The sequence below is a fragment of the Pristis pectinata genome, chromosome 1 (genome assembly GCF_009764475.1).
Source record: "Pristis pectinata isolate sPriPec2 chromosome 1, sPriPec2.1.pri, whole genome shotgun sequence".
NCBI lineage: Eukaryota > Metazoa > Chordata > Chondrichthyes > Rhinopristiformes > Pristidae > Pristis > Pristis pectinata.
Genome location: NC_067405.1, coordinates 81,818,942 through 82,324,807, shown reverse-complemented (window position 1 = coordinate 82,324,807; position 505,866 = coordinate 81,818,942). Strand labels below are relative to the sequence as shown.

Here is a 505,866-nt window from a genome sequence, read left to right as displayed (position 1 = left end):
GAGGTGAGGGGAGGGAGGCAGGGAAAGGGGTGGAAGGGAAGGTGGGGAAGGGGTGGAGGTGGAAGTGGGGGAGGGGAAGGGAGGTGGGGGAGGGGAAGGGAGGTGAGGGGCAGGGGTTTGAGGGGTGAGTTGCGGGGAAGGGGGTGGGGAGGAAGCTGGGGGAGTGGGAGGCGAGGGCAAAGGTGAGGGAGGCGAGGTGGAGGAGAAGGTGGGAGGGAAGGGGAGGGGGAGGAGGGGCAAAGGAGGGAGAGAGTGCGTGGGTTGAGGGAGGGAGGGGAAAGGAAGGAGCAAGGGTGAGGGAGGGGGAAAGGAAGGAGCAAGGGTGGGGGAGGGAAGGGAGGGGTAGAAGGAGCGAGGAGGAAGGAGGGTGGGAAGGAGAAAGAGGGGAGGAGAGAGGAGGGAGAGAAGGAGGGGCAAAGGAGGGAGATAGTGAGTGGATGGAGCGAGGGAGGGAGGGGAGAATGAGGGAAGGAAAGGAGTGAGGCGGAGGGAGGGAGGGGAGAGGGAGGGGAGAGGGAAAGAGTGTCTCTGGTCGAGGATGAGGAGGGAGGAGGGAGGGTGGGGGAGAGGAGGGAGGGAGGGGAGAATGAGGGAAGGAAAGGAGGGGAGAGGGAGAGAGTGTCTCTGGTGGAGGATGCTGCTGTAAGTACAGCAAGGACAAGTGATTGCAATTGTACTGGCGCTGCCCGTTTTGTTTCTGCGCCGTTCACATCGGTGAGGATACATCGGCCGTATGTCGGGTTCAGTGAACGCTCCTTTCACTTTCTGTATCAATCCGCTCGAGGTTTACAAAGGATTTAGTTTGCCACTTCAACCTGTTAACGAAACGGCAGATTTAATCCCGGTTTTGGACCCTTTTATCCTTTCATATTTTGCCTGGAATCCACCCTGGAGTAAGTTTGCAGCTGTCGCATCCCACACACTTGGGACGTCTCACAGGTGTCCGTGGTCATTTCTGGGGCGGGTAATTATTGCCCTGTATTGTGTGCAAGTGAATACTTGAATGATCTGTAAATCATAAGTGATTTCAAACAGCAGCAAGTAATTCAATGCCAAATTTACAACAGTGGGTTAATCACTTCTGTAAATTAAAATATTTGGCCAGACTTTGCGACAAAGCATCTGTACACGTCTGTGATGCCCTGACTTAAGAAAATGAGTTACACAACACGGAAACAGGCCTTGCGGCCCAACTCGTTTATGTTGACCAAGCTGTCTACTTGAGCTACTCCGGTTTGCCTGCGTTTGACCCATATCCCTCTAAACCTTTCCTATCCATGTGTCTGTCTAAGTGTCTATTAAACACTGTAACTGTACCCACCACTACCACTTCCTCTTGCAGCTGGTTCCATATACCCACCACCCTCTGTGTGAAAAAGTTGTCCCTCAGGTCCCCTTTAAATCTTTCCCCTCTCACCTTAAACCTATGCCCTCCAGTTTTAAACTTCCCCCACCCTGGGAAAAAGACTGTGACCATCCACCTCATCTACAACCCCTCATGATTGTATAAACCTTGATAAGGTCACTCCTCAGCCTCCTTTGCTCCAGAGAAAACAGCCCCAATCTTTTCAGCCTCTTCTTATAACTCAAGCCCTCCAGTCCCAGTAACATCCTTGTGAATCTTTCCACTTTTCCTATAGCTGAGTGACCAGAACTGCACACAATATGCCAGATGTGGTCTCACCAATGTCTTGTACAGCTGTAAAATGATATCCCAACTCCTGTCCTCAGTGCCCTGACCAACGAAGGCAAGTGTGGCAAACGCTTTCTCCACTTTCAGGTGACTTGCTCTCGTTCTGAGGTTGGGACTGTACACTCTGCTACAGGTGGGGCAGGAGTTTCTGGGGGAGTGGGCAGCTGGTGGTTTGTGAGGTGGTCTGCTCCCTCCACTGCTTTGCCTGGACTCTGTGTGCTCCCAAACAATGAACTTCAGGTTCTCCATAATGTCCTCCTTCATTTCCAGTGGTCATGGACCGGAGATTCCCTGGAGTATGTGGGGGTGTTGCAGTTCTTTTTAAGGAAGCTTTGAGCACACCCTTGAATCTTATGCGCTGTCTGACCTCGGATGCTGCCTGTGTGGAGCCTGCACATTCTCCCTGCGATGGTGTGGGTTTCCCCCAGGTGCTCCGGTTTCCTCCCACATCCCAACTCTGTGTGGGTTGGTGGTAGGAGTATTAATGGGCATGTGTGAGAGAACAGAGGGAAGTAGGAAAATGAGATTGATGGGAACGCTCAGAGGGCTGGGATAGACTAACTGGGCTGAATAGACCTGTGTTGTAAGAGGACAGATCTTTGACAAGGCTCAGGACAGTGTGATGTTCAGGCATGTGAAGAGCATGACATGCCCAATGTAGCCCTTAGGTTGTAAGCAGAGTCTCACTGCTGGGGTGTTGACCTGTGACAGGACTCTGATTGTTTATCCTTTTAAGTGAATCTGGAGGACTTGGTGTTGATTGTAATTTTCCACTGCCTGCCGTCGGTAGTCCCAGGGCTCAGAAACATACAGGAGACATAGAGTTATACAGCACGGAAACAGGCCCTTCGGCCCAACTCATCCATGCTGACCAAGGTGACTACCTGAGCTAGTCCCATTTGCCTGTATTTGGCCCATATCCCTCCAAACCTCTCCCATCCATGTACCTGTCTAAATTTCTCTGAAACATTGTAATTGTAGCTACTCTACAGCTTCCTCTGGCAGCTCATTCCACATACCCACCACCCTCTGTGTGAAGAAGTTTCCCCTCAGATCCTCGTTAAACCTTTCCACTCTGACATTAAACCTGTGTTCTCTAGTTTTAGAAACATAGAAAACCTACAGCACAATTCAGGCCCTTCAGCTCACAAAGCTGTGCTGAACATAGACCCATAGGCCTCTATTTTTCTCAGCTCCATGTACCTATCAAAAGTCTCTTAAAAGACCCTGTCGTATCTGCCTCCACCACCGTTGCCAGCAGCCCATTCCACGCACTCACCACTCTCTGAGTAAAAAACTTAACCCTGACATCTCCTCTATATCTACTCCCCAGCACCTTAAACCTATGTCTTCTTGCGGCAACCATTTCAGCCCTGGGGAAAAGCCTCTGACTATCCACCCGATCAATGCCTCTCATCATCTTATACACCTCTACCAGGTCCGCCCTCATCCTCCATCGCTCCAAGGAGAAAAGGCCGAGTTCCCTCAATCTGCCTTCATAAGGCATGCTCCGCAATCCAGGCAGCATCCTTGTAAATCTCCTGTGCACCCTTTCTATGGCTTCCACATCCTTCCTGTAGTGAGGTGACCAGAACTGAGCACAGTATTCCAAGTGGGGTCTGACCAGGGTTTACCTCTCAGCTCCTAAACTCAATTCCACGGTTGATGAAGGACAATACACTTCTTAACCACAGAGTCAACCTGTGCAGCTGCTTTGAGCGTCCTATGGACTCGGACCCCAAGATCCATCTGATCCTCCACACTGCCTAGAGTCCTACCATTAATACTATACTCTGCCATCATATTTGACCTACCAGAATGAACCACTTCACACTTATCTGGGTTGAACTGCATCTGCCACTTCTCAGCCCAGCTTTGCATCCTATCTATGTCCCTCTGTAACCTCTGACAGCCCTCCACACTATCCACAACACCCGCAACCTTTGTGTCATCCGCAAACTTAGTAACCCATCTCTCCACTTCCTCATCCAGGTTGTTTATAAAAATCACAAAGAGTAAGGGTCCCAGAACAGATCCCTGAGGTACACCACTGGTCACCAACCTCCATGCAGAATACGACCCTTCAACAACCACTCTTTGCCTTCTGTGGGCCAGCCAGTTCTGGATCCACAATGAAATGTCCCCTTGGATCCCATGCCTCCTTGCTTTCTCAATAAGCCTCGCATAAGGTACCTTATCAAATGCCTTTCTGAAATCCATATACACTACATTTACTGCTCTCCCTTCATCGATATGTTTAGTCACATCTTCAAAAAAATTCAATCAGGCTGGTAAGGCAGGACCTGCCCTTGACAAAGCCATGCTGACTGTTCCTAATCATATTATACCTCTCCAAATGTTCATAAATCCTGCCTCTCAGGATCTTCGCCATCAGCTTACCAACCACTGAGGTAAGACTCACCAGTCTATAATATCCTGGGCTATCTCTACTCCCCTTCTTGAATAAGGGAACAACATCTGCAACCCTCCAATCTTCTGGAACCTCTCCTGTCTCCATTGATGATGCAAAGAGCATCGCCAGAGGCTCTGCAATCTCCTCCCTAGCCTCCCACAGCAGCCTGGGGTACATCTCAACTGGTCCTGGTGCCTTATCCAACTTGATGCTTTCCAAAAGTTCCAGCACCTCCTCTTTCTTAATATGTACATGCTCAAGCTTTTCAGCCTGCTGCAAGTCCTCACTACAATCCCCCAGATCTTTTTCCGTAGTGAATACTGACGTAAATTATTCATCAAGTACCTCTGCTATTTCTTCCGGATCCATACACACATTCCCACTGCTGCGCTTGATAGGCCCTATTCTTTCACATCTTATCCTCTTGCTCTTCACATACCTGTAGAATGCCTTGGGGTTTTCCTTAATCCTGCCCACCATGGCCCCTTCTGGCTCTCCTAATTTCCTTCTTTAGCTCCTTCCTGTTAGCCTTATACTCTTCCAGATCTCTAACACTACCTAGCTCTCTGAACCTTTTGTAAGCTTTTCTTTTCCTTTAGACTAGATTTATTATAGCCTTTGTACACCATGGTTCCTGTATCCTATCGTAACTTCCCTGTCTCATTGGAACATGCTATGCAGAACTCCACACAAATATCCCCTGAATATTTTCCACATTTCTTCCATACTTTTCCCTGAGAACATTTCCCAATTTAAGCTTCCAATTTCCTGCCTGAGACCCTCATAATTCCCTTTACTCCAACTAAACGCCTTTCTAGTCTGTCTGTTACTATCTCTCTCCAATGCTGTCGTAAAAGAGATAGAATTATGATCACTATCTCCAAAATGCTCTCCCCACTGAGGGATCTGACACCCGACCAGGTTCATTTCCCAATACCAAATCAAGCACAGCCTCTCCTCTTGTAGGCTTATCTACATATTGTGTCAAGAAACCTTCCTGAACACACTTAACAAACTCCACCCCATCTAAACCCCTCACTGTATGGAGATGCCAACTGATATTTGGGAAATTAAAATCCCCCATCACAACAACTCTGTTATTCTCACACCTTTCTAGGATCTGCTTCCCTATCTGCTCCTCGATATCCCTGTTACTATTGGGTGGCCTATAAAATACACCCAGTAAAGTTATTGACCCCGTCCTGTTCCTAACCTCCACCCACAGAGATTCCATAGACAGTCCCTCCATGACGTCCACCTTTACTGTAGCCGTGACACTATCTCTGATCAACAGTGCCACTCCCCCATCTCTTTTGCCTCCCTTCCTGTCCCTTCTGAAACATCTAAAACCTGGCACTTGAAGAAACCATTCCTGTCCCTGAGCCATCCAAGTCTATGTAATGGCCACCACATTGTAGCTCCAAGTATTTATCCAAGCTCTAAGCTCATCCGCCTTGTTCACTATACTCCTTGCGTTAAAATAGGCACATCTCAAACCGTCTGTCTGAGCACGTCCCTTCTCTATCACCTGCCTATCCTTCCTCTCGTACCAACTACAAGCTTTCTCTATTTGAGAGCCAAACACCTCTTCCCTAGTCTCTCCAGTTTGGATCCCACCCCCCAACAATTCTAGTTTAAACTCTCCCCAATAGCCTTAGTAAACCTCCCTGCCAGGATATTGGTCCCCCTGGGATTCAAGTGCAACCTGTCCTTTTCGTACAGGTCATACCTGTCCCAAAAGAGGCCCCAATGATCCAGAAATCTGAATCCCTGCCCCTCACTCCAATCCCTCAGCCATGCATTTAACCTCCACCTCATTCTATTCCTATACTCACTGTCGTGTGGCACAGGCAGTAATCCTGAAATTACTACCTTTGTGGTCCTGTTTCTCAACTTCCTTCCTAACTCCCTATAGTCTTTTTTCAGGACCTCTTCCCTTTTCCTACCTTTGTTGTTGGTATCAATATGTACCACGACCTCTGGCTCCCTCTGCAGGATATCTTGGACGCGATCGGAAACATCCCGGACCCTGGCACCGGGGAGGCAAACTACCATCCGACTTTCCTTCCTGCGTCCACAGAATCGCCTGCCTGAGGCCCCTATCACTACTGCCCTCCTCTCTCCTTCCCTACCCTTCTGAGCCACAGGGCCGGACTCTACGCCAGAGGCACTGCCACTGTTGCTTCCCCCAGGTAGGCTGTCTCCCCCAACAGTACTCAAGCAGGAGTACTTATTGTCAAGGGGTACAGCCACAGGGGTACTCTCTAGTACCTGACTCTCCCCCTTCCCCCTCCTGACTGTGACCCACTTGCCTGACTCCCGTCGCTCTGGTGTGACCACCTGCCTAGAACTCCTTTCTATCACCTCCTCATTCTCTCTGACCAGACGAAGGTCATCGAGCTGCATCTCCAGTTCCCTAACGCGGTCCCTGAGGAACTGCAGCTCAACACACCAGGTGAAGATGTGGCTGTCCTGGAGGCTGGGAGACTCCAGGGCCTCCCACATCTGACACCAAGCACAGAAAACCGCACTCATTCTACTTCCTTTCCTCAAATTACCTACCTCGCCTCACCCCGTTACCGCCTAAGCCCATTGAGCCAAAACCCAATCACTCTGCTCCCTCTCACTCTGCTGCCCGCTCCGATGCTGCCCACTGGATATGGCGGTTTGCTTTTTAAACTGCCCGTGCACTAACCGCTTATGTCACGCGCCTGATTAGAGAGAAAAAAACTTAGCTGCTCCGAAGTCCGCCGAAACGACCCCAGGAAAAAGACTGTGACCATCCACCTTATCTCTGCGCCTCATGACTTTTTAAACCTCTATAAGGTCACTCCTCAGTCTCCTTCACTCCAGGGAAAATCATCCCAGCCTGTCCAGTCTCTCCTTGTCCTCAAGCCCTCCAGTTCTGGTAACAACCTCAGGAATCTTTACCCTTTCCAGCTTAATGGCATCCATCCTATAGTTTTGGAGAGATACAGTGTAGAAACAGGCCCTTTAGCCCACTGAGTCTGCTCCAACCATCAACCACCCATCTACACTAATCCAACATTAATCCCATTTTATTCTCCCCACATTCCCATCAACCTCCAGGCTCTACCTCTCAATACACATTGGGGAAAATGTACAGCAGCCAATTAATTTACCAACCCACATGACTTCGGTATGTGGTAGGAAACTGGAGGAAACTCACATGGTCGCAGGGAGAATGTGCAAACTCCACATAGACAGCACCAGTTTGAACCTGGGTTTCTGGCGCTGTGAGACAGCAGTTCTACTAACTGTGCCACTGTGCTGCCCCTGAACTGAGGACAGGGATCACTGCTGCCATGTTGACCATGAGTTCTGTGGCAGGTCTGAGGTCTCGATCTACAAATATCCTTTCCCTCAACTGACCAAAGACTGCGTTGGGGCATTGAAGGTGGTGGAGAACTGGATGTCTGCTTTCACTGGGGGATGTCCTCTGTGCCTCTGGGTGGATGGAACCCACACTGTGATGAGGGAAACTACTCATGGTCCCTGGGAGGAGGTTTCCCAGTGAAGGGACAGCAGGAAGACCCCCTGTAGTTACCACAGCTGGACACTTCCATTCTTGTTGTTGTCTCTGACATGTCCTCTGCTTCCCCAGTGTGGTCAATGAGGCTGTGATTTTGTGACTGAAGCTCCTGAACGCCAGCTCCTGAGGCCTTGTCATTATTCAGTTGGATCGCATGGCACATGGTTGTCCTGCCAACTCCAATGGTTGGCCAAGTTCTCCCTCTGTTGAATTAATTCCATGCTGGTCTCCCGGGCAACTGTGGGAGATCACATGTCCTATCCTGTGCAGTGATGATGTCAGTGTTAAAGACCATTTCAATTCCAAATCTAAGGCATAAAGCAGAATTTGTCTCCTTAACCAATTTATTCTGCCCATCGGTTAACCATTTCCTTGAAATGTTTTTAATTTGGGATTGTGTGATTTTACTGAATGGGCTGGGGGTTCCTTTGATCTCGGATGAATGCATTTTCTACCATTAGTGAGTTAGTGCAGGAGATGAGGTCCCAGTCCAGCTTGCCGTTCTGTCAGTGAATCTCAGGTTACATTGGATCGTTATTTGATTCACCAAGATGCTGGTTTAACTTCCACTAGTTTCTTGGAGAAACGAAGGACTGCAGATGGCCTAACCAGGGAAAAAAACCTTCAGAGAGTGTGCTTTGGGTATATTGGTTTGCTAGTTTGAAGCTTCAGGTATCTAAGTGAATATATAACTGGACAGTGGCCCTTTCTCTCATCCACTGAGCATCTAGACCCAGTTCAATCAGGGCATTATGAACAGTATTGCAACCAGAAGGGATGACCAAGTCACAAGGAATGTCTTAATTCTTCAGCTTGTTAAACATCTCACACCAGTGCATTAAGGAATGTTTGGGGCTTCAGCTGGGCCACCTCGAGGCAGTTGTGCTGACTCTGACCCTTCTGTCAAAGGTTCTTTATTGAGCCCGAGTTTTGACCAGCAGGCTGGGCTGCTGAATACAGTTCACCTGGGATTTCTGGAAGTTGCCAGCTTGGACGTCATGTGTAATTAAAGACCTAGCCTGGCCAACCTCTCCCTATAGCTCTTGTCCTGGCAACATCCTCGTAAATCTTTTCTGCATTCTTTCCAGTTTAACCACATCTTTCCTATAACAGGGTGACCATAACCATACACAGTACTCCAAGTGTGGCATCACCAATGACTTATAAAACTGCAACATTATGTCCCTGGCTCCTTGTGGTGTTCCGAGCAATGGCGTTGTCAACAGCTGGGTCAGCAGCTTGGCAATGGGCTTGTGACCCCACCTGCCTCACCTGTCTGGCATCTGCCTGCCCATGGACAGTGATGGAGTATCATGGTAATGGTCCATCACAGAAACCTGCCTCTCCTCCATTGACTCTGTCTACACTTCCCACTGCCTCAGGAAATCAGCCCACACAATCAAGGACTCCTTCCACCCTGCACATTCTCTCTTCTTCCACCTCCCATCAGGCAGAAGATACAAAAGCTTGAGAATGCTTACCACCAGGCTCAAGGACAGCTTCTATCCGCCTGTTATAAGACTCTCGAACAGCCCTCTCATACAAAAAAGATGCACTCTTGACCTCCCAATCTACCTCGTTATGGCCCGTGCACTTATTTGTCTACCTGCACTGCACTTTTCCTGTAACTGTAACATTATATTCTGCAATCTGTTTTTTTTTCCCTTTTCTACTACCTCGATGTACATACAGTACCATGCAAAAGTTTGGGCACCACTGGTCAAAATCTCTGTTACTGTGAATAGTGAGTAGAAGATGAACTGATCTCAAAAAGTCATAAAGTTAAAGATGAAACATTCTTTTCAATATTTTAAGCAAGATTAGTGTATTATTTTTGTTTTGTGCAATTTTAGAGTGAAAAAAGGAAAGGAGCACTATGCTAAAGTTTGGGCACCCCAAGAGATTTGAGCTCTCAGATAACTTTTACCAAGGTCTCAGACCTTCATTAGCTTGTTAGGGCTATGGCTTGTTCACAGATATCGTTAGGAAAGCACAGGTGATGCAAATTTCAAAGCTTTATAAATACCCTGACTCCTCAAACCTTGCCCCAACAATCAGCAGCCATGGGCTCCTCTAAGTAGCTGCCTAGCACTCCGAAAATTAAAATAAATGATGCCCACAAAGCAGGAGAAGGTTATAAGAAGATAGCAAAGCCTTTACAGGTAGCCGTTTCCTTAGTTCATAATGTAATTAAGAAATGGCAGTTAACAGGAGCGGTGGAGGTCAAGTTGAGGTCTGGAAGACCAAGAAAACTTTCTGAGAGAACTGCTCATAGGATTGCTAGAAAGGCAAATCAAAAACCCCTATTTGACTGCAAAAGACCTTCAGGAAGATTTAGCAGGCCCTGGAGTGGTGGTGCACTGTTCTACTGTGCAGCAACACCTGCACAAATATGAACTTCATCAGAAGAAAACCTTGCCTGTGTCCTCACCACAAAATTCAGCATCAGAAGTTTGCAAAGGAACATCTAAGCAAGCCTGATGCATTTTGGAAACAAGTCCTGTGGACTGATGAAGTTAAAATAGAACTTTTTGGCAGTAATGAGCAAAGGTATGTTTGGAGAAAAAAGGGTGCAGAATTTCATGAAAAGAACGCCTCTCCAACTGTTAAGCACGGGGGTGGATCAATCATGCTTTGGGCTTATGTTGCAGCCAGTCGCATGGGGAATATTTCACTGGTACAGGGAAGAATGAATTCAATTAAATACGAGCAAATTCTGGAAGCAAACATCACACCATCTGTAAAAAAGCTGAAGATGAAAAGAGGATGGCTTCTACAACAGGATGACGATCCTAAACACACCTCAAAATCCACAATGGACTACTTCAAGAGGCACAAGCTGAAGGTTTTGCCATGGCCCTCACAGTCCCCCGACCTAAAAATCATCGAAAATCTGTGGATAGACCTCAACAGAGCAGTGCATGCAAGACGGCCCAAGAATCTCACAGAACTAGAAGCCTTTTGCAAGGAAGAATGGGCGAAAATCCCCCAAACAAGAATTGAAAGACTCTTAGCTGGCTACAGAAAGCGTTTACAAGCTGTGATACTTGCCAAAGGGGGTGTTACTAAGTACTGACCATCCAGGGTGCCCAAACTTTTGCTTTGGGCCCTTTTCCTTTTTTGTTATTTTGAAACTGTAAAAAATGGAAATAAAAAAGTAATCTTGCTTAAAATATTAAAGAAATGTGTCATCTTTAACTTTATACCTTTTGGAAATCAGATTATCTTTTACTCACTTAGCTTTCACAGTAACAGAAATTTTGACCGGGGTGCCCAAACTTTTGCATGCCACTGTATGTAGGGAATGATCTGTCTGGATAGCACACAAACAAAAGGTTTTCACTGTATCTCAGTACATGTGACAATAATAAACCAATTACCAATTACAATGGAGTAACTTGTGTTCAGGGGTTGCACAACCAGCCCTTAGTTAGTGGTGTGTGAGAATCTGAGCAAGAGAAAATTTAGAGGAGCAGTTTAACAGAACAATAAATCCATCTGGGAGGGAATGCTCTGTCCAATGTGTGACTCCAGATCTCATTAATCTGAAGGACTCTTAACTGCCCTGTGTCGTGGCTCAGCAAAGTGCCTGGTGGTATCATGTCCTACCTTGAGAAAAACATTAATAAAAGTGGGCCGATGATCCAGCATTGACCTCGTCACTGGGCACAACCGATCAGTACTCCTTGGAGTTTAGAAGAAGGAGGGGTGATCTTATTCATACAATATCATTAGAGGGCACAACAGGGGAGATGTGGAGATCTTTCCATCACTGGGAGAACCTCAAACATGGGGACATATTTACAAGGGGATGGTCATTTAAAACTGAGGTGCAAGCTTCTCACAGAAGTGGGGGGTGGATCTCTGGCGTTCTGTACCCCGGAGACTGGATCACTACTTTCAGAGGGAGGAGATAAAAGATCAGGGAATTGAGGACTGAGGGAACAGGAACAGAAGAGGAGATGAGGCCTGGGACAGATCAACCATGACCAAAAATGGGAGGTTTGAGGTCCTGCTGCATTGCCTAATGTTCCTGTGACACAGACTGTCCGAGCTTGGTCCAGCTGCAAAGTCCTCACTGATTCCCACTGGAGAGATGACCCATGGGCAAACCCAGCCAATGAACGAGGAGAAGGTGAGAACCCTTTCCCCATGGCAGGGTGTCGAAGTCCAGGTGGCAAAGGTTTAAGGTGAGGGGTCCGAGGGGGCATTCTTTTTCACCCAGATGGGGTGGGGGGAGGTGAAAACAAGCGGAGTTTACACTGGTGACAAGGATGAGAGGGAAGCTTTCGCAGACAGAGAACTGACAGTTGAAACTATATTGTGGTCGTCAAGAATTACAGACAAATGGTCACCACAGATCTCATTGTTAACACGAATGTTAACCCCGTGACCCACAGGACAACTCTGACTTGACCTTCCAGGTTTGACGTGTTAGTCAGTAGATAGGGAATTTCCACTCAGCATAATGGTCCATTGCTGGGAACTGAGCCTCACCACAGCCGGGAGTGTGTTCACTTTGTGGGTTCAGTAAACCCTCACTGATGCACAGTGCTACTGGTTTTACTCTGCAATTAGTGGGGCAACTGTAGGCCAGGTGTGACTGTAGAATTAGGATGCCTGTAGGAGCGGGGTGCACTTTTGAGGCAGGATGGTTGTAGGGGTGGGATGGTGTAGTGGTGGGACTGTTGTAGGGTTGGGCACTTGTAGAGAAGGTCACTGAAGAAACTGAGCTGCCAGTCCAGGCCTCCAATCCCATCGTCACCCGGAGTTACCCAGTGTTACCCATCACAAACCTCCCTCAGACTGCAGGATTTGGTTGTACATTGGTACCTCCGTGCTCCCCCCACAGCGCTCTGGGTCCTCCGGTCTCAGGTATGTGCCACACCATTCTTTCAAGAGAACAGCTCGGGTTGTGCGTCACTGAGGCCGTGCTGGGAACTGGGGGGATCTCTGCCCCTACTGGTGATCCCCAGCAACAACTCCCCTTGGGCTGGGTTTGAAGAGACTGCCTGTGAGGGAGGGTGGTGCAGGTGGGTGATCGGGAGGGGCAGGGCCCAGGGTTGTATGTTGGCCGGGAGGGTGAGTGTGGTCTGGGGACAGGAGGTACCTCCTCCACGTGTCGGCAGACTGCCCGATCCTCTGGCCTTCTCTCATCCCCTCCCTTCGGCTGTGGTGGGGGCTGCCGTCTCCATCCCTTCGACATAGAGTCAAAGCTCCTTCACTGTCCCAGACGAAGTCTTGACAGATCCTGCCAGTCCGAACTGTGGGAGAGAATGTTCACCGGTAAACAAGGAGGTTCGGAAAGGCAACACGCAAAGAGAGATAAAAGCCCGAGAATTACTTTTCATGGAATGTTGTTGGCCACCAACTGGAGTTCGATGCAATTAATACCACCGTCAGCAAGGTTGGGAGCCCATCCTCAGACTGTGTCAATGGGACAGCAGTATGCTGAACACCCTGTCATTCTTGACTCAAGGGCCACCCACACCTCCCCCAATCGGTGGTTCCCACCCGACCACCCTCACATCTCCGCACTCCCTGTCCGAGCCTTCCATGTTGCCATCTGGACATCTTCAGTTGTCTGGACCCTAAACTCAGGAGCTCCCTTTATACAACACCCTGCCTCCTCCTCCTCCTGAGACACACCCCTGTGACCAAGCTTTTGGTCATCTGTTCTGCTGCCCTGTGTGGCTGAGTTAATTTTTGTCTGATAACTCTCGGGATGTGTATTGAAGACTTATAATATTGGAGATGGTACCTAAATTTACTGCTGCTATTCATTAAATGTGTATCAATGGATTCATTAAATATATATTGATGTACTGCTAAACTGGTCGTGAAGTCATTGAAATCATATTGAAAATAAGAAAAACCACACTGGAAATCTGAAATAAAAACAGAAAATGCTGGAAACACTCAGCAGGTTAGACAGCATCTGTGGAGAGAGAAACAGGGTTAATGTTTCAGGTCAAATAGCTTTGTCAGAAATGGAAAAGAGAGCAGACAAGTTGGTATTAAGTTGCAGAGAAGATGGATGAGGGTCGAATAGGACAGAAGGAATACAGGCTGTTCCTGGGTTGTGAACACCTGACTTACGGACAGCCCGACACACAAACGAACTCCCATAATATTAGATTCAAAAGTCTGATGTACGTACATACATTTGTTCTTATGAACGGCAGAACTAGTTTCCTCTCTCTCTCTCCACATTTAGTAATTGTTCTTTCTTATAGGTGTTGTGCTTTTGAAGCCAGTCATCACAATTCTGTGGAGGTAAGGTTACCATATCGAGGGATTTTTGTGTATTTTCTGACTTATGGACAAAGTCGACTTATGGGCGTCTGTAAAAACAGAACCTGCTCGTTACACAGGGACAGCCTGTAGCTGTGTTAGGGTGAGGCCAGGGTTGCAGTGGGAACAAGCTGTAAAGGTCACTTGTCTGATGGGTTTTTAATTGGGACAGTCAGAGAATGAGAATCCAGATAAAGGAAGGTATGGAGTGCAGGGCTGTGGGGACATGTCCAGTATGCAGGCTGTGCTAATGGAGAGAAAATCCTGAGCCAGTGTCACAGATGGATGACTCACAGCAGAGATGGCCAGTTCTGATACAGACTGAGAAATCGTGTTACCTGAAGTCAGAGTATTGAGTCCAGAGGGCTGCAAGGTGCCCAGATGGAAGAGGAGGTTCCTCAAGCCTCATTGGGACTCATTATAACAGTGCAGGAGAACAAAGTGGGAGTGGGATGAGGAATTGGAGTGTCAGGCAACAGGAAGCCCACAGAGACACATTGTGAACACCGAGTGCAGTTTACTGGATTAGAAGTGTAAGTGAATCAGTGCTTCACCTGGAAAAACTGTTTGGGTCCCTGCGTGGTGGGAAAGGAAGAGTGAGAGGACAGATTGCAGGGTACAGAAATTATTCTCCCCACTGGCATGAGGCGGCGCCGTTGTCTGCCGAGACACAGCGTCATTGTGTCACCACACAGAAACAGGCCCTTCGGCCCACCACATCCTGGCCAGCCATAAAGCAACCTCTTCAGTGATCCCATTTACCAGCACTTGGTCCGTAGCTTCTCTGCCTCGGCGATTCAAGTGCTTACTTTGATACTTCTTAAACGCTGTGAGAGTCTTTGCCTCCACCACCCCCTCAGGCAGTGCGTTCCACATTCCAGCCACACTCTGGGGGGAAACTTTCATCCTCAGATCCCCTCTACTTCTCGTATTCCTCACCTTAAATCTATGCCCTCTGTCTTAGACACCTCCGCTGAAGGTCAGCTTTCTACTACCTATCTTATCTATTCCGCTTATAATTTTGTAAATCTCTATCTCTGCTCCAAAGAAAACAAACCCAGTCTGTGCCGTCTCTCCTCATAACTGAAATGTTCCATCCCACGCAACATCCTGGTGAATCTCCTCTGCACCCTCTCCAGTGTAATCACATCCTTCCTATAGTGTGGAGACCAGAACTGCACATAGTACTACAGCTGTAGATTAACCTTTATAAAATTGTACCATAACCACACGGTGCTTACATTCTATGCCCCAGCCAACGAAGGTAAGATAAGATATCTTTATTAGTCACATATGTACATTGAAACACACAGTGAAATGCATCTTTTGCATAGAGTGTTCTGGGGGCAGCCCACAAGTGTCGCCATGCTTCCAGCGCCAATATAGCACGTGTCCCATTGGCCTTTTTCACAACCCTATTTACCTGTGCTGCCACCTTCAGATATTTGGACTTGTGCACCAAGGTTCCTCTCTTCCTCAGAACCCTTTAGGGTCCTTCTAGTCATTGTGAATATCCTGGTCTTACTGGTCGTACCAAAATGTATCACTTCACACGTCCCAAAATGCATCCCGAATTAATCCAGGATTCAATCCTGTCTGCCATTGCTCTGCACATTTTACCAACTGATCAACATCATCCTGCATCTTCAGATTATCCTCCTATCAACAATATCTCAATATTTCATGTCACCTACAAACTCACATCCAGATCACTGATGTACATAACAGCAAAGGTCCCAGCACCAACCTCTGTCGAACACCACTGGTCACAGGCTTCCAATCACAAATACAACCCTCCACCCCCCATTTCTATCCCCAAGGTAATGTTGGATCCAATTTGCCAACTTGTCATGGATCCCATGAGCTCGAACCTTTAGGACTCATCTCCCACATGGGACCTTGACAAAGGCCTTACTAAAATTCATGTGGACTACATCAACTGCACGTCTTCATTGACATATTTAGTTACCTCTTTGAAAACTTCCTTCAAATTGGTCAGATAGAACCACCCCTTAACAAAACTCTGCTGACTATCCTTGATTAATCCCTGCCTTTTCAAGTATAGGTTAGTCCTGTTCCTCAGAACTTTTTCCAATAACTTCCCTGCCACTGGTGTTAGACTCGCTGGCCTGTAATTACATCGCTGATCCCTGTTTCCTTCTTTTGCCGTCCTCCAGTCATCTGGAACCTCACTTGTGGCCAGCAAAGATTCAAAAATCTCTGTTAGGGCCCCAGCAATCTCCTCCCTTGCCTCCCATAGCAGCCTGGAGTAAATCTCATCCGGTCCTGGGTATTTATCCACCTTTAACCCATGTAATACCTCCTCATTTTGTTCCAGAAATCCCCTCCCTAAACTCTCCAACCATGATGTCCTTTGCCACATCCTCTTGCTCCACACACAGGTTGCCCCTTTGGTCCCTAAACAGGCCCCACTCTTTCCCTGGTTACCCTGGTTAGATAAGATGGGTAGTAGAAACTGCCCATCTTAGTATAAAAAATGCTTTGCAATTTTGCCTTAATCAAAGTTAAGGTCAAAGTCGAGTTTATTGTCATCTGGACAAGTATATGTATGCATAGGTGCAATGAAAAACACTTGCAGCAGCTTCACAGGCACATCACATCAGATGAGCAGCATTCAGAAGAAAAACATAAATTAAAAATAAATTATACACAATTTTTACAAGACATAACATAATTTGAACAAAAAAATCAAAGTCCATTTTAGTGCAAAGTGACCAAAGTAGTCATAGTGTTGCTATACTGTAGTAGTTAGGTTGGTTCAAGAACCAAATGGTTGAAGGGAAGTAGCTGTTCTTGAACCTGGTGGTTTAGGACCTCAGATACCTTGGTAGTTGTAAGATGCTGGCATGGCATCTTTGATGATAGATGTTGACTTCTTGAGGCAGCGCCTCATGTAGATACTGCCGATGGTGGGGAGGGATGTGCCTGTGATGTATTGGGCTGAGTCCACTACTCTCTGCAGCTCTTGCATTCCTGCACATTCAAATTGCCATACCGGACCGTGATGAAACCAGTCAAGATACTTTCAACAGTGCATCTGTAGAAGTTTGTAGAATGTTTGGCGACAAGCTTAATCTCCTTGATCTCCTAAGAAAGTAAATATGCTGACATGCCTTCCTTGTGATTGCACCCATGTGTTGGGTCCAGGACAGGTCATCTGATATGTTAACACCCAGGAATTAAAGCTGCCGACCCTCTCCACCACCAATTCTTCCTGTACGCTGACTCATCACAACCTGTGATTCATCCAACAACAGTGGTGTTGTCGGCAAATTTGTATATGGCACTGGAGCTATGCTTAGCCACACAGTCGCATGCTTATAGGGAGTAGAGTGGGGGCTAAGTATGCAACCTTGAGGTGCACCTATGTTGCTGATCAGCGAGGAGGAGATGTTGCTACCAATCCCCACTGACTGAGGTCTGCCGATGAGGAAGTCGAATATCCAGTTGCAGAGAGAAGTACAGAGGCCCAGGTCTTGAAGCTTGGTATTTCAATTATATTTTTTGCCCCCTCTTGTAACTTCTTTTTTAAGTACCATCCTACACTTTCTATACTCCTGATGGACCTCACTTGTTTCCAATGCTCTACACTTGCACATGCTTCCTTTTCCCTTTATCAAACTTGGTATCCCTGGACATACAGAGTGCCTTGAGCTTGCTGTCCTTACCTTCCAACCTATGCTCACAACTTCATTTTTCTCCCACTTTAAAAACTTCACTCCCTCTGAGGCTTTCACATCAAGGCAATCCTAGTTAATATTGCGCATAGTATCCAACATTAACAACCCTCTACTACGATAACCCTATCACTCTTACATCTGGCTAGGAGTTGTCTACACATCTGTTCCTCTATCTCCTGCTGACTTTGGGAGGCCTGTAATATATCCTCAGCAAAGTGATTGCCCCTTTTTTGTCCCTAAGCTCAACCCATGTAGCCCCATTTAAAGAACCATTAATGACATCCTCCCTGATTACTGCAGTAATGGATTCCTTGATAAATACTACAGTCCCCCTTCCTCTTTTCCATCGCCAGCCCCTCCCCCCATCACACCTGAAGATTCTACACAGTGGAATGCTGCACTGCCCGTCCTGCCCACTTTTTAACCACACTTCAGCAAGGACTTTTACGGCCACAATCCTACTGACAACTTGTACATCAGAGTGTTTTAACCAACTATTTTTCTCAAACTTTGCTGCCGTTTTCTCATTCAGCAAGGCCATGCACACTGTGACAAGCACTATCTTGCAATGTTAATGATATATATTATTTAAAGAAATATGAATGACTCGGATAAATTTCAAGGAGGTAACTTATTCCAAGCTTCCAGTGACAGCTGGACACTGCAGCAAACATGTCCTTCCAGTTTACTGTTTCATTTGAAACTCTTGATCAGATTACTGGTTTAAATAATTTCTGGCTATCCTTTACACAATTCACAGCACCTTGCTGTCTGCATGGTGAATGAGATCATCTCTCAACAACTTCCATTTATAATGGAGCAATAATGGAGCATCTATAATGGAGCAAAGCGTGAAGGTCTGAAATGCATCACAGCTTGGTACGGCACCTGCTCTGCCCAAGACCGCAAGAAACTGCAGAAAGCTGTGGATGCAGCCCAGTCCATCACGCAAACCAGGCTCCTCTCCAAGGAATCTGTCTATACTTCCTGCTGCCTCGGGAAAGCAGCCAGCATAATCAAAGACCCCTCCCACCCCGGTCATTCTCTCTTCTTCCCCCCTCCTATCGGGCAGAAGATACAAAAGCCTGAGAGCAAGAACCACCAGACTTCTACAGTGTCCTGCTGTTATCAGACTACTGAGTGGAACTCTCATACGCTAAAAGATGAACTCCTGATCCCCCAATCTACTTCGTCATGGTCCTTGCACCTTATTATCTGCCTGCACTGCACTTTCTCTGTACCCGCAATACTATATTCTGCATTCTGTTTTCCTTTTACTACCTCAATGTACTTATGTATGGCATGATCTGTCTGGATGGCATGCAAACAAAAGCTTTTCACTGTATCTTGGTATATGTGACAATAATAAACCAATAAACCAATACAATAGATCGAACAAAAACTAATCCAAACCAAATTAGGCAATATTAGGGCAGATGACCAAAAGCCTGGTGAGAGTTTCATTTTAAGGGGTGTCACTAGAGGAAAGGGTGAAGGGAGGTGGAGATGTTTAGGGAGAGATTTCTAGTATTTCGGGCCATTTGAAGCAAGGACACATGTGGAGAGATGGGGATCATTAGAGGAGCACAGGACTGGCGGTGGGTCGTCAGGCAGCAAGTGGGGGGGATGTGGTGAGCTCACAGAGGGACTGAAAGTGAGGCCGTGAACTTTAGAATTGTAGGACTGCTTGACTGGGATCAGTGTGGATCAGAAAGCACAGGGGTGGTGGGAGAACCGGACCGTGTGAGTAAGGAGAAAAGGAGCAGAGTTCTGGATGACCTGAGGATTACAGCAAGTGGAAGAGTCATCCTGATAATTATAAAGACAGGGATAAGGTTTAGCGAAGGATCTGGGACCATGGTGACCTCAGGTGATGTAACAGAGGTGCAAGTAGGCAACCTTTAGTGCTGGCAGAGGTGATTGGTCCAAAGCAGATTTTAGTAGAAATGGGAGGTTGCAAACATCTAGTTCAGGTCAAACAGTTGTTGAGAAAAGGATAGAGTCAGTGGTGAAGCAAAGAGTTGCCCAAGTCTCGAAGGGCTGTACTGATACTATGAGCCTATTGTAGTTGAAGAGTACAATTTACAAAGGGGTACAAAGGTCAAGTGTATGTGGCTTCAACACTTGAGAAACCTGTTCAAGTGGTGAACAGGAACCTTGGTTTCATTAATATAAACAAAAAGCACAGAAGCAAAGAAGTTATAAATTCATAGAGCAATGCAGCCCTGATACAGGCCCTTCGGCCCAACCTGTTCATGTCGACCACAGTGCCCAGCCAGCAAGTCCCAATTTCCTGGGTTCAGCCCATATCGCTCCAAGCCCCGCCCCTCCATGGACCTATCCAAGTGCTTCTTAAACGATACTATTGTACCTGCCTCAACCACTTCCTCTGGCAGCTCAATCCTTATACTCACCACACTCTGCGTGAAAAGTTGCCCCCTCAGATCTCTCTTAAATCTTTCCCCTCTCACCCTAGATCTACGACTCCTAGTTTTGGAATCCCCTACCCTGAGAAAAAGGTCTGTTACCGTCCATACTTTTAAACATTTATATAAGGTTGCCCCTCATTATCCTATGTTCCAAGGAATGAAGACCTACCCCGGCCAACCTCTCCCTATAACTCAGGCCCTATGGTCCTGGCAACATCCCGTTAATCTTTCCTGCACTCTTTCCAGTTTAACCACGTCTTTCCTACAATAGGGTGACCAAAACCGTACACAGTACTCCAAGTGCGGCCTCACCAACGACTTATACAACTGCAACATACTGTCCCAACTCCTGTACTCAGTGCCCTGAATGATGAAGGCCAGTGTGCTAAGTGCCTTTTTCACCACCCTGTCTACTTGTGATGATGCTTTCAACAAGCTATGCACTTGTACTCCTCGGTCCCACTGTTCCATTACACTCCCTAGTGCCCTACCATTCATAGTACAAGTCCTACGCTGGTTTGACTTTCCAAAATGCATCACCTCACACTTATCTGTATTGAAATCCATTTGCCACTCCTTGGTCCACTTTCCTAACTGAAAAAGATCCCCCTGTAGCCTATAATAACCTTGCTCACTTTCAACAACATCTCTTAATTTCATGTCATCCGCAAACTTACTGATCAAGCCTTGTGCATTTGCATCCAAATCATTTATATAAATAACGAATAACAAGGGCCCCAACACTGACCACTGTCGTACACCACTAGTCACCGGCCTCCATTTTGAGAAACAACCTTCAACAACCACCCTCTGCTTCCCACTTCCGAGCCAATTTTGAATCCACCTTACTAGGTCTCCCTGGATTCCGTGGGACCCAACCTTCCAGACCAGCCTGCTGTGCGGGCACAAGTTGTGCTAAATATTTATACAACTACAGTTAGGCCCTAGCTTGAGTTTTCTCTCCTGTTCTGGGTAATAAGACTTTATAAAGGATGTCAAGACTTGAATGTGTGTACACAGCTGATCACTAGAATATAGCATAGTTGAGGGACTTTGTTATGTGAAGAGACTGGGGAATCTTCAATGGTTTTCTTTACAGCGGCAAAGATATGACAGCTCTTCAAAATACCAATAGCTTTGGTAAAGTGAATAAAGAAAATTGTTTCCAGTGGGTCCCCAGACAGCAGAGGTCAGTAGAAGAACCAGGGCAATGGAAGGGAAACAAATTAGTTGGAATGCACTCACTGAGCGTTGGAGACATATTCAGGAACAACTTTCATTAAGGAAGTGAATAAATAATTGAAGTGAAACTACAACTAATTAGCTTGCTCTATCAAAAATGGCAGGACTGGACTGTGTGTCATAATCACAAGGAAGGTGTGCCAGCATCTTTACTTCCTTCAAGGTTAAGGAGGTTCAGCTTGTCACTGAACACTAACAAGCTTCTACAGAAGAACTGTTGTAAGTAGCCTGACTGATTGCATCATGGGCTGGTACGGGAATTCGAGTGCGCAGGAACATAAGAAGCTGCAGAGAGTAGTGGACTCTGCCCAATACGTCATGGGCACATCCCTCCCCACCATCGGTAGTACCTATAGGAGGTGCTGCCTCAAGAAGGCAACATCTATCATCAAAGACTCCCACCATCCGGACCACAGCATCTTCTCGCAGCTACTGTCAGACAGGAGGTACAGAAGCCTGAACTCCCACACCATCAGGTTCAAGAACAGCTACTTCCCTTCAAGCATGCGGTTCTTGAACTAATCGGCACAACCCTAATCACTACAGTCTAGCAACACTATGACCACTTTGATCACTTTGCACTAAAATGGACTTAGTTGTTTTTTTGTTCTAGTTGTGTTCTTGTAAAATTATGTATAATTTATGTTTAATTTATGTTTTTTTCCTATGAGTGTTGCTTTCATGACGCTATGTGCCTGTGATGCTGCTGCAAGTAAGTTTTTCATTGCACCTGTGCACACATGTACGTGTGACATGGCTCAACTTTGACTTTGTCTCTCAGATGACTCACCTTCCCTTGGTGACCTGTTACACAGACTGACCATTGTTTTGTTTAGGTAGATTTTTTTTTCAGTTTAACTCCTTCCATTTCCTCCCTGTGCATTCTGGACAAAGTGAATTATTCCCTCAATGTGGTGATTACAAAGATACACCACATTGTATGGTGTGAGGCGGAATATGACGTGCTGTTCTTCTGGTGTGCATTTGGCCTCACTGTATCCATGGAGAAGGCTGAGGACAGACAGGTCGATGTTGGAGTGGGAAGGAGAGTTGAAATAACATGCAACTGGAAGCTCAAGATGTCCATTGCGACAGAGCACGGGTGCTCTACAAAATGGTCGCCTCGTCTCAGCTTGGTCTCGCCAATGTAGAGGAAACCATGTTATGAGTACCAAATGCAGTCGGCGAGGTTGGAGGAGGTGCACATGAATCTCTGCCTCCCCTGGAAGGGCTGTTTAGGTCCCTGGATGGTGGTGAGGGAGGATGTGTAGGGACAGGTGTTGCACCCCTGCAGTTGCTTGGGAAAGCTCCAGGGGACGGGAAAGGGTGGGTGGGGAGGGATGAGGGAACCAGGGAGTCACAGAGATAGTGATCCATGTGGAAAGTGGAAACAGGTGAGGAGAAGCAGATGTGTTTGGTGGTGGGATCCCGTTGCAGCTGACAGAAACAATGAAGGATGATAAGCTGGATGCGGAGGCTGGTAAGGTTAAAAGTGAGGACCAAATTACAGCATCTGCAGTCTCTTGTATCTCTGAATTAAAGTGGCAGCTGCAAGTTCAGGGTCACCCAGTCAGTGTTTGGTTTCCCCAGTGTAGAGGAGGCCACAATGTGAACACTGAATGCAGTTCACTAGATTGGAAGAAGACCTTCTCACTGCTTCACCTGGAAAAACTGTTTGGGTCCCTAGATGGAGGGAAGGGAAGAGGTGAAAGAGGAGGTGTGTTATGCAGTTCTGACCTGACCTTCCAGCTCTTCAATACCTTGGTTAGCAAAGTATTCTTTGTGCCTTCTTAGCCAACTTATCTACCTGTCCTGCCAGGTTCAAGGACCTTTGTATGTAGTCTCCAAGATCCTTCTGTTCCTTTACATATCTCCGTGTCCAACCACTGTGGCATTTTCCTGTGGACTTCTCAAAACTGAATTCCATTTGCCACTCTGTTTGCCCTCCTGACCATCCTGTTGTCTGTGGGTTTATTCTTCACCACCTGTCACCTTTGTTTGTAAATGTATTAATCACGCTCCATATCCATAAACCTGTATTCCTGATATATCACTGAGGGACACCACAACCTTCCCATCACAGTCATACTCATCCACCACTGTAGCTTTCACAGCTCCTTGACTTTACTTACTTCCTACAACTCAATCAATTTAACATTCAACTTGCCACTTTCCCATGCATTGTACTTTTCTGATCAGTTTCCCATTTTGTCCATATCAGCATAGATCCCTGTATTTTACACTCAAAGCACCATGACCAAGTTGACTGTAATTGAGTGCTTCTGACTGGCCTGAATGACTGACCTGACCTGACCTGTAACTTCATGATCCGGTATATCCCTCACTCCACCATTACTGCCAAGCCAGGGGGTCAATGAAGAGTGCGGAAGGGTATGATGGGAGCAGCACCAGGTCTATCTAAAAGTGATGAGGTGCCAACATGTTGAAGGTGCGACACAGGACAACACGTGTGTGCTAAACAGCAAAAACAGCTTGCAACAGACAGAGTTAACCAATCTCACCGCCAACCAATCATATCAAAGCTCTGCAGTCCAGCCTCATCTAGTTGTGAACTGTGGTGACAAATGAACAGCTAACGGGAGGATGAGGCTCCATGAACTTCCCATCCCCATGATGACAGGGCCCAGTGTGTGAGTACTGGAGGCAAGGCTGAAGCATTCACTACCACATTCAGCCAGAAGTGCCAAGTGGATCATCCATCTGTTTCCTCTGCAGATCCCCATTGTCAGCAACCTGTCTCCAGACAATTCATTTCACTCCACGTGACATTAGGAAATAGTTGGCAGCACTGTGTACAATGAAGGCTGTTGGGCCAAACAACATCCATCTGCAGTACTGAAGATGTGCTCCAGAACTAGCTGCACCTCGAGCCAAGTTGTCCTGGTACAGTTACAACACTGGCATCGACCCAACAATGTGGAACATTGCCCAGGTATCTCCCATTCACAGAAAGCAGGACAAATCCAATCAACATTAACTCAGTCTACACTCAAGCTTCAGTAAAGTGACGGAAGTTGTCTTCAACAGTCCATCAAGTGGAATTTACTCATCAGTAACTTCCTTGCTGAGTTGAGGTTTCCCCAGGACCACTCGCTCCAGATCTCGTCACAGCCCTGCTCCAAACATGGATCAAAGAGCTGAAGGTGACAGTGACTGTCCTTGACATCGAGGTAGAATTTGACCGAGTGTGGCATCAAGGAGCCCTGGAGAAGCTGGTCAGTGATTCGTCCCGATTTTAAGTTCCCACTTCTGTCCGCTGCAAAGTAACACAGTGCCACCAGGTTGATTCGATAAAACGCGTTTATTAGCAGTATACCACTAGGGAGAGGTCTTTTCAGCACTCGTTGAGAGTCGATTCCCGAGGTCTCCACAGTATAAAGGAGCAGACAGTAATTTATACAGATATTGTCACGCACACTTAATGAATGCGGCTCCGTGAGTTTCGGTCAGGCCTCAGAGATACAAAGACAGACATCGCACCTATTGTCCAACATAATTGATTTACAATCAAGAGATTCAAAGACAGGTATCACCCTCATTGTTTAGGACAAGCTTCCCACTCGCTGTTTATTGCACCCACCACCCTTACTGTCTAGCATACTGGTCTGCAACCAAGGTTCCGGACACAGTAATTATCACCTAGCCCTGAGTCAGTAGCTTGCATGTCCTTGCTTGCGAGGTATTTTTCCATCAGTTATATGTACAGTCACAGTCAGTCACAGGTTCTTAACCCTTTACTTCCTCAAGTGGGCATCAAAGGGAAAACATCCCAGTGGCTGGAGTCAGACCTCCCACAAAGGATGATATTTGTGGTTGTCGGAGGTTGACCATCCCAGGTCTAGGACATCACTGCAGGAGTTCCTCAGGGCGGTGTCCCAGACCCAACCATGCTTCATCAATGTTCAATTCCTGTCACAACTCCTCAGCAAATGAACAGCCCATGCCTGCATGCAGCATGACCTGGACACCATTGGTGGTGTAACATTTGTACCATGAGAGTGCTGAGCAATGGCCATCTCCAAACAGAGCGTGTCTCCAGCCACCTACCCTTGATATTCAATGCCATTACCATTGCTGAGTCCCCTGCCAGCCACATCATTGACCATAAACTCAACTGGATCAGCTACATAACCACTGTGGCTTCAAGAGCAGATCAGAGGCTGGGTATCCTGCAGTAATGACCCCCCCCCCCTCCAATCCTGACACCCCAAGGCCTTTACATCACCTACAGTGCTGCACCTCCATCCACTTAAATCAGCCACTTGATTGGCATCCCATCAACTGCCCTAAATGTTCATTCTCTCCTCTACTGGTGCACTGTGACTGTCCCGTGTCTGTAAAATGTACTGCAGTTCCTTGCCCAGTCTACTCTGGTAATATCTCAAAATCTAAGTCGAAAAAAGTCAAAGTCGAGTTTATTGTCAAATGCACAAGTACACGTATGCACAGGTGCAATGAAAAACTGCAGCAGCATCACAGGCACACAGCATCAGATAGGCAGTGTTCACAAGAAAAACATAAACATGCTATATGCAATTTTTACAAGAAAGAACACAATTAGAATAAAACAAAGTCCATTTTAGGGCAAGGTGACCAATGTGGTGATAGTGTTGCTAAACTGTAGTGATTAGGGTTGTGCCAGTTGGTTCAAGAACTGAATAGTTGAAGGGAAGTAGCTGTTCTTGAACCAACTGGCACAATCTTAATCACTACAGTTTAGCAACACCATGTGTACAAATGTTACACCACCAGTGGTGTCCAGGTTGTGCTGCATACAGGCATGGGCTGTTCATTTGCTGAGAAGTTGTGACAGGAATTGAACACTGATGAAGCATGGTTGGATCTGGGACACCGCCCTGAGGAACTTCTGCAGTGATGTCCAGGACCTGGGTTGATCGACCTCCGACAACCACAAACAACCCTACAGATTTCAGGCTTCTGTACCTCCTGCCTAATGGTAGCAGTGAGAAGATAGCATGGCCCGGATGGTGGGGATCTTTGATGATCTCCCAAATACACAACTGATACCACCAGTAAGGATGAGAGCAGCAAGTGCATGGGAACACATCACAATCTACAGGTTCCCCTCCAAGTCACACACCATCCACTGGAAATATATTTCCACTGGGTGTAAATCCTGGTACTTGCTCCCCAATGGCACTGAACAACTGCAGCCATTTAAGCGTGTGGCTCACCACCACTGAATTCGAGGGACTTTATGAGGAGCAATGACTGCTGGCCTTGACAGCAATATCCAAAGTCAAAAACAAGTTCGGCATCCCCAGGTGGAAAATAAGTTTAACGGGCAGTTGTTTAACTACCAGCTTTCTGCTTGTACCCTGACCAACCATCTCCACAATCGATAGCTGGGCAGCACAGCACCATTCACAAAAATAATACACAGCCAAGGCATGTTTTGCAAGATCAGAGGGGAAGAAGAGTATTTAACACACTGGGATTGCTCAAGTGATGCTTATATTGTGAAACAAACTGCCAAACCAACAATCCCCTCAAGTTCCCCTCTGAGTCTCACACAGCCCTTTTCCTTTATTCTCATGAGGGCAAAAACATGGAACTCAGACATATAGTGCTGTGGAAGTCCCTTCACAACACAGGTTCAAGAAGATAGCTTAGCATCACTCCCCTGGATACAAATGGACAGGACACGCAATCTCCATGAATGAATAAATAAACACAGAGTGCAGAAGAGGCTGCTACCTGGATTGGAGGGCATGTGCTATAAGGTGGGGTTGGACAAACTAGAGTTGTTTTCTCTGGAGCGGTGGAGGCTAAGGGGAGACCCGATAGAAGTTTATAAAATTAGGAGAGGCATAGATAGAGTAGACAGCCGGTATCTTTTTCCCAGGGTAAAAATGTCCAATACTAGAGGGCGTGCATTTAAGGTGAGAGGGGGTAAGTTCAAAGCAGATGAACGGGGCAAGTTCTTTTACACTGAGAGAGTGGTGGATGCCTGGAATGCACTGCCCGGGGTGGTGGTGGAGGCAGATATGATAGTAGTGTTTATGAGGCTCTTAGATAGGAACATGAATATGTAGAGAATGGAGGGATATGGACCATGTGCAGGCAGAAGGGATTAGTTTAATTAGGCTTCATTAGCTTGATTAGATCAGCACAACATGGTGGGCCGAAGGGCCTGTTCCTGTGCGGTACTCTTCTATGTTCTATGTTCACAGAGACAAGTGCATCTACTGTCTCCTGCACTATTTACTCTCAGGTCAAATCTGAATATTAAGCCACAGAAAGATATTTAAATTCACCATTTACAAAACTTCAGCATTATCATTGTTACTTTACTCATTTTGAAAAGGAGAAGAAGTAGTTTTGCCCTGTCTGTCCTTTCCTGTCTCTGGCAGGATCCAGTTGCTTCCAGAACGGACCACAGAGAGAAGATATTTGATACCCATAGGTGGTGTGCATGAGCCCAGTGTTGACTCTTCAAGCTGAAGCCAACATGTATCAGAGCAGGTCATCATTTACGTCTGTGAGATTTCCCCTTTCGTTACTCTTCCTGTGGGGGGGAATGTTACTGGGGAGCACTCCCACCTCTATTAGTAAGTCCCACTCCAGAGGCTGAGTCCATTGATACTGACACTCCAGTGTAACACCGGGGCATTCTGCATCATCAGAGTTCGTGCCTTTCAAAAGTATAAGAAAATCAAATATTGCAGATGCTGGAAATCCAAAATAAAAACAAAAGTCTTGGCTATCTCGATGATATTTCCTCCTGTAAGAACTCCACTCCATTCTGTCCATTCCTCTGTCTCCGTTGCATTCGTTCCTCTGACTAAACCTTCCACACAGGTGCCTCTGAAATGTCTTCCTTCCTCCTGAACCGTGGCTTCCCCTCCACCATGTACTGCTCCCACTCCCTGTCCTCCTGGACAGAACAGGAACAGACTTCCCCAACCCTCACTTCCCACTCCACCAGTGTTCAACGAATCATCTTTTGCAATTTCCACCAGCTCCATTGAGGCAAGTTGTTAACGTGAGAGACTGCAGAAGCTGGAATCTAGAGTGATAAACAATCTGCTAGAGGAACTCAGCAGGTCGAGCAGCTCAGCTCAGGTGCATGACCCGCTGTGTTCCTCCAGCAGACTGTTTGTTGCCAAGTTGGTGAATTGGATTCATGGTTGACTTGATAAGAGGAGGCAGAGGGTAATGGCAGAGGTAGTGGTGTTCCACAGGGATTGGCACAGGGACACATTGTTCGTCAAATACATTAACAATTTGGATATTGTTGCAGGAAGTACGATACGTAAGTTTGCAGAAAAATTGGTGGTGGTGTTATTAGTGAGGAGGGTAGTCTTCAGCTACAGGACAATATCGATGAGTTGGTAAGATGGGCAGAACAATGGCAGATGGAATTTAATCCTGATAAGTGTGAGATGATGCATTTGGGGAGGGAGGAACTAATAATGGACATACACCATGAATGGTAGGGCACTGGGGATTATTGAGGAACAGAGGGTGTACAAGTCCAAAGATCCCTGGAGGTGGCAGCGCAGGTGGATAAGATGGTGAAGTAAGCATTTGGGATATTTGCCTTCATTGGACAGGCATAGAATATGAGTGCAGGGAGGTTGTGGTGGTGGTGAGGCCACAGCTGGAGTGCTGTGTATAGTTCTGGTCACCACACTATAGAAAGGACGTGACTGCTATGGAGAGGGTGAGGAGGAGATTCACCAGGATGTTTCCTGGGATGGAGCATTTCATTGATGAGGAGAGACTGGATAGTCCATGTTTGCTTTTCTTGGAGTGGAGGGGGCTGAAGGGGACCTGATAGAGATGAGCAAAGTTATGAAAGTATGGGTAGGAAGAAACTTCTCCCTATTGCAGAGGTATCTAGAACCAGAGGATGTAGGTTTGGGTTTAGAGGAGATCTGAAAAAGAACTTTTTCACCCAGAGGATGGTTGGAATCTGGAACACACTGCCTGAGGGGGTGGTGGAGACAGAGACTCTCACAACAGTTAAGAAATATCCAGATGAGTACTTGAACCACCAAGGCAGAGAAGGCAATGGACCAAGTGCTGTGAATGGGATTAGTATGGATGGGTACTGACAGTCAGCATAGACACAGGGGGATGAAAGGCCTGATTCTGCGCTGTGTGATTCTATCCCAGCACCAGCCACATATTCCCCTCCTCTCCCCTTTCATTATTTTGAAGGGATCGCTCCCTTGGTGACTGGCTGGTCTGCTCTTCTATCTCCGCGAATTACTCCCCTTCTCACAGCATTTTCTCATGCAAATGCAGAAGGTGTAACTTCAGCTCTTTTACCTCATCCCTCCCCTGCAGAAAGGTGAAACAGAGATTCACCTGCACTTCTTCCAATCCAGTGAACTGTGATCGTTCACAATGTGGTCTCCTCTACACTGGAGAAACCAAACACAGACTGGGTGGCCACTTTGTGGAACATCTGCATTCAAACCACAGGACAACCTTGAGCTTCTTGTTGCCTGTCACTTTAATTCCCCATCCCACTCTGACCTATCAGTCTGTGACCTCCTGTACTATTACAATGAGATTCAACACAAGTTTGAGGAGCAACACCTCATCTTCTGTCTAGGCATGTTGCATCCTTCGGGACAATACTGAATTCTACAACTTCAGATAACTCAGTTTCTCTATTTGATTCAGAAAGGACCAGTTCTGCCATAATATTAACCTGGTTTATCTCCCCCCAACAACAATCACCCCCCCCCCCCCCCACCCCACCAACTCAGTTACCTGAGCTGCTGGGCATTTCCAACATTCTCCCTCTGCTGTTGTTCTCTGTAACAGTTCTGATCTGTATTTCACATCTTTTACTTGTCTCCCTGTTTGTTTTCTCCCTGTCTATCTCCAACTGTCTCATTAATCTATCCTCCAGATGGCTTTGTGAACAGAATATCCCCATGGCAGCCCTGGCCTCAGCCTGTCAGAGAGATTCCCTTTGTCCTATCCAAACATACCCCGCCTTCTCTGCCACTTCAAAATAACTTGTTCTCTTACTTTTGCAGTGCTGACAAAGGGGTTTTCACCTGAAACATTAACTCGATTTCTCCTCCGTAAATGCTTGCAATAGAACATAGAACAGTACAGCACATGGACAGGCCCTTCAGCCCATGGTGTTGCGCCAGACTAGTTAAGCTAATAATGCCTGATCACTTCTGCCAACATATGGTCCATATCCCTCCATTCTCTGTATATTCATGTGCCTACCTACGATACTCTTAAAAGCCTCTATCATATCTGCCTCCACCACCACAACTGGCAGTGCATTCCAGGCACCCACCACTCTCTGTGTAAAAAACTTGCCCCGCACATCTCTTTTGAACTTATCCCCTCTCACCTTAAATGTATGCCCTCTAGTATTAGATATTTCGACTTTGGGATAACGATACTGGCAGTCTACTCTATGCATTTATGAAGTATTCTCAGCATTTACTGCTTTTACTTAGGCCTTTCAAAAGTTGGGTTACCAGAGGCCCAGACTGACCCCTCAGGTGGACATCAAATATCTCAAGGCACCATTCGAAGGAGCAGTGGGCGATCCCTCCCCCCGTCCCCCACTGTGTCCTCTCCAATACCTACCCCCAATTAATGATTTAGAAAGATCTGCTCACTGTCACATTGCTGTATTCTACACAAATTGTCTTCTGTAATCCTACCTGGTGGTGGAGCTGAATGGTTGTAAATCACTTGGAGTGTGACGAAGCCAAGGAAAGAACCTTATAAATGGCACTATCTTCTTTCTGTTGGTACCTGAAGACAATATCACTTTTTTTCAATTCACTCACGAGATGAAGGTGTTGCTGAAAAGGCTACTTTTACTACTCATCCACAATGTCCTTGTGAAGGTCGTGGGAAGCTGCTTCTTGAAGCGCTGCAGTTTTTCCACTGAGGGTGCTCTCCAGAGTTGTCGGAAGGTTCCAAGATATACTGGCTATGAAGCGGCCATAAATCTCCATGTCGGAATATTGTATGAGTCAGGAGCAGAGCATGCAGGTGTTGTTAAAGCTACAGGTTAGGGCAGTGGTGTCAAAGTAACCCTGGTAAGGATGAAGTGGGAGCACTGTGGTCTGAATAATCCACAGATATAGATGAATGATCTAAAGGTACATGCTCAAATCCATGGGAATTTAATTTCAATTAATTAAATAATCTGGAATGAAAACAAGTTTCAACAATGTGGTCTGCATTTCGTAGACAGTGCATTCTGCAGCCAAGTAATGGAGGGAGTGAATGTTCAGAGAATGGATGGGGTTTCAATTAAATGAGGTGATCTGTCAATGTGACATTGAACTTGAGTTGTTGGAGCCAGGCAAGTGGAACAAGTCACACACATGACTCATTCCCCTTGATGACAGAAAAACTTTGTCAGGAGGTGAGTCAGTCACTCACACACACGGGATACCCAGCCTCTGACCTACCCTTGCAGCTGCGGTATTTATGTGGCTTGGCAGGTTGAGTTTCTGTGCACATGGTGGGGGATGTGGTGATGGTCATGCCATTGAACGTCAGGGGAAAGTAGTCAGACTGTCTCTTGTTTGTGACAGTCACTGCCTGGCTTTTACAGTGTATGTTACTTTCTACAACAGCCCAGGCTGAATGTGGTCCAGATCTGTCACTGCATCCATGGATGGCTTCATTTCCTATCCCCACTACTGACATGATGGGAGGACATTCACTGGTGGAGCAGCTGAAGATGGTTAGTTCTGGGACACTGTCCTGTGGAACTCCTGCAGTGATGTCCTGGGGTTGGGGTGAGTGACCTCCAACACCCACAGCCATCTTCTTTTGTGTGAGGTCTGACTCCAACCACTGACAGATTTCCTGTTAATTCTCATCGTTGAGTAGTCTGTTGGCAGTCACAGTCCAAACTCAGAAATGGAAGCAGTTCCTGTAATGTCACTCAGGCAGAGTCACTGCTACAGCTCAGACCCCTGGAACAAGAGCAGTGGGTGACTCACCCAGAGCTCTGAAATAAGGAAGTTTGTCAAAACCCAAAGTCATGAATTTGGTTTTTGTACACAGGATCTAATGCACTGGATGAAAGCCCACACACTTGCACAGAAATGAGAAGCTAGTATAAATCCAGGCACTATTGCAATGCTAGGCCGCCAGTAACAAGAACAATGGAACAGCTTCTAATACAATGCACAGTGCGTTTAGAGTCAAGGGGATCTGGCTAAAAACTCTGCTTGTACACACACCACATGCAACTGGGACTGATCAAATATAAAATCAGGAATCCAGCAAATGGCATGAAAGTGGACACAAGGCAAAATGAAAATAAACAGATTAATTTATTTTCATATATAAATAAATTAATAGTTATATATGAAAAATTACGGTCAGTTTTTGAATGTTCCTGTGGGTCTAGATCTTGGATTCCTGAGGCTAGCGCTAATACTGGAAATACCCTTGTGGAGGACCCAGATTCCAGTGCTGGTGCGGTTAATCACAGGCTCCAGTCAGGGAGTATGGCCCTACCAACCTCAGACTGTGCAGTAAATGCAGGGAGAAAATGGCTGTGTAAGAGAAGTGGAGACTTTTTATAATTAAGTTAGTTAAAGTGTATTTAATTGATCTTGATTTTTTCAGTGTCTTTAAAACAATATTTCTATTCTCTGTTACGTCTGACTGTTACTGAATATCTGTGGATGTCAAGGACATTGAGAAACATTCAACAACACTGAGAGCTTTGACAGCCAGTGAAGCTACACAGCGGTTTACTAACAGCTGGCAATCCAGAGACCCAAGATCAAATCCCACTATGCCCAATGTGAATTTTAATTTCAGTTAATCATTTGGAACATGGAAAAAAAAACATCAATGATTGGTCTCAGTAATGATGACCATGTGAAGTACCTGTCTGGTTTGCTGATGTCCCTCGAGGAGGAACCCTACCCTTCTCCCTCATTCTGACCTACGGGTGACTCCAGTGTGGTTGACTCTTTGAAGTGACCCAGCAAGTCACTCAGTCCAAGGGCATGTAGGGATGGACAGTAAACGCCAGCCTAGCCAGTGGGGGGCAGATCCTGATGAATGGAAGTATAATTACTTATACTTCGGAGTGAGCAGGGATGTTAAGTTCCAGTTGGACACTGCAGTCAGGTCGGATTGTGAGTGCAGTTATCCTGAGTTGGTGCAAGGGCTTGGGCTCAGTGGTTGCAACAATGTTCAGTCACTTCTGTGGGTAGTCCTGCACCACCTGTGGCTAAGTCTGCAGTTCCCATATTGGTCACATCAACCACCTCAGAACTGGAGTGGAAGCAAGTCACCCCGACCCTGTTTATTGTCTATCCCTACATGCCCTTGGACTGAGTGGCTTGCTGGGTCACTTCACAGTCGACCACACTGGAGTCACCCATAGGTTGAACAAGGAGGAGGAGGATCAACATTCAATGTATTCAGCTCCAACATTTTATAAAGTGTATATAATGTTTTAATTGTGTGGTGGAAGCAGATTCAGTAATTTTCAAAAGGGTAATGGTTAAGATTTCACCAGGAAATATTAGCAGGCCCATGGGGGATGACTAGGAGAGACAGACATTATGTGGCAAATGGCCTGCTTCTTCACTGTAAGATTTTGCTTATCAGAAGCAACAACAGAGACACTATTAGATACAAGAATGAAAAATCATAAGAGAAAGGAATAGTGCCAAAGGGTTGGGAGTCTGCCTGTATTTAAAATCTGAGGCAGAAGTCCAGGGAATTATACAGTAATTAGCTTCATGTCACTGGGAGGAAAGATAATGGAAAATTTACTCAAAGATATGATAGAAAAAGATTCCTGCAAATGGAAATATAATGAAGAACAGCTGCACCATTTCTAAAGGGCAAGTCATACTCCGTTGGAATACTTAGATGAGTAACAAAGATTAGATAACTATATGTAGTAGTTAGAATATACTTCAATGTTAAGTAGGCCTCCATAAGTAGAGCAGACACACACCTAAAGGCAGAGTGTGTAAAGTCAGGGGGTGGAGTAGATCACAAGCTCTCTAGAAAACAGAAGAAAGTAGTTGGAGGTTTAGCAACACACACAAAAAGTTCTGGGGGAACTCAGCAGGTCAGGCAGCATCTGTGGAGAGAAATAAACAGTCGAAGTTTTGGGTCGAGACCCATCATCACAGGTCTGCAGAATCTGCAGAATCTCTTGTGTCTCCAATTGGAGGTTCAGGGCTGGTTTCTCAGGCTAGCAAAAGAAGTGGAAGTGGTATCCCACAACATAAGGTGGTGGACCAGTGTGGTTTGAACTTGTGACCTGGACTCTGCATCAGAAGGTGGAATGTAGAGTGGACAGATCACAAATCCCTCAAAGCAGAAAAGCAGGTTAATAAGGTCCCAAACAAGGCACGGGCAAGGCAGACCTCAATGGACATTAGTGGTTGGTGGCTGTTATTCATTTACATAATTTCAATAACACTTCAGTATCTTGTGTGAGGAAAGAATTCACCTCTTGTGTTTGTTCTGTGAGTTCGGGAAAGGTTGACATCAGCATCACTGTACTAGACATTGTGCCCATTCGACTGAGCTGCCTGGAGAGGGGGAAGAATGTGGATGCTGATAGAATGAGGAACTGCTCCATTCACCTTGCAGTTAGTTACACTGCAAGTCAAAGCAATGCCATTTCTTCAGCACCTTTCACCACTTCAGGAGATACTGAAGCACTTCACAACCAAGGAAATGCAGACAAAGGTAGTGTAGGCATCACGGTAGTGTAACGGCTAGCGTAATGCTATTACAGCGCCAGCGATTGGGGTTCAGTTCCCACCGCTGTAAGGAGTTTGTACGTTCTCCCCATAACGGCAGGGGTTTCCTCTGGGTGCTCCTGTTTCCTCCCACGTTCCAAAGATGTACAGGTTAGTATGTTAACTTGGGTGTAATTGGGTGGTGTGGGTTTGTTGGGCCGGAAGGACCTGTTACTGTGCTGTATAAATAAAGCATTGTTTGTTGGATGTCAACAGCCAGTTTGTGTGTAACAATAGTGAACAGCACAAGATAAATGATCAGATGATCTTTTATAAAATGCTCATTAAGGGATAAATATTGGTCCAGAACATGGACAGGAATATTCCTTCTCTTCCTCAAGTCATACAATCTGTTCTACCCACTGAGAACGAGTGCACCTATGGTGCTGAGCTAAAAGGTGTTCTACAGATTTACAGCACTCCCTCAGTACTGCACTCAGAACATGAGTCCAGATCATGTAAAGTAACATTCAAAACCAGAACATTATTTAAATGGGAGTGGTGCTGTGTTTGTGGCCTCAAGAAACGAGAGGATAACATCAGGAACCAACTTATCTTCTTCAAAGTCAAAGTCGGGTTTATTGTCATGTGCACAAGTGCCTGTATGCACAGGTGCAATGAAAAACTTACTTGCAGCAGCATCACAGGCACATAGCATCAGATAAGCAGCATTCACAAGAAAAACATAAATTAAACATAAATTATACACAATTTTTACAAGAAAGAATACAATTAGAACAAAGAAGTTCCATTTTAGTGCAAGTGATCAAAGTGGTCAAAGTGTAGCTAAACTGTAGTGATTAGGGTTGTGTTGGTTGGTTCAAGAACCAAATGGTTGAAGGGAAGTAGCTGTTCTTGAACCTGGCAGTGTGTTACTACAGGCATCTGTAACTCCTGTCCAATGGTAGCTGCAAGAAGATGGTGCAGCCTGGATGGTGGAAGTCTTTGATGATGGATGTTGCGGAGCATGTGAGTGTTAATCTTACGTAACACAACACCTGGGTTAAACATCGAACTATGTTTTTGCACCCAAACTATCAGAGATGAAAATTGTGAAGAACTGACCCTAGAGTGGCAGACAGGTGAACAGTCTCAATAGGGGAAACATGGATGCATTTCCATTGCAACTAATTGCATCAACAACTTACATTAATGTAGCACCTTCTGAGGAGTAAAATGTTCCAAGGTACTTCACAGAAGCACAGTCAACCACAAGGATATTACAGGAGATGTAGGTGTGGACCAGCAGACAGTCCATTGACGACATTGTGCCAAGCAATAGCTTTTGAGGTAGGGCTTCCACCTACTTACTATTCAATCTATGCCACCACAACCACTTTGGAAAACCTCCTCCATGGCAATCGACTCTGGAACAACCTCCTCCATGACAACCGACTCTGTAACTACCTCCTCCACGACAACCAACTCTGGAACAAGATCCTCCATGGCAACAGACTCTCGAACAACATCCTCCATGGCAAATGACTCTGGGACAAGGTCCTCCACGGCAACCGACTCTGGAACAAGGTTCGCCACTACAACCACCCTGGAAGAACCTCTTCCACCACAACTGACTCCGGAACAACCTCTGCCACGACAACCTGCTGCCTGGCATAGGTTGGTGACTAACCATCAGGAAGCAGTGCTGAAGCCCCATCCCTGGAATACCTGGCAGGTTCTGACAGAAGGTATCGCTCACAATGTAGCTCTGTCTCTTGAAAAGTTGTGAGGCATTCTAACAGCTTGTAAATGTCTTTGATATTAGGGGACATACACAATCTTTACTATTCAAGTAATTCAATATTCAAATAAATAATTATTCAATAAAAATTGGTTAGAAATATACAAAAATATTTAGAAATAATGAAAATCATGAAACAAAAGTGAAATGCTACAAAAGACTTACTCTCTGGCTTCTTACCCACAGACTTGATTTCCCATTTAAAACAGTGAGGTCTCTCGCAGGTCCGAGGTCTCTTACAGAGATCTGGTTGCATGAGGTACAGGACTGGCAGCTCAATGTTCCTGGGTTTCGTTGTTTTAGATGTGATAGAGTGGGGGGGGTGCATGGTAAAAGAGGTGGAGGGGTTGCACTACTGAGAAGGGAGAATGTCACAGCAGTACTCAGAGAGGACACACTGAGGGCATACTCATCCACAGAGGCAATTTGGGTGGAGCTCAGAAATAGGATAGGTGCAACTACGCTGATGGGATGATACTATGGGCCCCCCAATAGCAACCAAGAGGTGGAGGAACAGATATGTAGACAGATTATGGAAAGGTGCAGATCAAAATTGTTATCATAGTGGGGACTTCAACTTCCCCAGTATTGATTGGAACTTCCTTAATACAAGAAACTTCGATGGGGCAGGATTTCTTCAGTGCATCCAAGAGGGGTTCTTGAAACAGTATGTGGAGAGTCCAACTACAGGAGAGAACATATTGTACCTGGTTGTGGGCAATGAGCCAGGACAGATGACTGAGGGACAGTGGGAAAGCATATTGGAAGCAGTGATCATAAGGATAAGTCTGGACCTAGTGGGAAAGTATTAAATTGGGGGAGGGCAAATTATAGCGTTATTAGGCAAGAGCTTGGGAGAATAAATTGGGAGCAGTTGTTATTGGATAAGTTGACATCCTACATGTGGGGGTCATTTAAAGATCAGTTGTGTCCAGGACAGGCATGTTCCAGTAAGGAGAAAGGACAAAGATGGTAAGGTAAGGGAAACTTGGATGATGAGAGAGGTTGTAAATTTAGTCAAAAAGTGAAAGGAAGCATATTTTAAGTTTAGGAAGCTGAAATCAGACAGGGCCTTTGAGAAATATAAAGAAAGCTGGAAAGAACTCAAGTAGGGGATTAGGAGGGCCAAAAGGGACCATGAAATGTCCTTGGCATTTTTACCATACGTTAAGAACAAGGGGGTGACTAGGGAGAAGGTAGGACCACTCAAGGATAAAGGAGGGAAGTTATACCTGGAGTCAGAGGACATCGGCGAAGTACTAAATGAGTTCTTTGCATTGGGGAAAGACATGGAGAATAGTGAGATCAGTGTGGGTATTCTAATGTGCTAGGAATTTTGACATCAAGAAGGAGATGCTGTGGGGTCTCTTGAAAAGCTTTCGGGTGGATAAATCCCCAGGTCCTGATGGGATATACCCCAGGATATGGGGAGAGACAAGAGAGAAGATTGCTGGAGCTTTGATGAAGATCTCAGAGGAATGGAGTGTAGCCAATGTTGTTCCTTTGTTTAAGGAGGAAAAAGGGATTATTCAGGAAATTATACTGATGAGCCTCACACTAATGATAGGGAAGCTTTTGGAGAGGATTCTTAGGGGGTAGGATTTAATCACATTTGGATAAACATAACCTAATTAGGGACAGTCAGCCTGGGGCAGGTCATGTCTTACAAACTTGATTGAGTTTTTTGAGGAGGTGGCGAAGGTGATTGTTAAGGGTCAGGCAGTGGATGTTGTCTCCAGGGACTTTAGTAAGGTGTTTGACAAGGTCCCTCATGGTAGGTTGATCAGGAAGATTAAGATGCATAGGACCCATGGTGAATTGGTAGTTTGGATTCAGAATTGGTTTGGCCACAGAAGTCAGAGGGTAGTGGCAGAAGGGTGTTGTTCTGGCTGGAGGTCTGTGACCAGTGGTGTTCCACAGGGATCAGTGCTGGGACCTTTGTTGTTTGTGATGCATATAAATGATGTGGATGAAATGTAGATGGGTTAATTAGTAAGTTTGCAAATGCACAATAATTGGTGGAGTTCTGGACAGTGAAGAAGGTTGTCAAAGGATACAGCAGGATATAGATCAGTTACAGATATGGGCGGAGAAATAGCAGATGGAGTTCAATCCAGGCAGGTGTGAGGTGTTGCATTTTGGGAGGTCAAATGTAGGGGAAAATTTTCAGTTAATGGCAGGACCCTGAACAGCATTGATGTGCCGAGGGATCTTGGGGTCCGAGATCACCCCTGTTCTTCCGTTGCCTTGCAAGTGTTTCTTTTCCCACAACATTTCCACTCTCATTGCCTCCTCCATCCTTTGACACGGTGCATTTTGAACAAGAAAACTGTGCGAAGTGAAAAAAAACCCTCCCAACTTCCCCAATCCAGCTGCCCCACAGTTCCTTGGTCATTGTGCAAGTCTGAGTTTGGGACAGGGGAGTGGAGGGAGTGGAAGCAAGGCTTGGTAGCAGCTGGTGCCTTTGTCATAGAACTTCACTGAGTTGTTCAGGAGACCCATGAAACCAAAACAAAGACAGGACTTCTTAAAACCCATGGTCATGTTTTTTTTAAAGATTATATTCTTACAGGACTTGACAGGGTAGATGTGGAAATTTTCCCTGGCTGGTGTGATTATAACCAGGGGGCCACACTCTCAAAATAAGGGGTGGCCATCCACTGAACAGGAGAAATCTGGAATTCTCTACCCAGGAGGGCAGTGGAGGCTCAGTTGCTGAGTATGTTCAAAACAGATCAAAAGCTTTTTATATATTATGGAAATCATGGAAAATGAGATTAGTGGAAGGAAGTGGTGCTGAGCCATGGTCCTACTGAATGGGGGGGGCAGCACAAAGGACAGAATGGCCTTCTCCTGTTTCTACATCTTGTGTTCTCTACAAATGTCTCACTTCCCAACCTCTGTCCGATTCATTTGTGTTGTCCAACACCCTTCAGCCTTGGATAAAGGTAGCAGCAAAGATCCCCAGTCTCAGTCACAGACTGTACTCATCACAGGATTTGTGAGCCTGGGTCTAAATAACTGAGGATGACCATTCTCAAGCACCAAACACAAGAAAAAGGAGACCTACATTTCAAGGATTCACATACAATGAAATACTGTTAAAGAGCCGCTACTTTGCATATGGCAACGTTCCACAAACAGTGACCCATTGAATGATAGTTTGCCTTAGATAGTCTTGGCAAGAAAGAATGCTGGCCAGTAAACATCTCATCACTCAACCAGACCAACACATTCAGCAGACATGGCCAAGAAAGTGCACCAGTGCCTCTACTTCCTCAGGAGGCTAAAGAAATTCGACATGTCCCCATTGACCTTCAACAACTTTTATTGATGCACAGTAGTAAGCATCCTATCCGGATGCATCACGGCTCGGTATGGCAACTGCTCTGCCTGGGACTGCAAGAAACTGCACATCACGGGAACCTGCCTCCCCTCCATGGACACTGTCTACACATTTTGCTGCCTTGGTAAAGCAGCCAACACAATCAAAGACCCCACCCACCACATTCTCTCTTCTCCCTCCTCCCACGGGGCAAAAGATACAAAAGTCAGAAAGCACATACCACCAGCGTGAAGGACAGTTTCTGTCCCACAGTGCTAAGACTATTGAATGGTTCCCTAGTATGATAAGATGACTCTTGACCTCACAATCTACCTTGTCAGGGCCTTGCACCTTATTGACTGCCTGCACTGCACTTTCTGTGTAACTGTAACACTTTATTCTACATTCTGTTATTGTTTTCCCTTGTACTTCCTCAATGCAGTGATGTGATGAAATGATCTGTATGGATGGCATGCAAAACAAAGTTTTCCACTGTACCTCAGTACATGTGACAATAATAAACCAATTTACCAGTCAGGGCCCAGAGTTAACACCGTATCTCACTGACAGAACATTTCACTTCACCTCTTTACCATTCGTTTCCTCCCACATTCCAAAGATGTACAGGTTAGGAAGTTGTGGGCATGCTATGTTGGTGCCGGAACTGTGGCAACACTTGCGGGCTGCCCCCAAAACACTCTATGCAAAAGGTGCATTTCACTGTGTGTTTCGATGTACATATGACTGATAAAGATATCTTATCCTCCATCTCTACAACTCTCCCAAGATCTGAGACTCCTCCAGTTCTGGCCTCCGTGCCTCCCACTTTTCATAGTTAAACCCTCACAGCAATGATTTCTGCTGGTCACACCTCAGCTCAGATTGCACTTTCCCAACCTCTCAAACACAATCTCCTCCTTTAATATCTCCTTTAATATCTTTGCTGACTTGTTCTAACATGTTTTCATGTGGCTCAGTGTTTAGTTTTCTTTGAAGGCACACCCTTGAAGTTCCTCTGCATGTTTTGTGTGACTGAAAGTTATTACTGTGTTATTACTGAACAAATTCTGAACAAGGCAACCATCTCATTCCTGAACTGAATCATGTGCTCAAATCCTGAAAGGGGCTTAAATTTGATGATCTTCTGATTTAATGCACAGCTATTACCAAATGATCCAAATAGACCCTGCATACATAGAAGAGGAAGAGGATAAGGATTTTATTTTAAGTAAAACTCAAGGGCAATGCCTGCACACTCAGGAGGAGGCAACTGAAATATTGAAAACATGAGTATGATATAGATGTAAAGATAATTAATATATTACATTGAGTAAACAAAGGGGGAGGCATTACTTATTGATTGACCACTATGGCGTATAATAGACAAAAATGATATAGATTTACGCTCTGCCTTTCTGACCTGATGAAGCATTGAGTCTTTCACTGTTGTAGCCCACTGCTGCTAATGTGCGCATAACAGCAGCCAATAATTAACACAACAGATAATCCAGGACAGACTGGTGTTGGTTAGAACATGGAGCATAGGATAGTACAGCACAGTACGGGCCCTTTGGCCCACGATGTTGTGCCAACCAATATAAACCTACCCCATGATCAAACTCTTCCCTCCTACACAGCTCATAACCCTCCATTTCTCTGATATCCATGTGTCTGTCTAAGAGTCTTTTACATGTTCCTGTTGTATCAGCCTCTACCACCACCCCCGGCAGTGCGTTCCAGGCACCCACCACTCTCTGTGTAAAAAACCTACCTCTGACATTCCCCCTAAATTTTCCTCCACTCACCTTAAATGGACGTCCTCTGGTATTGGCCATTGTCACCCTGGGAAAAAGCTGCTGGCTGTCCACTCTATCTATCCTGCTCATAATCTTATACACCTCTATCAAGTCACCTCTCATCCTCCGTCACTCCAAAGGGAAAAGCCCTAGCTCGCTCAACCTTTCCTTACAGGACATGGTCTCTAATCGATACAGCATCCTGGTAAATCTTCTCTGCACTCTCTCTAAAGCTTTTACATCCTTCCTATAATGAGGCAACCAGTACTGAACACAATACTCCAAGTGTGGTCTAACCAGAGTTTTGTAGAGCTGCAATATTACCTGGTGGCTCTTAAAGGCTGATGAATATTCTACAATATCTTTATAATGCCTCAAAGGGGGTTTGCATGCAGTCAATTGCTCTAAAGCAGATCCTTTCAGGTGCTAACCAACTCAGGATGCAGACGATAATTTTTGTGCACAGTTTCCAGGCAGATTCCATGAAAAATATGACAACCATGGCAAGCTTTACTTCACCTGGCGACATGGGAACACCAGAAACAGGAGTGTGAGTAGGCCAATGAGCCCTGACACTGCTCCACCACTCAGAAAGATGATTTGGATTCAATCTTGGCCACAACACCACTTTCCCAGTCTCTCTCCATACCCCTTGAGTCTATGAGAGTTATAAAACATGGCAACAGGTCCTTTGGCCCAACCCATCCTTGCCAACCAAGTTGTCTGCCTAAGCTAGTCACATTTACCTGCATTTGTTCCATATCCCTTGAAACATTTTATATCCAGGTACATGTCCAAATGTCTTTTAAATGTTCCTCTGGCAGCTCATTCCATATAACCACCACTGTGTCCCTTTTAAGTCTTTCCCCTCTCACTTTAAATCTATGCCCTCCAGTTTTTGACTCCCCTACCCTGGGAAAAAAGCGATGACCATTCATCTTATCTACATCCCCTCATGATTTTATATACCTCTGCAAGGTCATCCCTTAATCTCTTATGCTCCAGGGAAAGCAGTCCCAACCTATCCAGCCTATTCTTATAACACAAGCCCTACAGTCCCAGTAACATCCTTGTGGATCTTTCAAGATAAGATATCTTTATTAGTCACACGTACATCGAAACATACAGTGAAATGCACCTTTTGCGTAGAGTGTTCTGGGGGCAGCCCACAAGTGTCGGCATGCTTCTGGCACCAACATAGCATGCCCACAACTTCCTAATCTGTACATCTTTGGAATGTGGGAGGAAACCAGAGCACCCAGAGGAAATCCACGCAGTCATGGGAAGAATGTACAAACTCCTTACAGAAAACAGCCGGAATTGAACCTGGGTCGCCTTACGCTAACCACTACACTACCGTGCCTGCACCCTTTCCAGCTTAATGACATCCTTTCTAATAGCTGGGTGACCAGAACTTCACACAGTGCTCTAAGTGTGGTCTCACCAACGACTTGTACAGTTGCAACATTGCATCCCAACTCCTGTAATCAATTCCCTGACCAATGAAGGCAAGTGTGCCAAATTCTTTTGACCATGGAACTATGTACTTGTACCACTAGGTCTCCTCTGTTCTACAACACTTTCCAGGGTCCTACCATTTACTGTGTGAGTCCTGCCCTGGTTTAATTGACCAAAATGCAACAGCTTGAACATGTCCATGTTAAATGCCATCTGCCATTCCTTGGCCCACTTTCCCAGTTGATCTAGATCCTATTGTAATATCAGACAACCTTCTTCACTGTCCACTACAACACCATTTTTGGTGTCATCCCCAAACTTGCTAACCATGCCAATTACATTCTCATCCAAATCATAAATATAGATGACGAACAACTGGGGACCCATCACTGATCCCTGTGGCACACCACTGCCTGGTGCTTAAAAGTCTGTCAATCCTCACCTTAAATGTATTCAACGGCTTCAGCACTACAGCTCTCTGAGGCAGAGAATTCCACAGATTCATCACCTTCGGAGAAGAAACTCCTTCCCACTTCAGTCTGAAATGGGTGACCCCTTATTATGACACTGTGTACCCTAGTTCTAGATACACGGGGAAACATCATCGCAGCATTCACCCTTGTTGAACCCCCTGAGAACCTTAAGCAAGAAATGAGCTGCTGGAAGAACTCAGCGGGTCAGACAGCTTCTGTGGAGGCAAAGAAATAGTTTCAGGGCAGGACTCAGCATTGGAACTCAGAGCGTAGAAGGGAGAATGGACAGCATAAAGAGGGCAGGGGCAGGGGGGAGGCAAGGTCTGGCAGGTGATAGGTGGAACCAGATGAGGAGAATGATGGGCCAAATGAACAACATCAAATGAACACCAATGGTATGAAGATTGAATTCTCCATTTTCATGTAACCCATACCCCCCATGTTCCTTTCCCACTCCAGCCAGTCCACCTAGGTTCTCTCCATTTCCATTCCATCCCTCCCTCCTCCACCCTTCTTACCCAGACTCATCATCCTCCCCCACCTGGCTTCATCTGCCCATCGTGGTCAAGGACCCTGAACTGTGGTGGAGGCCTGCACAAACAAGATGGTTTGGATCAGAACTGAAGGGGAACAAATATCCTCGCTGGAAGGTTTGCTCGTGCTGCTCAGGAGGGTTTAAATTGGAGTGGCAGGGGGATGGGAACCACAGCAGCAGGGCAACAGGTGGTAGGGTTGAGGGCAAGAAAGATGGTCTGACAAGTAAGACTGAAAGGAAGGACAACAGGGACAGGCAAATAAACATGGTGTGACTGATGGGCTGAACTGTGTTTATTTCAATGCTTGGAGTATTAAGGGTAAGGAGGATGAACGTGGAGCCTGGATCAGTACATGAACTATAATGTTGTTGCCCTTACAGAGACCTGGTTGCACGAGGGACAGGACTGGCAGCTCAACGTTCCCGCGCTTCGTTGTTTTAGACATGATGGGGGGGGGGGTAAAAAGAGGTGGAGGGGTTGCACTACTGAGAAGGGAGAATGTCACAGCAGTACTCAGAGGACACACTGGAGGGCTCATCCACAGAGGCAATTTTGGGTGGAGCTCAGAAATGAGAAAGGTGTAATTACACTGATGGGATGATACTATGGACCCTCCATTAGCCACCAAGAGGTGGAGGAACAGATATGTAGACAGATTATGGAAAGGTGCAGAAACAACAGTGTTGTCATAGTGGGGACTTTAACTTCCCCAGTGTTCATTGGAACTTCCTTAATACAAGAAGCTTAGAGAGGGCGGGATTTCTTCAGTGCATCCAAGAGGGGTTCTTGAAACAGTATGTGGCGAGTCCAACTACAGGAGAGAACATACTGGACCTGGTGTTGGGAAATGAGCCAGACCAGGTGACACCGCCAATAGTGGGTGAACATTTTGGGAATAGTGACCACAACTCATCATGTTTCAAGATAGTACCACCTTAGTGCCATTAATTCACAATCTTGGGGAGCTGCCTCTTCCCTCCCTCCCCTTCAGCTGCCTCCAGTCAGGGCAGATAGAGGTACTTGTAAACAATTTTTACCACTGATAATGTTTAAATTGGGAACCTGTGGTATGGGGACCACTGTTTTGTGATTCTGAATCCCTCAGCACTTTTACATTTTTGGATGCTACCAAATATGAGAAGTAATGGGATAGATGGAGGGGGGGTGGGGAATAGATGAGAAGGGAAAAGGAGCATCTCTGATTGGCTTCACTTAGGAAATGCTAGACTCGCTCTACATTTGGCACTGGTCTTATGTGTGGAGGATCAGAGGGATCCTGGGGTCCGAGTCTGTAGGATGATCAAAGCGGCTGCACAGGTTGACTCTGTGTTTAAGAAGGCATATGGTGTATTGTCCTTCATCAATCGTGGAATTGAATTTAGGAGCCGGGAGGTATTGTTGCTGCAATATAGGACCCTGGTCAGACCCCACTTGGAGTACTGTGCTCAGTTCTGGTCGCCTCACTACAGGAAGGATGTGGAAGCCATAGAAAGGGTGCAGAGGAGATTTACAAGGATGCTGCCTGGAATGCAGAGCATGCCTTATGAAAGCAGGCTGAGGGAACTCGGCCTTTTCTCCTTGGAGCGACGGAGGATGGGGGGACCTGATAGAGGTATATAAGATGATGAGAGGCATTGATCGGGTAGATAGCCAAAGGCTTTTCCCCAGGGCTGAAATGGTGGCCACAAGAGGACATAGGTTTAAGGTGCTGGGGAGTAGGTATAGAGGAGATGTCAGGGGTGTTTTACTCAGAGAGTGGTGAGTGTGTGGAATGGGCTGCCGGCAACGGTGGTGGAGGCGGATATGATAGGGTCTTTTAAGAGACTGTTGGATAGGTACATGGAGCTAAGAAAAACAGAGGGCTATGGGTAAGCCTAGTAATTTCCGGGGTAGGGACATGTTCAGCACAGCTTTGTAATTTCCGGGGTAGGGACATGTTCAGCACAGCTTTGTGGGCCTGAATTGTGCTGTAGGTTTTTCTTTGTTTTCTATGTTCTATAGTTATGAGTAAGGATAAAATCAGATCTTGCGGGAAGGTACTAAATTGGCGGAGGGCAAATTATGACAGGATAAGACAGGAGCTAAGGGGTGTTGATTGGAAGCAGCTGCTGTCTGACATGTGGGAGTTGTTTAAAGACCAGCTGATCAGAGTTCAGGTTCAGCATGTTCCAGTAAGGAGTGAGGACAAGGATGGCAAGGTAAGGGAACCTTGGATGACGCGAGAGGTCCTAAATTTAGTCTGACAGCAAAAGGATGCATGTGTAAGGTTTAGGAAGCTAAAATCAGACTGGGGCATTGCGGAATATAAAGATAGCAGGAAAGTGCTCAAGCAGGCGATTAGGAAGGCCAGAAGGGGCCGTGAAATGTCACTGGTGAGCAAGGTCAAGGAGAATCATAAGGTATTTTATACTTACATTTAAAAAAAAGAGGATAACTAAGGAGAGGGTAGGTCTACTCAAGGATGAAGGAGGAAATTTGTGCTTGGAATCAGAGCAAGTGGCTAAGGTACTAAATGAGTACTTTGTGTCGGTATTTACCGAGAAGGATAGTAAAGGCAGAGTGGGGCATGCTAATGTGCTGGGACATTTTGAGATTAAGGAGGAGGAAGTGCCGGGTCTTCTGAAAAGCATTGTGGATAAATCCCCAGAGTCTGAGGGCATATATCCCAGAATATTGAAAGGAGCAAGTGAGGAGATTGCTGTGACACAAGAGATTCTGCAGATGCTGGAATCTCAACAGGTCAGGCATCATCTATGGAGGGAAATAAACAGTTGACTTTTCAGGTTGAGACCCTTCATCAGGGATGGAAAAGAAGAGGGCAGTAGCCAGAATAAGAAGGTCAGGGGAGGGGGAGGAGCAAAGGCTGGCAGGTGATAGGTGAGTCCAGGTGAGAGGGGGAAGGTAGGTGGCTGGGGGAGGGGAGATGAAAGGGAGTGATGTAAGATGCAGAGAGGTGATAGGTAGAAGAGGCAAAGGGCTGAAGAAGGAGGAACCCGGTAGGAGAGGACAGTAGACCAAGGAATAAAGGGAAGGAGGTGGGGAATAGATGGGCAGGTCATGAGGGAAGGGGAGGGGAAAGAGAAGGGGGTGAGGGGGCTGTTGGAGAGGATACTGAGGGATAGGATTAATGTGCATTTGGAAAGACATGGCCTATTCAGGGACAGTCAGTATGGTTTTGTCCAGGGCAGGTAATGCCTAACAAACCTGATTGAGTTTTTTGAGGATGTGACAAAGGAGCTTGATGAGGGTAAGGCAGTGGACGGTATCTGTATGGACTTTAGTAAAGTATTTGATAAGGTCCCTCATGGTAGATTGATTCAGAAGATAAAGATGCATGGGATCCAAGGTGAATTGCAAGAGTGGTTTCAGAATGGGCTTGCCCATAGAAGAAGGGAGTAGGGGATGGAAGGCTGTTATTCTGGCTGGAACTCTGTGAACAGTGGTGTTCTCCAAGGATCGGTGCTGGGACCCCTGTTGTTTCTGGTAGAAATCAATGATTTGGATGAAAATGTAGATGGGTGGATTTGCAAATCTGTGGATGATACCAAGATTGGTGGAGCTGTGGACAGTGTAAAGGACTATCAAAGAATACAGTGGGATATAGATCAGTTACAGATATGGGCAGAAAAGTGGCAGATGCGAGGTCTGATCCAGGCAAGTGCGAGGTGTTGCACTTTGGGAGGTCAAATGAAAGGAGTAAATATACAGTTAATGGTCAGCCCCTTAATAGCATTGAGGTACAGAGAGATCTTGGGGTCCAGGTCCATTGTTCATTGAAAGTGGCTACACAAATGGATAAGGTGGTAAAGAAGGTGTATGGAATGCTTGCCTTCATTGGTAGGGGTGTTAAAGTATAAGAGTAGGGAAGTCATGCTGCAGCTATAGAAAACTTTAGTCAGACCACCCTTAGAGTTATGTGTGCAGTTCTGGTCGCCCCATTATAGGAAGGTCGTGGAGACTGTGGAGAAGGTGCAGAAGAGGTTTACCAGGATGCTGCCTGGATTAGAGTGTGTGAGCTATAACAAAAGGTTGGACAAACTTGGGTTGTTCTCCCTCGAGCATCGGAGGCTGAGGTGAGACCTGATAGAGGTTTTTAAAATGAGAGGCATAGATGGGGTAGACAGTCAGAATCTGTTCCTCGGGGTAAAAATGTCAAACACCAGAGGACATGATTTTAAGTTTAGAGGGGGATTTTTTTTATGCAGAGAGTGGTAGGTGCCTGGAATGGGTTACCAGGGATAGTAGTGGAAGCAGACAGTTTGGTGTTTAAGAGGCTTTTAGAAAGACACATGAATATGAAAGGAATGGAGGGATATAGATAATTCACATTCGGAGGACATATAGTGTAAATTGGCATCAAGATTGGCACAGCATTCTCAGCAGGCCAGGCTGCATCCATGGAGAAAATCAGGCGGTCAACATTTTGAGTCAGGATCCTTCTTCAGGGCTGAAGATAGGAAAAGGGGAAGCCCAATATACAGGAGGGAAATGTAGAGCAGTGATAGGTGGACAAAAGAGGGGAGATGGGTGGGTACAAAGGTGGTGATAGGTAAATGCAGGTAAGAGATAGTGATAGGCAGGTGCAGGGAGGAAGGGAGAGCAGATCCAGCGAGGGATGGGTCAAAGGTAAGGAGGAAAAAAGGGGGAGGTAGAAAAAATATCACCAACAACTTGTCCTGGTCCAATCACGTGGGCACCATGGTCAAGGAAGTGCACCAGTGCCTCTACTTCCTTAGAAGGTTAAGGAAATTCGGCATGTCAACTGCTCTGCCCAAGACTGGAAGAAATTGCAGAGAGTCGTGAACACGAAAACCAGCCTCCCTACCACTGACTCTTTCTACACTTCCCACTGCCTTGGGAAAGCAGCCAACATAATGAAGTACCCCCCCCACCCCAGTCAATCTCTCTTCTCCCTCCTTCCATCGGGCAGAAGATACAAAAGCTTGAGGACATGTGCCACCAGGCTCAAGGACAGGTTTTACCTGCTGTTATATCACTCTTGAACAGACTTCTGGTACGATAAAGATGAACTCTTGATCTCTCAATCTACTTTGTTGTGGCCCTTGTACTTTATTGTCTACCTGCACAGCACTTTCTCTGTAACTGTAACACTATATTTTGCATTCTGTTATTATCTTCCTTTGGTACTACCTCAATGTACTAATGTATGGAATGATCTGAATGGATGGCATGCAAATGAAATCTTTTCATTGTATCTCAGTACATATGACAATAATAAACCAATTACCAGGGATTGGTGGTGAAAACTGGTATGAATGTAATCTGGCTGGAATGATGACCCAGAACCAACCCTCTGGGCAGGGAATTTGGTGAGAAGGTCTGGTGGGCAGTCTAGTCTGCTGCTTACATGAGGTATGTTTGTGGGGCATGGTTGGGGGTAGTGGTTAGGGAACAGAGTTTGTGATGGGAACCAAAGCCGGCAGCATGGTAAGAGAAGACACTGCTTGCGAGTCTGGCTGCCACTGAATAAGGAGAAATAAGAAGGAAGCAGGCAAGTGTGGCACTATCCAGTTGACAACAGTGGAGAGGCCTTGAGGAGCAATGGTGTGCTCCACCATCTCAAAAAGGAAGAAACGAAATAATAAATTTTTATAAAAAAAACTTTAAGAATTATTGCTGAACTTTCCTAAATAATTTGTTTTTGGGAGAAAAGAGTTAGATAACCACTTTAAAACAAATGAAATTATATTAAAAGGGAAATATGAGTTTGCCCTGTGAAGATGTTTTTACTGCAGTTGGAATAGCTGTTATCTCTGTATCTTTTTGAGATTTTGCATCATCAAAGGACTTTTTGGGATTTAACTTTGACTCCCTTTAGATACAATTTATTGACAATGCATTCTGAAATGTAAGTTGAGAATCATTCTACCTGTCCATGTGCAAAAAGTCAAATCACAAAGACAGGGCCATAAAAATCATAAAAGACAGACAATCTCCAGAGTGCAAATGTAGAGAAATTGATCTACAGAAGTCAGCCATTCAGACTGTGGCTGATCTAAACCTTACCAGCAATTTTGGGAGCAGACATTGTCTCCAACTGAAGGTCAATCCAAAGGCAATCAATTGCTTCAAGGACCAATCTCCTTTAATACTGGGGCTTTGGGGGCTTAATTTGGGCCACAGCTAACAGAACTAGCTCTCACTCAGTGGGACACAGAGGGGCCAGGTTTACCATTGCTGTACCCAGGAACTAGCTCCACGGCCAGGTTTACTGTTGCCATACTGAGGAGCTGGCTCATCAAGTCAAGCTGAGTTCAAGTCAATCTGAGTTTATTGTCATGTGCACAAGTACGGTGAGGTACAGGTACAATGCAAAACTTGCTTGCAGCAGCATCACAGGTACATAGGTACAGTCAACACACTAAACGTAAATTATACATAAATTAGACGAGGTAGTGAAGATAAAAAAGACTCTGCATAACAAGACATCAGTGCAAAAAACACAATCAGAGGCAAGTCCATGGTAGTGCAAGAGGCGGTCCATGGTGTTCTGTTGCTGAGGTAGGGTTAGGGTTGTGCAGGTTGGTTCAAAAACCTGATAGTTGTGGGAAAGTAGCTGTAGCTGAATCTGGTGGTGTGGAACTTCAGGCTTCTGTACCTCTTTCCCGTTGGTAGCTGCAAGAAGAGGGCATGATCTGGATGGTGGGGATCTTTGATGATAGATGCCGCCTTCATACCAGGCCATGATGCAACCAGTCAAGATACTTTCAACAGTGCATCTGTAGAAGTTTGCTAGAGGTTAGGTGACATGCCAAACCTCCTTAAGCTTCTAAGAAAGTAAATGTGCTGGCAAGTCTCTTCTTTGTGATTGCATCTATGTGCTGGGCCCAGGTCTGTAGTCAGGTTTACTGACACTGTAGCAAGGAGCAAGCTCCATGGTCAGGTTTACCATTACTGTATCAATAAGCTAGCTCAGGTTTACCGTTGCCATACAGACGATTAGCTCCATGGCCTTTTTAAGTCAAAATGATTAAAGCAGCATTTCCTCCTAGTTTGATTTCAGATATTCCAAACCTTTAACTGGGTTACAGGCTGTAATTACAACTTCCTCACTTATCACAGATCCCAAGAAGCAGAAGCTTTTTAAATCATTATGAAATGTTGGTCCATGAGGATCTGTTGGTAGAATCTAACTAAAAAAAAACAACTTCAGTGTGAGAAAACTTAAGCTGAAATGTGAACGTTTTCCAGATCCATGCAATACAAAGACAGGAAGAATAAAAAATGATTTCCATTCTGTCTCAATGCAATGCATCGCGGTCACCACCACTTCGATACTCAACAACAGGAGCATCACTGGCCCCGCCATTTGCCGATCAGCTTTGGCTCAGTGACAGCACTCTCAGCTCCGTATGAGGAGGCTATAGATTCAAGTCACAGTACAAGGACCTGTGTACATAGTCTCAGCTGCAGGCCTGAGGGACTGTTGTGGTTATCATCTCTCAGATCTGACATTAAATCAGATCTGCATACTCTCACTGCATTATTAGATGTGTGGTGGGAAAGTTCTGGCCAATAAGAATCAGAAGACAAAAATTTGAAGACCCTAGAGATCCGAAAAACAGACGTAACACTTGTCCTTTCACCTTGACCCTTTCCACCATCCAGGGACCCAAACAGCTTCCAAACTAGTCTATTACGTTTAATGCTTGCAAGTGGTCTCTACACTGGAGAAACCAAACACATTCCAGAACACCTTCATTCAGTGCACAAGTGTGACCATAAGTTGCCCATCATTTTAACTCTCCATCCCACTCCTACTCTAACCTGTACTGTATGTACAATATGCTGAAGGAACGCGGCGGGTCAGGCAGCATCTATGGAGGGAAATAGACAACTGACGTTTCAAGTTGGACCCATAGATGCTGCCTGACCTGCTGACATCCCCCAGCATCTTGTGCGCTTTTCCAGATTCCAGCATCTACAGTCTCTTGGGTCTCTAAACTGTATGTATTCGGCCTCCTACACTGTTCCAATGATGTCCAACAGAAGGACAAGAAACAGCAACTCATCTTCTGTCTGGACATGTTGCAGTCCCTGGGACTCAATATTGAAGTCAACGATTTTAGATAACCAGCCTTTCCTGTTTGTGCCACAACTGGCGAGTTCTGATGCAAAGTCACACGCATGTAACGTCAACTCAGTGCTTCTCTTCCACATACTATTTAATCTTTTTCAGATTTCCATCAACTGCAGTGTTGTATCTCACAGTTCCAATATTCTCTCAACTGCCCTAATTTCTCTCCCTCACTACCCAGATCAGCTCTGATTATCAAGCATTCACCACACTCTCTTACTTGGCACTGACAGCACTTGGGCCAACTGTACAGTCTTGGTCCACGCTGTCACATTCTGTTCTCTTCACCCTCCCACTTCTCTGCAACTTAAACCACACTGGTGTTCTTTATTTTTTAGTTCCTACGAAAAGTCATTGGCCTGCAATGTTAATAGATCCTTTTTCCATAGATGCTGCCTGACCTGCTGAGTATTTCTGTTTTAATTTTAGCCAATAACAATCTGTTACAAGTAAAGCTGTTTGTGGGGTCCTGCTGTGCACATATTGGCTGCACACGATAACAGTGATTCATCTTTAATGATTCAAAATTCATGAGAGGCCCTCAATAAGCACAAGTTCTTCCTTGAAGCTGTGATGGGACATCAAAGCTGCTGTTGTCCCCGTGGGCTTCTTATCAGTAAACAACATGGCACAGAAATTCATGCCCTAGTTTCCATTTAAATGATTGGGCATGGAGGAATTATACTACAGCAATGCAACCGTCAGGTGGTTATAAAGTTTATGTATAAAGGTTATGCATAAATGTTTTTGAACTTATCCCTGGGTACGATAACAGCAGGAACCAACAAATCACGTGTTTGTTTAATGTTATACAATATAACAGAGATGATCACTTACACCTTTGTTTATGAGAGACAGTGGAAGATCAGTCGTGGGTAGTAATGTAGAGGACACACTCTGTCAGTACTACAGACTGTGGAGACAATATGAACTGAAAAACAGGTGACATATTTTGTACACAAAGAAATGTCATGTAAACATAAGATTAGTTACAAAATTGCTACTCAATGATTAAACAGTGATTTGCCAAGCCATATCTCAAGCAGGTACAACACCTTCAATTATTAAAATTTACACTTCCAAAACTGCTGACTCTTATCACATGCTTTATGGATCCTTGAAACCTCCTTCAGACCTGTGATCCTTGAGGACTCTTCAATTCTCCAAATCTGACCTCTTTCTGCAGATTTGGCCCAAAGCTCCCAAAATTCCCTCGTTAAACCCGTCCTGTACACGTGCATTAAAGAAAAGCTCTTGGTCACCTGCATAATATCTGATGTAGACTGGTGTCAAAATGTGTGTGCTAGTGTTCTTGTCAAATGCTTTGGAATGTTTTACTATGTAAAAGAGACAACATAAATGAAGTTAGGTGTTGTTTGTTGATTACCACAACCTTGTCTTTAGCCACCATCCTAAATTATGAAATTCTCTCCCTTTACCTTTTCCACTCCTTGGAGTCACTTCTTAAACCCACCCCTTACCAAGCTTTTGGTTTCCTGCTCTAGTGCGTCCTCACATGATTCAATGTCAATTTTTGTCCAATTACATTCTTATGAAGAGATTGGAGATGCTTGCAATGTTACATACACCACATAAATCTCATTTGTTGTCTTGGGCGCAGCTTCCAACTTGTGATCAGTGGGCTAATCTCACACATCATAATCCACACATGAGCTGGAAAGGAAACATAATATTTCATCCAAGAACCCTAAAAGGGACTGTGCACAGTGAAATGGACAGGGATTGGGTTGGGCTTCATTTTATCTGGAGAAAGAAAGGCAGTGGCACATAAATTGGTCAACAGTGCCATGTATGCACCTCATGGGTTCTACCACCTTCTATCCTGGCTACCTCATGGGTAATCTGACTTCCCTTTAAACACATTTACACCCTTCACCTCAGCTATTCTCTATGCTCTGCATTCCCTGCATCTGCCAAACATTGCTTTTGCATTCCTTATTGGATTTTCTTTTATGACCTCAAGTTTTGGTCTCTGGTCTAACAATGAAAACAGAAAATACTGGAAATACTCAGCAGGTCAGGCTGTATCTGTATCAGGTCGAAGACCCTTCATCAGAACTGGGAAGGAAACAAAAGAAGCTTGTTGGTCAGCAGAGAAGGTTGGGGAGAGGGATGTCTCTGATAGGGTGAAACTGGGGTAATCTGGGGATAAACTGTAAACAAGGTTTTCTGGTCAGTGAGTGAATGGAAGGAATTAAGAGAAGTTTCACTCATTAATGTCAAACAGTTGTAGTATCCTAATGATCCTGGTGTCTAAAGACATAAACAGTGCAGGAAGTTAATAGGATAAGAATTCACATTTCTGAGCTCGGACTTATCAATGAGCCCAAAATGAAAGATCAGGTGGAGGGTGTCCCTGGCATTCCAATCCTCTCGGGATAAGCTGCTCATATAACTGAGATGTGGGCCAAGCAGTCAAGAGCCAACCACCTCACTGTGGGTCTTGTTGTATAAGCCACAAAAGGTATAAACACCAAAGTCCCAACTCTGAAGGACGATCATGAGTGGTAGAGGCAGGTACAACTATAACGTTTAAAAGACATTTGGACAGATACATGGGCAGGAAAGGTTTAGAGGGATATGGGCCAAATGAGACTAGTTCAAGTAGGCACCTTGGTCGGCACAGAATAGTTGGGCCAAAGGGCCTGTTTCCATGGAGTATGACTCTATAAGCTGCCTCTGTGGGTCCTTGACATTGATCTTACGGCAACACTTCCATTGTTGGTGATGTTTTAAGATGAGGGTGAAGGTGATAATAAAGTGGAGTAGGCAGTCATGGTACAGATAGTGTGGATAGCTTTATGGACCCTCACATGGATGATGGGTGATAACATCTAATACAGGCTACTTCTCGAACAAGGGGTGTCTCTACAGAAACAGGATTTTCAGTACAACAAGTATTTTGTCAACAATAAAATCTCCTCCTTTGCCAATCATGCCTTGCCTGAAGGGTTAATGTCTTCCCACCTTGGCACTAAAGGGGCCTGGGAAGATCAACTTGTCTCCCTTTGGGATGCACACCAGGATCTTTTCAAGAGAGAAGCAGAAGTCTTCCTCACCCTCGTCTGAAGCTTCCAGGGTTGGGGTGCATGCACTGATGACCATAGTGTGCTGGTTCTGTGCTTCGCAAGGCATTTACTAATTCTGCAAAGGGTGTCACTGAGATGCTGGACTGGCTCATGTTTGGGCCACAGATGCACTCCAGAAGAGGGTGCGTCTACTGCCTTTAAACTGACTGTCCTCCTGCCCGTTGTCCCTCAGTGTGATGACATCAATATCAAACTGTTTGAGTTCGCGAGCTAAGGTACTAGAGTGGTGTTCAGATCTACCACTGTTGGGATTGTCCATGAGGGTCCTGATGTTCCAGGTCCTGAACTTTATACTGTGGAGTGGGAGTTGCCTGTGTGTGGTTTCGTTAAGCATGGGGTAGGTATTGCACACCAGCTACCAAGCAGATTTCACAAACCAGGGGCTTGATCCAGGATAAGGTGGCCCAATGTGACTGGAGACCAGGCTCTGCTGTATGGTACAAACGGCCACACATTAGTGGGCATGTATTGCTGCTCCCTGACATGTACACACTAGCTCCAAGACACATACACTGTGGGCTCAGGTACAGGAGCCCCCTCCCCGCTCCCTCGCTCCTGGCTTCCATCCTCTTTCTTGCCCACACTCCTAGCTAGAGCCTGACCACATACCAGCCCTGTCCCAGGCACAGTCCTAGCCTTGTTCCTGGCACCCAGCTCTGGCCCTTTACAACACACTGAATATGTTTCCCAAGTGCACAGGAAGAAGAGGAACGGGAACACAGTTAGTTATGGGAGCAGATGCAATTTCTCTGGCTCTTCACTCTGCTCTGGATCATCTGGACAACAGGAACACATACCTCAGGCTGCTGTTCATCGATTACAGCTTGGCATTCAACACAATCATCCTATCCAAATCTATCATCAAGCTTCAAGACCTGGGCCTCTGTACCTCATCTCCTCCTCGCTGACCATGAACACAGGTGCACCTCAAGGCTGCATGCTTTGCCCCCTGCTCTACTCTCTATAACACACGACTGTGTGGATTAGCACAGCTCCAATGCCATATACAAATTCACCGATGACAGCACTGTTGTTGGATGAATCACAGGTGGTGATGAATCAGCATACAGGAGTGAGATAGGATAGCTGGTTGAGTGGTGCTGCAACAACCTCTCACTCAGCGTCAGTAAAACTAAAGAGCTGATCGTTGACTTCAGGAAGGGGATGGAAGGCGAACATGCACCAGTCTACATTGGGGGATCAGCGGTGGAGAGAGTCAACAGCTTTAAATTCCTGAGTATTAACATATCGGATGACTTGTCCTGGGCTCAGCACATAGATGCAATCACAAAGAAGGTGTGTCAGTGTCTTTACTTTCTTTGGAGGTTAAGGAGGTTCAGCTTGTCACCGAACACTCTAACAAACTTCTACAGTTGCATCATGGTCTGGTATGGCAATTCAAATGCGCAGGAATGTAAGAAGCTGCAGAGTAGTGGACTCAGCTCAATGCATCACAGGCACATCCCTCCCCACCATCGGTAGTGCGTACTGGAGATGCTGCCTCAAGAAGCAAACATCTATCATCAAAGATCCCCACCGTCCTGGCCATGCCATTTTCTCGCAGCTACCATTGGGCATGAGGTACCGAAGCCTGAAGTCCCACACCACCAGGTTCAAGAACAGCTACTTCCCTTCAACCTTTTGGTTCTTGAACCGACCAGCACAACCCTAATCACCACAGTTTAGCAACATTATGACCACTTAGATCATGGACTTTGTTTATTTTTTGTTCTAGTTGTGTTCTTTCTTGTAAAAATTGTGTATAATTTATGTTTATGTTTTCCTTGTGACTGCTGCTTATATGATGCTATGTGCCTGTGATGCTGCTGCAAATAAGTTTTTCATTGCACCTGTGCATATGTGTACTTGTGCATATGACAATAAACTCGACTTTGACACGTGCTTGGACACGTTTGTGTGAGAAGGGGCTGGGAACTGTTGTGGTGGGGTGTAGGGGTAGCTGTGGACTGGTGTAGTGGCAGGCACGGTAGCGTAGCAGTTAGCGTAATGCTTTACAGCACCAGCGACCCGGGTTCAATTCCAGCCACTGTCTGTAAGGAGTTTGTACGTTCTCCCCGTGTCTGTGTAGGTTTCCTCTGGGTGCTCTGGTTTCCTCCCACATTCCAAAGACGTACGGGTTAGGAAGTCGTGGGCATGCTATGTTGGCGCTGGAAGCGTAGTGACACTTGTGGGCTGCCCCCAGAAAACGCTACACAAAAGATGCATTTTACTGTGTGTTTCGATGTACATGTGACTAATAAAGATATCTTAGTGGGGTGTAGGGGAGCTGTGGACCAGTGTGGTGGGGTGTAGGGGAGTCGTGGGTTGGTGTAGTTTGACGTATGGTGAGTAGTAGACTGGTGTGGTGGGGTGTAGGGGAGCTGTGGACCGGTGTGGTGGGGTGTAGGGCTGGGACGAGAGATTTGCGACACAGTTAGTTTAAACACATTGTAGAATTGATTGGCAAGGTCTGCTGATTTATGACATGTTCCAGAGGGCAGAGTCCAGTAACTCTTACTGAGGTGTTAATTAGACTGGATTCTTTCTGTGTGCCTTATCTTCTGTCTTTAGAGACAAGTTGTCTGGGAAGCAACCTGTGTGAGAATCAGTTAATCAGAATTAGATTAGGAAAGAATGGGTTCAGGTAAAATATAACAAGGTATGTGAACTGAATTTAGAAACTATTTACAATGCTCCTTTGAGAAATTTCTAAGATTTATCTTCCAAAATATGTAGATTATTTCTTGGCTAGTTTATATTCATGAATAACTTCAGCAAGTGGATGAGGCTTGGGGAAGGTTCTTTGTTGTTGATTCTGCCACTTTCTGAGGAAGATTTTAAAGAGACACAGGGTGAAGGGGGAGGTGTATGAACTGGTGTAGTGGGGTGAAGCAACTTCAATCAAAAGTTGCTGGTCCTTGCACATCACACCATGGTATATGGAGAAGAGCAAGAGAATGGAGCAAAACCAAGCCAATGATAAAATTATATTTTGAGGATAGTGTTCTCACATTTCTATTTATAAATTACAATTCAAAACAATTCAGCTCAAAGTTGATGTTCCTCGGGATTAAGCGTACAGTGACAATGACTGAGCATATAGTCTGGGGTTGCCGTTGTAGTTCACTGGAAAATTCAAACAAGTTACAAGGTGGAGTCTGGGGATGTTCAAGGCTGATTACACCTCACTGAATCCTGCTTTATACCTCCCTCCTCCCCACTTATTTTGTTGCATTGCACTTACTCAGTTAGCTATTGCTCCTGTAACTAATCAGTAGCTTTATTTTGAACAAGTGCAGCTTGCTCATCTTTTTCATCCTTGACTGAGCTGTTCATCCTATAATTCAACGGGAGACAATTGCAGGGATGTTCATGGATAAATGGCCCTTCAGGAAGACAACACTTTTCTATAAATGAGTCATTACAAAGGTTAATATTCTTAGTTCATACACATGGTTGGGCCGATAGAATCCCAGAACATTATGACTTCTCTGTTTGATAGTTAAAACATATCTTCACTCGTTACCTGCTCTGAAGATAGTTAACTGTTATAAAGATATCGGGTGTCCCCTTCAAAGTCAGAAGCCCTTTACCGCATGTTAACTTAGAAAAGTAAGTTACAGCTGTTGTGTCTCCACAACAAATGTCAATCCTCACCAATATCTCAACTTTTCTTGGCAACATTACATAGTAATACCCTCACCAATCAGCTCAACTTACATGCAGCTTTGAGACTTCAATCTTAAAATCTATTTGAAGTACAACTTATATTACTTCTGTTATTTTTCACTTCGACTAGCTTTTCCTCTTATGGCTGTTCATCTATATTTCTAAAAATGCAGACATTTCACAGTTTGGTAATCATTTCTAATTAATCTGAGAGCATAATAAAGGATGATGCCTAAAACTCTTTCAGGAGAGCAACTGGCAAGCTAAAGGATAGAATTTTACTAAAGGAAAGACATCTGCATGATTCTTTTAAGAAAGGGCAAATTAATTTCTTGCCTCGTAAGTTATTTAGTTGTAAACTAAAATTAAAAAACTGCAGATGCTGAAAATTTGAAATACAAACAGAAAATGCTGGAAACACTCAGCAGGTCAGGTAACATCTGTGGATATGAAATAGGGTTAATGTTTCAGGTTGAAGACCTGCTTTCTATTTTTAAATTAAGCTATTTAATTTTTAAGGTATTTAGTTCATCAGCTTTCTTTTATGAAAAGGTTTGCATATAAACCTGGCCATGAACCCCCACAGAAATAGTTCATCTTTGAATCATAGTCACACAAATCATGGCAGATATGGAGAACTGATGCATAAACGTAAATTATGAATTTCTCCATTTATGTGACTATGGTCATCAGGAACATACTGTGGAACACAGCAAACCAATGTTGTAACCATCGTATTTTTCCAATTAAGTTGCTGGTGTAATTCAACTAATGAGTAATTCAGAAAAGTAACACTGTAAAATGTCAAGGGTAAATGGTTACATTGCCTCATGATGGAGGTGGTCATTGCTTGGCATTTGTGTAGCATTAATGTCATTGTCATTTATGATGATGTATCCACGGTGAGGTACGCTGTCATCCCAGATCTGGCTTTCACTGCTGGGATCAGAGTTTTGCTCTAGCTATGCCAGGTGGCCATGCAAAACAAAGAGCAAAATGTATAAAGTGTGTATTACAAAATAAAATTTGATAGCAGCCCACATAAATTGATATTGGAACTGATTAAGTTTATAGGAGGAGCTAAGGGAAGTGGAGAGGTCTGGAAAGATTATTCCAGAGCTGAGGCCCAAGGAACTGAAGGTATTGGTATCATAGAATGAGTAGATCTGTAGAGAGCAGCTTGCAACGAGTCGCCACGCTACAGCCATTATTTATTTATGGGCTGTCAATGTTCCTGTCACCATCCCTAATTGCCTGTACAAGGTATTCCACAGTGCTTCTGGATATGAAGGACCAGTGATGCATTTCAAGATGATGTACGACTTGAAGGAGGGCCTGCAGTTGGTGGTGCACCTGCTGCTCTCGGTTTTGGTGACAGGAGTGGCGTCTAACTGGCTGAGGAAAGTAATTATAGTGCATTTTGTAGGTGCGATATGTTGCAGTCACAATCTGGTAGTGGTAGGCAATATAAATGTGTCAGGTGGTGGATAAACTGTCAAATATGAGGGCTGCTTTCTTCTTGAACTTGAGCTGTTGGAACTGCACTTAACCAGGCAAATGCAGCATGTTTCATCACACTCCTGGCTTGTGCCTTGTAGAATGTGGAAAAGCTTTGGAGAGTCAGGAGGTGAGTCACTCCCCACCAAAAACCCATCCTCTGTCTTGCTATTGTAGCCACAGTATTTATCCAATTATGTTTCTGATTAGTGGTTGGATTCGCTCTTGTTGGAGGTGTGTAACATACATGTAACCAGTAAGCACCTCAGTGTAGGATGTTGCTGCATATAGGCATGGAATGTTCATTTGCTTAATGACTGTGAATGGAATTGAACATTGTGCAGTCATCAGCGAACATCTCCACTACTGAACTTATGATGGAAGGAAGGTCACTGATGGGCCTAGGACACCGATCGAAGGGCCTAGGACACTGCATAGGACCTAGAAACTCCTGCAGTGATGTCCTGCGCTGAGACCATTGATTTCCAGCAACCACAACCACCTTCCTTTGAGCAAGTTATGACTCCAATCATTGGAGCATTTTCCGTTTGATGCCCTTTGATGTCAGTTTTACCAGGGTTCCTTGGCCAAATGCTGCCTTTCCATCAAGGGCAGTCAGTTTTGTTTCATCCTTGGAATTCAGCTCTAGGAGATGTCCCCTAGAAGATCAGAGTGGTGGGCTATGTGTGGAGCCTCAGGAGATGGGGGAGATCTTAAACAGTTTTTTCCCATCAGTATTTACTCAGGAAACTGGCATAGTGGATATGGAAGGAAGGGAAACAAGCAGTAGTGTCATGGAACATATAGAGATTAAAGAGGAGGAGGTGCTTGCTGCTTTACAGCAAATAAAGGTAGATAAATCCCCCGGGCCTGACAAGATATTTCCTTGGACCTTGAGAGAGACTAGTGTAGAAATTGTAGGGGCCCTGGCAGATATATTTAAAATGTCCTTAGCCACGGGTGCGGTCCCAGAGGACTGGAGGGTAGCTCATGTTGTTCCGTTGTTTAAAAAAGGATCTAAAAGTAAACCAGGTAATTACAGGCCAGTGAGCCTGACATCAGTAGTAGGTAAATTATTGGAAGGTGTTCTGAGAGATCGGATATACAAGTATTTGGACAGCCAAGGGTTGATTAAGGATAGTCAGCATGGCTTTGTGCGTAGTAGATCGTGTTTAATGAATCTTGTAGAGTTTTTTGAGGAGGTTACCAAGAAAGTAGATGAAGGAAAGGCTGTGGATGTTGTCTACTTGAACTTTAGTAAGGCCTTTGACAAGGTCCCACATGGGAGGTTAGTTCAGAAGGTTCAGACACTAGGTATCCATGGAAAGGTTGTAAACTGGATTCGAAATTGGTTGTGTGGGAGAAGACAGAGAGTGGTAGTGGATGATTGTTTCTCAGACTGGAGGCCTGTGACTAGTGGTGTGCCTCAGGGATCTGAGCTGGGGCCATTGTTGTTTGTTGTCTATGTCAATGATCTAGATGATAATGTGGTAAATTGGATCAGCAAGTTTGCTGATGACACTAAGATTGGAGGCATATTGGACAGCGAGGAAGGCTTTCAAAGCTTGCAGAGGGATCTGAACCAACTGGAACTTAATGCAAACAAGGGTGAGGTGTTGCATTTTGGAAGGACAAATCAAGGTAGGACATACACAGTAAATGGTAGGGCACTGAGGAGTGCGGAGGAACAAAGGGATCTGAGAGTTCAGATACAGAATTCCCTGAAAGTGGCGTCACAGGTAGACAGGGTTGTAAAAAAAGGCTTTTGGCATCCTGGCATTCATAAATCAAAGTATTGAGTATAGGAGTTGGGATGTTATGGTGAGGTTGTATAAGTCATTGGTGAGGCCAAATTTGGAGCATTGTGTGCAGTTCTGGTCACCTAACTATAGGAAGGATATCAGTATGATTGAAAGAGTGCAGAGGAGATTTACTAGAATGTTGCCGAGTCTTCAGGAATTGAGTTACAGGGAAGGATTGAACAGGTTAGGACTTTATTCCTTGGAGTGCAGAAGAATGAGGGGAGATTTGATTGAGGTTTAGAAAATCATGAGGGGCATAGACAGAGTTGATGCGAGTAGGCTCTTTCCACCTAGATTAGGAGAGATAAGTACGAGAGGGCATGGCTTTAGGGTGAAAGGGGAAAGGTTTAGGGGGAACATTAGGGGGAACTTCTTCACTCAAAGAGTGGTGAAAGTGTGGAACGGGCTGCCATCTGATGTAGTAAATACAGGCTCACTCTTCAGTTTTAAGAATAAATTGGATAGATACATGGACAGGAGAGGTCTGGAGGTTATGGACTGGGTGCAGGTAAATGGAACTAGCGGAATAACATTTCGGCACAGACTAGAAGGGCCGAATGGCCTGTTTTCTGTGCTGTAGTGTTCTGTGGTTCTGATGCCAACTGTTTGTTGTGACATCACTTGGGATGCTACTTTTGCTGTTTTCTATGATTAATTAGTAATTAGTTTATTATTGTCACATGTAGTGAAAAGCTTTTATTTGCATGGCATCCAGACAGATCATTCTAAACACAAGTTCATTGAGGTGGTACAAAAGGAAAAAGCAATAACAGAGTGCAGAATATAGTGTTACAGTTACAGAGAAAGTGCAGTGCAGGTAGGCAAATAAGATACAAGGGTCATGATGAGGTAGATTGGGAGATCAGGAGTTCACCTTTAGTGTATAAGAGGTCCCTTCAAGAGTCTTATAACAGCCGGATAGAAGCTGTCTTTGAGCCTGGTGATACATCTTATCAAGCTTCTGTATCTTCTGCCTGATGGGAGGGGGGCGAAGAGAGAATGACTGGGGTGGGAGGGGTCCTTGATTATGTTGGCTGCTTTCCCAAGGCAGCAGGAAGTGTAGGCAGAGTCAGTGGAAGGGAGGCTGGTTTGTGTGATGGACTGGACTGCATTCACAACTCTCTGCAATTTCTTGCGGTCTCAGGCAGATCAGTTGCCATACCAAGCTGTGATGCATCCAGATAGGATGCTTTCTGTGGTGTATCTGTAAAAATTAATGCGTGTCAATGGGGACATGCTGAATTTCCTCAGCCTTCTGAGGAAGTTGTTGGTGTCCTTTCTTTGCCACAGTGTCCACGTGGTTGGACCAAGACAAATTGTTGGCGATACACCTAAAAACTTGAAGCTCTCAACCATCTCCACGTCAGCACCATTGATACAGTATGGGGTGTATAGACCAACCAGCCTGCTTCCTGAAGTCAGTAACAAGCTCTTTTGTTCTGCTGACATTGAATAAGAGGTTGCTGTCTTGACACAACGCCACTAGGCTCTCTCTCTCATTTATTATCCTGTGTTACTACTTTGCCAGGTTGCACCACATTTTAAAGGTACTGATGCTGCGTCACCATGCCCTTCAACAGTCAATGAACCAGGGTTGGCCCACTGATTTGATAGAAATAGTAGTGAGGGAAACACAAGGCCATTAATTCACAGATTGTGGGGGACTACCATTCTACTGCTACCATCGATGGTCCACAGTGTCTTGTGAATGCCCAGTACGAGTTGTCAAACTGAATTGCATCCCATTTAGTTCAATGGTAGTGCAAGCTAAGAGAATGGAGTACAGTTGCAGTTGTCACTTGTACAGTCTTGTCATGAACAGATGTATCACATACATGTAGTTGAGAAGGGTAAGGCAGAACAGATTTAGCCTGCACGTTAGTTCACTCAGTGACGCTATAGACCAAGTCTGCCAGCACTAACCTTAAGGTCTGTTGCTCAATGGCTGATGCTACTGAATGCATTCTGTGCTTTATCTAAGTGTTGCTCAACATGGAGGAGCAAGGAGGGAGGACAGGACATGGTAATGAGGAGCTTTCCTTCTCCATGTTTTGACTTCAAATTAGGAGACTTCATGGAGTTCACAGTCATTGTTGAGGATTCCCAGGGGCTCCAACATGTTCCATCATCACCACTGGTGGGTCTGTCCTGCTGGTGGGACAGGATGTAGCCTGGGATTGTAATGGAAGAATCTGGGACATTGGCTGTAAGGTGAGATTCTGCGATTATAAGCTTCCCTGGCTGTTACCTGAAAAGCCCATGGGACTCTTTTGCCAGTTTAGCCACCATAGAGTCATAGAGCAATACAGCACGGATAAAGGCCCTTCGACCCAATGAATCCATACCAACCACAGTGCCCATTCAGCTAGTCCCAATTTTCTGCATTTGGCCTATATGCCTCCAGGCCCCTCCCCTCCATGTACTTATCCAAGTGCTTCTTAAATTATACTATTGTACCCACCTGAACCACTTCCTCTGGCAGCTCATTCCATAGACTCACCGTCCTCTGTGTGAAAAAGTTGCCCTTCAGGTCCCTTTTAAATCATTCCCCTCTTACCCTAATCCTATGCACACTAGCTTTGGACTCCCCTACCCTGGGGAAAAGACTGCTCCGTCCACCTCCTCTTTGCCTCTCATAAATTTAAACATTTCTATAAGGTCACCCCTCATTCTCCTACATTCCAAGGAATAAAAACCTGGCCTGGCCAACTTCTCCCTATAACTCAGGCCCTCTAATCCTGGCAACAATCTTGTAAATCTTTCTTGCACTCTTTCCAGTTTAACCACGTCTTTCCTATAACAGGGTGACCAAAACCATACACAGTACTCCAAGTGCAGCCTCACCAACAACGTATACAACTGCAACATAATGTCCCAACTCCTGTACTCAATGTCCTGACTGATGAAGGGCAGCGTGCTAAACACCTTTTTCACCACCCTGTCTACCTGTGACACTGCATTCAACAAACTATACATTTGTACTCCTAGGTCCCTCTGTTCCATTACACTCACTAGTGCCCTACCATTCATAGTATAAGTCTTAGACTGGTTTGACTTTCCAAAATTCATCACCTCACACTTATCTGTATTGAAATCCATTTGCCACTCCTTGGCCCACTTCCCTAACTGATCAAGATCCCCCTGTGATCTAAGATAACCCTCTTCACTATCATCAACACCTCCTAATTTCGTGGCATCTGCAAACTTGCTGATCAAGCCTTGTGCATTCACATCCAAATAAATAATGAATAACAAGGGTCCCAAAACCGACCCCTGCAGCACACCACTAATCACCAGCCTCCATTCCAAGAAACAACCTTTAACCTCCACCCTCTGCTTCCCACCTCCAAGCCAATTTTGAATCCACCTAACTAGCTCTCCCTGGATTCCACAGGACCTAACCTTCCAGACCAGCTACCATGCGGGACCTTGTCAAAGGCCTTGCTAAAGTCCAAGCAGACAACATCCACTGCCCTACCCTCATCAGTCCCCAAATATTTGTGAGGAAGAGTTTGCAAGGTTGCCTGGGGTGGGAGCGAATTTGCCCTTTCCAAATCGAGGAGGTAGACGTTGTGTTTTAAACTTGCTGTCTTTGAAGTAACTTGCAAGGACCTTTTTAAAGAAGTTCACAGAGTCAACTGTATTGCTACAGGTCACATATCAAGTAGAGTTTATTGTCATATGCACAAGTACATGTATGAAAAGCATACTTGCAGCAGCATCACGGACACATAGCATTGAATGCACAACATTCAGAAGAAAAGCATAAATTAAATATAAATCATACAAGAATTGCACAAGAGCACAATTAGGACAAGAATATATTTTTGTCATCATTGTGCAAAGTGGTCATGGTGTTGGCATACTGAGGTAGTGATGAGGCTTGTGCAGATGGTTCAAGAACCACATCATTGAAGGGAAGTAGCTGTCCTTGTACCTGCTGGTGTGGGACCAGGCTTCTGTACTTCCTGCCTGGTGGTAGGTGCAAGAAGATGGCATGGCCCGGATGGTGGGAGACGTTGATGTTGCATATTGCCTCCTGTGAGGTACTGGGCTGAGTCCACTACTTTGCGCAGCTTCTTACGTTCCTGCACATTGACATTGCTGTACCAGACCAGGATGCAACTACTCATGATCCTTTCAATAGTACAGTAATAGTTCGGTGATGAGCTGAACCTCCTTAACCTTTTAAGAAAGTAGAGACACTGGCGTGCCTTCCTTGTGCTGGTCCCAGGACAGGTCATCCAATATGTTAACGCCCAGGAATTTAAAGCTGCTAACCCTCTCCATGTAGGTTGGCGCACGTTTGCCCTCCTTCCTCTTCCTGAAGTTAACGAACAGCTCTTTAGTTTTACTGACATTGAGCGAGAGGTTGTTGCGAGAGTTGTTGTTGCGGCACCACTCAACCAGCTGGTTGATGGCCATATAGGCCGGACTATATGTAAACACGGCAGATTTCCTTCCCTGAACCTCATGGATTTTACAGCAATCCAGTAGATTCATGATCATCACTGAGACAGGCCTTCGAAAAAATTCCACATTACTTAAACTGAATTTCAAGTCCCCAACAACTTTACTTCAAATTTCATTACTAAGTTAACCACGACAGTGCTATTCCTATTAAAATTAAACAATAGCAGAGGTTTATTTGGATCAGAGGTTCTGACAACACCCCATCTCACCATCAACACTTGAGCAGATCCTCTGATCCCCTCAGAAGTGCTGTCCTGGTCACAGACTGGGTTGGAGCAGCCATTGGTTAGATGCTGAACCACACTCAGTTGAGAATTCTCCTCAAATCATGACGCACAAGCTATTGCTGATGCTACCAAATGCATTCTCTGCTTCATCCAAGTGTTGCTCAACAGCTAGGCACTCTGCAACACATTTAATGCCTTTTAATGTATTTTGCATTAGCGTTCCATTATTCATTCAGGTATTCCCCTACATTATATAATCGAGAGTTGAATGTAAAATCTGTGATCTACTAGAAGCCAAACCCAAAGGCAGAGAGTTGAACCACATGGCAGATGTGGGAACTGGCTATGGATTAGGATCCTGAATGTGGAAACAAAGAATGGGCTGTAAACAAAAAAAATAGGACTTGGGAGCACAGCTTTCATTTTATTTCTCTCCTGACAACCTACACACTCAAGTGTCTGGTGACAAAGATGCTGAGTTTGTTGCACTCAAATCTGAGCCAGAAGATCTGGAATCACTCCTGAGATGTGAGCACAAAAATCTAAGCTTGGACTCAGCAATGGTGCTGGATGCAGTGCTGCCATGGAGGTGGTGTCTTTCAAGGTCAAGGTCCCTGTCTCAGATGGACATAAATATCCCTGGGCATTATTTTAGAGAGGAGTGAGTGAGTTACCTTTGGTGCCCTCACAATACTTATTGCTGAACGTATTATTGGGTCATTATTACAGTGTTGTTGGAGCTTACAGTGTCCAAAGCAGCTGCTCGACAACACAGTACTTGCTCAGGACTCGGCTAAAGGAGAGCCATTATGTCTCATACCTCTTCCCAACTCCGAGCCAGTAGCCCCATTGGTTACGGCACTTCATGTGCTTGATGGACACTTATTCAATGTGAAGAGGGATTCTACCACCTGCATGTTCCACATGACCACTGCACTTTAGGTGAAAAAATTTCAACGATTCCCCTCAAATCCTTCCATGGATTATCTTCTATCTGTGCTCGCTTGATCTCTCTCCCAAGGAAAATAAGTCCTTTCTCCTCACCCTTTCTGGGCCTCTCAAATTTTTATAGTTCCATTGAAACTCCTCCCAGCTTCCTTTGCTCCATAGAAAACAACCTCTCCTCATAATTGTGGCCTGACTAGGATTTTAGATGGTTCTGACTTTTTTTACTCTAATAATTCATTGGATAATGAAAGCAAGTATTAAACATTAATCACCTTCTGTACCTGTTCAATTACCTACAAGGGGCTGAGGACATGTACTCTAGGAAGTCTCTGTTCTCTGTTGGATTGCAACCCATAGCCAAATTCTTGATTCCACCACTGAAGGGGAACTCTCCTAAAGGCACTTCCTCTGTGGGTTCCCACATAGATCACAAATAAAATGGAGTGGGTAGGAAGTGAGAGAGTAGGATTCTCCTTGAGGTGGGGTGGAGTGGTTGGTAATAGGAAGGACAGTTGTTGGATTGGGGTTGTGGAGAGGATTGCTAAGGTGTGGAAAGGAAAGGTGTGTCGTGTCAGAGAGAGGATCACTGCAGGCATGGAGGGTTATCAGGGCAGATGATCACAGCAGTGGGGCAGTCAGGCAGATTGTTGGGGTGGCCCTGGAGATGATGGGGGGGGGGGGGCGGGGGCTTTGGGCAGATGATGTTGGGGAGAGCCAAGCATGTTGGTAGTGAGAGAAATGTGTGATCAACAGAAAAGAAAAGCTAAATAACCTGTTTTTGCGGGAGGTACATGGTACAGTTAAGCCAGTGCTTCACAGTGCCAGAGACTGGAGTTCAATCCTGATCTTGGGTGCTGTCTGTGCAGACTGCACATTCTCCCAGTGAAGGCATGGGTTTCCTCCCACATCCCAAAGATATGGGGCCTGTTGGTTATTGGCCACTGTAAATTGCCTCTAGTGTGTAGGAGAGGGTTAGAACCTGAGAGGGAGTTGATGGAAATATGGGGAGCATGTAGGATTAGTGTAAAATTGGATGCTTGATGGTAATTATGATCAGTGGCCAAAGGGCCTGTTTCTGTGTTGTATCTGCATAATTCCACAAAGGAGTAGGATTTCCCCACCTGTGGCCCAGGTAGTGAAACTCGACGTTCTATCCAGGCTTTGAATTACTGGAAGTTCCGTTAATATTTTACCTTATTTCTGCCACTGAGCCAATTTTGATCCAGCTTGTACTTTCACTTGGATTCCATCTGCTTTTACTTTATTTTACTCTGTTCATAAAAAAACCTATATAAGTACAGGCTTTTCTCTCATAGAGGACAATCTGTAGATTGGCCAACTAGGCTTAAAGAAGTATTGTGGTTTTGAGTCTCCTTAAAGAAATATTGTGGTTTTGTGTTTCCTTAAAGTAACATTGTGGTTTTCCAGCTTTTGTTTGCTCCATGACGGAATGCAGGACAAGGAACATCTTAGTAAATGAGACAAACTGACAAAATTTACATGTTAGACAATAGAGTTCAGGGACACCAATAATCTGAGCTCTTATCTGGAAATGTAACTTTGGAAGGTGCTCCAAGCAATTTTAAGCGAGTGGTTAGTTGGGAAAAACACTGGCTGAAGGCCTCATTTAATGTTGCACTGGAACATTGAAGGAAACAATAAGTGTAAAACTTTTACCACAAACCCACTTCACTCTACCTCACCTGTCCGCATCCTTCGTCTGGGAACCGGGAGAATACAGACGCATGCGTGGTGGAGGCAGCGCCGGCGATCGGGCAAACTTTCCAACGCGCTGACCTCACCCAGGCACCGGCGTGCGTGTGAGCACCCGACACCGGGCTTGACAGACACCGCACCTTCACCAATAATCAGCGGGAATGACGCCAACGCGCGCGTCCAGTGGACCAATCGCAACGGGGTGGAGGCAGGAGGCGGGATGCGTCGGCTTGGCTTTCTTCCCGCCCACTTCTACCTCCCCCCCCCCCTCCCCCTCCCCCTCCTCCACCTCCTCCCCCGCGGACGGAGACGGCGCTCGGTGCGCAGTGGCAGGTGAGGCAGGGCTGGGTGTGGGAGTCGCCGACTCAGCCAGGTCTCTGGGGCTGAATTAGATTTGAATTTGTTTTGTGTGCACATTCGGCCGGCGGTGCCTTGATGTGACGCTGGTGGCGGCGGATTATCGCGCTGAGAGGTGTCGGGCGGCGGACAGCCGGTCGGTCACTAAGGTAAGGTGTTCGCTCGGCGCCCCTTCACCCCCTCCCTCCGCCCCTGTTTATTCAACGGCCGAGGCGCTGTCTGGGGACTCGGGAGCGCGCCCAAAGCCTGGCGGCGCGTCCCCGCCCTCACTGGTCCTGCCCCCATTTAAAGTTGGGGCAGGTCGGTGCCCAGCACCTGCCCCGTGTCAGGTTACCCCTTGCCCCGGGGCCTGTGGGCTCGGGGATCTAGCCTGCTGGCAGCTGGGCGGTCGCCCGCCCGCTCTTCCTGCTGAGTAATGGATATTCGGGGCTGCTGCTTCACCCAGGTCTCCCTGACAGCCCTTTCAATGCAGTTGGGTTGGTGGATACCTGAGATCACTGCACTTGCACTGGTGGTTAACTCCATAGTCATCGGGCGTTGCGTGCCCGACACTGATATCCTACAGCAATTGAACAGTCAATAAACCTTGCACAGGCTGTGACTAGTTGCAAGGATCAGTGCTTCGGGCCCAGCTATTCGCCACATACATTTGGTGGAAGGGACCCAATGTCTAATTTCTAAGTTTGCTGCTGACAACTTAATAAGTGGGATTATGAACAGGAAGGAGGGTGTAAAGAGGTTTCAGGAGAGTTTAGGGTAAGTGTAGAGACGCAAGAGACTGCAGATGTTGGAATCTGGAGCTAAAAGCAACCTGCTGGAGGATGGAAAAGCAATCTGCTGAGTTGAGCAGCATTTATGGAGGGGGAAAAGAATTGTTGATGTTTCAGGTCGAGACCCTACATCAGGATAGATGAGCATAGTTACCGGGCAACAATGTGGAAAAATGAAGTTATTTGGTGCACAAAACAGAAAAAAGAGTATTTTTTAAAAGATGGTGACAGAGGGAAATGTTGATGTATACATGGACACTCGATGTGAGGTACAGCAAGCAATTAGGAAGACAAATGGTATGTTGTGTCCCCATTGTCTGCACTATCTTCAGACATATGTTGGTGTTTTGAGAGGATTTGAATTGGGAGTAAAGATGTCTGACTGCAGTTGTGGAGACTGATGATGATAAGGCACGTTGAGCATTGTGTATGGTTTTGGTCTCTGCCTAACCAAGGGTATACTTGGCAAAGAGAGAGCACAACAAAGATTTGTCATACTGGTTCTAGGAAAGGTGGATTTGCTGTATGAGGAGAGATTGAGTGGACCAGATTGAGTAGGAGTTTAGAAAAATGAAAGATTTCATTTAAAACATACAAAATTCTTAGTATGGATGTAGAAAAGATAATTTCTCTGGCTGAGGAATCTAGAATCTAGGGGCACAGTCTCAGAATATGGGTAGGCCATTTGAGACTGAAAGGAAGAGAAATTTGATTAGAGTGTTGAACCTTTGGAATTCTCTAGCCTGGAGGGCTGTGGAGATTGCCATTGGTTTAATTAAATGCAGAGATCAATAAATTTCTGAACAGTTCAGGGATTGTGCAGGGAAAATGAAATTGAGCTGGAAAATCGGCACTGATTTTGATGGAGCAAAATTGATTGGATGGCCTGCTTCTGCCATTTGTGTTCTTAACTGCTGACAAAAAGCTAACAGCTTAGGCAGTGGTAAATCTTTGACCTTCCACATCTTTAAAGCTTAGTCACCGATATGAAGGCACTGAGCAAGTTGAATAACTGTCTTCTGTTCCAATGTTGAACAGAATGGAGAGTTAACCTTTAGTGTACTTTATGATGCAATTCATGCATTTCAGCATTATTGTGGGTGGTGAGAGGCTGCAGTCTGGGTGCTGAAGTTACTTGGAAAGTGCTGTTAGGTCAGTGGTTCCTGGCTTTTGACCCCAGTGAGGATGAATGATTATAAATTCTAAGTTAGCATGATGTGTGATTTGGAGGTGTGCCTGCCCTTCCAGTTGGTGGGGCTGTGGATTTGGGTGGTTCTGTCAAGGATGGTAAAATGAGATAGTCTGTGCAATGACTGTGATAAATGGTGAAGATATTGGAATTGCCAGACAAGTTTGTTGATTTGTTCCAGGTGGCACCAAGTTTTGTCCCGTTTCATTTGCACTCATGCGGGCAAGTGGGGGAGTGTTTGATATGTTCCTGACTTGGAATCAGAAATGTCAAGGAATGAGAGGGTAAATCAGTAGGATTAGAATACACAGTCTCTGACCTGTTTGTGTGGCTGGAAAAGTTTCTGGTTAGTGGTGATTTTACTCCTGCATATCCCCCACCATGGATTTTTAGGCTGGGCCATTTGATGATGACATTGCCATTCATTGTTATAAGAATGTGGTTCGATTTCCCCTCATAGCCAGTCCAGCCCAAGAATTCTGTTCAGATCTTGTACTAAGTGAGGAGTTGAAGATGAAACAAATGAGCAAATTTTGGAGAGTTCCTCATGGTTCCCATTGGTTGCAGTTCTATGTCTGTTGGTAACAAGGGCAGGCACTCTTATCCACAGCTTTAAATGAGATGTTTGAGAAGAGATGGGTTTAATAAGTGTTAATCAAGTGTCTTTGACTCCCTCAGCCAGTTAATGTCTGACTGTCTTTTACCAAGTGAATTTAAGTTCTTATTTTAAAATAGAAAGCACACCAGGGAACTCAGAGAAATGTTCATTGAGTTAGATTTAATGTAATTGGGTTTAACCTATTACAAAAGTTAATATTGACTACAGTTGAGTTGAGTGGTCAGGGAGAAATGCTGCGTGGAGACAGGCCCTGCGACCTACTGTCTGCACTAACTCTAACTCATTTACACTGTTCCTACTTTAATCCCATTTTATTCTCTCTACATTCCCATCAATTCCTCCCAGATTCTGCCACTCACCTACACAACGGGGACAACTTACAGTGACTAATTAGGGGCAGCACGGTAGCGTAGCGGTTAGCACGATGCTATTATTATAGCGCCAGCGATCAGGGTTCAATTCCCGTTGCTGTCTGTAAGAAGTTTGTACGTTTTCCCGTGTCTGCGTGGGTTTCCTCCGGGTGCTCCGGTTTCCTCCCACATTGCAAAGACGTACGGGTAGGTTAATTTGGGTTTAAAATGAGCGGCCTGGACTCATTGGGCTGGAAGGGCCTGTTACCACGCTGTAAATAAAATTTAAAAAAAACCTACTATCCCAATTTGACCATGGGAATTCAAAACAAATGTTCAAAGGTAAGTAGTGAGTTAAGTGTTAATTCAGCTTGTGAATTTTGGGTTACTGCTCACCTTTCTCATCTTTGAAACAAAAATGAGTTTCAGCATTATATCTTCCAAGTTTCGCCAGATTTTTCTGGTGTACATTAGGAAAACAATTTGTTTACGTTATGCCATCACTATTACTCCTTCATTTAATGCAGATTATATTTTTAAGAAGGCAAGTTAGCATTAGTTTCAGTGCTGTGTTCCTGTTCAAAGGTCTTGGCTTCTAAATGATAAATCATAAATTGGTAATGTATAGTACAAAGGGCAGTAGTTTTACTGATTGTTATAATATATAAGAGCATGCTTCTATGTGCATGTCTCTAAGGTTGGATTTTTAAAAAAAATATAATTCCACTGTTGCCTCATAAATGAGTATCTGGTGGCTGCTCGGTAATGAATCCTGGAGAATAAATTGCAAACTGTTGCAGATTAAGTGACTGAAATGCAAGATTGAATGTTAAGTAGTTTGCAACATATCTTATCCTCAGGAGTTTTTCTTCATTCCCACTATCAGATATTTTATCAAGTAAATCTGTCATTATACGTGTTTATTTTACTGGCAGTGTCTCATGCAGTGTAGTTGCCTTATTGCAATCCTGAATAATGGTGTTGTGCACAGTATGGAAGGAGTAGGTTAAACATTCATTTCATACTTGGTATTTTGGTATTACTTCATCTAAGGCAGTGAAGGCTTGGAAGGCTGCATTTGACCTCAGACCTTGATAGGCAGAATTAATTTGGGCAAGCTTCCCATTTCTGTTTACATTTTGATAATTAGTTGGGGAAAATGCAAATGCAGATGAAAACAAGAGTGCATATCAGTGATCATGCTCATGGTTGAATACCTTGCAAACTCTAAAATATATTAGTCTTGGTTCACATTGGAGTGATAAGGTTACTGGTACAGGAGTATCACTGAAACAAATAAAATTCTTTTAGGCCTGAAGGGTACTGTAGATGCTAAGGTGATGTTTCCTTCTGGGACAAGTTGCCTAAAACTTGCAGTCGTAGTTTCAAAATAGCTGGCCGTTAAAGGCCAAAATAGGAAGAAATTTCTTTACTCAGAGGAGTGGTGAATCTTTGGAATTCTCTTCCCAAGAGGGCTGTGGAAACTTGGTTGCTGAATATATTCAAGAATAGTTTTTGTATCTTGAAGGAATCAAGGAATATGGAGTTAGTGCAGGAAAGTGGTGCAGATATAAAAGATTGGTCATCATCTTATCGAATGGCAAAGCAAGTGATGGGAATCAGATTTTTTTTTCCTGCTTTTTATTCCTTACAATCTGCATTCTGTATACCTTGGAGACATGAACTACTTGTAACGGGCGCCTCAAAGCACCGGAGCGGTACTGTTGACATTGCTTCTACAAAATCCTCCAAATCTACTGATGACTTAAGTAAATGATTGTGTTGTCCTCTTCCAGGCCAACATCTCCAGCATCAAAGCACTTGCCGAGCTTGGATGGCGAGGCTGCATTATGTGCTTGTCTGATGCAAACTCACAAAATGGGTACTCAGAACTCTCACAGTAAGAGAATTCTAGGCTGGGAGAGAAAGTGCTTCAAACATATTTTTTCAAAGCCTTAAAGTTACCAGCTGCACAGATGTGTGGCAGTCTGACCATTTAAAATTGTTTCTTTGTTAGGATCACACACAAGCTTAATGGAAGAGGTGTCCCACCTTGCGTACAAGCATTTCCTGCTACATCTGTGGCAGTCTGTAGATTCCACATTGGACTCTTCAGCCACCTTGGAATGAACAGAATTGGAGTAGAAGCAAATCATGCTCAACCCTGAGAGATTAACAGAAAAGGATTTTTTTTTCCATTTTGGGGTATTGCAGCTTGAATTTGGACCGTATTGCTGAACTGTTGAGAAGTTTGGGTTGTTGTTTGCTCCCCCACAAGTGCTGCTGAGAGAACTGACAATTTACTGGCAGTCAGGCCCCACTTCAAGGGCTTGGGTTCTAGCATTCCACTGGCATCAGCCTCAGATATATTGTAAAAAGAATCAATTAGTGAATAAAATGGTATTGTTGGTCCTCTTACTGTATATCTACATTTTGTGAATATGCTGAAGTCAGTGTGTGTTTTAGTTAACTGGCCTACATATACAGTGTACAAAGTCTCTGAAAACATGACCTCTGCGTTATGTAAAAATCCATCTGTGAGGGAATCATCAAAGCGCTGCAGAGCTATCATCAATACTGTTTCTGCAGAATGCTCCAAATATACTGGAAGGATAAGCAAACCAACTTCAGTGTCCTCTTTCAAGCCAGTATTGATGCCCTGTTTATACTTAATTAGCTTTCCTATGATGGCCATGTGCTTGATACCAGATTCCCAAAACAGACACTTTTTTTTTGAAGCTCTGTGGCAGCAAGAGATTACCAGGTGCACATATTCAGGAACGTGCTCAAAGCTCGCTTGGTAAGGGGAACTTGTGGGAAGCCCAGGCCCATGACCACTCAAAATGGAGATGACATTGAGAACTATGAGTTCATGCATCAGTATACAAGGCCAGGATATCCAGTTGAGGCAGCACATCACCTTCCAAACTACTGGGTACCACCATTAAGCACCTCATGTCTTGCCTGTCACAGATTCTGCTGGTCCTACATTGGCTTCATGCACACAGAACTGGAGTGGAAGCAGATCATCCCTTATTCTGGGGCTGCTGAAGAAGATTATTCATCTGTCAGCAGTGAATGGAAGAAAGTACATTTGAATGTTTGCATGCAAGCATTATGATGTGCCTTTTGTCACGGGCTATATATACAGTGTCAAATGTTGGGTAATTGTGTGGAATAACATTGTTGAATGTATCTGGAAGGTAGACAAGGTGTCCTTCTTTTCTTCAGCACAAAGTTACATGTCTGTATTAGTTTGCTTATCTGCTTATTTGTGTGTAGTTATGGGAAGCAAGGAGCGATTTTAGCCAGCGAAGTAGTTTGCATTCATTTGACTACAGCTTTTGTATAATGCAAGCTCATTGTAACATTCGTGTTGCTGTAAATCTCTTGTTCAAACAGGGTGTTGTTTCACGCCAAGGGCATTAAAATATTAGTGAAGGTTGCTGAATTGTGATGCATTGCTTCACGACATAGCGTTGTACTTGAAGGCACCAATTTAGTGAGCTGATGCCAGACTCCTTGTTGTGTTTGATGGTAAGAGCGACATGAGTAAGAAGCAACCCAGGGTGGTTTCTCAGCTGCTCTATGGCTTACAAAGGGGTTGAACTAGTTTAGTCATATAAAGGAGCAAGGAGATGACAAATTCAAAAAATACACAGTAAAAGTGTATTTTTTGTTCAGAAATGCAAATGGTTCAGCATCTGGCTCACCAGAGGCTCAGTTCCCTTGCTTCTTTTAAACTCACTGGGGTCAATCCAATAAATAATTCCTTACCCTGCACCCCCCTCAACCGCCCCCCCCCCCCCCCCCCCCCCCCCCCCCCCCCACCATGCTGCCCAACCTGCTGAGTTCCTCCAGCAGATTGTTTGTTGCTCCAGATTTCGGCATCTGCAATCTCTTGTCACTAATACCTAACAAAAGTGTGTTGATGTATTAGTACAAAATTGAGTCAGTGGACAGTACAGAAACAGTCCCTTTGGCCCATCCTGTCCATGTTGACCATCAAGTACCCACCTATACTAATCCCATTTACCAACACTTGGTCTGTAGCCGTGTATGCCTTGGCAATTCAAGTGCTTGTCCAGGTATTTAAACATTGTGAGAGTCTTTGCTTCCACTAGCTTCTCAGGCAGTACCTTCCAGATTCCAACCACCATGGGTGAAAAATTTGCCCTCGGATCCCCTCAATCTCTTGCTCATCTTAAACCAGTGCCCTCTGGTTATAGACACCTCTGCTATGGGGAGAAGTTTACTACCCTCATAATTATGTATCCCTCTTTGGGGTCCCTTCTCAAACTCCTCAGCTCCAATGAAAACAAACCCAGCCTTTCCAATCTCTCCTCATAAGTGAGGCACTTTGTCCCAGACAACATCCTGGTGAATCTCCTCTGCACCCTCTCCAGAACAACCATGTTTTGACTGTGGCAACCAGAACTGTACACAATACTCAAGTGTGACCTGATTGATGTTTTGATAATGCAACTTGCAATGTGACGTCCCTGCGCTGGCTAATGAAGACCCGCATTTCCATATGCCACTATTATCGTCCTATCTACCTGTGCTACCACCTTCAGGGATCTTTGAACTTGTACACCAAGGTCCCTCTGTTCCTCAGTCCTCTCTAGGGCCCTACTGTTGATTGTGCATGTCCTACCTTTACTTGACCTCCCAAAATTCATCAGTTTAAATTCCATCCCTTTGCTCTGCCCAGCTTATCATCTGATCAATATCTTTCAATTGTCTCAGACGATCCTCCTCACTATTCACACCAACATTTTTCAAAATAACCAGCAGTCTGGAAAATCTGCCAATGCAGCACCATTAAAGTCATGAGGTGCTGAATTATTAAAGTTTCACTGTATTATAGTTTATAAATTGTTAAAAAATTTGATATATTTTTCACAACTTACATGACCTATTGCTTTGCTGTTTGAATCAGCTTCTAAATGATAAACTTAAATTCCAGCTGAACATGTTAGAAATGCTTTGAGATTTTTGATGTGTGTTCTATTCAAGTTCAAAAATATAGTTAAACTGGCACTTTAATTGAATGTGAACTTGCATTTCTGGCTACTTAACAATTTTGGTTGGTTATGAAGTGTGGCTATTATTAAATTGGCAGATAATACTTTAAGTTTCTGGATAAGGATCCACTGAATAGCACTGAGATAAATCTTCCATGGTTGTTGGCATCGTGGTAAGGGTGACTGGCTTCCACATTGGTTCTGAGGAATGGAACATGCCTGTCACAAGTAATAAAATCAACAGTCTTTGACTAATGCCTGGTTAAATTAACTTTAAACCCTCTTGCTTGCATGTTATTTTGTATTTTTCTTTCCTGAAGCTAATGGTTCCTTAGGAGTGGGTTTTCATGAATGCTGGTTGCCCTCAATGCTTGTCATGCATGAAGCTAACTTGTCAACTATTACATTGCACCAAGTGCATTGTTTAATCCTATATTCAGCAATTGTGAAGTGCTCACTGCGATGGACATAGGATAATGATATGGGAGCAGGAATACCTGGTCTTATTCCCAATTTGGGGCATAAAGCAATGCTGACTGCCCCATTGCCATCCCAGCAGATTAATGGCTAAATTAGCTTAAAGTGGGGAAACATTTTTAATGTAGGAAAACTTCACAACTATAACTCACAACTGCTAAGCTTTAAAACTTTGCAGTTATTTAATGGTAAGATGTTTGTGAATTTATTGCATATTTTAGTCTTTCACAATGTGCCTGGTTTTTAATGATTGTTACAATGAAAATGTCACTTTGAGGGGAACTGTGTAAGAGCCCTGAATATTTTCTCAAGACCTTTTATGAATACACATCACTGCAAAGCAAAGAAAATACGAGTCTTGTGTGTTGTCTTGAGCCCTTTGCGGAGTCCATCAGGAAAGAAGTGGGAATAAGAAGGTTGATCCCAGGCAGAGGAGGCACTTGGGCATTGTCACTGTCTTTTGCTTGAACCTACTGTCGCTCCTTGGACTGATGACATCTGAGACAGTTTGAGAGGGCCTCTGGGACCAGATATAACTGCAGCAAAATGTGAAGCAATGCTTTGTGACAGAGTCTAGCTGTTCCTTCATTCCTGTTACAGTCACATCTGATTACCTGGGAATATGGTTTGGAGAAGTTGCGGTGTTGGTCAAATGCTGTGTGGAACGTACGGCTAATGTGAAGCAGGAACTGGAATTGTGGGAGCAACTCTTCTCCATGTAGTTTTGTGCGTGCGTGTGTATAGCCCATACCTCATGCATGTGCTACAGCAGTGACCCAATCTGTTTTTCTACCTTGTCTGGGGATTTGAAAATGGATTGTACAAACTTGATGTACAAATGTCCAGAGAAAGTTGGGAGGGGGAGAAAATGTACCCAATATTGCCCTCATCATAATGGCTACCATTTTGTGTGTGGCTACACCAAGCTGTGTATACTCCTTGGGTACACAAACACCAAGTGTCCCTGTGTACTGAGGTTCTGTTTGTTCCTGGTGTTGTGAAGAATGGGTCTGGCCGTGCTGCTTTGGAACATTCCTTTCATCTGGTCTGTGCCATGTTACCTATCACTTGTAGAACATTCTGATTGGAGCAGGGTGTTTGACCATGAGTAGATCAGACAGTGGTCTGCACAGCATGTCCTCATAGTGCTGAGTAAAAGGAAGTGGTTGATCTTGGCGGATGGCTCACGAGTTCATTGAAAGATCCCTCTGGTTTGCCCTAAACTCACTGGCCTTTCAGAGCAAGGAGCTGTCCATAGCTTGTACTGCTGACTGACACATTCCAAGGTGCTGCTGACTGATACATTCCAAGCTGCAGGACTATTTGCTGAGGGATGTACTGAAGCTTGGTTCAGCTGCCACAAAGACTCCATGCAGAAAGGCTACAGCTTAAGGCCCTTCTGCTATTATACATTGAAGACCTGGGATGTGTGTTCATATAAAGTAGTACCTTAGAATTGAGGAAAGTATGTTTAAGAAGTAATTTTTATGATGCATTATTCATAGAATGACATGTGGCAACACATTTTTACATTTACAAACTTAATGAATAAAGTAATATTTTTGAAATTAAAAAAAGCAAATAGGAAGTGCAGTGCTTCGGAGCATGTCTGTCTTTTCAACAATTAACTATGGAGAATGGCAGCACCACTGGTTGTGCAATTGCCTCCAGCCTTTTCTGCCATTTCATGTCATGACTAATCTGTACTCTGTGTACTCAGTTTTGTTTGGAAAATGAATAGAATGAAAACAGAAAAAAATTGCTTTACGTACACCTCTCCCCAACCCTCTCTGTCCTAGATTTCAATGCAGGAAGCCATTTCTCCGAATCTGGCATCAAATCCCAGGTGGGGATGTGGTTGGAATTACAGCATGAGTCTATGCAAACTACCCTCTAATAATTCTTTTTGGTGAATCTTGCTGAACCTGTTCTAGGACCAAAATATCTTTTGAGGTTTGAATCTAATATTCCAGAAGAAGTTCTGCTCCAGTCTCTGTTGATGCGGCACAATGTTTTAATTAAAAATTTTAGTCATTTGAGATAAAGGGCGTTCTTTAATAAGTGTCGTGCGTAGATGTAATGTGGTATTTCAGCCTTCATTGTGGATTCAATAGGATGTTGCAGAAATGGGAACATAATCTTGTTAACGCTACCTTTTCTGTTGGAACTGTTGTTTTTGTCATCGTTCCTGCTTGTGCCACTAGCCTCTTATTCAAGCCAAATTGCTCTTTTACAATGTTTCTGAAGCTTTAAAGCTAAGCTAATTAGCAAGACCACTGCCAGCAACTGATGTGTGTTTGTGGAGAAAGAGGTAGAGTTCTGCCAAACTAATGAAAAACTGAATCTGACTTCCCTTGGTCATCAGCCACATTGGTATCTTTCTCAGAGCCAAGATGACTTTTTATAGACTATATTAATGACTTGGATCAAGGGATTGAGAATACTGTAGCCAGATTTGCTCCTTATGGATGGTCTAGCATACAGCAAGGAAAATACAAAGGACCTGAAAGAAATGTATTTGCATTAAGTGAATGGGCATAAAATAGATGGAATAAAATGTGCGGTTATCCACTTTGGAACAAGGAATAAACAAGGAAATTATCGCTTCAGTGGAGTGAGACCCATAACGCTGTGGAAAGAAGAATTGGGGCTATAGGGGTTCCCAATACAAGAAAAAAATGGTGTGAAGGTATAACAATTAATTGGGACTGTTGATCTTAATTGCAAGGGTATGTAGTATAAAACTTTTGATGAAACTCGGCGCTGCTGAGGCTGCACCTGGAGTACAGCATACAGTTTTTGGTGCTTGCAGGCAATGAATAGAAGGTTGAATTCCGAATAAAGGGTTGATATATGAAGAAAAGTTGAGGAATTGGACCTATGCTCATTTGAATTGGGAGAATAAGAGGTGATCTTACTGAAACACAAGATTCTTGGGAGAACTGACAGAATGGATCCTAAGATGATGATTTCCCCTAGTCAGGTATGTAGAACCACGGGACATGGTTTCAGAATAAGGAGTAGACCATTTCAGAAGGGTGAGGAGAACTTCCTCTGATGGTTGTGAATCTGTGGATTCAAGGTGGAGACCAACAGACTTGTAAGCTTCCATGGAGCCGAGCAGTATGGTGAAATGGTGGGAAGATGTTGCTGAGACCAAGATTGGATCAGCCATGATGTTATTGAGTAGTGGAGTAAGCTCAACAGGCTGAGTGGTCTACTCTTCCTCTTATTTCTTATTATCACTGAAAGGTCCTTGACCTGAAACTTATGAACCCTGATGCTCCCTTCATGCCTTCCTCAGCTGCAATTACCGGTACTTTTTGTTTTAGTGATGTATTGATAGTAAGCCCCTCCTCATTTCTACAGGTCCAGTTCCATGTCTGTTTGAAGTATTGTAGTTGTAATCATTCATTAAAAGATTGCTGATCTTGAAGTGCCTTGCAACAGGAAGTGTATAAACTGTGATCATGCATTAACTGTCACTATCAGAGTTACTAGATGAGGAATCCTGAGGCATCACTAAAAGGGATAAGATTTCAAATCTCTTAAAGGCATGTGGGCATTTAATTTCAGCTGATTAAATAAATGGATAATTTAAAAAAAGCAACTCTTGTATTAGATCAAAATTCGTCATCTTTATTTTCCAATTATTTTGGTACATGTGCTCTGCATTTATCTGTATAAAAATAATTTCTGCTTCATAAATTAATCTTGTGTGTATGTTTTGTTATGTTGTTGTCAAGTTTGGTGTAATGTTAATGCCACGTGATGTAGTTGACTGAAAGGAGTCCAGTTTGCCCCAGTAATATCCTGTTCATACCCTGTTTTTTTGGGGGGGGGGGGGGGCGGGGGGGGGGGGGGGTTCATGAAGCAGAAACCAATCACCAGAGAGGAGAAAGAAATATCTACATCTCAGTTTTGCTATCCAAATACAGGTAGCTCAGAAGGACCTTGGATAAGAATAAGTTATCTGCACCCTCTTTTGGGTGCAGACCTTTGGTGGAGAAGGACCATAAATGTATGATCTCCTTTAAATAATGATTTGGAATGCAGAATAAGGCTTTCATTAGTTGAACCAATGGTATTTACCAAATAGCATTGAAAGTATCAGGACTGACTCTGATTGCAGTTGTATTGTCCAACAAACTCAGAATTCTTGTGCTGTGTCTCTTAAGTCAATGTCAAATGCTAAGTTATTTTTATATAGAATTTAATCAGCAAGATTGCAGTGGCTAAATTATGATTGTAATTGTAAAGAATAACAGCTGTTATTCTTTATGTTAATTTCTTTTCCTTTTGGGTAAGTTGTGGTTGTATCTCAATTTCATTTCCCTGTTTAAAAGTTTGAAGAAGGAAATAATCTTTAAGTGGCCATGTCTTTTAAAAATTTGGAGTGTGTTTTAGTGGAATGTCTCTTATTTTGCTTCCATGATGTAAAAATTATGATAGGACATGGAACACAGTACAGTACAGGAACAGGCTCTTTGGCCCACGATGTCTGTGCTGAAGACAATGCTGAATTAAATCAAATCTCTTCTGCCTGTACATGATTCATATCTTTCCATTCCCTACATATTCATGTGTCTATCAAACAGCCTCTTAAACACCACTGTTGTATCTACTTCCACCACTCCCCCTTGGTTCCAGGAACCAAGGACACTTGTGAAGGACAGAGTCATGGTTAAGGAGGTCTTCGAAGTGTTCCTTTTGGTGGCTGCTAACTGCCTCTTTGTCCTTTGAGCTCTTGTGATTCTTGGCTCCCATTGAGGTGGACTTTTGCCTATTTGGGCCTTGGCAGCACTGGAGAATTGGTTTGATATTGGTTTATTATTATTGTCACTTGTACTGAGGTTAGTGAAAAGCTTTTGTTTTGTATACCATTCAGACAGATCATTCCATATATAATTACCTTGAGGTATTAAAAAGAAAACAATGTAGAATATGGTTTTGCAACTACAGGAAGGTGCAGTGCAGGTAGACAAAGTGTTAGAACCATGACAAGGTAGATTGGGAGATCAAGAGTTCATCTTTTAGCATGAGAGGCCTGTTCAAGAATCTGATAATAGCAGGATAGAAGCTCTCCTTGATATTGGTGCTACGTGCTTATGCTCGATTAAGTCCTTAATTATGTTAGCTGCTTTCCCAAGGTAGTGGGAAGGTAGTGTCTAAATAGGTGGTGTCATTGTCGGTGAAGATGGTTATCAAAAATTCCAGGGGGATCTTGATCAGCTGGGTAAGTGGGCTGAGAAGTGGCAAATGTCATTCAATTCAGATAAGTGCGAGGTATTGCATTTTAGGAAGTCAAACCAGGATTGGACTTCCACAGTGAATGGAAGGGCCCTGGGGAGTGTTGTGGAACAGAAGGACCGAGAACTACAAGTACGTAATTCCATGAAAGTGGTGTCATAGGTAGACAGGGTGGTGAAGAAGGCTTTTGGCACGCTGCCCTTCATCAGTCAGGGCATTGAGTGTAGGAGTTGGGATGGTATGTTGTAGTTGTACAAGACGTTGGTGAGGCTGCACCTGGAGTAGTATGTTCAGTTTTGGTTGCCCTGTTACAGGAAAGACATCCAGATGGAAAGAATGCAAAGAAGATTTACGAGAATGTTTTCAGGACTTAAGGGCCTGAGTTATAGGGAGAAATTGTGTAGGATAGGACTTTATTCATTGGTGCATTAGAGGCTGAGGGGTGATCTTATAGAGACATATAAAATGAGGGGAATAGCTAGTGTGAATGGATGCAGGCTCTATCCCAGGGAAAGGGAATCAAAAACTAGAGGCAATAGTTTTAAGGTGAGAGGTATAATATTAAAAAGGGACTTGAGGGACAAGTTAACGCAGAGAGTGGTGCTGATGGGATGAGCTGCCAGAGGAAGTAGTTGAGGCAGGTACAATTACAATGTTTAAAGGAGATTTGGACAGGCACATGCATCGGAAAGGTTTGGGGATATGGACCTAACATGGGCAAATGGGTCTGTCATCTATCTTAGATTGACATCTTGGTCCACGTTGAGTTGGGCTGAAGGGCCTGTTTCTGTGCTGTGTTAATCTGACTTTAATGACTATTCAATAATTTGAGACAACGGGAAAGGATGCAGTCTTTTTATACTGAAACATGTTGACAAAATATTGTGTTATTCTCTGCTTCACTGGTATATTGAAGGAAAATGACAAATTCAAGTTACAAAATTCCTTCTGTTTGAGCTGCACTCATCCAAGCAAGTGGAGAATATTTCATGACTCTGACTTGTGTCAGGAGGTGAATTACTCATTATAGGATGTTGAGCCAAATTGTATTGGAGACACCCCATTGTTAGCTGGTGAGAGGTATACTTTGCTTAATCTATTGATTGTAAAGACAATTCCAAGTGCTTCTACTTGCACAGTTACTACCAGTCTAGACACAAGGGTATCAGTCTCAGTCAAACTTGTGGCTTCCACTTGTTCTAGCAGTCCCAGATTTGAGGTCTGGTCTTGCAAGTGTTAGTCCTCTGGTCTCTTTAATCCCAGGTTTTCATGCTGTTCCACAGTTTAATGAGGATTTAAATCCTGTTTTCAGGACCCTTCTCCAGTGAGACCGTACAGTGTCGATAGTCTTGTTCAAGTTTGACCCATTTTGGCCATCTTCATCTTGTTGCAGGTGAACTATTGGTTGCCACAGTACCATTATCCAAAATTGGTGGTATAGTGTACAGTGAAGAAGGTTGTCTAAAGTTACATCAGGATCTGATCAACTGGGTGAGGAAATGGATAATGGAATTTCGCTTGGACAAGTGTGAAGTGATGCATTTTGGGAAGTTAAATCAAGCCAGGACATAAACAGTGACTGGTAGGAAGCTGGGGAGTGTTGTAGAACAGAAAGATCTAGGGGTACAGGTACATAGTTCTCTGAAAGTGGCCACATGGTGGTGAAGAAGACTTATTGTATGCTTGCCTTCATTGGCTGAAACATTGAGTATAGATTGTCATGTTACAGTTATACAAATCATTGTTAGGGCGCACGGAGTATTGTGTGCAGTTCTGGTCACCACACTATATGAAGGATGTGATGAAGCTAGAGAGGGTGCAGATACTATTCACAGGAATGTTGCCTGGACTGGAGGGCTTGAGTTGTGAGGAGACAACTGGATAGGCTGGGATATTCTTTCCCTGGAGTGAAGGAAGCTAAGGGTGACCTTAGATATAGGCACAGTTGCGTAGTGATTAGCCTAACGCTCTACAGTGCCAGCGACCTGGGTTCAAATCCAGCCACTGTCTGTAAGGAGTTTGTACGTTCTCCCCATGTCTGTGTGGGTTTCCTCCGGGTGCTCCGGTTTCCTCCTACATTCCAAAGATGTACAGGTTAGGAAGTTGTTGGCATGCCAATGTGGCGACACTTGCGGGCTGCCCCCAGAACACTATGCAAAAAGCTGTATTTCACTGTTTCGATGTCCATGTGACTAATAAAGATATCTTATAATATTATCAGAGGCATGCATGGAGTAAATAGTCTTTTTCTCAGGGTAGGGGAGACTAAAATTAGAGGGCTTGGGTTTAAGGTGAAAGGGTAAAGATTTAAAGGGTATCTGAGGGTCATGTTTTTTTTAAATTTTTAAAAAAATTTTATTTACAGCATGGTAACAGGCCCTTCCGGCCCAATGATTCCGTGCCGCCCATTTTAAACCCCAAATTAACCTACCCGTACGTCTTCTACGTCACACAGTGGTGAGTATGTGGAACGAGCTGCTGGAGGAAGTTGTAGAGGCATTTACAATTAAAACATTTAAAAGACATCTAGATAGGTACGTGGATAGGAAAGGTTTAGAGGGATATGGGCCAAATGCAGGCAATGGGAATGGCATAGATGTGGTATAGATGTGTTGGGCCAAAGGGCCTGTTTCCTTGCCATATAACTCCATGAATCTATGAAAGTCCATTTTGCACTTCATCTGTGCAGCATCCTAGTTATCAATACTGAGCCAATTAGGTGCAGGAGAGAGTGGAATGGACTGCTCCTGACTGTTCATACAAGAGCCTCACTCCCCATGTAGGTCTGATGATCAGCCCCACCCTTGGGTATTTCTCTGCCATAACCTTGGTCTCTAGTTATCTCTTAATACCTTAGTAATGGCCAGCAATTCTGTCTGCCATTGAGGCCTGAGATGCCATTGAAGGAATATTAGAGTGAAAGCATTATTTCATATCTCACTTGGGTCTAAATGAAACAATAACTTCCTCATTCATTACTGCCACTTGAAGTTGAGAGAGTTTGACATTAAGATATCGTCCTTGAACACATGCAGGTTTGAACCTGTAATGTTTATTTCAGAGCAATAATTGCTCTTCAAAACAATTCCTTATTCAAAATCCTGTGAAAATATCCTGTGGGGTTCATTATTTCAATTAAATAATTATCAATCTCCTTGCTTATCCTTTCGTAACATTCTCAGAGAACTTCACAGACCATTAACTACCCTTGTATCTGGTAAACTCCAAATGTCTGTTAAGGCTACACACACTCCATGTTTTAACCCTCTGATTACTACTGGAATACCCAGTCTTGTCTGACTTCTGCAGCTATAGCATTTGTGTCTGGGTCGGTTGACTCTCTGGTCAGTGGTGACCCCCTAAGAACTTAATTGTAAAGCAAAAAATTCTCTGTTCTTGAAATCGAGAAAATGCTGCAAATAATTAGCAGGCCAGGCAGCATTGGTGGTGAATGGAAGTTGGTGTTACAGCTGTGGTCAGGCTAGTTATTTGAAATTGTTTAATTCACTGTTACATCTTGAGGTCTTGAAACATGCTCAGTTGGCAGACAAGATGGTGTTCCTCGAGCTTACATTGGGCTTGGAACAGTAAAGGGGAATTTCTCATTTTCTACCTACAGTCTCTTGAAATGAAATACTGAATACACCCCCCCGTGTTACAGAGAGGTTGCATTCCTAGTAAAACATCGATATTGTGATTTTCCATAAAGAAAACTCTTGGGGAGGATAAGTTGACAATTTGTTTTTCATTTTGTGTTTATTTAGTTTTTGCTCGCATTAATTCTGTAAGAGCAAATCTCTATTCCATATCTCAAATTTTTGGTCATGATTTGTGAACTCATTAAGGGCAAATTTCCACTACCTGAACAGCCGTAATGCCAGATTACGCTGTAGTTGTATTGTGGATGGACAACAGAGTTTTGTAAACAGTGCTTCCTCTGTCACAACTGTCCATGTGTTTCTTAAGTATATACTAAATCAAGGGAAAATCTGTTTGAATGTTGAAGACAATTAAGTTATTGCTGTAAATCCTGTTTGGAATGTGAAGCTTCAGTGAAATTACAGGTACTTCTGTGTATTACATGTATGCCTGTGTGTTGATAAACTTGGTTTTCTTTCATGGACTAGGAGGCATTCTTTATGTGACTCCAGGTGGTGAGTGGACCCTATCAAAAGGAGATTGAAAATTATTGCCAAGAGTATGCTATCCATTCAGGCATATGCATGTGAAAACATTTCATAGAACAGTACAGCACAGGAACAGGCCTTTTGGCCCAGGACATTGAGCTGAACTATGTAAGCTAATGACATCTAATTCCTTCTGCCTGCACATAGTACATATCTATCCATTCTCTGCATATTCAATGTGCTTAACTAAGAGCCTGTTTAATGCTGCTTTCATATCTGCCTCCACCACCACCTCTGGCAGCACATTCCAGGCATCCACCACTCTCTGCCGATACAAAACAAAACCTTGCCCCACACATCATCTTTGAACTTTCCCTCCTCCCCTTAAAACCATGCCCTCTGGATTTCCAATTCTCTTTCGGATTTCCAATCCAAACTAATCCCATCTGTCTGCACGTGGTCTGTATCCTTGTTCGTGTGCCTAAGTGCTTCTTAAACATTGCTATCGTATTTGCTTTTACAACCTCCCCTGGCAGCATGTTCCAGGCACCTACCACTCAGTTTTTTAATTGAAAGATTGCCTTGCGAATCTCCTTTAAACTTTTTCCACTCTCTCCTAAAAGCTGTGCCCTCTAGTATTTGACACTTCTACACTGAGGAAAAAGACTGACCATCTTCCCCCTCTATACCTCTCAATTTTATTTACTTCTATAAGGTTGTACCTAATGCTCCAGAGAAAACAATTCAAGTTTGTCCAACTTCTCTTTGTAGCTAATATTCTCCAATTCAGGCAACATCCTGATGAACCTCTTATGCACCCTCTCCAAAGCCTCTCATCTTTCCTGTAATAGGGCGTCCAGAACTGCACACTGATTCCAAATGTGGCCTAACCAAAGTTTATACAGTTGCAACATGACTTTCCAACTTCCCTGACTAATGCAGGCAGTATCCTGAATGCTGCCTTTACCATCCTATCTTCTCGCTTTGCCTCTTTCAGGGAGCTATGGACTTGTTCCCTAAGATCTCACTGTACATCAATGCTTCTGAGGGCAGTGCAATTTACAGTATGCTTTCCTCTTGCATTTGTCCTCCCAAAATGTAACATCTTACACTTGTCCAGATTAAACTCCATCTACAATTTCTCTGCTCACATTTCCAACTGATCTGTGTCCTTTCAACTTTCCTCACTCTCCACAACTCTATCAATTTTCATTTAATTTATAAACATGTTAGACCACCTATATTTTCATCCAGATCATCAAGCACTGATCCTCGTAGAACACCACTGGTCATGGACCTCCAGTCAGAGAAATACCTCTCCTCCACTATCCTCTGCCTTTTTGTTACCGAGCCAATTCTGAATCCAACTTATCAACTTACTGCGGATTCCATGTGACTTAATCTTATGGACCTTGTCAAATGCTTTACTAAAGTCCATGTGGTCAGCATCCACTGATTTACTTCGTCAATCATCTTTGTCACTTCCTCAATCAAATTTGTGAGACAGGATTTCTCTCGTACGAAGCCATGCTGACTATCCCTAAAGTCCATGCTTTTCCAACTGTGAGTAAATCCTGTCCCTTAGAATCTTCTCCAATACTTTCCCAACCACTGCTCACCAGCCTGTTTCCTGGTTTTAACAAGATCGCAAGACAAGGGAGCAGAAGTAGGCCATTCAGCCCATCGAGTCTGCTCCAAGGAAAAGGGAAAAAAAGAAAAAGAAATGAGAAGTTGGGGGGGGGGCTACCAAAAAAAAACCACACTATTCTAACCCCAATTTCCGGCCTTATTCCCATATCCCTTGATACCCCGACTATTTAGATATCTATCTATCTCTTCCTGAAACGCCTCCAATGATCTGGCCTCCACTGCTGTACATGGCAAGGAATTCCACAAATTCACCACCCTCTGGCTAAAGAAATTTCTCCTCATCTCTGTTTTAAACCTGTACCCTCTAATTCTAAGATTGTGCCCTCGGGTCCTGGACTCGCCCACTAGGGGAAACAGCCTAGCCACTTATACTCTGTCCAGTCCTTTCAACATTTTAAATGTCTCTATGAGGTCCCCTCTCATTCTTCTGTACTCCAGTCAGTACAGTCCAAGAGCTGACAAACGCTCATCATATGTAAGCCCTTACATTCCGGGAATCATCCTCGTAAATCTCCTCTGAACCCTCTCCAACGTCAGCACATCTTTCCTAAGATATGGGGCCCAAAACTGTGAACAGTATTCCAAATGAGGCCTCACTAGTGCCCCGTAGAGCCTCATCCAACACTTCCTTATCTTTATACACTATACCTCTTGAAATGAATGCCAACATAGCATTTGCTTTCTTTACCACTGATCCGACCTGGTGGTTAACCTTTAAGGTATCCTGCACGAGTACTCCCAAGTCCCTTCGTACTACTGTACTTTGAATTTTCTCTCCTTCTAGATAATAATCTGCCCGTTTATTTCTGTTTCCAAAGTGTACAACTGCACATTTCTCAACATTGAATCTCATCTGCCATTTCCTTGCCCATTCTCCTAAACTATCTAGGTCTCTCTGCAACCTTCCTGTCTCCTCAATACTTCCTACTCTTCCACCTATCTTGGTGTCATCCACAAACTTAGCCACAAAACCATTCACTCCATCATCCAAATCGTTAATGTACAAGGTAAAAAGAAACGGCCCCAACACTGACCCCTGCGGAACACCACTAGTAACTGATAGCCAACCAGAACGAGATCCTTTTATTCCCACCCTCTGCTTCCTGCCAACCAGCCAATGCTCCACCCATTCTGTTATCCTACCTGTAATTCCATGACCTCTCATCTTATTAATCAGTTTCTTATGCGGCACCTTGTTAAAGGCCTTTTGAAAGTCTAAATACACAACATCTACCACCTCTCCCTTATCCACCCTACCTGTGATTTCTTCAAAAAACTCCAATAGGTTGGTCAGGCAGGATCTTCCCTTCATGAAACCATGTTGGCTAGGACCTATCTTGCCTTGCCCCTCTAGGTATTCCATAACCCCATCCTTGAGGATCGATTCCAATAACTTTCCCACCACTGACGTCAGACTAATAGGTCTGTAATTTCCTTTATGCTGCCTCCCACCTTTCTTATACAGCGGAACTACATTTGTGACCCTCCAGTCCTCCGGAACCATGCCGGAGTCTATCGATTCCTAGAAAATTATCACCAATACCTCCGCTATCTCTAAAGCCACCACCTTCAGAACCCGGGGATACACCTCATCCGATCTGGGAGACTTATCAGTCTTTAGCCCATTTAGTTTTCCTAGCACCTTCTCTCTAGTAATCTTAACTGAACTCAGTTCTATTCCATGAGACCCCTGACTAACCAGTATATTGCTGATGTCCTCCACAGTGAAGACCGATGCAAAATACTCATTTAGTTCTTCTGCCATCTCTTTATCATCCATTATAATCTCTCCTGCACAGTCATCAATTGGTCCTATATCAACCCATGTCTGTCTTTTACTCCTTATATATTTAAAAAAAACTCTTAGTCTCCTTTCAAATGTTATCTGCCAACTTCCTTTCATAATTCATCTTTTCTTTCCTAATGACCTTCTTAGTTTCTTTCTGCAGGTTTTTTAAAAGTTTCCCAGTCTTCTGTTTTCCCACTAATTTTTGCTTCCTTGTATGCCCTCCCTTTTGCTTTTATTTTAGCCTTCACCTCTCTCGTTATCCACATTTGTGCCTTTTTTCCATTCAAAACCTTTATTTCTTGGAATATATCTATCCTGCATTTTCCTTATTTCTTGTAGAAATTCCTTCCATTTCTGCTCCGCCGTCCCTCCAGCTAGCTTACTCTTCCAATCAATTTGGGCCAACTACTCTCTCATACCACTGTAATTTCCTTTGTTCCACTGAAATATCGATACACCATTTATCAGCTTCTTCTCAAATTTGAAACTGAACTCAATCATATTGTGATCACTAGTTCCCAATGGTTCCTTTACCTTTAGTTCCCTAATCACCTCCAGCTCATTACACAGCACCCAATCCAAAACAGCCGATCCCCTGGTGGGCTCATCAACAAGTTGCTCCAAAAAACCGTCCAGTAGACATTCCACAAACTCACTCTCCTGAGATCTACTGCCTTGCTGGATTTCCCAGTCCACCTTCATGTTAAAATCCCCCGTAATTATCTTCATATTGTCACTCTGGCACGCTTTTTCTATTTCAAACTGCAATTTATCGTCCACTTCCTGACTGCTATTAGGGGGCCTATATATAAACTGCTACTATTGTCCTTTTACCCTTGCTATTTCTTAGCTCCAGCCCTAAGGATTCTGCCTCTTCTGACCCAATGTCCTTCCTTTCTATTGATTTTATATCAATACTAACTATCATGGCCACACCTCCCCCTCTGCCTACCCGCCTATCCTTCCTATACACTGTGTACCCCTGGACATTCAGTTCCCAATCACATCTGTCATAAAGCCATGACTCAGTGATTGTCACAATGTCGTATTTATTAACCTGTAGTTGTGTCACTAGGTCATCTACTTTATTCCTAATGCTACGTGCATTTAACTATAGTACATTTAGTCCAGTATCTGCTATTGATTTTGTTGTACTTCTATTGTTCAGCAAATTGTCCTGACTTTTCGCCTGCCTGTCCCTCTTACCATCCTCACTACACACTATCTTAGACATGTTTCTATATACCTCATCCTCTATTCTAACATCCTGTATCCTAACATCCTGATTTGTTGTACTTCTATTGTTCAGCAAATTATCCTGACTTCTCACCTGCCTGTCCTTCTTGCCATCCTCACTGCACACTGTCTTGGACTTGTTTCTATAAATTTCCTCCCTTACCCTAACATCCTGGTTTCCATCCCCTTGCCAGATTAGTTTAAACCCCCCCCCCCCCCCCCCCCCCCAACAGCTAAATTAAACATTCCCGCCAGGATATTGGACCCTTTTGAGTTCAGGTGCAACCCATCCTTAGTGAATAGGTCATGCCTCCCCCAAAAAAGGTCCCAATGATCCAGAAATCTGAAGCCCTGCCCCCTGCACCAGTCACTCAGCCACACATTCATCAGCCAGAGCTGTCTATTCTTTCTACCATTGGCACATGACACAGGTAGTAATCCTGAAATTAACACCCTTGAGGTCCTACTTCTCAACTTTCTCCCTAACTCCTTGTATTCCTCCTTCAGGACCTCTTCTCTTTTTCTACCTATGTCATTGGTACCTACATGTACCAAGACTTCTGGCTGCTCACCCTCTCCCCTCAGAATATTCTGGACCCGGTCTGTGACATCCCATACCCTGGCACCAGGGAGGCAACACACCATCCGAGATTCATTGTCGGTTTTGCAGAATCTGTTATCTGTACCCCTCACTATAGAATCCCCAATAACCACTGCATTTCTCTTTCCCCGCTGGACCACAGTACCAGGCACGGTGCCAAGGTCCCGGTTGCCTCTTAAACAAAAGAACAGCATGGTTATTCTGCAGTCCTCTGGCAGTCCATCTTGCATGTGGCTAGAGAGGATACAAAGGTCTCTGTCAAGGCCCCAGCAATCTCCTGTCTTGCCTCCTCAATGTCCTCCCTCTTCTGAATTATTCCCACATTTTCTATCTTTATTTTGCTGCCTGTTAATCTCTCTCATTTTCTGAACTGTAATGAAATTATAAATATTGAAAAATCAAAGACTTTAATGTTTATCATTGCATCAAGCTTGAGCTTCAATTTAAACAGATAGATAGAAGACAGTATGGTTTATCATTATTGTCACATGTACCAAAGTACAGTGAAAAGCACGTCTTCCATACCATTCATACAGTCTATTCATTACACACTGCATTGAGGTAGTACAAGGTAAAACTGACACAATGCAGAATAGAGTGTAACAGCTGCAGAGAAAGTACAGGTAGACAATAAGGTGCAGGTCATACTGAGGTAGATTGTGAGGTCAAGAGTCTATCCTATCGTACTAGGGAACTGTTCAATAGTCTTATAACAGCGGGATAGAAGCTGTCCTTGAGCCTGGTGGTATGTGCTTTCAGGCTTTTGTATCTTCTGCCCGATGGGAGAGGGGGAGAAGAGAATGCCTGGGGTGGGTGTCGTCTTTGATAATGCTGTCTGCTTTACTGAGGCAGCGAGAAGTCTAGACAAAGTCTGTGGAGGGGAGGCTAGTTTCTGTGATGTGCTGAGCGGTGTCCACAACTTTCTGTAGTCTCTTGCGGTCACAGGCAGTGCAGTTGCCATACCAAGCTGCGATGCATCTGGATTGATAAAAAATATTGGTGAGGGTCAAGGGGGATATTCCAAATTTCTTTAGCCTCCTGAGGAAGTAGAGGCATTGGTGAGCTTTCTTGGCAGTGGCGTCTACGTGGTTGGACCAGGAGGTGATGTTCACTTGAAGCCCTCAGCCCTCTCGATCTCAGCACTGTTGATGTAGACAGGTGCATGTGCACTGTCCCCCTTCCTGAAGTCAATGGCCCACTCTTTTGCTTTGCTAACGTTGAGGGAAAGATTGTTGTCATGACACCATGTTACTAAGCTCTTTATCTCCTTTCTGTACTCTGACTCATCGTTATTTGAGATATAGCCCACTACGGTGGTATCATCTGCAAACTTGTGGATGGAGTTTGAGCAGAATCTGGCCCCATAGATAGGGAGTAGAGTAGGGGGCTGGGGACACAGCCTTGTGGGGTGCGGGTGTTGTGAGTAATCATGGCGGAGTTGTTACTGCCTATCCTTACTGATTGCGGTCTGCTCTGGAAGTCAAGGATCCAGTTGCAAAGGGAGGTGTTGAGTCCCAGGTCTTGGAGTTTGGTGAGTAGTGGGAATGGTAATTGATGAGATAAGGAAGGTACGAGATTGCAAATGACCACTTGGAAGTAAAAAAGGAGTTGAGGGCAAGAAGTTTTTGAGGGCAAGAAACAACTTCATCGTTTGTGGAGACACTATTTAATATTCTAATAGGTTTTTTAACCAAGATATGAGCAGTATCCGGATGCATTAAAAGAAAACATTAAAATAGCTAATTTGAAAGCATATGGCATTTGCACATAGAAAATCATTTAAAGTTGAGTTTCTATGCTGAATTATGAAATTGACAATATTATGAAATATTATGTCATTTATTGTATAAAATGGACATTTTGGCACCAAGATGCACCTGATGATAGAGATGTCCTATTGTGTATTTTTTTTGTGGAAGCAGGCTAATTGAACTGTGCAAGCAGTTTAGCTTGATTTTAAGAATAGGATAGGTGTTGGAAACAATAAGTGTTCTTATCCATTTAAGTGGTGCACATTATGTTTTCACAGTGAAGTCTATGTTTCCAACTTCTTCCCAGTGACACTTTGTGATTAATCTGAACTATTATGATTGCAACCGTGATTTGCTAAGTGATGAAGAGCTACTTGGGCTGGTTTAACTAGACACACTTAAGAGAAAACTGGGAAAAATGTGGGGAGAAAATCTTTCTGTAAACTTTGTCAGTCTGAGATAGCAAATCTTTTTTTTGTTAAGTGCAAACACCGTGGTAAAGCAGAACACCAGAATGGTAATTTTGACTAAGAGTTGATTCTTCATGTGCAACTCTTCATCAAATGTCCAGAACTTGAATATCATTTACTTTTATACAGGACTAGTTATTCACTTTTAGAAGGTGATATTCCTCTGCAGTGTTGACTCATTCTGGAATGCCACATGATGAGCTATAGAAGTTCCTTGATATTCCTATCTCGATGACCTTTGGGTTTCCCCCAAACTTTTTGTCAGCCTAGCACCAGCCTACTTGTATCCCACATTAGAGCAAAATTTAAGCACATGAGTTTTGGAGTAGGGTGCTGGTATGAATAGAGAACTGGTTGCTAACAGAAAACAGTTGTCTTTTGGCAGGCAGTGACTGGCATGATACTGTAGGGATCTATGTTGGAATCCCAGCTACTCACAATATAAATGTCCACTTTGGTTATAATAACCAGCCATAAAGGCAAGCCTGCAGGTGCCACAAATAGATGATGAGACAAATTGTGTGCTAGCCTTCAAACAAGAGGATTTGACTATAGGAACAGCATGTCATGCTGCATTTTTTCAGGGCCTTGATGAGGTTGCACCATGTGTGCAGTTTGGATGTCCGTATTTGATGAAGGATGTTCTTGCTATGGAGAGGGGTTGACCATCCTCATTCCTGAGGTACTGGCATATAATGAGAGGTTGGGTCAATTAGGCTTGTATTCACTGAAGTTTAGAGGAATGAAGGGGATCTCATAGAAAAGTACAAAATTCTGGCAAGATTGGACAAATTTAATAAAGGAACGATATTGCTGATGACTGGAGAGTCGAGGATCAGGGGTTGTAGTCTAAGAATAAGGGGTAAACCATGTAGAATTGAGATGAGAAGTTTCTTCTCCCAGTGTGAACTTGTGGAATTATCTTGCATGGAAGTTGAAGTCAAATCATTAAATATGTTTGAAGGAGTTGGATATTGTTATGACTAGAGGGATCAGGGGATATGGGGGGAAAACTGGTACAGGGGACTGAATGTGGATGACCGGACATGATCATATTGAATCATGGAGCCGGCTTGAAGGTCTGAATGGCATACTGAGGTTGTTTTTGTTTCTACCTTGTTCCAGGTCTATTCCTAGCATTGTGCATTAGTCATAGTTTTGGTTGGAACTTAAGTGCAATTTTCGTTTCCCTCCATTACAGTACATATTTTTCATGTCCTGTTGTCCTGAACACATTTTGAGTTCTTCTTTTGCTCCTGTGGAGAAATCTGTGGTACAGATTGAGACTCCAAACTATACTTCCTGCCTCTTGGTTAAATTACACTGACCCTTTCTTGGCTGATGAAAATGCTGTTTGATTGTAACCACCAGTGCCTATGAAGCTTCTGCATGACTTCACCAGTGCTTATCTCCTTAGTCACACAGTGCATAAACTTTAATTATCTGAAACTGTTTCATCCACATCCTAAATGCTAAATTCAACTTGTGTTGATCAAGACTCCACTGTTCTTAAAGCAAAATCCAGCTAGGTTACAAACCTGGTATTGCCCTTTCTGCTGTATCAACTGTCTGGAATTTTATTTTGTTTGCACCTTACTACACATTTCCAATTGCCCCCACCCAAACAAAAAGCCCTCAACTCATACCCTATATAATGTTACGAAAAACAATTTTTGTTTGGTGGTCATTACGTTGCCAAAATCTTTTATCTGAAACAGGTGTAATGGGTGTCGATTGGTGCTTTAACAAGTATTTCAAGGTGATTTTATTATCATAATTGTGGAAATATTTATAAACATAAAACTAAAGGATTTAACAGGCTGAATTGAGCTGCATGTGTCTCACTGCCATTGTTTCAACTGACTGCGCTCATCTGGTTTGAATGCAGAGAACCAAATGAGCTAACCTTCCACTCCGGGAAGGCGTACTGTTAAATAGCTTTAAATCGGGGGCGGGGGGGGAGGAAACAATTTTCAAAGACACAGTTTGCTTTAAACGTAGAAAAACACTGAGAAGTAATGAAAAATATTAAAACAATTATCAACCATAAAACTGAATCTGTCTTGCTCCTCATCTCAAGGAATATGTATGCCTGTGGATATGCATTTTCTCACTATTTTGGCGCTGTCCTTATTAATCCTCTTGGCTGGTGGGTTGCATGTGAATTTCTTTTCTTTCGTCTCTCGAGAAATGAAACTGCTGAATATTCTAGGAATGTTTGACCTGAAGATTCAGATCCCATATGGAGCACTTTGCAGCTCTTGGCACTGTCAGCAAAAGTCATATGTTTGTTGATATTGTGTGAATGAGCATGAAACAATACTGATTATCAGGGTGATCTTTATTGTACAAATGAGAGTAAATATTTTCATGCATCATCCGAATATGACAGCACACTTGATCTGCTTTGTAGCTGCACATTAGAAGAGTATGCTGTTGTGACAGTTGCTCAGAATACATGACAAAGTCCTAAATCTGCTTTTTTTTTTGCTGGCTTCAGGAACTGATATTTTGGTTTATTTAAAACAATAAGCAGATATACCAACTCCAAGAATGTGACAATCTTGCTTGAAATAACAAGCTGCGTGCAAACGTGTTAGTGAATTGAAGTGACTTTTTTTTAATTTAACATCCATTTTCTCCTTGATTTTTACATGAATATTTTAGTTGAAGTTGCATCTTAATATGAATTGGGAAAGGAACTTGCCTGTATAGTAATCATAGAACAGTACAGCACAATACAGGCCCTTCGGCCCACAATGTTGTGCTGAGCTTTAAACCTCACCTAAGACTATCTAACCTCTACCTCCCCCATATCCCTCTATTTTAAATTAAGTAATTATTTAAGTGCAAGGGCTATTCAAGGTACTGTGGTTTTTCATCTGAGAAGTGTAACACTTAAGTGGCATCTGTGGTGGTTGAGTTACTGGAGAGGATTCTGAAGGATAAGATGTACGTACGTCTGGAAAGATGGGTTGATTCGGGGTAGTCAGCATGGATTTGTGTGAGGGAGATCATGAATTTGATTGATTTTTTTTGATGTGACCAAGAAAGTCGAAGAGGAAAGGGCAGTAGACATGGTTTATATGGACTTCAGTAAGGCCTTTGATAAAGTTCCACATGGTAGGCTACTCTGGAAGGTTAGATCCCTTGGAATCCAAGGGGAGCTGGCTAATGGGATACACAATTGGCTTGATGGTAGAAAGCAGATGGTGGAAGGGAAGGTTTGTTCCTGGGACATCAAGGACATCTTCAAGAGGCGGTACCTCAAGAAGGCAGCATCCATCACTAAGGGCCATCACCATCAGAGATGTGCCCTCTTCTTGTTGCTACCATTGGGGAGGAGGTACAGGAGCCCGAAGACCTAGTTCAATGACTTAAGAACAGCTTCTTCCCCCTCTGCCATCGGATTTCTGAATGGCCCATGAACACTACTTCATTATTCCTTTTCTTTTTTGCACTATTTATTTATTTTGTAATTGATAGTGATTTTTACGACTTGTGCTGTACTACTGCCACAAAACAACAAATTTCACAGCACAAGTCAGTGATATTAAACCTGATTAATTCTATGACTCTTGGTGTGCCTCAGGGCTTGGTGCTTGGCCCATTGTTGTTTGTCATCTATATCAATGATTTGGATAAGAATGTTCAAGGCATGGTTAGTAAGTTTGCAGATGATGCTAAAATAGGTGGTATGGTGGATAATGAAGAAGGTTATCAAAAATTATAGAGATCTTGATCAGCTGAATAAGTGGGCTGAGGAATGGTAAATGGAGTTTAATTTGGATAAGTGCGAGGTATTGCATTTTGGAAAGTCAAATCTAGGTAGGACTTTCACAGTGAATGGCAGTAAAATCATGAGGGGCATGGACAGGGTGAATGCACTCCATCTTTTCCTCTGGTTTAGTGAATCAAGAATTAGAGGTTTAAAGTGAGAGGGGAAAGATTTCATAGGAGCTTGCGGGAGCAACTTTTTTTGCATAAAGGGCATTAGCTAAGTGGAATGAGCTGCCAGAAGAAGTGTTTGAGGCAGGTACAATAGCAACTTTTAAAAGACAGTTGGACAGGTACAGGGATTGGAAAGATTTTGAAGGTCATGGTCCGAATGCTGGCAAATGGAATTAACTTGGATGGGGCATCTTGGTCAGCATGGACCAATTGGGCCAAAGAGCCTGTTTTTGAGCTGTATAAATTGACTCTATGACGTTGAACAGGACATTGTGAGGAGTTGGGTGCTGTTTGAATCAAGTGCCATAGGAACTTTTGACAATGCAGCACTGCCTCAGTTGCACAGAAGTACAGCCCAAGTTTATGTTGAGGTCTAGTATTGATCTTGAACATGCAATCTAATGACATTGAGGCAACCCAAATTTGAACATATTGATACCAATTTTGTAATTGCAAAGTAAACTTTGGTTCATCTTTAAGAAACTTTCCTTGATTGGTGTATCAGTTTTCCTGGTGGAAACAGCTCATTTTTTATATACATTTTATTTATTGATCTGCACTGCAAGTGTGAGACTTTTAAAATGTGTTAATGTGTATGGGCAAGCACAGTAGTGTAATGGTTAGTGTAACACTTTACAGTGCCAGGGACCCGGATTCAAATCCGGCCACTGTCTGTAAGGAGTTTGTACATTCTCCCCGTCTGTGTGTTTTGCCTTTGGGTGCTCTGGTTTCCTCCCACATTTCAAAGATGTACAGGTTAGGAAGTTGTGGGCATGTGGGAAGTTGGCGCTGGAAACGTGGCGACACACGCAGGCTGCCCCCAGAACACTAGGCAAAAAGATGTATTTCACTGTGTTTCGATGTACATGTGACTAATAAAGATATCTTATCTTATGTATGTGCAAACGCATTGAATACCTGAAGGCAACCTTTCACTCCAAGGGCAGAACAGCTGAACCAGAGTGGTCGTTGGCAACACTTATAAATTTGAAGAAGTCGCAGAGTGAGGGACTTCTCATTTCTCTTATGAAGATTTTTGAGTTGGTCAGCTGTGATCAACGTTTATGGTTCTAAGTGGAGACAAGAGACTGCAGATGCTGTAATCAGGAACAAACAACAAATTGCTGGAGGAACTTGGCAGGATAAGCAACATCTGTGGATGCAAATGGCCAATCGACATTTTGGGTTGAGACCCTGTATCAGGACTGAGAGTGTAGAGGGGAAATAGTTAGTATAAAGAGGTGAGGGGGAGGGGTGAGACGGTTGCTGGCAAGCAATAGGTGGAACCATTTGAGGAGATGGTTGATGGGCAGATGGAACCAGGTGGGGGAAGAGGTATGAAGCCCAGTGGGCTGAGTGTGTGGGTGATAGATGAAACCAGGTGGAGGAGGGGAAAGAAACTGGGTAATGGTGCTGGGGAAGTGGTTGGAAAGAAGGGGGTGTGGGGTGAGAGAACCTGGGTGGATCAGGAGGAGAGACCAAGGAACACAGTGTGGGTTACCTGAAATTGCAGAATTCACTGTTCATACCACTGGGTTATAGAGTGCCCAGGAAGAATATGAATATGCATTTGGCCTCACCCTGGCAGTGGAGAAGGCTGAGGGTAGACAAATTAGTGTGGTTGCAAAGTTCTTTTGTAATTACAATGAAAATTTTTATCATTTCACAACCTGTGATGTAATCTTTCAATTGTATGAGTGCAAAGTGTGGCAAAGTGAGTTTATGTTTAAAGCTTTATTTGAAACCACCATGTGCAGACAATCATTTTAGCTGTTCCAATTTCCTGAGCGGCCTGCATTCCAAATTATTTTTCTGATTTCTCGGGAAATGCATCATAGGATTAAATTCATGTGTTTAGATCATTTGCTTCATCATCGGCTTGAGTGTTTTCTGTTGAATATTGAAGTGTGTCACTTCCTGTCGCAGAGTTCTTGTCATGTGATGATTGTTTTCTGCAGATCTCTTCCTATGGAGTCTTTTGAATGGTGCAATGGGCCCTGTCATTTTGTGTCTGTGTTATAGACACAATATCCCTTTTGTCTTGCCTGGGGAATAAAAATTCAGAGACTTCATCATACTGTCTTGAGCTTATTTAAAGAAAGAAGTTTGATGATTAGGAAACTCTTGTCAATTATAAAGAATAGATATTTGCTGTGCTCTGGAATCTGTTCTTTTTACATGGCAACAGGTTGCATTGTTGAAGCTACTGTAGAGTGGGTACAGTAAGCCTCCCACTATAGAATAGGTACAGTAGCAGATGATTAAATTAGTGGATTAGCATCCAAAGGGTCTGTTAACCCAGTAATGTGTACAAATCCTACCATGGCAACTGGGGAAATTCAATGAAGTAATTCTGGTATTAAAAAGGAGTGTTGTCATTAATGGTAGTCATGAAATTATCAATTTTTGTAAAAATCTGCCTGGAAGGAAATGTGCCTCTTTCTGGTGGGGGGGGGGGGGGGGAGGAGGAGGAGGAGGGGAGAATATGATTTCCCTCTAGTGGCTCAAGAATTGATGATTGAATATGTGCTGCATCATCCTGTTGCTGCCAGAGTTTCTGCTTTTGTATTGATTCCAATGGGGCATTTTTAGCTGCTTATATCTGTATACTCTGCTGTTGTCATCAACTCTGAAATCTGTTTGCTGAATTGGTTGTCTTTAAATGGATGGAAAAATCTGGCTGCATATTGTGATCTGAGGGCACTTGTATCCTACTCAAAGCAGTGTAATACCAACAAGGCATGCAACCATTGAGGATTTTGTGCAATCTTTTATCCAAACATCAGTAAAGGAGCATTTCCCTGAAGTTATCATCCAAGAATTCTTAGATTTTGGTCATCCAGATGACTTGAGCAATGTACTCCATTTTACTCATTCCAAAGTACAATTACAAGACACTTTCACAGTTTCTCATTCCTATGAGGTGAAGGGAAATTAATAGGAAGGTGATGAGAAGATGTCACCTCTTATGTGGAAATCTGGAGCTGGGGTATCTAGTTTTGGAATAGGGGTAGTGTCTATAAGGTTGATTGGGGAATTGGGAGGTGAACCTTTGTCACGATAGATCTGGCATGGTTTCAGTGACTCCATTAGGTGTGTCCACACTAATAGGGTTGTATTATAGACTGCCCAAAAGTCAGAGAGAATTGGAGGAGCAAATCTGTAGAGAGATAGCAGACCGATGTAAGAAACAGAAAGTTGTAATAGTAGGGGATTTTAACTTTCCACATATTGACTGGGACTCCCACACTGTGAAAGGGCTGGATGGCTTGGAGTTTGTAAAATGTGTTCAGGAAAGTTTTCTAAATCAATATATAGAGGTACCAACGAGAGAGAATGCAATACTTGATCTCCTATTAGGGAACCAGACAGGTCAAGTGACAGAAGTATGTGTAGGTGAACATTTTGGGTCCAGTGACCATAATGTCATTAGTTTCAAGTTAATTATGGATATAAGGATAGGTCTGGTCCTCAAATTGAGGTTCTAAATTGGAAAAAGGCCAATTTTATGGAAATGAGAAAGGATCTATGAAGAGTGGATTGGGATAAGTTGTTTTCTGGGAAGGATGTGTTCAGTAAGTGGAAGGCCTTCAAAGGTGAAATTTTGAGAGTGCAGAGTTTGTATGTTCCTGCCAGGATTAAAGGCAAAGTTAACAAGCATAGGAAACCTTAGTTTTCAAGGGATATTGGCGATCTGGTTAAGAAAAAGAGAGGTGTATAGCAGGTATAGGCAACTAGAAACAAATGAGGTACTTGAAGAGTATAGAAAATGTAAGAAAATACTAAAGAAGGAAATCAGGAAAGCAAAAAGAAGACATGAGGTTGCTTTGGCAGATTATGTGAAGGTAAACCCAAAGGGTTTCTACAAGTATATGAAGAGTAAAAGGATAGTAAGGGGCAAAATTGGTCCCCTAGAAGATCAGAGTGGTGGGCTATGTATGGAGCCTCAGGAGATGGGGGAGATCTTAAACAGTTCTTTTGCATCAATATTTACTCAGGAAACTGGCATAGTGGATATGGAAGGAAGGGAAACAAGCAGTAGTGTTATGGAACATATAGAGCTTAAAGAGGAGGAGGTGCTTGCTGCCTTACAGCAAATAAAGATAGATAAATCCCCTGGGCCTGACATGATAATTCCTTGGACCTTGAGAGAAACTAGTGTAGAAATTGCAGGGGCCCTGGCAGATACATTTAAAATGTCCTTAGCCACGGGTGCAGTGCCGGAGGACTGGAGGGTAGCTCATGTTGTTCTGTTGTTTAAAAAAAGGATCTAAAAGTAAACCAGGTAATTACAGGCCGGTGAGCCTGATAACAGTAGTAGGTAAATTATTGGAAGGTGTTCTGAGAGATCAGAGATACAGGTATTTGGACAGCCAAGGGCTGATTAAGGATAGCCAGCATAGCTTTGTGCGTGGTAGATCATGTATAGCGAATCTTGCAGAGTTTTTCGAGGAGGTTACCAAGAAAGTAGATGAAGGAAAGGCTGTGGATGTTGTCTACATGGACTTTAGTAAGGCCTTTGACAAGGTCCCACTGGGAGGTTAGATCAGAAGGTTCAGACACTAGGTATCCATGGAGAGGTTCGAAATTGGCTGTGTGGGAGAAGTGGATGATTTTTTTCTCAGACTGGAGGCCTGTGACTAATGTGCCTCAGGGATCTGTGCTGGGGCCATTGTTGTTTGTTGTCTATATCAATGATCTAGATGATAATGTGGTAAATTGGATCAGCAAGTTTGCAGATGACACTAAGATTGGAGGCATTGTGGACAGTGAGGAAGACTCTCAAAGCTTGTAGAGGGATCTGAACCAACTGGAAAAATGGGCCAGAAAATGGCAGATGGAATTTAATGCAGACAAATGTGAGGTGTTGCATTTTGGAAGGACAAATCAAGGTAGGACATACACAGTAAATGGTAGGGCACTGAGGAGTGCGGAGGAACAAAGGGATCTGGGAGTTCAGATACATAATTCCCTGAAAGTGGTGTCACAGGTAGACGGTTGTAAAGAAGGCTTTTGGCATCCTGGCATTCATAACTCAAAGTATTGAGTATTGGAGTTGGGATGTTATGGTGAGGTTGTATAAGTCATTGGTGAGGCCAAATTTGGAGTATTGTGTGCAGTTCTGGTCACCTAACTATAGGAAGGATATCAGTATGATTGAAAGAGTGCAGAGGAGATTTACTAGAATGTTGCCGAGTCTTCAGGAGTTGAGTTACAGGGAAAGATTGAACAGGTTAGGACTTTATTCCTTGGAGCGCAGAAGAATGAGGGGAGATTTGATAGAGGTTTACAAAATTATGAGGGGTATAGACAGAGTAAATGCGAGTAGGCTCTTTCCACCTAGATTAGGTGAGGTAAGTACGAGAGGACATGGCTTTAGGGTGAAAGGGGAAAAGTTTAGGGGGAACATTAGGGGAAACTTTTTCACTCAGTGGTGGGAGTATGGAACGAGCTGCCATCTGACGTGGTAAATGCAGGCTCACTCTTGAGTTTTAAGAATAAATTGGATAGATACATGGATGGGAGAGGTCTGGAGGGTTATGGACTGGGTGCAGGTCAATGGGACTAGCGGAATAAAGTTTCGGCACAAACTAGAAGGGCTGAATGGCCTGTTTTCTGTGCTGTAGTGTTCTATGGTTCTATTTCATGTCCCAGATTCTCATGTTTTTAGCATTTTGATTTTTAAATTATTTCTAATAGTTTGGCTGTGCCAACAGGTAATATACATGGTATTTCTATTCCATTTAGTGCTAGAAAATAGCATTGTAGACTTAAACTTTATTTAAACTACAAGGTTCTTCTGCTTTGAATCATTGAGAATTAATTAAGTGAAGAACCAGCTATTTCAGCTGAACATAAGTAAAATTATTTGTGCACAGAATCATAGAATGATTAGAGCATTGGAGGTGATCATTTGGTCTGATGAATCAGTACCAGCTCTTTGCAAGAGCTGTCCAGTTCGTGGGTCTCTTCATAGTTCTGCAAATTCCCTCTGAGACATGTATAACTCGCTTTTAAAGGCTACAATTTAATATGCCTTCACTCCTACTCTTAATGTGTTCCTGACCCTAAGTACGAGCTGTAAAAAAAACACTTGCAAGTTCAGCTTCTGCCAATGGCCTTCGTCATACATCCTCTGGTTCTTAAATTTTCCACCAGTGGGAACAGTTTCACTTTGTCTACTCTGTTTAATAAGACCATAAGACATAGCAGAATTAGGCCATTCGGCTATTTGAGTCTGCTCTGCCATTTGATCATGGCTGATTTATTTTTCCCTCTGAACCCCATTCTCCTGCCTTCTTCCCGTAACTTTTGATGCCCTTACTAATCAAGAACCGACCAATCTCTGCTTTAAATATACCCAATGACTTGGCATCCCTAGCTGTCTGTGGCAATGAATTCTACAGATTCACCACCTTCTGGCCAAAGAAATTCCTTCTCATCTCTGTTCTAAAGGGACATCTGTCTTTTTTGAGACTGTACCCTCTGGTCCCAGACACTCCACTACTGGAAACATCCTCTCCAGATCCACCCTACCCAGGCCTTTCAGTATCGGTAGGTTTACCTTCTTCATGGTTTTAAATATCTCTATTAGATTTCCCCCACAAGCTCTTTTTTTTTGTCCAGATCATGGGGAGAACGTGCAAGTTCCACAATGCCCTCAGGTCACGATCGACCTTGAGGCCCTGGAGCTGAGAGGCAACATTGCTACCTGCTAACATTGCACTTCTAATGATGAAGTCCATATTCACATATTTTTTTTTTGCTCTCCTTTTGGATCTTTGCCCACTAGTTTCAATTGCCTCTTCTCCTTTTTCCTACCAACATACAACACTTGGCATTTCTCAGCATTATTTTACTGATGAAAGTAAGGGAGGAAATTGCAAAATCCCTCATCATGATTCTCTGATCATCTACAGATTTGTGGGTGTTGTATGACAGTTGGAAAATTACAAATATTAAACAGCCTTTAAAAAAAAATTGTGTAGTAACCACAGACTAGTCAGTTGAATTGCATTCATGGATAAAATTCCAGAAACAATGATCATTGGTTGAATTAACAGTCACTCAGACAACTTATTGATTGGAGAAAGGCAGAATAGATGTCATATTTATGTGGCAGACAGGATTGTTGTAATTCACATGGATATTCTTTAAATATTATGCAGTTCTTGTCCACATTTAGTAATGTTCCCTAATCTGTTGTAGATGGTGAAATTATGAAGGCAGGTAAATCTCCAGGGCCTGATCAAGTATATCCAAGAACATCTGGGGAAACTAGAGAAGAAATTGCAGGAGCGCTGGCTGACATATATGCTTCATCATTGGTGACGGGTGAAGTGCCAGAAGACTGGAGGGTGGCTAATGTTGTGCCTTTATTTAAACCTGGGAACTATAGACCAGGAAGCCTAATATCTGTGGTGGGTAAGTTACTAGAGGGGATACTGAGGGATAAGATATACAAGCATTTGGAAAGATGGGTTGATTAGGGATGGTCAGCAAGGTTTTGTGCATGGGAGATTTGCCTCTCAAATTTGACTGAGTTTTTTTGAAGAAGTAACTGAGAAAGTCGATGAGAGCAGGGCAGTAAACATAGTCTATATGGACTTCAGTAAGGACTTTGATAAGGTTCCATGTGGCTGCTATGGAAAGTTAGATTGCTTGGAATCCAGGGAGAGCTAGCTAAATGGATGCACAATTGGCTAGATGGAAGGAAGCAGAGAGTGGTGGTGGAAGGTTGCTTTTTGGACTGAAGGCCTGTGACTAGTGGAGTTCCCCAGGAGTTGGTACTAGGCCCATTGCTGATGTCATCTATATCAATGATTTCCATGAGAATGTACAAGGCATGATTAGTAAGTTTGCAGATGACACTAAAATAGGTGGTGTCATAGACAGTGAAGATGTTATCAGGATTTAGAGGGATTTTGATTAGCTGGGTAAGTGGGCCAAGGAATGGCAAATGAAGTTTAATTCAGATAAGTACAAGCTGTTGTATTTTGGGAAGACAAATGAGGGTTGAGCTTTCACAGAGAACAGTAGGGGTCTGGGGAGTGTTGTTGAACAGAGGGACCTGGTTCCCTGAAAGTGGTGTCGCAGGGTGGTGAAGAAGGCTTTTGGCACGCTGGCCTTCATCAGTCAGGGCTCTGAGTATCGAAGTTGGGATGTTACGTTGCAGTTGTACAGGACATTGGTGAGGCCACATTTAGAATATTGTGTTATTTTTCCAGGTGAGCTCTTGCCACCTACTTTATATGACAGTATAGTCTAACCTTGCATTCCTTTCTCATCCTTATTAGGTTAAGAGATAATCATGAGATCACCCCTCTGTTTCCTCTGTCCTTGCAGTTCCCCAGTCTGCTACCTCTTAACTAAAATCTTAAGCAGAACTACCCTGATAAATAGACAATTTCAGCCTGTTAATGACACAGTATACCACTTTCTACTTTGACTTTCTTTTTCTCTCCTTTGTTCTTGCTTATGTAATGCATCTGTGACTTCTTTGGTGCCTTCCGTTGCCAATTTCCTGGTCCTAGCCATCCCATTTTTTGGATGTGTTATCATTTGCCCCCGTCCTTGACCAGAATGTCCTGAAGACCCTCTGTCTTTCTCTTGACACACGTACAACCAGTCCCCACCTTCCATCACCCAGAATGAATAATTCTCCTTTGACTCCAGGATTGAACGACACTGGCACAGCTGGTAGAGTTGCTGCCTCAAGACCTGGCCTCAATCCTGACCTTGAGTGCTGTCTGTGTGGAGTTTACATGTTCTCCCTGTTACTGCATGGGTTTTCTCCAGGTGCTCTGGTCTCCTTCCACATCCCAAAAGTGTGCAGATTGGTAGGTTAATTGTTCACTGTAAATTGTTCCTGATGTGTAGGTGAGTGGTAGAATCTGGGGAGAGTTGATGAGAATGTGGGGAGAATGAAAGTGGGAATTTAGTGTAAATGGGTATTTGGTAGTTGGTGCAGACTTGATGGGCATGTTTCTGTGCCTTATTTCTCTACGACACTATGACTCTGCTTAGTTCGAGTAGAAGATGCTGCTAAGAGAGTCCATGTAGGTACTACGTCCATCTGTCTTTGCATGGGAAATGTACAACTTGGTCCTACTTGGGTCCTTTTCCCTCACCATTTTGCTCCCACTACATTGACGTCTAATGGAATGGTGTTTTAGGCACTTTCCCTGAATTGGACAATTTAATCAAGGCTGCCAATTTCATCCCCATATTTTAGTATGATCCACCCTGGCCTTCACTATCTGTTTCAAAGGATAGTTCAGTAACTGGAATTCACTGGTTCTTGCAGCTACCTTTGTACATTACCCCTGCATCACTTTCTGTAACTCATTTCATACCTCAAATGCATCCAGTAGTGTTATGCCAGTACTACCAATACAAGTGATACTAATACATCTTCCTCTTTCCTCAGCTGAGAAATTTTTCTATCTTGTGATTGATAAGGCCTCTGATTCTGTCCATTCTACCTCTTGTCCATTCCCCCTCCTGAGAACCACAGTTGGGTTCCCCAAGTCCTTCATTTCTACCATATTAAGCTTCCTTATTCAATAGATCATCCCCTGCATTTCCACTTTAATGTGGTGTCATCACAAATGCATCTGCTGCTTGCCCATTTGGGATGTAGCCCTTCATGAACTCCTAGACCACTGATCAGCCACATCCAACATTCCCTGCATGACATCAAGGAGAAAACACTCCCTTCAAGTTATAACTCCCAAGAAAAGATGATGATTGTGGTTCCTGGCAGTCAATTATCCCAGTCCCAGGACAGGGCAATGGAAGTTTCTGGTGGCAGAGTGTTGGGCCCAACCATCACGAGGTCCTTCATCAATGATTTAGTTTCCAATAAGGTTGGTCGTGGAAATATCTCCTGCTGATTGTGCAGTGTTCAATTTTATTTGTAACTCTGCAATGAAGGCATGTAGCGAGACGTAGACCACATTCAGACCTGGGCTGTTAAGTGTAGGTAGCGTTTATTTAGCAAAAAGTGCCAAGCAATGACCATTGCTAACATAGAGGCTAACCACCTAATCTTGAAATTATGTGGCATAAATTTTGCTGGCTCCAGCTTCAACACTTAACCAGAAACTCAACTATTTCTGCTTCATAAATACTGGTTACCAGAATAGATTAGAAACTAACTGGGTATCCCACAGTGCCATCCCAAGAGTGCTCTTGGCTCAGGGCAAGAGAAAATTCCAAACAAAATACACAAAATAAAAAAAAACTGTTCAAATTTACTGCTGAGTGAGGCCTTCTTGTTGAAGTTCATCAACCACTGAGGACATGCACATCATTGGTGCTTTACTAGTGAGGGAATAGTACATAATTTGACATTTAGCCAATGAGAGCACAGTATGTCATTGTTGCTTTGCCAGTGAGAATTCAGTAACATGTTTTGTTTTAAAGTGGTTCATACGCTTCAGTACCCTGTGAAAGTTCTACTGTCACACTGTTTGAACTTTGTTTGGAAGAAAGCCAGAAAGTAATAATGTGTCAAAGGTGCTGAGGAAAACAGACTTTGAATGTGAAAATGCAAGTGTTAAGTCAATTTGAAGTGGATGATCCACAGGTAGATGTTGAGTGAGATTTCAATTTAGCAATGTCAATCATTCATACAAATTTGAGGAATGTAGACAAGATAAAAACTTCTGGGAAGAATACCACTTCAGTTAATGTTAATACAGTTTATTGGAGAAGATAGAGAGCAGGTTATGCATATGGTTGGAAATAAAACACCAATGCAAGCTTTTAAGCCAACTAATGTTCATGGAGCAAGCCAGGAGCACCACAGTCCACCTGCAGGAACATAGCGAGAGATCAACAATGTTTGTAGCTGGCCAAGGGATAGATTTAAATGTCACAGTAGCTTGCTCAACATTGACATCAGTGACTGATGAGCAGACAGTCTGGAAATATTCCGACACACTCTAAGCCATCATTAAGCACGTTTTCATCCTCAGCCTGTTCTCAGTAAGATGAGACTGGCATCCCCTTTGGAAAAGGATATTGTCATAGTCTTTCATCTCCTGAGAAGAAACCAATGCCTCTGGTTTTCAGACTGCCTGATGTTCTTGCTAGGGCTATTGGTTTGGGATACTGCTTTGGGATATCTTGTGCTAAAATTGGTGCTTGTCTGCCATGCAGAAAATCCAAGAGCACTGAAGTCCTTTTCTAAAGGACATCTAGCTATACGCTGAGTGGCAAACAAGATGGGTTGCATAACAATTGCCCTCCTCATATTTTTGTCCAGCGTTATTATGAGGCAAAGAAACCTTGAGCTTAAAGCACATTTGGTGCTTGACAATGCCCCAGGACATCTTCAGATCCCCACTGGCCTCCTAACTTGCCGCCTTGTGGAGATGGTGAACTTTCTGCCTGAAGTGATGTCTCTTATCAAGCTAATGGACCAGAGTGCCATGTCCAATTTTCAAGGCTTGTTGTCTTCAAGGCATTTTCAAACAACTGATTGAATCAGTAGACGGTTAAAAGACAAACTATCAGTAAGGAAATTCTGGAGGTCGTCCAAAATTGTAAAGGTCATTGATTACATTAGTGTGTTCCTAGGTAGCTGTCACCAGCTTCTACATGAAGGTGTTTGGCAGAAGTTATGGTTAGACACAATGCCCGAAATAATAAAACTGTCAGTAGTTACTTCAATACATGTTTCATGATACAATAATCCCTTTTTTCAGAACTGGCTCAATAAGTACTAGTGTATCCTGGAACATGTCCTTAGCACTACGTGAGGTACCAGTGTACTTCAGTGTAAGTGACCTATCCCTGACATTCTTGAGCCTTTTCACCATTTACAAAACACAAGTTAAAAGTGTGGTGGCTGAGTGCAACTTCTGAACATCCAACTTCCGAACAACACAGGAAGTTTGATGCCATCTAGTATAAAGCATCCTCTTTGCTCCCTGTGCATCAAACTAAAAATTGACCCCTGCCAATGTTTAGTCCATGGGAGCAGTCCCATTTTGAGGCTTTCTCCGCAGTCTGTTATTTTCCTTCAAGTATTTATTCAGCCCTATAAGCCTGAATAGATTCTGTTTATACTAGCCATACTGGAAGTGCAGTTCAAACTGCAACTTGTTCTGTGTAGAAGATCTTAACCTTGCATTTCCCTGTATCTTATTCCCTAGCCTTTTGATTTCACTATTATTTAAATCACAACATGACTACAAAGCATCTTGGCATAAACTTAACACCTCGGGAAAGCAAACAGACACAATGGGAAATAAGACTGTTTTACCTTTTGAAGGTTAGTATCAGGGTTGGTTGGCAGAAGAAGAAAATTACATCAAGGAAGCAAGGGGTCTAAAAGAATGCAAACCCATTAAGTAAATGTGCAAAACTAACAGATGGGGTATAATGTGGAAAAATGTGTAGTTACCCCCTTTGATAGGGAGAATAGAGAAGCAGCATTTTGCTTAAATAGTTTGAGACTGAATTCTGGTGTTTGCTCTAGTGTTCCAAGTACAAGGAGCATGTAGTTCTCATGCAGCTTCAGCAATTTTATTTTGCCGATTATAGATGTAGGAGGCTTTGTTATTGTGCAAAGTAGGTGCTTGCTGCCTCTTCTGGAATTTGGTAAATCATGAAATTGGGAGTTCTGTTTGTATTTTGAAGTAAAATTTTTGAAGTTTTTGTATTTTGAAGTTGAAAGACTGAAATGAAAGAGATTGCTGGAAATACTCAGCAGATCAGGCAGTATCTTTGTTGAGAGAGTTAATGTTGCAGGTCAGTTCTAATACAAACTGAAAAGACTGGTTTAGTGTTAATGATATGTGGTGTATTTCTTGGCATCAACACAATATTGCATTATATTCAATTATATCATACTAAGCTAAGGAAGTGAGTGGATTAAAGTGTCAGATGATTTTTAAAGGTAAGTGGAGGATAGACAGTTCTGGATAATGAGATGGCAGACATTAACTAAACACTTACTCATTTTCACAGTTGACCAAGAGAACAAGACATCAGTAGTACAAAGAGACCTAGAAATCAGTCAAAGGATCATACCAGAATTGAAGTAAAGAAACAAAGGTAAGAAAATGAACAGCCAACTATCAGTTTAATAATATTGGACAAGCTGATGGTATCATCCTAGAGAACATTAAGAAAAGGATATAAGCTGATCAGAAAATCAGAATGAACAAGAAAATGAATAATCCTGGTCTAGCTGGGACCACTGTGATTCAGACTTCATTATAAGTTGGTCCAACTGTGCTATGAAGGACCCTGGGTTAAAGTTTCAAGTCCCAGGGAATCATGTTGATAGTTAGAGCCATACTGAGCACAAGAACGATGGTTGTCATTGTTGAAGCAAATCTTCCTGTTTTCTGGCTTAACTATCTTCAACCATACTTATCAATTTACTTGTTTACTGGATGTGAAAGTCGTTGGAATTGCCAGTGCCTATCCATTAAATAGGTCCTGAACAGAGCTGTGAAGAATCAACCCAAAAGTAGGACTGGGCTCACAAATTGGCCAGAAAGGGAAGGACAATGGGTTTCCTTTGCTGAAGGATATGACGAAGCTAGATGGATTTTTATGATATTGCAGTGGTTATGTGTGTGTTGGTGGACCAGAACACTGGCTGCTAATCCAATAATGTAATAAGAATCTGTCTGTGTCTAATGAAATGGTTGATGATCGCACGTCGTTCAGTTTGCAAACCCTGTAAATGGTACAGTACCTACAGCCAAATAATGAACTTGTCATTATGATTGAAACCTTGAATTTTCCATCTCTCCATCATCAATGCAATGTAACATCTGTTATATCTCTAGCAACTTACCAAGCTGCCTTTGGAAAGCCATGAGCTGTTAAACCAAGAAGCACATAACAAAACCTTGTACTAACTTTCTCAGGAAATGGTGTTTTCCCCCCTACTGTTATTGATGGAGTCCACTCTTGTCTATGTCCTGCACTTCTGCTCATGCCCCGTTTTTCTCTCTTTCTCATGCACACACGCACACACACAGTTCCCCTGGTCCTCACCTATCATCCCAGCCCACGCATCCAGCACATCATTCTTTGCAACTTCCACCAGCTACAATGGGATCCCACCATTAGCCACATCGGCACTCCCTACGTCCCTCATTGATTCCATGCTCCACCTTCCTCTTCTATCAGATTCCATCATCTGCAGCCCTTTGTCTCCTCCACCTTTCACCTCCCAGCTTCTGTCACTATTTCTACTCTTCCCTCCTCCATCTGCCTATCACCCCCACTCACCTGGATCCACCTATTGCTTGCTAGCTCTTGCTCCACCCCTTTCCTTCACTCTTCATACTGGCTATCTTTCCGTCCTGATGAAGGGTCTTGACCTGAAACATTGACTGCCCATTTTCCTCCACAGATGCTGCCAGACCCACTGAGTTCCTCCAGTGTCTTGTGTGTTGCTTCAGATTTCAGCATCTGCGGTCTCTTGTGTCTCCATTGTACGAACCCCATATACCTTAATTCCTTTAATATTTAATAATTAATTGATCAGAGACTCCACAACCCTCTTGGATAGAAAATTCCAAAGATTTGCTCTTGCTTATGTATAACTGATCCCTTACTTTGAGATCCTGGTTCTGGTCACCATTATCTTAAGAAATGTCATCTTTGCATCTACCCTGTCAAGCCCTGTACGAATGTTGTATGTTTCAATACGGATGCCACTCATTCTTCTGAATTCCAGAGAACTTTGATATAGTCCACCTAATCTTTCTCCTATGACAATTTCCACCACCTGCTCCCTTCCCCTCCCAAATGCCAAAAATCAATCTGGTGAACCTTTGCTGCGCTCCCTGTATCATAAGTCTGTACATAATCTTCCAGGTATGGTCTCACCAGTGCCTAGATTAACTGAAACAGGATATTTCTACACTACTGCAAGATAATTTGACTGCCGTGGCCAACATACTGCTTGTTTTCCTAATTGCTTGCTGCCTGTGCATGTTAACTTTCACTCTAGAAGGATGTCCAAATCTCTCTGAACCCCAACATAAGGCTTCAGGTGCAGTGAATGCCCCCACTTGTATGTTGCCCTCCAGATGTTGGACTGTACTGACTCATGTTGTTCCTTCTTAATCAGGTCATGATCCCTCTAGTTAACGTTACCATACAGTTGGCAATGATTCAGGAAAACATCTTGCCACCAGCTGCTTTGGGGTAATTAAGAATGGGAAATGTATTCTTGCCAGCAATAGTCAAATCCCATGAACAAATAATAGAAAATAAGAGTATGTATTGTGTCAAGTGAATCATGTCTGACATTAAGAAAGCTTTTGAGAATGTACAGCTGAGGTTCTGTAAAATGCTGTTGGGACTAACAATGCTCATTTATAATAGGTCACATCTAAGCATGGCTGTAAGTTTTGAAGGTTGAGGAATAGTCTAATTGAGGTATTTGAAATATTAGAAGGTCTTAATGTGGTCACTGCTGAGAAGTAATTTTTGGGGAAATTCACAGCAAGGGGCATTGTTATAAAAATGAAGCTAGACTATTTATAGGTAAGATTGGGGAGCACTTTTAAAAAACAAAATATGGGTACTGAAAACCTCACTCTGATAGAGAAGCATTCTAAGATTGTGCTAGATAGAATTTAGATTTGCTGGTTTATTTACAGGCATGGAACAAAAGCATGTAAGTGAAATTGGGGTCAAGTTTGGGGCTGGTTTCACAATGAAGGGCAGACTGCAGGTTGTCTTTTCAAAGGTGATTATAGTGGACTAGAGTTTATGAAGCCATTCTTAAGTAAAACCATAGATTTTTAAGTCAACATAACTAATTGTGACTGAGACCAGTAACCAAAAGTTATTGGTCTCGTACAAACATCTTCCTGTAGAAATGGAGCTAAACTACAGATGGTGTAAGAAACTTCAATCTATGTTGCCTCCATTTCCAGAACCAAGATTACTCCAGTTTAAGTCATCAAGCTGCAGTATGTAGACAATGCTCAGAAGTAGTATATTATGTAGTGAATGTTCAGAGATTGAGCTTCAAATCACTGTTAATTTGTTCACTTGAGCATGTGAGAGAGTAGATCTTGTCCTAAATATCTGGAAAACAAAGTTTGTCTATTAATCTGCATCTGGAGTGCATACTGTCCCTGGCACACAATATCCATGGTGATACCCTGGAAAACATGGACCATTCCCCATATCCTGGGAGAACATAGGAGCAGGAGTATGCTATTTACCACATTGAACTTATCCCACCATTCTACAAAATCATAGCAGATGATCCACCTCAGTGTAATTTTCCCCATATTTCTTTGATCCAGGTTGCACAATAGCACAGCTGGTGGAGCTGCTGCCTCACCACAGCTTCAGTAACTCAGGTTCATTCCTGATCTCTGGTGTTGTTTGTGTGGAGCTTGCATTTTCTTCATTTAACTTTATGGATTTCCACCGGAGTGCTCAGGTTTCCTTCCAGATCCCAAAGATGTGTGGGTTGGTATGTTAACTGGTCATGCTAAATCCCCCTCACGTGTGGATGAAAGGTGGAATCCGGAGGGAGTTACAGGAGTATGGGAGAATAGGCTACGGGACAAATTAATGGGGGAGCAGGATTTCTGAGGCCCAGCATAGATTCAATGGGCTGAATGGCCTTCTAAGCATAAGGAAATATGGAATGAACTCTGAACTTCCTTCACCCTCCAAGGTAGAGAAATTGCAAAGATCCACCATGTTTTGTGGAAAGAATTAATACCTATTTTTGGTCCAAAATAACCTATCCCATATTCTGAGATGGTGACCTTCAGCCAGGCTAGGCATTCAGACTGTAAGAATTCTATATTATAACAAGATTTCTTCTAAACTGTACACAACACAGACCCAGTCTACTCAATCTTTGCTTATCTGGTAAAAATGCCATCCCTGGAGCTAGTCCAGTGAATCTTTGCTTTTTTGCTTTTATGTCCATTTTTGGGTAAGGAGATCAAAACTGTGCAAATTACTCCTGATGTGGTCTCGCCGAGGGTACTATATAATTGCAGTAAGACATCTCTGCTCTTGTGCTCAAATCCTCTTAAAGGCCACATACCATTTGTTTTCCTGATAATTTTGCTGGGTCTGCATAATACTTGTGCATTTATAGTGACTGACTTCACACTTTTCTATGTTATATTGCATTAACCACGTTTTTACCAGGCTTGTCTTTATCATCTTGAAGCCTCTTTGCTCCCTCGTCCGATTCTCAATCCCACTTAGTTTTGTAAAATCAGTAACTTCACAAGTATAACATTTGTTCCCTTCAGCCTAATGGTTAATAGATTGGTCCTTCACAATATCTGTGGTACTCCACTAATCACAACCTACCAACCTGAGAAACATCTGTTTATTCCCAATCTTTGATTTCTGTCCAATAACCAATTCTCAATCCATGTTTCTAGATTACCCTCATCTGCTGGTGCTGCAAAGCCTTCCAAAAATCCAAAAGCGCCATGTCCTCTCATACCCACTTATCTATTCTACTGGTCACTGTCAAAGAACTTTCCTTTGGTAAATCTCTTGGCTCTATTCAATGCTATTATTCCTTTTGTGATGTTCTGTTTTAACATCTGTCATTATGGATTCCAGCATTATCCCTAGCACTGACATTTGGCTAGTAAGCCAGGAATTCCCCATTTTGTTTTCTCTCTCCTTAAATAGTGGGGCATATTTCCTACTCTACAATCCACAGGCACAGTTTCAGAATCTGTAGAATTTAAAAGATAACTAGATCATTTGTTATCTTTAAAGCACCTCTGTTAAACTCTGGGATGCAAATCATTGGGTCTTTGCGATTTACCAGCTTTTACTACAGGTTGAAACTCTGGTCCATCATTCTGTGGTCTACTAACCTCCGTGGTCCAACAGAGGTTGACTCTGGCACCATTGCATTTGCAGAGTGACCACCACAGTAGCTATATTAGCATTTTAAATTACCAAAATTTTCCTATATTAGCAAAATTTGAGAAACAAAATATAAATTTTCTCTTAAGTAATTTGTATTGGGGGGGGGGGAATAAACACAAAATTTATACAGGTAGCTGAACTAATTTATGGAGGACAATGTTCTGCAGGCTGCTGGTTCACAGAACGAAGCCACTTAAAGTTTTTGCAGAGTGAACTGGCAAGCTGAAGGGGTTAGGCATGTTTATTTTGGGGGGGGGGTTTCGGGTTAACTTCTGTGGTCTGACATTGGTCAGTTCCCAAGGGTGCCAAAGAGGCAAGTTTCAACCTTTTTGCCAAATATTCTAATTATTTTCTTAATACTTTCAGTTCCTCTTTTCACTAGACATGTGGTTCTCTGGAATTTCTGGCAGGTTTGTGTCTTAGAGTCAGAGATACAGCACAGAAACAGGTTCTTTGGCCCACTGAGTCTGTGCTAACCAACAGGCACTCATTTTTGCTCTAATTCTTCCCTAACCCATTTTCTTCTGTGAAGCATACAAAGTATTTGTTTAATTCCTCTGACAGTTCCCTAATTCCCATTATAAGCCCTCTCCTCTCTGTATGTAAGCCAACCCCCATTGTCACCATGTTCTTCAGTTCATCAACACAGTCTTTGGGTATTTGAGGAAGAATGTGTTTCATTGAGTTGTATAACCTAGAAATGGGTCCATCAGCCCATGGAGACTACACCCAATTACCAACTGCCTACTTACACTGATCTTACACTAATCCCATTTTAAATCTGGCACAAAACTCATGTCTATAGGCAGCAGTTATCCTTGCCCTCCTGACACCTCTGAGACATTGATTTTCCACAACTGGTATTTAAAAGGTATCACCAAAGTTGTCTCCACAGAGTCCTGGGAACCAGTGTCAACTTCCCAAGACAACAGGGGCAGCATTGAGGCCTGAATTACACTTGGTCAGCTTTGAAGGACAGACCATATCATTCGTATGCCTGACACCTGACATCTGAAACTTGTACTATTCTGAGCTGCTTCACAGTGGGGAAATTGGCAGGTGGACAGGAAAGGATGTTTTCTAAGCCCTCTTGAAAATGTATAATATCTCCACTGACTCATGAGGATCCCTGGCCCATAATTGCTTAAGGAATAGCAGCAGCATCTGAAAAGGCATTGAAAACCTCTAGTCCCTTCATTGGGAATGCACAGCAGCTGGTGTAAATGGTACAAGGAACGCAGCATCTCCCAAACTTCATATCCTTCACCCCTGGACACCAAAAACAGTGTGTCTTGAGCTCAGTATTCAGTAATGTTTAATATTGTGTTACATTAAATAAATAAGGGTGTTACATGGACTTGCTTTGACACTAAAGCAGAAGATGGCTGTGTTGATAATTTTTTTTTAGAATGATGAAGGGTCATCCTGTATAAGATGCTCATCTCCTCAATATGTTATCAGAACAGCAGTAGGCCATTCAGCCCTTTGGGCTTGCTCCTCCATTGAACATGCACATGGTTGATCCTCCAGTGTTCAGGCTCTATCTTCTCCCCAGATCCCTTGGTGCCTTTGGCATTAAGAAATTTATCTGCTTCCTTAGCCTCCAATGGCTTGACCGCCAGTGTCTTCTGTAGTAGATTCAGTGCACACTGGCTGTAGAAATTTCTCTAGACCTCAGTTTTAAGTGATATAACATGCACCCTGAGGATGTGACCCCTGGTTCTGGACTCTCCAGCCATTGAGAGCATCTTCCTTCTATCTAGTCTGTCTAGTTCCTGTTAGAATTTTATATTTGAGATCCTTTCTCATTCTTCTATACTTAAAATAAATGTAAAGCTGGTCAGGCAGAAAAGTATTTTATAAATAAAAGGAGGACTTAAGAATCTGAATTTGGGTGGTGATGAATTGCGGATGATTCAATGCCATGGCAAACTAAATTTGTTATCTTTCGGTAACGGTTTATCATGAATGTTATCTTTATTCAAATGCAAAACAACTCATTGTATCTTTTTATTGTTGAAGTTTCTCAAAGCACCAAAATGTATGAGTGACAATATTCCTTTTGGAACCATTTCTCTTAGTCTAGAGCCTTCGTTGTTTTGTACCTCCCTCACATCCACCCTCAACCTACTCTGTTCTAAGGAAAACAATCAGGCTGCATGTCTATCCAAGGAACCGAAGTCAGCCACCTTGGAACTTGCTCCAGCAAATCTTTTGTGTACCACCTTGTGTATATTTTGCTGAAATATGGTTACCAGAGTAGACACAATACTCAAGTGTAACTGAACAAGTTTTCATAACTTCATTGTGACATCCTCCTTGTACTCTTTGCCTCTAAATAGAGGCCAGGGTTCTATATGGTTTAACTGCTTTCTCAACTTGCCCTCCTACATTCAACAAGTTATACATGTATATCCCAGGTCTCTTTTTCTAAACCTGTTTTAAAATTATGCTCTCAAGTTTACATTGCCTGTTATTCTTCCTACCCTAATGTTACACCATGTTTTTCTGCCCTAAACCTCATCTGCCACGTGTCTTCATATTCCACAAACCAGTTTATAAACACTTAAGGTTTGTAAACATCTTTTTTCATTGCACCTGTGCATATGTCAATAAACTCGACTTTGACTTTGAACATCCTCCTCACAGTTCACTACACTTTTTTTAAAAAAGTATCATCTGCAGATTTGGAAATTATGCCATGTCTAGGTCACTAATAAATAGAAGGAAAGCAGTGGTCTTGGTTCTGACCCCTTATGATTGCATCAATGTGCTGGGCCCAGGACAGGTCATCAGCTAAGTTAATGCCCAGGAATTTAAAGCTGTAGACTGGCACATTTTTGCCCCCTTCCCCTTCCTAAAGTCAGTGATCAGTTCTTTAGTTTTTCTGACGTTGAACAAGAGGTTGTTGTGGCACCAGGCAACCAGGTGCCCCATGTCATTCCTGTACATTGACTCATCACTGCCTGTGATTTGTCCAACAACTGTGGTGTAGTCAGCGAATTTGTGTATGGTATTGGAGCTATGATTTGCCACACAGTCATGTGTATAGAGAGTAGAGCAGGGGGCTAAGCACGCAGCCTTGAGGTGTACCCGTGTTGATGGTCAGCGAGGAGGAGATGTTGTTACCAGTCCTCACTGAAGTCTGTTGATGAGGAAGTCGAATATCCAATTGTAAAGGGAGATACAGAGGCCCAGGTCTTGAGTTTGGATGCAATGATTGTGTTGAACACCGAGCTGTAGTCGATGAACAGCAGCCTGCTGTATGAGTTCTTGTCCAGATGGTCCAGAGCAGAGCGAAGAACCAGAAAAATCACATCTGTTGACCTGTTGTGGCAGTAGGCAAATTGAAGCAGATCCAAGTCATCTCTGAGGCAGGAGTTGATTGACACCATAACCAACCTCTTGAAGCATTTCATTATGGTTGATGTAAGTGCCACTGGACGGTCGTCATTGAGGACAGTCAAAAAGCAAAGTTCAGTCCAATCATTTCAATCTTGGTCAAATGTCTTTCATGTGCTTGCATAATAAGCAAAATCTGACTTCTTGCCTCAGGAGAGTACTGTCTAAAGCATCGTAAACTTGAGAATAAATTGCAGGTTTTGATGAAGTAGATGGTGATTTCAGTCATGTAGTTGTACCCTGCTGCTGCAGCATGCATGTTGGCTGAGAACAGTGCTTCTTCCATTAATAAGTTTGGTATTTTCATTATTTTGATAGGTTTGTCTAATGTCAACCAATTTACTTAAAGATGATCAGAAAAACCAATGTTGGTGACTGCCAAAAATAACTGCTACTATTATAGTCTTTTCTCACAGGAACATCAACTGTGAAGCACCTGACTTTTTTCAGGCAATGGCAATTTAGTGAAAGGGTCTCCAATCTATTACTCGGGTTAGAAATTTGAAAATATAACTGAGAAATGTAGGTTTTGGTGTGAACTGTGATTGCTGGTGTTAAATTAATAGGAAGTTTGATGTGCCATATGCTATAGTCAGTTATTTAGCATAAAATAATGTCTAGTCATTTGCAACTACTTTTAGGTTTCCTTATTAGTGCCATGAATGAGATTCTGCTTCCAATGAAGTTGCCAGAATGTTGGTACCTCATTGATATTGATGTTGTGTCAGCAATGTTGTCATGTGCTATATATGTGGAATTGTCGCAATATGCCTTGTCATTTATACAAAATTTAAAGAAAAAACCTACAGGTTGCCCAATTATCAATTTTGTAGCTGTTGGAAAACATAAGGTCAAAAGGTAGTTATGGTCAATAGCAATTGAACCAGAGAAAAGTAAGTTATGATAAAAGATAATGGTCCACAATGTCTGCTTCCCAAATGCCACAGTGAAGACCTTGTGCATTGAAGTCTGTCCAGACTTTGATCATTTTGAGTAAAGTCTTTGTAGAATGAAGGCACCAACCTCAAAGATCAGCCTGACATGAGCAGGTGTGGAGAGAGCCTCTGCCCCATTAGGAAATGTTTGTGTTTTTGTTATGCACAGTGCTTAATGAAGGGGTTAGTATGTGTTTAATTTTGTGTAGCTCCATAAACAGAAAATGTAATTATATCAAATGACTGAGCATAGTTGTATATCTTGCCTGTTTTGGAACAAACTCTGAGAATGAATGAGGCCATTAGCCACATTATGACTGCCAGCTCTTGGAAGAGTTATGTATTAGTCCCACCCTCTTGCTTTTTAACATAGCTCTGCAGTGTTCTCCTTTAAATATTTATCCAATTACCTTTTGGAGGTTGCTATTGAGTTGGCTTCCACCATTCTTAAAGGCACTGTGTTCCCAATTATAATTCACTTAACATTTTTTGTTACTTATGAAATTTACCAGTTATCTAAAATGTCTGACCTTCACTTACTCATTTCATTGGTGGTTTCTTAATTACTACGTGAGAATAGGTCATTTTTTTCTTAACCATCTGTTATAATTCTTAAGTCTCTACATAGAACTAGTTACTCTGTCCCACAACTTTTAAGCCATTACTCTTTCTCACCTGGTTGCTCCCCCCCCCCCCCCCCCCCAAATCCAATGGCATAGATTTGGAATGCTTATAGCCAGCAAGTGGGTTAGTCACAGTTGCCAGATCTGCCTGCACGGTAGAGTTCTACCATTCTCTGCCACCACTGCTCGTTATTCATCATCCTGGAATGACAAAATAGCAAAACTTCTCTTAACTATGTTCATCTTAAACTGTTTTCCCCGTTTCCTCTGCCCTCTGCTCCACAAGTACGAGGAGCTTATGGGTACTTTGGCATTTAGATGTTATGTTTGGCTGCACCAGTCTCTTCGATTCTGGTCCTCGTCCATTGAGTGGAAATTCTACTTCCCCTGACCTAACCTTGCACTTTTGTCAGCTAATTATCCTCTTGCGGTTTGAAACTTGTCTTATTCAGAATACCTAGCTGCTTCAAAATTATTTCCTTTAAATTACCTAACTACCCAATATCCCTCCTTGACTCTCCTGTTACCTGATGTAGTTCCCTCATTATATGCACACCTGCTGTCGTAAGTCGCTTCCTTCCTGTACCTACATTTGTAGGTCCATGATTGGCTTGCCCACAGAAGAGAGAGGATCATGGTTGATGGGACTTATTCTGGCTGGAGGTCCATGACTGGTGGTGTTCCGCAGGGATCCCTACTGTGACCTCTGCTGTGTGTGATATATATAAATGACCTGGATGAAAATGTGGATGAGTGGGTTAGTAAGTTCATAGTCCATATTTATAGCTCCCTGAAAGTGGCCGAACAGGTTGATAAGGTGGTAAAGAAGGTGTATGCATGTTTGCCTTTATTATTCGAGCCATTGAGTTCAAGAGTCAGGAAGTTATGTTGCAGCTTTATACAACTCTGGTTAGGCTGCATCTTGAGTATTGCATTCAATTCTGGTTGCTCCATTTTAGGAAAGCTGTGGAGGCTTTGGAGAGGATGCAGAAGAGGTTCATCAGGATGCTGCCTGGATTAGAGGCCATGTGATATAAGGAAAACTTAGACAAACTTGGGTTGTTTTCTCTGGAGCGGTGGAAGCTGAGGGGAAACCTGATAGAAGTTTATAGAATCATAGAACGGTACAGCACAATACAGGCCCTTCAGCCCACAATGTTGTGCCGACCTTTAAACCTCACCTAAGACTATCTAAGCCCTTCCTACCTCATATCCCTCTATTTTAAATTCCTCCATATGCTTATCTAGCAATCTCTTGAATTTGACCAATGTACCCGCCTCCACCACCACCCCAGGCAGTGCATTCCATGCCCCAACCACACTCTGGGTAAAAAACCTTCCTCTGGTATCTCCCTTGAACTTTCCACCCATTACCATAAAGCCATGCCCTCTTATATTGAGCATTGGTGCCCTGGGAAAGAGATGCTGGCTGTCTACTCTATCTATTCCTCTTAATATTTTGTACACCTCTATCATGTCTCCTCTCATCCTCCTCGTCTCCAAAGAGAAGGCATAGAGAGGCATAGATAGACAGGTGCTATCTTTTTCCTAAGGTTGAATTGTCTAATACTAGAGGGCATGCATTTCAGATGAGAGGGAGTAAGTTCAAAGAGATGTATGGGGCAACAGAATGATGGGTGCCTGGAATGCGCTGCCAGGGTGACGGTGGAGGCAAATACAATAGAGGCATTTAAGAGGCTCTCAGATAGTCACTTGAATGTGCAGAGAATGGAGGGATATGGATATTGTGTAGGCAGAAGGGATTAGTTTAGTCAGGCATTTAATTATTAGTTTAATTTGTTTGGTACGACATCGTGGGCCAAAGGGCCTGTTGCTGCGCTGTACTACTCTTTGTACATTTCTGGGAACTCTGGAATCCCACAAGTGAGGTTTGTCAAACAGCTTTGGTCAAAGTCATCACTCCTCATCTTCTCTGCAGTCTTAGAAACCACCCTTCTCCAGTACTATTCCCCTCTCAAACATCTGCCTGGTTTCATTCTTCACTGTTCATTTGTTGCTAGAAAAGTGTATGCACTCTGGTCTGTGGAATTCCCAAGAGTCTATCTTTATCATGGCTATATTGTTGCCCCTTGGCAGTATCAAAGACTGTGCCAATCTCCACACATTAAGGGTGGCACCTAGTTCTTCCTCATCATCCATTGGGCTCTCCATTTGTCCAGTGTGTCTGACAATTGGTTGAGCAGAACTGTAAATTAAGGTGTTGTCTTGGATCTATTACATGAATTCTGTTGGTTACAGACTGTCCCCCTCCACTGTAATTGCCTGAGATTGATGAGATAAGATATGATATCTTTATTAGTCACATGTACATCAAAACACACAGTGAAATGCATCTTTTGCATAGTGTTCTGGGGGCAGCCCGCAAGTGTCACCGTGCTTCTGGCGCCAACGTAGCATGCCCACAACTTTCTAACCTGTACGTCCTTGGAATGTGGGAGGAAACCGGAGCACCCGGGGGAAACACACGCAGACACGGGGAGAGCATACAACTCCTTACAGACAGTGGCTGGATTTGAACCCGGGTCACTGGCGCTCTAAAGCATTATGCCATGCTGATCCCAAGGTAAACTTTGACTCTGTCTCAGCTCCGTTATTATGATTACTGATGTGTACCTCACAATATTTTCTAACCATCATTCCCTCATATTAACAGAAAAGAGGAAAGTAAGGACAAATGTGAGCTATTTAGCTGCTCAGGGTTACTTGGGATTTATAAATAAAGACCGATTTAACAGATTGAAATTCTTCAATTTGAAGGACCTGCAGTTTCTTTGAAGAGGCAACTAAAGCAGAGGTCATGTTTATTTCTGTGCATACAGGATTGCAGAAAGCCACGTGGACTACTGTGAGCAATCCTGAACACTACAGCTTATGATGGGTATATTGGGCTTGTAGAGCTGTCGTAATGATACCTTTACTCCAGGAGTCCACAATTAGAACAGGTCCTTCGGCCCATGATGTTGTGTCAAACTAATTAAATTAGTAATTAAATGCCTAACTAAACGAATCCTTTCTGCCTACACAATGTCCATATCCCTCCATTCTCTGCACATCCATGTGTGTATATACAAGAGCCTTTTAAATGCCTCTATTGTATTTGTCTCCACTACCACCCTTGGCAGCACATTCCAGGCATCCACCACTCTTTGTTTTAAAAAAAACCTTGCCTCTGACATCTCCTTTCAACTTGCCCCCTCTCGCCTTAAATACATGCCCTCTAGTATTAGACATTTTGAACCTGGGAAAAAAATGTTGGCTGTTTATCTATGTCTCTAATAATCTTATGAGGGTGTATTAATTAAGTCTGTATTTCCTGATATTTCTAAAATTAAGTTTTTAAGGATAGGTGGAATGAAAGAACTTCTATTGGTTTTGAAGTTTCAGACTGCAGGTCATAGGCTATAAATTACACCCTGTATTTCAGGTGTGAAGTTAGGAAACAGCAGTAATTACAGAATTTTGGAATTCCACTCCGGAAACTGCAGTTGATACTGTCAATTAAAGTTATCAAACTCAGATTTAAAATGTTTCTAACTAAAGCAATTAAATTGAAGTGGCAGTTGCATGGAGATGGTTACGGATATACAGGTGCTCAGTACTGAATAGCTTATTCCCTTGAAGACAAGACTGCAGATGCTGGAACCTGGAGCAACGCACAATCTGCTGGAGGAACTCAGCAGGTTGAGCAGCATCTGTGGGAGGAAAGGAATTAACGATGCCCTGATGCAGGGGTTTGACCCAAAACGTCGACAATTCCATTCATCCCACAGATGCTGCTCAATCCACTGAGTTCTTCCAGCAAATTGTTTATAGCCTCTTCCCAGTAAACTTCAACATTGTTGTATTTCCCTTTCTTTTCCCTTCTTTTTCCTCTCTGGGTCAACTTGCATTGATTGGATGTATATAAACCATTGCATGGTAGGTGACATTTTATTCAATGCTGCCCGCCCCCTCTTTTGTGTGTAAGATGTTTATGATAAGCCTTCAGCTGCCACAGTTTGTCATGTGATATAGAAAAATACTTGCAGTGCTTGTCTGATTTGATCTCCAGATAACTTGTTTATTACAGTTTCGGGGTATTTTTCATGTATTTTGCTTAAAGCTTATGATAGTAGTGAAACAAAATCATTTTTGCAATAGTCAAGGGAGTGGAGACTTCTTGCCAAAGCTGTTTCAGAATAAATAAGGAATATTAGTGTTAGTGCTGGTCTTTGGACCCATCTGTATCTTAAAGAGTGAACTTGCAGTTTCTGTGAAGTTCGTTACAGCTTGAAAATATTGCAATATTTAATACACTTAAATATAAGAAGTGAAATTCCAATAGTTTAATTAGAAATGAGTCTGTCCAATTTAATATATGATACAAATAAATTCCAGTTTGTAAGGTGTTTGACACTTTAAAATCCTGCTAAAGAGTACGAGATTAAATCAGCTGTGAAGAAATCTCTGTTGTTTTAGATCAAAAAAATTGCAAGTAATGTTTGGATTGGAACATAACAAATCAACAATGTATTAAATGATTGTGATGAGTGTTTTTGAAGTTTGAGGTTTTTGAAGAGGTGATCAAGAAGGTCAATGAGGGTGGCATGGTAGATGTTGTCTACATGGACTTTAGCAAGGCATTTGACAAGGTACTGCATGGTAGACTGGTCCAGAAGGTTAGATCACATGGGGTCCAGGATGAGCTAGCCAATTGGCTACAATATCGGCTCAATGGTAGGAGACAGAGGGTATTGGTAGAGCATTGCTTTTCAGACTGAAGGGTTGTGACTGGTGGTGTGCCACAGGGTTCGGCACTGGGCCCGCTGTTGATCATCAATTTGGATAAGATTGTAGATGACATGGTTAGTAAGTTTGTGGATGACACTAAAATTGGTAGTATAGTAGACAGTGAAGGTTGTCTGAAATTACAATGGGATCTTGATTAAGCCAGTGGGCTGAGGAATGGCAGATAGTTTAATTCAGGTAAATGTGATGTGTTGCATTTTGGTGAGACAAACCAGGGCAGGACTTACCCTGTAAATGGTAGGACACTGCGGAGTGCTGTGGAACAGAGAGACCTGGGGAGGGAGAGGGAGGTGAGGGGTTGCGCGCGGGAGAGAGAAAGTATGTAGTACCTTGAAAGTGGCGACATAGGGAGACTGGTGAAGAAGGCATTTGCCTTCATTGGTCAGGATATTGAGTACAGAAGTTGGGACATCATGTTACAGCTGTATAAGACATTGGTATAGCTGCATTTGGAATATTGTGTACAATTGTGGTTGCCCTGATATAGGAAGGATGTCATTAAACTGGAAAGGGTGCAGAAAAGATTTATCGGGACTGGAGGGTTTGAGTATAGGGAGAGGCTGGATAGGCTAGGACATTTTTTTTTAATGACATTTGAAAGACATTTGGACAAGTACGTGGATAGTAAAGGTTTAGAGGGAAATGGGTCAAACAGGCAAATTGTTAGCTAAGTTAGGCAACCAGGTCGGCATGGCTGAGTTGGGCCGAAGGGCTTGTTTCTGCTGTATAGCTCTGACTCCACGAATAATCCCTTAGATTGATTTCATGAAGCAGATGCTCAAAGGAATTAATCATTAATGGTGTCCTTGGTATTGTCTAACTACTGGAATTTTTATCTGTTGGGAGGTCTTCATGATACTCTCGTGAATGCTCCCTGAACAGAGAAATGCTTCTTGCAGTAGGCAGAATTGGGTATTCTGTCCTGGCTTCCTTCCAAGAGCCACAAACTTCCTCTGGAGGTGAGCGGTTCTGAAGCTGCAACAACACCAGCAATTCTAAGATCACCACAAACCAGGGCTGCATACATCCTTTGAACCCCCTCCAGAACCACTGCATCTTTCCCATAATGCAGCAACAAAAACCATACTTTATACTGGTCACCACATTATAGTGTTATGGGATCTCTTACATCCCTGAAAGAGTAGATGAAACTTCATTTAATATCTTGTCCAAAAAAAAGAACCACCTACGTTGCACTGCTCCCTTGGTAACAATTCATATGTTTGAGCTCCAAAGAGTGGAATAGGACTAGAATCCCCAAACAACTGACAGTAGGAGAAGCGTGCTCTCAACTTTGTACTAAGTTCTTCCTTAGAAAATATTTCTGCTTTCAAGGGGCAACTTAGTTCTCTATACTTTGGCACAGATGTTTTATTAATGCAGTGACATATAGGAAGCCCTTTTTTAAATAGTTATTTTAAAATATCCTGTTGACCTTCGATCTTCACTTTGTGCAGTACTCCCAAATGATTGGCACCACCTGTGGTCTCTAGAGGTTTTGTGACATGAGCATTTGAAGTATTTCAGTAGCAGTTCCTTTTAGATAAAAATGCTGTTGTTTTTATTACATTGATTCCTTGAGGCAACCTGGAAGAAAATTAGTGAGTTGACTGGACAATGCTACTATTAATTTGGGGGCTAGGAGGTGGTGGAAATCATTAGTGCATTAAATTAGTCTTTTTGCAATGCATTCATTCGTTTAGATGGTGCGTTTTCAGGTCATGTGATGATACTGCTCTGAATGCAGTATTTCCACTACCATGTGCTCAAACACAAATAGAAAATAATAGGCCATTCAGCTCCTCTAGATTGCTGTACCATTCATTCAGGTCATGCTGGTCCTGTATCTGAAGCTCATCCTGTGCTCAGTCTCCATGTTTTTTTCATTGTGACCAAAGACTCTCTTGAATATACTTGGCAACTGAACCTTCACAGCATAGAGAAATCAAAAATATCCGATTCTCTGGGTGAAGAAACTTCTACTGAACTCTGTTCTGAATGGCCAATTCCTTTGAGACAGTAACCCCAACCGGAGAAACATTGAGCCCACATCTACTTTTCAAGTCTCTTAAAAATTTGTTAAGTTTCAAAGAGATTGCCTTTTATCCCTCTAAGCTCTAGCGAGTATAGACCCAGTCATCTTAATCCATCCAAAAAAGCCTTCATCCCAGGAATCCATCTGTTGATTCCTTTGGGGGTGGGGGGGGGGTGGTGGAATAAATTAGAGGGGCAAAAGGGGGCCAGGAAATATCATTGGCAGACAAGATTAAGAATCCCAAGGTCTTTTACAAGTATATTAAGAACTAAAGGGTAACCAGGGAAATAGAAGGCCAATCTGTGTGTGGAGCCAGTGGATGTAACATTTTAAATGAATACTTCTTGCCTGTATTCACTAAGGAGAAAGACATGGTAGATGGAGAGTTGAGGGTGAAGGCCAGTGATATTCTAGCACATACCACCATTAAGGAGGAGATGTGCAGTGCATTAAGGTGGCTAGATCTCCAGGGCCTGATGATATGTATCCAGGCTGCTATGGGATGTAAGAGAGGAATTTGCTGGGACCCTGATAGATTTTTGCATCTTCCTTAGCCATGGGTGAGATGTCTAATGACTGGAGGATAGTAAATGTTGTTCCTCATTCAAGAAGGGTGGCAGGGATAAATCAGAACTATAGGCCAATGAGTCTTATCACTGGCAGGAAAACTATTAGGAAAAATTGTAAGGGACAGGATTTGTCTCGCTTGGAAAGGCAAGGACTGATTCGGGATAGTCAGCATGATTTTGTTCATGGGAAATCCTGTTTAACATTTTTTTTGAATTTTCTGAGCATATTGATGAGGTCCTGTGTGGTAGATGTTGTGCACATAGACTTTAGTAAGATCTTTGACAAAGTCCTGCATGGTAGGCAGGTGCAAAAGCATCCAGGGCATGCTGACAAAGTAGATCCAAAATCAGCTTAGTAACAGAAGGTAGAGGGTTGTGTTTCTGATTGGAAGCCTGTAACCAGTGGTATATCACAAAGGTCACTGCTGAGACTTTCGATGTTTGTGATACACATTAGCAACTAGGATGTGAATGTAGGAGGTATGATTGGTAATTTGCAGATGACATGAAAATTTGTTGCGTCCTAGATAGCGAAGAGAGTTATTTTAGGTTGATCTAGAGCAGTTGCAAAGTTGGGTGGAGCAGTGGCAGATGGAATTTAATCTTAACAATTACAGGATGATGCATTTTTTTTTGGAGGGTAGGACATAAAAAAACGGTAGGACCCGAAGGAGTGTTTATGAGCAGAGGAACCTTGGAGTACAAGTCCATAAATCCATGGAAGTGGTAGCACAGGTGGAGAGGATGGTGAAGAAGGCATATGGGATGCTTGCTTTCATCGGCCATGGCACACAATATAAGAACAGGGACATCATGTTACTACTTGTTCAGGCCATACCTAGAGTACTGTGTTTAACTCAGTTTAGGTCCCGCCAAAGTTACTTAGCACCTGAGCTTTGGTCCAAACATGGACAAACGTGGTAGTTACTCTCACTTCGCTCCAAGGCAGCATTTCATTGAGTGTGGCATCAAGGAGCCCTGACTAAACTGGAACTGGGGGCAAAACCCTCCACAAGTTGGAATCGTACCTAGCATAAAGGAAGATGGTTGTGGTGGTTGGAGGTCAACCATCTCAGCCACAGGACATCTCAGAAGAAGTTCCTCAGGGTAGTGTCAGAGGCATAACCATCTTCAGCTGCTTCATCAATGATCTTCAGCCGTAGGTTCAGAAGCAGGGATGTTTGCTGATGATTGCACAAAGTTCAACACCATTCATGACGACTCAGATAATGAAGCATTCCAAATGCATCCAGACCTGGGCTGATAGTAGTGTGAATGTTACTTGCCACCTAGGTGCTAGGCAGTAATGATGTCCAACAAGAGAAAACCCAACCATCACCCCTTGACTTTCAATAGCATTATCTTCTCTGAATTCTCCCCAGTATCAATATCCTTGGGGTTACCATTGACCAGAAACTGAACTGGAGTAGCCATATATACAATGTGGCTTCAAGAGCAGGTCAGAGGCTAGGAATCCTGTATTGAGTAACTTGCCTCCTAACTTACCAAAGCCTGTCCACCATCTCCAAGACTCAGATCCGGAACGTGATGGAACACTCTCCACTTGCCTGGATGAGCGCAGCTTCAACAACTCTCAAGAAGCTCAATACCATACTGGACATAGCAGCCTGCTTGGTAGACACCCCATCCACAACCGACCACTCACTCCACCAGCGACATGCTGTACCATTTACAGGATGCACTGCAGCAACTCCACAAGACTCCTTGGACAGCATTTTCCAAACCCACGACCTCTACCAGCTAGAAGGACAAGGGCAACAAAAGCATGGGAACATCACCTGGAAGTTGCCCTTCAACCCTCACACCATCGTGACTTGGAAATATATTGCCATTCCTTCACTGTCGACTGCAGCAGTTCAAGAAGGCACCTTACCACTATCGCCTTCTCAAGGGCAACTAGGGGTGGGCAATTAAATGCTGGCTCAACCTGCAAAGCTCACATCTCTTGAATGAAGGAAAAAAATTGTTGCCTGGAGTGGAGGGTACGTGAAGGGTAGGAGGATGGCTAGGGTAAAGGTAGATCCGATTAAGGACAAAGGTGGAAGAATTTGCCTGGAGGCGGCGGAAGTGGGAGAAGTTCTCAATGAGTACTTCTCTTCGGTATTCACCAGGGAGAGGGGTCTTGATGATGCGGAAGGGAGTGCTGGTAGGGGTAATGTTCTTGAGGTTGTAGATATCAAGAGAGAGGATGTGTTGAAGTTGTTAAATAATATTAAGACAGATAAATCTCCGGGGCCTGACAGGATTTTCCCCAGGCTGCTTCGAGAGGCTAGGGAGGAGATTGTTGAACTGCTGGTAAGGATCTTTGAGTCCTCATTGTCCACAGGGATGGTGTCAGAGGATTGGAGGGTTGCGAATGTTGTCCCCTTGTTCAAAAAAGGTAATAGGGATAGGCCAGGGAATTATAGACTGGTGAGTCCCACGTCTGTGGTGGGTAAGCTGTTAGAAAGGATTCTAAGGGATAGGATTTATGAACACCTAGAGAATCATGGACAGCCAGCATGGCTTTGTGAAGGGAAGATCTTGCCTCACAAGCCTGATAGAGTTCTTTGAGGAGGTGACCAGGAAGATTGATGAGGGCAGTGCAGTGGATGTGGTTTATATGGATTTTAGTAAGGCGTTTGATAAGGTTCCTCATGGTAGGCTTCTTCAGAAGGTCAGATGCCAAGGGATCCAAGGAAGCTTGGCTGTGTGGATTAGGAATTGGCTAGCCTGTAGAAAGCAGAGGGTTGTGGTGGAAGGAGTGCCCTCTGATTGGAGGGCAGTGACTAGTGGTGTCCCGCAGGGATCGGTTCTGGGACCTCTACTTTTTGTGATATTTATAGATGACTTAGATGAGGGGGTGGAGGGCTGGGTTCGTAAGTTTGTGGACGACACTAAGATCGGTGGTGTGTATAGTGTGGAGGGCTGTCGGAGCTTACAGAGGGATATTGATAGGATGCAGAGCTGGGCTGGCAAGTGGCAGATGGAGTTCAATCTGGAGAAGTGTGAGGTGGTACACTTTGGAAGGACAAACTCCAGGGCAGAGTACTGGGTGAATGGCAAGGTACTTGGCAGTGTGGAGGAGCAGAGGGATCTGGGGGTTCATATTCACAGTTCATTGAAAGTTGCCTCACAGGTGGAAAGAGCAGTTAAGAAGGCCAATGGGATGTTGGCTTTCATAAATCGCGGGATTGAGTTTAAGAGCCGCATGGTGATGATGCAACTTTACAAAATTCTAGTTAGACCACACTTAGAGTACTGTGTTCAGTTCTGGTCGCCTCATTATAGGAAGGATGTGGAGGCGTTGGAGAGGGTGCAGAGGAGATTTACCAGGATGCTGCCTGGATTAGAGAGTATTGAATATGAGGAGAGGCTTAAGGTGCTAGGGCTTTATTCACTGGAAAGGAGGAGGATGAGAGGAGACATGATAGAGGTATATAAAATACTGAGAGGAATAGATAGAGTAGAAGTCAGTGCCTCCTTCCCAGGGCACCAATGCTCAAGACGAGAGGGCATGGCTTTAAGGTTATGGGTGGGAGGTTCAGGGGAGATGTCAGGGGGAGGTTTTTCACCCAGAGAGTGGTTGGTGCACGGAATGCACTGCCTGGGGTGGTGGTGGAGGCAGATACATTGAACAGGTTCAAGAGCTTGTTGGATAGGCATATGGAGTGTGGGATGGGGGGATATGCGGGAGGAAGGGGTTAGGTAGTATGAGGGTGGTTTGATGGATGGCACAACATGGTGGGCTGAAGGGCCTGTTTTGTGCTATATGGTTCTATGGAGCATTTCAATTATGATGAAAGATTAGATAGGCTGGGTTTGTTTTCCCTAGACAAGAGAAGGCTGAGGGGTGACTATTGATAGAGATGTACAAAATTGAGGGGACTAGATAAGGTAGACAGTAAGAATTGTTTTCTCATGCTGGGGGTGTCGGAGACAAAAGGGCATAGGTTTAAGGTGACAGGTGGAGATTTAGAGGGGATCTGAGGGGGAATATTTTCATCCAGAGGGGGGTTGGAGTTTAGAAAGCACTGTCTGAGGGGGTGGTGGTGGCAGAGAGACTCACAGCATTTAAGAAGCATCTACACAATCACTTGAACTGCCGAAGCCTAGAAGGCTGTGGACTTACTGTAGGTAAATGGGATTAGTGTAGATGAGTACTTGTTGGTCAGTACGTAAAGGGCAGGTCGAAGGGCCTGTTTCTGTGCTGTATGACCTTATGATTCTGACTTTAAATCATTGAAAATGGCAGAGCAGGTTGAAGAAGTAGTTAATAAGGCATACACAATTCTGGTCTTTATCAATAGAGGCTTAGAGTACAAAAGCTGGGAAGTTATGCTGAAGCTTTATAAAATGCTAGTCTGGCCTCTGCCTCAGTATTGTGTTCGTTTCTGGTCAGCTTTTTATAGGAAGGATGTGAAGGCATTATTAGGGAGGCTCCAGAGGAGATTTACAGCAATGATTTTTGGGATGAGACACTGCAGTTATAAGAATAGGTAAGAGAAGCTGAGCCCTAAGAGAAGACTGAGGTGGAATTTTATAGAAATATAACAAATAATGATGGGTCCAGCCTCTGTCGCTACCTTCCCTCTCCCCTTCCTGGCTCCATCTGCCCTTTTCTTCTCTCTCCTTTTCTCTACCCATCATCTACCATCCACTGTCTCCCAAGTACATCCCTCCCCTCTCCCACCTAGTTTCACCTGCCTGTCTTCCCCCTCCTCACCTGTTTTCACCTCTTGCCTGCCAGCCCATGCCTCACCCCTCCGTCTCGCTTTAAACTAGCCACCACCCCTCTCCATTTTCTGTCCTTGCGCAGGGTCTTGACCAGAAATGTTGACTATCTCTCTGTCTCCAGTGGTTTGTCTTTTGCTCCAGATCCAGCATCTGTAGTCTGTCTTGTGTGTGCTAACGTACATCAAGGCAACCTTGAGGTGAATTGGGGAGTTGTGAGGTAAGGAGGGTATCCTTGTGCATCATTTGGGGAGATTTCATTTTTAATCATTGAACAGAGTAGAATTAATGTTTCAGGTCAATGACCTTCCTCAGTTTCTTTGAAACAAATTTTGAAAAAAAATTGAAATGTGTTGGTGTTCAATTATTGTTTAATGTTAGGCTTAAAACTGCATTAAAAAAACTCAGGATTGATTTTCTTTTGCTCACCAAGCCAAGTAAGAGGCACTGTCTGGAATAGTCAGTTATTCAGGTCAGAGTTCTGGTGGTGGAGTTAATTAGCAGTTGGGATTATTTTGGATGTGTTGGGAGGCTGCTTTACCAAGAATTCTATTGAGGAGTGGCTCTCAGTAGGTGAAGGCAGATGATATTCGTCCAAAATTCCATTAGTTTGCAATGCTTGGTGTGACAGGGTTCATTACACGAGATCTTGAAAGACCCAAGTAATAAAAGGTTAAGCTTCCTATTGTGTCATGAGGGAAGAAACTATTTCCAACGACTAAAGCATTTTGCTGTGAATGTAGTTTTGGTATTTAATCCGGAGTTGTGTGTGTCACATTGGTCTTTCCTCTGCAAAAGTACAGCTGAATTGGTGTTGAGGATTAGATGAGTAATTGGCACAGTCATATTTGCTATTTTTAATTAATTAGTGAAAATGACTTGTTTCACATCATTTAAGTCAGATAATGTGATTGTATTCTGCTAATTTAGTTGTGTTGGAAGAATAATTACTGCTTTTACAGACAAGGAGTTACACAGTACTCTCAGTGGATCAAACTTAATGTGCATATTTTTTCTCTCATGTTTTAGGAAGTCAGTGGTCAAAAATGAACAAGTTGCGACAGAGCTTCAGACGCAAGAAAGACGTATATGTTCCCGAATCAAGCCGACCGCACCAGTGGCAGACGGATGAAGAAGCAGTCCGTGGTGGCAAGTGTAGTTTCCAGGTTAAGGTAAGGTCTTGCCGAACCCTTTATTTAACTAAATTCAATGATTTAAGTGTTTCTGTTTGGATAAAAACAACTTTTATGGAACCAGCAGTGAATCAGTGTTTTAGAAAGAACTTGTACGGTGCTTTATCACTTCTTCACGATGTCATTGATTGTTTTGCTGCAATGGATTACTTCTGTAGTTTTTTCCACAGCACCAGACTGTTTGTACACAAGAATTCCCCCAAAAAGCAAATAAATGAGTAAACCCCGTAAAATGTATTTTACTTTCACCGTCATTGGCAAATGGGATCTTTTGTTGTTATTCCATGTGAAATAAAGAACCTGAATCAGTGCGGAGCTCTGAAGGTATTTTACTACGATATCAGCCTGCACAGTTTGCCACAAGCTGTAGCTGGAATTGAACCCATCGCTTTCTGATTGGAATGAGGGCTCTATTAAAGTTGGAATGAAAAATTATAATACTGAATAAATGCCTAGTCGGGATTATGTCATTGTATTTACCCATTACCAAGTAATTAGCTTCAAATAGACCACCTGCAATGTGGGTTCTATCTTTATTGATAACTACAGGAAATCTGGCATCAATTTACTGTATAGAATATGGAGCTGTGGTTCTTAGAAAATTCAAAGTTGCAAATTATGTTCAACAATTCATTAATTGTGGTATATTCCCTAATGCCCTGAGTATCACTAATGTCCTTTAGGGGAAGAAATCTGCCATCCTTGTCCGTTCTGGTCAGTGTGACTCCAGACCCACAGAAATGTGGTTGACACGTAAATGCTGTTCAAAATACTTAGTCAAGGCCAGTAAATGCTAGCCTTGGCAGAATGCCCAATTCCTGAAAAATGAGTGAATTAAAAAAAACTGATCCAAAATAGTTAGAAATTGGGCTAAATTGGACTCTCAAAGTTACAGATTCCCAATAAACACTTCTGTAGTAAGTGTGTGTTTAGACTTGCTAACTTAATGAACTGAGCAACACTATTTCTAAGAACACAAATCCACCCTTTGTTTTTGAGGTATATTGGTTGTCCTAATTTATTTTTACACGTAAACTAGAGAAATTCTTAGTCCAAAGGATCAGCAGCATCTGTCGGCATTCAGGGACTAGATGTTTGAGATTGGGTCAATTCTGATGAATGGGCATTGACCTGAATTATTAGCCCTCTTTTTCTTGCTGCATCTCCTGAACATTTTAATAATTTCCTGTTGTTTTTTTAAATTTAATTATTCTTACAATAAGAGTTTACAGTGAGCTGTCTTTAGGTAATAACGTATCAGATATTTTAATGGAATCTCTGACCAGAGTGTTGGTGGGTACCTGTTGCCAATAGGGTTGGCCATTTAATTGAGTAATATCAGCAGTTCATCTTGTAATTAGATATGTAGACAAATGAGCTTTGATGAGATGAAAGATGTATTCCTTAATATTAAATGTGAATTTAAAAGTATTGATAAAACTTGAGCTGCATTGTCAGAGGTCAAGGCTGCAAACTCTGCAGGAAGAAACAAATGAAATATTTTAGGTATTGTACGGTGGCCAAATTTGCAGACGACACAAAAATAGGTGGGAAGGCAAATTGCAAGTGGGATACAAAGAGTTTACAGAGTGAGTGTGTTAGAAGTTGGCAATTGGAATATAATGTGAGAACATATGTTGTTCATTATGGAACACAACAACAGGATTATTTAAAGTGGGGGAAAACACTGCAGAAAAATGCAGTATAAAGGGATTTGGGGGTTCTCTGCATGAAAAACAAAAAGCTAGCACACAGGTGCACCAGGAAATGGGGAAGGCTAATGGAATGTTGGCCCTTATTTCAAGGGGGTTGGAGTATAAATGTAGCGAAGTCTTACTGCAATTATTCAAGACACTAGTAAGGCTAGTTAGATTAATACAGCACAGAAACAGCCCTTCATGCCCACCCCCCATATCTGTGCTGGCCTTCTGTCTCTACTAATTCTATTTTCCAGCACTTGGCCCATAGCCTTCCATTGCCATGGCATTTCAAGTGTTCAACCAAATAACTATGCAAAAGTTGTGAAAGTCTTTTGCTTCCACCAGCCTCTGGTGAAAAGAATTCCTCAAATCCTCTTTCAATCTCCTAACTTTGCCTTAAAGCTGTGCCATGTGGTTATGGGTGCTTTTACTAAGGGGATAGTTTCTCACTATCTACCCTATGCACCTCATGGTTTTGTATACCCCAGTCAGGACCTCTTTTGGCTTTCTCTGCTCCAGTAAGTTCCTGAAAAGGATTAATTTTACATTTTGGTTGGGCTTTTTAAGTCTTACTGTATATATTTGAGAATGTGTTTTCCTTATGGGTCACAGCACTACCTAGTTTGGTGATAAATGATTTATAATATATGGACATTTTGCTTCCAGTAGTATTCCTGATTGAATTGGTGAGATGGGAAATAGGTGACCACCTGCTTTTCTCCATGGATGCTGCCTGGCCTGCTGAGTTACTCCAGCATCAGTGTTTTTCATCTAGATTCCAGGTTCTACAGTCCTTTGTTTCTCAGGTGGTTGTCCATTTTTCGTGATAAAAGTGAAAAGATGCTCGACATAAGTACCCTCAGTAGATGTTTGGGCATCACATCAAACACTGAGTGTCCTCCCAGTCCCCCACAACTACGTCACTAGGAGCTGCATGAGAGCGAACTGAACCACTCACTTCATTTCTCCCAAGCCCTGTTTTATTTCTGAGATTGAAATAAATTAAAATGAATCCTTAGCCCATAACCATTCAAAATAATGAAAGAGAATCCAGGAGTGCACCGAAGACCTTGAGACTGGACAATGAGAGCATATGAAAGCCATGCTCAAACGATAGAAGAGGCATATAAACATCCCACCCACCCTATTAAGTATGGCAGAGTTCATGAACCTGGATAGGACTGAATGGCCACCTCACAGCTCAAAGAACTAGAGTCATCTTCAGTGCTGAGGCACTGAAGAAGAGAACTGCAAAAAGAACTGCAGGGCTCTTAATGTTTGATGTGATGCCCAAACCTCTACTGAGGGTATTTATGTCGAGCATCTTTTCACTTTTATCACCAGAAATGGACAACCGCCTGAGAAACAAAGGACTGTAGTCAGGAAATGAATGAGAGAGAAAATAGGTAACTATCAGGGCTTAACAATCTATCCCAGGATGTTAAAAGGAATAAGGGATGAGATTGCTCAGACTCTGACAAAGATTTTTGTATTTTTCTTAGCAGGTGAAGTACAAAGGACTAGAGGATAGCTGATGTTGTCCCCTCCTTTAAAAAGGGTAGTAGGAAAGGCCTGGAAAGTATAGGCCGGTGAGCCTTGTAACAGTGTAGGGAAGTTGTCAGAGAAGATTCTGAGGGATAGATTTTACGATCACTTGGGCAGGGAATGATTAGTGTAGGGGAGCTCATGTGTCAGAAATCTGATTGTTTTTTATGGAGGGAACTAAAAACTGATGAAAGTAGACAGTTGAGGTAGTTTACATGGAGGTCACTAAGGTTGTTGACTAGGTCTCGCATGGTAGGCTGGTCCAGAAGGGACCAGCACATGGGATCCAAGGCATGTTGGCAAACTGGATCCAAAATTGGCTTAGTGATAGACAGAATGTAGTGGTGGATGGGTGTTTTTTTGGCAGGAAGTCTAACAAGTAGTGTATCACAGGGATTGGTGTTGGGACTTAAATGATGGGGATAAGGGGTGAGAGGGAGAGAAGAGTTGGGAGAAGGACAGAGAGAGGGTGGGAGAGAGATGGGGGAGAGAAAGAGGAGGGAAAGGGAGGGGGGAGAGACGGGAGTGAGAGTGGGGGGAAGAGATGACACAAAAAGTAGTGGAGTCATAGAAAGCGAAGAAGGTTGTCTAAGAATATAACGGGACATAAATCAGCTGGAAAGTTGAACAGAGCAGTGGCAGTTGGAATTTAATCCAGATAAGTGTGAGGTAATACACTTTGGGAGATCAAATTCTGGTAGGTCATATTAGAGGAAATGGCAAGCAGTGTTGATGTATAGTGATACCTTGGGGTGCAAGTCCATAGCTCTCTGGAAGTGGTGACACAGGTGGATACAATAGTGAAGAAGACATTTAATATGCTTGCCTTTATAGGCCAAGGCATTGAATATAAGAGATGAGATGTCATGTTGCAGTAGTACAAAACATTTGTTAAATGGATTGTGTACAGTCCTGGTTGAAGGAGGATGTGAGCAGAGAAGAGATTCTCAAGGATGTTGGTGAATGGAAGGCTGTAGTTATAAGGAGAGATTGAATAGGCTAGATTTATTCTCACTAGAATGTAGGAGGCTGAGGGGTGACCTTATAGATGTCTATAAAATTGAGAGGCATAGATAGGATCACTGGAATCTTTCCCAGGGCAGGGAAGTCTATAACTGGAGGGCACAGGTTTAAGGTGAGAGGGGAGAAATTTAAAGGAGATCTGAGGGGTAAGTTTTTCCACAGTATGGTGAATATCTGGGAAGAGCTGCCAGAGGAGGTGGTAGAAGCAGATAGAACTACGATGTTACAAAGGCATTTGAATAGGAAAAGCATGGAGCGGTACGGGCCTAATGTAGGCAAATAGGATTATCATAGATAGGGTTTACGGTTTGCACGAGTAAGGGCCCCTTTCTATACCGTGTGATTCTATGAACCAGATAGACTAACAATAGTTCTATTATATTAAGTGGACACCTAGAGAATTGAATTTGATTTTCAATGAAAAAGCTTTCAAATGGGTTTAATGAAAAAGCTTTCAAATGGGTTTAATGAAAGAGAGATAGTGTCTGTTTTTTGATGAATCGCAATAGGGTAGGTAAACAAGTACCAGTGAACCTGTTGCACCTGGCTTTTGAAAAAGCATTGCTCAGAAATGTGTCACATGAAGTAAGGGTAAATGGGTTTGTAGAAACTTTCAGAACTTTTTTTTAACAGAACATAGATGTGGAAAATATGCATGGAAAGCATAGAACCGTAAATCTGAAATTAGAACTGAAAATGCTCAATACTAGGCAGTATCTGTGAGGAGAAGATTTGGGTCTATGCTATTTAATGAGAACTGGAAATCTAAAATAACAGGCACGTTTTAAGTTGCAAAGAAAAGGGAGCATTTTGGTGAAGTTTGGTTATTTTTTAAAAGGCTTCAAGACTAGATCAAAATGTATGTGAAACGACAATGTGTGCACAGGAGAGGTGATTGTTTTGCCATTCAGTTCCGAGTACTAAATGATGTGCTGTAATGATCTCAAATCAACTATGCATGCCTAGTGACAGGAGCTTACACTGATACTCGTGCTTAATTTCACCCTCGTTCTTTCTCTACTCATTCAGGTTTGCTACTTTTCTGCTATATTGAACATTTTTTAATCATCTTTTGCCTAACCTAACCTTGATGCTAATCGACTTGTAGTTGGGGAATGGGTCTAGATTTGGTGGCCCCTACCCTATTTCTTACTGGTAGCATATTTGGTCTGAATCTTTATTATCTCTTTGAATGTTTCCCATTATTCTGACACAGATTTCTTTCAATTTATTGTTTCCTGCCCACATACCTATGCCTAGTAAAATTTGGTTTTGGCTCAGTTTAGAATGTTTACTTCTGGTCTCTATGCTACATCTAACCGAATTATGATCACTACCTCTGCCGGTGCTCATTTTCCCTGTATTATTCTGTAAAGCAAAGTCTCAGACTATTGATGTTGAATTTACTATGCAACATTTTTCCAAAAAAAGCCATCTTAAATGTCTTATGTCTTAATTCTTTCTTCAATGTGGTTCAAAATCCTTTGCAGTTACTGCCTTATTTCTTATGTTGCCTATATATCTTACTCTTTTGGAGAGCCATAGTGCATGCATAATTGAACCCTTGAGGCCTACTTTGTTTACCTTTCTGGAACATCATTCCTCCTCCCAGCTGTAATTGTTTCCTCATGTATCAGTGGTATCACTACCATCCCCTCAACACCTCATACTGGCTATCTGCCCTCTTATCTTTCAGTCCAGATGAAGGGTCTTGATTTTTTTTATTTACAACGTGGTAACAGGCCCTTCCAGCCCAACGAGTTCACACCGCCCATTTTTTTTAAACCCAAATTAACCTACCCATACGTCTTTGGAATGTGGGAGGAAACCGGAGCACCCGGAGGAAACCCACGCAGACACGGGGGAACGTACAAGCTCCTTACAGACAGCGACGGGAATCTGAAACATCACCTGTCCATTTCTCTTCACAGATGCTGTCTAACCCGCTGAGTTCCTCCAGGAGTAATTGTTATGAAATCGCCCCCTGATGTCCATCTGTGTCCTCATTTCATTGATTTTTTTTTTATTTCCCGGATTCATTTCATTGCAGACTGTCAAACTTTTGTCCTATCCCTAAGAAGTCGTCAATTCTTTCCCAAGCTGAAAACTGAAAAATGTGATGCACTTACTGTTGATGCTTCTGGTTTGTCTATCACCCTTTCTCATTCTGCCTGTATACATTTTAGCAACAGGAAACCTCCATCTGAAGAGTGCCATTTACAATATGTTAATTGCTGTGGATGTACTGCAGTTACACCAGTGGATGTTTAAGCTTTGCTGTAAAGCATGAACTTTGAACTGAAGAAATTACATTTCCATATGCATCTCTTAAAGATGTGGTAGCACTGGAGAAGGTGCAAAGGAGATCCAACAGGATGCTACCTCGGATGGAGTGTTTCCGTTATGTGGAGAGGCTAGGTTTGTGTTCCCTGGAGTGGAAGAGGTTAAGAAGTGACATGACTGAGGTTTGTGAAAGTGAAGGGTTATAGATAGGGTAGACTGCAGGAAACTTTCCCCCATATCACAGGTGGACAAAACTAGAAGACAGGTTTTGGATAAGAGATTTGGAGGGGATCTGAGGGGACCTTTTTCCACCCAGAGGGGTGGTGAGTACCTGAAATACACTGCCAGAGACTGGTGGAAGCAAAGTCGCTGTCAGTTATGTATCCAGGTAAGTACTTGAATGGCCTAGGCATAGAGGGCTATGGGCCAAGTGCTGGAAAATGGTATTAATATGGATGGGTGCCCACTGGTTGGCATGGAAGTGGTGGGCCAATCGCTCTTTTTTCCATGCTGCATGGCTCTATGATTAGGTTTTAAGAGGCATTTAGATAGACACTTAAATAGGCAAGGCATAGAAAGGTACAGTCCTAATGTAAACAAATGGGATTAGTGCAAGTGAATGAAAAGATCGTCATGGAGGTGGTGGGCTGAAGTACAGCACAGAAATGGGCCCTACGACTCTGTGACCCTGACTCTGAATCGCTGACGAGTAAGGGAAGGAAGCATGCCTTTCAGCCCACCATGAGCATGCTGACTGTCAAGTGCCTATCTATACTAATCCCATATACCAGTACTTGGTCTGTAGCCTTCTATGCCTTGATTCAAGTGCTCATCCAGATACTGGTTAAATATTGAGAGTACCTGCCTCCACCTCAGGTACTGTTACTCTCTTTTGACCCTGTATCGTGTGGGCATGGCTTTCACCAGGCAGAGTTTCACTAGTACTAACAATCCTCCTGATAAATTGACTAAGTAGTTACCCTAGCTCTTTGTCAGCTGGCTATTCAACTGCTGGGTTATCATAATTGAACCCAACACTGTCTTCGCCCAGAGCCTACACAAAGTTTCAAAGGTGTTGTGTGATTGTGATCTGGAGCAGAAGCTATCACTGATTCTTCTCTCTGTTGGTTGGAGTGAACCCACAGCTTTTGAGATTGCAGCAAATGCTCAATGGGAAATATTTCCCTGAGGAGGAGTCCATCATGATTTTGAATAAACTTTGTTTGGTATTGGTTTATTATTATCACTTGTACCGAGGTACAGTGAAAAGCTTGTCTTACAAACTGATCGTACAGGTCAATTCATTACACAGTGCAGTTACATTGAGTTAGTACAGAGTGCATTGATGTAGTACAGGTAAAAACAACAGTACAGAGTAAAGTGTCACAGCTACAGAGAAAGTGCAGTGCAATAAGGTGAAAGGTCACAACAAGGTAGATCCTGAGGTCGTAGTCCATCTCTTTGTATAAGGGAACCACTCAATAGTCTTGTCGCAGTGGGGTAGAAGCTGTCCTTAAGTCTGGTGGTACATGCCCTCAGGCAGCTGTATCTTCTACCCGATGGAAGAGGAGAGAAGAGAGAATGCCCTGGGTGGGTGGGGGCTTTGATTGTGCTGGCTGCTTCACCAAGACAGCGAGAGGTAAAGACAGAGTCCAAGGAAAGGAGGCTGGTGGCCGTGATGTGCTGGGCTGTGTCCACAACTCTCTGCAGCTTTTTGCGGTCCTGGGCAGAGCAGTTGCCGTACCAAGCCGTGATACATCCAGATAGGATGCTTTCTATGGTGCATCGAATTATGTATTATTAATTGAATTATGTAGGATATATTGTAAGGCTAATCAGAACTTTGAACTTGCATTTTTCTTTTTCAGTACTTAGGCCATGTGGAGGTAGATGAATCTCGAGGGATGCACATCTGTGAGGAAGCTGTAAAGAAACTGAAATCTGTATGTATATGTATTTTGAACAGCACATAACTTTAAAAATTGCACATCATATCTGCAAATACTGACATTTATGTTGCTTAACTAATGTCCTCTTCAATTTTGCTGCTCCTAGCTTGGTGTTGCATTTTGTTATGATTTTATGGTCGCTGACTCTTGTCCTTTAAGTACCTGAAATAGTTGACATTTGTTTGTATACTACTGCATGCTGGACTACTAATGTAGCATCTTATCTGTGCTATTTAAATGGGCTGCAAAAGTGATTTTGTTTTTTATTTTCTTGTACCATCTTTTCCCCTCTCGCCCACGATTCTGGCATGGCATTCCCCATTTTGCAGAGACACGATATGGAATGTCCCTTGGACACCATTTCTCCACTGGTGTTAGTTTATTGCTAAGGTAAAGGAAGCCAAATGCCAGCTTCCTCAGCAGAATCTTCTATGACAGGGTGACATTAGTGGGAACTAAAGAGACTGCATCACTTGAAGGTAGCATTTAATTAGATAATAAGGATTGAATTGTGTGTTTTGGATGTGGACAGTAGCTTATGACAGTGTCATATGTAAAATTTTATGTGCATGGGAATGAAATACTGAGGTGCAATTGTAAGTAGAGTTTCACTGATTGTGTACTGTTATGTAAAACATTTTTAAGATGTGTAAATTTAACCTTTGGTTTTGTTACTATCAACTTGGATCTCTCAGACAAACATCAAGTGTTAGATGAGTGACTGTTACGCAGTAGTAGATTGTGAAACTGGTGTTACATATACTGACATGCCTCAGAAGCATTTGTTAACTGTATCTTCAGGTGTAAACTGCAAATGAATTGCATGATGGAATGAAGATATGGATTAAAATTTTCAAATGGGACTAAGTTAATGAAAGTGAGTTGTGTGGATGGGAGGAGGAAGTTACCAGTGGATATACAGGCTAAGTAAGTAGGCAGATGGCATGGGGAGCTGGGGTCAGATTGCCTGCAGTCTAATTGAATGAAAGAATAGATTCTTGTCGAAATAACATAAATGATAGGAGATGAATAATAGAATACCCACTGAAATATTGTAAAACCAAAAGTAGAATGATGAATTGTCAGTGGGATTTCAAAAAGTGAAATCTTGTGTGAAAAATTTCAATGAATTCTTTGTAGAAGTAGCATTGCTTTTTTGGAAAAAAGAGTAATTCTGATCTAATTCATTGAGATTTTCAAAAGGCCTTTGCACCTTCTGCCACTCAGTAACTGTGAGCTGGCAATTAATTTTGCTATGTATCCCCTGAGGACATTGAGTGCAGGAGTTGGGACATCATGTTGCAACTGTACAAGATGTTGGTGAAACCACACTAGGGGTATTGGGTGCAGTTTTGGTCGCCGTACTATAGGAAGGATGTGATTAAGTTGGAAAGGGTGCAGAAAAGATTCACAAGGATATTACCAGGAGTGGAGGGCTTGAGTTACAAGGAGAAGCTAGATAGGTTGGGACTGTTTTCCTTGGAGCATAGGAGGCTGAGGGGTGACCTTAGGGGTATATAAAAATTATAAGGGACATAGATAAGGTGGATGGTCACAGGCTTTTTTTTTGCAGGGTAGGGGAGTCTGAAATTAGCGCAGATTTAAGGTGAGAGGGGATAGATTTAAAGGGAACCTGAGGGGCAAGTTTTTCCACATAGAGGGTGGTGGGTATCTGGAACAAGCTGCCAAAGGAAGCTGTAAAGGCTTTATTTAAATGGTTACAATATTTAAAAGACATTTAGACAGGGACTTGGATAGAAAAGCTTTAGAGGGATGTGGGCCAAATGTGGGCAAATGGGACTAGTGCAGGTGGACATTTGGTCAGCATGGACTAGTTGGGCCTAAGGGCCTTATTCCTGACTCTGATTATAGTGCCACACTGTAGATTAGTCAGACCCTGCAAAAATCTTTTGAAAGTAGGGTCCATGAGAATCAGTGAGACCACAGTTGTTTCTAATTGACATTAATAATTTAGTTCAACAATGCAATTTTTGCCACTCGTTTGGGGGATGGTGTGAGCTGTCAATATTGAAGAGCCCTGTGACAAAATCATCAGAAGTTATTAACAAAAAAATGAGTCTTCAAGAGTCTTATAACAGTGGGCTGCCAAAAGTCTTCATTGACAACATCACAATGGCCAGTGAGTTGAGGCAAGGCACTTAGAGGTCAGTGTTACAGTAAACAAAATTTATTTACTGGAAGTTCATTCTATTTAAAGAATAGAGTAAATGAAAACTGTTAACTTTTCCCAGCGAAAGCAGAGTATTTCCTCCAGGAGAGGAGAGCTGTACATCTATAAAATCAATCTGTTACTTAGAGGAATGTGGCCATCAAGGTTGATAGACAGAGTCACCAGAGATTCTCCACTCTGCTTGGCTATGGTGTTGCTGTGTATAGCTTTTTTGAAGAGAAAACCTACCCAGGCACTATATTGTAATTTCCAACAGATGAAACTGAAAAGTAGAGGTTATACTTGTATTGAGCTATAGTTGGACCATAGTTCTCCTTTTTGTTTAAAAAAAAGATGCTGAAGAGAAATGGAAAAAATATAAATGGATATCACAATTGAGGTTGTATCTATTTGGAAAGAATAACATTTCTTCCTCACTTTGTCTTGAAAATAGAAAGCTGAGTTATAACTGAAGTGGGGTCTGAACACACTAAACAAAAAAACAGGAGTAGCAGTAGGCCACCAGGCCCCTGGTCTCTTCCCCTGCCACCCCCTCTCCCCCCACCCCCCCCCCCCCCCCCCCACCACTCCCTACTCAATGGTTGATCTACCCCAGGCCTCAACTCCTCCTCTGTGTCAGGACCTCATCGCCCTCTATCCACTGATCTTTCAAACATTTATCCACCTCCACTTTAAGTATATTTAATGATCCAGCCTTCTCAACCCTCAGGGGCAGAGACTTCCAATGATCCACTATGCTCACAAGAAGAAATTTCTACACACCTTAGTTTTAAATAACCATTCCCTTTTCTTGGAACTGTGTGCTCTTGTTTGAGACTCTTCCATTCATGAAAACATCTTGATATCTAATCTGTCATGCCCTCTTTGGATATTTATTTGACTAAGGTTACTCCTAATTCTTTTAAACTCCAAAGAATACAGACCCAGCCTGTTCAGCCTGTCTTGATAGGACATTCATCACATCCTATGACTCACTCGATGAATCTCCTTAGGACTGCTACTATATCTTTTTTCAGGTAACGGGACCAAAACTGTACACAATATGGCCGCATACTGTGGCCTCATCAACAACCTGTACAATTGTAACAAAACTTCCCCATTTCTAATTTCTGTGCTATTTACTTTCCTAAATACTTGCTGTACCTGCCTGTTAACTTTTTGTGATTCATGCATAAGAACACAGAGATCCCTCCTGAACTTCACATTTGCAGTCTCTTTCCATTCGGATGATCTGCCTTTCACCCAACTTTGTTTTCTATGTGATAACCAGTTTTCAATCCATGCTAACATACTTCCTTCAATACCATGAGCTGTTAATTTGTATACCAACCTCTTTTGTGGCATCTTGTGCCTTTCCAAATGCCTTTTGGAAATATCTACATGTACCCCACTGTCTATTCTGCTTGTCATGTTCACCAAGAATTTGAGCAAATTTGTCGAACATGACTTGCCATTCATAAAACCACGTTGACTAGGTTTGATTATATTCAGCTTTCCTAAATGATTAGCTATTTCTCCTTTGATTATTGACTCTAGCATCTTGCCAGATATAGATGTTAAACTAACTGACCTTTTGTGCCCTGCCTTCTGTTGTCTTCCCTTTTTTAAACAAGGGAGTCACATTTGCTGATTCCCAACCCACTGGCTTCCCCCCTAGAATTCAGTGGGTTTTGAAAAACTTCAAGGAATAGGTCCACTGTCTCTACTACCACTTCCTTTAAAACGCTGGGATGCAGGTAATGTACCTGGCTGATTTGGCTACCTTTAGTACTGTGAATTTTTCCTAATACCTTGCCCTCATAATTGGGATTTTTTTTTAACAAATTCTTCCATGCTGTTTGAAACTAGCCCGTGTGTTATCAGGGTATTATAAGTTTCCTTCACAATGAAGACTAAAATTGATTTAACATATCTGCTGTTTCATCCTTAACTAATATTAATTCCTCAGCCTCATTCTCCAGAGGTCCCACACTAACCTTCACAACTATCTTCGTATTTTTTACATCCACGGAACCCACTATTGTTTGCTTTGATATTACATGAGTTTTCTCTCAATCAATTTTCTCCTTTTGAGATTTTTCATCTTTTGCTGCTGGTTTCTGGAAAGTTCCCAGCCCTCTGTCTATAACTAGCGTTTGCTTCTTTGTATTGTCCTACTTCTTGATTTAATATCAACCTTGTCCTCCTCTTGTTAACCACAGATGGTTTCTATCTCTCAAAGATGCTTTCTTTCTAGTTGGGTCTGTTGAATTATTTATGGTTTTGATAAAGTTGACGAAGGAAAGGCCTGTTATAAAAGAAACTTGACTTCCTTTCAGTCTAAAGAAAGGCAAACAAGGAATTTAGCAGAAATTTGAAAAATATCATAAGTAGGAGTTAGTAGTCATTGCCATTTTGTAAGATAATATCTGATGCTTGCTCTGAACTACGCTCTCCTGTAGGAGCTCCATATTCCTGGTTGATCTCAGCCTAAAATATACTCAGTGATGACTCAGAATATATACAGCCCTGGGCAGGGAATTCTGCTATTTTGCAATGCCGTGGGTAAAGAAATTTCTCCTCAGTTCAATTCAAATGACCAACCTCTGTGCTGAGATCAAGGCACCCAGTTCCATGCACTTTGGCCAGAGGAAATTGTTGCTGAGCATTTTGTCAATCCATTTCAGAATGAGGTCCCTCACTTTACCAAGCTTGGATGAGTGTATATGTTCATCTCAGTTGATCTCTCATGAGAAGGCATAGCCTTCATCCCAAGAATCAACCAAGTGAACTTCCCTTGCACTTCTAGGGCAAGTATGCCCTTGGATGAAGGGAACAAAAAAGGGAACAAAGGGAACCCTGTAGGTGTGGTGTAAGTTAAGTGAAAAAGTGGTGTTTGCATCCAGTGAGCAGTATGAGAGATAAGACATATATTTAAAGAAAGATTGGAGGAGGCTCGATTGGAGCATAGATGCTGGTATAGACTTGTTGATCTGAATTCCCTGCATGCATGCTGTGTATTTGACCAAGCAAGATTGTTGATCAGGTTGGTTTCAGAACATCAGTGAACTGTTACGCAATGCTGCCCAGTTGAAATGTTTTAGTTAAAGTAATGTGAGCTTTTAAAGAAGTCAGCTTATACTCGGCTGGAATTTGATCAGTTTCTCAACACCTAGTGCAAGATTTCACGCTCATCTCTACCAACTATGAAATTAATTGTATGGAGCAGGTGTCCTGTCTGTTATGCAATTTACAGTTCAAGGTGCAATAAGGGAAATTGTGCTTACTGCTCAATAAACCAGAATGATGAAACGATTAGTTGATGTTTTGTTAGACAATATTTGTGCCATTCCAACAATTTTTCTCCAGAACTGTCTTTTCAGGTTTGACTATTTAAAATTGCCATGCTACCAGTTTATTTCCATTTCTGCTCCCTTTGTTATAATGTTACTGAAGGAGTAATACTTCCATCCTGATCAAAATAATACCAATGAGTAACCCTGCAGTTTGCCCCAGTGTCGCTATACAAAATGTATAATTGATCTATATGAGTTGTATCAAAGCAATGACTGTAATATGATGAATATGCCCACTCTCCATTAAACTATCCATAGCTGCCTACATTTAAATGTTTTGGTAAACACTGGTGCCTTTTCCTTCTAGAAACATTGACTGCTAGAGTGAGCAGCTGATGACAGAGCTCTCCTTGGGAACCCTCTGCACACTGACTTGTTAACTATTTTAGATATTCATTAGTCACTAAAGAGGAAAAACCTGTACATTCTACAGCCTTTCCATGAGTAACATCCATTTTTACTAATTCATTTATAGGATGCGGTGTTACAAGCATGGTCAAAATTTATTGCCCTTGACCATATGGCAGTGAGTCATTTACATGAACAGCTGTAGTTCTTTTGGTAAAGATAATCCAGTAGTGCTTTAGGGATAGAGATTTACAGGAGTTAGATCCGGCAGTTGTGAAGAAATGCAAATTATTTTTAAGTCGGATGGTGTGGGACTTGAAGAGGAACCCGCAGATGCTGAGGTCCCCATGCTGTCCTCATCTTTGATGGTAGAGGTTGCAGGTTTGGAAGATGCTCAAAATCACCTTTTGTAAGTAACTACTGTGCATTTTACAGATGATTATGCACTACAGTACTAGCGGTGGAGAGTATAAGTGGCTCCTAATCGAACAGCTGCTTTGTGGTGTTGGGCTTGATGAGTATTACTACAGCTACACTCAGCTGGGCAAGTGAACCATAGAACTATAGAAAAATACAGCACAATACAGGCCCTTCAGCCCATCATGTTGTGCCGACCTTCTAACCACACCTTAGACAATCTGTCCCCCTATTTTAAATTCCCCCATATGCTTATCTAACAATGTCTTGAACTTGACCAACATATCAGCCTCCACCACCACCCCAGGCAGTGCATTCCATGCACCAACCACTCTCTGGGTGAAAAACCTGCCTCTGACATCTCCCTTGAACTTCCCACCCATTACCTTAAAGCCATGCCCTCTTGTATTGAGCATTGGTGCCCTGGGAAAGAGATGCTGGCTGTCCACTCTATCTATTCCTCTTAATATTTTGTATACTTCTATCATGTCTCCTCTCATCCTCCTCCTCTCCAATGAGCAAAGCCCTAGCTCCTTAAGTCTCTCATAATCCATGCTCCCTAATCCAGGCAGCATCCTGGAAGATCTCCTCTGCACCCTTTCCAACACTTCCACATCCTTCCTATAATAAGGAGACCAGAACTGGACACAGTACTCCAAGTGTGGTCTAACCAGAGTTTTGTAAAGCTGCATCATTACTTCACGGCTCTTAAACTCAGTCCCACGACTTATGAATGCTAACATCCCATAAGCTTTCTTAACTACCCTATCCAACTGTGAGGCAACTTTCAGTAATCTGTGGATATGAACCCCCAGATCTCTCTGCTCCTCCACACTGCCCAATCACCACTGCCCAATCACCCAAGAACACTATCAACCTTGTACTCCACCTTGGAGTTAGTCCTTCCAAAGTGTGCCACCTCATACTTCTCTGGACTGAACTCCGCCTGCCACTTCTCAGCCCATCAATATCCCTCTGTAAGCTTCGACAGCCCTCCACACTATCCACAACACTACCGATCTTTGTGTCATCTGCAAACTTGCTAACCCATCCTTCTACCCCCTCATCTAAGTCATTAATAAATATCACAAAAAGTAGAGGTCCCAGAACCGATCCCTGTGGGACACCAGTAGTCACAGCCCTCCAATCCGAATGCACTCCCTCCACCACAACGCTCTGTTTTCTACAAGCAAGTCAATTCTGAATCCACATGGTCAAGCCCCCCTGGATTCCTTGGCCTCTGACCTTCTGAAGAAGCCTACCATGTGGAATCTTGTCAAATGCCTTACTAAAATCCATGTAGACCACATCCAGTGCACTACCCTCATCAATCTTCCTGGTTGTTGCCTCAAAGAACCCTATCAAGCTTGTGAGGCAAGATCTTCCCTTCACAAAGCCATGCTGGCTGTCCCCAATTAGTCCATGTTTCTCTAAATGCTCATAGATCCTATCTCTTAAAATCCTTCCTAACAGTTTACCCACCACAAACGTAAGGCTCACTGGTCTGTAATTCCTTGGACTATCCCTACTACCTTTTTTGAATAAGGGGACAACATTTGCCACCCTCTTCTCAAACTATGTCATGTTTAAACTTGGAAAAAATTAGGAGTGGTACTGTTGATCCTTTGCTTAAATTTGAATATATTTGGAGTCCATTTATTCAATATTTTCACATAATATAGATCCCCTTTCAATAACTTCCAATTTAGAGGAACGGAGTTGACGACATAATATTGTGCTGTTTCTACTGAGAAATTTCAGTCCAGTCTTGTTTTTGTTTTTTTGAAATTTTTCTGTTTAGTTTGGTTTGATATATTGTTTATAATTTTTTTTATTGATTTGGGGAATTTTTTCTTTCTTTTCATATATATTTCTTTATATATATATTTTATATATTCATTTTTTATATATATATAATAAAATCTTTTTCTTTCTTTTATATTATATTCATTTACTAAGAGGTTGTGGGATCTAATTTTTTTATATTTTATTGTTCTTTATGATTATCTATGCTGTGATTGTTCTCCTCATCTCTTTGTATTACATGTACAAACATTGATGTTATATATTGATCTGTATTAATTTGAAAACTAATAAAAAGATTAAAAAAGAACATTTGCCACCCTCCAATCCTCTGGTACCATTCCTGTGGACGATGAGGACTTAAAGATCCTAGCCAACGGTTCAGCAATCTCCTCCCTCGCCTCACGCAGCAGCCTGGGGAATATTCCGTCAGGCCCCGGGGACTTATCTGTCCTAATATTTTCTAAAAGCTCCAACACATCCTCTCTTGATATCTACATGCTCTAGAACATTACCCTTACCAACACTGTCCTCAGCGTCATCAAGACCCCTCTCCTTGGTGAATACTGAAGAGAAGTATTCATTGAGAACCTCACCCACTTCCACAGCTTCCAGGCACATCTTCCCACCTTTGTCTTTAATCGGACCTACCTTTACCCTAGCCATCTTCTGCTCTTCATGTACGAGAAAAAAGCCTTGGGATTCTCCTTAACCCTACTTGCCAAAGCCTTTTCATGTCCCCTTCTTGCTCTCCTCAGCCCCTTCTTAAGTTCCTTCCTTGCTACTCTATATTCCTCATGAGCCCTATCTGATCCTTGCTGCTTACACCTTATGTATGCTGCCTTCTTCCTCCTAACTAGTTGTTCCACCTCTCTTGTCAACCATGGTTCCTTCACCCTGTCATTCCTTCTCTGCCTCACCTGGACAAATTTATCCCTAACATCCTGCAAGAGATCCCTGAACAACGACCACATCCCCATAGTACATTTCCCTTCAAAAATGTCATCCCAATTTACACTCTCAAGTTCTCGCCTTATAGCCTCATAATTCTCCTTTCCCCAGTTAAATATCTTCCCATCCTCTTTGCTCCTATCCCTGTCCATGACAGTGCTAAAGGTTATTGAGCAGTGGTCGCTGTCCCCCAGATCGATAGATCTGTCACCTGACCCGGTTCATTACCTAAAACTAGATCTAATATGGTATTCCCTCTAGTCGGCCTGTCAACATACTGTGACAGGAGTCTGTCCTGGACACACTTAACAAACTCTGCCCTGTCTAAACCTTTGGCACTAAGCAGGTGCCAATCAATATTTGTGTTGAAGTCTCCCATGATAATAACCCTGTTATTTTTGCATCTTTCCAAAATCTGCCTCCCAATCTGCTCCTCAGTATCCCTGCTGCTACCGGGGGGCCTATAGAATACTCCCAGTAGAGTAACTACTCTTTCCTTGTTCCTAATTTCCACCCATATTGACTCCAGAGAGGATCCTTCTACATTATCCACCCTTTCTGCAGCTGTAATAGTGTCCCTGACCAGTATTGCCACCCCTCCTCCTCTTCTCCCCCTCTCCCTATCCCTTTTAAAACACTGGAAACCAGGAATATTCAATATCCATTTCTGCCCTGGTGTCAGCCATGTCTCTGTAATAGCCACAATATTGTAGTCCCATGTACTTATCCAAGCTCTCAGTTCATCACCCTTATTCCTGATGCTTCTTGCATTTACATAAATGCACTTTAGCCCATCCACCTTTCTACTTTTATAGCCTGTACTCTGCTTCTCCTTCCTCAAAGCCTCTCTACCTGTTAGATCTGACTTTTCCCCATCCCCTTCTTCCTCTGACCTACCCCTCTGGTTCCCATCCCCCGGCCAACTAGTTTAAACCCTCCTGAACCACCCTAGCAAACCTGGCTGCAGGGATATTGGCCCCCCTTGGGTTTGGGTGTAACCCGTCCTCTCTGTACAGGTCCCACCTTCCCCAGAAGAGATCCCAATGATCAAAAAATCTAAAACCTTCCCTCTTGCACCAACTTCTCAGCCACTCATTTATTTGCCATCTCCTCCTATTCCTACCTTCACTATCGCGTGGCTCTGGCAGCAATCCCGAGATTGCTACCCTTGAGGTCCTGTTCTTCAGCTTTCTGCCTAGTTCCCTAAGCTTACTTTTCAGGACCTCATCCCTCTTCCTACCTATGTCGTTGGTACCAACATGAACCACAACTTCTGGCTGTTCTCACTCCCGTTCAAGAATCCTGTGGACCCGATCAGAGACATCCTGGACCCTGGCACCTTGGAGGCAACATACCATCTGGGATTCATGCTCACTTCCACAGAAACTCCTATCTGCTTCCCTAACTATCGAGTCCCCTATCACTACTGCCTTCCTCTTCTCCTCCCTTCCCTTCTGAGCAGCAGGACCGGTCCCAGTGCCAGAGACCCGGCTACTGCTGCTTGATCCCTGCAGGTCATCCCCCTCAACAGCTTCCAAAGCAGAAAACCTGTTATTGAGGGGAACAGCTTCCAGGGTCCTCTGCACTATCTGCCTGTTCATTTTCTTTTTCCTTTTCTCTCCCCTGACAGTCACCCTTCTATCTACTTCCTGGACCCCAGAAGTACCTGCTCTAAGGGGGGGTGACTGTCTCCTGATGTACAGTATCTACATAACTCTCTCCCTCCCTGATGCTTCGCAGTGTTTGAAGCTGCTACTCCAGCTCATCAATTCTGAGCCGAAGTTCCTCCAGCCTCAAGCACTTACTGCAGACATTGTCATAGTGCACCACAGCAAGGTCCACGAGCTCCCACATCAAGCAGCTGCAGCACACCACCATGTCCTCCATCTGAACTAATTCTTTCCCTATCTAGTTTTTTCCTACTTAAAAATTTATAACAGATAACAGGTAGACCTTACCTACCAGCTACTCGCCCCCCTCACCCCTTTACACCTACACCCCTTGAGCCAAAGCCCAAAAACACTCTGCTCCCACTCACTCCGCTGCCCACTTCTTTTAAAACTGTTCGCGCGCGCTACCAACTGATGTCACGTGGCTGCACAGTTACTCCCCGCTATCCCCGAACCGTTAGAAAAAAAACTTATCTGTTTGGAACTCCTCGGCTGCTTCCGTTCGTTCGCCTCTCACTCCCGATCTCCACGAAGATTATTTCATGACACTCTTGACTTGTTCCTTGCAGATATTGAAAAGATTTTGGTGTGTTACTCAACAGGGTATACCCACAGTTTAAGCTGATGGGAATGATGCTCTTGGAGCCATGGTATTTGCATGATTTCAGATTCTGGTCAATTGTGATACCTCAGGATGTCGATGGTGGTGCACCTGGTGATCGTAATGGTGGATGTCATGGGTGGTTGCACTCTTTCTTGTGTTGGTGAAGATTGTCTGGTGATTGTGTGACACAAATTTTTATTGTTACTGAGCAGCCGTGCCCAAATATTGTTTGGGCCATGTTTCATGCAGGCATTTATTTTGTGGAGCATAGCAAAAGGAATTCACCATTGTGTAAACATTCCCACTTTTGATCTTGAATAAGGAAGATCATTTTGATGGAAAATGGATCTTTAAAATGAAGTTAGGAAATTGGAGTACAAAAGTAAGGAAGCGTCAATAAGATTTTATGGAGTTTTGGAACAACTTTCCTTGGAGTATTGGGTGTAGTTTGAACATCGTGAACAAAAAATGCTGTACAGTAGATTGGAAAAGTGCTGCTTCATCTGGAAAGACTGTTTGGGTCCCTAGATGGTGGGAAGGAAAGAAGTGAAAAGACAAGTATTGCATCTTCTGCAGTTGCACAAGAAAGTGCCATAAGACAGATGGTAGGTGGAGACAGAAGAGCAGACCAGGGAGTCATTTCAGCCCAGGAATCAATCTAGTGAAAATGCATCACTCTGATTGCAAGCCAAGTGCATCAGGAGTTCTCGAGACAGGAGAAGGATGAAGTTTTGGATGAAGACTCCTGGTCAAAGAAATATACAGAGGTAGAGGCAGCGGAAGAAGAGTTAAATGTCATTTGGGCTCAGAATTAATTAAGATGGGGGCAGAGGGGAACAAAACTGTTTCAGCTGATTGGATAGTCTAGGACAAGGGGACATGCCTTTAAGGGATGAAATTGGAACTGTTCTTAAATTTCAGCTAATAGTAGGTCATTTGGTCTTTTTAAATCTGAGTTGCATAGATATTTGCTTGGAGATGGTTAAAGGTGGGTATGTGAACCTTTGCCTCAGACGTTTCTGGCATTAAGAGTTGGGGAGTTATTCCCCTCTTCCTCTCAGAATGATGTCTGCTATTCTCAACTGCTCCTTGTGGTGGTGACTTGCATACTCTATTTTTGATTTCCCCAATGGATTTATTTCTGACTGTCTTATATTTATTGTCTGTGGTTTTGGCTCTTCGATAACTCAAAGCATCATCTCTGTAAATGCTCCTATTGGGCAGTCAGGAACTACTTTTTTCCCCTTCCCTAGCCTAGGTCTACTAAGGTCAGTAAGGGTGCCTTATTGTTAGAGCTAATTCACCCAATAGTTCTGTTAATCAATGATTGAGATGAGTTGTTTAATATCACTTCATGGTCCAGTCCCACAGTTTAAACCTAACTCAATACTGCTAGCCAAACATGCACTGCAGAGAATTAAACAGTATTCTCAATTGCTAAATAAATGCAGCAGATCATCAAACTAAGGAAGATTGAAACGCAAGTTTCTGGGGTTTTGGTTGTACGATCTGTGTTCGTGCAAAAGCACAAATTGAATTGCGTGACATAGGCAGCCCAAATTAAAACTTCCGTTCCCTTGCACTTGCATTGAATGTCCACAATAAGCACAAATGTTTTTCAAAAGAGGAAAAGATTAACAATAGGGATTTTTCAAATTAGCTGAAGCATTTACAGAAGTCAAATTCAAAGCTAGTTAAAGGCTTCCTTGTTGAAGTGGAGTTGACTGACAAAGGCCATTTATTTCCATTCATTTTTTTTTAAAGTATGTACTTGTATCTCAACCACTTTCAACATTGCCATTGAATTTAGTCCATTGGTGAATACTTAGTTTGTTCTCGGTCTCATTTTCCTTGCTGTTGAACAAACTCCAAAATGCACAATGCTAGCAAGCCTCTGAACTGCTGGTCAAAGCAGAAACTTGCAGTCTGAATGTTAATTGCCATTTGAGGATGGCTGTACTGTACTCCAGTCATGACCAGAAACAGTTGTTCTTCAAAATAATTAAGTAGTTTTCTGCCCTGGTTTTTCACTCCCTTCCCTCAAGTGTAGCTTACCTTTCAAGTTTACTGGTTGTCTTTCCTCTAAGCTGCTTCTGATGTTGAGGCTCCTACCTCATCGGTGTGTACCTGTACAGTGCAGGACCTTCCAGTCATAAAAATCCCACACTTTCAGAACATTTAAGCCAAAATACTTGCATGTTGGTGAATGTTCCTAAATGTTCTTGGACTATTAAAATTTCATTTTATTTTAAATAACGAAACTATTTTAAAACAAAGGCAACCACCAGCAAACATTTAAAAAAAACATTAAATTTAAATTAACTCATGGAAAAGGATGTTAATTACCTTAAATGTGCCCCTCTCCTTCATAGCTGTTCCTCTATGAAAGTGAATGGTGAACTTGCATCCCTATTTTAAACAGCATGACTAAGAACATTGGAATAAGCTACAGCTTATTAACCTGAAATTGGCTGTTACAGTCAGACAAATAACTACATGGTGTTGGGCAGAATATTTTACTTGGCCAGTAAAAGTGGCCACATAAATGAGTGGGTTAGAGTACCAGTTATGGAAAGTTTGTCTTCATTATATTTTAATTTCCAGTACTTTCCCATCTCAGAGACCTGATCAGTGTTTCTGTGGCAATTTTTCAATATGGTTTGCTTAGCTGTTTCAAAGTCTTCGTAGCTTGGGAAATAGCATAGTGTTCTGATGAACCTGTAGCGTTAGCTCTGTCTCTTTTCACAGATACTACCTGACCTGCTAAATGTTAACAGCATTTTATATATTTAACCCTTGTAGCTATCTAGTTCAGAATTAAAACAGTTTAGCTTCTTTTGTGAAGTTTATGACAGCACTTTTATTTTAATACAGCATGATGGTTGATTGAAGAATAATTTAAATAGTCACAGGGTAGATTAATGCTGCTGTCAAGGACATAATACTAATACTTTTATGTCTTCATTCAGTTGATACTGGGACAGATTACTTGCTGCTTTTTCTCATATTTCTGATACTTTGTGACAAAAAGAGGTCATTCTGTCCATTGTCTGAACTGGCTTGTGGAGCATTCCCATCAGTCCCATTTACTCTACATTTTCCTATAACTTGTTCTTTCTCTCCTCTGTCCTTCGTTCCCTGATTCTCCTGCTACCCACCTACATTAGGGGCAATTTACGGTGGCCTAGTGTCATGTATTATGATTTTTAAAAAGTTATTTTCTTGATGATGTGGTGCTTGTTAGCAAGGCTAAAATTTTTTTGCTTATCCTTTATTGCTCTTGAGGTGGTGGTAATGTGCTACTGCCTTGCAGCCACTACAGTCCTTCTGGAGGTGCTCCCATAGAGTTGCTGGAGTTCAAGAATTTCAATCAAGTGATGATGAGGGACCCTGTTCCCTAATTTGGAAAGTAACTGCAATGCACCTTGCAGATAGTGCATACAGCAGCCACAGTGTACTGGTAATTGGTGGGTGCTGTTAGGTAGGCTGCTCAGTCCTAGATTTTATTGGGTTCCTTGGGTGTAGTTGGAGTTGCACTCATCCATGCAAGTGAAGATTATTGTATTATACTCCTGACTTGACCTTTGATAGTGAATGGACTTCAGGGTGTCAGCAGGTGAGTCACTCACTGCATAATAGATAACTTTTAACCTCCTGTAATAAAAACAAAATACTGGAAATACTCTGCAGGCCAGGCCACATCTGTGGGAAGAGAAATGGTTAATATCTCAGCTGAAGTCCCTTCACCAGAACTGGGAAGGAGAGAAAAGCTTGTTAAGCTGCTGGGAGGGTGGGGGAATGTGGATGTCTCTGACAGGATAAAATTGGGGTGATCCTGGGGATAAGCTGTAAAGAAGGTTATCTGGTCAATGAGTGAATGGGAGCAGTTAGAGAGTGAGAACATCTAACCTCCTGTAGCCACACAGTTCTCCAGTGATGACCCTCTCTATGTTGATCATAGGCCGTTTGCCCATGGTTATGCTAATGAACATCAAATATAGGTGGTTACACTCTCTCATTGGAGATGGTCATTGCTTGGTATTTTTGTGGCATGAAGGTTATTTGCACATTGTCAAAGAATTATTGTATGCGGATGAGGACTGGTTTATTTCCCGAGGGGTTGTGGATGTAATGGAATTTTATGCTGTCATTAGCGAACATCCCCATTTCCATGTGGAAGGAAGGTCACTGATGAAGCAGCTGAAGATGATTGGGCCTATGACATTATCCTGAAAAAGTCTGTCATTGCTGTCCCAGGACTGGAATAATTGATGTCCAAAAACTTCAGTTATCTAACATCTGACTTCAGCCATTGCAGTTTTTTCCCCTTGACACCCAATGACTTCAGTTGCATTACTGCTGCTTGTCACTCACCTCAACTCTGGAATTTAGTTCTCTGTGGATAGCATTATCAATGATACCTTCCATCACTTTGCTAATTGTGTGGTAATTAGCTAGATTGGATTAGGCCTGCATTTTATGAACAGGTTGTTTTCTATGTTGTCTGGTGTGTGCCAGTGTTGTAACGGTACTGGTGCTGCTTTTAGCATGCCCTTCTCCATTTATTGTGCTGGCTTGATCATAATGATACAATGAGGGAATGTTGAGCCAAGAGGGCTCAGATTATAGGTGTATACATTTCTGATGCTGCTTTTGACCTGTGGTGTGCCATGGATGCCCAGTTTTGAGTTGCAAGATCTTTCTTGCGTGTTCCGTTTGGCACTATGGTGTTACCATGCAATAAGAAGTAGGGTATCCTGAGAGTGAAGAAAGGACTTCGTCCCCAAAGGTTGATGCAGTTAATTCTTGGATAGATACATCTGCAGGAGGCAAGTTATGAAGACTTGTCCTTAATGTTGGTTCACTTACTATCTGTGGCAAACCCTTCAGAACTTAGTCAGGTCAGTCAGTGGTGGACATCAAAATCTCCCCCTCAGAGGGCTCTTTGCGATAGATGTTGAAGTCTCTCATTCGAGTACATTCTGTGCTGTTGCTACTTGCAATGTTTCTTCCAAATGTTTAACATGGAGGAGCACTGTTTCAACTGCTGAGAGAGGATAGTAAATAAAAATAGATTTCCATGTCTGCATTTGATCTGATGTGATAAAACTTTATGGTCTGGAATCATTGTCGAGTGTTCTCAGTCTACTCACTCCCGTCTGTAAACCTCCCTAGTGTCTGACCTGCTGTTGGAAATGGTTTGAATACTTTTAATCTAATTAGTTGAAGGTTTAAGAGTGAAAACCATAATTGCCAGCTAATGTAAAATTATCTGAATTGGGAAACAGACCATTTTGCCCTTGGCCCAAATTTCATAATTCATTTACACCCGTTTGAATGCCATCCCTGCTCTGAAAGAAATAAAAACAGAAAATTCTATTAATACTTTAGGTCAAGCAGCATCTGTGGAGAGAATTTTCCAGGTTAATAATTTCTCAACAGAATTGGGAAAAGTGAGAAAATAAGTGTATTTTAAGTTGAAGAGGAGAGAAAGAGATGGAGGGAGCAGAGGGAATGTCTGTGAAACGGTGGATACCAAGATAAAATAAATGGCAATGATTAATGCTGGCTGAGAGAGTGTGGTGAAGGCATGTTAATAGCAGCTAATTGGTCTAGAGGAAATGTACATGGATGGACTTAAATGAGGAAAGAAGGGAGGAAAAAACCTTGAGATACAAAACACAGTAGTTGAAAATCTGAAGTAAGAGACAATGATGGAAGAGCCCAGCAGATTAGGCAGCATCTGTGGAGATTTTTCTTCTCTCTGTCCTCTATTCTCATTTATTCCCACATACAGAAAGACTAGCTACTATTAACAAGCCTTCACTGTACACTCTAAGGAGAAACAAATCTGTTTTATCAATTTGCTCTTCACAGGCACTCCCTTTGTCTCCTACACCTTTTCCCTTTCTTGAAATATGCCTGTTTTCTAACTTTTCTCAGTTCTGATCATTGACCTGAAATGGTAAGCTTGTTATTCACAGATGCTGCCTGACCTGCTAAATCCAGCATTTTGTTGTTAATTCAGATTTCCAGCATCTACAGTTTTTTTGCAGCAACACACAAAATGCTGGAGGAACTCAGCAGGTGGGCAGCGTCTAGGGAGGGAAATGGACAGTTGACGTTTTGGGTTGCGACCCTTCATCTGGATTGAAAGATAGAGGGGAGATAGCCAGTATAAAAAGGTGGAACAAGAGCTGGCAGATGATGTGGATCCAGATTTGGGGGGGGGGGGGGCGGTGGGTGGCGGTTGATAGGCAGATGGGGGAGGGGAGAGTGGGAATAGGGTCAGAAACTGGGAGGTGACAGGTGGAGGTGACAAAGGGCTGAAGATTGAATCTGATTGGAGAGGAAGGTGGAGCATGGAATCAGGTGGGGAGGGTAGAAGGGAGTAGTGGGGGAAGGGAACTAGTGGGAGGAGTGTGATGGGTGGATGGAGAGGATAGGGGAGGGGAAAGAGCCATGGTGATAAGGGGCAGGTAGATCAGGACAAGAAAGAAGGGGGAGCACTTACCAGAAGTGAGAGAAATCAGTGTTTATATTGCCAGGTTGCAGGCTACTGAGGTGGAATATGAGGTGCTGTTCCTCTACAGTTTTCTTTGTTTTTGATTACTGCATTGGAGAGACTTGGTTACGTATTCCCTTTCTTATTAAACTGCAGTCTGTTGGTCAATGAAATATTCATGGCCTGCCAACTTGTTTTATGTCAGCTTCATTACCTAATTGTTATAGTGTTAGCAGTGAGTGTCATAGATCTGCCAATTGGTGTACAATTTGTAAAATTCCTTACCTGTAGTTAACATACAATTTTTATTTGGTATTCTGTTCTGAATTGGATTGCAAGATCCAGGAAATCATTATCATGGGTTCCTGCGGTTTTGAAATGCTTCTTGCTATTTTACTTGAGACTTGAATGTACTAAAAGTGAGTTTTCTGATTATGTAATGACAAACCTATTTCGACTGTTATTATCCTTCATCTATATAAATTACTGTACTTCCAGATTTTGATGGTAAATGCTGCATTCCAAGCTTGCCGGTCAAGAAATGTACCCCTTGAGTGTGGCTAAATCCATTGTGTTAATCAGTTTTTGCTTGGAGTATGGTTCACAATCCCATTACTGTAGTTTTATATCCAATCCACAGTGTTAACTACCTTCCCTTCACATCATTTTTGATTAAATGACTATTTTTGCTCCATTGGGATGAATTATACAACATAAGTTACATAAAACCACTGGAATTTGCTCCTCTATTTGGATGACTGAGATTTTGGTCACCTGTATTGTTATCAACTCTTGTTTCATTCTCATCATTGGTTTATGGATTTCTATTTACTTTTGTAGTCTTGTTTTTCAGTTGTAGCTATGTTTTTGGAAATTAATAAGATTAAATAAATTGGGCAAAATCATGAAAATTTATCAGAATTCTTTTCAGAAAATTGCTTGATGTAAACAGAAAATGATCCAAATGAAATGAATTAGCAGGCTTTTTATATTGCAGTTTATTCAAGTTTTGTTGGAATTTTTTCCTCTTTTAGGTCTCCTAAAACTTATACCTTTTTGTGACAAAATAGCATACTTCACTTTGGAATTAGACCGTTGTTGTCTGAGGTTGTTCTCCTGCCATTGATTTTTTTAATTAATCTTTGCTCCCTTTGGGCAGTGCTGAGTCTCCACTTATTCTGATCCTACCCAGGACAGACTAGTACTTGCACACAAGCCTGCTCTGTCCCCATCTGCGCTATTGGCTTGGTAATCATATTAGTGTCCTATGTCATTGGTTGTTTTTCTCTTAATGTTTAAACTTTCTTCTAAATAAAAAGAACTCCCCTTTAAGGAGAAAGTGTATGTGCCCCTATTTCTTGTATTTAATTATAACTATTATATTGTGATGTAAAGTGTTTGTTTTTGTTTCAGCAGGTATAAGAAACATTAAATCTTAATGCTCATTTCTTCTTGTAGTGCACTGTAGTTAAAATCCTGCATGAATGACACTTTTACTAATGTTGCTAGGCAATATCTTCCAATAAACAACTATTAATGCTCCTAATTTGGCATGATTTAGTGGTTTTGAAATTTCTTAGCTAACAGATTCCTCAGTAGGGTTGATTTACCTATTAATGTCTAATAACTCTGGTTTAGAATCTTAAATCTTGGCAGCAGCATTCATTTCACTTGTATAATTGTGTGCAACTGCATACAATCATTACATTGATTTCAGCTATACTTTTGGGAAATTGTCTTCAGTTTGCAGTGCTGACAAGTTCACATCGTTTGAGATGACTGCGCAACTTCTTGTTTTGATTCAGCTTAAAAATTCCACAAAACATTAATGTGTTATAATATGGTGTTATAATATAATATTTTGCAATTATTATTAAATTCAAATATGGCAATGCTTACTTCAGTTGTGCCTTGTGCCTCTGACTCAAAATGGCTCAGTGCCGCTAAAACTGCTGCTGCCAATTTAGACTGAACTTGGAAGTGTTCTTGAGCACTCAGCTGATACCAAATCTAACTAGTTACTCTGCATGTAGCAGGCCTCTAGGCTACCTTTCTGCCCACTTCTCAATCACGTTGGTGGCTTATAGCTTAATGCAAGTCCATGTAATGCATTGCATTATTATGGGTGATATTTACATACGACTCTTTACATCCTTTCTTTGAGAACTTTCCAAACTAGTTCTCATGCTTTGATTTGAAACTTCTGCAGTACTTGTAGCTTTTCGCAGTAATAGTCTCCTGACTTGTTCCCCTGTCACTCCAGGAAAGGAAGTTCTTCAAAGCCCTGTTTGGAAAAGTAAGTTTGAATGCCTGGTCTTATGTTGACGCACTAAGGGATTACACCACTCTATTTAAATTTCAGACAGTAACTTTCAGTAATTTATTGGCCAAAGTTGCATAAAGCTCTGTTTGTTCAGTTCTAAAGTAAACTTTTGAATAGGAATGGTTTGCAGTTTTTTTTCCACTGGCCCAGAATGGTTTGCTGTAAATCGAACTGCGTGAAGTGAATATAAATTTCTGTTTTGCTGTTGTGACTGATTTTGAATGATGTATGTGCTAATGCTGGGGAGAAGAGGGGAGGGAAATGAAATAAAGACCCGATCCTTTGAAGATAGAGGGGGCTACACTTATCAGTTTCTCCTTTAACACGTTAAGGGTGATCTGTTGGATAGTGTTTTATTAAAAGTGGCACAGAGCAATTAAAAAGCTGATATTTTATCCATATATTTAAAGACTGGAGTGTATAGCTTCACCCTACGAAGCAGTATGATGAGCAAAATGAATGCAAGTGACAGATTATCTTAACTTGTCCAACTTAATCATGGACGCTCAACTGATGTACACACACATGCTGTCTGAAGTTAGAAGTTGTAATTTACCATGGTTCTTCTGTGGAGCATTCAGCACTGCGTGGAGATTGCAGACATTACACAATTGTGATAATGCAGAGTGGAGGCAAAATAAATATCTGTAGATTGATCATCTTCATGGATAATTGGCCACTGTTTAAAGCCTGCTCACGTGGCATCCAGCAGCATAAATTTGCATTGCTTTAATGGATCCATGATTGTTAAATATAAAAGTAATCAAATTTTCATGAAGCTAAGCTTTTTGAAACAAACTTACTACCCATTAATTGTACCAGATTTAAATTCATTCATAGGAAGTGGTGTTGCTGACTGCTAATCTGGTTGTCCATTTTGTGCTGTCTGTTGTTTTGACACTACTTTGCCTACCTGGAGTGTTTTTGTGAACCCATAATGGTTTTGTGGCTCCTTAACTATTGATTGGTGGCATTTGCTAGCCATATGAATTGTTCTTTCCATGGGTCATTTATTCCCAACATTGCCAGGCATTTGGTCGTCCTGGTGCATTTTTTATTCTTGGCAGTGTAAAAGAAAACGGAATTCTATCTCAACCAGTCGAACTGCTGCCTTCCAACTCCAGTATATCCCAGGTTAAATCCTGACTGTGGAGTTGCAATTCTCCCTATGGGTTTCTCCCTGGTGTTCAGGTTTCCTCCCACATCCCAAAGCATGCATGTCAGTAAGTTAATTGGCCACTGGAAATTCCCCCTAGTGTGGTAGAATTTTGGGGGGGGGGCGTTGGTGGGGGCTGCAGATGGGGATGCGGGGAGAATAAAGTGGGATTAGTGTAAATGGGTGCATAATCTAATAGACCTGGTGGGACTAGAGGCCCATTTCTGTGGCTGCATGACTATCTAATGCAAGATGTTAGCTTGTGTGTAGCCAAATCATTCTAACTTTTTACCAGATCATCCGGCTGACCACAAGCACTCCATGGAGATGAACTCCAATGTTTCTAATTATTTTAATAAATGTTCAAATGGATGAGAAATGAAGCGAAGCAGGTTTGCTTAGATTGCTGTACTCTAAGTGCTTCATGGGTGAGGATGAATCAGGTCCTCTGCGCTCAACTGGTTATCCTCTTAGGCAGTCCCTTGGAGTCAAGGAAGACTTTCTTCCACTCTGGTTCTGAGGGTTGTGAGGAAACAGATTAGGCCAGTGTGGGAGTGGTAGTCTTCCATGGAATGGGCAGGAAATGCCCTGTAGTGTTTGAAGTGGTTGTGTGCTCTCTGCTGATCTTTTCTTTTTCTGGATGTACTGGAGGCCCTCGGTCATAACCAGGTATTTCCAGGTGTTGGTGGGAATGTTCACATTTTTTTCAGAGAGGCTTTGGGTAGGCCTGGTGCGCTCTTTCCATGAGAGAGTTTGGAACCGTGTCTATTTCAGATGTGTGGTGTCAGACAGGCAAATAATCTAACTCCACAATCCCCCTCCCTCACACCATTGGTGGAGGGGTTCCATAGTCCCCTAGTTGGTTGTAGTGATATCTATAAGGTCGTGTAGAGTGGTCCGAGCTGCTCCTTGCATTTATGTTCAGGTTGTCACCTGGCAAAGATCGTATCCACTGTTCCTCTAGATGGTCAGAATCTATGCTTCGCACTTGGTGCCTTTTGTGTGTGTGTGGACTCCATGTGCTCCTTGACAAGCTAAGATCATACTGAAATCCAGCTCTCTCTGCAGTTGGGATCTTGTTTTAAATTTAACAGTTGGTGGCCACATTTCCCTTGACTTGGAGCTTGGATACAATATGGAGATGTGAACAGCTCGAACAGATTCTGTGGAGAGCAAGTTACACAGCAAGTTTTTTTGTTTCATTGGAAGGTTTTTGGCCTGAAACATTAACTCTTTTACTCTTTCCACAAATGCTGCTGTAGCATTTCTGGAAAGAGAAAAGGAGTTAATGTTTCAAGAGGTAATGTTGCATTCTGTGAATGCATTTTCTGTTTCTATAAAATACTGGTTAGGCCACAGCTGGAATATTGTGTGCAGTTCACTGGAGAGGGAGCAGAGGTGATTCACCAGGAGGAGTGACTGGATAGGCTGGGTATGTTTTTCTTGAAGTGGAGGTTGAGGGGGTACCTGATAGAGGTATACAAAATTATGATGGGCACAGATAGGATAGATAATGAACGTTTCCCCATGGCAGAGGTGCCTTAAGACAGAGGGCATATGTTTAAGGTGAGGAGTCGGAGGGGATTTGAGGATTTTTTTTCACCGAGAGGGTAGTTGGAATCTGGAACACACTGTCTGAGGGGGTGGTGGAGGTGAAGAGTCTCTCAACATTTAAATTGTATCTGGATGAGCATGTGAATTGTCAAGGCCAAGTGTGGTAAATGGCATTAGTATAGCTAGTTGGTTGGCGTGGGCACGGTGGGCTGGGCTGGAAGGCTTGTTTCTGTGCTCTATGGCTCTATTTTGGGTTCCAGCGTCTGCATTTATTTGATTATTAGTTGATAAATGGTCATATCCTCAATCCTGTCCAAAGCAAGACAGATACTAGACAACTGAAGAAGGCATTTGTAACACTCTTTTCCAAAAAAAAAGTGCAAGGCTTTTCCAGGCAATTGCATACCAGTTATTTTAGCCTGTGCCAGGGAAGTTTATAGAAACAAATAATCTGAAGATAGTAGACTTGGAGAAGTTGAATTAATATTAGTGCCAATTATGGATAAAGGTAATCTCACTTTTAACTAACCTTATTGGTGAGGGAATACAAAATTGTTGAAGAGAGTGCAGTTGATATTGTTTGCTTGGATTTCCATAGTGTTTGATCAATCCCACAGAGAAGGTGGCCTCTCAGAGGAGGCCCAATGAATAAAGGGGTCAGTGACAGCATGGATAATAAGTATTGGCTGAAAGGCAGAAAACCAAACATCATGGTAAACAGTGGAGACGCAAGAGACTGCAGATGCTGGAATCTGGAACAACACACAAACTGCTGGAGGAACTCAACAGGTTGAGCAGCAACTGTGGGAGGAAAGGAATTGCTGTCAAAACCTGCATCAGTCCACAGATGCTGTTCAACCTGCTAAGTTCTTCCAGCAGATTGTTTGTTGTCATGTTAAACACTTTTTCTTTTAGATATGGGTGCACAAGAAAAAATTTCAAAATCAGCAGATTATTCCAAATTTGAAGGTGTCATTAACGCTGAGGTACTAGTTTCGGGTTTTAGTAAGACATAGGCTGACAGGTGAGCAAATTAGGAAGTCAATGAAATGTAATATAGAAGTGTATGTTGGTATGTATTGACAGAAAGACTGGGAGAGAGAATAAATGGCACAATTGTAAAGGACTTGCAGGAACAGATGGACCTGGGTAAATGTGTGCATAAATTGTTGCAACACTGAGAAAGCAGTGAGAATAAAAGGTAAGAGATTTAACAGAGGTGCAAACGTCATGCATTTAGAAGGACACAGCTTTGTTTTATTTATCCATTAGCAGGTAATTTGAGGACAAGGTTATGAAGATTCAAAACAATGAGGAAGATGTGAGGAACAACCTTCTGTTTAAAGTGGTTGTGATCAGGAACTTCTTGTAAGTGACTGGAGTTGGAATGAACCTAGGCCTCTTCCCATGCCATTATATGCTCTGATCCCTGGCCCTTCAAAAAAACCTGTGCCCTCCCTTTTGCCAACACAGTTATTCCCTGTGAACAAAATTGGTTGCATATCAATGCAAACTCTGGGCTGTGGCCTTTCACCCACACCCCTTCTCCATCAACAAGGCCTTAATTTCTGGGGATTAATACTTGGTTGTTCCCTCTTGCCTCTGGATTCCCAGTCTTACCAACCTGCCAATTTGGTTCCATGGCACAGAGGGCCGGCAATTAATGTCAGCGGGACCTCTGCATTCCTGGGGCTTCAAGACTTGGCATGCTGACCTTTGTAAATCTCGGCTCTTATAAGACATTCTCTGGAGCCTTCAGTAATATAAGAAGGTACTAAAGAACTTGACTGGCATTCTGATTATTACCTCTTCATGTTGAAATTAGGATGATGAAAGGAGACCTGTCCAGTTTGTCAAATTTATCAGTCAAAAACAAATTTCCAGCATCTTTGCTGCAATGCTAACTGACTTGAATAGTACTCTTCACTTCATTGTAGGTCTTTTCTATCCAATGAAGCAGTAGCAGTTGTAAACAGATAAATGAAGGTAGGTGACAATTGGGCAATTGTCTGGATTTTCACCCTTCCAATGCAGTGAGTGAATTTTAAAACCCAGAGGTGGGTGGGCTGTGGTTGCACCAACTGCTTACTTTTTTAAAGCTCAAAACCTGCTGACTTCCAACTTTACTTGTGCTCCCTCTGTTAAACTAGTTGGTAGACAACATGTTCCCAGGAGGTAGGTTCATAATTTAAATACTTTAAATTAGTGGCTTGGCAGGCTTAACAGTGGCTGGGTGCATTCCCCAGACCTTGGTAGGGGGAGAGGGATGTGAAACACAGCAGAAGGAAGGTAAGGAAAGCTTTGGGAGGAGCTTGTTTGTTGGCCTGAAGGAGCCAGAGTGCTTCACTTAACTTCCCCTTTCCATCACCAAAAGACATTGGCTGATCCCCATCTCACGCAAAATGGAACCCTTCCTCTCTATAGTAATTACAACTCTCAGTGTGAACACTCCAATTAATCGCTTAATCTCCTTTCTTTCGGCATTGATCTTTAATTGTAATGCATTGTGTGGCATCACTGGAGATCTGGGGCTCCCTTGGAACCTTTATTAGATTTGACTGTCATTTTGCCAATTTTTTTTTGCTGTATGGAATGTATAATTTGAAAAATATGTTTGCTGGATGTTAATTTAAAAAATTCTCTGTAATGATGCCACTGTTTTCACAAATTGGAAATGGAGCCCTGACAGTCTTTGAAGAAAAGGTTTGTAAACATCACTGTGTGTATAAGGCTGTAGTCATTGGAGATGGACCATGGAAATGGGCCAACAGGAGACCATGGAGATGCATCTTTTCGTGTTACCCACTGTCAGGTGGTGAGTAATGTTCCTTTCTTGGGTAATAGAGCTGAACCCTAATGTTTTTAAATAGCAGAGTTAACCATAAATCTAATTTAACCAACCAGCGTATCAGCAATGCGGAATTAAAATAGCGTTGTTTCCCCAGTAGCAGAAAAACTGCCTGCCATATTAGTGGTGTAACTCCTTAAGTGTCACTTTACTGAAGCTTCCAGTTTTTTATATTTTGTTTAATAATAGGGTGAGAGATCTTTGCTTTGTGTGTTTAATGGTGTGGTTTTCTTGTTCTTTCTCATTGCCTTGAAGCTATGGTGTTCATCTCCTCTTAAACATATTGTGTGCTGGGCTATGTGTCCGTGGAATCTGATCTCGTTCACTGCTGTTCTTGCTTGCTAATGTCTTCTGGTTTCCCATCAAGGGCACTGATTCAATAAAGTGATTTAACTAAATTTTTATATTTTCTTTCCTTTTTAAGACTGGAAAGAAGGCAGTTAAGGCTGTGCTATGGGTATCAGCAGATGGACTGCGAGTGGTGGATGAGAAAACTAAGGTCAGTTTAATCTGTTTATTTATGTGCTGTGTTTCTTTTTGAATTCTGCAGCCTCTATCTAGCATTGGTTTTCTTTCCAGTTTGAGAAACTCAAAATAAATTGAGATAAAATTTTTCATTGCTTTTCAAAATCGTAACATGGATTTCATTTCCAGATTGTTTAATGCAGAGAGGATTATTTTCTGATGGAACGTTGCAGAAGCAAATTAGCCTTGTTTTCTGCCATGGGTCACCCATTTCTCTAAACACCCCCCCACCACCCCCCCCAGCCATCATTTACTTGAATTTACCTCAGCTGATTCCAGTAGGTCAATCTAGCTTGGTTCAGTTGTGCTTGAGTCAAACTGAAGCCAAACTTTATCTGAATATCTGGCAATCAGGAGCATTTAAGAAATATTAAAATTAAGAATTAAAAAAAGAGGTGAGCTAAAATATCTTAAAAATAAGTAATAAAAACACAAAACAATTTTTGTTAGATAATCTTGCCTTTTTGCTTTTATTCCCTACCATCTTGCAATCAGCATTGAAATCAGTGGTTCAAGTTTGTTGTCATAGGCAACACAGTATAAATGTCATGAAAATTCGCTTTTCGCAGCAGCAGGACAGTACATTACAAGAAAAGGACAAACATAAGATAAGTATAAATTAACATAAATTATACATAACTTAAACGTATGCAAAGTAAACAACAAAATAAACATAACATTAACGACACTAGTGCAATTCTAGTATCCCATGCCAGGTAATCTCCATTGAAATCAGTGTTTCTAATATCACATGCTGGGTGTAACCTTATGCAGGATCTTAGAGTGAATTTCCCAGCATGAACGTTGGTGAATCACAGCAAAATACTTTTTTGCTTCTGAACTCCATGAGGAATCTAGTGGCGGACCACAGTTGGTATATGATTAAGTTCAAGATTTCAGGCTTTGCAACAAGGTCCCAAAACTTAGACGTTCACATTTAGAAATGCTAGTAATTCCATGTGGAACTGATAGAAATAATCAGCAAATCTGGCTGCCATGTTTTGATTTGGGACACTGCAAGTAATAAAACTGTGTTACAAGTAGATTTTGATCCATTGATCAGAGAATAAAAATTATTTTACTTAGAGAATTTTGTAAATTTCTGTGTTTGATTGTATGTAAATAGAATACCTAGATCTACAGATGCAGTTTATGAATGTCATTTATGGAATCAAGCCCTGAGACGATTAGTTTCATTTCTCTTGCGATAACCAGGTTAAGTAGCTTGACCTTCCTTTGTTTCCTGGTAACTTGAGGCTTGCACTGTCAAGTATTCGTTACCATGTTGTGGATTTCTCCTTTCTTTCACGGACATCTCACTATGGTGTTCTGAGAGCAGGCTCTTGAAACAGCAGTGGCACCTATCTCCTACATTTCTATATTTGTCCGGACTTTTTCACGCAGTTACTTCATCACAACTGTATCACCAAGGGAAAGGACTGTGTAAAAGTGCGATTATTGAACACTGGGAAGATAATGACAATGTAAATTAATATCTGAAGATCATAGAAAACTGCAGATACTAGAAAACCAAAATAAAAAAAAGACAGTAAATGCTGGAAATACTCAGCATGGCAGGCTGTAGGATCTGATGGAGGTGCTCTGATCTGAAATGTTACCTCTGTTTCTCTCATGGTCCTCTTGCATGTTCTTCAATGGTAAAACATTGAAGTTGTTGTGCAGGTTATAATGTTCAACTGGCTGAGAAATTGATCCTTCTAGACCCTCAATGGTATGCCACACATTAATTCTCTCCTATTAGATACTCCACCAGCCCAACCTCTTTAGCTTTCAATGCTCTCCTGTTAGTGTTCCAGCATAAGCCTGTGGCTTTCTTCTATGCCTTACTTGGCATCCTTAAAGGATGTAGCAAAGTATTCATTTCTAGGAGCAGTAATCTCAACTGCCCCCTTAATCTCTTGCAGTCTTTTCTACCCCTAACGGGGGCTAACCTTCTCAGTCCTTGTCCAACCCAGCATTCCAATTGCTAACAGTTGGACACCTGTAACAGCTATTCCTTCCCATTTCTGAATGTTGCTGTCCCTATCCACAGCATCTTTTCATGTGAGCAACACCCTTACTATCCATTATGTTATTCAGGGTGCTTACATTGTTGTTATGGCTGTAATGAAAACCTAGGCTTAGGGATGATGGACCTTTCCCCTAAATGAAATTTCCCATCTGGCTAAATCTATGATTTGCCTTGCCCATATGACACAGTAGAAGTTTAGCTGATATCACCAGACACTTTGGTTTGTGTCCTACTTTCCTGTCACATTTAGGCATCTCGGTTTTTCCATCCCTCTTATCTAATGTCCTCATTGTGTGTTTTCCAGCCCAGTACTTTACTGAGGTATTTTCCTCTTAGACTCTTTATTGACCAATTTCAAACTCCATATGCATTTTTTCTTCTGCCTTCAATGTTCTCAGTGTTCCCTTAATTTCTCTCTCCATAGTAATTTCCCAGCGCATTTTTGTTGCTACCCCTTGACTTTGCCATTCTCTGTGGCCTCACTCTGATTCAACCACATGTATGCCATCACTTACACAAGTGGTGTCTCCACCTGCAGTCTCCTTCCTTCTCCCCATCCATAATGTGCCTGCCTCTACCGGAAAAAACTCTTCCAATTCACAGGCAACTGGAATTTCAAAGTCCTATTAGTATGGCAATCACCACAGTATTCCTGCAGCTACAGAGACTTTATCTTCAACTTGCTTGTCCATTAAAACCAAAACTTCCCCTCAGCCTGGCTATTATCCTTTGTTTAATCCTCATCTTTACTCCTTTGTGCCCAAGAAACATTAACGTGGATGTGGGGTACAGTTGGTTTGATACCAGCAGATCTGAGTGGACAATGTAAGGCACTTGTGGCCTCTGCTTTAGTCTGCCAAAGCTGCTCTCAATTGTCCTAAAAGGTAAATAGTGTATAAAATCCAGAATTCTGACTATGGCTTTAATTTTTAACAAGCCACTATAATAAAATTGTTTCAAAACATGTACTTTATATTGCATAGTCATAACAGATGTGCGACTCTGTGTTAGTGCAATGCTTGTACTATGGAGCTTCTTTGGAATTTTAGTGTTGGCAATTGAGTTATTCCTTGTTCTTAATGCTCATTTTCTATATCACTGAATAGAAGGAGCAAAGAGTGATCACTGGTCAGCTGTACCCTCCCTTCTGTATGATCCTCTGCAGTCATAATCCAGGCAAGTGGGATTAGTGTAGATAGGAGAAGTGGTGCGCCAAAGGGCCCATTTCTGTGCTCTGACTCTGACTGCTGTAAATGAACTGAAATCTAGCTCAGAGAAAGGAGTTATGTTAAAAAGTGCAACATTTGCTCAAGCCACTGTACCTTTTGCTGATGTATGTGCACTTTTATTGCATTTGTTTTCCAATTCTAAAAAATGTATCCTGAAGACTGTTTCATCAGGGGTTGGAGGTTAAAAGGACTTTGCACAGCTCATTTCAAAGCTCTGGAGATTTCATAGTACTTTTCATCAGTTGTATAGTCTGTTATTAGATAGGAAACCTAAAAGGTGATTTACCCACAGCAAGATGCCACAGACAATATTTAACTAGACAAGTTTTGGCCAGGACCAGGGAATATTAACAGGACGTACTTTGACCAGGACCAGGGGAAACACGACAGACACAGTCTCCCTGCCCCTACACTCATCTCTGGAGCATCTGAACAGTAAAGACACCTACATCAGACACCTATTTATTGACTACACCTGTATCTTCACTATATAATTCCAAGCAAATTCATCTCCAAACTCCTTGACCTGGGACTCAACACCTTCCTTTGCAATTGGATCCTTGACTTCCTGATCAACAGACCGCAATCAGTAAGGATAAGCAGCAACACTTCCACCACTATTATCCTCAACACTGGTGCCCCAGGAGGCTGTGTCCTCAGCCCCTACTTTACTCTCTATGCACTCATAGCTGTATGGCCAGATTCTGCTCTAACTCTATTTACAAAGTTTGCAGATGAAGTGGGCCAACTGTCAAAGTCGAGTTTGTCATATGTACGTACATGTATGCAGAGGTACAATGAAAAACTTACTTGCAGCAGCAGGCACATAGCATCATATAAGCAGCATTCACAAAAAATACATAACTTAAAGAAGTTATACACAATCTTTACAAGAAAAAAATTGCAATTAGAACAAAAAAAACAGTCCATTTTAGTGCAAAGTGATCAGAGTGATCACAATGTTGCTAAACTGTAGTGGTGATTAGGGTTTTGCAGGTTGGTTCAAGAACTGAATGGTTGAAGGGAAGTAGCTGTTCTTGAACCTGGTGGTGTGGGACTTAAGGCTTCTGTACCTCCTGCCTGATGGTAGCTGCGAAAAGATGGCATGGCTGGATGGTGGGGATCTTTGATGGATGTTGCCTTCTTGAGGCAGCTCATCCTGTAGATACTACCAATGATGGGGAGAGATGTGTCTGTGATGTATTGGGCAGAGTCCACTACTCTCTGCAGCATATTGCATTCCTTTACAAGAAGGAGATAAAGGCCCAGTGACAACAACCTTTCCCTCAATGTCAGCAAAACAAAAGAGCTAGTCATTGACTTCAGGAAGTGGGGTGGTGCACATGCTCCTGTTTACATAAATGGTGTTGAGGTCAGGAGGGTTGAGAGCTTAAAGTTCCTAGGAGTAAACATCACCTGTCCTGGTCCAACCACATAGATGCCATGGCCAAGAAAGCTCACCAGTGCCTCTACTTCTTCAGGAGGCTAAAGAAATTTGGCATATCCCTGTTGACGTTCACCAATTTTTATCGATGCGCCATAGAAAGCATCCTATCTGGATGCATCACGGCTTGATATGGCAATTGCTCTGCCTGAGACCACAAGAAACTGCAGAGTTGTGGACACAGCTCAGAACATGATGAAAACGTGCTCTTACCCCCCCAATACTTCTTACTGCCTCAATAAAGCAGCCAATGCAATCAAAGAACCTCCCACCTTGGACATTCTCTCTTCTTCCCCCTCCCATTGGGCAAAAGATATGAAAGCACATACCACCAGGCTCAAGGACAGCCTCTATTCTGCTTTTATAAGACTATTGAATGATAAACTGGAGTCTTGACCTCACAGTCTACCTTGTTATGGCCTTGCACCTTACTGTCTGCCTGCACTGCACTTTCTCTGTAACTAACACTTTATTCTGCACTCTGTTGTTGCTTTCCCTTATACTACCTCAACGTACTGATGTGATGTGATGAAATGATCTATATGGATGGAATGCAAAACAAAGATTTTATCTGTACCTTAGTACACATGACAATTAACTATTTTATCAATTTACCACTTTTCTCTCGGACATTTACATCCATAATCAAGGAAAGATGAAGGAAAATCAAAAATAATGTAAGTACTTAGCTTGTCTGTGGAGAAGGAAATCAGAGTGGCTCACACAAAAACTGCATCCTGACAGTCCAGCATTCTCTTTGTACCATCAGTGTTGCATCTCTAATGGAACATGCAATGAATCTCTGACCTTGGGGCCCATGAGTGAGAACACTGCCATAGAAGTAAGACTGGTTTGTAAGAGTAATTAACATAGGACCACAGGAACCAGACAAAGCCATTCATCCAGTTCATGTAGCCACTTTGGTTCCAATGCATCATTATAACTATGATAGCATCTTGACTTTATTCATCCAAGCTGACTGGGAGAGAAATGGGTCAAATAACTACCATTTTCAAAAACCTCACACCCTTCTGACTGCTGTAACAAGGAATATGCTTCAAATACATCATTACTCTTTCAATATCTTGTGCAAATTTCACATAAAAGTGAAGCACTAGTTTCCTGCAGTGATTCCTGTGTAATGGCTCCCAGACAAAATTATAATTTGAAAATGGTAAGCACTGTAAAAATTGCTCCTATTTTCCCTCTAAATTTGTTTTTCTTTTGAAAATGGTTTGCAGTCTTCAAGTTGTACTTTAACCTTGCAGTTTAATTTTAAAGCCTGTGTATCTCATCCGGTGTTTATTTAAGTTGATGGATGTGCATCCAAACAAATTGAGCAATTTGTAAGAGAAGGGAAGGAAGAGTGAATGAGCTGGATATAACTGTGTGCCAAGAGTTGAAACCAGAACAGCAAGTTAATAGTACCGAGTGTAAATGTAATGGGTGAAATGGGAGAAGATTCAGGGTGGATTGAGACGAGTTAGGGCAATCATAGTGTTTCCAAGTCCAAGGAATTGGATCGTGAGTTGGTGTTTGGCAGTTGTATTCTGTTTATATTTCACTGTCACTCAGTACAGCATAGACCTGATGTAATTTAATCGAGATTTCATCCATGTACTCAGATGGTTGTTATTTATTGTTTATATAAATGATCTGGATGAGAATGCAGGAGGCTTGATCAGTAAGTTTGTGGATGACATGAAATTAGGAGTTATTGATGGTGAACAAGGTTATTGTGGATTACATAATAACCTTGATCAGTTCGGGAAGTGGGCCGAGGAGTGGCAAATGGATTTCAGCACAGATAGGGGATGCATTTTGGAAAGTCAAACCATGCAGGACTTGCACTATGAACGGTAGGGCATGAGGGAGTGTAATGGAACAGAGGGACCAAGGAGTACAAGTGCATAGTGCGTTGAAAGCGGTGTCACGGGTAGACCGAGTGGTGAAAAAGGTGTTTGGCACGCTGGCCTTCATCAGTCAGGGCACTTAGTGCAGGAGTTGGGACACTATGTTGCAGTAATATAAGTTGTCGGTGAGGCCACACTTAGTACTGTGTATGGTTTTGGTCACTTTGTTATAGGAAAGACATGGTTTAACTAGAGAGAGTGCAGAAAAGATTTACGAGGATGTTGCCAGGACCAGAAGGCCTGAGTTATAGGGAGAGGTTGGCCAGACTAGGACTTTATTCTTGGAACATAGGAGAATGAGGGGTGACCTTATGGAAATGTTTCAAATTTATGAGAGGCATAGATAAGGTGGATGGCAATAGTCTTTTCCCCAGGGTAGGGGAGTCCAAAACTAGGGGGCATAAATTTAGGGTGAGAGGGGAAAGATTTAAAAGGGACCCAAGGGGCAATTTTTCACACAGAGGGTGGTGAGTACACGGAACGAGCTGCCAGAGGAAGTGGTTGAGGCAGGTACAATAGTATCATTTAAAAAGCACTTGGATAGGTCCATGGAGGGGCGGGGCTTGGAAGGATATGGGCTGAATGCAGGAAATTGGGACTAGCTGGATGGGCCGAAGGGCCTGTATCTGTACTGTATTGCTCTATGACTCTGGAAATTTGAAAACAGTCAGGAGATAGGAAGATTTGACTCATGACTTTCCACAGATGCTGCCTGACCTGAGTTTCCAGCAATTTCTGTTTTTATATCATTTGAACCTTAGTTTTTAACTGTTCAGCTTGGAACTGCAGTGCTGGATTGGGGCAGGCTGTAGAAGATGGGCTTGGTGAAATACCAAGGAAGTTTGTGTCCAAGACTGACTGCATTTATAAGGCATCAGGATATATTACGGGTACCTGGAGTGAGAAAAGTGGTATGTCTGATTTTATTTTAAGTTTGTAGGATAAACTTAATTTCTGAATTGCTGAAATGTTTGTGTTCAAAGGCCTCGACTATTGTGTATGTATAATGGAATTATAGGGGGTCTTGTAGTTTTGTTTCTGCAGTTGAAAAAGCCTTTCAAAAAGAACATGATTCGGTACCATTTCATTTTGTTGGAATATATTTGGCATACAATAATATTACATAATGTAAGACTCTATCTGTATTGTGTGATCTAATAGGGTTCAGCGATTAGAAAAAAGGATAAACAAGACACTGAGCCAGTAAAAGAGGGATTGGACTAGCTCAGTAATCATTCATGCAGCAATGGACACAAATAGTTAGCTACTAATAATGGATAAGCCCAACTAGTTGAGTTTTTGTTTTAAAAAATAAAGGGCATACTTACCAGTTGCTTAAAAAAACATTGTATATTATAGTGTGAATGTGCAATCTCTCAAGAAGCTAGCTTTGGAAATGACAACTTGAATGAAACTTCCAGTTAGTACAGAATGCAAGGCTGCCATCTGGTGCCTGACTGAAATAAATGGATTTAATATATTCAGGAATTCTTGAGGGTAGCTTGACTGGATACATAAGATTACAAATTACTGGTAAAACGTTAAGTAGTTCATTTGTAATAACTTGTTTTCCCTTTTCCTCACAGGACCTAATTGTTGATCAAACTATAGAGAAGGTATCCTTCTGTGCCCCTGACCGAAACTTTGACAAAGCATTCTCGTACATTTGTCGAGATGGTACAACCAGGCGTTGGATCTGTCATTGCTTCTTGGCTATACGAGATTCGGTAATGAAGCCCTTTTCTCTTCCTTTATAGCAAAAAGATATCTATTGTTTGGGGGGGAGACTGGGCAAAGGGATCATACAGGGTTCTTGAGACTGTTAGAGGGAGCATAAGGTTCTTTTGCCTGATAATGAGAGTTTGAAAGTCAGATTTAGCTATGTCTCAGATTCATGAGTGGTTATTGTAGGGGTGGGAAGCTTGTGCTTTGGGTGCCAGTGGAGGCACTTCACTTAAGGTAATGAGGGAAAATTGGTGGTGTTGGCTTTTCTTGAATTGTATTTTGTGGCAGACTGCAGAATTGCTTGGGTCCATGTAAGTCACCCGTTCCCCAACACTGTTGTGAAAGGTGACATTTTTCCTTTTTCTCTCCTTGCACTCCCCATTTTCCTCCTCCTAAACAAGTTGAAGATTCTGTTGACCATCTAAACAAGTTGAACAGTTCTGTTGAAGTTACTATTTTGGAATTCCAAAATCATTCCATCCCATTTACACCTAAATAATTGTTACTTCTGGTAGTCTTTCTCATCAAGATTCTGACTCATTCTGCAGTGCAAGGTTGGGTGACCACAGGTTCTTTCCCTGGTTTGTGCTCGGTCACAGCAACAATGATGATTAGCCATATCTCTCTCCCCTAACTGGAGTAGAAACTGTGCCTGTAGACATCAAATTATAATACTTTAACAAAATTTAAAACTTTCAGACACTTGCAGCTTCCGTGCAATGCATCCACTGTGTTCATTTGCAGTCACCTGATCTTGTGCAGTTTAGTATCGCATTTAGCTCCCAAAACTTTGGATGTGCTCCTAACATCAAAAAGCAGATTTTGGTATTGACCTATATCTGTGTTTTTTGCAAATTTCAGAAATGAAATATTAAAATGCAGAGTGAAATATCTTGACTTTTCTATTTTGTAACTGGTTTTGTATTTGTTCAAGACCTCTGGTTGTTTCCCTCTGGGTGCCAATGAAGCCCAAGCCTACATATCAATCTGAGCTACAATGTTCAATTAAGAAGCAACAAACTGTAACTCAGTAAACTTTCGTACAACTCAAAGTTTGAGAAATGATGTGTCGCTACTTGTGACTCTGAGGCAAAGTTGCTTTGTTACACAACATTAAAATTTATCTTAAAGACTCCTCAAATTCACATTTGAAGCAAATAATAGTAATTTTTACTTCTCACACAAGACATCCAACTTATCAAATCCTTTTTTGATGGGCCCAGTCATAGGATTATAGAACCATATAGTACGGAAACGAGTTCTTTCAGCCCATTTGATTCATTCCAACCCTGATGCCCATCTTCACTAATCCCATTTTGTCTGCATTAGGCCCATACATGTGTACGCCTTTTCTATCTGTGTACCTGTTCAAATGCAGTTGAAACATTGTAAATGTATCTGCCTCCACTACCTACTCTGACAGTCCGTTCCAGATAACCACTGCCTACTATATGGAAAAACTTCTCTCTCAGATCTCCCTTCTCACCTTAAACCTGTGCCCTGGGACAAAGATTATCCTGTATAGCTGATCTATGTCCTGCTGTATCCTTGGACAGCCACCTTCACTATCTATGACTCCTCCAATTTTGGTATTGGTTTATTATTGTCACTTGCACCAAGGTACAGTGAAAAACATGCCTTGCATACCGATCATACAGGTCAATTCATTATACAGTGCAGTTACATTGAGTTAGTACAGAGTGCATTGCAGTAGTACAGATAAAAACAATAACAGTACAGAGTAAAGTGCCACAGCTACAGAGAAGTGCAGTGCAATAAGGTGCAAGGTCATAGTCCATCTCATTGTATAAGGTCCAATCTCATTGTCCAATAGTCTCATCACAGTGGGGTAGTAGCTGTCCTTAAGTCTGGTGGTACGTGCCCTCAGGCTCCTGTATCTTCTACCCGATGGAAGAGGAGAGAAGAGAATGTCCCAGGTGGGTGGGACATTTGACACTTCATGTCGTCTACATACTAATCAGACCACCTACATTCTCATACAAGTCATGTATCTATAACATAAGGTCCCAGCACAATCCCTATGGTACACCACCTGTTATAGACTTCCAGTAAGAAAAACCCATCCACCACTACTCTCTGCCTCCTATCACCCATCTAGTTTGGAACCAGTTCACCAATACGCCTCAGATCCCTTGTGCATTAACCTTCTGGGCCAGCCTACCATGCAGGACCTCATCAAAAGCCTTGCTAACTGCATCTACCATGCTGCCTTCGTCAATTTTCTTAGTTACCTCTTCAAAAGAAAACTCGGTCATATTTGAGGCATGACCTCCCCTGCACAAAAACATCTCCCTGACTCCTCATTCCCTGCCTTTCCAAGTGAACACACATCCTGTCCCTCAGAATCTCCAATGACTTCCCAACCACTGATGAATGTCCCAGAGGTAAAATTTCAAAATATATATCAAAAAAACTTCTCAAAAACCATGAACCAATGACATACTAACTTTTTTCCAAAAGTACATAGCACTCAATCAACTTGTTTCTCTGTTTTCAACTGTCAACTGACTTGAACTTTGTTGTTGCTGTCATCTGAATACATGTTACAGTCTGCTGTGAAATTTTCAGTTGCAAAGCAAATGTAATTTATTCATTTTCTATCTTAACAATAAAGTACACATTTGAGGTTAATCTGAGAGAATGCATGCTGAAATTTTGATTTGCTTCCCACCCCAGCCAAGATGAAAGGAGATGAGTTTCATATGAAGGCTGCACTGTGTGGATGAATCTGCCGTGTGGTGCAGAACAAGGCACACAGTTGAGAATGGTCCTGGTTTCATATCTTGTCCTTTTCTGGCAGATTTCTGCCCACTCCCTGGAAACAATTGACAAACAAAAGATCTTGGGTCTTGTGTAACCAGAGGTTTTTGTTTGTTGACGGCTTTTCTTGGTAAGGTTCCAAGCATGCTTGGGTTGACAATGACGTCCTTGTGGCTGTGTTTCTCACTGGGTTACCAAGGAGTTAAGTTAACCTATCCATACCTAGATAGCAGGAGGACTGATTCATTGGGCACATGGTAAATGATGCTGATTGTGCTTGATGACAGGTATATAGGAACTAATGTTTGTATCATTTAACAGTATTATAATGTTCCTTAGGGCGAGCGCTTAAGCCATGCTGTGGGCTGTGCTTTTGCAGCGTGTTTGGAAAGGAAGCAGAAGCGCGAAAAGGAATGTAATGTTACTGCCACTTTTGATGCCAATCGAACCACCTTCACCAGGGAAGGTTCCTTCCGAGTAATCACAGCCACTGAGCAAGCAGAGCGTGAAGAAATTATGAAACAGATGCAGGACACCAAGAAAGGTAAAGAAGCAAAATAACCATGTGGCGAAGGGAGGAGGAACTATAGGTTCTTCAAAAAGGAATATTTCTTCCAACAACTACACTACAACAATGTACATGCTGCATTTATAACACCTAGAGAAAGGTATTGCAACAAACAAGTATATAACACGAGGGCCATTACATCTGTTCTAACTCATAGAAAGAATTCTTCAGTTATCCCACAACCAGATGTTCCCCAAATATGTTCTCTCAAGTATTTCTCTTATTCCCTTATGAAAATGATTGCATTTCCATCCACCATATGAGAAATAGGAGGCCCAAAAAGAATTAGGAATTCATATTCATAGTGCTAAAATGCCGAGGACACAAAGTAATTAAGCCATTGGACTGCTGCTCTTCATAAAAGACCACACTATACAAAGTGGAAAATATGCAAAAAGCTATGTCAACCCACTAATTGTGCTCTTTTTTTCCTTTCTACATGGAAGGTTTAGTCTGTGATTGTTTCTCATTTGCCTACTCTTGTTTCCTACCTTCCCTTTTCCTGTCGATGCATTGGCTCTCTACTGAATTCTGAAATTTTAGAATTCTCAGTTTACTGATCTTCTTTTCAACATCACACCCTTTTACTTTCATCTAATATCTTTAAATTCTGTTAACTATAATTGGATCACGATTCCTGTGGGGGGGGGGGGGGGTTGTGCGTTTAAAGTTATATATAGTGTGTTAATGTTCTAAGAATCAGCCATTTTTCCTAGCATTTCTCAGTCTCCCAGAGCCAACTCATGCCTCTGACTGTCAGAGTTTTCATCTTAAGACCTTCAGATTGAAACAAGTCACGATCAACTCCATCATTTTGCAATTGCGCTTCGTTAATCTTTTCTCAACACACAAAACTGGATCTAAAATAGCCTATTCTCTACTTGATTCCTGAACTACTGACCTAGAAAATAATTTATATACACTATATTAATGTGGCAGGCAAATTTATAAATTTGGTATACCCAACTGTATGCAGATTACAAACCAACACGTACACACACATACATGCGCACATATGGACAGGTGCGAATGAAAAACTTACTTGCATCAGCATTACAGGCACATAGCACCTAACATACAACAATTGCAAGAAAAACAAATTAAACATAAATTATACATAATTGTTACAAGAAGGAATACAATTAGAACAAAAATAAAGTTCATTTTAGTGCAGAGTGGTGTTGCCAAACTAGTGATTAGAGTTTTGCCAGTTGGTTCACACCTGATTACTGTGTTACCACTAGTTAACAAATCCAACATTACTTCTGCTGTTTGGAAGCCTATAGAATTGGCATCTCCCAATATTGTTTCTTGGCTTTGTCCAAATTCATTATACTTGTTGATTTCCCAAGTACTTTGCAGACGCTGTCACTAAGAATAGACACGTGTCAATATCCCAGAAAAGGAGGTAGTAGAAAAAGGATAAAAATAAAGGAGGTGTTTTAAAAAGTTGGCAGTTTTTAGAAAAGTCTCTTCTGGATGGGTTGCATTGTGGGTTTTCAAATCTGCTTATGATTTGGGTTATTTACCTGAGCCTTCACATATTGACTGAGAGAACCATAGAACACTACAGTACAGAAAACAGGCCATTCGGCCCTTCTAGTCTGTGCCAAAACTTTATTCTGCTAGTCCCATTTACCTGCACCCAGTCCATAACCCTCCAGACTTCTCCCATCCATGTATCTATCCAATTTATTCTAAAAACTTAAGAGTGAGCCCACATTTACTACATCAGATGGCAGCCTGTTCCACACTCCCACCACTCTCTGAGTGAAGAAGTTCCCCCTAATGTTCCCCCTAAACCTTTCCCCTTTCACCCTAAAGCCATGTCCTCTCATACTTATCTCACCTAATCTAGGTGGAAAGAGCCTACTTGCATTAACTCTATCTATGCCCCTCATAATTTTGTAAACCTCTATCAAATCTCTCCTCATTCTTCTGCGCTCCAAGGAATAAAGTCCTAACCTGTTCAATCTTTCCCTGTAACTCAACTCCTGAAGACCCACCGACGTTCCAGTAAATCCCCTCTGCACTCTTTCAATCTTACAAATATCCTTCCTATAGTTAGGTGACCAGAACTGCACACAATACTCCAGATTTGGCCTCACCAATGACTTATACAACCTCACCATAACATCCCAACTCCTATACTCAATACTTTGATTTATGAATGCCAGGATGCCAAAAGCCGCCTTTACAACCTTGTCTACCTGTGACGCCACTTTCAGGGAATTCTGTATCTGAACTCACAGATCCCATTGTTCCTCCGCACTCCTCAGTACCCTACCATTTACTGTGTATGTCCTACCTTAATTTGTCCTTCCAAAATGCAACACCTCACACTTGTCTGCATTAAATTCCATCTGCCGTTTTCTGGCCCACTTTTCCAGTTGGTCCAGATCCCTCTACAAGCTTTGAAAGCCTTCCTCGCTGTCCACTACACCTCTGATCTTAGTGTCATCAGCAAACTTGCTGATCCAATTTACCACATCATCATCTAGATCATTGACATAGACAACAAACAACAATGGCCCCAGCACAGATCCCTGAGGCACACCACTAGTCACAGGCCTCCAGTCTTAGAAACAGTCATCTACTACCACTCTGTCTTCTTCCCACACAGCCAATTTCGAATCCAGTTTACAACCTTTCCGTAGATACCTAGAGTCTGAACCTTCTGAACTAACCTCCCATGTGTGACCTTGTCAAAGGCCTTACTAAAGTCCATGTAGACAACATCCACAGCCTTTCCTTCATCTACTTTCTTGGTAACCTCCTCAAAACTCTACAAGATTTGTTAAAGACAATCTACCACGCACAAAGCCTTAATCAGCCCTAATCCTTAATCAGCCCTTGGCTGTCCAAATACTTATATATCAGATCTCTCAGAACACCTCCCAATAATTTATCCACTACTGATGTCAGGCTCACTGGCCTGTAATTATCTGGTTTACTTTTAGATCCTTTTTTAAACAACAGAACAACATGAGCTACCCTCCAGTCCTCTGGCACCGCACTCGTGGCTAAGGACATTTTAGATGTATCTGCTAGGGCCCCTGCAATTTCTACACTAGTCTTTCTCAATGTCCGAGGAAATATCTTATCAGGCCCAGGGGATTTATCTACCTTTATTTGCTGTAAGGCAGCAAGCACCTCCTCCTCTTTAATCTCTATGTTCCATTAACACCACTGCTTGTTTCCCTTCCTTCCATATCCACTATGCCAGTTTCCTGAGTAAATACTGAGGCAAAAAAACTGTTTAAGATCTCCCCGTCTCCTGAGGCTCCACACCTAGCCGACCACTCTGATCATCTAGGGGACCAATTTTGTCCCTTACTATCCTTTTACTCTTCATATACTTGTAGAAACCCTTTGGGTTTACCTTCACATTATCTGCCAAAGCAACCTCATATTTTTTTGCCTTCCTGATTTCCTTCTTTAGTATTTTCTTACATTTTCTATACTCTTCAAGTGTCGTGGTTACCCACAATAAATAGATGACCAGGAGAAGCAGAAGATTCCTCAAAAAGTTAAACTTATATTTGCAAACAAAAGTGGTGACAGTCAGTCAGTTACCCTCTGACTGCTGCTCTCTCTGACTGCCCCCAAGCAAAGCTCGCGGTCCTTTTTTTATACCTTTTTTTCATAGCTCAGTTACATTGTTACAAGCCATCATGTTCTCTCTTATCTTCACAATTTCATCCTTCACCATTTGCCCCCTTTCACAGTTGTCTCCTGGCTCACAACCATTTGTCTTTTGCCACAATCATTTCCTGACTCAATCACAGGTTGCCCCAATTATCTATGGGCATTGGGAGTACTGGTACTAGGCTACAGAACTATCAGTTATAAAACAATACTAGGCTTTAGCTACAAGGCTAACAGTTATAAAACATCACAATGTGCCCCTATTACCTATGAGTTCTGAGACTTGCTGGCACCTGGCTTTATCACTTATGAAAACTATCAGCTACAGAACTGCTACAAAATCATTAGTCGCACTAGCCATAACAACCATTAGCTACACAGTAGATCAACAGTGTCTTCCTAGGAATGGGCTAACCATCTGTTTAATGAGCTACAATAAATCAAAAGTGTCTCCCTAGGAATGGACTAACTATTTCTTTAATGAGCTATATGTTTCCCGCACTAAGAGTTTCCCACGCTCGAGCTGGAGAAGGAGACCCAGCGGCCATCTTAAGGAGATCAGCAGCCATCTTAAACACAGAGCAGACTATGAATAAAAAAGTATAGCCTCTACTTTCTATATATTCTATACAAGTACCTCATTTGTTCCTAGTTGCCTGTACCTTCTAACACCTCTCTCTTTTTCTTAACCAGATCGCCAATATCCCTTGAAAACCAAGGTTCCCTATGCTTGTTAACTTTGCCTTTAATCCTGGCAGGAACATGCAAACTCTGCACTCTCAAAATTTCGCCTGTGAAGGCCTTCCACTTACTGAACACATCCTTGCCAGAAAACAACTTATCCCAATCCACTCTTCATAGATCCTTTCTCATTTCCACAAAATTGGCTTTTCTCCAATTTAGAACCTCAACTCGAGGACCAGACCTGTCCGTATCCATAATTAACTTGAAACTAATGACATTATGGTCACTGGACCCAAAATGCTCACCTACAGATACTTCTGTCACCTGACCTGTCTGGTTCCCTAATAGGAGATCAAGTATTGCATTCTCTCTCATTGTACCTCTATATATTGATTTAGAAAACTTTCCTAAACACACTTGACAAACTCCAAGCCATCCAGCCCTTTCACAGTGTGGGAGACCTAGTCAATATGTGGAAAATTAAAATCCCCTATTACAACTATCTGTTTCTTACATCGGTCTGCTATCTCTCTACAGATTTGTTCCTCCAATTCTCTCTGACTATTGGGCAGTCTATAGTACAACCCTATTAGTGTGGCCACACCTTTCCTGTTCCTCAGCTCCACCCATATAGCCTCTGTGGACGAGCCCTCCGGGCTGTCCTGTCTACACACAGCTGTGATATTTTCCCTGACTAGTAATGCCGCTGCTCCCCCTTTCATCCCTCCCCCTCTATCACGTCTGAAACAACAGAACCCCGGAACATTAAGCTGCCAGTCCTGCCTCTCCTGCAACCAAGTTTCACTAATAGCAATAATGTCGTAGTCCCACGTGCCAATCCACGCCCTAAGCTCATCTGCCTTACCTACAATACCCCTTACATTGAAATAGATGCACCCGAGAACATTTCTATCATGTATAAACCTTTGATATACCTGCAGTCTTTGCACAACGTTTTTCCTCCTCCATCTCACTATCTGCTCTAACACTCTGGTTCCCCTCCCCCTGCAAATCTAGTTTAAACCCCCCAGAGCAGCACTAGCAAACCTACCCGCAAGTATGTTAGTCCCCCTCCAGTTCAGGCGCAAACTGTCCCATTGGAACAGGTCCCACCTTCCCTGGAAGGAAGCCCAATTGTCCAGAAAAATGAAGCCCTCCCTCCTTAGCCACATATTTAGCTGCATGATCCTCCTGTTTCTAGCCTCACTAGCTCGTGGCACGGGTAGCAATCCTGAGATTGCAACCTTGGAGGTCCTGTCCTTCAACTTTGCACCTAATCCTCTAAACTCTCTTTGCAGGACCTCCTCCTTGCTATCCACGTCATTGGTTCCTACATGGACCACGACATCTGGCTGCTCACCCTCCCTCCTGAGAATATTGAGAACTTGATCCGAGATATCATGGACCCTGGCACCAGGGAGGCAACAGACCATCCGGGATTCTCGATCTCTTCCACAAAACCTCCTGTCTGTCCCCCTAACTATCGAGTCCCCTATCGCTACTGCTCTCTTCTTTTCCCTCCTTCCTTTCTGAGCCGAGGGTCCCATCTCGGTGCCAGAAACGTGACCACTGTAACTTGACCCTGGTAGGTCATCCCCACCAGCAGTATCCAAAACGGTATACTTATTGTTGATGGGAATGGCCACAGGGGTGCTCTGCTCTTTCCTGACAGTCACCCAGCTACCTGCCTCCTGACTTCTAGGGGGTGACTATCTCCCTGAAGCTCCTGTCTATTTCTGCCTCACAAATGATCTGGAGTTCATCCAGCTCCAGCTCTAGTTCCCTAACTCTGTTTGTCAGGAGCTGCAGCTGAATGCACCTTTTACAGGTGTAGTCATCAGGGACAAGTGTGCTGTCCCTGACTTCCCACATACTGCATACGGAGCAGACGACTGCCCTAACTACTGCCTTCGCTACCTGCTCCTAAGTTAATGAAATTAAAGGAACTTATCGGCCTTACCTCTCAGTGAGCGAGCTCTCCCTTAGCCTCTCGAGCCAAAGCCTCAAAGCTCCATTCCTACCCTGAGCCACTCACACACTGGCTGCTCCTTGATGGCGGAGTGGAGGTTCTGACCACAACCTTCTAACCCATAGTTTTGTATAATGACTGGAAAAGGGAAACATTGGTAGTGGGAAAACAAAAATGTATTTGGGAAAATTGGTGGGAAAAACAATGAACCCTACAGGATTGTGGGGGTTGTGACTGGATGGATATGAATTTGCAAAGTGGAGGCAGAGAATGGTGGTCAAAAGAAGTTTGCAGTAGTGTACCCCTTATATCAGTGTAAAGCTCTCAGGCTGCTTTTTGCTATATAATATAATATTTACCTAGATTTGGTTATGAAGGATGCAATTTCAGAATCAGATTCAGATTTATTATCACTGACTTGTATGATGTGAAATTTGTTTTTGCGGTAGCAGTATAGTGCAATGACATATAAAATTACTATAAATTACAATTCATCTGGATGGGATGTAAACGCTGAGAGGTTTTGTTTTTAGTTCAGTTACTTAATTTTTGAATTAGTTTATTAGTTGTTGGTTAAGTAAATTTTATTTTCTTTGTATTTTGAATATGATTAGAGACCTTTAGAAACCATTGAAAAGATTATTTACAGTTAAAATTGGCAAAAAGCCATCTGAATGGCCAAGGGCACAGTCTTGTAATTCACTGAAGCCTCCTTCCTGCTTGTGGTCTATTCCATTCCACAAGACAGCTGTGGCAACAAAGCCAGCTCAACTGGACCTGCAAGACTGCGAAAGATTAATGCGATCTTAGGGTAAATGGGAGGTGTGACCTAGCCCAGACTGGTGATGTGGGCAGGTGCACGGCAGGTGAAACTTAATGCAGGAAAGTGAAAAATGATAGGAAGAATGATGAAAGGCACATAAGCTAAATAGAGATGGATGCAGGACAGAGAGAGACCTGAGGCTGTACCAACATTAGTCTTTGTAGGTGACTGGAGAAAGTTCAGTGACTTAAGGCAAAGACTTTATTTCAGTGGGATGAAGTACAAAGGCAAAGAAATTCCACTAAATCTTTATAAAATTATGGACACCACGCTTCAGAGTTGATGCAGAGGAGATTTAATAGAATGATTTACCGGTGATGAAAGACTCCATTTAAGAGGAATAAGAAGAAGGGATATAGATGTTGTTCTCCTTGCGGAGGGAATGATGGTGCTGATTTCTAATGACAATGTTAAATTTCCTTAAGTGTTTTGTTCGAGAAATGAGGAGAAACTAGATGACACAAGTTTAGGGTAATAGCTGGAGGTATGGACAAAATCGTTTTCTACTTGGGTTGCTATCTAGAATACACTGCCTGAAAGGGGTCATAGGAACCCTTAGACCCTCAAGCCAGTTCCATCACTCAGTGTGATTGTGGATGATAGGTGACCTAACCATAAAATTGTACTTTCCCCATATGCCTTAATATCTCTGATTAACAAAAGCTGATTTAAAATTGATGCAGCAAAGATTGTTTTCTGTGGAGTTCCAAGCTTCTTTTCGCTGCTTAGCTTCACTCTTGGCTTTAAATTTTAGAATTTCACTCTTAGTTTCAACTTTTTAAAAACGTAACTACTCGTCCAGGATGACCAACATGCAGAAATAGTTTCTCTATTGTTATCTACACTATTAACTCTCCAAAACACTTTAAAAGTCAAGAATCTAAATTCAATGAGCCTGTTTGTACACTCTCTCCATTGTAGTTTAACACTGAGAATTGCAAGTAATCTGATGCATCCAGGCTAAACTCCAGCTGTGGTCTTACCTGGACGAGAGAAATGATATTGAGGAGGAAAGAATTGACAGGGAAATATTTTGTACCTGACTTCACAGAAGAGGAAGGATGACTGTTAATTATGCACTTAAGTATGGACATAATGTGGGCAAATGGGTATATTGTAGATGGGGAGGGAAAAGGTCAGCATGGATGTGATGGGCTAAAGGGCTTGTTTTTGTGCTGTACAACTCTGGCTCTAAGTCAAAATCTCCTGGAAATAGATTTAGAGGGAATGAAGAGTTGAAAGAAATTTTCTTTAGTTTGAAAACCAGTACTGGCAAAATTAGCAAGACTGAAAGGTGAAAATTGCCCTTGGACCTGATGACCCGCATCCTAAGGTAGAATGAATGTTCACAGAACGATTCCTGCAATTGTTGGTTTGTCCTTTAAAGAAAGATTAAACAGATTGGGGCTACACAGTTACGTTTAGGTAAATGAGAGGTGATATCATCGCAGCACAAAAAATTCTTCCATGGCTTGAAGGGGTAGATGCAGTGAGGATGTTTCCTGGGATTCTTAGAACCAGGGATACGTTCTCAAAATCAGGATTCAGAGATGAGAAGAAAATCCTTCATCTTGATAGTGGTGGATTTTTGAAATTCTTTACCCAGGAGGGTTGTGGAGGCTTAATTGCTGGAGATGGCTAGATTGTTGGATGTTAATAGAATTGGGAAAGTCTAGTGCAAGAAAGTGGCATTGAGATAAAAGATCAGCAATGATCTTATTGATTGGCAGTGCATACATGAAGGGTCAAATGACCTATTTTTCTTATGTCCTTATTCCTGCTCAAAGATTCTTTCTGTAGTTTGCCTGCAGACTTTCTCCTTTATTCCCTTCAAACTGTTTGGCATATTGTATACACTAAGGTATAATAACTTCTCTGTTCCTTAATTGTAACCAAACAGATTCTAGCAGTAAACCCTTATACATCCTTTCTTGAGCTGCAGGGTACCTTTGATACTGCCACCTCTTCCTGAACACTGTTAACAAGAATTTTAGGAGCTCATTTGTTTTCCTCCTCCTTGAAGCAAAGTCTCCATTACTGGCACCTAATTATTTTCGACCCCTGCAGTTCACCAGCTCAACTTACTTTTATTTTGCATTTATACATGTGCACCTGATCCATCTTACCATGCTTCACAATTCTCTCCTGTCTGATCCCGCTCATTTTAAAATAAAAAGCAGTTCTAACACTGTTCGTTTCTTCTCATCCTCCATGTAATTTGTATTCTCCATTGCCTCATCCTGGTGCTACTCCCTCTGTCATATTAGTTTAAATCCACAGTTCTAAAAATTCGGCCTAATTTTCTGCTTTTGTACTGTAATCTTCATTTGTAAAGACACACATTCATATACTTCTATTTTCTCACCTTACTGTAGACCAGCAGGCATGTTAACTCTAATTATTGTAATTTTATTACATATAGTCTAAAAGAGCAGGTTATGTTAAATAATATTTGACTAAATATAGCTTGGAAATAATGGGTAGGAACTACTACTTTGAGTAACAAACTGATGTTTGATTGGATTATTAAATGTCATTTGCAGTTGAGATTAAAAATTCCTGAAGAATGGCCTCTATCTATCGCACATTTCCCTAACGTTGGACTGCTGAGCTCACAGTTAAGGAACTTAAAGTAGTGAAAGAGGAGATAGCAAAAGAAGTTAAGAATTGATAGCATGAAGGTATTAGAAAAGTTGGTTGAATTTAAAGTAGGTATGTCACCAGGACCAGAGGTATATGCATGGTTGGATTCCGAGGGAAGCACTGGAGGAAATCACAGAGGCATTGACTGAAATCACTGAATACGCTTTGGATATGATGGTCGTGCCAGAGGACTGGAGAGCATCAATTGTTACTCCCTTGTACTAAAATGGGAGTAAGGATAAGACCAGCAACTACAGTTTAACCTCCATGTTGGGAAAGCTTTCAGAAACACTGATCCAGAACAGGATTAATCATGACCTGGAGGAAAGTGAATTAATGTAGAAAATCCAGCATGGATTTGTTGAGGGCAAATCCTATTTAACCAATTTGATGGAATTTTTTTTAATGAGGTAATGGAAAGAGTTGGAGGGTGACGCAGTTGATGCGGTGCAGACTTGCAGAAGGCTTATGACGATGTAACACCTAACAGGCTTATCTGTCAATTTGAAACATATGGCATAAAGGTTGGCTATGGCTGATGAGAGATCTGATTTAGAAAAAAATACATAAAATGATGAGGGTTCTGGACACGGTGGATAGAAGAATATTGCTTTTGTTGGTGGAGGGGCCAATGACTAAAGGTCGCAGGTATTAAATAAAGACGAAGAGAATTAAGAGTGACAAGAGGAAAAGCTGTTCTGTATAAAACATAGGTTAGGCCACAGCTAGAGTACTGTGTACAATTCTGATAACATTACAGGAAGGATTTGATTAAACTGGAGAGGGTAATGAGGAGGTTCATTAGGATGTTCCCTGGGGTGGAGCATTTCAGTTGTGAGAGACTGGATGAGGTGGGTTTGTTATTCTTGGAGTAGAGGAGGCTAAGGGGGGAGCTAATTGAGGCATACAAAAACTGAGGGGCATAGGCAAAGTAGTAGGTAGATAAGTTTTCCAAGCAGGACCAGAGGTCTAGGGTAAGGGACAAGAGACTTGGAGGGAATCTGATGGAGACCATTTCACCCAGAAGGTGGTTGGAATTGGGAATGTGCTGCCTGAGGGGGAGGGTGACAGCATGTAAATCTCCAAGGCATGGATGGCTATGGACCAGTGCTGCTAAATGGGATTAGTATAGATTGGTAATTAATGGTTATTATGGACAAGGTCGGCTGATGGGTCTGATTTTATTCTCTGTGACTCTATTGATCAGGCTGCCTTGTCTGTGACTGAAGTTGTATAAGAACACAGGAGACAGCAGTTCATGTTACTGATCATTATGTATTCTTTCATTGTGTGCATGATGGGTGATAGTGATGCTTAAAGTCTTGCCTATGTTTGCCTTCTGGATTCCTATTGGCTTTAAGTGCTGAATGTTTTTTTTAATGGGCTGTTCCTTTTACTTTGCCAGTTGAAAGGTGCCAACAACTAGGGCATAGAATATGTTTAAAATGACTTGCCTTTGAAGAAATTATTCTTACTGCGGCAGTGCTTTTGGAAAACTTTTAAACCACTGTGTGACCTACGTATCATGTTTTATTTACAGCTGAAACAGAGGGAGCAGTTGTAACTACTTCCGCTGCATTTCCTGCAGCCCCATCAATTTCACCATCTGCCCCATCCACCAGTACAGAAAACAAGGAATCCAGCAACATACATGCCATACCCAGAAGGCATGCACCTGTAGAGCAGCTTGCCCGGCAGGGATCTTTCCGAGGATTCCCAGTGCTGAGTCAGACAACATCTCCATTTAAGAGGCAAATGTCACTTCGAATAAATGAGTTGCCTTCAACAACACAACGGAAAACTGATTTCCAAATTAAAAATACAGGTGGGAAGTCTTGATTTTTGTACTTTGGGTTAGAAAAAACTTAAATTCTAATGGAGGGAAGCTATTCATGCAGTGGTTTCACAGTGTGGGTTTTGGGAGTTGTGGTTTTAAGAACTGTGAAAACATCCATTTTGCTTGGGTCCAGTGGGAAATGTCCTTCCAGAAATAAACCATAAAGTGACTGAGCATGGTACTAAAAGCATAATGAGATCCTGTTCCTGTTGAAGGTTTTTGTGTAGCTATGGACAGGTGGAGTGCATATCAATTTTACCTTACAGTTTATTGGACTAAATCATAGGATTAAAGAAATGTCTGACACAGGAAGAGGCAATTCGGCTCAAAGTCTCCATATCCTCCAGAAAAGAGCTACTTGGACTAATCCCACCTCCTGCCCTTGGCTTCCTGCATCACAAAGCCTCACCCAGTATTGTTTAAACTGTGCTGAAGATTTTAATTAATTCCCCTCAGTTTTTGTGTGATTGTTTCTTTTTCTTTTGAATCCCTCAGTCCTTTTATTCATTACCTTAAATTTATCTACCTTGTGTTTTGACATCACTGCTGAGGGAAATAGTGTTTTTCCTAGACATCTTATCTAGGCCGCCTATAAATATCCCCTTGGCTGCCTGTATTCTAAAGAAAAACTTGTCTTCACATATAAAATTCTCCAGCTGCAGCAGCATAACTCTTAATTCTTAGATATGGAGTCATAAAGTTATACTTTCCCAGTTACACAGAAAACAGGCCCTTTGGCCCAACTCACCCATGCTAACCAAGTTGCCTTCCTGAGCTAATCACATTTGCTTGCCTTTGGCCCATATCCCTCTTAAACTATTCCTATCCATGAACCTGTCCAAATGTCTTTTAAATATTGTAATTGTACCCACCTCTACCACTTCCTCTGGCAGTTCATTCCATATACCTACCACCCTCTGTGCAAAAAATGCCCCTCGAGTCCACTTTTAAATCTTTTCCCTCTCCATAAATCTATGTCCTCTAGTTTTAGACTTCCCTACCCTGGGAAAAAGACTGTGACCATCCACCCTATCTATGCCCCATCTTGATTTTATAAACCTCCTTTAAGGTCGCCCTTCAGCCTCCTCCTTCATTCTGGGGAAAAGAATCCCAGCCTGTCCAGTCTCTCCAGTCAAGCCCACCAGTCCCAGAAACGCCCTTGTGAATCTTTTCTGCACCCTCTCTAGCTTAATCACATCCTTTCTGTTGCTGGGTGACCAGAACTTCTCACAATGCTCCAAGTGCAGTCTCACCAAGGCCCTGGCATTCTCTGTGTATGTCCCGCCCTTGTTTAATGTCCCATCAATTTGCACTTGTCTGATTTAAATTCCATCTGCCATTCCTTTCCCCCACTTTCCCAGTTGATCTAGATCATATTGTAAACTTAGACAACCTTCTTCATTGTCCAACACACCACCAATTTTGGTATCATCCACAAACTTATTGTGCTACATCAACTGTCATCCAAATCATTAATATACTGTATATGACAGGGACCCAGCACTGACTCTTGCAACACACCACTGGTCATAGGCCTCCACTCTGATAAACAACCCTCCACCACCACTCCTACCACCAAGCCAATTTTGTGTCCAATTGGCTAGCTCACCATGGATCCCATGTGATCTAACCTTTTGGACAAACCTACCATTTGGGATCTTGTCAAAGGCTTTGCTAAAGTCTATGTAGACAACATCCACAGGCCTGTCTTTGTCAAAACTCTTTGTCATCTCTTAAAAAAAAAACTCGTTCAAATTTGTAAGACATGATTTCCCACGCACAAAGCTGTGCTGACCATCCTTAATCAGTCCTTGCCTTTCCAAATGCAGGTAGATACTGTCTCTCAGAATCCTCTCCAGTAACCTTCCCACCACTGACGTTAGGCTCACTGGCTTGTGCTTTTATGTAACAAGGGCTAAAAGGACAATGTTAGCCACCCTCCAGTCTTCCGATATCTCACCTGTGGCTAAGGAAGATACAGAAATCTCTGCCAGAGCCACCAACAAGTTCTTCCCTTGCTTCCCACAACATCCTAGATCCACTTAGTCAGGTCCCAGGGATTTATCCATCTTTGTGATTCAGGACTGCCTCTTGTAATATCAATATATTTCAGGACATCAGTGTTCTCTTCCCTGAACTCATTAACTTCTTCATCCATGGTAAATGTGGGGGATAAGCCTTAACTTAAGAGCTTTTCTGTCACCCTCTCCCACCCCCCCCCCCCCCCCCATAGATACCACCTCCATTGTGTAATGTGTGGACCAGAACTGTATACAAGACCATAGCTGTGGCTTTTAGTGTTTCATTCAGTTCCAGCATGGTCCCCCTGGTCCTGCATCCAATATTTTGACTAATAAAGGAAAGTATCCCGGATACTTCACCACCTTGCTGCCAGTCCTGCTGTTCTGAGATCTGTGATGTGCACTCCAAGTTATCTCTTCTACAATATCTCTCAGTATATAATGACTTGCTTTCCTTCCAAAATGCACCACCTTGCTCTTATCTTGATTACACTGATACCCCGCTTAGTGTTACTTCACACAGCACTGATTCGTTATCGCTGTCATGGTCCTCCAGCTCAAACACCTACCCACCTCTGCTTTAGAAAGGAATCTGACTGGGCTGTGTGCAGCTGTGCCAGAACTTAAAACAAACCCCTGCCCTCCCTGTGGCTGAGCGCAGTGGTGCCAGAAGCCCTGGGTGCTGGGGCTCCAGCATGGTCTGCTGCCTGCTACACTGAATCATTGTCAGGGGAGCATAGCTATTGGGGGCAGGCTGCCTGTGAGGATTGGCATTGGATGGCCTGGGACAGGCAGTGTGGTCCCTCAGTGCTGTGATGCTGGGCTAATGCCTGCACGGTGAGCGTGGACATTGATGGGGACTGGCAGCACCCAATCCAATGGTCTCTCTCATCACCTGTTGGATGTGATGGGAGCTGCTGTCTTCCCCTCTTTGTTTGGCTGCACCGCTCTCCCCAGCTCAGATTTCCCAGTGGTATCGAGCTGAAAGAACAGTGACCACAGGTAACCTTGGTGTCTCACAGTGGACTCTATTTCTTGGCTGTCCTTGATTTTATTTTACCACCATTCACTCTGCACTTTAAACTCTAGAATTGTTCCAGAGCTTTTGATGTGTGACCTAGATACTTCCATTTAGTTTTCCCCCTGGTGTTTGTTTTGTTTCTCTTCAGTTGATGCCTAGAAAAGGGAAAATTAGGTGCCATGTTGTTTGGTTAAATTATTGGAACATTGTTCATCCATTATATCTTTACTTTTATCTTTAGTTCCAACAACTGGGTGCCAATTCTTGCTCGGATATGGTATCGTGGCTTTTCATTGTTTGTTCTTCGTTTCTGTCCCGGTTTCTGCCCAAAGAGGAGTCACTGTTTCATGATCAGTAATGCAAGGCTGTGTAATAGTTCCCGCTGTAGCAGTGGCTGTGATCAGTCTTTGCATGTGTCAGGGATGACTCAGTCTACAATCTACTCTGAACTATTTCTTGATTTGCATCTAGTGAAATGCCAGTGCAAAGGGCTGTGCTGGAATACAGTAACTGAAGCCTTATTTTGTGCAACACATGAACCATTTGTGTTAGATTTTTAAAAAAAATATTTCTCCCTTTTTACTTAGTGCCTGAAGGGCAAGGTGATGGTGCAGCTGAAATCGACAGTATAAGCTCCCTGTGTTCTCAGATAACACATGCATTCAGTGGACAAGTGGAGGACCCATTCTCATCTGCACCAATGACCAAGCCTACTGTGGGTGTGACTCCTCAAGTGACGGCCTCCCAAAGTGAGTACCTGGTTTGATGGCAATTCAAAGGTGAATGAACTTTGCCAAAAAATTTGTGGTGTTAGAAATGTGACTACCTGAATTTTCTCATTGTAGTCAATGGGGCATCTTCAGCCTTCCCAGCACCTGTTGCAGCACCAGCCATATCTCCCACAGTGATGCCAGTGCGTGACACCAACCCTTGGTCCCAGGTCCCTTCTGCAACCAGTGCAGGGACTATGGTTGCTGCAGGTAAGTTTATACACACAATTTATGGACCTGGCAGGAGATGGAAGCAAAAGAACTAATTATAATTAATCTGGACCTCTGCAACTGATATTCTGGACAGAATCAAAAAGAATGGAAAAGGTCACATTGGTTGTTGTGAGTGCTAAACTTCAGAAGTAGGTTGTTATTTCAAATTCAGCATACTCTGATAATGTAACTTAAACTTACTGCTACTGATGGTTGGTGTTTTACATTAAATATTTAATACATCATTTACACCACCCCTGCATTCCAGGCCCCTGCCACTGTCGCGACTTCCCCCTGGTTGTTTGTATTCTCTACTTTGACCCTGAATTGAGGTGCCAATACAAAAAACAGCTTCATCTTCCTCAATAAACTTTGCTCATAATTGCATCTGTCTCTACTTAATTTGCTGCTGTGATCCTCTGTGCCTTGGAGTCGTAGAGTTTAGAAACAAGCCCTTCAGCTATGCCAGCCATCAACAACTAATCCTACATTAATCCCATTCCCATCAACTCCCCCAGATTCTACCACTTGCCTACACACGGGGGGCAATTTACAGCAGCCAATTAACCTACCAACCCTTGTGTCTTTGGGATGAGGGAGGAAACTGGAACACCTGGGGAAAACCCATGCAATCACAGGGAGAACATGCAAACACAGGTCAGCACCGGAGGTTGAGATTGAACCTGGGTCGGGCCCAGGATAGTATTGAGGGGTAGAGGCAGTGGCTTCATCACATGGAAGTATGAGCAATTTGTGGCACTTGCATTTATCTCATCAATGTTCCTTCCACAATCCAACATCCAGTACCAGGTACACAGTAACTTGGTGATGTTGTGGACAGTGAGGAGGATAGTCTCAGGCCACAGAAAGATACAGATCAGCTAGTAAATTGGGCAGGGCAATGGCAGATGGAATTCAATCTGAATGAGTATAAAGTGATGCATTTTGGGAAGACAGACGATGAATGGTAGGGCCCTAGTGACTATTGAAGGACCTTGGTGTACAAATTATGGATAGCCAGCATGGCTTTGTGTGTGGGAAATTGTGTCTCAGGAATTTGATTATGTTTTTTGAAGAAGCAAGCAAGAGGATTAACGAGGACAGAGCAGTAAACGTTATCTACGTGAACTTGAGCAAAGCTTTTAACAAGATCCAGCATGGTAGCCAGGTCAGAGAGATTAGATCACATGGGATCCAGAGTGAGCTAGCCAATTGGATACAAAATTAGCTTGGTGGTTGGAGGCAAAGGGTGGTAATGGAGGGTTGTTTTTTTCCAGAGTGGAGGCCTGAGGCTAGTGGTGTGCTGCAGAGATCGGTGCTGGGTCCACTGTTGTTTGCTGTCTATGTTAATGGTTTGGATGAGAAAGTAGGTGACGTGGTTAGTAAGTTTGTAGATGGCCACCGAAATTGATGGTTTTTTGGTGGACAGTGAAGAAGGTTGTCTAAGGGTACAGCAGGATCTAGGTCAACTGGGAAATTGAGCTAAGGAATAGCAGATGGAATTTAACTCGGACAAGTACGAAGTGATGCATTTTGGGAAGTTAAACCAGGGCAGGACATACACAGTGAATGGCAGGACCCTGGGGATTGTTGTAGAGCTGAGGGACCTATGTATTTGAATCCACAGTTCCCTGAAAGTGGCAACACAGGTAGCGAGGATGGTGAACAAGGTGTATAGCACACTTACCTTCATCAGTTGGGTCATCATGTACAAGTCATTGGTGAGACCATACTTGAAATATTGTGGGCAATTCTGGTCCCAATACTATAGGAAGGATGTGATTAACCTGGAGATGGTGCAGAAAAAATTCACAAGGATGTCACCAGGCCTGGAGGGCTCGAGTTATAAGGAGAACATACTTTACCTGGTTTTGGGAAATGAGCCAGACCAGGTGACAGATCTGATACTGGGTGAACATTTTGGAAATGTTTTAAGATAGTTATGAGTAAGGATATAATTGGATGTTGCGGGAAGGTACTAAATTGGGGGAGGGCAAATTATGATAGGATAAGAGGAGATAAGGGACATTGATTGGGAGCAGCTGCTGTTGGACAAGTCCATGTCTGACATGTGGGAGTTATTTAAAGACCAGCTGATCAGAGTTCACGTTCCAGTAAGGTTAAGGGAACCTTGGATGACCTGAGAGGTCCTAAATTTAGTCCGGAAGTGAAAGGATGCGTGCATAAGGTTTAGGAAGCTAAAGTCAGACTGAGCCCTCGTGGAATATAAAGATAGCAGGGAAGTGCTCAAGCAGTGATTAGGAAGACCAAAAGGTGCCATGAAATGTCCCTGGTCAACAGGATCAAGGAGAATCCCAAGGCATTTTATACTTGCATTAAAAAAAATGGATAACTAAGGAGAGGGTAGGTCCACTCAAGGATAAAGGAGAGAATTTGTGCTTGGAGTCAGAGCAAGAGGCTGAGGTACTAAATGAGTACTTTGAGTCAGTATTTACCAAGGAGAAGGATTTGGAGGATAATGACGTCAGATTGGGACATACTAATGTGCTGGGACATTGAGATTAAGGAGGAGGTAGTGCTGGGTCTTCTGATAAGCATTAAGGTGGATAAATCCCCAGGACCTGATGACATATATCCCAGAATATTTGAAAGAAGGAAGTGAGGAGATTGCTGGGGCTTTGACAAAGATCTTAGTGTCCTCACTAGCAACAGGTGAGTTACCAGAGAACTGGAGAGTAGCAAATGTTGTGCCTTTGTTCAAGAAGGGAAATGAGGATAATCCAGGTAATTATAGGTCGGTGAGCTTCACGTCAGTGGTAGGGAAGCTATTGGAGAGGATACTAATGCGCATGGCTTTGTGTAGGACAGGTCATGCCTTACAAACTTGAGTTTTTTGAGGAGGTGCTTGTTGAGGGTAAAGGAGTGGATGTTATCTACATGGACTTTAGTAAGGCATTTGATAAGGTCCCTCGTAGTAGGTTGATTCAGAAGATAAAGATGCATGGGATCAGGCAAATTTGGATTCGGAACTGCCTTACCCATTAGAAGACGGAGTAGGGGTGGAAGGCTGTTATTCTGGCTGGAGGTCCGTGACCAGTAGTGTTCCGTAAGGATCGGTGCTGGGACCTCCTGTCATTTGTGATGCTTGTGCATGATTTTGATGAAAATGTAGATGGGTGGATTAGCAAGTTTGCGGGTGACACTAAGATTGGTGGAGTTGTGGACAGTGTAAAGGACTATCAAAGAGTACAGCGGGATGTAGATCAGTTACAGATATGGGCAGAGGCGTGGCAGATGGAGTTTAATCCAGGCAAGTATGAGGTGTTGGGAGGTCAAATGAAAGGAGAAAGTATACAGTTAATGGTAGGCCCCTTAATAGCATTGAGGTACAGAGGGATCTTGGGGTCTGGGTCCATAGTTCACTGAAAGTGGCTGTGCAAGTGGATAAGGTGGTAAAGAAGGTGTATGGAATGCTTGCCTTCATTGGTAGGGGTGTTGAGTAAGGAAGTCATGCTGCAGCTATAGAAAAGTCAGACCACACTTGGAGTATTGCGTGCAGTTCTGGTCACCCCATGATAGGAAGGAAGTGGAGACTGTGGAAAGGATGCAGAAGAGGTTTACCAGGATGCTGCCTGGATTAGAGGGTATGAACTGTAAGGAAAGGCTGGACAAACTTGGGTTGTTCTCCCTAGAGTGTTGAAAGCTGAGTGGAGATCTGGTAAAGGTTTATAAAATTGAGAGGCGTAGATCACTACCTCGTTATTCCTCTTGCACTATTTATTTATTTTTGTAACTTATAGTAACTTTGTCTTTATGTCTAGCACTGTACTGCTGCCGCAAAACAACAAATTTTACGACATATGTCAGTGATAATGAACCTGATTCTGATAGGGTAGACAGTCGGAATCTGTTCTCCAGGGTTGAAATGTCAAACACCAGAGGACATGCTTTTTAGGTAAATGGGGGGTGGTGGTTTAAAGACGACGTGAGGGGCAAGTTTTTTATGCAGAGAGTGGTAGGTGCCTGGAATGGGTTACTAGGGGTAGTAGTGGAATCAGGAGGTTTGATGGAGTTTAAGAGGCTTTTAGATAGACACATGAATATGGAGGGATATGGATGATACACAGGAGGAGGACAGTTGGTATAAATTGGTATCAAGGTCAGCACAACATCATGGACCGAATGGCCTGTCCAGTGATTACTGTTCTATGAGAGACTGGATAGGCTGGGACTGTTTTCCCTGGAGTGTAGGAGTCTGAGGGGTGACCTTATCAGAGGTGTATAAAATCATGAGGAGCACTTTTTCCCAGGGAATGGGAGTCTAAAACTAGAGAGCATAGGCTTAAGGTGAAAGGGGAGAGATTTAAAGGGGACCTGAGGGGAAACTTCTTTCACACAGGATGGATATATGCAATGAGCTGTCAGAGGAAGTGGTAGAGGTGGGTAGAATTACAACATTTAAAAGACATTTGGGCAAGTACATGGATAGGAAAGGTTCAGAGGGATATGGGCCAAAAGCAGGGAAATGGGACTAGCTGAGGTAGGCACCTTTGGTTGGCATGGCTGAGTTGGGCCTAAGGGCCTGTTTCTCTGCTTTATACCTCCATGACTATGATAGGTCCAAAGATCCCAGAAGGCGGCAGTGCAGGGCGATAGAGTAATGAAGAAGGCATACGGGATACTAGCCTTCATTAGCTGGGGCATGGAATATAAGAGCAGGGAAGCTTTTTAAAATATTTGTGAGGCCACATCTGGCATATTGTGTGCTGTTCTGGCCCTTCCTTCCCCTACCCCCCAGCCCACCCAGCTGCTGCTCAACCCGCTGAGTTCCTTCAGATTGTTTGTTGCTATTATTATAACTCATTGCTTTGGGATGTTTGCTATAATTAAAAGTGCAATAAATTTGGGAGCTTTTAAAATTTCTCTTCCATGTTCAAAAGCCCTCTGTGGCTTTGGTGGTCCTGATCTGAGACCTTCTCTGTTACAACCCATCCAGGTTTCTGCATTAGCCTTTTCTGCAGCTCTCTGTCTCATCTTTGGTCGCTCTGCTTTCAGACATCCAGTTTACAAGGTTGAGAAATTCTCACTGAAAATCTTTGCCAGTCGCGCGCTCCCTCTCTGTCCAGCGCTCCCTAAGCTTTTGGTCATCTGTTCTTGCTCAGTGTAGATTAGACTCCTTTGAAGCACCTTGACTGCTTTCCAAGGGTTGGTCTAATCTTTGATACTCGCAAGCAGGGAATTGCTGGAATCTATAATAAAGGATGCAACAATGGAACAACTAGACTGAAATAGGATTAGGCAGTGTCATCATGGGTTTATTGAAAGGGAAATCATATTTGATTAATCTACTGGAGTTCTTTGAGGATGTGATAAGAGACAACCCTAAGACATAGGAGCAGAATTAGGCCCATCAAGTCTGCTCCGCAGTATGGTGTATTGGATTTTCAGAAAGCTTTCAGTAAGGTACCACATGGAAGCTTGGTCAACAGGTTAGAGGATGTGGAATATACAAGTATGTATTCAGAATTGTTTATGGACAGATGGCTAAGAGGGGGAATGAAGGATGGGTGGCAGGCTGTAACTGGTGGGGTACTACAAGAATTGGTGCTTGGGTCCCAGCTGTTCAAAATTCATGACTAAGGGGATGAAATATCACAGTTCCTAGTTTGCTGCTGACACTAAACTGGGTGGGATTATGAGTACAGAGGAGGATGTAAAGAGGTTTCAAAGGGATGTGAATTGGAGCATGGCAGATGGAATATAATCTGGGTAAAAGTGACAGATCATCCACTCTATTGCAAAACAACAGAAAGGCAGCAAGTGGTGAGAAATGCTGAGAATAAATGTGCAAGACTGGGCTGCAACAGGTACTCTTGTAAGAGAATTAATTAAATGTGCTCCAATTCTTTGCTTAGCCAGAGGAATTGCTTCCCCCCAACGATTGCCGCTGCAGTTTTTTTTTCACTCTTCCTCTTGTTTTAAGCAGGTGGTGACTGGGGCCCAGCTGCCGCTGTAACGGCACCATTTCAACCCAGTCACAAACGCACACCTTCAGAAGCAGACCGCTGGCTTGAAGAAGTGTCCAAGAGCGTTCGGATGCAGCCATCGCCTCAGCCGTCAGTGGCCATGCCTTCAGCTCCACAGTCATTTCAGAGTGGCGCATTTATCAGCCCTCAGGCAACACCGGCCAGTGTGGTTCCTCCCATGCAGCCTGCATTTATTCCTGCTCAGCCTTACCCTCTGCAGGTCACCAATGGCATTCCATTTCAAGCTCCAAGTCTGCCTGTGGTGGGCATCACCCCTTCACAAATGGTTGCAAATGTCTTTGGCACAGCTGGCCATACTCAGGTTACGCATGCACAGCAGGGTCAGAACATGGTGGGGGTTGCTGCTAACCCTAGCCCATACTTTAAACCTGCCAAACAGATTAACGGTTCAGCAGTTTTCAATGAAACAGAAAGTAGCAACTGGACAATGGAAACCAAAAGCAGTCAGGTGGCAGCGGGTATTCCTGAGGATGCATTTGAAGCTCAGTGGAATGCACTGGAGTGTAAGTCAAAGCAGCGGGCAACCCCTTCTCCAACTAATCCATTCTCTAGTGACTTACAGAAGACTTTTGAGATTGAGCTTTGAGTAAGGCTCTGGTTTTCCTTTATCTGGTGAGTGTGTGGAGAGCATTCAGTGTTGATAATGGGCATGAAGAACTGCTTCAGCAGTCCCTGAGAACCATTATAAACATGATGCAAAGCTGGACTCGACCATCTGACTAAGTTGTCCAATCAAAGGGGCTTGTCCATTATCTGCCTTGGAAAACCTGTTTATTTTAATGGTACATGTAGGGGATCAGCTGTTGGTTTCTAAACTCTTTCTACCTATAATTATGTGGGTACTCTGTGGTGGGACTGCAGGAAGATGCTGCAGTTCTTGTGTTGGAGCTTCCAATTTGAATACATTGATGCCAAAATCTTTATTTTTATGCATTAGTATATATATTTTAATAGTACGGATATTGAGCTGTAAGTAATCTTGCCAAAGGTAAAACACCGAAAGGTTGTACGAAATGTATATACAGAGAGAGTGGTTTATTGCTGATGCTAATGTAAGTAATTCATGTATTCCATCTTTTAAAGTGGTATTTGCAATGGCCTTTTTGCTGTGGGTAGCACACTTGCTTGAACAGATGCCCTATTATAAATCATTAGTACAGAGCAGTATTGTTATGGTATACATCAGCCATGATCAATCTTGTATTCTGTTCAGCAAGACTCTGTTTTGTGTCATTGACAATGTTCTTGATCCCTTGCTATCCTGAATAGATTTTTAGGAGGCCAGCCAGGTTCGATTGCCGAAATGGTAAAAATGGATTTGCACAATACTGTTAAGCTGACTCCTTGGTCCCTTGTGGTACTCTGGCTGATCTCCACTTATGGTGATCAGAGTCAGTTTTTCTGAGTTACAGTTACTTTACATCTCAGTTGAAAATTCAGCAGGTATGCTTTCTAGTTTTGTTTTAATTTTGACTTGCACGAGCCTTACAATCACTTGTAATAAAAAGAAATTTATACTGGAGATTTATAATCTTTAACAAATAAATGGTTAGAGGACTGACCATATTTGAAAAGCTTTTTGGATGATTTGAAATCGCTCTACTTTCTATGTTGTAATATTGTGGGGATGAATTGTGGATAACTGATTCCAGTTACTAAGTGGTATTTTCATTGACCAGCCCCCAAACTTAGCCATATTAATGTGCACCTGTGTCTCAGAGCCAGCAAATCTCAGATCAAAGCACGCATTTTAACTCAAATTGCGAAGATAACTAAATATAACCACTATATTAAAAAGGCTAAAAAGCTATGCAAGGAAATTTGGGCATTTAACTAGACTTATTCTTGGGAAGAAATAGTTGTTGAGTAGATCTGTTAACTGGTGGCAGAAAGGTTGATTTTGCACAGTGTAAAGAAGATCATAAGTGCAGTTTTAACTTAAACCCATCCTGGCAGGATGTCTGCCAACACCCATTTGTGTTTTAATTCCTGTGATCAAAAAAAAATTATTGTACTTTGCCATCATCTAAAATACAAAAAAAAAGCATCGATTCAAAATAAGTTGTTTAATTTGCCTTTCATGGAAATGTTAATAAACAGTACACAATATACTTTGACAGAAACATCTTGTCCTTAAAAGTATGCTTTGAGAGTCTGCAAAGGAGTGACAGTGTGCTCAAAACAGTTGAGTCCAGTGGAAGAAATGTTAATTCAGTGAGTGTATCCAATTTGTCAACATTCCACATAAAAATGCCAAGATCTCTTCACAAATTCTGTTTGCAGATAAATATCGAAATCTCTCTTTGGAAGGGAATAAACCTCCCATCCTTGTTTTCTCTACATCACATAATTAAAGATTATGCATCAACTTTTAATTCTAAATTTACATACATAATGTCTTCAAACGTACTTACAAGTTTCTGAATAATTAAAAGTTATCACTGCTTGTATATTTAGAAGTGGTATGAATTTTCAAAAGTTACTTGTAGAGAAGTTCTTGTTCATATTCTACAGTAGTCCTGTGCGTGTCATTGCAAGTGGACCTATAGCAGAAAAAATTGTCACCCAATCAGTGTCTTAAGTATGAGTTTTTTTTATATAACCATGATTATTTAGCCCATAGAAAGCCTGTGTACTAAACTGATGTATGACTCATCTCCAAGTGCCAAACCAGGCTGATGTTGCTGGAATTCCCAATACAAGGGTTGCGATTGTGTTGTGTGATCACCTCCACCAGAAGGACTTTGGTGGTTCAAGATGACAGCTCAGCAATAAATGATGGTCTTATTAGTGAAGTTAACAGCATGATCAATGATTTGAAAAGATCAAAGTCTAATAGCACAGAAACAGGCCTTTTGGCCCACTGAGTCTGTGCTAGCCATTGCCTCCATTTGTGCTCATGCTCCCATCAACTGCCCCTAGAATCTACCACTCACCTGCACTCTAGGGGCAATTTAGTGGCCAGTCAACCTACCAACTCGCACTTGGACATGGGCGGAAACTGGAGCAACTGGAGGAAGCCCATGCGGTCACATGGAGAACAGAGCACTGGCGGTCAGGACTGAACCAGGTTAGGAGGTGTGAGGCAGCAGTTCCAATAGCTACAGCACTGTGCAGCTTCAAGACAACTTGTCCTGTCCTGCCATTCCCTGCCCTTCCCTTCCCACAGTGAAGATCATGGTAGACATGACCATGGCTTCAGAACTGTGCCAAATGTATGCTTCAATTTCAATTATTTTTCTTCACAATCCAGTTGATTGTTGCAAAGTTCTGGTTGTGTTTTATTAATATGGTTGCTGTATCCTTTCAAAGCAAGAAGAAAGCAAAGGTTCAACTTGGGAGGAAATAACTGTAAACAGTAACCTGCATCAATTTCTGGATGTTGTAGGCATTAGAGTGACCGATTACACAGTGCAGGCAGAGGGTGGATGCAGTTTAATGCAGAAAATTGACCAACTACATTACAGTGGAACTAAGCTTGGCCTTTGGGGCTGGATCAGCAGATTTTACCAAATATTCCTCCTCATTAACACACAGATGCACTTTTATTTAATATTTTTACACATTACACAGTGGTATAATACTTTCTAATGAACTTGGGTTTAAAGGGAGTGTGACATATACAAGCACTCTGGATCCAAGCTGTAAACCTACCCACCTTCCTGACCCCTGGCTCTTGCCACACACCCACCACAGCTACATTCTGGGCCTCTTGTGACTTGCTGCTTCCTCCCCCCACCACCCCCCCCCCCCCCCCCCCCCCCCCCCGCACTCTGGATCTCTCTCACACATTCTGGACTGAGGAATGCTTACTGTTGATGGTTCAATGTTGCAGGAATGGAGGAACAGTTCTGAGGCCACAATGCTTCATCACCACTGTCCTTGGAATGTGGTAGGACACAGTGAGAAGGCTTTTTTGAGTAAATCTCTGGAAGAAATCATAAACCATTTAGAAGCCCAGATGAGGGTTAGTTTGTGGATTTACGGGCCAGTCATGACCAAGGAAGAAAGTGATTTAAGGAGGTAGCAAGGAAGGGGGTGTTTGGGGGTATATAGGGATTTTAGAAGGAATTTGACTTAAGTGCCATAAAGTAAATACCCAACAAAAGCAAGTTGGAATGCAAATTAGTTCAATGGAAGAAAGCCATGGTTGATGGGTTTTAGTGACTGTATGCACTGTGCTGTAATAGGATTAGTTATCAGGACCACTACTTCCATGGTATATGTCAATTTGGACAAATGTAGGGATCAAAATTTAGAAGTTTGCTAATGATACCAAAATGGGTGTGTTTGAGTGTGAGGAAGATAGAAGTGGACTGGTTAATAGGCAGTAAAGTGGCAAATACAATGCCAGTGGGAGAACTGGGAGGGCAAACAAGGTGCAGGAAAACACAAGAACTGATTGATAGTTCAAGGAGAGTAATGGATGAGTAGCATCTGCCCACCTTATTGGTAAGGTGTACATGTGCTTGCCTTACTAGCACAGATGCATTAAACCCAAAACAGGCCACAACTGAAGTGTGTACAGTTCCAGCTGCCACATGATCGAAAGATATGACAGTGACTGAGAGGTACTAAATTAAGCTTCAAGGAAGATGTAATTGAATGGGCAAAATATTGAGATTACTGATGGATAAATCGCCACCACAGGTGCAGTGCAGCCTAGGTTGCTCAGGGAAGTGAGGGATGGAATTGCAGTGACCCCTGGCCATGATCGTCCAAACATCTGGTGATTTGGCCATAGCGCCCGAGCACTGGAAAATTATATATGGTCTACATCCTTGTTCAATAGAAGGGTGTGATTAAACCTAGTGACTACAGAACATAGAGATACAGCACAGAAGTGGTCCCTTTGGCCCACTCAGTCTGCACCGACCTTCTCCCAATCCTTTTTTTTAATTCTCCCAGATTCTACCACTCACCCACACACCAGGGGCAATTTATAGCAGCCAATTAACCTACCAAGCTGCACATTGTTGGGATGTGGGAGGAAAGGAGAGAACCCAGGGAGGAGGTGTGGACTCCATGCAGGATTGAACCTGAGTCTCTGGAGACAGCAGTTCTACTGGCTGCAGCACTTCAAGCACTTCTCGGAATTCCCATTCCCCATTGAACGGATGAGAAGGTGCAGCCTGAGTGCCACAAAAGTCGAACCATGCGTCTCTGGCAGCACAACCATCCTGTTAGTTGTGAGCTTGATCGCTCCAAGACAAGATCGGAGTGGGTCAAGGCTCAAAGTAACTATTACCAATGAAAATTGGGTTGGGGGGAGGGGAGGAGGGAAGAATGATTAAACAGTTGCTGTGATGGTAGGGTGTGGAGTTTGATCAAAGTACTGGTAATCAGAGCTTCCTCATGGGGAAATGCATGTGCAGCAAAATGGTGTCTCTTGTCAATGAGTGGCTCACGCACTGAGGTGCAGGATATTCTAGCAACAACTGGGGACAAGGTTAGCAGTCACTTAGACAAGTAAGGATTTGTTAAAGACAGACATAATTAACGAAAGTGTTTTTTGATGAATTAACAGGGTTGAATAGGTTAATGTGATTTATTATACAAGTTTCATAAGAGGTGTATGATAAACTAACATAGCAGGCTTGCCATTACGATTGAAACCTTGGAATAAAAGGGGCTGCAGAACCAAGAGTAGGACCCTGACTGATTTACAGAAACGGTAGTACGGAAAGGAGGGAGCTCCTGCTGTGACTTCTGTTCCTTTATGAAAACAACCAAGCTCAGCTCACTCTAAAGATTAGAATGAAACCTGATTGGACAAAAATATTAATCATTGGAGACAAGTTAAAATTCTGTATCAGTGGTGCATGGGATACCACTGCCCATGACATACAGCCATCCTGCCCCCTTCCTCTGAGAAAGGAATTGCTGCTCCATCATCACTACTGGATCCAGATCTGAACTCTCCACAACCACACACAATATTTTCACCAAAAGGGCTGCAGTGAGCTACGTTTGTTTTTTGAAGTGTCCCTCACTTCAGGGGACCATAAATGTTGGCCATACCAGCAAATTATATCAGCTCTCATAATCAGTTGCACTAAAAGGCTGCAGTGATGAAGGTGAGTGATAATGAGAACTGTTCCGATCAACCAGCAGTTCCGGGTGACATACACAAAGCTGAGAAATGGTGAATTTACAGCAGGAAACAGATCAGACAACCCAAGCAAGTATGAGCAGAGCTCTACGATGTTAAAATGTGCCAGAAGAAATAGGCAGGAGGATGTTTCCAGGCAGTATTCTACAATGGAGTGCCAGCAAACTGGAGTTTGGAAAGAATGTAAATGTGCCCAACCGTAAAAGCTGAATGCTGGGAATGGATCACTGCATTTGTAACATCTCCCCCAAAACATCATTTTGAGAGCCCCAGACAGCACTTCACCAGCACTTGATCTTTTGGTAAATGTGACATTTAGGAAGCACAAAGGGATAGCGACTAACAACTGGGACTAACTCTTTGGGAGTCAGCACAGGGACAGTGTGTACTACAGCCTCCTCACACTAAAAAGTTCCAGCTGACTTGTCTTAGTGTCTCAGCATGGAGTTGCTGAAATTTTCGTGAACTTCAGGTTAAGTCCAGCATCTGGTCAAATGAGGAAAAACAGCTGAGCTACCTGCTGAATCTTATTTTGACATCCACAAGGAGAAAGTGCAGTTACTTGAGCCCTCTGCGCAACTTCCCACAGTGAACTTCAGCTCAGAGCTTGGATCAGATAATAGTTATATAGCACAGGCCCTTCAGCCCAACTCATCCCTGTTAACCAAGATTTCCACTTAAGCTAGTCCCATTTGCCCATGTTTTGCCCATATCCCTCTAAACCATTCCTATCTGTGTACCTGTCCAAATGTCTTTTAAACATTATAATTGTACCCACCTCTACCACTTCCTCTGGCAGCTCATTCCTTTACCCACCACCCTGTGTGGGAAAGTTGTCCCTCAGGACCCCTGTAAATCTTTCCCTTCTCACCTTAAATCTGAGCTCACTAGTTTTAGACTGGGAATAAGACTGGCCATCCACCTTACGCCTTTCATGATTTTATAAACCTCTCCGAAGTCACCCTTCAGTCTCCTGTGCTCCAGGGAAAACAGTCGCAAATGATACAGCCTCTCCTTATAAACCAGGCCTTCACCTGGGCAACATCTTTCTGCTCCCTCTCTAGCTCAATTTACCTCAACCACCCCCTCCCCACCCCATGCTTAGAGCTGGGACACAGGAGGATGATGCTGGACTGTGTGTTAAGGAAACCCTTTGATTTGCTTCATTTCAGGCCAATTATATGGTTTACCATTCTGTGTCAATACCAGGTAGTATACTGCCTGAGAACATGGATCAGTCACTGCACCAAGCAACAGAGGTTTCACCCATCACCTGCGAGCCACCGCTGTCCGTGCATGGCCCCGTTATCCCTGCTGCAGCGGCCGGTTGTGAGTCTGGCGTTTGGAACAAGTTGAACAGCAAAAGCTGGCATAATACTGGTTGGAGCACAGGTTGGCCTGCATTATCAGGTCACAGTTTGCCAGCTCTGGCAAGTCCACACACAACGAATCAAGGGCTGTAGGGGGCATCACTGCTTCTGTGGCTGAAAAATATCATGTGAGAAATGAAAAATGGCCAGCATTAGCTCACTAACAATGATGTTAGAAGGCAGTGTTGGATGGGATGTTGCCTACTCCAGCCACTACCACGCACTCACTAAACCAAGAATATTTAAGGGTGTCACAGAGTTGTACAGCACAGAGACAGGCCCCTCGGCCCACCGTACCGACCAACCACCCATGTCATTCTCCATTCCCATCAACTCCCCTCAGATTCTCCCCCTCACATGAGGCAGCTTACAGCAGCCAATTAACCTACCAACTCACGTCTTTGGGACGTGGGAGAAAACTGGAACACCCGGGAAAACATGCAAACATCAATTCTTTTCCCCGCTCACAGATGCTGTTTGACCTGATGAGTTCCTCCAACTGTTTGTTGTTCCAAATGTCCTAAAATGTCCTTCTTGCTGAGAATTTACTGCATACATTGGCAGATGGCCCAAGTTCTGCAGTGTAGAATCTGGAAGTATCAATTCTGCAGTAAAGTCACAGGAATAAATAACAGAATAACCTGGGTAACTGAGGGGTGCACTTTAACAGCTCCATTTGTGTTTGGATTCTTGAAAGTTCATTGCTTCAGGAGGTAATAGAATGTGCTCACTGACAGTGCAGCCTTTGACCAGCAGGGACCACTAGAATGCTCCCACCAGAAGATGAGGGCAGGTGCAGGATGGGAAGTGTTACCAAGAGCCCAGAGCTGATCAGCAGATCAACACAGACTCGATGCCTCAGCATCCTCCTTTAACCGGCTACTCCCACACTGCAGTGCTATTGGTTGAAGGGTGGAGAGGGGCAGCACACTCACAATACACAGGACTAGGACAATCACCACAGACTCTGATTTACTCACATATGACTGTCAGCTCAGCGCTGGCACTGACAGAACGAGATCCACTGTACGCATTGCAGGTGTAAGTCCCAGAATCTCCCAACTGAACGTTGTGCAAAGTCAAGGTACCACCCGGTGAAATGGAGACATGGTCAGTGTCCGCTCTCAGAGGGATCCCATTCCTGCGTTTAAAAACAAATCTACTTATCACAGTTTGGCTGCACGATTTTTCCTGTGAGAAATTGAGGAAAACATCAGCGACTGTTCTCACATTGATTCAGATTGAATCTTCAACTAACATTGTTCAGGTGCAGTTGCTAGGCTTATTTTGTTTGCAAAATCTGGGCATCACAGAACCCATTGTCTGATCTGAACTACCCTTGAGGAGGGTTGACAGCCACCTCCTTGAACCACTTGTGTCCTTGGTGAAGGTGCTCCCACAGTACTGCTTGGGAGGGAGTTCCAGGCGTTAGACCCAGCAACAGTGAAGGAATGGTGACAGTTCTAAGGTTGGATCATGTTCGACTTAGAGAGAACCTGCAGGTGATGGTGTTCCCCTGCACCTGCTGCTCCTGCCCTTCTCAGTGGTGAGGTGGCAGGTTGGAAGGTGTTGTTGGAGTAGCCTGGGTAAGTGCAGTGCACTTTGTAGATGGTACACACTGCAGCCACTACACTATAGTAAATGAATATTTAGGGTGGGGAAGGGGAGCTAATCAAGTGGCTGCTTTGTCCTGGATGGTGTTGGGTTTCAAGTGTTGTTGGAACTGCACTCTCCAGGTAAATGGAGAGTGTTCCATCACATTCCTGACTTGTGCCTTGTAGATGGTGGACAGGCCTGGGGATGTCAGGTGAATCACTCACTGAATCCTCCCAGTTTCCAACCTACTTGTACAATGTCATGTGGCTAGACCAGTAATGACCCCCAGTTTGTGGTCCTCTGTTTTGGGGGTGGGTGGATGTCAATGTTGTGGCTGCAGAATGGAGGCACAGTACCACAGAGTGCTGACTGATCCTGACACCACCACTGTGTCCAATGTGCTCACTTACTTTGAGATATCACATGGTGAATTGGCTGGAGACGGCTCACATAGAGACGTCAGGATGGGTCACACACCGTCTTTGGCAGGCTGGTGCTGTGTCCCCATCACTGGTGCATTGCACAGCCAACGTTAATGAGGGCCTTGTAACAGTGCAAACTTCCTTGATGGTGAGGTGAGAGAAGTGGGTCCATTATGTCCTGAAGAAAAAAAAACAGAATATGGCATCTTCTGCTTCTTCCTCAGGCAACCCCTCCAATCAAGGAGGTAGCTTCCACTCCGGTCCTTAGGTGCCCGACAAGGTCAGTGTGGGACCTGCAGACTCTCCACAGGTGAGGCAGGATGGGCTGGAGAGTGGGTAGTTAGTGAGGAGGTCTGCTCCTTCCACTGCTTGCACAGAACTCAGTGTGCTCCTGATGCACGAAACCCCCACCATCCTGACCCCTTCTCCACCACCAGGATCAGTCATGGGCCGGAGGATCCCAGGAGTGAGCTGGGGTTGGGGGAGGGGGTTACATTTTTTCCAAGGAGACTCTGGAAATCCCCTGAAGCATTCCCTTTTTCTTCCTGAAGTCTCTTCCCAGTGGGAGCTCCGATGCCTTGGTCAGGGAGCCCGGTATCAGGCCTGTGGACAATCAGGGTCCTGCCCCCACAGATGGGGCAGGACGGGGCTGTGAGGTGGACCACTCCATTCACCAATTACCCCGGCTCCTGTGTCCATCACCATGAGTGGTCATGATCCAGGGGTTCCCAGGACCCAGTGGGACATTGTAGGTCCTCACGGGAACTCTGAGCACGTCCTGTAACTCCTTCCATGGTGTCCCTGATAATCTCCTACCCTTACGGAGGGCCCGCTTCACAAATGAGAACAATCTGGTACTTGAGAGTGAGGAGGGGCTTGGTGCTGGGACATTGATGTTGGTTAACGTCCTGCCAAGGAACCTAGAGGAAGCTTTACCGTGTGGGGCAGAGAGCTAGGTCCCACCACACACAATGTGACCCCTATATGGGTTGTGGTGGCCAGGGAGAAGCAATGGTCAGACCCAGATGGGAATTCACTTGGTCTACCTGAAAGAGGGTGGGACCAGAGTGTGGGTTAATGATTGGCAATAATTACAGCGAGAGCAGCGATACCTCGGCCTTGTACCTCCCTCCTCCCCACACATCTTCCCCCCTCCCTCAACCCGGTCCCTCCCTCCAGCTGCGAGTTGCCCATCACCTGGTGATGCCTGGGTACTGAGGGGGAAATTGATCGGATCACTGTCCAGGACAGGACAGGGTGGGGTGGGGGTCCCCAGGACAGGACACTGTTCCCCACGGTGGGACTTAGTTTACTTCCCCCGGACCACCTGTCCCTGTTTACCTGGTCCATCGCACATGTGCCCGGCCGTCAGACACCACACAGGGAAGCTCGGCTCGTCCCCCCAAGGCCACACGCACATTCTGTGGAGGCTCTGTGATCTCCAGCTCACCTGACCAAGGCAGAGGATGTGTTAGTGATTCTGGAACCCATGTTCAGTGCCCCCCTCCCCTTGCCCATCCACTGGAGGGAAGAAACACCTGTATCACCTGTAGCCAAGACTGCTGGCAGGAGGTGGAGCAGGAGTGGGAACACTGGCAGTGGGAGAGCTTCCTGACCCCACCAGGCCCGGGTCCACTGCCGGGATGCTGGGAGAGTTACCACAAGACATGACCCCCTCCATCCCAGAAAGGCAGGGAAGAGTGTTGGGGTGGGGTCACCCTTCCAGGATCCCACAAGTGACTCCACAAACATGGGAACTATCCCACCGTAACCTCATATATTGCAAGTTGTGCTGTAAAGGGCCACCTCCCCAGACCAATGTCTGCCAGCCCAATCCTGTGCAGGGGGAGCACGAATGGATAACTCCATGCCGGAGACAGCCCAGACACAGGAACATACGATGGGGCCTCCAGCCCCACTGATTACAGCCCCCACAGACACTGGCCGCCACAGCCCCAGCTCTCTGGGAGAGGGGATAAAACAAAGTCCCAGGCCAGTGTGCGAATATTGGGGTGAAATTCCTTATCCTACAGGGAGACGGCACCATAAACACCGAGGGATGACACACTTTAAATTAACTGTGGAAAATCGAACCTGACGTCTCCTCACTCCTTAGTTATGACTCTGGGTTAAACCAGGCAATAGGTTGCATCTCACATTTAATGCAACGAGTGGCCCTGTCACACATAGGCAGGAGGAAGAGGGGGAGCAACTTCCTCAGGGTCTACTGACATACTGTCCACAGGGGTGGAGCGATCAGTGGGGCGCCAGTCACAACTGCCTGGTGAGTTTGCCCGGCGGAGATCAGGAACATTACAGGTCTGATCCACAGGCTGAGGAGTCACTAAGCCCAGCCCCAGAAACATGGTCAGACCTTCTTCGTGCCTGACAGAAACCGGCCCATCTCCACAGGCAGACATGACCGAGCTCAGAGGTCCGATCTGAAGAGATGGGGATGGTCCACATACACAATCCTCATACTGATCACAATAACAGTGGATAGAGCCAGGGGTGATTCACCTCCTCACACCTGCTCACCATGTGAAGAGATCATTGCTGAGCTTTTAGCTTTTCATACGAGTCTCAGCACCACTTTCCTGCAACAACTCCTTCCCCTTCCACTCCCGAAATACCTCAGTCTACTGCTCTCTGCCTTGTGCTGGTGACCTTACCTCTGGGGAAGAGAATTCCAAAGACACACCAGCCTCAGGGTGAAGGAACTTCTCCCTGTCTCTACCCCAAATGCCTGACCCTCATTCTGAGACAGTGACCCTGGCTCTGGACACCTCAGCCAGGGCAAACATCCTCCCTGCACCAGCCCTGCCCACACTCCCAGGTACTTTTCTCTCAACTCCAAGGGTCGCCCTCAGTACAAACCTGCCATCCCAGCAATTGACCTGGTAAACCATCGCAGGGATCCCTCTATCATAAGTACATCCTTCGTTAGAACTTACAACATGAAACATAAAACAGCACAGGAACAGGCCCTTCAGCCCACCATGTTGGTGTCGACCAGGATGCCATTTTAAACTGCACATTGTCAGTATCCCTCCATCCCTGGCTGTTCATGTGGAAATTGGAAGGGAGACCAGACCCACACCCATTATTCTGGTCTGTATAATCAGAGCAAGGCATCTCTGCTCCTGCAGCAGAGAGAACTGACCGTTCCTTGCTGAGTTTGCCAGTGTCCGACACACCTGAAGTTTGGCTGTGGGGTGATGGAGCTGTGGTGTGGAGCAGTGATACCAGGCACTCTGTGTTCACCAGTCACACCACTTACTGTTATCATCCATCAACTGCAAGGTCACCCCAAAGAGTTTACAGCCAATGAAGCACATCTGTTGGAGCCCACCTGCGCACAGCAAGATCGCACAAACACCAACCTCTGTGACGTTGGCTCAAAAATTAACCCGGGAGGCAAAGGAAAGCTAGTCTTTGAAAGGGTGAAAGTAGACTGTCTACCAGCTGATTCAAAGGACACAAGGTCCGGCTATGCATATTCCTACTGCTACAGGGAGTGTCAGCCTGCTCCTCTGAGGTGGGTCTGAGCCCCAGGACTTTAGTTCAGAGGCCATGGGGCTGGTCGGAACTGAATGGTTACGGCATGAAGAGCGGGATTGTCGGGTGGGGGGGGAGGGGGAGCATGGGTTAACACAGCCCATCCTCCTTAGAGCTCTTAGCATCCTTCACGAACTATGGAGACCAAAAACTATACACAGTACGCCAAGTGCAGCCTCATCAGTGCCATCACCATTTCATCACCTCTCCTCTTTCTACCATCTTTGAGAACCTGGTAATCAGAAGAGCGATGTTCAAAATGCTCCTTCACCAATCTCTGTTACACTTCACACAAGATGGAGGCTTGACGCCTCCTTCACCTTTGCTATTTCCCTCAGTTTATAGGAATTTCCCAGACTGTTGTTTCTCATTCTCTGATTTGAGGTCCCTTTCTTCCTCTTTCCTATTTTGAGGGCTCCCTTCAAATAGTGTTACCCACCTGTCAGCAAGGGCAGCGGTCCTGCCCAAGTCAGGAGCAATTCCTTCCTTCTGTATGGGTGTCCCTTCCACTGGAACTAAGCTCAGGGTCCCAAAAGGGCAGGGCCCTTAGGAGCATTGATGGACAGAGGGATCTCGGGTTCCAAGTCCACAGCTCCCTGAAAGTGGCAACACAGGTAGATGGAGTGGTGAAGAAGGTGTACAGCACACTTGCCTTCATTGGTCAGGGCATTGAGTATAAGAGTCAGGAAGTCATGTTGCAGTTGTACAAAACTTTGGTTAGGCCGCACTTGGAATATTGTGTGCAGTTCTGCTCACCCCATTATAGGAAGGATGTGGAGGGTTTGGAGAGGGTACAGCAGAGGTTTACCAGGATGTTGCCTGGATTAGAGTATTAACTTTCAAGAGAGGTTGGACAAACATGATTTGTTTTTTCTGGAGTGTCAGAGGTTGAGGGGAGACCTGGTAGAAGTTTATAAAATTATGAGAGGCATAGATAGGGTAGGTAGCCAGAGTCCCCCCAACTAACTGATCGCTCCAGTTCCATGCAGTCACAGGAGGAAATGTAACTCAACATCAACAGTGTCATAGAGTCATTCAGCGTGGAAACAGGCCCTTCAGCTCAAATGGTCCATGCTCATCCAAATTTGCCTACATTTGGCAAATATCCCTCCATTCCTTTCCTACATACCTGTCTAAAAGTCTTTTAATTATTATTATTATTTATTTCTTTATTTGTCATTGTACTGTTGCAACAACACAACAAGATACAATGGCACTCCCTTGCCTAATAAAAACCAAAACAGTAAATTGATAACAGCAATTATAACTATAAAATAAAACAAACATACACAAATATAAAGTATAAAAAAATATAAAAAGGCAGTGTGCAAATGAACCATGATAATAAACCATGATTTTAAACATTGTAATTGGACCCACCTCTACCACTTCCTCTGGCAGCTTGTTCCATACACCCACCACCCCTTGAAAAACTTCTTTAAATCTGTCCCTTCTCACGTTAACCTTCTGCACCCTAGTTTTAGACTCCACTGGGAGAAAGACTGACCATCCACCTTAATTACACCTACTCTACAAGGTCACCCCTCAGCCTCCTTTGCTTCATGGCAAACAGTCCCAGCCTATCCAATCTCTCCTTATAACTCAAACCTTCCACACCCAGCAACATCCTCAAATCATTTTTGCACCCCTCCCAGTGTAATAGCATCCTTTTTAACAAAGATTTGAATGACAGTGTGCAGTGGTTGGGGCCCTGAACTGTGGCCCTTCCCCACAGAGCCCCTGAAGTTTCTTTCCTGTTTGCTGCCAGGTTTCCTTGCCCGGGCTCAGGCAGACTCCCATGTAGAGGAGGGCAGCATGTCCTGCTGGCCAGTTGTGGTAGCTGGGAGCAGTGTGGGTGTCAGAGCCCCAGTAGTTCATGGAGTTTTAGAGTAATACAGCACAAAAATAGGCCCTTCGGCCCAACTCGTCCATGCTGACCAAATTGCCTACATGAACTAGTCCCATCTGCATGTGTTTGGACCATATCCGTTTAAACCTTTCCTATCCATGTCCTAAAGTGTCATTTAAACATTGTAACTGTACTCACCTCTACCACTTCCTCTGGCAGCTCGTTCCACATACCCACTACCCTGTATGGAAAAACTTGTCCTCTTTAAATCTTTCCCCTCTCACCACAAACCTATGCCCTCTAGTTTTAGTCTCCCCTACCCTGGGAAAAAAGACTGTGATGATCCACCTCATCTATGCCCCTCGTGATTTTATAAACCTCAATATGGTCACCCCTCAGCCTTCTACGGTCCAGTGAGAACAATCCCAACCTATCCAACCTCTCCTTGTAAATGAAGCCCACCATTCCAAGCCCTATCCTATCCAACCACGTCACCATTTTTAGGGGGCTATGGTTTTGTACCCAAAGATCTCTTTACATCAACATTGCCAAAGTCCCTGCCATTTACTCTATATTAATGTATTAGATAGCCCATGCTGCATTACCTCACACTTGTCTGCATTAAATTCCATCTGCCACCACTCCTCCCAACTTTCCAGCTGATCTACGTCTCTCTGTATCCTTGCTCAGGCAACCATCCTCGCCATCTACTGCTCCACCAACATTCCTCACCCAGCTTTACACTGGAATCATTTCATAAACATTTGGTAAACCAAGGGTTGGTGCATTGGAGCAGAAGATCAGCTTCCCACCAATCGGAGCAGAGTGTGGTCTTCCAGTCAGGAACAGAGCGGGAACATGGCTCAGTCCTACTGCTAGTAATTGATTAACCTGTGCATTGGATCAAGGGGAGTCAGTGGGTGTCCTGAACATAATGCTTCCACAAGGTACTTGATAAGATGCTACACCAAAGGTTATTTTGGAAAACAAATACAGGCAGGAGGTAACACTGCATCACCGGCTTAAGATCAATCAGCTAACAGGAAACTGAGCGGGGGCAGAAACAGACCTTTATCTGGATGGCAAAATGTGTTACAGGCATCTGTGCTGGGGCCTCAATGTAATATTTATACAAGCGACTTGGATGAAAGCACCCAAGATGTGGTTGCTAAATTTGCTGATGGTCCAAAGGTAGGTAGGAAAGTAAGTTGTGAAGAGGACATGGAGAGGTTTCAAAGGAATATTGATAGGTTAAGTGAATGAGAAAAGACCTAGCAAATGAAGTATAATGTGGGAAAATGTGAAATTACTATTTTGGCACCAAAGATTAAAAATCAATTTAAAAAAGTTATCTAGGTGAGAGATTACAGAGCTCTGTGATGGAGGAGGAACTGGGTGCCCTAGTGCATTATTTTCACAAGGGCAGTGTGCAGGTACACAAGTAATAGGAAAGCTAAGAGAACGTGATAGTTTAAGTTAGGCCAATTGGTTACAAAAGTAGGGAGGTTATGCTTCTGTTACACAAGGTACTGGTGAGAGCACATTTGGAGCACTCCCTACTGGATTGTTCTTGTTTAAGGAAGGATGCATTGTAAGTAGCTCAGCAAAAGTTTACAAGCCTCATACCTGGAGTGGACAGATTGTCCTGTGAGCACAGGTTAGACAGGCTAGGCTCTTGGGGGATTGTGAATCTTGGGAACTCTCTTCTTCAAAGGATGGTGAGAGCAGAGTCTTTTGATATTTTTACACTAGAAGTTGACTGAAACACGTGCAACAGAGAGTGAAGGGTTACTGTGGGTGAGTGGGACTGCAGAGCTGAGCTTACCGTTAAATCACCTATGATCTTACTGAACATGGGCAGGCTTGAGGTGATGAGTCGCCTACTCCTAGTCCTGTTCTATGTCTGCACACAGCAGTGTTAGAATGTTCTAGGAGTGCATCAGGTGCCCGATGCAGCAGTGTTGGATAAAGTCAAACAAAAATATCTCTTGAAAATATTTGAGAGCATTGAATGAGTTTCCCAGTACAATGCACCAACCTTCAGCCGAGAAAGAAACACTGATTTAGACAACCTTTGAAATGGCAAAACCAGCTGAGAATTGCTTGATGGAATGTGCAAAATTTACAATGGACACCAGCTGGGGGTGGAGGAGTGAAATAACCTAATGAGTGAATCACCAGAGGGTCAGTTGGACTATCAATACACAGATCTCAGATGGAAGGGGATGTATGAAACTTAAAAGGCAAAGTATATTTTCAGGAATATTTCTCAAATAAACTCTTAGCTTTGGATTGAGTTCCCAGCACATTTGATAACTAACAGAGGACATGAAATTGTAGGGGGTGTGGACAGTGAGGAACATTTAGAAGACAGTTAGATAAGTTAATGGATAGAAAAGGTTTAGAGGGATATGGGCCTAACACAGGCAAATGGGACTAGCTCGGATGGATATCTAGGTCAGCATGCACGAGTTGGGCCAAAGGGCCTGTTTCAATACTGTACGACTCTATGCCACTCAGCGATCTCACTACATGGGAGCAGTCGCATTACAATGCTGAGGGGGCCACAAGAGACTGCAGATACTGTAACCTACATCAGGACTGATGCAGGGTCTCGACCCAAAAGGTCAACAATTCCTTTCCCCCTGCTGATGCTGCTCAACCCACTGAGTTCCTCCAGCAGATTGTTTGTTCCTTCAGTGCTGAGGGGTTCCTGCTCTCAGGTCTAACACTGCCAATATTAACTCCCAGTGCATGCAGACACTACCTTGGACCTTTAGCTCAACTCGGCGAAAGTCCTGATCACGTCCGTTCGACACGTGACAGGTGTACGATCCAGCATCTTGGTGCTGAACCCGGCTGATCACCAGCGAACCATCGGAATATTTGCTGTGCCTATTGGGACAGAGATCGAACAGGTCAGGAGCAGCAGCTCAGAACAAAATGATCACTCCCCCTTCCCAGTCAGTGCTGAGGGAGCAGGCCATGAGTTAAACCAAGGCCCTCCACTCTCAGGTGCTATGTTGGATCTAAAAGGTTGGACCCCCGGTAACCTTCAGTACCTGAAGAAGAGCAGGAGTTTTCCCTGGTGTGCTGGCCAATGAACCCCTCAACCAACACCACTGAAAGCAACACCTGATCACTTCCACCTGCAGCTTGCTGCCCAGTGGATTTCCCACTATGTCCACATTTCAGAACATGGAACAGTACAGTATAGGAACAGGCCCTCCAGCCCACAATGTTGCGCAGAGCTAATTAAACTAGTATTTAAATACTTAACTAAACTGATCCCTTCTGCCTAGACAATGTCCCTATCCCTCAATTCTCTACAATACCTGTTGAAGAGCAAGAGGATAAGATGCGAAAGAATAGAGCCTATCAAGTGCAGCAGTGGGAAAGTGTGTATGGATCCAAAAGAAATAGCAGAGGTACTTAATGAATACCTTACATCAGTATTCACTACGGAAAAAGATCTGGGTGATTGTAGTGAGGACTTGCAGCAGGCTGAAAAGCTTGAGCATGTAGATATTAGGAAAGAGGTGGTGCTGGAACTTTTGGAAAGCATCAAGTTGGACAAGTCGCCAGGACCGGATGAGATGTACCCCAGGCTGCCATGGGAGGCTAGTGAGGAGATGCTGAGCCTCTGACGATGATCTTTGCATCATCGATGGAGACGGGAGAGGTTCCAGAAGATTGGAGGGTTGTAGATGTTGTTCCCTTATTCAAGGAAGGGAGTAGAGATAGCCCAGGAAATTATAGACCAGCAAGTCTTACCTCAGTGGTTGGTAAGCTGATGGAGAAGATCCTGAGAGGCAGGATTTATGAACATTTGGAAAGGTATAATATGATTAGGAATAGTCAGCATGGCTTTGTCAAGGACAGGTCCTGCCTTGCGAGCCTGATTAATTTTTTGAGAATGTGACTAAACACATCGATGAAGGGAGAGCAGTAGATGTAGTGTATATGGATTTCAGCAAGGCATTTGATAAGGTATCCCATAGAACCATACAGCACAAAACAGGCCCTTCGGCCCACCATGTTGTGCCGTCCATCAAACCACCCTCACACTACCTAACCCCTTCCTCCCGCATATCCCTCCATCTCACATTCCTCCATATGCCTATCCAACAAACTCTTGAACCTGTCCAATGTATCTGCCTCCAACTCCACCCCAGGCAGTGCATTCCATGCACCAACCACTCTCTGGGTGAAAAACCGCCCCGACATCTCCCCTGAACCTGCCACCCATAACCTTAAAGCCATGCCCTCTCATCTTGAGCATTGGTGCCCTGGGAAGGAGGTGCTGACTGTCTACTCTATCTATTCCTCTCGATATTTTATATACCTCTATCATGTCTCCTCTCATCCTCCTCCTTTCCAGTGAATAAAGCCCTAGCACCTTAAGCCTCTCCTCATATTCAATACTCTCTAATCCAGGCAGCATCCTGGTAAATCTCCTCTGCACCCTCTCCAACGCCTCCACATCCTTCCTATAATGAGGCGACCAGAACTGAACACAGTACTCTTAAGTGTGGCCTAACTAGAGTTTTGTAAAGCTGCATCACCACCTCGCGGTTCTTAAACTCGATCCCGTGACTTATGAAAGCCAACATCCCATTGGCCTTCTTAACTGCTCTTTCCACCTGTGAGGCAACTTTCAATGAACTGTGAATATGAACCCCCAGATCCCTCTGCTCCTCCACACTGCCAAGTACCTTGCCATTTACCCAGTACTCTGCCCTGGAGTTTGTCCTTCCAAAGTGTACCACCTCACACTTCTCTGGATTGAACTCCATCTGCCACTTGTCAGCCCAGCTCTGCATCCTATCAATATCCCTCTGTAAGCTCCGACAGCCCTCCACACTATCCACAACACCACCGATCTTAGTGTCGTCCACAAACTTACTAACGCAGCCCTCCACCCCCTCATCTAAGTCATCTATAAATTTCACAAAAAGTAGAGGTCCCAGAACCGATCCCTGCAGGACACCACTAGTCACTGCCCTCCAATCCGAGGGCACTCCTTCCACCACAACCCTCTGCTTTCTACATGCAAGCCAATTCCTAATCCACACAGCCAAGCTTCCCTGGATCCCTTAGCATCTGACCTTCTGAAGAAGCCTACCATGAGGAACCTTATCAAACGCCTTACTAAAATGCATGTAAACCACATCCACCGCACTGCCCTCATCAATCTTCCTGGTCATCTCCTCAAAGAACTCTATCAGGCTTGTGAGGCAAGATCTTCCCTTCACAAAGCCATGCTGGCTGTCCCTAATCAGTCCATGATTCTCCAGGTGTTCATAAATCCTATCCCTTAGAATCCTTTCTAACAGCTTACCCACCACAGACGTGAGACTCACCAGTCTATAATTCCCTGGCCTATCCCTATTACCTTTTTTGAACAAGGGGACAACATTCGCAACCCTCCAATCCTCTGACACCATCCCCGAGGACAACGAGGACTCAAAGATCCTTACCAGCAGTTCAACAATCTCCTCCCTAGCCTCTCGAAGCAGCCTGGGGAAAATCCCGTCAGGCCCCGGAGATTTATCTGTCTTAATATTATTTAACAACTTCAACACATCCTCTCTTTTGATATCTACAACCTCGAGAACATTACCCCTACCAGCACTCCCTTCCGCGTCATCAAGACCCCTCTCCCTGGTGAATACCAAAGAGAAGTACTCATTGAGAACTTCTCCCACTTCCACCGCCTCCAGGCAAATTCTCCCACCCTTGTCCTTAATTGGACCTACCTTTACCCTAGCCATCCTCCTACCCTTCACGTACTTGAAAAAGGCCTTGGGATTTTCCTTAACCCTACTAGCCAACGCCTTTTCATGTCCCCTTCTAGCTCTCCTCAGCCCTTTCTTAAGTTCCTTCCTCGCTACCCTATATTCCTCACAGGTCCTGTCTGAACCTTGCTGCTTATACCTCATGTACGCTACCTTCTTCTCCCTAACAAGTCGTTCCACCTCTCTCGTCACCCACGGTTCCTTCACCCTGCCATTCCTTCTCTGCCTCACCGGGACATATTTATCCCTAACATCCTGCATAAGATCCCTGAACATCGACCACATCTCTATGGTGCATTTTCCTTCAAAAAGGACATCCCAATTTACACTCCCAAGTTCTCTCCTTATAGCCTCATAGTTCGCCCTTCCCCAATTAAAAATCCTCTTGTCCTCTCTGCACCTGTCCCTGTCCATGACAACTTTAAAGGTTATGGAGCAATGGTCACTGTCCCCCAAATGCTCACCCACCAATAGATCCTTCACTTGTCCCAGTTCATTTCCTAAAACTAGATCTAACATGGCATTCCCTCTAGTCGGCCTGTCAACATACTGCGTCAGGAATCCCTCCTGGACACATTTAACAAATTCCGTCCCATTTAAACTTTTGGCACTAAGCAGGTTCCAGTCTATATTTGGGAAGTTGAAGTCTCCCATTATAACAACCCTGTTATTTTTGCTTCTCTCCAAACACTGCCTGCCAATCTATATCTCTACTGCTACCAGGGGACCTATAGAATACTCCTAGTAGAGTAACTGCTCCTTTCTTGTTCCTTAATTCCACCCATACGGACTCTAGAGATGATCCTTCTACAACATCCATCCTTTCCGCAGCTGTAACAGTGTCCCTGACCAGTATCGCCACCCCTCCTCCCCCCTTCCCCATCCTTCTTAAAACACTGAAAACCAGGAGTATTCAATATCCACTCCTCTCCTGACATCAGCCACATCTCAGTAATAGCCACGATATCATAGTCCCCCATACTTATCCAAGCCCTCAGTTCATCTCCCTTATTCCTGACACTTCTTGCATTTAAGTAAACACACTTCAGTCCATCTACCTTACTACTTTTATAGCTTGTATTCTGCTTCTCCTTCCCCAAAGCCCCTCTACCTGTTTGATCTAACTTTTCCCCATCCCCTTCTTCCTCTGACCTACTCCTCTGGTTCCCTTCCCCCTCACAAACTAGTTTAAACCCTCCCGAACCACCCTAGCAAATCACCCATGCAAGGCTTATGGAGAAAGTAAGGAGGCACGGGATCCAAGGGGACATTGCAATGTGGATCCAGAACTGGCTGGCCCACAGAAGGCAAAGAGTAGTTGTTGAAGGGTCGTATTCTGCATGGAAGTTGGTGACCAGTGGTGTACCTCAGGGATCAGAGGCATTGATCGGGTAGATAGCCAGAGGCTTTTCCCCAGGGCTGAAATGGTGGCCACAAGAAGACATAGGTTTAAGGTGCTGGGAAGTAGGTATAGAGGAGATGTCAGGGGTAAGTTTTTTTTTTACTCAGAGTGGTGAGTGCGTGGAATGGGCTGCCGGCAACGGTGGTGGAAGCAGATACGATAGGGCCTTTTTAAGAGACTTTTGGATAGGTACATGGAGCTGAGAAAAATAGAGGGCTATGGGTAAGCCTAGTAATTTCTAAGGTAGGGACATGTTCGGCACAGCTTTGTGGGCCAAAGGGCCTGAATTGTACTGTAGGTTTTCTATGTTTCTATGTTTCTAATACCTATGGGCCTATCTAAGAGCCTTTTAAACACCTCTATCATATCTCCCTCCACCACCAACCCTGGCAGCACATTCCAGGTGCCCACCACTCTGTAAAAAAACACTTTGCTCCTTTGAACTTACCCCCTCTCATCTTAAAATGTATGCCCTTTAGTATTAGACATTTCAACCCTGGGGAAAAAAGATACCAGCTAACTATCTATGCCTTTCGTAATTTTATAAACTTCTATTAGATCTTCGCTCAGCCTCCGCCACTCCAGAGAAAACAATCCTAGTTTGTTCAACCTCTCCTTATAGCACATGCCCTCTAAGCCAGGCAGCATCCTGGTAAGCCTCTTCTGCACTCTTTCCAAAGCCTTGACATCCTTCCTATAATGGGCCAACAAGAATTGAAAGCAATAGCCTAACCAGAGTTTTATAAAGCTGCAACATAACTTCCTTGACTATTGAACTCAATGACTTGAATAATAAAGGCAAGCAAGCCATACTCCTTCTTTACCACCCTATCAACTTGTACAGCCACTTTCAGGGAACGATGGACTTGGATCCCAAAATGACTTGGTACATCAATGCTGTTAAGGGTCCTGACATTAACTATGTACTGTCCCTTTACATTTGATCTTTCAAAGTGCAAAACTTCTCATTTGGCTGGATTAAACTCCATCTGCCATTTCACTCCCCATACCTGCAACTGATCTATATCCCACTGTATCCTTCAGCAATCTTCTACACTATCCACAACGCCAGCAATCTTTGTATCGTCTGCGAATTTACTAATCCACCCATCCATGTTTTTATCCAAGTCACTTATATACATCACAAACAGCAGGGGTCCCACTACAGATCCCTGCGGAACACCACTATCTCCAGCCAGAATAAGTCCCATCAACTACTACCCCGCCTTCTATGGCAAGCCAATTCTGAATTCAAACAGCCAATTCACCGTGGATCCCATGCATCTTAATCTTCTGGACGAGCCTCCCATGAGAGACCTTGTCGAATGCCTTACTAAAATCCATATGGACACTCTGGAGCCCCCTTTAAAGCCCCCAAGCTCAAGGACCTGAGAATGACATTTCCATGTTCAGTTTCTCTTACACGTTCATGCTGAAGTGAAAGCTGGAACAGCTCAGACAGGCAGACATCAATCAGGGCATCTGTATGGGCTGTGCAGAAACAAGTTCCATTGCACCCAGGTGAAAGGGACGGAAAGGGTCTGACCGATGAGTCACTGTTTGCTTCGCTGAACTTTGGAAGTTTGGGAACTTTACAAGCAATGCTGTTATCAGGAGAACGACACCGCCCATACAGATGCATCCAGTAGAGCTGCTGCCTCACAGCGCCTGAGACCCAGGTTCAATCCTGACCTCTGGTGCTGTCTGTGTGGAGGTTTCACATTTTCCCTGTGACCACATGGGTTTCCCCTGGGTGCTCCGGTTTCCTCCCATGTCCCAAAGACGTTGGTGAGTTAATAGGCCACGTAATGTGTGTAAGTGGGAGAATCAGGGCAGGGAGGATGTTAATGAGAGAATAGGTTAGAGGAAATGCGATTGCACAGGGGGCTCATGAGGAGAGTCCCAGCCAAGCAATAACTGGGTCACCTGGGTGAGAACACCGGCCTCCCATTTCTGTGCCACTCCACATGAAGAGATGGTGAGGCATCCACCCTGCACAGTAAGAGGGCTGTTTCCCCGGGCCTGGTCTCCACGAACACAGCATCCCTTCGGTCTATCTGTAACCTGCCGAGAACAAAGGAGACCATGGTGTATCGGAGATCACCAAACAACTCAGCCGAGAGCATGGTACTTTCACACTGAACAGTGGATGGATGTCAATGTTCATCTGATGGAGATCACAGGGTGTGGAGACCGTGCTGGGCTGAAGCAGCATGGGTGGGGTTTGCTGGTTGCTGGTGCTGTGTGTACAGTGTGGGGTGTGGGTGTGTGTGTGTGGGGGGGCAGGGGGCAGTGGAGGGACTGCACACCAAGCATGCATAGTGTTTGTAGATGTGCGATCTCAGGGTGTTTGGGTGTTTGGGGTTGTACACAAAATGCCTGCATGTACACGGTCTGTGTACACACAGGGTGTACAGGGATATTTGTGTGGGCTATTTGTGTGAATGTCGTGCAGTAACAGATTCTTCGCCTGTGTGCGCGCGAGCTGGCATGCACAGGTGTGCATACCGGGGCTGAGTGCATGCATGGTATTTGCACAGGCTGACTTGGGTGGGATCTGTAGTGCGCGCTGGCTATGTGCACTTGGGGTAGGTTTAGGCAGGCTGGTTATACACAGGTTAGTGTTTCTGGTGAGCAGGTAGTGAGCCTGTGGGGGTCTGTGGATGGGGTGTGTGTGTCCATGGGGTATTCACCTGGGTATGCATGTAGGCTGGCTGTGTGTTGGTCAGGTGTGTGCATGTGAGAGCTGGTGTTTTCAAAGTAGCAACAAACAGGGTGATCAGAGAAATGTGTTAGTGACTGGCTATGTCAACAGCACCACCTGTAGACAGGTGAGGTGGGTCCCTGTGGGATTACCAGTCGACAGATGGGAGGTGGTGGGCGAAGGGGAGGGGGGGTAGAAGTGGTCCCTGTGGGATTACCTGTAGACAGGCAGTTCCCGCTCAGCAGGGGAGGGGTCCCTGTTGGACGAATGCCCGGGCTGGTTCTGCTGCCCTGTGTGAGGAGTCCACCAATGGGGGTGTTCGGCCGGGGCACTAGAAGCCCCACCCCCAACAGCCATCCTCTTGCACTGACGCAGACACTCGTCCTCTGTCTCAAAGTTGTTCCGGTTTCCGTGACAACCTCCGTACCAGAAGCGGTTACAGACAGCGGATCCAGGGATGAAGAACCAGCGGACGGTCCACTCTGTACATGGGCCATTGGCAAACAAGAGCTGACAGTGGGTGGGGTAGACTGTGGGGCAGACAGGAAGGCAGGTAGGGTTAATGCAGCTGTCCGCCCACACACCAAGATCCCTCAACGTATGGATCCCGGACCATACTGAAATTTCACCGCAAAGATCCCCCACTGCACTGAGCTGTGACCTCACCCCCTCCCCTTCCTCAGCACACCTTACCTCACCTGTCTTAATCACCTGCTCTGAAATTTCCAACACTGTCCCTGTGGCACATTGGGGTATTTTACCAGGTTGAGGTGCTACATAAATGCGGGTTGTTGTAAGTGTTGCTGGCCAGCCCTTTCTGGACCTGCTCCCCGGGAGTGCCTGCAGTGAGGGAGATGAGGGGCAGGGGCCATGTGCGGATCACAGACAGTCGGCCTCATCTACCCATAATTTGTGCGCATCCCGAGATCCACTTACGGAGGCTGGGCCCATCCCTGCACCCTTCACCGTTCGGTCCCAGGGCCAAGGAGGTCTCATCCCAACAGCAGCCGTACATCGAATTCCTGCACTCATCCGGTGGGCTGTTCCGAGCCGTCACCCTCGGTTCCTACAATGGGGATGACACGGAAGTGCTGGTCAATATTTACCCCACCCCAGTCTTCTTTACTTGCCGTTTCTGCCCCTCCCATGAGAACATGGTGGTGAGGGTACTCCCACAGGGCCACTCTGTCCTGGATGGTGTCGAGCTTCCTGGAGCTGCACTGATCCCTAGGCCGTGGTGTTCCATTACACCCCAACTTGCACCTTATGGATGGGGGAAGGGCCTTGAGGTCAGGAGATGGGTCACTCCCCACAGGATACCCAAACTCAGACCTGTTGTGGCCACAGTAGTCATAAGGCTGGTTCAGCCGAGTTTCTGGTCAATAGCAAATGACAAGCGTAGGTAGTTCAACTCTCATGTTGGAGATGGCCATTGCCTGGCACTTCTGTGGTGCAAAAGTTACCTGCCACATCAGCCTGAGCCTGAATGCTGTTCCCAACTTGTTACATAGACACAGGCTGCTTCAGGTGCTGAGTTACTTTGAATGGAACTGAACCTTGTGCAACCATCAGTGAACGTCCCCACTTCTGACCTTGCGATGGAAGAAAGGTCAGTGACGAAGCAGCTGAAAAGGGTTGGGTCGAGGACTCTGCCCCAAGGAACGCCTGCAGCGATGTCCTGGGGTGACTGATCTTCAACACCCACAACCATTTTCCTTTGTGTGAGGTACAACTCCCACAGGTGTGTTTCCCCTCTGTGCCCACTGACCAGTTTCACCAGGGTTCCTGGTGCCATAGTCGAATGCAGGGAAATGTCCCGATTCACATCAGAGTGTGGGGCAAGGTCAGTGCCAGGACAAGGGTTTAGTGTCTCCTCAGCGAGGAGGGAAGAGGGTGAGTGAGGTGGAGGAGTGTAGGGAGGTAATACCCGAGTGTGGGGATGAGGTAGCTGAAGTTAATTACAGCAAAACAAAAGGTGGGCGTATAGAGAGGCTGGAATCAGAGGGAGTAGGGGGTGCATGTAGATGGGTGGGAATCAGAGGAGGGGGGATCCCAGAGGGTTGTCAGGGGTTAGAAGATTGAGCAGTGGGGGAGTCGGGCCACAGGGGGTTTCCAAGACAGATTCATGTTTAAGTTTATGTGTTGCCATATTGGGAGCTGGTGTGGGGGTGGGGGTTGGTGGTGGGTGAGGGGCAGTGGTGAAGGGTGGGGTTCAGTAAGGGGATGGATGCGTTGGTGGGTTTGGGTGGGTGGGGTTCAGTGGGATGGGCTGGAGTAGATGAGCCTGGGTGGGGGTGTGGGATTGGTGGTCAAGAATGGGTGGGTGAGTCAGGGTGAGGGTGGAGTTTGGTGGGCTGGGGTGGCATCGGTGAGCCAGGATGGGGGTAGACACACCAGGTCCTAGGTCACTCTGGGGCCCAGACATTGAGCCCTGAGGTGCCACAGTCAGTCCGGTTACTGCCAACCTCCCCAGGACCCATCAGTCAGTGTCACTGCTCCTGGTCACAGCGTCAGGGCCCCTCCCACAAGGTGCAGTGGGGACCTCCATTAGCAACCTCTGGGAGGGGTGGACAGTGGGAACATCCTGGGGTGGGTGAGAGGTGGGGATGGGGGGTTGGTAGCGTGGGGGAAGAAAGACAAACCTGTCTCCAGCTGATGTGATGGGGTCCTGTGTAGAAACCCTTTCACCAGGGGGTGTTGGACTGTGGAATCTTACAACTCTCCTGGATCCAACCCACATTACATAGAACAGTACAGCAAACCCCTTCAGCCCACAATGTTGTGCCGAGCTAATTAAACCAATGACTCCTAATTAATCTAATCTGTCTTCCCCGCACATTGACCATAGCCCTCCCTTCTCTGCATATTCATGTGCCTAAGTCTCTTAAACGTTCTTATGCTATCTGCCTCCACCACCACCCCTAGCAGTGCACTCCAGGCCCCCCTCCCACTCTGTGTATAAAAATGCCCCGCACATCTCCTTTGTACTTTTCCCCCTTAAATACATCCCCCTTAAATACATGCCCTCCAGTACTTGATATTTCAATCCTGGGAAAATGATATTGGCTGTCTATCTATGCCTCTCAATTTCATAAACTTCTATCAAATCTCCCCCCAGTCTCTGCCATTCTAGAGAAAACAGCCCCAGCTTGTCCAACTTCTCCTCATAGCACACGTCCTCCAAACCTAGTAAACCTTCTCTGCACCCTCTCCAAAAGCTCCACATCTGTCCTATAATGGTGCGACCATAATTGAACGCAATACTCTAAATGTGGCCGAACCAGAGTTTTATAAAGCTGCCACATAACTTCCTGACTCTTAAACTCAATGTCTCCACTAATAAAGGCAAGCATGCCATATGCCTTCTTTACCACCCTAACAAACTGTGTGACCACTTTTATGGAGCCATGTAACTGGACGACAAGATCCCTCTGTTCATCAACAATGTTAAGGATCCTGCCATTAACTGTGTACTCTCCCTTTATGTTGGATCTCCCAAAGTGCAGCACCTCACACTTGCTCAGATAAAACTCAATCTGCCACTTTTTCACCCACATCTGCAACTGATCTATATCCCGCTGTATTCTTTGGCAATCTCCAATGCAATCTCCAATGCCACCAATCTTTGTTGTCTGCGAACTTGCTCACCCACCCTACATTGTCATCCAAATCATTTATATACATGACAAACAGAGGTCCCAGTACAGATCCCTGCAGAACACTAGTCACAGACCTCCATCCAGAATAAGACCCAACCACCACTGTGTCTTCTATGAGCAAGACAATTTTGGATCCAAATCAGTCAAGTCACTGTAGATCCCATGCATCCTAATTTTCAGGATGAGCCTACCATGCGGGACGTTGTTGAATGCCCGACTAACATCCATGTATATGACATCCACAGCTCCACCTTCATCAGTCACCCTCATCACCTCCTCGAAAACTCAATCATACACGACCTGCCCTGTACAAAGCCATGCTGACTGTCCCCAATTAGACCTTGCTTCCCCAAATACTCATAAATCCTATCCCTAAGAATCCTTTCCATTAATTTCCCTACCACTGATGTGAGACTTACCAGTCTATAATTTCCATGATTATCCCTATTTCCCTTCTTGAACAACAAAACATTAGCTACCCACCTATCCTCCAGCACCACACCTGTAGCTAGTGAAGGTACAAACATCTCGGTCAAGTCCCCAGCAATCTCATCTCTCACCTCTCAATAACCTGAGGCATATCCCATCAGGCCGTGGGGACTTATCCACCTTAATGTTTTAAGAGACCCAAAACTACCTCTTTCCTAATCTTCAAAATGCCCTAGCATCTTAGCATGCTTCCCTCTAATCTCACTATCCTCTACATCCTTCTCCTTGATAAATACTAATGTAAATTACTCACTTAGGATTTCACCCACATCTTCTGCCTCCAAGCACATGCTCCCTCTATCCCTGAGTGGCCCTACCCTCCTCTAGTTATCCTCTTGCTCTTGATGCATGTATAGAATGCCTTGGGATTCTCTTTACCCCTACTCGCCAAGGACTTTTCATGATACCTTCTAACTCTCCTAGGTATCTTCTTTAGTTCCCTTCTGGCTCCTTTATAGTCCTCAAGTGCCCTGTTTGATTTCAGGTTCCTAAGCCATATATACATTTCCTCCTTCTTCTTGACTAAATTAACTACCTCTCTCATCATCCAAGATTCCTGTGCTCTGCCATCTTTGTCCTTCCCTCTGACTGGAACAAACCACTCCCAGTCTGAGCCCGTGTAGTCCTGGACCAAGCCCATGTAATGAGGTTACAGTGACCTGTGGATGACATGCTCAGTACTTACGGAGATCTGTTCACCTCCATCGAGGAGATCATCAGTTGGATGCCTCGGACACCCAAGCTGGTTAAACCCTCTGGCAGACGTCAGTCCATCTGGACAACACCCGTACCTGAGCATTTCAAACAGACACATACATTACTTTAATAAACACGGGCCTGTTTGAACAGGGTTGTGCTGTGTTCTACTGCTCACTGACACTGGGCAGGCAGAAGACTCTACACATTCCCGGGGGTAGAAGGAAGGTTTTATAACAGCACCACACCTCGTGGCCGACAGACATCTTCCTGAGTATCATGCTTTGGTGATTTATTTTGCCTTTTTAATCCTATTCAGAACGGCTCCTGTTTGGGCTCTAAGTCTTTCATTTGGAATCATTTGATCCCAGTATTTCTAGCATCCAGATAACTAATGGAGCATGGCTGAAACTTTTGCTGTGTCCCCATACCAGGGCAGAGAGTTTACCTCTAGTGTTGGTCAGGACACTCTCCAGTGACCCATCAACCACTGGGAACCAAGCTGAGGCGAGGATGGCAGGGCCGTTAAAGAGGTGAAATTTACATTGAATAATTAACAAACAATTTCAGAAATGGAGTGCAAATCAGGATCATCCACTGGCCACAAAAACACACAGACTAGAGCAGGAATAGGCCATTTGGCCCTCTGAGCCTGCTCCACTATTCAACAAGATTGTGGCTGATCATCCCATGCTCTTCCCACCCCCTTTGATGCCTTCAGTAACTTCAGTATATTCAGCCACCTGGCTCCACACATCTGTGAGAGAGGATTCCACACCTCCACCACCTTTGGGTGAAGACGTTTCCCTCACACTGTATCCTGAGACTGTCACCCATTGTGCATCCACAATGCATCCAGTCTGTCTAATCCTGTCAGAATTTTAACCGTTTTAATGATCTTTATTTTAAACTCTACTAAATACAGGCCCAGTCAATCCAACCTCTCCTCATTCAACAGTCCCACCATCTCAAGAACCTTCACTGCCTAGTCCCACCACATCCAGTCTCTCCTGAGAACTCAAGCCCTCCAGTCCTGGTAACATCCTCGTGAATCTGTTCTGCACCCTCTCCAGCTTAATGACACCTTCTTTTAGTAAGGCAACCAGAGCCACACACAATACTCCAAGTGTGGTCTCACCAACAACTTGTACAGCTGTAACATGACATCCCAACTGCTGTACTCAGTGCCCTGACTAATGAAGGCAAGCATGCCAAATTCCCTCACTGCCCTGACTACCTGTGTTTCCACTTTCAGGAAACTGTACCCTGAGGTCTCCGTTCGACAACACTCCCCAGGACCCTGCCATTTATTATGCAAGTCCTGCCAGTGTGTAAACCACATTCATCCACATTACACTGCATCCGCCACAACTGGGATTGAACCCACATCGCTGGACTGAGAGACAGCAGCCCTTCCTGCTGCACCACTCTGGTGTGAGGGAGATTACCTGGCCCCAGGTGACTGGTGGCTGGGGCAGGACAACTGGATGTTGTGGTCCCATGACACCAGAACCAACCAGAGGCACCAACAACCCTGGGCTTTGTTGGCCTGATGCAGGAAGTCTCCCCACCCTCTACCCCCGTCAAGTTAGCCCAAGGGCTTCAGCACAGGCAGTGGCTGGGAGTTCACTGCCTGAACTGGGGGCAAGGCGGTGGGCTGGAAAAGGGGCTGTGACATCCATGCTGCTCCCAGCTACCAGGACTGCCAACAGGACTTGCTGCCCCATAACAGTAAGGTCCAAGGACATCTCTCTTCTACCTGGGATTCTGCCTGAGCCCAGCCAAGGAAACAGGAAAGCAGCAGCAGGGGCTGTGTGTGTGGAAGGGCCACTGTTCAGAGCCCCAACCAATGCACACAAAGTCATTAAAATTTGTGTTAAAAAGGATATCATTAAACTGGAAAGAGTACAATAAAAATTAACGAGGGCATTGCTGGGCCTGGAGGGTTTGAGTTAAAAGAGAGACTGGATAGGCTGGGACTTTTTCCCTGGAGTGTAGGAGGCTGAGAGGTGACCTTATAGAGATATATAAAATCATGTGGGGCACAGATAAATAGGATGGTCACAGTCTTTTTCCCAGGGAAGGGGAGTCTAAAACTAAAGGGCATAGGTTTAAGGTGAGAGGGGAAAGATTTAAAAGGGAGCTAAGGGGAAACTTTTTCCACACAGAGGGTGGTGGGTATATGAAACGAGCTGCCAGAAGAAGTGGTAGAGGCAGGTACAACTATAATGTCTAAAAGACATTGAGGTACATGGATAAGAAAGGTTCAGAAGGATATAGGTCAAACGCAGGTAAATGGGGCTAGTTCAGGTAGCTCGGTCAGCATGGATGAGTTGAGCTAAAGGGCCTGCTTCTGTGCACCACGAACTACCCACTTTGAGTTTGTCAGTGGATGATAACTGGCAATATGTTAATGTTAAGTAATGAAATAGCATTACTTGTTTTGAAAATGTTGACTTGAATGTTTAAATAACTTTGAATTTTTTTTTACATATAAAAGATATTTTGAAATTAAAAGATGGCCTGTGGGTGGTGAGAGGACAGGCAATGTTCTGGTCTCCATTACCTGCTTTTGTAGCAGGGGATGAGAGGGCAGCCTGCTCCTCCTGGGCCCCTGGCTGCAGCGTAACCATCCGGACAACACCCATAAGGTTCTGTGTTACAGTCCCACACCTCTGGGCCCAGCAGTTCCTGGCGCAACTGAGAACTCGATGGGTTGTTCAGTGGTCCGGAGGCAGGGGAATCCGATTCAGAGATGTACTGGTGAAACCTTGACAGGTCTGACTCCTCTGGTGCTGATGGGACTGGGAGGAGATTTGTCTCAGCTCGATCCGGCGGGAATTCTGGGTACAACCATTCTGAAAGAAAGAAAAGTGTTGCAAAATGTTCCTTTCTGGTTGGATGCAGATCTAACAGGTCAAATTTGGGAAAGCTTGCACTTTCTATAGCAACTTTTACAAACTCAAGAGACCGCAAAATGCTTCTGAACTTGTTCTCCAGCAGCCCTCAGGGTTGACATGAGCTGCTTCACTTCCTGTACACGGTACTCAATCTCTGTCACTCACAGGCAGCGGGATGACAATGATCAAACCGTGGTCTCCGTTACCTTGGTCTGGACAGCCCAGTGGAGAACTTTATCACTGGAGTGTAGGAGACTGAGAGATGACCTTATAGAGAGATTATATAATGACCTTATGACACCACTGTTGTTGGCAAAATCTCTGATGGCAATGAGGAGGCGTACAGAAGTGAGATCGATCAGCTGGTTGTGATGTCGCAACAACAAAAGACCAAGGAATTGATTATGGACTTCAGGGAGGAGAAGTCGGGAGAACACACACCAGACTTCATTGAGGGGTGGAAATGGTGAGCAGCTTCAAGCTCCTGGGTGTCAACATCCCAGAGGATCCATCATGGGCCCAACATATTGATGCAATCATGAAGAAGGCACACCAGCAGCTCTGCTTCATTATGAGTTTGAAGAGATTTGGTATGTCACCAAAGGCTCTTGCAAATTTCTACAGAGAGCATTCCGACTGGTTGCATCACTGCCTGGTATGGAGGCTCCAATGTGCAGGATCGAAAGAGGCTGGAGAGGGTTGTAGACTCAGCCTGCTCCATCATGGGCACAACCCCCCCACCAATCGAGGACATCTTCAAGAGGCAGTGCCTCAAGAAGACAGCATCCATCATTAAGGACCCTCACCATCTGGGATATGCCCTCTTCACGTCACTACCATCAGTGAGGTGGTACAGGAGCCTGAAGACCCACACAATGTTTCAGGGACAGCTTCTTCCCCTCTGCCACCAGCTTTCTGAATGGTCCATGAACACTACCTCGTTGTTCCTCTTTTGCACTATTTATTTTTGTAACTTATAGTGATTTTTACGTCTTGCACTGTACTGCTGCCGCAAAACGTCAAGCTTCATGACATGTGTCAGTGATAATAAACCTGATTCTGATGTGTCTAAAATAGTGAGGGGTACAGATAGGGTGAATGCACATAGTCTTTTCTCCCCCCCAGGGAAAGAGAATCAAGAACTAGAAGGTATAGGTTTTTGTGAGAGGGGAAATATTTAAATGGAACCTGTGGGGCAACTTTTTCACTCAGAGGGTGGTCAGTATAAGGGATGAGCTGCCAGAGGAAGTGGCTGAGCCAGGTACATTAACATTTAAAAGGTACTCGGATAGGATAGAGGGATATGGACCAAACGCAGGCAAAAATGGGACTAGCTTAGATGGGCATCTTGGTTGGCATGAACAAATTGGGCTGAAGGGCCTATTTCCATGCTATATGTCTCTAACCTCAGCTCTCTGCTTTGAATCGTACAATTACCCAGGACTGCAGAGGGTTAACATCCCAGGGAGGCAGACTTCAGATGCTTCTCCACAACACTGCACCTGAGTGCCAGCCCAATCATCAACTTGACCAGGTTTCAGCCAAGTGACCCAGTGTGAATGTAGGTTCCACCAGGACCCAATTCTAAACTTGGCTCAGGCACTTTAAAATGTGTAATCATGTATGCAGCAGGCATGCTTGTGCACGCATGGGTGTGATGTGTATGCCAAGACTGGGCTCGAATGTTCCCTCCACACAGGTGTCAGAGGTGCATGAATGCTGCAGCATCAGTGGTTCTTGATTTTCCAGATTGCCTTTGCTCCCTCCATTCTGGCTTCCTCACATGACAGAGGACTGCTTTTTATGTGGGTACACCAAACGAGACGTGGTGTGTGTCAATGTCAAGACTCTTCAGGGATGTTCTAAGTGAGTCTTTGAATCTTTATTTCTGTCCACCACGTGATTCTTTGCCCTTAGTCAGGTCTCCATAAAGTAGCTGCTTTGGTATCTGTCATCAGACATTCTTCTGACATGTCCTGCCCACCTGATCTGTGATTCTTTCTGCAATGTGTAAATGCCGGGGAGAATCTGTGTGCCTGGAACTTTGCCTTGCCACTTGATATGAACTATTCTGCACAGGCAGGTCATGTGGAAGTGGTTAAGCTGTCTGGCATGTCTGCTGTACACTGTGCACGTCTCGCAAACATTAAGTGGGCATTACAACAGCACGTTGCACCTTCAGCTTGGTCTGCAGGTTGATTCCTCTCAGTCTTCCAAAGGCAGAGCTGGATTTTGCTATTCTCTTGCTGACTTTGTCATCAATGTTGACTGATCTGAGAGTGCTGTCAAGGCCACACTACAGGGAGAGTGAGAGTGCACTGGCGAGGGTGCAGAGGAGATTTACCAAGAATTTTGCCTGGGATGGAGCGTCTCAGTTATAAGGAGACACTGGATAAGCTGGGTTTGATTTCCTTGGAGTGGAGAAGGCTGAAGGGACACAATTGAGGTTTACAGAACTCTCAGGGGCACAGATAGGGTGGATAGTAGGAAACTTTTCCTCAGAGCAGATGTGTCTATGACCAGAGAACCTAGGTTTAGGGTAAAGGTAATTGGTTTATTATTGCCATAAAGAACAGTACAGCACAGAAACAGCCCCTTTGGCCTTCAGTGCACTGAGGCACAGTGGAAAAATTTTGTTTGGGTGGCATGCAAAATAATTTCAAAACATAAGTACACTGAGGTAGTACAAGGGAAAAACAATAAAAGAATGCAGAATACTGTTACAGTTACAAGAAAGTACGGTGCAGTGCAGGTAGGTAAAGAAGATGCAAGGGCCATCAAGGTAGATTGATGAGATCGAGTTCATCCTCATCATACAAGAGGTCCATTCAAGAGTCTGATAACAGTGGGATAGAAGCTGTCCTTAAGACTGGCAGTACACATTTTCAGGCTTTTGTGTCTTCTGCCCGATGGGAAGGGGGAGGAGAGAGAATGACCAGGATGGGAGGGATCTTTGATTATGTTGACTACTTTCCCAAGTAAGAAATTTCGAGAGAATGAGGAAGAATTTTTTCACCCAGAGGCTGGATGGATTCTGGAATGCCCTACCCAAGGGGTGGTAGAGACAGACGCTCACAACATTTAAGTAGTATCTAAACAAGCATGAATCACCAAGGCATGGAAGGGTATGGGCCAGGTGCTGATAAATGGGATTAGTATAGATGGTTACTTGATGGTCTGCATGGACACAGTGGACCAAAGGGCCTGTTTCTATGCTGTGTGACTCTATAATTTTGTATTCAGTATTATTTAGAACCCATTGCTGCCTTTATTTTAGCTAGGACTGTTATTGGCATGATATTATAACCCCAGTTGGTTAATTGTGCCTACAACTCACGCAGCTCCTTAGTGGGCTTCGTGCACTTACATATGTGTACATTAAATCCACTTCAGGCCTTCTTCTTCCCACTCTTCCATAGTTCTATGTAAAACAAAGCCAATCCTTTCCCTAGCACTAACTAGTTTAAAGGCAACCTTCAACTGCACTGCCAAATCACCCAACCCACCAAATCACCTCACCCCACCCACCAAATTATTTAAACTGTTTTCTCACCACAAGCAAACTTGCACATTAGAACTTTGCTCCACTGTGGTGGAGCTTCTCTGTACCTTCCCCACCTCTCCCAGAGACAGTCCCACCTCTTGTGGGGGTCAGTCCCAAGGTCCCCAGAACCTAGAGCCTTGAAGCCCTCCCACCCGTGTGCATCACCCACTCTGTCAGCCTGTTCCCTCCCTCAAACACACACGAGGAGCAGGGTCAGAAAACACCAGCTCACCAGAGGATGTGACGGATTCAATGTACGGAATGGTTATAAACTCCTTATCTGGATCAAATCCGGTGGGATCTGGGAAACTTGGAACCGCTGGAGGAGCAAAGCAACAATGTTAATAAAAAAAGGGACAGGATTCAACCAAACATGCAGGTGGTGGTAAAGAGCAAGTGTGTGGCATCGTCTGGCTGTGTATGATGAGTCCAATCATTGAATCCGAGCTGTCCTCCTTGTGTTGACAGTGAACTAGTCTGGTTGATATCACACCCCTCACAACATCAGGACAGCAGGAAGTTTTTCACAGCTAATGACCAGCGTCGTCACAACTGTAACGTGGGAGTAGTGGCAAGTGTGTGCACAGCAAGATCCCACAAGCAGCCTTGCCAATAACCCAATGAACAGAAACATCAGCCGAGGCATCCGGCGGGTCCCTGGGGAGATCTGCCCCACCCCTCGGAACTTTGTAGTGCAACTGTCCCACAGCGCAGCCAAGGCCTCTATTCAACGTCTCCCCCAACTGCAGCACCTCCACTCCTCAGCCTGGGCACTACACTGGGACCACGTGGGGTGGGACAGGGGTGGCCAATCTCCCTCTGCAAGTATATGGGTAGTGGGAGAACCAGGAGGCTCCCTTGATGGACGGGAGAGTGGACCACCCCTATCATAGACCCCAACTCAATAGCCCCACTCCTGCTGGTGGGCCAGAGAGGGTAAACAGAATTCAGAGAGAGGTAACCAAATGTACGGGAACAGCAGGGGCGGGGTGAGGGGCTGTGGCCTCCCACACACCTCCACTCCACACAAAGACTCCGTGCAATAGACCCACGCAGCTCACCGGAGCCCGAACAATGCAGGAAGCAAGGGTGGAGCAGAGGAGACAAAAGGACAGTGGTTCTGTTGTGGGTCACCTGCTGTCCTGAGACCCCAGACCCGAGGGAGGTGGGCCCATGGCTGGTGAGGTGAGGAGATGGGGGTGGGATGTGCTGTGGACACAGCTCACCTTGCGGCAGGTAGCAGGGCTGGGTGTTGCAGACCTCCATCTCCCTTGGGTACGCTCTGGGATCGCACTTGCTCGGGTCCTGGTAGTTCCGGTCCTGGTCGTAGCAGATCACCTGTCGCTTTCTGCGGCCTGACGCACAGCTCTTGGAGCACTGTGGGGACAGTGACCTGGGGTTGGGTGTCTGTCACACCGTGGGGGACAGTGACCCCTCCTCACTGAGGCACACACACTGGGAGCACAGCTCCAGACGGCAGCTCCTGCACCAGGGCCAGCTGCCCTCCCAGAACAACCCCCCCCCACCCCCCACAACAACCATCTTCCCACAATGTTTGTCCTCCCACATCAACTGTCCAACACCCATCCTCCCACAACAACAGTCCAATAACACCTGTTCTCCCACAATATCAGTCCTCACACAATCCCCCTCCAAACACACCCATCCTCCAGCGACAAACTGCCTCCCATACCTGTCCACAACACCCATCCAGCAACACCCTCCTCCCACAACACCGGGGGGGGGGGGGGGAGGGGGGGGGGGGAGAAGTGGAGTGATGGTCCAAGGTGAAGGTCGAGGTCGGTGCAGCAAGTTATTGCTTGGTGTTTCCTTCCCAAGGTCAGCACCACCCGTCTCAGAGTGGAGGACTCACCAGACCCCAAGCACCAACGTGCCAGGAGAAGACACGGCAGTGATCCCGGATGCAGGTCTGGACAGCAGAGGGCTTGGGCTGTGAGGAACAGACGAAGTCTGGCAGCTGGCCCCCCAGCTGGGACATACAAGAGACAGGACGGGACTGGAACCCCTCGCCACAGGTCACCGAGCACTGGGGGAGGAGGAGGAGGAACAGTCAGAGACAACCATACACAGGAACCCCTTGCCCAAGCCCCTCCCGAGACCCCCTCACCCAGATCCCTCCTTCCATTCCCTCCTCAAGACTGCTTTTCCTGTCCTGAGACCTCCCCAACGCCTCCCTAACAAACCCCAACCCCTCCCACCCAGAGAATCTCCCCACCATCCCCCAGACTACCACCCAACCCACTGCCATCCCCCAGATTCCCCCTCTCTCCAGACTACCACCTGACCTCCCGCCGTCCCCCCCCCCGCCGTCCTCCGACCCCCAATCTCCCCGACCCTTCCCCCAGACACCACCCCCCCATATCCCCGCACTCACCGATTCCCAGGCCCCAATGTACCAGGAGAAGGTGTCCCTACAGCTCTGCAGCACACAGGCCTGGGTGCTGGTGGGCTTCGACTGGGAGGAGCACACGAAGTCCGGGAGCTGGCTGCCTGACGGTGCCACACACGAGAGAGTCCTGGTGCGAACCCCCTCACCACAGGTTACCGAGCACTGCAACACAGGAGGCGGCGCCGTCAGCGGCCGGACACTCAGCCGCACTCCGCAGCTGACGGCTGGAAGGAAGACATGCCCCACATCTCCCGGTGCGGACAGGGAATATGGGACGGAGTGAGGACCCGGGGCAGACATGGAGCCCAGGGAGAGGTGGGAGGGCCTGGGCTGGAGGTGTGACCGGAGGATGTGGCGGGGCCGCTACCGTCGTCATGGTGACCGAACCCGGGCGGGGCCTGTTGACTGGCGGGTCGTTGATGGGCCGAGCTGGGTAAGAGGCGGGGCTATTGAAGGGACCGTTGATTGGCGGGACCGGTTGATGAGCGGAGCCTGTTGATAGGTTGGTGCCGGTTAGGGACGGGGCCTGTAGATAGGCTTGCCGTTGATTGGCGGGCTGTTGATGGGCGGGGCCCGTTGATGGCCGGGCCATTGTTTGGTGGACCGTTGAAGGGAGGCGCCGGGTGATTGGTGGAGCCCGTTAATTGGCAGGCCGTTGATGGACGGATCGTTGATTGGCAGGCCGTGCCCTTCACACCCCACCCCACACACCTGTGACCAGCGGCCGGTTCTCCAGGACGCACACTGCAGCAGGTTGCACACCTGCTGTGTGGGTGGCTTCTCCCTGACGGCGGCACAGTCCGAGTCGTCCCGCACCGTCTCCCTTCCACTGCTGTCCGACACCGAGCAGTACACGGACCGGGTCTGCACCCCTCCTCCGCACGTCACCGAGCACCCACTCCAGCCGCCCGTCTTCCAGCTGCTCGATCCAGCAGAGAGAACACGACCTGGGTTCAGGGTGGGTAGTCGGGGGGCGCAGCGTTGAAACACCACCCCCTCTCCCTACCGACTGATCCAACACCGTCCCCGTCCGTTCTAACACTGACACCCCCTCACCTCCCCCAGCTCAAACGCCGTACCCACACCTCTGACACCTTCCCTACACCTTTAAAGCCGTTCTCACATCTCTCAATACTGTGAGAAACAAAGGTCTGCTGATGCTGGAATCTAGAAAAAAAAGACGCTGAAGGAACTCGGCAGGCCAGGCAGTATCCGTGGAGCAAATCAGACGGTCAATGTTTCGGTTCAAGACTGAAGATAGGAAAAGGGGAAGCCCAATATATAGAAGGGAAAAACAGAGCAGTGATAGGTGGACAAAAGAGGGGAGGCAGGGTGGGCACAAGGTGGTGATAGGTAGATGCAGTAAGAGATAAGTGGGGGAGGAGGGGAGAGCAGATCCACCAGGGGATGGGTGATAACACGGCAAGCATATAGGGGCAGGCACAGTTGAGTAGCGGTTAGCATAACGCTATTACAGTGACCCGGGTTCAATTCCAGCCACTGTCTGTAAGGAGTTTGTACGTTCTCCCAGTGTCTGCGTGGGTTTCCTCCGGGTGCTCTAGTTCCCCCCCCCCCCTCCACGTTCCAAAGACATATGAGTTAGGAAGATGTGGGCATGCTACATTGGCATGGGAAGCGCAGCAACACTTGTGGGCTGTCCCCAGAACACTCTACGCAAAAAGATGCATTTCACTGTGTTTTGATGTACATGTGACTAATAAAGATATCTTATCTCATCTTATAAAAGTATGGGGGGAGGGAAGGAGAGGAAAAGGGGAGAAAAAGGCAAGGAGAAAAAAGAAAGGCTAGGAAAAAAAGAGGCAATGTGGGGTTGGTTTATTTAAAGTGAGAGAATTCAATATTCATGCCATTAGGCTGTAAGGTACCAAAAATGAGGTGTTGTTCCTCCAGTTTGCATTTGGACTTCTAGCAGTAGAGGAGCTCGAGGACTGACATATCAGTGTTGGAGTGGGAGGGGGAGTTGCAGTGACTGGCAAAGGAGAGATGCAGATCGTGGTTACGGATAGAGCATAGGTGTTCTATAAAATGGTTACCTAGTCTGTGTTTGGTCTCGCCAATGTAGAGGAGGCCACACTTGGAGCACCAAATAAGGTAGATGATATTAAGGGAGGTGGAGGTAAATCTCTGCCTCACCTGAAAGGACTGGATAGAGGTGGTGCAGAGGCAGGTGTTGCACCTATGGGAGGGACAGTGGAAAGTCCCCAGGGTGGGAGCAGGGTGGGTGGGGAGGGTGAAGTGAACTAGGGAGTCGCAGAGGGTCCCCCTTGTCCTCACATTTCATCCCACCAGCCTACATATCCAAAACATCATTCTTCGTCACTTCCACCATCACCAACAAGACCCCACCAGCATATCTTACCCTCCCCACCCCTTTCTGCTTTTCACAGGGACCACTCTCTCCGTGACTTCCTAGTTCACTCCTCCCTCCCCACCCATCTCACTCCCACCCCGGGGACTTTCCACTGCCCCCACCATAGGTGTAACACCTGCCCCTACACCACCTCCATCCAACGACCCAAACAGTTCTTTCAGGTGAGGCAGAGATCCACCCGCACCTCCTTAATATCATCTCCTGCATTCGGTGCTCCAAGTGTGGCCTCCTCTACGTTGGTGAGACCAAACGCAGACTAGATGACTGTTTCATTAGAACACCTGCTCTCCATCCGTAACTGCGATCTGCACCTCCCCATTGCTAGTCACTTCAACTCCTCCTCCCCTCCATCACCTATATGTCAGTCCTCAGCCTCCTCCATTGCCAGAAGTCCAAATGCAAACTGGAGGAACAGCACCTCATTTTCCATCTTTGAACCTTACAGCCTAACAGCATGAACATAGTACTTTACATAGAACATCCCACTTTAAGTAATTCCCACACCACCACACCCCCCACCTTGCCTCTTCTTTTTTTCCCTTTCCTAGCTGCATTCACTTTTTTGCTCCTTGACAATTTTTTCTCTCTCCTTTTCCTCCCTTCCCTTCCCCATCCCCCATGCCGCCTGCTTCCATATCTTTGGCAGATCATTACCCCGGTGGATCAGCCCTCCCCTCCTTCCCCACATCTACCTATCACCACCTTGTGCCCACCCCGCCTCCCCTCTTTTGTCCACCTATCGCTTCACTATTTCTCCCTCCTATATATTGGACTTCACCTTTTCCTATCTTCAGTCCTGAAGAAGGGTCCTGACCTGAAACATTAACTGTCTGTTTTTCTCCATGGATGCTGCCTGACCTGCTGAGTTCCTCCAGCATCTTGTTTCTTGTTCTCTTACCACCATTTCCCCAGTTCTAACACCATCACCACATCCCTAACGCCGTTTCCCCCCCCCCCCCCGCCCCAATTGGCTCCAACCCTATTCCCACTCACCACCCCCCCCCCCCCCCGGCTCTAACACCGTCCCCACACCTCTAACACCACCCCCGGCTCTAAAGCTGCCCCCATTGCACAGCCCTGCAAGGAACAAGCACGGCAACCACCAACACTGAGCAGGAGCAGCGAGGAAGTGAACACAGAGCAATCTGTGAATCCAGCACAAAACCAATCTCTCTCATACAGGGGGGTATCAGATGGAGCCTTGCACCGGGGTCAGTAGGGGAGTCAAAGAGACCCTTTCACTTCTGGGAGACCAGATCTCAGAGCCAAAACTACAATAACGTCCAACAACAGATTCAGGTGTAATGTTCCTGGCTGGGAGGGCTTGGAATGGCCACAAGGACTGGCCAATGGGAATAGTACGGAGACATTCAGATGATGCAGAGGTGGGCAGGGTGAGGTGAGGCAGGCTAAGACAAGGTCCTAGTGGAGGGAGGGAGGTGAGACGGGGTGGGACAAGGTCCGTGTGAAGCACCAACACCAGTGGTGACCTGCCCATACCACTGCAGAGGGCAGAGACAGTACACACACACACACACACACACACACACACACACACACAAACACACAAAATCAGACAGAGACAGACCCACCTCTTACATGTTAACCATAGAACCATAGCTATACAGCACAATACAGGCCCTTCGGCCCACCATGTTCTGCCAACCTTTAAACCACGCCTAAGACTATCTAACCCCTTCCTCCCGCATATCCCCCTATTTTAAATTCCTCCATATGCTTATCTAACAATCTCTTGAACTTGACCAACATATCAGCCTCCACTACTACCCCAGGCAGCGCATTCCATGCACCAACCACTCTCTGGGTGAAAAACCTCCCTCTGACGTCGCCCTTGAACTTCCCACTCATTACTATAAAGCCATGCCCTCTTGTATTGAGCATTGGTGCTCTGGGAAAGAGGCGCTGGCTGTCTACTCTATCTATTACTCTTAATATTTTGTATATATGTTACATCAAGACCCTGTGGAAAGAAAGGATTTGGAAATGAAGTGGCCATGTTCATGTACAAAATTATTACAGACCCAGCATTATTTATAGGGAGGGATAAGAGAGAACTTTCCCCAGGGATGAAGGCACATTGTGTATATACACACACCCACACTCTCACACACAGATAGAACTCACACAGACACGTGTGCACACACTCACGCAGATAAACATACACACATCCACACTCACACACACAGATAGAACTCAGATACACAGACATAGATAGGCACTCACACCCACAAACACACACACACAGAGTCTGACACAGACACACAGTAACTCGCAGACACACACAGACACAATGATACACACACACTCGTGTACATAGCTCCATATGCATGTGCACACACCCATGCACAAACACGCACACATACACGCACGAGCAAGTGGATGGGTTACATGGACCTGGTGATGTTGGGACTTATTGTAGGGGAGTGGAGAGGACCAGGGATTGTGAAGGTGCACTGCACTATGAACAAGTGAACAAATGCCAGATTTCTCTGGATCAGGGAAGTGAACTCTTGCATTAACTGTGGGCTGAAATGTATTTGAAGTGTTCTGTTGCTTCCCTGGTGGAGTTATGTCTGAGAGCTGAGTCCTGGTTGGGAAGGAGCGGGCAGAGTGGTGGGCTGGAGAGGAGCTGGAGTTCACCGTATACCCAGCTCCATAGAACACCCGGACAAACAGACAGCCACCCTACAGAGCAAGCACCTGCGAACACCTCTACCACTGGCTGCACACCACCACCACAAGCAAGGTCTTCTCTGCTACAAAGCAGCTTCCGCGTTAGTCCGACCAGCCAGCCAGTAAGGCTGGGGAACAGGCTGCCTGTAGTGGCCTTGGTTACCTGTAAACTCTCGATGTCAGGCACTGCCTCCAACTCCAGAGACTGGGTGGATTTATGAATGAAATCCTTGCATGTGGAACAGAGTCAATTTTAAAAATGTGTCCTGCCTTTCCCTGGCTTGCCCTGTACACAATTCCCAGAGCACATCCATCACACGTGGGATTGTTGAGTTGGTCCACAACCCTCTGATATCCCACTCTGAGCACCAGGCCTTGGCCCCTCCCTAACTCTCAGCATCCCGCCCCTCCCTTGGTTTCTGACACTCTCTTCAATCCCACCTTCTCGCTCGATCACCTCACTAACTCCAGGCTGGCGGGACCTCCCTTCGAAGGGACATCGGGAAAAGGTGGATGGGTCACTGCTACATGTTGTGATCCCACTCATGGAGCTCGCCCCAGACCAGCTTGTGTAGAGGGTCACTGCTACATGTTGTGATCCCACTCATGGAGCTCGCCCCAGACCAGCTTGTGTAGAAGGTCACTGCTGGTAACAGAGTCACCGTGCCCCAGGGGTCTCGTGTTCCCGCTCGCCATATCCATCAGATGCCGATCCCTCTCCCACTCCTGCTGTCCAACTCCCCTCCTCCCTCAGTACTGCACGCTCCCCACCCTCCAGACCCACCTCCTCACTGCCGGCACCAAACTTCACCTGTGGAACTGGACATTGGGATTGCCCTCTGCCTCTGCTGCCCTCACCCACCCAACTGTCGCAGGGCAGCCTGGATGGCGGGGCCTTTCTCCTCACACCCCACGACACACTGAGCACGGGACCTCCTGTCAGTCACCCTCGTCAGCACAGGGATCCCATCACTGTGACCCCATCATCCTTGGGATCCTTGGGATCCTTTCACCCTCAAACCCCCTGGACTGCATCAACTGTGGGACCTCTGGAACCTCGAGGCCTATGTCACCGCTGGGACTCTGCACATACCCGGTTGTGCGAACCCCCCTGTAGTGCGCGGGGACTCAAGACCCACCCCCCCACCCCGCCCTGGGGAGAGCACAGATCCCGAGACCCCCGGTAGACAGTGCGGACCCCGGGGAGAGCATGGACCCCGAGACCCCCAGAAAAGGGTGCGGGCCCCAGGGGAGAGCGCTGACCCCGAGACCCCCGGGAGAGAGCAGGGACCCTAGCGCGCTGTAACTGCGGGCAGCAGGCACAGTGCCAGCCTGCTGGGCACAGACTCACCGCTTAGTCCGGGGACAGCTCTGGGGGTTGCAGGTCTTGTTGTTGCTGGGCCGGACCTGTTCTTGGCACAGGTAGTCTGGGTACGCCTCATTGTCAATGGTGCAGAAGACCAGTCTCGTCTGGAAACCTGTGTGTGGCAGAGAACGGCAGACAGGAACATCAGGGCCCACACAACATCTGGGCAGGTGCTCCTAACCCGGGGGTGGGCAGAGAGGGGGCATGTGTCTAGGTCCTTGGGGCACAGAAGAGCACACACCTTTCTGCACACACCTTTCACCCTTACCTCACCCTTCCAGACAACAGAGCAGGCCATTCAGCCCACTGAGTCGATGCCAGCTCACAGAGCAATCCCACCCCCCCCCCAAACTTTCCCTGTAACCTACTCTCCCCATATTCCCATCAACTCCCACCAGATTCTGCCCCTCACCCACACACAGTGACTAATTAACCCACCAGCAGATGCAGCTGGAAGCTCACCGGCTACCCAGAGAGGCTGTTGGTCGCCCTGTGGTGCTACCCCAGGTGTTTCTGTGTGGGTTGGTCAGCCCCCCCGACCAATCTCTGGGTACGGGATGCCACAATTCCCAGCTTTGCCCGCTTGTAGAGAATTTAAAAATTAAATTTCATTAGGAGAGAGTGGGGAGAGTCACTCACCACCCCCACACTCCTTGCTGCACACACTCCAGGATCCCACGCTCCAGAAGTAACCCTGTGGCTGCTTCCGGTGGTGCGACAGGTAGTACTTGTATTCAATTCCGTGATTGGGTTCTTGGCTAATGATCTGCAAAGACACAAGAAGTGATTTCACACGTAACACTGGTGCTTCCGAAATCTACAGGGTGCAGCCGAGCAAATGGTCCCCTCCAGCAAAGGTGGCCTAGCACTCCTGGGGGAGGGGTTCCCACGACCACTCCCTATCCTAGGGAATGTGACCAGTGACACACATGGTGTGAAGGCCGGCATGGAAGTATTGGGCCGAGTGGCCTGCTTCTGGGCTGTACATCCAACGTATTCCAGCAGCGGTCAAACCCAGAGTGACCATCAGCAGGTGCTCACCCCTAATCCACAGAGTATGGCCTGGGGTGTCCCATCACTGGAGGGACAATGGAGAATAAATGAAGACTGCAGACCCCACACTCAGCCTGTCACCCAGGAGCTGCTCAACTCCCTCTGTGACAGGGAGGTTGATGAACTGGGGAAGTGGAATTTCACTTGAATAAGTACAAGGTGTATTTTGGGAAGTTAAACCAGGGCAGGACTTACAGAGTAAACAGTAGGGCCCTGAAGAGTGATGTAGAACAGAGAGACCTTGGGGTACAGGTACATAGTCCCCTAAAAGTGGCATCACAAGTAGACAGACTGGTGAAAAGGGCATTTGGCACACTTGCGTTCTTAAGATTTAAGATTTCTTTATTAGTCACATGTACATCGAAACATACAGTGAAATACATCTTTTTGCGTAGTGATTTGGGGGGCAGCCCGCAAGAGTCGCCACGCTTCTAGCGCCAACATAGCATGCCCACAACTTCCTAACCTGTATGTCTTTCGGAATGTGGGAGGAAACCAGAGCACCTAGAGGAAACCCACACAGACACGGGGAGAACGTACAAACTCCTTACAGACAGTGGCCGGATTTTGAACCCGGGTCGCTGGCGCTGTAAAGCATTATGCTAACCACTATGATACCGTGCCTGCCCTTCTTTGCTCAGGTCATTGTGTACAGGAGTTGGAGCATCATGAGCATCATGGAGCAGCTGTACTAGTCATTGGTGAGACCACACTTGGCGTGTTGTGTGCAGTTCTGGTTCCTCAGCTATAAGAAGGATGTCATTAAGCTGGAAAGGGTGCAGAAAGGATTCACAAGGATGTTACCAAGACTGGAGGGCTTGAGTTCTCAGGAGAGACTGGATAGATTGGGCTGTTTCTCTGGGCCAAAGGACGTTGAGGGGTGACCTTACAGGAGGTATGTAAAACCATGAGGGGCATTGATACAGTGGATGGTCACCATCTTTTTCCTGGGGTAGAGGAGTCTAAAACTAAAGGGCATAGGTTTAAGGTGAGAGGGGAAAGATTTAAAGGGGGCCTGAGTGGCATCTTTTTCACACAGAGGGTGGTGAGTATATGGAACCAGCTGCCAGGGGAAATGGTATAGGTGGGTACAATTACATTTAAAAGATATTTAGACAGGCACATGGATAGGAAAGGTTTAGAGGGATATGGGCCAAACGCAGGCAAATGGGACTAGCTTAGATAGACACCACGGTCAACATGGACGTGTTGGGCTGAAGGGCCTGTGTCCATGCTCTATGAGCTACGACTCTATACTCAGTGAATCATAGGGCTCTGAGGTATGCAGTAGAACAAAGAGACCTGGGAATACAGATCCATAATTCCTTGTAAGTGGCATCACAGGTAGATAGGGTCATAAAGAGAGCTTTTGGCACATTGGCCTTCATAAATCTGGGCAAGGAGTACAGGAGTTGGGATGTTATGTTGAAGTTGTACAAGATGCTGGTGAGGCCGAATTTAGAGTATTGTGTGCAGTTCTGGTCACCTGCCTACAGGAAAGATAACAATAAGCTTGAAAGAGTGCAGAGAAAATTTACAAGGTCATAGGTTTAGAGTGAAAGATGAAATATTTAAGGGGAAGCTAAGGGGAAACTTCTTCACTCAGAGGATGGTGTGAGTATGGAACGAGCTGCAGAAGTGGAAGTGGTAGATGTGGGTTCAATTGTAACATTTAAGAGAGGTTTGGATAGGTACATGGATGATAGGGGTTTGGAGGGATACAGTCCGGGTGCAGGCAGATGGGACTAGGCAGAAGATCAGGTCAGCATGGACTGGATGGGGCGAAGGGCCTGTTTCTGTGCTATGATTCTATGACTTCCATGACATGGCAGCCAAGCCACGGGCCACCTGGAGGAGGGAGCCTGGGAGCTTGATCCCAGGGGTAGGAGCGAACCTCCTCCAGGACAACAGAACTGGGCCCTGGTCTTGGCAGGGTTGTGGATCCAGTCAAGGCCTGGTGTAGAGGGGGTGCAGATCATCCGAGGTCGGGGTGGTGTGTGGGCCAAGGGGCATGGGCACATCCCACTGCCTCACTAACTGCTCATCACTACAGACCAATAAGCAGGAGGCAAGAGGCAGAGAACAAGGGCAGGGTGGGCTGAGATAACTCAGTGGCCCACCTAACCTGCTCAGTGGGGTAAGTTACAATGAACCTTTGTGGCGTCAGTGGGACACCAGAGCTGGGCTCATTTGGGGTGTAGAAGACAATAGGAAGGGAGCTCTGGTGAACAAAGGGTTACTCTCTCATATTCTCCTGGCAATTAATGGGACAGTCCCATCGCCAGTGTCCCTCTCGACCACACTTAAAGCAGACCTCCCTGCGTGGTGGTGGCAGTCCATTAAAAACATTCGGGCGACCCTGAGGTCCCTGACCCCGCCCCCACGGCCTTCTCCTCCCTTGTTGATAGGATCTTTGGAGGAGAATCTGTGTTGGTCCTCCCAGAGGACCACCACTGCTGGGATACGGCCAATTATCCCAGTTATCATCTCCCATTGATGCACGTAAGGGAAACTCATACTTCACATGGGGCTTGGTTGATGATCTAATTTCCTCTACATTGTTGGGCCAAAAAGCCAGTACCACCCTGTGGGATTGTTCCCTTGTATTATCACACCAATCCAAGTTGGTCTTTACTAATGATGCTGTTTTCTCTGGGAGACATTGCATCAAATTGGGCGGACGGCTGTCCATTATTGTATGCCTGATCTCCAGCATATGTTTGATATACTGTAGTAAAGCATTCCCAAAATTCCTGGGCTGCCTCTTTAGAAGTAGGTTTACATTCCAGAACCTAACTCATGTCAATGGGTCTTTTCAAACTCTCCGAGAGAGCTGTCAACATAATATTAACTTGTTGATTCAAATTATCATTCTTCTAATTTAAATCTTCATATGTATCAATAGGGTTTCCCCCTCTTGCAGGAAGCAGCATTGCTGCTTTCCACTTAATTCTCAAACGGGCATAGAAGACAATGGGAAGGGACCTCTGGTGAACAAAGGGTTTCTCTCTCTCTCTCTCGCTCTCTCTACTGGTAAACAGCTTGAGTGATGTTTCAATATGCCAAAAACTTCCTGAGCTGTCACCCAATATGTCAACACACCTTGAGGGAACTCCTGCTTAGTAGTCAAATTAGGATCAGCAAGATTCACCAAGTATTGTGTCAAAACACCGAGTTCCTCAGCCGTATGTCCCTTATTAACAGTGAGTGTAACATGTGGATGGATTAATCCTGTTTGCTCCTCCATGTACCCCACTCCCGCTAGCATTAAACTAATAAAGCATTAGTTGTAAGTTCTTTGGTTCTGCTGTTGTCTGATTTATTACAGAGTGCGGGTCGACTTTCACATTTGGCGTAGTCGGCAGGATCTCGCTAGGATACCTGGACACCTCCGGACTGAGTAAGTGGCAGACGGCGTTCGGAAGGTCCCTCATCCGAGACCACAGTAGATATGTGTTCTAGAGACCACAGTAGATCTAGAGGTAGATCTGGTTCCCTGCCGAGATCCAAAAAGAACCAGCAGAGAACAAAGATTCACAGGTAGGAGTGTGTTATTTTTAAGACATAGTCCTATGGTATATATCTCTGCGTCTCTTTTTATTGTTGTCATACCATTCACACTCAGCCTTTAACACCTCCCAGTCCTTGGGTGCACCCTCCTTCGTACATAACTCAATCCCTCTTCAACATGCAGTATCCCTCCAACTACTCTATTTTGTCTTCTGCCACTCTTTTAAACCTTGTTCTTTCCATTCCTTAAGTTGTTTTATCCACTTTTCTTCTACAGGGGTGTCCCCAGGACATTCGCTCCAGAATCTCACCACAGCCCTGGATCAAAAATGGACCAAAGAGGTGAGGTGGGGGTATCTGCCCTTGACATCAAGGCAGAGTGTGGCATCTAGGAGCCCTGGGAAAACTGGTCATTGGGCATCAAAGGGAAAACACTCCAGTAGTTGCTGTTGCTATCTCAGCTCCAGTGACCTGGGTTCAGCCCTGACCTCGGGCACTCTCGGTGTGGAGTTTGCATGTTCTCCCTGTGGGGGATTCCTCCAGGTGCTCCAGTTTCCCCCCACATTCCAGAGATGTTCCAGACTATTTTGCTGCTGTGAATTAGCCCTTAGTGTGGATAAGTAGTGAAAGGATGACAGGGGAATCAATGAGCACGTAAGAGTAAGTTGCAGGACTACAGATGAGAGGGGAATAGGATCAATGGGATTGATGTTAGTACCTGGCATGGATCCGATGGGCAGAGTGGCCTCCTTTTGCTTCATACAAAAGGAGTGGAGATGTTCGCTGATGGTTGCACCATGTTCATTTCCATTCACAACTCCTGAGCCAATGAAGCAGCCCATGCCTGCACACAGCAGGACCTGCACAACGTTGGGCAAGGGCTGGTAATTGGCAAGTAACATGCGTACCACAAAAGTGCCAGGCAGTGGGCATCTCTGACCAGAGAGACTCTATCTATCTGCTACTGACATTTGGCAGCATTACTATTCATTGAACAGGGCCCTAGGGAGTATTAAGAAACAGAGGGACCTCAGTGTACAAGTCCCAGGATCCCTGAAGATGGCAGCACAGATAGATAAGGTGGTGAACAAGGTATATGGGATGCTTGCCCTCATTAGCCCACCCATGGAATATGAGGATGTTATGGCACAACTTTATAAAACATTGGTTGGGCTACAGTTGGAGTATTGTGTACAGTTCTGGTCACCACACTATAGGAAGGATGTGATAGCACTGGACAGGGTGCAGAAGAGATTCACCAAGATGTTGTCCATGATGGAGTGTTTCAATTATAAGGAGAGATTGGACAGGCTGGGTTTGTTTTCCTTAGAACGTAGGCAGCTTTGGGGTTACCGATAGAGGTTTACAAAATTCTGAGGGGCATAGATGGGTCAGAAAATATAAGCTGAAACTTTCCAGTCCTTGGGAATTGACCGGTGCCAGACCACAGAAATTGACCCCTGACCATCATCCCCTGAGCAGGAGAACTGTTCTTTTTAAGTGCAGACACTCCCCGGGTCATGAAAGGATTCCAGGAATTGTCCATAGCCTGAAGTTTCCCTAAAGTGGAAACGCTGTCAGCTGAGATGGCAAAAGCTACACTGCACTGGGTTAATTAACTACAGATTAGTACAGATCTTAGTTAATTTTAGATCTTAGTTAGATGTTTGTTGGAATTAGTTAATTAGTGCACATCTGTACTACAGGTTGTAAACTTGCTGGGCCACAGGATGCTGGAACAGAGAGTTTCAATCTGTAGTGAATCTTTCCACTAAGCTGAGGTGTCTAACACTGGAGGGTGTAGGTTTACAGTGAGGGGTTAGAGGGGAATCGTTTCACCCAGAGAGAGTTGGAATCTGAAGGGGTGAGAGACCCAAACACTTGAATCACCACAACATAGAACGCTATGGACCAAGTGCTGGTAAATGGGTTGAGTATGATGGGTGTGATGGCCGGCATGGACACGGTGGGCTGAAGGGCCTGTGTCTGTGCTCTTTGACTCTGTGACTCGATGAATTCCTTACCATCAACATCCTGGGGGTGCTCACTGAGTAGAACTCAGCTGGATGGTCTCATTAACACTGGGTGTCCTGTGACCAGAGGTTTTGTCACTCCGAGGAGCTCCTGGGTGTGGTCCTGGGGCTGGGGTGAGTGACCTGGTGAATGGTGATAGAAGAGGACTGGAGGGGAGTCACTCACACGGGGCACTCGGCTTCTGTAACCACAGCATTAATGTGGCCGGTCCAGTTGAGTTTCTGGTGAGTGGAGACCATCAGGGTGTTGATGGTGTGGGGATAGTGGGTGTCAGCACCCTTCAGCCACAGACATTCCTCCACACACCCCTTGCCACCAACTCGGGAAATTGCATCACCTTCCACCACGTTCAAATGGACATCCCCTTCAGTGATCCAGACCAGCTCCAGACCATGCCAAACCCAGGGGGAGGATCCCGCTTCGGGGGAGGGGAGGATCCCTCACTTGGGGAAGGATACGATCCCTCACTCGGATAATGGGAGGATCCCTCATTCAGGAAGGGGGAGAATCCCCCATTCAGGGGATGATCCCCCACTTGGGAGAGGGGCTGATTCCTTGTGCGGCCAGAGAGGATCCCTCACTCAGGGTGGGAAAGATCCCTCACAGGAGGGGATGATTTCTCGCTCACTCAAAGAGGATCCCTCATGGGGAGGATCCCTCACTTGGGGGGGATTCCTCACTCAGAGAGGATCTCTCACTCAGGGGAGTGTCCCTCGCTCAGGAGGGGGGTTTCCTAACAGTGCGGGGAAGATCCCTCACTCGGGAGAGGGGATGATTGAGCAAGGAATTAGACCCTCTCCCAAGTGGGGGATCCTCTGAGCGAGGAGGGAGAATCCCTTGCTTGGGGAGGATCCCTCACCTGGCGACGATTCCTCACGGGAGGGGGAAGATTCCGTACAGGGAGGATCCCTCACTCAGGAAGCATCCCTCACATGGGGAGATCCCTCACTCATGGAGGTTCCCTCACGTGGGGAGGACCCTGATGCCTGGGTTGGCCCCTCCTCTGGTCGCAGCCTCTGTCCCGCTGACACTAACCTCGAGGATGAGGGGTTCAGAGGTGGGCCCTCGGGCGTGGATCACCTCGGGTGCCAGGTCCCCCTCGGAGCCGCGTGCATAGTGCAGCACGGTGCTGGCGATGTAGAGGGCGCGGCTGTAGTCGATGGTCCACTCCCCGTTCAGGTAGTGCTCACCCCGGGCATTCCTCAGGGCTGCAGGCAGAGAGCACAGTGTCATCAGGGTGGGTGGGGTGGGGAGGGTTGTTGGGTTAATAGAGCAGGGACAGGGGTTGTGTGGGAGGGGGGTGTGAGGAGGGTTCAAGTACTCACCCTGTGCATTTCTGATGGCTGCAGACAGAGAGCACAGGGCCATCTGGGTCGGAATGGGGCAGGGACAGGGGTGTCAGGGGTCAGGGCAGGTCTGTGGGGGAAGACGAGTGGGGAAGGTCAAAGGGCTATGGGGTAATTGCTGGGTGTTGGAGATCAGCAAGAAGGCAATCCAAACCCACAAGGGGAGGGGGGTGTGAGGACCTGGGGGGTGTGAGGGCCCAGTGGGGGGAGTGAGGGCCCAGTGGGAGGTGTGTGGGCCCAGTGGGGCGGGTGAGGACCTGGGGGGTGTGAGGACCTGGGGGGATGTGAGGGCCCAGTGGGGGGATGTGAGGGCCCAGTGGGGGGGTGAGGGCCTGGGGGATGTGAGGGCACAGTGGGGTGTGTGAGGTTCCAGGGGTGTGTGGGGCACAGTGGGGGGGGGTTGTGAGGGCCCATAGGAGAGAACCCAGAGGGCGCAGCTCCCAGAGGTGAGGGTGCTTCTGAGGAAGGCGGCAATGGGCAGGGTGTGTGGGGCTACAGGACCTGTCAATCACTGGCCCTCCACACTATAACACACAGGAGCTGCCATCCCCATGCTCCAGGAACCCTGCCCGTTTGCCTCACATCTGACAGAGCTCCCTGACCCACCGATCACCGTCAGGGCAGAGGTGGATCCACTGCAGCTCAATCTGAAGTCACAAGTGCCAGGGGGGTTGGGGGGGGTGGTGCTCTGCGTGGAGTTCACACTGAAGTAGCAGACAGAGGGCATCACAAGGCACTCAGTCCCGGCTGTAGGCAGTGAGAGAGGGGCCCTCTGGCACAGTGTGGAACACCGCCATTCCCCGAGGAGTCAACATAGAGTGACACCGTCCTCAGTCCTCGCATCCTTACACAGAGAGGGAGGTGGGGAGAGACAGAACGAGGAGCAGAGAGGGCATGACTTACCGAGAAAGTTCCGTGTGGGGACAACCTCCCGGATGTGAATACTCATGGCCCCAATGGGAATGATGTGGATCTGGTTGTAACCTGCCAGTGAGAAATGGGTGATGATCGATTCATTGGTCTCCCATACACTCGTCGCCACAGACAACAATGGATCACAGCACTGTACCTTTGGGCAAATCAACAGTGTCAAACATCCCCCTGACTTCATAACAGCTACTGCCGTCCCCTCCACACTCCAAGCACTTGTCCTCAGTTTGTGATGATTCCAACGTGTTGTCACAGCCGACTGTCTGGAACGAGGAAAGCCAGGGTTAATGAGAGGCTGAGGGTCTCGCTCAGGCCGAAGGAACAGAGGGAGGAGGGGTCTGCACTGGGGATGGTGTGGAGGAGATTCACCACAGTGTTGTCTGGGATGGAGTGTTTCAGTTTGTGAGAGGCTGGGTTTGTTTTCCCTGGGGCACTGGGGGCTGAGGGGGGACCTGATAGAGGTGTACAACATTGTGTGAGCAATAGAAAGGGGAGATAGTGAGAAACTTCTCCCCAGAGCAGAAGGGCTAGTGTTAGGGCAGGAGGTGTTGAGAGGATGTGAGGATGAGTTTTCTTTCACCCAGACGGTGGTTGGAACGCAGCAGACAACAGGTCCCAGGGAAGCCAAAGCAACAGGAAACCTGAGCAAAGGTCCCACTGTTGGTGTTTGTCAACCGGTCGCCCCAGCACTGGGGAATCTGAGGCAACTCTTTTGACTTTTGCAGCAGGTCAGACACAGAGAGGGGATCCAGTAATGGTGAACTGGGGCAAACACGGAGAGGGGATCCAGTAACATTGAGCTGGGGCAGACACAGGGGATTCAGTAATGATGATCTGAGGCAGTCCCCCACAGACCAGGAAGACCCACTTCCACCCTCGGGCCAGGGCTCCATTCCCTCAAGACAGTGAGTGAGGGAGGGGTAGGCTGTGACCCCCAGCTCTCCACCCTCTAGTGCGGGGACTATCTCAGACAAGGCTCCCAAAGATTTGGGCTGGCAGGAGCAGCCTTTCCTGTGCTTTGTATCTGGGTGAGGGGTGTGGGGAGCAACCAATCGGCAGGCAGCCCCTGTCTTGGCCCAGCCAATGGGCGGCCTCACCTTGCAGACGCCCTGTATGCAGATGTGGCGGTTTCCGGGTTCGCAGAGTGTCCCGTCCTTCACAGCCTCCCTGTGCCGGTAATAGAAGTTCTCCCCATGAGGGATGCAGTTCAGCTCACACTTATTGGAAGCTGTGGGAAGGTGAAGAGCCCGGAGTTAGTCAAAAACAAAGCGCGGGTCAGGCAGCATCTGTGGGGGGAGGTGGACAGTCGACATTTCAGGTCAAGACCCTTCCTCTGGACTGGAAGAGCAGAGAGGAGATGGCCAGTATAAAGGGAGGTGGGGGGGGAGGGCAGGAGGGAGGCGATGTTGGGGAGAGGAGGGGGGAAGATGGGAACAGGTGAGAGGGGAGTGGGAGGGAGGGAGGGAGGGAGGAGGGGGTGAGGGAGGGGAGGGAGGGGGAAGGGGGTCGGGAGAAGAGGGGAGGGGTGGCAACCAGGAGCTCCAAAAGGCCACGGTGGATGGACTGCAGGGGCTCGACAAAGCAGTCGCCTGGTCTGTGTCCAGTCTCACCGATGTGGAGGAGGACACATCGGGAACACCAGATGCAATAAACAAGGCTGGAGGATTTGCATGTGAATGACTGGCTCATCTGGAAGGGCTACTTCGGTCCCTGGCTGGATGTGAGGGAACAGGTGTGGGGACAGGTGTTTCGCCGGGGGAGGAGGAGGGATGAGTGGACCAAGGAGTCACGGAGAGAGTGGCCCCTCTGGAAAGGGGTGGGGAGGGGAAGATGTGTCCGGCAGTGGGATCATGTTGTAGCCGGCGTAAATGCTGAAGCTTGTCGTTAGACCCCTCAACCCCACATTCAGATCTCACCTTGCCTTTGAAAAGCACCTCCCCACTGCAGCTCCCCATCCCTCTGCCCACGGGCTCCACACAGCCTGGGCTGCTCAGTCAGGGGTATAAACAGCCCGCACTTCTCACAGGCGCCCCCCACCACAGGACACAGCCCTGGCTGAGTGGCCAGTGCACCCGGTCTCTCCCCTCCCCACCCCCTGCTCCCACACACACCCTCCCTGAGTGTCTACCCCACTGCCCTCAGAACCTTCCCACCCAGTCTGCTTCCATTACCCCAGTACTCTCAGGGACCGGCCCTCCAAGTGCAACCTCTCGCCATGCAAAACATTCCCCTTTCTGTAGCATCTCAATAAATGCATGAGGTGCAGTGTAGTCAGCAGGCTGGGGAGCTCTGCAGAGGGCTGTGGACCAAGTGCTGGCAGGATTAGTACAGAAGGATGCAATGGTGGGCCGAAGGGCTTGTTTCTGTGCTCTGTGACTCTTTATGTAGAAGTATTGTGGTTTACTTGCAGGACAGGGCAGTATTTCTAAGTTTGGTCATTACACTGCAGTGTTCCAGACTACATGTGATAATGTAGCATTACTGTAATTGGCAGCCCATGTGACTCCTGTCAAATCATGATGCACATGCACACGCAAACACACAAGCACAAACACACACTCACTGAACCCACATAGACACACACACAGAGACACACACACACACACAAATTCACAAACGCACACAGAAATACATGCACACACAGACGCACTGAACCATAGAGACACACACACACAGAAGCACACACACACACAAGTACACACGCACATAGACACACACACACACACACACACACACACAGAGAAGCACACACTGAAGAACACATACACACACACACACACACACACAGAGGCACAAAATTGTAGATGTTGCAAATCTGAAATAAAAACAGAAAATGATGGAAATAGGTCAGCCAATGTCTGAGGAAAGAGAAACTGTTTCAGGGCAAACTCCCTTCTTCAACAACTTTAAGCTTGAAGGCACATTGCACTGCTGCCACATTAACCTACTAAAAAATACATTTGTCCACACTCCTTTATTCTTTCGGTGGTGAGGTACAAGTGACTCGTGTACAGTAAACGACAGTATATTGCAATCACCATTTCCTGAGGCTTCCTGCTCTGGTTTTGGATGGCAACACCTTTGCACGATTTGGTTCTGGATGTGAATTCCACGGCCCTCTCTCTCTGCTCTGGACTTGCTTGGACCTGGTGCTTCACTTCCCAAATCCAACTCCGACTTCATGATCAGGTGGCTCATCAGCAGGAACTTTGATCCACAGGAACGCTATGGATCTTGTCACCAACGTGAACCAAACACCTCTTGGTTCTCCCAACCTCTGCTGAGGTCCCTCCCTCCCCCTCTGCTCTAGGCTGGGCTGGGACACATTTGTTTTGCTTGAACTTCACTACTTCACACCTCCTGTTCCGTGTCAGGGTGAGTTTCCGTTTAACTCCAGAAGCAGAACTTGGTTCAATGAGGCCGATGTGTGTTCTCAGTCTCCTTCCACCAGGAGTTCAGTAAACTGGCCATGTTTCTCAGTAAGAAATCAGCTGAGCAGAATTCCGCGCTGATCTCCGAAAACCCCAGCTTCCGGAGAGCTCCCTTTACTGATCCCTCTGTGACACACTGAAGCCGGATGAAATGAAGGAATGAGTAAGTTCATTTGTGAAGAGAGCCGAGGGATATTGTCTGAAACATGTGTAAACCGGGAGGGCTCCAGCCTTGGACTGTGCCACACTCTCTGACTGTGGACTGCAGCTATACTGGTGGTGAACAAGGTCCTCCCGCACTCCCGGATGGCATCTCCATTGTCACAGCAGTTTTACACGTCTCAGGTTCTGCAGGCTCACTGGTTTGCCTGATTCATCCATCCACCAGTGCACACCTCAGAGCAGGGAGATTATGGTACTAATCATACTTTCCACATGTGAACATAGTTGTAGTGCCTTTGTGGGCGACACCAAAGTTGGTGGTGTTGTGGATAGTGAGGAAGGTTGTTGAAAACTACAACAGGATATAGGTCAGTTGGAAAGTTGAGTAGATCATCGGCAGATGGAATTTAATCCTGACAAATGCGAGGAGATGTATTTTAGGAAGTCAGATTGGGGTAGGACATATACAGTAAATGGTAGGGTGCTAAGGACTTGATGAATAGAGGGACCTTGGGGTTTAAAGTCCATAGTTCCCTGAAAGTGACAACACGGGTGGATAGGGTGGTGAAGAAGGCTAATGGCGTGTTTGCCTTCATAGGTCAGGGCAACGTTATGTTGCAACTTGACAAAACACTGGTTAGGCCACACATGGAGTACTGTGTGCAGTTCTGGTCGCCACACTATAGGAAGGATGATGTTGCGCTGGAGAGGGTGTGGAGGAGATTCACCTGTATGTTGCATAGATTGGAAGACTTTGGTTATGGGGAGGGATTGGATAGGCTGGGCTTGTTTTTCCATGGAGTGAAGGAGGCTGAGGGGTGACCTGATAGAACTATATAAGATTATTAGAAGCACAGATGTAGATAGTCAAAATCTTTTTTCCCCTGCTAGGGGTATCAAAAGCAATAGGCTTTGAGGTGAGAGCAAGGAGTTTTAAAAGGGGATCTGAGGGGTAAGCTTATTTACATACAGTCAGAATCAGGTTTGACATATGTTGTGAAATTTGTTGTTTTGCGGCAGCAATACTGTGCAAGACATAAAAATTACTGTAAGTTACAAAATAAAATAAATACTGTAAGTTGCAAAAGAGGAACAATGAGGTAGTGTTCATGGTTCGTGGACCATTCAGAAATCTGATGACGGAGGGGAAGAAGCTGTTCCTGAAATGTTGAGTTTGGTTCTTCAGGCTCCTGTACCTCCACCCCAACAGTAGTAATATGAAGAGGGCATGTCCCAGGTGGTGCGGGTCCTTAATGATGGATACCGCCTTCTTGAGGCACCGGCTCTTGAAGATGTCTTCGGTGGTGGAGAGGGTTGTGCCCGTGATGGAGCTGGCTGAGTCTACAACCCTCTGCAGCCTCTTTCAGTCCTGCATATTGGAGCCTCCATCCCAGGCAGTGATGCAACCAGTGAGAATGCTCTCCACCATACATCTGTAGAAATTTGCAAGAGTCCTTGATGACATACCAAATCACCTCAAGCTCCTAATGAAGTAGAGCCGCTGGCATGCCTTCTTCATGATTGGATCAATGTGTTGGGCCCAAGATAGATCCTCAGATGTTGACACCCAGGAACTTGAAGCTGCTCACCCTTTCCACCAATGAAGACTGGTGTGTGTTCTCTCGATTTCCCCTTCCTGAAGTCCACAATCATTTCCCTGGTCTTGCTGATGTTGAGTGCGAGGTTGTTGTTGCAACACCACTCAACTCAGAGTGATTGATATCTGGAACGTGCTGTCAGAGTTGGTGGGGGAATCAGATACAATCACTATGTTTAAGAGGCAGTTAGACAGGCACTTGAATAGGTAGAAGGATATGGTCCTAATGGATTAGTGTAGATGAGCAAAAAAGTCAGCACGGACGTGGTGGGCCGAAGGGCATGTTTCTGTGCTGGACGACTTGACTCCATCAACGATGAAATTCATTCCACTTTCAATGTGCCAGCACAGTGGTTTTGAGCAAAAAGTGTTAGAAGTTCAAGACTCCAGCCTGCACAGAACCTAGTGGTGTACTGGGCAGCAGTGACCCTCCTCTCCTATAAGCACTACCTAGAGCTGGCACCTTGAAGCACAAGAGGGATATCACCAGCATGATATCTGGCAGACCCTCCGAGCAATGGCAGGATATCAGGTCTCCTCCAACATCATCGTGTTTTTTCACTGGCATGAACATTGAATTCTCCCACTTTAGTTATCCCCACCCACCTTCCCCACAACCCCCCCCCCCACCACCACCACCCCCCTTCCCCACAACCCCCCCCACCACCCCCCTTCCCCACAACCCCCCCCCACCACCCCCCTTCCCCACAACCCCCCCCACCACCACCACACCACCCCCCTTCCCCACCACCCCCCCCCCCCACCATGCTTCTTCTCTTCTTTCCTTTCCTAGCCTTTTTCTACCTTTTTTTTCTCTCTCCTTACCTTTGACCCTCCCCCGGGGATCTGCTCTCCCCACCTCCCCCGCACCTGCCCATCACTATCTCTGACCTGCATCAACCTATCACCACCTTGTGCCCACCCCGCCTCCCCTCTTTTGTCCACCTATCACTGCTCTGCTTTTCCCTCCTATATATTGGACTTCCCCTTTTCCTGTCTTCAGTCCTGAAGAAGGGTCCTGACCCGAAATGTTGACCGCCTGCTTTTCTCCACAGATGCTGCCTGGCCTGCTGAGTTCCTCCAGTATCATCAAGTTTTTCAACTAACGTCAGCATCCTCTCCCAGGCAATGTCCCCGAGGTCCTCTCTCACTCTCACCTAGCATTGTGGGACAGTCCACGTCATTCACACACCCGACACCAGTCTCTCAAAAGAGACACTTGATTCCGAGCCCTGTGAGTGGAGGAGATTACCGGGCAGGCAAACGGAAAGATTCAAGGTCGTTCTTAAAGCCTTATTGAGAATATGTAACATGCTCAAGTCTGCAGGCACAAAGAGCCCTGCATAAGAGGTGAAGGAGTGGTCCACCATAAAACCCACCCACCCCCCCCACAGCCCCCTCCTGCCCCACCTGTGGAGAGTCTGTGGTTCCCTGCTGTGCTGTAGCCAGAATCCTTGGATAAATGAGTGTCCAGGAGAAAACAGAAGAAATTGTTTCTGGGCTACAACTCGCCTGTTGCCAAGCAACAGTCAATAACGTACTTCAATGAGAAAATTCCTGTCCTTGTCGCCAATTTGTCCGACGGGATAAAAGCACCCGGCACGGAGAAGCAGTGGGTTGTTCGTGGTGAGGCGAACCAGAAGCTCCGACAGACGGTGACACTGTAACAGGACTGCCACATGTATACCATCTATCCAATCAGGATCGCAGTGTGACTGACACATGTAGGTACACAAACGTCAGCCCCCCCCCTTTTCCTCCTGTGCTGCAAAACAACAGCTCTCTGTTTATCAAAAATCTTTCATAATTTGGAACACCTCTTTTCAGCACGAGATAAGTGAGAGTTAGGGAATACAATCATGTGCTCAACACATGGTCAGAAGGAGAGTTTTTTTCATTATTTTCAGAGAGGGAAACTATTTGCCTTTCTGCAGAGCTGTTGATGACTCAGGCCAGTGCTTTATGGTGGATGAGGTGCCTTTAAAGAGTGAACACCGGCCTCCTGTGGAACAGCCATCTCTGCCCAAGACCTCAAGGAGTTGCAGAGTTGTGGACACAGCCCAGTCTATCATGGAAACCAGCCTCCCCTCCATTGCCTCTTGTCTACACTTCCCGCTGCCTCAGGAAAGCAGCCAACATAATCACAGATCCCTGCCATCCTGGACATGCTCTCTCCTTCCCTCTCCCATCAGTCATAAGATAAAGAAGCTGGAGAACATGTACCACCAGGCTCAAGTACGGCTTCTATCCCGCTGTTATAAGAGTCTTGAATGGACCTCTTGTACAATAAAGAATTCTTGATCTCTCAATCTACCTCGTCATGGCCCTTGCACCTTATTATCTACTACACTGCTCTTTCTCTGTAACTGCAGCACTCTGTTTTCCTTCTCTACCACCTCGATGTGTGTATGGAATGATCTGTCTGGTTGGCATGCAAACAAAAGTTTTTCCACTGTATCTGGGTACCTGTGACAACAATAAACCAATACCAATGTGTACTGGAAGTTCTCAGCCACGAGAGCCATGACCCTGCCACTTCGTCTCTGGGAGGAGCTGCTGCTCAGGAGAGACACTGCCCACTTTGAACTGTGCTCACTGCCACTCAGCATCCCCGGCACCCTGCGGCCAGCATCCGGTGCCGAATGGTCAAGGACAGGTGTTACCGTATCCAGCAGGGAGACTGGCGGAGGGAAGGGGAAGGTGGGCTGGCAGCGCCGTGACAACCGGTTTACCTCACGGACCTGCTCACCTCCGTAATATGGCAGCCACTTGTACCTCTTTCCCTGGAATTCGGTTCCATCAAAGGCGGAGGCACTGCTCTTCCCGGAAATCCCTCGACCCTTCCGGACAGTCCTGTGGGAACACCGAGCTAGAATAATCAGACCAATACCAGGCCAGACAGAGACTACTCTGACTGGCCAGCGAGGAGTCACACACCATCCCTGCCCACCAGCCAATCCCTACCTCCTCCCCTCCTCACCCCCTTCTTCCTCCCACACCCTCCCCTCCTTGCGCCCTCCAACCCCACCCCTTGTCCTTCCCCCTCCCTCACCTCATCCCCATAACCCCTCTGCATCCCCACCTCCTCACCCCCACCCCATTCACACCCTTCCCCCACTCACCCCTGCTTATCCCTCATTCCCACTCCTCTTCCCCACACCCTCCTCCCTCTCTCCCTCCTCCCCCTCCCCCACACCTTCCTCCCTCCTCCCCGCTCCTCCCCTCCCCCACACCTTCCCCCTCCTCCACCACTCCTTTCCCCTCTCGTCCCCCACTCCCTCCTCCCCCTCTCCTCCCACACTCCCTCCTCCCCCCTCTCTTCCCCCACACCCTCTTCCCTCCAGAGTTACAGAGAGATGTGGCATGGAGAAAAACCCTTTGGCCCACCCAGCCCATACCAACTCACTCACACTGATCCTGCCCTGACCCATTTCATTCTCCCCACATTCCCATCACCTCCCCCAAGATTCTACCCCTCACTCACACACTAGGGGCAATTCACAGCGGCCAGTTAACCTCCCAACCTGCACATACCCCATGGATTCAGGTTGTCAGGCGGTGACTGGTGGGGTACCTCAGGGATTAGTGCATGGCCCGCAGCTCGTCACAGTCCGTGTCAGTGACCTGGCCAAGGGGACCAAACATCATGGCCTCAAGTTTGCAAAGGGCGGGGCGCAGAGGCTCGTGAAGCTTCAGAACTCGGGGTTATGGAGGTTCAGTCCTCGAGTTTGTTCGAAGCAGACATTAAGGAACACGGAGATGCTGCAGGTCCTGAGGCAGAAGATCAGCCGTGACGACAGATGGTGGAGCAGGTTCGAGGGGCTGGACGGTTGCCCCTGCCTCTCCCCTCCCGTCCTCCCCAACCACATAGCAGGGAAACAGGCCATTTGGCCCACTCTGCCCATGCTGACAAGTGGGCACCCATCCATATTAATTCCATCTTCCAGCACTTGGCCTGTAGCCTTCCATGTCTGGGCAACCACAGTGCTCATCCAGACACTGCTTAAACATGTCAGTGACTCTGCCTCCACCTCTCTCTCCAGCAGTGTGTTCAAGGTACTCACCACTGCCTGGGTGAAGGAGGGCCTCATCAGATCCCCACTAAATCTCTTCCCCCTATGTCCTCTGGTTTTATCTCCCTCTGATACGGGGAAATGTATCCTGCAGTCAATCCTATCTAAACCCATCATAATTTTATATGCCTCAGTCACATCCCATCTTCACCTCCTCTGCTCCAGGGAGAACAGACCTAACCTCTCCCGTCTCTCCTGGTAACTTTCACCCTGAGCTCTGCCTCAGCAAGTGGAACTCACTGCCTGATAGTCTCTGGAACAGGAAGCCCAGACACAACGTGTGTCACCCATCAGGTTCTGAGTGGGCAGTTCGGGGAGCCAGGGGTCCGCAACAGACGTGCCTGGAATTCGAGTACCAAGCACTCCCTCAACAGGACCTCAAAGGTACTGAGGCTGAGAGGGGTGAGAGCTTCAAGTTCCTAGGAGTGAACATCACCAACAGCCTGTCCTGGTCCAACCACGTAGACCAAGAAAGCTCACCAGCGCCTCTACTTCCTCAGGATGCTGAAGAAATTCGATATGTCCCCATTGACCCCCACCAATTTTAATGGATGCACAGTAGAAAGCATCCTATCCGGATGCACCACAGCTTGGTATGGCAACTGCTCTGCTCGAGACCACAAGAAACTGCAGAGAGCTGTGGACACAGCCCAGCGCATCATAGAAACCAGCCTCCCTTCCATGAACTCTGTCTATCAGCCAACATAAAGACCTCACCCACCCTGGACATTCTCTCTCCTCCCCCCTCCCATGGAGCAGAAGATAAAAAAGCCTGAAAGCATGTACCAGCAGGCTCAAGGACAGCATCTATCCCACTGTTACAAGACTATTGAATGGTCCTCTAGTACGATAAAATGGACTCTTGACCTCATAATCTACCTCACACCTTATTGTCTGCCTGCACTGCACTTTCTCTGTAAGTGTAACATTATATTCTGCATTCTGTTATTGCTTTTCCTTGTACTACCTCGACGCAAATGATCTGTATGGATGGCATGCAAAACAAAGTTTTTCACTGTACCTTGGTACATGCGAGAATAATAAACCAATTACTCCCCAGACCCTCCCCAATTCTTGGGGGACAGGCCAAGGCAGCTGCCTGCCGTGAGTGAAGACAGTGAACCCTGAACATGTTGAGCACCATTTCAGTAAGCCCTCCCCCTCACATCCCACATTCACCCTCACACCCCCACACACCAGCTATCAGAACAGGGACACCACCCCCCCAAGTCAATTCCAGACCCCTCTCTCCCAGTCAGCCTCCTGAGCCAAATATGACCCCCAGCACCCCCCCCCAGCTGATTGGGACACCCACACCCCCCCACCGAGCTGTTCTGGGTCCCAATCATTTTGCCGAATCTCCTCCCTCCCACTCAGTCACTGTTAACTGCAGCCTCTGACCTCCACACACCCACCTCCACAACCCCACCATCCCCCCCCCCACTGGCTGCAGCTCCCCCATCAGGGAACCCCCTCACCCCCAGGGTCACAGAGCCCCATACCCTACCTGTATGTTGCAAACACGGTAGTCTCTCAGCGGTCCCAGACAACTGCTCCCACCGTCCCTCCTGCAATGAATTGTGAAAATCAGGGCTTTGAGATGGCACCAATGTCATGACAGAAATTCGTGTAAGATTCAGATTAAACCATGAGACAATGAGGTTGCCCCCAAACCGTGACCAGGTGCTGCAGGAGTGGGAGGGTGGTATAGAGCCATGGCTCAGCCCGACACTTCAGCACAAGGACCAGCGCTGCATTAACCCTCTGGTCACCCTCCTGGCTGCCAAGGATCCTGTTCACACAGCCAGTTAACACTGCCACAATAGGGCCGTCCAACTGTTCACACCAGCGTCTGTGGAGACTGGATGCACACGAACCGGGTGCCTGGAGCCGCAAACACACTGCAAAAAGAAGGCTATTCCAGGAAATCCAGAAGCCATAGGAAAGGTTTTGAACAGGAAAGGTTTAGAGGGAAATAGGCCAAATGGGGGCAAATGGGATTAGCTTAGATGGGCCCTTTGGTCAGCATGGACCAGTTGGGCTGAAGGGCCTGTTTCCCTGCTGTATGACTCTATAAGGGCAAGAAATGTGCAAAGCTCTCTTTTCCCCCTCTTTGTTCTGGTTACTACTCCCGATGGGGGGACCATAGAACCATACAGCACAAAACAGGCCCTTCAGCCCACCATGTTGTGCTGTCCACCAGACCACCCTCACACTACCTAACCCCTTCCTCCCGCATATCCCTCTATCTCACATTCCTCCATATGCCTATCCAACAAGCTCTTGAACCTGTTCAATGTATCTGCCTCCATCACCACCCCAGGCAGTGCATTCCACGCACCAACCACTCTCTGGGTGAAAAACCTCCCCCTGACATCTCCCCTGAACCTCCCACCCATAACCTTAAAGCCATGACCTCTTGTCTTGAGCATTGGTGCCCTGGGAAGGAGGCGCTGACTGTCTACTCTATCTATTCCTCTCAATATTTTATATACCTGGGTGGGATCTCAGCCCAGACTCACCGGAGCCACATGCAGGTTCGGAGGACTGAACCAGGATTTCCCTGAGGAAGGCGTTCCGAGGTGATGGAACAGGGTCAATACAGAAGAGGAGAGGTGGGGTGGGGAGTGGGGCAGATGTGGTAGGGAGTGAGGGTTGGGTGGGGCGAATGAGAAGAAGGATCTGCCCCTCCTGGCTCAGTGTCCAGTGAGTGTGGGGAAACTCTGGCACTTGCTGACGGCCAGTTGGGCTGTGTGGGCTCTGTGGGTGATTGCCGGCCCCGTTTTCATCTGGAGTATGTCCCGGTGACCAAGGATTGCGACCAAGTCATCCAACACAGACACAGGGCCTTCAGTCCACTATCTCCATGCTGACTTTCAAGCACTCATCTATACTATCCGTACACAGTGGCACATAATGTAGCGGTTAGCGTAACACTATTACAGCGCCAGCGACCCAGGTTCAATTCCCGCCGCTGTCTGTAAGGAGTTTGTACGTTCTCCCCGTGTCTGCGTGGGTTTCCTCCGAGTGCTCCGGTTTCCTCCCACATTCCAAAGACGTACGGGTTAGGAGCTGCGGGCATGCTATGTTGGTGCTGGAAGTGTGGCGACACTTGTGGGCTGCCCCCAGCACATTCTCAGTAACACAAAAATTCGCATTTCATTGTGTGTTTTGATGTACATGTGACTAATAAATAAATACTGTATCTTTAGGAGCCGTGAGGTATTGTTACAGCTATATAGGTCCCTGGTCAGACCCCACTTGGAGTATTGTGCTCAGTTCTGGTCGCCTCACTACAGGAAAGATGTGGAAGCCATAGAGAGGGTGCAGAGGAGATTTACAAGGAAGCTGCTGGAATGCAGAGCATGCCTTATGAAAGCAGGTTGAGGGAACTCGGCCTTTTCTCCTTGGAGAGACGGAGGATGGGGGGGGGGGGACCTGATTGAGGTGTATAAGATGATGAGAGGTATTGATAGGGTATAGTCAGAGGCTTTTCTCCAGGGCTGAAATGGTGGCCACAAGAGGACATAGGTTTAAGGTGCTGGGGAGTAGATATAGAGGAGATGTCAGGGGTAAGTTTTTTTACTCAGAGAGTGGTGAGTGCGTGGAATGGGCTGCCGGAAACAGTGGTGAGGCAGATACAATAGGGTCTTTCAAGAGACTGTTAGATAGATACATGGAGCTGAGTAAAATAGAGGGCTATGGGTAAGCCTAGTAATTTCTAGGGTAGGGACATGTTCAGCACAGCTTTGTGGGCCGAAGGCCCTGAATTGTGCTGTAATTGTTCTATGTTCTATGTTATCTTATCCCATTTACCTGCACTTGGCCTGTAGCCTTGGTGATTCCAGATGAAGGGTCTCTCCCCCCCACAAAAAATGTTGACTGTCCATTTTCCCCCACAGATGCTGCCTGACCTGCTGAGTTCCTCCTGCAGTTTTTTTGCTCCAGATTCCAGCATCTGCAGTCACTTGTGTCTCCATCTTGACTGAGTTGCTTGTTCAGATACTTCTTAAATGTTGTGAGAATTTCTGCCTCCACCACCCCCTCAGGTAGTGTGTTCCAGTTTCTAATCACGCTCTGGGTTATAGAATTAGAACCATAGAACACTACAGCACAGAAAACAGGCCATTCGACCCTTCTAGTCTGTGCCGAAACGTTATTCCGCTAGTCCCATTTACCTGCATAACCCTCCAGACCTCTCCCGTCCATATATCTATCCAATTTATTCTTAAAGCTTAAGAGTGAGCCCACATTTACTACATCAGATGGCAGCCTGTTCCACACTCCCACCAATGTTCCCCCTAAACCTTTCCCCTTTCACCCTAAAGCACTTCTCTCTCCTAATCTAGGTGGAAAGAGCCTACTCACATTAACTCTGTCTATGCCCCTCATAATTTTGTAAACCTCTATCAAATTTCCCCTCATTTTTCTACGCTCCAAGGAGTAAAGTCCTAACCTGTTCAATCTTTCCCTGTAACTCAACCCCCAGAGACCCGGCAACATTCTAGTAAACTTCCTCTGCACTCTTTCAATCTTACTGATATCCTTCCTATAGTTAGGTAACCAGAACTGCACACAATACTCCAAATTTGGCCTCACCAGTGACTTATACAACCTTACCATAACACCCCAACTCCTATACTCAATACTTTGATTTATGAATGCCAGGATGCCAAAAGCCTTTTTTACAACCCTGTCTACCTGTGACACCACTTTCAGGGAATTATGTATCTGAACTCCCAGATCCCTTTGTTCCTCTGCACTCCTCAGTGCCCTACCATTTACTGTGTATGTCCTACCTTGATTTGCCCACACTTGTATGCATTAAATTCCATCTGCCATTTTCTGGCCCATTCTTCCAGTTGGTTCAGATCCCTCTGCAAGCTTTGAAAGCCTTCCTCACTGTCCACAACGCCTCCAATCTTAGTGTCATCAGCAAACTTGCTGATCCAACTTACCACATTATCATCTAGATCATTGATATAGACAACAAACAACAATGGCCCCAGCACAGATCCCTGAGACACACCACTAGTCACAGGCCTCCAGTCTGAGAAACAATCATCCACTACCACTCTCTGTCTTCTCCCATACAGCCAATTTTGAATCCAGTTTACAACCTTTCCATGCATACCTAGTGACTGAACCTTATGAACTAACCTCCCATGTGGACTAACCTTCCTCTGATCCACCTATAAACCTTCTACCCTTCACTTGAAACCTAGGCCCTCTGGTCGAAGACTCCTCTGCCATGGGGAAAGGTTTACTACTGTCTACCCTGTCTATGCCTTTCATAGTTTTATAAACCCTTGTCAGGTTCCACTCAGCCTCTTCCTTTCCAACTCAGCCTCTCCAGTCTCTCCTCATAACTGAAACACTGCGTCCCAGGCAACATCCTGGTGAATATCCCCTGCACCCTCTCCAGCGCTCTCACATCCTTCCTATAGTGTGGCAACCAGAACTGTACACAATACTCCAGCTGTGGCCCAACCAATGCTCTATAAGGTTGTACCAAGGCCTTCCTACTCTTATATTCAATGCCCTAGTTAATGTAGGCACGCTTCCCATACACATTCTTCACCACTTTATCTACCTTCAGGGATCTATGGACTTGTACACCGAGGTCCCTTTGTTTCCCCAACACTCCCTAGGGCCCTACTGTTACTGTATGTCCTGCCCATATTAGTCCTAAGGTATGTCACCTCACACTTATCACGATTAAATTCCATCTGCCATTTCTCTGCCCATATAACAAAGAACAGGGGTCCCAGCACAGATCCCTGTGGTACACTGGTAGTCACAGGCTTCCAATCACAACCCTTCACCATCACCTCCAATTAAGAACCCTTGGATCTCATGGGAACTTGTCAAAGGCCTTACTGAAGCCTATGTACACCACATCAACACACTGCCCTCATCAATATATTTAGTTACTTTTGGAATAATTGAATCCAACTGGTCAGACAGGATTTCTCCTGAACAAATGCGAGCTTTGATTAATTCCTGCATTTCCAAGTGCAGATTAATCCTTTCCCTTGGGACTTTCTCCAATAATTTCCCTACCACTGACATTAGACTCACAGGCCTGCAGTTACCAGGCTTATCCCTGCTGCCTTCCTGGAATAAAGATATCACATTTATCCTCCAGTCATCTGGCACCGCATCTGTGGCCAGTGAAGATATAAAAATCTCCCTCAGGGCATCAACCTCCTCACTTGCCTCCCACAACAGCCAGGGATACATCTCACCAGGCCCTAGGGATCTGTCTGACTTTAAGCCCCCTCAGACATCTAATACCTCTGCCCTTTTGACTTGTTCTACAGTTTCGCTGCCCACCCTCCCCGAATTCTCCTGAGTGAATACAGGTCAGAAGTATTTGTTTGACTACGTGTCAAGCATTTCAGTTACAAGGACAGTTTCAGGAGAGACTGGATGGGCTGGGTTTGTTTCCCCTGGAGAAGAGGAGGCAGGGGGCGGGGTGAGGGCTGAGAAAAGTATCCAAACTTATGAGGGACATAGACATTAGGAGACTTTTCCCCATGACAGAAGTATCCACAACCAGAGGTTTAAGGTCAGGCCCAGGAGGGCTAAAGGGGATCCGAGGAAGAGTTCTGTTCCCCAGAGGGTGGTTGGAATCTGGAGGGCACTGCCTGAGGGGGTGCTGGAGGCAGAGAGACACTTACAACATTTAAGCACTTGAATCGCAAGGCTACAGACCAAGTGCTGGTAAATGGGATTCACGTAGGTGAGAGGCAAAGTGGCACATCCAACAGAGCCGCTGCCTCACAGCACCAGAGACCCAGATTCGATCCTGACCCTGGGTGCTGTCTGAGTGGAGTTTCCTCCGGGTGCTCCAGTCTCCCTCTGCCTCCCAAAGACACGTGACTGGTAGGTTCATTGGCTCCACATCATCGAGGACAAAGCAGCTCACTTGGTTGGCACCTCATCAACCCCATAAACACCCACTACTTTTACCACTGGCACACAGTGGCTGCAGTATGACGAAATTGTATACACCATATACAAAATTCACTACAGTTACACACCCCAACAGCATCTCCCTAACCCATCACCTCTGCTGCCAACAGGGACAAATGAATGGTGCAAATGGAACACCACCACTACTTGCAGGTTGCCCTCCAAGTCACACAACACCTCGACTTGGAAATAGATCACCAGAACTTTATCATCTAAATCCTGGAACTCCCGCCCCAACAGCAGGTAAAGCTCTGAGAGACCATCGTCACCAGGAGGACTGCAGCCATTTAAGAGGGCAGTTCACTCCCTCTTCAAGGGCAACTAGGGATGGGCAATAAACGCTGGGCTTTGCCTGTGATGCCCAGATCCCAGAAAGACAAGTGAAATAAATAGCTTGCTGTCACTGTGCTGGTGAATGGGTTACCAGGAATTAACTTGCATACCCAGGCATGCAAGGCAGGGGATAAATTAACCAGGATTGATGCCCCCTAGGTTCCACTGCCAGATTTAACTCTTGAAGAAGGGGACCAGATCTACAGCATCATAACTTCTCAGTGAACAAACTCTGCGTGTTGAGTGACTCCCCCAGTCATCAAGTTCCAATCTCAAAACAGGAGCTGACTTGTTGGGTCAAATAGTTTGTATGTAAAAATCCACTGATCATTGACTGTTACGTTGAAGTAAGTGAAAGACAAGTATTTTAACAAAGAAGATTCCTCCTCCTTCAGGGCCGTTACTGGTGAAATATAAATGTGGAACAAGCCCTCCCAGTTACCAAATGTCTTGCCTCTTGAGAATAGTTTCTGGAATCTGAGCTGAAAGTTTAGCTTGTTCCAAGTCAGAGGCAAGTTTGAACCAGGGTGGTTTTTTGTGATTCTGATCCCGACAATGTTAAAATGATAGAAGTTAGGAACAGCTGGGAGAGCCCAGAAGGGGACATAGGGATAGAGGACCAAAGGTTTGGCCAAGGAGGTGGATCCTGAAGAGACAGGAGTTGATTCTGAATGGGAGCCAAATACTGGTGGAACAACAGACCAAACCAGCCTACCCTTCCTTGAAATGGAGCCATGAGATTACACGGTAATGAGCGGCATGGTAGTGTAGCAGTTAGCGCGACGATATTACAGCGCCAGCAATCAGGGTTCGATTCCCGTCGCTGTCTGTAAGGAGTTTGTACATTCTCCCGTGTCTGCGTGGGTTTCCTCTGGGTGCTCTGGTTTCCTCCCACATTGCAAGACATACAGGTAGGTTAATTTGGGTTTAAAATGGGCGGCGCGGACTCATTGGGCCAGAAGGGCCTGTTACCACGCTGTAAATAAAATTTTAAAAATTTTAAAAAATCCCAGCCACCTGAGAGAGGAGGCAGGGCATTGGTTTAACTATCCTGTTTGAAATTCCCACGATGTTCCTCGCTCCTGTATGGAAGCGTCAGTCTGGTTTACGGAAGTGGCAGCGGTAGCGCCAATGCTCAGACCTCCATGATGCTGGTGGAAAGCTATGGTTGGGACCAGGGCCAGAGGGTCCCAGGTTGAGCCTTGGTTCATTCCATGTTAGCCTATTGCACCTTGGGCCACGTCCAAATGCTTCCAAGTGACCCCTGCTGGACACAACATCCAATCAGGAGGGGAGAAGGCTAACCCGTCCCACTCCTGCAAGACCGCAAGAAACTGCAGAGAGTTGTGGACACAGCCCAGTCCTTCACTAAAACAAATCTCCCCTCCATGGACTCTGTTTACACTTCCTGCTGTCTTGGCAAAGCCCCCCCCCCCCCCCCACCCAGAACATTCCCTCTTCTCCCCCTTCCAGCTGGCAAAAGGTACAAAAGCTTAAGGACAGCTTCTACCGCACTGTTTTCAGACTCGTGGTCAGACCTCTTGAACTCTTGATCTCTCAATCAACCTCGTCATGGCCTTTGCACCTTATTGTCTGCCTGCACTGCACTTTCTCTGTAACTGTAACACTATATTCTGCACTCTGTTATTGCTTTTCCCTTATACTACCTCAATGTACTTGTGTTGTGAAATGATCTGTATGGATAGCATGTAAAACAAAATTTTCACTGTATGTCAGTACACGTGATGATAATGAACCAATTACAGTACTGAATGCAGTTCATGGATAACATCTGAGTGAAGATTAATGCCAATTACAGAAATTAACTGGACACTGAGTTGTTTCTGGTTAATTTCTGAATAAACAGAACCATCTGTCGTCATACAGAACCATCTGTTGTTATACAAACCATATGTTGTTATAGAGATCCTTGACGGACTTTAGCCAGTCTCCTGTTGGACAAAGCAACAATGGACAATGGTGGCCAAGGATCAATAGTGGGATTAAAGGCATCACCCTCCATTCAATAACCTGTTACTCAGATAGTCTGAAGTTGCAGGGTCATGTTCATCCCTACACTCCTGATCTTTGGGCACCCGTTGCAGAGGGTGAGGGTGAGGGGAGTCGGTCGAGGGACCTCCTCATCAGTCTGCTCCAGGGCCTGAACAAGATGGCCAGTCACATGCCCAGGCAGCAGGCTGCCATGTTGGGGGAGTGGGGGGGAGGGGGTTCCACCCTGGGGGAGGACTGCTTGCCCCTCCTCCAGGATATATCTGGGCCCAGTGACCCTGGAGAGGAAGCACGTGGTGACCACTGGTTCTCTGGAGGATTTCTGGGACCGTTGGGCACCGCAGGGGCTGGAGTGCATCCCGGACAAGAATGGATGTGCCTTAATTTGAGAACAGTGTAAATAATCCAATGAAAGTCATGTAAATATGTAATTAGGTAAATAACCCTCCTTTTTTCTTAAATAGGTCTATTTGTATTGGAGCAGTGAGCCTGTGGAACAGGCTGCCCCCTGGTGGTCTGCCGACTTCTTGCAGACACAGTTCTTGGGTTGTGGTTGTGCACTGACACTTCTGGTCTCAGAAGAACCAGAATCAGGTTTATTATCACTGACTTATACGTCATGAAATGTTGTTTTGCAGCAGAGTCATAAAATTACTATAAAATTACAAAATAAATAAATAGTGCAAAAAAAAGAATGACAATGTAGTGTTCATGGGTTCGTGGATCATTCAGAAATCTGATGGCGGAGGCAAAGAAGCTGTTCTTAAATCGCTGAATGTGGGTCTTCAGGCTTCAGGCTCCCAGATGGGAGTTACAAGAAGAGGGCATGTCCTGGATGGTGAGGGTCCTTAGTGATGGATGCCACCTTCTTGAGGTACTGCCTCTTGAAGATGTCCTCGATGGTGAGGAGGGTTCTGCCCATGATGGAGCTGGCTGAGTGCACAACCCTCTGCAGCCTCTTGTGATCCTCTGCATTGGAGCATCCATACCAGGCAGTGATGCAACCAGTCAGAATGCTCTCCACCGTAATCTGTAGAAATTTGCAGGAGTCTTTGGTGACAAACCAAATCTCCTCAACCCCTAATGAAGTAGAGCCACTGGAGTGCCCTCTTCATGATTGCAACTATGTGTTGGGCCCAGGATAGCTCCTCCGAGATGTTAACACCCAGGAGCTGGAAGATGCTCACTCTTTCCACTGCTGACCCCTCAAGGAGGACTGGTGTGTGTTTTTACCGACATCCACTTCCTGAAGTCCACAATCAATTCCTTGATCTTGGTGACGTTGAGTGCAAGGTTGTTGTTGCGACACCACTCAACCAGCCGATCTATCTAACTCCTGTAAGCCTCCTCATTGCCACCTGAGATTCTACCAACAACAGTGGTGCCATCAGCAAATTTATCGATGGTACTTGAGCTGTGCCTCACTGTTGTTGGCAGAATCTCAGATGGCGAGTGTGGAGAGAGTAGAGCAGTGGGCTGACACACATCCTTGAGGTGCACATGTGCTGATTGTCAGCGAGGAGCAGATGTTATCACCGATCCGCACTGACTGTGGAATAAGGATGTTGAGGATCCAGTTGCAGAGGGAGGTACAGAGGCCCAGGTTTTGAAGCTTGGTGATTAGTACTGAGGGGATGATGGTGTCGAATGCCGAGCTGTAATTGATAAACAGCAGCCTGACATTTGTTTTGCTGTTGTCTAGGTGCTCAAACCCATGCTGGTGTCTGTCTTTTGCTGCCCCTTTTGTTGCATCAGGAATGACTCTATGGAGAGATCCCTCATGTCTGTGGAAGGCTGTGGGTTCAACTCCACACAGGTCTGAGCACAAAGTCCCTCGGCTGAGGTTTGGGTGGAGCCCGAGGGTGGCAGTCTTCGAGCTGGTGCATTCAGAAACTGGACATACAGCTTCACCCCTGCAGTGGGGACAGGCTGTCTGGTCTGTGAAATCCGGTGCAGAACCTGCTCACTACATTCTCCACCTTACACCTCTCCAACACACTCTGGCCCCCTGGAGGTTGACGACAGCGCTCTGTCAGCGCGGGACTTTCTTCTGTCCCCTCGGGAGGGACGGTTGGGGGCAGGAGGTGTTGGCCATCAAGAGCATGGACCCAGCCTGCAGACACACTCCTTCACAACATTCGCATGTTCCCCCACGGTGAGTGGCCACAGGACAGCCCACCTCTATGGGATGATGCACCAGGAGAGAAGAGGAGTTCAGCAAAAGGAAAGAGGCACCATTCAGAGAGAGAAAACACCAAATTAAAATGGTTCATGCTAAAATGAAGCACCACAGTCAGGTCCTGACATGAAAGACATTGTACTGAGCATTCACACTCCCACTGGCTGCATTCAATGACTTCAGGGCAAAAGATCGTGCACCGAGCACCTCTCCCAACAATTACCACTCTGTTCAGAGACCTGCCTGCACCTCATCACTGTGAAATACCGCAGAATTATGCAGTCTGGTGCAAGCCAACAAATAGCTGTTTATACACCACTGAGGTTTGATTAATCTAATGAAGGCTTTGTCTGCAACTTCAACATTTTTGAAGCGTTAGTCTCAAAAATTAGCTGTGCCATTTTGCAGTTTGAAAAAGTATTTTGTTAGGACATAGGAGGTAAAACTGGGAAACCCTCACTGGTGACGTTGGCTCATCCTGATCCCCCACTGAGCACTGGACCCCAGTCTGTACCTGAAGGGGCAGAGTGGGGGTTTCTGCAGTGATTTCCACAATGGGATGCCTTTGAAATGTGGTCATGGCAATAAGGCAGGAAACATGGCAACAAAACCACACTGGGATGGCTCCCACCAACAGGGGAGATACATCTGTGCTTTTCAGGGGTTGAGCAACGGTTATGGGCAGGAGACAAGACGGCTCCTCAATGCCACACGTACCGAGGGAGCGGAAGGGATATCAGTACAGCGTTTCATCACACTATCTGCACTGACCAGACAACCCTGACTTGGTGCTCCAATCTCCATGTCGGACTCACTGGGAGTAACACCCATGGGCATGAGGTGCAGATGAGGGGTAGATGGATGGGCCAGATGATTAGATAGATGACAGAACACCTGCGGTCTGTCAGGCATGGTAGTGTAGCCGTTAGCGTAACGCTCTACAGCGCCAGAGACCCGAGTTCAATTCCAGCCACTGTCTGTAAGGAGTTTGTACGTTCTCCCCGTGTCTGCATGGGTTTCCTCCAGGTGCTCCGGTAGAACGTTCTACGCAAAAGATGCATTTCACTGTGCGTTTTGATGTACATGTGACTAATAAAGATATCTTATCTTATCTTACTTTAACCGCAATCTGCATCTCCCTGTTGCCAGTCACTTCAACTCTCCCTGCCACTCCATCGCAAGACATCTGAGATGCCCAATTTCTTTTCTAACCAGGGCTTCCCCACCCCACCCCCGTCTGTGGCCGAGAGAGCTCGCACCCCTATCTCTGCCATTTACCGCACCTCTGCTCTCACCCCTGCCCCTCTCAGACCCAACAGGGATAGGGTCCACCTTGTCCTCACATTTCATCCCACCAGCCGACGTATCCAACACATCATTCTCCACCAATTCCGCCATCTCCAACGGGACCCCCCCACCAAGCATATCTTCCCCTCCCCACCCCTTTCTCTCTTTCGCAGGGACCGCTCTCTCTGTGACTCCCTAGTTCACTCCTCCTCCCGCCTCCAACCAACCTACTCCCACCCCGGGGACTTTCCACTGCCCGCACCATGGGTGCAACACCTGCTTCTACACCACCTCCATCCAGGGACCCAAACAGTCCTTTCAGGTGAGACAGATATTCACCTGCACCTCCCTTAATACACATGACGTAAGCGGTCAGCACCCGGGCAGTTTAAAAAGCAAAAGAAACAACTTTGGCGGTTTCATTTTCGGGTCATTTCGGCAGACTTCGGACCTCGGAGCAGCTAAGTTTTTTTTCTCTCTAATCAGGAATAGCGGGGCAAGACTGCGCAGGTGCATGACATAAGCGGTTAGCGCGTGGGCAGTTTAAAAAAAAACGCCATATCCAGCGGGCAGCGTTCGGAGCGGGCAGCAGAAGCAGAGTGATTGGGCTTTGGCTCAATGGGCTTAGGCGTAAAGGGGCAAGGCGGGTGAGTAGCTGATAGGTAAAGGTAAGGTTTACCTGTTACCTGTTATTGTTATAAATTTTAAGTAGGATACTTATAAGGCTGGATGAACTTCTGCTCAGAATTGATGAGCTGGAGTCGCAACTTCAAACACTGTGGAGCATCAGGGAGGGAGAGAGTTATGTAGATGCTGTGCATCGGGAGACAGTCACCCCCCTTAGAGCAGGTACTTCTAGGGTCCAGGAAGCAGATAGAAGGGTGACTGTCAGGGGAGAGAAAAAGAAAGAGAAGGGGAACGGGCAGATAGTGCAGAGGACCCCAGAGGCTGTTCCCCTCAGTAACAGGTTTTCTGCTTTGGAAGCTGTTGAGGGAGATGACTTGCCGGGGCCTAGCAGCAGTAGCCAGGTCTCTGGCACTGGGACCGGTCCTGCTGCTCAGAAGGGAAGGGAGAAGAAGAGGAGGGCAGTAGTGATAGGGGACTCGATAGTCAGGGAAATAGATAGGAGGTGCTGTGGCAGTGAGCATGAATCCTGGATGGTTTGTTGCCTCCCAGGTGCCAGGGTCCGGGATGTCTCTGATCGGGTCCACAGCATTCTTGAGCGGGAGGGAGAACAGCCAGAAGTCATGGTACATGTTGGTACCAACGACATAGGTAGGAGGAGGGATGAGGTCCTGAAAAGTGAGTTGAGGGAGCTAGGCAGAAGGCTGAAGGACAGGACCTCAAGGGTAGCAATCTCAGGATTGCTGCCAGTGCCACGTGATAGTGAAGCTAAGAATAGGAGGAGATGGCAGTTGAATGCGTGGCTGAGGAGTTGGTGCAGGAGGGAAGGTTTTCAGATTTTTGGATCATTGGGATCTCTTCTGGGGAAGGTGGGACCTGTATAGAGAGGACGGGTTACACCTGTACCCGAGGGGGCCAATATCCTTGCAGGCAGGTTTGCTAGGGTGGTTCAGGAGGGTTTAAACTAGTTTGCGAGGGGGATGGGAACCAGAGGGGTAGGTCAGAGGAAGAAGTGGATGTGGAAAAGTCAGATCTAACATGTAGAGAGGCTTTGAGGAAGGAGAAGCAGAGTACAGGCTATAAAAGTAGAAAGGTGGATGGGCTAAAGTGCATTTATTTAAATGCAAGAAGTATCAGGAATAAGGGTGATGAACTGAGAGCTTGGATAAGTACCTGGAACTATGATATTGTGACTCTTGCAGAGATTTGGCTGTCACCAGGGCAGGAGTGGATATTGAATATTCCTGGATTTCAGTGTTTTAAAAGGGATGGTGGGGGGGGGGTGGTGGTAGAAGAGAGGGAGGGTAACGATACTGGTCAGGGATACTATTACAGCTGCAGAAAGGGTGGATAATGTAGAAGGATCCTCTCTAGAGTCATTATGGGTGGAAGTTAGGAACAGGAAAGGAGCAGTTACTCTACTGGGAGTATTCTATAGGCCCAGCAGCAGGGATACTGAGGAGCACATTGGGAGGCAGTTTTTGGAAAGGTGCAAGAATAACAGGGTTGTTATCATGGGAGACTTCAACTTCTAAAATATTGATTGGCACCTGCTTAGTGCCAAAGGTTTAGACGGGGCAGAGTTTGTTAAGTGTGTCCAGGACGGATTCCTGTCACAGTACATTGAGGGAATGCCATATTAGATCTAGTATTAGGTAATGAACCGGGTCAGGTGACAGATCTCTCGGTGGGTGAGCATTTGGGGGACAATGACCACTGCTCCCTAACCTTTAGCATTGTCATGGACAAAGGTAGGAGCAAAGAGGACAGGAAGATATTTAATTGGGGAAGGGGAAATTATGAGGCTATAAGGCTAGAACTTGAGAGTGTAAATTCGGATGACATTTTTGAAGGGAAATGTACTGTGGAGATGTGGTCGTTGTTCAGGGATCTCTTGCAGGATGTTAGGGATAAATTTTTCCTGGTGAGGCAGAGAAGGAATGGTAGGGTGAAGGAACCATGGGTGTCAAGAGGGGTCGAAACAACTAGTCAGGAAGAAGGCGGCAGCGTACATAAGGTGTAAGCAGCAAGGATCAGATAGGGCTCATGAGGAATATAGGGTAGCAAGGAAGGAACTTAAGAAGGGGCTGAGGAGACCAAGAAGGGGACACAAAAAGGCTTGGTGAGTAGGGTTACGGAGAATCCCAAAGCTTTTTTTACGTACGTGAAGAGCAGAAGGATAACGAGAGTAAAGGTAGGACCCATGAGAGACAAAGGTGGGAAGATGTGCCTAGAAGCTGTGGAAGTGGGTGAGGTTCTCAATGAATACTTCTCTTCAGTATTCACCAAGGACAGGGGTCTTGATGATGCTGAGGACAGTGTTGGTAAGATTAAATTTCTAGAGCATGTAGATATCAAGAGAGAGGATGTGTTGGAGCTGTTAGAAAATATTAGGACAGATAAGTCCCCGGGGCCTGACGGAATATTCCCCAGGCTGCTCCGCGAGGCGAGGGAGGAGATTGCTGAACCGTTGGCTAGGATCCTTGAATCCTCATTGTCCACGGGAATGGTACCGGAGGATTGGAGGGTGGGAAATGTTGTCACCTTGTTCAAAAAGGTGGGAGAGATAGTCCGGAGAATTACAGACCGGTGAGCCTTACGTCTGTGGTGGGCAAGCTGTTGGAAAGGATTCTGAGAGATAGGATCTATAAGCATTTAGAGAATCATGGACTGATTAGGGACAGCCAGCATGGCTTTGTGAAGGGAAGATCATGTCTCACAAGCCTGATAGGGTTCTTTGAAGAGGTGACGAGGAAGATTGATGAGGGTAGTGTAGTAGATGTGGTCTACATGGATTTTAGTAAGGCGTTTGACAAGGTTCCACATGGTAGGCTTCTTCAGAAGGTCCGAGGCCAAGGGATCCAGGGAGGCTTGGCCGTGTGGATTCAGAATTGGCTTGCCTGTAGAAAGCAGAAGGTTGTGCTGGAGGGAGTGCATTCAGATTGGAGGGCTGTGACTAGTGGTTCTGCGAACTCTACTTTTCGTGATATTTATTAATGACTTGGATGAGGGAGTAGAAGGGTGGGTTAGCAAGTTTGCAGATGACACAAAGGTCAGTGGTGTTGTGGATAGTGTGGAGGATTGTTGAAGCTTGCAGAGGGATATTGATAGGATGCAGGGCTGGTTGAGAAGTGGCAGATGGAGTTCAATCTGGAGAAGTGTGAGGTGGTGCACTTTGGAAGGACAAACTCCAAGGCAGAATACAAGGTTAATGGCAGGATTCTGGGTAGTGTGGAGGAGCAGAGGGATCTGGGGGTTCATATCCACAGATCACTGAAGTTGCCTCACAGGTGGATAGGGTAGTTAAGAAAGCTTATAGGATGTTAGCTTTCATAAATTGGGGGATCGAGTTTAAGAGCCGCAAGGTAATGATGCAGCTCTACCAAACTCTGGTTAGACCATACTTGGAGTACTGTGTCCAGTTCTGGTCGCCTCATTATAGGAAGGATGTGGAAGCATTGGAAAGGGTGCAGAGGAGATTTACCAGGATGCTGTCTGGATTGGAGCATATGGATTATGAGGAGAGACTAAGGGAGCTAGGGATTTACTCTTTGGAGAGAAGGAGGATGAGGGGATACATGATAGAGGTATACAAAATATTAAGAGGAATAGATAGAGTAGACAGCCAGCGCCTCTTTCCCAGGGCACAAATGCTCAATAGAAGTGTGGCTTTAAAGTAATGGGTTGGAGGTTCAAGGGAGATATCAGAGGGAGGTTTTTTCACCCAGAGAGTGGTTGGTGCGTGGAATGCACTGCCTGGGGTAGTGATGGAAGCAGATACGTTGGTCAAGTTCAAGAGATTGTTAGATAAGCATATGGAGGAATTTAAAATAGGGGGATATGTGGGAGGAAGGGGTTAGATAGTCTTAGGTGTGGTTTAAAAGTTGGCACAACATGGTGGGCCGAAGGGCTTGTATTGTGCTGTATTGTTCTATGGTTCTAATATCATCTACTGCATTCGGTGCTCCACGTGTGGCCTCCTCTGCATTGATGAGACCAAACGCATACTAGTTGACTGTTTCGCAGAGCACCTGCACTCTGTCCTTAACTGCAATTTGCATCTCCCCATTGCCAGTCACTTGTCACTTCAACCCCCCGCATCTGCCTATCACCATCTCTTACCTGCATCTACCTATCACCAACTTGTGCCCATCCCACCTCCCCTCTTTTGTCCACCTTTCACTGCTCTGCTTTTCCCCCTTATATATTGCACTTCCCCTTTTCCTATCTTCAGTCCTGAAGAAGGATCCTGACCCGAAACATTGACCGCCTGCGTCTCTCCACGGATGCTGCCTAGCCTGCTGAGTTCCTCCAGCATCATCATGTTTTTCATCATGATAGATTCATGCTTCTACACAGAGGGACTGTAGTGGGTGACAACTGGGTTTACACAGTAGCTTACAACAACATGGCAACTCAAACCCTTGCAGTGCTGCTGAGAGGAAGAACGCTTTGCCTAAGACAAGATAAACTTTAGACTTTGGTACCACCACAGAGGGCACAGTAGTTTTATCTCCATCCCAGGATGGAGCTCTTGGTTACTTGGCATAAATTCACCCTGTCCCCTGGTTTCTGTGGTGCTCCGGACTCTGGCTGTTGTCCTGCATTGCTGAGAGGGCAGGACCTCACAGTGGAGCTCAATACCCACCCCGGTGCCTCAGACATGAGAGAGTTCCCAAGCCCCGCGTCCCCCAATCATCCGCACCCATTTATAGGGGCACGCACTGCCTGGCTCACACACTCCCTAAGGCAAGGGTCTAAACGGGGTGGAAATCAGCAAAGCTCTCCTGTTACCGCTGGCATCATGTCCCTCAGAATTCCATACAACAGAGGCCATTCCGCCCATTGAGTCGATGCTGGCTGTTCAGGGCAACCACCTCAATCCCATTCCGTCATGGCTTTCCCTCTCGCATTCCCATCAGCTCCTCCCAGATCCTACCACACACCTGCACAGGGATAATTTACAACAACCAATTAACCCAACCCTCATGGAATGTGGGAGGAAACCAGAGCACCCAGGGGAAACCCACACTGACACAGGGAGAATGTGCAAACTCCACACAGACAGCACCCGTGGTCAGAATTGAACCCGGGTCTCTGGAGCTGTGAAGCAGCAGCACTACCCGCCACGTCATTTTAAACTCTGAAACCATTCTCTATGGCAGAAGGTGCGTGAAAATCTTTGGACACCACTGCATCAAAGATCCAATTTCTCTAACAACTAATCACCAGAGCACCTTTAACAAATTACAACCACACCCATTCCTAGTCCACGAGCTTGACTTAACTTTGGTTTAAACAAACACACTCATGTTTGAACTCTGCTCATGAATCACTAACCAACAAGGATTAAATTCTACCATTAGTCACAGACCATAAATCTTTCCAAAGGTTACATAGCTCAAATTTATTGCAGCCATAGAGTTAATGGAAGAGAACACACTTGCCATCATCAGACAGGGCAATGAGTACAAGAGTTGGGAAGCCATGTTGTACAAGACATTGGTGAGACCGCACTTGGTGTATTGTGTGCAGTTCTGGTCACCCTGCTATAGGAAGGGTGTCATTAAGCTAGAAAGGGAGCAGAAAAGATTTACAATGATGTTGCTGGGACTGGAGAGCTTGAGTTATATGGAGAGACTGGATAGGCTGGGACTGTTTTCCCCGGAGCAAATGAGGCTGAGGGGTGGCCTTGTAGAAGTTTATAAAATCATGAGGGGCATGGTCAGTCTTTTTCCCAGGATAAGGGGAGTCTAAAACTAGAGGGCATAGGTTTAAGGTGAGAGGGGAGAAATTTAAAGGGGACCTGAGGGGAATGTTTTTCACACAGAGGGTGGTGGGTATGTGGAATGAGTTGCCAGAGGAAGTGGTGGAGGCGGGTACAGTTACAGTGTTTAAAATACATTTGGACAGGTACATGGATAGGAAAGGTTTAGGGAGATCCAGACCAAACACAGGCAAATGGGACTAGCTTAGATGGGCATCTTGGTCAGCATTTCCCATCCCAAAAGGTCCAGCAGTCCACTCCCCTCATCACCTCATGTTACCTCAGGAACTGCTGGGCTGTTTGATCTCCTGCCTTCAAATCAGGTTATGGGTTCCAACCCCACTGCAGGGACTTCAGCCCGACACCTCAACCCTAACCCTGGGCTTAGCTAAGGGAGTGGCGGGCTGGGGGAGGGGCTGTGGGTGGGGCCAAGGGCAGGGCTAGGCTGTACTGGGGGAGGGTTCAAGAACAGCTACTTCCCTTCAACCATTTGGTTCTTGAACCAACCGGCACAACCCTAATCACTACAGTTTGGCAACACTATGACCACTTTGATCACTTTGCATTATAATGGACTTTGTTTTTTTTTGTTCTAAATGTGTTTTTTCTTGTAAAAATTGTGTGTAATTTATATTTAATTTATGCTTTTCTTGTGAATGCTGCTTATATGATGCTATGTACCTGTGATGCTGCTGCTAGTAAGTTTTCCATTGTACCTGTGCACACATGTACTTGTGCACATGACAATAAACTTGACTTTAACTTTGCCTCTTATCCTAGGGGAGGGGTTGTCCCATAGTCTGCCCAGGAACCCGGGCTGTGGGTGAATGGTGCCCCGCTACAGTCCCACAGTCCACCAGCAATGGTCCCAACACACTGGCAGCAGCCTGGGGATTCTGGCACCAGTACTGAACGGTACACAACTGCTGGAACTACCCGCTGCGCTGTTTCCAGCCCTCCCCACTGCAGGCACGGAGAAGGACAGCAACTGAGGTGGATCCAAGTTGTTATGGAACCTGCACCAATAGGAACACCCCCCTGCCCAGAATTCCTCACATCAGTATCAGTAGGTTTGTAACGCTACGGTAAGCTGATGAACAAACCTGCTGGTGAGGAAACTCATTTTATGTCTATTGGAAGGCCCTCATGTGGATATTTTATAATGTTGTAGAGTTCATGCACTTTCAGCTCCACCAGCACCGTTCATCAGCTCACCACTGAGGGCATTCTGGGCCAGTCACTCCGTGGTTCCGTACTGGCCAACATCCCAACACTGTCTGGGCCTTGTTCTCCTGTTTGTTGTCATCCATTCAAACAGGACCTTAAACAGAGAGTTTGCCCTGAAGGGAATCCGTTGGGTTACTGTCAGGTGCTTTAGTATCTAAAGGCTTCATAACCTTATGGGAGAGGGTTCCTGGAGAGAGAGTGGAAGCAGGTAGGAGAGACCTGCTCGAGTGCTAAGGTGTTAGGTTTCATTCAGAAATAACATGAGGTGGAGCCAGAGGTGATGTTTGGAAGGAGGGGAGAGATCTAGTTCCCAAAGGTTCCCCCAGTGCAAGCTCCCACCTACAGCCGTTGTGCAGTAATTGGTAGTGATTGGTCACTTGTTGTTGATGTGAAGCAACACACAGTGTACTGGAGGAACGCACTGGGTCGAGCAGCATCTGTGAGGGAGAAAGGAATTGTTGATGTTTCAGGTCGAGACCCTGCATCAGGACTGAGGGTGGGGAAGGGAGACGGCCAGGATAAAGAGGGGAGAGGGAGGGGTGAGACAGGAGCCTGAGGTGATTGGTGGACTGAGAAGGGGGTGAAAGATGATGGGCAGGTCGAGCCAGGTAGGGAAGGGGAGGGGTGGAGTAGGGAGACGTGATAGATGGAGGCAGACAAAGAAGAGGAGGATGGAGCGAGGAGAGTGGAGGGAGGATGAAGGCGGAGGGTGATAGATATTGATGTGACTGTCTGCTATCACAGCAGCTGCCTGGATCCAATCTTCTTTCATCCAACACCCCATCTTCTCGCACCTTGCAGCTGAGCCGCCTCACGCGGTCTGATGTGGTGCGGTTTCACACGGAACCAGAGCTCCTGGCTCTTCTACTCACCGGTTTGAATAGCAGCGACGTTGTCGGAAGGTAACGCCAATTCCACAGGTCCGGCTGCATTCTCCCCACTCTCCCCAGGGGCCCCAGTAATCTGCCTGCCGGCTCTTCCTCAAAGGCTAGGTGCAATCAACAGGACACAATGAGAACTTTGTACCGCAGCATCTGCGTTAGATACCTGTAACAGAATACATCCCAAAACTAGACGTCGCCAGGTACAAACTCAGCAGGCCAGTCATGGGTGGAGTAGGGAGACGTGATAGATGGAGGCAGACAAAGGAGAGGAGGATGGAGCGAGGAGAGTGGAGGGGAGGATGAAGGCGGTGGGTGATAGATATTGACGTGACTGTCTGCTATCACAGCAGCTGCCTGGATCTAATCTTCTTTCATCCAACATCTTCAATAAACATCTGACTGAGATGTTTACTGAAGAGGTGTTAAATGATGGTCTGAAGTAGGAGCAAGTCTGGGGAGGGAATCTGGAGCCCAGGGTCAGTGACACCAGTGGTAGGGGAGTGGAACCCAGGACCGGAGAGGTAGGAACAGCAGGGGGCAAGTTAAACTCAGGACGTTCTGGACCAGGAGTCAGCCACGGGGCAGATGGTGACCGGGCTGGAGGACAGCATCAAAGCCTTGGAAATGTTCTCTCGGTCTCCCCCCCATAAAAACCTCCCTACCCTCCGTGAGGTCACCCCCAGCCTCTTGTCTCAACAGAGAGGTTGACAACTCTTTTCATCCTTCCCTGAGGTGTGCACCCTTACATTTCTGGCATCATCCTTATAGATCTGTGCATCCTCTGCACTGCCTCCTGTCACTATGGTGCAGTACATCAACTGTGGTCTAACCCAAGGCTGGAGAGAGGTTTAACATAACTTCTTAACTCTCTCCCTCTGGAAATAAATGTGCTCGGAGACACAAGAGATTCTGCAGATGCTGGAATCTGGAGCAATACACGCCAGCACTATAAATATGCTTGGTTTGTTTTTGGTCTTGCTAAACACAGCACAGCCATAAAATTGGCCCCCAAGATCCCTTTCCTCCTCTTCCCCACCTCGGCTTGTCCTCCCACTGACATTCCCATGCTTCCTCCCAAAGAGTGCCAGCTGACATGTGTGTGTGTTGAACTTCATGGGCCATTAATGTTGCAGTCCCCTCAGTACTGACCTACCTCCCAGCAATTTAGCATCATCCACAAATGTAGCATTGGTGCATGTAGCACCAATGACACATCACTCCAGTTTGGACTGATCAATGGCAAGTAACGTCCCTGCTACAAGTACATCAGGCAATGAGCTCTTCAGAGAGAGGGAGAGGGAGAGGGAGAGAGAGAGAGAGAGAGAGGGAGAGGGAGAGGGAGAGGGAGAGGGAGAGGGAGAGGGAGAGGGAGAGGGAGAGGGAGAGGGAGAGGGAGAGGGAGAGGGAGAGGGAGAGGGAGAGGGAGAGGGAGAGGGAGAGGGAGAGGGAGAGGGAGAGGGAGAGGGAGAGGGAGAGGGAGAGGGAGAGGGAGAGGGAGAGAGAGAGGGAGAGAGAGAGGGAGAGAGAGAGGGAGAGGGAGAGAGAGAGAGAGAGAGAGAGAGAGAGAGAGAGAGAGAGAGAGAGAGAGAGAGAGAGAGAGAGAGACCTCCTTCCCATGACACTGAACACAATCACAATCATTGACACCCCAGCACCATGATCCTGGGAGTCACTACAGGTGCACTGGACCAGCTGTATACATACTCAGTGCAGGAGACTAGGGCTGAGTCCTGTGTTCACAGTGTGTGACTCATCACTTGACTCCCCAAAGATACCACAAGGTACCATCAGGTGTGTGATGGGACACTCCCCACTTGCCTGGATCAGTCCCATGCCAACAACTCTGCAAAAACCCAACCCCTCCAGGACAAAGCACATTCTCGCAGCTACCATCAGGCAGGTGGTACGGAAGCCTGAAGTCCCACACCACCAGGTTCAAGAACACCTACTTCCCTTCAACCATTCGGTTCTTGAACCAACTGGCACAACCCTAATCACTACCTCAGAATAGCAACAATATGACCACTTTGTTCACTCTGCACTAAAATGAACTTTGTCTTTTTTTGTTCTAATTGTGTTCTCTCTTTTAAAAATTGTGTATAATTATGTTTAATTTATGCTTTTCTTGTGAATGTTGTGTATGTGACGCTATGTGCCTGTGATGCTGCTGCAAGTAAGTTTTTCATTGCATACATGTACTTGTGCATATGACAATAAACTCAACTTTGACGTGACTTTGCTCAACTGGCACCCCATCCGTGGATAATAACAGAACATGCCAGAAACACTGGGCAGGTCAGACAGCACCTGTGGTATGAGAAACAGACTTAAAGTTCTGACAAGAACACTTCCACCTGAAACGTTAGTTCCATTTCTTGTTCCACAGATGCTGCCTAACCTCAGTCACAGAGTCACACAGGCCCTTCGCTCCACCATACCCATGCCAACCATCACGTATCTATCTATACTGATCCCATTTCCCAGCACTTGGTCCGTAGCCTTGTGTGCCATGGTGATTCAAATGTTTGTCTGGAAACTTAAATGTTGTGAGAGTCTCTGCCTCCACCAACCCCTCAGGCAGTGTGTTCCAGATTCCAACATCCCTCTGGGGGAAAACATTCATCCTCAGATCCCGTCTGAACCTCTCACTCCTCACCTTACACCTATGTCCTCAGGTCATAGACACCTCTGCTGGGGGCGACAGTTTCCTGTTTATGCCCCTCATAATTTTGTATATGTTGTCAGGTTCCCCTCAGCCTCCTCCGCTCCAGAGAATACAAACCCACCCTCTCCAGTCTCTCCTCGTAACTGAGACACTCCATCGTGGACAACATCCTGGTGAACCTCCTCTGCCCTATCTCCAGTGCAGTCACATCCTTCCTATAGGGTGATGGCCAGAACTGCACACAGCACTCCAGCTGTGGCCTCATCAGTGTTTAATAAGGTTGCAAACTGCTGAGTGTTTTGTGGTTTTATATCAGATTTCCAGCATCTCTAATCTCTGTGTTGATTTTCACCTCATTGGGGGATGAGTTGGGATGAATACTGCACAGACTCCAGGGAGAGCTGCCCCCTTCTCTACAGTACAGCAAAGTGATTGCTTACATCGGCCCTGGATGTAGTTAGTCGTGGGCATCAACACCTCACTCAGAGGCAGTGCTCGCAGCCTCTGAGTGATGTAGAACACAGAGACACAGGGGTACATGCACATAGTTCCTTGAAAGTGGCGACACAAGTAGACAGTTAGGTGAAGAAGACGTTTGGCACGTTTGCCTGCATCAGTCAGGGCACAATACAAGAATTGGGACATCATGCTACAGCTGTACAAGAGGTTGGTGAGGTCACACTTGGAGTGTTGAATGCAGCCCTGGTCACCCTGCTATAGGAAGGATGTCAATACACTGGAGAGAGGCTGCAGAAAAGATTCATGATGATGTTACTGAGACTGGAAGGCTGGAGTTATAAGGAGAGGCTGGATGGACTGGGACTGTTTTCCATGGAGCAAAGGAGATTTAAGGGGTGACCTTATAGAGGTTTATAAAATGGTGAGGGGCATAGATAAGGTGGATGGTCTTTATCCCAGGGTAGGGAAGAGCAAAACTAGAGGGTGCAGGTTTAAGTTGAAAGGGGAAAGGATTTAAAGGGGACCTGAGGGGCAACTTTTTCACACAGAGGGTGGTGGGTACATGGAATGAGCTGCCAGAGGAAGTGGGGTAGGTGGATACAATTATAACTTTTAAAAGACATTTAGACAAGTACATGGATAGGAAAGGTTTAGAGAGATATGGGCCAAACCCAGGCAACTGGATCTAGCTTGGATAGACATCTTGGTCCGCATGGCTGTTGGGAAGAAGGGCCTGTTTCTGAGGTGTATAACTCCATAACACTGCAGTCATACCCTGAAGTTTCTGCAGTTGGATTCGAACTCACAACCTCAGACCCAGAGAAGAACGTTGCCCCTAACCCACATGCCACACCTGTTAGGGTGAAGGGCAAGGCTGGTAGGGTGAAGGGCAAGGCTGGTAGGTTTCAGGAACCCTAGTTGACGAGAGATATTGAGTCTCTGGTTAAGAAAAAGAGGGAGGCGTACACTGTGCGTAAGTAATTGGGAACTAATGAATCTCTTGATGACTGCAAGAAGTGTAGGAGTGCACTTAAGGGAGAAGCTAGGAGGGCAAAAAGAGGATATTAGAAGGATCGGGCAGGCAAGGTGAGGCAAAGTCCCAAGAGATTCTACAGGTATATTAAGAGTAAAAGGGTGGCTAGGGAGAGAATAGGTCCCCTTAAAGATCACCATGGCCATCTGTGTGTGGAACCAAAGGAAGTGGGAGAAATCTTTAATGAATATTTCTCTTCAGTTTTATTGTGGAGGAAACGATCAAAGTTAAGGAAATGAGGGAAATGGGTGACGATGTCTTGGACTACAAACAAATTAGTAGAGAGGAGGTTTTGGAGGCTTTAAAGTGATAAATCCCCAGGGACAGACCTGGTGCGTTCCCGGACCTTGTGGGAAGCTGGAGAAGAAATTGCAGAGAATTTTGCTTCATTTCTGGCCATAGCTGAGGTTCCAGAGGACTGGAGAGTTGCTGATGTGGTAACATTGTTTAAAAAGGTAGCAAATACAAGCCAGGAAACCACAGGCTGGTGAGTCTGACATTAGTGGTGGGTATATTGCTGGAGGGGATTCTGAGGGACAGGATCTACCAACATTTTGGAGAGACAGGGTCTGATTCGGGACAGTCAGCACAGCTTTATGCGTGTGAAGTGGTGTCTGACAAATCTCTTGGAGTTCTTTGAGGAGGTAACCAAGAGGGTAGGATAGTGGATGTTGTCTCTATGGACCTTAGCAAGGCCTTTGACAAGATCCCTCATGGCAGGCTAGTCTGGAAGGTTAGATCACACGGGATCTGGGGGGAGATAGTGCATTAGATTCATAATTGGCTCAGTGATAGGAAGCAGAGGGTGACGAGCAAGGGTTGTTTCTCGGACTGGAGGCCTGTGTCTAGTGGTGTGCCACAGAGGCCAGTGCTAGCATCCTTGTTGTTTGTAATTTATATAAATGATTTGGATGTGAATGTACAAGGCATGGTTAGTAAATTTGCAGATGATACTAAAATAGGTGGTGTTGTAAATGGTGTAGAAGGTTATGAAAAAAGTCCAGCTTGTCTAATCTTTCTCTATAACTCAGACCCTTGAGTCCTGTCAACATCCTTGTAAATCTTCTTTACACTCTTTCCAGTTTAATCACATCTTTCCTGTAACTGGATGATCAAAACTGAACACAATACTCCAAGTGTGGCCTCACCAACATCTTGTACAATCGCAACATAACCTCCCAACTTCTATATTCAGTGCCCCAAATGATGACGGTCAGCGTGCCAATAGCTTTCTTCACTGACCTGGCAACCTGTGACTCCATCTTAAGGGAAATATGCATCTGTACTCCAATGTCCTTCTGTTCTACAACAGTACCCAGAGCTCTTCCGTTCAATGTAAAAGTCCTATCTTGATTTGTCCTTCCAAAGTGTAACACTTCACATTTGTCTGAATTACATTCCATTTGCCATTCCTCAGCCTCACCTACCCAGCCAGCAGATCCCGCTACAATTCTTGATACTCCTTTTCACTGTCTATGGCACCACCTATTTTAGTGTCATCTGAACATTTACTAACTATTCCTCATATATTCTCATCCAAAATCGTTAATATAGATGGCAAACAACAAAAGCCAACCCCTGGAGCACACCTCCAGTCTGAGAAACATCCTTCCACCATCACCCTCTGTTTCCTACCATCCAGTCAATTTCATATCCATTTCACCAATTCTCCTTGGATGCCATGTGATCTAACCTTCCAGAGCAGCCTACCATGTGGAACCTTATCAAAAGCCTTACCGAAATTCACTTACACGTCTACCACCCTCCCCTCGTCAATATTCCTCATCACTTCATCAAAAAACTCAATCAGATTCATAAGACAAGATCCCCAAGCACAAAGCCATGCTGACTACCCTAATCAACCCAACTTCCAAATGTCAGTATATCCTGTCCCTCAGAGTGCTTCCAGCTAATGGGTCTATAATTATCAGGTCTATCCTTACAGCTCTCCTTAAATAAAGGCACAACATTTGCTATCCTCCAGTCTTCCGGCACCTCACCAAGAGGATAGCGATGTTGCAATATCTCAGTGAGGGTTCCCGCAATTTCTTTGGTTTCCATAGTGTGCTTGAATATACCTCGTTCAGACCTGGAGATTTGTCTACCTTCATACACCTTAACACATGCAACACCTCTTCTAACCGTAATAGAACAGCTCCCAAAACATCTCCATTAACTTGGCCAGGTTCCAAGTCTTCATACCTTTTCCATGGTAAAACCAGAGGAGAAATAATTATTGAGAACTCTGCACACCTCCTGCGGCTCCACACATAGATTTCCATCTTGTTCTTTGAGGGGCCCTATTCTCTCCCTGGTCACTCTCGTTCCCTTAATATACTTAAAAAATATCTTAGGATTCTCCTTCATTTTCTCTGCCAGAGCCATCCAATGCCCCCTCTTGGCCCTACTTAATTTCCTTCTTGAGTACACTCCGGCATCCTCTGTATTCCTCCAGTGATTCACTTGATCCCAGCTGCCTGCATCTGACCCCTTTTTCTTGGCCAGAGTTACAATATCCCTTGACGTCCAGCGTTCCCAACTCCCAGCAGCTTTGCCCTTTAACAGAATAGGTAGCCCTTGAGCTCTTTCTAATCACTTTTAAAAACCTGCTGGAGGTCCCTTTGCCCACAAACAACCTTGCCCAATCAACCTTTGCAAACTCCTCATACCATCAAAATTCGCCTTGCCCCAATTCGGATCTCGAACCTGCAGACCAGTTCTGTCCCTTTCTATAACTATTTTAAAACTGATGGAACTATGGTCACTGCTTCCAAAGTGCTCCCCTACCGTGACCTCAGTCACTTGCCCTTCCTTATTTCCTAGGAGTAGGTCAAGCTTTGCCCCCCCTTACTGGTGGGGCCCTCTATATACTGCCTGAGGAAACTTTCCTGAACACTGAATAAATTCTACTCCATCTTGACCTTTAACACTACGGCAATGTCAGGAAAGTTAAAATCTCCTACGATGACAACCCTATCATTGCAACTCTCCCCAGTCTCCCTGCACATTTGTTCCTCTAATTCCCGAGGACTACTTGAGGGCCTATAGTGTAATCCCAACAAAGTGATCATCCCCTTCTTATTTCTCAGGCTCCACCCATAAAGCCCCACCAGATGATCCTTCAGTAATGCCATCTCTAACTACTGCTGTGATGTTCCCTTTAATCTAAAAAGCAACTCTCCCTCCTCTCTTCCCTCCAGCTCTATCTCACCTAAAGCACCTGTATTATAGCCACGTTTCTGTAATGGCCACAGTATCTCAATTCCCACGTACCTATCCATGCCCTAAGTTCATCTGCCTTAACTGTCAGAGCTCTTGCATTGAAGTAATGCAATTTAGTCCAACCGACTTTCCTCGCTCTTTACCATGTTCCTTCCTGGTCCTGCCTGTTCAATTTGCTTTTTGCTGTTTTCTCTCTGTTTTCCACATCTTTACCAAACTCTTTCCCATATCCCCCGCAACTCCCCCCAGATTCTCCCACTCACCCCACATACTGGATGAAACATACAGTGGGCAATTAACCTACCAACCCGAACGTCTTTGGGATGTGGGAGGAAACTGGAGCACCCGGGAGGAACCCACACAGTCACAGGGAGAATGTGCAAACTCCACAACGGATCAAACTCGGGTCTCTGGTGCTGAGAGACAGTGGGTCTATCCACTGTGCCAGTGTGCCCCCTGACTGTTTGCTCATTGCCCCAAGCCCTGAAGTCTCTATTAGAACATAGAACATAGGACATTACAGCACAGTACAGGCCCCTTCAGCCCACAATGCTGTGCTGACATTTTATCCTGCCCTAATATCTATCTAACTCTTCCCTCCCATTTCTCTGTCATTCATGTGATTATCTAAGAGTCTCTTAAATGTCCTTAAAGTATCTTCCCCCATGTGTGTTCATGAACCAACAACAAACATTTTGGGTCCAATCTTGGCCCTGTCCCTCCAGACACACAGATGGGACAGTCCCACTCAAGCTCTGGAGGAGGAGCTCATCTGGTCGTCCATACTCCTCCCCTCACACTGGCCATTTTGCACCCAGCCACCCCACTCCCCACCGTGCCCAACATTTACCCCACAACAACGTCACTTCTAGGTGATCATGTGACTACTGTTGCTGCTGGTGCTGAACACAAATTGCCACCACCCGTAACCATGACAGCACTGCCACTCCCAATGGCCCCCAGCACAGAGGTATCATGGGTAAAACAGGAGGGGTGGGGGGAAACACTTCCAGCTCAACCGTTCAGTGGGAGTGGTGGGGGGGAGTTGTTGGTTGGAGGGGCCACTTGGACAACTGTTGGGTGGAGCCAGACAGCCAGATAGATGGCAGCTGCAGAGGAGGCCAGACGTCAAATGGTCTGCCTGGTTTCTGTGTCCCACCCTCGGTCAGGTGGGGACCGGCCCAGGACAGGGGTGCTGGGTCAGTACCAACCTGGTGAGAGGTTGTCCCTGGACTGCCCAAGCTGTGAAAGGCCCACTGTAAGTGCTGAGCCCTCCCTCCACACAGCCCCGGGCAAAAGCTGAGACCCACCCCTTCTCCTGTGGTGGACTGTGCCCCAGCAGCCCCACCTTCAACGCCCCTTGCAGTAACCAAAGGAAGTCAAGGTTAACAGAGAAGATTTGTGTCTTGTTACGAGGCAGGAAGTTTGCATTATTGCCATAATTTCTTGCAGCTCAGCTCATCCAGTCCTGCGCCAACTCTCAGGAGCAATCCCATTGCACCACTCATTTTCCCTGTTTTAAAAAAACAGGAGAGTGTGGGTTTAAGGTGAGAATGAAAGAGCTTTAAAAGGGATCAGTGGTACGATTTTTTACGCAGTGAGTGATTGATATCTGGAAACATGGAGACACAGAGGATATGCTGGTGGAATCAGGTACAATCTATGTGTCCAAGAGACATTTAAACAGGCAGTAAAATCAGCAAGGCATAGAAGGATGTGTGCTAATACAGGAAAATGGGATTAGTGTGGATGGGCGAAAAGGTCAGCATGGATGTAGTGGGCCGAAGAGCCTCTTTTTGTGCTGTACCACTCAGTGACACCTCTCCCCACACTCTCACTGTAGACTCACCCACTCCCCTGCACCCAGGGAAGACCGGCCTGTTCAGAACCTCTGCTCCGCACACTTCAGACGCTTGTTAACCCAGCAACATGAAGGTGGGCAGAGAAAGTGCAGAACCTGAGCTCAGAGGCAGCACCGCTCTCCTTCCACACATGGATGAAAGGGCCCACAGCTTTGGCAGCCTGCCAAGATGAACTAATTAAAGGCCACAACAGATCCAGGAAGCAGTCTAATCAAAGGTTTCAGATCTAAAGGAACGAATCTCTTCTCCGCAACTCAATGGTGAGAGCCCTGCAGTTATTCGACACATGAACACAGGATTGGAGAAACAGACGGGAGGTTTTGTTCTACTTTAACCTACACAACTGCCTGTCTCTGACCCCACAAGGAGCAAAAACTGATGGCACGAAATGTACCGTGTGCAATGGCCACAGCAGCACATTATGATTACAAATTAATCACTGCATGTTTCAGAGACATCGATTGCCTGGATTCCAGAAACACAGTTATTAGAGGTGTTAAGTAACATTATATATTGGCTGTGGATCTATCCAACGCACTCAGGGCTGTCACCTTTGCCACCTGAGCCACAAGGGCACAGGCGCAGTTCCACTCCAGAGAGCTGAGTTCAGACTCCAGGTATGACTATCAGGGGACTACGGCCAAAGCCATCATTCTCTCTGAACTGGGCATGAAAGAGTCTCACACGAACTTAGAATGGAGATAGAATCACTCTTTCTGTGAAAGAGAAGTGATATAATTGGGGAGCATTGATAAGGAGGTGATGTAATAGAGTGAGTAACTAAGGAAGGGTAACATGATAGGCAGCCTGAATAAAACCAGAGGCAGGTGTGGGTCCTGTCCCAGCTGTGTAGTGGGTGGGGTTGCTGAAGTCTTTGTCTGTCTGTGCACAGGGGCAGTTTGCCCACAGCACAGGCTTTGAACAGATTCAGAATAGATGGTGCAGAACATGCGCCTGATTTGCTTGGTTGCTTGGTTTAGCTCTGGTGATGCATGGATGTCCTGATTCCCAGTGACCCTACAGCAGCATAGAGCAGAGGTTGTGTGGATCTGAGAACTACCTTTGCTCCCCTGTGCTTTATGTGAACCCCGGCACTACTTGGTCATCCTGTACCTCGCAGGACCACGTCCATTAGCGGAAGGGTTTGTGGTCCCAGGGATGGTGCTGGGGCCATGCCTCCGGCGAGAGTCTCCCAACACGAGCACAGATGGGCCTCAGTCTCCTTATGGCCCCTCTGATGTCGTCCAAAGTTGTACATTGATTTTACAGCAGTGACACCAAACAACCTTTAACAGGGTCGGCTGAGCTGCTGTTGAGCTGACAAGAGAAGCTTCAGTAAGGGGGACGGGGAGTGTGGATGAGGAGGATTCGGAAACCAGGACTGCAAAAGGGGAAGCAATAGGAATACGGGCCGAGGAATTCAGCAGGAACAGGCAGCTGACTCACAGGACTGCCGGAGTAGGTCAGAGACTGGGGATCCTGTGGAGGGGTGACTCACTCCGCAATACCCCAAGGTCTGTCTCACTGCTACAGGGTACAAGCCAGGAGTGTGATGGAACACCCTCCACTTGCCTGGGTGGATGCAGCTCCAACAACCCTCGAGAGGTTCGACACCATCCAGGGTAAGGGAGTTGCTTGGTCAGCTCCCCGTCCGCCTCCCCAACACTCCCTCCCTCCGCCTCCCCAAACACTCCCTCCCTCCATACATGCCCTTCATTGCCTCCCCAAGTACTCCCTCCTGCCACCTCCCTAAACATTCCCTCCCTCCTCCTAAACACTCCCTCTCCCATACACGCCCTCCCTCCGCCTCCCCAAACACTCCCTCCCTCCGCCTCCCTAAACATTTCCTCCCTCCTCCTAACACACGCCTTTCCCCAAACACTCCCTCCCTCCACTTAGAGTGGGACAAGTGACTGAGGCGACCAAAGTTCCATCAGGTTAAAACTAGTTATGGAAAAGGGCAGATTCGGTCCACTGGATCAAGTTCTCAATTGGGGCAAGGCAAATTTTAACGGTGTTAGACAAGAGCTTGCAAAGGTTGGTTGGAGTAGGTCGTTTGCGGACAAAGCGACCACAGGCAGGCGGCTTTAAAGTTGGGATAGTGATAGCTCAAGGTCTGCATGTTCCTGTTAGAGTGAAGGGCAAGGCTGGTAGGAGTAGGGAACCCCGGATGATGAGTGATATTGAGGCCCTGGCCAGGAAGAAGGAGGCATGGGGCAGGTGCAGGCAGCTGGGATCAAGCAAAATCCCTGGAGGAGTACGGGGGATGCAGAAGTGTATTCAAGAAGGAAATCAGGAGAGTGAAAAGGGGTCATGAAATAGCTTTGGCAGAGATGATTAAGGAAAATATGAAGGAAATATATGTATATTAAGGGAAAAAAGAGTAACTAGAAGAGAACAGGGCTCCTCAAAGACCAAAGGGACACCTTTGTGTGGAGCTGCAGGAGATGGGCAAGGTCCTTAATGAATATTGTGGCAGTGTGGGACAGAGATAGTGCGACTGTAGTGTAGCAGTGTGGGACAGAGATAGTGCGACTGTAGGGTGTCAGTGTGGGACAGAGATAGTGTGACTGTAGTGTAGCAGTGTGGGACAGTGGGAGGGTGACTGTAGGGTGTCAGTGTGGGACAGATAGTGCGACTGTAGGGTGGCAATATGGGACAGAGGGAGAGTGACTGTAGGGTGGCAGTGTGGAACAGTGGGAGAGTGACTGTAGGGTGTATTGACAGAGCTCAGTGCGATGGGTCAGGCACCAACAGGAAACAAAAGCATGAGACAAGTAAAACAGCAGGGGGTGGAACCACAGACCACTTCTTGTTGGGCAATGTTTCCAACATGTGACCCCACTGTTTCTGCACCACTCTACTCTCAAAAGCTCATAAATATTGCATGCTTTTATTGGTGAATGGAATGTTCAGTCTGTCCTTGGAACCAACACAACTATTAAAAATATCTCAGAAGACCCCCCAAAATCAGCTTATCTGTCAGGTCTGCATTTACAAGCCTGCTGTCAGCTCACACAGGGGCTGGAGATTTAACTCCATCCACACAGTCTGCGAGGATGTCCTCTCCTACCACAGGGCAGCTGAAGGGTTAAGTTTTCTGTCTTAAGGTGGGTGGATGAGGTGATACTGACATTCTAAAGCTCATTAAAAGAAAAATTAAGATAATACGTCTGACGTCAGTCACTAAGGAATGCACATTGTGAGTGCTAAAATTGTTCAGTATAAGCTGTTTAAAGTCCAAACATCATCCTCAGTTTGCTTTTCGTTATAAGGAAAGGATCATATAACCTTTTAAAGTACTATGTTTTAAAGTTTTACAACTTCAAAGAAATTGCAAATTTAGTGATTTTTAAAAATTATTTGCTAGATGTTCATTGATACAACAGTAAGAAGATGGTTTTCACCAATGGTAACTGGTTCACTGTTCTCGTGAAATATTATTTTAATAAAATTGTTAACTGGTTTAAGGAAGATTTGTATTTCTAGGGCAATCTCCGCTTGTCCTAAAGTGCGAAAAAACCCGACAAAGTACTTTTGTTGCAAAGCTCCACCTCTCTGCAGCCTGATGACGTGAAGCAGCTTAAAGTGTGGCAGGCGAAGACAAGGTGGGCTGAAAGGGCCTGTTCCTGCACTGTTACTGCTCTGTGTTCTATGAAGTGTAATCACTGTTGTAACCTGCGAAAACAGAGCTAATTTACTCAAGGCAAGACAAAACAACGGCAAGGATACACTGATCATTAGTTTTAGCTTCATTACAGAACTTCCCCACTCTCCTGTCACTCCTGCCTCTAGCAGTCAATGTTCTCCTCACTGTCCCACAAGGGCCATGCCTCTGACAGTGCAGCACTCCTGTGAACACACTGCACTTGGTGCCCAGGACTTTGGAGCAAGGGTGTGAGTCTCCTGAGTCAGAAGGGAGAATGTCACCGACTCAACCACAGTGAACACCATGCCTGCTTATTGAACAAGCATAAGGCCTGCCACTCAAACATGTCAATAGGCACATTGGGAAAACTAAATCCCATAAATGATCCAAAAACAAACGGTGAGAAGACTGTGCGCATTCACCCTATCTGTGCCCCTCATGATTTTATACACCTCTATAAGATCACCTCTCATTCTCCTACACTCCAATGAATGAAGTCCCAACCTGCTCAACCTCTCTCCATAACTCAGTCCATTCAGTCTTGGCAACATCCTCATAAATCTCATCTGCATTCTTTCCAGCTTAATGGCATCCTTCCTACAGCAGGGTGACCAAAACTGAACACAATATTCCAAATGAAGCCTCAACAACATCTTGTACAAACATCTGCAGCATAACATCCCAAACTTCTATACTCAATGCCCTGACTGATGAAGGCCCAGCATGCCAAAAGCCGCCTTCCCCACCCTGTCTACCTGCAACACCACTTTCAGTCATAGCTTCGGGTCAAGACCACTTCCAGACCCACAAATGATCAGGCTGAATTATTACTGCCCCAAGTCAGTTGGACAAATCCTAGTTTTAAAATAACGAACTCTCTAGTGAATGGTTACCATGAGTATCTGAGTATCAGTCTTATCCTGGTTTATAAATATATGCTCAGTTAAGTAGGCTTTCCTTCCAGAGGATGTGTCCACCATAGTGAAAATCCAACCAGCAGGAAGCTTGGCTCAGGGTAGTACCACCAGAAAAGTTCCACCTCAGCACAGCTTTTCCTTCAAGGCTTGCAATAGCTTAAGGTTGGTGGACCATGTAGCAAGTAGGTCGGAAATGGGCTCTTCCAAGTGGTGTCAGTGGTAGCAATGACTAATGGGATTAGGGTCATCACAAATAAGAGAGCCACCACAGTACACCAGAGACTATACATATTCTATAAGTGACTCATCAACCTACCTCCCAAGAGGTTTCTATGAACCACAACATACATCAGGAGTCGTTGGATTACTCCTCAGCTGACCCCACCTTCCAACAGCTTCAGGAAGCTCATCATCACCATCCAGGTCAAGTGGTGACTGTCACCCCAAACCCTTTGTCTCCACACCACTGCTGCTCCACAGCCACACTGTACACCCCACCAGATGCTCCGCAGTAACTCACGGGGACTTTCTCAACAACAACCTCCAGATCTCAGAAGGACAAGGTGAGCAGGCATTTGCAAGTTCCTCTCCAGTTACACTCCATCACAATATGGGCATATATTGCCAGTCCTTTGTCACCACAGTCACACTCCTGAAACTCTGGGCCCTAAGAGAACCAACGTCTCAAGTACAACCCAACTGCCCAGTTAAAACCTTTCCTCTAACTGGATCAATCTTGGCACTCAGGTGTTCTCCACCAATTCTGCTTCATAGGCAGTGCCTAGCTCTGACTGATTTCACACTCCATCAGTTCCCTGGTGTTGCTGCAGGTTGCACAGACTGATCCCACTCCACTCTCTGCTCATGCCTGTTGCTCCAGACTGCTCCTTCCATCACATTTAACCCAACTCTTTCAGTTGACAAACACAAGCGTGTTGACTGCAGCCATCACAGTACCTGGGCACATGCCAAAGGTTCCACAACCCACCCTCCCCCCAGTGACACTGTTGGCAGCTAAGGTTCATCTGTCCATTTTCACCAACTTCTCTTCCCCACTTTACCCAACAAAGGGGCTCCAACTACTTACCACAATGCCCCACATCACGCTCCATCCCTGCCAGGCATGTGCCACCCATCACTGTCCTGCCTCTAATAATTGACCAAGTGCCAGTAAATGGGATTGGTGCAGATGGGTGCTTGATGGTCAGTGTGGACATGGTGGGCTGAAGGACCTGATTCTGTGCTGTCTGACTCCATAAGAGCTCTACTCCCAGTATAACTCTCCCTTTGCTCTCTCCTTGATCTCCACTGTCTATTTCCTCTGCCTTCGATACCTACTCCTATTTACCCCCTCCCCAATGCTGCTATCACTCCCTACCTACTCACTATAACCCTCCCCTATAACCCCACTTCCCCCACTCTGTCCAAATAGCCCTGCAAAATGTCTCACTTCACATCCAACTTTCCAATGAAGTTCACTGAATCATTCCCACCACAATTCAGGTCGTGTTTTCCTTTTCACTCAAACTCTTCATCAAAGCCTCTGCTCCTCTGCCAGTTACTTTAACCTCTGGGACCTCCTGCCAGTGGAAAGTTTCTCTTCATTTATTCTGCATGCTCCTGCTTTGTAGCATCTCCAAGCCTTCTCAATCATCATATACAGAAGCTGTCAGCATGCTTATCACTGGAGTAAACCTCCCCTCTACCTTCTCCAAGCCTTAACATCCTTCCTAAAGCCCCTAAGACTTGGATACAATCTTCCTATCAATGTTTAAAGCCACTGTTGTTTTCTACTGAAGTGGATCTGTTTATAATGCTCACAAAACTGTGCCACAGTCAAAACAGTGTATCCAAATCTGAGGGTCTCTCTGTTCCTTCACCCCCTTTGAAACAGCTCCACTTAATCCACACCACCCCTATCCCAACCAACCCAACTGGATCTCTCACATTCCTCTCCGCACTTCACAAGATCGCAAGATCATAACACAAAGGAGGCAGAAGTAGGCCATTCGGCCTATCGAGTCTGCTCCATGAGCTAAACTAAAACTATTCCTATCTAGCCCAATTTCCGATATCCCTTGATACCTCGACTAATTAGATACCTATCAATCTCCTCCTTAAATGCTGCCAATGATTGGGCCTCCACAGTGTGTGTGGCAAGAATTCCATAAATTCACTACCCTCTGGCTAAAGAAATTTCTCCTCATTTCTATTTTAAACCGGTACGCTCTAATTCTAAGACTGTGCCCTCGAGTCCTGGACTCACTCACCAAGGGAAACAGTTTAGCCACATCTACTCTGTCCAGCCCTCAAGTTTTTCTGCCAGGTATGCACCCATCTCACCAGCCTGCACTGAAATCTGCCAATGACAACTATAGACATCGGGGAGATCCTGATGGTCTAGTACTGACGATATTGAATGTGGAGAGACCAAGGGATCTTGGAGTGTAGGTGCACAGACTCCTATAGCTAACAGGACAGGACAATAAAATGGTCAAACAGGGAGATAGGATGGTTTTCTCTCTTAGTCGACACAGAATATAAGAGCAGGAACTGGAGCTCTGAACTGTGTACAGTTCATGTTAGACCAAAGCTGGAGGACTGTGGCAGATCTGGTCAGCACACCACAGGAAGGATGTGACTGCACTGGAGAGGGTGCAGAGGAGATTCACCAGGATGCCGCCTGGATGGGAGTGTCTCAGTTATGAGGAGAGACTGGAGAGGCCGGATCTGTTTTCCTTGGAGTGTAGGAGACTGATGGAGGAACCTTCTAGATGTGTACAAAATTATGGTTGGTACAGAAGGAGAGAAACTTTTCCCAACAGCATGAGTCTGAAACTGGAAGTCACAGGTTAGGAAGTTGTGGTCATGCTATATTGGTGCCAGAAGCATGGCAAACACTTGTGGGCTGCTCCCCAGAACACTCTACGCAAAAGATGCATTTCACTGTATGTTTCGATGTACAAGTGACTAATAAAGACATCTTATCTTATCTTAGGTAAGAGATATAGAGGGGGTTTGACAGGGAAATTTTTTCACCCAGAGGTGGTTGGAATCTGGAACGCACTGCCTGAGGGGATTGTGGAGGCAGAGACCGTCACAACATTTAAGAACCATCTAGTCAAGCACTTGAATTGCTGAGGCAGAGCAGGGTACAGACCAAATAACAGCAATAGGATTAGAGTATATTGGGTACTCGATGGTTGGCAATGGACATGGTGGGCCGAAGGGCCTGTTTCTGTGGGGTGTGACTGTGATTCAAAGCCATGGATGTTAATTCATTCCCTCTCCACAGGTGCAGCCTGATCCCCAGCATTTTGGGATGGGCTGGGGTTATTTTGCTTGGAACAGGGGATGCGCAGGGAAGACCTGACTGAGGTGTTTAAAGTGAGGGTCTGAGACAGGGGGAACAGTGAGGATCAGATCCCACGAGCACAGGGCAGAGGTTCACAATGACAGGGTGGGGAGGGTGAGGACCAGTGTTTCCAGGAGGGGTGGACCCCTCCCTCACTGAACCGGTACCTGGGGGGCGGACCAGAGGAGGGGGAGCCAGGAACCGACTCAGTGCTGGAAGGAGGGAGGGAGGGACTTGGGAGGGAGGGGAGGTGGTGGCCTTCTCCAACTAGCATGACCATGGTGGGCCGAGTGGTCTCACCCACTGATCAGCATCAACTACAACCCCACTCCTGGGTCACCCGCACCTGGTTTCGGGTCACCCCCACACCCCGGGATCACCCCACACCCTGTCCCGGTCCTGAACAAGCGGGCGGTCCTGCACTCACCGACGACACGGATACCCAGGTCAGCAGCAGCGCGACCGGCAGCGGCCGGAGAGACAGCATCGTGTCTGGTCCGGGTCCCGGTCTGTCCCCGCTCCGAGCGCTGATCCCCGGTCCCCGGGACTCCCGTTCCTCTCCCGATCCCTGTCCGAGTCTGTCCCGCACCGCTTCTGTCTCCGCTCCGGGTACTGATCCGAATCACAATCCCGCTCCGGGCACTGATCCTGATCCGGGTCCCGGGACTCCCGCTCCGCTCCGCTCCGGCCGGGACGGTCCTGGGTCCGGGCGACGCCCTCACTGGAAGCCGCTCCGCTCCTGGTTGGTGCTGCAGCCCCGTCGGCAGCGGGATCCACAACACTACCGGGGGAGGCGGGGGAGGGGACGGGTGGGTGGAGGAGGAGGGGTGTGAGGTGGAAGGGGCGCGGTGAGGGTGGGGGAGGGGGTGTGAGGTGGAAGGGATGCACTGAGGTGGGGAGGGAGATGCGTGGGGTAGGGGAGGAGGTTGGGGTGTGAGGTGGGTGGGGTAGGGGAGGGGGGGTGGGGGAGGGGTGTGAGGTGGGTGGGGTAGGGGAGGGGGGGTGGGGGGAGGGGTGTGAGGTGGGTGGGGTGGGGTGGGGGAGGGGAGTGAGGTGGATGGGGCGAGAGGGAAGCAGACTCCATTCGCCACTTCCCCCACATCACTGGAAGCCACGAGATGAGGTCTGGATTCAATGGGCGGCCAAATTGAGGAGAAGGAGCGGGTGACTAGGAGGATCGGGCCATGGGGATGGGTGGGGCCATTGCGGACTGTAAGTGTGAGGGGGCAGGGCCAAGAGCCCGTGTAAAGAGGGGAGGGAGAGGATGAAGGGTGGGGAGAATAGTTCTCACCATGACCAACATATTCAGAATTCTGAAAGAGATGGCTCTGGAGATGGTGAACCATCAGTATCTTCCAGACTCTGGAATTGTCCCTGTGGGTAGGAGGGCAGCAAGTGTGACCCCGGTACTGAAGAAAGCAGGGAGAGAGAAAATTGGGAAGATTCAGCCAGGCACAGGAGAGATGCTGGAATAGGTAGCTGAGAACCAGGGGCAGGAGTTGTCCTTCTAACCCTCCAACTTCCCATTCAGCAGGACTATGGCTGACCTCGGGACTGTTTAAACCACGTGGCCCACATATCTCCTGATCCCACAATGTCCAGATATTACTTTTCTCTGTTTTGAATTAAATCGGTGACTGAACCTCCACGGCACTCTGGGAGAGAGAATTCAAAGATTCACCACAAATTCTCCTCATCTCACTCTAACTGCCCCACTCCTTATTCTGAGACTGTAACCACTGGGTGTAGACTCCTCAGTGGGAGAAACATCTTCCCTGTATCCAGCTTGTTGAGCCCTTGTGTTGAGAGTTGTGTATGTTTTGATGATTGCCTCTCCTTTTTGTGAACTCTGTAGAATATAGTCCCAGTCTGTTCCATCTCTCCTGCTACAGCAAACTCCCCCGTCCCTGCAACCAGTCAATCTTCATTGCATTCCCTCGATGGCAAATGCATCCTTTCTTGGATGAGGAGATCAAAACTGTTCACATAGGTGCAGTCTCGTGAGACTGTAATTGTCATGAGACTTCCTTACTCCTGCATTCAAACCTACCTGTAATAAAGACCAACATGCCAATTGCCTTCCTAACTGCTTGATTCACCTGCGTGTTGGCCTTCGGTGATGTGTATACAAACACACCCAGATCCCCATGAATATCAAACACTACACAATCTCTCACCATTGAACAAACACCCTGCTTTTATGTGCACCAAAGAGGCCATCAAGACACTTGGAAAACAGTCATCTGACCAAGCAGAGTCAAAATTGAATCCATGGTAACTGATGTACAAGTCCCTTGAGGAAGTATCTCTGAGAGTAGTTGGGAACATTCAGTAGATCTGGTGTCTCTGGATTTTCGGAAGGCTTTTAATAACACAGAAACAAGAAAATAGGAGCAGAGAACTGAAGTTATATTTGAGAAAGTTTAAAATGTATAAACATAGGAGCACAAGTAGGCCATTCAACCCTTCAAGTAGCTCCATGATTCAGTCCCCTGTGCCAGTTTTCTTCCCATATCCCCTGATCCCTCTAGCCATAAGAACACTATCCAACTCCTTCTTAAATATATTTAATGATTTGATGCACAGAAGGATCTTGGTGTCCAAGTCCATTGCTCCCTGAAGGTGGATGCACAAGTAGATAGGGTGGTAAAGAAGGCATATGGCATGCTTGCCTTTATTAGTCAAGGCACTGAGTTCAAGAGTCAGGAACTTATGCAGCAGCTCTATAAAACTCTGGTTAGGCCACATCTGGAGTATTGCATTCAATTCTGGTTGCCCCATCACAGGAAGGATGTGTAGGCTTTGGAGAGGGCACAGAAGAGGTTTACCAGGATGCTGCCTGGATTAGAGGGCATGTGCTATAAGGAGAGGTTGGACAAACTTGCATTGTTTTCTCTGGAGCGGCGGGGGCTGAGGGGAGACTTGATAGATGTTTATAGGATTATGGGAGGCATAGATAGAGTAGACAGCCGCTGTCTTGTTCCCAAGGTTGAGATTTAAGATGAGAGGGGGTAAGTTCAAAGGAGATGTCCAGGGCAAGTTTTCTACACAGAGTGGTGGGTGCCTGGAATGCACAATAAGGGTGGTAGTGGAGGCAATACGATAGAGGCATTTAAGAGGCTCTTAGGTAAGCACATGAATGTGCACTCAAATGGAGGGACATGGACATTGTGGAGGCAGAAGGGAGTTGTTTAGTTGGGGATTTAATTACTAGTTTAATTAGTTCGGCACAACATCGTGGGCCGAAGGGCCTGTTCCTGCGCTGTACTGTCCTATATTCCATGTTCTACGTTCCATGTTCTATATTCCATGTTCTATATTCCATGTTCTATGTTCCATGTTCTATATTCCATGTTCTACGTTCCATGTTCTATCTTCCATGTTCTATTTGATTTCAACTTCTGTGCAAGAGAATTCCACAGGTTCACCATTCTCTGGGAGAAGAAATTTCTTGCCTCAATCCTACATGGTTTACCCCTTATTCTCAGACTGCAACCCTGGTCCTTGACTCACCACCCATTGGCAACATCCTTCTTCTCTTAAATTTGTCCAATCCTGCCAGAATTTTGTACTTTCTATGATTGGTTTATTGGTTTATTATTGTTATGTGTACCAAGATACAGTGAAAACCTTTTGTTTGTGTGCCATCCAGATAGATCATGCCACTCATAAGTATATTGAGGCAGTAAAAAGAAAACAGAATGCAGAATGTAGTGTAGCAGCTATTAGAAAGTGCAGAGCAGGAGGATAGATAAGGTGCAAGGACCTCGACGATGTAGGTTGAGAGATCAAGAGCCCTTCTTATCATACAACAGGTCTATTCAAGACTCTGATAACAGTGGGATAGAAGCTGTCCTTCAGTCTGGTGGTGTGTGTTTTCAAGCTTTTGTATCTTCTGCCCAATAGAAGGGGATAGGAGGGGGAGAGAGCATGACCAGGGAGATCCCCTTCATTTCTCTAAACTCCAGTGAATACAAGCCTAATTGACCCAATCTCTCATGATATGTTGGTACCTCCATCCCAGGAATGAAGATGGTCAACCCCTCTCCATAGCAAGAACATCCTTCATCACATGAGGAGACCCAAACTACACACAACACAATGCAGTCTCATCAATTGAATCATTAGAAGTATTTAGAGTGGAGGAGGATAAATATTTGATAAATCTAGGATCGAAGGATATGGAGAAATAGCACAGAAGAGGAGCTAAGGCCAGCATAGATCAGCCATGATTAAATCAAAAGGTGGGGCAGGCTTAAGTGGCCTGGTGGCCAACTCCTGCTCTTATTTTCTCATGTTCTTGTGCACTTTTGTATTTCATGCCCAGATTAATGAAGGGCAGTATCCCATTTAACTTCTTAACCACATTATCTACCTGTGTTGTCAACTTTAAGGATCTATGGACATTCTCTGAGGTTCCTCTGTTCCTCAGTACTCCCTAGAACCCTACCACTCATGGTGTATGTGACAGCGTCATTAATACTCCCAAAATGCATCACCTTGTACTTATCTGGATTAAACTCCATCTGCCATTTTTCAGACCATTTCATCAACACATCAATATCACCTTGTACCCCCAGACTACCCTCCACACTGTTAACTCCACCAATCTGAGGACTTACTGATCATGCCTCCTACATCCACGTCCAAATACTTCAAATCAGCAAGGTTCCCAGCATTGATCCCTATAGAATACACTAGTCACAGAAATCCAATCACAAAAATAACCCTCTACCATTACCCTCTCTTTCCTATTGCCGAGCCAATTTTGGATCCAATTTGCCAACTTGCTCTGGATCCTCTGGGCCCTAACTTTGTGCCTCTTGTGTGGGATCTTGTCAAAGGCCTTACTGAAGTCCATGTAAATCACATCTACTGCCCTGCTCTCATTAATACACATCAAAGAATCCAATCAAATTGGGCAGATAGGGTCTGCCTTTGACAAAGCCATGTTTCTCCCCTTGGCCTTCACCCTTACAGGAATATAATGGCCCCAAGCACTTGCTGTTTCTCCTTTGAATGCTTCCCACTGTGCAGATGTAGACTTACCTTCGAGTAGCTGCGTCCAGTCTACCTTTGTCAGCTCCTGACTTATTTGAAAGAAATTGGCCTTACCCCAAGTTAAGACCTTTCACTCCGGGTCCATCCCAACTTATTTTTCCATAACCACCTTGAAACGTACAGAGGTCACTGTCTCTAGTACACACCCCCACTGACACTCCCCCCACCTAACCAGCTACATTCCCCAAGATGAGGTTCAGTGATGCTCCTTCCCTCATTGGTCTTTCTACATACTGTGTCAAAAGGCTCTCCTGGACACACATCAAAAATTTCGCTCCCTCTGAGCCTTTAATGCTAAGTCAATCTCTGTGCATATTTGGGAAATTGACATCCCCAAGCACTATAACCCAATTTTTATCACACCTCTCTGATGATTGCCTACATACCTGTTGTCCTCTCTCCTGCTGAGAGGTCTGCAATATGCCCCAGCAAAGTGACAACACCCTTTTTGTTCCTAATCTCCCGTATGGTCTTGTTTGAGGAGCCCTCTAGGATGACCTTCCTCAATACTGAACTACTGCAAACTTCGACCAACAGTGCAATGCTGCCTCCCCTTCCCTCCCCCCACCCCTGTCTCCCCTGAGAACTGTACCGTGGGATACTGAGTTACCAGTCCTGCCCGTACTTCAATCATGTCTAGGTGATGGCAACAATGCTGTAGTCCCATGCTAAGTAAAACTTAGAATTCATGTACCTTACTGGTTATACTCTTTGCATTAAAATAAGCTTGTATTAGCTTGAATTCCCTTTATGTGCACTTACTCATTTGTTCTGCCCACTGGACATACTGATTATTTCTCCTCTAGGTGACCGTACCTCTCCATCCAAACATCTTCTCTGAGCCCTGATCCCCTGTCCTCTCTCCCAGATGAGACATTAAGTGGAAACCTTGCCTCCTTTCCTGGGTGGGTACACCAAATTCTGACCAACCAACGTCATTGAAACACAGTTGATTATCACCCTGAGTCTGTGGGATTTCGCTGAGCACAAATTGGGAGCCATGTTCCTGAAATGCATTGGACATCCCAAGAGGGCAAAAGGCCTGAAACAAGTGAGAATCCTGCTTGGTTACAGGATTAATCCTGTTGCGTTAATGAGCTCTCTGTCCCCTTCCTCTCCCATTTATCACATCCCGTGTTGATTGGCTGTTTGTAGGAATGATCTTGTTTCCCACTCGACTCCCGTACTGAGCCCAGGATTCCCAGGAGGTGCTGGTGCAGCGTTTGCCCAGTGTGGGTGTTTGCCCTCAGAGAGCTGAAGTGGCACAGTGAGTAGAGCCGCTGCCTCACAGCTCCAGAGACCTGAGTTTGATCCTGACCTTGGGTGCTGCCTGTGTGGAGTTTCCATGTTCTTCCTGTGACCGCATGGGTTTCTTCTGGGTGCTCCAGTTTCCTCCCACATCCCAATGTCATAGACGTTGGTAGGTTAATTGACTGCTATAAATTGCTCCCAGTGTGTGGGTGAATGGTAGAATCTGAAGGGAGTTGTGGGGGATGTGGAGAGAATAAAATGGGTTAGGGTGGGATTTGTGTGAAAATGGTTGCTTGATAGTTGACATGAACTCGATGGGCCGAAGGTCCTGCTTCTATGCTGTATCTTTCTCAGATGAGGTGTGCCATAGTGCAGAAACAGCCTTCCTCCATAGAGCTCCTGTGACCAGCTCCTACTCTAATCCCTTATCTTAAATTGTTCCGACATGTTGAATGGAACAGGATTAACTTGCACTGCAACTCCTTCCCCAGTTGAATAGTCACCGAGCCTTCTGTGGTCAAGTGGCCCCCATACCGTAGCTGACCAGGCAACAGTCTGACTCAGCTGTAACGTGTGTGTGTGTGTGTGTGTGTGTGTGTGTGTGTGTGTGTGTGTGTGTGTGTGTGTGTGTGTGTGTGTGTGTGTGTGTGTGTGTGTGTGTGTGGTGTGTGTGTGTGTGTGTGTGTGTGTGTGTGGGGTGAAGATCAGCAGGAGTGGAGACAGAGAGCTGGTTCACCATCACAATTTGTGAAAATCCAGGGATTTCAGAGACTAGCTGCGTGTTCCTTCTTGTAGAAATCCTGCAAACTTGGAGGTGTTTTGTCTTTTGATCATGAACTGTTGCAACAGTATTAGACGGGGAGTTGCCCCTCAGACTCCTGCTCCACCCTGCTTCAGCTGCTCTCCTTCACTCAGAACAACTCTTCCTCAGGCTGATTCAAACGCTGATTCGGCAGAATACCACAGTTACAGGGGTGATACCAGGGATGGTGAAGGGGAAAGGGCAATGTTGCAAACACCAGGAGTTGAGGGAGAGCCACACTCACAGACTGCGGTTGAGGCTGTAAACCTGTTGGACCCCGTCTAGACCCTCATGGTTCCCAGTACAGGCTGCAGCAGAGCAGAGGGGCTCCCCTCACCAACCTTGTCTGACAACCCCCTTTTCCCCCTCAGCCTCCTGTACCTCTTGACTCCCTGTTCCCCAGCCCACCTCAGCCCTCTATTCCCCTCATCCCCTCTGGTCTACCTGGCCCCCGACCTCCTGCTCAGTGTTCTCCACTGAAGGGACTGAAGCAAGTGAACTGTTGGATGCAAAGTCCCTCCTTCCCGAGTGGTACCTCATACAGGCGGCACAGAAACATGCCCTTCAGCCCACTGTGTCCATGCCGACCATTACCAACCATCTGTACTAACCTCATTGACCAGCCTAGCCCATACCCTTGGTGATTCAACTACTTGTTCAGATACCTAAATGTTGTGAGAGTCTCTGCCTCCACCACCCCCCTCAGGTAGTGTGTTCCAGATTCCAACCACCCTCTGGTGAAAACGTCTTCCTCAGATATCCCTAAACCTCCTACCCTTTACCCTCCACCTATGCCCTCTGGTCTTACACACCTCTGCTACATGGAAATGTTTCCTACTATCCATGCTATCTATGTTCCACGTAACTTTGTTCACCTCTGTCAGGTCCCCCTCAGTCTCCTCCACCACTGCAATGAAGATAAATCCAGTCCATCTGGATAAGTGTAAGGTGTTGCATTTTGAGAGGTTAAGTGTAAGCGGAAAGTATGCAATAAATGGCAGGACCCTTAACAGCATTGACGTACAGAGAGATCTTGGAGTTCAAGTCCATAGCTCTCTGAAAGTGACTACACAAGTAGATAGGGTGGTAAAGAAGGCATATGACATGCTTGCCTTCATTGGTCAGGGCATTGAATATAAAAGTTGGCAAGGAATGATGCAGGATATTGTTTACATTTGGGCGCACTTGGGAGTATTGTGTGCAGTTCTGGTTGCCCCATTACAGGAAGGATGTGGAGGTTCTGGAGAGGGTGCAGAAGAGGTTCACCAGGATGTTGCCTGGATTAGAGAGTTTTAATGAGAGGTTGGACAAACTTGGATTGTTTTCTCTGGAGCATGCTGCCAGGGGAAGTGGTGGAAGCAGATATGATAGCAATATTTCAGAAGCATTTAGACAGGCACATGAACAGGTAGAGAATGGAGGGATATAGACCATGTGCACGCAGATGGTATTAGTTTAGATTGGCATCATGTTTGGCACAGACTTGGTGGGCCGAAGGGCCTGTTCCTGTTCTGTACTATGTTCCATGTTCTATGCTGTCTCTCCTCATAACTGTGACCTTCAGCCTGCTGATGGTTGATGGCTTAACGAAGGTAACACCACTGAAGGTCAAGAATAGATGGTTGGTACCTCTCTTGTTGGAGATGGTCATTGCCTGGTGTAAATGCTGCACCACATCAGCCCATAACTGAATGACATCGCGGTCTTGTTGCACGCAGCATGGACTGGTTCACTAGTTGAGATGTTGCAAATGCAGTCATCTGTGAACATCATCACTACTGATCTTATAGTGGAAGGACGGATGAAGGAGCTGAAGGTGGTTGATCCCAGGACACTGCCTTGAACTCCTGCAGAGATGTCCTGGCACTCCAACACCCACAACCATCTTCCTTCATGTGAGGTGCAGGTCCCACCACTGGGATATTTTCCTTTTGATGCTACTGACATCAGTTTTACTGAGGCTCCTCAATGCCACACTCAGTCACCTTCACCTTGAGAATTCAGTCCTACAGCCCAAACTGGGATGAGATCTCAATTCGAATGTTCCTGGTGAAACCCAAACTGGGCATCAGTGAGCAGGTTGTTGGTGAGTAAGTGTCACTTGATAACACTGCATACTGACCCTGCCCTGTCTGACCCAGAGGCAGCACCGTCTGCAGTAGGTGTCTGACCCAGAGATGGCACAGTCTACAGTGAGGGTCTGATCCAGAGACAGGACAGTCTGTGGTGGGGTCTGACCCAGCGACGGGGCTATCTGTGGTGGGTGTCTGACCTTGCGATGGGACTGTCTGTTGTGGGTTTGACCCAGCGACGGGGCTGTCTGTTATGGAGTCTGACCTTGCGATGGGACGTGGTTCTCCAGCTGGACGTGAGCAGCAGTTTCAAAGAAGACTGTCTGAGTTACCCTCAATGTCCTGGGCGAGACCACTCCTGTACACACACCAAGGCAGATTTGCCAACCGCTCCCACACACCCTGTTTGTGGGAACTTGCTGTCCTCACATGTTACGAGTGACTAGAGTCCAAAGGGGTAGGTGTGGGGGGGAGAGGAGTGGGAAGTAAAGAAAGGAAAAGAGGGAGGGGGGAGGGGGAATGCAGTGGGGAAGAGGGATGAGGAGAGGGCTAGTGGAGAGAGGGGGGTAGAAGTGAGAGGGGAGAGGGGTGGGTGGGAGGACAGGGAGAGACGTTGGGTGGGAGATTTGGAAGAGGAGAGCTGGACATGTGGAGCGGGAGGTGCAGAGGGCGAGAGTTTGTGGGGTAATCCCTGTGCTTCTGAAGAAAGTGTCTGACGATCATGTGGAGTCTGGGATGTTGGTTCAGGTTCTCCAGCACGAGAGATAAATGTTGACATGAGACTGCAGACGCTGGTCACATGGATACTTGCTCGACCTGCTGAGTTCCTCCAGCAGTCTGTTTTTTGCAAGAGATGGACATCCTTCAGATGCTCAGTCCCCTCAGCTTCTGTGGAAGTTGCAGAAGGTCACTTCTGTCAACGGGCACTTGAAGCCCAGGAGAGTGTCGGATGCCGTACTCCGAGAAGGCGGAGAGGCAGTGCTGAACTCTGGCGTGGGCCAGAGATGTAACACAGCATCTGGCTGGAGAGAGGCGCTGAGTAGAGTTCATAGAGGCAGGGGTTGGGGGTATCAGGGTGAGAGATCCAGCTGCACTACATGGTACTGAGGGAGGGGGGAGCATGTTTAGAGCCAAGTGTGGGGGGAGGGGTGGATGGAGAAACAAGGAGGATGCAATAAAGGGGTGGGGGGAGGATGTGGAAGGGACTGACACCAGAGGTGAGGATTCAAGCTTGGGGTGTGGAGCCAGGTAGGACGAGGAGGTGGGAGGGGGTGCCTGCAGGGTCTCATGAGGCAGGGAAGTCACACTGGGACCTTGCAGAGATTTGGGGGGCAAGGGGAGGTTTCAGCAGGAGGTCTGCAGGGGCAAGAAATGGTTACCCCAAGAGAAACAAAGGACTGCAGATGTTGGAATCTACATGAAAAACGCTACGATGCTGGAGGAACTCAGCAGGCCAGGCAGCATCCGTGGAGAAAAGCAGGTGGTCAACATTTCGGGTCAGGACCCTTCTTCAGGACTGAAGATAGCCTGGCCCGAAAGGTACACCACCTGCTTTTCCCCACGGATGCTGCCTGGCCTGCTGAGTTCCTCCAGCATCGTAGTATTTTTCAATGGTTACTCCAACTCTGCTGCCAAGTCCTGTCTACAGGAGTGAGGGTGGGAGGGATGTTGGGGGGGGGGGGGGTAGGGAAACAGATGGAAGTAGAGAGAAGAGTTCCCCATAGTCAAGCTTGCTATCAATGTGGGATGTCCCAGGTGCTCCCAGGCTGAGTGACTCTGGGATACCTTTGCCAGCCAACTATTCCCTCCACATTCACTGAATCTACCTAAGATCCAGCCCTGCTCTCCCCTCCCCTCCAGTACAGGCCCGACCCACAAGCCCCTCCCTCACTGAGTGTGAGGCAGAGGAGGTCAGGACCATTGCAGAGTCTGCCAAAGGGTGTCCACTGAGAACGAAGGTCCTCGTCTCCACAAACCTCCTGTGTGACACTCAGCCGCACCCGTTGCCTGGAAGAACAGTGTGCAGACTCAAGGAAACCAATAGATTAAAATCATCTTTAACATTAACAACCAAACAAAAGTTTTCTGTGCTAGGAACTGCTCTACTTAGACACGAGTCGTGCTGGTGCTGACATGATTTGCTCGGTACCTTTCAAATCACTGCTCTTCAACTCTATTCATATCTCACATCCTCCTTCTCTGCACACAATTGTCTAGCAATGCAGTAGTTAATTTATCGATTAATCCAGGGACATGTGTTTGAACCCCACCATAGTGGCTAAGGGAGTTAAGCAAATCTGGAACTAAACTACTAGAGGTAACCATAGAACTAGTGGAATACTGTCAAACTCATCTGCCATCCTTACCGGATCTAGGCTGTAGGTAACTCCAAGCCCATCAATGTGGATATCAGGGATGAACAATATAGATGACACTGCCAGTGACATCCACATCCAGTGAATTAATAAATTAACAAAAATATTTCATTTGGTTTCCAAACACTTTTAATACATCTACGCACAGAGAACATGATGTTAAATATGCAGCAAACACAGGGGTCTTATATGGATTACATGGACCGCCTGGTTGCAATAGACAAAGGATTCAGGAACATAAACATACATCAAAGCCACTTGTATACAGTGGCGGTGTGAACACAACCTAAACCTACAGATAAAGCCCTGAGAAATCATCGTTCAAAACCAAACCTGTGGCAAGGTAGAATTCGTAAGAGCACTTGACTCTTTAAAGGTTGTTGGTATTTTCCGACAGTTGGCTGGGTTTGGTCTTGATTCACATTTTATTGGTAGAAGGATATGCCATGCTGAACCATTGGGGTCACAAGCTTCAACCTCCTTCTGTCCTACAGTTGCCTGTTGAGTTTCTGAGCTTGCCGTTCCTTGGCTTCAAAAGCAAATTTGGTGTCCTGCAGCTGACTTATGACCTCTTTCGCTGTACTTAGCTCCAGAGAGAGTCGAACATATTTTTCTGATAGATCTTTATTCTCTCGCCGCAGTTCTTGAACCACCTGCTGTAGTTCCTGTGTTTGCTTGGTGCAGTTAACCTTGAGCTGCTCCAGTTCAGACAACATAATCTCCATGTTCTTCACCAATATTTCCAATTTCTCTTTGGACATGATGGCAGACTTCCAATCAATTCCAACAACAGCACAAGATGAATGTCCCAGGGTGACTATAAGTCAAAGCATCTGATAATACTTCAACTGACGTCTGTCCTTGTAAACCAATCAGGCAAAATCCACCTTCTTTTCTGTTTAATCAGCTTAGGGTACTCAAAATGGGTCTACATTTGCACGTGACCTGTGGTTGTATGCTACACAACCCTTAGAGACAGTACTACAGTAAGTGGCACAATGATGCAGCCAGTAGAGCCACTCCCCCACAGCTCCAGAGACCTTAGGTTCAATCTTGACCTCCAGTACTGTCTGTGTGTAGTTTCCACTTTTTCCCTATGACTCCATTGGTTTCCTTTGGGTGCTCCAGTTTCCTCCCACATCCCAAAGACATGCAAGTTGGCAGGTTAATTGATCACTAAGTTGGCCCTGGTGTGTAGGTGAGGGGCAGAATATGGGGAGGATAAAATAGGTTAGTGTGGGATTAGTGCAAACGGGTGGTTGATGGTCAGTGCAGACTCAGAGGGCTGAGGACCTGTTTCCGTGCTGTAGCTCCCCATGACTATGTGAGTAGTGATGATTCCTGCAAGTTTGCAGTACATCTGCTGAATTGAATTCATATACGAAATTATTCCTAACACATTGCGCTGTGTGTGATCTCTAACACAAGAAACTGTCATTCAGTTTAATTAATACCAATTGTACCTTCTAATTTTAAGCCACTATTTATTTCAATTGCATCCTTCCCATTTATTACTTTGGTTCCTCTTTTTATGGCTTTTGTTATGATTCAACATCCTTGTTAACAAAATTACCTTTATAAAATTTTAATTGAAGATTACCTTCAGTTAAACATATGTTTAACGTGGGAGATATTAACACAGCTTCAGTCTTGTTAACAGTGCATACCAAGAGTGCACAGAGTTTATGCCTTAATCTTCTTTAAGGAAGATCATTTATGACCTTGCCAGGTTCAATGAAAGGTGAACGAAGGTAGGCAAGGAGTGGGAGGGACTGACAAGGCGTGGGACTTCAGCAGAAGGGTGAAGAGAAGCAGGACAGTGTTTAGCTCATTTTATATGATCGCCCAATCACACAGCACAGGACAGGGCTTTCAAAGAGCTCTCTGATTCCTTCCACCGCACTTTACCAATACCCCAGCAACAGTTACACCTTCAAGTACCTGAGCCAACTCCCTTCTGCTTGTTACAGTTAACTGATTTTAACCACCCTTTCAGGAGTCCACTCCAGTAAACAGTCTGCTGTTACCAAGTTATTTAAATCCATGCCCTTTGATTGCAATCCTACTACTGTACAGAGTCAAGGAGCTGTACAACACAAAACAGACCCTTTGGCCCACCATATCCATGCCAACCGAGATGTACATCTACACTAATCCCAACTGCCCACATTAGGACCGTCCCCTTCTATACCTCGCCAATTTAAATGCCTCTTAAACGTAGTGATTATATCTGACTCCACCACCTCCCCTGGCAGCGCATTCCTGATATCAACCACTCTGTGTGTAAAAAAACACCCCTCAGATCCCCTTGATAAGTCCTTCCTTTCAGCTTAAACCCTCTTATTTCTGATACACTTACCATGGAAAAAAGATTCCTATCTACCCCATCTATGCTTCTCATAATCTTCTATCAGGTCACCACTCAACCTCCTTCACTCCAGAGTAAACAAGCCCAGTTTATCCAATCTCTCCCATAACTATAGTCCTCCAATCCAAGCAACATCCTGGTAAATCTCCTCTGCACCCTCTCCAGCACAACCATGTCCTTCTTATAGTGTGGTGACCAGAACTTCACACAATACTCCACATGCAGTCTCACCAGTGCTTTGTAAAGCTTCAACATTATGTCCCAGCTCTTATATCGTGTCCCCACCTATGAAGGCAGGCATACCATATGCCTTCACCACCCTAATGACCTGTGTTGCCACTTTCAGGGAACTGCGGACTTCAACACCAAGGTCCCTCTGCTCATCGACATTCCTTAGTGCCCTATTGTACATGTCCTACCCCTATTTGGCTTCCCAAAATGCATCTCCTTGTAATTAAATTCCATCTGCTAACTCTCCGCTCAACTTTCCAACTGATCTATATCCTGCTGAGGCCTTAACATTCCCCATTACACTCCCAAATCTACCCAATGACTGGAACGCTCTCTAACCCTGGTCACATTCCCTGCTGAGTCGAGTGACTCCTCCGTGTTTCCCACATCATGGCTCCTGCATCCTGACTCCCACTCCGGTAAATCTTTTCCTCACTCAGACCTTGAGATTCTTCCTGCAGTTTGGAGCCCAGAACAGAGACTGTATTGCAGTTGGGGGTCAAGCCAATGATTTAAAGGTTTAGCATAATTTCCACTTTTGTACTAATTGCAAAACTGTGTACACCGCACTTCAACAACTTTCTCACGGCCTCCGCCACCTTCAAAAATGTTGACCTGCTCGAAACACACTTCCTGTGCCCTCTTTAAAATTGTACAGCTTTATGCTGCCTCTTCCCACAAACTGCACCTCCCTGTAGTAAACATCTACATCTTCCTAAAGTCCAGTACCCTCTCTGATCACTATTTATTGTATTTCCAAACTTTGTCTCATCCACAAACTTAAAACCTAAACTTTGTATACCCAAATCTGATCACTAGTTTCCATTGAAAAGAGCCAACAGCAATGACTAGGTGCTGTTCTCCCACACTAGCCTGTGGAGTGAAAAATATCCACACAGCTCTACTGCCTGTGAGGATCAGCACAACCATTGATCATCCCACCTTCTGGGTAATGAGAAACCTCCCCAATTTCACCCCTCTATACCAGAAATAAATTTCTATGCTATCCACTACTGTCAATCATCTATGAACACCTACAACATTTTCCCCACTCAAAACTAAATTATTCTCTCCACCGTATCCTTCACTCTGTTTTTGTAAAATCCATCATTGCTGTCATATTCATAGGGCCTGTTCTGTGCTCTTTGGCCCACCATGTCCCTACCAACCATAAAACTAATTTAAATTCGACACCTGTCTGCACATGACCTATATCCATCCATTCCCTGACTGTTCATGCATCTGCCTAAATGTCTCAAATGTTGTTACCACACTCTGTAAAAAAAAACCTTGCAATCTTCTTTAAACTTTTCCCCTCTTACTATGCTCTCGAATACTTGACATTTCCACCCTGGGGAAAAAGTTTCTATCTACCCTATCTATGCTTCTCAATTTTATAAACTTCTACCAGGTCTCCCCTCTGCCTCCATTGCTCCAGAGAAAACAATCCAAGTTTGTCTAACCTCTATTTATAGCACATGCCCTCTAACCTTTAATCCAGGCAACATCCTGGTGAACTTCTGCTGCACCCTCTCCAAAGCCTCCACATCCTTCCTGTAATGTGGTGACCAGAACTGCACACCAACTCTAATGTGGCCTGACCAAAGTTTTATACAGCTGCAAAGTGATTGAGTTTTATACTCAATGCCCCAACCGATGAAAGGGAGTACACCATATGCCTTCTTTACCACCCCATCTACTTTGTGGTTCAAGTGCTCGTCCTGATGCTTCTTAAATGTTTCAAGAGTCCCTGCCTCCACCCCATCAGGCAGAGTCCAAATTCTAGGTGAAAAAATTCTTTGCACACTCCCTATAAAGCTATGGCCTCCAGTATTAGTTCTCTCAGGAGAGACCTTTGCCCTGTGATTCACATCTATTTTTTTTCTTTACAGACCAATGATAGGACATGGCTGATTATTATTTCAGTAACTGATTCTTCACCAAGACATAGGTCTGGTAAAGCAGGGTCACCAGCAGCTGTAAACTAGTCCAAGTCATGGGGGAAAGTGAACTTGAGAACAGGCAGACTGTGGAGTCTGTACATTAACAACCAAAGCAATTTGTGGGATGCACACATCAGCCAATCTCTGCCAACAACCTAACAACAGATAGTTTGTGCAGGCATCACAAGCAAAAACAGGAATTTAGCAATTTGATTAAACAAAATTTACCAGTTTAGCTACCATAGTCACCCTGCACATTTGTTTCTTGCTTCCTTCCATACCCATTCTTGGCCACTTTGTACCTCAGTGGATGCAATCTGTGTAGATTGAGTGGAGAAAATGTATGTGTTCATTGACAATTGAAAGTAATGGATAAAATAGAAACTTATTTCCAGAGGTGTAACCACAAGGGAAGTGTGCACAACGAGTTCGATCTTTGGCAGAGTTCTGCAGCTCTTTTTGTCCAACTGAATGTGAAACTAAAGGTGGTCAAAGGACCGCAACAGAACTGGACCAGAATTGGATTTTTGCAGACTGATCCAGGAACAGTGCGACACAAAGACATTGAGACTTGAAATAAGTTTACCATGATGTCCCGTAGGTTTCCTCATGTCAGGGAGATGGCAGGATTGTGGTTAATAGTTGTCAGCAGAGCCCAATCAGTACAGTGGCCCAAGGTAAATTTTGGACAATCACCACCCGATTTGGGTTAAAATGTGTATTAGCAGGTGATCAACTGAGCCCTTGGATTGTAAAACATTGCACTCCATTGTGGCCACAACCACACTGGCTGTTGTTTAGAGCTAAAATGGGAAGCACCACCAATGATGTCATTCCTGTTGCTCGTGTCCCCTCCTGTACTTGGGCTGAAAATTCAAAGAATTCGGAGGAAGCCACACCATCAACATCAAAGTTGGGGTGTGAGATAGCGCATTATCTCCAGCCCCAGTGTGCTGCACCATAGCTGGCTGGTAGGAGAAGGGAGTGTAGGGGGGGAAGCTGATGGGCACAGGAGAGGGAATAAGTTGCAGGAAAATAAGTTGGTGATGGGATTGCTCTGAGAGCTGGCATAGACTAGATGGGCTGAGCAGCCTCCTATGTTGCAAGGAAATTAGAGTCAGAGTTATGCAGCATGGAAACAGGCCATTTGGCCCAACTCATCCATGCTGGACCAAGATGTCTAAGTTAGTTCCATTTGCCCACTTTTGGCCCATATCCCTCTAAATCTTTCCTATCCATGTACTTGACCAAATGTCTTTTAAACACTAATTGTCCCAGCTCTACCACTTCCTCCAGCAGCTCATCCCATATACCCACCACTCTCTGTGTGGAAAAAGTTGCCCCTCAGGTCGCCTTTAAATCTCTCCCCTCTCACCTTAAATCTATGCCCTCTAGTTTTAGACTCCCCTACCCTGGGAAAAAGACTGACCATCCACATTATCTATGCCCTTCATGATTTTATAAAACTCTACAAGGTCAAGAACATATTATAACAGTGATTACAGTTTAAGAGATTCTTCACTGGGCGTAAAGGACTTCTTGGGGACCTGAAAGCGGGCTCGAAAACACAAGTTTTTCTTGTCACAAGCCGACCCAGTTCCTGGTTCTACTGCCTTTTGAGGAAGAAAGTGGCAGACTTTCCTTTGTGGAAAACTGCTACCCAATATCCCTGCTAATGGACTGGCTCTAATTATTGTGGGCTTGATCTAGACTGTCCCTTCAGAGGAAGTAGTTTCTTCAAAATTTTCTTATCCTTGAACATCTCATGTAGGAAAATGCCAAATGTCCCAAGGGTTGAGCAGGCAGCTGGGAGTTTGAAGAGTTTCCTGCTGACTCCCATAAACCACCAGCATGATTAGTGTTGATAACCAGAGGAAACAAGCAAGAGGCAACATTCCAGTGTATCACTAACCTTTAATTACTATTCATCAGGGACCAGACAGAAGCCGATTGGTCATTAAGAACCCAATTATTTTTTTTTAAAAAAGATCAATACATTTGTATGCATTCTTTCAAAACATATCACAAAATCCACAGTGTCTTATTCATAACGTTAAAAAAATAAAGTACATCAGTACAAAAAGCATCAGTACGGCTGCTGGAATTCTGCAATAAAAACAAAACGTGCTGCAGAACACAAGGGAGTCAGTCATCAACTTGGAACTTTAACCCTACCCCCTCTCTCCACAGCCACAATCTGACCAGCTTAGTGTCCCCGGCATTTCCTGTTTTCATTTCAAAACTACAATCCGATTTTCTTTTAATTTGAAAGGAAAAGTTCAGTTCAGGGTGAAGTAAAGTTTACAGTGCATCTATCAGAGGCTTGTTTACGTAGAGGGGGCCACCACCTTTCTGAAGTACAAGAATCTTTGAGAGTAATAAACTAGCTCAGTGAAGCAACATTTCAAATCCAGATTTGGAGGCAAATTGGAAAATACGTTTGGAGTTTATTTGCTGTCATTGCACTGTGAGACTATTTACAAGCACAGCGCAGACGAGATCTTTTCAGAAGCCCTCCTGCCATTCTCTGCAGCCAGATGTTAAAATGCCTTCCTGTCCAAATATGCACCAGGTTGATTTTCTTCTGAAGTATGTCACTGGTGATCTCAGATTAGAAATATGATCAATTGGGCAGAAAATTATAATCCACACACAGTTCCATACAATTTTTCTCTTCCCTAATCTGGTATTGTTATACCAATTACAAAATGTAATTCCAGTTCTCAACATGACTTGCAGTACATCTGTAATCTCCTCACTGGGAAAGACAACCTTATATATAAAACTGATGCAAAGCAAGCTGATCCATGAATGGACGCACCAGGTTGTCTGTAGCAAAGTAGAAAACTAGCCCAAATGTAATAGAGATGGGAAGTGCTGGTAAAGCCTTCTTAAAGATGGCAAGCAGCAGGAGGGTAAGGCACAAACCCTGAAATACAAAGAAGACATGTTACTCCCTCCCTCCATTAAACACAGTGAGGAAAATAAAATAAAAAAGGACTTGCTTTTCACAACTTTGGGATGTCTCAAAGTTATTGCAGTAAACAGCCAGAGCTCCCTCAAACAGCAATGTTATTAAAGAATCTGTTTCAGTGAGGCTGATTGAGACAAATAATGGACAGGGCCACAGGGCTGACTCTACTGTATTCTTCACATCAGTGCTGTAGGATCTGCTCCAGCACTATAACAGAAAGCAGGAAGAGCCAAAGTGTTGGTGTAGGCACCTGTACAACAGATCCAGTGTGATCAAATCCAGTGTGGATATGTCCCATAGTCAGGAGTCTACAGCCATTGCAAGTCACTCACACAGCCACCACCACAGTTAAAGAGGAAGGAAAGGAAGTTAAGGAAGGAAAAGGTCGGGAACATCAGAAGTTACAGGAACAGGGGGATCCCTTGTTCTATCATTGATTTGATCATAACGTAATTCCATTTGCCCACCTTTACTTCACATCCTATTACACCATGATTGAATAAAGCACGTCAGAGTAACAGCAACTCCAGCTCAGGCTTCTTCAAAGGTCAAATCACTCACCAAACACACTCAGACAGATACAGTGAAGTAGCTGAACAAGATCAGGGCCTTCCCTTTCATGTAATCATATTCATTTTATATTCTAAATATGATGAGATTTACTTCACAGCAACAGCCTGCATTGTGAAACTGTCACATACTCACAATTAGTATTGCCACGAAGCAGGCCAGGGTTGTATTCCAGTCTCCACTTGCTGCTGCTGATGCCTTTCCAACAAGAACACTGTAGAATATGAAGTCGCCTAAACCAAGCTTCACACCTCCTGAAACAGAGAGGTCAACAGCAACAGTGACTCCACATGAATACAGGAAGGGGGAAAAGGAGAAAATGAGAGTGAAAGGAAAAACTGAAGAACATTAACTAAGAGCATAGTAATCATTTCATTGCAATTCTCACTTTAATGCTTTCATTAAAAATAAAAAATTGTAAACTGTACATAAACTGATCAGAATACAAGTGTAATACAACTGATCAGTAATATCAATAACTGATCCAAGAAATGGAAGCTTAACACGTCCTATAAAAAAGACAGGCAGGTGGGCAGAGGGGGTGGGGTGGCTCTGCTGGTAAAAAAAAATATGAAATCAAATCAATCCTTAGCAAGGAGCAACATAGGATCAGAAGATGTAGAATCCTCGTGGGTAGAGTTAAGAAATTACAAGGGTAAAAAGATCCTGATGGGAGTTATGTACAGGCCTCCAAATAGTAGCTAGGATGTGGGGTACAAATTACGACAGGAAATAGAAAAGGCATATAAGAAAAGGCAATGATACAGTGGTCCTCAATATGCAGGAAGACTGAGAAAATTAGGTTGGCACTGGATCCCAAGAGAAGGAATTTGCAGAATGCCTATGAGATGGCTTTTTAAGAGCAGCTTGTGGTCAAGCCCACCAGGGAAAAGGCAATTCTGGATTTGGTGTTATGCAATGAACCAGATTTGATTAGGGAGCTTAAGGCAAAGAAACCCTGAGGTGGCAGTGATCATAATATGATAGAATTCACCCTGCAGTTTGAGAGGGAGAAGCTATATTGGTTTTACAGTTGAGTAAAGGTAATTAGAGAGAGGGGAGCTGGCCAAGGTTGATTGGAAGGGGACCCCAGCAGGGATGACAGTAGAGCAGCAATGGCAGGAGTTTCTGGGAGTAATTCAGAAGACAAGATCATTTCATCTCAAAGCAGCAGCAGCATTCTCAAGGGAGGATGAGACAACCGTGGCCACAAGGGAAGTCAAAGACAGCATTAAAGCAAAAGAGAGGGCATACAATATTGCAAAAATTAGCAGAAAGCTAAAGGATTGGGAAACTTTTAAAAACCAACAGAAGGCAACTAACAAAAGCAATAAGGGGAGAAAAGATGAAATATGAAGATAAGCTAGCCAATACTACAAAAAGGATACCACAAGTTTTTTCAGATATATATATATATATATATATATATATATATATATATATAAAAAGAGTAAAAGAGGCAAGAGTGGACATTGGACTGCTGGAATAGTAATGGGGAACAAAGAAATGGCAGACAAACTGAATAAGTATTTTGCGTCAGTCTTCACTGTGGAAGACATCTGCAACATGCCAGAAATTTGAGAGAGCTTGCAGGTTGAGTTGGTAGTAAGGAAGGCAAATGCAATGTTAGCATTCAAGGACTAGGATATAAAAGCAAGGATGTAATGCTGAGACTTTGTAAGGCATTGGTCAGACCACATTTGGAGTATTGCAAGCAGTTTTGGGCCCCATATCTAAGGAAGGATGTGCTGGCATTGGAGAGGATCCAGAGGAGGTTTAGAAGGATGATTCTGGGGGTGAAAAGGTTAACGTATGAGGAGCGTTTGATGGCTCTGGGCCGGTACTCGCTGGAATTCAGAATAATGATCTCATTGAAACCTACAGAATATTGAAAGGCCTGGATAGAGTGGATGTGGAAAGGATGTTTCCAGTAGTTGGAGAGTCTAGGACCAGAGGGCACAGCCTCAGAATAAAAAGACATCCCTTTAGGACTGTGGTGAGGAGGAATTTCTTTAGCCAGAGAGCAGTGAATCTGTGGAATACATTGCCCCAGACAGCTGTGGAGGCCAAGTCATTGGGTATACTTAAAGTGGAGGTTGATTGGTTCTTGATTAGTAAAAGTGTCGAATGTTACAGGAGAATGGAGTTGAGAGGGAAAAAAAAATCAGCCGAGATTGAATGGCAGAGCAGACTTGATGGACTGAATGGCCTAATTCTGTTCCTATGTCTTATGGTCTAGTTGCTCAATGCAGTTTTACTATATAGTATACTCTATGAAAACTACATCACATGGCACAGCCTCTCCCAGCTCTTCCGATCCAGGTCCAATCCTGACCTTGGGCACGGTCTGTGTGGTTTGCACATTCTCTCTGTGACCATGTGGATTTCCTCTGTGTGCTCTGGTTCCTTCCCACATCCCAAAGACGTGCAGGTTGGTGGGTTCATCGATCACTGCAAATTGCCCCGTGTGTACCATAGAAGCACACAGCACAAAACAGGCCCTTCGGCCCACCATGTTGTGCTGTCCATCAAACCACCCTCACACTATCTAATACTTTCCTCCCGCATATTGCTCTATCTCACATTCCTCCATATGCCTATCCAACAAACTCTTGAACCTGTCCAATGTATCTGCCTCCACCACCACCCCAGGCAGTGCATTCCAGGCACCAACCACTCTCTGGGTGGAAAACCTCCCCCTGACATCTCCCCTGAACCTCCCACCCATAACCTTAAAGCCATGCCCTCTCGTCTTGAGCATTGGTGCCCTTGCAAGGAGGCGCTGGCTGTCTACTCTATCTATTCCTCTCAATATTTTATATACCTCTATCATGTCTCCTCTCATCCTCCTCCTTTCCAGTGAATAAAGCCCTAGCACCTTAAGCCTTTCCTCATATTCCATACGCTCTAATCCAGGCAGCATCCTGGTAAATCTCCTCTGCACCCTCTCCACATCCTTCCTATAATGCGGCGACCAAAACTGAACACAGTACTCTAAGTGTGGTCTAACTAGAGTTTTGTAAAGCTGCATCATCACTTCGCAGCTCTTAAACTCAATCCCATGACTTATGAAAGCCAACATCATTGCAGTTTAGATGCAACCCATCCTTAGCAAATAGGTCTTGCCTCCCCCAAAAAAGGTCCCAGGTATCCAAGAATCTGAAGCCCTGCCCCTTGCACCAGTCACTCAGCCACGCATTTAACTGCCAGAGCTTTCTATTCTTCCTGTCATTGATACGCGACACGGGTAGTAGTCCTGAGATTACTACCCTTGAGGTCCTACTTTTCAACCTTCTCCCTAATGCCTTGTATTCCTCCTTCAGGACCTCTTCTCTTTTCCTACCTACATCATTGGTACCTACATGTACCAAGATTTCTGGCTGCTCACCCTCCCCCCTCAGAATATTCTCGACACGGTCTGTGATATCCCGTACCCTGGCACCAGGGAGGCAACACACCATCCGAGACTCATTATCGCTATCGCAGAATCCCATAGGCCTTCTTAACTGCTCTATTCACCTGTGAGGCAACTTTCAGTGAACTGTGAATATGAACCCCCAGATCCCTCTGCTCCTCTACACTGCCAAGTACCTTGCCGTTTACCCTGTACTCTGCCCTGAAGTTTGTCCTTCCAAAGTGTACCACCTCACACTTCTCCAGATTGAACTCCATCTGTCACTTGTCAGCCCAGCTCTGCATCCTATCAATATCCCTCTGTAAGTTCCGACAGCCGTCCACACTATCCACAACACCGCCGATCTTAGTGTCATCCGCAAACTTACTAACCCAGCCTTCCACCTATAAATATCACAAAAAGTAGAGGTCCCAGAACCAATCCCTGCGGGACACCACTAGTCACAGACCTCCAATCCGAGGGCACTCCTTCCACCACAACCCTCTGCTTTCTACAGGCAAGCCAATTCCTTATCCACACAGCCAAGCTTCCCTGAATCCCTTGGCCTCTGACCTTCTAAAGAAGCCTACCTTATCAAACGCCTTACTAAAATCCATATAGACCACATCCACCTTCCTCGTCACCTCCTCAAAGAACTCTATCAGGCTTGAGAGGCAAGATCTTCCCTTCACAAAGCCATGCTGACTGTCCCTAATCAGTCCATGATTCTCCAGGTGTTCATAGATCCTATCCCTTAGAATCCTTTCTAACAGCTTACCCACCACAGACGTAAGGCTCACTGGTCTGTAATTCCCTGGACTATCCCTACTACCTTTTTTGAACAAGGGGACAACATTTGCCACCCTCCAATCCTCTGGTACCATCCCCGTGGACAACGAGGACTCAAAGATCCTTACCAGCGGTTCAACAATCTCCTCCCTCGCCTCTTGAAGCAGCCTGGAGAAAATCCCGTCAGGCCCCGGAGATTTATCTGTCTTGATATTATTTAACAACTTCAACACATCCTCTCTCTTGATATCTACAACTTCGAGAACATTACCCTTACCAGCACTCTCTGCGTCATCAAGACCCCCCTCCTTGGTGAATACTGAAGAGAAGTACTCATTGAGAACTTCTCCCACTTCCGCCGCCTCCAGGCACATTCTCCCACCTTTGTCTTTAATCGGACCTACCTTTACCCTAGCCATCCTCCTACCCTTCACGTAGGTGAAAAAGGCCTTGGGATTTTCCTTAACCTTACTAGCCAATGCCTTTTCATGTCCCCTTCTAGCTCTCCTCAGCCCTTTAAGTTCCTTCCTCGCTACTCTATATTCCTCACAGGCCCTGTCTGAACCTTGCTGCTTATACCTTATGTATGCTACCTTCTTCTCCCTAACTAGTCATTCCACCTCTCTCGTCACCAGGTGAATAGAATTGGTACTCAATGGCCGGTGTGGAACTGGTGGGCTGACGTGCCTGCTTCCATGCTGATGGCAGTGACTGTGACTCCACGAGTCAAATTTACAGCTCAGAAACGAAGTGCCTGGCCCATCTGGTCATTATGTTCCACATAAGCCGACTTCTCCTTCTACATTCTCCCCTTTCTAATTTGCTCTAAAAACACCCATGCAATTGGTCTCAACTACTCCCTGTGGCAGCAGGTTCCACATTATAAACGCTCTGCAGGAAGTGGTTTCTATTGGATCACTCTTGGATACCTTGGTATCTTTGATGTGTGTGAGCAGTAGGGTGCCCAAGGGGTTAGAATTGGAGGAACGCTTAGATCTGTGTCACTGCTGGTTACAGAGGTGGAGAGAGAGAGTCATTTGAAAACAATTCTAACTAATACCAAGTTGCTAGATCGGGAGGACTGATGAGTGAGGGTGGCTAATGATCTGTTCCTTCTAGTGACGTGGTTACTTACTCTCCTCTGGATCTTCCGTTGCCACTGGAGGGCTCGGCAATGCCTGCACAGTGGCCCGACTTTCCTGAGTTGATTCCATCGGGCCCAACCTGGCGTCTCTGGTCTCTGTCCACTCCCGGCTGAAGCCTCCATCATCTCCATCCATTACATTGTCATCAGGACCAGCCAGATTCAGTGCAAGGTCTGGATGAAGTTAATGGAAAGGAGCCAAATTATTACCATTCAAGTGTCTGTGTGCTTGGATGAGCAATGAGTTATAACACAAAACACATTCCTTTTTGTTTCAAGACAACAAACTGGCAAAAGGGGCAGAAAAAAAGTACTTTATATTCATTTTTCATTTATTTCCTTCTATGCAGGCTCTCAGAGCTATCCCCATTCCCCCACATTTCTCTGTAACCAATTGTGAGAAATCCACATGGCTGTCACGTGACAGTAACGACACTGACCCCCGCTGACCAGAGGACAGCATTGCTCCTCTGATCGGAAGTGATACTACTGTCAATCAAGGTGCAGCTCCACCCAGCCCTCAGGTGTGGGAGTACCCTTTGTCTCTGAACCTGCCTGACCATTGGCTGTGGTAGGAACCTTTGTCTTTGACCCCCCTCACACCATTGGCTCGTTTAAATCACAACAGTGAGGCTCCACCCAGCCTCCTAGCACCATAAAAAGGGCTGCAATTCAATAGCCCTCCCTCTTTTGACAACCCCAGGAGTAGTGAGACAACGCTGCAGAGATCACTGGTAAGAGTGCATCCCCACATGGTCTGGGAGCGTTCCACTCAGACTCCGGGTAGTATTAGAGCCAATTGAAGGGTTATATCCTGAAGCTGTACATTGTTATTGTGTGCTTATGTGTATTTGTGTGAGTGTGAGTGTATCCTAAACTAGTTGCGATCCCCTCTCGTGTTTGCGGTCTCCTACACGTGAGCGAGCATGTGTCTGTTCCCATCCATTCTGTCCCGCATTTGCCTTTGTGATTAAACTAGTTTTGGTCTACAAAGCTCGTGTCCAGAGTCCTTGATCCTTAAGACAGCAAAGAACGATTTCACACAACACCAATATCATGGTGTGAGACACACCAGGTCCACCTGCTGTGAGTTGTGGTGATCTGGAATGCACTAGCTGGAAAAATGGTGGAAGTAGATTCAGCAGGAATGTTCGTAAAGGAGATAGGCAAGTAATCAAAAAAGAAAATCTGCAGGGCTTTGGAAAAAGAGCAAGGGAGTGGAACTGAGCAGCTGACTCTTCAATGAGGCTGGTCAAAGCACAACCTTCTGTGTTGTACAGCTCAATGATTATATTCTTCACTTAGCATGAAACCACACTATATTCTGAGAAATAAGCAGTTAAAGCAAAATAAAAACCTCCTACCAATGTAAGAAAACTTTGGATGCTTCTCTCCTACAACACTGGGATTAGTATAGAGATGGGTGCAATTTCTCAAGAACATGAACTTAAGGAATATGGCAGTAGGCCATTCAGCCCCTTGAGCCCCTGTCATTGATCAAAATCACAGGTGATTTTCTAGCTCACAGCACCCTTTTCCTTTCTGTAACCCCGCATCCTTGATTCCACTCACATCCATGGATCCATAGGACTCATCATAATTGCAACTACCAGACTAATTCTGAATTCTCCTGTACAAAATACAATAACCCTGGAAACTGGGAGCAAGAGCTAATTTGGTAATATTTCTATCTAACTTTTGTCATTAGTTCAAGGACCCCAAATTCTCAGCAAAAATACATCAGGCATTGCACACTCAAATGGCTACCACAACCCAAAAATACTGGATCAAAATTCAATGTAGATTTGGGCATCTATATTACAACTCACGTCAAGGATTCACTCAATATTCACTGAAGAACATCAACTCCCATCCTGCAAATCCTGATCTAAAATTCTCTTCCTTTTGCTTGTCCTTAAACAAGCCCCTCTCCTTGGTTCTCACCTTTTCCAGTATTACAGCCCACTGAGATGTCTGCTTCCCTTTCACTGTACATCTCCGATTGACTTAACTCCCCCACTGCTGCCCACTCCTTCATTGGCCTTGGGCCATGTTCTGAACCCCTTTGTCACTTCTTAAAATGCCCTTAAAAAATCTCTGACCTGCCTGTCCTAATACCTTAAAATGGGTCAGTACCAAATTTAGCCGAAGCTCTGAAGACCACAGTATAGGTGGAATATAATAGTAAGCTGTTGACAGCACTGCCCTTGGTTCCAAGTGAAAAGCCTGCACCTCCTAACCCATCATGGTTGGTACCCAATTACTATCTTGACTAAAGCAGTCCCTCATTGTGCCATCTCATCATTACATAAAACACAGCACATCATCAAGGGATGCCAGAAGATCAATTCAAGCAAACTTTCCATCTCATGAACAACCAAACATATGGGCCGCTATTTGAGTAACTCACCGTAATCCTGTTACTAGCCAGGTGAAGTTAACCTTTGATACTTGAAAATACTAATAGAAAATAAAAGTACACAGTAGGAAGTATCTGTCATTTGAAGCAGCACAGGAATATGTTTCTTCTTGTATTCCTTAAACTGTGGAGGTCAATAATTAAGGAAGGAAATACATTTTGGATGGGGTATAGGGAGAGCAGGAAAATGGTACTGAGTCAGATGATCAGTATTGAATGGTGTAGCAGGCTTGAAGGGCCTTACTCCTGTTCCTATTTTGTAGGTTTTTATGCTTCTAAACATAGCCTTATGCAAGCAGCTCTGAGGAAAATTTGGAATGGATATTGCACTCCAACAATACATCTACTCCCTTCTATAGACTCTGTCTATACCATCTGCTGCCTCAATAAAGCAGCTAACATAAATAAAAGACCCCTTCCACCTGTCTCTCTCTTCTCACCCCTCCCATCAGGCAGAAGATACAAAAGCCTGAAAGCACGTACCACCAGGCTCAAGGACAGCTTTTATCCCGCTTTTATAGGACTATTGAATGGTCCCCTGACCTCACAATCAAATTTGTCATGGCCTTGCATCTTATTGTCTGCCTGCACTGCACTTTCTCTGTAACTGTAACATTATATTCTGCATTCTGTTATTGTTTTACCTTGTACTACCTCAAGGTACTGATGTGATGAAATGATCTGTATGGATGGCTTGCAAAACAAAGTTTTTCCACTGTTACTCGGTACATCTGACAAAAATAAACCAGTTTACTCATCCAACTCAAATTAACGTCTTCACAAATGCTGTGGTAGTCTTTTCAACAAGCATCTCCGCTGTTGAAGAACAGCGCAATACCAATCCAATAAATTGATTACTGAACTGCAGAGTGAAAATAGCTTCCATTCCTATTGTGGTTAGCATTAACAACTGACCAAACACAAACCGCCATTTATAAATAGTCTTAAGGTTCGACCACCCTCTGCATCTAGGGGTGTTTCCTGATTTCAAAGGCCCAGAACTACTACTAAAACTTCACCCTCTATCCCTGCAGGCAAACAAGTTTCCATCTACCATAAAGTACCTTTAATATCTTGTAAAGTTGAATCAAATTGTATTCCCCAGGCTACTCCACGAGGCGAGGGAGAAGATTGCTGAACCATTGGCTAGGATCTTTGAGTCCTCGTTGTCCACAGAAATGGTACCAGAGGATTGGAGGGTAGTAGGGATAGTCCAGGGAATTACAGACCAGTGAGCCTTACGTCTGTGGTGGGCAAGCTGTTGGAAAGGATTCTTAGATATAGGATCTATGGGTATTTAGAGAATCATTGTCTGATCAGGGACAGCCAGCATGGTTTTGTGAAGGGCAGATCATGTCTCACAAGCCTGATAAGGGTTCTTTGAGGAGGTGACCATGCAGATTGATGAGGGTAGTGCAGTAGATGTGGTCTACATGGATTTTACTAAGGCATTTGACAATGTCCCACATGGTAGGCTTCTTCAGAAGGTCAGAGGACATGGGATCCAGGGAAGCTTGGCCATGTGGATTCAGAATTGGCTTGCCTATAGAAAGCAGAGAGTTGTGGTGGAGGGAGTGCATTCAGATTGGAGGGCTGTGACTAGCAGTGTCCTGTAAGGATCAGTTCTGGGACCTCTGCTTTTCATAATATTTATTGATGAGGGGATAGAAGGGTAGGTTGGCAAGTTTGCAGATGACACAAAGGTTAGTGGTATTGTGGATAGTGTGGAGGATTGTCGAAGATTGCAGAGGGACATTGATAGGATGCAGAGCTGGGCTGAGAAGTGGCAGATGGCGTTCAATTCAGAGAAGTGCGGGGTGGTACACTTTGGAAGGACAAACTCCAAGGCAGAGTACAAAGTTAATGGCAGGATAGTGTGGAGGAGCAGAGAGATCTGGGGGTTGCTGAACCCCAAAACATTAACCTTGAAAGTTGCTTCACAGGTAGATAGGGTAGTTAAGAAAGATGTTAGCATAAGTCATAGGATTGAGTTTAGGAGCCGCGAGGTAATGATGCAGCTCTACAAAACTCTGGTTAGACCACACTTGGAGTACTGTGTCCAGTTCTAGTCACCTCATCATAAGGAGGATGTGGAAGCTTTGGAAAGGGTGCAGAGGAGATTTACCAGGATGCTGCCTAGTTTGGAGAGTATGGATCATGAAGAGAGACTAAGGGAGCTAGGGCTTTACTCTTTGGAGAGGAGGAGGATGTGGGGAGACATGATAGAGGTGTACAAAATATTAAGGGGAATAGATAGAGTAGACAGCCAGTGCCTCTTTCCCAGGGCACCAATGCTCAATACAAGAGGGCATGGCTTTAAAGTAATGGGTGGGAAGTTCAAGGGAGATATCAGAGGAAGGTTTTTTTACCCAGAGAGTGGTTGGGGCATGGAATGCACTACCAGGGGTGGTGGTGGAGGCAGGTACATTGGTCAAATTCAAGAGATTGCTAGATAAGCATATGAAGGAATTTAAAATAGAGGTATATGGGGGAGGTAGAGGTTAGATGGTCTTAGGCAAGGTTTAAAAGGTCAGCACAACACTGTTCTATGATATCCCAAGTTCCAACCCTGGCTTGTATAGCTCAGGCAGCATTCCAGTGAACATATGCTACATTTTTCCCCAATTCCAATATATCCTGTTTAAGGTGTGGTGCCTAGAGCTGTTCACAGCACTAGTGTGGTCAAATCATGGTTTTAACAGTACCCCATGTGCATTTTTGGCTGTTATTGTACCCATGGCACACCACCCGTCTCCCTGGACTCTCACTGCTGGCTTTTCACAACTGAGTGTTCTATCCTGTTTTAGGTCCAGAATGAATGACTTTATTTGACTCCTATTGCCAACTTTGTGCAGTTAAAGTGCCACCCATCTGTGTCTCTTTGGCAAACCTTAGTACTTGAGTTATTACACTAAAGGAGAAGGCTGTGTAAACAGAAGCATGAGCAAGCCCATTTTGGGGTTAGGTGCAGGGAAGTGGCACCAAGATGAACAATCTCAGCTGATGCAGTGCGATTACTGCAACTGGTGCATTCATACCATGAATTCAGAACCTCAAATATTATAAACTTCAGAAATATTTTGAATTATTTATGAGAATTACAATACATATGTGTGAAAAGTCACATCAATTCTAATAATTTTATCCAATTATATTGGCAAAGGCTGTAAAACAAGGTCTCCTAAGGAAGGAGGCTGAATTACTGACAGCAGTTCCAGGATTTGTCTGTTAAAGGATGCAGGGATACAAATTCCAAAGTCACTGCCAGTTTCACACACTAATGACTAGAGCCACAAGTTCAATAGACAGTAATATTGCAAGATCCAGGCTATGAGAAGCAGAAAATGCTTGAAATGTCCAGGAAAACTATTTTGACCTGAAACATGAATTCTGCTTCTCTCCCCACAGATGCTGGCTGACCTACATTCTGTTTTTACTTCAGATTTTTTAAGCAGCATCTGGAGGGTTTTTCTGCTTTTGCAGAAACAGATGGAGTGATTGAGAACAAACAACTGTTCCCAAGGGACACTTATCATCTGATAAGAGTACAGGAAGTCCATAAACCTATAATCAGTAAAGGGAAAACAGACATGGCAAAGTTGAACTCAGGGAATAAAATAACTCGCATCTTTTCAAAGTATTGCCTTTTAATGACTTGGTACCTAAATTCTGGCAGATATTTCAAAAGATTAAGTAAAATGTCTCTGCTATTTAGGCTGGAATTTTTGAACATTTACAAAATCAATAAACACAGAACTGGAGGATATGTCAACATTCACATCTTATTTCTTATTTCATTTGCAGGATTCCAGATTTATTCCCCAGTTGCCCTTGAGAAGATGGCACATCACCACCCTGATTCACTGGACTGGGGGATGGCACTCAGCTGTGTGGGGAGACCAGGATTTAGACCCAGTGATGAAGAAGCAACTGCGATACGTTTCCAAGTCAGAACTGAGAGAGACTTGGTGGAGAACCTGCAGTTGGTGGTGTTTCCCTCGATAAGGGGAGGTTGTGACTTTGAGGTTCTATTGAAGTGGGCAAGTAACAGTATGTTTTGTAGATGGTGAACACTGTAGCCACAGTGCACCCGTGGTAGAGGGAATGAACATTTTAGGGTGGTGGATGGGGTGCCAATTAAATGGGCTGCTGCTGCATCCTGGCTGCATCAAGCTTTCTTGAGAGTCACTGGAGCTGCACTTGTCTAGGCCAGTGAAGATTATTCCATCACACCCCTGATTTATGCCTAGTGGATGATGAAAGGCCTTGGGGCATCAAGAGGTCAGTGTCACACTGCACCCTAACCCAGCTTTGACCCAGTCAAGTAGCCACAGTATTTATGTGGCCAGTCCAGTTGAGTTCCTTATATATTGAATGTTTTTTTATTTTACTTTAACTCAATGTTTTCTATAAAGTTTAATAAACTGTACTCACTGCGAGTTTCAGAACCAGAATCATTAGGTGGGTGTAGCCTGGCCTCTGGATCGACATCTGCCATGTTAACCAACCATACCATCGTTGCTACACGAGACCAAATGGGAGAGTTAAACGGGTGCACTGAGACTTTCAACTGAGGAACCAAATATAAAGAACTCTACTTACAGGAATAGATCAGAGCTGGAAATATCGGCTCATTTCTTTCTTGGGCAGTTTCCACTAGAATACGCAAGGGGCCTTTTGGGCACAGAACAGCCACCAGATCTGAAAATCATATACACCACTCATTATAAACTTTGCATCATGACTACTTACAGAAATTAACAGGAAATGGCAAACTGAATTACAAGTTTTACACTCAAACCACAGCTGACAGTGCACCAGGTCTAAGTAATATCCAGTGTAAAAGGAAAATTAAAATACAGCAATACCTTGGTGGCACCCTCAGCATTTTGTTGTTGCTTTCGATGTTAATATCACATTGAGAGGCAACATTGACAACATAACTGAGGTTGCAGAAGTCAAACCAGTCCAATAAATTGAGGATAGTGTTGTAGGAGAAGAGCTTAGATGTTCAAGCTTGTTGCAACATTCAATCAGATCATGGCTGATCGATGTCTTGGCTCCATTGGATCTACATCCTCACGATAACCACTTAGTTAGAAATAGGTGGTTTGAATGTAAAAATTGCTCTTTATTTCATTCCTAAAATGCAATTATAGGCCATCCCTGGGGAACAAACAGGTTCTGTTTTTATAGGTGGCCTAAAGTCAGTTTTGTCTGCAAGTTGGAAATCATGCAAAAAAAAAAATCACTCAATATGGTAACCATACTTCCACAGTATTGGAATTAATGGCATAGAAAACACACAAGATAAAGAAAAACAAATTATTAAAAAGGGGTGGGTGGCGGAGGGGGAGAGAGGGGAAACTAGTTCTGGCATTCATAAGAATTAATATACATTTGTACTTTTGAATTTAATAATACTATGGGAACTCGTTGGCACATAGGGTTGTCTGTAAGTCGGGCATTCGTAACCTGGGGACGGGGGAGCAAGGAGAGGGACCACATTCCATCACACTTTGTGCAACCCAGTTCCAATTTCTCTACCATCAATAACCTTCATGTTTCAAACAATTCGAATACATCTCAGGAAAACAATCCAAAACCTTTACAAGTCCTAGCATCATTTTGATAAACATCCTGCACTTATTTAACCAATATCTTTAAATGCAATATCATGCTTATAAGAGATTATAAATTACAAGTGCTTCATGGAAATACAACCAAAAAATGAAATGTTAGCAGGCATTTAAGGTAAGGGGATTAACTTCAAAGGAGATGTGCGGGCCAAGCTTCCACACCGCCACCACCGCCCCCCTCCCCCCAACGCACGCCCCCCCCCCCCCAACCGCCACCACAGCCCCCCTCCCCCCACCGCCCAGAGTGTGGTGGGTGCCTGGAATGCGTCACCAGGGATGGAACTACGATAGAGGCACTTAAGACGCTTTTAGACAGGTACATGAAAATGCAGAAAATGGAGGGATATGGACATTGTGTAGGCAGAAGGGATCAGTTTAGTTAGGCATTAATTACTAGTTTAGTCAGTTCAACACAATATCGTGGCCCAATGGGCCTGTTCCTGTGCTGTACTGTTCTACACCCTAAGGTTTGGTCAGAGGAGTTTTTACTTTAAGGGAAGTCGCAAGCTGAAGGAGGGACACACAGCTAAATGGTTCGATGTGCAAAATTTGAAATCACAAAGTCTTATACTCTATCAGCCAAGGGTGGGGTGAGGAATGAAATACAACAGGCAAAGTTAAACAATGTACATAGCAGCTTTAACCTGGCAAGCACTCCATATTGCTTCACAGGAGCATTATCAAACAGGAAATTGAGATTGAAGACGTGACCAGAGTGCATAAGGAAAAGCTTACACACAAAAGTAGATTTTTAAGCCAAATCTCAAAAGCAGGAAAAAGTTGGACAGGGTTTAGGGAAGAAAACTGAGAGATTACCAGCAGTAGGAAGTGATCAAAGAGGTCAGGACTGGGGGAATGCAGAACTCGAGGAGGATTACAAGGCGAGAGAGTGAGAGAGGCGACCATGAATGACAATTTTAAACTTGTGGTACTAGTGAATGATGAGCTGGTTGCAGAGGTGGGGATGGGCAAGGCCTTAACAGGATTTGAAGAAACTAGAGTAATTCAGCATTGGAGGCCACCATTCAGACCACTAACTCAGAGCGTTACCAAAATAGACCATCTGCCCTGCACTGCATTTTCAACTCTAAGGTTGATATGAACTCTTGACCTCACAATCTACTTTGTTGTGATCTTGCACCTTATTGTCTGCCTGCAATACACTTCCCTGTAGCTGTGGCACTTTATTCTGTTAATGTTTTTTTAAACCTGTACTATCTCAATGCACTCTGTATTAACTCAATGTATCTGCACTGTGTAATGAATTGATCTGTACAAATGGTATGCAAGACAAATTTTTCACTGTACCTCAGTACAAGTGACAATAATGAACCAATACCAATCCCTCTAGTAACAGAGGTACTCAAACAGCGATTGGGGCGCAACAAACATCTTAGCATTACAAATATACACAATGCAGTCATCTTCTGAAAAAAATCATTCATTGAACACAAAGGCTATGTTAAAATCTTAGGCAGCCTAAATCAGTCCCAGGATACAAGTAATGAGTACCCCTAGAGATTTCATAGTCATAGGTAAATGCATCAATACAAGCTGTAATTATAATTACCTCTTTATATTTTGTAAAATATAAGGTGTACGAGTGCGTTTGAATTGCTGGATGACAGAGAGGTTCTTATAAATTGAGTAGCAACAGCAAGCCTTAGGGCAAGGAGGGAGGTCCCAAGAGGTTAAAGGTATTGAAGAAAGATCCTGAGTAGTTGAGGCAGAGGGAGTGACGTGGTGGGGGGAGTGGGCGGTGCTGCAAGGAACCCTGACAGTTCGAAGTGGGAGGAGAGAGACACGTCTAGGGAGAGGTAGGAAGGTGGAAGTTGTGGGGACGGGGCACAACTAAGAGTTTAGGGTGGTGGGAGAGAGAGAGAACATGAGGCTCTGTTTGGTTGACAAGTCTTAACACGATTTTTGTTCTAGGTATAGAAATGATTTAAACTAATACACAAGCATTCTTATTTTTCTAATACTTCATTACATTTATAATTTAATTAAACTAAGAAACAACTGAATCAATAAAGATGAAGTGCATGTTAGATCTGCAAGCAATTGCAGAGCAGTTTACCTCTGCCACACATGGTTGAAGGTGAAGACTAGTGAGATCCAGGGCAAAGTCTGGCTGCACACGGAGTTTCAGCTTCAAGTCACTACGCTGCCAGCAGAATAAAGGATATTACAAAGCAGGCGTGGGGGATGTACTGGGACAGCACCAGGATTTAGGCAATGGTCTGGGGTGGGCCATGTAACGGGATAGCACTGTGATTTGGCCAGTAGGCAGGAATGGGGCATGTAAAGGGACAGCACTGGGATGTGGGCAGTCATCAGGAAGATGTGACTGCAAGATGACCCAAGATGCAGCACTTCAGCAATCTTAGGCCGAGGGGCTTGCTGTCTGGACAGACTAGAACAGAGAGTAGGAATGAGAGAACCTCATCAGCATACCCTGACACAGACACCATTCACACAGGAAAGGCCAAGGCAGCAGCAGGAACAGCAGACTGGGAGAGGGTCTAAGTCATAAACCTGCAAACAAAAACAAGAGAAAGGGCTAACAAATTAAAATTAAAGGCATTGTATTAGAATGTGTAAAGAACTCAGAGCAAACGTACCAATGGAACCAAGAGAAGAAATACTTGTTAAACTTATTTATGAAGATGTGATTACACAGTGACTAACATTAGGAATAAGGGTATGTGGCATTTACAAGGGACAGACAAAGTGGAAATGGATGAGGAGCAGACCTGATAATCAAGGATGACATGAAGGCTGTGGCGAGGCTAGAAAAATCAGAAGTTTGGTTGGGGGAAGCTGTTACTGGGCAAGTCCACATCTGGCATGTGGAGAAAATTCTTAACAATAGGATTTACTCACATTTGGAGAAACAGACTTATTAGGGATAGTCAGCATGGCTTTGTGTGGGGGAAGTCATGTCTTACAAACTTCATTGAGTTCTTTGAGGAGGTGATGAAGATGATTAATGAGAATAGGGCAGTTGTTTACATGGATTTTAGCAAAATGTTCAATAAGGTCCCTTGTAGTAGGTTGGCCCAAAATATCAAGGCAGATGGGATCCGTGGTGACTTGGTAGATTAGATTCAAAATTGTCTTTCCCATAGAGGACAGAGGGTAGTGGTGGAGGGGGTTATACTGACTGTAGGTCTGTAACAGGTGGTTTTCCACAAGTGCTGTTGTTTGTGATATAAAGACCTAGATGAAAATGGAGGTGGGTTGATTAGCAAGTTTGCAGATGACACAAAAATTGGCAAAGTTGTGGACAGTGAGGTAGGTTGTCAAAGCACAAGCCAGCCACAGGTATGGCGGGTAGCTAATGTTGTTCCTTTGTTGAAGAAGGGAAATAGAGATAATCCTGGAAATTATAGACTGGTAAGTCTCACGTCAGTGGTAGGGAAACTAATGGAGAGGATTCTTAGAGATAGGATTTATGAGCATTTGGAGAAGCATGATCTAATGAGGAATAGTCAGCATGGCTTTGTGCGGGGCAGGTCACGTACAACTAATCTGACTGAGTTTTTCTGAGGAAGTAATGAAGGTGATTGATGAAGGTAGAGCTGTGGATGTCATATACATGGATTTTATTAAGGCATTCGACAAGGTCCCGCATGGTAGGCTCATCCTGAAAATTAGGATCCATGGAATACACGGTGACTTGGCTTATGGGATCCAAAATTGGCTTGCCCATAGAAGACAAGAGGGTAGTGGTGGATGGGTCTCATTCTGAATGGAGGTCTGTGACTAGTGGTGTTCTGCAGGGATCTGTACTGGGACCTCTATTGTTTGTCATACAAATGATTTGGATGAAAATGTGGTAGGGTGGGTGAGTAAGTTTGCAGATGAAAGATTGGTGGTGTTGTGGATTGCATAGAAGATTATGAAAGGATACAGCAGGATATAGATCAGTTGCAGATTTGGGTGGAGAAGCGGCAGATTGAGTTTTATCTGAGCAAGTGTGAGGTGCTGCACTTTGGGAGATTCAACATAAAGGGAATACACAGTTAATGGCAGGATCCTTGACAGCATTGATGAATAGAGGGATCTTGGGATCCTTACATAGCTCCCTAAAAGTGGCTACACAAGTTGATAAAGGTGTTAAAGGCGGCACATGGCATGCTTACCTTTAATAGTTGACCCATTGAGTTCAAGAGTCAGGAAGTTATGTTGCAGATCTATAAAACTCTGGTTAGGCCACATCTGGAGTATTGTGTTCAATTCTGGTCTCCCCATTATAGGAAGGATGTGGAGGCTTTAGAAAAGAAGCATAAGAGGTTCACCAGGATGCTGCCTGGATTAGAGGGCATGTGTTATAAGGAGAGGTTAGAAAAACTAGGGTTATTTTCTCTGAAGAGGTGGCTGAGGGGAGATCCGATAGAAGTTTATAAAATTATAAAGGGTCAAAATTTAAAGTGAGAAGGGGAAGTTCAAAGGAGATGTGTGGGGCAAGTTCTTTTTTTTAAACAGAGTGGTGGGTGCCTGGAATGCACTACCAGCAAAGGTGGTGGAAGCAGATACAATAGCAATGTTTGAAGTATTTAGGCAGGCACCTGAATAGGCAAGGAATGGAGGCATATGGATCATGTGCAGGCAGATGGGATTAGTTTAATTTGGCATCAGACAGTGGGCTAAAAGGCCTGTTCTATGTTCCAATACGACAGAGATGAGAGATGGCAATAGTCAATAAAATACTGGTGAAAGTAGTTTACAGGTCCCGACAGAAGAGGTGGTGTATGCATTAAAGGTGATCTTCCAAAAATCCATGTATTCAGGAACAGGCACAGCAGACTGGAGGGGAGCCAAAGTAACATTATCATTCAAGAGAGAACCAAGAAAATACGGAATTATAGGCAAGTTGCCCTGAAAATGTTTGTTAGAAAATGCGAGGGAAACTGGGTACTTTAGCTAGCTGGGTGATGAGAGGAAACCAGGGAAACAGCATATCCAGAATTTCAAAAAGGCATTTGATTAGGCCCCACATACAAGCTGCAACATAAAACAAGGGTTCAAACTAGTAACCTTTATACCCATTTTATCCACCCTCCTAGCTGTCTCCACCTTCACCCCCCACCCCGCAACCTGGCTCCATCTATCATCCACCTACAGGTCTCCCAACTCCACTCCTCCCACCCCTACCTGGCTCAATCTGCCCATCATCCCTCCTTGGTCCATGAGTCACCTCAGGCCCTTGTCTCACCACTCCTCTTTATACTAGTCATCCCATTTCTCCACTCAGTCCGGATGTAGGATTTCAACCAAAATATTGACAACTCCTCTCCCACAACAGGTGCTGTTTGACCTGCAGAGTTCCTCCAGCAGATGGTTGGTTGCACACAGGATTTCTTTCGGTTCTACATCTAAACATGATGCAACATTTTATTTTGGTTTAGATAAGTACCATGACTTGATCTTGCCAGCATACATTAAGGCCAGTGCACATAATACTGTGGTGCAAGAAACTGTGTGTATGTTGGTTGCTGGACCTGGAATGGCCATTCACTGAAGGATAGCTAGACATTGTTGTTTTTTTTTGGGGGGGGGGGGGGGGAGGGTGGGAGGTGTGTCTTGCTATGAATAAACTGGAAGCTGCATTGCATTAAAACAGTGACTACACATCTACACATCAAAAGGACTCCATTGACAGCGATTCTGGAAGATCATGAAGGGTGTTGTTAAAAATTGAATGTTACCATTTCCTGCTCCTAGCTGGAGGCAAGGCAAATATAGGCACATTACAACCCAGCAGAAACACATATGTTCCTCCAGAAGGGAAAACTAGAAGGAAAACCCCCTTCTATAGCCCAATAACACAAGGCCAAACTAACCAAACTTGACACATGGCAGTACTTGCATCTTACCCAAATTTTGCAAATTAGAAGTGTGATGCAGCTGCTAAATTGTTTGCAGTGTTTGACACATCCACAGTTTGCAATGATTTATACAGAAGTTATTGTAAACAATCACAATCTAAGCTTCAAGATTTTCTGAAGACAGGAGTAGTTTTAAATATTCATAGCAATGTAGGTAAACCTGATGTTACCTGGACACATTTATCTGATCATTCAGTCCCATTCACTGGTAATTCATAACAGCACATTGCACCTGCTTTACTGCAAAGCACATCCAAATGGGACATCAGAATGGTATGCAGGTGTTTATATATTATTTTACAGTGTTTACACAAGGACATATCAGATGGGAATAACCTTTGGTACACCACTGTGTTAGGGTGAAGTCTCCTGCTGAATGTTTAAGGACTGAGCAGGAAGTGAATAGAGAAATGACCAGGCGATCTCAACATTTCAAAAAAGTCAATAAACATTATATCTTACAGTGGAGTTCTTGAACAAAGTGCAGGACACAAAGGGAAGGATCTTCCAAAATTTTGCAATACCCTAAAGTGTTTTGTAGTCAAAGTATTTTGAAGCTCAAACTTTGCAATACAGACAAATGTGTCAATCAATCTTGCACAATCTCCCAGCAATCAGGTAAAAAAATAGATTTGGTGATAGTGCTCTTCTTTGAAGAGTGCCAGGCTCTCTTTTACGTTTGTACAGCACAGCACAGGAACAGGCCCTTCAGCCCACAATGTCTTCTCTGAAAGGGTTCATCCAAGAAAATAGATGGAACCAGTGTACAAGGAACAGCATGCAAGTTGCTACTCTTATTTCCCAGCCTGACTTGTGCAACTCAAGCTACAAGGAGTAAGATTCTGCTGCACGACCAGACCAGGACACAAGTCTACATCAAGAAACAAAGTTTAGTAGATCCTGCCAAAGAACTGTTTGAACCCCTTTTACGAACACCCTCCATCAGAGAATACCAGATATTTGAACACAAGAAAATAGGAGCAGGAGAAGGCCACTCAGCCCCTCAAGCCTGCCCTGCCATCCAATATGATCATGGCTGATCTACCCTGGCTTCAACTCCTCGTGTCAGTTCTCCATAACCTTCAATTCCCTAATCTTTCAAATATTTATCTTTCTCCATCCTAAATATATCAAATGATCTGGCCTCTATCAACCTTGGGAACAGAATTTCAGTTTACCTTCAGAATAAATTCTTACACACTTTACTGTTACATGACAGGCCTTTTGTACCTTGTTCACTACTCTCCCACTGGTGAAACTATCCCAAAATTTACCGTCAACTTCCCTTAGGATATTTTATCTTTGAGTAAGGTCACCCCCTCATTCTTTCAAACTCCAAGGTATCCAAACCCAAACTGTTCAGCCTCTCTTGATAGGACAACCCTCTCATCCCAGGAATTAGCCTGGTGAATCTCCTTTGGTCTGCCTCCAATGCTACTATATTTTTGTTTCACGTAATGGGACCAAAACTGTGCCCAGTATTCTAGGTGTAGCCTTACCAACACCCTGTACAACTGCAACAAACCACCCTAACCTTAAACTCTAAGCCCTTTGCAATAAAGGCCATCATGCTGTTTGCCTTACTACAGCACAGGAATAGGTCCTTCAGCCCACAATGTTGTGCTGAACTAATTAAGCTAATGACACCTAATCCTTTTTATCTGCACATGGTCCATATCCCTCCATTCTCTGCATAGTCATGTGCCTGTCTAAGAGCCTCTTAAACACCTCTAATGTATCTGCCTCCACCACCACCACCCCTGGGATTGCATTCCAGGCACCCACTACTGTGTAGGAAAAACACTTGCCATGCACATCTCCTTTGAACTTACCCCCTCACCTTAAATGCTTGCCCTCAAGTATTAGACATTTGCACCCTGGGAAAAAGATACCGGCTATCTACTCATGTATGCCTCAATTTTGTAAAATTTGTATTAGGTCTCCCCACAGCCTCCACTGCTCCAGAGAAAACGACCTTAAGTTTGTCCAACCCCTCCATATAACACATGCCCTCTAATCCAGGCAGCATCCTGGTAAACCTCTTCTGCACCTTCTCCATAGCCTCCACATCCTTCCGATAATGTGGAGACAAGAATTGAATGCAATACTCCAGATGCAACCTAGGAGTTTTGTAAAGCTGCAACATAACTTTGACTTTTCAACTCAATGCCCTGACTAATAGAGGCATGCATGCCATGTGCCTTCTTTACTAGACATTTCTTCCTACACTCATCTCTGGAGCATCTGGACAGTAAAGACACTTAGGTTAGATTACTATTGACTACAGCTCTGCCTTCAATACTATAATTCCAAGCAAACTCAACACCAAACTACGAGACCGGAGACTGAACACCTCCCTCTGCAACTGTATCCTTGACTTTGACCAACAGACCGCAATCAGAGGATACGCAGCAACACCTCCAGCATGATTATTCTCAACGCTGGTGTCCCACAAGGCTGAGTCCTCAGCCCTCTACTTTACTCCCTCTATACTCATGACTGCGTGGTCAGATTTTGCTCCAACTCCATCTACAAATTTGCAGAAGATACCACTGTAGTAGGCCATATCTCAAATAACGATGAGACAGAGTACAGGAAGGAGATAGAGCTGAGTGACATGGTGTCATGACAACAACCTTTCCCTCAATGTCAGCAAATCAAAAGAGCTGGTCATTGACTTCAGGAAAGGGGGCAGAGTACATGCACCTGTCTACATCAATGGCACTGAGGTCAAGAGAGTTGAGACCTTCAAGTTCCTAGGAGTGAACATCACCAATAGCCTGTCCTGGTCCAACCACGTAGATACCACGGTCAAGAAAGCTCACCAGCACCCCTACTTCCTCAGGAGGCTAAAGAAATTTGGCATGTTCTCGTCGACCTTAACCAATTTTGAATCGATGCACCACAGAACCCATCCTATCTGGATGTATCATGGCTTGGTATGGCAACTGCTGTGCCCGGGACCACAAGAAACTGCAGAGTTGTGGACACAGACCAGCACATCACGGAAACCACCCTCCCCTCTATGAACTCTGACTATATCTCTTGTTGCCTTGGTGAAGTAGCCAGCATAATCAAAGACCCCACCAAGTCATTCTCTCCTCTACCATCAAGCATAAGATACAGGCACCTGAGGGCACATACCACCAGGCTCAAGGACAGCTTCTATCCAATTGTGATAAGACTATTGAACAGTTCCCTTATAAGATGAGATGGACTCTTGACCTTACAACCTACTTTATGACCTTGCACCTTATTGTCTACCTGCAATGCACTTCCCTATAGTTGTGACACTTAACTCTGTATTCTGTTATTGTTTTTACCCTGTACTACCTCAATGTACTGTGTAATGAATTGACAAGTTGTTCACTGTACCTCGGTACAAGTGACAATAATAAACCAATACTACCTTGTTGACTTGTTCGGCCACTTTCAGGGAGCCATGGACTTGGACCCCAAGATCCTTCTGCAAATCAACACTGTTAAGGGTCCTGCCATTAACTGTGTACTTCCCTTGCATTTGATCTCCCAAAGTGCAACACCTCACACTTACCCGGATTGAAGTCCATCTGCCAATTCTCTACTCATATTTCCAACTGATCTATATCCCGCTGTACACCATCCACAACGCCACCAATATGTGTCATCAACAAACTTACTAACCCACACATCCACATCTTCCAAGTCACATCACAAGCAGTACGGATCCTTGCAGAACACCGCTCGTCACGGACCTCCAGCCAGATTAAGGCCCATTGACCACTACTGTCTTCTCTGGGCAAGTCAATTGAATCCAAATGGCTAAGTCGCTGTGGATCTCATGCATCTTAATCTTCTGATTGAGCCCACCATGAAGGACCTTGGCGAATGCCTTACTAAAATCCACGTAGACAACATCTACTGCTCTACCCTCATTGATCACCTCCTTGAAAAACTCAATCATGTTAGTAAGACATGACCTGCCCTGCACAAAGCTATGCTGACTGCCATAATTAGGCCATGCTTTTCCAAATGCTCGTATGCCTTCTTAACTACTTGTTAGACCTGTCTGCTAACTTTCATGCACTAGGACACCTAGAACTTCACTCATTTGCAGTCTCTCTCCATATATATATACACACACACACACACACACATAATCTGCCTTTTGATTCCTCTTACTGAAGTGCATGACCTCACACTTCCCCACATTAAACACCATTTGCCAGGTTTTACCCAATCACTCAATCTATATCCCACTGCAGAATCACAATGTCCTATTTCCATATTAGCAAACTTGGAAACCTTGCATTCCATTTCCTCCTCCAGGTCATTGATACAAGACCCACTTATTCGAACTGTTTTCTATGTGACAGCCAGTTTTCAATCCATGCTAAAGCACTTCCTCTAGTACCTTGGGTTCTTAATTTATGCACTGGCCTCTTTTGAGGCACCTTGTCAAATGCCTTTCAGGAATCTAAATACACTACATCTATAGGTTCCCCTCTATCACTCATGCCATCACAGTATTAAAGAATTTGAGCAAATTTTCCAAAGCAGATTTACATTTCATAAAACCATGTTGACTGAGTTTGATTATATCCAGATATTAAACTAGTCTGTAGTTCCACCTTGTCTTCTTTTTTGGAACAAGGGAGTCACATTGGCTGTTTTCCAATATTCTGGCACCCTCCTCAAATTTACCAAATTTTGAAAATATTCAACCAATGGCTCCACTATTTCTGTAGCCACTTCCTTTAAAACCAGTGGGTGTAGATCATCGGGTCTCGACAATTTGCCCACCTTCAGCCCTGTGACTTTCTCTACCACCTCATATAGATAGGGTGAATGGTTATAGTCTTTTTCCCTAGGGTCAGGAAATTAAGAACTAGAGCCCATAGCTTCAAAGTGAGAAGAGAAGGATTTAATAGGAATGAGGGGACAACTTTTTCACTCAGAGGGTGGTCAGTATATGGAATAAGCTGCCAGAGGAAGTGGTTGAAGCAGGTACATTAACAACAATTAAAAAGGTACTTGGACCAGTACATGGAAAGGAAAGGTTGAGAGGGATATGGGCCAAACGCAGGCAAATGGGACTAGCTTAAATGGGAATCTTGGTCAGCATGGGCCAGTTGTGGTGAAGGGCCTATTTGTGTGCTGTATTATTCTATGACCACCCCGTTATTTGAAATAAGCCATCTTAGAGATAATGTTAACTTAGGGATATTTGAAGTGTCCTTCATGGGGAAGAGAAGGGCTGTAAATGAGGTGACAGCATTGCACTGTTAAGGAATGCATTACTTCAGTATTAAGGGAGGATATCCTAGAGAGCTCCTCAAACAAGGCCATATGGGTAGAGATTAGAACAAAAAAGTGTTGTCACTTTGTTGGGGTGTATTACAGACAAACAGTCAACAGGAGAGAGGGGAACATATAACAGCAATTAGCAGAGCGATGTGATAAAAATAGGGTTATAGTGTAGCTATATATATAATATATATATAAATATATATATATAATATATATATATATAATATATATTATATAATATATATATAATATATATATACAAATAATATAGCTTATATTAACTGACTGTAAAAGGCTCAGAGGGGAAGGAGTTTTTGAGTGGCGCTCAGCAAAGGTTTTTGACACAACATGTAGATAGACCAACAAGGGAAGGAGCATTACTGGACTTTTTTGGGGAACGTAGCCAGTCAGGTGGAGGGATTGTCAGTGGGGGAAGAGTATTGGTGATAGTGACCATAATTCTGTGCGCTTCAAGGTGGTTATGGAAAAATAAGTAGGGATGGACCCAGAATAAATTGGGGCAAGGATAATAAGAGGACCTTGTAAAGATAGACTTGCAAGTAAGTCTACATCTGCACGGTGGGAAGCATTCAAAGGAGAAATAACAACAGTTCAGGGCCATCATGTTCCTGCAAGGATGAAAGTCAGGGGTAACAAGTACAGGGAACCCTGAACGTCAAGGACTGCACGAACAGAAAAAAGGTATAGAAAACTAAAGAACTGGAAGACCTGCAAAGAGTATAAAAAGTGTAGGGAGCTGTCTAAAAATGAAATTAGGAAGGCAAAGAAAGGTCATGAAATATCACTGGCAGACAGGATTAAAGTAAATCTGAAGACATTTTAAGTATATCAAGGACAAAAGAATAGCAGGGAAAGAGTAGCGCCCACTAGGGACAAATGGGGCAATCCGTGCATGGAACAAGGTATAGGCAAGGCCCTAAATGAATACTTTTCATCAGTATTCACAATGAAAATAGGCTTTGTAGTTGGAGAACTCAGAAAGGGAAGGTGAAATTCAAGTGCAACTCTCCATAAATAAAGAGGAGCTATGAGTGGACTTAAAGGTGGATAAATCCCTGGGATTGGATGATATTTATCCCAGACTGTTATGGGAAGGGAAGAGATTGCTAGGGCTCTGACTGAGATTCTTACATCTTTGCTGGCCACAAGTGAGGTACCAGATGACTTGAAGACAGCAAACATGGCCCCCTTTTCAAGAAGGGCAGCAGGGGAAAGCCTGGTATTTACTGACCTCTTGAACTTAACATCAGTAGTAGGGAAGCTATTGGAAAGGCAGGGACTGATCAGAGATAGCCAGCATGGCTTTGTCAAGGACAGATCCTGTCTGACTGAATTTTTTTTGTAGTGGTAACAACAAATATTGATGAAGGCAGTGTAGAAGATGTGATTTACATGGACTTCAGTAAGGATATGCACTTAAGGTGAGAGGGGGAATAGTTTAAAGGAGATGTGCAGGGCAAGTTTTTTAAGAAAACAGTGGTAGGTGCTTGGAACAGGCTGCTGGGGCAGTGGTGCAAGCATATACAATATTGGCGTTTAAGAGGCTTTTAGATACACAAATATGCAGTGAATGAAGGGATATGGATCATGTGCAGGTAGAAGAGCTTTAGTTTAATTTGGCATCATGTTGGCACAGACATTGTGAGCCAAAGGGCCTGTTCCTGTAATGCACTGTTCTATGTTCTAAGGCCTTTGATAAGGAGGGTAGTCTTATGTTACAGGGTGATATCAATGGGCTGAGAAATGGCAAATGGAGTTTAATCCAGATAACAGCAAGGTGATGCATTCGGAGACTACTAATGAGGCTAGGACATACACCATGAATGGTAAGGTGCTAGGGAGTACTGAGGAACAGAGGGACCTTGGTGTATGTCAAAAGATCTTTGAAAGTGGCAGCACAGGTAGATGACGTGGTTAAGGTGGTATATGGTATGCTGGCCTTCATTAGTCAGGGCACTGAATACAGGAACAGGAAGGTTATGTTCCAATTTAATAAAATATTGGTTAGACCATACAGTTCTGGTTACCACACCATTGGAAGGATGTGATAGCGCTGGAAGGTGCAGAAGAGATTGACCAGGATGTTGCTTGGGATGGAGTGTTTTAGTTATGAGAATTGAGTGGCTGAGTCTGTTCTCCCTGAAATGGAGATGGCTAAGAGGGACCATAATTGAAGTATATAAAATTATGAGGGATATAGATGGTTTCCTGCTGTCTGCCCTTTTCCCCTTAGAGGTGAATAACACTGGAGGACAGGTTTAGGGTGAGGGGTAATGGATTTGGAGGAGACCTCCATCACCAAGACAGTGGTGAATGTCTGGAATGCATTGCCAGAGAAGAGTGGTGGAAGCAGAGTCACTGACAGTATTTAAGTGACAAGCACTTAAATCACCTAGGCATGGAAGGATATGGATCAAGTGCTGGAAAATGAGATTAATACAGATGGGTGCCTAATGGTCAGCATGGGCAAAACAGGCAGAATGGCCAGTTTCCATGCTGCAAGACTGACTCTAAGACTGATGCAAAAAATTGATCCAACATCCTTCATTACTTTGTTTCCTGTTACTAATTAACCAGCCTCGTTCTCTAGAGGTCCTGTGCCTACCTTAGCTGCTGACCCCATTCCCATGCTCCTTTATAAACACACTGGGTTCTGTTTACTGCACTCCTTAATCTAACTTGGTTTACTAAAAAAAACTACTGGGTAACATCTAAAAACATGAAACAAAAGTGTGCTGTGGAATAGGATAAACATACCAGTCCAGCACCAAAGACCCAAAGATGCTGAATTATGGGAATTTTACTTGGAATGGAAGCTGGTTTACTCTTTCTCATTCAACCCTTTGAGAATCATAGCCCCAGCAAATACTTCCTTACTGTTGATGGTGGCAGATGTAGACTTGCAAACAAATGAAAAGAAAGGTTGGTATGTTTGAAGTTCAAAGTGCAGTTTTAATCTACTGACAAGAACATACTCATAAATATACCTAATATGTAGATGCAACAAACAAAAGCTAACCCTTGGGGAAAAAAACACCCCAAGGCAGGATTTATTGTGTCTGCTGCTTTTAACTTCTTCAAACAGATGGCTGTGTGTGGTTTCAGTGTTTACTTTGAAAAGGCAAACCCCTTGGGAACTCTGAAGACTTTTCTTTATATTTCAACAGACAGTAAAAGGCAACTCCTGACCTTCTCATGTTCAACAATCAGCAGGGACCAACATCAGCTGGAAAATGTTTCACAAGTCACATGGCACAGTCCAGCACTTGTTCTCAGAGGATTTTTGTAACTCCTCCACATCACAGGAACCCTTCAGGTCCAAGGCTGGGGGGGGGGGGGGGGGGGGGGGGTTGTATTTGGGAGAGTATTCAGCGCAGGGTTGCCAGCAACAGATGCTGGGTGCAAGTGAACAAAAGGGCTTTGCATATTTGAGGTGACCAACCATCCTGGTAGAACAGTATCTGAAACTCTTCGAAAACTCAGGACTAGATTGAAATTTTCAGGCAGAAATTGGAGGGATTTCCATGGAGTAAGACTATGAAGTAATAAGGAAGAATGGGGTTCAGGTACAGATAACTATGATCTGATTGATCAAGTTGCAACCATGTTGCTTGATTTGTTTTAATCCATTGGGAAAGTTTACATAGGGTCTCAACATATCTTTGCTCCAGGAGTTACATCACCACTTGGTGGATTCTAAGAGCACTTGTAAGGTGGGGGGAGGGGGGGCCCTTTCCACTCCCACCAATCAATTGGCTCACTCTGCCAGGAGGCTCCACAGCCTCTGCTAGGCAGTTTTGAGTACCCTGCAATTGAATGCATCGCTAGACACCCATCACCATTCTGACGCAGGGAATCCTTGACCTGGTCCCACACCACCAGGTTCAAAAATAGCTACTTCCCTTCAACCATTTGGTTCTTGAACCAACTGGCATAAACCTAATCACTATAGTTTAGCAACTCAATGACCATTTTGATCACTTTGCTCTAAAACAGACTATGTTCCATTTGTGTTCTTTCTTGTAAAAATTTAAATTTAAAAAAATTATTATTTTTTTTATTTACAGCGTGGTAACAGGCCCTTCCGGTCCAATGAGTCCGCGCCACCCATTTTACACCCAAATTAACCTTTGCAATGTAGGAGGAAACCGGAGCTCCCAGAGGAAACCCACGCAGACACAGGAGAATGTACAAACTCCTTACAGACAGCAACAGGAATCGAACCCCAATCGCTGGCGCTGTAATAGCGTCGCGCTAACCGCTACGCTACCGTATACACAATTTATGTATAATTTATGTTTCTTTCTTGTGAATGCTGCTTCTATGATGCTACATGTCTAATGTTGCTGAAAGCAAGTGTTTCATTGCATCTGTGCATACATGTATTTGTGCATTTGTCAATAAACTCAACTTTGACTTTCTATTCACAGAATACAGACATTATAGACAGTCTGCTTTTAAAGTCCATTTGAGAAGTTGGGGTGATCCACCTTCTTGAACCACCACAGTTTGTCAGGAAGGTCCTGCTATAGTGCAATTAGAAAGAGTTCCAGATTTTGACCCAGTGATAATGAAGCACCAATAACTTATTCCCAAGTGAGGATGGTGATCAACTTGAAGGGACGTTAGGATGGGTGAGAAGGAGAGGTGCTTAGACTCTCTGACTGGAAATGGTGATTGTTGACACATAGTATCAACATTATTTGAATTTTATTAGGACATGCTTATAAATTGCCCAAATCATGCTACATGCAGGATTGACCCCAGCAGAGGACCTGAACACTTTGTAATCAGCAACACATTCTCACTTCTGACCTTATGATACAATGATAAAGCAGTGAAAGATGGTGAGTCAAAAACTGCCCAAGGAAACTCATATTGCAAAGGCATTACAGTTTGGAAATTTTAGAAGTTTTGTTACAAATGTACAGGGTGTTAGTGAGGCCACATCCACAGTACTGAACGGTGCTGGTAGCCTTACCTAAAAGATGCAGTAATATTGGAGGTGGTCCAAAAGACAATTCCTGGGATGAGAGGACTGTCCTATAAATAGATGCTAAACAGATTGGGTCTGAATATTTTATGAATTTAGAAGAAGGTGACCTGATTGAAACATGCAAGATCCTGAGGGGATTGACAGAGATGTTTTCATTACTGGGCGAGTCTTGAACAAGAGGACAGAGTTTCAAGACACAGGACCAGTCAGTTAAACAAAAGGAAAGTAGAAATTGGGTTCTAGAAATTGGGTGGCGAATCTCTAATTCTCTAAGAGTTGTGGAAGCTAGATCAGGAAATATTTAAAGTGGAGGTTGATGACTTTTAGAAAGATTGGGGAATTAAGGGCCAAAGCACAGAAGAGGAGCCCAGATGGCAGAGATCAGCCATGATATTATATGGTTGGGCAGACTTGAGAGGCCTGGTGTCCGACTCTGCTCCTATTTTCTTGCATTCCTGTGCCATGTTCTTGGCTGAAACCACTTGCCTCATTTTAATTAAAATGGAAACCTAAAACAATCTTGGACTAAACAATACACAGAACAAAGAACATCTTAGCACTGCAAACTTCCAAATGTTTACCAGAACTCATCTGGGTAGATACTGACAAATGAAGGCTATAAAAGCACTTGGGACCTTGGTCAGAGTTGTACAGCATGGACACAGGCCCTTCGGCCCAACTGGTTCATACAAGCTGTGATGTTTGTCTATGCTAATCCCATTTATCAGCATTAGGCCCTGATCCCTCTATGCCTTTCCTATCCAAGTACCTGTCCAAATGCCTTTTAAACATTGTAATTATATCTGCCTCTACCACTTCTTCTGGCAGCTCGTTCCAGATAACCACCACCCTCTGAGGAAAAACTTGCCCCTCAGGTCTCCTGTAAATCTTTCCCCATAAACTTATGCTCTCTTGTTTTAGACTCCCCTACCCTGGGAAAAAGACTGACTATCCACCTTATCTATGCCTCTCATGATCTAATAAATCTCTACAGGGTCATACCTCAGCCTCTTATGTTCCCATGAGAATAAACTCAGCCTATCCAATCTCTGCTTATAACTACAGTCCTTCCAGGCCACATCCTAGTGCATCTCTTCTGCACTCCTCCTGCGGAGGTGACAGGAATTGATACAGTCCTGGTGCAGGGTTTCGACCCAAAACGTCGACAATTCCTCCCATCCCCACAGGTGCTGTTCGACCCAATGAGTTCCTCTAGCAGATTGTTCGTTGTTTATACTCAATGCCTCGGCCTATGAAGGCAAGCATATCAAATGCCTTCTTCACTACTCTATCCACCTGCATGCCACTTTCTGGGAGCTATCGACTTGCACCCCAATGTCTCTCTATACAACACTCAAGGTCCCTGATATTTACTGTTCATGTAATTTTGACATCTCAAAATGCATCCTCATACTTGTCCGAATTATATTCCACCCGCCACTACTTTGCCCAACTTTCCAACGAACCCATATCCATCTGTACTCTTTCACAACCTTCGTCACTATCTAATACCCCATCAATTTTTGTGCCATCAGCAAACTTCCCAGTTTACCTGCAACCTCAACATGTATGAAAAACAAAGGTCCCAGCACCAATCCCTGCGGTACACCACTGGTTACAGACTTCCAGTCAGATAAACACCCCTCAATCACTACCCCCGTGAGCTAACATAAGCCAATTTTGGAACCAACACACCTTGGATTTCATGAACTTCAAGACCAGTTTACTGTGCAGGACTTGTCAAAAGCCTTAAAGTCTACGTAAACCATGTTTATCACCTGGCCTTCACAAATTTTCTTAGTTGCCTCATGCTATCAAGCAGTACTAACCTGCTCTCTGATGCCCAGTTTGGATCTCTCCAGGACTATTCTGCTCTAGACCTCATCACACCTGGTTAAAAACATGCAAAGGAGGTGAATTTCAGAGGCAAGAGTGGCTGCCCTTGATATCAAGGCAGCATTTAACAAGAGCCAAAGAGAACTGAGGGACTGTCTCAATGAAACGTGGCTCACACCTGCCTCACCTGACTCTGCTATTCAACCTGAGGGCTTCTCAATTCATCGAATGGACCATACAGAGTCCTCAGGCAAAGTTAAAGGCAGAGGGGTCTGCTTCTTAACTAATAACTTGTGGTGCTCGGACGTGACGATCCTGGTGAGCTCCTGCTCACCCAGCCTGGAATATCCAACAGTGAAGTGTTGACCATTCTATCTGCCAAGGGAGTTCACTTCAGCTATCCATTTGGTAGTCTACATCCCACCACAGACGGACATGAAGCCTGCACTCAATGAGCTATACTCCGTGGTCAACAACCTTGAGACAAGATACCGAGGACCTCTTCATCGCAGGGGACTTCAATCAGGCCAACCTCGAGTGTTACCAAAATACTATCAGCACATCTCCTGCTCCACCAGGGGTGCCAACACCCTTGACCACTGCTATACAACCAAAGATGCCTTCCGAGCCATCCTCGTCCTCACTTTGGGAAATCAGACCACCAGGCTGTGCTCCTTCTCCCTGCATACAAACAGAAACTAAGATGAGAGGATCTGGTACGGAGAGTCGTGCAGTGCTGGTCTGAGGAAGCAGATGAGCTCCTACATGACTGCTTTGAGACAGTGGACTGGCCCATGTTCAAAGACTCAGCTGCCAGCCTTGATGAGTATGCCACCACCATCACAGACTATCAGCAGCGTGTGGAGGACTGTGTACCAAAGAAGAATACGGGTGTTCCCAAACAGGAAACCATGGATGAACAGGGAGATCCACTCCCTACTGAAGGAGAGGACTGCTGCACACAAATCTGGTGATCCTGATCTGTACAAGAGATCGAGGTATGACCTTCGAAAAGCTATTAGGGATGCCAAGAGACAATACCAACTCAAAATAGAGTCCCTGACCAGCCGCCAGTTATGGCAAGGCTTACATGCCATAACAGGCTACAAGACGAAGTTGGGCTGCATAGCTAACAACAGCGCATCCCTTCCTGATGAACTCAACGCATTCTAAGCGCGTTTTGAACAAAAGGGAAGTGGATTGTCACCATCCACCCTGACAGCCACCAACACAGCTGAACCTGTAATCACAGTGGAGGACGTAGATCAATCTCCGAGAGAGTGAACACAAGGAAAGCACCTGGCCCAGATGGTGTCCTGGGCTGTGTGCTCAGATCTTGTGCTGATCAGCTGGCAGAAGTATTTGCAGACACATTCAACCTCTCCCTGCTTCAATCTCAGGTTCCCTCCTGTTTTACGAAAACCACTATCATCTCGATACCAAAGAAAAGCAAGGTAACATGCCTCAATGACTACCGACCAGTAGCGATTGGTCATGGCACGCATCAACTCCAGCCTCCCAGACAACCTCGACCCATTGCAATTCACCTATCGGCAAAACAGGTCTACAGCGGATGCTATCTCCCTGGCCCTACACTCAGCTCTGGAGCATCTGGACACCTACTTAAACACCTACGTTAGACTATTGTTTATTGACTACAACTCTGCCTTCAATACAATAATTCCAAGCAAGCTTGTCACCGAACTCCGAGACCTAGGACTCAACACTTCCCTCTGTAACTGGATCCTTGACTTTCTAACAAACAGACCGCAATCAGTGAGGATAGGCAGCAATACCTCCGGCACGATTATTCTCAACACTGGTGCCCCACAAGGCTGCATCCTCAGCCCTCTACTCTACTCCCTATACACTCACGACTGTGTGGCCAGATTTTGCTAACTCCATCTACAAGTTTGCAGATGATACCACCGTTGTAGGATGTATCTCAGTCAGAGCACAGGAAGGATATAGAGAGCTTAGTGGAATGGTGTCATGACAACAACCTTTCCCTCAATGTCAACAAAACTAGAGCTGGTCATTGACTTCAGGAAAGGGGGTGGTGTACATGCACCTGTCTACATCAATGGTGCCGAGGCCGAGAGGGTTGAGAGCTTCAAGTTCCTGGGAATGAACATCACCAACAGCCTGTCCTGGTCTAATTACGTAGAAGCCACGGCCAAGAAAGCTCACCAGCGCCTCTACTTCCTCAGGATGCTAAAGAAATTTGGTTTGTCCCCTTTGACTCTCACCAACTTTTACCGATGCACCATAGAAAGCATCCTATCTGGATGTATCATGGCTTGGGACGGCAACTGCTCTGCCCAAGACCGCAAGAAGCTGCAGAGAGTTGTGGACACAGCCCAGTGCATCACGGACACCAGCCTCTCCTCCTTGGACTCTGTCTTTACCTCTCATTGTCTTGGTGTAGCAGCCAGCATAATCAAATACCCCACCCACCTGGGATATTCCCTCTTCTCTCCTCTTCCATCGGGTAAGAGATACGGGAGCCTGAGGGCACGTACCACCAGACTTAAGGACAGCTTCTACCCCACTGTGATAAGACTATTACACAGTTCCCTTATACAGCGAGATGGACTACGACCTCAGGATCTACCTTGTTGTGACCTTGCACCTTATTGCACTGCACTTTCTCTGTAGCTGTGACACTTTACTCTGTACTGTTGTTTTTACCTGTACTACATCAATGCACTTTGTACTAACTCAATGTAACTGCACTGTGTAATGAATTGACCTGTACGATTGGTTTGTAAGATAAGCTTTTCACTGTACCTCAGCACAAGCGACAATAATAAACCAATACCAATAAGACAGAAGACAAGGCCATATGGGGTAAACATCTTAATCCCAGGACATCCCTCTAGAAAGGCTTGTAGTTCCAAAAATCTTTAGCTGCTTCATCAACAACTGTCCTTCTATTTCAAGGTTAGAAGTGGGGATGTTTGTGATATTTGCACAATGTTCAATTCATCTATTGCTCCTCAGTAAATGAAGCTGTCCTGCCCATACAGGAAGACATAAGAGAACATTCAGGCACTGGCTGGTAAATGGTAACTGATGCTCGCATCACAAAAGTGCCAATGATCAACTCCATCAATATAGAGTTTAATGACATCTGCCTGACATTTAATGACATTAATGTTGCTGAGTTCCTCTTCGTCAACATCCTGGGGTCATCAGTTACTAAAATCTTCACTTCATTTGTCTGGATGAGTGTAGCTCTTGCAATGTTCAAGCTTAACACCATCCAGGACAAAGCAGCCTAGTTAATTAGCACTCCATCAACCAATCCAAACATTCCCTCCACCACCACCACAGTGGCTGCAACCTGTGCCATGTACAAAATGACGTGCAGTTACTCACCTAGCATACTTTCCCCTACAAGTCATGTAACATCCTGACTTGGAAATATATCACCAGTCCTTCATCTGGATCTAAATCCTGGAACTCCCATCTATCAGCACTATGAGAGCACCTTCACCAGAAAGGCTGGAATGGTTCTAGGAGGTGAGAACTCACCACCTCAGCGGCAATTAGGAATGAGCAATAAATGCTCAACTTGCTGATGACACCCAGATCCTGAGAAAATTAATAAGAAGTTTCAATGAACCAAAGTTCAGTAAATATAGCTAATATGGACTGTCACCAGATAACAATGACCATGAAAGGTGCCAGATGATGGAAAAACCCAAGTGACCATTAATGTCCTTCAAAGCAAGAACCTCCACCTCCTAACCCAGTCTCTAGCCCTACACTTCGGTCGACGGGCAATGAGTACCTCAGCATCACTCACACATCAAGAACATTCACACATATCGCTCTTTCAACAACAGATGGGCAGCCCCACCTCCCATCAGCTCACTCAGCATGTCTCGAGAGAAACAAACAATTCTGTTTAGCACACACTCAGTCTGCTTCACCACAAACTAACCAACAGCTGGACACCAGATGGCCCACAGCGTCAACAGCAACACAATTCCAGCATCCTCCGTTACCTGCAGAACACAGGACGGAAGCACACAGGCAAGACAGGCTGCAGATTGACCACGGGCAAGTCTGACAACATGCTGAGCAGGTCCTGAGGGAGGGAGGAAAAAAAAGTGCTGCCTTGCCACTCTGGATCATGTTGCTTCTGTGAAATGTTCATGTAAAGGTGAGCAGAGAATCTAGGTTAGCCATGGCAGAAGCCCCAGGCCACCCCTGGACTAAATGTCCTCTTTTTTTCCCCTCAACATACATGACTCTCACCCAGAATTTCATCGCCATTTCATTGATATATTGTCTTGCAAAATAATTAACAATGTTAACTGATCTACTACCAGTTCCAATTAAAGAGTGACTTGCATTTATCCAGCACCTTCTATGTCTTTATAGGATATCACTGTTTTCAGTGAACAAACTGCAGTGGGTGCTGTTGTCAGTTTACAACCTCCCACAACAACAGTGCAATGCAAGAGATAAATATCGAAAACAATATCAGCAACTACTCCACTGCTTGCTTTGAAAAGTGTTACAGGAGCTTTTAAATCCATCCAAGAGAGCAGAAAGCTCCACAGCTCCTGTGATGTTCAATCCTGACCTCAGGTTCTGCGTGGAGTTTCCATGTCTGCCCCACAACCATGTAGGCTTCCAAGTCTCTGGTTTCCTCCTACATTCTGAAGATGTGCTGGTAGGTTAACTTGCTGCTGCAAAGTGCTCCCAGTGTAAGTAAGTGGCAAAAGAATTGAAGGGAGGTTAAGAATTGAAGGTAAGGGAAGTTAATGGACATAAATTGCAGGAGTATAGAGAAATGAGAGGGCAATGGACCCAATTCCGCTGCTGGCAGCTAGCACAGACCCAGTGGGCTGAAGGGTCATCTTGTGTGTCACAGCGAGCATGTAAAAAGGACCTGGGCTTAAGAGCTTACCCGAAACTAAACACTTCGACACTTCAACATAAATCTAGGCTAACACTCGAACAGTTTTGAAGTCTTTGGAATGAGCACTGAACTCCTTAGTGAGGGAACATCAGCTCAGCCACAGCTGATATCGGGGACCCTAGATCTTCACCTCTTCAAGAGCACAGATGACTTGCCTCCATGGTCTAAAGCATACAAGATCACATTAGCACAAATATGCCTGCTGCACTCAGTTTGAAAAGGTTTCCTGCAGAGACCCAAAATGTTGCTGCCAAATGATGCAAAGTTCTTTATTCACAGAGTCAGAGTCATACAACAGGGAAATAGGACCTTCAGCCCGACTCATCCATGCCAACCGAGTCCCACATTCCTCTACACCTTCCCTATCCATTTACCTGTGTCTAAATGCCTTTTAAATGTTTAATCCAATCTAGTGCCCCTCAAATAAAACACCAACAAATGACTTATGGCAAATTCAGTAGGAAGTAATCATCTCCCAGGTAAGAAACCGAATCAGGATAGGAGGTATTCACAACAACCTGCACCTAAAAAAAGATCTTTAATGTGAGAAAACATCCTATATGTTATGATTTGTTTTGACTGATATAGGGGTAAGCCATTTGGCCCGCTTTCACTAGTTGATATCATGGCTGATCCTCCCCTTCAGTACCATCCTTCTCGCTGTCTCCCCGATCTCTTCAGCATTAACTAAAGCACTGGTATTTAAAGCATCAGGTGATTATTCCTCCTATAGCAGCTGTTGTTAACAATAGCTACACGCATTAAAATACACACCCCAACTCTGGCCCCCTTCTAACACAGTCAATGCAGTTAACTATACATAATTCAGTAAAATCATTATTCCCTTGTACAAGGGACTTGTTCAGAATCTCACTCATCACAGATCAGAATTTCTATACTACCACTTAGTGCTTCTGCCAAAAATTCATCAGAATCCAAGAGTATCCCAAGGGGCTAAAATCGGGGGAGGGAGGAGAGAGACGGGGGGAGGGAGGGAGGGGAAAGAGAGAGAGAGAGAGAGACACCGGGGGGGGGGCGAGAGAGAGAGAGGGAGAGAGAGAGAGAGACACCGGGGGGAGCGAGAGAGAGAGAGAGAGAGAGAGAGAGACGGGGCGCGAGAAAGAGAGAGAGAGAGAGAGACGGGGGGCGAGAGAGAGAGAGAGAGAGACAGAGAGAGAGAGACGGGGGGCGAGAGAGAGAGAGAGAGAGAGAGGGAGACGGGGGGGCGAGAGACAGAGAGAGGGAGACGGGGGGGGCGAGAGACAGAGAGAGAGAGAGAGAGAGAGAGGGAGACGGGGGGGCGAGAGACAGAGAGAGAGAGAGAGAGAGAGAGAGGGAGACGGGGGGCGAGAGAGGGGGAGGGGGGGGCGAGAGGAGGGGATGGGGCGGAGAGGGGAGGGGGGGGACGAGAGAGGGGGACGGGGGGGAGCGAGAGGCGAGGGGGAGGGGGGGCGACGAGAGAGGGGGAGGGTGGGGGGCGAGAGAGGGGGAGGGGGGGGCGAGAGAGGGGGAGGGGGGGCGACGAGCAGGGGAGAGGGGGGCCGAGAGAGGGGAGAGGGGGGCGAGAGAGGGGGAGAGGGGGGCGAGAGAGGGGGAGGGGGGGCGCGGATGAGGGGGAAGGGGGGAGGCGAGAGAGGGGGAGGGGGGCGAGAGAGGGGGAGGGGGGCAGAGGAGAGGGGGAGGGGGGGCGAGAGAGGGGGAGGTGGGGGCGAGAGAGGGGGAGGGGGGGCGATGAGAGGGGGAGGGGGGGCGAGAGAGGGGGACGGGGGGGCGGAGAGAGGGGGAGGGGGGCGAGAGGAGGGGGAGGGGGGGCGAGAGAGGGGAGGAGGGGGTCCGAGATGAGGGGGAGGCGGGGCGAGAGAGGGGGAGGGGGGGCGAGAGAGGGGGAGGGGGGGCGAGAGAGAGGGGAGGGTGGGGCGAGAGAGGGGGAGGGGGGGGCGAGAGAGGGGGAGGGGGTGCGATGAGAGGGGGAGGGGGGGCGAGAGAGGGGAGGGGGGGCGAGAGAGGGGGAGGGGGGGCGAGAGGAAGAGGGGAGGGGGGCGAGAGAGGGGGAGGGGGGGCGACGAGAGGGGGAGGGGGGCGAGAGAGGGGGAGGGGGGCGAGAGAGGGGGAGGGGGCGAGAGAGGGGGAGGGGGGGCGAGAGAGGGGGAGGGGGGGCGAGAGAGGGGGAGGGGGGGCGAGAGAGGGGGAGGGGGGCGAGAGAGGGGGAGGGGGGCGAGAGAGGGGGAGGGGGGGCGAGAGAGGGGGAGGGGGGCGAGAGAGGGGGAGGGGGGGCGAGAGAGGGGAGGGGGGCGGAGAGAGGGGGAGGGGGGGCGCGAGAGAGGGGGAGGGGGGGCGAGAGAGGGGGAGGGGGGCGAGAGAGGGGAGGGGGGGCGAGAGAGGGGAGGGGGGGCGACGAGAGGGGGAGGGGGGGCGAGAGAGGGGGAGGGGGGGCGAGAGAGGGAGGGAGGGCGAGAGAGGGAGGGAGGGCGAGAGAGGGGGAGGGCGAGAGAGGGGGGGAGGGCGAGAGAGGGGGAGTGGGGGGCGAGAGAGGCGGGGGGGGGGCGAGAGAGGGGGAGGGGTGGGCGAGAGAGGGGGGAGGGGGGGCGCGGATAGAGAGGAGAGAGGGGGAGGGGGGGCGAGAGAGGGGAGGGGGGGCGAGAGAGGGGGAGGGGGGGGCGAGAGAGGGGGAGGGGGGGCGAGAGAGGGGAGGGGGGGCGAGAGAGGGGAGGGGGGCGAGAGAGGGGGAGGGGGGGCGAGAGAGGGGGAGGGGGGGCGAGAGAGGGGACGGGGGGGCGAGAGAGGGAGAGAGAGAGAGAGAGGAGGAGACGGGGGGGCGAGAGAGGGAGACGGGGCGCGAGACAGAGAGAGGGAGACGGGGCGCGAGACAGAGAGAGGGAGACGGGGCGCGAGACAGAGAGAGGGGGGCGAAGAGAGAGAGAGGGGGGGCGAGAGAGAGAGAGAGAGAGGGGGGGGCGAGAGAGAGAGAGAGGGGGGGCGAGAGAGAGAGAGGGGGGGGCGAGAGAGAGAGAGGGTGGGGCGAGGAGAGAGAGAGAGGGGGGGGCCGAGGGAGAGAGAGAGAGGGGGGCGAGAGAGAGAGAGGGGGGGCGAGAGAGAGAGAGGGGGGGGGCGAGAGAGAGAGAGGGGGGGGGCGAGAGAGAGAGAGGGGGGGGCGAGAGAGAGAGAGGGGGGGCGAGAGAGAGAGAGAGGGGGGGCGAGAGAGAGAGAGGGGGGGGCGAGAGAGAGAGAGGGGGGGGGCGAGAGAGAGAGAGGGGGGGGCGAGAGAGAGAGAGGGGGGGGCGAGAGAGAGAGAGGGGGGGGCGGAGAGAGAGAGGGGGGGCGAGAGAGAGAGAGGGGCAGAGAGAGTGGGCGAGAGAGAGAGGGGGGGGGCGAGAGAGAGAGGGGGGGGCGAGAGAGAGAGGGGGGGGCGAGAGAGAGGGGGGGGGGGCGAGAGAGAGAGGGGGGGCGAGAGAGAGAGGGGGGGCGAGAGAGAGAGGGGGGGGCGAGGAGAGAGAGAGGGGGGCGAGAGAGAGAGGGGGGCGAGAGAGAGAGGGGGGCGAGAGGGAGGGGGGGGAGAGAGACGGAGGGAGGGAGGAGAGAGACGGAGGGAGGGAGGAGAGAGACGGAGGGAGGGAGGAGAGAGACGGAGGGAGGGAGGAGAGAGACGGAGGGAGGGAGGAGAGAGACGGAGGGAGGGAGGAGAGAGACGGAGGGAGGAGGAGAGAGACGGAGGGAGGGAGGAGAGAGACGGAGGGAGGGAGGGAGGGAGGGAGGAGAGAGACGGAGGGAGGGAGGGAGGGAGGGAGGGAGGAGAGAGACGGAGGGAGGGAGGAGGGAGGGAGGGAGGGAGGGAGGAGAGAGACGGAGGGAGGGAGGGAGGAGAGAGACGGAGGGAGGGAGGGAGGGAGGGAGGAGAGAGACGGAGGGAGGAGGGAGGGAGGAGAGAGACGGAGGGAGGGAGGGAGGGAGGAGAGAGACGGAGGGAGGGAGGGAGGGAGGAGAGAGACGGAGGGAGGGAGGGAGGAGAGAGACGGAGGGAGGGAGGGAGGAGAGAGACGGAGGGAGGGAGGGAGGAGAGAGACGGAGGGAGGGAGGGAGGAGAGAGACTGGAGGGAGGGAGGAGGAGAGAGACGGAGGGAGGGAGGGAGGAGAGAGACGGAGGGAAGGGAGGGAGGAGAGAGACGGAGGGAGGGAGGGAGGAGAGAGACGGAGGGAGGGAGGGAGGAGAGAGACGGAGGGAGGGAGGGAGGGGAGAGACGGAGGGAGGGAGGGAGGGAGGAGAGAGACGGAGGGAGGGAGGGAGGGAGGGAGGGAGGAGAGAGACGGAGGGAGGGAGGGAGGAGAGAGACGGAGGGAGGGAGGGAGGGAGGAGGAGAGAGACGGAGGGAGGGAGGGAGGGAGGAGAGAGACGGAGGGAGGGAGGGAGGGAGGGAGGAGAGAGACGGAGGGAGGGAGGGAGGGAGGGAGGAGAGAGACGGAGGGAGGGAGGGAGGGAGGGAGGAGAGAGAGGAGGGAGGAGGGAGGGAGGGAGGGAGGAGAGAGACGGAGGGAGGGAGGGAGGAGAGAGACGGAGGGAGGGAGGGAGGAGAGAGACGGAGGGAGGGAGGAGAGAGACGGAGGGAGGGAGGAGAGAGACGGAGGAGGGAGGAGAGAGACGGAGGGAGGGAGGAGAGAGACGGAGGAGAGAGACAGAGGGAGGGAGGGAGGGAGGAGAGAGACGGAGGGAGGAGGAGAGAGACGGAGGGAGGGAGGAGAGAGACGGAGGGAGGGAGGGAGGGAGGAGAGAGACGGGAGGGAGGGAGGGAGTGAGGGAGGGAGGGAGGAGAGAGACGGAGGGAGGGAGGGAGGGAGGAGAGAGACGGAGGGAGGGAGGGAGTGAGGGAGGGAGGGAGGAGAGAGGGAGGGAGAGAGACGGAGGGAGGGAGGGAGTGAGGGAGGGAGGGAGGAGAGAGACGGAGGGAGGGAGGGAGGGAGGAGAGAGGGAGGAGGAGAGAGGGAGGGAGGGAGGGAGGGAGGAGAGAGAGACGGAGGGAGGGAGGGAGGAGAGAGGCGGAGGGAGGGATGGGAGGGAGGAGAGAGACGGAGGGAGGGAGGGAGGAGAGAGACGGAGGGAGGGAGGGAGGAGAGAGACGGAGGGAGGGAGGGAGGAGAGAGACGGAGGGAGGGAGGGAGGAGAGAGACGGAGGGAGGGAGGGAGGAGAGAGACGGAGGGAGGGAGGGAGGAGAGAGACGGAGGGAGGGAGGGAGGAGAGAGACGGAGGGAGGGAGGGAGGAGAGAGACGGAGGGAGGGAGGGAGGAGAGAGACGGAGGGAGGGAGGGAGGAGAGAGACGGAGGGAGGGAGGGAGGAGAGAGACGGAGGGAGGGAGGGAGGAGAGAGACGGAGGGAGGGAGGGAGGAGAGAGACGGAGGGAGGGAGGGAGGGAGGGGAGAGACGGAGGGAGGGAGGGAGGGAGGGGAGAGACGGAGGGAGGGAGGGAGGGAGGAGAGAGGGAGGGAGGGAGGGAGGGAGGAGAGAGAGACGGAGGGAGGGAGGGAGGGAGGGAGGGGAGAGACGGAGGGAGGGAGGGAGGGAGGGGGGAGGGAGGAGAGAGGGAGGGAGGGAGGGAGGGAGGAGAGAGAGACGGAGGGAGGGAGGGAGGAGAGAGGCGGAGGGAGGGAGGGAGGGAGGGGAGAGACGGAGGGAGGGAGGGAGGGAGGGGAGAGACGGAGGGAGGGAGGAGAGAGACGGAGGGAGGGAAGAGACGGAGGGAGGGAGGGAGGGAGGGGAGAGACGGAGGGAGGGAGGGAGGGGAGAGACGGAGGGAGGGAGGGAGGGAGGGGAGAGACGGAGGGAGGGAGGGAGGGAGGGAGGGGAGAGACGGAGGGAGGGAGGGAGGGAGGGGAGAGACGGAGGGAGGGAGGGAGGGAGGGGAGAGACGGAGGGAGGGAGGGAGGGAGGGGAGAGACGGAGGGAGGGAGGGAGGGAGGGGAGAGACGGAGGGAGGGAGGGAGGGAGGGGAGAGACGGAGGGAGGGAGGGAGGGAGGGGAGAGACGGAGGGAGGGAGGGAGGGAGGGGAGAGACGGAGGGAGGGAGGAGAGAGACGGAGGGAGGGAGGGAGGGGGGAGGGAGGGAGGAGAGAGACGGAGGGAGGGAGGAGAGAGAGGGAGGGAGGGAGGGAGGGAGGAGAGAGACGGAGGGAGGGAGGGAGGGGAGGAGAGGGAGGGTGGGAGGGAGGAGAGAGACGGAGGGAGGGAGGGAGGGAGGAGAGGAGGGAGGGAGGAGAGGGAGGGAGGGAGGAGAGGGAGGGAGGGAGGAGAGGGAGGGAGGGAGGAGAGGGAGGGAGGGAGGAGAGAGACGGAGGGAGGAGAGAGACGGAGGGAGGAGAGAGACGGAGGGAGGGAGGGAGGAGAGAGACGGAGGGAGGGAGGGAGGGAGGAGAGAGACGGAGGGAGGGAGGGAGGGAGGAGAGAGACGGAGGGAGGGAGGGAGGGAGGAGAGAGACGGAGGGAGGGAGGGAGGGAGGAGAGAGACGGAGGGAGGGAGGAGAGAGACGGAGGGAGGGAGGAGAGAGACGGAGGGAGGGAGGAGAGAGACGGTGGGAGGGAGGAGAGAGACGGTGGGAGGGAGGAGAGAGACGGTGGGAGGGAGGGAGGGAGGGAGGAGAGAGCCGGAGGGAGGGAGGAGAGGGAGGGAGGGAGGGAGGAGAGAGCCGGAGGGAGGGAGGGAGGAGAGAGCCGGAGGGCGGAGAGAGCCGGAGGGAGGAGAGAGACGGAGGGAGGGAGGAGAGAGACGGAGAGAGACGGAGGGAGGGAGGGAGGAGAGAGACGGAGGGAGGAGAGAGACGGAGGGAGGAGAGAGACGGAGGGAGGAGAGAGACGGAGGGAGGAGAGAGACGGAGGGAGGAGAGAGACGGAGGAGGAGAGAGACGGAGGGAGGAGAGAGACGGAGGGAGGAGAGAGACGGAGGGAGGAGAGAGACGGAGGGAGGAGAGAGACGGAGGGAGGAGAGAGACGGAGGGAGGAGAGAGACGGAGGGAGGGAGGGAGGGAGGGAGGGAGGAGAGAGCCGGAGGGAGGGAGGAGAGAGACGGAGGGAGGGAGGGAGGGAGGGAGGAGAGAGACGGAGGGAGGGAGGGAGGGAGGGAGGAGAGAGACGGAGGGAGGGAGGGAGGGAGGGAGGTAGAGAGACGGAGGGAGGAGGGAGGGAGGAGAGGGAGGGAGGAGGGAGAGGAGGACAGAGGAGGGAGGGAGGGAGGAGAGAGACAGAGGGAGGGAGGGAGGGAGGAGAGAGACAGAGGGAGGGAGGGAGGGAGGAGAGAGACAGAGGGAGGGAGGGAGGGAGGAGAGAGACAGAGGGAGGGAGGGAGGGAGGAGAGAGACAGAGGGAGGGAGGGAGGGAGGAGAGAGACAGAGGGAGGGAGGGAGGGAGGAGAGAGACAGAGGGAGGGAGGGAGGGAGGAGAGAGACAGAGGGAGGGAGGGAGGGAGGAGAGAGACAGAGGGAGGGAGGGAGGGAGGGAGGAGAGAGACAGAGGGAGGGAGGGAGGGAGGAGAGAGACAGAGGGAGGGAGGGAGGGAGGAGAGAGACAGAGGGAGGGAGGGAGGGAGGAGAGAGACAGAGGGAGGGAGGGAGGGAGGAGAGAGACAGAGGGAGGGAGGGAGGGAGGAGAGAGACAGAGGGAGGGAGGGAGGGAGGAGAGAGACAGAGGGAGGGAGGGAGGGAGGAGAGAGACAGAGGGAGGGAGGGAGGGAGGAGAGAGACAGAGGGAGGGAGGGAGGGAGGAGAGAGACAGAGGGAGGGAGGGAGGGAGGAGAGAGACAGAGGGAGGGAGGGAGGGAGGAGAGAGACAGAGGGAGGGAGGGAGGGAGGAGAGAGACAGAGGGAGGGAGGGAGGGAGGAGAGAGACAGAGGGAGGGAGGGAGGGAGGAGAGAGACAGAGGGAGGGAGGGAGGGAGGAGAGAGACAGAGGGAGGGAGGGAGGGAGGAGAGAGACAGAGGGAGGGAGGGAGGGAGGAGAGAGACAGAGGGAGGGAGGGAGGGAGGAGAGAGACAGAGGGAGGGAGGGAGGGAGGAGAGAGACAGAGGGAGGGAGGGAGGGAGGAGAGAGACGGAGGGAGGGAGGGAGGGAGGAGAGAGACAGAGGGAGGGAGGGAGGGAGGAGAGAGACAGAGGGAGGGAGGGAGGGAGGAGAGAGACAGAGGGAGGGAGGGAGGGAGGAGAGAGACAGAGGGAGGGAGGGAGGAGAGAGACAGAGGGAGGGAGGGAGGAGAGAGACAGAGGGAGGGAGGGAGGAGAGAGACAGAGGGAGGGAGGGAGGAGAGAGACAGAGGGAGGGAGGGAGGAGAGAGACAGAGGGAGGGAGGGAGGAGAGAGACAGAGGGAGGGAGGGAGGAGAGAGACAGAGGGAGGGAGGGAGGAGAGAGACAGAGGGAGGGAGGGAGGAGAGAGACAGAGGGAGGGAGGGAGGAGAGAGACAGAGGGAGGGAGGGAGGAGAGAGACAGAGGGAGGGAGGGAGGAGAGAGACAGAGGGAGGGAGGGAGGAGAGAGGACAGAGGGAGGGAGGGAGGAGAGAGACAGAGGGAGGGAGGGAGGAGAGAGACAGAGGGAGGAGGGAGGAGAGAGACAGAGGGAGGGAGGGAGGAGAGAGACAGAGGGAGGGAGGGAGGAGAGAGACAGAGGGAGGGAGGGAGGAGAGAGACAGAGGGAGGGAGGGAGGAGAGAGACAGAGGGAGGGAGGGAGGAGAGAGACAGAGGGAGGGAGGGAGGAGAGAGACAGAGGGAGGGAGGGAGGGAGGAGAGAGACAGAGGGAGGAGGGAGGAGAGAGACAGAGGGAGGGGGAGAGAGACAGAGGGAGGGAGGGAGGAGAGAGACAGAGGGAGGGAGGGAGGAGAGAGACAGAGGGAGGGAGGGAGGAGAGAGACAGAGGGAGGGAGGGAGGAGAGAGACAGAGGGAGGGAGGGAGGGGAGTGACAGAGGGAGGAGAGAGACAGAGGGTGGGAGGAGAGTGAGGGGAGAGACAGGGAGGGAGGGGAGAGACAGAGAGACAGAGGGAGGGGGGAGGGAGGGGAGCGACGGGGGGGGGGGGAGAGGGTGGGGGGCGAGAAACTGTAAAATTCTAATGTTCAGTGTTTGCCACAAACAGGTGTGCGCATGCTGAGGATTTACTCAGTAACTGTGGGAAAGATTATCTGGCTTCAGCTTCCATTCCAGAGAGACTTCCTGGCATCACCCATTCCAAGCATAGGATCAAGAATAAAACTCATACTATGGCTCTTCAACTAATTTGGAAGTTCATGGGAGGGGTCAGGGAAGAGCTTGTGTCCATCACACATACCTCATTAAATCAGTGGAAAAAGACATTTATGGGACCATTTTCCACTAAGCACATTACAGCAATCAAATATTTCTGGTGTAGTAGCTGTTGTAAAGCAAGAAACACATTAGACAATTTACACACAGCAAGCTCCCAAGCATCAATGTGATAATGCCTGGATATTCTTTTAAAGGAATGATACAGCCATATCTCCATTTCTTACATAAAAATTACTTGCTTCTGTGGTCTTAAAATCGTGACTTGTGTATATATACATATATATACACACACACACACACACACACACATATATATATATATATATACACATACATACACACACACATACATATACATATATACACATATACACATACACACATATATATATATATATATATATATATATATACATATATACATATATATATAAATCAAGTCGCCGATGAAAAGAATGTGTACTTCCAAGACTCATGCAGTTGTGCCAAGTTTAATCCTTTGGGACTCCCAGCGCTCAAACTTATGATAGCCTGCAGTGGTATCTGGATAACCTCCCTCTTCCCAAATCGTTGTATTAAGCAGGTCAGTGCATTTAAACCAGCCTACGACACATAGCCATGTCAATGCCTAGCACTAAAACTTTGCAGATTGACATCACTAAACTGACTGAAGGTAGCAACCAATTAATGCTACAAGAAGAAAATTCTGGAAACTCAGCAGGTCAGGCAGCATCTGTGGAAAGAGAAACAGGTCTGAGACCCTGCATCAGAACTGATTTATATGATGGGCAATTAACAGAATTTATTTGTATCGGTAACTATTAAATATCTGCCTTTTGGATGAGTAGGTACCTACAATTACTCTATTCCTGCCTTGTCATAAACTTTAAGAACCTCCAGAATGCATGGACACATTTTAAAGGTGGCATTTCTTCACGATGCAGGTCAATGTCAGAATCTCCACTCATCAACTAAAAAGGTTACCAGACCTGCTTACCTACTGAACCCAACCTACTGGGAGTCCAGGTGAACTGCAGGATGCCATTCAGTCATAACAAAATTCAGCCATTATTAGGTCTTACCATATATCGAAATCACAGCCAGGATGAGCCAAGCAGTCCATTCCGGCAGGTATTTGATGAAAACCAGAGCCATCAAAGCACTGATCATGATCAGGTAGGCCTGTTGCAGTCGAAGTGGCCCTTTCCAGTGAATACATATCATTCCGACCACCCCAAAATTCCAGATCATCATAGCTAATGTGAAGTAATCCATGGCGACATTATATGTTTTGAAAACTTCCCTGTTGAAGAGAAACAACAGGACTTTGGCTGCTGAATAAAACAGACCATTTCTCTGCACCTCCTTATTCCTCACCCACCCAGGCTTGTATGTTATCTCCCCATTGTGTTCAATCGAAAGCCATTGGCATTAATACATCAGTGTTAGGTTTTTTAAGATTGAATCCACTAGGCTGCCACTGACTGGGGGAATGTCACTTGACCCTTTATAGCTGAGAGATTGTGAAATAAAACACTAGCATAATTTTCAAAGAGGTTAAACTTACCCCAAATAGATGAAGGAGAAAAAGAAAAGGAGCAAGAGTGACGAGATTATCAGCCATCCATGAATTACCTATTAAAAGACCAAGATAAATCATAAGGTTTCAGCCAAGAGCTTTTGTTTGTTTTTCAAAGGCACACAGTAATTAACATTGAGTTAGGGAATGAGGCAGTGTTCACCTTCATATGATCACCCTTCTGATACCTACTGTTTGCAGGTCATGAATCAGTGTGTAGCACACACTCAACAGGGTCAAAGTGTTCAAGTGGGTTCAAGTGATTTTCATGAGACTTGTAGTTAATGGGGCAAAAGGGGGAGGGGCTGCTGTGTTTGCAAGAGTACTGCCTTTTGGGTCAGGTTTTAAACTGAGGGCCCACTTGCCCTCTCAGGTGAATGTAAAAGATCCCATGGTAGTTTGAAGAGTTGGCTAATTTTCAAGAGTGACCTAGCCAATTTGCACATTGCCTATTCATTATGTAATGGTTGCTTGAGGGACCTTGCTGTGTGCAGACTGGCTGCCACATGCCCTACATTGTACCTACCCTTCAAAAGTAACTCACTGGCTATGAAATCCCTTGGCTCATCCTGAGAACAGGGCAGTTGATAGAAAAGAGCAACTTCTATTTTTCTTTTGCAGAAATACACAAGCAACAAAGCTGTACAGGTTAATGCTCATGTTTCTTGCGATCTGTTCATGCTGAACAAGAGCTGGATTAGTTGGATGAGCCATCACAGAATGATACTAGTGGGGGAGTGGAACTGAAAACCCCACAATTTCACATTCCATCAAATACTTGCACCTCTTCCCTTGACATCATGGGTTACTCATTTTAAGGAGCAGGGTTTTCTGGGGACAGAACAGGTGGGTCAGCTAGCACATCCACTATACTTATGTTTTGTAGATTTCCTAATTGTTTCAACATTATTAATTATTCCACCACCCTAAATGAGTCTTTCACCCAGGTTGGGAACCACTGAAATAGGAGCCATTTGGCCCAACATACCTGTGCTATCTCTTTGACATTACACAATTAATTCCACTCCTCTCAGCTCCCCCATAGCTTTGAATTCATCCCCTTTAAATATATATTGAAGATTACAATTGATCTGCCTCCATCACCAGATTCCAGATCACATCACTCACACACAAAAACATTACTGCAACTCGTCTCCAACTCATCCAGGGATCACCTTAAACCAGATTCCTCCAGTTATTGACTATTGCGTCACTGCAAATAATTTCTCCTTCCTTGCTCTGCAAATAAAATCTAAACGCACCTGTCAAACTTTCTCCATTTGTGTGGAGTTAGAACAATCCCAGTCTCTCCACACAAGTTCCTCACCCCTGATGCTATCCCAACAAATTTCCTTTTGCAGCCTTTCCAGCAGCTTCCTAAGGGTACCCAAAATGCTGACTGTTAGAATGCTGAATGGACATTCTACATCACCATCTTGTCCCTGTATTTCATGATAAAGATGTATTCTAAAAATAAAATTCTTTGAGATCCTGCCATCTTCAAAGATTATGCACACACACACCTGTGATCTTACTTCCTGCAGCCCTTTAAAATTGTTTATATTGCTATTCTTCCTCCCGAACACATCACTTTACACTTCCCTGCAACCTCTCTGCCCATGCCCTGCTGAAGTGCATTAACATCCACCTCAGTGTCATCCTCATTTCCAGGTCTTATAACATGTGCAAACATTGAAATTATGCCCAATGTATCCAAGCAGGAACACAGTGGTCCTCATACTGATCCCCATTGTGGGGAACACTATGGTTTTCACCCCTCCAGTCTGGAAAACAGTTGCCACTCTCCACGCAAGTCCCTCACCTACTTTTGTATCCATGCTACCATTGTACTATTAATTCTTGAGTACATTCCCTAAGAAATCCATTGAACTCCTTTAAAAATTAACATACGCCTATTAACCCACCGACCTGCATGTCTTAGGGACGTGGAAGGAAACTTGAGAACCAAGCCAACACGGTCACGAGGAGAGCGAGCAAGCTAGCTTCACATGGACAGCACCCGAGGTCAGAATGGAACCCAGCGCACTGGCACTGTGAGAAAGCAGCTCTTCTAACAGCACCACTGTGCACCCTGTGCATCCTCTCTATTTCATCCTAGAAACCCATCCCTTCCAAATTAGTTTCAACTTGCAGTTAACCTTGCCCTGAGTACATTCACTCCATGTACAAGTCATCCTCCTCGCAATCTGGACTCATTCAAATGATTAATCCTGTCAACAATGAAAGTTCTATAAATGCTTTATAATTATTTCAGTCTGCCTTCATTAGTCTACAAGAACTAGAAACCTAGAATAGATAAGAAGCAAGCTTTGAGTGAAAACTAAACCCAAGAACAAAAGCCAGGATCAAGAACAGCAATATCAACACGGGAAAGTGTTGGTATGGAGCTCAAAACCAGGAATTGAGTTAGGGCAATTTAATTAGTAAACAGAAATTACTGGGAGTTGGTACAGAAGAAAAAACCTATTTGCCAAATTTTCCTGTGCAGGGGCAGCAGATCTTGAGACAATATTCAAACAATGACATGCATTTGGATAGTTCTTCTAATAGCAGCAAGTCCAAAGCTGTGTTACAGGAGGAAGCATCAGATAAGTTTAACACAATGTAGTTTAGGGCAGGCTAAAGAGGTAGATTTTAAAAGACGAGCTTAATGGAGGCGAGAGAAGAAAGAATGAGGCAAGGAACTCCAGAGGTTGGGACACAGGTAACTAAAGGGGTGTACGTCAAAGGTGGACAGTTATCAGGGATGCATAAAGGCCAGGAGTAGTGGTTCTTCAGGTCAGAGGAATAGACTGATGGATACCTGATGTCATTGATGTGAACAAATGCAAGCCATTAAGGAAGGGAATCATAAATTGGACAAGACAACATGAGGTAGCTGTCCTTACCAGCTTCAACACATTCTATGAAGATTAAAAATGTGCAGGAGCTAGATACCAATGACATCACCCTCAGGAACAGTCCCTCTATCTAACCCAATCTGCACCGACCGTCAAGCAACCATCAACCAGAAAAATCTTTTGGATCTCACCCTTGATCACTTAAAAGGGAGAAACAGCTTACAGTATACACAATTCACCTCTCCTTGCAGTACGTGAAATGTCAAACTTAAAGATCAAGTAAGATTTAGTGATTCAGAAACAACCACTTACATCATTTCCTCAAAGGTGCTGGCATTTTACCTTGGATATATTTCAAACGAGTTAAATTCATTCTCTGGGAAAGGATATCAAAATGTGTGCCTTGTGAAGCAAGAAAATCAGTGGCACATACCTTGTAGCACCTGTATTTGTACAGAAGTACAAGAATCAGTGTCATCACCACAATGACACTAATCATTATCAAGGTGTTCAAAATGGAGTTTACAGCTCGCTGTCCAATGTTATCTGTGTCTTCTGTAAATGGTGTGTACAATCTGAAGGCACAAAATACCCAACAAGAGTCAGACCACTTTCACCTGGATAATGAACCGATTCAACAACAACTTACTTAGTAAATAATCATTAACACAAGTTCTTCAGAACTTTTCTTGATGGGCAATGCAATAATCATGGTTAAATCCTCACAGTACCAAGACCACTACACTAATTTGAATATGCCCTCCATGTTTTAAATGATTTCTTTGTTTTCATTTTAAGAATATGCATTGAATTCCTTATCAAATAAGCTAATCATTCACATGAGTAGTACAATTATCTCACACGTTAGAAAACTAAAGATATTTGAATTAAGCAACACAAGTTTCCACATCTCAATCTTATGCAAAACTGGAAAGTTAAAAAACAGACAAGGAACTTGGACAGACCCATCCACACCATAAGATTGCCTTTCTAAGTCTCCTGCAAATGAGGCTTTTCTCTTGCTTTCAGGGTTGAATGGATTCTGTAAAGCCTTCAGGATCTCACCCTACTGACTATCCTGTACAAGTGTTAACATTGATATTACTGAGTTAATAGACAAATTGCATCAGAGGGTGCTTGTTCACTATTTTCTCAATTTATTACACAGCTCCGCATTTTCACTCCCAATGCAGCAAAAGCAACTTTTTCCAGTTACTTTAAATATGATCATGTAACTTTCTAGTTTCTCATCTTTTTTTTGAGAATCAAATTTATTATCACTGACTTAGATGACGTGAACTTTGTTTTGCAGCAGCAGTACAATGCAAGGACAAAACTTATTCATGCCATATTATATATTTTATATATACGAATATAAATGCATTGAACCAAAATATTCTGGTCTATATGCATGACTATTTCCTGCTTTTGACAGATTCGCAAATTGCTAGAATTTAAATGAAAATTTTTCAGTGAAAGACTAATGAGGGGATATGGGCTATCAAAATATTCATAGCTGTTTTCTCCTCTCAAGATCTTCCAAAAATATTCATAGATTAAAACTCAAGTCTAAACTGTCCCTTAGAGCTTTTGAATTTAAACAATGAGGTTTTTTTTTCTTGTGTTGTTGCCAATTAAATTAGCCAGAGTGGAATGTCTAGTAGTGAACTACAAAATGCAGAGAATTTATTTAATTTGGTGGGAGAGCTCAGAAAGAACAAATGTCACAATTCAATCTAGACCATTCAGAAGTGATGATTGGAACCCCCTTCTTAAACAAAGGGTGTTATAAATCAGAAATACACTTCCCCAAAAAGATATTGAGACTTGGGGACAAGAGAGTGAACTGAGTTTCAAAAAGACATTTTATGGATTTTTCTTTGCCAAGGGCGCAAGTTGTTGATCAAGGACAGATGGGGTTAAGTCTCCATGAATATTCAAACAGCTTGAGGAGATAAGTGGCCTCCTCCTGTTTGTACAAATCCATTTTGGAAAGTTAGTCAGTAATTAATTTCCCTGAAAAATAAACAATGACCTTTTTTGTTGTAAGTTTAAGAGCCATGGTTAATTTCAATATTAAGTCTATATCTACATAAAGAGTGGCACATAGTATTCCAAGCACAAGTATACCAATCAACTCAGGAGGTCCACATTGGTTATCTCAGCTGCCTGTGGTAGCATGTTCTTGGATCTCAATACAGTCTAATTAAAGAAGTTTTCCTTAATTCCCCACTTCATTTTTATATTTCTTATCTCAGAACTAGGGTTTGTTGATACATGTTGATACAAGTTATTAATTTAAAAAACTTCCCTTATGTCTGCACCATGAGACTCCTTCATAACCTTAACCTCAATCAGGTAACTCTCTGGTCTCTTTTCTAGAAAAAAGCTCTAGTGAATCCTTCCTGATGGATATAACCTCTCAGTTCCAGTGCAATCTTCTTCAGTACTTCTGTACCCTTTCCACAGTAGGGAGGTCAAAGCCATTGCAGTTCTCCAAGTGTGACCTAACCAAGGTCCAAATGAGCACAGCATAACTTTTATTCTTCAGTTTTATCTCCGTTGAAATGAACCAGAGTGCATTGCTTACTTTTTTAAAAAACCTGGATTCACTCAGACCACAAACTGTAGATCTCTAGCCCTATAAACAACCACTTCATTTAGATGTGTACTGTCCAAGTAGCATTGTGGTTACTGATTCTGCCTGCAATATATTCTCTCAATGCAGGCAGTTGGACTGGCCTGCTGGGCAACACAGTCAACATGGATAAGTTAGGTCAAAGGGCTTGTTTCCATGCTGTATGACTATATATGCCCATCAATTTCTGGTTCTCCTGCCAGCCATTTATGCCTGGGGAAATTTTACATTAACCAATTAATCTATCAACCAGCATGTCATTGAGATGTGGGAGAAAACTGGAACACCCAGGGAGACCTATGTGATCACATGGAGAATGTGCAAATTCCAAACAGACAGCACTAGAGGCCAGGATTGAACCTGGGTCACTGGCACTGTGCAGCAGCAGGTCTACTAGCTGCACCATTGCACTGCCCTACTGCCAATTTCAGGTACACTTTAAGCTTATTGGTATCTTTCTGTATCTTGTAGAAATCCTCCTCTGTTTTAAGCAGTCTGCTAATTTGGTGTCATCTGTAATTCTGAAATTGTACTTCAGACTCGAGTCCAAATGAATTACATGAAAAGGGCCCAGCACCAATTCTTGCGGAACACTTCCCATCTTTTGGGAGTGTCTCCCCTTAATCCCCAATGTTTTCCCATTTGTAGCTAGTGGCTATCCTTTATAGTTCTTCAAAGAATATTGGTCAACAATCTTCTTGAAGCCAGTTCTGACTACTCCATTATATTTTTAGTTTTGTTACTGCACTGTCATCTATTACATCTTTAAGCAAGGTCTCTATTTCTTGGAGCAGAAAACAACAAGTGCTGGAAAGCTGAAAGTGCTGGAAGCACTCGACGGTATTAGAATTGACGAAAACAGAGTCCATATTGTCAAAGACCCTTCATCAGAAATAGAAAAGTGAGAAAGCTTAAGGGAGAAGTGTTTTAAGTTGCAAAGAGAACAGTGTGCATGTCTGATAGGTGCAAGTCAAGCATGACTAGAAGTTGAAGATGGGAAAAAAGAAAGAGATCGAAGCAGAGGTACAGCCATGGTTACCAGAAGTGATAAATTCGATAACAAGTCCAAGGTCTGAAATGTGCTCAGGTGGAAGATGAGGTGCACTGAGCAGCACTGGAGCAATGTAGGAGGCCAAATACAGAGGTGAAAATGGGAGTGGCGTGAAGAATTAAGGTGAATGACAATTAGCTCAGGGGTTTCCTTGCAGACTGAACACAAGGACAATCTACAGACCCAAATAATCCTTCCAGATGAAGCAGCAACTCATTTGCACTTCTTCTGATTTATTGCATTGCATTCGATGCTCAGTGTGCTTTCTTCTATAGCAGGCAAAGCAAATGTAGATTGGGTAACCACTCTGCAGAACACCTTTTGCTTAGTCTGCAAGGATGACCCTGAACTTTCAGCAGGATTTCCAAAAAAATCAGACAATCTGCTTTAACAATTCAAACAATCTGCTGAAGGAACTCAGCAGATCGAGTAGCATCTGTTGGGGGGGGGGGGGGGGGGGGGGGGGGGAGAGATGGAGATGGAATTGTGGGCATTTTGGGTCCCGATGCAGGGTTTTGACCCAAAACATCAACAATTGCTTCCCCCACAGATGCTGTTCAACCCCACTGAATTCCTCCAGCAGAACGTTTGTTGCTCCAGATTCCAGCATCTGCAGTCTCTTGTCTCTTTAGTTCTCTGCCCCACTTTCACTCTGATCTTATTGCCCCTCAGCCTCCTACGTCACTCCAAAGATGGCCCACATAAGCTATCATCTATTGCCTGGGCATGTTGTGGCCCTCGGGACCTTAAAATAGAACTTAACCATTTCAGATAACCACCCTTTTCTGTCTCTCCACTCTTGTACCTCTCTGATTCAACTTGCTTCTTTTTTAAAAATCTCTTCTGCCTCTAACTGCAAGTAATTGTCACCTTGTTTTCCCAGGAGCAAAGGAGGCAGAGGGGTGATGTGATAGAAATAGATTATGAGTGGCTTAGATAGAGTAGATAGAGTCTTTTATCTTTTAAGAAAGAGGCGGGAGAGACTTTTTTTTAAAAAAAGGAAAGCAGTGTTGAATATCTTGAACACACTGCCAGAGATGGAGTCAGATACAATTACTACGTTTAAGAGGCATTTAGACAGACATTTAGCTAGGCAAGGCAAAAGAGACGGTCTTGATGTGGGAAAATGGGATTAGTATAGATGGGTAAAAAGGTCAGTATAGACATGGTGGGCCAAAGGGCCTGTTTCTGTGCTGTAATATTGTATGACCTTTGACTTTAATCTCAGTTCTGTCATACATTCCCTCTGCTTTCTCCACTCCTCATGGCAACTAAAAACGCATTTGCTCATTCAGTTTTCATGAAGGGTCTCTGACCTGATAAATCAACTGTTTCCTTTATCATTATTATCCTTCTAGTGACATAAAGCAGACTGATGCATGGTTCCCTGACCATTTTGTACACTTAAAGACATTAGCTACCCTTTTCTTGCATCAGCAATGATTTGTTAGGGTTCATGCATCAGCATCCCTACAGTGTCTGCCCTTACTGAAAATAACCATAGGTATTATCCACTTAGCCTGGATTTATCATCCCCAAATATGACAATATTGTCATCTATTCTCCTTTGCTATTTCATCTTAAATGTCTTTATATCTGTTTTGATTTTCTCTTTGAACATCACATCCACAATTTTCCTAGTATGTACCGAGACAAAGTAATTACTGACATTTCACTCCCATTACCCTTGTAAGACTCAGTGGCTCTTCCCTAACCTGATTTTTGTTACTGATGTGAAATGTTGCTCATTAGGAGCATGAATAGGTCATTCCATCCCTGTGCTGATCCCACTGTTCAATACAACCACATTCCTGCACTAACCCTAAGGTGGTGTTAATGGTCTTGAGGCACATAAGGGTGGATAAATCCCCAGGTCCTGTCCAGATGTACCCTAGGACCTTGTGGGAAGCATGGGAAGAAATTGCTGGGGTCCTGGGAAAGGTTTTTGTATCTTCCTTAGCCACATGAGGTACCAGAATGTTATATTTTTATACAAGGGCTGCAATGACAAGCCAGGGAATGTCAGGCCAGTGAGCCTAACATCAGTGGTGGGAAAGTTACCAGAGGTAATTGTGAGTGACAGGATACATCTGCATTTGGAAAGGCAAGGACTGGTTAGGGATAGTCAGCATGGGTTTGTGCATGGGAAATCATCCTTCAAAAGAAAAGCTCAAGTTTTTTTAGACGTGACCAAGGAGATTGACAAGGGCAAAGCAGTAGAGGTTGTCTATATGGATTTTAGCAAGGCTTTTGACAAAGTCCCGCATGGTAGGCTGGTCCAAAATGTGAGATCACATGGGACCTAAGGAGAGCTAGCCAAATGGATACAAATTTGGCTTGGTGGTAGGAATCAGAGGGTGGTCGTGGAGGGTTGTTCCCCCCCACCCAGAGTGAAGGCCTTTGACCAGTGGTGTGCTGCAGATATCAGTGCTGAGTCCCCCGTTGTTTGCCATAGAGATTAATGATCTAGATGAGAATGTCAGTGGCACGATCAGAGAGTTTGCAGATGACACCAAAATTGGTGGTGGACAAAGAGGAAGGTTGTCTAAAGTTACCACAGGACCTCAGTCAACTGGGAAAGCAGGCCAAGGAATGGCAGATGGAATTTAACTCTGACAAGTGCAAAGTGATGTACTTTGGGAAGTTAAGCAGGACATACAGTGAATAGCAGGACCCTGAGGTGCATTGTAGAATAGAGACATCCAGGGGTTTAAGTACATAGTTCCTGAAAGTGGCAACATAGGTAGACAAGGTGAAGGTGTATGGCATGCTTGCCTTCATTGGACAGGCACTGAGTACAAGAGTTAGGACTTCACGTTACAGCTGTACAGATGTTGGTGAGAATGCATCTATTGACACTGTGAGCAGTGCTAGTCACCATACTATAGGAAGGATACGATTAAGCTAGATTCATAAGGATATTGCCAGGACTGGAGGGCTTGAGTTATAAGGAGAAACTGGACAGGCTGGGATTGTTTTCCCTGGAGTGAAGGAGACTGAGGGGTGAACTTAAGAGTTTATAAAATCATGAGGGGCATAGACAAGGTAAATAGAGTACTTTGTCCTAGAGTAGTGGTGTCTAAAACTAGAGGGCATAGATTTAAGGTGTGTGGGGGAAGTGGGGGCAAGATTTAAAGGGGACCCAAGGGTCAAGTTTTTCCTCACAGGGTGGTGGGTACATGGATCGAGCAGGCAGAGGAAGTGGTTGAGGCAGGTACAGTAACATTTAAAAGGCATGTGGCTAGGTACAGGGATAGAAAAGGTTTAGAGGGATATGGGCCAAATGCAGGCAAATGGGACTAGCATAGACAGACATCCATGTCAGCATGGACTAGTTGGGCCGAAGGGCCTGTTTCTGTGCTGTATAACTATGATTCTATAACCCTATACTGTATCCCTCTATTCTCTCAATATCCAAAAATCAAATCTTGAACATACTTAGCAACTGAGCCTCTTGGGCAGAGAATTTTAAAGATTTACCACCATCTGAGTGAAGAGTTTTCTTTATCATCAATGGCCAACCCCTTATTTTCAGACCATGACCCCAGCCAACAGAATCATCAATTTCGTGTCTAGTCCATCCAAGAGCATTTCAATGAGGTCACCTCTCATTCTTCCCAATTTTTTTCTACAACAAACCTGCTAATCTGGCAAAGCTTTGCAAGTATACCCTGCCTTGGTAGAGAGACGTGTACACTATGTTCCAGATATACTCTTGCACTCAATTCCTCTTTCAATAAAGGCCAACATACTGTTTGTCTTCCTAATTGCTTGTGTATCTTCACATTAACTTGCAGGGACACCCAGGTCACTCTAAACACCAACACTGTTCAATTTCTCACTATTCAAAAAAAACCTCCAGCTATTTTTTCTACATTACATCTGCCACATTTGTGCCTATTTATTTACCCTGCCTCGGAATCCTTTCTGCATCCTTCTCATAGTCCACACTGCCATCATGATTTGTATCACCAGCAAAGTTACATATATTACACCAGATCCCCTCATCCACATCATTGATATAGATTATTAAATGCCAGCACTGATCTCTGTCACCCCACCGGTCACGGCTTTGCAATCTGAAAATTACTTGTTCATTCCTTCTTTGCCTGTCTGCCCATTAACCAATCCTCAGTCCACACTCATATCACCTAATGCGATGCACTCTAATTCTGTTTAATAACCTCTTATGTGGCACCTCTTTGTAGACCTTTTCAAAGTCTAAATCTATGACAGATTTGTCAAACACCATTTCCCATTTAAAAATCTGTCACCATGCCCCATCCTACAATTATTTTCCAAATGCCGTTAGTTCTTCCCTAATAATTTCTAGCATTTCCCTCGCTCACAGATGTCAGGCTAACTGATTTATAGCTCCGTTTTCTCTCTCCCTCCTTTCTTGATCACTTACACGATAAGCTGCTTTTAACTTGTGCTTTTTCTTAAAATTTTACCCAACCTCTTATTTTCATTCATCATCTTCTTTATTGCCAATTAACTCGGCACTTTGTTTTACCCCAAGGAATATTTCAATGTTTTGCTGTCTAGTTTGTTCTGGCTTTTTAATAGGATGCATTTCTCCTGGACTGTTTCCCCACTATTTTCTTTTATCTGGAAATTTTCATGGTTATTGTGGACCTACTTAATTGTTACTTTCAACCTTATGTTTCTGACACATACTCTGTATTATAGAAGTGTGCCATCTCCTGGCAGAGTTTGGAAAGAATAAAAAAAACATGCGATGTGCTGTCCAAAAAAATCAAAAGGAAGGTTGTTTTTGGTTATGTTATTTTACCTCATTTAATAGTTCACTCTTGCGAACCAAATAAAAAGGAAAATATTGTGGGTGCCAGAAATGCAAAACAGAAACACTCGGGTGCTCAGCAGAGACAGAGGTGAGAAAAACAAAATTAATGTTTCTTGGTCAATCCATTTCAAAGCTGTTAGGTGATGGGTTTTAACTATTTCCAAGCCAAGAGAAAGGTGGATGTGGGACAAAATGCAAGATCTGTGATGGGGAGGAGGGCAGATTTCTTTTCCCCACCAGCTTCCACATCTGATTACCTTCTCCAAGGCTATCCCCACCCGATTTGACAAGCCCTCTTTTCTCAACATCGCCCTGTATGAGTTTTGAAACTTATAGTTTTTTGTGTGGACTAGGTTAGGTGAAGGAGAGTTCCAAGAAATCCAGTAATCTTTGTGGTTAGTAGCAATTCCTGTCAGACCCAATTGATCCAACTGTAATTTTTTAGCCCCAGGAGTCTCCAGTGTACATTTTCTGTTTTACTTCACATTTTAAGAATGTGCATGTTTTGTTTTCATTTTGAAAGTTGTCACAAAGTTTGATGCTACCACGTGCCACACACATCCACTTTAATCACAAGCTCTTTCGCACCTTCCTCCTCACTTTCTCACTGCAAGTAACTTTACGAATCCACCAAGCCAGTTGCAATTCATATTCCATCTCGTTGCTTCATTTAACTTCCCCAGCCCAGGCTTGTGATGTTAGAAGTCAGACCTTTAGCTTGGTGTTAGAGTGGACAGGTTTGCAAAAAAAGAGTAATGTGTTAATTTTCTCAATGCCCCAAAACATGCAGATTCCTACAAATACAGTTGAGATTTTATACTTAGTTTCCAAAATCAAGTCCAGTACACAAGATTAACACTATAAAAGATCCAAGAGAAACTAGGATTTAGGGAGTATCTAGAAGGTGAAAGTTGTTGAATAAAAGATGAGACATGTATTTGAAGTCAAGTGAAGATGAGCACAGATAAGAAAGGGATGATGGGGTGAGGAGTGGGAGGAGACTACTGCAGAGGATAAACACCAACATGAACCTGATGGGCTAAGCGGCCTGCTTAGGGTTGTAAATTCTACAGTACTTCAAGTTCAAGGTACTGCTTCTGCTACATCACTGGCAAGAGCTTATCATTTCCTTAAAACAGCAAGTCAGGGAAGGTTGGTGTCAGTGAAGGTGAGGAACAGCACTAGGCAGACAGGAGCAAAGAAATACTTACAACTGGCCATCCTTCCGTGTGTAGAAGGTGACTGATTTGATGGTGGCCACCACCACCACCATGCACAAAGTGACAGGAACAAACAGCATGATGACGTGCTTGGCTCCATATTTAAGCGACAGCTCCTCTTCATCCCCAAACTCCTCCTGGGTCTGCCTCATGTCGTTCTGTGACTGACCATTACTTTCTGGACAACGATCATCTTCATCCGGACCTCTGCGGGCAAGATTGGACTGGGAAAAGATTTGGGGAGAGGAAAAACAATCAATTACATGCCAACAAATGACAAAATGCAGTTTCCCCAATAACAATGACAGCTTGCTTCTTGGAGTGGACTGGTGGTGCTGCAGGCAGTGTGATGAGGGCCTGCAGAGAAAAAGGATTCACTTTGCCAAGGTGGGAGAGAGAGGAGCGGGAGGAGGATGGGAGGGAAGGAGGAAGTATAGGAAGGAAGGAAAGAGGGGAGGGCGGAAGGAGAAGATGGGGGAAAAGAAAGCCTGCAGGGGGGTGTTGAGAGAGGGCTAGCAGAGAGAAGTGGGGGGGGTGGGGGTGGCATTAAAATTATCCCAGTTAACCACATTCCCCTGGAGCAGCCAGACCAGGAAGGAAAAACACTCCAGACGATCTGTTCCAGTACTGAACTCTGGCATGGGCTTCAGTGATTCACTACGCGTGGTGGGTGGTCCCACACAACCTCAACCTAGGGGGCTAATCATCGAGGAAGGAATTGGAGTGTTGCGGCACATCAGATCACTAATCAAGGTGCGTGTTATTCTACCATTTCATACAGTTCTCCGATGGAAGAGCACAAGGATGTAAAAACAAGCATTGCATATACTAATTTCAACAGATAAATTGGAAGTGCAATGTGAGCATGAATCCCGGATGGTTTGTTGCCTCCCAGGTGCCAGGGTCTGGGATGTCTCTGATCAGGTCCACAGCATTCTTGAGCGGGAAGGGGAACAGCCAGAAGTCGTGGTACATGTTGGTACCAACGACATAGGTAGGAAGAGGGATGAGGTCCTGAAAAGTGAGTTGAGGGAGCTAGGCAGAAGGCTGAAGAACAGGACCTCAAGGGTAGCAATCTCAGGATTGCTGCCAGTGCCACGTGATAGTAAAGCTAAGAATAGGACGAGATGGCAGATGAATGCGTGGCTGAGGAGTTGGTGCAGGAGGGAAGGTTTTAGATTTTTGGATCATTGGGATCTCTTCTGGGGAAGGTGGGACCTGCACAGAGATGATGGGTTACACCTGAACCCGAGGGGGGCCAATATCCTTGCAGGCACGTTTGCTAGGGTGGTTCGGAAGGGTTTAAACAAGTTTGCAAGGGGGATGGGAACCAGAGGGGTAGGTCAGAGGAAGAAGTGGATGTGGAAAAGTCAGATCTAACATGTAGAGAGGCTTTGAGGAAGAAGTAGAGTATAGGGTATAAAATAGGGTATTTACTTAAATGCAAGAAGTATCAGGAATAAGGGTGATGAGCTGAGAGCTTGGATAAGTACCTGGCACTATGATATTGTGACTCTTGCAGAGACTTGGCTGTTACCAGGGCAGGAATGGATATTGAATATTCTTGGTTTTCAATGTTTTAAAAGGGATGGGGTGGGGGAGGGGGGGGGGAAGAGAGGAGGAGGGGTGGCGTTACTGGTCAGGGATACTATTACAGCTGCAGAAAGGGTGGATAATATAGAAGGACCCTCTCTAGAGTCATTATGGGTGGAAGTTAGGAACAAGAAAGGAGCAGTTACTCTACTGGGAGTATTCTATAGGCCCCCCAGTAGCAGCAGGGATACTGAGGAGCAGATTGGGAGGCAGATTTTGGATAGGTGCAAGAACAACAGGGTTGTTATCATGGGAGACTTCAACCTCCCAAATATTGATTGGCTCCTGCTTAGTACCAAAGGTTTAGATGGGGCAGAGTTTATTAAGTGTGTCCAGGACAGGTTCCTGTCACAGTATGTTGACAGGCCGACTAGAGGGAATGCCATATTAGATCTAGTATTAGGTAATGAACCGGGTCAGGTGACAGATCTCTTGGTGGGTGAGCATTTGGGTGACAGTGACCACCACTCCCTAACCTTTAGCATTGTCATGGACAAGGATAGGAGCAGAGAGGACAGAAAGATGTTTCATTAGGGAAGGGCAAATTATGAAGCTATAAGGCTAGAACTTAAGAGAGTAAATTGGGATGACATTTTGAAGGGAAATGTACTATGGGGATGTGGTCATTGTTCAGGGATCTCTTGCAGGATGTTAGGGATAAATTCATTCCAGTGAGGCAGAGAAAGAATGGCAGGGTGAAGGAACCATGGGTGACAAGAGAGGTGGAACAACTAGTTAGGAGGAAGAAGGCAGCATACATAAGGTGTAGGCAGCAAGGATCAGACAGGGCTCATGAGGAATATAGAAGGAAGGAACTTAAGAAGGGGCTGAGGAGAGCAAGGGAACATGAAAAGGCCTTGGCTAGTAGAGTTAAGGAAAATCCCAAGGCTCTTTTCACTTATGTGAAGAGCAGAAGGACGATAAGAGTAAAGGTAGGACCGATTAGAAACAAAGGTGGGAAGATGTGCCTGGAAGCTGTGGAAGTGGGTGAGGTTCTCATTGAATATTTCACTTCAGTATCCACCAAGGAGAGGAGCCTAGATGAAGCTAAGGACAGTGTTGGTAAGGTTAATGTTCTACAGTATGTAGATATCAAGAGGATGTGTTGGAACTGTTAGAAAATATTAGGACAGGTAAGTCCCTGGGGTCTGACAGAATATTCCCCAGGCTGCTCCGCGAGGCAAGGGAGGAGATTGCTGAACTGTTGGCTAGGATCCTTGAATCCTCATTGTCCACGGGAATGGTACTGGAGGAATGGAGCATGGCAAATGTTGTCCCCTTATTCAAAAAGGTAGTAGGGATAGTCCAGGGAATTACAGACCAGTGAGCCTTACGTCTGTAGTGGGCAATCTGTTGGAAAGGATTCTTAGAGATAGGATCTATGAACATTTAGAGAATCATGGACTGATTAGGGACAGCCAGCATGATCTTCCCTTCACAAAGCCATGTCTCACAAGCCTGATAGGATTCTTTGAGGAGGTGACCAGGCAGATTGACGAGGGCAGTGCAGTAGATGTGATCTAGAACCATAGAACTGTATAGCACAAAACAGGCCCTTCGGCCCACCACGTTATGCCGTCCATCAAACCACCCTCACACTATCTAACCTTTTCCTCTCGCGTATCCCTCTATCTCACATTCCTCCATATGCCTATCCAACAAACTCTTGAACTTGTCCAAGGTATCTGCCTCCACCACCACCCCAGGCAGTGCATTCCATGCACCAACCACTCTCTGGGTGAAAAACCTCCCCTGACATCTCCCCTGAACCTCCCACCCATAACCTTAAAGCCATGACCTCTCGTCTTAAGCATTGGTGCCCTGGGAAGGAGACGCTGACTGTCTACTCTATCTATTCCTCTCAATATTTTATATACCTCTATCATGTCTCCTCTCATCCTCCTCCTTTCCAGTGAATAAAGCCCTAGCACCCTAAGCCTCTCCTCATATTCCATACGCTCTAATCCAGGCAGCATCCTGGTAAATCTCCTCTGCACCCTCTCCAATGCCTCCACATCCTTCCTATAATGTGGTGACCAGAACTGAACACAGTACTCTAAGTGTGGTCTAACTAGAGTTCTGTAAGGCTGCATCATCACTTCGCGGTTCTTAAACTCAATCCCATGATTTATGAAAGCTAACATCCTATAGGCCTTCTTAACTGCTCTATCCACCTGTGAGGCAACTTTCAGTGAACTGTGAATATGAACCCCCAGATCCCTCTGCTCCTCTACACGCCAAGTACCTTGCCATTTACCCTGTACTCTGCCCTGGAGTTTGTCCTTCCAAAGTGTACCACCTCACACTTCTCCGGATTGAACTCCATCTGCCACTTCTCAGTCCAGCTCTGCATCCTATCAATATCCCTCTGTAAGCTCCGACAGCCCTCCACACTATCCACAACACCGCCGATCTTAGTGTCGTCTGCAAACTTACTAACCCAGCCTTCCACCCCCTCATCTAAGTCATCTATAAATATCACAAAAAGTAGAGGTCCCAGAACCGATCCCTGCAGGACACCACTAGTCACTGTCCTCCAATCCGAGGGCACTCCCTCCACTACAACCCTCTGCTTTCTATAGGCAAGCCAATTCCTAATCCACACAGCCAAGCTTCCCTGGATCCCTTGGCCTCTGACCTTCTGAAGAAGCCTACCATGAGGAACCTTATCAAACACCTTACTAAAATCCATATAGACCACATCCACCTCACTACCCTCATCAATCTTCCTCGTCACCTCCTCAAAGAACCCTATCAGCCTTGTGAGGCAAGATCTTCCCTTCACAAAGCCATGCTGACTGTCCCTAATCAGTCCATGATTCTCTAGGTGTTCATAGATCCTCTCTCTTAGAATCCCCTCCAACAGCTTACCCACCACAGACATGAGACTCACCGGATGAGAGTCTCATGGATTTTAGTAAGGCGTTTGACAAGGTTCCACATGGTAGGCTTCTTCAGAAGGTCAGAGGGCATATGGGATCCAGGGAGGCTTGACCATGTGGATTCAGAATTGGCTTGCCTGTAGAAAGCAGAGGGTTGTGCTGGAGGGAGTGCATTCAGATTGGAGGGCTGTGACTAGCGGTGTCCCACAAGGAATGGTTCTGGGACCTCTAATTTTCGTAATATTTATTTATGACTTGGATGAGGGGCAGAAGGGTGGATTAGCAAGTTTGCAGATGACACAAAGGTCAGTGGTGTTGTGGATAGTGTGGAGGACTGTCGAAGATTGCAGAGGGATATTGATAGGATGCAGAGCTGGGCTGAGAAGTGGCAGACGGAGTTCAATCCGGAGAAGTGTGAGGTGGTGCACTTTGGAAGGACAAACTCCACGGAGGAGTACAAGGTTAATGGCAGGATTCTGGGTAGTGTAGAGGAGCAGAGGGATCTGGGGGTTCACATCCACAGATCACTGAAAGTTGCCTCACAGGTTGATAGGGTAGTTAAGTGTATGAGATGTTAGCTTTCATAAGTCGTGGGATCGAGTTTAAGAACCGCAAGGAAATGATGCAGCTCTACAAAATTCTGGTTAGACCACACTTGGAGTACTGTGTCCAGTTCTGGTCGCCTCATTATAGGAAGGATGTGGAAGTGTTGGAAAGGGTGCAGAGGAGATTTACCGGGATGCTGCCTGGTTTGGAGAGTATGGATTATGAGGAGAAACACGATAGAGGTATACAAAATATTAAGAGGAATAGATAGAGTAGACAGCCAGCGCCTCTTTCCCAGGGCAACAATACTCAATACAAGAGGGCATGGCTTTAAAGTAATGGGTGGGAAGTTCAAGGGAGATATCAGAGGGAGGTTTTTTTTAAACCCAGAAAGTGGTAGGTGCATGGAATGTGCTGCCTGGGGTAGTGGTGGAGGCAGGTACGTTGGTCAAGTTCAAGAGATTGTTAGATAAGCATATGGAGGAATTTAAAATAGGGGGATATGTGGGAGGAAAGGGTTAGATAGTCTTAGGCGTGGTTTAAAGGTCAGCACAACGTGGTGGGCCGAAGATTTTGGCTGGCTCAAAGTATTAGTATTGGTTTATTATTGGTCACTTGTACCGAGGTACAGTGAAAAACTTCTCTTGCATACCGTTCATACAGATCAATTCATTACACAGTGCATTGAGGTAGTACAGGGTAAAAACAATATCAGAATACAGAGTAAAGTGTCACAGCTACAGGGAAGTGCATTGCAGGTAGACAATAAGGTGCAAAGTCATAGCAAGGTAGATTGTGAGGTCAAGAGTCCATCTCATCATAAGGGAACTGTTCAATAGTCTTATCACAGCGGGATAGAAGCTGTCCTTGAGCCTGGTGGTAAGTGCCCTCAGGCTCATACCACCAGTAAAAGCACATGCAGTCCAAATTAGAGCAGCAAAATGGATCCAAAACTGGCTACAGCAGCAAGTGAAGGATGACAGTTTGCAGGCATTTCTGAGGCTGAAAAGCTATTGCCAGCAGTGTTCCACAAACTCAGTACTTGGTCCCTTGTTTTCTTCAGTATACCTTAATGATTTCAACCAAAATGAGAAAGTGGTGTACTAATGATACTAAAATTGGCCGTGTGGTTGACAGTAAAGAGGACAGACTCAGGATGTACGACAATGTACCAGTTACTTGGGCAGCAAGTGGAAAGAAGTTAATGCAGATAAGTGGTGGTGATGCAGCTGAAGAGGCAACAGGCAAGGATAGACACAATTACTGTATTAGGCATGGAGGAACAAAGGAACCTTGGAGTCTATGTCCACAGATCCTTGCAGGTATGACAGCTCAATTAGCTGGTAAGAGGGCAAAGACAATGCTTTCCTTTTTAGCCAAGGCACAGAATACAAGAGCAGGAAGGTTATGTTAGAACTGAATACAAGACCTGTTAGGCTTGTACTGTGCAGAGCTCCAGTCACCACATTACATTTAGGAGATAATTGTACTAGAGAGGCTGCAAGGGAGATTTATAGCGATGTTGCCAGGACTGGAAAATTATTGCACTGAGAAAAGTTTGGATATGCTGGGGTTATTTTCTTAGGAATACAGGAGGCTGACTGGGAAGTCTTGATAATGGAGTGTAAAATGTCGAAGGGATAAGAGTGACTAGCAGAGGATCAAACACCAGATGCATTGACTTAAAGTAAGTGGTAGTAGGATGATTAGAGGGGAGATAAGGAAATATATTTTTTTTTATACAGGGGATGCTGGGAGCAGTAGAGCCAGAAACCTTCAACACATTTAAACTTGGGTGTGAACTTAGAGCCATGACCTGCAGGGCTGCTGACAACACTGGGGGTGGGATGAACTTGTATAGCTCTTTGACCAGCATAGACACAATGGCTTCTTTGTCATATTTTCCAAGATTACAACTCAGAATCTGCAATCAGAGACTTGCTGAGTTATACAATATCGCCAACTTGTTCTTTGCCAGAATCTGGTTCTGCAATGATCAGCAATTTAGAATGAAGTCACTCAAAACTTTAAAAGCTCATGTAACCTTATACCTTATGACCATAAGGAGCCAAAATCAAAACTGCATGTTTAACCTTTTTTGCTCTGACAAGCAATGTAATTACCAGTTCAACTGGATCTTGTAGTTAATATCCTACTGGTAAAAACAACACAGCTCAGAGGAATGATAATTAAAATGTTCACAAGCATTTAGAACTAAAAGACAAAGTGTCAAAGGGAGCTCCATGCTCAATACTAACACTAGGTATATGAAATTCATCAAATTTTCAAAAGTACATTAAAACAAACAGTAATGACAATGGTTTAGAGGGCAATAAATTAACAAGTGTAACTGTGGATAGTATTGCCTCTGTAGTGTTGACAGGTATCTGAAAACACTTCTAAGTAACTTGACTGTTGCACTGTTATGCTCTGATAAGAGCAAAGAACAAAATTGGCAGTCACAGAGAGTCTGTTATGAAAATTCTGCTCTACAAGCTAAACGACTTGTTTCTGACCAGTATAAACTTGCCCCCTTCCAATTGAGTAACAGCACAATTAATATTTTCTGGGTAGGGCAACAAATCGCTCCAAATAGCTGGTAACATTTCTTAAATAACTTGATTCATACAAAAATAACAGGAATAGACCACTCCAGCCCCTCAAGCCTGCCCTGCCATCCAATATCATGCTGATCTCTCCCAAGTTCATCACTTCTTCTGTGCCAGTTACCCCACAGCCCTCAATTCCCTGATCTTTCCAAAATGTATCTACTTTCTCTTTAAATACCCCCCATGATCTAGCCTTCACAATCTCCCTTGAGGAAAAGAACTGCAATGATTCACCACCCTCTGCAAGAAGTTCCTACACACCTCAGTTTTAAATGGACTGGCCACTCACCTCATAACCATGTCCACTCGTTTGGAACTCTCCTGCTAATGGAAATCTCAACATTTACCTCTGTCAAGCCCTCTAAGGATATTATGTTTCAATAAGATCATCTCTCATTTTTCTAAACTCTAAAGAATATAGATCTAATTTCTTTAGCAACTTGTGATAGAACAACCTTCTCATCTCAATAACTAGCCTGGTGAATCTCTTTTGGACTGCCCCTGCTACCAATATATCTTTTCTTAAGGGACCAAACTGCACGGTACTCCACTTGTGGCCTGACCAGTATCCTGTACAATTGAAACAATAATTCCCTATTCCTAAGCACCAACATTCTTGCAGTAAAGGCCAATGTGCCATTTGCCTTCCTAACCGTTAGCTCTACCTGCCGACTTCTTGCGATTCATGCACTAGAACACATAGATACTTCTGTTCGGCACTCACCTGACAAACTTTTGCCACTCAGGCAATGGTCCACTTTAGATTCCTTTTACTGAGCCTCACGCCTTCCTACATTAAACTCCATTTGCCAGGCTTTCACCCAACCGCTCTATATCCCATAGAATCATTATTTCCTCATTGCAACATACCCTTCCACCCATTTTCATGTCATCAGCAAACTTGGATAACTTGCACTCCGCCCCTCCTCCAGGTCATTAACATAAACTGTAAATAGTTGAGGGCCAATAACTGATCCTTGGGCATTCCACCAGCTACATCCTTCCAGCCTGAAAAAGACCAGTTATTCCAACTCTGCCTTCCATGCCATGACCAATCTTTCGCCCACACCAACACTTCCAAATATCATGACCCCTCATCTCGTGTACCTGCCTCTTCTGTCAAGGTCATCAGCACCTTGTCAAAGATTCATGGCACAGATACAAGAAAATTTGGCATTTGTAAAAAAAAATGTTTAAATGAACATTGTTCTGAAGAAAAATATTAATACGATTTCAAAGAGAAATGCTGGGTGAATTTATTGATATACCTAACAGAGACAAGTCCAAGGAGGGTCATGTTATTTGGTGTATAGCGTATGCTACCTGGCAATTAATCATGTTCCATTAGAGTGAAAAGGACTTCAGCAGGGGAAGGAAATAGATATATAGCAGCTGTCCAATTTCTCTCTTGTTTTGAGAGGTATGGGCCAATTGGGACTAGCTTAAATGGGAATCTTGTTCGATATGGACCAGTTGGGCTGAAGGGCTTGTTTCCCAACTCTCTGGTTTCCCCTCACTCCACTAATACAAACTGGGGGTCAAATCTAGATCATTCTATGTAGATTTCAGTTCTGTACCAGCCAATAAACTTAGCAACTAAATCTGCCTAACACCAAGTAATGACAGTCATCAGTAAAACTACAGGCATTTATCTTTTACATCTTTAATAAATAAAATATTAAAAGGAGAAATATTTAAAAGAATTTTAAAATTTTATCGGAATGCTCCAGCCATATTTAACAGCCTGCAGATAGACAGGGCTTCTATAAAATTCCAAAGACTTAAGTAATATAATTCAATTTGCCCTTGAGAGTTTAGCAACTGCTACAACTTAGCTGCAAAGCAAAATGTTGAGGAACTTCTAACCCAGTTAGTTGCTTGTTCATTTCTTTATGTATGTGGCTCTAACTAGTTACTTTTGTCCTCGGCCTGCAAGAGCTTGAAAATGTATATTATAGAATGGAAGAAAAACATGAAAGATTTCATAAAGGATATATTTAAGGCCATCTGCACATAGTTTAAATATTTCTCAATTTTCTCCTTTCAGTGGGGCTTCTCAGTAACATCCCAGCAGATGTTTTACCTCAGACATAGGTCAGGCAGGGGCTGCCAGTGCACATCACCTCTCATAACTCCCAGTGGTTCTCTTTCCAGTCAGCTACTGGGCATTTAACTAGCAATGGGACACTACATTCAGTTCTTCTTCTTTCATAGCTGTGAATCTTTTAAACCCAATCACTCTTGGTCTGTGGCCTACACAATAGGTCACCATTAGAGGTGGCTTCCTCTCGGGATCTCCAGAGAGAATAATGCCATGAGGACAGACAACATGAATCCTGGTTTATCCAATGAAGATTTTTACAATGCATAGAAGGATTTTATGGGGTAAATACAAACATACTATTTCACTGGTGGGAGAATAAGGGGAAATCAGTTTCTATCAAAGATGCTAAAATGTGTAACTTGTTTTGCTCCATCTCTCAAAACTGGGATTGAAAAGGCTTTTGTTAGGAAAGGTTATTATCAGGCAAAGGTAGGAAACAGGGGTTATGATATGGATCAACTATAGACATGGTGCGCCAAAAGATCTGCTGTATGAATCTATGACCTAAGTGATTGATCAGAGGGAGTGAGTGGCCTCTATCTCGAATAAAGGACTCAATTATAGGATGGGGGAAGGATGAACAAAAAAACATAGCTTGAAGTCACAAAGCCTTGGGAAAACATTAAGCAAAAATACTTGCAGATGGTAGAAATGAAAAAGAAAAATTGTTGGATGAGCTCAGCAGGTAAGCTGTGTCCATGGAGAAAAAAACAAAATCAATGTTTTAAGTCAAGGATCCTTCATCAGATCTAGAAAAGTGGGAAAAGTAGTAATTAAAGTTGAGAGAGCTTGAGAGAATAGATGAAATGTCTGTGATAGGCACAGACCAGGTAACAATTACTTTAAAAAACAGAAATTAAAAATCAACATGAGAAAAAACAAGATACAAACAGAAAGAGTTACAACCACATCTGTAGGTTTTGGAATGTAGAGGGTGACGGGAATGAAGGAGAGAGAAACACTGCCTAGAGCCATTACAGAAATCCCCTCTAATCTCTTCACCTTGAAGTGCGTCTTCTCACTAAGTTTTGATGCAAGTTAGTGACCAAGAGATTAACTATTTCCCTTGCCACAGATGCTGCCTGGCCTGCTGGTTATTCCCTGCATTTTCTGTTTTCTGCTCCTTTTAAAAGATTCTTCTTATCACTAATATCTCAGAGGTTCAGCTGAACTAGTCAGACTAGACCAGTACTAGATAGTATGGATTGTACTTATTTCTGGAGGTATCCTGACAACAAATTCCCTCAGCCAATACAAAGTAAATATGATCAGCAACTTCCACACATACACAAAATAACTGACAGGTTGAGTTCAGGCTCAACTTTAAACTTAGATCCATCTGGGAAAATAGCCATTCTGTACAAATGAAGAATCTCAGCTGAGTTTCTTGGATACAGACTTCCATGTCATTGTGTAGTTACAAAACTGTCCCAACAGGGAAGAGAGACATCCATTACATCAGGTACAGACCTCTGCACACATTATGGTTCACATCTTTGCATGGCCCATAGCCTACCTGATCAGGTCTGACAGCTTCTTCAGCCATCCCCTCTCTAAGGGTCAGCAAAGGAACACACTCCTCATTTTCATCAGCACTATCCATTTTCAAACTGGCCTGCTCACAACTTTGGCAGGTTGTAGATGCTTTTCTTTCTATGTCCAGATATGCCTGGTCAGGAACCTAAAGAACGAGGCAGTAGTTTCATGAGCCAATGCTAGGGATGAAAACGAAGGGTAAGACTGCAAATAAACCTAAAGAATATGATATTCCCTTCTCCAATGCTACATTCCTTGCCACTGAAGTGGAGCGTTGATTACTTGCACCAACTCTATCTGGGGCAGCCTCTGCAGGCAGATTCACCACTGTGACTGCTAAGAAACTGCAAGAATTCTGCACAACCCAAGTCCATCAAGAGCCTACAGTTAGAGCAGTCACAATGACAGCAGTGACTAGATGTATGGAAGTTTGGGGCTTCCTTGTTCACGCACTTACTGAGCATCGAGCAGCTGTCTGATCTGGGGCTAAATGCTGCAGTCTTCCTCAGAGCTGTTTCTTTCTTTCTTCAGGCCATGAGAACTGGCTTAAGCCAAGCCCAGGCTTTAAGGGGCATCTCAAACAGGCACAGACAGATGGAGGAGCCAGGAAAACTAGTGAGGGAATTCTAGAGATTGCAACCTACACATATGAAGATTCACAAACCAGTGCCAGAGGACTGGAAACAAGTAAGGCAGAGCAGAGAAAGTAGTGTTTCTGGCTGATGAAAGTTACAAAGGAAGACAGTCAAGACGTGAAAAATCAAACATGTGGATGAGAATTTAAAAATCCAGTTGCTCTAATCAATGATAGTCAGCAGAACAGGGGTGATGGATGGACAAGGGCTATTACAAGTGTTAATTGTGTATTGCCAGTACTCAAAAGCAAAAGAACGAACTTCCAGGACATCAAACCTTTCCATGTATTGATCTCTGACCTGCAGCAGCTCTGACATCAATACCTCACAATCACCTCACTAGAGCTCACTTAATACAAGGAGCTCCAAATAAACCACATCAATCAGGACAAATTCAGATTCAATCCCCACTTAGTGGATAGTTAAAGCTCAATCTGGCAGTCACAACACATAATGTGCCTCAGCATTGAGGTGGAAAAGGGAGAATGTAGGTTAAAGTCCTCCTTGCTAAGCATTCACAAGCTGGGGAATGGAAAACAAGGATAATGAAGGACAGGCATCACGTGTTAACTGAAAGGAAAGCATTTATAACTGTAAAAGTGTGAAATATGCACAGGAGTTTAGGGACAAATTTTTAAAGAAAGGAAGTTCTCAGTTAGATGTTTCAAGGGAAAGTCACATTGCAAGCCCCAGAAAAGCAAGTTTCCAGCTTCACCGAGTTAACTTCAACAGCATGGGTTTTCAAGGTCTCAGCACACACCTCTGAACAAAACCTGGCTGAGCTGTTTCCCTCACTGATTCCAGACACTGGGGACCGGTATTCGCCGATCCAGGAGACAACAGTTTGCAGTGATAAGTTTTTGATATATATTTAGAGCTGAGAAAGATCTCAACAACTGACCTCATTTCATTATCCAGGTAACTAAACAGAACGGGAGAGCACAGCAAGCACTTCAGCTGGGAAAAATAACAATATACAGTGGCATGCAAAGTTTGGGCACCCCTGGTCAAAATTTCTGTTACTGTGAATAGCTAAGCGAGTAAAAGATAATCAGATTTCCAAAAGGCATAAAGTTAAAGATGATACATTTCTTTAATATTTTAAGCAAGATTACTTTCTTATCTCCATCTTCTACAGTTTCAAAATAACAGAAAAGGAAAAGGGACCGATGCAAAGGTTTGGGCACCCTGCAGGGTCAGTACTTAGTAACACCCCCTTTGGCAAGTATCACAGCTTGTAAATGCTTTCTATAGCCAGCTAAGAGTCTTTCAATTCTTGTTTAGGGGATTTTCACCCATTCTTCCTTGCAAAAGGCTTCTAGTTCTGAGAGATTCTTGGGCCATCTTGCATGCACTGCTCTCTTGAGGTCTATCCACAGATTTTCAATGATGTTTAGGTCGGGGGACTGTGAGGGCCATGGCAAAGCCTTCAGCTTGTGCCTCTTGAGGTAGTCCATTGTGGATTTTGTGGTGTGTTTAGGATCGTTATCCTGTTGTAGAAGCCATCCTCTTTTCATCTTCAGCATTTTTTTTTTACAGACGGTACGATGTTTGCTTCCAGAACTTGCTGGTATTTAGTTGAATTCATTCTTCCCTCTACCAGTGAAATGTTTCCCGTGCCACTGGCTGCAACACAAGCCCAAAGCATGATCGATCCACCCCCGTGCTTAACAGTTGGAGAGGTGTTCTTTTCATGAAATTCTGCACCCTTTTTTCTCCAAACATACCTTTGCTCATTGCGGCCAAAAAGTTCTATTTTAACTTCATCAGTCCACAGGACTTGTTTCCAAAATACATCAGGCTTGTTTAGATATTCCTTTGCAAACTTCTGATGCTGAATTTTGTGGTGAGGACGCAGGAAAACTTGGAGAAAAAGGGGTACAGAAATTTTGACCGGGGTGCCCAAACTTTTGCATGCCACTAATGCTGTTCATCAGGAGCACTCCAGATTTTACGATCTTCCCCAACTGCCTACATGTATGGGCATTAAGACCTCAAGGGTTCAAACCACATATTGGCATCATGTTGCCTGACCCCTAAGTACCAATTCAAGTAGTAAAATTGAGGTAGCATAGCCCTTTAAACATCAACACACATTTGTGGTGCAGCTTGTGGAGCCGCTGCCCGACAGCTCGTGGAGCCGCTGCCCGACAGCTCGTGGAGCCGCTGCCCGACAGCTCAAGCCATTCGGGTTCAATCCTGATCTCCGCTGCTTGGAGAGTGTAGCATTTGTACATTCTCCCACTGAATGCGTGGGTTTCCCCTGGGTGCACTGGTTTCATCCCACATCCCAAGCACGTATTGGTTGGTGGGTAGTTTGGCCACTGTGAGCTGCCCCTAGTGTTAGATAAGTGGCAGAATCTGGGTGGAGTTGACGGGAATATGGGGAGAATAAAACAGGATTAGTGTAAATGGGTGGCTGGTGGCCTGCTCAGTGGTCAAAAGACCTGTTTAAGTGTCAAGTGAACAGAAACATCCAGCTTCTACTCCCAATATTAAGTTAAGTACAGACGTGTCACAGAAGGAATGGTGACATTTCAAACTATATTGAATAAGCCTTTGCTAAGGGTAGAAGAGAAGAGGCCCGATCCCAGGGTGAAGAATAATCTCAATCTGAATAGCACAAACTGAAATCTAAAAAATCTGAAAGGACAGTTGTTTAATAAAACAGACATCCTTCAAACCAAAAATTCCAATCCCAATCAGTTGGAAAGCCACGAATTGGCAACACCAATGTAGAGATGTTCTCTCAGTGAATCTGCCATATCAGTCATGAGAGGTATGCACCCTTATGATTCAATGGATTAAACTACTTCAGAGATGTGCTGATTGCAGTGGTGTAAAAGGTACAAGTCCACATTTTTAAAAAAATTATTCATTCTTTTTAAAATCTGGGCATCACTGGCAAGTCCAGTATTTATTGCCCATCCCCAATTGTGCCTCGTTAGGTCATCTTGGAGGGTATTTTAAAAGGTCAATAGCACTTGTGGGCCCAGACTCACCCATGGACCCGACTTGTTAAAGATGCCAGATTTTCTTCCCTGAAGGGCACTAAATGAATCAGACAGGTTTTTACAACAATCTGGTGTAGCTGGTGTCATCATTACTGATGGCTCTTTCCAACAATGCAAAATCCACAGCTCCCACAATGGAATTTGAACTCAGGAGTCTCTGGATAACCAGCCCAGTACTTTAACCATACACAACATAATATGAACAGTGTGGAGAAACAAATCACAGCAAATGTACTGAGACCCAGAAAAAAAAATAATTCTGAGAACATTATGGGGATATCTGGAGCAATATTATTGGAACAGAAAGGAAGAGAATATCAGTTAAGTGTTGTCAAAATTAAAGTACAAAAGTAATCCAAATAGAACAGTACAGTACAGGAACAGGCCTACAATATCTGTGCTGACCACGATGTCAGAATGTCACAACAATCTATAGTATTGAAAAAGAGCAATCCCACGTATAGTTGATTGGTGAGGAAGGTCATCAGCACTGAAATTAGAGCCAGGAATGTCAAGCAACAAACATTAAATAAAATCAGATATCTTTATTTGTCAAATATACATCAAAACACAGTGAAATGCATCTTTTGCATAGAGTGTTCTGGGGGCAGCCCACAAGTGTTGCCACGCTTCTGGCACCAACATAGCATGCCCACAACTTCCTAACCTGTACGCTTTTGGAACGTGGGAGGAAACCAGAGTACCAAGAGGAAACCCACACAGACACACGAGTAGAACATACAAACTCCTTACAGATAGCAGCCAGAAATAAACCCGGGTTGCTGGTGCTGTAATAGCATTACACTAACCACTGCACTATCAAGCTGAATTGCTCCTTATAAAGCTCCTGTGCATTTGATGACTTGAACCCCAAGTAATCAATAACTTGCACGAGGTCATTGCTCCTCAGTGAGTATTCTATCTATACTTTTACATAGAATAACACATCACAGGTTTCTGCCCATTACGCCAGTGGCAACACTTTGGTAGAGCTCTCTATTTAGTCCCACTCTTTCCAGACAATCATTGCCCAATGATTTACCTAACTCTCGAAAGTTAGATAAATGATCTAGAAAGTTACAGCTGAATCTACTTCTAACACTTGCAAGGCAGCACATTCCAGATAATCATGAAAAGCTCTTCTCATCTTGCCAACCCACCCCAGATCCCATTTTCTGTCAACTGTCTTAAATTGGTGCCCTTTGGCTACAAGGTGTCAAATCAGAAGACAGATCTCACCGAATTGTTCTGAGTGTTTTCTGAGGTAGTTTCCTTTGACTGCCCAGCCTGAAAGGCAGGCACAATCTGAGCAGATAGTTCCGACATTGGGGATATCCCTTGGAGTAAATCAGTCTCACTCGTTAATGTAGGTACAGCACCTTCTCACTGAAAGAGACAATAGAAAAATAACAATTAGTTATCCACCCATAATCCTTCATTTAACCACTATCTTTAAGACACCCAATAAAATTAGCTTTCCCTAATCATTCAATATTCTTTGATGACTTGTTGGCATAGACAGATGCATCAAAGGTATTCAGCTTATCTCCAAGCCCACAGTCCACCAATAAAGAATCAATGCTTCAGAATTGGGAGCTTCTTGCCCTTTTCAGACTAGAGAGCTATAGCAAGGCTGAGTTCACATGGGTTCTTTATTGCAATACAAATACAAAAGAGTGTATCTTGGTGAGACTACAGTCTGCATGCCAAAGATCTTAAAATACCTGGAAATAGCTAACACAATGTTAAATAAATTAAATCCTTGGAATATGCAGAGTATTACACAAAGTTTGAAACAGCAAGTACAAAAATAAAATTGCTTGAATTCAGGGGCACTTAGTTTAGGATGTGGGGGAACCATATTGTTCAATTTTTTTTCCAATCATTACTCATGTTATACTAGTGACATCACTACTAACCCATCTGGAGTCTGTAAACTTTTTTGCTGAACAAAATTTAATCAACAGGAAGTGCAAAAAATACTTTGGCGGTCTGGCAGCAACTGAAAAAACAGAATAAGAGTTAATGTTTCTGGTCAATGACCTGTTCTGACACCAGTTCTGATAACAGATCATTGACTGCAAACATCAGCTCCTGTGTCTCCACAGATACTGGATGCTCTATTAATATTTCCACTATTTTGTCTTTATTTCCAGTTACTAGCCTCTAAGTTTATTGGTTTTCAAAGATTGATTCATCTCAATTTTGAAATTTTCCAATCAATGCCAGCCACAAGAGTTCTCTTCTGGGGGGTGAGTTCCAGATTTTCACTGCCAATCATGTGCCAGCTGTGATCACCCATGAATATTCCATATGACATATAAAGAGGCCATTTATCCCACTGAGTCTATGTTGCCTCACAGAACAATCCCATTCCCCACTAATTTTTCCACTATTCTTCCCACATTCCCATTTTAGCTGACTCCTCTCCCCCCCCCTCCACAACTATACAGGGCTGTTCAGGTTACCGAAATTCACCCTTACAGAATTCAAGCAGCTACCAAAAAATTTGAGATATGGAATAAAATTCACATACAGAACTTGTGAACAAAAAAAAAAGGAAATACACATTTTTTTCCAAACTTATGCTTGTTGAAGAATGGACAGATGAATGGCTTCACTTTACAGAAAACCAAAATAAGGATTGTTTCCTAGGAATGCAACCCCCACATAATGCAGGGGGTTGCCTGTAATTCTACGACTTTCCTACACAGACAATTTACAATGGCTAATGAAGTGGGAGAAAACTAGAGCAGTAACGGAGACAGCACTGCAAGTCAGGATTGAACCAGGGTTCCTGGAGCTGTGAAGTAGTAGCTCTACCAACTGCACCCACCATGTTGTCCCTGGTTGGATGAAAAATATTTAAAGTAAATTGCAATAAGACATCACGGGTTGTTTTAAAGTCAGAATTGCATAGCATAGAATCCATCATGTCCATGCCCGTCATTTTGCCCATCTACACTAATGACCTTTGCCTGCATTACGACTGTATCTTTCTATACCTTGCTTACTCCACTGCCTTTCTAAATGTCTCAAACATAGAACAGTACAACACAGGAACAGGTCCTTCAGCTCATGTTGTGCTGAACTAATTAAATGCCAAACTAAACTAAGCTCTTCTGCCTACACAATGTCCATATCCCTCCATTCTCTGCACATTCACGTTCCTATCTAAGAGCTTCTTGAACGCCTCTATTGTATGTGCCTCCTCCACCACCACCACCGGCAGCACATTCCAGGCACCCACCCCTCTTAAAAAAACTTGCCCCACACATCTCCTTTGAATTTACGCCCTGTCATCTTAAATGCATCCCCCCGGATTAGACATTTTGACCCTGCGAAAAAGATACCAGCTGTCTATCTATGCCTCTCAATCTTATAAACTTCTATCAGATCTCCCCTCAGCCTCCACTGCTCCAGAGAAAAGAATTCAAGTTTGGCTTATAGCAAATGCCCTCTAATCCTTGCAACACTCCGGTAAACCTCTTCTGCACCCTCTCTAAACCCTCTACATCCTTCCTGTAATGGGGCAACCAGAATTGAATGCAATACTGCAGATACAGCCTAACTAGAGTTTTACAAAGCTGCAACATAACTTCGATTCTTGAACTCAATGCCTTGAGTAAACAGTGATAGTATTTGACTCCACCACCTACTCTGGTAGCAGGTTCCAGATATTAACCACTACTATGAGTAAAAGACACCATGTTCCTTATAATTTTACATACCTCTATCAGATTACCCTTCAGCTTTCTTTACTCCAGGGAAACCAAGCTCAGCCTATCCAATCTCACCCCATAACTAAAGTCCTCCAATTCAGGCAACATCCTGGATCCTCTGCGTTCTCTCCAAGACAATCACATCCTTCTTAATATTGTGTTGACCAGAGGTGCACACAATACTCCAAGTGCAGTCTATCCAGTGTTTTATTAAGTTGCAACATATCATCTCAACTTTTATATTCTATGCCCCAACATATGAAGGCAAACATGTCATATGTCTTCTTCACCATCTTATCTACCCACGTGGCCATCTGGTGTTGGCATCAGTGGAGTATTATCAACCAAAATTGGAATTGAGCACCTACGATATCAGAGATGATGACAAGATAGTCAAGAGGTAGGCTTTTCAGAAGCATTAAAGGACAAATGGAGAGCAGAGATCCAGACAGTTAGCAGAGGGAATTCCAGAATGCAAGCCCTATGCAGAAGGCACAGCCACCAAAGGTTGTGAAAAAAAATTGACGTTCAAGAAGCCTTCAAGACCTCTGTTCAAATTCTGGCTAATGGGACGTAACAGATGTGGCTAGGGGTAAACCCACAATGGGATTTATAAATGATGAGAACTTTCACTGAAACTGCCAAAATGGAGGCAAAAAGATATCATTGCATTTCAGGAGTGAGTGGAACCTGGTGCAAGTCAACTAGGGGAAGGAAGAGTTTTGAATTTCCTCAAGTGTATGAAGTTGCCTAAACCATGTCATGTTTCAGGTGTACGTTGATGACATCCAGCTCCACTCAACATATCCCTCCTGACTCTCTGACTGTTAAAATTGATTATCCAAATTCCATTACTGGATCAGGAGAAACTTCCTCATTATACTGGCCAGATAAGACAAGGTTAGGCCAACCCAGCTGAATGACAAAACATTCAGGGGTGAAGCAAGGTAGTCACTGCTGGTTAGGAGTTGTCCTCTCAAGTCTCATTAACACATTAAAAGAACAAAGCAGAAGGCAGACAACTAACTATGGAATACAGGTTATGTAAAAGCAAGTGCATCACTTATCAATCAATCCAGAACATCATGTTATAAGAGGAACAAAATAAACAGTTGATGTTGCATTATTCTCTTTTCTTAACACACTAGCCAATGACCTGTGAAGATGATATAGGCAAGTCTGTGTTAAAGTTCACCCCTTAAATTGTGGGGTACTGCTAGGTATAATTGGATGTCACACTTTATATACACAGCCAATTGTTCACCTTTCAAATAGAGGTAAAACCAAGTAACACCACTGCTGTTCCCTACAGCCAATATGCTTTACGGCTGCTTATGTAACTAGGTACAGGATGCTTACATTTCAAAATCTAATTGCTAAATACAAGACAGTAAAACAGAGTTAGTGCAGATTTGTTAAATAAAACTAGTACTCAACAAGCTCATTTTTGGAGGATGAATGACCAGTCTGATAAATGAACAAGGAAGCATAACAACAGTAGAGCAAAGGTGATCACAGAAGACATTCTGACAGAATATTAGGACAGGAGTAAGGAAACGCAAAACAATCTGCCCCGAAACAGGCAGGTCAACTGAAGAGAGAGCCGGCTGGGGTGGGGGAAAGAGAGAGCAGGTCGGCGTTGGGGAAGAGAGAGCCGGCCGGGATGTAGGGCCATATATCTCAGCCGTGACCTAACACAGTGACAGTCGCTGGAGCAGTCGGTGCCAACAGGTGTATGTCACAGGCGGATCCAAGGGACGTGGGTACCGCCAGGTCACATCCCACTGCAGCGCACTGACTGTGGGAGACCAGTCGGCCGGGAGAGGGCCGGAGCCAACACCGAGCATACGGGCTCTGCTCCCACCCAAGCCAACACATCCCGGGCCGGGCCCCCGACTGCCGGCCAGCTCCGGGCCCCCCACCGCCCCGACTGCCGGCCAGCTCCGGGCCCCCCACCGCCCCGACTCACAGTGAGCTCCTGCCCGATCACCACTGACGCCCGTACCCGCCACCTTCGCCGCGCCGCCCGGTGTGACGACACTTTCCGGTGCGTGGGCGGAGCCGCACCACAGACGTCACCGCTGTAACAGGCGATCCCCGCGAATCTCCCGCTTCTTCTTCACGTGCCGGCCCCCCAACCCCTGCAACAGACCCCTCCCCCCAGCATCAGGGCGCTTCCCTGGCAACAAGTCCCACCCCTAGCAACAGCTCTTCCCGAGCAAAAGGCTCCTATGTCAGAACCAGCCCCAACCCTGGCACTGGGTCCTCCCCCAGCATCAGGGCCCTTCCCTGACAACAGACCACCAGGTATCGGGTTCTTTTCACAGCAATAGGCTACCCCTCCCGAAGCAACAACAAGCCCCTTCCCTGCGATAGGCCCCTCCCCCAGCGAGGCCACCCCAGCAACAACCCCTCCCACCAGCAACGCCTCTCCCTCCCCCCCCCCCCCCCCCCCCCCACCCCCCCCCCCCCAGCAGCAGCTCCCCATTCCTGGGCATCAGAGTCCTGCCCTGACAGTAGGCCGCCCCTGGCAACGAACCCCCTCCCCCAATACAGGTCTCTCCCCCACCTACGGCAGCTATCTCTCTATCAGCCTCCATCCCCCACTCTAACCACAACCCCTGCCTATGCAGCCCTTCCCTAGCCAACCCTCTCCCACCCCACCCTTGCCACTCGCTTCATCTGGTCTACCTGCCTCCACCAACCCCTCCCTACTGGTTAAGGCGTGGTGCAGCAGCTAATGTCCGGCGGTGAAATAATCAACGAGTGTACTCGAGTCGTGCTTAACATGTTTGGTTAACGGTGTGAAAAGCAACAAACCTGCAGACTCTGGAAACACTCATCTGTGGAAAGATGAGAGAGTTAGTTAGGGTCGAAGACCCTTGGTCAGAACTGTATATGATTTTGTTTCTGTTTCATGATGTGCTGGTTAATGTTTACAAGATATAATGTGGTACAGTATACTTATGTACCTGTGATGCTGCTGCAAACAAGTTTTCCATTGTACCTGTACCTCACCATACTTGTGCACATGACAATAAACTCGACTTTACTATAGGGCATAGGATGCTGCGGGATTTAATGCTAACCAATGGAGCAGTGGTTAACGTGTTGAGTGGAGGAATGATGTGAAGTGTTCAAAGATGTGGTAGCTCATATATAATAATAAGGGGTGCACCATTTAAAACTGAGGTCAGGAGAAATTTCTGGCACATGGTTCATGCAAGGAGTTGTGCAAGAGGAAGTAAATCCACTTTCTTACCAGATTCAGACAGAGCGAGGGACACCTCAGAGGAGGAACCGTGTGGATCTACAACCACAAGCTCCAACCCATGGTTGTGACCCGTCCCCTGTCAGTACACCAAAGGGACCAGCATATGGAGAAAATGAACATGTGGACCAGAGTTCCCAGGAAAAACACCGATAGTAATGCAGCAAATTAAAGCAAACACACCTGCGAAAACAAGTACCAGACCAAAAAGAACCATTAAACCACCTCAGAGACTGATTGAAAGCTGCTCAGTGGACACGGTTCTTGGCAGATGTATAAGGACCAAAGTATTGTGTTTGTTTTTCTTTAAACAGAATTGGTCCGGGAGACGTTGGAGCAGCAGGTCCCTCTCAGGTATGGTGAGCGTATTTAAAAAGCTTGTGAGTTTTGCGGGCTTTTCTTTTACAGAATCGGCCTGGGAGACATTAGAGCAGCAGGTCCCTCACAGGTAGGGACAGAGTATTTAAAAAGCTTAATAAGTGGAGGGCAACTGAAGGGTTAAACAGAGTGTTGAGTGGTTGATTAGAGGGAGTGAGTACTTGAGATAATTGGCAGGGACAAATGTAAGGATGGGTAACTGAAGAGGAGTGGCCAGTGAGGAGTAGTTCAGAGTAGGAATGGAACTTTGAGGCTTCGGCGAGCAGAGGCTGAGGACAAGTTTGCTCCCTGAGAGGTAAGGCTGGGTAAGTTCCTTTAATTAATTTAATTAATGTAGGAGTAGGTAATGAAGGCAGCAGTTAGGGTAGTCGTGTGCTCCGTATGCAGTATGTGGGCAGTCAGGGTCAGCACATTTGTCCCTGATGACTACACCTGTAAAAGGTGCATTCAGCTGCAGCTCCTGACAAACCAAGTTAGGGAACTGGAGCTGGAGCTGGATGAACTTTGGAGCATTCATGAGACAGAGGCAGAAATAGACAGCAGTTTCAGGGAGATAGTCACCCCTAAAAGTCATGAGGCAGGTAGCTGGGTGACTGTCAAGAGAGGGAAAGGGTATAGACAGAAAGAGCAGAGCACCCCTGTGGCCTTTCCCATCAACAATAAGTATACTATTTTGGAAACTGCTGGTGGGGATGACCTACCAGGGACAAATTGCAGTGGTCACGTCTCTGGCACCAAGATGGGACCCTCAACTCAGAAAGGAAAGAAGGGAAAAGAGGAGAGCAGTAGTGATAGGGGATTCGATAGTTAGGGGGACAGATAGGAGGTTCTGTGGGAGAGATCAAGAATCCCGGATGGTCTGTTCCCTCCCTAGTGCCAGGGTCCGCGATATCTCTGATCGAGCTCTCGATATTCTCAGGAGGGAGGGTGAGCAGCCAGATGTCGTGGTCCATGCAGGGACCAATGACATGGATAGGAAGGGCGAGGAGGTCCTGCAAAGAGAGTATGGAGAGTTAGGTGCAAAGTTGAAGGACAGGACCTTCAAGGTTGCAATCTCAGGATTGTTACCCGTGCCACGTGCTAGTGAGGCTAGAAACAGGAAGATAGTGCAGCTAAATACGTGGCTAAGGAGATGGTGCAGGAGGGAGGGCTTCATGTTTCTGGACAATTAGGCTTTGTTCCAGGGAAGGTGGGACCTGTTCCGACGGGACGGTTTGCACCTGAACTGGAGGGGGATTAACATACTTGTGGGTAGGTTTACTAGTGTTGCTCTGGGGGGTTTAAACTAGATTTGCAGGGGGAGGGGACCCAGAGTGTTAGAGCAGATAGTGAGGTGGAGGATGTTAAAGGTCATGTGAGGACTGCATGTATAGACAGAAATCAAAGGTTTGTACATGATAGAAATGTTCTCGGGTGCATCTATTTCAATGCAAGGAGTATTGTAGGTAAAGCAGATGAGTTTAGGGCGTGGATTGATGTGTGGGATTACGACGTTATTGCTATTAGTGAGACTTGGATGCAGGAGGGGCAGGACTAGCAGCTTAATGTTCTGGGGTTCTGTTGTTTCAGATGTGATAGAGGGGGAGGGATGAGAGGGGGAGGGATGAAAGGGGGAGGAGTGGCATTACTAGTCAGGGAAAATATCACAACTGTGCGTAGACAGGACAGCCCGGAGGGCTCATCTGCAGAGGCCATATGGGTGGAGCTAAGGAACGGGAAAGGTGTGACCACACTAATAGGGTTGTATTATAGACCGTCCAATAGTCAGAGAGAATTGGAGGAACAAATCTGTAGAGAGATAGCAGGGGATTTTAACTTCCCACATATTGACTGGGACTCCCACACTGTAAGAGGGCTGGATGGCTTGGAGTTTGTCAAATGTGTTTAGGAAAGTTTTCAAAATCAACATATAGAAGTACCAACGAGAGAGAATGCAATTCTTGATCTCCTATTAGGGAACCAGACAGGTCAGGTGACAGAAGTATGTGCAGGTGAACATTTTGTGTCTAATGACCATAATGTCATTAGTTTCAAGTTAATTATGGATAAGGATAGGTCTGGTCCATGAGTAGAGGTTCTAAATTGGAGAAAGGCCAACTTTGTGGAAATGAGAAAGGATCTATGAAGAGTGGATTGGGATAAGTTGTTTTCTGGCAAGGATGTGTTCAGTAATTGGAAGGCCTTCAAAGGCAAAATTTTGAGAGTGCAGAGTTTGCATGTTCCTGCCAGGATTAAAGGCAAAGCTAACAGGCATAGGGAACCTTGGTTTTCAAGGGATATTGGCGATCTGGTTAAGAAAAAGAGAGAGGTGTATAGCAGGTATAGGCAACTAGGCACAAATGAGATACTTGAAGAGTATAGAAAATGTAAGAAAATACTAAAGAAGGAAATCAGGAAGGCAAAAAGAAGACATGAGGTTGCTCTGGCAGAAAATGTGAAGGTAAACCCGAAGGGTTTCTACATGTACATTAAGAGTAAAAGGATAGTAAGGGACAAAATTGGAACCCTAGAAGATCAGAGTGGTGGGCTATGTGTGGAGCCTCAGGAGATGGGGGAGATCTTAAACAATTTTGCATCAGTATTTACTCAGGAAACTGGTATAGAGGATATGGAAGGAGGGGAAACAAGCAGTAGTGTTATGGAACATATAGAGATTAAAGAGGAGGAGGTGCTTGCTGCCTTACAGTGAATAAAGGTAGATAAGTCCCCTCGGATATTGAGAGAGACTAGTGTAGAAATTGCAGGGGCCCTGGCAAATATATTTAAAATGTCCTTAGCCACGGGTGCAGTGCAGAAGGACTGGAGGGTAGCTCATGTTGTCCTGTTGTTTAAAAAGGGCTCTAAAAGTAAACCAGGTAATTACAGGCTGGTGAGCCTGACATCAGTAGTAGGTAAATTATTGGATGGTATTCTGAGAGATCGGATCTACAAGTATTTGGACAGCCAAGGGCTGATTAAGGATAGTCAACATGGCTTTGTGCGTGGTAGATGGTGTTTAACGAATCTTGTAAAGTTTTCGAGGAGGTTACCAAGAAAGTAGATGATGGAAAGGCTGTGGATGTTGTCTACATGGACTTTAGTAAGGCCTTTGACAAGGTCCCACATGGGAGGTTAGTTCAGAAGGTTCAGACACTAGGTATCCATGGAAAGGTTGTAAACTGGATTCGAAATTGGCTGTGTGGGAGAAGACAGAGTGGTAGTGGATGATTAGTCACAGGCCTCCAGTCTGAAACAATGTGCCTCAGGGATCTGTGCTGGGGCCATTGTTGTTTGTTGTCTATATCAATGATCTAGATGATAATGTGGTAAATTGGATCAGCAGTTTGCTGATGACACTAAGATTGGAGGCGTTGTGGACAGCAAGGAAGGCTTTCAAAGCTTGCAGAGGACCAACTGGAAAAATGGGCCAGAAAATGGCAGATGGAATTTAATGCAGACAAGTGTAAAGTGTTGCATTTTGGAAGGACAAATCAAGATAGGACATACACAGTAAATGGTAGGGCACTGAGGAGTGCAGAGGAACGAAGGGATCTGGGAGTTCAGATACATAATTCCCTGAAAGTGACATCATAGGTAGACAGGGTTGTAAGGAAAGCTTTTGGCATCCTAGCATTCATAACTCAAAGTATTGAGTATAGGAGTTGGGATGTTATGGCGAGGTTGTATAAGACATTGGTGAGGCCAAATTTAGAGTGTTCTGGTCACCTAACTATCAGAAGGATATCAGTAAGATTGAAAGAGTGCAGAGAAGATTTACTAGAATGTTGCTGGGTCTTCAGGAGTTGAGTTACAGGGAAAGATTGAACAGGTTAGGACTTTATTCCTTGGAGCGTAGAAGAATGAGGGGAGATTTGATAGATGTTTACAAAATTGATGGGTATAGACAGAGTAGGCTCTTTCCACCTAGATTAGGAGAGATAAGTACGAGAGGACATGGCTTTAGGGGAAAAGTTTAGGGGGAACTTTTCACTCAGAGAATGTGGGAGTGCGGAACAAGCTGCCATCTGGCGTGGTAAATGCAGGCTCACTCTTAAGTTTTAAGAATAAATTGGATAGATATATGGAGGGGAGAGGTTTGGAGGGTTATGGACCAAGTGCAGGTCAATGGGACTAGCGGAATAAAGTTTCGGTACAGACTAGGGGGGCTGAATGGCCTGTTTTCTGTGCTGTAGTGTTCTATGGTTCTATGGTAAAGGGGGAAGATGTGTTATTATGTATTATAGAACCATAGAACAATACAGGCCCTTCGGCCCAACATGTTGTGCCGCCCTTCAAACCATTCCTAAGACTATCTAACCCCTTCCTCCCGCATATCCCTCTATCTTAAATTCCTCCATATGCTTATCTAACAATCTCTTGAACTTGACCAACATATCAGCCTCCACCACCACCCCAGGCAGCGCATTCCATGCACCAACCACTCTCTGGGTGAAAAACCTCCCTCTGACATCTCCTTGAACTTCCCACCCATTACTATAAAGCCATGCCCTCTTGTTTTGAGCATTGGTGCCCTGGGAAAGAGACGCTGACTGTCCACTCTATCTATTCCTCTTAATGGCTTGTATACCTCTATCGTGTCTCTCCTCATCATCCTCCTCTCCAATGAGTAAAGCCCTAGCTCCTTTAGTCTCTCCTCATAATCCATACTCTCTAATCCAGGCAGCATCCTGGTAAATCTCCTCTGCACCCTTTCCAATGCCTCCACATCCTTCCTATAATGAGGTGACCAGAACTGGATACAGTACTCTAACTGTGGCCTAACCAGAGTTTTGTAAAGCTGCATCATTAGTTTGCGGCCCTTAAACTCGATCCCACGACTTATGAAAGCTAACATCCCATAAGCTTTCTTAACTACCCTTTCCACCTGTGAGGTGACGTTCAGTGATCTGTGGATATGAACCCTCAGATCCCTCTGCTCCTCTATGCTGCCCAGAATCCTGCCATTTACCTTGTACTCCGCCTTGGAGTTTGTCCTTCTCCGGATTGAACTCCATCTGCCACTTGTCAGCCCAGCTCTGCATCCTATCAATATCCCTCTGTAAGCTTCGACAGCCCTCCACACTATCCACAACACCACCGACCTTTGTGTCATCTGCAAACTTGCTAACCCACCCTTCCAACCCCTCATCTAAGTCATTAATAAATATCACAAAAAGTAGAGATCCCAGAACTGATCCCTGTGGGACACCAGTAGTCACAGCCCTCCAATCCGAATGCACTCCCTCCACCACAACCCTCTGCTTTCTACATGCAAGCCAATTCCTAGTCCACACAGCCAAGCTTCTCTGGATCCCTTGGCCTCTGACCTTCTGAAGAAGCCTACCATGTGGAACCTTGTCAAACGCCTTACTAAAATCCATGTAGACCACATCCACTGCACTGCCCTCATCAATCTTCCTGGTCACTTCCTCAAAGAACCCTATCAGGCTTGTGAGGCAAGATCTTCTCTTCACAAAGCCATGCTGGCTGTCCCTAATCAGTCCATGATTCTTTATTATAACTACATTATTATGTAGTTATAATAAAGAATATAATACAGTTCCCTGTAGGTAATGCAAGGGGTCACATGGGGAACAGGAAGTGGCTGTAAAAAGAGGGAAAGCAAGCCGGTCTGGTGTTGGTTAATAAAAATGTTCAGATGTTAAACCTATGCGAAGTTTGTCTCTTAATGAAGAACAAACATAACACTGTATGTGCAAGGACATCGAGGTCTCTTTGAAGATCAATATTTCCTAATCCGTCACCATTTTAAAAAATACTCTGCTGTTCTGTGTTGTGTACCAGAGTGGAGATCCTCGCATTTTTCCATGTTATAGTCTAGCTGTTGTGTTGTTGTCCACTTACTTAGCTTGTCCACGTCCCTCCTGAAGTCCCTTTACGTCTTCCTCTGTGTTCACAATTCCACCTCTCATCAGCAACTTAAAAGCATGACATTTGTCGCTTCAGCTGAATCAGTGATACATATTGTGAATAACGGGGGCCCAAGCACTGATCCCTGTGGCTTTCCACTAGTGACAGTCTGCCAACCTGAGGGAGATCAGTTTACTCCCACTCTTTGTGTCTGAGGACCAATTCTCCTCCCATGTCATCCTTTCTATCGAAGTTAAAACCCTCATATTGCCAACTTCCTGCCCATCCACATCCCTTTGTAAACTCTTTGCACATCACAGCTGACTTTTCCACCTGCTCTTCAGCAAGCCTGGGCTCTATATGCTAATGTCTCTGGCATTCATACTGTTTTCCCTCAATTTTTAATCTATGACTACTGGTGAATTGAATGCATTTGACAGCAGATGAGAAGATCACAAAGGGCAGTGTTGGCATGTTGTTATGTAGGAGAGAGAGGCACACAAGGCATGTTGCAACATGCCCCACATGATAGTTTGCAGACAGATTCAGTTGGTGTTACCCATTGATACAGCAGTGCTCCATTGAATGACTCCTGGAAGAAACCTGCTCCCTGCTGCAACTGTATCACTGATGGATGTAAATCCCTCTATGTAATCCCCAGTCTGCGCCTTTCTGAATTCTCCTCCACACCTAATCCCCAATCATTCCAGCCTCCTACCTTCTTTCCTTCCTGGTCCCCTGAGGCAGCCAGAGATCAATCCACGATCATTTAAATTCAGCAACAATCCATTCCTCAGGTTTCTTCAAACTCAAATCAGCGGCTTGCCTTCCACCCTGTAAACAGTCTGACTTAGATGAAATAACCCTTGCAAAAGGGACAATGTTTGTAACTAATGACTCCTTCCATGAGTGACCCACATAATCATTACTGCACTTGGACACAGGTTGATTGTATGTGCAGAATGTGAGGAACCACTAAACAGCGAAAAGCACATTGGAGCCTGGTGTCAGTCGTTTGCAGATCACTGTGTACAGGACATGATTTTCATTGTATGTTCAGTGAGCTACTACTGTTCATTGTCAATGATAAAACCAAACCACTGAGGAGGTGGGTTACATGAAGGCCAAAATGTCACTAAACATCTTAGCAACAAGGTGACAGATGAAAAGAAAAGTGTCAAGAGCAGTGAATAACGAAAGGAAAGTAACAACTCCATCGAGACCACGCATAGTTGGAAACCAAAAACTAGCAGAGGGAGCGCTGTCAGCTCCAGAAACCCTCAGAGTGCTGGGACAGGGAGTGCTGCAGCTCCAGAAATCATCAAAGTGCTGGTTGAGTGGTGCCACAATAACATCCTCTTGCTCAACATCAACACAACAAAGGAACCAATCGTTGCCTTCAAGAAGGGGAAGAAGAGTGAATATATGCCAGTCTACATTGGGGGATCGGCGGTGGAGAGGGTCAGCAGCATTAAATTCCTGGGCATTAACATATCAGATGACCTGTCCTGAGCCCAGCTCATGGATGCAATCATAAGGAAGGCACTCTAGCATATTTACTTTCTTAGGAGGTTCGGCATGTCTCCAAACACGCTAACAAACTTCTATAGATGCACTGTTGAAAGTATCCTGACTGGTTGCATCTTGTTCCGCAAGAGGCTGCAGAGAGTAGTGGACACAGCCCGGTCCATCACAGGCACAGCCCTCCCCACTACTGACAGCACCTACAGGAGGTGCTGCATCAGGAAAGTGGCATCTATCATCAAGGATCCCTTTCATCCGGTCATGCCTTCTTGCAGGAGGTAAAAAAGTGTTAAGTCCCACACCACCAAGTTCAGGAACAGCTAATTTCCTACAACCATTCGGTTCTTGAACTAAACTGCACAACCCTAATCACTACCTCAGCAACAGAACACTACGGACCACCTCTTGCACTATTACGGACTTGTCTCTGCTTGTGTTTTTTTGCACAATGTCTTGTCTTGCACAGTCTTTTTCTTCACTGTCTTGTATAATTTATGTATTATTTATATTCTGTGTGTTGTCTGTACCTATGTGCCTATGATGCTGCTGCAAGCAAACTTTTAATTTTACCTGTACCTCACTATATTTGTGCACATGACAATAAATTTGACTTGACAAGGAGCCACGTCTTCTCCAGAAACCAGTGATGTACTGGGACAGGGAGCTCTCATGGAACATAGAACAGTACAGCACAGGAACAGGTTCTTCAGTCTGTGCTGACCATGATGCCAAATTAAATTAATCCCACCTGCCTGCACATGGTTTATATCCTTCCATTTCTTGCCTGTTCACATCTCTGTCTAAATGCCTCTTAAATATGGCTATTGTGTCTGCTTCCACCACCTCCCTTTGCAGCACATTGCAGGCACCTATCACTGTGTGTGTGTATAAAATGCCTCACACATTTCCTGTAAGCTTCCCCCCCCCCCCCCCCCCCACCATAAACCTATACTCTCTAGTATTTGATATTTCCATCCTGGGAAAAAGACTTTGAATATCTACCCTTTCTATTATGCCTCTCATAATTTTATAAACTTTATCAGGTCGCCCCTCAGCCTCTGACACTCCAGAGAAAACAATCCAGATTTGTCCAACCTCTCCTGATAGTACTCTCTAATCCAGGTCAACCTCTTCTGCACCCTCTCTAAAGCCTCCAGATCCTTCCTGTAATGTGGTGACCAGAACTGCACACAATACTCCATGTGTGGCCTAACCAAAGTTTTATACAGCTGCAACATGACTTGCCAACTTTTATACACAGTCCCCCAAGTAATGAAGGCAAGCATGACGTACACCTTCTTTACCACGGTTTCTATTTGTGTTTCCACTTTCAGGGAGCTATGGACTTGCACCCCATGATCCCTCTGTACACCAATGCTCTGAAGGGCTCTGCCATTTACTGTGTACATTCCTCTTGCATTTGGCCTCCCAACTTACAACACCTCACGCTTGCCTGGATTAACCTCCATCTGCCATTTCTCTGTCCATATTTCCAACTGACCTATATCCTGCTGTGTCCTTTGACAACCTTTTTCACTGTCCACAACTCCACCAATTTTTGTGTCAGCTGCAAACTTAATAATCAGCCCACCTACATTTTCATCCAAATCATGTACATATATCAGCACTGATCTGTGCACAGACCACTGGTCACAGACCTCCAGTCAGAATAATACCCTTCCACCACTACCCTCTTTTCTATGGCCAAGCCAATTTTGAATCCAAACTAGCAAGTCACCGTGGATCCCATGTGTATTAATCATCTGGATCAGTCTGTCATGAGGGATCTTGTTGAATGCTTTACTAAAGTTCATGTAGACAACATTCACTGCTCTACCTTCACCAATCATCTTATTCTCAAAAAACAAAATTGTTGGTAAAATGTGACCTGCCCCACACAAAGTCATGCTGACTATCCCTAATATGTCCATGCTCTCTGAGATATGAGTAATTTATATCCTTCAGAATCTTCTCCAATAATTTCCCTACCACTGATTTAAGGCTCACTGGCCTATAATCTCGTGGTTTGTCCCAATTGCTCTTCTTAAGCAGAGGAACAACAATGGCTATTCTACAGTCCTCTGGAATCTCGCCTATGGCTAAAGAGGATACAAAGATTTCTGTCAAGGTCCCAGAAGTCTCCTCTCTTGCCTCTCAAACTGCAGCATCTGTAAGAAAAGTGCCAAATCAATGCAGGTATGATTTGATTTATGTGTATGTTCACTTTGTTTCAACAAGCATTTATCTGTAATGGTATATTGTCACTGATAAATTGTACCCACCCCCCTGTAATTTTGTGTAAATTAAAAATCGGTTTTATAATTGAAAATATTAAAAAAATACATTGTCAAAACAAGGTAAAATTCTGCCAAGCCTATGGATGAGATATAGAGCTTGTCAACAGACACAAAATGAAAAGATGTGATTAAGCTCAAGCGGGTATGGAAAAGATTTGCAAGGATGTTGCTGGGACTGAAGGGCTTGAGTAGTAAGAAAAGGCTGGGACAGTTTTCCCTGGAGTGAAGGGATGACCTTATTGAGGTATACAAAATCATGAGGAGCATAGATAAGGTGGATGACCACAGCTTTTTTTTCCAGGGTAGGGGAGTCTAAAACAAGAGGGCAAAGGCTTAAGGTGGAAAAGATTTAAAGGGGACCCGGGGGGGGGCAAGTTTTACCCACACAGTGGTGGGTATATGGGAAGTGGTAGAGGCAAGTACAGTTACAATGTTTAAAAGACATTTGGACAGGTATGTGGACAAGAAAGGTTTGGAGGAATACGGGCCAAACACAGGCAAATGGGATAAGCTCAGGAAGGCACCTTGGATGAGTTGGGCTGAAGGGCCTGTTTCTGTGCTGTATAACTCTGACTCAATAACCTGCAATAGCTCCCATCAGGCCCTGGAGACTTATCCACCTTAATGTTGATCAAGAGACTCAACACCTCCTCCTGCTAGATATCAACATGCTCTAGAATGAATCCAGAAACCTGCAGAGTGCTGGGACCGGGATCTCTGTCTGCTCCAGAAACCTGCAGAATGCTGGGACGGGGAACTCTGTTAGCTCCTGAAGCCTGCAGAGTGCTGGGACAGGGAACTCCGTCAGCTCCAGTAACCAGCAGAGTGCTGGGACAGGGAACTCCAGCTCCAGTAACCAGCAGAGTGCTGGGACAGGGAACTCCAGCTCCAGTAACCAGCAGAGTGCTGGGACAGGGAACTCCAGCTCCAGAAACCAGCAGAGTGCTGGGACAGGGAACTCCAGCTCCAGTAACCAGCAGAGTGCTGGGACAGGGTACTCTGTCAACTCCAGTAACCAGCAGAATGCTGGGACAGGGAACTCCAGCTCCAGTAACCAGCAGAGTGCTGGGACAGGGTACTCTGTCAGCTCCAGTAACCAGCAGAGTGCTGGGACAGGGAACTCCAGCTCCAGTAACCAGCAGAGTGCTGGGACAGGGAACTCCAGCTCCAGAAATCAGCAGAGTGCTGGGACAGGGAACTCCAGCTCCAGAAACCAGCAGAGTGCTGGGACAGGGAACTCTGTCAGCTCCAGAAACCAGCAGAGTGCTGGGACAGGGAACTCCAGATCCAGAAACCAGCAGAGTGCTGGGACAGGGAACTCCAGCTCCAGTAACCAGCAGAGTGCTGGGACAGGGAACTCCAGCTCCAGTAACCAGCAGAGTGCTGGGACAGGGAACTCCAGCTCCAGAAACCAGCAGAGTGCTGGGACAGGGAACTCCAGCTCCAGTAACCAGCAGAGTGCTGGGACAGGGAACTCCAGCTCTAGAAACCAGCAGAGTGCTGGGACAGGGAACTCTGTCAGCTCCAGAAACCAGCAGAGTGCTGGGACAGGGAACTCCAGCTCCAGAAACCAGCAGAGTGCTGGGACAGGGAACTCCAGCTCCAGAAACCAGCAGAGTGCTGGGACAGGGAACTCCAGCTCCAGAAACCAGCAGAGTGCTGGGACAGGGAGCACAACCAGCAATAGGAACCAATAAGGAAGGTATTGAATCACAGACACAAGAAAGACTGCAGATGCTGGAAATCTTTCCAGTCCTGATGAAGCATCTCAGCCTGAAACGGTGACTGTTCATTTTCCTCCATAGATACTGTCTGACCTGCTGAGTTCCTCCAGCATTTTTACGAATTGAATCACGTAGTGCTAGGTGAAGGGACATTCCCAACAGCAGACGCAACCAGTGCTGAGAGGGGGAACACCATCAGCATTGGGCAACAACACATTGGTTTTCCTCAAAGGCCACAAACACAATTCAATGGTTTGTTGGAGAGCCCCCTCTTACTGTTAGCAATACTCAGAGTGAACACATCACAGGCTCATTCTCATTTACATCTAAGACGATGATGTCATATTTCTGTTCAAGGACCCAATTCTTTTTTTCCAAACACATACTTCATCATATACTTCATAAAACTTATAATTATATAATGCGGGACATTCATTTGTCACTATTGCACCTTGCCAATCATTACATTTGGTCACAATACTTAAATTATATAAATATGGTATTAATCTTCATTAAGATACATGAGTCTGAGGGGTTTTACATGGGTGCCTGCTCCTCAATGTGTAATGGCAGGAGGGCCTTTATCTGTGGCCTTTTGCCATGGAGTCTTTGTGGCAGCTGAGCCAAGCTTCAGTATATCCCTCAGCAAGTAGTCCTGCACCTTGGAATGTCAAAGTCAGAATCGAGTTACATATATGAACAGGTGCAATGAAAAACTTACTTGCAGCAACATCACAGGCACATAGCATCAGATACACAATATTCAAAAGAAAAACATAAATTAACCATAACCAAATTAACCATACACAAAATTTTACAAGAAAAAACACAATTAGAACAAAAAAAATCTATTGTAGTGCATAGTCATGGTGTTACTATACTGAGGTAGTAATTAGGGTTGTGCAGGTTGAAGGGAAATAACAGTTCTTGAACCTAGTGGTGTGGGACTTCAGATTTCTGTACCTGCTGCCCGATGCTAGCTGCAAGAAGATGGTGTGGCCCGAATGGTGGGCATCTTTGATGATAGATGTTGCCTTCCTGAGGCAGTGCATCATATAGATACTACCAATGGTGGGGAGGGATGTGCTGTGATTTATTGGCTGAGTCCACTGCTCTCTGCAGCTTCTTACGTTTCTGCGCATTCGAATTGCTGTACCAGACCATGATGCAACCAGTCAGGATACTTTCAACAGTACATTTATAGAAGTTTGTTAGAGTGTTTGGTGACATGCTGAACCTCCTAAGAAAGTAAATATGTTAGAGTGCCTTCCTAATGATTGCATCCATGTGCTGGGCTCAGGACAGGTCATCTGATATGTTAATGCCCAGGAATTTAATGCTGCTGACCCTCTCCACCGCCGATCCCCCAATGTAGACTGGCATATATTCACCCTTCTTCCCCTTCCTGAAGTCAACAATCAGTTCTTTAGTTTTACTGATGTTGAGCAAGAGGTTGCTGTTGCGGCACCACTGTCTCGCTCCTGTATGCTGATTCATCACCACCTGTGATTCACCGGGAGTAGAGCAGGGGGCTAAGCATGCAGCCTGTGTTGATGGTCCATGAGGAGGAGATGTTGTTACCTATCCCCACTGATTGAGGTCTGCCGATGAGGAAGTCGAAGAATATTGCGGAGGGAGGTGCAGAAGCCCAGGTCTTGAAGCCTCTATGGGATAATTGTGCTGAATCCCAAGCTGTAGTCTGACGTATGTGCTCCTGTTGTCAGATGGTCCAGAGCAGATTGAAGAGCCAGAGAAATCACATTTACTGTTGACCCGTTGTGGTGGTAGGTAAATTGAAGCAGATCCAGGTCACCTCTGATGCATGAGTTGATTCGTGCTAAAACCAACCTCTTGAAGCACTTCATACTGTTGATGTAAGTGCTACTGGATGGTAGTCATTGAGGCAGATCACCACGTTCTTCTTGGGAACTGGTACAATAGATGCCTTTTTGAAGCAGGTGGGAACCTCAGACTGCAGAAGCAAGAGGTTGAATATGTCCATAAATACTCCAGTCAGTTGGTCCACACAGATCTTTAATACTTGGGCATGTGTACCATCTGGACTAGACACCTTTTGTGAGTTCACCCTCCCGAAGATCTTGAAGTGTCAGTCAGCAGCATACAGCCACGGACAGCTCCTTGCTCTGAAAGGCCAGTGAGCTTAGGGCAAACCAGAGGGATCTTTCAATGAACTTGTGAACCATCCGCCAAGATCAACCACTTCCTTTTACTCAGCACTATGAGGACATGCTGTGCAGACCACTGTCTGATCTACTCGTGGTCAAACACCCTGCTCCAATCAGAATGTTCTACAAGTGACAGGTAACATGGCACAGACCAGATGAAAGGAATGTTCCAAAGCAGCACGGCCAGACCCATTCTTCACAACACCAGGAACAAACAGAACCTCAGTACACAGGGACACTTGGTGTTTGTGTACCCAAGGTGTATACACAGCTTGGTGTAGCCACACACAAAATGGTAACCATTATGATGAGGGCAATGTTGGGTACATTTTCTCCCCCTCCCAACTTTCTGTGGACATTTGTACATCAAGTTTGTACAATCCATTTTCAAATCTCCAGACAAGGTAGGAAACAGATTGGGGCACTGCTGTAGCATATGCATGGGGTATGGGCTACACACACACGCACGCATGCACGCACGCAAACAAACTACGTGGAGAAATGTTGCTCCCACTATTCTGGTTCCTGCTTCACATTAGCTGTGCATTCCACCCAGCCTTTGACCAATGCCACAACTTCTCCAAACCGTATTCCCAGGTAATCGGATCTGACTGTGACGGGAATGAAGGGTTGGCCAAGTTCCCCAGATGTGATCGGGAGACTTCTGTCTCCAATCCGTTCATTTAAAGGGTGCCTCTGAAATCTTTGCATCCCACTATGATTCCTTTCCCACTCCATTTTGGAGAACATGTCCATCATATATGTGTGCAATACTCTGTCAAAGGCAAGTCTTCACCTCTCTGTTCTGCACACAGGTGATCATATCCCTGACCACAGCAAAGCTGTCAGAGACCTTGTCTGGTATGGTGTAGGCCTGGTCACAGGGCCCAGAACAGACTGGACTCAATTGGCCTGGGACAGAACCTTGTAATCCACTTTCAACAGTGAGATGGTCACCAATTTCTGATCTCCTCCGTCTCCTTCTGCTTTAGCTCAGGGTGATGATGCCCTTCCTCATGGATTCTGACATGCTGTCAGCTAGAAACATAGGGCTGTATATGTCCAGCAGATCTGGGTCCATCCAGTCCCACAGAGCCAGGTACAATATGGCTGTCAAGCTATCGCTTATGAGAGTTTTATTCATTTCAAGGCTTGTCAGTGGCTGGTCGAGGCTCTCCAACACTGTTGTTTAAAACCTCCAAGATGGAGGACAGGAAGTTCTAGGAGGCTGTCCTCTTTGTGGTCTTTCCATCATATAGACCAGCATAGAAGGATCTATAGAACCTCATTACATCCCACAGTAAGGAGGTTATTGAGCCGTCCTTTTCTTTAAGGCTGCAGAATACAGACCTCCCTCAGTGGACCTTTTGGAAGAAGTGCAAGCAACCTCATCCATAGAGCAGATCCTGTCTGACCAATTTAACTGAATTTTTCAAAGGGCTCACATAGTGTATTGATGAGGGCAGTATGGTTGATGTAGTCTATGTGGAGTTCAGTAAGGCCTTTGATAAGGTGTCACAGAGAAGGTTGGTCCAAAAGGTTAGAGCCCATATGAGCCCAAAGGCAAGTTGGCAAATAGGATCCAAATTTGGCTTGGTAACAGGAGACAGAAGGTAATGGCTGAGGGTTGTCTTGTATTTACAAGTCTATGACCAGTAGTGTACCACTGGGATTGGTGCTGCAATCCATACTGTTTGTTATTATACATTAACAATTTGGATGTGAATGTAGGAGGTATGGTTAGGAGGTTTGCAGGTTATCTCGGAAACTGGTAATATTGATAGTGAGGAGGGTAGTTTTAGGCTACAGAATAATATTGATGAGTTATTAAGATGGCAGAGCAGTGTCAGATGGAATTTAATCCTGAAAAGTGTGAGGTGATACATTTTGGGAGGACAAATGAGGATAGGACATATACACTGAATGGTTGGGCCTTGTAGAGTATTGTGGAACAGAGGGAGGTTGGTGTACAAATCCAAAGATTCTTGAAGATGGCAGCAGTGGTGGATAAGGTGGTGAATAAAGGCATATGGGATGCTGGCCTTCATTAATCAGGACGTCAATATAGGAGCAGGGAGGTTATTGTACATCAAACATTGGTTAGGTCACTGGAGACACAAGAGACTGCAGATGCTGGAATCGGGAGCAAGAACAATTTGCTGGAAGAACTAAGTGGGTCGAGCAGCATCTGTGGGAGGAAAGTAATTGTCAATGATTCAGGTCAAAACCCTGCATCAGGACGGACAGTGGAGAGGGGGAGATGGCCAGTATAAAGAGGAGAAGGGAAGTGGTGAGAAAGGATTCCAAGGTGATTGGTGGACTGAGGAGGGGTGTAAGATGACAGGCAGGGAGTGCCAGGTAGGGGAGGTGAGTGGGGGTGGAGTTGGAAGACTGTGGCAGGTGAATGATAGATGGAAGCAGACAGACAGAGAGACGAAAAAGGGGAAGAAAAACAGATGGAGCGAGATGGGGGGAGGGGTGTGTGAAGATGGGAGACGGCTGCTGGAGGGAGATAAGCAGGAACACAAAGCGCCACCAGTGCTAAGTAAAGGATGCGAGAATGGGAACCATTAGGGGAGAGGTGAACAGCAGTTGGAACCAGATTTGGGGGGGTGGGGCTGGGGGTGGAAACCTGTGTGTGAAGTGGGTGGAAGAAACCAGGAGAGGGAAGGGGATGAAGATGGGTGAAGGGGGGCTGGGGCAAGTGTGGTAAAAGGCCCAAAAATGGGAGGAATTGGAGGGAGGGAAGGAAAGAGGGGAGAGAAGAGGGTAAAAAAGGGGGTTACCCATGACTGGTAAACTCAATGTTCACCCAGGTGGAATATAAGGTGTTGTTCCTCCAGTTTGCTTTGGGCTTCATCCTGGCAATAGAGAAGGCCAAGGATGGACAAGTCAGTGTGGGAATGGGAGGGGGAGTTGAAATGGCAAGACCAAGCACAGACTGGGTGACCATTTCACATAACACCTACACTCAGTCCGCAATGGTCATCCCATGCTCCCAGTTGCAGACTATTTCAACTCCCCCCCCCCACCGTGCTCCATCTGTTTTCTTCCCCTTTTTCCTCTCTCTCTTTGTCTGCCTCCATCTCTCATTCACCTGCCACAATCTTCCAACTCCACCCCCGCTCACCTCCCCTACCTGAAACTACCTGCCTGTCATCTTATGCCCCTCCTCAGTCCACGAATCACCTTGGAATCCTTTCTCGCCACTCCCCTTCTCTTTATACTGGCCATCTCGCCTCTTCACCATCAGTCTTGATGCAGGATTTCGACTGGAAACGTTAACAGTGTACAGTTTTGGTTGCCACACTGTAGGGAAAATATGCTTGCACTGGAAAAGGTGCAGAGGGGATTCACCAGGCTGTTGTCTGGGATGGAATGTTCCATTTATGAGGAGAGACAGGAGAGGCTGGATTTGTTTTCTTTGGAGCAAAGGAGGAACCTGACGGAGGTGTACAAAATTGAGGGGCATAAATAGGGCAGATAGTAGAAATGTTTCCCCTAGCAGAGATGTCTAAAACCAGAGGGCATAGGTTTAAAGTAAAGAGTAAGCAGTTTAGAGGGGATCTGAGGGGGGATTTTTTTCACCTAGAATGTGTCTGGAATCTGGAACACACTGCCTGAGGGGGTGGTGGAGACAGAGACTCTCATAACAGTTAAGAAGTATCCAGATGAGTACTTGAATCACCAAGGTAGAGACGGCTACAGACCAAGTGTTGTGAATGGGTTTAGTAGAGATGGGTATTAATGATCTGTATGGATACAGTGGCCCGAAGAGCCTGTTTCTGTGCTGTATGACTCTGTGACAGAGGAATGATGATCATTGCCTCCTGAATATGTTGATTGCTATTGCACTACTACCAGTAGTTGACTGGGTCTGGAAAATCACAGTGCTGTAGAAACTCAGTCACAACCTTGGTGAGATATCCCAAGGTCACAACACATTGTGCTTTTAACATTATGCATTATAATGGATACAGTCTCTAAACCCATTGTATTCTAAATGTAAGTCCAATGTCATACCCGGACAGTCTGCTCCTCTGTGCCAAGATGCCCATGGCATGCATGGATTGCTACTCTTTGCCTGGGCTGGTCCTGATCTTCCCTGGCACGATTTGGTTGTGGTGAGGCAGGTAGCCTTGTTAAAGACCATAAGACAAAGGAGCAGGAATCGGCCATTCGGCCCATCGAGTCTGCTCTGCCATTCTACCATGAGCTGATCCATTCTCCCATTTAGCCCCACTCCCCCGCCTTCTCACCGTAACCTTTGATGCCCTGGCTACTGAAATACCTGTCAATCTCTGCCTTAAATACACCCAATGACTTTGCCTCCACAGCTGCCTGTGGCAACAAATTCCACAGATTCACCACTCTCTGGCTAGTTTTCTGCATCTCTGTTCTGAATGGGTGCCCTTCAATCCTGAAGTTATGCCCTCTTGTACCAGACTCCTCTACCATGGGAAACTACTTTGCCACATCTACTCTGTCCAGGCCTTTTAACATTCAAAATGTTTCTATGAGGTCCCCCCTCATTCTTCTGAACTCCAAGGAGTACAGCCCAAGAGCCGTCAAACATTCCTCATATGTTAACCCTCTCATTCCTGGAATCATTCTAGTGAATCTTCTCTGAACCCTCTCCAATGTCAGCACGTCCTTTCTTAAATAAGGAGCCCAAAACTGCACACAGTACTCCAAGTGAGGTCTTACCAATGCCTTATAGAGCCTCAACATCACATCCTTGCTCTTGTATTCTACTCCTCTAGAAATGAATGCCAACATTGCATTCGCCTTCTTCACCCGCGACTCAACCTGGAGGTTAACTTTTAGGGTATCCTGCACGAGGACTCCCAAGTCCCTTTGCATCTCTGAATTTTGAATTTTCTCCCCATTTAAATAATAGTCTACCCGTTTATTTCTTTTACCAAAGTGCATGACCATACACTTTCCAACATTGTATTTCATTTGCCATTTCTTTGCCCATTCTAGTCTATCCAAGTTTCTCTGCAGACTCTCCGTTTCCTCAACACTACCCGCCCCTCCACCTATCTTTGTATCATCGGCAAACTTAGCCACAAAGCCATTAGCCACATAATCCAAATCGTTGATATACAGCGTAAAAAGAAGCGGCCCCAACACGGACCCCTGCGGAACACCACTGGTAACCGGCAGCCAACCAGAATGGGATCCCTTTATTCCCACTCTCTGTTTCCTGCCAATCAGCCAATGCTCTATCCATGCTAGTAACTTCCCTGTAATTCCATGGGCTCTTATCTTGTTTAGCAGCCTCATGTGCGGCACCTTGTCAAAGGCCTTCTGAAAATCCAAATACACAACATCCACTGCATCTCCTCTGTCTAGCCTGCTTGTAATTTCCTCAAAAAATTGCAATAGGTTTGTCAGGCAGGATTTTCCTTTAAGAAAACCATGCTGAGTTTGGCCTATCTTGTCATGTGCCTCCAGGTACTCTGTAACCTCATCCTTGACAATTGACTCCAACAACCACCGATATCAGGCTAACAGGTCTATAATTTCCTTTTTGCTGCCTTGCACCCTTCTTAAATAGCGGAGTGACATCTGCAATTTTCCAGTCCTCAGGAACGGTGCCAGAATCTATGGATTCTTGAAAGATCATTACTGAAGCCTCTGCAATCTCTACAGCTACTTCCTTCAGAACACGAGGGTGTATTCCATCTGGTCCAGGAGATTTATCTACCCTTAGACCATTCAGCTTCCTCAGTATCTTCTCTGTTATAACTGTGACTGCACACACTTCTCTTCCCCGATACCCTTGAGTGTCTGGAATACTGCTGATGTCTTCCTCAGTGAAGACTGATGCAAAATACTCATTCAGTTCCTCTGCCATCTCCTTGTCTCCCATTACAATTTCTTCAGCGTTGTTTTCTATCAGTCCTATATCTACTCTCGCCTGTCTTTTACTCTTTATGTACTTGAAAAAGGTTTTAGTATCCTCTTTGATATTATCTGCCAGCTTCCTTACATAGTTCATCTTTTCCTTCCTAGTTGCCTTTTGTAAGTTTTTGAAAGCTTCCCAATCCTCTATTCTTCCCACTAATTTTTGCTTCTTTGTATGCCCTCTCCTTTGCTTTTACTTTGGCTTTGACTTCTCTTGTCAGCCACGGTTGTTTCCTTTTTCCATTCAAAAATTTCTTCTTTTTTGGAATATATCTGTCTTGCACTTTCCTCATTTCTCGCAGGAACTCCAGCTATCTCTGCTCTGCCATCCTTCCTGCTAGTGTCCCTTTCCAGTCAACTTTGGCCAGTTCCCCTCTCATGCCACTGTAATTTCCTTTACTCCACTGAAATACCAACACATGGGATTTCGGCTTCTCCTTCTCAAATTTCAAAGTGAACTCAATCATGTTGTGATCATTGCCTTCTAAGGGTTCCTTCACCTTAAACTCTCTAATCACCTCTGGTTCATTACACAATACCCAATTCAGTACAGCTGATCCCCTAATGGGCTCAACAACAAGCTGTTCTAAAAAGCCATCTTGTAGACTTTCTACAAATTCTCTCTCTTGAGATCCAGTACCAACCTAATTTTCCCAATCCACTCGAATGTTAAAATCCCCCACGATTATCATAACAGGTGACCTGCTTGGTTCACAGTCAGAGTTGTCTGTTCATGACTCTTGCCTCCTATGTAGAAATTTACAGATTAGAGGCAGGAGTAGGCCACTCGGCCCTTTGAGCCTGCTCCTCCATTTAGTGAGATCACAGAAGAGCAGATTTTAACCTGTCTCTGGTAACCTTTCACCCCCTTTCCTATAGGAATCTCTCTGCCTTAAAAATAATCAAAGACTCTCCTTCCACTGTCCTTTGAGTAAGAGAATTCCAAAGACTCATGTCCCTCAGAGAGAAAAAAGTGTGTGATCCTTTATTTTTATTCAGTGATCCCTAATTCTAGATCCTCTCCACATTCATCTTGTCAAGACCCCTCAGGGTCTCATGTGTTTCTAGGTTGTTGCTCCCAGATTCATACAGCACAGAGACAGACACAGAGGTTTAGACGGGGCAGAATTTGTTAGGTGCATCCAGGAGGATTTCTTAAAACAATATGTAGATAGTCCAATGAGAGGAGGGGCCATACTGGACCTGGTGTTGGGTAATGAGCCTGGCCAGGTGACCAACCTTTCAGTGGGAGAACAGTTAGGGAACAGTGACCACAACTCCTTAAGTTTTAAGATAGCTATAGATAAGTATGGACCTTGTGGGAGAGTACTAAATTGGAGCAGTGCAAATTATGAGAGTATTAGGCAGGAACTTGGGAGAATTAATTGGGAACAGCTGTTTTTGGGCAAGTCCACATCTGACATGTGGAGGGTGTTTAAAGACCAACTGCACAGAGTACAGAAAGTATGTTCCAGTAATAAGGAAGGACTAGGATGGCAAGGTAAGGGAACCTTTGATGTCGAGAGAGGTGGTGAATTTAGTCAAGAAGAAAAAGGAAAAGTACATAAAGCTTAGGAAGCTTGGATCAAACAGAGCACTTGAGGATTATAAAGAAGCCAGAAAGGAACTCAAGAAGGGAATTAGGAAAGCCAGGAAAGTCCTTGGCAAGTAGGATTAAAGAGAATTGCAAGACATTCTATACATACATCAAGAGTAAGAGGACAACTAGGGAGAGGGAAGGACCACTCAAGGATAAAGGAAGGAACATGTGTTTGGAAGTGGACGATGTGGTTGAGGTCCCTAATGAGTACTTTGCATCAGTGTTTACTGAGGAGAAGGACGTGGAGGATAGGGAGATCAGTGTGGAGTGTGCAAATATGCTAGGGCATTTCAAGACAGAGGGTAGTGGTCGATGGGACTTATTCTAGCTGGAGATCTGTGACTAGTGGTGTTCCTCAGGGATCTGTACTGGGACCTCTGCTGTTTGTGATGTATATAAATGACCTGGATGAAAATGTACATGGGCGGTAAGTTTGCAGATGATACGAAGACTGGTGGTGTTGTGGATAGTGTAGAAGACTGGCAAAGGATACATCAGGATATAGATCAGTTGCAGATATGGGCAGAGAAATGGCAGATGGAGTTCAACCCGGCCAAATGTGAAGTGTTGCACCTTGGGAGATCAAATGTAAAGAAACAATACACTATTAATGGCCAGGCCCTTAACAGTGTTGATGAGCAGAGGCATCCTGGGGTCCAAGTTCATAGCTCCCTGAAAGTGGCTACATAGGTTGATAGGGCAGTAAAGAAGGCATATGGCATTCTTGCCATCATCAGTCGAGGCATTGAGTTCAAAAGTCAAGAAGTTATGCTGCATTTTTAGAAAACTTTAGTTAGGTCGCATCTGGAGTATTGCATTCAGTTTTGGTCGCCCCATTATAGGAAGAATGTGGAGGCTTTGGAGAGGGTGCAGAAGAGGTTTACCAAGATGCTGCCTGGATTGGAGGGCATGTGCTGTGAGGATTGGTTGGACAAACTTGGGTTGTTCTCGCTGGAGTGGCGGAGGCTGAGGGGAGATCTGATAGAGGTTTATGAGATTATGAGAGGCATAGATAGAATAGACAGCCAGTATCTTTTCCACAGGGTGGAAATGTATAATACCAGAGGGCATGCATTTAAGGTGATGGGGGTAAGTTCAAAGGAGATGTGCAGGGCAAGTTTTTTTACACAGAGAGTGGTGGATGTCTGGAACGCACTACCTGGAGGCAAATACGATGGGGGCATTCAAGAAGCTCTTAGATAGGCACATGACTGAGAGGGAAATGGTAAGATACGGACATTGTGTAGGCTGAAGGGATTAGTTTAGTTGGGCATTTTATTACTAATGTAATTGACTTGGCACAACATTGTGGGCTGAAGGGCCTGTTACTGTGCTGTACTGTTCTATGTTGTAATGGTGCCTTGGTGTTTAATTTGCTTCTGCAGCAAATGTCTTCTTGAACAGAATTGCTGGTGCAAGTATTGCAACACATTACAAACTGTGATGTAATCATTTTGAAGTTCTTGTAAATTTTTTCATCTTTCTTGTAAAGATCTGACTCTTGTTACAATCTTGCCAACTATATGAAATTATGAAATGGAATCCTTTTCAAGTCTAATCCAAAATATCCCAACTCAATTACCTTTTCCTATCTGGAACCCTTCACCCCTGTTTGATATCTCCAATTGCCATAATAGCATTCCTATTACAGATAGTCAGAACTTGATACAAAACCCAACAGCTGATATCTTGCATAAGCCCCTCAGGTCCTTGGGACTGCAAAGTCTGATCCTTATCCCTTTGCCCTGAGCCACTTCACTGAACCATTAGAGTCATAGAGTTGTACAGTGCAGAAATGGGCCCTTCAACCCAACATGACCATGCTGACCTATTCGCATTTGCCCACATTAGGTCCGTATCCTTCTCTGTCTTGCCCGTTTCAAGTGTCTGTCTATTAAAATGCCTCTTAAACCTAGTAATAGTATCTGACTTCACCACCTCCTCTGGTAGCACGTTCCTATGTAAAAACAATACGTCCTTAACTTCTCAGGGATATGTTAGTGTAGATGGGCCCTAACATCTTGCAGCTAAATGAGTGGATTCCTTCAGTCCTCAGATAAAGGTTTGCTTGTCCTCCCTGAAACTTTAAAATAATAAGAATATTCCTTAAAAAAACTAATATCCTTGTGCAACTCATACCGACAGTGAGGAAAGTCTGACCCGTTCCATTAACAGTCTTTATCCAGCTTTTGTATGGTTTTTGCTACCTTTGTGACTTTTCAGGTTGCAGATTTCTAAGGTTTTCTTTGTGTAAACAGTGACTAGGTAAACAACCAAAACCAGCAATGGGAACAGATCTCTTTGGAGTTACAGAGAATCTGTTGGAAATGAGGTCCAGGAGCAGGAAGATGGCTAAGAACAAGAAGAGATCCTGTGAAGAACTCCCTAATGACAACCTTGAAGATTATTTCCCATCCTTCCTGACGAAGTAAGTTCTGTTTTGTGGCTATGGTGTGAAGATCTGTCAGTACACATGTGAACATCAGAGTGCCTCTGCCTTCTTGTGTAAGTCTAAAGAATTCTTGTGAAATTATAGCCTGGAGAAACTGTTAAACACTTAAGTATTGAGCCCTCTCAAACATGGAAGGAAAAATCCTGCTCTTTTCTGTGTTTGGAATGACCCTGTTCATTTATCACAAACAGGTAAGGTCTCAATTTTCAAATTTTCCTCCTTTTCAAATATCTCCATGCTATAGTGTACCCTCACTATGGCCCTGCACCTTATTGTCTGCCTGCACTGCACTTTCTCTGTAACTGTAACACTTTATTCTGCATTCTGTTATTGGTTTCCCTTGTATTGCCTCGGTGTACTGATGCGATGAAATGATCTGTATGGATGGCATGCAAAACAAAGTTTTTCACTGTACCGAGGTACAGTGACAATAATAAACCAATTTACCAATTTAATTTCACCCTATCTCTGTATCACCCAGCAGCCCTCCAACCATCGCATTCAGTCCCAGATCTCTGCCCTCCTCTAGTCCCTCACACATCCCTGGTTGTAATCCCTCCATTCCTGGTGGCTCTGGCTGCAGCTGCCTGTGCCCCAAATTCTGGAATTCTCTTCGAAATCTCTTTGGAACAAGTCCTCCCCCCATTTCCCCAACCCCCCACCATCTCTCAATTAGCAGTCACTCATTTCACCAAGATTTTTGTCAGCCAGCCAGTGTCGTAATATATTTTGACAGCAGTCCTGTGAAGTGCCATGAGATGATTTACCACTTTGAAGGTGCTATATAAAGACATTGTTGTTACTCTACTGGGAATTATGAATCCTTGTCATTTGTGCCATTCTCAATGATTGAATGGGCTTTTAAATGTCAGCATGGCTAGTTTCAAACAACTTATTTCCTCAACACAGTCCTGATGCAGGGTTTTGACCCAAAACATCAACAGTTCCTTTCCTCCCGCAGATGCTGCTCAACCCATTGAGTTCCTCAGCAGATTGTTTGTTGCCCAGTCACATTTGCAGTGAGAGCAGAGTTAACAGCGTGGAACTTGTCTCATAAACTGGCACACTCTCCATTCTTTTATTTATTCTTTCCTGAGACATGGGTGTTATTGGCAATTTGTGCTGTGAAATTTACAATACAGAAGGCAGTCCTTCAGGCTGTTCTGTTTCTTGCAATCAAAATACAGTCTAAAACACAGCCTAACCTTTCTTCCCTGTTCTTGTCCCTTCACTTGTAAGGTAGGGGCTGTAAAGTACCATGGTGCTGTGAGGGTTTTAGGCAGTGAGTTTCAGACACAACCACCAGCCATTAGGCAAAAATTTTTCTCCTCAACTGATTACTCTAGGAATTGTTTTAAATCAAACATTGCTGTCGCATTTGCATTGTGGCAAATGCAAATGTGACAGCAATGGCCAACTTCTCCTCCAGAGAAAGTGTGTGGAATAGAATCTCAGTGTTACCAACTCAATGTCCCACTGACTAAACACTGCATTGTCAGGAATCGTGGGCCAAAGAGCTGGTTCTATGTTTTTCATCTGGCACCTCTGATATCAGATCTGTGAGATGAAGGAGGTTTGGTGGTAGGAGGCAGAGGATGTTAGCAGAGGTTTGTTTTTGTGACCAGTGGTGTTCCGCAGGGGTCAGTGCTAGGTCCTCTGTTGTTTGTTGTATATATTAATGATTTGGATGAGAACGTAGGTGGCATGATCAGTAAGTTTGCAGATGACACCAAAATTGGCGGCATAATGGACAGTGAAGAAGGTTCAATGAAGGACAGAGGATCTAGATCAGATGGGTAAGTGGGCAAAGAAACAGCAAATAGAATTTAGCAGACAAATATGAAATTATGCATTTTGGGAAGTTAAACATATATAGTGAATGGCAGAGCCCTGGGGAGTGTTGCTGAACAGAAAGATCTTGGGGTACAAGTACATATTTCCCTGAAAGAGGGAACATAGGTAGACAGGTTGGTGAAGAAGGCATTTGGCACCCTTGCCTTTATCGCACAGGGCATTGAGTACAAGAGTTGGGACGTTATGTTACAGCTGTAAAGGACATTGGTGAGACTGCACTTGAAGTATTTTGTGCATTTCTGGTCGCCATACTATAGGAAGTATTGTAGCGAGGTGCTATGCACTGAGCTAAGAATGAAACACGCAGTCGGAGGTCTGAACTCGAGATTGATTTATTTTTCAACGACCCACGCTAGCTTTTAAACCCGATACAGATCCCGCCCTCTCTGAGCGGAAGTGATGCCTGCGATACGTCACCAAACTCTTCCCGCGCACAGGCTTTCTCTCCTCTCTGTCGAAGAAGAAGGTCCGGCGCCATTTTGTTGCCAGCCTTCCTGCCAACGTACGCTCCGTTCTCAGAGCCAGTTCATTTGCTTCGAAGATAGGTCACTACATGACCCCCCCCCCCCCCACCCAGAACTGGTGATACCCCTCCCAAAGTCCACAGTTTGGGACAGTCGCTGCTTGGGCGGTCTGCCTCCGCGCCGTGGAGCCTGAGCCTCGACAGTCTGCGACAAGTCCACATGGGCCGGTTTGAGCCGGTCTACCGTGAAAACCTCCTCTTTCCCCCCAATGTCCTGAACGTACATGGACCCGTTGTTCCTCAGTACTTTGAACCGGCTGCTGCAGGGGTGTCCGGTGTGTGACCCTTCGAACAAAAGCGAACTTACAGTTCTGCAGGTCCTTGGGTACGTAGGTCGGGGTTTGTCCGTGTCGTGAAGTTGGTACGGGGGCCAGGTTGCCAAGCTTCTCACGTAGCCTGTCCAGGACTGCTGCTGGTTCTTCTTCCTGCCCCCTTGGGGCTGGTATGAACTCTCCTGGGACGACCAGGGGTGCGCTGTACACCAGCTTGGCCGACGAAGTGTGCAAATCCTCTTTGGGTGCTGTGCGGATTCCCAGCAGGACCCAGGGGAGCTTGTCCACCCAGTTAGGCCCTTTCAGGGGGGCTATGACAGCCGACTTCAAATGGCAGTGGAAGCGTTCCACCAGCCCGTTCAACTGTGGATGGTAGGCGGTTGTGTGGTGCAAACGTGCACCCAACAGGCTGGCCACGGCTGACCACAGGCTGGAGGTGAACTGGGCGCCTCTGTCAGAGGTAATGTGGGCTGGTACCCCAAAGCGTGCTACCCAGGTCATGATCAGCGCTCAGGCGCAGGAATCGGCGGTGGTGTCAGTGAGCGGGGCTGCCTCTGGCCATCTTGTGAATCGGTCGACCATAGTTAGGAGGTACCTCGCTCCTCTCAACACAGGCAGGGGCCCCACGACATCCACATGAATGTGGTCGAACCTCCAGTGGGTGGGCTCGAACTGCTGCGGCGGTGCTTTGGTGTGTCTCTGCACCTTGGCTGTTTGGCACTGCACGCACGTTTTGGCCCACTCGCTGACCTGTTTGTGGAGCCCGTGCCACACAAACCTGCTGGAGACCATCCGGACGGTTGTCCTAATGGATGGGTGCGCCAAACTGTGTATGTTGAAAACCCGCCACCGCCAGGCTGCTGGGATGATGGGGTGAGGTTGGCCGGTAGCTATGTCGCATAGGAAAGTCCTCCCACCTGGGCCTACTGGGAGGTCTTGCAGCTGCAAACCCGAGACTGCGGTCCTGTAGCTGGGCAACTCATCGTCCACCTGCTGTGCCTCTGCTTGCGCTTCATAGTCCACTCCCTGGGACAGGGTCTGGATAGCTGGCCTGGAGAGTGCGTCTGCCACGACATTGTCCTTTCCTGAGACATGCTGGATGTCCGTCGTGTACTCAGAGATGTAGGACAGATGTCGCTGCTGACGGGCTGACCAGGGATCAGATGCCTTCGTGAGTGCAAAGGTCAATGGTTTGTGGTCCATGAATGCGGTGAACGGCCTGCCCTCCAAAAAGTACCTGAAATTCTGGATTGCCAGGTTAAGTGCTAACAGCTCCCGGTCGAAGGCACTATAGTTGAGTTCAGGTTGCCACAGGTGCTTGCTGAAGAACGCTAGGGGTTGCCAGCGCCCCTCGATGAGTTGTTCCAGCACCCCACCGACTGCCGTGTTGGACGCATCCACTGTGAGGGCGGTTGGAATGCCCGTTCTGGGGTGCACCAGCATGGCGGCATTTGCCAAGGCTTCTTTAGCTTTAACAAAAGCGGCCGCAGCTTCTTCGTCCCAAGTGAGGTCCTTGCCTTTACTTGACATCAGGGTGAACAAAGGGCGCATGACTTGCGCTGCCGAGGGGAGGCGATGGCGGTAGAAGTTGACCATACCGACGAATTCCTGCAAGCCTTTGACTGTGTTGGGGCGGGCGAAGTGGTGGACCGCGTCTACCTTGGCGGGCAGGGGAGTTGCCCCGTCTTTGGTAATTCCGTGGCCCAGGAAGTCGATGGTGTCGAGCCCGAATTGGCATTTGGCTGGGTTGATGGTGAGGCTGAAGTCACGCAAGCGGGAGTAGAGCAGGCGGAGATGGGACAGGTGTTCCTGGCGATTGCGGCTGGCTATGAGGATGTCATCTAAGTAGATGAACGCGAAGTCTAGGTCGCACCCGACGGCATCCATCAGCCGCTGGAACGTCTGTGCAGCATTCTTTAGGCTGAAAGGCATCCGGAGGAACTTGAACAGGCCGAATGGGGTGATGCCCCATGCAGGTTTGCTGCAAAATCCTGTATGTGGGGTACGGGTTAGTGGATTGGGGTTGTGGCCTCGTTCAACCAATGGTAGTCGCTGCACGGTCTCCAGCCCCCGGCTGCTTTGGGCACCATGTGCAGGGGGGAAGCCCATGGGCTGTCGGACCTCCATACAATCCCCAATTCCTCCATCTGCTTGAACTCCTCCTTCGCCAGGCGGAGCTTGTCCAGAGGAAGCCGTCGTGCACGGGCGTGGAGGGGTGGTCCCTTGGTCGGCATGTGGTGCTGTACTCCGTGTCTGGGTATGGCTGCCATGAACTGCGGTGCCAGAACCGATGGGAAATCCGCCAGGATTCTGGTGAATTCGTTGTCCAACAGTGTGACGGAGTCCAGGTGTGGGGCCAGCAACTTGGCTTCGCCCAAGGAGAATGTTTGAAAAGTCTTGGCATGTACCAGTCTTTTCCCGCGTAGGTCAAATAGTAGGCTGTGGGCCCACAAGGAGTCCGCCCCTAGGAGTGGCTGGGCCACGGCGGCCAGTGTGAAGCTGTTGCAGGTGTCATGCCCCGTCGGGGGTAAAACGCTGATTTCTGTTCCGGTGTTGACCAAGAAGCGGCGTCCTGATTGTTTGTCCCAGACGAACAAAACAGCTGCCGTAGCCATCAGTGGTGGCTGGCCTCGGCGTTTCCCAGGAACTCACAGGGCGGGCGACACCGGCGGGCTTCTGCGCCCCACCACTGGTGATAGAAACATCACTGAATGTTGGCTCCCTCACTCCTACCTCTAGGTTACGCGCGCTCTGTTGCTGGGCCTGGTCTGGTCTGCCATTGGGCACGTGGCCTGTTGATCTGTGCGACGGATGCCTCGCTTTCCCTCTTGGCCTTCCACAGCATGTCTGCCTGTGCCACCACCTTCCGGGGATCACTGAAATCTGCATCGGCGAGTAGCAGATGTATGTCATCGGGCAGCCGCTTTAGAAACGCCTGCTCGAACATGAGGCAGGGCTTGTGTCGGTCAGCCAGGGCCAGCATTTCGTTCATTAGCATGGACAGTGGCCTGTCCCCCAAGCCGTCCAGATGCAGCAAGCGGGCGCCGCGCTCCCGCCGTGAGAGGCTGAAAGTCCTTATGAGCAGCGCTTTGGATGCTGCGTACTTGCCTTCCTCCGGGGGTGACTGAATGAAGCCCGCAACCTGGGCGGCCATCTCCTGGTCGAGGGAGCTCACCACATAATAGTAGTGCGTGGAGTCGGAAGATATCTGTTGAGTCTGGAACTGGGCCTCTGCTTGAGCAAACCATAGTAGGGGCCGCAGCGTCCAGAAAGTTGGCAGTTTAAGTGAAGCTGCGTGAACAGCTGAAGGGTCACTCATCTTCGGTCCTAATCCCGTTTGGACCGTCGGGGTCACCAATGTAGCGAGGTGCTATGCACTGAGCTAAGAATGAAACACGCAGTCAGAGGTCTGAACTCGAGACTGATTTATTTTTCAACAACCCGCGCTAGCTTTTAAACCCGATACAGATCCCGCCTTCTCCGGGTGGCAGTGACGCCTGCGATACGTCAGCAACTCTTCCCGTGCACGGGCTTTCTCTCCTCTCTGTCGAAGAAGAAGGCCCGGTGCCATTTTGTTGCCGGCCTTCCTGCCGACATGTACTCCATTCTCGGAGCCGGTTCGTTCACTTCAAAGGTAGGTCGCTACAGTATGTGATTAAACTAGAGAGGGTGCAGAAAATATTCACAAGGATGTTACTGGGACTGGAGGGCTTGAATTATAAGGAGAGACTGGATAGACTGGGATAGTTTTCCCTGAAGCGAAGGAGGCTGAGGGGTGACAGTATAGAGGTTTATAAAATCATGGGGGGAGTGTAGATAAGGTGAATCTGAGACCAGAAGGCACAGGTTTAAAGTGAGAGGGGAAAGATTTAAAGGAGACCTGAGGGGTAAGTTTTTCACATAGAGGATGGTGAGCATTATGGAATGAGCTGCCACAGGAAGTGGTAGAGGTGGGTACAATAACAACATTTAAAAGACACTTGGACAAGTACATGGATAGGAAAGGTTTAGAGGGATATGGGCCAAATGCAGGCAAATGGGACTAGCTTAGATGGGAATCTTGGTCGGCATGGACAAGTTGGGTTGAGGGCCCTGTTTCCGTGCTGTATAATTCTATGAGTATATCCCTACAGCTAAAGAATGTATCCCTACATCCAAAGAAAAAGCAGGAATAGGTACTTGCTGCCATTCAGCCTGCTCCAGAACTCAGTCAGAGCCACACTTCACTTCTACCGCAGGAGGGTCCCCCTTAAACCCATTCTCGAGTGCATCCTGAACCTGTCAGGTGGGGGAGGCAAGAGAGCACCACACAGTTGAACTGCTAAAGTTTATTACAACTAAGTAAATACTGCATCTAATGTAATACAGAAAACACATAATGTTACATAAAATGTTACAGAAATTTGCCACAGGAAGTATTTCACATAAAATGTTACAAAATACCATGCATGGACATAGCTACTTCATTCTGGTGATCCTATGCAGCTTTAACCCCTAACTAGCAGTACAACTTCAACTGGCATATATTTTTCTTTAATTAAGACTCTGAACACAACACACCATGATGATCACTTTTAAGGAGTATCAATTCTGTTTTCAATCCCTTGCAGCTTGCTCCAAGCGAGTCCCCCAAACACCCCTTTCTATATGATTAAAAAAGAATCACACCCACGAATATTGTTATAATACTTTGTTATATTTTATTACAGCGTAGGAGGTCATTCAACCCATCGAGTCTGTGCCAGCTCCCAGAGCATTTCCATCAGTTCCATTCCTCCATTTATTTCCCTGTAACCTATTCTCTCTCACTTGCCCATTAATACCCTCCCCCTCTGATTCTCCTACCTCCCACCTACACAAGGGGTAATGTACAGTAGACAATTGCTGTAAAAAAATGTCTTTGGGAGTAAACCATAGCACTTGAGAGAAACACACAACTGAGTGATACAATACCGCCCTCTGACTGCACCATCTTTGTCCAAGTAAGCCCACACATTGATTATTGTTAAATTGGTTTATTATTGTCACATGATCAGAATCAGATTTATTACCACTGACTTATATGACATGAACTTTGTTGTCTTCCGACAGCAGTACAGTGCAAAGACATAAAAATGATTATAAATTACAAAAATAAATAAATAGTGCAAGAAATAGGGAATAACAAGGTAGTGTTCATGGACCATTTGGAAATCTGATGGTGGAGGGGAAGAATCTGTTCCTAAATTATTGAGTATGGATCTTCAGGCTCCTGTATCTCCTTCCCGATGGTAGTAATGAGAAGAGGGCATGTCCTGGATGGTGAGGATCCTAATGATGGATGCCACCTTCTTGAGGTGCTGCCTCTTGAAGATGTCCTCAACGGTGAGGAGAGTTGTGCCCATAATGGAGCTGGCCAAGTCTACAACCCTCTGCTTCCACTTGCAATCCTGTGTATTGGAGCCTCCAACCAGGCTGTGATGCAACCAGTCAGAATGCTCTCCACCATACATCTATAGAAATTTGTAAGCGTCTTTGGTGACAAATCAAATCTCCTCAAATTCCTAATGAAGTAGAGTTGCTGGTGTGCTTTCGTTGTGATTGCATCTGTGTGTTGGGCCCAGGATAAATCCTCCGAGATGTTGATGCTCAGGAACTTGAAGCTGCTCACCCTTTCCACCACTGACCTCTCAATGAGGAGTGTGTGTTTTCTCCCAACTTCCCCTTCCTGAAATCCACAGTCAATTCCCTGGTCTTCCTGACACTGAGTGCGAGGTTGTAGTTGTGACACCACTCAACCAGCCAATCTATCTCACTCCTGTACACCTCCTCGTCGCCAGCCGGATTTCACCAACGACAGCGATGTCATCTACAAATTTATAGATGGTGTTTGAGCTGTGCTTAGCTACACATTCATGAGTGTAGTGAGAGTAGAGCAGTGGATATTCAGTGAAAAACTTTATTTCACATGCCATCCAGACAGATCATTCCAAACATAAGTATATCAAGGAAGTACAAATGGAAAAATAATAACAGAATGCAGAATATAATGTTACAGCTACAGAGAGTGCAGTGCAGGTAGACAATGAGATGCAAGAGCCATGATGAAATAGACTGAGAGAACAGGAGTTCTTTATTGTATAAGAGGTCCGTTGAAGAGTCTGAATAACAGCGGGATAGAAGCTGTCCTTGAGTCTGGTGACGCGTGTTTTAAAGCTTTTGTATCCTGCCCGATGGAGGGGCGAGAAGAAAGAATGACTGGGGTGGAAGGCATATTGGCTGCTTTCCCAAACTGCTTGATTCAATTTGTCCTTGCCATCAGTTGTTTTGAGGGGGAGGGACTCTGAGCTTATCAACACCTTGGAAAGTTCTTCCTCCAGTGAATGTGGATGTGAAATTCTGTGGATGGTTCCGCCACTGAAGCTGTGGAGAAAGCCGATGGGTAAGTTGTGTCCTTGGGATGGTTTTGGTTGTCTCTGTAGAATGATTCCCTTTTCAGTTTCTTCAGGTCCTGCTCGGCTTTAAAGGTTCCTCAAAATCAAAGTCCTGTGATTCCTCAAGGTATGCTGAATGAAAGATTGTGTTCAATGTTTTGTCTGTGTTAGTTTAGTGTTGGCTCACCAGGTGTTAAATGAGCTTATTTGATCTGGATTTGTGTTGTCTATATTCCGACTCTAACCAGTAACCTATACTCTGTGTTCTAAAGGCTATGGTCCCAGTCTTGAATATTCTCAGTGTCAGAGCATCAGTGGTCCTCTGAGCTCAAAAGTCCAGCCTGCAACTGGAAGTTTCTCCTTATTCCATATCAGTACTAGGCCTATTGTTGTTCATCGTTTGTAGAAACAATTTGGATGAGAATATACAAGGCTTACAACAATGTTAGTAAGTTTGTGGATGACACAAAAATAAGTGGTGTCGAAGATAGTTAGGAAGGTTATCAAAAATTACAGGGGGTTCTTGATCACCTGGGTAGGTGTACCGAGGAATGGCAAATGGTGTTCAATCCCGATAAGTGCAAAATATTATATTTTGGGACGTCAAATGAGAGTAGGACTTTCATCGTGAACAATGGGGCCCTGGGGAGTGTTGTCAAACAGAGGGAGCTAGTAGTACAAGTATATGGTTCCATGAAAGTGGTGTCACAGGTAGACAGAATGGTGAAGAAGGTGTTTGACATGCTGGCCTTCAGTCAGGGCATCGAATATAGGAGTTGGGACATTATATTGCTGTTGTACAGGACATTGGTGAGACCGTACCTGGCGTATTGTGTTCAGTTTTGGTTGCCCTGTGTAGGAAATATGTCATTAAGCTGGAAAGAGTGCAAAGAGAATTTATGAGAATGTTGCCAGGACTTGAGGGCCTGAATTATAGGGAGAGCCTGGGCAGGCTAGGACTTTATTCATTGGAGCGTAGGAGACTAAAAGATGATTGTATAGATGTGTATAAAGTCATAAGGGGCATAGATAGGGTGAATACACACAGCCTTCTTCCCAGGGAAATGGAATCAAAAACTAGAGGGCATAGGTCAGCACAGAAACAGGCCCTTAGGCACAATTGGCCGATGCCGACCAAGGTGCCCACTTAAACTAGTCCAACTTGCCCGCATTTGGCCCGTTTCGCTCTAAACCTTTCCTATCTGGATGCTTATCCAAATGTCTTTTAAATGTCATTTTTGTACTTGCCTCAACTACTTTCTCAGACAGCTTGTTCCATATACGCACCACCCTCTGCATGGAGAAGTTGCCCCTCAGGTCCCTATTAAATCTTTCCCCTCTCACCTTAACCCTATGCCCTCTAGTTTTGGTTCCCTTTCCCTGTTACATCCCCACCAAAGGAAGGAAATAAGGAGACTAAGACTGTGAGAGATACTTCCGGTGTGGATTTATCAAGGTCCACTACAGTTGCAGTAAAGTCGAGCTGTGGAGCAGGGGAGCTGCAATGTTCAATTAACCTATACCTGTCCCTACCAATGCAGCAGTGGTGCTGCCTGGTAAAGTACATGTTTAAGTATTTACCTCACTAGAGTCACCACCATTTAAAGATAGCCTTCAGCAGCAGCATTTAAAGCTGGTGTACATCTCCTCACAGCGACATGCATGGTAGCCAGGATAAATGGTGCAAGTCATTCTGACCTGATAATGGCACAATACGAGGATAGGTTCCAAGCTGATCTGACGCTGCCCTGGAAGCCTTGGCGAAGGAGGAGAGAGGTCAGAGACTTGGGGACAATAGGTAGTTGGTGAAAGAATTAGAGGGAAGAACATCTTTCATCCCAACCTTAGCTCCGTCCATCGTAACAGCTGGGTAAGTAGTTGGAGCCATACACCATGCTGGAGACTGAAAGCTGGGTAAGAGGATTAACCAAAAGAATTCCATTTTTGACAGGGATGGATCCACTGGCCTCCTTTCTACACAGTGAATTCTATGATTCCTTCCATACTACTGATCCCTACCCGGCATCATTCCATTTTAGAGCAATAATCCCTGGCTTTGTTTCTCTACTCTTATACCCTGAAACACAAGGGTCTTGTCGTTAAGAATAAAACCTTCTGGTTTGGTGCCTCCTTCACTTCCCTCTTGCCCCCAACCCACTTTGTGAAACTTCTAATGTCTTCCACTTATCCCCCCATCAACTCTTGCACCTGTCCCTAGAATTTCATTGATCTCGTCTGTTCATCCACTTCCTTACACATGGCTCCCTGCACCTCTTCCAATCTAGTGTATGGCATTTGGTGTTCACAATGTGGTCTCCTCTAAACTGGAGGAAACAAACACAGATTTCGTGATTGTTTTGCGTGGTGCCTGCATTCAATCCACAGGGACAACCCTGAGCTTCCCATTTCCTGCCACTCTAATTCCCCATTCCACTCGCACTCTGACCTATCGGCCTCTGGCCTCCTGCACTGTTACAACGAGGCCCAATGCAGGCTTGAAGAAGAGCACCTCATCTTCTGTCTGGGCATGTTGCAGCCTTCCAGACAATATCAAATTCCCTACCTTCAAGTGACTTGTGTTCTCTGTGTGTGCCCAAACTGGCCATTTCAGTTGTAAGTCATCCATCCACTGATTATGTTGGCTCAGTTTGTCTCTCTCCATTAGCCCAGCCTGGCCTGCTGGGTGTCCTACAGCCCTGCATTCCACAATGCCTACATTCCTTTGTCTCACTAACTGTCTGCATTTCACAGCTTAAATGAACAAAGGGCAACGTTCTCTCTCCCTTACTGCCCCAGTTAACCCGACAATCAGGTGACCTCCTTTACAGCTCATTCCTGTGGCAACCCACTATCATCCTGGTACCGAAGAAAAGCAAGGTAACATGCCTCAATGACTACCAACCAGTGGCTCTGACATCCACCATCATGAAGTGCTTTGAGAGGTTGGTCATGGCATGCATCAACTCCAGCCTCCCAGACAACCTCGACTCACTGCAATTCGCCTATCACCGAAACAGGTCTACAGCGGATGCCATTTCCCTGGCCCTACACTCAGCTCTGGAGCATCTGGACAGTAAAGGCACCTACGTTAGACTATTGTTTATTGACTACAGCTCTGCCTTCAATACAATAATCACAAGCAAGCTTGTCACCAAACTCCGAGACCTGGGACTCAACACCTCCCTCTGTAACTGGATCCTTGACTTTCTAACAAACAGACCGCAATCAATGAGGATAGGCAGCAATACCTCCGGCATGATTATTCTCAACACTGGTGCCCCACAAGCTGCGTCCTCAGCCCTCTACTCTACTCCCTATACACTCATGACGGTGTGGCCAGATTTTGCTCTAACTCCATCTACAAGTTTGCAGATGATACCACCATTGTAGGACGTATCTCAAGTCAGAGTACAGGAAGGAGATAGAGAGCTTAGTTGAATGGTGTCATGACAACAACCTTTTCCTCAATGTCAACAAAACAAAAGAGCTGGTCATTGACTTCAGGAAAAGGGGTGGTGTACATGCACCTGCCTACATCAATGGTGCTGAGGTCGAGAGGGTTGAGAACTTCAAGTTCTTGGGAGTGAACATCACCAACAGCCTGTCCTGGTCAAATCACGTAGTTGCCACGGCCAAGAAAGCTCACCAGCACCTCTACTTCCTCAGGGGGCTAAAGAAATTTGGTTTGTCCCCTTTGACTCTCATCAACTTTTACAGATGCACCATAGAAAGCATCCTATCTGGATGTATCACGGCTTGGTATGGCAACTGCTCTGCCCAGGACCGCAAGAAACTGCAGAGAGTTGTGGACACAGCCCAGTGCATCACGGACACCAGTCTCTCCTCCTTGGACTCTGTCTTTACCTCTCATTGCCTTGGTGAAGCAGCCAGCATAAGACCCCACCCACCCAGGACATTCTCTCTTCTCTCCTCTTCCATTGGGTAGAAGATACAGGAGCCTGAGGGCACGTACCACCAGACCTAAGGACAGCTTCTACCCCACTGTGATAAGACTATTGAATGGTTCCCTTATACAGTGAGATGGACTATGACCTCACGATCTACCTTGCACCTTATTGCACTGCACTTTCTCTGTACCTGTGACACTTTACTCTGTACTGTTATTGTTTTTACCTGTACTACATCAATGCACTCTGTACTAACTCAATGTAACTACACTGTGTAATGAATTGATCTGTACGAATGGTACGCAAGACAAGTTTTTCACTGTACCTCGGTACAAGTGACAGTAATAAACCAATACCAATACCTGGCCTAATCCCATCAGAGATATTTCTTTTGTCCTCTTCATCCTTCCCCACCCTCCTTGCAACTTAAAACTAACTTGTTTTCTCTCTTTCCCAGTTCTGACAAAGGGTCTTCCACCTGAAACATTAACTGTTTCTCTTCCCGTAGATGCTGTCTGATCTGCTGAGTATTTCCAGGATTTTCTGATTTTACTTCCAATTTCCAGCATCTGTAGTTTTTCTGATTTTCAACCATAGAGTCACAGAGTTGTACAGCATAGAAACAGGCCCTTCAGCCCAATGCGTCTATGCCAACCATCATGTCTCTATACTAATCCCACTTTGCCTGCATTAATTCCATATCTGTCTATTCCTTGCTCATTCAAGTACCTGTCCAGATGCCTCTTCAATGTTGTTACTGGGATACCGTCAGTCACACCTTCACCTCTCCCTCTCCACCCCCTTTCACTTTCTCCATTCTCAAGATGAGATCTTCTGCTCCAAGGCTCCTGAAATGTCTTCCTCCTTCCTGAAACATGGCTTCCCCTCTGTCATAACTGGAGCCCTCACACACATTTCCTCCATTTCTCACAGGTCTGCTCTCACCTCTCCCCAGACAGAACAAGGATAGAGTTCCCTTGGTCCTCAACTTTTACCGCACCAGCCTCCCCATACTTTGTAATTTCCACCAGCTACAATGCAATCCCACCAACAGACACATCTTCCCCCCCCCCTCCCATTTTCACTTTCCACAGAGACCACTCCCTTCAGGAGTTCCTGGTCTGTTCACTTTTCCTGCCATTATAAGAGGTGCAACAACTATCCCTTCACCCCCTCCCTTACCACCGTCCAGGGACCTAAACACCCCTTCCAGGTCAGACAGACGTTCATCTGCACCTCTACCAACCTGGTCTATTGCATTTGGTACTCACAATGTGGCCTCCTCTACTCTGGAGAAACCAAGCATAGACTAGGCAATCTTCTTGTGAAGCACCTGCACTCTGTCCGCAATGGCCATCATGAAGTCTTGGTAGCATGTCATTCGAACTCCTCTTCCCACTCCCACACCGACCTGTCTGTCCTGGGCTTCCTCCACTGCTACAGAGAGACCAAACACAAAATGGAAGAACAACAAAGCATCTTTGCTCATGGGATAATCTAGATCGCAGTTTAAACTAGAGGATCCTGTTTTGAGGCAGAGATGGGGTGACTTTTCTTCACTCATAGGGCTGTGAGTCTTTGGAACTCTCAAATGGTGGTGATAGCAAAGCCTTTGGCCATTTGTAGAAGAGGTGGAGAGATAATAACAGGGGGTAAACAGGGTGGTTCAGCAGAGCGGAGGTTCAGCAATGATCTCATTAAATGGCCAAGTGGCCTTTTCCTGCTCCTAACTCCCATGTCCTGCTTCTCATACTGGCAAGATTGTGCAGCCAGAAGCGACATCCACACACATTGCTGCGTCCTCTGCCAAGTTCCAGAATTGTCCAGGCAGGCGAAGTATCATCTCAGCCTCATGTCTACTCCTTCGTACATGATGAAACAGCATGGCTTTTGTTATGTGTCCGAGTACCAGCTGGGGCCAGAATCATGTGCCAGTATATAAGGAGACACAACAAATTCTGCAGATGCTGGGATCTGGAGCAATACACAAAAAATGCTGGAGGAACTCGGCAGGTCAGGCAGCGTCCATGGAGGGAAATAAACAGTTGACATTTCAGGCTGAGACCCTTCATCAGGACTGGAAAGAAAGAGGGCAGAAGCCAGAGTAAGAAGGTGGGGGGAAGGGGAGGAGTACACGCAGGCAGGGGATAGGCGAGTTCAGGTGATAGGCAAGTTCAAGTGAGAGGGGGAAGGTAGTGGGTGGGGGAGGGGGAGAAGATGTAATAAGCTGAGAGGTGATAGGTAGAAGAGGCCTAGGGCTGAAGAAGAAAGAATCCGGTAGGAGAGGGCGGTGGACCATGGAATAAAGGATGTGGGAGAGGACGGGCAGGTCATCAAGGCAGGGTAAGGGAGCCATCGGAATAAGGGAAGGCAAAGGAGTGGAGTGGGGGGGGGGGGGAAGAAAAAGAAGGGGTGGGGTTACCAGAAGTTAGAGAAATCAATGTTGAGGCTGTCAGGTCAGGTTGGATACGCCCGAGGTGGAATATGAGGTGTTGTTAGCAGATCTTTTACCTTAGCTCCATTTTTCTGCACTATCTCCGTATCCACCAATTCCTCTAACATCCAGAAATCTATCAATCTTTGTGTTGAATGAACACAATGACTGATTCTCACGGCCCTCTGGGGGAACAGAATTCCGAAGAGTCACCACCCTGTGCATGAAGGAATTTCTCCCCATCTCATTCCTAGTTCCAGACAACCTAGCTGAAGTAACAATGCCACCCTTTGACTTATGGTGTTGTCTCAATGCAGCTGAATGAAGAAATTGGGGTAGAAGTGCAGCCTTGCATGAAAATGCATGCTAAATCTACCTCATCATGGCCTTGCACCTTATTGTCTGCCTGCACTGCACTTTCTCTGTAACTGTAACACTTTATTCTGCATTCTGTTATTGCTTTTCACTCGTACTACCTCAATGTCATCGTGGCTATCCCTCGAGGTCAAGGATGATGGTCTTCATTCCGTTGATCAGAAGTAGCCCACAGAGCGAAGCCGCCTGTGCGTGTATTTGTTTAACGTGTACTTGATGTTGCACTGCAAAAAGCACACAATACTTCACAAATCAACCAACTGATTCCAATGGCATGGAAACCACGACGATTGGAGCTGATGGATTTGTTGCAGCCTTCACCCGCCTTCACAGCCGTTGAGTTTGAAATAACTTCGTCCACCTGTTCCACCATTGAGGTCTTGGTTGGATTGTTCTTTGTCAGGGACCTCACCATCGACCTTACCGCAATGGGTGACCCTACCAGGTGCATAGCTCCAGATGGCATAGCTCTCAGGATCTCAGGACCACACAAGCTTCTCCACCACAACAAGGTGACAATCCACGGAGAAGATGTACCTCGATGTACTGAGGTGACAAAATGATCATCACATGCAGAACAAAGTTTTTCACTGTACCTCAGTACATGTGACAATAATACGACAATAATAGTAAACTGAGGCTGCACCTTGGACCTGCCAGTTCCATCAAGAGCAGGGAGTGGTTTGTTTACATGCACAGTGCACAAGGCATCACACATGTAAGCAGCATGGTTTATGGGCCTTTCTGGTCTGCACTAAACTCTACGTAATCTGGGGAATTCTGTACAAACTTAACTGGCATAGTTATCAACTCCTGGAATCACATAGGTTTGGGTGACACTGGAGTGGGTGACAGCTCTTCCTACACTGGACTATAGGCACCACAACATCAGGTGGGCATCAAATGAGTAAAATCGAGCCCCCCCCCCGCCTTCGCCCAATACCTCTCACACCCCCCGCCCCCCAAATGGACTATTGGGATCTCTTCTGGGGTAGAAGCAACCTGTACAAGAGGGATGGGTTGCACTTGAACCAGAGAGGGACCAATATCCTTCCACGGAAATTTGCTAATGCTACAGGGGAGGGTTTAAACTAGATTGGTGGGGGGTGGGACTCTGAGCAGGAGCAAGTCATGGGATAAAGCAGTAGCCAGCGAAGGCAAGTTTAGTAATTAGGATAGCCAGGGGCACAGTAAAGGTAGGGAAAGGAATACCCAGTTAAACTGCATTTATTTCAATGCACCAGGTTTAACAGCCAATACAGAAACCTGGCTGAGAGAAGAGAAGGACTGGCAGCTCAATATTCCAGGGTTCAGATGCTACAGGCATGACAGAGGTACAGGTAAGTGAGGAAGGGTTGTTGCCTTTTAGATACGGGAGGATGTAACAGCAGTACTTAGAGATGACATTCTTGGGGGCATCGTCCAGTGAGGCCATATGGGTAGAACTTAGAAACGAAATGGGGAGTGTCACTTTTGTGGGGCTGTATTATAGACCCCCCAATGGTCAGGTGTGAAGAGAAATTGCTCATAGTTGTAAGAATAATAGGGTTGTACTAGTGAGAGATTTTAATTTGTATTGTACCCAGAATGGCCCAGGGTGGCTAGGGAGAGAGTAGGTCCCCTTAGAGATCAGCAGGGCCGCCTCGTGCCTCAGGAGATGGGTGGGATTTTTAATGAATATTTCTCCTCGGTATTTACTGAGAAAATCATGGTTGCTCAAGAGATAAGGGAAACAAGCGGTGATATTTTGGATGACATTCACATTACCAGGGAGGAGGAATTTGCAGCCTAACAGAGCTTTAGGGTGGATAAATCCCCAGGGCCTGACCGAGGATCTTTGGGCAGCCAATGTCCACATTCAGGACATGCCGAGATTGTGAAAGGTAGAAACTAATCATTGTACTGATCCTCTATGCCTGGAGATTGGGGTGCTGTGAAGAGGAAGCGTTCAGCCAGATACCTCACTCTCTTTTCTCTCTCTGTCAGGTGACCAGGTAACTCTGATTGACCAGTCCCATGTTTTGAAGCAAATCAAACACAACATTTCTGTCAACCTCTCTGCTTCGGAAGGAGTCAGAGCCCTTTCATGGGATTTTGACCACATGCTCTTCCCCAATGACTATGATGTGATTCTGGGTTTGGACATTGTGTGCTACCCAATGGATTTCCCTTTTCTTCTGCAGACACTGCAACACCTCACCAACCAGAGAACCACCACCTACCTCGCATCAGAAATGAGGTGATGCGGTGTAACTGGGAGGTTCTGTGAAGAGCTAATCCCCCAGCTAACCCTAATTGTGCACAGAAACAGGAGTTCCAACATCAACATTTACAAGTCGACAGTGAACAGTATGAAAGCTTGAGATGTGCTAGTGATGCAGGGAAGCCGGAGTAATCTATTGTCCAATTAAATTACATCCCCAAACTCAGGCAGGAGAAGCAGCTTCCGGTAAGGATTTATTAAAAATGCATTCAAGGGCTTGTAAAATGACATTGAACTTTTCTGCAGACAAAGATGGAATTCAGACCAAACGTTTACACAGTGCAGCAGTTTTTTCCAACCCAACATCGTCCAACACCATCAGCAAATACTCCAATTCCTTTCTACCTGTTACAGATTAGGTTACTATTGGTGAATGTCCCTTTAAGACATTGCACAGTAGTGTGTGTGTGTGTGTGTGTGTGTGTGTGTGTGTGTGTGTGTGTGTGTGTGTGTGTGTGTGTGTGTGCCATGATTACAACAACAACAGGAGGTAAGGACGTGATGATGTTTTTTGGAGCAGTCAGTCAGAGAGAGGGAGAGAGAGGGAGAGAGACACCTGCCTGCTGGTCTCTGTATCAATGGATGAAAAACAATAACTGTCTGTCACTACAATCCACGTGTGGATTTTTGGAATAATCCAGTGGAGTCCACATTGTCGTTAACCTGTCGAAGGAAACAGGTATTTGTGTGGATGGCCACGTCTCGAATGCCTTTCAGGGTGGCAGATACTTCGGAACAAAGGAATGAAGATTATCAGTGATTGAGGTGTCATATGGGTTCCATCGTGGAACATTTGGATTTTGTAATTACTCTCTATTTTCTATCTACATTTCCTCTTCAGTCAACAGTGGTTTTGCAGAAGCCTTTGTTCACGTTTCACCTTACGGCTTGCTCAACTGAACTTTGAGAACTATTCCTGGACTTGGAGTTTGGGAATTTGCCACACACACACTTCGGGTTTAGTTTCTGTGGTTAATGTTTAAGATCTAACATTTTTACTTCTAACATTCTAACATTTTTACATTTTTTTTCTTATTATCATAAGTAGCTATTAATAAAATAGTTTTTAACACTTATACATGACTCGGTGTGTTTCTTTTGTTGCTGGTACATGACACTAAGGGAACTGGTTTCCCCTTAAAGGCACCATGCTGCCTGTCTCAATAACTTAATGTTGGAGCAAATTCCACACTTCACCAGCTCTCTGGTAAAGAATACTCTCCTGAATTCCTACCAGATTAATTAGTAGCTATATTGTAATTTGATAACTAGTTATAAATTCCTCCACATGTGAAAACATTGAATGAGATATTGCTTGAAACTGTGTGAAACGAATCATGTTTCTCACTGTTTGAGTGCAGGTAGCTTAGTAACTTCATGTAAGGGAAGATGTGCTGTTAGACACAGACACCAAGGGTTGCTGTACAAGTTGTGCCTGGCATTTTCAGCATTAAGAAAAAGGCACTATTGAGTGGTGTCAGCTGCAGGTTTCCATGGCCAAGATTCACTGCAGAAAATTCACTCTTGTCCATTCCAGACTACGACCCACTTTAACAATATCAGAATTGCTAATTACTGCCAATCAGCAACACCGGTTTAAAAATTAACTAGCGTGAGTGTTGGGTCTTATCTTTCAGTTTTGATTGCTGGAAATTTCAAAAAAAAAAGGCAAATTCGTCATTTTCTGTCTCCTTTGACTCTTTTCTGGTCCTTTCCATCTTGTATTTGAGTTGCCACTGAATTCACACACTTCTCGGTCCTTGTGCTATTAAGGAGGCAGGAGGAAGCCTTGTTCCCTCCCCGCACCATACAAAATGTTTAGAAACGTTTAGAATGTTCCAAGGACAGGTTTAAACAAGCATTTGCTTTTGGCTGCCCCAGCAGAATGAATTATGGCCTATTCTGAGGGGTTTTGTGCAGTGGATAGTGACAACCTGTCTCTACTGGCAACAGCGACTGCAGAACAACGCTGATTTAACATAATTGGCAAAAAATCCTGAAATAATTCTTTTTTTGCAAAAGATTATATGAAGGCCAAGTCTGATCTGAATGTAGCCTCAAACCCACTTTCCCCCTTACCCACTCCTTGCTTATAGAGTTATACAGTACGGAGACAGGCCTTTTGGCCCAACTCGCCATGCTGACCAAGTTGTCTAGCTAGTCCCATTTGCCTGCATTTGGCCCATATCCCTCAAAACCTTTTCTATTCATGAACCTGTCCAAATGTCTCTTAAACATAGTAATTGTACCTGCCTCTACCACTTTCTCTGGCAGCTCGTTCCATATACCAACCATCCTCTGTGTGGAAAAAGTTAGTCCTCAGGTCCTCTTTAAAATCTTTGCCCTCTCAACTTAAACCTGTGCCTTCTAGTTTTAGACTCCCCAAGCCTGCTAAGAAAGACCGTGACCGTCCACCTTATCTATGCCTCTCATGATTTTATAAACCTATTATTTACATAAATGATTTGGATGTGAATGTACAAGGCATGGTAAGATGATACTAAAATAGGTGGTATCATAGACAGCAAAGAAGATCATCAGGAGTTAGGTGGGGATCTTGATCAGCTAGGTAAGTGGGCCAAGGATTGGCTTTCAGTTCAGATATGTGCAGTGTGCATATGTGCATACAGAATATACAGTGAATGATCGGGCCCTGGGGAGTGTTGTAGAACAGTGGAACCTAGGAGTACAAGTTCATAATTTGCTGAAAGTGGCATCACAGGTAAGCAGGGTGGTGAAGAAGGCGTTTAGCATGCTGGCCTTCATCAGTCAGGGCACTTAGTACAGGAGCTGGGATGTTATATTGCAGTTGTACAAGAAATTGGTGAGAACGCACTTGAAGTATTGTGTATATTTTTGGTTGCCCTATTATAGGAAAGACATCATTAAACTAGAAATAATGCAGAAAAGATTTACAAGGACGCTGCCAGGACTTGTGGGCCTGAATTATAGAGGGAGGTTGGGCAGGCTAGGGCTTTATTCCTTAGAATGTTGGAGATTGAGGGATGACCTTATAGAGGTGTGTAAAATCATGAGGCGTATACAGTAAGTAGGGTGAACGCACATAGTCTTTTTCCGAGGGAAGGGAAGCTAAAAACTGGAGGGCATAGGTTTAAGGTGAGAAGGGAAAGATTTAAAAGGGACCCGAGCGGCAACTTCTTCACGCAGAGGGTGGTGCGTTTATGGAATAAACTGCCAGAGAAAGTGGTTGAGGCAGGTATAATAACATTTAAAAGTCATTTGGATAAGTACATGGTTAGGAGGGGTTTGGAGGGATATGGGCCAAATTCAATTAGCTGGGTGGGAACCATTGTCAGCATGGACCAGTTGGGGTGAAGGGTCTGTTTCGTGCTGTATTACTCTTTGACTCTAAGGTCACCCCTCAGCCTCCTATGCTCCAAGGAAAATAGCCCCAGTCTATCCAGTCTCTCCCTATAATTCAAGCCCTCCAGTCCCAGTAACATCCTCTATAGAATATACAGAAAATAGAGGCTGCACACATGTTTATTCATAATCTGTTCTGTACCTAAGATGGTGCTGGCTCCTTCTCCTTCTTCATCGAAGGGAAAGCCCGCGCGCGGGAAAGCTTAGGTAATTTGTGGGTGATTAAGCATGGTGACCTAAGCGTGACCCTGTGTCTGTACTGCAGAAATAACTAGAGTATATTGTAATTAGAGTAGAAAACAATTCTGGCAAAGTGTAGACTAGAGCAACACTTGTGAAAATGACTGTGGCGGAATGCAGGGGGATGAGAAGTGGGGGTCTGTAACTAGCTATCACTGTCCTGCTGAAACTGGCATGATTGATTATGCCAACTAGACTAAGAAGGGGCCATAAAAAGAGCTGTAAGCCTTTGTCCAGGGGTGATCAGTGGCTAGCTCTCTGACTGTCACAGCCTTTGTTTGCAAATAAAGGTTTAACTTCTTGAAGAATCTTCTGCGTCTCCTGGTTATTATAGAATCTCGGTTATCCATGACAAATTTGGCGTCACGAACAGAATTGGAAAGAGACCCATTAGAGAAGATCGACAAATCAAGGACGCTTCTTGGTCCTTCGGGGACCCCCACAAGACTAGCAGAGTGAAGGGTGACGACCCAGAAAAAAGGTAATTCGGACTAAGGACTCTGTTAGGTGTAGGAGGTCTCTGGGACACAGAAGTGTTAAACGATTGTCAAAGGGTCTCTCCAATCCAAAGAATCTGGCAAAAAATTGAAATTAAAGGAGATTGAGAGGATTAATCAAGAAAACTGCGCAGTGGGGTGAGTAGAGATAAAACGATAGAAATTGATTAAAGTAAAAATTCCACATGGTGTTGGTAAGTCCCTGTGGATACCGCCTCGTGGGAGATGAGGGTCTGAACAGGCAGGGCAGAAAAAGTCCTTGTGGATACCGCCTTAGGAAATGTAAGGGTCTGAACGGATGAGGTTTAAAGGAAAGTTCTGCGGATACCACCCTAGGTAGGGGTCTGCACTGGCAGAACAAAGAGATAAGAATAATTTGATAAATTGAATAAAATTAAATAATACAAAAGCCGGCAGATTGGGTAGTAAAATTACAAGGTTAGGCGTAGAATTAGTATAATAGAAGTAGTGATACTAATAAGAAATAATCAGATAAGTGAGTTGTGAATTTCTGAGGAATACCCTGTAAAGACAACATGGTGGGGAAAGGAACTGCAGTCGAGATATTAAGCAAAAAGTTTCCAGTATCCAAAAAAGATATTGAAAGAATTTCGGAAAAATGGGAAAAGAGAACAAAAAAATCTATTAACAAAGTGGCCAAAAGAGGGAACGTTTGACTTAAGTCTGTGTGAGGAAATGGAGGGGTTCATCAAAAACTACAAACCAAAAGACAAATCTGAAAAAAAGAAACCAGAAGAGGGAGCAGGAGGCAGAGATACTAAAACTCTTTAGGACGGAAGGAGATAGAGTAAGGAAAACATATCAGGCAGTAGTAACTAGACAGGGCACCAAAGAGTTAGAGAACCAATTTCTTATGAAAGAGGAGGAGGAAAAAGTCAACTTTATATCCAGAGTTAAAAGAAGCAGAGAAACCCCCTCCCTACCCAGATGAAGGAAACCCGAAACAATGCCCAGTAATGAAAGGAACTTTGGAAATAGAAGGGGAAGTGGAGCGGCAGATGCAAAAAACAGGGAGGATAGGAAAAGACAGAAAGAGGAAGAAAAGAGGGAGTTAGAAGAGGAGCAGGCTTTAGAGAGGAGAAAGCAGACCTTGCAGAGAGAAAGGAAAAGGACGGAAAGTAAAAGAAAGGAATTGGAAGAGGAAGTTAAAGAACTCCAAGGAATAAGGCTGCAAAAGGAGTTTGAGGAATATCAGTGGTGTCAGGAAAATGCCAGCGTAAAAGGGAGAAGGGAAAAAAGGCATAAGGAAAAGCGAAGGAGAAAAGTGACTCCGGTTGGACTAAGGTGGGAAAAGGTACAGATAGAAATGGACTCTGAGAATAAGGGTAGCTCCAAGGGAGAAATATGGACCAAGGCAGAATCAGAGAGAGAGGGGTCAGAGGAGGAATCAGGAAGTGAAGAAGAGTCAGAAGAGGAAACAGAAAGTCAGGGAATGGGAAAAAGTGGAAAGGGAGTACACCCCTTACTGGTAGAAGGAGGAGGACAGCCACAGTACATTCCTTGGGGGACCCAGGACCTGGAAGGGCTGAAAAATGCACTACCCAGCATACATGAAGGAGCGGGAAAATGGATTAGAGCCTTTGAGGACGAGACCACAGGACAATTATTGGCAATGGGTGACTTGAAGGCACTACCGGTGAAGGTAGTGGGAACCTCAAAACTGAGAGAACTGATGATTTCGGCTGGCTTAACAAATGTGGTGGACAATCCAATGGTTGATGGTGATTGTTTTGACCCAGTGAGACAGAGGGTATGGCAGGCCCTCAGAGACTGTTACCCACCTAAAGTGGACACCAAAGCTTTAAAAGGGAACCCACTGGGAGATTCTGAAAACCCAGCAGCTTATTTAGAAAACCAGTTGAAAAAGTGGAGACTGGAAACAGAGCAAGAGGTGGAAGGCAATCAGTTAATGACCACAATGTCTTGGACTGCTATTGTGGAGGTAATGCCCCCCCAAGTCCAGTCCAGACTTGAGGAGGTGGTAGGGCTGACGTCAATGTCCCACCAAGAATTCAGGGACCATGTAGTCCATGCAGTCGAAAAGTACCGAAAAGACAGAAGAAGGCTGATTGAGCAACAGGAGGAGGTGCAAAGATGCAGCTCAAAGACCTCAAAAATTTTTTTTTTAAATTTTATTTACAGCGTGGTAACAGGCCCTTCCGGCCCAACGAGTCCGTGCTGCCCATTTTTTAAACGCAAATTAACCTACCCGTACGTCTTTGGAATGTGGGAGGAAACCGGAGCACCTGGAGGAAACCCACGCAGACACGGGAGAACGTATAAACTCCTTACAGACAGTGACGGGAATCGAACCCTGATCGCTGGCGCTGTAATAGCGTCGCGCTAGCAAAAAAATGTTGCCAATAACAGCTGATCAGATTGTGATCACTGAAATGAATGATGCGCCAACCTACGGAGGAGCCTGCTATACTGCCAGACAAGGGCCAGAAAGTCCCATGCCAATTATAAATGTCTTTGGGGGAGCGTTTCCTCAAACGCCATATCAGGGGCAAAACAAATTTAGGCAACAGCCCAGACAGGACTGGAGCTCCCAAGGAAGGGGACAGAGAGGTATTGGGCAAAAAGGGCCAGTGAAAAAGCAAGTAGAAAGGGGGACAGGAGGATTGTGTTGGGATTGTAATCAGCCAGGGCACATCAGGAGAGACTGTCCGTACAAACCCTGGCCTGCCATGTTTCAGCAGGAATTGATGAGTAGAGAGCAACAGTTTAATCAAGGATAGCCCCAGCAGGTCCAACTGGACCTGTGAACCCCTATGGAAGGTGCTAGGGGTGCCCAGGGAACCCAGGTGGGAAGGGACAGTACCCAATGATAACACGGGAGGCGGAAGAGGAACCTATTGTTTAGATCATTTTAGAGGGCAATTAACACCAATGATGATAGATACTGGAGCCACGTACACTTGCGTGCAAACGCAATACACCTCCCACCTTCCCATGTCAGGAAAATTTGTTAAAACTGCAGGGTCCTCGGGAAAAGCACAGTTAACACGATTTACAGCTCCAGTGAGTTTAAAGATGGGGAACAATGAACTAGTCTTGCCGATTCTAGTGTCCAAAGGAACCCCGATCAATTTGTTAGGCAGAGATGCGCTGCTAAAACTGGGATTGAAATTGAAATGCACCCCAGATGGGTTAAGCGTGGGAAAAATAAGCACTCAGCTGGTGATGCAGGAAGTTAGAGGAGCGAATGTGTATTGGATAGGAGACATAGAAGATCAGGTCTGGGAAATTGGAGAAAATAGAAAGAGGGCGCTCTGGCAATATTACCTAAGGCCAAGCCGCCCAAGACTGAGTTGCATTGTACAGTGATTTTTGATGAGACCCAGTGTAAAGAAATAGAGAGGCAATGGCACAATGAAGTAAATACCCAGCAGCATTTAAAAGGTGAGGCAATAATAATAGGGAAACAGGGAGCTGCCTTGCAAATAAAATGGAATGCATTTCTGGAGAAATGGTACAGGGTGCCAGGAGCTGCACCCCATGTAACGTTGTTAGTAAATGAGGGATACCAGTCCAAAGATTTGGGGCCCATGGTGAAGCAAGCAGGAAATATTATTGATTGGCAGATAGTGACACCAAGGGTTTGGAAGTCTGGGGACAATAACTATATCAGAGTAGCAGTAGTTATACAGATGGTAGGAAACCCTAAGGAGATCGAAGTAACCCCTCAATGACATATGACATTGCTAGTAGAAGAAGAGGGCCAGCAGAAAGATAAAAGGCTGGAGGCACTGCCAGCCATTTTATGGTCACAACACGATACAGATGTAGGAAGAGTAAGATCAGCGAGGCCAGTAGAAATAAAACTAAGACAGGGAGTGTTTCCACCTAAAAGGCCACAACATCCCTTGAAACCTGAAGCAGAAGAGGGAATAGCGCTAACAATACAGGGATTGCTTGATGTAGGAGTGCTTGAAAAGACGAGTAGCCCTTGTAATATTCCACTGTTACCTGTCTTGAAAGCAGACAAGTCCAAGTGGAGATTGGTACATGATTTGCGAGCAGTGAATGAGGTAGTGGAAGATTGGCCAGCTGTAGTCCCAAACCCACATACGCTGTTGTCTAATGTTCCACCAGAAGCAGTTTGTTTTTCGGTGATTGATTTGTGTTCGGCTTTTTTCAGCATTCCCCTGGCAAAGCAATGTCAGTATTTGTTTGCTTTCACTTATAGAGGTAACCAGTATACCGCGGGGGTTTAAGCATTCACTGCACATTTTTAACCAGGTATTGAAGGCAGACCTAGAGGGTATACCATTGGAAAGTACACTGATACAGTATGTAGATGATTTGTTGGTTTGCTCCAACAGCGAGGAACAGTGCGAGCGGGATACCTTGGCCTTATTGGAAAGATTGGCATATGGAGGTCATAAAGTATCCAGAAAAAAGCTGCAATTTTGTAAACGGCAAGTGGAATATTTGGGTAGATTAATATCTAAGGGGGCAAAGTCGATAGTGCCGGATCAAATTGCAGCAATAACTAAGGCTCCTAAACCTCAGACAAGTAGGACAGATGATGACATTTTTGGGAATGGCAGGATACAGTTCAGACTGGATTGGAGAATATGCTGAAATTGTGACGCCGTTGAGGAAAATGATGAGGGAAGCTGGACATACAGACTTGAAGGGTGTTCTGTAGTGGAATGAGGAGGCAGAAATAGCCTTTAACACTCTTAAGCAGGAATTGTAGTCAGCCCCAGCACTAGCTTTGCCTGATTATGAAAAGGTCTTTCATCTCTATGTGTCTAACAGACAGGAAGGTTATGCTGCAGCAGTGCTGACACAGGAGACGGGCACAGGGAGAACAAAACAGCCAATAGCATATTACAGTGCGAAATTGGATGAGGTGGCCCAGGGATATCCGCCTTGTTACCAGGGACTGGCAGCATTGCACTGAGCTTATGAGAAAGCATCATCTGTGACCATGGGTTATCCTGTAATTTTGTACACGCATCATAAGGTAGCAGAGTTATTGGAAAAGGGAGAGTTTGTACTGACACCAGCCAGGAAAGTTGCATTTTGGATGTTATTGACATTTCCAGACATAACTATACAAAGGTGTATCACAAGTAACATAGCCGATTATGTTCCACTGGGTTATGAAGGAGAGCCCCATGAGTGTGTGAGAGATACGATGATATTTGCCAAATTAAGAGCGGACTTACAGTCAGAACCGTTGGATAATGTAGATAAAAAGATTTTGTTTGTGGATGGCTCCTGTTATAGGGACCACAATGGGAATCATGCAGGGTTTTCAGTGGTGCAACAGGATCAGTCTCAGCTTAAAACAATTAGGTTGGAAGCTTGTCCGCAACGCTGTTCAGCCCAATTAGCAGAGATTAAGGCTTTGACAGCAGCATATGAGATGATGGAGGGTGAGAAAGTTGATATCTATACAGATTCAGCATATGTTCATGGAGTATGTCATTTGTTTGGAGCAGTATGGAAACAAAGAGGTTTCAAGAAAAGCAATGGAGACCCTATACAGCATTGTCAGCAAATTCTAGATTTAATAACAGTGATGATGAAACCTAGAGCGTTGGCTATTATAAAGTGTCAGGCGCATAAAAAAGGAAATGACATGGTGACAAAGGGAAATCAGGCTGCGGATGAAGCAGCCAGGAAAGCCTCTGGATGTTGTTTGGCTGTTATTGCACCTCAGGTGAGTCTGAGTCCAGAACCCATGATGGAGGACATAATTGAAATACAAGGTAAGGCAACTCCAGCAGAACAAACAATGTGGAGACAAAGAGGACCCAAGCAGAAGCTTATGGAGCACGGATGACGGTTTGTTGATAGCACTCACCCCTTTGTTGACTACCCTCATTTCAGAAGCACATGGGCTAGACCATTGTGCAAGGGGGGAAGTGATGAGAAAGATTAAAAAGGATGGTTTCTGGTCACCCTACTTACAGGCTTCAGTAGATCACATGCACAAAGCAACGTTAGGAAAGGAATTGCGACTTCTATAGGTCATATACTCATACCCAAAGGACCATTTAAACATTTAGTGATTGACTATGTGGATATGATAAAGGCAGTAAGAGGAAAGAGATACATGCTGGTAGTGATTGATAGATTTAGTGGATGGGTAGAGGCAGTGCCCTCTAAAGACTTAGGAGCAGGAACTGTAGTGAAATTTTTGACAAACGAAGTAATTCCAAGATTTGGAATACCCTCAGGGATCAGTTCCGACAATGGGTCAGCCTTTATCCAAAAAGTGGTTAAATTGGTATTGCAAGCTCTAAGGATAAAACAGAGATTTGGATGCGTATATCATCCCCAGTCACAGGGTATGGTAGAAAGAATTAATGGGACTTTAAAAACTAAGCTGAATAAGATCTGTGCAAACACTAAGCTTAACTGGGTTGATGCCCTGCCGTTAGCCCTGATGAGCTATCGCATGCAGACTAATCGTACAACGTGCCTGACACCACGTGAGATGCTCACTGGCAGACCCATGCCAGTGCCCAAATGGAGAGGCCCATATAAAGGACCTAGTTTGGAACAGTTAGAACTGGAACTAAAACAGTACATGCAACAACTATGATACACAAGTCTATCTATACACAGGAAAAACAAAAGGAGCCGAGGACAGATCTGGAGGAAGAACCTGTTAAACCTGGAGACCAGGTTTATGTGCGGGTATTCCGAAGAAAGTGGAACGAGCCGAGAAGGGAAGGGCCCTTTACGGTAACTAAGGCATCACCCATCGCAGTTCAAGTGGAAGGACGATCCACCTGGTATCATCTTAACCACTGCACCAAGGCTGTTCCACAGGTACAGCCGGGTGTTGAGCCCGCGGTCAGTGAGAGTGAGGAAAGGGTAGTGGAAGACAAGCAGGAAAAGCAGAGAATCACTACCCCGCCGCAAGATCTTAACCAGATAGTAAGTGAGATTTTTGGACGCACTGACAGTTCTGAGAACGATAGTAGTGAGCCTGTGGAGCATAACCCTTCTCCAGATAGTGGGGATGGGGATGAGTTGGGGATGACCGGTCCCACCCCCTGTGATAACGAGCTTGTCAACTCCTGTGCAGACTTGGAAACCATCAATTTGGCAGAGTTGGCAGACCTGGCATGGTAACACCAGGGCTTCGTGAGACATAAGGGGGAGAGCAATTAGACGCAACCAGCACAATGGCCTGGCAAAACAGACAGGCATTAGAATGGTTACTGGCAGAAAATGGAGGTGTCTGCGTGCTGTTTGGAGAACATTGTTGTACTTTTATACCAAATAACACCAGCCCAGAGGGATCCTTTGCTAAGGCGATGGATAAACTGAAAAATTTACGGAAAGAGATTAAACAGAATGCAGGGTTTGGACATCAGTTTTTTGATTGGCTGGAGAGTAAATTAGGCGGTTGGGGGCCCTGGCTAACTAAAACTGCAATGGTTGTGGGTACTGTGCTGCTTGTTTTTACAGTTGTGTTGTGCTGCTTCCTTCCATGTCTTAAGTCCCTTTTAGTGCGGGCCACGGTGCAACTGTTTCTGATGCTTCTGGCACTGGCTGAGACGAACCCCCCAGAGAAGGAAGTCACAACAGCATACTTCTATGATCTGAGTCAGGGTGATGTGCCGAATGATTATGATAGCACTGCAGAAGGCAACTATGCTTATGTTGAAAGTAGTCTGTGAGGGCCTCGGGGTCTTTTTTCCTGTCTCCGTTATGGAGGGGCGGGTCTTTGGCCCTCTGGCCCAGGAAATAGAAGGTGAATCCATGGGGCCTGTGCACGAAGAAGTGTATTATACCCAGTTTTTAGGGATGATTCGCTTTAGTCTTTAGGTGCCGTGCCCTTTGAATTCCCTCTCTATGTGAGACCGTTAGGTCTCAAAGGGGGGAATGTAGAATATACAGAAAATAGAGGCTGCACACATGTTTATTCATAATCTGTTCTGTGCCTAAGATGGTGCTGGCTCCTTCTCCTTCTTCATCGAAGGGAAAGCCCGCACGTGGGAAAGCTTAGGTAATTCATGGGTGATTAAGCATGGTGACCTAAGTGTGATGTCTGTACTGCAGAAATAACTGGAGTATATTGTAATTAGAGTAGAAAACAACTATGGCAAAGTGTAGACCAGAGCAACACTTGTGAAAATAACTGTGGCGGAATGCAGGGGGTTGAGAAGTGGGGGTCTGTAACTAGCTATCACTGTGCTGCTGAAACTGGCATGATTGATTATGCCAACTAGACTAAGAAGGGGCCATAAAAAGAGATGTAAGCCTTTGTCCAGGGGTGATCAGTGGCTAGCTCTCTGACTGTCACAGCCTTTGTTTGCAAATAAAGGTTTAACTTCTTGAAGAATCTTCTGCGTCTCCTGGTTATTATCGAACCTCGGTTATCCACAACACCTCTTGAATCTTTTCTGCACCCTCTTTAGTTTTAATTGTCTCTTATTTCCCTCTGCCTTAAAAATATTCAAAGATTCTGCTTCCACTGTCCTTTCAACAGAAGAGTTCTAAAGAACCTCTGAGAGAAAACATTGTGCCTCACCTCCATCTCAAATGGGAAACACTTTGATTTTACAAAGTGATCCCTAGTTCTACATTCACCTCCACATACAAATTATGGAAGTGAGTAGGCTATTCAGCCCCTCTAACCAGCTTCACCTGATGACCAAGTATTGGTCACGATGATCTAGATTGCACTGGATGAGAGGATGATGGAATCAGATTAAATAGCAACTTTCAAAAGATTTAATAATTGGAGGGAAAATGTTTACTGCATGTTGAAAGAAGAGGAGAAATAGAATTAATTGGATAGCACTTCTAAAGTAATAACAGTGATGAATGGCAAAATAACTTATTTCTGTGCCAGGTCCTCCATTGTCATCATCTGACCAGAAATTCAATTGGACTGGGTACATAAACACTGTGGGCTTAAGAGCAAGTCATAGACTGGGCATCCTTGCACCCCAAAGCATTTCCACCATCTACAAGACACAAGCCAGGAGTGTGATGGAACCCTCTCCACTTGCCTGGATGTGCTCTGCTCCGGGTGAGGAGGGGTGATGGGCAGATGGGGGAGGGGGGAGTGGGAATAGCGACAGAGGCTGGGAGGTGACGGGTGGGGGTGACAAAGGGCTGCAGGTGATGGAAGCTGACAGGAGAGGAAGGCGGAGCCTGGAACAGAGGTGGGAAGGGGAATCTGGGAGGAGAGTGTGGGTGATGGGCAGATGGGAAGGGTGGAGCGGGGGAAAGAGACATGGTGAAGGTGGCCAGGTGGATCAGGAGGGACAGAAGGGGACGGTTACCAGAAGGTGGAGAATTCAATGTTCATATCACGAGGCTGGAGACTGCAATAGTGAATGATAGTGAAGACTGTGATAGTTGTTGGTAGTTAAGAAGGTTATCATAGATTACAGGGGGATCTTGATCAGTTAGGGAAGTGGGATGAGGAGTGGAAAATGGATTTTGATACAGAGAAGTGTGAGGTGATGCATTTTGGAAAGTCAAACCAGCGCAGGACTTGTACTACGAATGGTAGGGCACCTGGGAGTGTAATGGAACAGAGGGACCTAGGAGTACAAGTGCATAGTTTGTTGAAAGCAGCGTCACAGGTGGACAGGGTGGTGAAGAAGATGTTTAGCACGCTGGCCTTCATCAGTCAGAGCACTGAGCACGTTATGTTGCAGTTGTATAAGTTGTTGGTGAGGCTGCACTTGGAGTACTGTACACAGTTTTGGTCACCCTGTTATAGGAAAGATGTGGTTAAACTTGAAAAGAGTGCAGAAAAGATTTACAAGGATGTTGCTAGTACTAGAGGGCCTGAGTTATACGGAGAGGTTGGCCAGGCTGGGTCTTTATTCCTTGGAACGTAGGACAATGAGGGGCGACCTTATAGAAGTGTTTAAAATTATGAGAGGCATAAGGTAACAGTCTTTTCCCCAGGGTCAGCAAGTCCAAAACTAGGGGGCATAGATTTAGAGTGAGAGGGAAAAGATTTAAAAGGACCTGAGGGGCAACTTTTTCATGCAGAGGTGGTAAGTATATGGAATGAGCTGCCAGAGGAAGTGGTTGAGGCAGGTACAATGGTATCATTTAAGAAGCACTTGGATAGGTACATGGAGGGGTGGGGCTTGGAAGGATATGGGCCAAATGCAGGTATTTGGGACTAGCTGGGTGGGGCACCATGGTTGGCATGAACTCGTTGGGCCGAAGGGCCTGTATCTGTGCTGACCTGCTCTATGACTGCCCAGGTGGAATATGAGGTGCTGTTCCTCTTGTTTGCGTTTGGCCTCACCCTGGCAGTGGAGGAGGCTGAGGACAGACATGTTTGTGTGGGAATTGGAAGTAGAATTAAAATGACTGGCCACCTGGACATCCCAGCTGTTACAGTGGACGGAGTGAAGGTACTCGGAGAAGCAGTCTCCCAATCTGTGTCTGGTCTCAATGATGTAGAGGATCACCGAGGGATAAGTAACACTGAGGGATTCACATGTGAAGGACTTCTTAACCTGGAAGGACTGTTTATGGCCCTGGATGGTGGTGAGGGAGGAGGTGCAGGGACAGGTGTTATACCTCTTGCAGTTACAGGGGAGAATACCTAGGGAGGGATGAGCAGACAAGGGAGTCACGGAGAGAGTGATCCCTGCAGAAAGTGGAGAGGGGAGGGTAAGATGTGCCTGTTGGTGGGATCCTGTTGGAGATAGTGGAAGTTGCGGAGAATTATACGTTTGATGCATAGGTTGGTGCGATGGTAGGTGAGGACTAGGGGAGCTTTATCCCAGTTATAACTAGGGGAGGGTAATAGGGTGAGGATGAGAAATGGGTGGTCACCGTCGTGGATGTAATATCAGTCTTCCGGAGAGTGAACCCGAGGAAAGTATCTGGCTCGGATGGTATCCCTGGCCATGTGCTCAGATATTGTGCTGATCAGCTGGCGGGGGTATTTGCAGACATATTTAACCTGCTTCAATCTGAGGTTCCCACCTGTTTTAAGAAGACCACTATCATCCCGATACCTAAGAAAAACAAGGTAACATCCCTTAATGACTACCGACCAGTAGCTCTGACATCCACCATCATGAAGTGCTTTGATGGTCATGGCACGCATCAACTCCAGCCTCCCAGACAACCTTGACCCACTGCAATTCGCCCATTGCCGAAACAGGTCTACAGTGGACACCATCTCCCTGGCCTTACACTCATCTCTGGAGCACCTGGACAGTAAAGACACCTACATTAGACTATTGTTTATTGTCTACAGCTCCGCCTTCAATATTATAATTCCAAGCAAACTCATCACCAAACTACGAGCCCTGGGACTCAACACCTCCCTCTGCAACTGCATCCTTTACTTTCTGACCAACAGCCTGCACTCAGTGAGGATAGGCAGCACTATCTCCAGCACAATTATTCTCAATACTGGTGCCCCACAGGCTGTGTCCTCAGCCCTCTACTCTACTCCCTATAGACTCATGACTGTGTGGCCAGATTCTGCTCTAACACCATCTACAAGTTTTCAGATGATACCACTGTAGTATCTCAAATTATGATGAGTTGGAGTACAGGCAGGAGATAGAGAGCTTAGTGACATGATGTCATGACAACAACCTTTCTCTCAATGTCAGCAAAACAAAAGAGTTGGTCATCGACTTCAGAAAAGGGGGCAGTGTACATGCACCTGTCAACACCAATGGTGCTGAGGTCGAGAGGGTTGAGAGCTTCATGTTCCTAGGGTGAACATCACCAATAACCTGTCCTGGTCCAACCACATAGACACCATGGCCAAGAAAGCTCACCAGCGCCTCTACATCCTCAGGGGGCTAAAGAAATTTGGCATGTCCCCTTTGACAGTCACTAACTTTTATTGATGCACCATAGAAAGCATCCTATCTGGATGCATCACGGCTTGGTATGGCAACTGCTCTGCCCGGGACCACAAGAAACTGCAGAGGGTTGTGGGCACAGCCCAGCACATCACAGAAACAAGCCTCCCCTCCATATCTATACCTCTAGCTGCCTTGGTGAAGCAGCCAGCACAATCAAAGACCCCACCCACCCAGGTCATTCTCTCTTCTCCCCTCTCTCATCAGGCAGAAGATACAAGAGCCTGAGGGCACATACCACTAGGCTCAAGGACAGCTTCTATGCCACTGTGATAAGACTATTGAACAGTTCCCTTATGATGAGATGGACTCTTGACCTCACAGTCTACCTTGTTATGACCTTGCACCTTATTGTCTACCTGCGCTGCACTTCCTTATGTAGCTGTGACACTTTACTCTGTATTCTGTTATTGTTTTTACCTAATTCTGTTATTGTTTTACTACGTCAATGCACTGTGTAATCAATTGATCTGTACGAATGGTATGCAAGACAAATTTTTTCCCCATACCTCTGTACAAGTGACAATAATAAACCAATACCAATAGCAATGGAAGAGATGAGGGCTCCATTGATAGCAGTGGGTGGGGGAGGGGGAACCCCATTTCCTCAGATGTCCTGGAGTGGAAGGCCTCATCACGAGAACAGGTGCAGTGGAGATAGAGGAACTGAGAGAAGGGAATGTTGACAGGATGGGACGAGGTGTAGTCAAGGTACCTGTGGGAGTCTGTGGAGGGTTTGTAGTAGGTATTGGTGGATAATCTGTCTCCTTCGATGGAGATAGAGAGATCAAGAAAGGGGAGAGAGATGTCAGAGATGGACCAAGTGAATTTAAGAGCGGGGTAGAAGTTGTAGTGAAATTGACGAGCTCCGCACGGGTGTAGGAAACACCACCAATGTAGTCGTCAATGTAACAGGGAGTCAGGGAATGGTACCAGGGTAGGTTTGGAACATGGACTAACTAGAGAAAGAGCAGGATCCATTAGGGACCAAGAAGGCAATGTGTGTGTGGAGCTGGAGAACATAGGTGAAGTCTTAACTGAATACTTCTCTTCTGTATTCATGAAGGAGAAGGACATTGTGGTTGGAGAATTCAGTGAGGATGATGATGGAATTCTAGAACAAGTAATCATTAAAAAGATATTAGAAGTCTTAGTGTGCTTATAGGTAAATAGATCCCCAGGGCCTGAGATGTATCCCAGGCTGCTAATGGGAAGGAGGAGATTGCTGCAACCCTGACAGAGACGTTTAAATCTTTACTGGCCACAGATGAGGTGCCAGATGACTGGAGGACAGCAAATGTGGGAACTTTATTCAAGAAAAGCAGTGGTAACTGAGTAATTACAGGCTAGTAATGTCAATGGTCAGGAAATTATTGGAAAAATTTCTGAGGGGGAGGATTAATCTACACTTGGAAAGGCAGGAATTACTCATGGATAGTCAGCATAATTTAGTAGGGGGAGATCCTGTGTGACTAATTTCACTGAATTTTTCAAAGAGGTAACAAAGTGTGATTGATGTAGTGTACATGAAATTCAGTAATGCCTTTGACAAGGTTTCAAATGAGAGACTAGTCCAAAAGCGATCCAGGGCAAGCTGGCAAATTGGATCTATGAGATCCAAAACTGCTTGGTTATTTTGCCTCATAAGTGGAGGGTTGTCTTTGTAATTGGAAACATGTGACCAGTGGTGTATCACAGGGATCCTGGCTGTTTGTTATATACACTAACAATTTGGATATTATTGCAGGAGGTATAGATGGTAAGTTTGCAGGTGACATTAAAATTGGTGGTGTTGGTGGGGAGGGTAGTCTTGGGTTACAGATTGCTATTGATCAGTACGTAAGATGGGTAGAGTAATGGCAGATGGAGTTTAATCCTAATAAGGTAGATAAATCCCCTGGGCCTGATAAGATATTTCCTCGGACATTGAGAGAGACTAGTGTAGAAATTGCAGGGGCCCTGGCAGATATATTTAAAATGTCCTTAGCCACGGGTGCGGTGCCGGAGGATTGGAGTTCCATTGTTTAAAAAAGGATCTAAAAGTAAACCAGGTAATTACAGGCCATTGAGCCTGACATCAGTAGTGGGTAAATTATTGGAAGGTGTTCTGAGAGATCGGGTATACAAGTATTTGGACAGCCAAGGGCTGATTAAGGATAGTCAGCATGGCTTTGTGCATGGTAGATGGTGTTTAACGAATCTTGTAGAGTTTTTCAAGGAGGTTACCAAGAAAGTAGATGAAGGAAAGGCTGTGGATGTTGTCTACATGGACTACACTTTGTCTGCATGGATGATACTAAGATTGGAGGCGTAGAGGACAGCTTGCAGAGGGATCTGAACCAAATAGAAGAATAGGCCAGAAAATGGCAGATGGAATTTAATGCAGACAAGTGTGAGGTGTTGCATTTTGGAAGGACAAATCAAGGTAGGACATACACAGTAAATGGTAGGGCACTGAGGAGTGCGGAGGAACAATGGGATCTGGGAGTTCAGATACATAATTCCCTGAAAGTGGCGTCGCAGGTAGACAGGGTTGTAAAGGCGGCTTTTGGCATTCTGGCATTCATAAATCAAAGTATTGAGTATAGGAGTTGGGATGTTATGGTGAGGTTGTATAAGTCATTGGTGAGGCCAAATTTGGAGTATTGTTCTGGTCACCTAACTATAGGAAGGATATTTGTAAGATTGAAACAGTGCAGAGGAGATTTACTAGAATGTTGCTGGGTCTTCAGGAGCTGAGTTACAGGGAAAGATTGAACAGGTTAGGACTACATTCCTTGGAGCGCAGAAGAATGAGGGGAGATTTGATAGAGGTTTACAAAATTATGAGGGGTATAGAGTTAATGCGAGTAGGCTCTTTCCACCTAGATTAGGAGAGATAAGTACAAGAGGATATGGCTTTAGGGTGAAAGGGGAAAAGTTTAGGGGGAACATTGGGGGAACTTCTTCACTCAAGGAGTGGTGGGAATATGGAACGGGCTGCCATCTGATGTAGTAAATGCGGGCTCACTTGAGTTTTAAGAATAAATTGCATAGATACATGGATGGGAGAGGTCTGGAGGGTTGTGGCCTGGGTGCAGGTAAAGGGGACTTACTGGAATACTGTTTCAGCACAGACTAGAAGGGCTGAATGGCCTGTTTTCTGTGCTGTAGTGTTCAATGGTTCTAAATACAAGATGACGTGTTTTGGGACGACTAATGAGGGGAGGACATCACCCATGAAATGTCGGGCACTGGGTAATATTGAAGAACAGAGGGACCTCAGAGTACAAGTCCAAGAATCCCTGAAGGTGGCAGCACAGGTAGATAAGGCAGTAAAGAAGGTGTATGAGGCACTTGCCTTCGGTAGCCAGGGCATAGATTATAACAGTAGAGAGGTTATGGTATAACTTTATAAAACATTGGTTAGGCCACATCAGGAGTACTGTGTACAGTTCTGGTCACCACACTAACAGGAAGGAAAGGGTGCAGAGAGCATAGATAGGGTAGATAAATAGGAATTTTTTTCTCATGGCAGAAGTGTCTACAACCAGAAGTTCAAAGTTTAAGGTAAGGGGTTAGAGGTTTAGAAGGGATCTGAGGAAGAATTTTTCCCCCCAGATGGTGGTTGGAATCTGGAACACTCTGCCTGAGGGGGTGGTGAAGGCAGAGACTCTCACAACATTTAAAAATTATCTAGATGAACATTTGAGTTACCAAGATATAGAAGCCTATGGACCAAGTGCTGTTGAATGGGATTAGTACCGATGGTCAGCACACTCAAGGTGAGCCAAAAGGCCTGTTGCTATGCTGTATGAATCTACGAGAAACAATCTCAGTGAAGACCTATGTCAAACAAGGCTGCAATGTTATCCCAATGCTTTTCTTAAGTCTTTCTTGTCGCAATTTGCATCTCGCCTCCAACAAACCTCCTGTGATAGTGGAGCTGTTCTCTAGAACTACAGTAAAATCCTGAAATACACTCTCTAAATCCCAACAGTTCCGCAGTTCCCCCAGTAGATAGTGTTTGCTGTGCTATCTCACAGGAGTCCATTCCCTTGCTCCGTTTTGACTCACCTGGACCCCTTTTGCCACACTTTCTTTAAACTGACCAGGGTCCTGTTTCCCACACTCCCTCTAAACTTATTGGGTTCACTGTGCAATATCTAAATAAAGTGAATTTTTAAAAATATGTTGGAGCATTAACATGGATAAGATTGTCTAGAAAACTTGCTGGTCCAGCACTCATGTTCCTCGTGTGCCAGATCATCCGAGCGTTACTTAATTGGGCAACTATTCAACCTATGGTGACTACAGAACCAAGGTCACCCAAACCTCAGTAGTCAAATGCAGTACGCAGGTGATGCTCACATACAGTGGCATGCAAAGGTTTGGGCACCCCTGGTCAAAATTTCTGTTACTGTGAATAGCTAAGCGAGTAAAAGATGACCTGATTTCCAAAAGGCATAAAGTTAAAGATGATACATTTCTTTAATATTTAAGCAAGATTACTTTTTTATTTCCATCTTTTACAGTTTCAAAATAACAAAAAAGGAAAAGGGACCGATGCAAAAGTTTGGGCACCCTGCATGGTCAGTACTTAGTAACACCCCCTTTGGCAAGTATCACAGCTTGTAAATGCTTTCTATAGCCAGCTAAGAGTCTTTCAATTCTTGTTTGGGGGATTTTCGCCCATTCTTCTTTGCAAAAGGCTTCTAGTTCTGAGAGATTCTTGGGCCATCTTGCATGCATTGCTCTTTTGAGGTCTATCCACAGATTTTTGATGATGTTTAGGTCGGGGGACTGTGAGGGCCATGGCAAAACCTTCAGCCTGTGCCTCTTGAGGTAGTTCATTGTGGATTTTCAGGTGTGTTTAGGATCATTATCCTGTCGTAGAAGCCATCCTCTTTTCACCTTCAGCTTCTTTACAAACAGTGTGATGCTTGTTTCCAGAATTTGCTGGTACTTAATTGAATTCATTCTTCGCTCTACCACTGAAATGTTCCCTGTGCCACTGGCTGCAACACAAGCCCAAAGCATGATTGATCCACCCCTGTGCATAACAGTTGGAGAGGTGTTCTCTTCATGAAATTCTGCACCCTTTTTTCTCCAAACATACCTTTGCTCATTGCAGCCAAGAAGTTCTATTTTAACTTCATCAGTCCACAGGACTTGTTTCCAAAATGCATCAGGCTCGTTTCGATGTTCCTTTGCAAACTTCTGACGCTGAATTTTGTGGTGAGGACACAGGAAAGGGTTTCTTCTGATAACTCTTCTATGAAGGTCATATTTGTGCAGGTGTCGCTGCACAGTAGAATAGTGCACCACCACTCCAGAGTCTGCTAAATCTTCCTGAAGGTCTTTTGCAGTCAAACAGGGGTTTTGATTTGCCTTTCTAGCAATCCTACAAGCAGTTCTCTCAGAAAGTTTTCTTAACTTGACCTCCACCATTCCTGTTAACTGCTATTTCTTAATTACATTACAAACTGAGGAAACAGCTACCTGAAAATGCTTCACTACCTTCTTATAGCCTTCTCCTGCTTTGTGGGCATCATTTATTTTAATTTTCAGAGTGCTAGGCAGCTGCTTAGAGGAGTCCATGGCTGCTGATTGTTGGGACAAGGTTTGAGGAGTCAGGGTATTTATAAAGCTTTGAAATTTGCATCACCTGGCCTTTCCTAACGATGACTGTGAACAAGGCATAACCCTAACAAGCTAATAAAGGTCTGAGACCTTGGTAAAAGTTATCTGAAAGCTCAAATCTCTTGGGGTGCCCAAACTTTGCATGGTGCTCCTTTCCTTTTTTCACTCTAAAATTGTACAAAACAAAAATAATATACTAATCTTGCTTAAAATGTTGAAAAGAATATTTCATCTTTAACTTTATGACTTTTGGAGATCAGTTCATCTTCTACTCACTTAACTATTCACAGTTACAGAAACTTTGACCGGGGTGCCCAAACTTTTGTATGCCACTGTATGTGCCTATCCACAGATTAGACTCCAAGACATGGTCAACTTGCAAAGAATGCAAGAGGATGGGCCCTACACTCAACATCTGCAAGTCTGATGGACTCCTCCACATATTGTAGACAGTCCTCTGACATATTGCAGCCTGAAAAAGGTGGACCACTCCCCATACCTAAGGAACCAACTCTCAGTGAAATTCACCATCTCCTTCAATGTGATGCATAGCCTCTGTTTCATTGAGAAAAAAGGATGTTTGAAGATCAAGACTTTAGACCTCAGGATCTCCTGCATAAAAGTAATCCCCAATGAAAGCAGAAAATGCCAGAAAACTTGGGTCACGCAGCATCCTGGCTGGGAGGTTTGCTAAGGCTACTGGGGGAAGTTTAAACTAGAATTTTTGGGGGGTGGGATCCAAACTGGAGAGACTGAGGAGGAGGTGTTTGGCTCTCAAATAGAGAAAGCGAGTAGTAGGTATGAGAGGGAGGATAGGCAGGTGATAGAGAAGGGACGTACTCAGACCGACGGTTTGAGATGTGTCTATTTTAACGCAAGGAGTATTGTGAACAAGGCAGATGAGCTTAGAGCTTGGATAAATACTTGGCGCTACGATGTGGTGGCCATTACAGAGACTTGGATGGCTCAGGGACTGGAATGGTTACTTCAAGTGCCGGGTTTTAGATGTTTCAGAAAGGACAAGGGAGGGAGGCAAAAGAGGTGGGGGAGTGGCACTGTTGATCAGAGATAGTGTCATGGCTGCAGAAAAGGTGGACATCATGGAGGGACTGTCTACAGAGTCTCTGTGGGTGGAGGTTAGGAACAGGAAGGGGTCAATAACTTCACTGGGTGTTTTTTATAGGTCGCCCAATAGTAACAGGGTTATCGAGGAGCAGATAGGGAAGCAGATCCTAGAAAGATGTGATAATAACAGAGTTGTTGCGATGGGAGATTTTAATTTCCCAAACATCGATTGGCATCTCCATACAGTGAGGGGTTTAGATGGGGTGGAGTTTGTTAAGTGTGTTCAGGAAGGATTCTTGACATAATATGTAGATAAGCCTACAAGAGGTGAGGCTGTGCTTGATTTGGTTTGGGAAATGAACCTGGTCAGGTGTCAGATCTCTCAGTGGGAGAGCATTTTGGAGATAGTGATCATAATTCTATCTCCTTTATGATAGCATGAGAGAGAGGAACAGACAGACTAGAAAGGCATTTAGTTGGAGCTCTCAGGCAGGAAATTGGAAGCTTAAATTGGGAACAAATGTTCTCAGGGAAAAGTACGGAAAAAATGTGGCAAATATTCAGGGGATATTTGTGTGGAGTTCTGCATAGGCATGTTCCGATGAGACAGGGGAGTCACGAGGGGATACAGGAACTGTGGTGTACAAAGGCTATAATGAATCTAGTCAAAAGGAAACGCTTACAAAAGGTTCAGAGAGCTAGGTAATGTTAGAGATCTGGAAGAGTAAGGCTAACAGGAAGGAGCTTAAGAAGGAAATTAGGAGAGCCAGAAGGGGACAAGAGAAGGCCTTGGCGGGCAGGATTAAGAAAAACCCCAAGGCATTCTACAAGTACGTGAAGAGCAAGAGGATAAGATGCGAAAGAATAGGGCCTATCAAGTGCAGCAGTGGGAGAGTGTGTATGGATCCGGAAGAAATAGCGGAGGTACTTAATGAATACTTTACATCAGTATTCACTACGGAAAAAGATCTGGGTGATTGTAGTGAGGACTTGCAGCAGGCTAGAAAGCTTGAACATGTAGATATTAGGAAAGAGGAGGTGCTGAAACTTTTGGAAAACATCAAGTTGGATAAGTTTCCGGAACTGGATGAGATGTACCCCAGGCTGTTGTGGGAGGCGAGGGAAGAGATTGCGGAGCCTCTGACGATGGTTTTTGCATCATCGATGGAGACGGGAGAGGTTCCAGAAGATTGGGGGTTTGCGGATGTTGTTCCCTTATTCAAGAAAGGGAGTAGAGATAGCCCAGGAAATTATAGACCAGTGAGTCTTACTTCAGTGGTTGGTAAGCTGATGGAGAATATCCTGAGAGGCAGGATTTATGAACATTTGGAGAGGTATGATTAGGAATAGTCAGCATGACTTTGTTAAGGGCAGGTCCTGCCTTGCGAGCCTGATTGAATTTTTTGAGGAGGTGACTAAACACATCGATGAAAGGAGAGCAGATGTAGTGTATATGGATTTCAGCAAGGCCTTTGATAAGGTACCCCATGTAAGGCTTATTGAGAAAGTAAGGAGACATGGGATCCAAGGGGACATTGCAATGTGGATCCAGAACTGGCTGGCCCACAGAAGGCAAAGAATAGTTGTTGAAGGGTCGTCTTCTGAGTGGAGGTTGGTGACCAGTGGTGTACCTCAGGGATCTGTTCTGGGACCCTTACTCTTTGTGATTTTTCTAAACGACCTGGGTGAGAAAGTGGAGGGATGGGTTAGTAAGTTTGCAGATGACACAAAGGTTGGAAGTGTCGTGGATAGTGTGGAGGGCTGTCAAGAGGTTACAGCGGGATATAGATAGGATGCAAAGTTGGGCTGAAGAAGTGGCAGATGCAGTTCAACCCAGATAAGTGTGAAGTGGTTCATTTTGGTAGGTCAAATATGATGGCAGAATATAGTATTAATGGTAAGACTCTTGGCAGTGTGGAGGATCAGAGGGATCTTGGGGTCTGAGTCCATAGGACGCTCAAAGCAGCTGCACAGGTTGACTCTGTGGTTAAGAAGGCATATGGTGTATTGTCCTTCATCAATCGTGGAATTGAATTTAGGAGCCGAGAGGTTTTGTTGCAGCTATATCGGACCCTGGTCAGACCCCACTTGGAGTACTGTGCTCAGTTCTGGTCACCTCACTACAGGATGTGGAAGCCATAGAAAGGGTGCACAGGAGATTTACAAGGATGCTGCCTGGATTGTGGAGCATGCCTTATGAAAGCAGGTTGAGGGAACTCGGCCTTTTCTCCTTGGAGAGACAGAGGATGAGGGGGGACCTGATTGAGGTATATAAGATGATGAGAGGCATTGATTGGGTAGATAGTCAAAGGCTTTTCCCCAGGGCTGAAATGGTGGCCACAAGAGGACATAGGGTTAAGGTGCTGGGGAGTAGGTATAGAGGAGAGTGGTGAGTGCGTGGAATGGGCTGCCGGCAACGGTGGTAGAGGCAGATACGATAGGGTCTTTTAAGAGACTGTTGGATAGGTACATGGAGCTGAGAAAAAGAGGGCTATGGGTAAGCCTAGTAATTTCTAAGGTAGGGACATGTTTGGCACAGCTTTGTGGGCCGAAGGGCCTGAACTGTGCTGTAGACTTTCTATGTTTTTCTATCTGCAGAAAGAGAAATGTTTCAGATCTGAGATACTTCATCAGACCTGAGAGAGAAACAATTCAGTCAAGGTAACAGAGAAGATAATGGAGGGCAATGGGTGGAACTAAAGGAATTTCTTTGATAGAGTGAAATAAGGAGCATTAAGTTCCTTTGTGTAATGTTGTACAGTCTGGCCTGGGACATGCACAGCTGGCCAGAACATACATGAAATTAAATAAAAGGAGAGGGAAGCAAAAACAGCCAATCCTGATACAAACAGACAGAAAGGGCAAGTTTTATCCAATGTTGGAAGATTCAATATCAAGTCCTGCAGGCTGCAATATGTCCAGAGAGAAGATGAGGTGTTGTTCTTTGGGCTTGTGTTGGGCCTCAGTGTAATGGTGCAGAAGGCCACACCGATAGGTCAGAGTGGGAGTGGAAAGGACAATTAAAGTGGCAGGGAACTGGAAGCTCAGGGTTGTCCCTGTGGACTGAGCACAGGTGCTCCGCAAAGCATTTACCCAATCTGTGTTTGGTTTCTCCATGGTAGACGAGAGCACATTGTGAACACCAAACACAAGACACAAGATTGGAAGTGTATTGTTTCACTTGGAAAAACTGTTTGGATTCCTGAATGATGGGAAGGAAAGAGGTGATCAGTAATACAGAGCAGTAATCTCTGCTGATTTATATGCTTTCGAGACCTGGACTAGCTACAGCAGGTATCTCGAGGTATCACACAATCCTCCAAATTCACTGGCAGGATAAGCAACCCCTGTCCCAGGTCAACATCCCCACCAACGGCCCTAATTACCCCTAGTCAGTTATGTCAGGCACATGAACAACATGCCCAACACCAGACTTCTGAGCTGCCACAGAACCAGGGGGACAGAGAGATTCAAACAAAAGAAAAACTACTGGAGGAACTCAGCAGGTCAGGCAGCATCTGTGGAGGCAGAGAGACGGTCCACGTTTCAGGTCGAGACGCTGCATCAGTATCTGCGGCCTTGTGTGTCCAGAGAGACTGAAGGACGTGCTCAAAGCCTCCGTCAACCCCTCGAGATCCTCTGGCCAAAGTGGAGAAGCATTAGGAATGTCGGAGAACCCGCACCAGGACAGACCGCCGGGCAAGCTGCGCCCACCCCAGTTCCCACACTGGCCCATCAGCCGCAGAAGCGGCGTGGAAGCGTCGCCCCTGAAACCCGGAGTCGGGGCCGCGGGCCCGCGGCTTCGGTGCTGACAACATCCGCGGTGGGTCGTGAGCACAGTGACGGGGGCGGTGCCCAACCCACCACTGCACGGCCCGAGTCATCCTGCCAGTCCCACACAGCACACTCCTGACCGCCTCCTAGTGCCGCCCGGGGCCCGATACCACCCCCCAGGTCCTGATGTAGCCCCGAACCCCATTACCCCCCACGACCCGGCTTCCCTCCCCGCTCTTCCTCGATATGATTGGCTGTTGGTTGGCTGGGCGGGCCCATTTGGCCCGCGTTTTGATTGGCAGACGTGCTACGCAGAGCCCGGGTCATGATTGGGTGCTATTCAAAGCGTCAGGTCCATATCGTTCGGTGATAGGCCATATTGGTAGATGGGCGGGCTCACCTGGCCAATCGCGCACTGCGATTGGCCGGCTGTCAGGGTCAGGGTCGGGGTTGGATCGGGTCGGGCTGCCGCCTGTTTCCGGTGGTTGGGCCTCAGCCGACATGAGTTCCATCCTGGATGAGTACGAGGATTCACAGGCCCGGGCCCGCTCTCGGCCCGCTGGGCTTCCGTATCAGCAACACAGGCTGGGCAGCACCGGCATCGGACAGTCCGGTACCGCAGCGGGTCACAGGATGGTGTGAGGGAGGGATTGGGTTGAGGGAGGTGGAGGTGGGAGGGAAGTGGGGAGACAGAGGGAGGTGGAAGGGGAGGGAGTGGTGGTGGGAAGCAGGGAAAGGTGGGGTGAGTGGGCACCTGGATGTAGGAAGCACGACAGAGGAGTTTGCAGTTGGTACAATTGCCCGTGTGGTTGGCAATGAGTGGGAGAACTGTAGATAGCAGGGAGATATTGATGGTCTGGTCAGCTGGGCAGAAAATGGGCGAGTGGGATTCAGGAGACTGTAGATGCTGGGATCGGGAGCAGAAAACAAGCTGCTGGAGGAACTCAGCAGGTCAGACAGCATCTGCGAAGGGAAAGGGATGGTTGATGTTTCAGTTTGAGATCCTGCATCAGGAAGTTGCCCTCCAGTCCTTGGAAATATATCGCCGTTCCTTCACCTTCGCTGAGTCAAAATCTTGGAAACTCCTTAACAGCATTGTGAGTATACCTTTTCAGGGGCAACTAGGGATGGGCAATTAAATGCTAACTCAGCCTGCAAAGCCCAGATCCCTTGAATGAATGTTAAAAAAAGATTCTGCCTGACATGTTGAGTTCCTCCAGTTGCTTGTTTTTTGCTCGTGGGATTTAATCTGAAAAAGTTTGAGGTGATACATTTGGGGAGTTCCAACCATGGTAAGGATTACAGGATAAACAGGTGGATATTGAATGTGGAAATACTGAGGGCCTTTGGAGTGTATGCCCACAGATCCCTAAAGCTAACAAGACAGGTTAACAAAATGGTTAAACAGGGGGATTGGATGGTTTCCTCTCTGAGTCAATGTAGAACGTAAGACCAAGGAGGAACAGGAAATCTGTACAACAGGAGTTAGACCACAGCTGGGAACTGTAAAAGATCTGGTCAGCACATTACAGGAAAGGTGAAATTGTGCTGGAGAGGGTGCAGTGGAGATTTACGGAGATGTTGTCAGGAATGGAAAATTGTAGCAACGAGGAAAGATTGGATAGGCTGCGTTTGTTTTCTTTGGAACAGAGGAGGCTGAGGGAACACTTAATTGAGGTGTATAAAATGGTGAGCTGCCAGGATGGAGTAAATAGGAAGGACCTGTTTCCCTTGGCAAAGGGGTCAGAAATCAGGAAGCACGGATTTAAGGGAAATTATAGAAGGATTAGAGGGAAGATGAGGAAAATATTTCCACCCAGAGAATTTGGGGGGATGGGGGGGGGGGGTGTGGGTGGAGGGTGTCCAGAACTTGCAGGTGATGGATGCAGGAACCCTCATATTTACCTCAAATTGAAGTGCTATGGAGTCAGTGTTGGTAGGTAGCATTAGGCTGTGAGCACTTTGACTAATTGGCACATGATGGGCCAAAAGGCTGCAGCATGCTAGATTTCCTCTGATTCTATAATGGGTGACAGGGGGTCAGGGATGAGACAGGATGGGGACTGGATGAACAGAAGCCATGCTGCTGATCTCAGGAGGTTGATACTGAACACGGGTAGTGATGGTTGAGTGGGCCCTGGCATCCATCAGTCTAACACTGATCTCTGGTCATTGCAGGCTATGTCAGTGCCCGGCTTGAAGAGGAAAAGCCCATCTTTTCCAAGCAGAGAATTGACTTCACTCCTCCTAGTGTGATCACCCACCTAGTGGTGTGCAACAATCAGCTGTGCATGAGTATGGGCAAGGACACACTGCTCAGGTTAGGCTCCTCCACGGCTTGGTCCAGCTGAAGTTCAGGACTTGGTGGCTGGGGAGTTTAAATTCAAGATGTAAATCTGGAATTTAAATTAGCTAATTTCATTAACTGTAACCATGAAAGTGCTGGATTATCATAAAAACCCATCTGCCTTACCAGTGTCTGGAGAAGGAACTCTGCCTCCCTCACCCTGTTTTTGACTCCAGACCCACCAACGTGGTTGAGTCTTAACTGTCTGCTCAGTTTAGGGGTGGCTGGGGATGGACAATAAATGCTGGCACTGCCAGTAATGTCCGCACCCCACGAATCAATAATTGAGAAGCAAACCCTTACTGTCCATCTCTAACCATCTGTATCCCTAAACCCTCCCACCCAGAGCATTCCTGCAGTCTCTTCACCCAGAGCTGGGCTCTCAGTTCCAAATTAGTTCTTCTATTAAACTTGGCTCTTTTCTTTCCCTCTCTACTCTCTCCAGGATTGATCTTGGAAAACCAGACCAGCCAAACCAGATTGAAGTGGGGCGCAAAGATGATGCCAGGATCCACAAACTGTTCCTGGACCCCTCGGGTATGAAGCTGGTGGTTTCAGTTCCTTGCTGTGTAGTGACATGCCTATTGCCTGTTTTCATTCCTGCTCCAGCAGTTTGTTGTTCATTGGTTTCTCATCCATAGTGTTCAGTCTCCCCAACGGGATGGGCCATTCCACCCTCCACCTCTCCCTGTGGGACATGTCCTTCCCCATTCTCCCCCCACCCAACACCCCCATCCACTAACCCATGGGATGTCACTCCCCCCACCACTTCCTCTCCCCTCTGTTAAGATGTGTCACTATTTTAAAGGTGCTTTAAATGCAAGTTACTGCGATAATCACAGTTTAGCCATTCTGAGTCAGAAGCACCTACCTGGGAGTCTGATGTCCCCCCCACTGATGTTTGTATTGGCCACACTGAGAATTTAACAGCACGACTCAGTTATCCTGTTGTTGTCGGTGTTTCTCATCTTGATCTCCTAAGTCTTGCTGAAGTTGAGCTCACGTTTGCTGCCTTGTCCCATATCTCAGCGGCCCAATGAGATCCTACGATTTCCGGCTACAGGAAATTGCTGCTGAGCAAGGATATCTCTTGATTTGCATGGCAGATCCATTAATAGCTCCCCGGAGCAGGAAATATGGTTAATTTTGTTTTTTTTCTCCAGGAACACTGGACACTAATGGTCTAAGTAGACTACAATACCTTTATTTCCAAAGCTAGTAAGTACTTTGACCTGTGGCATAATGTGAGCTGTACCGCTTCGAGTCCAGGTACGTGCACCTTAACTGTCATCTGTGTGAACCCACTGAGAATTGTTTTCTGTTATTGCAGGATCTCATCTCCTGATCAGCCTCACCTCCAATGAGTGTCTCTACCTCAACAGAAATTCTCAGAAAGTGAAGAGCCTCTCCCGCTGGAAAGGACACTTGATTGAGAGCGTTGGGTGGAACAAACATCTGGGCAGTGAGAGCAGCACAGGCCCCATCCTGGTGGGGACCAGCCAGGGGCAGTTGTATGAGGCAGAGATTGTCGTGTCGGAGGAGCGGCTCTTCATTTCCGGTCCCGACCAGTACTTCAAGAACGTGTACAACCTGGAGGAGGATGGGTCCCCAGCTCCGGTCTGCTGCTTGGAGATTGAGCGAAGTGCTGACTCTCGGCTCTTTGTCATTGCCACCACGCGGAAGCGGTTGTATCAATTTGTGGGCAGGGCCCTAGAGAGTGCTGATCCACACATGTTTCAGCCCATGTTCAGCCAGTACACCAACACCTTGCCCAGCTTCCAGGAGTTCCCGGCAAGCCTGGGCTACAGTGAGATCTCCTTCTACACCTCCAAGCTGCGGTCTAGCCCCCGATCATTTGCTTGGATGATGGGCAACGGTGTGCTGTATGGCACCTTGGACTTCACCCGGCCTGATTCCCTTCTCAGTGACGTGCAGGTCTGGGAGTACTCGGCTGACATTGTCCCTGAACTTGAGCCTCCTCGATCCATCGTCCTTACCCAGTTTCACTTCCTGCTGCTGCTGCCTGATAGAGTGAAGGCCATTTGCACACTGAATGGGCAGCTGGTCTTTGAGGATGCATTCCCTGACAAGTTTGGCCACCTTCTCCGCATGGTCAAAGATTCAGTGGCTGGGCTGATATGGATATATACGGAGAAGGCGGTGTTCCGGTACCACATTCAGAAGGAATCACGGGATGTCTGGCAGATGTACATGAACATGGGGAAGTTTGAACTGGCTAAGGAGTATTGCAAAGACCGGCCTGAGTGTCTGGACACTGTTCTTGCGAAGGAGGCAGACCACTGCTTTCGAAACAAGAGGTACGTGGAAAGCGCCAAGTACTACGCACTGACTCAGAAGTACTTTGAGGAGATTGCTCTGAAGTTCATTGAAGCCAAGCAAGAGGAGGCCCTAAAGGAATTTCTTCTGAAGAAGCTGAAGAACCTGAAGTTGGAGGACAAGACTCAGCTGACGCTGCTGGTGACTTGGCTGGCTGAAATCTACCTGAACTGGCTGGGCACACTCGAGGGGGATAAGGGCAAGCAGAACCAGTTTGAGGCAACCAGGGAGGAGTTCCGCAAGTTCCTGAGTGGCTCCAAGATAAAGGAGTGCCTCCTGAACAACCGCTCGACCATCTATGACCTTCTGGCCAGCCACGGCAACGTGGAGGACATGGTCTTCTTCTCTGTGATCATGCAGGACTATGAGCGGGTGGTGACCCACCACTGCCAACATGATGATTATAGTGCGGCGCTGGAGGTGATGTCCAAGTGTCAGGACCCTGCTCTATTCTACAAATTTTCTCCTGTCCTCATGCAGCACATTCCCAAGCAGGTGGTGGACGCCTGGATCGACATGAGGAAGAGGCTGGATCCCAAAAACCTTATCCCAGCACTGGTCAACTACAGCCAGATCGGGAGCTCGGCACAGGTCTGCGAAGCTATTCGCTACCTTGAGTTTTGTGTGCACCAGCTGGAGGTGACGGACCAGGCCATTCACAACTACCTGCTCTCCCTCTATGCAAAGTACAAGCCCAAGGCCCTGCTCTGGTACCTGGAACAGGCGGGCTCCAACACAAACTGCATCCACTACGACCTCAAGTATGCACTTCGTCTGTGTGCAGAGAATAACCAAAATCAGGCCTGTGTGCACATATACAAGACCATGGAACTGTATGAAGAGGCAGTGGACCACGCTCTCCAGGTATGCTGTTGGTTAAGCTGCTCGTAACTTGGTAGAGTCATTAGATGGCATTGGGATTATTTCTTTAAACAGATCTGCATTCATGTAGCGCCTTTACATGTCATGAAGGATATTATAGGCAATATAGGTGCTCCGCAGGTTACAAATGCCCAACTTATGGTAAATTGATAAATTGGTTTATTATTGTCACATGTACTAAGATACAGTGAAAGACTTTGTTTTGCATGCCATCCATACAGATCATTTCATCACATCAGTGCATTGAAGCAGTACAAGGGAAAACAGTAACAATGCAGAATAAAACGTTACAGTTACAGGGAAAGTGCAGTGCAGGCAGACAATAAGGTGCAAGGTCATAACAAGGTAGATTGTGAGGTCAAGAGTCATATCTTATACTAGGAGACTGTTCAATAGTCTTATAACAGCAGGATAGAAGCTGTCCTTGAGCCTGGTGGGGAGAGGAGGGGAGGTTGGTATGGACAGCCCTATACATATGAGTGACTGCTTGGGATACCGGCAGGATGGATGGGGATGGATTTGCCAGTTGCTGTGGAGCTGCAGGCATCATCTGCCAGGTGGGAACAGTTAATTTCCAAGTGCCTTCTCTCCCCAACACCTTTCCTCCTGAGCTGCAACAATCAGGGGCTGGGTGGAGCCGAGCAGGGCTGGGAGCGCTGAGCAGACTCACTGAGTCAGTGAGGCCGGCTGGTGGCCACTTTTACTGTGCCTGCTCGCTCTTCCGCTGCACCTTGTGATAATGTAGGAAGCGAAGTAGTTGATGTACATGCAGCATACACCTGTTTCTAGAGGTTTGCCAGTGACCGGGAGGGATGTATCTTGGGAGGACATCCCTTCAGAATCGTCCTGTAGAATCATTTACATTCACTTCCGAGGGCAGGCAGAGCCTTGCTCCAGTGCCTTGTCTGTATACTGGCACTTCAGTGGTGGTGACTGGAATATCAGTCTTGCCTCTTGTGCAGGACACAACTGATTACCGTTCCAAAGCATCACTACTGTCTAGTTCCCAGCTGCTGCTTTAGTCTAAATGAAAGAATTATATTAATTTGTGGACATAGTATGTTTAAAAAAACTATCAGAGGTTAGCCAGGATCATTGAGGATTAAGGCCATTACTGTCACAGTTTAGATTATCTTCCGAACTTTATTCTCAATACCATAGGCAAACCTGCACCCCACCCCTTCAGTGTTTTAAAACTTGCACCCATCAGTCCTATAATCATTTGTGCCAGTGAGCTGTGTTTTCAAGCTAAAGCTGGGTTGTGGGCAGGGGTGAGAGAGAGTGAAACTTCCTGTAGATAGTGGGTGGAGAACCAGAGAACACAGAATGAAATTAATCAGCAAAAGAACTAACAGTGGCAGGAGGAAGTTCTTTTTTATGTGCAGCCAGTGTTTAGTGTCTGGAGTGTGCTGCCAGAGAGAAGTGGTGCCAGATTCCATAAGACATAGGAGCAGAATTAGGCCATTTGGCTCATCGAATCTGCTCCGCTGTTCGATCATGGCTGATTTATTTTTCCCTCTCAGCCCCGTTCTCCTGCCTTCTCCCCATAACCTTTGATGCCCTTACTAATCAAGAACCTGTCAACCTCCACATTAAATATACCAATGACTTGGCCTCCACAGCCCTCTGTGGCAATAAATTCCACTGATTCACCACCCTCTGGCTGATGAAATTCCTCATCTGTTCTAAAGGGATGTGGTTTAAAGATCCTTTTAAAAAATCTAAGGATTCCATGATAGCTGAGTAAGGATCTTGCAGGTATTAACCTGTGGGGCTGTGGGACAGCACAGGGAGTGGAGCCAGTACAAACATTGAGCTAGCACAAGCTCAGTGGGCTGAATGACAGACTACTTTGCTGTTACCATTCCATGATTTGTTTGATCAACACTGTCCTTCAAACTGTCCCTCAACTGTTCACCCTGTTCAGAACCTACTACTCACATCTGATGATCTAACATTGATGTGTGTTTGAGCCAGAGTGGCTGGGAATTTCAGGAGCTTTTGTTGAAATCTTACTTCATGCCTGGGAACAGCCTCATCATCTTCCAATACCAGATTAGATGGAGTATGAACAGTTGTTCTATCGGCTGCATCGTGAGGCCAGGTATCAAATGTAACAGCTGAACTGTTCTTCTGATTTTACGTTTAATATCAAAGCAGGGAGAGAACTTCTGACTTAACTGATGCAGCAAGCAAGCTGGACTGGGTCCACTTCTACCACATCTCGATCATTTGTGTGGCATTTAGGGAGCAAGTGCATGAGTTTATTTTCATTTCAAAGTATACTGGGTTAATTTAGATTTACTGTTGAATTCTCTTAACCTTGTGGTTTGAATTGCAGTGATGAACAAGTAGCCCTTGTCTCCCAGGTAATTGGTCAGGTGATGCAAAGGAGCCAATACCCGGGAACATTAAACTGTGGTGCCTACGAAAAGCACAGAGTCCATGAAGGTGGCCTTTGGGACTAAGGGCCTTTGAGGTCTGGGGCACAATAACAGGATTCAACAAGTTGATTAGGTAAATCAGGTGATGAATCAGGCAGGCAGGTGATGAATTACAGCTGCATTATGTGGGAGCTGATGGGATCCTTAGCAACCACATCTGCAGTAAGTGTCTATGGCTTGAGGAGATTTGGCTAACAGTTGGTCCAGATAACAACCAATCTGTAAAAAATAAAACAAAAATTTCCCCTCAGATTGCATTAAGTCTTCTTCCTCTCACCTTAAATCCCTACCATGGGAAGAAGATTCTGACTATACACCCTATCTATGCCTCTCGTATTCTTATAAACTTCTATCAGGTCTCCCCTCCGCCTTTGCAGCTCCAGGGAAAACAAACCCAGCTTATCCAGTCTCCTCCCATAACTGAAGTTCTCCAATCCAATCAACATCCTGGTGAACCTCCCCGCACTCTCTCCAGCACAACCACATCCTCCCGATAGTGTGGTGACCAGAATTGCACACAAATGAAAGGGTTAATTGAAGATGTTAATTAAGCAGTCTTCAGGAAACGATAACCATGATATAGTAGAAGTCTGTATAAAAACTGAAAGTGATTTAGTTTAATCTGAAGCCAGGGACTTTAATACAATTGGAGGTGGGAGTTATACTTAGTAGATTGGGAAAGTACATTACATGGTGTGACAGTAAACCAGCCATGACTAACTTGAAGGGAGTACACTATTTACAAGTAATAGGTAAGTCAAGTTTATTGTCATGTGCCCAAGTACAGTGGGATACAGATATAATGGAAAAACTTGCAGCAGCATCACAGGCACATAGGTACAGACAACACAGAATATAAATTATAAAAGACACTGGAGAGAGAAAAAAAACTGCAAAGGAAGTCCTTAGTGCGGAAAAAGAAAGCCACCATTAGAAACAAGTCCATGGTAGTGCAAGAGGTGGTTCGTAGTGTTCCATTGCTGAGTTAGGGTTAGGGTTGTGCAGGTCAGTTCAAGAACCTGATAATGTTGGAAAAGTTGCTGTTCCTGAATGTGGTGGTGTGGGACTTCAGGCTTCTGTACCTCCTGCCTGACGGTAAGCAGTGAGGAGAGGACCCTTGATGATAGATGCCACCATCTTGAAGCAGTGCCTCCTGTAGATGCTGTCAGTGGTGGGGAGGGCTGTGTAGACAAAATGTGTTTTTTTAGACAAATTTTCAGTGTTTTTTTTAAGACAAATTTTCAGTGTTTTTTTTAAGACAAATTTTCAGTGTTTTTTTTAAGACAAATTTTCAGTGTTTTTTTTAAGACAAATTTTCAGTGTTTTTTTTAAGACAAATTTTCAGTGTTTTTTTTAAGACAAATTTTCAGTGTTTTTTTTAAGACAAATTTTCAGTGTTTTTTTTTAGACAAATTTTCTGTTATTTTTAAGACAAATTTTCAATGTTTTTTTTAGTTTTAACATTGAGGGGGAATGATCCTTCTGTAGCTTTCAACAGTCGATAACAAAAAGGTCTGTGATTTTGCAGAAGAAGCAGTAAGCCTGGGGACTGGGAAAAGTTCAGATTTCGGAAAGGAGACTCGTAGCATTAATAAGGGAACGTAGAAAGCGAGAGCAGGCACGTGAGAAATATAAAACAGACCCTAAGAGGTTCGACAGACACAAAGTAGTAAAAGCTCTGTGACTGTTACAGACTGAGACAAGAAAAATTATATTAGGGAATAAGGAAATGGATCTTGAAGGAAGTGCCAGTGGCGATACTAGATGCACTAGTTGTCATTTTCCAAAATTCCATGGATTCAAGAATGATTCCCTCAGAATGGAAGGCAGCAAATGTAACCCTACTATTTTGAGGGGGAGTGGAAACAGGGAGCTATAGACAAGTTAGCCTGACATCAGTGGTGGGGACAAGACCGGAATCTGTTGCGGAAGTGGCAGCAGGGCAGCTGGAAAACAGTAAAAGGATTTGCCAGAGATTGGCTCCTGGGCTGGCAGATCTCTCGTATGACGGAAGATTAAGCAGACTGGGCCTGTACACTGTAGATTTAGAAAATAAATGAGAGGTGATCTCATTGAAATGCACACTATTTGTACAGAACAGGATGGATAATTATGTCGGAAGTCTTTCCCCTGGCTGGGGTTTCAGAACCAGAGGTCACACTCCTGGTATATAAGGAATCAGCTATTCATGACTGAGATGAGGAGAAATTTCTTCACCCAGAGGGAGGTGAATCTTTGGAATTCTCCACCCAAGAGGTCCAGCTGCTGAATATATTAATCAAAAATGGACAGATTTTGGGTATTGATTGATTTGAGGGATAAATGGGGTTAGTGCAGGGAAGTGGTGCTGGGGTTAAGATCTTGTTGGATAACATAGCAGCACAGGGGGCTGAATGACCTGGGCCTACTATTTCTACTGACTGAGGGAACTCCACTCCCAGACTGTGACAGGATACTCAACATCTCTCTGGCTACAGTGCTCTGCCTTACAGATCTGACTTCGGTCTCAACTTCACCGTCAAATCCCACATGGTCTAGAGATCTGTGCCTCATCCCTGAATCCATTCGATGACTGCCTCCACAGCTGTCTGAGGTAGGGGATTCCAGAGGTTCGCCAGGCTCTGAGTGAAATTCCACTTCATCTATCTCCTGAAACCATCCTCCAAGTTCTAGATTCCCCCATGAGGGGAAACATTGTCTCAACCTCCACCCCATCAAACACAGTGAATCGAAGGTTTCAGTGGCTCAATTCCTTTGTCCCAGCATTAACCTGGTGCAGCTTCTTGCCTGTTACCAGTGCAATATGTCCCTCCTTTAAGTAATGGGGTCATAACTGCGTGTGGGACTCCAGGTTGGTAGTAAGACTTCCCTTTTTCAGCCTCCATCCCCTCGACAATGAAGGCCAATGTTCCATTATTATGGTGGAGGAGCATTTCTGCCACTGGGGGGGGAAGAAATTTAAAATTAGAGGGCAGATGGCAGTGAGCACATCGTCATCTTGAGAAAGTTTGGAACTCTTCTCTCCAAAAAGATGTTGAGGCAGGGTGTCAGTTGAAAATTGAAGACATTGATCTTTATTAGGCTAGGGTATTAAGTGTCACAAAACCAAGGGAGATGAACAAAGACCCAGATCAGCAATGATCTAATAAAAGGTGGCCGGCTGGAGGGATGGAATGTGCCTACGTTACCAATGTTCTTCATGAAGCAGGTTGGAGAGTAGAACTTTCCAAACTGGATTAATGGACAGGTTGGGGTCTGATAATGATGATTTATATATAGGGTGTGGTTTGAAGAGTTGACTCACTTGGTTATTGTGCTTGGATGCTCTCAGTTCTGCCTGCATAAGACGTAGGAGCAGAATTAGGCCATTCAGCCCATCGAGTCTGCTCCGCCATTCGACCATGGCTGATTTATTTTTCCCTCTCAACCCCATTTTCCTGCCTTCTCCCTGTAACCTGACACCCTTATTAATCAAGAACCTATCAACCTCTGCTTTAAATATATGCAATGACTTGGTCACCACAGCTGTTTGTGACAATGAATTCCATAGATTCACCACCCTCTGGCTAAAGAAATTCCTCCTCATCTCTGTTCTAAAGAGACATCCTTCTAATCTGAGGCTGTGCCCTCTGGTCCTAGACTCTCCCACTACTGGAAACATCCTCTCCACGTCCACTCTATCCAGGCCTTTCAATATTCAGTAGGTCTCAATGAGATCCCCCCCTCATCCTTCTAAACTCCAGCTAGTACAGGCCTGAAATGCTCCTTGTATGCTAACCCTTTCATTCCTGGGATCATTCTTGTAAACTTCCTCTGGACCATCTCCAATGCCAGCACATCCTTCCTTAGGTATGGGGCCCAAAACTGCTCACAATACTCCAAATATGGTCTGAGCAATGCCTTATAAAGCCTCGGCATTACATCCTTGCTTTTATATTCTGGTCCTCTTGAAATGAATGCTAACATTGCATTTGCCTTCCTTACTACCGACTCAACCTGCAAGTTAACCTATAGGGAATCCTGCACTAGGACTCCCAAGTCCCTTTGCACCTCCAATTTCTGAATTCGCTCCCCGTTTAGAAAATAGTCTATGCCTTTATTCCTTCTACCAAAGTGCATGATCATACACTTCCGTACACTGTATTCCGTCTGCTGCTACTTTGCCCATTTTCCCAACCTGTCCAAGTCCTTCTGCAGAATCCCTGCATCCTCAATACTACCTGCCCCTCCATCTATCTTTTGTATCATCCACAAACTTGGCCACAAAGCCATCCATTCCGTCATCCAGATCATTAACATGTAATGCTGAAAAGTAGCGGAACCAACACAGACCCCTGCAGAACACCACTAGTCATCAGCAGCCAACCAGAAAAGGCCCCCTGTATTCCCACTATTTGCCTTCTGTCAGTCAGCCAATCTTCTATCCATGCCTTGGGATCCTATCTTGTTTAGCAACCTCATGTGATGCTCCTTGTCAACGGCCTTTTGAAAATCCAAATAAGCAACATCATTACATTACTGACTCTCCTTTGTCTATCCTACCTGTTATTTCCTCAAAGAATTCCAACAGATTTGTCAGGCAAGATTTCTCCTTAAGGAAACCATGCTGACTTTGGCCTATTTTATCATGTGCTTCCAAATATCTCGAAACCTTATCCTTAAATAGTGGACTCTACCATCTTGCCAGCCACTGAAGTCAGGCTAATTGGCCTATGATTTTGCACCTTTTGCCTCCCTCCCTTCTTAAAGAGTGGAGTGACATCTACGATTTTCCAGTTCTCCAGAACCATTCCTGAATCTAGTGATTCTTGAAAGATCACTACGAATGCCTCCGCAATCTCTTCAGCAACCTCTTTCAGAACCCTGGGGTGTAGTCCATCCGGTCCAGGAGACTTATCTACCTTCAGACCTTTCAGTTTCCCAAGCACCCTCTCCTTCTACACTCACTTCTGCCCCCCGACTCTCCCGAATTTCTGGCACGTTGCTGATGTCTTCCACAGTGAAGACTGACGCAAAATACTTATTCAGTTTGTCCGCCATTTCTGTGTTCCCCATTACTACCTCTCCAGCATCATTTTCCAGATGTCTGATGTCCACTCTTGCCTCTCTTTTCCTCTTTATATATCTGAAAAAACTTGTGGTATTCTCTTCTATATTATTGGCTATCTTTTCTCCCCTTATTGCTTTTTTAGTTGCCATATGTTGGTTTTCAAAAGCTTCCCAATCCTCTAGCTTCCCACTAATTTTTGCAATATTGTATGCCCTCCTTTTTGCTTTTATGCTGTTTTTGACTTCCCCTGTCAGCCATGGTTGCCTCATCCTCCCTTTAGAATGTTGCTGCTTCTTTGGGATGAAATGATCCTGAGTCTTCCAAATTACTCCCAGAAACTCTTGTTATCCCTGCAAGATCCCCTTCCAATCATCTTTGGCCCACTCCTCTCTCATGCCTCTGTAGTTACCTTTACTCAACTGTAATACCAATACATCTTATTTTAGCTTTTCTGTCTCAAACTGCAGGGTGAATTCTATCATATTATGATCACTGCCTCCTAAGGGTTCCTTTACCTTAAGCTCCCAAATCAAATTTGGTTCACTGCACAACACCAAATCCAGAACTGCCTTTTCCCTAGTGGGATCGACCAGAAGCTGCTCTAAAAAGTCATCTCGTAGGCATTCTACAAATTCCTTCTCTTGGGATTCAGTACCAGCCTAATTTTCCCAATCTACCTGCATTTGGTGTCCCCCATGACCACCGTAACATTGCCCTTTTTCACATGCCTTTTCTATCTCCTCTTGTAATTTGTACCCCACATCCTGGCCACTGTCTGGAGGCCTGCATATAACTGCCATCAGGGTCTTTTCTTACCCTTGCAGTTTCTTAACTCCACCCACAAGGATTCTACATCTGCTGATCCTATGTCACTTCTTGCTAAGGATATGATTTCATTTTTTACTAACAGGGCCTATGCCCACCTGCCTGTCTTTTCAGTAGGATGTTTAGCTCCCAGCTGTGATCTTCTTTCAACCATGACTCTGATGCCCACAACGTCATACCTTCCAATTTCTAACTGCGCTATGAACTCATCTACCTTATTTTGTATACTGTACCAGACTGACCTATGGATTTCTTTTTCTAGATGGATGTGGACCTTGCTAAATCATGTGCAGACATGCCGGAGGATGATGAGGAGCTCCGTAAGAAGCTGTGGCTGAAGATTGCCCGGCATGTGGTCCAGGAGGAGAAGGATGTGAAGAAGGCCATGGTCTGCCTGTCCAGCTGCAACCTGCTGAAGATTGAAGACATTCTACCCTTCTTCCCCAACTTTGTGACCATTGACCATTTCAAGGAGGCCATCTGCAGCTCTCTGCAGGAGTACAACAAGCACATTGATGAGCTCAAGCAGGAGATGGAGGAGGCAACTGAAAGTGCCAAGCGAATCCGCGAAGACATCCAAGAAATGAGGAACAAATACGGGGTGGTGGAGTCTCAGGAGAAGTGTGCGTCTTGTGACTTCCCACTGTTGAACCGCCCCTTCTATCTGTTCCTGTGTGGCCACATGTTCCATTCCGACTGCCTGCTGCAGGAAGTGATCCCCCACCTTTCTCCCTTCAAACAGAGCAAACTGGAGGAGCTGCAGAGAAAGCTGGTGGCTGCTGGTCAGGCTAAATCCCGACAACGCTGCAAGGAAGGTGAGGCCAGCGACCAGGGTCAACAGTCCCGTGATCAGATCAAGTCAGACATTGATGACCTGGTGGCAGCTGAATGTATCTATTGTGGAGAGTTGATGATTAAATCAATAGACAAACCATTCATTGACCCACAGAAAAGTGAGGAGGAGAACAGCACCTGGCTATGAGTGTTCCCTGTGTTTATTAATGTTCCTCTCTGTCAGACTGCTGTCTGCCTGAAACATCATTGCCTCAGATTGCAGGGGTTCAGTGCTATGCTTTGCAATTGTAACTTATGCTTCTATTCTACAGCTTGTGTAGCCTCCTCCGGGTAGCAAATAAAGGGGAACATGTTGTACAGTTAAAGGTGTGTGTGCTCATTCTGCTGTTTGTGGAGCAGGGTGTATAACTGAAAATGTAAGTGTGTGTTGGTTACATTATGGATGGTTCAAGAAGCAGTTGGATATTGTTCTTTGGGTTGCAAAGATTGAGGGATGAGGGGAGAAAACTGGAACTGGACTGAACTTGGATGATTAGCCAGGATCATATTGAAGGGTGGAGCAACTCAGAGGGCTGAATGGTTTCCTGCACCTATTTTCTATCAGAATTTGAAGGCATGGATTCAGATCCCATCAGTTTATAAAGCTGGTACCAATAAAAGTGACGGTGAAGTTACTGGATTGTCATAAAGACTTGACTGGTTCTCAATCATAGAAAGTACAGCACAATACAGGCCCTTCAGCCCACAATGTTGTGCCAACCTTTAAACCTTGCCTAAAAACTATCTAACCCCTTCCCCCCCCCACATATCCCTCTATTTTAAATCCATCTATTTTAAATTCCTCCATATGCTTATCTCTTGAAATTGACCAATGTGCCTGCCTCCACCACCGCCCCAGGCAGTGCATTCCATGCCCCAACCACTCTCTGAGTAAAAAAAACCTCCCTCTGATATCTCCCTTGAACTTCCCACCCATTACTTTAAAGCCATGCCCTCTTGTATTGAGCATTGGTGCCCTGGGAAAGAGGTGCTTGCTGTCTATCTATTCCTCTTAATATTTTGTATACCTCTATCATGTCTCCTCTCATCCTCGTTCTCTCCAAAGAGCAAAGCCCTAGCTCCCTTAGTCTCTCCTCATAATGCATAGTCTCTAAACCAGGCAGCATCCTGGTAAATCTCCTCTGCACCCTTTCCAACGCTTCCACATCCTTCCTATAATGAGGTGACCAGAACTGGACACAGTACCCTAAGTGTGGTCTAACAAGAGTTTTGTAGAGCTGCTTCATTACCTCACGGCTCTTAAACTCGATCCCACGACTTCTGTTATGTGCTGCAGGGAAGGAAACCCGTCAGCTCTAATTCAAACTGCAATCTGCTCTCAGAAGGGAGAGTCTTGGACCACAGTAGGACTGCTGTAACAGATAGTATCATCTCACCTCGCCAGCAGCCTTTGTAATAACTGAGTGCAGAAAAGAGTCGGTTACAACTGGATCTTGGATTTAAAAACAAAATTGCTTTAAAGTCTGTGGATACAGCTCCAGTCCAAGGGGAGCTCAATAATGTTGGCAGCGAGCCAGTGAAGTGCACATTGTATACAAGATGCAGGACAACTTTCCCCAGTGTTTGCTGAGGCTTAGAGGCTGGTTCTTACCGTTGTCCAGTGATATTAACTGTCCATGTGGAACAGTCTACATCATTCTGACAGTCCTTGCCCTAAATCCTTTACTTGCATTTGTCTAATTCTCTTTTATTTCTCATTCCTGTCTTTTTGTGAAAAGCCTACTTGTAACTTGGGGAAGGTAATCTACCATCCACCACTCAGTTTGCTTTATGGGACTCCAGTCATATGATGTGTGGTTGAGTCTCCACACTCTGCATTGGCCCAGCAAGGATACTCCTTAAAACTATTATAACAATGTTTTTGATCTATAATATTTCCTTTTGGTCTGGCATCTGAAGTTAACATTCCTCTAATGTGTCTTGGGAATGATTGCTAGTTCAGGGGTTTATATAAATGCAAGTTGTTGTTAAAACTAGTGTGAATTGGAACTGTCAAGATTGGTGAAGAGTTCTGTTGGTTGAACTTGTCTGGGACATATTGAGGTACAAGTCAGTCAGTGGGGTTCAGCCGTCCACACCAGTTCCTTGTGAATTGTTAACTTGACCAGCCAGTACTGCCCAATGAAAATCTGAGACAGCAGATGCTTTGGACAGAGTAAAAGTGATTCCAGTGCCAAAAGGACTAGGTTAAAGCTCGGCGTGGGTGCCACACTTAATTGGTTATGAGGGAAGATAATTAAACTAAATGGTTAAGGCTCTGTCAACACTTCCTCCTCAAAGATGGCAGAGCCCTGCACGTGAAGGGCTCAGTAAATGTCATATTTTATTTCCTTATGACACAGAAGGAAGCCATTCAGCCTATCAAATCTATCCCAGTTCTCACCAGTAAGCTGACACCCCACTTCCCTGTAACATGTCCACTAACACTGTAGTAGCATTTCTACCATACAAGTACCAGGAACTGATGATCTTCCCTTGACATTCAATAGTGTTACATGCATCAATGTCCTGGGAGTTACTGTTGACCAGGAACTCCTGACCAGTCCCACAGGTACTGTGACTAGTGAAGTGGATCTGCGGTGAGATACCACCTGGAGCACGTCCCTGTGTGATGGAATGTCTGGTCCGGTGGAGCCCTGAATAATACTAGAGGTAGCTAGTGTCCAGGGCATAGGTGCCTCCTTGATTAGCTCCCCAACCAACACTTCAGATGTTTACTCCTTCCACCACCAGACTACCTTTGGCACCATCTTGTAGGTGGTACAGACTGCAGTATTTCACAAACCTGTCACCTCAACCAGCAGTGTTCCACTCCAACTTGTGTTCCATCCTGACTTTGAGATACATCACTTCCTTCACTGTTACTGGGTCAAAATCTTGAATCAGCTTACCAGAGTACCTTCACCACAGGAACACAGTAATTCAAGAAGACAGCTCACCATCCACCTTCTCCAGGGCTGTTAATGAACAATAGTTGTTGGCCTTGCCATAGAACAGCACGGGAACAGGCCCATGAACCCACCATGTCTGTACTGGAACATGATGCCAAGCTAATCCCATCTCCCTACACATGGTCTATACCCCTCCATTCCCTGCCTGTTCATGTGTCTGCCTAAATACCTCTTAAACATTGCTATTGTATTTGCTTCCACCACTTCCTCAGGCAGCACGTTCCAGGCACCTACCACTCCCTGTGGGGGGAAAAAAAAACTTGCCTCACACATCTCCTTTAAACTGCCCCCAACCCCCTCTCACCTTAAAGCTATGCCCTCCATTATTTGACATTTCCACCCTGGGAATAAGACCCTGACTGTGCTTCTCAAAATTTTATAAATTTCTATCAGGTCGCCCCTCAGCCTCCGACACTCCAGAGAGAACAACCCAAGTTTGTCCAACCCCTCATAGCTAATACTCCCCAATCCAGGCAGTGTCCCGGTGAACCTCTTCTGCATCCTCTCTAAGGCCTCCACATTGTTCCTGTAATGTAGTGACCAGAACTGCACACAATACTCCAAACATGGCCTAACCAAAGTTTTATACAGATGCAACATGACTTGCCGACTTTTACACACAATGACACCCTACACAAAGAAATTACTTCTACAGATGGTGTCACGGAGAGCTATAACTGTAACACAACACTGAATAGAGTGAAGCAGCACTGTAGGCAGCTCTCTGGTCCAGCACCACTGTGCTGACACTTTGAAAGCCCCATCTTATTCATCCCAGTTCCTGCTCTTTCCCCACAGACCAAAATGATCCTTCTTCTTTCAACTATGCATTGATTACCTTTGGGAATTTACAGTGCATTCAGATAAGAACTGTGCAAAAATAAGATTCTCCATGTCCGTCTGCAGTCTCATCAGTGATTGACATCTGCCCTCTGATGACCAGCCTGTCGGTGGGAACAGTCTCTGCCTCTCTGATCAAAACACTTCCTCACAATCACTGGCATCATTCACAATTTTATCAGAACCACACACATCCTGGGTGATTATAAGACGTTACCTTATTCTTTGGATATGTTGTGACTGCTGAAAGAGTCACTTGGAGACTGAAGGTGGAGATATAAATGCAAGCATCATTCTCCAGGAGACCCTTTCGGTAGAGTCTTTCAAACCTAAAGTACATCGTTTTTATATCCTTAAGAACAAAGGTAACAGCAGGTGATTGAATACAATTTCAGTAGCTCTAATGACATTGTTTACTTCAATATTTTGAGCCTGACAATGCTTCCATTGAGTTACACATCTCCAATGGGAGACATATCTGAAGATTTAAACACCTTTGCTGGGACAAAGGAATTCACACGGATGGTCTAAAAACTTCATGACAGAACCCAGATGCCCAAAATTAATGCTGTGAGGGCTGACTCTCTGAGTACATGAATATTCCATCTAAGGGCAAGCATGGTAGTGTAGTGGTTAGCACAACACTATTAAAGCACCAGCAACCCAGGTTCAATTCTGGCCATTTTCTGTAAGGAATTTGTACGTTCTCCCGTGTCTGCGTGAGTTTCCTTCCGGTGCTCCGGTTTCCTCCCAAATTCCAAAGACGTACGAGTTAGGAAGTTGTGGGCATGCTATGTTGGCGCCAGAAGCGTGGTGACACTTGCAGGCTTCCCCCAGAACACTACGCAAGAGATGCATTTCACTGTTTCGATGTACATGTGACTAATAAAGATATCTTATTGATAGAGTAAAAAAGCCTGTAACCATGTTTGATGTGCTGTGTGACAAAATAACTTAGCTGATGTCTGATGCCAGTGAAATTAACCCCATTGCCTTGCATTTGGCTGATGCATATGAGAATGTCTCATGGTCACATCACTTTGCAAACCATGTCCTTGAGTACCCTGTGTTCTGTATACAGCACTGCTTGTTTACAATGCTGTCCTTTTAATTTCAAACTGATACTGCTAACAATTTACATTAGAACCAGTTTTCCTGAAGACTAGTTCTTGTTTGTATTAATGTCACATAATTCCGTAACTCCTGAATAACTGGCAGGAGATACAAGAGACTGCAGATGTTGGAATTTGGAGTGAAAAACAATCTGCTGGAAGAGCTCAGTAGGTTAAGCAGCATCTGTGGGGCAAAGGAATTGTCAATGTTTCAGGTCGAGGCACTGACATGGTCAGCAGTTGACATGGTACCTGCACACAGTGCTGTGCCATATCTTTATTCACCATTCTGTAAGGGCCCCATTGTCTTTGCTGGTCTCTTCCCTCTTGTGTAACATAAAAGCTCAGAGACTGTTTTTGTGTTTCTCCTCAGTCTCCTCTCATATTCTGCTGTGCCTTTATCAAGTTTTGGTCCTTCTTTGCCGAGTTTTAAAATGCTCCCAATTCTCAGGCCTACTGTTATTCCTGGCAACTTTATCAGCCTCTTCTGTTCATTTAATGATTTCTTTCATCTCCAGCCATGGATGAATCGCTTTTCATGTTGGGCTTTTCTGCCTTAAAGGTACGTACTTCTTTTGCAAATTGTGCATTATTTCTTTAAGTGCTGATGTCTATAGTCAGTTATATCTTCCAATGTAATCTCCCAATCAAATACTGCCAGCTCTTCTCTCAGACCTTCATTGTTTCCTTCATTTAGATGGAAGTTTAGACCCAAGTTTCATATTGAACTATACTACTTTCAAACTCGATGTCAAGCATTACAATTTAAGATTTCTTTATTAGTCCCATGTACATTGAAATACACAGTGAAATACATCTTTGCATAGAGTGTTCTGGGGGGCAGTCCACAAGTGTCATCACTCTTCCGGTGCCAACATAGCATGCCCACAACTTCCTAACCCATACGTCTTTGGAATGTGGGAGGAAACCAGAGCACCCGGAGGAAACCCACGCAGACATGGGGAGAACGTACAAACTCCTTACAGACAGTGACCGGAATTGAACCTGGGTTGCTGGCGCTGTAATAGCATTATGCTAACTGCTGCACAACTGTGGCTGCCTCTTCCTTGAAGGCTTTTGACAACAAGATTATCAATTAAATTTGCAGATGATACGAAGACTGGTGGTGGTGTGGATAGCATTGAAGACTGGCAAAGGATACAGCAGGATATAGATCAGTTGCAGATATAAGCAGAGAAATGGCAGATGGAGTTCAACCCGGCCAAATGTGAAGTGTTGCACTTTGGGAGATCAAATGTAAAGAGACAATACACTGTTAATGGCCAGACCCTTAACAGTGTTGATGAGCAGAGGGATCTTCGGGTCCAAGTTCATAGCTCCCTGAAAGTGGCTACACAGGTTGAAAGGGTGGTAAAGAAGGCTTATGGCATGCTTGCCTTCATTAATTGAGGCATTGGGTTCAAGAGTCAGAAAGTTATGCTGCATTTTTATAAAACTTTAGTTAGGCCGCATCTGGAGTATTGCATTCTGTTCTGGTTACCCCATTACAGGAAGGATGTCGAGGCTTTGGAGAGGGTGCAGAAGAGGTTTACTAAGATGCTGCCTGGATTAGAGGGCCTGTGCTATAAGGATAGCTTGGACAAACTTGGGTTGGTTTCTTTGGAGCGGTGGAGGCTGAGGCAAGATCTTTTAGAGGTTTACGAGATTATGAGAGGCATAGATAGAGTAGACAGTCTGTATCTTTTCCCCAGGGTTGAAATATCTGATACCAGAGGGCATGCGTTTAAGGTGAGAAGGGGGTAAGTTCAAAGGAGATGTGCATGGCAAGTTTTTCACACAGAGAGTGGTGGGTGCCTGGAACGCGCTAGCTGGGGTGGTGGTGGAGGCAAATACAACAGCGGTGTTCAAGAAGCTCTTAGGCACATGAATGTGCGGGAAATGCTAGGATATGGACATTGTGTACGCAGAAGGGATCAGTTAGGCATTTTATTACTCACGTAATTGGCTTGGCCCAACATTGTGGGCCAAAGGACATGTTCCTGTGCTGTACTGTTCTACGTTCTTACTGTTTCTCATCGCACAAAGCAAGATCCAAGATGGTCTCACTAGCTGGGTTCTCAACATACTGATCTAGAAAAGCATCTCAAAGACATTCTGCGAATTCATCTTCCACCTTAACTTAATTGATCTGATGTTAAAACCTCCCATGATTACCTGTCACACGTACCTATGATTTCCTGATTTATGCCACATCCAATATTACAGCTACTATTTGGTAGCCTATAAATAATTCTTACTTTTCCTATTTCTTAGCTTAACCCAAATTGCCAGCCTCCCCTCTGTCTCTCTTCCTTCTCCTCCTGACCTACTCAGTTCCTCCTACACCCACCCCAGGCCTCCATCACCCCATTTCTTTCCCCTTGTCCTCCCACTCCATCTGCCCATAACCCACACACTCCTCCCACTGGGTCCCCTCTCCCCACTGTTCCCATCTGCCCTCCCCACCTCCCTCACTCAATTCCGTGATCCATCTTCCTTTCCTGTCAGATTCTATCATCTATCACCTCCCAGCTTCTGTCACTATTTCAACCCTTCCCTCCCCCATCTGCCTATTACTCCCTCCTCATCAGGATCCACCTATCACCTGCCAGCTCTTGCCCCATCCCTCTCCCTCACTTTTTTATACTATCTCCCCACTATTTTTCAGTCCAGATAAAGTCTCGACCCAAAATGTTTACTGTTCAAAGATGCTGCTTGACCCACTGAGTTGCTTAAGAGACAGCAGTTTGTTTTTTTTTGCTCCAGATTCCAGCATCTGCAGTCTCAATTGTCTCCAAATTGTTTCTAGTTTTATATTGTGATCTGTTATGACAAGATCATTTGTCACCATTGCACTGATCTCCCTTATTAATAGTACTGCACCACCCCATTGTCTTTCCTTCCTAAATGTTGAATACCCTGGAGATTTTAGTTCCCAATGTTGACCATCACTCTGGAGCCAAATTTCTATTATAGCAATGAGGTCATACCCATTATTTCTGTTTGTGCCATCAGTGCATTCACCTTGCTGTGAATGATGCAAGCATTCAGATACAGTGCTTCTAACTTTGTCATTTTCATACTCTGCACTTTGACCCCTTTGCTGTTGACTTTGTTACAGCTGTTGATTTATCACACCCTATTTTTCAAATTTTCCCTTTCAGCTTTGTCTCTCTCCTTCCATGAGTTTCCCATGATCCTGCCAAGCTGGTTTAAACTCTCCCTAATAGCACAAACCCCTCTGCAAGGATACTGGTCCCAGCCCCGCTGAGGTGCAGGACACCTGCACCAGAAGTGGTTCCACAAATCTAATCATGTTCTCTCCATCTCAATCAATCAGGAGGACCAAGTATCCTCCCTCTGGGGTAATAAACAGACGACTGGAGGAACTCAGCGAGTCAGACAGCATCAGTGAAGGCAGAAGGATGCTCAATGTTTCACGTCAAGACCCTGCATCAGGACTGAGAGTGGAGAGGGGAAATGGCCAGTATATGGAAGCGAGAGGGAGGGGTGAGGCAGGAGCTGGCAGGTGATAGGTGGAACCAGGTCGGTGGGGGGGGGGGGGGTGTGGTGGAATGATGGGGAGTTGGGGCCAGGTGGTTCCACGTATTGGTGGGCAGTGACCTGTCGGTTCTGACACAAACTGGATATCTGAAATTATTGAATTCAGTCTTGAAGACACGGGCTGCAGTGTGCCAGTTAGAATATCAGCTTACATTGTTTCTTTGGAACAGTGTCTAAAACCAAAGACAGGGGTCAAATTGACAGCACGTATGAGTACGATCAACAGCTATTACAGAGACATGGTTGCAGGGTGACCAGGTGCTCAATATTTCAGGTTATACCATTTTCCAGGAGGAAGAGGAAGCAGCGTAGTGTTGTTAATCAAGCAAGGTATCAGAGTGGTGTTCAGTCATGACACAGAGGCAGTGGCTGGTTATGTAGAACTGGTCTGAGTTGATATCGTGAACAGCAGGGTAAAGAAGTTGCGAGGGTATCGTAGGAGAATTGGTGGAGTGCGTTGGGATTGCTTCTTAGAGCAGTATGTTACAGAAACTATCCAGGAACAGGCTATTTCAGATCAGAAGGATTAATCAGAGATCTTGTGGTTAAAGATCCCCCAACAGGTAGTGACTATGGTAGAATTCCAGATGTAGTTTGAGGGTGAACACCACAGGACCAAAACTAGCCTCTTCAACTTAAATGAGGACAATTATGATGGTAGGAAGGTACAGTTGTTTGTGAACTGGAAAAATAAGCTAAGAGACAAGTCAGTAGATGAACAGTGGCAGATATTCAAACAGCCAGTCCATCACACTCAGCAGGAATCTATCCCTATTAGAAAGATTCCTTAAGAGGTACAGTCTGTGGTTAACAAAGGAGGTCAAGGACAATGTTAAATTGAGAATTAGTGCATTCAAAGTGGCAAGTGCTGGTGCCAGAGGACTGGGAGGTTTTTAGGATCCAGCAGCAAAAGGCTGAAAAGCTCATAGGGGAGAAAATTGATTTTGAGAGAAAGCTTGCATGTCATATCAAAACAATCAGTAAGAATTTCTGTGGATATATATGCATGCAAAAGTTTGGGCACCCCTGGTCAAAATTTCTGTTACTGTGATTACCTGATTTCCAAAAGGCATAAGGTTAAAGATGACACATTTCTTTAATATTTTAAGCAAGATTACTTTTGTATTTCCATCTTTTACAGTTTTAAAATAACAAAAAAGGAAAAGGGCCCGAAGCAAAAGTTTGGGCACCCTGCATGGTCGGTACTTAGTAACACCCCCTTTGGCAAATATCACAGCTTGTAAATGCTTTCTGTAGCCAGCTAAGAGTCTTTCAATTCTTGTTTGGGGGATTTTCGCCCATTCTTCCTTGCAAAAGGTTTCTAGTTCTGTGAGATTCTTGGGCCATCTTGCATGCACTGCCCTTATGAGGTCTATCCACAGATTTTCGATGATGTTTAGGTCGCGGGACTGTGAGGGCCATGGCAAAACCTTCAGCTTGTGCCTCTTGAGGTAGTCCATTGTGGATTTTCAAGTGTGTTTAGGATCATTATCCTGTTGTACAAGCCATCCTCTTTTCATCTTCAGATGGTGTGATGTTTGCTTCCAGAATTTGCTGGTATTTAATTGAATTCATTCTTCTCTCTACCAGTGAAATGTTCCCTGTGCCACTGGCTGCAACACAAGCCCAAAGCATGATTGATCCACCCCTGTGCTTAACAGTTGGAGAGGTGTTCTGTTCATGAAATTCTGCACCCTTTTTTCTCCAAACATACCTTTGCTCATTGTGGCCAAAAAGTTCTATTTTAACTTCATCAGTCCACAGGACTTGTTTCCAAAATGCGTCAGGCTTGTTTAGATGTTCCTTTGCAAACTTCTGATGCTGAATTTTGTGGCGAGGACGCAGGAAAGGTTTTCTTCTGATGACTCTTCCACAAAGGTCATATTTGTGCAGGTGTCGCTGCACAGTAGAACAGTGCACCACCACTCCAGAGTCTGCTAAATCTTCCTGAAGGTCTTTTGCAGTCAAACGGGGGTTTTGATTTGCCTTTCTAGCAATCCTACGAGCATCCCTCTGCCTGCACTGATGCTTAATAGTGTGGAGGAACAGACGGATCTTGGGGTCCGCATCCATAGATCCCTCAAGGTTGCCTTGCTGGTTGATAGGGTTGTTAAGAAGACAAATGGTGTGTTGGTCATCATTAGTCGGGGTATTGAGTTCAAGAACCATGAGCTCTATAAAACTCTGGTTAGACCACACTTGGAGTATTGTGTTCACCTCATTATAGGAAGGATGAGCTTTTGAGAGGGTGCAGAGGAGATTTACCAGGATGCTGCCTGGGCTTTTTTCTTTGGGGAAGAAGATGAGAGGTTTCTTGATAGAGGTGTACAAGATGATAAGAGGCCAAGATCGAGTGGACAGTCAGAGACTTTTTCCCAGGGTGAAAATGACTAATACGAGGGGGCATAATTTTAAGATGATTGGAGGAAGGTATAGGGGGGATGTCAGAGGTAAGTTTTTTTTACACAGAGAGTGGTGGGTGCGTGGAACGTACTGCCAGCAGAGGTTCATTAGGGTCTTTTAAAAGACTCTTATAGCTACATGAATGATATAAAAAATGGAGGGCTATGTGGGAAGGAATGGTTAGATAAGGTGGATGGAAAAAGTCTTTTCCCCAGGGTAGGGGAGTCCAAAACTAGGGGGCATAGGTTTAGGGTGAGAGGGGAAAGACTTAAAAGGGACCTGAGGGGCACTTTTTCACACAGAGGTGGTGGGTATATGGAATGAGCTGCCAGAGGAAGTGGTTGAGGTGGGTAGAATAGTATCATTTAAGAAGCACTTGGATAGGTCCATGGAGGGGAGGGAACTAGAGGTATATGGGCCAAACACAGGAAATTGGGACTAGCTGGGTGGACACCTTGGTCTGCATGGACTTGTTGGGCCAAAAGGCCTGTATCCGTGCTGTATGACTCTAATGGCCTTTATTTCAAAGCGGTTAAAAGTTTAGCTAGGGAAGTTTTGCCACAGTTCAACTGGGTGTTGGCGAGGCGATGTACTGTGCACTGTTCCGGTCCCTTACCTAAAGAACGATACAGTTGCATTAGAGACAGTGCAAAGGACATTCACCAAGCTATTTCCTGGGAGGGGGTTTCCTATCATGTGGCTAAAGAATTGATATCTATATTGTTTGGAGTTTAGAAGGATGACAGGTGATCTTACTGATGACAGAACAGATACTGAGATGTTTCCACTTGTTAGACAGTGGATATCCAGAGGATATAAATAAAAAATATTAAGGGGTAGTCATTTGAAACTGGGGTACATAGAAATTTCTTCTGGCAGACGAGTGAATCTCTGGAGTTCTCTGCTCCAGAGATCTAGCTCATTGGAAGTATTCAAAGTAGAAGTAGATACATTTTTGAACGTTTGGGGGAGTGAGGGTTATGGGGAACTGGCACAGAAGAGTAGCTGAGGCCAGCATGGATCAGCCATTCAATAGTGGGGCAGGCTTGAGGGGCCTGGTAGCCTCCTCCTGCTCCTATTTTCTTCCTCTCTCCACAGTTGCTGCCCGAACTGCTGCGTGTTTCCTGTATTTTCTGTTTTGGTTTCAAGTGTTTGGAAGCCCAGGTCACCCTGGTGGACTGAACAGGGATCGTCAGCAATGTCATTGCACACTGCACCTGGTTTCTCCACTGTAGAGGCCAGATCACAAGCACTGAATGCAGTGGACTGCAGAAGTGCAAGAGCATTGCTGCTTCACCTGGAAGTAGTGTTTGGATCCCTGAATGGTGGAAGGAAAGAGGTGAAGGGCAGGAGTTGTATCTCCCTTCCACCGTCAGGGGTCAGGGGAGTGGTTTGAAGAGTGGACCAATGATCTGTGGAGGGAATAGTGCTGAAGTAGGAGGGGAAGAGGTCTCGGGTGCTGTCATCTCATTGAAGGTGATGCAAGTTATGGAAGATGAACTGTTGGATGTGGAGTGGAAGGCAAAGATGAGGAGAAGCCTTTCCTTGCTCTGCTGGGAGGTGAGTGGGTGAAAGAAGAACTAGAGAAAGAGGGGACAGGGTTGGAAGTCATGTTGGTGATGGAGAAGCTCTAGTTAAGGAAAAGGAAGAATGTCAGAGCACTGCCATGGTAAGTTGTTGTCAGAGCTGGCAGATCCTTGTACAAGAGTGGAGGTCCACAGTCCATTAGTAACTGCTTGCTGTATCTGCACATTAGCATTCAGTGACTGGGGCACAAGGGCATCCGGCTCCCTCTGAACATGAAATCTTTTTGATATCTCGCCACTTAAAAAAGTTGATGAGATCTATTGAAGAGAGTTTCTTTGGCTACGTACTTTCTCATTCACTCAGCCTGTCTATATCCCTCTAACCCTCTTCAATACTCCTCACTACTGATGTAGATGGTGAACAGCTGGAGCCAGCGCTCCACTCAGCACAGCTGGGCGATCTGGAGGTGGTTCACTCCTGTTCAAGGTGTGGCCATTAAGTCATGTTGAGTTCTGGGTTTCTGTGGCACAGCACCCTGCTCTGGATCACTTCTGTTACCCCTTGGGGTGGGCAGATTACACTTGCTGGTTTTCAGCTTCCTTTCCTAGATCTTAGCAGAGCCAACTCTTCGCCCCAGAGCACAACCCAAGAAAAGTATTTATCCAACATCCTCCGTCCCACAGGCTCAGTTTCAAATCCCTCTCACGTGCCCTTGGTATAACCAGCCTCGTTTTTGATCTGCTTCTCCTTTCAATCACTTACACGGACATTGGACTGGAGTGAGAGACATTCTCAAGTTCTGACTCTGGTTCCTCACTGCCACAACAGCTTCCAATTCAACATAATGGAAACTCAACAGAGCCCTTGAGGATTATAAAGAAGCTAGAAAAGAACTCAAGAAGAGGAATTGGGAGAGCCAGGAGGGACTATAAAGTCTTTGGCAAGTAAGATTAAAGAAGAGAATTTACCATACATCAGGAGCATGAGGATAACTAGGGAGAGGGTAGGGCCACTCAAGGATAAGGTGGGGGGGGGGGGGCGGTGGAAGAGAAACATGTGCTTGAAGGCAGAGGATGTGGGCAAGGTCCTACATGAGTACTTTGCTTCTGTGTTTACCAAGGAGAAGAACATCATAGAGGATAGGGAGATAGGGATAATCCTGGTAACTATAGACCCATGAGTCTCACATCAATTATGAAGCTATTAAAGAGGATTCTTAGGGATAGGATTTATGAGCATTTGGAAAACCCTGGCCTAATTAGGGACAGTCAGCATGGCTTTGTGCAGGGCAAGTTGTGGCTTTCTTACTAGATTGAGTTTTGAGGAGGTAATGAAGGTGATTGATGAAGGTAGAGCTGTGGATGTTGTCTACATGGTTTTCAGTAAGGCATTTGACAAGGTCCCTCACAGGAGGCTCATCCAGAAGATTAAGATGCATGGGATCTACAGTGGCTTGCCCATAGAAGACAGAGGGAAGTGGGACTTATTCTGGCCGGAGGTCTGTGACTAGTGGTGGTCCACAGGGATCTGCTGTTTGTATTGTTTATAAATGACCTGGATGAAAATGTAGATGGATGGGTTAGTAAGTTTGCAGACGATACAAAGATAGGTGGTGTTATGAATATGTAGAAGATTGCCAAAGGATACAGCAGGATATATATCAGTTGTACATATGGGCAGAGAAATGGCAGATGGAGTTTAATCCGGCCAAATGTGAGGTGTTGCACTATAGGAGATCAAATGAAAAGGGACAGTGCACTGTTAATGGCAAGACCCTTAACAGTGTTGATGTACAGAGGGATCTTGGGGTTCAAGTCCATAGCTCCCTGAAAGTGGCTGCACAGATTGATAGGGTGGTAAAGAAAGTGTATGGCAGGACTTCTTATGAACATTTGGAGAGGTATAATATGATTAGGAATAGTCAGCATGGCTTTGTTAAGGGCAGGTCCTGCCTTACGAGCCTGATTGAATTTTTTGAGGATGTGACTAAGCACATCGATGAAGGGAGAACAGTAGATGTAGTGTATATGGATTTTGGCAAGGCGTTTGATAAGGTACCCCATGCGAGGCTTATGGAGAAGGTGATGAGACATGGGATCCAAGGGGACATTGCAGTGTGGCTTCAGAACTGGCTGGCCCACAGAAGGCAAAGAGTGGTTGTTGAAGGGTCGTATTCTGAGTGGGAGGTCGGTGACCAGTGGTGTACCTCAGGGATCTGTGCTGGGACTCTTACTCTGTGATTTTTTATAAACGACCTGGATGAGGAAGTGGAGGGGTGGGTTAGTAAGTTTGCAGATGACACGAAGGTTGGGGGTGTTGTGGATAGTTTGGAGGGCTGTCAGAGGTTACAGAGGGACATAGATAGGATGCAAAGTTGGGCTGAGAAGTGGCAGATGCAGTTCAACCCAGATAAGTGTGAAGTGGTTTATTTTGGTAGGTCAAATATGTTGGCAGAATATAGTATTAATGGTAGGACTCTTGGCACTGTGGAGGATCAGCGGGATCTTGGGGTCCGAGTCCATAAGGATGCTCAAAGCGGCTGTGCAGGTTGACTCTGTGGTTAAGAAGGCATATGGCGTATTGTCCGTCATCAACTGTGGAATTGAATTTAGGAGCCGTGAGGTATTGTTGCAGCTATATAGGTCCCTGGTCAGACCCCACTTGGAGTATTGTGCTCAGTTCTGGTCGCCTCACTACAGAAAAGATGTGGAAGCCATAGAGAGGGTGCAGAGGAGATTTACAAGGATGCTGCCTGGAATGCAGAGCACGCCTTATGAAAGCAGGTTGAGGGAACTTGGCCTTTTCTCCTTGGAGAGACGGAGGATGAGGGGGGACCTGATTGAGGTGTATAAGATGATGAGAGGTATTGATAGGGTAGATAGTCAGAGGCTTTTCCCCAGGGCTGAAATGGTGGCCACAAGAGGACATAGGTTTAAGGTGCTGGGGAGTAGATATAGAGGAGATGTCAGGGGTAAGTTTTTTTTTACTCAGAGAGTGGTGAGTGCGTGGAATGGGCTGCCGGAAACGGTGGTGGAGGCTGATACGACAGGGTCTTTCAAGAGACTGTTAGGTAGGTACATGGAGCTAAGTAAGATAGAGGGCTATGGGTAAGCCCAGTAATTTCTAGGGTAGGGACATGTTCGGCACAGCTTTGTGGGCCGAAGGGCCTGAATTGTGCTGTAGTTTTTCTATGTTCTATGGGCTGAAGGGCCTGTTCTTGTGCTATTCTATAATACTTTGAATACATTTCTCCCCGTGCATTCCACTCACCAGTGAGAGCCCTCTGTGTGTGGCTAATGGCTGAAGCAAACACAAGATAACTTCTTTGCTAACTCCAACTCACTGTCATAAACAGCAACTGGTCAACCGCTGAAGAAATTAATTCCCAGATGAGCACTAAATACATATTTTGTGACACTGTATGAAGATTGTAGCAGATGTAGTCTGAACAGATAAGCAACGTTAAGGATTTCATGCAAGTCAGGAAGCAGCAGTTCCTTTCGAGGACAATTCCCGAGACTTCCCACAGTTAATTACAAGTGCTGCCCTAAGCTCCTCT

General features: G+C 45.4%; 4 protein-coding genes across 16 annotated transcripts; 2 read left to right on the top strand and 2 right to left on the bottom strand.

Moving 5' to 3' along the window:
* The first annotated feature begins 70,241 nt into the window (after positions 1-70,241).
* numb (NUMB endocytic adaptor protein) lies at positions 70,242-205,438 on the top strand. Of its 11 annotated transcripts, none has more exons than XM_052030547.1 (12): positions 70,242-70,308; positions 112,571-112,657; positions 135,642-135,784; positions 144,225-144,299; positions 164,393-164,425; positions 170,435-170,509; positions 178,740-178,880; positions 181,999-182,203; positions 193,535-193,819; positions 197,461-197,622; positions 197,719-197,853; positions 203,804-205,438. In XM_052030547.1, the coding sequence occupies exons 3-12, from the start codon at positions 135,659-135,661 to the stop codon at positions 204,448-204,450; spliced, it is 1,884 nt and encodes a 627-aa protein (XP_051886507.1). In that variant the 5' UTR covers positions 70,242-70,308; positions 112,571-112,657; positions 135,642-135,658; the 3' UTR covers positions 204,451-205,438. The 11 variants fall into 11 exon arrangements, with proteins under 11 accessions (XP_051886507.1, XP_051886461.1, XP_051886497.1 ...); XM_052030501.1 differs by having other exon boundaries at positions 203,801-205,438; XM_052030537.1 differs by having other exon boundaries at positions 70,261-70,481.
* Positions 205,439-205,585: 147 nt separating this feature from the next.
* On the bottom strand, positions 205,586-306,032 carry LOC127578447 (papilin-like). The gene is given in 27 exon segments (XM_052030479.1): positions 205,586-206,407; positions 211,250-211,460; positions 212,327-212,487; positions 214,706-214,814; positions 221,539-221,666; positions 227,898-228,035; positions 228,893-229,205; positions 229,612-229,741; positions 233,509-233,614; positions 236,086-236,377; positions 240,196-240,282; positions 241,190-241,340; positions 241,837-242,010; positions 242,359-242,535; positions 243,085-243,292; positions 247,623-247,688; positions 248,811-248,937; positions 249,465-249,591; positions 256,458-256,630; positions 257,672-257,752; positions 257,838-257,961; positions 258,796-258,926; positions 265,638-265,698; positions 265,700-265,741; positions 268,469-268,529; positions 288,239-288,354; positions 305,840-306,032. Coding segments are annotated over 26 exon segments (3,522 nt in total). The 5' UTR covers positions 305,900-306,032; the 3' UTR covers positions 205,586-206,407; positions 211,250-211,281.
* A 17,377-nt stretch (positions 306,033-323,409) lies between these two features.
* Positions 323,410-405,594, bottom strand: psen1 (presenilin 1). 2 transcript variants are annotated; one of them, XM_052023243.1, is made up of 11 exons: positions 405,454-405,594; positions 401,002-401,148; positions 384,835-385,067; positions 375,561-375,702; positions 372,255-372,322; positions 371,770-371,990; positions 337,408-337,506; positions 337,240-337,326; positions 330,378-330,560; positions 325,195-325,313; positions 323,410-324,444 (listed from the first exon to the last, which is right to left on the bottom strand). In XM_052023243.1, the coding sequence occupies exons 2-11, from the start codon at positions 401,086-401,088 to the stop codon at positions 324,289-324,291; spliced, it is 1,395 nt and encodes a 464-aa protein (XP_051879203.1). In that variant the 5' UTR covers positions 401,089-401,148; positions 405,454-405,594; the 3' UTR covers positions 323,410-324,288. The 2 variants fall into 2 exon arrangements, with proteins under 2 accessions (XP_051879203.1, XP_051879212.1); XM_052023252.1 differs by lacking the exons at positions 401,002-401,148; positions 405,454-405,594 and adding an exon at positions 393,202-393,294 and having other exon boundaries at positions 384,835-385,070.
* A 70,049-nt stretch (positions 405,595-475,643) lies between these two features.
* Positions 475,644-490,215, top strand: vps18 (VPS18 core subunit of CORVET and HOPS complexes). 2 transcript variants are annotated; one of them, XM_052031418.1, is made up of 5 exons: positions 475,644-475,783; positions 477,349-477,490; positions 477,963-478,054; positions 478,848-480,718; positions 489,318-490,215. In XM_052031418.1, exons 1-5 carry the CDS (start codon positions 475,672-475,674, stop codon positions 490,035-490,037), a joined length of 2,937 nt encoding a protein of 978 aa, XP_051887378.1. In that variant the 5' UTR covers positions 475,644-475,671; the 3' UTR covers positions 490,038-490,215. The 2 variants fall into 2 exon arrangements, with proteins under 2 accessions (XP_051887378.1, XP_051887387.1); XM_052031427.1 differs by lacking the exon at positions 475,644-475,783 and adding an exon at positions 475,920-476,267.
* The last annotated feature ends 15,651 nt before the right edge of the window (positions 490,216-505,866 follow it).

What these genes read in the sequence shown, in the direction of transcription:
- numb (XM_052030501.1), top strand. Translation starts at nt 135,659, where the DNA reads ATGAACAAGTTGCGACAGAGCTTCAGACGCAAGAAAGACGTATATGTT. An exon ending in GATGCAGGACACCAAGAAAG is followed by an intron (nt 182,204 to 193,534) that starts GTAAAGAAGCAA and finishes TTTTATTTACAG; the next exon opens with CTGAAACAGAGGGAGCAGTT. An exon ending in TTTCCAAATTAAAAATACAG is followed by an intron (nt 193,820 to 197,460) that starts GTGGGAAGTCTT and finishes CTTTTTACTTAG; the next exon opens with TGCCTGAAGGGCAAGGTGAT.
- psen1 (XM_052023243.1), bottom strand. Translation starts at nt 401,088, where the DNA reads ATGTCGGAACTATCTGCTCAGATTGTGCCTGCCTTTCAGGCTGGGCAG. An exon ending in ACACGGAAGGATGGCCAGTT is followed by an intron (nt 375,703 to 384,834) that starts GTAAGTATTTCT and finishes TTGTGCCTTCAG; the next exon opens with ATTGTACACACCATTTACAG. An exon ending in GCTTCGTGGCAATACTAATT is followed by an intron (nt 324,445 to 325,194) that starts GTGAGTATGTGA and finishes TTTGTATTTCAG; the next exon opens with GGTTTGTGCCTTACCCTCCT.
- vps18 (XM_052031418.1), top strand. Translation starts at nt 475,672, where the DNA reads ATGAGTTCCATCCTGGATGAGTACGAGGATTCACAGGCCCGGGCCCGC. An exon ending in CACCGGCATCGGACAGTCCG is followed by an intron (nt 475,784 to 477,348) that starts GTACCGCAGCGG and finishes TGGTCATTGCAG; the next exon opens with GCTATGTCAGTGCCCGGCTT. An exon ending in ACTGTTCCTGGACCCCTCGG is followed by an intron (nt 478,055 to 478,847) that starts GTATGAAGCTGG and finishes CTGTTATTGCAG; the next exon opens with GATCTCATCTCCTGATCAGC.